This window comes from Saccopteryx leptura, chromosome 2, assembly GCF_036850995.1.
Source record: "Saccopteryx leptura isolate mSacLep1 chromosome 2, mSacLep1_pri_phased_curated, whole genome shotgun sequence".
Taxonomy (NCBI): Eukaryota; Metazoa; Chordata; class Mammalia; order Chiroptera; family Emballonuridae; genus Saccopteryx; species Saccopteryx leptura.
The window spans coordinates 141971991-142530736 of NC_089504.1; the positions used below are offsets into that span (position 1 = coordinate 141971991).

The 558746-nt window shown below is 36.5% G+C and overlaps 1 protein-coding gene, 2 non-coding genes and 1 pseudogene across 6 annotated transcripts; 3 read left to right on the forward strand and 1 right to left on the reverse strand.

Annotated features, from left to right (window-relative positions):
- The first annotated feature begins 9590 nt into the window (after nucleotides 1-9590).
- On the forward strand, nucleotides 9591-10198 carry LOC136391581 (translationally-controlled tumor protein-like; annotated as a pseudogene).
- Nucleotides 10199-87437: 77239 nt separating this feature from the next.
- Nucleotides 87438-462277, forward strand: CNTN1 (contactin 1). 4 transcript variants are annotated; one of them, XM_066368970.1, is made up of 26 exons: nucleotides 87438-87588; nucleotides 177603-177647; nucleotides 218870-218968; nucleotides 278106-278241; nucleotides 279586-279618; nucleotides 285321-285453; nucleotides 289948-290120; nucleotides 291975-292070; nucleotides 305097-305303; nucleotides 308844-308943; nucleotides 309102-309283; nucleotides 312470-312594; nucleotides 313209-313326; nucleotides 317300-317450; nucleotides 323086-323213; nucleotides 323492-323667; nucleotides 350082-350202; nucleotides 368247-368405; nucleotides 382685-382834; nucleotides 394522-394592; nucleotides 401223-401457; nucleotides 404440-404543; nucleotides 414491-414677; nucleotides 417945-418057; nucleotides 418944-419100; nucleotides 460282-462277. In XM_066368970.1, the coding sequence occupies exons 4-26, from the start codon at nucleotides 278181-278183 to the stop codon at nucleotides 460356-460358; spliced, it is 3057 nt and encodes a 1018-aa protein (XP_066225067.1). In that variant the 5' UTR covers nucleotides 87438-87588; nucleotides 177603-177647; nucleotides 218870-218968; nucleotides 278106-278180; the 3' UTR covers nucleotides 460359-462277. The 4 variants fall into 4 exon arrangements, with proteins under 4 accessions (XP_066225067.1, XP_066225066.1, XP_066225069.1 ...); XM_066368969.1 differs by lacking the exon at nucleotides 218870-218968; XM_066368971.1 differs by lacking the exons at nucleotides 87438-87588; nucleotides 218870-218968 and adding an exon at nucleotides 88276-88327.
- Nucleotides 144724-144799, forward strand: TRNAS-GGA (transfer RNA serine (anticodon GGA)). Its single transcript has one exon. It is a non-coding gene; the product is annotated as a tRNA-Ser (tRNA).
- Nucleotides 384102-384177, reverse strand: TRNAS-GGA (transfer RNA serine (anticodon GGA)). Its single transcript has one exon. It is a non-coding gene; the product is annotated as a tRNA-Ser (tRNA).
- Nucleotides 462278-558746: the final 96469 nt, after the last annotated feature.

Below are 558746 nucleotides of genomic sequence, written 5' to 3' on the forward strand. Positions count from 1 at the left end.
ATGGAACAAATCTCAGAGAACACTGCAGAAGTTAGACAGTCAAGGCTGTAGGCTTTTTAACAAGGAAGAAGTCTACAGAAAGCAATCCCATGGAATGCTAAAGCAAATTTAACTAGATATACCTGGGGAACTGAACTTCTAGAAGTCAACACGCTCCTCTACCTGCTTAAGCTGGTGGCTCTGATTGGCAGAGCTTTCATACTCAGGGCTATGCACTAAAAAGAGGGATTTGGCAGCTTTTAAGACCTCCTTTTCTGCAGGCAGTGACTAGGGCATCTTCTTCCCAGCCAATACAGGTTACAAAATGCAAAAAGCCTGAGGAGAGTGGTCCCACAGAGTGCTGAGGCATACTGGACACGCCTGGAGGCACATAGAAAGACACCTTGAGAGCAATTGGCTCCCAGTCCTGCCTGATTATGCTGGCAGCTCTGACTGACAGAGCCTTACCCAGAACCCTGTGCTGAGTGGGGATAGAGTGGGGATCTGCCCGCTCTTTGAGCCTCTTAATCTCCAGGCAGTGGCAGCGGCAACCTCATAGCTGGATCATCAGGCTGCTAATTAAGGAAGGAGAGACTAGGAGAGAGGCTCCGGGAAAATGGACTCTCCCATTAGAACCCGCAAATGCTAACAAGCCCCAACTACCAACGAGACTGAGGCCTAGTATTTGACATTGCCATAGAGACATATCAACTGCAAATCTCTACCTAAGCATGCCACAGGGGCAGAGCCTAGGGTACAGAGCCACTGACCAGGAAGAGGAAGAGGAAAGAAAAAGGAAAAAGAGAACCTCTCAAAATCAAGAAAAATCCACAGTCCTTATAACTTTTTCCACTTTTATTTTGTTTTTTTTCATCTTCTTATCTCTATTTTTTTTTTCTTCCACCTTGGTCCTTTTATTCTCTGCTCATCTTATTCTTTTCTCTTCATATTGAACTACATTACCCATGTGTTACATTTCCCATTTTTTTTCTTTTCTTTTTTCTTTCTCTCTATGAGGGTTACACTCCAAAACCCTCAACTCTCTCCTTTTTTTTCCTTTTCCCTTTTCACCTTTTTATTTTTTCTCCATCTCTCTTAGTTTCTTCTTTTCTCCTTTACTTTTCCTCTCATTTGATCCTCACTCACAAACAAATTATTTTATTTTGGATTCAAATTTTTTCTTTGTGGCATTTTGTGTGCTTTTTACTTCGCTTTATAACTCATTAGCATTCCCCCCAACCCTAGCTCTCCATCCTATGTAGTTTTAGTTTCACTTAATAAAATAATATTTTCTTTCTTTCTCTTGTTTTCTTCGTATCCCTTTCACTATATCTCTCAGTTGATCATCATTTACAAGCAAATTATTTTATTCTTGATCCAAATTTTTTCCTTTTTTGCATTGTGTGGGTCCCTATCTCCTTTTTGCCCCTTTATCACTTCTCCCAAACTCAGGCCCTCCGTTATAGGTAGTTTTTGTTCCATTTAGCACAATATAATTCTCAGTTTTTTATGGTATTTTCTCAAAGAAGAAAAGAAAAAAGGGAAAAAATATTTTTTAAATTATTTTTATATTGTCTATTTCTTTACTTTTTATTTGTTATTAATTCTCATTAGTGGTATTAACAAGACCACCTTCAGATGCCATTAAGGAAAAGGAAATCAAATATCATGGATACAAAAGACAGAGATGTAGCACAGATAGATGAGAAAAAATCTATAAAAAAATGTAATAGATTGGAAACCTTGGATTTAAATGACAGAGAATTTAAAATAGAAATCCTAAAAATACTCAGAGATATACAAGAAAATACAGAAAGGTAATTTAGGGAGCTCAAAAAACAATTCAACAAACACAAAGAATATATTACCAAGAAAATTGAAACTATGAAAACAAATCAAACAGAGATGACAAAATCAATTTATAAACTGAAAAAACGAGGTAACAAGCTTAGATAATAGAACAGGCCAGATAGAAGAGAGGATTAGAGACATAGAAGACAGACAACTTGAGGCACAACAGAGAGAAGAAGAGAGAGACTCAAGAATAAAAAAAAAGAGAGAAAGCCCTACAGGAATTGTCTGACTCCATCAAAAAGACTAACATAAGAATAATAGGTATATCAGAAGGATAAGAGAGAGAAAATAAAATGGAGAACATATTCAAACAAATAATAGATGAGAACTTCCCAAGCCTGTAGAAAGAACTAAAGCCTCAAATTCAAAAAGCAAACAGAACACTGAGTTATCTTAACCCCAACAAACCTACTCCAAGGCACATCATAATAAAATTGGCACAAACCAACAACAAAGAAAAAATTCTCAAGGTAGCTAGGGAAAAGAAGAATACAACATATAAAGGAAGGCCTATTAGATTATCATCAGATTTCTCAGCAGAAACTCTACACGCTAGAAGAGAGTGGACCCCAATATTTAAAGTTCTGAAAGAGAGGAACTTCCAACCAAGAATACTATACCCATCAAAGCTGTCCTTCAAATACAAAGGAGAAATAAAAGCATTCACAGATACAGAAAAGATGAGGGAATTTATCATCAGAAAACCCCCACTTTAAGAAATACTAAAGGGGATTTTCCAACCAGATACAAAGAACAAAACAAAACAAAACCACAGGTAAAAGCTCCACCAAGAACACAATAAAACCAAATTTAAACTGTGACAACAAAAACAAAAAAGGGGAGAGGACGGAGATTAACAGTAGCAAAGGACGATGGAGTGCAGAAACACTCATAAGATAGGGTACTACAATGAATATGGTAGGTACCCTTTTCATTACTTAATGGTAACCACCCATGAAAAAACCACCACAGAAGAACATGACTTAAAAAAGGTAGCAACAGAGGAAAGAAGTATGGAAAACAAACAAACAAAAACAAATGATAGAAAAACAAAAGAGAAGAATCAAACAAGATACAAAATAACAGAAAGCAATTTATAAAATGACAATAGGGAACCTACAATGCCAATAATTACACTAAATGTAAATGGATTAAACTCACCAATAAAAAGACACAGAGTAGCAGAATGGATTAAAAAAGAAAATCCAACTGTATGCTGCCTACAAGAAACACATCTAAGCAACAAGGATAAAAACAAATTCAAAGGGAAAGGCTGGAAAACAATACTCCAAGCAAATAACATCCCAAAAAAGGCAGATGTAGCAATACTCATATAATAATGCTGACTACAAGACAGCAAAAATACTCAGAGACTAAAATGGTCATTTCATAATGATTAAGGGGACACTGAATCAAGAAGACATAATAATCCTGAATATATATGCACCAAACAAAGGAGCACCAAAATATATAAGAGAGCTACTTATTGACCTAAAAACAAAAACTGACAAAAATACAATCATACTTGGAGAGCTCAATATACCGCTGATGGCTCTAGATCGTTCATCCAAACAGAAAATCAATAAAGATATATTGGCCTTAAAGGAAACACTTGAGCATCTGGATATGATAGACATCTACAGGACACTTCATCTCAAAGCGGCAGAGTATACATTTTTTTCTAGTGTACATGGAACATTCTCAAGAATTGACCATATGTTGGGCCACAAAAATAACATCAGCAAATTCAGAAAAATTGAAATTGTACCAAGCATATTTTCTGATCATAAAGCCTTGAAACTAGAATTCAACTGCAAAAAAGAGGGAAAAACCCCACAAAAATGTGGAAACTAAACAACATACTTTTAAAAAATGAATGAGTCAAAGAAGAAATAAGGGCAGAGGTCAAAAGATATATACAGACAAATGAAAATGACAATACGACATATCAGAATCTCTGGGATGCAGCAAAAGCAGTGATAAGAGGGAAGTTCATATCACTTCAGGCCTATATGAACAAACAAGAGAGAGCCCAAGTAAACCACTTAACTTCACACCTTAAGGAATTAGAAAAAGAAGAACAAAGACAACCCAAAACCAGCCAAATAAAGGAATTAACAAAAATCAGAGCAGAAATAAATGAAATAGAGAACAGAAAAACTATAGAAAAAATTAATAAAACAGGAGCTGGTTTTTTGAAAAGATCAACAAAATTGACAAACCTTTGGCAAGACTCACCAAGGAAAAAAGAGAAAGGACTCATATAAACAAAATCCAGAATGAAAGAAGAGAAATCACCACAGATATCAAAGATATACAAAAAATTATTATAGAATACTATGAAAAACTATATGCCACCAAATTCAACAATCTAGAAGAAATGGATAAATTCCTAGAATAGTACAACCTTCCTAGACTGAGTCATGAAGAAGCAGAAAGCCTAAACAGACCAATTAGCAGGGAGGAAATAAAAAAAACTATTAAAAACCTCCCCCAAAATAAGAGTCTTGGCCCAGACGGCTATACTAGTGAATTCTATCAAACATTCAAAGAAGACTTTGTTCCTATTCTACTCAAAGTCTTCCAAAAAGTTGAAGAAGAAGCAATACTTCCAAACACATTTTTATGAGGCCAACATAACCCTCATATGTTGGGTTGCAAAACCTGGCAAGGATGGCACAAAAAAGAAAACTACAAACCAATATCTCTAATGAATACAGATGCTAAAATACTAAACAAAATACAAAATACTAGCAAATTGAATACAACAACATGTTAAAAAAATACATCATGATCAAGTGGGATTCATCCCAGAATCTGAAGGATGGTTCAACATACGTAAAACAGTTAACGTAATACACCATATCAACAAAACAACAAAAACACATGATTCTATCAATAGATGCAGAAAAGGCATTCGATAAAATATAACACAATTTTATGTTTAAAACACTCAACAAAATGGGTATAGAAGGAAAATATCTCAACACGATAAAGGCCATTTATGATAAACCATCAGCTAACATCATATTAAATGGCATAAAACTGAGGACTTTCCCCCTTAAATCAGTAACAAGACAGGGTTGTCCACTCCACTCTTATTTAACGTGATGCTAGAAGTTCTAGCCTGAGCAATCAGACAAGATAAAGAAATAAAAGGCATCCATATCAGAAAAGAAGAATTAAAGGTTTCACTTTTTGCAGATGATATGATCCTGTACATTGAAAACCCCAAAGACTCCACAAAAAGATTACTAGAAACAATAAACCAATACAGTAAGGTCGCAGGATACAAAATTGATATACAAAAGTCCATAGCCTTTCTATATGCCAATAACAAAACATTAGAAAATGAACTCAAAAAAATAATCCCCTTCACTGTTGCAACAAAAAATAAAATAAAATACCTAGGAATAAACATAACAAACAATGTAAAGGACCTATATAATGAAAACTACACAACATTGTTAAGGGAAATAAAAAAAGATACAGTGAAATGGAAAACTATTTCTTGTTCTTGGATAGGAAGAATAAATATAATCAAAATGACCATATTACCCAAAGCAATATACAAATTTAATGCAATTCCCATCAAAATTTCAATGACATTTTTTAAAGAAATGTAACAAAAAATCATCAGATTTATATGGAACTATAAAAAACCCCGAATAGCCAAAACAATTCTAAATAAAAAGAATGAAGCTGGGGGCATTACAATACCTGACTTCAAAATATATTATAGAGCCACAACAATTAAAACAGTATGGTATTGGCAGAAAAATAAACACTCAAACCAATGGAACAGAATAGAAAGTCCAGAAATAAAACCACATATATATGGTCAAATAATTTTCGATAAAGGGGCCAGGAACACACAATGGAGAACAGAAAGCCTCTTCAACAAATGGTGCTGGGAAAACTGGAAAGCCACATGCAAAAGAATGAAACTCGACTACAGTTTGTCCTCTTGTACTAAAATTGATTCAAAATGGATGAAAAACCTAAATATAAGACCTGAAACAATAAAGTACATAGAAAACATAGGTACTAAACTCATGGACCTTGGTTTTAAAGAGCATTTTATGAATTTGATTCCAAAGGCAAAAGAAGTGAAGGCAAAGATAAATGAACGGGACCACATCAGACTGAGAAGTTTTTGCTCAGCAAGAGAAACTGACAACAAAATAGACAGCCAACTAAATGGGAGATGATATTTCAAACAACAGCTCAGATAAGGACCTCATATCCAAAATATACCAAGAACACATAAAACTCAACAACAAACAAACAAACAATCCAATAAAAAAATGGGAAGAGGACATGAACAGACACTTCTCCCAGGAAGAAATACAAATGGCCAACAGATATATGAAAAGATGCGCATCATCATTAGTTATTAGAGAAATGCAAATCAAAACTACAATGAGATACCACTTCACACCTGTTAGATTAGCTATTATCAACAAGACAGGTAATAGCAAGTGTTGGAGAGGCTGTGTAGAAAAAGGAACCCTCATTCACTGTTGGTGGGAATGTAAAGTAGTACAACCATTATGGAAGAAAGTATGGTTGTTTCTCAAAAAAACTAAAAATAGAACTACCAAATGACCCAGCAATCCCTCTACTTGGTAAATACCCCCAAAACTCAAAAACATTGGTATGTAAAGACACATGTAGCCCCATGTTCATTGCAGCATTGTTCACAGTAGCCAAGACATGGAAACAACCACAAAGCCCTTTAATAGATGAATGGATAAAGAAGATATGGTACATATATACTATGGAATACTACTCAACCATAAGAAATGATGACATTGGATCATTTACAACAAAATGGATGGATCTTGATAACATTATATGGAGTGAGATAAGTAAATCAGAAAAAACTAAGAACTGCATGATTCCATACATAGGTGGAACATAAAAATGAGACTAAGAGACATGGACAAGAGTATGGTGGTAACCGGGGGTGGGGGAGGGCAGGGAGGAGAGGGAGGGGGAGGGGGGAGGGGAGGAGCACAAAGAAAACCAGATAGAGGATGACGGAGGACAATTTGACTTTGGGTGATGGGTATGCAACATAATTGAATGACAAGATAAACTGGAGATGTTTTCTTTGAACATATGTACCCTGATTTATTAATGTCACCCCATTAAAATGAATAAAAATTTATAAAAATATTAAGTTGTATTATAAGCAATAAATAAAAATTATGAGGTTGATAGAGCTGTGAAGATGTGGGAAAGGACTTTTTAAAATTAGGCTTTGAAGGAAGCCTGTCTTACAACCTCATTATTGAATCTAAACATGTGAAAAATGAGGAGACATGCCTATAAACATCTAGGGAGAAAGTATCCAGGCAATGAAATTTTGAGGTCAAAAGCAGTGAGTTGAGAGTATGGTTGATGTTTCTCAAAGTGGTGAGAATAGCAGGAAGAGTGAATGAGAGCAAAATGGAAGCAAATCAGATCATATAGCGCTTTTGGGAAGACTTAGATTTTTTTTTTAAGTGTTATGAAAAACTAAGGAGGATTGAGATCAGGAGTTGACATGCCAGATTTAAATTTTAAAAGGATTTCTAGTAATCCTTATAGTGTGGTTTATAGTGTGAGGACTACAATGGAGAAAGCAAGGTGGCTGATCATTTGAATTTTTCAGTGAATCATGTAAAAGATGGTATTGGCTAAATGGGCTGTGACAGTGAGAAAGCAAGAAGTGGAAAGGGTGGGACAGAGAAAATATAATAAAATTTTGATCATTAATAATTGGGTGATGCTTGGTTTCTGAGATGGGATAATACTGGGAGAGAAAGAATTTGGAAGGAAGAGTTTTATGTATGTAAACTTTAAGATGCCTGTTTAACAACCAAGTAGAGATGGCATAGAGAGAGTTGAGTATCTTACACTGAAGTTCGGGGGATGCTTTCTACTTGAAATGCACATTAGGGAGTCTTCTGTGCACTGTAGATAATTTCTGGAACCATGGTACTAGACAAGGTCACCTATGGATTGAATCTAACTTGAGAAGAATTGAGGTTGGATTCCTAGAGCACTCCAACCAGCAGAGGGAGAGGACAAAGAAGTGTGAAGGAGAAGGAAAACTTGAATTTCTGCCCTGTGTCTGCTAACTTGCTAATCTAATTACTGGAATGAGGCTTGATCACTACTTCTCTAAATATCACTAATTAAGAACCAATGTTTATAACAATAGTTATTAATGTAATATTTTAATGAAAAAATCTTTGAGATATCAATTTTCCCATCACCCTCTTCACAAAATAACTTTAAATACATAATGAGTGTGATTTTTTCAGAAGTGCACTCCCACCAAAATTCTAAATTTAAATTGGAAAAAAAAGAAACCCTAACCAAAAAAATCTTGTTACGTATTAAATATGCATAACCTTCACTCAGTTGGAATTAAAGATAACAAACTACAGACACTCCAAACAAGATTTATGATTTATTTGGGGATTCACTCATGGTACACTGTACCAAGCAATTAGTATACAAACATATAACCTGTCATGCCTGGTATTGTATGATAATTTGATACCATGTACTGATAATCTATGTGCAACTTGGACAAAGTGGTAAGGAAGTCTAACTGTGACTGAGATTATTCAAAAAGTGCATAGCTGAATGGTGGATAATCTCAATTTTATTTGATTTTTATTTCTCTTTAAAATTATTTTACCTTTGTTCTGTCTCTGGAATTTCCAACAGAGTTAACAGATTTGGTTTAAAGAATTATTATTAGAAGTAAACATTTAAAATACAGAAAAAGCTGAAAGAAATTATAAAAGGTTAATTATATACTAAAATTGAGGCTAATTCTTTTTTAAAATGTGTGATTTTGTCAACTCCCCTTTAAGAGATTAAAAAATAAGTTTAATTCAGTCCATTAGAGAAAACTGATTTTTTTACTAGAAGGAAGTATCTGAGAAAGGAATGAATTAGTCATAAGGGCCATTAAATCTCTTAAAATGAGCAAAGGATTCCACAGGAAATTATATAAATATTAATAAAAGTATTAATTTTACTGACAAGTTGTCATTTGCTTTATTAAAAATCACCTAATCTGAGGAAAGTATCCCCAGAGAAATATAAGAACACAAGGAGGTAAGAATATGAAATATGATAAATTTTTAACATCTTCATCCTCCTCTTTAATTCTCCTTATTTTTCTTTTTATAGCAAATAAATTGCCTAAAATTTAAAAAAATTACTGTAATGTGTCCTGCTGTAACTTTTGGTGTGATGGCTAATTGGTGATGGAAGAATGCTATGCTCTCTAGAAATTAGCTTGCCTCACATACAGAGAAATTAGGATCCCTGAATTCTATTTTCAAGTCACTTAGGGGATTGTAAAGCAAAGCTAAATTTGGTCTATTCACTCTGGATGATTTTAGATGGCTACTTTGGTTTTTAGTCATGTAACCTGAAACTAAGTTGTTGGCTCCAGTTGTAGCAATTGTCTATAATAGAGTTGGACAAAACTTTCTTAATTAAACAACAGTTTAAAAATCATCACAGCTATGTGAACATTCTTTTTCCATTATGAATCTATGTTTCTCTAGAAAAATTTTTGGGCTCAGCCTTAAGGATGTGACGTTTTTAAAATTGCATACAAGGACCTTTTGCACCCACTCGCCACCCCTCAAGCTCCAGCAGTTGAGCCGCATGGTGCTTGCTCCCAGCTCCAGGGCTCTTGCTAGGCAGCACACCACCACTGTCATCTTCTTCCCGCCACCGTCATGATCATATATCAGGATCTCGTCAGCTATTATAAGATGTACTCTGAAATCTATAAAATCCGGAAGATGAAAGATGGGCTGTGCCTGGAGGTAGAGATGAAGTTGGTCGGTAGGACAGAGGGTAACACTGATGACTTGCGTATTGGTGAAAATGCCTCCGCTGAAGGCAGGAGGACGAAGGTACAAAAGCCGCAGTAATCACTGGTGTTGATATTGTCATGAAACACCATCTGCAAGAAACCAGCTTCACAAAAGAAACCTACAAGAAGTACATCAAAGATTATGTGAAATTAATCAAAGGGAAACTTTGAAGAACAGAGACCAGAAAGAGTAAAGCCTTTTATGACAGGGGCTGCAGAACCAACCAAGCACATCCTTACTAATTTCAAAAACTACCAGGTCTGTATTGGTGAAAACATGAATCCAGACGTCATAGTTGCTCTGCTGGACTACATGAGGATGTTGTGACATCGTATATGATCCTCGTTAAGGGTAGTTTAGAAATGTTAACAATCTGGCCATTTGGAGCTATTACCTGTCCTCATAAATGGCTGCTACTTTTCGTACACACACCAGGACTAAAACAGACGGGACTGATGTTATCTTAAGCTCTTTATTTATTTTGACCTTGAATTATTTGGAATGGAGGCATTGTTTTTAAGAAAAAATAAAGGTCATTTAGGTTGTCTAAAAATAACATGCATTTAAACTTGTAAAATTAAATAGCATGACAAAAGGCAAAAATGTTTTCTTCTCAAAACTATAACTCTCACTGTAATTTCTTTTATCCTAGTTTGAACTCTCTGCCACTATATTATTTCTTCATTTGGATACAAAATGTCAGACATTAGGAAATTATTAGAATTATCCTACTTTATTAAAAGATGTATTTATGTAGAAGACCCAAAATCTAATTTACACATGTGTTTCCAAAGCAGAATATCTATTCTTTTATACTGACAATTTTGAACATGCTCAAGTTGTGTTAATCTTTGAGTCACATTCAATTCATGTTTTTTTTTCCTTATTAATGTTAAAATTTTATATTATTTTCTGTTCTTTTGTTAGTGGCAGAAAATAGCACCAGGCCTTAACCTCAGTTCAGCAACCTTAGTTCTTGAGTTCTGGCTAAGACAAGAATTCAGAGCCTTGACTCCCAATTATAAGAGAAAGTTTATGTAGAAGGTCACAGAGGTAGAAGTGAGCGGCTGTGGAAGAAATGGGCTCGGGAAACAAATTACAGCAAAAGAAGGGCCCTTTGGAGAGGAAGAGAGAGAGAGGGAGAAAGATACGTGCTTTGAGAACAAACCGGAGATAGGTTTGGGCAGCATGCCCTGGGGAGAGAGAGGGTGCGCCCTGGGGACAGAAGGGGGTGGGAAAAGGCACATTCTTCATGGAGAGAGCCCTGCTGGGTACACTGCTCTGAGGGTTTCTACCTGAGGTCTCCAGAAGGATCTCAGTAGAATACTCATTGGCTTTCCGGGTATGTCTACTCAGGGTCATAGCCTCCACTGATTGGTCCATGCCAAAGGAGGGGATCGTTAGTTATTATAGCTATTCCTGATGTCAGCCATGGCATCACTGGGCAGGTTTCAGCTGCTTTTTTGGGTCTGGAGCTGAAATATAGCTGAGACCTATGTGTCATTTCTAGGAGTTAATGTTTAAGAGAGTGGTCATGCAAGGACTTGTAGTCTTGCCCATTACTAGGCACCTATGGCTGTCCGCCCTGTAAGCCTCTGCACCTGGCCCATCATTCCTGCTCTGCTCATGCCTACTACACTTTTAGTGGACTCTTGGTTAGGAGTGCTATGACAAAGTATCATGGACTGGGTGGCTTAAACAACAGACATTAATATCTCTCAGTCTGGAAGCTATGAAGTCCAATATCAAGGTGCCAGCAGATGTAATATTTAGTAAGGACAGCCTTCCTGGTTTACAGACAGCTATCTACATACAGTGTGTCCGTAAAGTCATGGTACACTTTTTACCGGTCACAAGAAAGCAACAAAAGACATTAGAAATGTTAAATCTGCACCAAATAAAAGGAAAACTCTCCCAGTTTCATACCTATTCAGTGCAGTTCGATGTGGGCTCACGCACAGATTTTTTAGGGCTCCTTAGGTAGCTATCCCATATAGCCTCTACAGACTCGTCACTGACTGATGGCCTACCAGAATGGGGTTTTTCCACCAAACTGCCAGTTTCCTTCAACTGCTTATCCCACCGAGTAATGTTATTCCTATGTGGTGGCATTTCATTATAAATGCACTGATATTCACGTTGCACTTTGGTCACAGATTCAAATTTAGCGAGCCACAGAACACACTGAACTTTCCTTTGTACCGTCCACATGTCGACTGGCATGGCCGTGGGCTGCTCCTCTGTATACACGGTGTTATGTCATCATCTGTGAATGCGCACATGCTGCCACATTATCCTACAGAAACTGGGAGGGTTTTCCTTTTATTTGGTGCAGATTTCACATTTCTCTCATCTTTTGTTGCTTTCCTGTGACCGGTCAAAAGTGCACCATGACGTTACGGACACACTGTATTTGCTATATCTTCACATTGTAGAGAGAGTCCTCTAGTGTCTTGCTCTTCTTAAAAGCACTGATCCCATCATGGAGGCTCTACCTTCATAACCTTATCTAACCTAATTATTTTCTGAAGGGCCTGCCTCCAAACATTATCACAGTGGAGGTCAAGGCTTCAATATATAACTTTTGATGGAACAGAAATATTCAATTTATAGCAGTCTCTTTCTAAGCTCAGTCTCTTTCTAACCAACAGTAATGCCAATAACAATACCTCTCATTTGTGGAGCACTTTCTCTGAACCAAGCAATGCTCCAAGGATAGACATATTAGCTCACATAATCCTCACCAGAGCTAAATACTGTTACTACCTCCATTTTACAGATGGGAAAACAGAGAGAGTGATACTAAGTAGCTTGCTTAGGGTCGCTTAGCTGGGAAGTGGCATAACTGATTTGATTTGATTCCAGAGCCACTCGGTTAACCAGCATGCTACAGACATTATTTCTTTCCTACTTTGATTTTGTCCAGCTTATTGGTAATTAAAAAAAAAAAAAGAGTAAGTACATAAAAGTAAGCAAACTCTGGTTGTTGCTTAAACTGGTCATTTGCTGTAGTGATTCTTACACATATAACTCCTTCAACAATCAGGGCTAACCTGCATTCCTCAGTGGATGTGTTTCAAAATCCAGTACAGTTACTGATTTGATTACTGCTGAGTTGTGATAACATGCTGGTCTCTGTGAACAGTGCCTAAGTACTTGAATTTAAGAAACTTGTTTAGCCCTGTCCCAATAGCTCAGTTGATTAGAGCATCGTCCCAAAGCACAAAGGTTGCCGTGATCAATTCCCGGGCAGGACACATACAGGAACAGAATGGTGTTCTTGTCTCTCTCTCTTCCTTCCTCTCACTCTCCCTTCCTCTCTCTCTAAAATCAATAATCATTAAAAAAGAAAGAAAGAAACATATTTAGCCCTAGTGGAAACTCAGAACAGCATCCCCATACACCAAAGTTGCAGGTTCAATTCCCCAGTCAGAGCACATACAAGGATCAACCAATGAATACATAAATATATGGAACAACAAGTTGATGTTTCTCTCTCTCTCTATAGTTAATCAATAAAAAATTAAAAAAATATGTTTAATGTAAACAATGGGAGAATTAAGACAGGGGTGGGCACCACATTAGGGACAGCCTGGGTAGAACAGATATGGGTTTGGAAATGCTTTTTATTAGCAGTAAAATCTGATTAAATTTAGCAATTTTTTAACTTTAAAGCTTAATAAAGGAGTTTTTATTGTGAATTAAATATAGTTTTATGTAATTATGGGTTTCTGAAAATAGCCTAACAGTAATTAGGAGCAATAATTTCATTAAATTCACTCATATCAAAACATAAAAAATATTTTTATGTCCCTATTATGTCCTGTTTTTATCCCACAATCATTTTGATTATTCATCCATCAGTATTTTTAAAAAGTCCTTAAGCAATCTTTTATACTATTCATTTTCAACTACCCATAATAGTGTTTTTTTGCTAGTTGTCAAAGAGCTTTTCAACAAAATATTGTTACATTAAAGAAAGTGGCAGGCATCTCCAACCACATCATACAGACAATCACTCCTGAGGCACAGACATGTAATGCTCTAGCTGATACTATGAAGCAAATTCGTTTCGGAGCTAGACTGATGATCTAATCTGTTATCCACGACATAATATGATCAAAAAAGTTTCAATCTTTGTGAAATAAGAATAAAATCATAAAAATATCTGTGGTAGAGCATGGAATTTGAGTACATATAAACGCATATTTATAGAATTCTCAAGCGGAAAGGGACATTAGGGGACAATTTTGCCCGATATTCTGATAATTTATAGGTAAGGATAGATTGCGTGTTTTACTCATAGCCACACAATCTTCTCATGATAGAGAAAGTACTAGAATGTCATTTTATTTTCTACAGTTATGGAGAAGATACTGCGTGCCATTTTCTTCTGTGTGGCAGGAATTTAAAGACGACTAGTTTGCTAGGCCTGATTGAAGGGGAGGAAAAGGAGGTAAAAGAATAATTGTAATAGAGCATGATTATTTCTAGGATGTCCCCACTCCCATCCCCTAAAATTACCTGGCCCCATATCATTGCATCCTCATAGTCTAAGTCAGGAAAACAAATAGACTATTGTTAAAGTAATTAATTTTTGTTTGGAAATTACACTTATAATTATACTTCCAAATTAAAATCTAGAAGAATCATTATCATAGTTGGCAAAGTGCTTTGTCAAATTTGTCAAATATTATCTTTCTAGAGCGATCATCCAGTAAGTTTATACATAAAAATATATATATAAATATAAATGTGCGTGTTTATTAAATTTATTAAGTTTATTAAAGTTTAAATGGCAGATATCTATTTCTACTTATTAGGTATTCCTGTCTGAGTTTTGTGTCCTAATCAAATAATCACAAATGTAACCCTATTTCCCCTGGAGCTTACAATTTATTATCACTGAACTATAGATGTACATATCATCCAGAAGAGAAAACAATAAATAGATGAGAAAGTTCAATAATTAACTTAAATTATTTATTTTAATTTGGGGTTTTGGAAATGCTTATGGATTTCATAGCTGGAGAAGGTCAGCATGAAAATGGTGAAATGGAGGAAATCATTGCTGAAATTCACCTCCAGGATTTCTGGAGGAATTGTGGCAGCAGTGAGAACCAGTATAATCCAATCCACAAAGGAGTATAAATTAGATTGGTTGTCTTAAATGCTAAAAGCATCTGGATACATTATATTTTCCAGAATAGTCTGGTACTCAAGATATTTTTATCTGCATATTCCCTTAGCACACACTATTTTTTAAGTTCAAACTAAATTCATACTTTTCAGGATAAAATAATAGCTTAGAATTTCTTATAATCCCACATTGTATTTATCATAATTGCTCCCCTTTGAGCATATTAGTACCATTTTTTAATATCTGATCATATGCCTCATCCTAAGCATACCAAGAATAGCATATCATTTCCACAGATGTTAAATTGATAAAATTAGTTCTTCCAGAAACATCTCTAACATGAAAGGACTAGTTCTCACAAAGAGGGCTGCCACTGGTTTTCTGAACAGCCTTAAGTATGTCACTGAACACCTCCATGGTTAATGCTTTTCTCTCTTTTGGGACTCGTGTATTAGATATGATAAGATATGAGGGCTTAAAACAGTCTTTTTCTGTGGCAGAGACAGAGTCAGAGAGAGAGGGACAGATGGGGACAGACAGACAGGAAGGGAGAGAGATGAGAAACATCAACTCTTTATTGTGGCACCTTAGTTGTTCACTGATTGCTTTCTCATATGTGCCTTGACCAGGGGGCTACAGCAGACTGAGTGACCCCTTGCTCAGGCCAGCGACCTTGGGTCCAAGCTGGTGAGCTTTGCTCAAACCCGACAAGCCCGCACTCAAGCTAGCGACCTTAGGGTCTTGAACCCGGGTTCTCCGCTTTCTAGTCTGACACTCTATCCACTGCATCACCACCTGGTCAGGCAAAACAGTCATTTCTGAGAAGAAGGTGTACTTAAGAATGTTCTTTTTTGTGTTTGTGACAGATAAGGGGGGGAGGGGGAGAGACAGAGTCAGAGAGGGACAGACAGGAAGGGAGGGAAATGAGAAGCATCAATTTTTTTTTTTTTTCCAAAGTGAGAAGCAGCGGTGGGGGTGGGGAGCGAGGAGAGGTGGCAGACAGACTCCCGCATGTGCCTCACTGGGATCCATCTGGCATGCCCACCAGGGGGCGATGCTCTGCTCATCTGGAGCATTGATCCGCTGCAACCAGAGCCATTGTAGCGCCTGAGGCAGAGGCTATGGAGCCATCCTCAGTGCCCAGGCCAACTTTGCTCCAATGGAGCCTTGGCTGCAGGAGGTGAAGAGAGAGACAGAGAGGAAGGAGAGGGGGAGGGGTGGAGAAGCAGATGGGCATGTCTCCTGTGTGCCCTGGCCGGGAATTGAACCTGGGACTTCCACATGACAGGCCAATGCTCTACCACTGAGCCAACCAGCCAGGGCCAAGAAGAATCAGTTCTTTCTTTGCAGCACCTTAGTTGTTCACTGATTGCTTTCTCATATGTTCCTTGACTGAGGGGCTACAGCAGACCAAGTGACCCCTTGCTCAAGCCAACGACCTTGGGCTCAAGCTGGTGAGCCTTGCTCAAACCAGATGAGCCCGCGCTCAAGCTGGCGACCTTGGGGTTTTGAACCTGGGTCTTCCGCATCCCAGTCCGATGCTCTATCCACTGTGCCACCTTCTGGTCAGGTGAAGAGACTTTTCTTAATATCAGCATGTGAATAAGGAAGTGTGATAGACTGGAGAGCATGAAGAAAAGCAGTGGAGAAAGTGGAGCTGGAGAGATGAAAGGAGACCACCGAGGTTCACAGGGTGTAATTTTCTGTTTGTTGTTTAGTCTTATAATTCCTCTTTGTCAGTATTGTCCCTGTCTTAGCATTTCTATGTGGACATAAATGTCTAAACTCCCTTTTTATCCTAACAGATGCTATTACCCACAAAAAGCTGTTAAACTATCAAAAGGCAAGCCAAAAATGCAAATGTTTTGATTAAGAGAATCAATGTGATTAAAAAAAAAAAAAAAAAAGCCAAGCAGAGGTTTTGTTTTTAGAAAGGACTAGTTACTGTTATCAGGATTTAAATCAGTTTTCAATATATCAAAATTAAAAATGAAATTGCCTAACATTTCTCATACCTTCAAGTTCTATTTATAAATCCCATTATGATATTAATAAATATAGTAAAATGAGATTAAAAATTTTTTTTTCCTGGATTAGTGTTTAATTAATTTAAATTGAACAGAATAAATTCCCTTAAACAAGCAGTCTGACTTACTGATTCAACTTTAGTAAATCTCCTGGTGGATTCGACACTGCTTTTATAAATACAACATATTTGAACTCTAAAACATTGCTGAAAGAAACTAGAAAATATTGTTGAAAAGTATTAAAATATTTAAATAAATGAAGAGATAGTTCATATTCATGGATCAAAAGGTTCAACATTATGAAAGTAGCGATTCTCCTCATATTGCTATACACATAATATAAAGCCTATCATAATCTTAACTCTTTTTTTGCTAAAATTTACAAGCCAATCCTAAAATGTATATGGAATAGTAAATTATTCTTGAAAGAACAAAACTAGAGGTGACTTAAGCACCTCCAAAGGCCCCACTTTCTAATACCAGCACCTTGAAGGTTTACATTTCAACATATGAGTATTGGGAAACACAAATATTCAGCCCATAGCAAATATATTAAGTGGGGGAAAAAAGCAATAGCTGAGAAATATATACACTTTGCATATTTATTTATTTATTTATTTTTTATCTTATTTATTTAAGAGAGAGTGAGAAAAGATAGTGAGACAGACTCCTGCATGCGCCCTGACCAGGATATACCCAGCAACTCCCATCTGGGGCTGATGCTCTCCCCAATTTGGGGCATGCTCACAACTGAGCTATTTTTAGCACCTGAGGCAGAGGCATGGAGCCATTCTCAGCACCTGGGCCATTGCACTCTAGCCAATCTAGCTATGGCTGTGTGTGTGTGTGTGCGGGGGGGGTGTGGGAGGAGAAAAGAGTGAGAGAAAAAGAAGGGGGAGGGGGACGGGAAGAGGAACAGATGGTCACTTTTCCTGTGTACCCTTCCCTGGGGATTTAACCCGGGACATCCACATGCCAGATTGACACTCTACCGCTGAGCCAAACGGTTAGGGCTGCACCTTTATTTTTATAATATTATTTTAGAAGAGTGTATACATGTTTGTACAAAACTCTAAAAGATTATTCAACAAGAGATTGGTTATCTATATACATTGAACTCTAGATGAATCTCTTTTTTTCCATATCTCTATTTCTATAGCTATCATTGTTTTCACAATGCAAATATAAAATAAAAGTTATTTTAAAGCGGGAAATTTAGCTTTACCCAAAGCCTAACAAAATGCACTTTTGTTTATAGAACATTAGCCTGAATGGGATTGCCTGGTCACTCTAAACTGCCAAAGAACACAGGTATGCAATTATTTCTGCCCTAAATAAAATTGGGGTTTGGATAGTAAACAGGACAAGTGGGGAAAATGTATATTGGGTAGATGAAAGGCAGCATCCACTATAGATATAATCAATGTATTTTGAACTTCACATTTAATGATTTTTCAGGTGTAGTTTGTGTAAATTACTGATTTATAAATAAGTCTATATATCTAATTGTTATAAGTTAGTTTATGATAAATGAGGACAGTCATGACATAGTAGAAAAAGCATGGCTGAATTCAGCCGTAAGTTCTAATCCCATCTCTATACATCTCATTTGCTATTTTGAAAAGAGTGAAAATAATACCTGTGTTTGTCTCTTAGTTTTGGTGATGCTTAAAAAAGAATAAGGCTATGAAATGTGACCTATGGAAAGAGACAAATCAAGAGTTGAAATTACCAACAAGGCTATACTGTTTAACCAATCACAGGGAGCTTACTCTGATTCTGTCTATATTATGTTAGGTACATTTGAGTTCCAAAGGTGATACTCTCATATTTTTAAGTAAGAAGTAAGTAATTCTATTTCTGGAGATATCTGGCTGTTGAAGTTTTTTCCTTTATTTTCTGAAATCTGAAGTTCCATTTTATAGCTAATGCTCTTACAAAGGTAAAACATCTCTTGGATTTTCAATGCACAGTGTGCTAAATAGATATTTTTTCTATTTGTAGTGTTGAATTGGGGTTTGTTGTTATTTCAATATGATATATGTTTGTTTCAAAGGCAAAATTATTCCTGATATGTTTTCCATTGCTATAATATCTCTCCTCAATGTTTATTACCAGTGTGGCTTCAGCAAATAGCTGCCTTTATACATTAACTTTGATGTAGACTAACTAATGAATATGAATGTGTCCAGTTTTTCCATTTCCTTTCAGGGGAAGTACATCTGGTACTCAGAAACACTGCTGCAATCTCACACAAAGAGGGTTAGTTGATGATGCTTCTTGAATATCCCACGTGCCAATGAATGCAACTTGGCTTCCTTTGAATACTCTATTTCATGCTTCAAATACTATGTGAGTGTCTAAAACTACACATGTCTTTCTAATAGTTTGTTGCTTCCCTGATACTCAAGCTGATATCTAAGGCATTTCTCTATCTTCTTGGTTCATTAACTGAATCCCAGGGTGTCTCCCAAGCTTTATGTTTTCATGAGACTGAAAGTCAATAGGCCCATCTGCCCCACCGGAAGTGGCTTTGCCATCTGGCTTTAGGAAATTGGGTCATGTCTTTCTGGTTCAAAGTGAGTTGGTAGTAAATCTTTCTTATGCTGCGGCACAAAACACAATCATGAAAAGACTGCTTTTGAAAGGTAGAGAAACACATCTTTGGAGTAATCTTCAGCTCATTTTACCCACATATACCTACCAGGAAATAATCAGTCTATTACCATTTATGGAACATCTATTACATGCCAGATGTTTTATATTCATTATCTATAATATTCACAAGAACCTCATGTAATTTTTATTTCCCCACTTAACAGATGTGTTCCTACAGTGAGAGAGATTAATGGAGATGCCCACAGATGTGCAGCTCAGCAGAAGTGCACCTTGTACCCAGACCTGCATTGGTAGTATAACTTCCATGCTGACCTGCTTCCCATGGCCTGACATCACCTCTCTGTGTCAGGCTTCCCATTTCATGCCATTCATTTAAACTGTGGTTAAAGGAAGTTAGTAGTATATTTTGTTATTTTTATTTATTACTTATGTGGTCCTTTTTTCCCAGAACTAATAAGCAAGTTTTAAATTTGATCAAAGCAAATAAAAGTATTTGAACTCTAATATGCTCCAAAGCCAGAAAGAAATTCCTGAAAGACTTCTACAAGTTTTCTTCCAGTACATGTTAGTAATTTTGACTTTCAGCTCTTTCTCAATTGTAAAGATTTGTTTGCTACTTGAAAACAAAATGTTTTATGACAACCTCTCAGTATTCATTTGGGCAAAAGGGAAAATTAAATAGCATGCAAATGTGATTTAAAGGGAAAAATTATTATCTTGTTAAAACTGCTTGATCATTTCAAAGGATAAGACTCAATCCAAAGAGAAAGAAGGATAAGGCCAGATGTGCCTCTATGCCAACCAGGGACTAGAGTGCCAGAAAAGAGCTGATTTTTTGTTTAAATTCACAATCTATAAAACTTTGAAGATAGCAAACTCAATGTATATTTAAACTTGACCCTCTCATCTCTATTGTTGACTGAACCAGATTTTCTTGGAGGAAAAGAGCAAGAAAATTTCTTTACAATTTCCAGTATCAATTATCCAGTGTCAAGTGAATACTTTAGAGCTCTTAGAATATTAATTTGAGAAGTCATTTTCTGTTGTTTACATAAAAATATTGTTTTTTATGTGGATTTTAGAACAAAAAACTTTCTGTAACTTTTCAAGTCATTCTAGTATTTTTTTTTTGTTTGTATTTTTCTGAAGTGAGAAGTGGGGAGGTAGAGAGACAGACTCCTGCATGCGCTTGACTGGGATCCACCCAGCATGCCCACTAGGAGGTGATGCTCTGCCCGTCTGGGTCATTGCTTCGATGTGACTAGAGCCATTCTAGCGCCTGGGGTGGAGGCCATGGAGCCATCCTCAGCTCCGAGGCCAACTGTGCTCCAATGGAGCCTTGGCTGTGGGATGGGAAGAAAGAGATAGAAAGGAGAAGGGGAAGAGTGGAGAAGTAGATGGGTGCTTCTCCTGTGTGCCCTGGTCGGGAATCGAACCCGGGATTTCCACATGCCAGGCCGATGCTCTACCACTGAGCCAACAGACCAGGGCTCAGATCATTTTAGTTTTAAGATGTAAAAATTGCATTTGCTTTCAAATTAAGATATTAATTGTTAGAGAATATATAGAGATATATACCAACATAGTAAAATGGCACAATCAGAAGCAATACAATTAAAGTCCAGAAATCACTAATTTCATGCAGTTATTTTCTTTTTACTAGCAAATTCTTACTTTTAAAAATGAATAGACTGCTAAGAATGGAACTTGAAAATTTTGACTTTTCATAAAATCTTCTCTTTATTAAAACCCCTAGGTCACCCAATCTCCTGGAGCAGACTTAAGTTTCACTGATCCCCGTCAGAGGCCAGTGGGGACAGTTACCCAGATTCAAGACTCTGTGTGCAAAAGCAATCAGCAACCAGGGCCCGCTAACAGAAAATCCAGTTCATCTGAACTGGTTACCGATAGGTCCTTCAAAGTAAGCTGGAGGTCAGATCTGGAAGATGAAATAGAGATTACAGTTTGCTATAGAGCTGAGGACTTAGAAATAAAATGAGTACAATACTGTACAGTCACAGTTAGTGGGCTGAGAGAGATAAACCAAAAGTCAAAGCCATGCAACAGGATATGAATCCCATAGACCTGTTTTGTCTTGTCTCCTTATGCTGTCTATATTTCCTAGATGACATTTTCAATTATCATGAGTTAATAGAACATCTTTATACTGGTTACTGCTGAATTTGTATTTCAAGTTCAGATCTTCCTTCTGAGCCACACTCTCCCAAACTGCCTACATGGTGTCTTCACTGGGCTATCTAAAAGTTATAGTCTCCAAAACAGAAATCTTACATTCGTTTCCCAGCTCATTTTTTTTCCTTTCTTTTCTTCATTTCAGTTCATGGCAACATCACTCTCTTGCCCACTGCTAACACATCGTCCCTTTTCTTTCCTCACCCAGGTAAGTCCAACTGACTTTTATTTCCAAAAGACTTCTTGAATTTCATTTTTCTGAAGGCCTATTGCCACCACAAAGTATAGGATACTATCACTTATTATCTAGATTATAGTATACGGTCTACTGGAAAGTTCTGTCTGTTTTTGGAATAAAACAAAATACAAATTTTTCTTACCGTTAATAAACTTTATTAAATAATATGATTGTCATTATTATTAATGATTTCTTGCCAGCGTGAGGGCAATTTGTATATCCCATTTTTGAAAAATGTTTTATCTTTTGATGTGAAAAATTGAACCAGTGCTTGTTTGATATCTTCTTCATGTTTGAATTTTTTGCCCTTCAAAAAATTTTGTAAGGACAAAAACAAGTGATAGTCAGAGGGTGTTAAGTCTGGGGAATATGGTGGATGTCCCAGAATTTCCCAGCCTAGTTCTGCAATTTTATTTATTTATTTATTTTTTCTATTTTTCTGAGGTTGGAAACAGGGAGGCAGTCAGACAGACTCCCGCATGCACCCGACCGGGATCCACCTGGCATGCCCACCAGGGGGCGACGCTCTGCCCATTTGTGGCGTCGCTCTGCTGCAATCAGAGCCATTCTAGCGCCTGAGGCAGAGGTCACAGAGCCATCCTCAGCGCTTGGGCAAACCTTGCTCCAATGGAGCCTTAGCTGCAGGAGGGGAAGAGAGAGACAGGAAGGAGAGGGGGAGGGGTGGAGAAGCAGATGGGCACCTCTCTTGTGTGCCCTGGCCGGGAATCGAACCCAGGACTCCCGCATGCCAGGCCGATGCTCTACCACTGAGCAAACCGGCCAGGGCACTAGTTCTGCAATTTTTTGACGAGCCCCCAAAGCAGCATGTGGCCTGGCATTATCATGATGCAGTATGATGTTCTTCCTATTGAACATTGCCAGCCTCTTTTCTTGGACTGCTGTCTTTAAATTATCCAGTTGCTGACAATACTTCTCCAAATTGAGCTTTTCGTTCAGTTTTAAAAGCTCATAATTTATTGGTCCTCGAATGTCACACCATATACACAACATTCTTTTATTCAGAGTCAAATTTGGTTTAGAGGTGGAAAGGCTAGGTTTTCCGGGTTCACAATATGCCCTTTTCTTTACGATGTTTTCGTAGGTAATCCACTTTTTATCCCCAGTTATTATCCAGTTCAAGAAGGGTTCGATTTTGTTCCGAGCAAGCAGAGATGTGCATATGACGACTCGATCATCCAAATTCTTCTGACTTAATTCATGTGGCACCCATCTTGAATATTTCCACACCAATCCTATCTTCTGAATATGGTCCGAAATGGTTTGCTGAGCTGAATTAAGCCTTTCTGCAATCTCCGATGTTGTCAGAAAAGGATCTTGCTCCAGCATGGTCTTAACAACATCGTCATTGATCAAAGATGGTCGCCCAGAATGTGGCTTATCAGAAAGGTTGAAATCACCTGTTTCAAATTTTTCGAACTATCTTCTGCATGTTCTATCAAAAACTGTACCTTCACCAAACACTTTCAATAAATTTCTACATGCTTCTGTAGCATTTCTTCCTTGTTGAAATTCGTAAAAATTACAGTGGCGTAAATGAACTTTATCAGTAGCCATGGGCACACTATGGCTTCACACATAAGACTAACGTGAATCAACTTTGTTTTAGTTAATTTGCTATGTCAGTATGTATACATTAAGTGATAAAAATAGAGAGGCACACATGCGCCAAATAAACATGTGCTTATGTGTCGAAACTTGTTGTGATAGAAACGGACAGAACTTTCCAGTAGACCTGATAGTAACCTCCTAATTTTCTATCCAGCAGTGAAAACCCTTAAATATAGATTTCAGCATGTAATTTTCTTGTTTAAAGCTTTCCAGTGTTGGCCCTGGCCAGTTGGCTCAGTGGTAGAGCATCAGCCTGGCATGTGGATGTACTAGGTTTGATTCCCAGCCAGGGTACACAGGAGAAGTGCATATCTGCTTCTTAACCCTTCCCCTTCTTCCTATTTATCTCTTCCCCTTCTGCAGCCATAGCTCCACTGGAGCAAGTTGGCCCGGGCACTGAGGATGGCACCATGGCCTTGCCTCAGGTGCTAAAATGGTTCTAGTTGCAATGGAGCAGCAGCCCCAGATGGGCAGAACATCCCCCCCAGTGGGCTTGACGGGTGGATCCTGGTCGAGCGCATGAGGAATTCTGTCTCTCTGCCTCCCTGCTTCTCACTTAAGAAAAATACAAAAAATAAAAATAAAAATAAATAAAAAATAAAAGTTTCCAGTTTTTTTTATTAACTCAAAATGAAATCCAAAATTCTTTCAGTGGCCTAAAGCTCCTATATCAGACTAGCTTCATCCTTCACTACTTTCCCCACTCTACCATACACATCTAACATCCTCTATGAACTCAGTGTTCCAAGATATGTCCTATCTCATGCTCTTACACATGCTATTCCCTATGTCTAGAATACACTTATCCCAAATTTCTACATTAGCTCATTCTCTTCAGGTCTCAACTTTAATGCTACATCCTCATGGGGTCTTCCCTGATCGCCCTTCCCAAAGTAGGTGCTCATCTGATAATCCACTGCACCCTTGTTTCCTTCAAAACTTTAATTACAATTTGCAATTGTTAATTTGTCTGTTTAAATTTTCTTTTCTGTCAGCCTTACTACAGTGTATAAACTCCCTGTCTTCCTTTTTAGTAAAATCTCTCAACCATTTATTAAATAAATTAGTTGTTCAATGGTAAAAAAAAAAAAAAAGCCTGGTTTCTTTGTACAAGGGAACCATTTGAGAAGATGGACCAAGAGAATTTTCCCTGGTTAGGGGCTGCTCTGGGTTGACAACATTCAGGAGCCCTTATTAGCTTTGCCTTTTCTGCTACATCTCATAGGTTAGTTAACTTACTGTGATTCCACCTGCTAGTTATTAAAAAAAAAGAAAAAGATGTTAAGCCATTGAACACCTTTTTTTAAAAATTATTTTTATTTTATTTATTCATTTCAGAGAAGAGAGAGAGAGAGAGAGAGAGAGAGAAGGTAGGGAGGAGCAGGAAGCATCAACTCCCATATGTGCCTTGACCAGGCAAGCCCAGGGTTTCAAACCAGCGACCTCAGCGTTCCAGGTCAAGGCTTTATCCACTGCGCCACCACAGGTCAGGCAAGCCATTGAACACTTTAAGAACTATGGAGGTCAGAGAAGCCTTATGTCAGATGGATCAAATTTTCTTGGGTCCTCCATAGACTGCTTATTGGTTAAGCTGGCCTGTTATCTTCCCTGGGCCTTGGAAGTGGGACCAGAAAAGGTGACGTGGTAGAAAAACTGGCCATCGGATGGCAGCAAAGAGTATTATTCTTGCATGACTACCTATTGATTTTGCCCCCATTGAAGGATATTAAAATGAGTCTTTCCCAGATATATTAAAGTATTATGGATTTTCCATTTGTTATTTATAGCTGTTTATTTCAAACAGTGTTAACTCCACTGCCAATTTGTGGAGTTAGTAAAAAAATTGCACATATAAAGGAATAGCTTAGAAAAGAAAAAACTCAAAGTTGCAAGTTTGTTGAGTTAAAAGAGAAAAGTTTTCTTTTTCTAGAAAGTTATTAGAATAAACAATATATGTAAGATGAATGTTGTAACATAAACCTTTTTATATGAAGATGAATTTATTCACTTAACACCAATTTGACTTAAAAGAAAATAAGATAAGGTATGTGTTGTATCAGGTGCTCTCAATGCAACACCCATTTAATTTTATTAATCATTATGTTCATTTTGCTCCTCTGTTAGAATTGAACTATATAAGGTGCTGTAAAAACCTAACACCCTGCACCTAAATTAACTTTATCAACAGTAGCTATAAACATTTTCATCTTCATCATCTATTCTAGACATGGAGAACTCAACATTCCCCAAACACTTCATTCATGTCAATGCTTTTTGCTCATGCAAGCCCGTTCTGGGAATAATTCACCAGCTCTTTCTAACTGACAAGTCCTACTTATATTTCAAGATCTATCTCAGATATAATTCCATGGAGAGCTTTTCTTCCTTTCACTCTCCTTCAGGCAAAAAGAACCTATACATATATATATATTTTTTCAATCAATCATTCATCTAGTAAATAATTATTTAATTAGCCATGCACTATACTGAGTCCCAAGAAATATAGTGATCACATTACTGCTGTCAGATTCTAGGAGAGTAAAGAGACATTATATGAACTATTAATAGTATGATTAAGGCTATGAAGACATATAAGAAAACATGTCTTTTACATATTAATATAGGTTTTTCTGGGAAATGAATCTAAGAACGTGTAGAATTTAGCTAGACAAAGAGACAAACAAGCATTCCAGAGGAAAAAGCATATGCAAAACCCCTTGGTTAGAAGATGGTATATATTTAAGTACCACTCGAAGTTCAGTACGCTACAGTACGGAGAATAAGGGGAAGAACAATGCTCAGATAAGGTAAATAGTTAAGCAAATGTGGTTTGTGAAGTTTCCTTGAAGCCCATTGAGGATATTGGAATTTACCCAACAGTAAGAAAAAATCACCAAAACTTTTAAGAAGAGGAACAAAACAATCAGAGGTGTTTTTGGTCTAAAATTCTAATTGCGAAATAGAGAACAGTTGGAGGAGAATATTATAGGTTTGGATAAATGTAGGGAGGTTATTGAAATAGTCTGGAGAAGTGATTTTGGTAGATTAGACTAAGGTCATAACCCTGGGGAAGGGGAGACGTAGAGTGATTTGAGTGTGATTTAAGAGGTAGATGGACAGGACTTGGTGACTGACTAGGAAGAGCAGTAGAGAACAAGGAATCAAGTGGGGCTTTAAAGTCACTAGCTTGAGTAGCTGGGTAAGGTGGCTGTGCTATTCCAGAGGTGAATAGATCTTATTACCAACTGATATTTAGAATTACATTGATACTCTCTGTTTTATTGTGGTCAAAAAAGTATATAATAAGAGCAAATGTAATGATACTTTAAATCTAGGATATGGAGTTTCTAAAATTCATATTAGAATTTCTGGGAGCCCAAAGACGTAAGAGTTGTAAATAATTTTGTTATGATAATAAACGGCCACATTGGACTGGGACAGCTGCAGTAATTCTTCCTGCTTCTGTCAAACTCATTCTGTGGCTGCTTCTGAAAGGAATCATTTGTGCCTCCCTCTCTTTATTTTCCTGTTCCTGGTAAGGTTCACACCCTTCTGCATTTTGCATACATAATACCTTAAAAATTAAGAATAGAGTCTCCAAGCTGCAGAGATTCTAACTGAACATTTTATTACCCTCCCCCCCCCCCCGTTTTTGTTAATCAACTTTCTAAAGCGTGAGCTATTTTTATCACCAGTTACACTTGTACCTCTGGGTCCAATTCTAATTCTCTTCACATCTCAGACGATCTCTCTGCAGCAGCATTCTTTCTGAACTCAATCAGTGCTTTCAGAAGAGAAAGTGATGCAGGGGAGGATGAGAACTGGGTCATGGCAAGCATTCTCCCTCACAAAATGTTGAATTCTTCTACTTCCAGGTGCAGAGACAGGGTGAAATGATTAACATTTACAGAGGCAAAAGGAATCATTTGAGTCACCCCTCCCCCCCAAAAGCTTACTTTAGTAAGGTTAATTCAGACGGGCTGCATTATTGTACTGTTACCAAAATTTTAACTTAATCAATAAACAACTTACTTTTAGTAAAATTGCTATTAAAAATATCTAGTGTTAAAATGATAAGCAGTGTCTAATGTAGCCTCCTCCAACCCACACTTCCAACTTAGAATCCTGGTAAGACTCAGAGAAGACCAGCACATGGTCTATTGCCTAACCGATCATTTGTTTCCAGGAACTTTAGAAATATTCATTAATTTTAACTTTGATGTGATTTGAAGTGAGGAAAATATAGTGGTTCTCATTTTTTTTTTTTTGAGAAAAAGAAAACAAACCCACTATCTGAATAAAAGTTGCAAGATCTTTCATTCTTCACCACTGTCGATCTTTTCATTCGCGCCTCAGATTCTTTATCAACTATGTAGAAAAAAAAAAAGAACATCATTCCTTTGCTATGCTCATCTTGATTCTGCAGAGCTCAGAAGGCTGTTTTTCCATCCTTTCTTACCCACCCTCAGTGCTCCAGTAAAGTGGGGCCGGTTAGGTTGAGGTAGACAAGAAGCTTAAGGAATCCAGGAAGAGATTTTAATTGTACGTACTATATTAATTCATATTAGAATACCAAGCAGGGATACAGAAGAATATTTCCACCTCATTAAAAAAGCTTACCAGAGAAATATGTGGGGATTAGTATAAAATTTGGAGCTATTTCTCCTAATTTTTCACACTGGTGTAATTCCATTTATCTACCTACTCACCCATCCATTGAAATAACTGTTTCTTATTGTCTTCAACCTTTCGATTGCCTCTGAAAAGGAAGGGCACTAAGAATGCTAGGGAAAAAATAAATTTTTTAATGAATTCTTAAGAAAGAACACACTAGAAAGAATGGTCTCAAAATATAAGAAACAGAAAAGTGATTTGATTTTCCAAAGTAACTTTATAAAAATAAAAATAGAAGCTTTGACCATCTCGAGACAAAACTTGAAGGAAGAAAATGTAATGTTGGACTAGAAAGTGAGTAGATAAGAAATTGATTTCTCATTCTCTCTGATACACATCTTTCATGGCAAAGAAGACAGAAGATAAAAGTCTTTTCTGGTCTATGGGAAAAAGTGGAGATTCAGAAAAGGAGAGCAAAAACATGTCCATGTGGACAACTGGGAAAGGTATCTTGCCTTTGTCCTTTTCAAGGCCAAAGTTTGGGTTGGGCTTGACAGAAACCTTTAAGTAGGTTTTACAGTTAGAGAGCAGGGACGTCCTGTGCCCAATCTCTATCTGGATTTTCAGGAGGGAAAGTTCATGCAGAACAACCCAGTCACCATAGAGTGAGAATGAATGCAGAGCAGTTCTAAAAAGAAAGAGACTATGCTCTTTTCCTCCTGCTCATCCTGAGCCCAGAGCCATGTGGATGAACCTCTGAATGACTTCTATGTCCTTGAAAATGATACAGAGAAAGTACAGGTGGCATTGCATATGCCTTGGAAATGGGATGAAGAATATGTGCGATGAGCTATAAATATATTATCCTGGCAATTAGGAAGCAAAGTTATATACCACGGATACCAGCAGCAGGTGGAAGAGAGAAGCATGATGATCATTACAGGCCAGTATGGATTATGTATCTTGGTGAAGGCCAAAGAGGGAAGAAAATGGCCATAAATAGACATCAACGTTTCTTTACAGCCTTAATCATACATAAGAATATTTTTCCCCTGGGAAGAAGAGATGAGATAGAAAGAGCAAATATTCTTGAATTAACAGAATTAAAATTCTGTTTAAATGCAATGTAGACTGAGTTTAATGAGAACTGGCAAGATTAAGATTTCTGTCTTTAGTAAAAACAAATGGAGGCTTGGATGCTAAGTTTAGTTCAGTTAATGATAAATCAAAAGTTCAATTTTTGCACATCTGAGTGTTGTGATTCTGAAAATTCTCTAGACACACTAGACATATATTATTGGGCATGCAGCTTACCTTCTGAGAAAGTGTTATTATAGTACTGCAATGAATGATGTTCTTAGCCAAAAATGATACGTGTATTCTGTCTTTGGCACCTGATGGGTCTTTAATAGACATACTGTATATAATAAACTCATGAATTTTATACTTTAAAAGAGTGAATTGTATGTTATATGAATTACATCTCAATCAAGTTGTTATTAAAAAGAAATGCCTGCAAAATTTGAAATAGGAAATGTAACTTTTGTGTTACTATAAAAAATTCATGGAATAGATGTCATAAATTGTAAAGTTTAGAATATTACTGATTCAGTTACAGAATATGAAAAATCACTTTTTATGAAGTTTTTTATTTTTTGGAGGCATTTACTTAAGATTTATGCATTTCATTGGATCTTGACAACTTGAAAAAGATAGACTTTATTTTGAATGATATGCAGCTAAACAGAAACAACAGGAGTAAGGTAAATTCAAAAAGGAGAAATGAATGGTTCTGGGAAGTGGATAAAAGGCCTCTATGAAGGGTCATCCCAGACACCAGTGACCATGATGAAGAGTATAGATTAGCTTTTGTGACATCTCTTCTTCTTCTCCTTCTTTCTTCTTTCTTCTCCTCGTCCTCCTCCTCCTCCTCCAACTTCTTCTTCTTTTTCTTTTTCTTCTTTTTTTTTCTCTTTTAAGTGAGAGGAAAGGAGATAGTGGGACAGACTCCCCATGTGCCCTGACCAGGGTTCACCTCACAACCCCTGTCTGGGGCTGATACTCGAATCTACGGAGATATCCTCAGTGCCTGGGCTGACACTTGGACCAATCATACCACTGGCTGTGGTAGGGGATGAGAGAGAGAAGGGGGAGAGGGAGAAAGAGAAAAGCAGGTGGTTGCTTCTCCTGTGTGCCTTGATCAGGAATTGAACTCTAGACATTCATACACTGGGCTAATCCTCTATCCACTGAGGCAACTGGCTAGAGCCACATATCTTCTTGTATCTGTTATAGGCTATTATTCCTTCAACAAGTAGCATGACCTCTTTTATTTCAGTTACTCCAAATGCTGCCAAAAGTAAAGTGTTGGTTTTTAACTACTTGATAGTCATTAATACAAGGAAAGAAATCTAGATCTTGCTGCCACAGCATTAAAAGTAGTAAAAGAGGTCTTTCTAAGTCAAAGTAAGAGAAATCCTAATAATGTTGTCATAATTGCTATTTATTACAGAGTAGCAGAGTCACCAATTTGGAAGCAAGTTCTTATGCATCAACAAGTTTAGCATTTATCAGTACTACTCAGAACCACAGGGTTTTTTTTTTTTAAATTTATTGATTTTTAGAGAGAAAAGAAGGCAGAAAGACAGAGATAGAGAGAGAAACATCAATTTTTGGACTTGTTGTTCTACTTTCTTTGTGCCATCATTGGTTGTGCCATGACCAGGGATTGAACCCCTAACCTTGGCATGCGGGAATGGTGCTCTCACCAACAGAAACACAGTCTTAACCATACTTCCTGTACTATTTTGTAACTTGCTGAGGAAAACAAAACAGTTTGCAATAGAGTATGTGGTGTATTAAATATGGTTGGCTTAAAGTATTGTGTTTGAATTTTTTAAAAGAAATTGTGAAGTACTGTAGACTTAATTTCAGAGTGCAGATATTGAGGCTGAGAAGTCCACATTTGAGATTTACAAATGAAAAGACCTAAACTCTCCAAGTTTGAAACTCAAGAACATAGCATTACAACTTGTAGTGTCTTGAGAGCTATGCTATAAACAGTGTAGTTTATATTTCCTAGGGTCTTCCTATGGTAGCAGCTCTTCAGATGGTGGAGAAAGATTGTTTTCCATTTCATTAGCCTGATTCCAATGTCTGAGAAACAGAAGCTCCTTTGTCTCCTAAGCTCAGTGAGTTGGCCTTTCTCTTCCTTTAAAACAAATGCTCAGCAACTTGCATCAGTTAACTAAAATTGGCAAATTGGTCTTATGATAATTGTGACATTGTAAGTTCGGTAAAGCAACAGATTTAATAAAATCACAAATGTAAGAACTTCAAGAAAAAAAACACATTAATGAGATTCATGCATGTTCATGTCAGCCCCTCTCCCCACCAGTCCAGTACTTAGCGAGAGGCTCGGGGACAAAATGGCCTTGGCGATATTAATGTGTCGGTTTCCCTTGCCAAGGCTCATCGGCTGGCCATACTCAAAAATGTCCCACTTGCTGAAACAAAGACTAATGCCGCATGTAATACATGGGCATGACCCAGAGGCACCACAAAACATCTGTGGTCAGGTTGATTACTTTGAATCACATCATAGTGATTTGTTCTGCCCAGAACAGACACTTAATCTTGGACTACTGAATGTTTTATTCACAATCTTAGGATTCTTCACGGTGTTGCTCACCAACGGACTGGTTTTCTTTAGAAAAAATTTGCTGAAGCCTGAGGAATTTATTGGTTGTACTGTGGCTTCTGTTTACCCCCCCCCCCCCATTTTTTTTTCTTTTCTTGAGAAAGAGAGAGAGAAAGAGAGACAGGGAGAGAGAGACAGAAACATTAAGCTGCTGTTGTATGTGCCCTGACCGGGGATTGAACTGACAAACTTCTTGCTTCAGGACAACACTCCAATCAACCAGGGCTTAATTTTTATTAATTTTTAGAGAGACAAAGAGAGGAAGGGAGAGAAAGGGGAGGGGGAAGGGAATCCAGCCAGAAAATATCTTTATAGAATAATGAAACAACATTTTAAAAATTCAGTTACAGCACTTTCTGAGGTTAAGCAGTTCTTTTGGAGAAGGCATTATATGATTTTAAGCAGGGATGCATACTCTAATTTGCCTTGATTGGAAGAAGCACTATTATTTTAAGTACTATTAAAATGGAAAGAAAACATTACTACCAAGTGAACTATGACTTAGAATCATTGTAAGAAGCAGGCCAATGTCAGGAACACAAGAACCAAAAATAAAAGACTTACAATAGGAGAAATATGGTAAATGGTACTTTCTTGTAGCTATAATATAAAAGTTAAAGAATCAAGGAGTGGAAATGAAAGGCATATTCTGACCTACAGTACCAATGTCACCTTCAAAAAAATGCCTGCCATTTTTAAAAAAACCTAATTTGTTGTGTGGACTTGTCAAAATTTCATTTCAAGGTTGTTCAAGGAAAGGGACATAAGCAGATCAATTCAGTTTTATTTCTTGCTAGTGATTTTTTTTTATAAATAAATTTTTATTAATTTTAATGGGGTAACTAACATAATAAATCAGGGTACATATATTCAAAGAAAATATGTCTAGGTTATCTTGTCATTCAATTCTGTTGCATACCCATCACCCAAAGTCAGATTGTCCTCCGTCACCCTCTATCTAGTTTTCTTTGTGCCCCTCCCCCTCCCCCTCCCCCTCTCCCTCTTTCCCTCCCCCCCGTAACCACCACACTTTTGTCCATGTCTCTTAGTCTCATTTTTATGTTCCACCTATGTATGGAATCATGCAGTTCTTGGTTTTTTCTGATTTACTTATTTCACTCTGTATAATGTTATCAAGATCCCACCATTTTGCTGTAAATGATCCGATGTAATCATTTCTTATGGCTGAGTAGTATAACATAGTGTATATGTGTCACATCTTCCTTATCCAGTCTTCTAATTTTTTTACAGTGATTAAAGCCTTTAAGCAAACTCTTGACCAATACAGCAAGAATCCATAAAAGAGTAGTGTCCTTAACATGTTCACCAAGTCCAAGTTGGCACCAACACCATTCCAAATCCCTGCAAATGCAACCCAACCCCAGTTCAGTCCGTTAGGAGCTGTCACAAGGAGCAGGAGTCCAGGAAAAGTCCACATCCAGGAAAAGACCACATGGCACTGGAATTGTCACAATTCTATACTTTGCAGCTCACGTCCAAGTCCCAATGACCGCTGCTTCTAGCTGGTAATGATTCAGGTAGACTGGAAAAGCCATCTGCAGCATGTGTGGAGATGGAGCTTCTGTTCTCCTCTGCCTGGAGAAATGAGACCAGGTTGCTTTTCCCTGGAGCTCTGCGACTGTGGCATGGTAAAGAGAACCTTGGGATACACTAAGCTGGGTGGCAAAGGTAAATTCATAATAGAAGTTGGCAAAAGGGGGAAAGAGAGCTCTAAATTAGGAGTAGGTCCCAGCCTGAAATATGAGTGGGGCATTGAGGTAGGAGGGATAAAGGAAACACTATATACTAAGCAAAGCAGCAGAAAATAGGACTATCAACACCCACAACAGAGATCTTCGAGGGAAGAATAAAAAACCTGACTATTCAGGCAATACATAGTTAAGTGGCCCTTGTGCAAGTGAGATCAGTTTACCTGCTTCTTGGAAGAAATACCCTAGGCTTGTCCACAGTGTCATAGATGGGGCCGACGGCCCTGGGCACCTTCAGCCTTCAGTGGCAAACCCCAGCTTTCTGGGCAAGGTTAGGTCATAGGTGGCTGGAGCAGGGCTGGAAGAGACTGAACCCTCCCTTAGAGGAGCGAGGGGAAAGCCTACCTTCCAGTGTCCCTGTTTCCTCACAGCAAAGGCATGTAAGCCGGGTAGGCTTTAGCTCAATGACCTTCCTATTCACTATTGAAGCAGGACCCAGATGGAATCCTATGAGACCCCTTTGGGGCGTTGGAACCTTTAAGGGTGTATCCTAAAAGCTGGTAGTTCCCCTGATCTCTATTGGGCTTTTTCTGCCTCTTGGTATCTTAAAGGCCATGCTCAGAAGATCTCGCTGAGGGGTTTGAGGATCCCCATCCACCTATATAAATCTTTTTTGTACATCTGGAGCTATTTGGAAAAAGACAAAACAGTGTTATTAGCTGGATCAAATAAAAGAAGGTAGAAGTTTGCAGGAGAAAAAGATTTGGTGTCTCCTGTTCATCAGCTTTCAAAAGAAATTTAAAAATTTTTAAGTAAAAAGTATGATATGGTAGACCCATAGGAGTTCCAAGATATGACTCTCCCCTTTTAAATTTTTTTTAAATTGACCTTAAAATATTTGCTGGGTACACTTTAATAATACCTTGACTTTAACGATTGTAAGAAATACCCATAATTCGAAAGGTTTGACAAAATACAGTAAATGCTTTTGCTACATATGCAGGAGCATTGTCAGTTTTAACCAGTTTAGGAAATCCAATAATAGAACAATGCATACAGACAATGAGCTATAACATGCTTAGCAGCCTCTCCTGTTCTGACAGAGGTTACCATAAATCTAGAATAGGTATCCACTGTAACGTGGACATAGGACTTGTCAAAATTTCATTTCAAGGTTGTTCAATGAAAGGGACCTAAGCAGATCAATTCAGTTTTATTTCTTGCTAGTGATATTTATAGAAAAAAAAGAGTTAAATAATCAAGAAAAGACTTTCTGATTAATGATCATTAGACTTTTCAGTGACAGCTGACAGTTAAATGTTGGGTGGGTGACGTTTTCTAGAACAGATCTTGGGCATTTTAAAGTTCATCAGACAAGTATGCAATGTTGCCTAAGCTACTTTATCAGAAATGATAATTCTTTTTTCTCAGAAGGAAGTTATGAAATCCATACCAAATGTGGTTTGGAGCAATATTTTCTTCCAATCATTGAAGGGAGAAATACTTCCACAGGGGACACAGTGATGCTGGCAGTTCGGATTTTCTTGTAACAAGCAAAATAAAACAGCATCAAATGGAGGGAATAGAACTACCATTTTTTTTCCAGTGACTTACCTAATTAGTAAATGAAAATAGGCCAACTGCTTCACATAGGAACAAAGAAACATACATCAAGAGTCAAGTGGTCTCTGAGGGGGCTCCTATACTGGCTTATCTAGTAGTAAAAGTTATTAGAAGATTATATTGACCAAGTGATATTTGGCAAGACCATGAACAAGCCAAACACCTCGGAATAAAGACTTGAATCAATCTACAGACCAAAACAAGTACGCCAGCCATCAAACAAAACAGACGAAACTAACCAGCTGAGTTAAAAGCAAGAGGATATAGCATAGGTCTCATGACTACTTAAAGAAATAAATAATTTCTGTTATGTATATATCTAAACTTGCTAATTAGTTTTTCTTCTCTTCGGTTACTCTTTTAGATAGGGTGTATCATTGATGTTCAATTTCTAATTGAATGTATGAATTTATACATATGAGAAAAATCTAAGCTGCTGTAGTGAGTTCAAAATAGAGTGACTGAAGATAAAAGTTTAATTCTTCATACGTTAGCCTGGATAGTGGTCTAAGACTGGCCATAGTTTGAGTCATTGCCAGGGATCAGAGCTACTTTCACTGTTCCCTCATCCATTCCTAGAGTGCTGTCCCTGCCCACCGTGCCTAAAACAAAGCTCAACTCTGCATTCATTTTTCAGCCTGGAGGAAAGAGAAGTGAAAAAAAAAGGAGGGCAACATGTTTAAGATGGTACTTGGCTAAACAGACAAGGCATGCGTATTACCCAAAGATGGATATGGAGGTTGATGAGTCTTTGTTCTCTCCTCTCGGGGAGACGGTGAATGCATTTATCTGTATGACTGTGGGTATTTTAGTTTGCCATTATTGTTAGAGGTTTAAATATACAGGCAAATGTATGTATAAATGTTGCTTATCAGAAAGATTGAATTTGGTGGATATAGTGAAATGGTGCTTACAGTCTCCTAAATGTGGCTATCTATACTGCAGATGTTGGAAAACAAATTCTATTCATAAAATTTTCTGGAAGCTGACAATTGGGTTCTGTCTATTCCATGAAACTGTGATATACAGGCAGATATCTCTCCATTTGTTTGGGTGTTGTTTCTGGCCAGCATCATTGTATATTTGTTTGCTTTTTCTAAACCACAGCCTTCTAACATAGAGGTTGGCATTGATTTTTTCTGTAAAGGGCCAGATATGATACATGGTACATTTTGTGGAATAAGAGGTCACACACAAGCTTTGTCAAAAATAACTCGACTCTGCTGTTGTAGTAAAAGTACTCATAAAAAAACCTCAAAAACCCAGACAGAGGTGTCTGGAGTCTGGCTATATTTTCTGACTGGACTCAGCCGGGAGACGCAGGTTGCCAGATGCTTTTCTCGTGGAGGGTTTCAAGAAGCAGCTGAAAGGAGCACTGGTGGTCCAACTTAACATTTGATCCTCTAGCCACCAACCTCACGGCTGTCAGGAGATAGCTGCGAAGGTACTGGCTTCTTATTCATTTGATCCCAGATGTTCTTTGGATCACAGCTTCAGAGACGGCCGCCTTGTTTCTCCATTTTTCTAATTGCAGTAAAGATTGTCACTCCCTGCTGGGTCAGTTCGATAGTATTGATCTGGAAGTCATGCCTGAAAGCCCCAGGTAAAGCATGCTTTTCTACTTCTTCAGTGATTTTTGTAAGCACCCAATTTCCTACATTTAAAAACAATATCTCCTTAAAATATATCGAGACTGGGTTCATTTCCTGCAACTGGAAACTGTTTCATCCAAGCTTATCTCTATATAACATTCCAAGACCATAACTCCCAATATCTCTATACATCATTCAGAGACCATTACTCCCTGTAGGCCACATGCTGGGAAAGAAGAGCAGAGGCTCAGTGCTTCTGAGATTTTTGGTGCCCTAAAGAAATGCTTTTCCTTTTTCTTTTCCTGAATAAAAAGCAGAAATAGCACTGTGAATAGTGCATGTTGGTAACTAGTCTGATCTTGGCAAGAAAAGTATAACATCTTACACTCAAGACTGGATTATGGTTAGATGTCCCAAACTGAACCCACGAAGCTTTCTTTCCATTTTCATAGAAAAGCTACCAGCCACCAAGTGGACAATAAATGGTTCAAGTGATATTCTACTTTGTCTTTTAGCAAATGCTAAGTCTAGGTTGGTGGTTGCCTATTCCAAATCAGTAAAGACGAAGTAATTCATAGAGGTGTTAAACGTGCTGATGACAAGGAGGTAGATATAGTTATGAACATTCATTTCCATTATAAACGGAACATTAGAAGTTGTTAAAAGACATCAATTTCAGTAGATATGAAATAGAATCCTAGAAGTGAGAAGTGAAGACAAGGATGCATAAGTAAATGGCAGAAGTAAAAATGGTATTTATAGGAATTTCAAGAGCAATCACACACACACACAAAAATCAATTCTAAAGGAGAAGAAAACCTAATAAACTTGCACAATATCAAATCAGTGATGTGGTGGAAGGACTTCAGTATTTCTTCACACACGGAGGAAATAGACATAGTTTTAAAGTAAATAAAACAATGACATCTACGAAGAAGAGAAAAGTAGAAATCCAACCAAAGAAATATATTTCCAAGGGAAACTAGACATAATTAACAATTACATCATAAAAACATTTTTCTGAGCTAAAGAAGAATCTACATTTGTTGGCCTGAATGTACTCACCAAATTTCAGGCTACAGTAATGAAACTCACAAAAAATGAAGACCTTTTCAAATATACATTTAAAAAAAGTAAAAAACAACCCTAAGAAGCTATTCAATGAATTTAGATTGCTTTAATATCTTGGCTCTTATAAACAATGTTGTAATGTAGATGTCCATCCACAGATTAATGGATAAAGAAGAGGTGGAATATAATGGAGTATACTTAGCTATAAAAAAAATGAATCTTGCTGTTTGTGACAACATGGATGGACCTAGAGAATGTTATGTTAAGTGAAATCATTCAGATAGAAAGACAAATACTATATGACTTCAGCTAGATGTGGAATCTAAAAAACAAAGCAAACAAAATAACGTAGAATTGGTGTAGAAATTGATCAACATAATGGATGTTGACACTGGTGTGGGATGGCCTTACTAGTAAATACTTACTGCTAAATTGATTATGACATAACTATGTTTTCATTTTTGTGTGAATTCAAGAAAGATATTTTTAAGTATGCAAGGTCTCAGAATATATATTGCTACTAAGACACTCTTACCAAGAAAACTAATTGAAAGTGTTCCCAACAAACAAACAATAAATTAAGATCAAAATTTGGTGAAATAGATTATATAGAGACATTTGCATAAAACTACTCTGTATATACAGTTATAAAATTAAATGCAAAACCAAGAACTATTTTCTTTTAATTAGGTTAAATATATGTATAATGAAGTACACAAAGTATAAGTTAATAACTTAATGTAAATATGTGCACATCTGAGTAGCCAGCAACCATATCAAGATATAGAATATTATCAGCACCCCCAAAGGCTCTTGTATGCTTCTACACATTCAGTAGAGCCCTCTCAAAGTCACCATTTTTATGATACTTATTTTTAGTTTTTCCTGTTTTTGACCTTTGCATCAATATTGTATCTGAAAGGTTCATTCATATTATGTATTACGTATACTAGTATAGTAGTTTGCTCTTTTTAATTTTTGTATAATATACCATTAAATGAATCTGTTACAAGTTAATTAGATTGGTACTACTGATGAGCACTTGAGATGTTTCTAGGTTTTTTTTTTTTCGTTTTTTTTCTGAAGCTGGAAACGGAGAGAGACAGTCAGACAGACTCCCGCATGCACCCGACCAGGATCCACCCGGCACGCCCACCAGGGGCGACGCTCTGCCCACCAGGGGGCGATGCTCTGCCCCTCCGGGGCGTCGCTCTGCCGAGACCAGAGCCACTCTAGCGCCTGGGACAGAGGCCAAGGAGCCATCCCCAGCACCCGGGCCATCTTTGCTCTAATGGAGCCTTGGCTGCGGGAGGGGAAGAGAGAGACAGAGAGGAAGGAGGGGGGGGGTGGAGAAGCAAATGGGCGCTTCTCCTATGTGCCCTGGCCGGGAATCGAACCCGGGTCCCCCGCACGCCAGGCCAACGCTCTACCGCTGAGCCAACCAGCTAGGGCCTGTTTCTAGGTTTTGACTAATTAAGTTCTTTTGGACATTCTTGTGTATGATTTTTGATGGATATAAATATTTATATTTGTTGGCTATATTCCAACAAACGAAATTGCTGCATCACTGAATATAGCTATGATCAACTTTTGTGGACATTGTCAAACAGTTTTCCATGGTTAGTTTCATGATGTATCAACTTGGCTAAAAATTAGCACATCCAGTTTTAAATCAAATACCAGTTTAGGTGTTGTTCTGAATGTTCTATATTTTGTAAAAATGGTTAACATTTACAATCAATTGACCTTAAGTAAAGGGGATTACCCTACATAACCTGGGTGAGGCTCCTCCATTCTTTGAAAATCCTTAAGAGCCTTTCAGAACTGTGGTTTCCTTGAGGGAGAAATTCTGCATGGACTGCAGCCTCAGCTCCCACCTGAGAGTTCACAGCTTACGGAACCCAGATATCTTCTTCTCATCTGGTACTTCACTGTTCACTCGCTGGTAGTGTCTTTTAATGACAGAATTTCCTAATTTAATGAAGGGTTATTTATTCATCTTTTCTGGTTTGTGTTTTATGTGCTGTTTAGAAATTTTTGTGTACCTCAGGTTATAAAATAATTTACCTATCTTCTAAAATTTTTTTATTTACCATATGTTTTACAATTAGGCTTATAGATTAATTATTGTTATGTAAAATGGGAGTTAATTGTCATTTTTTCATCTGGATATCCACTTGATCTACCACCAATTGTTGGAAAAAAATCATTTCTCTACTCATTGTCAGTGAACTTTTGGTTGTTTATTAGATTGATTGTTATATGCATATGTCTGTCTCTGAAATTTCTATTTCATTTTATTGGTCCTTACTGTGTAACTTTATAATAAGTCATGATATCTGGAATTGTACATCTCCTATGTATATTTTTCAAGACTGTCTTGTGTTTTTTTAAACTTCTTTTGCATTTTATATAAATTTTAGAATCAATTTTGTCAACTTCCACATAAAGACCTACATAAAATGGCTAATAATTTAATAGCACTTGATCTAGAAATCAATTTAAGAAATCTTTACATTATTGATCCTGTTACAAATACAACAATTGTGATTCTCAATAGATCTGTAATGAAAAGAGTTACAGTGGCTTATAGAAAATAAGGACTAACTTTAAGCTATCTTTTGAAGTTACTGAGATTCTTTTTTTTATTAGCTTCAAAGGCTATCTGGGGTACTTGAAAATCAAAAGCAGTAAGTTCTATCATACAGAACAAATATAACAGATAATACAGTGAAACTGTTGCTGGATATATGTGTGTGTGTGTGTGTGTGTGTGTGTGTGTGTGTGTGTGTGTGTGTGTGTGTAACAGAGACAGAGAGAGGGACATAGACATATAGGGACAGACAGGAAAGGAGAGAGATGAGAAGCATCAGTTATTCGTTGCAGCACCTTAGTTGTTCATTGATTACTTTCTCAAATGTGCCTTGACTAGGGGACTACAGCAGACCTAGTGACCCCTTGCTCATCAACGACCTTGGGCTCAAGCTGATGAGCCTTGCTCAAACCAGGTGAGCCCACGCTCAAGCTGGTGACCTTGGGCCCTCGAACCTGGGTCCTCAGTGTCCCAGTTCGACACTCTATCCACTGCACCACCACCTAGTCAGGCACTGGATATGTATTTTTTTTCCCAAAGAACCTGGTACTAGTAACATTCTAGGTAATTATACTGATTTATGGACAGCTACTGGTAGCAAATGCTTACATAAAGCTTTCTACTTTAACTATAGCTTTCTATGTGTTAATTTCTGCTATGGTTAATGAAATTTCCACAGTGATATTAATGAAAGTTATTTGGTACACTTTCCCCCCAAAATAAACAATGTCAAACAAAGATAATTTTCTCTTGACTGAGAGGATGAGATAAAATTAAAATATTCATGTGTAAATGACACAAACAAGGTTTGTAAACAAATGTCCTATCACTGGAGAGGGTGATTAGTGGAAGAAACAATCTGTTTTAAATAAAAAAATAATTAAACTTTTATTAATGCCTTGATCAAAATAAAATAACATTAGAGATTATCTATCTCAGGCTGACCCCAACTCCCATTTTGTATTGAAAAGATTGCTGATGGAAACTGTCAAGTTGAAGAATGTTATTTTCTTATTTTTGACTCCCATGTACATTTTATTTGATTATCATTCTATAATTTATCTATCTATCATTTCAAATTCCACAGTGATACTTACATCCAGTGGTGGGATTCAAATAATTTAACAACCGATTCTCTGCCCTAATGACCATTTTAAGTATAAAAAAAACAATATACCAAAAGGTAGTTTATTATTTCATGCATTTATTACTTAAATAAGAACAATAAAAAAGGTACACGAAACTAGGTTATGTTAGAAGAGTTTTAAAATATTAACGAAGCCTTGGCTGGATACCTCAGTTGGTTCAGAGCATCGCCCTGAAGCACAGAGACTGCGGGTTGGACCCCCAGTCAGGGCACACACAGGAACAGACTGATGTTCCTGTCTCTCTTTCTTTCTCTCTCTCTCTTTCTCTCTCTCTCTTTCTCTCGCTCTCTCCCTGACTTTCTCACTAAAATAAATAAATAAAATATTAATGGAAAGTATTAAATAATACCTGACAAAAGCAATAAAACTGTTATTTAAGATATTTCCATATTGCTTCTTGATTGACATCTTCACTTGCATTTTTTCACCTATGGATGGAATGAACATTACTATGGACACTTAGAATATGCTGTTGCACAGATGAACATTAAAAAAGAGTAAGGCATGTAAATTTGTGGTTTTCACATTGGGTGGCTGCCCTGACGCCCACCTTAGAGAGAACCCTGATCACAAGTGCCATTTTAACAACTGGTTCACCAAACTCAACAAAAAATTAGGAATTGATTCTGTTGAACCCATGCTGACCAGCTGAGTCCCTCCACTGCTTACATCCTGGCACATGGCGTTTAACAGAGTCAGGTCCTAAGATTGCTGTTAAGTAAGTAGTGGTGTATCCTTACATCAGACTTTTCTGCACCCTTTCCTCCTCCCCACTCACTCTCACCCCTCCATTCCCTCAGAAACTTGCATACTGATACTGTCAGTCTATCAGAGAAGTCACTGCTTCTCAGAGATTGGTAGTAGTTTGTAATATCCATGTTTGCTTCTGCTTCCCACTGACACTGCTACATTACATCTTCTAGCTTCTTTTTGCCATTGCAGCACTGAGACTGGGTTCAGCAAAGTGCAACATTTACAAGGCTAGCCCCTAAAATCTCCTTCGATCGCCCTTTTCATGCTCTTTCCTTTTCTGTTAGCCAGATGCAAAGCATTCAGTGGCAGACTTGAGGGCCAAGGTGATAGTCATTTGATTAAAGCGTGCCTGAAGGACTGTGTGGGACAGTGTGATCCCCTGCCCCCTGCTCCACCCTAGACAACCTCCCCATTGGACCTTGATGGGAGTCAAAGGAACTTATTATTGTGTTAAATCATGAGATTTGGGGGTTCTTTGTAACAAGAGTTTGAGTATTTTGACAAATATTGTGCACTAATTCCAGATTACTTGTCCACTCTGCTTACCCTTTAGGACAGGAGGCAGGAAATGATATTGCCCAAATCCAGTCATGGCCTGTCTTTTTACAGCCTATGATCTAAAAATGTGTTTAAAAATTTTTTTTAACTGTAGTTAAAAAAAAAAAGAAGAAGAGGGAGAGAAGGAGGAGGTTGGTGGTGGGGAGAAGAGACAATGCGGTAGAAAAAGAATATGGCATGAAAAGCAAAAAAAAAATTTTATTTTTATTTATTGATTTTAATGAGAGAGAGGAAGGGGGAGAGAAAGACTGGAACATCAATCTGTTATGGTATTCTCCCTGACCAGAATCGAACCAGCAACCTGTGAGCTTCCGGACAATGCTCCAACCAACAAAGCTATCCCGACAGGGTGAAAAGCAAGAATTTTTTTTACCATTATTCTTTTACAGGAGAAGTTGGCCAACCTCTGCTCCAGAATATTGAATTGACAATTCAAAATCCTTTGTAAAAGTTTCAGCTTGTCAGGACTGTTGTCCATCATAACACCACCAATATCAATGCCAAGAAGGCTGACTCTGTGCTATCTCAGCTTTCAGCATCCGGGTGGTGGAACAGGGCAGTGCTCTCTACAGAGATACAAGCTCGGCATTGCCCTGTGCATTGTGATTCCACCCTGACCCTCACGTTTTCATTTAGGCCCCCTAGTCAGCTCTTTGTGCTCAGATTCTCACAACTTCCCTTTAAGCAGGGTTATAAGCTTTGGTCTTAAGTCTCCACGGGCTGAAAAACAGTCTCGTGTACCTACAGAAGAAACAAGTCCTCACTATCGCTTGCTCTCACAATTTTCATATTCTAGTTGCTATCCCAAACTTCTGTTTTCTGTCAGAGTAAATCTTGTCCCCACAAAATCGCTCATGGACATAAAGGCAAGGATGAAGACTAATTGATACCATTCTGTATGTAGGGAGGTATATCTTTGTGTGTTGTGTGTGTGTGTTATATGTAGGGTGTTGGCTATACTAGCAAGCAGCTGGTTAAAAATATCATTTTACAAGTGTTTTTATATAGGTCTGACCATTAAATAAAAATAGTGAAGATTACGAGTGGCCAATAAATAAGATATCTATGCCAGGCATTGTATTTTGAACCATGAGTTTCCTGCCCCTGAAATTATTAAAAATTGGTAATAGTTAGTCAAATATAGTTAAAACTACATAAAAGTAAAAATGAGGTCCTAGGGACTGGTTTTCTTTGGCTGAGAAGACGTGTACCTTGGTAGGTGGTTGGATTTTCTAAATGGCAGTATCTGGCCTGACCAGGTGGTAGTGCAGTGGATAGGGCGTCGGACTGGGATGAGGAGGACCCAGGTTCAAGACCCCAAGGTCGCCAACTTGAGCACGGGCTCATCTGGTTTGAGCAAAGCTCACCAGCATGGACCCAAGGTCACTGGATTGAGCCAGGGATTACTTGGTCTGCTGAAGGACCATGGTCAAGGCACATAAGAGAAAGCAATCAATGAACAACTAAGTTGTCACAATGAAAAGCAAATAATTGATGCTTCTCATCTCTCTTCGTTCCTGTCAGTCTGTCTCTATCTATCCCTTTCTCTGACTCTCTCTCTCTGTCTCTGAAAAAAAAAAGGCAGTATCTGACCCAAACTATCTTACCAAACATGACTAAATCCAGCAACTGAACTACAATAGAATAAAAAAGGCAATTTACAAACAATGTAGAACTTTAAAATGCCTTGGTATTGAAACTAATGTTGGACTATATCACGGTATCCTTCGAGTACAAATATTGATCGACTTACAACCTATGCAACTTACAACCATTTGACTTTACGACCACAATTGCTAGCCACGACTGCTCCACATCTGGCAGCACAAGTGTTGCCCAGCTGGGCATACGACAGTGCGGACCAGCTTCCGGCAGCACTACCATCTCTGCGTGCACCATTTCAACTGTTATCCCAGACTCAGTACAGCAATTTATGTTTTGTGTCTTGGATATTTTTCATCAAACCCTTCCCAAGATGTCTACCAAGAGGAAACTGTCTTTGCAAATATTAAACCAGTTGTACTGGTAATGCAGTGTTTTACTTAAACCTGCATTAAAGACGAATGTAAAAATAAGAAACAAAATGGTATAGAGATGATACAAATGGAATAAAATGAACAAAGAAAATTATGATATAGAACAATAATGAAAGAAAATTATGATAAAATATGACTTAAAGATTTTTGTAACATCATTTCATAGTACTGTACATATAGCCTACTCAACTTACGACCAAATCATGTTATGACTGGTCTGTCGGAACCAATTGTAATCGTAAGTCGAACACTAGCTGTAAATTTAAAGGCAAAAAGAAAATGTACAAAGAAATGGTCAAATGCCCAAGCAATCCAGACTCTATGACACCTGCTGACTATGCATTTATTTGGCCTTTGCAGTATTTTGCTGAAAAATAAAGCTTATTTCAAATATGTAATCATACCTAAGCAATTGGTGAACTTTTAATAAGGTTATGTTGGGAAAGGTTCCAAAAAGAACTAAGTTTTAAATCCTGGGTTTCAGAGAACATGCAAGGAGGCCAAATGTTATGATCTAAAGATATTTTAAGATCATACACCAAGATCTGAATAAATCACCAATTTCTCCAAAGTAAATGGACCACCAATGTGATGGTCAATGCTCGTACAGGTCTGAGAGAACTATGGCAGAGCTAGGGAGAATTTACACATGGAAGAACACATGGATGAAAGAAATCCTCTTGCCAGCCTCCCTCCTCTGACTTCCAGGGAATTAACACTGACAGGCTTCCTGATGTCCATCTCCCCCACCAGGCTTTTGATGCATTTTAATTCCCTGATGGACTGACTGGATGGTTGGCATCAAAAACAAATATTTCATGTGCTTTCAACAAATTTAACAACTTTGGCTTTTAAACAAGGTTTGTTTTCTCAGAGAATAAAATGTCAAAACGTTTTGTAAAATCCTACAACTATTCTTACTTGTTCAAAGTTATTTTAAATAATATGCTTGAAGATACAAAAATTGGCATAAATGGTCAGCTTTTAATGTTGTTGATGTAAATTAGAAGCAACATGGCGTATAAGATCTTTCTGTGTTTCTGGGGATAATGGCGATGTTTCTTAGCAGGTAAGAGTCTGGGATTTATGGAAAGATTTCTTTTTTATTTTTTATTTGATCTTCCCAAAGAAAAAACACTATTTTTTTTTTGTAGAGAACATATTTAAACATATTTTAATCATGCCAAGAATGACTGACTAATATAAACTTCAGTTCAGAGAAGGACTAAAGATGAACTGCTGAAAAGACTGGCATTGAAGACTACATCCTGGACAGAGATAATGTTTCTTGCACACAAACACAATCTAAAGCCAGACGTCTGGCTTCTATAGGAGGGTGGTTTGCCTGAATGAGCAGGTTTATATTCTTGGAATGACACACTATTACTAACTTACAAAGCATTCCCATCTTTGTCACAAAAGAAAGTAAGAAGAAATTTTCTTCTGGTATTTTATTTCCTTCTTTTTCCAACCACTTTCTTTTTCTTCCCTTCAACAACAGAACCCCTTCAATAGAGATCTTGAGGAAGATTACAGTGATTTCGTCCATTCAAAACTCTTATTTTGAAAACCTATAGTTTTGGACCTCATATTCTCTAGTGCTAATTCAGATTTAATCTTAAAACCATATTCCCTAGAATAAAGTTTAAGCTCTTTTCCTCCACAATGGTTTATATAGCCAACACATATCTACAACTACATTACAAAAGCTCATTTATCATGACTTAATGTTGTACTTTACTTTCCCCTGTGTTACTTCATAATGTATTTGAATAATTGATGGTTTCTCATAAAACTGAGTACAGATCTTTGAATTTTTGAAGTCTCTTTTCTTTTTTAGTAATTGTTGTACATAAGTTTACACATACATGATTTACACATATTGATGAGTTTGGACTTCTATGTACACATCTGTAATACCATCACTACAACAAAGGTACAGTCATGTGCACTTTTGACTGGTCACAGGAAAGCAACAAAAGATGATAGAAATGTGAAATCTGCACCAAATAAAAAGAAAACTCTCCTAGTTTCTGTAGGATGATGTGGCAGCATGTGCGCATGCACAGATGATGACATAACACCGTGTATACAGCGCAGCAGCCCACGGCCATGCCAGTCGAGATGTGGACGGTACAGAGGAAAGTTCAGTGTGTTCTGTGGCTCGCTAAATTCAAATCCATGACCAAATTGCAACGTGAATATCGGTGCATTTAAAACAAAGTGCCACCACATAGGAATAACATTACTCGGTGGGATAAGCAGTTGAAGGAAACCGGTAGTTTGATGGAGAAACCCCGTTCTGGTAGGCCATCAGTCAGTGACGAGTCTGTAGAGGCTATACGGAATAGCTACCTAAGGAGCCCTAAAAAATCTGTGCATGAGCCCACATCGAACTGTACTGAATAGGTATGAAACTGGGAGAGTTTTCCTTTTATTTGGTGCAGATTTTACATTTCTATCATCCTTTGTTGTTTTCCTGTGACCGGTCAAAAGTACACCATGCCTTTACGGACACACTGTATATCTATCACTTCCAAAAATTTCCTTGTGTATTGTGTGTGTGTGTGTGTGTGTGTGTGTGTTTTGTGACAATAAAAATTATCATGATATTTATCCTTAACATATTATCAAATACACAATACCATATTGTTAACTATAGGCATTATGTTGTACAGCAGACAGATCTCTAAAATGTGTGCATCTCACATAACTGAAATGTTATACCCACCGAGCAACAACTGCCCATTTCTCCCTCTCCCCATGTCTATTTTTCTATATTCTCTATTTTACCATGCCTTGGAAATATGGCTATAAAACCAACTCTTGATCAAAAAGTTATTTATAATATTCACCTTGATAAAATGTTACTTAAATAACATTTTATATTTTATATATAAAGTATTTTTTGCTCTATTGTAAAATAGCAGTGCATCATTTTTTTAGGAATGCCTGTGAAAGTGCAGAGCTGCATTTTACTCATGCCCAGAAGAAGACACAATTACCTAAAATATTTTGTTTCACATGTTGTAATGAAGATAACTAAATTGCCTACAGCACAGATAAGAACATTATAAAACACTTCATTAAGCCTGAAGTAGTTTGTAATCTTGAATATAATTATTTGAATCAAGCTAAATACAGACTATTGGAAGATTTTCAACAAAGAGAATTTGAAGATTTAGAACAGAATCAACAACAAAGGCCATTAATCATTACTGTGGCAAGAGATAATTTCACAACCTTGTGATGTCTCTGAGATGATGGAAGGCCAAGAAGATAAGAAAGCTGATGTAGCTGTTAAGAGTTCAAGAATTCTTTTGTCCAAGCAAAAATAACATATCATGTAGACAGGAAGAGAAGACTAAATATACCTTTATGGTAGTTGCTTAAAGACAGTTATTTCTTTTCCCCCATACTTCAGATATTTCGAGGTACTGAAGATCTTTAATTTATAAAGCAATATGCAAAAGTGAACTAAACATACCTACCTAAAAAGCTTCTGCTACCTTAAAAGAAAGTGCCTAACTGATTGAGAAAATGCATTCTCTCTTTATGCATCCTAAAATAGCATTCACAAAAACAAGGTAAATGGGGAACTTTCTGGGATGTCATACTAAATTTCAGCAGCAGAAATATGGCAAGATAAATGTAATTAAGAAATGTCAAATACAAGTCAAAATTAAAGCAATGGGATCCTGTAATAAATAGCAGACTATGTTTCCTATAAGTATATTGATTCAGACCTTTATCACACTTTCTACTGACAGATGGGGAGACAGGAAATAACATATATTTAAATAAAATATTCCCAGTAAACATCTCTTAGATATGAGATTTAGTACCTGAAAAAAAAAAGAAAAAATGAAGAGAATGGGGAAGAGTTTTTGAGGAGTAAACAAAAAGAAAAGCAAAGAAAAATAATTTTTTGAGGACTTATTATGTTTTAGGCATTGTGATAGATGCTTTTATATGTCACCTGATCTAATCTTGAAAATGCTTTTCTAGATAAATATTATTACCTCATTTACATAGATGAAGAAACCAAGACCTATGAAAAATTAACTCAAGTAAACAGAAGCCAGAATTTGTCTTAACTGTTGAACTCATTCATTTTCTATGCTCTCATAATTCATCCTTTAGAAGTCACAAAAATTAATCTTCTTGCATTTAAATGACTAATTATTGTTTGGTGAAGTGAATTTAAGTCCTAGAGATGCTCATTTTCCATTCAAAGTTTGAATCTCCAAAGGGAACTTAGTGTTTTGGCTCCAGACCATGTACAGGGTGTTTTAACTGGAATCTCTGATACGGGAATCAGGGGAAGCATTCCAAGGAGCCTTCAATGTTCATCACACAGAATGGACTGATGGAGAACTTCTGTGATGGTTGCTGCATCCTGAGTTAGGGATCTTCCTTTAAGATACAGAATAGTGTTGCTTCTGAGAGGAAAGAGTGTCAATGTAGAAAAATACTCTCCTTTATAGTTAACCTCTTGATTCCTGAAGCAGACATAGCTGGCGCTGTACTCCAGGATTTCGATGCGCTCCCATATTGCTCTTTCATTTTGTTCCCTATGCCCAGTTTTACTCCTCACAAGCTCCGCTCCTAGTTTCTAACCAGACTTTCTGTTTCACGTTCTTTTTCTCTGAGGTCACTGCTCTTGTCTTTTGCATCTTCCTATCATTCATTCCTCCCAGACTACTTATCTAGATTTGACTCTTGACTCATTTTATCTTATGCCCTGTTTTGTTTTCTGGTCTGGTCTATACTGCCCCACTCCAAATACTTTCAAACCAGGGTTAAGAAGCCGATGTGATTCCTTCGTTCTGCATTCATGCTAAATCGCTGGGGGCCTTTAAAGTTGGGACAGTGTGGACATGTGAACCTGGTGACTACACTAGAATAGATTAACAATTCCTGTGCATATTCTTGTTGCCTTTCCTTTTGCTCTTCTCAGTTACTGGTATTCTCAAGTGGGGCCCTCAGTGTCACCCTACATTTCCACCATGTTTCCTTAGTACATTTACTTTTCCTCTATCGTAGATGACTATTTTATAACTTCATTTGTCTCCTCCAACCACAGTACCTCCTTCTTCCTTTCAGATATCAATGGCCAGCCTTTCTTCCTCCATAGAAAATAGAAGAAACCAGATGGGGAAATTCTATATGTTCCCACCGTAACCCCTACAAACTCACTGGTAAATGGCCTTTACCCATCACTGTGCATGACATATAAACCATCCAACGTAGTGTCAGTCTCTTCATTAGAACACAGGATCCCAGCCTTTTATGTCAATTCGACAACATTAATTCAGCTGCTGTCTTCTCTTTATGGTGTCATCATTTCCCCCACTTTACCGGATCTTTCCCAACATCATACCAATGTGGTATAATATCTCTGACCTGTGCCTCTCTTGCTGTGGTCCCATTTTATAATCCTCTTCCCATAAAACATTTTTAAATATGTCATCTAGGTTTGCTGTCTCTATGGCTCTCTTCTAATCTTTTCCTGAATCTGTGCCAATCAGACTTTTCATTCGCTGAAACAGCCTTTGTCAAGTTCTCCGGTGACTAGTTCATTGCCAAGCACAGTGGTCAACTCTCTGTTCTCTTCAAATATTTAAAAGAGTTGAACATTTCCTCATTCTCATTGTCTTCTCTCTCTCTCTTTCTCTCTCTCTCTTCCCCCCTCCCCTCTCCCCACCCTTCTCAGTACCCTCCTTCCTTATTAATTACTCTCTCACAGTCTCCTTTGCTGGCTTCTACTCCCCTCTTCGGACTCTAAATTGGAAGACTTCATGACTCAGGCGTCTTTCATCACTCCCTAGGAGATCTCAGCAGCACGCCTGGCTTTCAACATGTTGTCAGTTTCAAATTTACACCTCTGACCCAGGTGTCTCTGCTGAACTCCAGACTCATTTACCCAGCTGTCTACTTGACATTTCCACTTGAATGTCTAATAGGCATCTCAAGTGTAATATGTCCAATCCAAAGACTAATTTTCCATATTCCAGCCCCAACCCACTCCTCTTGCAGGCCATCCCATCTCAGTACATGGCATTTTTTTATTCTATTGCTCAGGGCAGAACATTACCATTCCCTTTCTCTTCTACCATGTTCAATGTATTAACTAATCCTACTTAATCAGTGTTCAGAATATATCCAGAATCTTGGTACTTCTTATCAATTCTACCATCATTGTCACTGACCAAGCCATTATGATCTTGTTTGTATTAAACATTATTAACTAGTCTTTCTACTTCTGCACTTGTTTCAGTATTCAGTCTACTATACAGCAGCTAGAATGACCTTCTGAAAAATATAAGGTCAGTTCCTACTGTTTTTCTGACCAATACTGTCCAATGACTTCCCAACTCACTCAGAGTAACCCCAAAGTCTTTGTAGTGGCTATAAAGCCCTCCATCCCCTTCCCAGACTTTTAACCTTGTCTCTTTCCGTTCTTCCCTCACTAGTTATTCTGTTTCAGGCACACCAGCTTTGTTGTTCAGAGAAAAAGAAGCTTCAGGAGTTATGCACATAGAGTTTCTTTCAAATGAAATGTTCTTTCCCTGACAATCTCATGATTCCCTTCTTCATTCTTTTCAGGTCACTACACTCCTGTGTCCTCCATCAGAAAAGTTTTACTGACCCTGTGTTAAGAATCATCAACACATCACAAATATCTTTAGCATTTCTTTTTTTATTTATTTATGTATTTATTTATTTATTTCCTTCTTTCTATCTTTTTATTGTTGTTGTTGTTGTTATATAGATATCTCTTCTCTCTAGACCATAAACTCCATGAGGAATTGCCCTGTTCTTTGATTAATTCCTGGTGCCTAGAATAATAAATGTCTTAGACTAAATGTCAATAAATAGTGTTGAATAAGTTAATGGACATCATAATAAGATGAACTAATCTGAATTGTTTGGTGAGAAGGTATTTTTTGAATAAACAATAAACTTTAAATCTTAAAGGTCTTAGGCAAAAGAAAAAAAAACCCTCAAAATGTCCTGGTAATTTGCTTAGGTTGTGACAAAATAAAACCTTGTTTATTTATGTGGGAGTCAACAGAAATTCAGTGAGTTTTGCTTCTGCTATTTTGTTCTGTGAGGAATACTGTTGTCTCTTCAGACACAGTTGGAGTTGTTCATGATCTCTCATTACCTACTGTGGACTGGGGCCAGGCTCTGGAAACAGACTAGCCCATGAAATCAAGCAGCTATCAGGTATAGGTCCAACAGGGAGAAGATAGCATAAGACGAAAATCAATAAATAGGTCATCTATGTAACCAAGTGTTATAGGGGTCGGGATATTAGAATAAAGTAACAGGGTAATCCTAGCCCATGGATGGGGCGTAGATCAGTTTATTAGTCAGGAGTCCTTCCAGTGTGAATGACAGAAACCCAAATCAAAGTAGCTTTCTCACAAAAGAAAATATATAATTCATGTACCAAGAAGAATGAAAGCACTATTCCAGGCACAGCTAGACCCAGGGACTTAGAAGAGGATATTAGTACTTCATGTTGTTTTTCATTTTCTGAACAGGCTCAAGCTCCATGGTTGGTCCAAAGGTTTCATATTTCCGCAGCCTATCAACTCCAATAGGGTAGGTCTTTTCTGATAGCCCCAGAAGAAATATTCCAGAGAGGATTCTGCTGGGCCTGGCTTGGGTCTTGTACTTATTCCTGAACCAATCACAATGTCCAAGAACAATGTCCTCAAGTGATACGATTCAGGCCTGGATCATATTCCCTTCTCCGGGTTTCATGGAGAGTTATGAGACCTATATGACCACATAGAAATGAGTTCCCCAAAGGAAAGAGGAATTTTATTACAGAACAACAAGGAGGGGAAATTGCATAAGTAAAAACAATACATGTCTACTACACAGGCAATAAAAATTCAGAAAGACAGTCAGGTATTTGACATGAAGAAAACTTTTTCATGTGTAAAAAAAAAATTATTTCTGTGTGCCAGAGATGCCCAGAGAAGATGAAGATACCAGAGAAGAATTGATAGGATGCCATCATAACATTTATTTCCCCCCAGATTATATATCAGTAAAAAGCAACAATTGAAAATGTCAAATTTTAGGCCCTGGCCAGTTGGCTCAGTGGTAGAGCATCGGTCCTGCATATGGAAGTCCTGGGTTCAATTCCGGGTCAGGACACACAGGAGAAGCACCCATCTGCTTCTCCACCCTTCCCCCCTCTCCTTCCTCTCTCTCTTTTCCCCTCCTGCAGCCAAGGCTCCATTGGAGCAATGTTGGCCTGGGTGCTGTGGACGGCTCCATGGCCTTCACCTCAGGCGATAGAATGGCTCCGGTCACAACAGAGCAATGCCCCAGATGGGCAGAGCATCGCCCCCTGGTGGGCTTACCAGGTGGATCACATTTGGGCGCATGCGGGAGTCTGTCTGACTGCCTCTCTGCTTCTAACTTCAGAAAAATACAAAAAAAAGTCAAACTTAAAAAATGAAGTAACACTGTATTTTTTCCTCCTAGATGAGAGGCATGTAAAAATGTGCTCTCCAAAATGTAATATTAGTTTTAAAATAACTAACCTTAAGATGTTTAAAAATGTCAGTTAAGATTCTTCAGTAAAGTTAGTAAAAATATGAAGTATTTAATTGGTTAAATATAAAAATAAAAAATAAATGCTTTCTATTATTAAAAATGATTTCTATTTACCTATGGTCCAATTTTAAAGTTATAAATAAAGAATGGTCTGTATATATTTCCTATTGAATTCATCACAGTTTATATTATCTTTGACTATTTCTATTTTTGACTTTTTCTGTTTGACTATTTCTATTTTTACATATTGCCTTTTCCAGTTAAGGGATGTTTCTCTTTCAGTGTAGAAGGCAAAGGCAATCTGATGTTTAGAGATCAGATTTGGCATTATTACTGATTGTGTATGCTTGCTATTGAACTGCTGCTTCTGTCTAGCAAGAGTGAAAAAATATACTGGATACAGCATTAATACCTGTGGTTTGTTCCTGGAAGCCAAACTGAATTTCTCTGAGAAGGAAAAGAGAGGAAAGAGGGAAAGAGGGCAGAAAGGAGCAGGAAGCATCAACTCATAGTAGTTGCTTCTCCTATATGCCTTGACTAAGCAAGCCTGGGGTTTTGATTCAGCACCCTCAGCATTCCAGGTCACCGATTTATCTACTGTGCCACTGCAGGATCTTTTTGTTAATATCTGACCCTATTTCCCCCTCTTTTCCTGAGAGGAGGGGAGGCAGAGACACTCCCACATGCGCCTGGACCGGGACTGACCCAGCAAGCCCACTAGGGGGTGATGCTCTGCCCATCTGGGGCCCTTGCTCCATTGCTCAGCAACCAAGCTCTTCCTAGTGCCTGAGGCAGGGGCCATGGGGCCTTCCTCAGTGCACGGGCCAACTCACTCCAGTGGAGCCATGGTTACAGGAGGTAAAAACAGAGAGAGAGAGATAAAGAAGTGAGGGGGGAGTGGTAGGGAAGGAGATGGGCACTTCTTATGTGAGCTCTGACTGGGGATCAAAGCAGGGACATCCGCGTGGACACTCTACCACTGAGCAAACCTGGGCCAATATCTGACTCTTTAAAGAACTTAATGCCTCTACATTATACAGCCTTCATTGTCACTTCTCTCTTTAAAACCCAAATATCAGCAGTTTGCTTTTTTTTTTTTTTTCTTGGTTGATTTATAGGAAATATTTCTTTTACCAAGTTTTTCTACCCAAATATTTCTTGGTGACTCTCAGGAACATTTTCTTGTTTCACCAATGCTTCCAGCATATTACTTGGCATCTTCAATTTAGGCTATTTTTCTGGGCTTCTATATAGATTGCTGCTTGCCAGGTCAACATTACTCCTCCAGGGTATAGGAGCTCTCCTAAGCGTAAGAACACATCCATCTAATAATTCCTTCAAGTTTAATGCTTTACAAAGTTTTGCTTGAAGACTTGAGAACAGAAAGAGTTACAATACAGACTGAAGAAGAGAGGCATGGAAAACGCACCATCCCCCATCTTACCAGCTAGTGGACACAATAGTTTCTAGTATCCCTGTGCTGTACTCCTCCTCCAGGGATCTGCCATCATTGTACTAAGTCCTAGAACTGACGCTTGGCTGTGTTCCTGTCCATTAGGACCTCCCTACTCAAAGTCTAGACAAACAAACTCAAGAGATATTATGCAGAGAACTTAGTACTTCAATAAACAGAAAGTCTCCTTTCTGGAATAGAATTGACTTTACATTTGCATACCTAAAAAACCTCTTTAAATAATTTACCAGCTCAAACTCAATCACACTTACATATATGATACACACACTATCTTCAGAAAAAGATCAATTCTGTTTATATCTCAAAAGCAAAATGCAAGGTAGTAGGTACTCCTGACAGCACTATTTAAGAGAAGTCAGTAAATGTGTTTTAAGGTAGTGAATTGTGTTTTGGAAATGAAAGTATAAAATGTAAGCCTCTCTGGGGATTCAAGAGAGTGCAATGTACTCTCTCATTTTCATGAATACACCTTTGTTAGTCTCTAAGAATGAGCCTGACTTTCAAATATGCAAATGTCTCCCTGTGACTTTAGGGAGTAAATGACTGTTGCTGTGGCATCTCCAACCCATTCTATGCGCCATTTCTAAAATTGCTGTGATTTGGATGTTTCTGGAGCAAAAAGTCAGTTATAGGGGTCTGTGTTTTAAAAACTGTTGGCATAATTTGTAATAGTTCCACATTGATGTGGTTATGAAAATATTTGAAAATGAAGTTTCTCTTTTTGAAGGTTTGAATATCCACATTGTTAAAAGAATAGCACAGGCAGGAGGCAATGTCAGAAGATGGCACTGCTCCGTAAGAGAGAGGAGACTCTTTGGTCAGGCAGGTTTCTGCAGTCTGACTGGTAGATGACAAGCGGCAGGTGGAAAGATGATAGCTGATGTTTGGGTGATACAAATGAGACTGAAAAGTCTTCACGTGCAATCAGATTGATGGTTCTATGAAGAAATACAGTCTTTCACTCTTTTTATTCAGTGCACATTTATTGAACACTTGCCATTTGTAGGGGTCTGAAGGGTGGAGGATATAAATAAGAAATCATGCCTGTTCAAAATGGTGGGATCTTGATAACATGATACGAAGCGAAATAAGTAAATCAGAAAAAAACAGGAACTGTATTATTCCATACGTAGGTGGGACATAATAGTGAAACTAAGAGACATTTATAAGAGTGTGGTGGTTACGGGGGGGAGGGGGGAATGGGAGAGGGATAAGGGGTGGGGAGGGGCACAAAGAAAACAAGATAGAAGGTGACAGAGGACAATCTGACTTTGGGTGGTGGGTATGCAACATAATTGAACGACAAGATAACCTGGACTTGTTATCTTTGAATATATGTATCCTGATTTATTGATGTCACCCCATTAAAAAAATAAAATTATATAAATAAAAAAAAAAAAAAAAGAAATCATGCCTGTAAAAAGCTAACAGTTTATCAATGTTATATACATATACATAACATGAATGTACACAGGACTGTTAACTATGTGAATGTATGCATACAATAAGAAAAGATACCAAATGATTAGGCAGTTCAAAAGAAAGCCATTCTAGGCAGAGAATAAAGAGAAAATTAGGATAGCAAGAGGAATAATTTGTCTAGAAAAAAGAATACATGTAAATGAAAGATGGAATAGAAGATGGGAAGACAAGTTGACTCGAACTGAGGAGGCCTTCAAGTACCACACTCATATGCGTGTACGTTATTTCATAATAATGATATGCTACTAAAAGCTTTCAATCAGGGAGTAACATAATCAGAACTGTGCTATGAAAGTCAGTCTGTTTGGTGGTATGGGAGAAGGTAAAGTTAAGACAGAAGAGGAAAACAAAGTGGGAAAAAACTGACATACGGACATCTGGTTCTTGAAATTTGCCAGACAGATCTTATTCATGTATTTTGCACGAGGAAAAATAGTTTGACCTTTAATAGCCTACACTTCATGTTGATCCAGGCTCATGTAAATTATTAAGCTAAAAATCTTCCAGATGTTTACTAAAGTTTCTTCCTGAGAATTCTCGTATTTGCAAATATATCACAATAATGTCTTAAGTGCTTAGAAATGAAATAAAGAAATCTTCCCCTTACCACTCTTGTTGTGGCAAACGTATGGTTTATGACTAGATGGGGCAGAGTGGCTATAAGATTATGCTAAAGGCACAGAGCAGGCCTCACTTGGGCTGAGGCAGAGATATAGGAGAAGAGTTCACAGAGAGTTATTAGGAGCATATTTGCTATTTTCTTCTAAACCATTTTTATGTTGAACATTTTAACTGATCTAGCTTTTCGACAGTTGATTGTTAGGGAGATAAAAGTGAAGATACCTTGGGAGAATTCTTATAAAACAAACAATGTTGGGGCTAAAGGAATTTTTTTTTAATTATACTGTATTTGCTAACAAGAGTCGAAGGGAATGTTCATCGTTATCCTGTAATGAATCTTTTTTTTAAAAAAAATCTATTCCTCATTTATCTAGTGAAGGTTTATGAGTACCAACAACCATTACTCTTCTAAAGTCTGGGGAAAATATCAAGGACTCCAGTTTAGGGCACAATTAGCAGTACAACAGCTAAAAAGACATGGGAGCATGAAACAGCATGGTGTTTTCAGGAGTGGGAAGTGCCAGAGAGTGAGACTGATTAGAAGGCAGAAACCTGGTCCTGAGACAACTTACACAATTCATTCAAAAGTCTAGAATTTACTCTGTATCAACTGTGATTCTTCTGCATTGCCATTTCAAAACCCGAAGTATATAAACGACATACTTACACACAAAGTCTGTTCTGGTAGACCATCCTTTAGGTCCTCTGTGGAATTATTATGACTCAATATTGACACAATACAGAAAGATCGTTGCTAGAGCTAGAACTATCTGATCTGCCAGATGTTTGGGTGGCTGGGTGTGGCCCTCACTGTGAAGTTGGGCAAGTTGAATTACTTACAGTGGAGGACATATTGTGGTCAAAGCAGCAACATCTGAGAGTGAAATTTAGATGGGAAAATATGCAATTGGATGAGAGCTGAGAACACAATTAATTTGCTTAAGCAACTGAGTAAATTCATGTGAAGTGCTTGGAATAGTATTTGGCTCTCAGCACTGAACAAATATCAGTGACTAATTTAATAATATTCTAGAAAAATTAAAAGAAGGATGTTTATAAATGTGGACTAGGATTATTTACTTATTAACTCTCATGAAGATCTTCCAACTGGTACATTCAGCAAAACACTTACTAGCACATCCTCTGTGCCAGGCCTGAGGTCAGCTTTGAAAGCACAACGTGGATCAAAAGGAGACAGAAAGCCCTGTGTGTGGAGGTTTACCATGGGAGTTTGGTTTAGACTTCAGAGTCTAGACCAAGGGTCACATAATTGACCTCCAAATCAGTGGGTGCTACAATGGCTCATCCCACTTCTGCCTGCAAAGCCTGCTGTAAGAGGGTTTTGCTGAGGCATGGGATGGTTGCCAGATGGATGGCACCGACCCAGTGGCTCTCACCTGTGTGTAGGACTCACCGTTCTGGCTGCTGCTTCTGTGCCTGCTGGCCCAGTACCAAACCTACACCCCAGACCAACTTCTCCCTGTGCTGAGTGGCAGGCTCTTTGGTATATTTCTTTTGTGTAAGTGATTCCTTTCCTGTTAGGATGTTGCTCTTGCTGCATGGTGGGTACTAGTATAGTTGAGTTCGATTTTAACTGAATGCTAAGCAATTATCAAATCAATTATAACTTAGAAATTTTGAAGAATGTTCTTCCACGTAATCTGAACTAATCTATCATTACCGAACTGCTATTTTCCAGGAAAGAGAAAAAAAATTCCCTTTCCTTTTGTTTAAACTGTATTCAAAATGTGAGATTAAATGATGCCAATATAACACAGTTTTCTGCTCTAAAATACCTTTATTATTGTTTAAATTATATTTTCTATGTAAACCTAAACCCTAACTTGAAAACTTCTAAAAACTTCACACAAATATCTGTGGATGTTGTTAAATTGATTCTGCTTAGCAATGATTCTTTTAAATCATCTGTACAATGTCAGGCACTTGCTATAACACTGTTTGCTCTGCAGAGCCGTATAGTGCCTACTCCATCAGTCCACACACCTAAAAAATCTATATGATGTCTTCTCTTCTCACACATAGGAATGCAGGTTCATGTAGGTTCAATTATATTATTGATTCTGGAGTAGGTTTGTATTTATTTATTTATTTATTTTTAGTGAGAGGAGTAGAGGCAGAGAGACAGACTCCCACATGTGCCCCAACCAGAATCCACTAAGAAACCCACTAGGGGGTGATACTCTGTCCATCTGGGGCCATTGCTGTGTTGCTCAGCAACCAAACCATTTTTTAGCACCTGAGGCAGAAGCCACGGAGCCATCCTCACTGTGGAGGCCAACTTGCTTGAACCAATTGAGCCATGACTCTGGGAGGGACGGATAGAGAGAGAGAAAGGAGAGAGGGAAGGGTGGAGAAGCAGATTGTTGCTTCTCTTGTGTGCCCTGACCAAAAATCAAACCCAGGACATTCATACACTGGGCTGATGCTCTACCACTGAGCCAATCAGCCAGAATCTCTGGAGTAGTTTTTAAACCAGGAGATATACTAGGCTTTCAGGATTAAAGCATGGTGTCTTGAATGGTGTGAATAGATTCAAACAATTCTGTCTCATACATTCACACGTGCACACACATGGTCTGTCTTTGGCTAATAATGGAATTAGGCTGTATTAAGACATCCAGCAAAAAATAGAAAATTCATGACAACTGATTTGTGAAAACTTAGAATAAAAAGTGTTTACTTAGCAAATGGGTTCTTCTCAATGTAAATTAACCTGCATTATGCTCTTTTAAGGTCATAATATGTCTAGGATATTATGTGTAGTATGTGATGTAATGTTTTAATAGAAACATCTGCATAGAAGGGTATCACCAAAGAAATTAGAGAAATAGGGTAAAAGAATGGTAAGCATCTAGTGTGAGAAAGCATTGGAGAGGCTCAGAATGTTTAAACTGTGGAAGAGAGAATATGCAAGAGAAGTGCCAGCAGTATTCAAATATAGAAAGCAGCATTACGAAGAAGAGAAGTTAGATTTATTCTATATTGGCCAAGAAGACAAATCTCGAATCAGTTAATGAAATTATTAAGAGCTATTTGACTCAATATAAAGGCTTTTCTATTCTTTACAATTGTAATGGAAGAAAACTTAAGATGAAAATGTCCCTTACTACTGGAAATTTTCAACAAGAAATTAAACATGCATTCAAAGCAGTTGAAGAAAACTATACCTACACTGTGCAGAAATTTCAGTCTTGTACTAGTTCCATGATGGCGAACCTTTTTATAAAAACCACCAATTTTTGTAGTGCTGTCAACCTGGTCCTTCCTGCCCACTAGTGGGCATTCTAGCTTTCATGGTGGGTGGTAATGGAGCAACCTAAATGACGTGCAATTGGCCCACCAATCGCTTGAAAGTACCCCTAGCTTTCTGCCTCCTCTTGCCCCTCGGCCCTCATTTTGCCACTCATCAGGAGAAAGAATGATACTTTTACACTGTATATAGATGATGTCATCCTATATGTAAAAATCTACTAATAATTTTCCAGCTCTCAGAAAGAAAGAATAAATTTTTCCCACATCCTGAAAGACCATAAATTACCTGCCCCCTAGCCTACTTTAAGTGAATTCAAGAAGAGTTACACATGATTAGACAAAGGATGTAGGCAATAAAATGTTCCCAGAAAACAGTATTATAGAAGAAATTTGGGTTTTAATTTTTTTGTTTGTTTGTTTGTTTATTCCTCCGAAGCTGGAAACGGGGTGAGACAGTCAGACAGACTCCCGCATGCGCCCGACCAGGATCCACCCGGCACGCCCACCAGGGGCTACGCTCTGCCCACCAGGGAGCGATGCTCTGCCCCTTTGGGGTGTCGCTCTGCCGCGACCAGAGCCACTCCAGCGCCTGGGGCAGAGGCCAAGGAGCCATCCCCAGTGCCCGGGCCATCCCTGCTCCAATGGAGCTTCTGCTGCGGGAGGGGAAGAGAGAGACAGTGAGGAAGGAGGGGGGGGGTGGAGAAGCAAATGGGCGCCTCTCCTATGTGCCCTGGCCGGGAATCGAACCCAGGTCCCCCGCACGCCAGGCTGACGCTCCACCGCTGAGCCAACCGGCCAGGGCCTTGAGTTGTAATTTTTATAATAAATTTGACTAAGACTAGGAAGAAAAAGGAATGGATATATGTAAGTTTTTTTTTTGTTTTTTGACAGAGACAAAGAGAGACAGAGGAACAGATAGAAAGGGAAAGAGATGAGAAGCATCAATTATTTGTTGTGTCACCTTAGTTGTTCATTAATTGCTATCTCATATGTGCTTTGACCGGGGAGCTACAGCAGACCAAGTGACCCCTTGCTCAAGCCAGTGATCTGGGGCTCAAGCTGGTGAGCCTTGCTCAAGTCAGATGAACCTGAGCTCAAGTGGCAACCTCAGGGTCTTGAACCTGGGTCCTTCGCATCCCAGTCTGATGCTGTATCCACTGTAGTTTGTGCTAAAGTGGCAATTAGTAAGAGTGGTAAGGAACATTAGGATTTAGGATAGACTGTGTTTTAAAATGTATTTCTCATAAAGAATTTAACTGATGTGAGAGCATCTTTTGCTACATAAAAACTGGTATTTGGTTTCTGAAATTGTTATATTATGCCTCTCTCATTTGGTAATTATTTGAAAACTAGAGAGAGAATGATTTGTACTTGTTAGTCAACATTTTGCAATAGGGCTGAGAACTGCTCTTAATCATCAGTTTAGCTTCTCTTTGCTTCTTTTTCTTAGGAGAAAAGAGAAAATGAACTATTCAACACTAAAGAAGTCATAAAAGAAGATGAAATTATAAAAGCATGGTTCTTACGTGTGTTCATCTAGTTATATATTTCCTAGTACATATGCACAAAGAATAATCTACATTAGCCATACTGTTGAATAAGTAGGTGACTGACTTGGAAGTCACATATATTTTCCGAAAATGTAAACACTTTAGCGTACAAATAGAAAAGCTTTAATAAAACAGGACTACCTCACTATCACTAGTCTGCTTAGATATTATACAAAATTACTTGGCAGCAAGTCAGTATTCCTTTTCTCTTAGGTGTATGGTATATAATTTGTTGGTCTAAATGTTCTCAACTGAAAAACTCTACTGCAATTCTTCAAGCACTTGTTTTGTCCAAATATCTTAGCCTTTTATTTAAGATAATTGTATAGACAGCAGGGAGAATGGGTGAGTCTATTAAAGCAGCATTGTTCTTTTGTCTTGTCATAACCAATGGATACACAGAAACTTGAAGTTAACTTAGAGAAACTTCTCTATACTGACAATTCAACAGTTTTTTCACCTTTTAAGTGGAAGTGGATATCTGTCTTGTGTTCTTATAGTTTGGGAAACAATCCAAAATTTATGTAGCTGGAATGTTTCAAACAAAATGGCAAATTATTTGGCTACCATAGGGAATAGTTATAAATAATAGAAAAGTTTGTGAGTATGTGCTTATAAGGATTGAATGACCAATTCTTTTTTTTTTTTTTTTTTTAGTTTAAGCTGCAAGATTTCACTTGGCACTTTTCCTAGAATGTAACTGAAATTTAGCTAGAGGTGCCCTCCTTCTCACTTTCATTGAAATTGATGCCCGAGGCTTGATAGAATACAAATTCATGCTACTCCATCTTGTAAGAGGGGACATCTTGTTTATAAGGCACAATGCACATGTTATTGTCTTGATTTGATTATTTGCAGTAAGATGAGAGCAGGAAAGTCAGCACAACAAAAAAGGACAGAAAAAGGGATTGCTAACTTGCTGCACTTGAGTATTGTTGAACGTAGCTGTATGAAAGCAACATGGAATAATTGAGAGAATGGTGGAATTGGAGTCTAAATATCTGGATTTGAACCACAACCCTGACACTAATTAAATATATGACCTTAAGCAGGTCATTTCCTTTCTCTGAGCTTTAGTCACCTCATTTGTAAAAATGAGGATAATGATGCCCATCTTAAAGATTTGTGACAAAATCCTGTCTCAGAAAGAACCTGGCATATAGAGGCTGTCCCACAAAGACTGGTTGAATCTGAGAACTCATTGTTCCTTTATGCTAAATTGTTTGGCTTTGCTTTATTTTATTATCTTTCAAAGTTTTGGCTTAACTCTTTAACAAAGCAAGTCCAAGACCAAACAGCTTAAAAGGAAGAATATTGAATGAGCTATATAGAAAGATTTATTTTTTTTGGTTCTTTTTTTTAATATATATTTTTATTTTATATGTATAAAATATATATATTTATATATAAAATATATATATTTTATTATTTTTATTTATTCATTATAGAGAAGAGAGAGAGAGAGAGAGAGAGAAAAGAGATAGAACAGGGGGAGGAGCAGGACACGTCAACTCGCATATGTGCCTATGTGCCTTGTCCAGGCAAACCCAGGGTTTGTTTTTCTGTGTGTGTGTGCCCCTCCCCTCCCCAATCCCCTCCCTCTTCTCCCCCCCTCCCTGTAACCCCCACACTCTTGTCCATGTCTCTGAGTCTCATTTTTATGTCACACCTATATATGGAATCATATAGTTCTTAGTTTTTTCTGATTTACTTATTTTGCTCAGTATAATGTTATCAAGGTCCATCCATGTTGTTGCAAATGATCCGACATCATAATTTCTTATGGCTGAGTAGTATTCCATAGTATATATGTACCAAAGCTTTTTAATCCATTTGTCCACTGACGGACACTTGGGCTGTTTCCAGATCTTCGCTATTGTGAACAATGCTGCCATAAACATGGGGTGCATTTCTTCTTTTCAAACAGTGCTATGGTGTTCTTGGGGTATATTCCTAACAGTGGTATAGCTGGGTCAAAAGGCAGTTCGATTTTTAATTTCTTGAGGAATCTCCATACTGTTTTCCACAGTGGCTGCACCAGTCTGCATTCCCACCAGCAGTGCAGGAGGGTTCCCTTTTCTCCACATCCTCGCCAGCACTTATTCTGTGTTGTTTTGTTGATGAGTGCCATTCTGACTGGTGTGAGGTGATATCTCATTGTGGTTTTAATTTGCATTTCTCTAATCATTAGTAATATTGAGCATTTTTTCATATGCTTATTGGCCATCTGTATATCCTCTTTGGAGAAGTGTCTATTCATTTCTTTTTCCCATTTTTTGATTGGATTGTTTGTCTTCCTGGTATTGAGTTTTACAAGTTCTTTATAAATTTTGGTTATTAACCTCTTATCAGACGTATTGTCAAATATATTCTCCCATTGTGTAGTTTGTCTTTTTATTTTGTTCTTATTGTCTTTAGCTGTGCAGAAGCTTTTTAGTTTGACATAGTCCCATTTGTTTATCCTGTCTTTTATTTCACTTGCCCGTGGAAATAAATCGGCAAATATTATATATTGCTGCGAGAGTGTCAGGGCTTACTGACTATGTTTTCTTCTAAGATGCTTATGGTTTTATGGCTTACATTTAAGTCTTTTATCCATTTTGAGTTTATTTTTGTGAATGATGTAAGTTGGTGGTCTAGTTTCACTTTTTTGCAGGTAGCTGGCCAATTTTCCCAACACCGTTTGTTGAAGAGGCTGTCTTTACTCCATTGTATGCTCTTACCTCCTTTGTCAAATATCAGTTGTCCATAAAAGTGTGGGTTTATTTTTGGGTTCTCAGTTCTGTTCCATTGATCTATATGCCTGTTCTTATGCCAGTACCAGGCTGTTTTGAGTACAATGGCCTCGTAGTATAACTTGATATCTGGAAGTGTGATACCTCCCACTCTATTCTTCCTTTTCAAGATTGCTGAGGCTATTCGTGTTCTTTTTTGGTTCCATATAAATTTTTGGAATATGTGTTCTATATCTTAAAAGTAAGTCATTGGTATTTTAATTGGTATTGCATTGAATTTATAAATTGCTTTGGGTAATAGAGACATTTTAATGATGTTTATTCTTCCTAACCATGACCATGGTATATGCCTCCACTTGTTTGTGTCTTCCTTGATTTTTTTTTATCAATGTTTTATAATTTTCCAAGTACAAGTCTTTAATCTCCCTGGTTAAATTTATTCCTAGGTACTTTATTTTTTCGGTTGCATGGTAAAGGGGATTGCTTCCTTAATTTCTCTTTCTGACAGTTCATTGTTAGTGTATAAAAATGCCTCTGATTTCTGAGTATTAATTTTATATCCTGCCACCTTGCTGAATTCATTTATCAGGTCCAGTAGTTTTTTTACTGAGACTTTAGGGTTTTCTATATACAATATTATTTCATTGCAAATAATTATAGTTTTACTTCTTCTTTTCCAAATTGGATGCCTTTTATTTCTTCTTCTTGTCTGATTGCTGTGGCTAGGACTTCCAGAACTATGTTGAATAAGAGTGGTGAAAGGGGGCACCCCTGCCTTGTTCCTGATCTTAAGGGGATTGCTTTTAATTTTTGCTTATTGAGTATGATGTTGGCTGTGGGTTTGTCATAGATGGCCTTTATCATGTTGAGGTATGTTTTCTGTATTCCCACTTTGCTGAGAGTTTTGATCATGAATGAGTGCTGGATTTTATGAAATGCTTTTTCTGCATCTATTGAAATTATCATGTGGTTTTTCTCCTTCTTTTTGTTTATGTGATGAATCACATTGATTGATTTGCAAATATTGAACCAGCCTTGCCTCCCCAGAATAAATCCTACTTGATCATGGTGTATGATTTTTTTTCATGTATTGCTGGATCCGGTTTGCTAATATTTTGTTGAGAATTTTAGCATCTAAATTCATTAGGGATATTGACCTATAGTAATTTTTCTTTGTGTTGTCTTTGCCTTGTTTTGGAATCAGAATTATACTCGCCTCATAAAAGGAGCTTGGAAGTCTTCCTTCCTCTTGAATTTTTTGAAATAGCTTGAGAAGGATAGGAGTTAGTTCTTCTTTGAATATTTGGTAGATTCACTTGTGAAGCTATTAGGCCCAGGACTTTTCGTTGTTGGGAGTTTTTTGATAACTGTTTCAATCTCATTTGTTGTAATCGGTCTGTTTACGTTTTCTGATTCTTCCAGATTAATTTTTGGAAGATTATATGATTCAAGGAATTTGTCCATTTCATCTAAGTTGTCTAATTTTTTGGCATATAGTTCTTCATAGTATTTTCTTACAATATTTTGTATTTCTGTTGTGTCAGTTATTATTTCTCCATTCTCATTTCTTATTTTATTTATTTGAGTCCTCTCTCTTTTTTTCTTGGTGGGTCTGGTTAAAGGTTCATTGATGTTGTTTACCTTTTCAAAGAACCAACTCCTGGTTTCATTGATGCTCTCTATTGTTTCTTTAGCCTCTATGTCATTTATTTCTGCCCTGATCTTTATTATTTCCTTCCTTTTACTAGCTCTGGGCTATACTTGCTGTTCTTTTTCTAGTTCTTTTAGATGCAGGGTCAAGTTGTTTATTTGAGCTTTTTCTAGCTTTTCTAGCTTCTGTAATGCCATAAACTTCCCTGTCAGGACTGCTTTTGCTGTGTCCCATAAATTTTGAGTTGATATATACGCATTATTGTTCATTTCTAGGAATTTTTAATTTCTTCTGTGATCTCATTGTTAACCCATTCATTACTTAATAACATGCTACTTAGTTTTCAAGTGTTTGAGTATTTTTCAGTTTTTCTGTTGTGGTTGATTTCTAGTTTCATGCCATTGTGATCAGAGAAACTGCTCGATATAATTTCAATCTTCTTAAATTTGTTGAGATCACTTTTGTGCCTTAACATGTGGTCTATCCTAGAGAATGTACCATGAGCACTTGAAAAGAATGTATATTCTGCTGCTTTAGGGTGAAAGGTTCTGAAGATATCTATTAATTCGCGTTGATCTAGTATGTCCTTTAAGTCTGCTGTTTCTTTGTTAATTTTCTTTCTTGAGTATCTATCTAGTGATGTTAGTGGGGTATTGAAATCCCCTACTATTATAATATTGCTGTTGATCTCACCCTTTAAATCCATCAAAGTCTGCTTTATATATTTAGGTGCTCCTATATTAGGTGTGTAGATATTCATAACAGTTATATCTTCCTTTTGGATTGCTCCTTTTATCATTATGTAGTGACCTTCTTTATCTCTTACTATAGTCTTTGTTTTAAAGTCCATTTTAACTGATATAAGTATTGCTACCCCAGCTTTTTTTTCATTTCCATTTGCGTGAAATATTTCTTTTTCCTCCTTTTATCTTCAGACTATGTGCATCTTTTGTTTTAAGGTGTGTCTCTTGTAGACAGCATATGTATAGGTCCTGTTTTCTTTTTTTTCTTTTTGTATTTTTCTGAAGCTGGAAACGGGGAGAGACAGTCAGACAGACTCCTGCATGCACCTGACCAGGATCCACCCAGCACGCCCACCAGGGGTGACGCTCTGCCCACCAGGGGGCGATGCTCTGCCCCTCCGGGGCATCGCTCTGCCGTGACCAGAGCCACTCTAGCACCTGGGGCAGAGGCCAAGGAGCCATCCCCAGCGCCCGGGCCATCTTTGCTCCAATGGAGCCTTGGCTGTGGGAGGGGAAGAGAGAGACAGAGAGGAAGCAGGGGGTGGGGGTGGAGAAGCAAATGGGCGCTTCTCCTATGTGCCCTGGCTGGGAATCGAACCCGGGTCCCCCCCATGCCAGGCCGACGCTCTACCACTGAGCCAACCGGCCAGGGCCTAGGTCCTGTTTTCTTATCCACGCAGCTACCCTATGTCTTTTGATCGGATCATTTAATCCATTTACATTTAAGGTTATTATTGATATGTGATTATTTATTGCCATTTTATTCTTTAAAATTGTATTCCTCTTTTGCTATATTCTTTTTCTTTGATCTGTTTATAACAGGCCCCTTAGTATTTCTTGCAGCCTTGGTTTGGTTGTAGTGAATTCCTTGAGGTGTTTTTTGTTTGTTTGTTTGTTTTTTGTCTGGAAAGCTTTTTATTTATCCTTCAATTTTAAATGATAGCCTTGCTGGATAAAGTAGTCTTGGTTTTAGGCTCTTGTTCTGCATTACTTTGAATATTTCTTTCCATTCTGTTCTGGCCTCAAGTGTTTCTGTTGAGAAGTCAGAAGTCATCCTTATGGGGGCTTCTTTGTAGGTGATAGTTGTTTTTTCTCTAGCAGCTTTTAATATTTTCTCTTTATCACTTAACTTTGGTATTTTAATTATGATGTGTCTTGGTGTAGAGTTCTTTGGGTTTCTCTTTAATGGTGTTCTCTGTGCTTCTTGAACTTGTGAGATGTTTTCCTGCCTTAATTGAGGGAAGTTTTCAGCTATGATATGTTTGAATAAAGTCTCTATCCCTTGTTCTTCCTCTTCTTCTTCAGGAACCCCTATGATGTGAATGTTATTTCTCTTCATGTTGTCACAGAGCTCTCTTAAAGTTTTCTGAGACTTTTTTAGTCTCTTTTCATTTTCTGCTCTGCTTCCATGCCTTCATTTATCTTGTCCTCTAACTTGCTGATTCAATTCTCAGCTTCATCCATCCTGCTTTTTATTCTTTCCATTGTGTTCTTCATTTCTGATATTGCATTTGTCATTTCTGACTGATTCCTTTTTATTATTGCAATGTCCTTTTTTATATTTGCTATCTCTTTATTTAGGTGTTTGTAATGACCATCTATTGTTGTTCTTATATCTTTGAGAATCCTAAAAATTGTTATTTTAAACTCTGCATCTGGTAATTTGGTTATATCTGACTCATTCAGGTCCTTTTCTGGGGATTTCTCTTGATTCATTTGTGTTGCATTTCTCGGACTTCTCATTCTGTCTTTGTAAAAGAAGGTTTTGGCCACTGGAGTCCACTGGGTGTAGCCTCTGTGTTTGTTCCCTAGGTGAGGTCTGTCTGCACACCTGCCACTCCCTCTGCTGCTGCTGCCTAGGGCGTTCAGGTATGGGCATTGCCCATGCCTGCCCACTGGGGCTGTTGCTGTGATTTCCGCCTCTCCTTCACGGGGGTGGCTGTGGTCATATGCTTGGGTGTACAAGCCTTGGTGGCCTTGGCCTTCACCCTGCCCCCATGGGTGGCATTATGCTCGGCCCTGAGGGCAGGGGTGAGCACCTTTGCTCAGCTGCAGGTCTCCGCCTGTTTCCAGGCTTTCACCCTGCCCTTGCAGGAGGAGCCCGCTTGTGGGACGGCTGCAAGCCTTGGCTCCACAGTCCGGGCAGAACTGCTTGCCCATGCTCAGTAGCAGGATTCCACCTGTTCTGGGCTTTTGGCTCCACCCCCGCAGGAGGTGCCAGCTCCAAGTCAGGCCACAAGCCTCAGTTCCATGGGTGAGGCAAGGCTGTGCTCCTCTACCCTTGCTCAAGGGCCGGCTCTACCCCTTCAGGTCTCCTGCCCTTCCCCTGTAGGCTGGATTACAGGTGGCCCGCAGCTGGCTTGACCACTTTTGCACACCCCCTCCTCCCCAGCCGTGCAAGACCGAGCTCACACCTGGGCCTCAGTGGTGGCCAGCTGGCTCCGACAGACCGCGCTTATGTGTCCAACTGCCGCCCACCCTCAGGTGAGCCCTCAGCCGTGTGGGTGGGGGTGCTGCAGCTCAGACCCTAAGACTCACTACTGTAGTCCCGAAAGCTCCCTCCTTCTAAGCGACTCTACTCTGAGTGTCACGGGAGAGCTTGTTTGGCGGTGTCCTGCTTCCCTTTGCTAGTATTGCTGTTTCCAGGGGAAATATTCGCTTCAGATTTGGGGAGTGACTCGTCCCAGGGGTTAGGGTGGCTGTCTCTCAAAACGTTTCTCCCTGTGCCTCCTAGATTACACTCTCTTCCTGCTACTCTGGTCCTATCCTCTCTCCCTGTCCCCCAGAGCCCTGGGTGAGTGGTTGTGAGAGAGCTGTTCTGCATGATCCCTTTAAGAAGAATCCTGGGTCTGAGAAATCAGTCTCTTTCTCACAAACAGTATCCTGACTTGTTTCTAGCTAAATACTGTCCATATGCCTCTTCTAGGCTCTGGGGCTGCAGGCTGGGGTTTTGTTCCAGGGACTCAGGACCTTCCCTTCTCTGCTAAACTCACTTCCCACCACACGAGTCTCTCCCAGCTGCCATTCACTCTGGGAAGCTGTGCAGCCCTCTCCACATTTCTGCTTTTACTTCAAGTCTCAGTGTGGCTTCTTCAGTGTTCTTTGGTTGAAGAATCCTCTTAGTTTAGTTCAAAGTTGATTTTTCCATATGATGGTTCTTAAAATTAGTTTGTAATCCACTTTGTTTCTGGGAGGTGGAAGTTGGTATATCTGCCTACTCCATCGCCATCTTGTCTCTCTCTCTCTCTCTCTCTTTTTTTTTTTTTTTTACAGGGACAGAGAGAGAGAGTCAGAGAGAGGGATAGATAGGACAGACAGGAACAAAGAAAGATGAGAAGAATCAATCACCAGTTTTTCGTTGTGAAACCTTAGTCATTCACTGATTGCTTTCTCATATGTGCCTTGACCACCAGCCTTCAGCAGACCGAGTAACCCCTTGCTCAAGCCAGCAACCTTGGGTCCAAGCTGGTGAGCTTTTGCTCAAACCAGATGAGCCTGCGCTCAAGCTGGCGACCTCGAGGTCTTGAACCTGGGCCCTCCACATTTCAGTCAGATGCTCTATCCACTGCCTGACCACTGCCTGGTCAGGCAAGCCCATGGTTTTGAACCGACCTCAACATTCCAAGTTGATGCTTGACCCATTGCGCCACCACAGGTCAGGCCTTTTTGGTTCTTTTTTTGAAAGGCTGTCCTAAAGAAAGATTTTGACAGTATATATCTTGTTTTATTCTTTTGGTGGTTGCCTACACATGAAATTTGTCTTTCAGCGAATTTCAGTTAATTCTCAAGGTTAAAAGCTACTGAGTTCTGCTACTTTTATTGCTATTATTTGATGCTTCTGATTCAGATAGCTTTTGGTTTTCACTGTCAAGTATTTTACAACAGTTTTTCACCCAGCTTTAAAAAATTTATTACCCAAATAAATTTCTGAGGAGCATAAAATTTTTAATTAATTTTTTAAGATAAGTGGAATATTATGATTAAAAACAAAAATAATTATAAAATTGAAGATGCCTTTTCAAGTTATAATTATACTTTGATACTTACAATTTCTAGAGTTTCTAACATTGTGCATCTCAGGTGGTGTTGGAAGAGGTCACAGAGAAAACTTGACTGCCAGTTGACCCTTGAGCTGAACCCAGGCAATTGAAGGCCCCTCATCCCTGCCCTTGACCTTGGAATGTACATTCAGTCCACTTTGCTCAGGATAGGAGTCTCTTTCAAGGAAACATCTTCAAGAGAGTAAAGTGTTGAGACCATTTGACTCAACATTTGACTAGATCAGTTAAAGCCTTTATATAAATTGTTAAGATTATGGCATGTGCCAGCAGAGATCAGCTCATCTTGTGGTCACCCAGCACAAGCTTTGCATTGTACATTTTCTTGCTTAGTAAAGCTAACCCTACCATTCTGGAACAGGCTGCCTCTTTCTTCCATATCTCCTTGCCCTCTGTGTATGGAAGGCAGTGTTAGATTTTTACCTTGGAGGCTCCTGAGTATGCTTCCTAGCAACAAGTCATGTGAGGTTGCAAACCAAGTGATATTTTCCATCCTTCTACCACTTTTCCTGCCTGAAAGTTTCTATTTTAGCCATGACTTCTTTATGTTAATCCATTCTTATTGACCATCAGATGTGCATCTTTGTGATTTTTTGCCCTTAGAAAGATACATAAGTGGTATGCTTTATGAGACCTACATTTCTAAAATTATATTGTTTTTATCCTTGCAAATAAATACAATATTGGGTTATGCTATTATTTTTTTAAAGTTTATTTTATAGATTTTTAGAGAGAAAGGAAGGGAGAAAGAGAGAGACATGAACATAGATCTGCTCCTGTATATGCCCTGACCAGGGATCAAAACGGCAACCTCTGTGCTTCGGGGTGATGCTCTAACCAACCAAGCTATCTGGCCATGGCTGCTATGACTTTTATACCTGTTACATTATAGTTATTACCACTATATATCTTCTAAAAATCTTCAGCATTGTGCATTTCTGGTAGGACAAGAAGAGAGAGGACAAGGTTATAAATATTTTTTTTCATTGATTTGAGAGAGAGATAGAGAAGAAGGGGAAGAGAGAGAGGGAGAGGATGGGGGCAGGAAATGGCAGAGAAGAATCATCTTGTTCCACTTACTTGTTCCATTTTTTATTTGTGATAAATATGCTTCTCCATCAACAGTAATTAAGTCATAGCAAAGGAAGTGGGCTGGTAGACGGAAACCTGGGCATTAACAGAAAAAGGACAAGGGAATTACCTAGAGTATCATCCTAGGAAAGTATTTCTAGAATGTGGCCACCAGACTATTTTGTGATAGTCTCTAACCTAACTCCTCAAATATTTCACCATTTCAGAAACCATGTCCTAACGGGAATACAACCTTTAAAAAGGTTATATTACAAACCTTAGACAAATCTTCTTTGCTTGACCCTCTTTTCACTCTCAAAATCTGTTTCCTTGAGTAAAACACTTTTAGCTCATTTGATTACTTTTTCTGGTATTCATTCCTACAGTCATAAATTGTATGCTAATTCTACAAATCACTTATTGTCTGGATGTCATTTTCAAAACATCTAAAGATCAAAAGGTGAAGATTAAATGATTAGTTTCCACTTCCACTCTTTCCCTCTTCTCTTAAACTATTTATCCAAAATTATTAGAAATTATAAGCTTGTGTTCTGTGATGGCATTTCCTTAGCTGAATAACATTTTTCTTTCCCCCAGAATGAGTAGTTTATATAGTTTTGATACCTTTATATGGATACATTATATTTATAGGATATATATTTGTTATATTTGTATGATACCGTTTTTGAAAGTGTATTCATTCTGGAATACTCTGTTGCCTCACTTCAATCAGGACTTTGTACTACCTTGACAAATTATATAGCTGGCTTCCTTGTCCTTCTTTAGACTGACCCTAGAAATCCTCTATGTTTCTCTCCTATGTTTGAATCTTTGTTTTCTGTAGGCTTCATCTTGTCCTAGATTGCCACAGAAATGTCATTGCTTCTAGGATCAACAGACAGAAATCATAAATTTATAATGCTATTTCTAATTTCAATGCTGTAGTTGAAGGTTATTCTTTGCCTTTTACCATTTCCATATTTGCATTTCTTTCTTTCACGTTATAAACCCTGACTCCCAACAATATTATTCAATGTTTTTATTTGCTTAGTCTTACAATATATGTAGTACAGAATCAGAATTAATATAGTTATTAAAATACTGTATAAAATGTCTTTAAGATTTGTTTTTATTTCTTTTTTCCCATTAGATTGTGGATATGTAAAATATTATGTTTAAAAGTTATGTGGGAATGGTACTCAGATGGGAGGGGAGTTGGGGAAACAGATGACAAGATGAAAGGGATTAAGAAGTACAAATGGACAGTTATAAAAATAGTCATGGGGATATAAAGTATAGCATAGGAAAATAGTAATATTGAAATAACTATTATGATACCAGATGAATAGTAGACTTATCATAAGGTATATAAATATCTAATCACTATGTTGTACACCTGAAACTAATATTGTATGTCAACTGTAATTGAAAATTAAATTAAAAAAAAAAGGAAGGAAATTCTGTCTCAAGCCACAACATGAATGAAAATTGACATCATTATTCTCAGACAAATAAGCCACATGGTATAAAATTTCACTTTTTGAGGTTCCTATTGTAGTCAAGCTTATAGGGACAGAAAGAAGAATGATGACTGCTAGGAGATGGGGGAGGTGAGAAGGGGAGGGATTGTTTAATGGATGGATATGGAGTTTCTGTTTTCCAAAATGCAGAGAGTTCTGGAGATGGATGGTGGTGATGGTTGCACAACAATGTGAAGTATTTAATACCACTGAACTGTGCACTTAAAAAAGGAGTAACATAATTTTGTGTTATGTCCATTTTACCGCAATAGTTTTATTTTAAAAATAAATTGAAACTGTATGAGACAACATAGCAAAATCTCCATATTCAATGTCCTAGCAAGACAAGTCTCTCAGTCTACAGGCTTATATTCTCCTGAAAATGTCCATGTCTTTGTAGAAGAGCAATATTATTTTATTGTTGTAGAAAATTATCTTTCTCTGAATAAGTTTGTATGTTTCAAGAAATTTTTTTTCATAACTATATGCCAGGAATATATACAAATTAGTATCTCTGGGCTCAATCTTGTGATCCTCTGCTTAATCTGTTCAGTTTATGTTTAAACTGAATAGCTCTACAGCTCTATTTCCCTTCCCCAACATGAGTCTGCTGCTTACTCTAAATTTAGGGACATTTATTGTGTACAGGGGAGTGAAAGTTTGGGTACATAAGCCAAAATTATAATATTATTTCAATTATTTAAAGGAATCAATAAATGATCACTATTAGGGAAAAAAAGTACTAGGTTGTTTAATATAAACACATCAGAAAGCTTTTCCTAGATAGGCTGTCTGCATCAACAGAATGCTTACTGTCTTGAGCCCACCAACTGCCTAAAAAGTAAAACCGAGCAAGCTGCTCTGGAGAGTCCAGATGGGCAGCTCTATAGGATGGTAGATCCGGAGGGAGCTGTCAGTCGCTGACTGTGTGAGTGCTCTCCAACAGGGCTCACTCATTATTCTACTGCCCACCATGGATATTAAAAAGAAGGCATGTGTCATAATTATTTATTTATTCTAAAATATTCGTTGAGCAGGTAGGTACCATGTGCCATATGGTGTTCTAGAACCGGGGAGACAGAAGTGAATAAGAAAAAGTCCTTGTCCTCATGCAGCATCTATTCAGTAGGGCGAGAAATAAGGTGCACAAGTAAGCACTTAAATATCCACATGTTATTTCCTACAATAAAGTACTATGAGGGGAAAACTACGGTGATATAATAGAGAATCTGAGTTAAGGGATGTATTTTAGGACTATTATTGTGGAAGTCTTCTCCGAGAGATGACATTGAATATTAGACTTGGGAACTCATAGAGGGCCAATCATATGAGAAACCAGGAAAAGAAAGAGCCTTTTAGAAGAAAAAATAAAAATAAAGAACAGGGACTGAGTTTGGCACATTTGAGGAAGAGAATCAAGGCCAGAGAAAAACTGAATGGTTTGAGATGGTCAGAGAGGTCAGGAGGATCGAAATCATTTGTAATGGAAATGAGTTGAACTTCCCAACTGTAATGCAAGGTCATTAGAGAGTATTAATGGACAAGTGATCTAAATGGATTCTTGCTTCTAAAAGATTACAGGCTGATTTAGCACATAACTGGGAGTAGAAGGAAGGAAACCAATTAGCAGGTGGCTTACTAAAAATTAGTGGCAACTTTGATCAGAGCAGTAGCTGTGTGATACATTATATAATCTGGGGGAATGGTTAATAGGAATTATTAATGGAATAGATAAGTGAGAAAAAGGAAAGAATGGAAGATGAATTCTAGATTTTGGACTTGAGCATCTAATTCAACTTTGGGAAAATAATCCAACTTTGGCATTTAATGTTGCAGAAATTGTTGCCAATACACTTTAGTGTGATATCAAAGGGAAGGAGGAAAAATGAAAAAACTAAAAAGAAGACTGGTAGGAAGTTTCCATTTCTTTTGTTGCATTGGGTCAAAATGTATGGTTTAATTTCACAGTGTTATTGAGGTCTGCAGGGATTCGGCTGATGGTCCAAGAGCAGCTGCTTCTGCTGCAACCTGCCACAGCCTGTGCACCATGTTATCACATCGTCTTCTCTGAGAGGTGACACTTAAGATGAGACTTGAGAAATCATAGAATTCTAATCATGTAAAGAGCCAGTGAAGAATCTTTTAAAAAAACGGAACAGCAACTGAGCTTGGCATGTTTGAGGTACAGAACCAAGGCCAATGTGGCCAGTGCACATTTAGCAAAGAGCTGAGTGATTGGAAATAAGGTCAGAGAAGTAGGGAGGGGCCAGGCCGTTTGTAATAGAAAAGAGTTTGATGTTCAAACTGTAGCTCAAGTGTTACAGAGGGAGAAAGAATTCAGTAAAGAGACAAAGTGCATTAAGCAAAGAAAGGATTTATTAGCACTGCAGGAACAAAGAGAAAAAGGGACCTTGAAAACAGATTCAGGGGTTAGCCCTGAATGAACTGCCGCTGCTGACTGTTCCCCTGGTTGCAAGTCTGGTGGGGTCCCTTAGAGTTTAGAAGGAAGAGAGAGGTAAGGAAAACACTCCTGGGAGGGAAAGGAGGGAGGAGGGGGAAGAAAAAGGCGCAGACATGTTCCTGGAAGGGGGAGTGCCCTGGGACCTCAGTCCTAAGGGACTTTAAGGGTAGGGTTTTAGGGGAGATCCAAAGGGAGATCTCAGTAGAATCTCATCAGTTTTCCAGGTGTGTCTTTTACGGTTGTAATCATTACTGATTGCTTGGTGCCAAGGCAGCGGGTCATTAGTCAATGCAGCTGGTTCTGAAGTCAGCCATGACTTTCTTTTATCTGGTTTTGCTGCTTTTCTAGGCCTAAAGGGAAAACACAACTGAGACTTAGATGCTATCCCTAGAGGTTAATGCTTAAGCACTATTCTTCGACTTTCTTGTTTGTTCTTCCTCTAAGGGGGTCTAAAACCAGAGGACTAGTAACATGCAGGGGGGAGGGGGAGGAGATGGTTAGAGGAGGGTCTGAATCCCATGACCAGCAATATGAAATCAGGGGTTCTGAGCCACATGACCAGCTAAGGGAGGAAAGGTCACCCTGGGGGCGAGATCCTTGTTCTCCCAGCTTTCCCCCATTGCCAGGCACTCAAGGACTTAAATAGGAGGGGAGTCTCAGAGAAAGAGGGAACCCAGGTGGAGTAATCCTAGCTCCAACAACCCATATTGCCCATAAATTCTGTTGACCTCTACCAAACATCCTTTACAAAGAACTGAAACACACGAAAACTCTAGCCTCTCCTATCATTTTCAAGTACACAATTCCAATGAAGCACTGCAGTCTCCTTTTCCTTTTCTCACTGACCTGACCTATGTTCTATTTCTTTGAGTTCATACTAGACCTCTGTTATTCAACAAAGGCATTCTTGATAGTATAAGAACCACCTATTTAACCTTGAGTGTCTAAAAGAATTGTGAATAGCTATAGCAACATAGAAAAGACATTCAGGCATTTAGGTAAACTGGGAAGGTAAGATAAGCAGCTTTTAGCTTATCACAATTATGTGTATATGATTGACATATACATATATATCTATAATAAAATATATGACATATATGACATATTGATATAATAGGCAGTTAGACAGACATGAGTGGGATAGGAACAATAAGCCAGGTACAGAAAGTCACCAGGGCAGAGAGTCTTGGGTACCTATTAACTGGTAAAACTGGGCTGTGACCTTGGCTCCAGGGTGACCTTTAGTTCCTTAGCATATTGCAGGTCTTGTGGTTTAGGACCTCTGACCTTTTATATTACTGATCATGTGGTTCAGACCCTCTCCTGACCCTTTCTCCCTTGGCATGTCACTAGTCATGTGGTTGATCCCTTAGAAGAAGAATAAGGGAGCCAGACAATAGCTTCATAGGACTCCCATACAAGCCCTTGCATACCAACAATAAGCCCTAGAGACAACATCTAAGCCTCTGTTGTGTTTCAGCTCCAGGCCCAGAAAAGCAGCAAGACCAGGCTGGAAGACACCATGGCTGACATCAGAAACAGCTGTGATGACTAATGATGATCCCCTACCCTGGTACTGACCAATCAGTGGAGCTCATGACCATGAGAAAGATGGTGAATATTCTATTGAGATCTCCACTGAGACCTACAGATAAAAATCCTCAAGATGAAGGACCCAGGAAGTCTTTTTGTCTCTAGAGCATGCCTGTGCCTTTCCCCACCCACTGCTTTCCCCAACATGCTCTCTCTCTCTCTCTCTCTATATATATATATATATATTTCTCTCTCTCTCTCTATTTCTCTCTCTCTCTCATGTGCACACCTGAATCTTTCCCTCCCCTTCCTTCAAGTTGTGTACCTTTGCTTTCTCTCTCCTAAGCAACACAGGCCTTTCTTTTCCTTCTGTAAATTGTTTCCTGAGCCCACACAGCCCAGCTGGCTCCCTCCTTTCTGTCTCACCTCTGTACCTTTCTAAATAAACTTTTGCTTATATTTGAGTCTTGGCTCTGAATTCTTTTTTACCCAAAACTAAAGAACTGAGGTCTAACATATAGTACTGCTCCCCATGAACAATATTACTAAAATATATAAATCAACCCCCTGCCACCACTGCCATGTAGAAAACCAGTTGAAAAGGAGTGCTGGATTGGGCCAATTTTATCTCAGTAAAAATTGGTACACACTTTGGGGGAAAAATAATTATGTTCAAATGAAGGTTAAGGTAAATTTACTTTTAATCAGAGCTTAAAAGATAATTGGATGGTGGCTAAATGCTCACATTTACCAGCAGCAGATAATGCTACCTCTTAAACTATGCTTTGTATCGTCCTTGGGCGCTGAGGTCCTGCTCTATGTGTTCCTCCTATCATTACGGAATGCACAAAGGAAGGGCAGCAGAACAAATGGAATGACATTTACAACCTCATTTTCTTCTGAAGCAAGCAAGAATTCAGTGTCCCAAAATTTAAATTTTATACTTCTCTACTTATCTAGGTTGATTTATAATTTCCTGCACTTTTATCACCAACTTGCCATATTTTTTACAATTAACCTTTAAGTTAATAGCTCATTAAGATAAAAAGTGATAGGGATGTTCTTTCTATAGTAACTGTTAATGTTACCCCTCCAAAAATCTATGTTTTCCATTTAAAATATAAGCAAACTAAAAAATTATATTTCTTAATTATAAAACTGTATCTCTACTATTCCTTACCCTTTATCTAGTTAATTTCTATTTGTGTTTAAAAAGTTGATCAATATGTCACCTTTACTGTAGGTTTCTCAGATAGATAACATGTAACAGAAGAAGGTAGAGGGAAGTAGCTTGTTTTTTATGTCTTACCAGGATTCCCAATCAACAAAATATCACCCTTGTTTTCAAGTAGCTTTTTACTTGCAGTGAAGAGAGCTATACCAGAAAATGATTGCAATAAAATGTTACACCCACCCATGATAAATTTATGTGTAAAGGCTCTACAATTGGTTATGCCTCGTTTATTTGAGGAATAATGAGAAGGCTAATGCTGTTTCTAATCTATTTTTTTAATTTCTTTATGCTTATGCTTTAACATAATCAAATTATCTCAATACTTGACTGTGTCTTGCTATTTTACATTATATATATTTCACTTTTTTTTACAACTAGATTTTAGCTTAAATTTTTAGATACTCACAATTCTTCCTTTTACAGTTCACATAAACATATTTTCTTGTCCTCTCCCAGGCATATAGAAGTTCTATTTCATAATATTTCTTTGTAACTTGTATCAAGATAATTATTTAATTTTGGACATTTTGAGTTTGATATATTTTTTCATCAAAGTTGAAAAATTTACTAAAGAAATGGCTTTATGTGTCTGCAGTGCAGGGTAGATCCAAAATTGGAGAGAGAGGTGTAGAAAAAGTATCTACAGGAGGAAGCTGAAACCAGAAGAATATATAATATCACACAAGAGAAAAGATGAAGTGTTAATAGAGTCAAGAAACAGACTCAATATTCTTCATAAAATTGGTAGGGAGAGAGGGAGAGAGAGAAAGGACAGGGAAGGGAAGGGAACAGAAAGGAACAGAGGGAAGAGAATTTTGAGAAAGAGCTTTAGAGTTCTTAGAGACTTAGGAAGAAAACCAAGAAAGAAAGACATGTGGGGGTCACAGTGGAAAATTTTCAGTTTTCAGGGTTTTGTACTATAATTAAAAGAAAATTCAGGGTCAGACTAATTTTTTTATAAGCAATACTTGAACATATTTTTATAATAAAAGGAAGTATAAAAATGGATGTTAAAATGTGAAAGATATAAACCATAATTGCTGAGAAGAAGACAGGAGGAGAAGGGTGAAAAAAACGCTAATATTTTGGGTTATAACCTTCCATTGGAACATCCATGAAAATTCAGGGAGAATTTGTAATTGCAAAGCCTAATAAACTGATAACATCAAACAATAATTTGTCAATTTCTGGGTTGATTTATTTACAACTGTTATGTCTCCTAACTTTCATACTTTTATTTATTTATTTATTTATTTATTTATTTATTTATTTATTTATTTATTTATTTTCATTTTTCCGAAGCTGGAAACGGGGAGGCAGTCAGACAGACTCCCGCATGCGCCCGACCGGGATCCACCTGGCATGCCCACCAGGGGGCGATGTTCTGCCCCTCAGGGCGTCGCTCTGTTGCCTCCAGAGCCATTCTAGCCCTTGAGGCAGAGGCCACAGAGCCATCCCCAGCGCCTGGGCCATCTTTGCTCCAATGGAGCCTTGGCTGCGGGAGGGGAAGAGAGAGACAGAGAGGAAGGAGGGGGAGGGGTGGAGAAGCAGATGGGCGCTTCTCCTGTGTGCCCTGGCGGGGAATTGAACCTGAGACTCCTGCACGCCAGGCCGACGCTCTACCACTGAGCCAACTGGCCAGGGCCACTTTTATACTTTTTATAATGATCATGTATGACTTATTTCATTGCTTTGGGTTACCCAGGAAACAGATTCTAGAATGAAAGATTGTGTACAGAAAATGAGTGGGGAAAATATCCATTATAGACAAATTTTTTCTTTTTGCTCTTGAACATAGTTATAATAGCAGTTTAAAAATCCTTGTCTGCTAATTTCAGTATCTGCCTTTACTTTTAAGCATGAGTAACATTTTTGGAGGGTTTTTTTTCTTCTATTTTTTGAGAAGAGTGTCAGGAGGAGGCAGGTATGTCTACTGATTTTAAATTACATGCTTGACATTTCGATGAGATTGCAGAGATACTGGATTCTGTTGTGTATTTTGAAGAGTAGTTATATGTTTTACTTGTTCAGTGTAGAGAACAGTTAAGTTGGCTACACTCAAGTTCCAAACTCTGTCTCATATTTGGCAGGCAGCAGTTGAAATTTCTGCTAAGTTATTATATCAGGGGTCCTCAGGTTACGACAATCTCGACAGAGGATGGTTCAAGTTTACGACACTCATTCCCATGAAAACTTAAAAAAATTATAAGTGTGTTTCAGCTTATGCCATGTGTGCATTGTACTTATAGGCTACATGGACAGACTAGTTTGATTGCACATGGTGAAAGAATATACAATATTCTTTTTCTGTGGCTTCATTGTGTTTTTATGTTCTAGATTATGATTTTACAACTGTGTTAGAATAGGTAATTGACTTAGGCTAGGGTGTTTTTTGACATAAACAAAATTCAGGTAACATCACTGTCACAGGAATGAAACTGTGTCATAATCCCAGAACCCCCTGTACTAGTTTTCGATGGTTACTATAATGAATTGTCTCTACAACAAAACAACAAGAATAACAAAAAGAAATAATTGTGTTCTCACTTTTATCAACAAAATATCTTAAAGCAACAAAAATGTATTCTCTCATACTTCTGGAGTCCAGAATGTCCAAATCAATATCACTGGACCAAAATCAAAGAGTCAGCATGGCCACCCTACCTCCAGAAATTTAGGGAAAATTCTTGTTTTTTTGCTTCTTCCAGCTTCTGATGGTATAGGGATTCCTTGGCATATGGCTGCATTACTTCCATTTTTAAGGTCAATATCCTCAAATCTCTCTCTGTTCTGTCTTCACGTCACCTTCTGCTCTGTGTATAGTAAAATCTCATTCTGTCTTACTCTTAGAATACATGTGATTGCATTTAGGACCCAGCTGGATAATCCAGGATAATCTCCCCACATTAAGATCTTTAATCACTTTTGCAAAGACTTTGCCATATAAGGTAACGTCTACAGGTTTCAGAGGGTGAGGGCCATTAGCCTGATATAGTTCTTTTTTAGCCTTATCTGGCTGCTTGGATTGTGTGCTGCATATATGTGGTTCCGGAGATAGGTTAAGATTTGGGTAGAGTTTATACTCTGAATTGGGGTACTCTACCATTCTGAATCTCTCCTTTCCAGGATATCCCTGTCTCATTTTCTTTCTTCTGTTATTATCCAGAACTCTGTTCTTCAGTTCTTTAAACCAGGTAAATATTCAGCGAGGGGCAGAAGTAGGTTTACAGTTGTGAGTACGTGAAACACAGAGTTTATTTTTGTATTATTTATTAATTACTGTATTATTTATTTTCCATATGAACAACTATAAGCCTACTTTTGTCAACCCCTGAATATAAAGATCCATCTATTTTGTTTGGAACTTCCTGGGACCTTTTCTGAAGCCCAAAGCTGTATAAATTGGGTAGCTCACTGCCTGCCAGTCTCTTTTTTCCACACAAAGACAGCTCTTCAGGTTCTTTCTGCTCAGGGTTATTCTCCAGTGCTCTCATGTAGTTTTTGTCTTCCTCCCAAGGCTTATGGTTTGTATCTATGTACAGAGTAGATATTCAGTAGTACCTATTTCTCTATTACCAGAAGCTGATCTTCCATACTCTCTTTGAGTACAATGGGACATTTACTAAAAGTGCAAATGTTACATTATAAAAAAGCCTCAATAAAAAGTTGAAATTCTTTTAGAGTACTTTTTTGAAAACAATACAATTAAACTAACATTTTCAAACAAAAAGATAAATAGAAAGACCTGAAGTGACTATAAATTAAGCCATGTACTTTTAAGTTATCTTTGGATCAAAAAAGAAAGAAAGCAGACATTAGAGAATATTTGAACTGAATAACAATGAAGATAAGACATATTAAACTTGTCAGATATACTAAAGCACTACTTAAAGAAAATATTATAGCCTTAAAGCCAAATATTAAAAAAAGGAAGGCTGAAAAATCAATAACACATACTTCCATTTCAAGCATAGAGGAAGAAAACTAAGTAAGAGGAAGGAAACGATAACCATAAGAACACAAATCAATAAAACACAAAACAAACATACATTAGAGAAAAATACTAAAGTTAAAATTGATATTTAAAATGGATTAATAAAAATTTTAAACCATGGAAAATTGACAAGGGAAAACACACAATTTATCAATACTGAGAATAAAAATTGGATTGTCAGCACAGATCCAATAGGTATGAAACACATAAGAGGGGAATAGTATGAATAGCTTTAGGCGAATCTATTGGAAGGAAATGGACAAATTCTTTCCTTTGTTTCTTTTCTTTGCTTTTGTTTGTTTTGGGGGTAGGACCTATGCTTGGGTAGATGATCTTTATAAAGATTCTGACACCATGTTCTTAGCAAATAATTTTATATTATGTAACTTTGCCCCTCATTTTATAGCATAAGAAACTAAAGCTTCAAGTCCTGTTTCTCTTTTCTTAGCTACTTACTGGTGAAGAGTAGAACAAAGATCTAATGTCCCAACCTACAAGTACTCCAGATGCTGAAGTTATCCATCATTTCATGAACATCCTAAAGAAAATGGAATTTTCAGTATCTATAATGGCAGCTAGAATAGAAGAGAAAGGGCATCTTAATTAAGGTTGACAGTGAGAGTTCATAATAATACCTGACTGCCTCCTCTCCATGAGTAATAGAGACTTGAAACTTCAGTGTAACAATTGAAGATTGGCCTCTCTGTAGGAGTCCCATGAGTAGAAAGAATTTGGAGGACATATTGGCTAGGAAGTAAGGACTAACACACATTTTTATTATCTTGTATATTAAATATTAAAGAGAATTGGTGAACTCGATTGTGAAATGATGGAATCTGTATGATGATGGGTTTGCAGTATTAGCATGGGTTTTTTCTGCAAATCTGCCCCTTCAGTGCACAGCAGTCACTCACAAAACAAAAGCCATTCTAATCTCATCCTTAATCTCTGAAAAGATTGTGGTGGCCCTGAGTGAGGAGCAAGCTGCTGCTGCTGACTATATTTCCAGAATGTAGGGGTGTGTGTGCGCACACATGCATCTCTTTGCCTCTGTTCACAGTTGGCTTTGTAAGAGCTAGGTCAGTGGGCTGATGTGATGATCTCTAAGATGCTATAGTCTGGATTTAGCATGACTCCTTCAAACTGGTGGGCAGAGCCTCTCTTTTCTTTCTGCTGTGTTGAGTTGAGCTTGAAATTTTGATTGGAAAACACCCTTTTTCCTTATTCACTCCCTTCTTTACTATATCATGTTATGCCAGCAACTGTGCTGGGAAGCTCTGAAGTGAGAAACTTGTGGGCAGAGCAGAGGAGAAAGAAAAGATGTGCATGCTGTGGAAAGCTATACTGTCGCTGAGTTTCCTCTCCTCGCACTGAGATTTAATTACTGGTTGGAGGAAATTAGGATATTTCAAGAATGAAAGCCAAGGCACACTGTAAGAAGCAAGGGATGGCAGAAAAATGCAATAATAAGGCCAAAGGAAGCTTAACAAAGTAATGCCCAATATATTGTGCTAAGGAATTCTGAGCGATTGGTGAATCAGAACCATTCAGGGAACAATGCAAACTTTTTCTACTGTCTTTTGAAGGTTTGCAAATAAGTTCTAAGGCTGGCTGTTAGATAAGGGGGATCAGATTAATGTTTCTGCAGTCCTTTTCTTCTCATTTTAGGGACAATAGGTGTCTGAGGCAATCTGCCTAGCTGACCACCCATTTCCATTAGCTTTCTTTATACCTCAACACCAGCCTGGATTACTCTGATCCCAATCTCATGAGGCAAACCCCAAATTGACAAGTGAACTGAGTGTTGGCTACTGACTATGCTCTGCTTACTTTCTAGTTAAAGTGACATGCTTTCATGTATTTTGTAGATGCTAGAGGGTGAGTATGCCACCGTCGGTCCTTAAAACTTCAAGAGGCTAGGTGGTTCAGGAAGGAAAAATGGAAAGAACTCTGCTTATAAAGAGACACCAGAAGAAGGTATTGCACTTTATGGTGAAAAAATTAATAAATAAATTGCCCTAAGATCTGGGTTCTAGACTTAGCTTTGACCCTGACTAGGTATATGACCTTAGTCAAATTATAATGTCTGAATCTCTACTTCATAGTATAATGGGTAAAACTCAATGGTTTCTATAGTTTTTCAAACTCTCACATTTTATAAGCCATATATTCACCAATAAGTATGTACTGGATGTCTTCTATATAGCAAGCACTATATACACATTTATTTTTTATTACCTTTACATTTCTTTTCTTATTTAAATTTCCTCAGTTGTGAAATGGGGCTAATAATGAATCTCTTGCTTACTAAAGAGGGGGATTTGTTTCTGAAAGTGACTTGGAAATGTAAAATGCTCTACAGCACATATTTTGGTGTCTAATGATATACATAAGATATGCAGGTTTTCTCTCTAAGATAATAACCAATAACCTACAGAGACCCTATTTTAACTGAGCATATATGAGGTGCCTGATGACAAGATAGAAATTATCCAAATTATGTTCCAAAGTCATGTGTAATTATATCAGTAAATACACAAAGTATCATTGTTTGAAGAACAAAAAATGAATGTGCTCATAAGAGTCTGCCTATCTCATTCATCTCTGTTTGCTGAAGGAATGAATGAATTAAAGAATAAGAGAGTGAGTCTAGCAGAGATTTCTTTACAATTCTTTTGATTTTCTGTTTCCACTCCTGTGCTAACCTCAGTGCTCATTTATGTCCTCTGCATGGCATTCTTCCCTTTCTTCACTGCTTAAATCCAGAGGAGATCTGTGGAGTTCATTGTGTCAAATGTTTAGGTATCAAGAAATATTAGTGTTGAAAATATATATTATACATTCCCAGTTACAATGTTTTACTCTCTTAATTGCTTCCTGAGTCCCTCTTTAACACGCTGAATGTATTATTCTTGTTTAGAACCCTAGCATCTAACACTGGGTGTGGCATAGAATAAGTGCTCAGTAAATGCACTAAGTAATGACTTATTTGTCCAATTCAGTGGGATAATTGGTGTAGGTGCCTGAGGTAGAAATGCAAGACTAATGGCCATATTATGTAGAAACATGACTGATGGGATTTTGAAACTTGCCATTGCATTTTGGTTATTCCCATTCAGTGTTAAGAGGATTCCTGGCATAAGAATATATATATATATTGAGCACTGAAAATTCTCTGTAGGGTTCTCTTCCACTTCCAAAAACATTAATTTGTTTTTTACAGTTTTATAAAGAGAACACTTTAGGAAGACTCTGGCCTAATAGTAGTAACAATCATAGCACTAAAGTAGTAACAATCATAGCACTAAAGCTAAGAGCCTAAAGTGATTTAGCATTTAATAATAGTATCATATTCTCTAATAGGTCACTAGACACAAGCTCTTGAGAATGGGAGTTGTGTCTTATGCTCAGCATTAGTTAAGATAATTAATTAATGTGGATGAAAAATTTGGCTATTTGGCAGACAGAATACAGCCTGGAAGGGAGATTGTTTTTTATATGGCACTAAAATAAGACACTTCTTTACCCCCCACTTTACCTGTGATCTTTCTGTCACTTTCCCTGTTTAAGTAGTCCCTTGAATTTCACTGCTCCTAGACCAATGGCAAAGATGGAAGATGGTCACAAAGTTGTTTTGCCCTGAACCTAAAAGGCAGACTTGAGATCACGTAGGTGTGGATTGCCTTGTCCCTGCTCTGCAGCCTTGGGATTTAAGCACAAACGGATTGATGAGCTAATATCAGTAGAAAGGAAACAGACAGTCAGTCTGGTGGTATTTTAAGACTTTTGCTACCAAATGAACTGACCAAGGCAAGTCCTTTATGCAGTTTGGTCCTAATTTCCTTCACTTTTTCTTTAGAGGTTATTACGCAAACTTTCCTATTTGAAACACTGCTCCTATCAGGGGATATGTGGGAGTCTCTCTGTACTATAGAATAAGCAGTTTAACCTTGTCTTTACATGAAAAACTGACATGTTGCATTTAGACAAAAATGGGAACTTGAAACTAATAAGCAAAACTCTCATCTCTTTTTTTTCCCCCTTGTGATTTAGTTTTTACATAAGTATATGCATTTTCCTATTTTTCTCCATTCTTAACCGAGGATCTTGCTTCTCTATCAAGGCATTGCCCCTGATATTTTTGCCTGTCAAATCTCTTAGAGCAGATGGTCCCTTCAGGGAGGCTCTGGAAGTGTTGGGTGTCTGCTCATGTCTGGCCTCTCCTTCCCTCTTGGGGTCTCAGATGACAAGTCATCAAACCAGTTTCCCTCTTCTTAGGGGTCCTTGATCCAGTAGCAGCCGATTTTGGTTCCAAGCACTGCAGAGACCCTTTGCAGCTGGGTTTAGCAGCTACCTCGTCCGCAAAGCCCTGGTCCTGGGATGAGAGTGACATCCACTCTTTCCAATCAGAGACGCGGATTTCTCTTCGGTGTCCGCCCCACTTTCCCCGCGACGCCAATAACCGCTCTAAAAGGCCCGGCGTCTGCTGTCAAGTAGCTCTGGTGGGCTCGACCCAGGCGTGGAGGGGCGCCGGCTGGGGAGATGCGCTCTCAGGTGTTTGCAGCGGAAGTGGGAAACCTGTAGGTGATGGTCCAGCTGTGCCGCGCCGGGCGAGCAGGAGCAGGGAACAGGTAGGAGACAGGACTTTTCCTTCTTTGCAGATAGGGTAAAAAAAAATGCGTATTTTTACGCTACTGTTGCTTTCCCTTCCCCCAATCTTGCCCCGCCTTCGTCACCCCCAAATCTCCATGAGGTCGCTGCAGCTTTGGTCGTGAATGACTGGGGTGCAGGGAGTCTGGTGCTGGGAAGGAGGTGCGCAGGATGCTGCAGCCCCGGGTCACGGGCGGAGGGGGCGGCAGTGCCGGAGCAGAGGGGACGAGCCCCCATCTGTGTCTCCTCAACTTTCAGGCTTCTGCTCCCACCGCCGGTGACGCCGCGGAGACGTGCCTTGTCGGCCGGGTGGGGAGGGTCTGGGGGAGCAGACGTGTCGCCCCGGGAACTCGTGCGTCTTCTAGATCGGGAAGAGCTCTCCTCCCCGCGCCGTCCGTACCTACCCTTCTCCCTCTGCTACCTTGCCTCTAGACTCTAGCACATCCCAGAAAAAAAAATCGGGAATGACAGCGCTGAGTGGAAAAGGGGCTTGTTTGTTTCCTCTGCTAAAAGCTGGCTCCCTTCGAGAGTGGGGGCTGGGGGAAAATCCTGCAACTCGAGGGCTATGTTTGGATTAATTGCGCCTCTATTGAGAGGACATGGACCCTTCTCCCAGCTCTGCGGCAGACTGAGCAGGGGAGAGACAGCAAAGGCTTTGCCTCTTCTCTCCTAGCCTGGCGTTGTCTCCTGGGAACCACCTTCTCGCCTAGTTTCTGAAAGGTGGGTTTATCCACGGGGATTCCCCGAGTCGGGTAATTGTGCCCGGATGAGCTCGCGGTGGATGCGAGGCAGCCTCCCTGGGTGACCGCATCTGGGAGGTAGGTGTTGGCCCAGTGCCGGTTCCTGCCAGAGTCAGATTGCTGGAAGCAGTAGGCAGAAGAACTGCAGAGAAATTAGACCCTGCTGCATCACTTTCGGGAGCTGATGACACCTAGCTTTGAAAATGACTGAAAAATTGGGGTAATGGGAAAGAGAGATTGTGGAGAGCTGCAATCTTTTCTCATTTACGCATGCCAGATCCAGCATGGGCATCTGTGTGTGCACATCTCCAAGGTGGAGCTATATATAGCTCCTGCACACCCAGCCCTGTTCGCCTGCTGCCGAGCAGGCTGCCTTGGCCTTCTGAAGCAATCTGGAGGAACTGAGTGGGAGGGGCAAAAGGACTGAGATTCTCCGCCGGCCGAAAAAGCCGAAAAAGATAGGCTCAGTCTGAGGAAGCCCGGCATGAAACAATGTTTCTGCAGTGCACATGAAGATCAATAATTCCAAATATTGTTACGAATACATTCGTAGAGTGCTATTTGATATTCATCTATTTTCCTGCATTTTTCAGCTTCATGGTATACCTACGAACCTTACCAGCTTGAAATATAACATACATATAAAAAAAATACATGTCGTATCTGGGATACTTTATTAAACTCATTAGAGCATAATGGTTTGCTTATGCCTGTACCTTGATGTTCAGTAGTAAATTTATTTGGATGGTAACTTATAGCTATCAGCATTTAAGGATCTGGGGCAAAAGGATCCACCTGCTTTATAGGATGTAGGACTAAGGGACCCTTAGAATCTTTGGAGTAGTTTCAATATGTTTCTCTGTATAAATTTTACTTGTGGACCTGATATTTAAACTTGTACAGTACTGCTGTTTCACATCATATCAATTTGTGCTACATGGACTTTTTTTTTTTATAAATGTATGTGCATTTATTTTTTCCATTGACTGAAATTATTTAATTCTGTTAGTAACATTTCCATTTTCTTAGATGAGTAAACTAGGATTTAAAGGACACAGGTAATGTGCCTACAATCTTCCAAAAATCCATCATTTTAACCCTAATTTTCTAACAACCTAACTTGAATTATATTGTGTAGCAGTTTTTTTTCAAATAGAATATTTCAGCTTCTTACGGTTTTTGGTCCTGGTGACAAAATTTGGTCAATGTTAATACCAGTAATAATACAGGCCAATGTTATTCAGTTATTTAGACACAGTCTTATTTTGTTTCTTCAAGCTTATTGTAGTGTGACTTGTCTTCTAATTAGCTAGGAAGTCCTTTGGAAGACAAGACAATTACCATTGGATACAGTTCTAAGTAGGCTTAAAGATTCTTATCCAGGAAGCGTTATCATAAGGAGTTGTTTAGATAGATGCAGCAATTACTGGGAATAAATTATTAGTTGACAGAAGGCTATGTTTTGAGAACTACTTTTGGAAACTGCCTTTGGTTTCATTATTCTTTGCATGAGGAAAAGTGGATGACAGTAGTGTTTCTATATCCTTCCACAGAATGATTCAATTTTCCAATAAAGGTTATGACTTTGTACAGGTTATTCTATATATTCTCTCATATCTTGTGCCCCTTGAGGCCAACTAGAGATCAAGATGAAAGAAAGAAAACTCATATTTCTCTAGACAAAACATGCCATGTAATTGCCTTTTAAAAAATCAACAATGTCCATCCATTTTCATTTTCATTTCCCATTCATATTCATTTCTACATGTAAATTGGCCATGGTCTGTCCTATCACAGAATCCATCCTCCCTAACTTATCCATAAGCTCTGCTTCTTCATGTCAAATGTTTGTATTCTATTATTGATATATTGTTCATTTTCATCACTTCCAATCTGCCATTTTCCATATTGTTCCATCTTCTTGAAATTTTACTTGATACAACAATGATCTGGTATCATAATTTTTCTCTTACTTTTTCTACCATCCGTTCTTTGCATTCCTCCTTTCTCTTCTTCTTGCTTCTAGCTTTTTAATGACCCCCCCAAAGTAATGAAAATTTATTTTATTGGAAATAAAATTCTCCTTCTGCATTTCTTCTTCTAATCTCTTCTTTATTAGCCATTCCAAAATGCTATGCTAGTGGCTAAGAGCACAGGCTTTGGGTGGAAACCTACATATGTAAATATTTATGTATCATTATGCAGATAAGTGAATGTCAGTAAGTCAGATATAAAAACATTTACCTCAGTTTTTGTGGTTTATTTGGACATTAAGTGAGAAAATACATGTGTCATATTTAAGATAGGGCTTAGTCTATAGTAATTACTCATAAATAATAGCTATCAGTAGAAGTACTGTTTGCAGTAATGATAATGTACATAGTGAAAATAAGCTTTTGCTTTTTCCCTATCAATAATCATCACCCTTAAACTGGTTTTTAGCAAAGGTTTGTAATTAATTTTTTAAGACTTTCTCTCTCCTACATCAAAATGCCCACTATCTATTCAGTAACTAATTTATTTATTTTTTATTCTCAACTCCAGTTTGTATGTTTCTCTGGTTTTTTGTGTGTGTGATACCAGTTTCATCTGTTATTACACGCCTGAATTTGTGCTGTAGGCAATTTATCAAATGTATATGTCTCTCTGCTTTAATCTTTTCATCTTAATGCTGAATATTATTATTGATATAATATATTGTTAATTTATATTATTAGTTCTACTCTGCTTTGAAACTTTTGCTGTGCTTTACTTCGTATCTTAAAAAGTACTATCTTTGGATCAAGAATATTTGGGTTCAAATTCTGAGAATAGGATTAAGCAGTTGTGTGTCATTGAAAATATAGCAAGTGGATGGGACATTTCATTATGGTTGTATGAATGACCTATTGTGTAAAATTGTATTCAAAGGTATGTTAATTTAATATTACTTTAAAATAACATTTTTATAATTATGAGAAAATAATCTTTTAGGAAAAGTTGGAAATAAAAGAAAATTCTATGCAGAGAGATCTACTCTGCTGATGAAAATCTTTTGAAGGTCCTCTTGTTTTTTTTTATTATAAGATGCCTTGAGTCCTTTTCATTGTACCTGACATCCTTCATTAAATGTTCCCTGTTTACTTCTTTTCATGAATATTTATAAAAATTTACAGAATTGGGATTAGAGTGAATATTCACTACCTTTTTTCCTGTTTAACATCATACCCTGACCAGGCCATGGCACAGGGCATAGAGCATTGGCCTGGGATGTAGAAAACCCAGGTTTGAAACCCCGAGGTCACAGGCTTGAGTGTGGGCTCATCTGGCTTGAGCACGGGGTCGCTGACTTGAGCGTGGGATCATAGATATAACCCCATTGTTGCTGGCTTGAAGCCCAAGGTCACTGGCTTGAGCAAGGGTTCCCTAGCTCTACTGTAGCCCTCTGGTCAAGGCATATATGAGAAAGCAATCAATGAGTAACTAAACTGTTGCAATGAAAGATTTATGCTTTCACCTCTCTGCCTGTCTGTTCCTCTCTCTCTCGCTAAAAAATAAATAATCATAACATAAAAATTTATTTTTTTCAGTTAATGTTCCTAGGCATATTTTTATGGCTACTAAATATTTTTTTATATAGTCTTATGGTTGTATCTGGTCTTTCACCCTTATGAAAATAAATATAAGTATATATTAATCTTTGCATTTCTGATCATTTACTTACAATAACTTCTTACATATTATCTTGTCAAACACATAAATATATCCAGATACCTAATGCTTATTCCAGATAGCCCCAGAAAAAGGTTCATATACAAATTGATACTCAGTATAAACCAATATGGCAATATTCTTTCTTTTTTAAAAATTGATTTTAATAGCCCTGGCTGGTTGGCTCAATAGTATAGTATTGGCCCAGAGTGTGGAAGCCCTGGATTCTAATCCCCAGTTAGGGCACACAGGAGACGTGACCATCTACTTCTCCACCCCTCTCCCTTTCGCTTCTCTCTCTCTCTCTCTCTCCACTCTCTCTTCTTCTCCTGTAGCCATGGTTCGATTGAAGTGAGTTGGCCCTGAGAGCTGAAGGCCTCCACCTCAGGCACTAGGAAAGAGCTCAGTTGCTGAGCAATGGAGCAATGCCCCAGATGGGCAGAGCCACACCCCCTAGTGGGCTTGCTGGGTGGATCCTGGTCAGGGCACATGCGGGAGTCTCTCTGCCTCCCTTCCTCTCACTGAAAAAATTGATTTTAGAGAGAGGAAAAAAAAATAAACATCAACTTGTTCCAATTATACATTTGTTGATTCTTGTACATGCCCTAACTGGCAACCTTTGTATATCAGGAGGATGCTCCAACCAATGGAGCTACCCAGCCAGGGCCCAATATGGCTATATTCTTATTAACACTTGGAATTGTGCTTTAAAAAATTGACTATTTTGAGTAAAAATTGTATTTAGTTATTCTTTTAAGTTGTACTTCTATAATTTTGAATGAGTTCAAGAAATGTGTTCATGTTTATTGGTTCTGTGTATTTCTTAACTTGTGGATTATATTTGATTATTTCTTTATTGGAGTATTCATGTTTTCTTTAATAAAAAATCTATTATATATACTGTAAAAATTTTTCTCACCTTTTTTTTTCACCTTTTGTATTTTATGTTCTAGACATATAGAAATCTGTAACTTTATTGTAGTTTAACCTATGAATCTATTTGCAGTAGTATCTGTTATTGCTTTAAGGCTCAGAAAACTTTCTGCTACCTGATGTTAAATTGAATATAAAAACATACATGTAAGGGTGATATTGCTGAACTTCATTTCTTCTTTGAAGTGAGATTTAGCTTATGTATATATATCCCTTTGTGATGAAATGGCTCCTGGGGACATATAAAACGCACTTACAGTCTATTAAGATCCCATTATTATTTATGCAGCTCTCCCACGAAATGAATAGTACCTTAATTCTTTCTGAGCTACCACTGCCCATTTCAAAAATGCCACAGGGCAAACATACTATGGAAGTATTAATGATCAGGTTACTCAGCCAGAGCAGGCACATTGTTTGCACAATTATCTGAATGACTCAGGCACTAAATCTGCTTTTGCCAGGATTATCCAGATGGTCCTTAATTCACTAGATAATTGCTCACCACTGTAGTTGATTTTGTTGATGTAGACCTGACCATACCATTGCTTTTCCTGCACTGTTTGGCTACTATTCTCCAAATGCTTAGGGTTGGTTGCATTATAGCTTTTTTTTTTTTTTTTTTACGATAGGCAGTTTTCTTGGTTTGTAAGAGCATACCAGAGTTGTACAGAGCTTTGAGTGAAATTCAACTTTGCCAGTTATGATCTGTGTGATTTGGGGCAATTTATTTAATCTTTATGAGTCTTTGTTTTCTGTGTGGGAAATGATATTCAGAGTTCAGAGTCCCTATTTAAGTCCCCCTCTCTTGCAGTCTTCTTTTTTAGTATATTCTTCACACCATAGCCAGAGTTATCTTTCTAAAACCAAGCTCATCAAGTGCCTCCTCTGCTGAAAATCTTTTGAAGGTCCTCTTTTTATATATATATTTAATAATAAGATGCCTTGAGTCCTTTAATTGCACCTGACATTCTTTATTAAATGGTTCCTGTTTATTTCTTTAAGTTCATTTTCTCAATATCCGAAACTCTTTCGTCTCTAGTCTTTCACAATGCCAATCTTACTGACCTGTTCACACTTCCCCTGATGCATCATTGCTTTTCTCCCTTTTTCTAAATTCTTTTCTCCCTCCATAGTATATTCTCTGCTAGAAATAACCAGTCTCCTTGACTGCCCTTTAATTGATCTGCTAACCCATTTGAGGCTCATGTCAGCTGATACCTTCTCTAGGAGTCTTTCCTAAACTCCTGGGATGTTTTGAGCTTTTATTCAGTGCTTGCGTAACAACCTGTGGATACTTCAACCATAGCATTTACTACACTATAGTGCAGTGGTTCTCAAACTTTTTAAAGTCGGGGCACATTTAAAATCCTGCAAATAATTGTAGGTGCACTATATACAAATTTCTGAGAAATGTTATAATAATTAAGTCAAATATTAAAGGAAAAAATATAAAGTCCAAGCGTACTTTTATGGTAATTAAACAAAATAAATATGACAAAATTAAATTTATTCTGACATTAAAAAAACATTTTTATGTTACATTTTTTTGAGTTATGCTTTTTAGAATTTGTAAAAAAGAGGGGTTAAAAAATAAAAAAAGACAAAAATGTTATCTTTTTATATAAGGTCTACTGGAAAGTTCTGTCCATTTCTATCACAACAAGTTTCGACATGTAAGCACATGTTTATTTGGCTCATGTGTGCCTCTCTATTTTTATCACTTAATGTATACATACTGACATAGCAAATTAACTAAAACAAAGTTGATTCACGTTAGTCTTATGTGTGAAGCCATAGTGTACCCATGGCTACTGATAAAGTTCATTTACGCCACTGTAATTTTTATGAATTTCAACAAGGAAGAAATGCTACAGAAGCATGTCTGTCACATCCATCATATTCCCTGGACTTAGCACCCTCGTATCACTTGTTTTTGTCCTTACAAAATTTTTTGAAGGGCAAAAAATTCAAAAATGAAGAAGATATCAAACAAGTTCAATTTTTTGCATTAAAAGATAAAACATTTTTCAAAAATGGGATATACAACTTGCCCTCACGCTGGCAAGAAATCATTAATAATAATGGCAATTATATTATTTAATAAAGTTTATTGATGGTAAGAAAAATTTGTATTGTGTTTTATTCCAAAAACAGACAGAACTTTCCGGTAGACCTTAGTAAGATTTAGTAAATTCGGCAGGTCCTGGCATGAATGTGTTAAGTTTTTTCATTCTTGTGTTTATGAGAAACATGAGCCTGATGTGTCCTAGTGATTTCTTTAATGTTTGGGCATATATTTAAAAGGCAAACTCTCATTTCCTCATCAATACATTGAAGAATTCCTCTCTTTTTACTCTTGTGTTGAGTGCAGAAAACCCCCACCATACATATCATCTTAACTTTACACCAAACAAAAGATAGAAGAAACTTGCCTCCAGTCTTTCCGGGGAACATGAGGGGTAGTGTAAACAATCCAGCACCACAGTTTAACAGCCTTTTGCAACCTAATCAGGCAAGTGAGGTGGGGGGTTGGGCAGACTGTCAGTTTACAGCCAATTCCTCACACCTCTGTCCCCCCAAAATCTAAACTCCAAAAACCCTGTTGGTTTTTTGGTCCCCAACAGGCACATATTTCTCTGGAATACCATAAGGCGCACCTGGAAATCTTCCAGGGTGCACCAGTGCGTCCTGGTGCAACACTTTGAGAACCACTGCTATAGTGTAACTGTACTTGTCTATAACCCCCACTCAGTAAACCCTTGAGGATAGTGGCCATGCCTTATATTTCTTTGTGTCAAATGAAGGACCTGAAAATAGTTGATGCTCAACAAATATAAATAAATGAATTAAAGAAGATTAAGATTAAACTAATTTAATGATTTCAACAAATTAAGGATTTATATTTATACCTTGGAATAATAAATAAAAGCTAGAAGCTATGTCAATCTTCACCATTTTTCCAGAATTAACTTCCTGGTTTTGTTGACTTATACAACAAAATGGATTTAAAAAGAGCCCTTTGATAACTGATTTTATAATGAAGAGCCATACTTAGGACACTGCATAATTTCCAAATGTTAAATCAGTTTGAAAGTCTTCTAAATAATTTTGCATTTTAGAAGGAAGAAGAAATTTATAGTTACATGGCTAATATGGATACATAAATTTAGCTTGTTGAAGCTAAATATTGGCAAAGTTTATTCCCCTTCTCTTTATTTAAAAAAAAAAAGGTTTACCATGGTGTGGTGTCCAGCTGTTTACAAAGCGTAGTTACATGCATGACCTCATTTGATCCTTCAAAACAATTGTGAAAATTAGATAAAAAGATGTGATTATCTACATTTAACAGTAAAGAAACAAGCTCCGAGAAATAAGTAATTTGCCTAAGATAATATAATAGTGTCATAGCTTGAAAAGAAAGTTGCATGTTTGATGTATTATGCTTAGCCTAAACACCTCACTGAGAAATGCCAGCCATCTGCCACCATTCTTTCCAGGTAAAGAATATTGATCTTGATATTAACAATTCAGTGAGAGTCCTGAGCAATCCAGTAAAAATACACTGTACTAATACCAATTTATAGTTTCCCTTTTGTTTTTAATAATCCGAGATAAAACCCACTGATACAATTTTTGGTTTAAACATATTTTAAAATCTTGTATTTGTTTAATTGACCATTTAAACTACATGCACTTACACCCATATTAAATAACATATTTTTTTAAAACACAGAGTGCATTTCTTTTTTGTTTTTTGGTGACAAGTGCAATGTTCTTTTTCTCAGTTTAAATTAGAACTACTAAAATACTTTTTCTAAATATTCTTAATTGAGTAGATAATATTCAGCTTTTCACTTTGGTTGAGCATATATTCTGTACAATCTTAGAGGATCCAATGAATCAAGTATGATTTTCAGAAATAGTGCTACTGCTGAAAAAGAAATTTATGAAAAATTAGTTGGGTACTTACCTATTGCACTAATCTAGCCTAGTTTGAAAATTAAAAATACTAAGATAGAAGACTGATTTTCTTATTTGACTTGTGCAAATGATTTCTTGTCTATACCTGTGTCGCATGTGTTATCCCATAACTTCACCAGATGTAGTTAAGTGGATTTTATTTATATTTTCCAATTCACAAATGAGAACAATTAGGGAAATTAAAAAGCTAATGATTAGAGAAACTGGAATTCGAGTTCAGACTGTCTACTCTTAAGCCTAAATTAGTCATTGTGTCATTCTGCCTCTCCATAATATCTGGTTTTAGTATTTTGTGAGTTGCAGTTTAAATTTTCTGTTTTAGGTGATCAGTATTTATCCCTAGACTCTGAAATATACTTAGTTTCAACACAAGAGATTAAATCATTCTAAACTAATGCATGTTTTATTTATGGATATTTCCTAAGCAAATGGTCTTTCATTACAGTGATTTATATGGGGCAGTTTCTCAAACATGAATTAAAAAATTACAATGCGCTATTTGAAAATGACATTATTTTAACTTTGAATTAAATAAACATCAGAACTTTTTGTGCCTTTTTGCCCTAATTTTGCTTCCTAACATCACAAACCATAAACAGTAATTCTATCCCTAAAACATCTAATCTGAGACTATTTCATTGTCATGGTTATTGAAAGTACAGATATGCTAGATATATTAGGCAAGATTGCTGAGAATATTATAAAAAAATATTTATATATTCCAGTTGGACACTCACATTAATATAACAGAATTTCATATTAGATAAAATTTTCTACTGCATATTATTTTTATTCATTAAAGCAATATATAATATTTTTATTGAAAATTTTTTGAAATATCTGCAGGATTGATTTAATAAGGATTTCCTTCATTAATAACAAGTTGAACACCCTTTTATATGAGTTTTAGCCATTTGAATAGCTGTTCTGAAGTGCCTGTTCAAAAATTATGTCCATTTTACCATTGAGTTATTTGTCTTATTATTTCATAAGAAGTTCCTTATGTATTCTGAATTTGAGCCCTTAGAGAATATTTGCAATTGTTTTATCCCACTCTTTGATTTGCCTTAACACAGCCTTAATGTGATCTTTTATCAACAAATGTTATCAATTTTAAGTAGTCCACAGTATTTTTTTTATCTTACTTAATAAGACAAGTCATTTATTTATTGTAAGTCATGGAGATATTTTTCTGTATTGTATTCTAAGCATTATATTGTTTTACATTTTACCTGAGTCATATTTTATTATTTATATAAATATAAATTTGATCTTGAGCTAGTTTATTGGAAAGACTGTCTTTTTCCTATGGTTTGGTAATGCTACCTTTGTCAAAAATCAAGTTACCATGAATGAGTAGGTCTCTTTTCAGACTTTGTTCTGTTTCACTGATTTATTTATCTATTATTAAAACCATACACCCCATCTTAACTTCTAAAGATTTAAAATAGGTCTTAATATTTACTAGAGTAGATCTTCCAACTTGACTATTTTTTGTCTTTATTGGAATAACTGTATGAACTGGATCTTTGCTCTTTGGTATAAATTTTATAGTCAAATTGTTCATTTTTATTAAAATATTGTTGAAATTTGATTAAGATGACATTGAATCTACAAGTCAATTTAAGGATAATTAACATGGTAAAAAATAAGTTTTTGATTTATGGTTGTCTATATGTCACTTTCTTTAGGTCTTTTACATTTTTCTACATTATTAAAATTTTCATTTTGAAAATCTTGCCAGACTTTTGTTAGATTTATTCCTAGGTGTTTGATTTTATTATACTAATGCAAGTACTATAATTTCCAAACTCTAGTTTTTGTATGTTGATCTTTCATGAACTTGAAAAACTAATTTATCAATGTTAATTATTTATTGATTCTTTTTAATTTTGTAGGAACTCAGTTATTTAGAACGAGTTCATTTCTTCTTATACATTTCTTATAATTTTTAGAAATATTACCTTATTGCCCTATCTTGAATCTTTAGGGCAGTGTTGCATAGAAGTTGAGATAATTGACCTTTGTCTCATTCCTAATTATCATAAAATGTTGCTATTAAGCATTATGTTTCTTTTGTAGGTAATCTTTATCAGATTAAGAAAGTTTCCTCCTATATCTGTTTAAAATTTCTAAATTTTTGAATAATTTTTAAAATTATTAAGATGACCATTTTATTTTTCTATTAAGTTAATGCAATGAATTATACTAATTGATTTTCAAATGTTAAACCAGAATTCCTGGATTAATTTAACATGTTCAGGATGTACGTATTACCTATTACATACATTACTGGATTAGGTTTGATAAAGTTTTATATAGAATTATTTTAGCTCTGTTTTTTAATATTTTTGGTCAGATTTATGTTGGATAGACTCATGATACAAGTTGGAATATTAATTCCCTCTTTCTGTTCTAGTAAGTGCTTTATATAATCCATATTACTTCTTTTTATTAATATTTTTTATAACCTACTTGGGAAACCATTTGACTGTAGAAGTTTTTTTGTGTGTGAAAAAACTTTATATTAAAATTTTAATTACTTTATGAGTTATGTTTATTCATATTTCCTAATTATTATTTTATTTATTTTTGGTAAGTTTCATTTTTCTAGAAATTTCCCATCTAAATTTTTAGATATATTGGACAATTGTTTTTTAAAATAGTCTTATATTATCTTCTTAGTAGCTATAAGATCTCAAGGATGACCTTTTTCATTCATATAAATCCACTTATAGAGTTGAATGTGTTTGACATGGTATGTATATATATTTAAGATATTTTTGCATAGAAATAGTTTTAAGCATCACTTCTGTTTTTATCTTTGGCAACTATTTTTTCCACACATAGTGCTAACACATTCTTATAGCATTTGCGTACTATCTGTTTGCTGAGAACATGATTTATGTCCCATCTTTGCGTCCTTGGGTTATTTCCATGTCTTTTAAAAAGGAATGCCACAAGAACATTATCTTTTGTACATTTTTGGGAATATTTCTTTAAGATGCATTTTTAGACAAAGAGTTACATCTTTTACAGATTATCATATTTCCAAATTGTCCTTTAAAGAGATTGTAGTAATTTATAATCCTAGTAATATGAACCAGAATATTTGCTTTTGCATATCCTTCTTAGTACTGAGAAGTATCAATCTTTCAAAAACATTTAGAAGATTTTGTCTTTCCAAATAAAACTATTACTAAAGAAATAAGATAAATAAAGCATAATTGTGTACTGATGATATCATAAAACATAGCATTTGTGTTTCTCTATATATTTTATTTTATATATATAATCTTTTAATTTTTAATGAGATTGTGAAATATTTTAGTTAAAATGAATCCTAAGTTGTTTTTTTATAAAATTCAAGTGATAAAAACCTCCTTGCTTTTACTGTTTATGTTAGTGTCATAGACTTTCAATATAATATATGATTATGTTTAATATGTACTTGTGAAGGAAACATTATAATATACTTGTGAAGAAAACATTATAATACTAGCTGTTTGATAGCTATTAACATTTAAGTATCTATTCTTAAACTTAATATTCAATAGATATGTTTTCTTGGGGAAAATTTATTCAGCTCCTATTATTCTCATTGGCTTCATTTTCTAAACTGGGGAAAATAGTAAATTTGCTGTATTGTCTGCCATCTGATTGTTTTCCAGATTTCATTTGCGTGATTACACCAAAAAGAGATTAGGCAGAGGCCTCTTCTCTCCTACTTGCCTACTTCTGATTCCCTTAAAGCTACTTGGTCTTTAGTTTCCAGATTTGAACAAGAACCTATCTCCCATAAATATTTTGCAAGGTAGGTTCTTTGGCTAGAAATTAAAAGAATTAATATAAACACTTCTTCCTTTATTTATTGTATATAGTATTTGTACATGGAGAGAAAGGGAGACAGACAGACAGAGAGACAGACAGACAGAGAGATAGCATGCACAGAAACACAGATCTGTTGTGTTATTGGCATTGTATTGTTGCCTGGCAAGATGGTAATAATGAATAAGCCAGACTCTTTCCAGCATTCAGAAGGCTTCTAATGTAAGTGGAGAAACTAAATATAAATGGCTTATTAAAAAAAATAACTCAAAACTATGTAATGAATGCTCTAATGCAAAAAGAGTCAACATGTTAGATGAATATTCTATGTCAGGGATGTTTAGAAGAGTATGACTGATTCAAATAATTGAAAGAGACCTAATATACGATAGAGTATACATTATAAAGTAAGGAGATATGCAGCTAAAGAGCAGCAAAGAACAAATCAGGGAAGTTCTTTAAGGTGTTAAAGATTTTGTGTTTTACCCAGGGAGCAACTGTTCCAAGTAAGGCAGTGATTTAATCACATTTTTAAAAAAATGTTTTTTGAAGATTTAATAAAAAAAATATATTAGATATGAAAGCTCTCTGTAATTTTAAAAGTGTTAAGGAAATTAACTCTAGATTTGAAGCAGAATATCTAGATAATCTTGATAAGAAATCTTACTACAAAATTGGCAGGCTTCTACTCTCCAAATCATCTTTTCGTAAGCTCTAATATAATTTATATTTGACTTTATTTTGCTATTAGTATGTTAGGAAAACTCTCTTTGAGTAAGTAAGGAAAGAAAATTAAATAAATATACTGAGTCATATATTTTATCTTTATCTTTTTTATAGCTTCTTTGAGAGCCAGATTTTTGCTAAGACATTTATTGAATTTAATGGGGTGGCATTGTTAATATTGTAGAATTATATAAGTTTTAGGTGTACAATTCTGTAATACATCTTCTGTATATTATATAGTGTTTACCACCCCAAGTCATTTCCTCCCATCACCGTTTATATCTTTTTGGAAAAACAGAAAGAGAAAGTAGGGGCAGGGGAGAGAGAGAGAAACATTCATTTGTTGTTCCACTTCGTTGTGCCTTCTTTGCTCTCTTTCCATATGTGCCCTGACTGGGGATCAAACTTACAACCTTGGTGTTTTGGGACAATGTTCTAACTGATGCAACTAACCAGCCAGGACCTTTTATATACTGTTCACAAAAATTAGGGGATATTTTATTTTTTTTATTTTATTTTTATTTTTTTTTTCATTTTTCTGAAGCTGGAAACAGGGAGAGACAGACTCCCGCATGCGCCCGACCGGGATCCACCCGGCACGCCCACCATGGGGCAACGCTCTGCCCACCAGGTGGCGATGCTCTGCCCATCCTGGGCGTTGCCATGTTGCGACCAGAGCCACTCTAGCGCCTGAGGCAGAGGCCACAGAGCCATCCCCAGCGCCCGGGCCATCTTTGCTCCAATGGAGCCTTGGCTGCGGGAGGGGAAGAGAGAGACAGAGAGGAAAGCGCGGCAGAGGGGTGGAGAAGCAAATGGGCGCTTCTCCTGTGTGCCCTGGCCGGGAATCAAACCCGGGTCCTCCGCACGCTAGGCCGACGATCTACCGCTGAGCTGACCGGCCAGGGCTAGGGGATATTTTATTGCTTCATATTTATTTTGAAATATCCCCTAATTTTTGTGAGCAGTATATTTTTAAAAGCCATGGAGACTTACAGATGCTTTTGATTTTGGATTTTATCTCTAACCATGGCTGAGAACACCACCATGCTTATTTTTATAAACACATATGGTTTCCTATTTGCATTTGATCATTTTGTTATAGGAGTATATATAAAGTCATTTACAATGTGACTAAATCACTCAAAATAAGATGTCCCCAATACTGGAATATTTAAAGGGCATTTGAAACAGAATCTTTACAAAATATTCTTCCTTGAAGCTTCCTATGTCTAAAGAGGAAAAATTACCAGTACTATTAACCAAAATGATTTTATTAATCAAAGTAAAATATACTAAAAAAATTACTTCTTGGTATGTAAGAAACTTACACTTGGAAAAGAATTTCTGTATTTTTGATACTCTGCTGAAATTATATGATATATTAAGGAGTCACAAGAAATACCTGATATATAATGAGTGGCATCATTTCTTCTTTGTTTCTTTACTCTCTGTCTCTAATGCCATTGTTGTTCAGGAAAGTGCCCCACTGAGGTACGCAGACAATACTGGTTATTTCTCACATGCCTGAACACATTGGACTTTTTATTTATTAGAGAATTCAAATTTAAGTCTGCCTTTCCCCAAGAGAATTTTGTTTCATCCAGAGAATTTTTTCCTTCACAATTGCTTGTAATATATTTTGACTTGATATTACCATTTGAATCTTGATTCGTTATGTCTGCTTCTTTATTGCCCTGGACTGCGGCTCAGCGTATTGATGTTTATCTCCTTATCCACTCGGAACTATTTCATGTTTGGGATGGGCGGGGTCTGTAGATGATGAATCGTAATGGAGAATGATTTCATTTATACTAGATCATAGTTTTATTCGATATTTCTTTAGTAATGGACTTTAGATAATTCTGAGTAAAATTAACATCTGTTTTTGTAAGAATCTTTGAGGATTTAAGAAGAAAGTTTGGCTCTTGCTGGTGGCTCAGTGGATCGAGCATTGGCCTGGCGTATGACGTCTTGGGTTCAATTCCCTCACAGTCAACACTCCATATAATTTTTTTTTAGTAAACATAACATATTGGAAATTTTCTTTTTTCATATTTCATATTCTGAGGATGCCAGAAGGAAACCACCAACTTTTTAGCAGATGCACACACTACTTTCTCTATGTAGCTGGGTGCAATTATAATCATACTATTGTTCTATAACTGGTGTAATATAGGGTTATGGTTCTCTGACTTTATATTTCATAGGAATTACCTGAGACTTTCTTAAAAAAGAGGAATTCTGACCTCCGTCATTACAGATTCTGGTTCAGTAGATCTTGAATATGATACAGAAATGAGCATTTCTAACAGAATCTTTTTGCTCCTCTAATTGCATTTGAAAAAGAAAAAAATCAGTTAACCTAGTGAAGCTAATGCATGTTTTCCAATAATATATGCATATTAAATACACACACAACACACCAGACACACACACAGACACACCACACAGACACACACACAGACACACACACACACACACACACCTACTCTAAGCCTAAAGGATTGCTTTTAAATACCTAAGGATCACCATTACTACAGAGCCATTACTACTTTTCACTCTGTTCACTGCTTTTCTCCCCTTTTATTCCTATTGTCTTTTTGGTTTGTTGTCAAGAAACTTTTTATAGATATTACTAGCCAATAAGGACATTTCTTTTTTTCCTGTTAAATAATAACCTATTTCAGTCCATAAAATGATCTAGTCTTTGGTTCTTCCATTGTGCTTCGTGTTGGTCAAATAAGTTTGTAAAATATGATTTTTATGTTTGCTCACTTATAGTTTGCATTGGGGGCTGGGCAGCACCAGGTATATGTGGTCTGTGAAATTGCAAATTACCTTCCTGCTTGGGAAGGGCCATTGTTTTGCTAATGTTTGCTGGAGGAGAGGTTTTTGCACCAGAAAGGTTTGAAAAGAGAAGAGAAGGAGAGAGAGAAGCCATGTTTTGCAGGGAGAGAAGAGAGAATGAAGAGTGCTGAAGAAGAAGCCAGTTTGTGCAGACAGAGAGAAGGTGTGCAGATGGGGAACCAGAGCTGAGGGGCTTTTGCGAGCTCCACTGAGACTGGTGGGGCCTTTGATTCTAGGAGAAAATGGAGAAGATTCTCCTGGTTGTGGTACCAGAGAATGTGTCAATGGCTTTGGGAGCCTTGTGTGTTTGCTCATTGGCCAGTGTGAGACTTTAATAATGGAATGGTCCACCATTCTTTGGCTCCACTGTTTTGTTACCATCTATCTGAATTCAATGAGAACCTGCATTTGCATGGCCACAATGGTTGCGACTCCGGGCCCTAGACTTGGCCATAAACCTTTTTTGAGGACTAATCATGGGTGACTAATTTTTTCCCCAAAAAAGTATTTTATAGTGGAGGAGGAGGGAAATATAAAGAGGGAACAATATTTTTGAACCTTCAGTTTGCTGGGTGAGCTTTGAATGGATGGTTTCTGAAATGTTAAGAATAATAAAATCAGATGATTTAGCTTAATCAGATGTTCAGCCAAATTCTCATGATTGTTTGTAAAGTGAATAATTTATTTACAAAGTCAGAGCAAGAATCACTTGGTCTAATTTTTATGTAAATATTAACAAAATGGAAGCATTGTTTTCTAATATAATCTCCCCCAGTAACTTTTTTCCTGGGTATTTTTCTCCAATCTCAATTATATTATCTGCTAGAATTTTGAGTCTAATCTGAAGTTACATTTTTTCTTCTATGTATTTGGTTTTATATTTGAGAGGAATTTGGTATATTACTTGTTACTATGCTTTTATTTGTGGAAATAAAAATTATAGCATGAAAATTATTAACATTTTCACATTAATTATTGTTTTCTGACAATATGCTGAAAATGTTCCACTGAGTATTGTCTGACATAAAGTTGTAGATATGAGTGTAATGACTGCTAGTCAATTAAAATATTTCTTTTTTTTAAATTTTTTAAATTTATTTATTCATTTTATAGAGGAGAGGGAGAGACAGAAAGAGAGAAGGGGGGGGGGAGGAGCTGGAAGCATCAAATCCCATATGTGCCTTGACCAGGCAAACCCAGGGTTTTGAACCGGCGATCTCAGCATTTCCAGGTCGACTCTTTATCCACTGTGCCACCACAGGTCAGGCCAAAATATTTCTTTAGAATCAACTGAGAGACAATGTTACAAACTTTACCACAAAGGATTTATTCATACAGCCTGCCTTCTTTTTGAAAAAAGAATACTGCAAAACAAAGGACTTTCTTTTAGAGAATCTTGCTGGGCTCAGCAATTATTTTATTTATCATTATCCATATTTTAGTGTAATTTGCACATGACCTAGTTATTTATGTTTTTAAATTTTCAATGCAGTCTTTCTCCACAAATCTCCAGAAACTTTATTTTGGTAGATACCATTAATATTTCTGTTACTAACTAGAATGCCTTAATTAAGTTTGGCTTTGTCTCAACATATCTTTATCTCTACTTCTAACATTTAAACCTGTCAAAGAGAGGGATGTCTTCTTATTCTTCATTCCATTTCCTCTACTTTTATTCTGGGGCTCAGTTTTTCACAACATGAAAGAAAATTTGTTCTCATACTCAATATGCTTCTTCCCCAGAAATTCTGAAAATCTTTCCTTCTCAATAACCTAATTTTCCCCACCTTCAAACTTTTCAATTATGCTTCATACTAACTTTTCTGGCTACTTTTAGAATTGTATCTCTCTCTTTACCTTTTTCAGAATTACTAGTTTGTACGGGTAGTTTCAAAATTACAACCTAAGCTGAATCAACAACCTTCCATCCTTCATCTCATTCATCACAATGGAAGAGGAAAGGCAATTTCTAGGTCTGCTTCCTCTTTTCGAGTTCAGGATTGTATCCTCCCTTTTCAGTGTTTTCACTTGATCAATGATCACCTCCTCGGATCTTTATTAACCTTGATCTATCAGCTGGCTTTCTGATGTCAGCATTTAAGGATGCCTCATTATCTTTTCTCTTAACAACAATGCAGGCAAACTTAAACAGAAAGAGACCTTCATCTCACATCTTGCCCCTCACAAGCTACTGCAATCATATCTCCCTTTTCTCTTTGACAGCCAAATTGCTTTGAATACTCATCCATATTTAATTTACCATTATTTGCTTTCAATTTACTCTCTAACCTCTGGAACCTGGTTTATATACCATATGTTTTAATAAAACTGCACTTTACCAGGTATCTAAAATACCCTTTCATTCTTAAATCTTATGGGTAACTTTCAAATATTACCTTACTTGACCTTTTGGCAGAAATTACTCTGTAAATTTTCCTTCTTGGAAAGGTCTTTTATAGTTCGGATTTCTGGCTAAGCAAACGGTCTTTTATAGTTTGGATTTCTTGTTAAGCAAATATTCATTTCTCTCCCATTCCAGCTATTGGTAGAGCAAACTGCCATACCAACTGATGCTGGACTTGGTCATATGCCTTGCTTTGCCCAATGTAATAATAGTGGATGTGAACTAAATAGAAGTAGTGCATCTGCAGTTTGGCTTGGTTCTTACACCCTGTCACCTGGCATGAGAAACATGTGCTGGGAACTGTGAGTTATTTTTTCCCACAGAGGAAGAAGGAAGGGCATAGCCATGAAGTGTGAAACAGCAAAAGCTTTATGTAGTACAGCGCATTCTGCCTGACGAGGTTCTCTGGTCCCGGGGGACAGAGGCCAGGGAAGTCGCATGGGTTGATCTGCGTGGGGGATATGTAAAGGGTCTCATCTAGGGTGGTCGAGTTAATATGATGTTGTGAAATCTCACTGGCTGGCAGACAGTCACTCTTTTCCAAAGGGCTCCTGGGAAGGTTCTTTTGGTGTGCCTGAGTGTGGGCGGTTCCAGCCAAAGTTCCCGGGTCTGGTCCCTCACGTGACCTTCCCCCAATGCCCACCACCTTACATTCTGACCTTTTGTGTTAAATAGGGGTGCCACTATTCATCTGGCTACTTCCTGCTGGTTAGGGGCATCGTGGGGAGGGGAGATCGGAAGGTGGTGGCTTTGAGGGGAGTCGGAAGGAACATTTTTTGACTGTGACTTGAGAAACTTCATAGATGTGGTCCTGTAAGGATTTTTTAAAAAAGAGGAGCAATAGGAGTATTTGCAGGGTCTAGCCTTTTGGTGGGCAGGAGATGGGTAGGGCCCAGTGGTTCTGACTGCCAGTGGTCCTGCATGGGGGCAAGCTTGAGGCAAAACTGCATGTCAGGAGTGGCATATGAAGGGGAAAAGAAGGGATCCCATCCACTCCCATAACCGAGACCCGTGAGGGAACTAGAGGTCCAGAGTGTGATGGCAAAATAGAGAAGGCAGTTCCCATGTCCACAAGAAATGAGATGGACTTACCTGCTATTTGCAGCATTATCCTGGGTTTGGTGAGGATGATGGGAGGTCTCCAAGTCCAAGCCGTGTCAGTCGTCCATGAGGCTGAGGAGTTCGAGCGGTGGGCTGGCCTGGCCTCCCATTTGGGTGGCTTGTCCTCCACGTAGAGGTGCTGAGGATGAGCACCCAAAGGGGGCAATCACTCTGCCAGTGACTGGGCTGCTTGCAGTCAGGGCAGGGCTTAGTGGGCACTGCCAGGACCAGTGACCCTCCTTGCCACACTTAAAGCAAGCTCCTAGTGGGGATCCTCTTTGCGGCCTGGACCTGAGTTGGGCACCTCCTATGCCTTGCTTCTGTTGCTCTGCTGCCCTCAGGGTTGCCACAAGAGCCTGGGTTTGGGGAGTTACCTTCTGCTGCATGCAGGCCTGGTGAGTAGCCTTGGCCCGTTCCTACTGGCTGTGACCATTAAAAAACTTTAAATGCCATGTTCACAAGTCTCAGGTAGGGGTTTGAGGGTGAGAATAAGAGGAGGGGGCTCCTGGGGAGCCTGGCATCCAGATCCAGCCGGAAATGCTGGAGTCAGAGGCAGGACAGGGCCAATGGCTGGCAGAGGGTGGCCTGACAGGGGAGGGGCTTAAGAACACAGTGGAGAAGGGCGGGGCCTGTGGCCAGCGGTGAGGAGAAAGAGGGAATGGTATTTGCAGGTGAATGAGAAACAGGATTCTGCAAAGGGAGGGGAGGGGGCTCCTGGAGGAAAGAGGCCGGAGTGGAAGAGGTCCGCACAGGGACCAGAAAGGGGTCCCGAGAGAGGGGCGCCCCCGGGGGTCAGGCAGGAGGGGGAGAGGAGAGTTGGGGGTCCACAGAGAAGGAAAGATCAGGAATGTAGGGTTTAGGTGAGGTTTCTCTGGCCAAAAAGGGCCTGTGTGGTAGAACAGGTGGCACAGAGATGAAGACAGGAGCACTAATACTAGAAGCTCTGAATGTAAGGGGTTTCCAACTAGTTCCCAGTTCTTTTGGTAATAGTTAATTGGTGAGGGTGTTAAAACTGAAAGTCCCTTCAGGAGGCCACCTGGTCTGGTTATCCAGTGGGTTCTGTGGCCTGGCCACATCGGAGAAGAAGAACGGTTTCTTCTTCTTTAGGGAGGGAGAGATTTCTGATAAGGTACTCCAGGAGTGATTTTGGATTAGGTTTAGATTCCTGTGCCCCCACAGCCACCCTCAGTCCTTGGAGTGGTCAGAGATGAGAATTGGCATCCCAATACTCAAATTCTGTCCACCAGACGAATAGGTAAAGTGGATGTGCTCGGGACATCTCCATGGGCACACACGCACTTGGAACAGAAAAAAAGTCCCTGACACAGCTGCAGTTTCAGACAGGGAGTCATGGCAGAAAGAACTGAGGGGAGGCTGAAGGTAGGGGACTTACTGCACCGTATGCTGAAGTGGGTGGAAAGTGGGAGATCCTGGTTCTTTCTAGGAGGGAGCAGTCCCTTGTGGACTTCTAACTCCTCCCGGGTTTTGGCACCAAATGATAGAATCAATTGGAGTCTGAGAGACCATTGTAACAGGCTTTAATGAAAGGAAACCTGCTGGGCTGTCTCATAATTAAAGCCTGTTACACTGGTCTTTCGAACTCCGATTGATTCTATCAGGAACCTGCTGATACAAGTTAAATGTACAGATATGTGAGCAGATATATGAACTCAATATAAAACTTAGAGTTTAGCTCAGTCCACCCTGAAGCCTGAAGCACAGGTACAAGTGACCCAGTCAAACTGTGGACCCATGTGCAAAACACAAAACTAAACAAAAAACCTTGCGATAGTTTTGAGATGTTTTGCAATATTACTGGGGCAATATCTGATTGATACAACTCAATTCCCTGGGCTTTCATGAAATCATTTTTGGTTTTTCTTTTAAGTCTCAGAAACTTTTGTAATCTCCGTAGTCTTTTCTTCCTTTTTCTTTCTTTTAAGCATCAAGATTCCTGAGGCTTCTGCCCTAAACCCATAACCTCAATTTTAATATACTTACAGTGAGATCTTTTCCTAGTGATGATTTTGATTACTATCTATATGCTGATACTTTCTAAATCATTAACTTCAACTTTACCTGGTCCATGATCTCAAAGATGTGTTGGACCACTTGGGGGTTTCACAAGGACACTAAACTCCATTTCTTGAACACAGTGCTTCTGCTCCACAATCCATCTAATAACCACAAGAGGAAAAATAGGTAGACTATAAATATTCAGTGATTTCTATTTTTTATGCTAATAATCTTTTGACTATTTGACATATTTTATAAGCAAATTTTTGTATTTGTGAAATGGCATAACACATGCAAATTGTTAAATGTAGTTTCTCTCAGAGAAAGCAGTTGATAATGGAAATAATGGGAAGCCATGCTTTAAATATTACATTTTTAAAGTCCAGTTATGTTAAAAAAAATCAAGAAAGCATAGAAGAAGAAAGTCTATTTAAGAAGAATACTGAGACTCTCTCTATGTACATAGTAAAGTAAGTGAAAAAGTAAGTAAAATGCCCAACTGAAAACCCTTGGACTCTGTTACACGGAGAACCATTAAATAGTAAAGTTATATGTTTTTCCACATTTAGTACTTTGTTTAAATCTATTATTAAATGGCAGAATCAAAATCTTCCTGTCCCTGGTATTTTCAAATTACATTCTGCTCTATTTCTCACTGCTAAGAGAAACAATATGAGACCAAGTGTCCTCCCTGGGTAGTAAATGGGATTCTTGTGATCATTCCAAAGATCTTTCTCCTTGACTACCTAAGTGTTAAGAGATGAAATGATTAATTATGGCCTCATTCTATCGTTAGCATTGGAGTAATAACTAAAGAAATTTCAGGCTTGACCACATGTAATTATAGCTATGTAGTATAAAGTTAATATAAAAGCTTTAAAATTATCAGGGTTTTTTTTTTGATTATCCATATAATAGATCTTTAATTATAAGAATGAGGAATAACTTAAACATCTTATATGTTTAAAAATTCTTCACCAATAAACACATGAACATTTTCAGAATTTTAAGAACTACTGTATTTTGCTATGTATAAGAGGCTCCCATGTGTAAGACACACCTTCATTTTGAGACCTGAATTTTGAAAAAAAAAAAAGGTATTATGTAAAGTTATTGAACTCAAGTTTTATTAATCATAAAATTCATACAACTCCTCATCACTATCAAAACTCCCATCTATTAGTTTGTCCTTATCTGTGTCTGATGACAAATCACTGTCTGCAACAATGAGCTCAAAAACAAACGTGAAAAAGCGGGAAATGCAAGTAAAAAAAAAATCTACAGCCACTATATAAGACTCACCCAGTTTTTAGACCCCCAAATTTTCATGTTAAACGTTGGTTAACTCAAGGAAATCATGCAATTTGAGCAACTCATGAAAAGATGAAACAGACTTCCTGGAGTCATAGTATGGAGCATGTCTGGGCTTAGCAGGTTGGGGAGTAGCAATGTAAAATCTTACACAAAGGATCACATATTACTGAATGATAGCATTCCTTCATCTCTCCATTCCAGACATGATTAAAATGTTTATTGTTAATAAAGTTATATTATCTACCTTTATTAGAAAGTACAAAGATACAATAACATCTCTAATTGCTAATCCTTTATTATTGGTGTGCTCTCATCTCATTATTCTCAGAAACACATGCTGCTAGACAATATTATATCGATACATTATTTGTTTTAAAAAATGACAGTGAATTCGCTTTCTTGCTGACTTTTATTTATTCCATTCTGAACTGATTATCTTATAAGATGTGAGAGTTGTTAAGAACTCTATTTGATATGAATTCTTTTATAAACAGATATATAGACATTCACTATAAAGCAACCAAAATTCAAGATTTTATTTCAGTGAGCTAAAAGTGAATGTATCATGTTAACATTCTGCAGCCTTTGCAACTTTTGGACTTTATATGCCCCGGCTCCTAGGGGAATCTGATTCCTTCGAATCTGCTGAAACAGAATATAACTTTTATGTTAAACTCTATATTCTGTATGCGATCCACTCACTTAGAAATGGACTGCAAGTGTTTAATTTCTTACAAAAAGGTGAACATTGATCTTTTCAGATCAGAACCTCATCAGGTTCTCATGGTTATTTTGTAGCTGATTTAAGAAATTTACTCTGCATAAAAATTATTTTGTAAGCATTTTTGTGGAAAAAGGGAAAAAATGGGTGCACAAAGGAATAAGATAGGACTATATTAATATATAACACCGTGGATTACAAACCAAATTTTATATGCTTTAGAAATCCTCTAAGCCTGTGATTCTCGAGCATGAATATACACTAAGTATCTCTGGAATAGCTTGTTAAAATGGATGCTCTCAAAGATTCTGATTTAGTATTCTGGGGTAGGAGCCTCATCATTTAGTTTTAACAAGTTCTCAGGTGATGCTGATGCTGCCTTGTGAGAATACTCTTTGGGTAGCACAGCCCTATGTAACTGCTACCTATCCCTCTTTGTTAACTGCTAACACTTACCTTCAGAAAAGTGATGACTACACTGAGAGTATTAAGTCATGGAAGAAAATAAATGAACATAACTAATGGGGAAAAAAAGAACTAACAGCTTAGTTATTGCACACAATGGTGCTGCATTAGCAGAATTTATTTTTAAATTTTTGCCTTGATTTAACAATACTGACACATTTTTTTTCTTATAATCAAAAATGACACAAGCAGTCTTCCAGGTCTTCATTTGATTACCTTTGTGTTATAGAATATATTGACATTCCTGTTGATTTTAAGAAATAAAGCTGGGGAGATGACGTCAGAGTAATGGCGGGGTAGGAAGCGATTCCGATAAATCTCCCCCAAAACTCAACAAGATCTTCAACCAGAAACAGAAAAACCTATACTTGGAGCCTCCAGATGCTTCGCAATACACCCAAAGGTATGGTCGAGTGAAAAATTGGCTAAATATATAACCAAACCCTGAAGGAAATAGGGAGTAAGAAATGCTCCGCCTTCCTCACTAACCTAAACAGGGCGGCTTTCTCTGGTAACTGTGAATATAGAAACTGAGGCGGGCAAAGGGGGTGAATAGATTCAGGCCACGGCACAAACGGCTGAACCAGGCTGTGGCACGGAGATCCAAGCCGAGGAAAAACTGATCCTGTGGCAACCCGGGCAATACAAGCTAACACTCGCGCCAAACCCAAACAAAGAAAGACAAGCGGGGCGGCCATTTTACCCGGTCTCCTGGTTGGTGCGCAGTTAGTGGGCGAGAGATTTCTTTCTAGGCCCCGAGAGTGGGTGCCCGTGTTGCCCCACGGAGAGGCAGGGTCAGAGGCCTTTCTGTGGGCCGAGGGCAGAGTCTCTGGGCAGCCCCAGCGCCCTGGGAAAGCCACGCACGGGAGGGAGTGAGAACTAATTCCAATGGTGGAAATTTTCCGTGCTGCTGGGGGTTTCACTCAGAGGGAAACGCAGCCGGCCTCATATCCGGGTTTGCGCGGCGCAGATAGTAAATGAGAGATTCCTCCGAGTGCCTCGGCAGTGCGCGCCCGTGTTATCGCACAGAGGGGCAGAGTCAGGGGCCTTTCTGTGGGCCAAAGCGGAACCTCGGTCCGCCCCAGCGCCTTGCAAAAGCCACGCACGGGGACGGAGCGAGACTCAATTCCAACGCTGCAACTTTTCCCTGCGGTTGGGGGTTTCACTCAGAGCGTGAGACTGCTGGCCGGATATCCTGGTCTGCGCGTGCAGCCAGTGAGTGAGAGTTTCCTCCAAGCGCCCCGGAAGTGGGCGCCCGCCTGTGTTACCGGACAGAGTGGCAGACAGAACCAGAGGTCTTTGAGTGGGCGGAAAGCCCGCCTGATTATGCTAGCAGCTCTGACTGACTGAGCCTTACCCAGAGCCCTGTGCTGACTGGAAATAGAGTGGGGAGTTGCCAGCTCTTTGAGCCTCTTACTATCCAGGCAGAGGCAGCAGCAACCCCATAGCTGGATTATCAGGCTACTAATTGAGGAAGGAAAGACTAGGAGAAAGGCTCCAGGAACACGGACTCTCTCACTGTCGGAGCCTATAAATGCTAATAGCCTCGACTGCCAACGAGACTAAAGCACAATACATGACATTGCCATAGAGACTTATCAACTGCAAACCTCTACCTGAGCGTGCCAAAGGGGCAGAACCCGGGGTACAGAGTCACCGACCAGGAAGAGGGAGAGAAAAGAAAAAGCAAGAAGATAACCTCTCAAAATCAAGAATAATCTGCAGACTTTATAACCTATCCCATTTTATTATATTTGTTCGTTTGTTTCTCTTATCTTCATTCTTGATACTTTTTTTCCTCCTCCAATTTGGCCGATTAACTCTCAGCCGGTCTTACTCTCTCCTCTCCTTGAACTACACTACCCATAAGTGTTACATCTCCCATTATCTTTTCTCTTCTCTTCCTTTCTCTCTATGAGGGTTGCACTCCAAAACCCTTAACTCTCTCTCTCTCTCTCTCCTTTCTTTTTTCTTCTATTAGTGGTTCCCTCTTTTTTTCTCTCTCTCTCTTTTTTTTCTCCCTCTATATTAGTTTCTTCCTTTCTTCTTTACATCTCCTCTCATTCAAACCTAAATAACAAACAAATTATCTTATCTGGGACTCAAACTTATGTTTGTGGCACTTTGGGGGGGGTTTACTTCACCTTTTTAACTCACTAGCAGTGCTCCCATCCCTGGCTCTCCATTTTATCTAGTTCTTGTTCCACTAAATACAATAGTAATTTTTTAATTTGTCTCCCCATTTTTCCGTTTTCCTCTTATTCCTCTCATCATAACTCTTAGACAACCAACACCTAAAAGAAAATCATTTTATTCTTGACCCAAATTTTTTCCTTATTTGTTTTTTGTGGGTCCATACACCCCCCCTTTTTTTTTCTTTTTTTTTTTCTTTTTTTTGCCCCTTTATTACTTTTCCTCAATTCAGGCCCTCCATCACAGGCATTGTTTGTTATAATTCACAGTTCACCACAAGATTTTCTCAAGAAAGAGGGGAGAGGAGAGGAGAGGAAAAAAGGAGGGGGGAATAATTTCCTTATTTTAAAATTTTTATTTTATTTTATTTTTCTTTATTTCATTATTAATTTTTTTTAAAAAAAACAACTTTCCGATTTTTTATTTTTTTTATTATTTTTTTAACTTTTTATTCTTTATTAAATCTCATTAATACTATCAACAAAACCATCCTCAGATGCCATTAAGGAAGAGAAAATCGAATATCATGGATACAAAAGAAAGAGAGGTAACACAGCTAGATGAGGAAAAATCTATGGAGAAAAAATTTAATATATTGGAAACCTTGGAGCTAAATGACAGAGAATTCAAGATAGAAATCCTAAAAATCCTCCGAGATATACAAGAAAACACAGAAAGACAATTTAGGGAGCTCAGAAAACAACTCAATGAACACAAAGAATATATGTCCAAGGAAATTGAAACTATAAAAACAAATCAAACAGAGATGAAAAACTCAATTCACGAGCTGAAAAACGAAGTAACAAGCTTAGCTAATAGAACAGGTCAGATAGAAGAGAGGATTAGTGAAATAGAAGACAAGCAACTTGAGGCACAGCAGAGAGAAGAAGAAAGAGACTCAAAAATTAAAAAAAATGAGATAGCCCTACAAGAATTATCTGACTCCATCAAAAAGAATAACATAAGAATAATAGGTATAACAGAGGGAGAAGAGAGAGAAAATGGAATGGAGAACATACTCAAACAAATAATAGATGAGAACTTCCCAAGCCTGTGGAAAGAACTAAAGCCTCAAGTTCAAGAAGCAAACAGAACTCCGAGTTTTCTTAACCCCAACAAACCTACTCCAAGGCATATCATAATGAAATTGACACAAACTAACAGCAAAGAAAAAATTCTCAAGGCAGCCAGGGAAAAGAAGACTACAACATATAAAGGAAGGCCCATTAGATTATCATCAGATTTCTCAGCAGAAACTCTACAAGCTAGAAGAGAGTGGACCCCAATATTTAAAGTCCTGAAAGAGAGCAACTTTCAGCCACGAATACTATACCCATCAAAGCTATCCTTCAAATATGAAGGAGAAATAAAAACATTCACAGATACAGAAAAGATGAGGGAATTTATCATCAGAAAACCCCCAATCCAGGAATTACTAAAGGGGGTTCTCCAATCAGATACAAAGAACAAAAAAACCCAGAGCCACAAGTAAAAGCTCCAAGAAGAACACAATAAAACCAAATTTAAACTGTGACAACAACAAAAAGAAAGAGGGGGAGAAGATGGAGTTTAACAGTAGCAAAGGACGATAGAGTGCAAAAGTACTCACAAAATAGTTTGCTACAATGAACAGGGTAGGGACCCTTTTCATTACTCAAAGGTAACCACCATTGAAAAAACCACCACAGAAGCACATGAGATAAAAAAGATAGCAACAGAGGAAAGATGTATGGAATACAACCAAATAAAAACAAAAGATAGAAAAACAAAAGAGAAGGATCAAACAAGACACAAAACTAACAGAAAGCAAGATATAAAATGGCAATAGGGAACTCACAAGTATCAATAATTACACTAAATGTAAACGGATTAAACTCACCAATAAAAAGGCACAGAGTAGCAGAATGGATTAAAAAACAAAATCCAACTGTATGCTGCCTACAGGAAACTCATCTAAGTAACAAGGATAAAAACAAATTCAAAGTGAAAGGCTGGAAAACAATACTCCAAGCAAATAACATCCAAAAAAAAGCAGGTGTAGCAATACTCATATCGGATAATGCTGACTACAAGACAGGAAAAGTACTCAGAGACAAAAATGGCCATTTCATAATGGCTAAGGGGACACTGAATCAAGAAGACATAACAATTCTTAATATATATGCACCAAACCAAGGAGCACCAAAATATATAAGACAGCTACTTATTGATCTTAAAACAAAAACTGACAAAAACACAATCATACTTGGAGACCTCAATACACCGCTGACGGCTCTAGATTGGTCATCCAAACAGAGAATCCACAACGACATAGTGGCCTTAAACAAAACACTAGAGCACCTGGATATGATAGACATCTACAGGACATTTCATCCCAAAGTGACTGAGTATACATTTTTCTCCAGTGTACATGGATCATTCTCAAGAATTGACCATATGTTGGGCCACAAAAACAACATCAGCAAATTCAGAAAAATTGAAGTTGTACCAAGCATATTTTCTGATCATAAAGCCTTGAAACTAGAATTCAACTGCAAAAAAGAGGAAAAAAATCCCACAAAAATGTGGAAACTAAACAACATACTTTTAAAAAATGAATGGGTCAAAGAAGAAATAAGTGCAGAGATCAAAAGATATATACAGACTAATGAAAATGACAAGACGACATATCAGAATCTATGGGATGCAGCAAAAGCAGTGATAAGAGGGAAGTTCATATCACTTCAGGCATATATGAACAAACAAGAGAGAGCCCAAGTGAACCACTTAACTTCCCACCTTAAGGAACTAGAAAAAGAAGAACAAAGACAACCCAAAACCAGCCGAATAAAGGAGATAATAAAAATCAGAGCAGAAATAAATGAATTAGAGAACAGAAAAACTATAGAAAAAATTAATAGAACAAGGAGCTGGTTCTTTGAAAAGATCAACAAAATTGACAAACCCTTGGCAAGACTTACCAAGGAAAAAAGAGAAAGAACTCATATAAACAAAATCCAAAATGAAAGAGGAGAAATCACCACGGACACCGTAGATATACAAAGAATTATTGTAGAATACTATGAAAAACTTTATGCCACTAAATTCAACAACCTAGAAGAAATGGATAAATTCCTAGAACAAGAAATAAAGCTGGTAGGTTTTAAATTTTTTATTACAATCAAGACTGTGGAGAGCAAGTGGGTTCCCCCTGATGTTTTCTCATTAACAAGTGGTTCAAGTCTCTAAGTCGTGCAGTTAAAGAATATGCTGGTGAATGTAATTTGCCATGACAAATAACTAGTAAATATACCCTAAAGATTAAGGATTGAATTCCACAGATATTTCTCGAAACCTTAGGTAGATATTAAAACCACCTGGATAACTTTAGCAATACTGATGTCTGGGCCTTCTCATTCAGACATTCAGATTTAGTTAATTTGGGTCTGGTGTTGATAAAGGGGAATGGATAGAGGAGAACGATTAAGGGAAGTGCAGACAGGACGCCAACAACCATTTCTTGATATCATGTTTTCACATGTCAGGTACTACATTAGGTAGTTTATAAATATTGTTCCTCAACTTCACATAAAATCACAAGAGAACTATTACTTAAAATCCTTTTCTTTAAAGCTACGGAAAGAGACTTGAATGAAGGGATAAAATATCTGACACACGACAAGAGGTTGTTTAGTAAGTAGGGGACAGACCATGAGAATCAAGGTCATAGTGATTCCAGTACTCATCTTTCTCCATTTCTTGGCAAGGGTACTAGATGTTTTCCTTCCTGTCTTATATTTCTCTCTCTCTCTCTCTCTCTCTCTCTCTCTCTCATTCCTACCTTCCTTTCTTTTTTTTTTCTCCTACAAATCTAAATATCTTGGAATAAGAGACAAGCTCTAGTGAATGTTGAAAGACCGCTGCACCATATAAGAAGCAATATAGCCTGACCAGGTGGTGGCGCAGAGGATAGAGCATTGGACCGGGATGCGGAGGACCCAGGTTTGAGATTCCGAGGTCGCCAGCTTGAGCGCGGGCTCATCTGGCTTGAGCAAAAAGCTCACCAGTTTGGACCCAAGGTCGCTGGCTCAAGCAAGGGGTTACTCAGTCTGCTGAAGGCCCGTGGTCAAGGCACATTTGAGAAAGCAATCAATGAACAACTAAGGTGTTGCAACGAAAAACTGATGATTGATGCTTCTCATCTCTCTCTGTTCCTGTCTATCTGTCCCTATTTATCCCTCTCTCTGGCTCTCTCTCTCAGTTCCTGTAAAAAAAAAAAGAAAGCAATATATATATTCCTTTGAATATAGGCTCAATACACATGGTGAGTAAAAGACTTGCCTATAGAAGCTTGCTGCTGGATATGTACAAGTACAAATGTCTAGATAGGAATACTAGCTACGTTTCTCATGCATGTCTGGAATTTACAGGCTTATTCTTCAGTGAAAAGGGCACAAAAAATAGATGATTTAGATTCAGAATTAGGTAACAGTTATTATTATAATTATAGTTGAAAACCATGATCACTTAGTGTGGTTACAGGGACAATAAAATCAATAAAGAATATTTGTGTGACTAAAAAAAAAAATAAATTTAATAAACTAATCTAACATAGATATTGAGTTACTTTTCATATTAAGAGCCTTGACAATATCAGTTAACTAGTATGGTTATTATAATCTTTCTATATGTTTGCTTTCCAATTTAAATATTTCTTGCTTTAAGTTCTGTAGTAAACTCTTACTTTAACTTTAGCTAGTTATGTAAATTGGTATTTAATATGAGAGGATTTCTGCTCATCAACTTGGTGTCAGTCAGCATTAGCAAATATAAAATCATGTACAAATGTAGTTAATTCTTTTGTATGTCAAGTCAATTCTATTCTTTCCTTAAAGGAACATTATAACTGTATGAGGAAAATGGTTTCAGGGCTCTATAAAAATATGATTTTGTTCTCCTTGCATTGATTTAAGTAGAAACTTTAGCATTACAAGCACCATTGAATAAAACTACTCCTTTAAGCATGATGTACCTAGTAAATTACAGTATTATTTTTAGTGTTGCTTAAACAAAATAGGGGCCGCTTATAAGTAATTGTGCCTATAATTTCTTGTAAATTTAGCTTTGTTATATTTAAGTCTATATTATTCATACTTACTCAGCTTTAAGTAAAATGGGATTTTTTTTACTAGGATATATATTTTATCTTTTATGATGATTGAACCTAAATTTTTAATTGACTGACACAAGTGAAATAGAATAAGTTTTAATTTTATCTCAGTATTTTATTTGTTTTCTTGTGGAATTGGGATTTTATATTGTGTTTCTATTATCTCATCTGATGAATATCTCTTTTTAAAGCAATGTACATTCTAATTTGAAACCAGTAACATGCTGGATGGTTTTAAAGATACTCCTAAAAGTTATGATAATGTTATAATGCCTCTTTGTTAAGGACCCCAGGAGTCTTCCAGTCAACACTGAGTGTGGCTTCAGTGAATTGAGTCATGTCTGTCAAGCTTATCAGTTTATTATTGTCTCAATGGGCAAAAAAGAAGACTATCTGGACAATGGATGAAGCCCAACATGATGGAGCAGTGTAACTGAGTAGAGTATCCATGTGACCCTATGAGGAAGAAATTATTATTCCCTCTATACAGATGAGGAAACTGAGGCTGAGTGAGGTTACATATTTAGAATCATAAATTGTAGGCTTGGATTTGAAATCAGATTTGATAGACTTTGCATCTATCCCTCAATGTTTTCATAGTAGCTACTCTTATCTTTATTTGAACAGATAATTTTGTCCATTTTTCTTCCCTGTTTTTCAAGCTGTTGAAAATTTGGAATTTCTTTACATTAAAGCATATTTCCCAATGGTAGATAGATATCTTCATTGAATTTTATCTTCACTTAAAATGGTGTTAGGTGTTAAACGTTTTAAGAGAGGCTGTTAGAGATCATCACTGTTTGATTGTGTACATGTTATTATATCATAGTTCAAGACTTTTAAGCCACTGGACAACTAATTCAACAGTTATTGATATTTGTCCCTTAAGAGAAGACTGTTGTTCATTCAGTTTGAAATAATGTGCTCAAGATGGAAAAGTTTAACAGTTGCTGATTCATCACATGGAACAATGCATATTTATGAATATTCTTTTATAGTATTAGAACATTGTAAATAAATCAGTAATATGTAAATACAAGGGAAAAATAAAGTAATAGTCACCTTGATTTAAATTTGAGGATAGTTATATTTTCAGAATATAATATTTAGGGAAGATTTATATATAAGCCTCATCCTTTAGCCACTATAATTTTTTTTAGCCTTAGGATTTTCTAAATAACTTCTAAGCTATTGTATAAGCAAATTCTAAATAGGAGTCTTTCTTAATCTGATCATCTGGCATATAAAATGCAGTTGCTAAATATAGCAGCTGAAAGAAAGGAAGCAGTAGCTTTTATTGAAAAGAGCATTCACCTCCGTATCAGAACCAGAGCTCTGCTATGTTTCATGTAATACTGTGGAACTACCTTAACTCATTGTACTTTGAAATAAGTAGAATAAATCATTCTTATTTGCTTAATGTATTGTTGCATGGTTCAGAGGAAGTACATAATATACTTGCTATATCACTGCGGGAGCTCTTAGACAACAGACCAAGTATTTATTAAGTATTTATCATGTGTTAATACCATGCTGAAGTTAAAAGAGGAGAATATTGTTAAAAGGTCTACACTGCTGGTTTTAACACTTTGGCATTCAACAATTTGGCTTTCTTCTTAGACTAGTCTGCTTGTGAATCTGTTATATATATGTATATATTTTCACTCAAATTTATTTATAAAGTATGTCAAACTCAAAAAATAAGTTTAGAAGAGCATATTTTTTTCGCAGTAATTTGGTGAAAAGTTCTAGCTTTTTCCATAGACTTTCAAAGATTTTGTTCAGAGTATGCTTGTTTTATTGCTAAATACTATAAGTGAATGTCAGTCAAAGTAATAGTTACTACCCCAGTCTTGTTTGTGTGTGTATGTGTGTGTACCCACATGAGAATAGAGCAGTATAAAAATGATTAGGACACACAGCAAAATATCATTTAATTTGTGAGACTACTTGTTTTGTGTTTTTAAAAACTAAATTTTATTTGAAATGCAAAGGCAATATGTTTGCTGGATAATTGAATCCAACTATAAATCCCTTTGAAAAACTGGCTGTCACCCAAATAGGCTTTTGTATAATTCCACAATTTTTTAAAAATAACCTCGTGCGATTACTTAAGTTGTGTAAAATATACTGCTCACAAAAATGAGAGGATATTTCAAAATGAATATGAAGCAATACAATATCCTCTAAGCTTTGTAAGCAGTATATAAGCAAAAAACAAAAAAAAATACATCTTCCCCTTTGAGAATAATTTACTAGTTGATTCTCTCCTCTTCCGAATCCCAAGCACCACAGTTAGTCCAGGTATCCTCATCTACCAGTCGTGTCTGAGACAGTGAAGCTCATGGAGAGGGGGCAGGATTGTGTATCTCCTTCATAACAATGTCAGATGCTTGGCTTTTCACCTTTCCTATCACATTCCTTGCCCCAAAATGTCAATAAAATAAGCTGCACGAATGACAACTTTAAAAACACTCAGGACCAGCTTCTATTTTCTCTTTTATGTTGGATCTTCTTTCCTAAGTTTTAGAATTATGTATTTTACACAAAGAAGTCTAAAATATTACTTTCATTGCCAAAGAGAGGGGCTAATTGGAATTGGATTTTGATACTCAATCAGAACTTAAATTCATTTTGTAATTTATTGTCAAAGGGGGCATGAATTTGAGCTATGAGAAACAACAGACTTCTCTATTATCTAACAATTTCCTCATGATGGACGTCCACAGGGGACAAATGAGGTCAGGTCAACATTTCCTCTCATAATTTTGGAATTCAACAGAACTCTAAGCATATAGTCTTTGTGACTCATTTGGTGACAGAACTTGATCGTGACCTGAAGTCACTTGGCAAAACCTGTTCTGAACTGATCAGAGGCTACTTATAGTTTATTCTATTTGGTGTGAGTAGTCACAATTTTCTGCTAAAAAAAGTATTGATGTCTTTGATGGCATGTTGGTTATCCAGATAGGTCTATACTCTTCCAAAACTCCATAAATTTTAAAAAGCTTTATCATTTTTTTAGCTATCTCATCCAAAGCCTCTCTGGTACTACATGCTTTAGGAAAGTGATGATAGGTCTCTATTAGCTGTTGCCTTGCCCTCAAATAGCTTGTAGTTTATTGAGGCATGTGAAAGGAAATGCTACCCTCAAACAGTAGTCAAGTAATAGTTGCTGAATGTCTGCCAGTTGGCAGGTACACTCATGTTTACATATAGAGCTAAGAATTAATTATAGGACCTGGCCAGTTGGCTCAGCGATAAAGCATCACCCTGGCATGTGGAAGTCTCAGGTTTGATTCCTGGCCAGGGTACACAGGAGATCACTCATCTGCTTCTCCACCCTTCCCCCTCTCCTTTCTATCTCTCTCTCTCTTCCCCTCCCACATCCAAGGCTCCATTTGAGCAGAGTTGGCCCAGGCACTGAGGATGGCTGCATGGCCTCTGCCTCAGGTGCTAGAATGAATCTGGTTGCAACAGCGCAATGTCCCAGATGGGCAGAGCATCACCCCCTAGTGGTCATGCTGGGTGGATCCTGGTCGGGAGCATGTGGCAGTCTGTCTATCTGCCTCCCTGCTTCTCACTACAGAAAAATACAAAAAAAAAAAAAAGAATTAATTACACATAATCTTTTCTATACAATATATAAATCTTTATGTAGTATAAAACTATGTTTTATATATGATGTACAATATAATATTAATTTTGTAGTACTGTATAGGAGAAAATGATTATTTTAGAATAAGTCTAGTGATGAAAAAGTTTTCAGAAAGTAGTAGAACTTTTCTTAAACAACTTTGAATTTGTTTCTTGATGAAATAAAACAAATGCACAGTTAATAAGTAAACTTCTGCATGTACACTGAAGGGAAAAGAAAATAAGGCAGTACAATTCTGATGAATTTTCCAGCAAGTGTGTTTTTCTTCCCATGCAATAGAAAGCTGGTTTGAGGAGATATCTGTCTAGCATGTTTAACAAACTAAAGAGAATAGCTGGCTTTCACTTCTGCCCTTACTAGATATGACTTTAGGTAAGTTACTTAAAATCGCTAAGCCTGACTTATTATCTATAAAATATTAATAATAAAAACAGCTACCATACAGAGTTGTTAGAGAATGGCATTAGGCCATGTGTGTATTGAAGGATGTCTGGCACATAGGAGTATGTAGTAAATGCTGCTTATTACAAAGCTGTTTTCAACCAAACCCAGGGAAAAAGGATAGTCTTAGACCATGGGATTTTACATAATACTTCTTAGCTATTCAAGAGTTATTTTCATTGCATATTAGATTTCCCTTTGCTAAGATCAATTGTTCTGCACTTCTTTAAGATTTTATATCTAATAACGAAAGTAATTATCTTGTGAAGAAGACATCTTCAGATGCCTTCACATTTATTACTGGAAGCTTCTTGGCTGACTCATATGACACTTCTAGATTTAACTTCTATAATTTTTCTAGGAAGCAGAGAAAATTGGAACTGCAAAGTGTTTTATCTTATGAAACACTGGATGTATTATTTATGGAATACTTCTGGTGACTCCAAGTTTAATATCTACATCATTTAACAGACTCATAAGGTGATGACACCCATTCGTCCTTTAAGAATCTCACTGAATTAAGTACCAACATATCAAAACTGGAGAGAAGTATGGTGATGGATGATATTCACAACTAGAAAATGCTATCAGATTTCTGCTAGATATAGCAAAGTTATACAAAATAAAAGAACTACTAATGTGGCCAAGAATGTCTTTATGTGTTAAAAAGACTCATTTATAAAGGAAGCGGAATAGATGATGACAGGGTCACATTACGACTTTCATGGAACCTAGGCACTGCTACCTTTGTATGTCCCTTTAAAGATGAATATAATTCAGGCTGAATATAATCCAGGAACAACATACTTCACAGAATAAAATGGTGGGTAAGTTTTTAAGCTAAAAGCTAGAGAATGAAATTCTTAGAACCATCTTCTGTTCTACTTTAATTTTCATCAGCTTTTTGCTGGTTTATTTTGACAAGTCAGGTTTGATTGAATTCAACCTGCTTTGTTTACAAAATGAACCAGAGCCAGCAAGTTCTGGCCTGGCTAAATTGCACACCCACTGCCTTGGTCTCCTTCCCTTTAAACAAAAATCTGGAGTTTGTGATTTAGTTAGTTCAAATGATTTTGATGGTTAAAATCTACTTTCCACCCCTTGAGATTTTCACCAAAAGTATCCAATCTTTGTCTACTATACAAGGCAGAAACGGTCCTCCCCCATCAAATGCAAAACACGTCTCCTTAATCCCCAAGATTTCATATGCTAACAAAAAAAGTTAAGAATAAAAATCCACAGATGAGAGAAGGGGAAATTAGGATATATAAATCAATAGCTTTTGAAACCAAACTGGCCCATTCAAAGGAATAATATTATGACAGCAAAGCAAAGTGGTCATTGTTGATGATAGGATTGAGTCTTTTCAAGTTATCCTTGCTTGCCAATCAGGTAAACCAGTGTTTCTTAAATCAACCATCTTGGAAGCCCTATTCCTAAATCTCTTTCTACAGAAATTCTTATTTAAAAAGTCTACAATGCAATCTATATTTTCACTAAGTACCCTGAAATGGCTGTGGGGCCTACCGAAGTTTGGTATGACCTTTATGTACGTATGACATCGCCCTGCACAATCTCATTGATTCCTCCACCTTGAACTGGGAAGTCTTTTCTTATTTTAGGCTGTGAAACTGGTATGTTGCTCACCAGAAGCCTGGTTTTAGTGCTGCCTTATTGCTAAACTATTGACTATGGGCCACGCCCAGGGTGAGACTGCTTTTCCCAGTCTGGGGCCTTTTCCAGAGAAGAATACAGCTGTAAGCTGAAGACCATTTACCTTGACCAGTACAGGTGACCTGGGTTGGGAACTGACCACATGTACTATGGCCATGTTTTCTGTTAAGATTAATTTTGGCTTCAAGAAAGAAAGCATGATGAAAGTAGTTTGAAACAAAGTAAAGGCTTTATTTTTTTCATGAATCAAGAAGTCCAGAGACAGGCAGTTTAGACCTGTGCATCATCTTCAGGCTCTCCTTATGTATCTTGCTCCTCCTCCTATCCTGCTTTAATGTCCTAAAGGTACAGTTTCATCCTCATGTTCAAGGTGGCTGTGAAACCTCTGGGCATGTGACCACATTCCAGACAGGAACAGGCAGAGGAGCAGAGGACCAAAAGGACAAGCCAACCAGTGCAGTAAGCTCTGTAAGACCCTTAGAGAGCTCTGCTGGTAGTACTACCCTGCGACTTCTGCTAATACATCATCAGTTAGAAGTAGATCACACATTCACTCCCAGTTTCAAGGACGTATTGAGAATTTTAACTCTCCACCTTCTACAGCAGGGGTCCCCAAACTTTTTACACAGGGGGCCAGTTCACTGTCCCTCAGACTGTTGGAGGACCAGACTGTAAAAAACTATGAACAAATCCCTATGCACACTGCACATATCTTATTTTAAAGTAAAAAAACAAAACGGGAACAAATACAATATTTAAAATAAAGAACAAATAAATTTAAATCAACAAACTGACGAGTATTTCAATGGGAACTATGGGCCTGCTTTTGGCTAATGAGATGGTCAATGTCTGGTTCCATATTTGTCACTGCTAGCCGTAACAAGTGATATGACGTGCTTCTGGAGCCGTGATGTGTGCGTCCCGCGTCACCGGAAGTAGTACTGTACGTGAGCAACACCGTGCTTTGTGGCGCCGCCACATACAGTGCTCCTCTCACTGACCACCAATGAAAAAGGTGCCCCTTCCGGAAGTGTGGCGGGGCCAGATAAATGGCCTCAGGGTGCTGCATGCAGCCCGTAGTTTGGGGACCCCTGTTCTACAGGAAAGGAGGTCAGATGAGAAGGGGGATGTGGGATGTGACTCTAAACTTCAAGCCCATCAATTTGCATTGACATAAATGACTCTCTTAATTAACTCTTATAAAATTGGAGTTTCACTTCTGCAATTATATCATGCTTAGAAAATAACAGAGAAAAAAGTACATATAAAATTATGCAACAGGACTAAGTCATACTCAGAAGAAAATTATTTTACATACTGAAAATAAGTGAATTAAGTATTTAATTAAGTAAAAATTAGAAAAATAAACAAGAAAAATAAAGAAGAAAATATCACCAAAACCCAAAGATGAGCATTAAAAATTAGGGAGAAAAATGCCATTATTAAAGTAATATTTGTTTTTTGACAAGGTCAATAAAATAGACTACCTCTTAACATGATTTACAGGAAAACAAAGAAGAAAGGCAGTATATTACATTTGGAATAATGGAGGGGATGCAACAACATACCTTTTACTTTAAATGTAAAGAAAATACTATGACAATTATATGTTAAGAATAGGCAGAAATGTGGATAAGATGAATTTTTCAGTAATAAACAAATGAATAAAAATGATTCAGTAGAGAATAGGAAACCATGGGGAAAATGCATAAAAATCTTTAGTTTCAGAACAACATAAGTTAAGTGGAAATGAAACCAACAATTGAACAAAATATTTTCAGTACAATTTAGAAATAAATTTTAAAATAAAAAAAGTACATATCCTCTAAATTAGATGTTTTCTTCACCTAGATTTTTCTTCAGGGGAAAATGAGATACATATATAAGATTATGTGACCGAATGTGCAATATAGTGCTATTTATTAGCGCTACTTATTATACAAAAAGTGGACATTTATTTAAATATCCAGCTATAGAGGATTATGGTTTATATACCCAGTGAGATATATTAGATTAAATTGTATGACATGGCTGCTATTGACCATGTCTATTCTACAGAAACAGTGATTTTATATACTTTAGCCAAATAAATTTACCCAATCACCTATTATATCTACATACTCCAATACATACACAGATATAACTGCGGTTATAGCTGAGTGAGGGGATTATTAGTGATTTTAGTAGTCTAATTCTGACAAATGAATAAAATGAATATATAACATGCATTTATTGATTGGTAATATTCCAATTTAATATGTGCATTTGAGGCAATTGTTTTTGGTAATCATTAAATTCCTGGTGTAGATGGAGCTCTGCAAATGGTTATTGAATCAAAGATTGAAAAAATGTTGTACTATAAAATATAAAATTTTAAATTACAAATGAGGAGAGCTAGGGAAATTGCTTAGTAAGTTATTTGCCTCACAATGTAGAAGGATTAAAGCAATTTTAAACCTATCATGTTTAATTTAGGGATTGTTTTTCCTTAATGTATTCAGTAATTGTATATCTGATAAAATGTTATTATGAGATGTTATGTCAATGTTTTGTTTATTTTGAAAACATCCAATTAAGTTTCATAAATATAACTTGATGTGGGAAATAATGAGAACAGCAATGATAAATAAAGATATACAATCTTCAGAGAAGAATTTTTGCTTACAAGTCCAGGATTAAGTGGTAAAATATTATTTTAATCTGTCATAGTGGTACATGGAATTGCATCAAATATATTTTACTGATTCATTATCCAGATTCTCAAATTTCAAAAATGAAGTCCTGGAAGATGTCACATAGTTTTGTAGTCCAGGCTCATGGTATGCTGGGAAAACTGAATTTCAGCATTGAGTTATTTTCTTCTCTGCTATAAAGAGAGCACAAGAAAATACTGACTGTGATGGTCTTTAGTGGAAAAGAAGATTTAGTGGTAAGAATCCACCCCCCTCCTGCCACCCAAAGTTAAAATATACTTAGTAACAAAATTTGGCAGCAAAACCCAAGACTTATATTTTCCCATCATACCATCATTTTCAAAAGTGTTCAGGTAACTAAATTTTTTTTCCAAGAAGAAGACGTCCGAGCAGTTCATTTCACCATGAGACAAAGAAAGCCAACAAGCTTAAAAAAGAGCATTTAGGACTAGGTTGACTATAAAACAGTCTTTATTCCTAGTAGCATTTTTCAACATTGAACTAAGAAGAGATTACAGAAAATTTCCAATTTGATCAAATACTATGTAATACATTTAAAATATTTTATATTTAATAAGAATACATTTTCTTCTTTGTCCTGATATTTTGTATTCACCCTTAGTGCCACTGGATTTGGAACTAAATCCATTTAATTTGGGAAGTTTGTATTTGAAAGGCAAAGTACAATCTCTCCGTTGATCTCTGGGTTTGTGGAGAGCACTGATGATTAATATAATTGTGGCTCCAGCTGTTAAAGGAGTGTTCATTTCATGATCAAGTAGCCTCAAAACACTTTAAAGTGAATGCTTCTTTTATATTTAGTGTTTCTTTCAGTGCACTCCAGGGTCCCTCTTGCCTGGGCTTCCCCTGCAACTCTTCTTTTGACATTTCCATTAAATGGTAAAAATTTAGTGTTGACTGATGAACATCTCACTTTAAGAGCCTTGCTAAAAGCCATATTCATGAATCAAAAGCAGTGTGTACCACTGGTAATTAACCTGACAAAATTCTGCTTTCTAAGCTAATCATCCTTTGGCTGCTTTAGGTAATGGCTGTCAATTCAGGGCTACAAAACAACTAGAGTCCACTGAAAGGGGGGGGCATAAGGACTAGTGAGTAGGCCATGTTCTTCAGCTGGGAACATATTTTAATTAAAATTCTGAAGTATAATGAAGAAATGGAAACATTCAAAAATGTTGACTTGAGATTCCCACATTTATGATTATATACAAACAGCCTACTTAAGTTCAAATTGATGGTAGGTGTTAAATGGTGAGAGAGTCAATGTAATAAATATCCTAGGGTTTACCATGTGAAAGGTTCTGAGCAAGACTACATGAAGACAGTAGATCTTCTATGGCACCAAAGGTCACTGTGGTTAAGAATACTTCCTTTGCAATGAGATATGTTCAAATTCTTGCCTTGTGCAAACTGTAATTTTGAAAGACTATTCGATTTCATTCTACCCATGCTTTCTCATTATGAAAATAGAAAAAAATTATATATCTATATGTTAATTTTAAGCATTAAAGCAAATAGTGACCTTAACCCATTGTGTGAAATTTAGTAGCTGTTAAGTAATTATAACATATTATAATTCTAACTCTTAACATTATAATTTATCACTAAAGGAAAAGTCAAGTACACAAATTATTGTAATATAATAAGTGTGTTAAGAAATATAAAAATGAACTGCCCCTAGGAGTCAAAAATGGAGAACCAACATCTGGTCTAGGAGATCTTGAAGGAGGAAAAGAAGTTGATTTTGAGATGTTACTTAAGAAGATAGGTATAATTTATCAACAAAAGGTGAAAATATATATTCTAGTAAGAGTATAAGCAAAATTATGCATCAGGAAAAATATGATATATAATTGAGTAACAGCAAAACAATCTTCTTACTAAAGCATAAGATTCTGTAATATAGTAAGAGAACTATATTGCAAAGAAAACTTGGATAAATATTGTAGGTTAACATTATTTAAATCACCCATAAATTGTTGAATGTTTCACAGGACATTTTGTTCACTTTTTTTAAGACCAAAATATTCTAACATCAAGGAGTCCAACAAAACCAAAACGGACCTGACCTTTCTATAAAATGTGTTTACTTCTATTTAATAATTAAAACCAGTTATAAACTTTAGAGATAAAAAATGGTAGCTTTTATGGAAGTAATTTAGTGCTATTTTTTAGAAGTGGCAAGAATGTTGAAAATGTATAACAAGATGCTTGAAAATGTGCATTTAGTTCATATAAAGAAGTTAAAGGTAGCCTGACCTGTGTGGCGCAGTGGATAAAGCATCGACCTGGAAATGCTGAGGTTACCGGTTCAAAACCCTGGGCTTGCCTGGTCAAGGCACATATGGGAGTTGATGCTTCCAGCTCCTCCCCCCTTCTCTCTCTCTGTCTCTCTCTCTTCTCTCTCCCTCTCTATCTTCACTCTAAAAATGAATAAATAAATTAAAAAATTAAAAAAAAAGAAGTTAAAGGTAAGCAGAATCATTTAAATATTATTACAAACCTCTCTTTGGCTAAGGCGATGGGTCTCACTCCCACAGAAGAATCACCTGTGGAGTTTTGTCAGCTTACACAGCTTTTAGACCAACCCTTGCTGATTCTGATTCCTTTTGCTTAGAACGCTACTCAAGGTATCAATAATTTTCAAAGGCACAAGGGATTTCCAGGTGTGGGAAGGAAGAGCACAGGTGCTTCTTTACCTTTATCTTCCCTGAAATTATTGAAACAAAAATAACAAAAAAGTATAAACTATGATTTTGACAAAATTATTTGTAATCTTGAATCACAATTTAAAATGAAGCATTGTTAAATTCCTTGTCTATCAATCCAGAGGACATACACATTTGCATATCTCAGACAGGCAGCTAAACACAACCACTGTTCAAACCGTTGAAGTATGCTAAAGAGAAAAATCAAAGATCTATGTTTAAACCAATGGAAACACATTGGAACCGTTTACGTAAGTTTTGAAGACATGCAAAACAATGCTATGAAGTGTTTAAAAACACATAATGTGTAGCAGTAAAAGTTGAAATGTTAAGAATGCTAAAACAATTCAGGATATTTCTATACCTTGAGGGGGTCAGTTTGTCAGATTTAGTAAATAAAAATACATTCAAATTGCATATCACATGTGATATATTACAAATGGAATAATTCTTTATCTGAAAAAGTTTAACAAGGAATCTTGAATTATATGTGGAGGGAGTCTAGAAAGGTAAACAGAGGTTCCAATCATTTGTGTAACATTTGATTTTTAAATTTTTTTTTTAATTTTTTTATTTTATTTATTCATTTTAGAAAGGAGAGAGAGAAAGAGAGAAGAGAGAGACAGAGAGAGAGAGAGAAGGGGGGAGGAGCAGGAAGCATCAACTCCCATATGTGCCTTGACCAGGCAAGCCCAGGGTTTTGAACCAGCGACCTCAGCATTTCCAGGTCGACGCTTTATTCACTGCGCCACCACAGGTCAGGCCAACATTTGATTTTTTTAAAGAAAAAATTTGAAGCAAGTATGGTTAAATGCTGGAATTTGACAGAGCTTGATATTTAGTTGAGGGATATCCATTTTATAATATTATTTACATTGTAAAATAATTTAAAAATATATAATGAATAAACAGACCTCATTGGAAGTAATAACACAAAATAGGAGCTACCTTCACATAAACTTACCAATAAATGTTCAAGATCTATAGAAAGAAGCCATATTATCCTATATAAAGGAAGATATGCATAGATAGAAAGATACTCTAGTCTACTGTATATTTGTTTTTGGATAGGAAGACTTATGATGTAAAAGAAACATATGCCTTCTATGTTAATAAATTTAATGAGTTTCCTCCCCCAAACAACTCAACATAAATTTTTGTGTTCTAGATAACATAAATAAGTTTTCAAGAACTGCCAAATAAAGTCAAAGATGATGAATAATAAAGTGTAAAACCCAAGTTTGTAATAAAATATACTATAAATCTACTGTTGTTAAAATGAGTGGTATGTGAAAATATATCAAATACATTTGAGCTAAAGTTATGTCTTGTCTTAACACATTGAATGGCCATAGAAATAAAACTGAAAATTATTGCATAATGTGGATTTACGCACAATATATTTTTGTGTCTTTACTACCTTTCTTATCTTTTTGCCCCAGTCCTGTTTTCCATCACCTTTCATGTGTAAATTCTAATAGCTCTCTAACTGTTCTCCATACTTGCAGTATTGATCTAACTAACACACATAATATTAACTTCCTTGTATAAATTAGTTCTTTGCCTCTGCATTGCATATTAGGCAAATGTAATCATATTCGGATGGAATGAAGGACACTCTACATTGGAACTCAGCCTTGACTTCATCTCAGTCTGTTTTTAGGACTGAGATGAAGTTATTTGAGTCCTAAAGACTCAAATAACTCTTCATTGCTTTCCACACACCAGACCATTTCCCACTGCCTGGAATTTCCTTTCATCTTGCTTCACCTGGTCATTTATTTTTTCATCCTAAAAAACTAACACAGCTAACATATCTTGCCCTCCTTAGTGGGATGCTCTGCTGTGGTAGTCAACCTGGCCCCTACCACCCACTAGTGGGCGTTCCAGCTTTCATGGTGGGTGGTAGTGGAGCAACCAAAGTATAAATAAAAAGATAGATTTATAGTAAGTTGTTTTATAAAGATTTATTCTGCCAAACAGCAAAAATCCAACATAAAGAACTTGGTAAGTAATTGTTATTATATGCTTTAACTTGCTGTAACTCTGCTTTATAAATTTTATAAAGTAAAGTTACTTCCCTACTTTATAAATCACCATTACTGTGGAACCGGTGGGCAGTTAGAAAATTTTACTACTAACAGAGATACAAAAGTAGGCGGTAGGTATAAAAAGGTTGACTACCCCTGCAAAAGTGTACCTCCTCTGGGTATCTCTCCCTGTAAGTGTCTGTTTCACAGCTCATAAAATTATATAGCAATCTTCTCCACTATTCAGTGCACTCCTTGAGATAGAATTTCATTTCTTTCACACTTTGTTTCCAGCATGAAATATATATAATCAATGGTTAATAAAATGGAAGTGCCTTGTTGAATGTTGGTTAAGTTCTTTCAGTAAAATATCACAAAACACCCAGAAAATTGATATCTTGAATAGGTAAACAACAAACAAGCCATCAAGCACACTGAAATTTCTGGAATAGGAAGGGAGATGGCAGTAGTTCTAGTTTTGTTGGCTATATCCATTCACCTATTTGTCACTTCTCTTTAGATCAGCTATAATGATTCTGATTGCTGACTTCAATTAAACTTATAAATACATAAAATAAATCATAATTGATATTTATAATTTTTAAATGTGGTTCCAGGAAAACCTAAGAAACAAGGTTCTCACTTTTTTTTTTGTGGTCCAACCATTTTTCTTCCTATGTATTCTCTATAAACATCACATACTTTACCATAAAAAGATAGAAGAATGATGAACTGAAACAAAGGATTTAATTCAAAACAATCTGACCATTTAACTTTAACTAAGGACTATTGAGCAATCCCTTCAATGAGGAATTGAATTTGTCTAATATAGTTAATTTTTATTTTAGATGATATCTATTAATCACCTATTTGCAGCAGATATTTTAAATATCAACTAAATACTTGAAGTAACCTGTGCAGTGCATAATATTTTCATCTCACAAATGAGAAAATATGATATTGAGTGATTGAGTGCATTATTCAGTATAACATAGTAAATGCTAAATCTTAGAGAAACTAAGAAATGCATTTTACTTTAGTCTTATTTTTCTTGGTTCCAAGTATGGTTCTATTTACTTATTTTACTTATCTTTTGTGATAGATATTTATAAATATCTATTTTTAGATGAATTGAATTTTAATAAAAAAGAGTTTGAAAATTCTATAAGTGAATTTGTAATACATTATTGTTAATTAAATACCTTTTAACGTACTGTCTGCTTTTGATTTGCTTTGAGAGGCAGAGTTCTTTTCCTTTTTTCCCCCATTTATTTTATGGGGAAAAAATCTAGGTTTCTAACTATTCCTAGAGTTTTATGTATACTGTCAAGAAATGAAACAAAAATACTTCTACTTATAATAGGGCTTTCTCTCAAGTTGGACAAACTGGCCCAATAATATCACATTACAGTGGGAGTTTGGCCTAAAATGTTAAAATGTAACGCATGTAACCTAGCCACAACTGGAGGGAGCCAATAATGTTCTCCTACTGTTTGATGACAAAAAGGAACTTTAGCAAAGTTTCATTTATCCTGTTCTTTCACTGTGCAGCAAGGTGACTGCCAAGTTGAGTTTTACAATAGCTTAAATGGGGTAAAACTAAAAGCATTTGAGAGAGTGGTATTTTATCATCGTTGCTCCGTCAGTCAATAGCTGAACCAAGAATTCACACAAAGAAAAGAGAAAAAGTGCTTTGCCTTTGTTGCAGAGAATTTGATTCAGATTCACTTGCCTTTGATTATTACTATTACAGAAATAACAAAATTTTCAAGGGAGTAAAGTTTGTCTTTGCTGCTTTTCAACTCTTCTGTCATTTCTATATCTTATCCTGGTTTATGTCCTTTGCCTCCTTTCCCAAGAGATCTTTCAGGCTTTGCTAGTCATCCTCTTAAAATTCTCCCTGACCTTGAAAACTGGTCCAAAAATTATCCTTTCCATGAATATCTGATTTTTTTTTGATGAGGATACAGCAAGGTATTATTGTTTTTATTTAATAAATAAGAAAACAACAAAAAAAACCAGAGGGGTTAATAAGGTTAAGGTCACATGAAGGTTAGCTCTATTTTGTTTTTCATATTCCAGTGCTCATATTCTTTAACTAAAAAAATTGTAGCCTGAATTTGAATGTGATGCTCTAATAATTTTCTACATAACCATTTATCTAATGTGTACTATGTGCTAGGCACTGAGTTAAGCATGTAATAAATATACAACTGATATTACTGGATGAGAAAAATGACAATAATTAATAGGTCCCAATCCCTACTCTGGAAATTATCATTTAGTAAGGAGGCTAGATTAGCCAATAAATAAATTCTGTTACCCTACCATAGACAACATGTCATTTATGGATAGAGTGTTACAGCAGTGTAAAGAGCAGAAAAAGTTACTCTGCACACTGAGGACAGGGGGAGGGGAGCTTTATTGAAGGAGAAATCTTTGAGTCTTGTTATAAAGTATTTTTCAGGAGAGTGAATGGGGCTGACAGTTGAGGCATGCTCAAACAAAATGACAAAGTTGCAGAAAGACCCAACATGCCCTATGTCTTTCTGTTCAGACTGGCAGGAGCACAGGGTGTGGGGTAAGGAGTGTTGAGAGAGAAACTTGGACAGCTACACTTGCTCTAGACTTTCTAGAGCTTTCTTTGAGATACCACTGAGGTGGAATTATTGTGTGGGCAAAACCATATTTTAAAAAATAATTAGAAGCAGTGACAAAAGGCAAAATTATAGCAATAGTTAAAGATGTTAGCTCTATCACTTAGTAGTAGCTGTTATCAAATTTCTTATCATTTTTGTGCATCCAATCTGTCTATAAAATAATGTTAATACATTTGAGTGGTATAAAGATTCAATGAGGTAATATAGACTTAGAACTTAGAATGTGTGTTTGGAAAAAACCCAAAAGAACAGCAGATGAATTATAAATGGATTGAGAGTGGAGAAGGTGCACCAAATTGGAGAGGTTTCTGGAATGGAATGGGTTGTATTTGGTGACTTTTTTTGTTTTTGTTTTTGTTTTTTTTTGTTTTTTTTACAGAGACAGAGTAGTCAGAGAGAGGGATAGACAGGGACTGACAGACAGGAATGGAGAGATGAGAAGCATCAGTCATTAGTTTTTCATTGCGTGTTGCAACACCTTAGTTGTTCATTGATTGCTTTCTCATATGTGCCTTGACCGCAGGCCTTCAGCAGACCGAGTAACCCCTTGCTGGAACCAGCGACCTTGGGTTCAAGCTGGTGGGCTTTTTTTTTTTGCCTCAAACCAGATGAGCCTGCACTCAAACTGGCGACCTCGGGTTCTTGAACCTGGGTTCTCTGCATCCCAGTCCAACACTCTATCCACTGCGCCACTGCCTGTTCAGGCTGGTGACTGTATTTTTGATGAGAGGGTGAAAGATGTGAAGTTTGCCATTAAGGTTTCCAGCTTGGAAAAACAGGTATTGTAATATGAAGCCCTTCAAGAGGCCGGAGGTGATTAAAGGAATTCCTGTTAACATTTTTGTATAAGATATTTTCAAGAACACTCTGGAATATTCAGTTTCTGTTAGAATACATAGGAGTGGAACTTAGAATAGGGGTAGTGGTTGGGAGAGGCAGACTGGGGAGTTAGTGTAACCAAAGATGTTGAAGCCATTCAGGATGAATGTGTGAAATAACAGGCAGAAGGAATTCCTGGGGTTATCCAGTTTTGAAGGGTGAACAGAGGAGAAATTTCTAATGATAGATTCATAGATACATGGAAAGGGAGATATTTGAGTGAAAGGACTCCTGTGTGGAGGCATGGCATATATGCAACATCATGTAGTAGAGAAATAAAATCATTTTTATTTAGAGAACACTTAAGGAAATACTGTCTTTTTATTACAAAATGGTTATTATTCTATGTATTTATTTTTAGCCTTTTGTTTCCTAAACAATTTTTTTTTACATGTGTGTGAGTGGATTATTATAATTTATAGCATGCTTCATTCACTTAACATTTAATATGATCCAAATTTTCACATAATCTTCATAATTACCATGTTTAGCAGCTGTAATCTAGTCCATGTTGAATGGTACCATATTTATTTATTTCCTTATTGGGAGGTAAAATACAATTTTATTTATTTTCTGGAAAACATCTTCAGATTAGAAACCACCTTCTAAATTTCTCATTGTTTCTTAAGCAGTCCTATTTATAAGTCTGGAAACTGATCACAAAATGTCTATTTGACAGGATTTTTATTTACTTTTATAATAAAGCAACATATTTACCTTTCAACAAACATTTATATAACTTAATTACTGTTAGTATCTTCAATCCCCTCATTATTATAGTAATTTTCAATCAATATATGGATACTGGCAACAAATACTTCTAAAAAAGATCTAATGTTGGCCAGTTTACTATTGACAAATCACATTTAATTGATTAAATATTATAAAGTGTTAAAAATTCTTTTACAAATAATTTTGAATAGTTCTACATTTATTAAAGCACTTAGTTCTTTATTCATTATTTATTAAAGAACAAACTCTACAAGTCACTAATAATTGACAGTACTGATTTGATAGCATAGGTCAATATCCAAAACCCATTCTGTCTCTATAATTTATGTTTCTGTTGAACAAATAATATTTCCATATGTCTCACTTGTTATATCCTCTACAAATGAATTACCACACATTACATTTCTACCTCACTTTTTCAAATCCGTTGAATTTTCTGCATATTAAAATAACAGCTGTTTTATTGGGATTTTTATTGAATGCCGTTTAAATTATTTTACTTATTCATTTAAAAATTTCCACTAAATAATAACCATGTGCCAGTCATTTTGCTCACTTGACCTCATCTGCTTTGGAAAACATTTTCACTGTAAACTTTAGCATTGATGTTGAGTAAGAAGGAGAAAAAAGAAAGCTCAGGAAAATAGTTTGCTATTAGAAGATTTTGAAAATATTTTGGTATGAATTATTTTGGTTTCTTTTGAAGATTTAAGACAGTTGGTGTTTTTAGTGATTTATGCCGCCCATGTAAATTATCAAAATGAAAAATTTTGTGACACTAGGAAAAAAATGTTGATAGCCATTTTCTTAGTTTTAAAACTATGCACTTGATATAAAGTCCCTTTGCAGGCTTTGTGGGACCTGGAGTGGATAAATTCAATTCACTTAATATTTTAAAGCTTTGTGGTTTGTTTTAATTTTAATGGAGCTGAAATTATGTACAAAATAATTCTGCAGATGACTTTGCCAATAAAATTACATATAATAATTTTTCATGGCATATGAATGAGAAAATAACTATTCGATAAAGTGAGTAGAGATATATTTTTATTTTATGTTCCATTTTAGTCTTCACTTTGACAATTCTATTTGTTTCCAATTAGTTCTTAGCATATACTTTCCTTTAACCTATGATTCTGCTTGATCAAAACAAACAAACAAACAAAAAAAACCAGAAACAAATATTTAAGCACAAGCCATGGTCAAGCCATTCTACTAAATTCAAAAAGTTTAAGGCATTCAGAAAAGTCACTTTTCTTAAAGAATTTATATTCTAGTTAAGGAAAGAGATTATATGCTTTTCAACAGAAAGATTAATTTACTAATCAAACTACTGTTTACTGAGCATTTTCAACATACTAAGTTAGGGATACAGTTATAAAGAACATCTGTACTCTACAGATTTAACATTCCATCTGATGCTTAGTTAGTAGTTTGGCTCTGTGGTAGGGCATTGGCCTGGCATGTGGATGTTCAGGGTTCGATTTCTGGTCAGGGCACACAGGAAAAGTGACCATCTGCTTCTCCACCCCTCCTCTTTTTCTTTCTCTCTCTTCCCCTCCCACAGCCATGGCTCAATTGGTTTGAGCGAGTTCACCTCCGGTGCTGAGGATGGCTTTGTGGCCTTCACCTCAGACACTAAAAAAATGGCTCAGTTGTTGAGCAAAGAAGCAATGGCCCCAGATGGGCAGAGCATGGCCCCCTAGTGGGCTTGCTGGGTGGATCCTAGTTGGGGTGCATGTGGAAGTCTGTCTCCTGCCTCCCTTGCTCTCCATAAAATAAATAAAATAAAATAAGACAAAACATTCCATCTGAGGAGTTGGGAGTGTGGTAGCATCAGAAATTAATAATTTCAGATAATGATAAATTCTAAGAAGATAAAGCAGGAGAAAGGATAGAGAGTGATTATGTGTGCATGAGTATGAGTGTGTGTGTGTGTGTGTGTGTGGTGTGTGTGTGTGTGTGTGTTATTTGGTGACTATTTTAGAAAAAAAGTCAGAGAAATTTTCATCAGAGAAGTAAGCTCCATAAATATGGGAGTGGGGAGGATTAAGTGGACAAGGAAAAATAAATGTACTGGGTTCTAGGAGCGCAGTGAGCAAAGACATAGTGACAAACCTCAGAGCAGAAATGCAGAGGCAGGGCAGGAGGGTTCAGAGCAATGTGTAATGCTTTTATTTTTTTCTTCTAAGTATAGAAACTTAAAACTCATGAGAGGGTTTTAAGCAATGCCATGACCTGATGTGATTTGCATTTTAATAATATAAGTTTGGCTGCTATATGGATAAAGAATTGCATAAGGGAAAAGAAGAAATAGAGTGTAGTCAGGAGGTTATTGCTTTAAAATAATACCATGCATAACAATATAAAAGAGTTATAAGAAAAATAAATCACACCTAACATCATTGGACTTCAATATTATTTGCTATTAAAAAATGTGCCTTAATAATAAGCTAAGAAACAAAGAAGGGCAAGACCATTATAGGCAATTGAATACTGCAGTGTTAAAAGAGGTTAGTATTTGTACCTCTTTCTAGACAATGAGTATTCCAATGGGGATAAATGGAATGTTCTTAGAGAATATGAAATAATAAAGCCTTGTAGGCAAGAGACCAGATTATGGAGAGCTAAAATACAAGTTGAGGAGTTTGTGCTTTGTCCTGTAGGCAGATATTTAAAGAGGATTGTGGAATGTACATGCCTGAAGCACAACATGTTGACCTGAAGTGGTTGGTAGTATATTTTGAGAAGCCAAGACTTGACTCAAAAGGACCTAAGAGAGGGTCAAGTAAAAGCTGGGATGTGAAGTGAGCAGCTGGTCACAGGCCAGGTTTTGTATTAATGGTTAAGTGATAGATGTTGGAAAGCAAGACTCCATGTAATGGGTTGAAGGAGAAGGAGTAATAAAAGGTAGCTTCCAGTTTACATAAAAGAGACATATCATCTTTAAGCCCTGCAACAAACTGATGAGGTAGGTAATATTCTTACTTTACAGATGAAGAAACTGAGGTTCTCATAGCATAGTAGCTTGCCAAATTCTCTCAGCTAGTGGTTATCAGATGGGATTCTGAAACCCAGGTAAATTTTATAATACTATCCCCAAAATGTTCTAAAATAATCTAAACTTTCTAAAGATTGGTGGTTCATGCATGTTGTACTCTAGTCTTAAGACATTTATTTTCATGTTGGAATAGTTATAATTTAAAAACTGTTTTGTTCGTTTATAAATATTGCTGTTGAATGCCAGATTTTTAAAACACAAAACAAAAGTAAAACTGTGGCTAGGACTTCAGCTTTTATTTTCATCATTTCATTTAATGACAAAAATAACATTGGTATTTGTTTGTTTCTCTTGTTTGTTCATTTGTTACTTTCAGTTTTACATTCCATACGTGAATGAAATCATGTGGTTCTTGACTTTTTCTGATTTATTTCTCTTAGCATGATGTTCTCGAGATCTTATGGCTAAGTAGTCATTCATAGTATATATGTACCATATATTCTTTATCCAATCATTTATCAAAGGACATTTTAGTTGTTTCCATGTCCTGGCCACCATGAATAATGCTGCAATGAACACAGGGGTTTATATCTTTGCAAATAAATGTTTTCAAATTTTTCAAGTAGACACCTAGACAAGAGGTTGCTGGGTCATATGGTAACTCTATTCTTAATGTTTTGAGGAACATCCATACTGTTTCCATAGTGGCTATACCAGTTTACATTTCCACCTGCAAAGAACAAAGGGTCCTTTTTCTCCACAGCCTCTCTAGCACTTGTTATTACCTGTCTTGTTCATAATAGCTATTCTAACAGGTGTGAGATAATATCTCAAAGTAATTTTGCTTTTCATTTCCACATGGGAGGGTACTAAAAGATAAAGGGGGTCAAAGTGATGATGGGCACACAGTGAATATACAGATGATGTATCATAAAAGTGTACATTTGAAACATATGTAATTTTATTAACCAAATTCACCCCAATAAATTTAATTAAGAAATTATATTGATATACTGATTTAAAATGTCTTATATGTTGCATGTTTTACTACATCTGCTTCCTTACTGACTTAATCAATTCTTTATCTATTGACACGTCTAATTGGAGACCACCAAGCATAAAAGAAAATGGGATAAAATCAGAGGAATCAAGCTAAATAAACAATTTTGTAGACGAGGACATGCTTTTATAATAAGTAATATGCATAGTGTGATATGCATTTTTAATTATTTTTCCTTGACACGTTAAAAATAAAATGTTAGACTTAAGAACAGATAGAACACTCCTGAGGTTCTCATTAATGAATTATTTTAGTTTAATTCTTTTAGTTTTTATAGGAATGACTAAGTTGGTATCCTGATTCATTTGTACTATCTAAAGAGCACCAAAACTTTTTATCTATTTGGAAGTCTATTCCTTTTTGTAAAGTTTAGGGGCTGAGTTATATACCAATTGTACAGAGCTATCCTTTTTAAATATTTAAGGTATAGCACCATAAATTAATATTCATTGATTCCTCCCAGTGGTCCAAGAATTGTAGCATAGTAGAGTCATAGTATATATATATATATATATATATATATATATATATATATATTTATTTATTTATTTATTTTAAGATTTTATTTATTCATTATAAAGAGAGGAGAGAGAGAGAGAGAGAGAGAGAGAGAGAAGGGGGAAGGAGCAGGAAGCATCAACTCCCATATGTACCTTGACCAGGCAAGCCCAAGGTTTTGAACCGGCAACCTCAGCATTTCCAGGTTGACGCTTTATCCACTGCACCACCACAGGTCAGGCTGAGTCACAATATATTTAAAGTAGATAGCCTATACCTCCATTGTCTACTTTTCAGTTTTACCCACCATAACTCTGTAATATTTTTGACTAAAAAATATTTCTTTTGATGATTATGCTTAGTCCAATGCATGTATTTACAAATATTGTGAGGTACATTAATTCTACATCAAGTGAAGGAAACAAATCTTTTTTGGGGGGAACTAGGAACCAGCATAAAAGTTCAGTTCAATAAGTATTTTTATTAACAGCCTGGTAGGTGAGAGGTCCTAAGTAAGCAATGAGCTCATGATGAAAATAAATGTCTAAAAAAAAAAAAAAAAAGAAAGAAAAGGTCTGACCTGTGGTGGCACAATGGATGAAGCATTGACCTGCAAACACTGAGGTCACCAGTTTGAGGTCCTGGACCTGCCTGGTCAAGGCATATATGGGAGTTGATGCTTCCTGCTCCTTCCCCCCCCCCCTCTCTCTCTGTCTCTCTTTCTCTCTCTGCCTCTCTCTCTCCTCTCCAAAATGAATAAATAAATAAATAAATAAATAAATATAAATGTCTAAATAATAGCACTAAAAATTGTTACACACAGTAGTTCATTTAATTCTCCCAACAACCCTGGGTACCAACCAGCTTCTATTTATGATCAACCCATTTTCACAGGTTGTAAAAATGAAGTTTTGAGAGTTTAAATAACATGACCAAAGCCATGGGATAGTATAATCACAATTATAATCCAGGTATACATGACCTCAAGTTCTATAAAGTACTTCTAAGTACTATACTTTTAAATAGAGATTACGAGATATATTAATTGACTAAGGTAAATGATCAGTAAAATAAGACTCTTTCTGTACTTTGATCCAGTCATGAAAAATATTATATTTATTGTTTATTCTTAGCATGTTACCATTGTTGTAGATTTATTTACTGTATAATTTGTAAATTAGAATGACAATAGCATGAGAAGCAGATTTAAAGAGAAAAAAATGGAGATAGAAATATTCACTTGGTTGTCACATAATACAAGTCTGAGTCTGAAATTAAGTTCATTACTTAGGATAATAGTATGAATAATAAAAACGATATGTAGTGCTACGGTCAGAGACTGGATAATCACAAATCCCTTGCCTTTATAGAGCTTACATTTTATAAGAATAGATTTATGTCAGGTAGTGTAGGTGCTGTGCAGAACTTCAGTAAAGCGGCCGAGGAGGGATGGGAGTCAAGGAAAAGAGGAACATTGGGGCCTGGGATTCAGGGACAGGATTTTCACTATTTTGATTATGTGGTTAAGCAGGTATTGGATTCGTCTCAAGAGGGAAGGAGTGATATGCCTTGTCAAATACTCCTACTAGTTTCTAGAAAGTGATAACTGAGGCTCACCCACTAACTTGGTGGGCACTTGACAAGAGCTGTTGCACAGATTGGTAAGAACACGAGCCTGATTGAACTGAGTTCAAGAGAATGGGAGGAAAGGAAGTGGTGATATTATAATATTAACCGCTCTGTGGAGTCTGCTGTAAAGGACAGCAGAGAAATGGAATAGTGGCTGGGTGGGGACAGAGGGCAAGGGAGGTTTGTGGTCATTTTTAAAATGGAAATTTAAAAAAAGTCAGGTTTGCATGATGATGGGAATCATTTAATAGAGAGGAAAAAATCAAGGAAGCAGGGAAAAGGGGAAGAAATATTCTGGAGAATTGTCTTTTAGTAACTAAAATTGTTTCAAGTATATCATGAGCCCTAGGTTAAGTAGGGTACCTCATGTCAGTTAACAAGAGGAAAGATGTAATGTATGGACACAGATAAAAATAAGTTGGTGGATGTGGTGCAGGCAATATTTAGACATCTCCTTTTGCTCACATCTATTTTATTTTTTTCTTAAATAAATGGAGAACACAGACATAAGCTGACAATCAGAGATGGAGAAAAATGCTAGTGACGGAATGGAAGTGTGGGAAGTCAAGAGAAAACATTCGATGCAAGAGTAACATAAAGGAAGAAAATGTTTAGATGAAGATGTTATATTTGAGGTCCTGTAGGTCATTTAAGCAGAGAGGATATAAAACTCTTTAGTTCAGTCAGGAGATGAAGACTAGAAACAGATTTGGGTATTAGTGGCACAAATATAGTAATTTAAACCATGATGTGAAAGATATGTCCAGGGAGAACAAACCAAGTGAGTAGAGCAGGTCGAGGTCATAATTAAAGATTGTCATTATTTGTTTAAATAAGAGAAAATATGCCAGTTAAGGAGAAAGGAAGCTATGATAAAAATAGCAATAGCAGTAACTAGATGAACATTTACAAAAGAGAGTGTTAAATTTTTAAATGAGTTCTAATTAAGACCAAAGAAGACAATTACATTTTGAAAATTAGGAGGTTATTTATCATCTAATTGGGAATTGTTTTCAAAGAGTTGTAGGTCTCAAGTTATAATACTGTTGGCTAAAATTTTAAGATATTTGGCCATGACAGTGAGAGGAAACATCATGAGAAGTTAGTAGCTTTAAAGTGAAATGAAGGGAAGGGAAGTTTTATATTTTATAAAAGTTTGTTAAGTAACTTCTCTGTGCCAGACACTATTCCAGGTGATATCGAGCAGAGGACAGACATTGTGAACAAAACACAAAAACGTCAGTCCTCATGTATGTTCATTACATTCTAGTTCAGGTTGTTTCTCTCAGCCTGGGAAGCCTTGAGAAGTTTTAAATTTCAGGCCCTGGCCGGTTGGCTCAGTGGTAGAGCGTCGGCCTGGAGTGCAGAAGTCCTGGGTTCGATTCCCAGCCAGGGCACACAGGAGAAGTGCCCATCTGCTTCTCCACCCCTCCCCCTCTCCTTCCTCTCTGTCTCTCTCTTCCCCTCCCGCAGCGAGGCTCCATTGGAGCAAAGATGGCCAGGGTGCTAGGGATAGCTCCTTGGCCTCTGCCCCAGGCGCTAGAGTGGCTCTGGTCGCAACAGAGCGACGCCCCGGAGGGGCAGAGCATCGCCCCCTGGTGGGCAGAGTGTGGCCCCCGGGTGGGCGTGCCGGGTGGATCCCAGTCGGGCGCATGCGGGAGTCTGTCTGACTGTCTCTCCCCGTTTCCAGCTTCAGAAAGAAAAAAAAAAAAATTCATATCAGGAGAAAGAGTCAAAGGTGAGAGAGAAATAAAATGGGTTGCTCCAAGGTATGGCAGAGCTAAGGAAGTTCACCAAGTACATTGTGTCACTTGACATTGCAAGAGGAAGCCGTGGTAAAATACAAAACAGGCAATCTTGATTTTCAGTTTATTTACATGAGCAAGGATTTTGTAGAGAAATGCTATGGTTCAGTGAAAATAACAACAGAATAGTTTTCAGAAGACTGGTTCTACCTATGTGAGCAAAGGCAAGAGCCTTGTGGAGCCACAGCAGCTTCTTGTGTAAATCACCGTTATCTGTTTAATCATAAAAGGTTATTACATTGGTCAAATGAGATTATATGTTCTCTTAAAAGCCTAATAAATCAAAGGCTTTATTGACAGGGCACATCTGGAAAATCTTGTGAACTGTATTTTGTGGTTCTTAAATTAACATCCAAGTTTTTGTAGTTGTTATTTATTTTTATATATCTGAACATGATTGGAATGGAACTATTTTTATTTTATATTTTAATATTTTATTTAGTATTTGTAGAATAGAATTCTATTTATAAAGCTTTTGATTATAAACAAGCTAACCAAATAAGTTTAGAATATAGATATAATTCCCTTTGACAACTGTGGACCAACACAAGAACAACACCTTTATTATGCCTTGTGTGATCACATGCTGTAGTAGATGAACCTTGGCTTATAACCACTGCTCTTCTTGATGTTGATTAGCCCATGCCTTGGTGCAACTTGTCCTAAATTTACTGTTTCAGAGTTACAATGTGTGTAGCACATTCATTGTCCTTATGAATGATATTGTTGCTTGAATCAAGAGACTATAACCTTAGGACTTATAAGGTTCTTTCCTTATAGATTCTAAAAACTCCTGTTAAAATGCTGAAATATGTAAAGGAACTCAAATATTTCAAATAGTGGAAACTTTATCCTTATCTGATATAATTTTGAAAAATATCTGTTTATTAGTATGGGATTACCCCACATTTCCCCCTGGAGGCTAGTATTAATGAATGTGATCCAAGTATGGATTTTAATTTGTTATTATTTTATTTAGTTCCAAATAAGACAATCCCATGAGCCATTAAATTGTTTATAATTCTAATCTTTATTAGTGGGAGTTTCCAATAATATTAAAGTTTATTACTTAATATTTTAAGGTGGTATCACAAAAGTTAACAATAAAATATTTGAAGTGAAACATTTGAAACCCTAGAATGCTTTAGAATAATGTTTTGAAAATGCTTATTTTAGTGATTTTAGAGAGGGAGTAGGGGAAGAGAGAGTGAGACAGGAACATTGATCTGTTCCTGCATGTGCCTTGACTGGGGAACAAACCAGCAACCTTTGCACTTCAGGATGATGCTCTAACCCAGTGGTCCCCAATCATTTTTGGGCCACGGACCGGTTTAATGTCAGAAAATATTATATTTTCACAGACCAGCCTTTAGGGTGGGACACATAAATGTATCACGTGACCGAGACAAGTGTCAAGAATGAGTCTTAGACAGATGTAACAGAGGGAATCTGGTCATTTTTTAAAAATAAAACATTGTTCAGACTTAAATGTAAATAAAACGGAAATAATGTAAGTTATTTATTCTTTCTCTGCGGACCAGTACCAAATGGCCACGGACCGGTACCAGTACACAGGCTGGGGATTGGGGACCACTGCTCTAACCAACCGAGCTATCTGGTCAGTGCTAGTCATTTTTTTAAATACAAAGTATCTGATTTATGAAAGCAATGCTGTATTTCTTATTTTCTTCTACAGTGTGTCCATAAAGTCATGGTGCACTTTTGATGGGTCACAGGAAAGCAACAAAAGACAATAGAAATGTGAAATCTGCACCAAATAAAAGGAAAACCCTCCTAGTTTCTGTAGGATGATGTGGCAGCATGTGCGCATGCGCAGATGATGACGTAACACCGTGTATACAGCGGAGCAGCCCAGGGCGATGCCAGTCGAGATGTGGACGGTACAGAGGAAAGTTCAGTGTGCTCTGTGGCTCGCTAAATTCGAATCTGTGACCAAAGTGCAATGTGAATATCGGTGCATTTAAAACAAAGCACCACCACATAGGAATAACATTACTTGGTGGGATAAGCAGTTGAAGGAAACCGGCAGTTTGGTGGAGAAACCCCGTTCTGGTAGGCCATCAGTCAGTAACGAGTCTGTAGAGGCTATACGGCAGGGGTCCCCAAACTGCGGCCCCCTGAGGCCATTTATCCGGCCCCGCCGCACTTCCGGAAGGGGCACCTCTTTCATTGGTGGTCAGTGAGAGGAGCATAGTTCCCATTGAAATACTGGTCCGTTTGTTGATTTAAATTTACTTGTTCTTTATTTTAAATATTGTATTTGTTCCTGTTTTGTTTTTTTACTTTAAAATAAGATATGTGCAGTGTGCATAGGGATTTGTTCATAGTTTTTTTTTATACTCCGGCCCTCCAACGGTCTGAGGGACAGTGAACTGGCCCCCTGTGTAAAAAGTTTGGGGACCCCTGCTATATGGGATAGCTACCTAAGGAGCCCTAAAAAATCTGTGCACGAGCCCACATTGAACTGCACTGAATAGGTATGAAACTGGGAGAGTTTTCCTTTTATTTGGTGCAGAATTCACATTTCTGTTGTCTTTTGTTGCTTTCCTGTGACCAGTTAAAAGTGCACCATGACTTTACGGACACACTGTATATTATTAAGTAAAACGAATAAGTAATTAAGATACCTAGGTAAAGGGGATATCTTGTTCAATCCATTTATTTTATATTTAAAACTGAAGTTCAGATCTATTCTATGATTACCCAAGCTCAGTGCTTAGAATGTAGAGCTTAGAATCTCTACCTCACCACACTATATGTCATTGCCCTTTGGCTTTAATAATTAAATATATCAAAATGTAGTGGTGGAAGTGATGGTCAGAATAGAGTAGAATGTATCCTAACCCTGCAATAAGCTATTTCTTTGCATTGCTGGAGGCCCCAAACCATATAACTATCCAAAGAAACTAGTGATTATGGCCAATTTTCTCTAAAGGAGTTTAGAAAAGAAAATGTTATGCTCCCTTCAAACTTGCCTCCTTTCTTTACATTATTTTTTTCTTCAATATTTATTCCTTTCTTAATTTTCTGAATATACTATTATAAAAAGTGGAAAATAGTGACTTATAATTACCCATCTCTTTATAACTCAGAACAGCCAATATAAATACTGTGCTGTCTATTCTGTCATTTGTGTATATTATTTATAATGAATGTCTTAGAAAAAGAAGACCATATATTTTATACTATTTTGTAACATAATTTGTAGACTTGACTGTATGCCTGGTCCAACATCAGGTATCTCTATGCATTCTTCAAAATTATGATTTCTAACTCCTCTATCACATTTTAAAACAAGGATGTATTATAATTTATTCAATTCATCTCAACTGTTGGAAATACATTGTTTTTAAGTTTTTGCTATTTAAAATAATCACATTCTATAGAATTTTTTTATGTTGCCAAATTATCCTCAGGAGGTTATTAGTTGATATTACAAGTACTATAAGAATTTTCACTTTCTTGTACAGGGTAGGAAAAAAGTAGTTTTACTGTGTTCATATAGAAGGTAATATACTGTAATAATAAATAAATAAAAATATAATAAACTCTTTTGTGTACTAATAACTGTAAACCTACTTTTGTCACACTCTGTATGTTTCATAATATTGGATACATTATATTTGTTGATAGATAGACATATCAATATATGTGTGTTATATTGTATATATATGTATATACACATATATGATAATTTAAAATATCAAGTGGATAATATAAGCAATAATGGTATCTCATTTTTGTTTGTTTTATATTATATATTTGTAAAGTTGAATATTTTTGTATATTATGTCCATATATTCTTTTGAATTTTTTAATTATGTGCAATGTCCAATTTCTTATTTTGAGCAACACTTTTTAACGGTTATTTGTGTTTTAATGATACTTTCTTTTTATCTATTATTCATGTTCCAAATTTTTTCAGGTTGTCAACATGTTTATATATTTTTTTAATTGATTTTTTTTTTGTTTTCAAATGCTATAAATATCACATCTATTGTAGGTTTGTTTGTATACTTCTTGTCAATTAAAAAGAACTTTATTTCTACTTTTAGTATGATTTTAATATTGTTGCTTTATAATATATTCTAATACTTTTAATACAACATTTTTATAAATTTTGTAAGTTTTTGAAATTGTTTGATTATTTTTATTATTTATTTACATATTAATCCAGAAGAAAATATGTCACATTTATTTTCTTATTTCTTATTTATTTGTTCCTCTAGTGAAATCTTTCTGGGAAAAGAGAAATAACAATGTTTCTATGTTGATAAGAATTAACAATGGGTAGTGAAAAAATTGTTACTACAAGAAGAAAAGGGGAGACTTAATAGTGTGAAGCAAGCCAGCTAGAGGGATGGGATCTTGTTACAAATGGAAGTTTAGATTTTGTAGAATGATAACACTTAAATGGTGCTCAGTAAGGATGGAGCTGGGGGAAGACATGTTCACAGTTAAAGAGAGAAGAGTAAGGTATGAAATAGCAATCTCAGAGAATGAAAGAATGAATGGTCTTATTTGATAGCCCTTTTCAGGGGTGTAAGGTAAAAGCATTGTCTGATTGTATGGTATGATTTGATACCATACGTTATTATAGAAGTAAGCCATATTTAGATAGGCAGGTGCAGGAACAGGTGCAGGCACAGAATAAGTAAAATTGACTTTAACTAGGGTTAGATTTAGTCAAGAATAGAGTGAAGCGTAAAAAGGACAAGAGTGATAGAGTTTTATATAGTAGATTGATTTTAGTGATGTATCATGAAATTTATGACAAGTAAAGAAAGTAGTGAGGACATGGTTAGAAATGAAGGACAGAACACAAGTACATCCAAGGATTTTAGGTCCTGGTGGGGTAGGAGAATTGTTGGCATCAGGGTACAGTTTGTTAAATCACAAGGGGTTATTACATTGGTCATATGAAATCATATGTTTGCTAAAGAGCCTAATAAATCAAAGGCTTTAGTGACAGGGCACATCTGCAAAACCTTGTGACCTATATTTTGTAGTTCTTAAATTCACATCCAATATTTTATATCATTATTTATTTTTACTTATCTGAGCATGAGTGAGTGAACCTTCATCTGGAGGTGATGCTAGAAATTGAGATTATGGAGGGGTTGTTTTTATTGGTACAAGCAGATGAGCTGAGATAGTGTAAGTGACACAATCACGGAATCAGAGTGAGACAAGAAACCCAGAGGCCAGTGAGTTGATGTCATGTGTATAGACATTAAAAGCATCAAAAACTACAATAAGATTAGTGTTGGAAATTGTGTCAGTAAGCAAAGATTTTTGAGAAATGAGTAGATGACTATACCAAGAATGGGTATAGAATAGTGCAGTCTTATGTCATGAGATTCAAAGTGGAAGATTGTTAGAGAGGGTCTTTGTACTGGATGTGCCCTATGTCTAGGAAGCTTTTTCCCAGACCTCCCAATAGTGCAGGGGTTGGGAACCTATGGCTCACAAGCCAGATGTGGCTCTTTTGATGGCTGCATCCGGCTCACAGACAAATCTTTAATAAAAAAATAATAACATTAAAAATATAAAACATTCTCATGTATTACAATCCATTCATTTCCTACTGCTCATGTTCAGGGTTGAGGGTGGCTGGAGCCAATCACAGCTGTCCTCTGGGACAACATCAAATTTTTATTGGATAATGCTTAATGTACATGGGTCGTTGTATGGCTCTCATGGAATTACATTTTAAAATATGTGGCATTCATGGCTTTCTCAGCCAAAAAGGTTCCTGACCCCTGCAATAGTTAGTTCCTTCTCATTAGTAAGTCTTTGCTAAAATGTCACCACCTTCAAGGAGTTTTGCCCCATCATTCAATCCAAATTTGTCTCTCAAGTCACACTCTGTTTTGTATTGTATTTGTTTTATATTTTAATAGCATTTATAAGTGACTGAAAGAGTCTTTATTACTTGGTTTTATATACTGAATCTCAAAATATAAGTATTTTGGAAACAGTGATTTTGTTTATCTTTTTTGTGGCTGATTTCCCAGATCTAACAATTACTAGCACATAGGCAGCCAATCAACAATCAACAATTAGTTGTTTAATAAATGAATGAATATGTATAAGGTTATATATTGTCTTCTGCTTTCCTGTGACTTCTTCCAGATTCCAAATATGCTTTTTAAACAATTTTTCAACTCACTGCATTCATTCTTCTCTAAGAATTCCTATTCACAACTTTCTCCTCAAGAAAGGTGAATTAGAAAGAAAAGTAGGTGCTAAGTATCAAGGTAAAGATCTGTTTGCCTTGAGATAATTAAGTATTAAAGTTAACACTCAAATATGTTGATATTCATTACTTCAAGAAATTCTGATTAATGGAATAATAAACTTGAAGTATAGTTGTTACCTGATTTATTTGTTTCAACTGTCACTATTATACACAGTGATACTAGCTCATAGCAGCTATTAGCACACAGATTAGCACCCCACAACTATAAACTGATGCTCCTCTCAATATGATTGTACCCTTTGCTCACTTTTTTAGACCTAGATTAAAGATAAATTAAAAATCTTATTAGTTAGAAAAAAGAAAACCATTTATATATATTTAGTTATTTTTCTTTATATAAAAATTAAATATTTGTATATTTTTGTACTAAATACAAAGTATTAGAGATAAATTTATGATCTTATGGCAATAAGTAGAAATATTAGCTGATTGATTAACATAATATTGAGATTATACGTAGAAAACTAGAAGTAGTATGGTATAGTAGAATGAGCCCTTGGTGTCGTCAAGGATTAATTAAGATAACAAATGTAAATTTGTTTCCCTTTATTATTTCTTTAACAGACCAGATATGTGTTATTCATCTTTTTGCACAGAATAAAAGTATCCACCTTAATTTGATGCCCAAAGCAAGAATTTTTCCCCACATCCAGATGGTTATTATGTTGCATGATTCTAATTGTAGATGCCCTATTTTTGTAAAGTGTCACTCTGTAATCATATCAGTGACTTAATATTCATCATCATTTACATTTTAAGCCTCCAGTAGTATGAATATTTTACACAGTAGTTGATTTGGTTTGAATAATCAGAATATATCAAGTTAAAAATAAAGTATTCTTTTGGAGTTTGATAATTTTATAGGCAACTAAAATAAAAATCTGCTACCATTTTAAATTCTACTACCACTTATTGAACACCTACCAAGTGAAAGGCCCTGTATTAGTCAACTTAGGCTGGCCTAACAAAGTATCATACATTGTGTAGCTTAAACAAAAGAAATTTATTTTATCACAGTCTAGAGGCTAGAGATTCTAAGGTCATAGTAGGGCTCTCTTCCTCTCTTGCAGATGGCCACTTTCTCATTGTGTCCTCACATAGTCGAAAGGGAAGAGGACAAGCTTTCTGGTCTTTCTTCTTATGTGGGCACTAGTCCAATGAGAGCCTCACCTTCATAACTTCATCAAAAAGTAATTACCTCCCATGCCTGACCTGTGGTGGCGCAGTGAGTTAAAGCTTCGATCTGGAACACTGAGGTTGCCAGTTTGAAACCCTGGGCTTGCCTGGTCAAGGCATATATGGGAAGTTGATGCTTCCTGTTCCTCCTCTCTCTCTCTCTCTCTCTCTCTCTCTCTCTCTCTCTCCTCTCTGAAAATTGAATAAATAAAGTTTTTAAAAAATAAAAATTTAAATAAAAAAAAAGTAATTACCTCCCAAAGGCCCCATCTCCAAGTATTTTCAAATTGGAGGCAGAGTTTCAACATATGAATTTAGAGAAGACACAATTCAGTCCATAGCTGGTCCTGAGCTAAGATATACATACAACTTTTTTGACGTAAAAAATCAGTGAGACTATAATTGCAATAGGTTACTATCATTTAGATTTCCTGTTGGAAAGTAGCCCTTTATAGCTGCTTCAAAACGGTGGTTTTTATAGATTATGACACATGTATGGAGATTCTACATTGTATGATTTTATATTCAAACAGAATATGAATCCTGATTCTTTTTGTTTTGTTTGTGGTATAAAAATATCCTTATATGTAAAAAACTAGACAAAGAAATATAATTAGCCATGGCTGGTTGGCTCAGTGGATAGAACATCATCCCAGTGTGCAGAAGTCCTGAGTTCAGTCCTGATTAGAGCACACATGATAAGCTAACTTCTGCTTCTCTTCTTCTCCCTCTCACTCCTCTCTCTCTCTTTCTTTCTCTTAGCCAGTGGCTTGATGGTTCAAGGATTGGCTAGGGTGCTAAGTATAGCTTGGTGGGTTCCAGCATTGGCTCGGGTGCTGAGTATAGCTCAGCTGATTCAAGCATCAGTCCCATACAGGGGTTACTGAGTGGATCTGGTCCGGGCACATGTGGGAGTCTATCTCCCCTTCTCTCACTTAAAAAACTAAACAAAAGAAGAAGTATAACAAACCCTTATGCATTCACTACCCAGTTTCAATAATTACCAGCTCAAAGTTAATATGGCTTTTTCTATACCCCATCTACTTTTGCATAACTCACATCAGATTGGACATCAAACATTGCCTCTAAGTTCCATAACTCCTTTAGTATTTCAAGACTTCAATTTTTGTTCTAAGAGATCTTACTAACACTGGGATGATTATAGGGTTTTGGTTTATTGTTTTGATTGACAGAGTAGGAAAATATGTTTTGTTTTGATTTTGAACTTCAAATACATTATCAGTTCATACTGATTTCTCCAATTGAAATGAAGAATTCAGGATTTTAGTTAAGCACTTCTATTTTAACATATCTCCATGTTCCATGCAAAGAATTTCTGTGCCAGAAAAATTAGGGATGATAAAATTATATTATCACAAAAATCACACATTTATTTCATCCAACATTATACACACAACAGTTCCTACAGTGTGAACACTGTCACCAACATTGTTATTGCTGATAGCAAGCGATTTTATTACGTTGTTGTTGTTCTTTTTGCTCATAGAATAGCTTACTAAGAATCTTCAAATTACTGTGCATGTGTATTAAAATGAAACCTACCTTCTTAAGAATTTTTTTATGTGTACAATACATATTGTTAACTCTAGGGACAATGCCATGCAGTGGAACTCTAGAACGTATCTATCTTGCATAATTTAGACACTATGCCTATTGATTAGCATCATCTCATTGGGAGTCACCCCTCTCAGTGTGGTTATGTCACAGAATGGATACACATTTGAATCCATTGATTTCATTTCATCTTTGATTTGAAGTCTCCTTCATTAATTTTTTAAATAATTACCTAAATATTTACATGGTTTAATGACAAAAATAACAAAAATTTACATTAAAAAAAATAATTTGTAGTTCAGTGCTCTGTACTCTATTATCATCCATTTATTTATTGAAAGAAGTTTATACTTATATTATTTTTTAAAATATGTATGTATATATATTTTAGTAGATGAATTGTAGCATATTTTGTATATGTATATATATATATTTAAATATCTTTATATATGTAAAGAGGAGCTATTGAAAGGACAATCTGACTTTCTCTTCCATCAGTAAGTCACTTGGTTATTGTATGTGGATGACCAAAAGATTGTTTTCCTTTAAAGTATGATAATTTTACTAAGATATGTTCTAATGTGGGGTGGATTATTTTCCAAGGTAGATAGAATTTCAGAATACAATTTTAAATCTTTTTCTTTTTACAGGAAAAGAAATTTTTTTGAGAGATAAAAAGGGAGAAAGATAAGAAGCATCAACTTGTAGTTGCATTACTTTAGTTGATCACTGATTGCTTCTCTTACGTGCCTTGACCAGTGGGCTCCAGCCAAGCCAGTGACCCCTTGGTCAAGCCAGCAACCTTGGGCTCAAGCAGCAACCATAAGATCATGTGGATGGTCTCATGCTCTAGGTGGCAACCCACATTCAAGCTGGTGAGCCTGTGCTCAAACCAGCAAACTTGAAGTTTAGAACCTGGGACCTCAGTGTCCTAGGTTGATGCTCTATCCACTGCGCCACCACCAGTCAGGCAACAGGAAATGTTTTGAATTGTAATTTTGGAGATTTTTTCTGTTTTGTTTTTATTTTATAAGGATATAAATGAGCTCTAGTTTAAATTATTCTATTTGTAGTCATTGACATAATATATACCACATGGAGTCAGTTCTCACCTATATAGACAGAATCATACTATAGTAATTCAAATTAGCAATATGTTACACAGCATTTCCTCTTTGATATTAATATTAAAGTTTAGAAATATACTCTGTACCTGACTTAACCAAAATACTTAAGTGTTTCCTTAGAAAATGCTCTGGTAAATAAGTTTAGGAAAAAATCTGGATTAGTCAAATTAAACAGGTTTGTTAAAAATGTACATTATAAGCTTCAGAGAGGATTACGTGTAGTATTCTTGATTACATGTAGCATTTCACAGATATATTTGACAAGTAACCTTATTTGCAAATAAACACATTAATATCTCTAATTGAAATACATTTCATAAGATATTATTTACCCTGAACTGTCATCAACATATATCTAAACATGTGTAACTTTTAACAATTCTCATTTGTACCAATTTTTAGAAAACATACTTTATAAATAAGTGTTGTAACACTTTTATGTATTCAACACTTAATTTTCTCATAAAATATTATAGAATATCTTTTCAAAGAACTTTGACTCAGGAAATTATAATAAGGTTTGTTCGTTTCTCTATCCTCACTGGAGTACTTCTGTTCTTTAATTTGCAGTTGTCTTTTTTTCCCCCTTCTAAAGGTTTATTTAGTGAACTACTTCTCAATATATTATTCTATCAGTTTTGATTTGGCTCTTAATTTGACATTGAACATGTGACATTAGGACATATTTTGAGTTTTATGTTATTTCTTGGATGGATAAGTTTAAAATATTCTGAATAGTAGGTATTTTTTCAACTACTAGTATGTAGCAGTTGCAGATATAAGTATTTACTTTGTATTTATTTTGTTTTTACTATTTAAACTTACCTTTTCTAAAAAAAAAATTTTTCCTGTTTCATTTGGATTTTGGGAGCTCTTTGTTTTTTTCAATGAATAATCAATCATGAAAGAGCTCAGATTATAGAGAAATAAGAATGTTGTTCTGAATAGGCTAAATTTAGAACTTAATCAGGCATTAAAATTAACACCAGAATTCTGATTTAAGTTAAGAGGCAAGTCAGGATAATTAATTGATTTGTGTGTTTTGTTAGTATCAGTGTACAATGCATATTGACTAGCATAGAGATGACAAGGTTGTCTGACCTGTGGTGGCACAGTGTATAAAGCATCAATCTGGTACACTGAGGTCACTGGTTCAAAACCCTGGGCTTGCCCGGTCAAGGCACATATGAGAGTTGAAGCTTCCTGTTCCTCTTTCCCCTTCTCACTCTCTCCTCTTAAAAATAAGTAAGTGACCTGACCAGGCAGTCGCTCAGTGGATGGAGCATTGGATTGAGATGCAGAAGACCCAGGTTCGAAACCCTGAAGTCACCAGCTTGAGCACAGGCTCATCTCGTTTGAGCAAGGCTCACTAGCTTGAGCCCAAGGTCGCTGGCTTAAGCAAGGGGTCACTCAAGGCACGTATGAGAAAGCAGTCAATGAACAACTAGGGTGCCGCAACAAAGAGTTGATGTTTCTCATCTCTTTCCCTTCCTGTCTGTCTGTCCCTATCTTTCCCTCTCTCTGTCTCTGTCTCACACACAAACACACACACACACACACACAAATCAAATCTTTAAAAAAAGAAAAAAGAAAAAAGAAAGAAATGACACAGTCTTCATCTTCCAGATTGTATTCCTTTTTTCTCCCTCTCTAATTCACAAACAAGGCTTAAATATATTAACCTTTAGCTTACTAAAACTAGCATTTATTTAATTCAAGCTAGACTTTATTTTTCCTGAGTGAAATATTGAGTATATATACTATGGATACACTATTATAAATATGAAAAGGTCACTGATAAGGTAGCCATTTACAATTTCCAAAGAAGAGGAAATTGGCTTAAAATGCCACAAGAGAAATTTAGGGCAAACTCTTGACATTTTATGAAATATATTTATCAGTAATGGATGGCTAAGTACACTCTCTCACTTGGTGGGTAATAAGATGAGAGGGAAAAGAATTCATCCATGAGCACACAGTAGAGGTTATCACCTTGGAGGACAGATTAGAATTTAAAATTATCTTAAAAATTTAAAGAAATTATTAGAATTTATGCCAGAAAAATAGTCTACCTAGAAGAAAAATTGCCTATGAAATTGAGATAAGTATTTATATATATAATCACAAAAACTGAGCATGAATTCAAAATAAAACAAAGCAAAAAAAGTAATAATTCTCCTCTGATAACATTCAAAGATAAACACTCTACTACTTATATTGATAGTAGTGAAAAAAGGAATGGACTTGTGTTTAAGGAGCCAAGTTTGATTGTTCACTTGGCAAATATTTCCCTGATGGAGGAATTTAAATGGAGATTGAAGGTTTAGTAGAATTTTATTAAGTCAATGAGGAGAGGGAAGAGAGTCCTGTAATTAAGACTATTTTAAGATGGCTAGGTTCTTGAGAGTTTCCTGTCGAGTAGGGGATTTACATCTCAATGGGGTAAAGAAAGAATTTATAGTTGCAGTTTTTTTGTTTTTTTTGGTTTTTTTTTTTAAGGGAATGCGCTAAGAAAAAGGAGGTTAGGAGCCTATAGTCAGGAAAATACCTCTCTAAAGTTTAATGAAACCGAGGGGAACTTTAAGCCTATTTCAACCAGAAGAATAAACATGCAGTTAAAAGCATCTCAGAAATGTTCCTTATATTTCCTTCCTTTTGAAATGATACAATCCAGATATTGCTTATTTTTTTGAACCATGGGTTATTTAGCAGCAGGTTGCTTAATTTTCCATGATTTGGTAATTATCTTTTTGTTAATGATTTCCAGTTAAATTTCCACTGAGATTAGATAACACACTTTATTTGATTTCTGAGTCTTGCTTTGTGGTCCAGCATAAAAACAATATTTATAAATGTTTTTTAAGCATTTGAAAAGAATATGAACTTGCAATAATTAGATGCAATGTTTTATATTACATATTTTAGGTCATATATAATCTATAACATACACATATCATAGCTATTCTATATATATTTAGTAATTTATATCACATATATTAAGATATTATCTCAATTGATGATACTGCCGACAACACTTGGTAATAGATGGGATATGGGAAGAATAAAGAAAATAAGGGAATCAAGAATAACTCCAGATTCTTGTTTAATGGCTTGAGCTATAGTCTGAATGGCATAATATTTTCTGAGGAGCATAATCAAAAAGGAACTAGAAGAGAGTTTGTGTCAGTTTGGCATGCTTAGTTTAGATACGTATTTGACATCCACGTGGAGATGTCAGTTCAGCAGTAGGATGTAAGAGTTTGTAGCTTCGGAGAAAAGTTTGAAATAGATATATAGATTGAGGAGTCATAGAAATGGTACTTAGACTCATGGATTTGATCACCTGGAGAGTTTAGATAGTGCTTACATGGAGAAGAGTCCTAAAGTGCTCCAACAGAACAGAGAGGGAAGAATCGGCAAAGGAGAGCAAAGAGTGGTTAGCAAAGTGAAAGGAAATCTATAAGCATTTGGCTACTAGTTATGGTAAAAAAATTTTCAAGATGGAGTTAAGTGGTTAACTATTAAATGCTTCTAAGAGGTTAAGGAACATGAGAACAGAAAATGGCTATTGATTTTGAAAACTGGAGATATTTGGTAACATTGACAAAGACAGTTAAAGAAACCTTATATAACATTTATCCATTTTTTTTAAACAATAAAAACTTTAAAACATAATTTAATCATGAAAGAGTGAATGAATGCACTCACTTATCAATTTCCTACTATATTTGGCTCTCTAGAGATATAAAATTTATAGTTTATGCCTTGATGAAACTCATAGTCTTGAAAATAAGCAGACATGCAAAAGAAAATTAAAATAAAATTTTACCAGTCCTTTGCAAAGATGTATCCAGTGCTGTGGAAGATGGAAAAAAGCATGGCCAGTTTAGCTAAGGGAAGCTTTCAGAGAAGAAAACTTCCTGCAGGCTAAGGCTTCAGAAGTACCTGACAGTTTTCTGGGCAGACTTGGGAGGAAACAGCATTTCAAAGACACTGAAGGGTAGAGTTAAAGGCTCAGAGGCAGGGCACCGAATGAGCTATTGAGAGACCTGTAACATCACCCTCTGAGATATTCAGAAATGTGTGTGATGGGAGAAGTTGGTTGTACCAATGATTGTAGAGTACTACTAGCATTTAGTTGCAGGGCAGGGATAATAAATTTCCTTTAATCCTTGCTCAATTTATCCAAAAAACTCCACTGGGGTCTTTCTAAACAGAGAAACTCTATAGTAGAGTACAATACATGGGGCAGATGATGAAAAGAGAAGTTGGAGAGTAGAAATAAAATCCAATATTACAAACCTTTTGGAAGTAGTACCTATTTAATTCGGTGGCTGATGAGGTGAGTCTGAGGTCAGGCAAGGTCTTGACTGCCACATTTTAGACATGGGTCACTGTGTGGGTAGCAGTTCTTTTTTGTTAGGGACATAGGGGGAGAAGCAGAGGTCAATAGGAAGGAGATGTTGAATTTCTTTTAGAAGAGGTCTAAAGAGAAATTAAACAAGATAAAAAATAAAATTTAAGAATGATATATGTTTTATTCAAAATTCTTTGCTACACAAAGTATGTGTTTTATACCATCAATTTAAGGAAAGTACATGTAACAATTCAAGAACTGTACATTGTTAGTATACTCAATAAGAGTATTTGGAAATTTCTTATTTTATACAGTATCTACTCTGGTAATACTAGAGATCAAATAATATTATGATATAAAATGTTTATTCTTTAATTATTCCTTAATAATGAAATTTTCTAATTTTTAGTGTTTATTCTGCTTAAATACTAATTGGAAAGCTATCAAATTGAGAATTTTCCATTCACTTTCCTAATTTTTTTCTTTTTTTGTAAGTAAAAATACATTTAAAGTATTTTAAAAAATTTTTTAAATTTTTTTATTGACCTGAGACAGAAACATTGATTTGCTGTTCCACATATTTATGCATTCATTATTTGATTCTTGTATGTGCCCTGACTAGGAATCAAATGTGTGACCTTGGCATGTCAGGACAATTCTCATCCAACCCAACTATCTGGCCACAGCTTTGTATTCTTATTGTATTTTGTCATTTTGTACATTGCTTCATAACATTTGTGTAACAGTTCATAATTTACAAATTATTTATAGATGTCATGTTAATTTTTACCACAACTCTACGACGTGGATACTAGTAATCAGTTTTATGGAAAAGAACACTTCAAATCAGAAGTCAACATCATAAAGTTAATAAGGATAGAGAGCACACTTAAGTCAGTTCCTCTTCCTCTATGCCCAGAGTTCTTGGACCATACCTGAGTTACATTAAAGTAATATAAACTGGTTACAACACTTCCTCACACTATTTCTACAAATTCCCTGTGAGTATATACCAAGTTAGGAAATGATATCCTTTATAGGAATGGCTAGACACGACCGACTCCATCCTCTGCCCCCACTTTTTTATTTTACCTAAGTACAGGGGTCTCCTATGAGATTTCAAAAAGTACTACATTTTTGGGATTAGAACAAAGAAAGGTTATTTTCATCTGTAACAGTTCCTGGTTGATCACTGTTCCATCATACCACAGAAAGGCCTGAATAACGTCTTTAAAGAAAGAACCGAAGCCTAGAATTAGCATGCTTTCTGGCTGACCTGCACTTGCACACAGGTTGGACTCTCATTTTTGCTGTAGCATTTTCATTAGGTCAGCTGAAAGGCCTCTCCCTCTGCTCCAGTGTGAAACAAGAAATTAAGACAAGCAAGTGGAGCTTCAGCAAGGAATTGTCTCTATGGTACCTGCCTATTTTCTCAAGTTTTAAATATTTGAAAACTTTGTTTATGTGCAGTCTTAGGGCTATTTGTTTTGCTTTCATTGTACCTAAGCATCTATTATTTATATGTGACTATTCAAGCCCTGATGTATTTCCCAAGCAGTGTGGTGTGATGCTCAGTGTGAGCCCCCACCAAATGCAGGATCAAGAAAAGGTGAGAGGCTATAGATATCTTCTCATTCCATTATTATCAATTACAGACTCACATTTACCATAGTGCATCTGCATGGAAGTATAAAGAATTTATTATTGTTATATTCATTTGTGGACTCAAAATGCTTTAGAAAAAGCCTTTAAAAACCTGGTAAGCATGAATTTAATACTACTGAGGATTACAACCAATTACAATTCTTTGGGAAATAGCAGCAGAATAAAGAGTGCATCTCCCATTTGCCCATAATCAACAATTAAATTCCACCAATGAAGAAGGAGAAGCAATAAAGTTATAGATTTAGGACTGAGTGATATTTATTCTGACATTTGTGAGTTGAACTGTAGTTACTCCACAATTAACTAGTGTAAGAGAAAACAACTGCCTAGTGTGAGGGCTTGTTTGGAAAGATATAGTATGTAAGATGTTTTCTTTATTTAATTTTTATTATTTTGTTTATAAGGAATTTTTGCAATAATTTTTGGTGTTTCAGGATATTACATTAAGATATTACTTATTTTGATTACTAATTTTGGGTGGGGGGCATCCCTTCAATTTTGTACTTGGGTTAGTATAGGTATCTTGTTTTCACCATGGACTGTGTGTTTAGATATTTTAAGGCAATAATAAATTGTAATATTTGTAGACATATATCTGCAGATTTTATCCTTAGCCCATCATCTTAATTAGTTGTTTGTAAATATATCTTTGACATAGCAATACTAGGGAAAAAAGAACAGAAAACATATATAGGGCTGAAGATAAAAGTACTTCAAAACTATGTTGCAGAAAAATGAAAAGATAATTCTGCTAGGTTGTTTTGCACTCTAGAACAGTGTTTTTAGAGGTCATAATACTAAAACTATAACCCTATCAAGTTTGGAGAAACTCTGTCACCTTTGTTACTTTACACATCAAAGGATGCTACTGTGACCTGGAGAGAGGGTCCCTTGTGGGTTAAATCAGCAATCTCTGTAACCTGTTATTTTAGAGAGACTGATTCACCAAGCTGAACATCTGGAAAAAACAGCTTTTGGCTCAGAAATTTTCTATTTTAAAATTTTGCTTGATTACTGCCTTTAGATGTTATTAACTATATGTGTGTGTATTCAGAATTTTAACTACTGAAACTATGAAAATAATTTTTAAAGGGTATGTATATAGCTTCTACCAATTTGCCCTACGGTCCAAAGTGGAGTTTTGGGGAGACGTGCTGCCATAAGGAGTACAGAAGGCTTAAAAGATAACATATTACTAACAAAAATATGATCACAAAAATTTCCAAAATGTATTGTAAAATGGAATAATCAGAGACTGTGTAAGATGCTGAGACTGGTCTGAGTTGATTAATGCGTTTTCTATTACTTGAAATATATTGTGTAATCTAAAGCACATGCTACATGCAACAGTGAAATATGAAGCAATTAAATTCTACCAGTGGCAGTGAAATAAGCAGAAGCAAATGCATTATGAAACTAATGGTGTGGAAACTTCCTTATTAGGGTTTCAATTTTAATTAATTGTTTTCCAATCTTATTGTACTGTAACTTTAAAAAAATGAGACTTGTGAAAGCTTGTTGACTTAGAAACACAGACAGAACATATTAGTATCTGGGCTAAAACCACTTCTCATGGAATACAAACAAGAATTTTTTTTATCTTTCCCAGCCTGCCCTCCCTATAGTCTTTTCTTGAATGGTCAGTGTGCACATTTTCAAACACTAGCTTTAGGATAAAATGCTTAGCAGATGAATTTTCAACTAAACTAAAATCAATGTCTAGTGTTATATCTTTTATAATGTTATTTTTTATAAATATCCTGCTAGAGATGAAAAATTTTATATATTTAAGAGGACACATTTTAGTTTAGGCTGTTCAGAAATAGGAAATCTTAGAAAATTTAACTATGTTGCTCAGAAAGCCCTCAGTTCGGGATTAATTAATGATAGTGTTAATAATTGAGAAAGACATACCACTGTTTTTGTGAGCATCTGAGCTGCAGAGTTAACAAGTAGGATGGGCAACTAGAGAGAAGGTCGCTTAGATAGCACTCGCCTGGAAGAGAATGGTCAATTGTAAAGTCAAATTTGACTTAGAGTGAGTGGTATACTTCTAACGTAGGTGACTGCATATAAAATGAATAATCCATGGATATTTTTATATATAGCATAATATTGACTTTTTAATGTTAAATTTGTGTTGTTGTGAACAATAGGAAGCTACAGAGATTTTAAAAATCAAAACCAAACACAAGATGGAAATTTTCAAAAATGTTTTTGCTTTAGGATGGTGCTCAGCATTCATTACCTAAAAAAATAAATTTAAAGCTGATCTGTGATTTGTTCATGCTTCTACTTACATTGTGACAAGTGTTAGATGTGGCCATGTTCTTAAGAAGCAAATTGTACACAAAAGATAGAGCAAAATTCCAAACCAGGGTTCAGAAAACATTAGTTTACATGACTTGTATTTTATACATAATTGTTAGAAGCTTATGGTTAATATAGGACATAGGACTTCAGATATGGTGTAATCAGATACAGTCTTTATAGCATTTAACTTTTGTCTTCACACTTAGCTTGTCTCATCTCTAAAATTTGGGCACAATAGAAGCAAGGATGTATTTGACTTGTTCTTATTTATTGGCTATGCCTAGAAATATCAGGCACATAGAATGAGCGAAAGCCCAGCAAACTTTTGTTAGTAAAATTTATTATGTTAAACATAAGTTCCTAATTATGTGGTTACTAATGCAATTTTATTGCACATTTCTTTTTTACCTCAAAGTATTGACTCATATTCAGCAATATCATTCCAGATTTTCTGCTTTTGTTTGTTTTTTCTTGAGTATTTTTAAAGTTATGACTTTTCCATTGTATATAAATGTAATTTGAAATCAATAGTTGATACTGGTTTGTAGAGGCAGGCAAACTCTAATGAGCAAAATCATGGAATTGCACACCAAGAAGATCGTAAGGAAAGATAACTACTTGATTGAGGTAGATGGGCTGAATTGATTAGTGAAGAGAGATGGGAAAGATTAATTGGACATGGAACAATTTCTTTCATAATTAGGATTTAATAGTAGGGATAGTTGATGGAAAGAACGCCACATTTGAGAGTGGCTTAGAAGATTCCCAAGCAATATAGATTTTGTGTGGTTGGAGCAGCACTCTAAGAAGGCAGCAATGATTATAGTGTCAGGAGAATTTCAAAGACTGGAATTTATTTTTGGATGATTAAGGCAGGAAATAGATCTATCAGTAGTTATATCATCCATGAGAGGAAAATTTACAGTCTTACAAAACAACATATAGTTGAATAATGATAATAGAAAATGCATTTGTGCTGGTAATAGTCTCTTTCTGTGGCAGAAAAAAAATTTTGATTTTCAGCTTTGGTAAAAATTATAAGTAATAAATAAATTCAATGTGATAAAGTCTGTGGTTTGAAAAAGTACTTTACCTTTCCCACTCAGTCTAATTTCATAAACTCCTATAGAAATCACACATTTATTTACTTTTTTTTTTTTAGATTTTATTTATTCATTTTTATTAGAGAGAAAGGGGAGAAAGAGAGAGAGGGAGAGAGAGAGAGAGAACAGGGGGAGGAGCAGGAAGCATCAACTCCCATATGTGCCTTGACCAGGCAAGCCCAGGGTTTTGAACCAGCGACCTCAGCATTCCAGGTCGACGCTTTATCCACTGCGCCACCACAGGTCAGGCCAGAAATCACACATTTAACTCTCATCTCGTTATATAATTTAGTTATTATTTAATCTTTCATTATGATTAAAAATAATATTTAAATTATATTTATATTCTCCTACTTTTTAACTTTCTTTAGGTTTTTAAAAATCAAAGTTTACTGCTGACCAGGCAGTGATGCAGTGGATAGAGTGTCAGACTGGGATGGGGAGGGCCCAGGTTTGAGACCCCGTGGTTGCCAGCTTGAGCGTGGGCTCATCTGGTTTGAGCAAGGCTCACCAGCTTCAGCCCAAGGTCACTGGCTTGAGCCAGGGGTCACTCGCTCTGCTGTAGCCCCCCAGTCAAGGCACATATGAGAAAGCAATGAGTAACTAAGGTGCTGCAATGAAGAATTGATGCTTCTCATCTCTCTCCCTTCCTGTCTGTCCCTATTTGTCCCTCTCTCTTTCACAAAAACAAACAAACAAGGTTTACTAAAAATTTTGAAAAAGAAATTAAAGTAAGTCTTAAAATTTTTTTTCTTTCTAATATTTAGTGAAAAAGTAGTTATTTTTTTAATTTACTACAAGAAGGAGAGATTTGTTTAGATAACTTTACATACTGTATTTGAAGAAGAGCTAACTTATATTCAAAAGAAAAGTTCAACTAAATGGGTTTTTAGATATGAGGTATTGTTACCAGAGCAAACCAGGATTTGTGTTGTCTACTGCCCTTTCTTTGACAATTTCTCAAGAGACAATTGCCAAGTAGATAAAAAAGCATCTTTAATTCAAATTGCAGCAACTTGAGAAGGGAGGGGACTCCTATCCAAAATAACTGCCTTAACAGTCTTGGCTTACTGGCCAGGTTATACATCTTTTGGGAGGTTAGTAACTCATTATATAGACCATGCAGTTAGTCACCTAGCAGTGTGAGGGAGGCAGAAGTCTGGTCTGTAGGGATGTTTCCCTGGAATGTCCTTCTGCTGTCCTGATGTTGCTCTGGAATGGCCAATGTCTGGCACTTCTGGGAACTTTCTGAAAGATAACTCCCTCTATTTCTTAGTAACAAAGTAACGATTCAGATTTGTAAACTTATCCAGGCCAGAAAGCTCTGTTGGTTTGAGTGTTGGCCCAAAGCACAGAGGTTGCTGGTTCAGTCCCTGGTCAAGACACATACAGGAGCAGATCGATGTTCCTGTCTGTCTCTCCTCTCTTCCTTCCTTTCCTTCTCTCAAAAATCAATACACTAAACATTAAAAAAAAACTTAAAAAAAGATTTTTAAACTAAGCTTCTAATTAATCTACAGGATTTAACTTTTCACAGTAATCCTGTGGCTAGGCTTTCACAAACAACTATTGTGGTTTAAACCCCCCTAACTCTCAGGTCCCTCCCCAATGTAAGCTTTCCCTGACATTCCTACAAAAGTAAACTTTGCCCTGCATTCCAAAGTAAAGGCCAGTGAGTATTAAGAGAGAATAGCAAGCAGATTAATTATTTTCTAACCCTAACATATCTCCTATTTATTACAACTAAAAAGTTACTATTACCAAAACCAAACTTCTCATTTTTGTGCTCCTCTATCAGTATTACTGTCTAGAGGCTTTGGAAGTTTAGCCTTATCTGTGTAATTCTATTCTCCATTATATTTCTGACTGAAAACTAAGTATAGGTCTTTTCTTACATTCCTCTAAGTCTCATATCCTGTTGATGGGTAACATATGTAGGTATATTATGAATAGGCCAGGGTTTATTTTTATTTTATACTGTTTACTTTATTTGAAGAGCCTTTCCTTCCAATTCCACGGAAATCATGAATGTGCTACAAATCTAAGAATCATAACTCAGAAAACAAAGTGTGAAAGTATTTAAGTCCATGAATTTCATGAAAAACTACAGAAATAGTTACATGGTGTTTTGTTATTTGCTAAAAACCAGCAAGTTTTTACAACCCACGATGAGGTTAAATACTTGAAATGATACAAAATTGCCCTGGAGTGTGTGGCCAAATCCAAACAAGTGAATAGAAGGAAAAAAAAAACCTTAGAGGTCAAAATGAGGCCAAAGTGTACTACTGTAAGTGTCTGTTATTGCATCGGTACTTTATGAGTCAACTACAGATATAGACAGATTTTTAATGTTATAAAACAAAAGTTTACTTGACTCATTCAGTGTAGCTTTATTGTCTATTGTAAAAGCCACAAAAGGAATTATTTAGGGCATTTGCCTCATTCTACATGATGAGCTGTAAGGTTGTTGCAGCCCATAGCACTAATAACATGATTGGGTTCAGAGTTCCTAAATGTTCTAAGACAGATAAGAATAAGAGTTTTTATCATTATTTCAATTATTGAACATATAAAAGTAAAGCCTCTGTAAATATAGTCAAATTTATTTAATAGTACACTTTAAATGAGTTAGTTTTATGTTTTGTATATTATATCTCAAGGAGGCTGCTTAAAAGAAAACTGAACAAAACTAGGACAGGTTTTCATTTGAAGCCACTAATTTGTGACTTAGAATTCTTGGGACTTCTGTGAAATACAGGGGTGTTGATTAGTCATGCCCTAATTTTAGGTCTTAAATTGCTCCTTTCCTCCTGAATACTTTACCAACATCAAAATGTCCCAAGAGCTTTCATTCTTAAAAACAAATATAAAACTAAACAAAGTAAAGCTTTATTTATTCTTCCTTCTTCCTCTTCATGTTTTCCCCAAGTTTTAAATTAAAAGAAAAAAGTGTGTGCACTGTTTCTACATCTTTATCCCCTACCCTACCTGGCCCCTTCCGTTCCCATTAGATTGAGACTGACTTGATGGAGCTGACTAGTTCCTCCTGAATTGGCAGCTAGAGTAATTTCTGCACAGTTCTCATCTCCCTGGAACTCCCTGAAGTGGGGTGCATTCTTGAGAACCCCTTTTCATTAGCACGTTTTTTGTTTGTTTTCAGCTTCAGTGACTATTTTTAACTGTCACATCTTTCTCTGATCAGACTTTTACAGTACTATTTCTTTTTTTGGCCCAGTTTGTAGGTCCCACCTCTCCTAATCTTAGTTACTTATCACTTTATGTCCTCTAATTCCCTTGACATTAGCTCTCACACCTCTATAAAAATCACAAAAAAAAGTATCTAATTCTAGTCTTGACTGTGCCCTTAAATTTAGGTATATATATCAACTTTCTTTTTGATTTCATCATTATCTCTTACTAAACCTTAAACAAAGTCATCTTTTCTCTTTGCCAGTCTTAATTAATAACGTATCCATGCATCTAGTTATTTAGCAGAAATGTTGACTATCTTTAATTTCTATCTCCTTTTTTTTCCCCATACTCTATAACCATTCAGTTACCAAGTCCTGTCAACTCTATCTTGCCATTTCTTTCAACTATATAAAGTTTTTCTCTGTTTTCATAGGGAAAAATTCTTTCTAGGACTTAAAGGCAGGAAAGGGACTAATGTTACATATTGATATAAATAGAAACGGACCATTCCCTCAAACACTCCAGGTGCCATCCTGGCACAGAGTTCTGTATAATGTAATAATAGACCAAGGTCTTCAAGTCAGGCCAGGACTGGCACTACCATGTATAGCACATTGTTATAAATTAGAAAAAGTTTTCTTCTATAATACCCTTTAATATAAAAAATTGTTATAATACTGATTTTGTAATAAAAAAATTACTGCCCTCTGGGGGAAAATTTCAATAAATATTCAAATCTATTCCATCAGGGCTCTAATTTTAATGTTCTACTGCCTTAACACAAATCATTGTAAGATGTCAGATTGTGAAATTTTTTATACTAATATAAAGAGGAGATGAAAATGCTGTTGGTCTTAACAACTCACTATAGGTATTAAAAATATTGTCTTTAAGAATATTTTATTTGCCTGACCTGTAGTGGTTCAGTGTATGAAACGTTGACCTAGAATGCTGAGGTCACCAGTTCGAAACCTTGAGCTTGCCTGGTCAAGACACATATGGGAGTTGATGTTCCTGCTCCTCCTCCCCTTCTCTCTCTCTCTTATTTTAAAATAAATAAATAAATACAGTCTTTAATTTTTTTTAAAAAAAGAACATTTTATTTGAGGCATTCTAAAAGAATGAGAAGAAAGTCCTATTTTTTCAGTGATTACAGATGCAGTCCTTAACCTAACGTATATATCTGAATGTATTTGGACAAAATGATGAGGAGGCTTTTAACAGACTAAAAGAAAGTGTCACAGCTTAGTCATTTATACATTCTGATCATATTGTATTATTCTCTTATTTCAGGGTCACCTAACTACAGGCCATGGGCCATATCCAGCCCATATACTGTTTTTGTGAACAATGTTTTTATTAGGACATAGTCACTCACATTCTAGACAGCTTTGCCACTACCACGGTAGAGTTGAGTATTGTCACAGAGACTTTATGGCCCACCAAGCATAAAATATTTATTATCTGGCTCTTTATATAAAAAATTTGCTGATCCATGCCTTTTTAATCCCTTTAAAAATATTAATTCCCTTAAAATTTCATTTTGCTCAATTTTATGTGGAGAGAAAAATAATGACAGTATTAAGCAAAGTAGGGTGAGTCATACCCATAGTTTTTCTTCCAAAATACATTTTATAGATGAACAGTGAAATTTAGCTGTAGCATGCTGCCTCAAAGGTGTGCAGTTACTTAGGCTTTGTTAAAAGCAGGACAATATAAATAAACAACAACAAAAAAACTAAAGTGGATCAACCTGTTCTTTTCTATCAGATTTTTATTGGCACTACCTAGAAAATGTGTTTAATAATAACTTATCTTTTCAACAGCTAACCTTTTTTCCTTTTCTGACTTTAAAAAGTTATAGTGGAGGAAAGTTCCTTTAGTAGTCAGAAGAGTTATGTATTTGATGAAAGTTCTCTGTTGGAAACAATTTTTTTATTAAAAATTGGGGAATTCTATGAGTGCCTATTTTGTTCATTAAAGCAAGTCATTGAAAAAATACTTTTCAAATGGAAAGTAATTTATATTTTGTGAGATTTTTTCTTATAATGTATCTTAAAAGCTTGATCAATAGTAGTTTATTAATTATTAGTAGCTATTTTTATTATAAGATTAAGTTTATTAAATAAAATATATTCAATTAATTCAATGTTTCCTTTAAAAGGCTAATATTCAGCTCCCCATCTGTTTCTTTTTAATTATTTAACAATTTCTTCTTTGTTATTTCTCATTACTTAAAATGAATATAAATGTAAACTTTCTCACCTTTTTTACCTGCCACTTAGAATACTACCAAGGAAACTTACAATTTAAAAGCTAGTGTTTGGTGTCATTTGGATGGGTAGCTACATATAAAAGTATAATTTATTAGTTACTAAGAAGAAGAAAAAAGAAAAGAAAAAGGAAAACAGCAAGCTTTAAAATTAATGTATTTGCTTTCATTCAGCTTTTCAAGGTCCAAAATATCAATGGTCAGGGTTTAGACCTTAATTACAAGTACATCCTCCAAGAAGTTTGCTTTTATTTAAAATATTTTTTGTTATATGTTTTAAAATCAAATCATGAAAGTTAAGGTTTCCTATTGTTATCTGTGACTCAGTAAAGAAAACTTTGGGACCCAATATAACAAATCCTCAAAGGACTTGAAATATTTGAGATGAAAAATCTAAATTGTTAGTCAAGAAATTATTTAGTTATAATACTAACTGTGATATGGTTTAGAATACCCAACATGTAAAATATAATTTGAGAATATTTTTATTTTATTTTTTTATTGGAAGGCTGCAGGAAATATCCTTTTTTATTTTTATTTTTTAAAATTTTATTTATTTTAATTTATTATGTTTATAAAGATTCAAGTGTCTCACCGAATATATATCTCCCCACACCCCCATCTTCCCCTCAACACCCCTTTGCCCCCTACCTCCAATGCCTTCCCCCCACTTCCCTCCAGGATTTGCTGTCCTGCTCTCTATAATGCTGTGTTATACATATATAATTTCACTAATCTCTTTCCCTTCTCTGATCCCATCCTCTCATCCCCTTTCTCTCTGGTCCCTTTGATCCTGCCTCTCATACTTCTTTTTGTCTCATATTTTTATACGGTATCTTTTTTGAGAAAAAAAATATAACCAAACTTCATTGTAAATATCATCTCAAATTCTATACATCAAAAAAGAAAGACTCTAAGGGGAGGTCAATGCACTCAACTGAAGCCTCCTGTTTTGGGTAAGAGGTTTAGGGCTCATTGAGTGGAAAAATATGGTGTGTTTCCTGGAACAACTGATTACACCAAAGGGTAAACTTTTCTTTCTTAAAGAATGTTATGCAAGGATGACAGAAATCTCTTTTCTTTAAGTTGGCATTATTATTAAATCAGGGATTGCCTTATGCTAGAAAACAATCACATTCTCATTAATAAGGATACTTCTGTTAGCAAAAGCTGTCTCATCCATAAACAGCTAAAAGTGGGAGCCACACACATGAAAATAAATTGGATATGAAACAAATTCAAATATTTGAAATGTAAGGGAGCAGCAAAAGGAATGATGATCTTGGAATATAAGAAATGACTGACCATATTAGACCTTCTAAACCATCCTTGAACAGATAGGTAATGTGCTAGGAACAGATGAACTCAAAGAATTATACGGGACAAAAGGCCTTAGATGAGACGAAGGGGTGAGGTCAGACATGGAGAGATTTCATTTAAGCCGTCAGAAGACTCACTACACTGCACTCTCACATTTAGGTGTCTATCTTCTTGTTCACCTGTCTTGAGCATTCAAAATAGAAAATTTAAATCTCCTTTTAGGTTTGGCCATTCAATATGGTCCAATCCTACCTTGAGGATGATGTGTGAGAGATCCCTGAAGAAACTTTGCTTTGCTTTTCCTAATGATTCTCTCAAACACAAATATCTCTCCTCCAGGTATTAGCAAGTTAAATGCAGTATAGATATTGTTATTTTAATATCTTATGTGGGATAAGAGGAGGGTGAGTCATTGTTATTTCTGCTTTCCCTAAATTAGTCACCAACATAAAGTACTGGAACAAGAGAACCCAAAGCAACTTTATTAGGTAAATATAGCAACATACAATCCCATACATTTAATTATCTGTGTACACTGTGTTTTCTCAATTGCACTCTCTTTTAGTCAAAATGGACTCTGATTGATTTATTTAATGCCTGTTTATATTTTGGTTTTGATATCTCATTTAATGTTTTTACTTTGGTAGGGTGGAGAAAAGCAAGCCTTTCTCTTTCCCTTGGGTAGCAATGAAAATGATCAATGTAACTGGAATTTGGAAATCAAATGCTATGATCTTCCTTTCCTATGATTTTGTGTTAGTCACCTTGTAAGATTAAGCATTCTTTAGAATGTTACTTGGATATAAATTTGTCCTGTCAGATAGGAGATTGTTTATCCTTGAAGTTCAACTTGTGACAAAACAGTATTTCAATTGATTCACTTTTCAAATCTTCTGTAATTGACAAGGTATGTCTAATTTTGAAGAAAAGCTCTATAATTCTCCTGTATGAAAATACTGAATAATAAAAACGTGTCTAGAAAACACTTCTTGTCCCCAACTCATCTCATAGTTTTTACCTTTCATTAAAAAAAAAAAAAGTTCTAAAATGCCAACTCTAGCACTGGCTGAACAGCTCAGTAGGTTAGAGTGGCTTCCCAATACACAAAGTTTGCAGGCTCCATCCCTGGTCAGGGCACATACTGGAACAGATTGGTGTTTCTGTCTGTCTGTCTCTCTTTCCCATTCCCCCTCTCTAAAATCAATCAATAAAATAATATGCCAACTCCTTTTTTTTAATGGCCCAGAAGAAATTAGTATCAGCTTCCTCTGTTTTATCTAATCCAGTGAATGTACTTCCTTCCTAGTCTGATATGCTCTCAGCAGCATCCTGCCCTCTTGTTCACTCAGGGCCCCTCCTTCCACAGATCCTTCTTGACCTCTGTCAAAGCACAGTCTCTTGGGTTTTCTTGTGTCTCTGTTTTTTTTAGTCTCCTCTGCTGGTTCATTTTCTTTTGTTCATTCTTCAGATGTCTGCGTTATCCAGTGCCCTCCTCTCACTTTCCCAGTCCTTGTATGGTATGCAGGATAGCTGAGTCTTTACAGCACAGGCTATGTAAGCTGACTACTTAAGTTTAATTATGTGCAATAGTTTTCAATTTCTCTGTAACAAATTACTATAAACTTAAACAATACTCATAATATCTTAAGAGTTCTGTAGGTCAAAAGTCTAGGTAGAGTACCTCTGGGTTCTTTGCTCAGGGTATTAACAAGCTGATATCAAGGTATTATCTTGGTCTCAGGGTTCATTTGAGGACTGAGGTTTTCTTCCAAGCTCATTACTGTTGGCAGAATTCTATTTCTTGTGGTTGTAGGGCTGAGGTCCCTATTTTGTTTATGGCTTTTGGCCAGGGGTTATACTCAGCTCTTACAAGCTACCTGTGAGCCTCTGCCATGTGACCCATTACATGAGTCTTCTCACACTTTCCATTTTGAGTATCAGAAAAAAACATTTCCTTTTAAAAGCATCACATTCCCTTCATCCTATCCCATTCATAGATTCTGTCCCACAAAGAAAAGGAACTTTCACAAAGTCTGTACACCAAGGGTTCAGAATGTTAGAGGCCATCTTAGAATTCTGTATACCAAACTCTATTGCTGCCTTTAATAGCTGTGTGAATTTGAGCAAGTTATATTATTTATCTGTGCTCTGATTTTACTCAGTTTTTAAAGTGAGATGAAAAGTAATATATTCTTGTCTGACCTGGTGGTTGTGCAGTGGATAGAGCATCGGCCTGGGATGTTGAGGACCCAGGTTCAAAGCCCCAAGGTTGCCAATTGAGCATAGGCTCATCCGGCTTGAGCACAGGGTCACTGGCTTGAGCAAGGGGTCATGAACTCTGCTGGAGCACTCCTGGTCAATGCACCTATGAGAAAGCAATCAATGAATAACTAAGGCACCACAATGGAGAATTGATGCTTCTCATCTCTCCCTTCCTGTCTTTCTGTCCCTGTCTGTTCCTCTCTCTGTCTCTTTCTCTCAGTGTGTTTGTAAAGGTATGATGCACTTTTGACTGGTCACAGGAAAGCAACAAAAGATAATAGAAATGTGAAATCTGCACCAAATAAAAGGAAAATCCTCCCAGTTTCTGTAGGATGATGTGGCAGCATGTGCACATGCACAGATGATGACGTAACACCGTGTGTACAGCGGAGCAGCCCACGGACATGCCAGTCAAGATGTGGATGGTACAGAGGAAAGTTCATTGTGTTCTGTGGCTCACTAAATTCGAATCCGTGACCAAAGTGCAATGTGAATATCAGCGCATTATAACGAAGCGCCACCACATAGGAATAACATTACTCGGTGGGATAAGCAGTTGAAGGAAACTGGCAGTTTGGTGGAGAAACCCTGTTCTGGTAGGCCATCAGTCAGTGACGAGTCTGTAGAGGCTATACAGGATAGCTACCTAAGGAGCCCTAAAAAATCTGTTCATGAGCCCACATCGAACTGCACTGAATAGGTATGAAACTGGGAGAGTTTTCCTTTTATTTGGGGAAGATTTCACATTTCTATCATCTTTTGTTGCTTTCCTGTGACTGGTCAAAAGTGCACCATGACTTTATGGACACACTGTATATACCTGTATCTCCCCATGTATAAGATGCACCTTAATTTTGGAGCTCAAAATTTGAAAAATAAATGTATTACATAAAGTTATTGAACTCAAGTTTTATTCATTATAAAATTCATACATTGGCTTAGCGGTAGAGTGTCAGCCTGGCATGTGGAAGTCCTGGGTTTGATTCCTGGTCATGGCACACAGGAGATCTCTCTCTTTCCTTCCCACAGCCAAGGTTCCATTGGAGCAAAGTTGGCCCAGGCACTGAGGATGGCTCCATGGCCTCTGCCTCAGGTGGTAGAATGGCTCCGGCCCCAAAGGAGCAATACCTCAGATGGGCAGAGCATTGTCCCCTGGTGGACATGCCACATGGATCCCAGTTAGGTGCATGCGGGAGTCTATTTGACTTGCCTCCCCACTTCTAACTTTGGAAAAATACAAAAAAGAAAAAAAAGAAAAAAAATTTATACAACTCCTCATCCATGTGAAAAAGCTGGAAATGCAAGTAAAAAAAAAAAATCTACAACCACTGTATAAGACGCACACAGCTTTTAGACCCCAAATTATTCAGTAAGGGTATGTATATCTTATATATGGGTAATAAGGTATATATTCTTTATGGGGTATTGTGAAAATTAATTGGATTGGTACATTTAAAACCGTAAAACAGTTCTTAATTCACAGTAAGAGCCTATAAATATTCAATTGTTAGTTCTTGATCTATTTTCTCTCATAGATATTGAATCCACTCCCATTGCTTCAATGTTACTGATATTCCTATGACTTACAAATTTCTGTCTCCATTCAAGACTTCTTCTCTGATCGTCAGACACTTAAACTTTCCTACCTCACATCTCCCCTTAAAGGTCTAATAGCAATCCAAGTAAAATTTGTCTAAATCTGATCCTTTCTAATGATTCTTATCACAGTAAATATACTGCTCACAAACATTAGGGGATATTTCAAAATGAATATGAAGTGATAAAATATCCCCTAATGTTTGTGAGCAGCATAGTACCCTTTCATGAAGTTCCTTATGCTTTCCAATTTTATCTTCCTTACCTACCATTCATTCATTAAAATATTTTTGAAGTATCTACTATGTGCAAGGCACTGTGGCAGAAAATATAAGGATCAGTAAAACATATACAGTCTTTGCCCTCATAGAGCTTACAATCAAGTTAGAGACACATGTGATACTCTGTTCCCCAAAAATCTACTAAAACAAAGCCATTTTCTCACTGGTGGTTTTCAATCTTTTTACACTTGGGGTCCAGTGAAAATAAGAGAATTATTTCAGCAACTGCTCAAGCAGAAATCACCCTGAGCATAACCAAATTTGACTAAGATAATTGGGTTTATCATCTTTATACAACATCAGGGTGATTAACTCTTTTGCAGACTGGCACAAAATTTCTGGCAGACAAGTCCGTAGACTGGAAGTTGAAAATCACAAGGCCACTGTTTCTCTTTCCTGAACTAGAGTAATAAGCCCTCACTGGGTTTCTACATTCACTCTTTCTCTTCTCCTCAACAGAGCTATCATCTTCAAGGAGCTCTTATTAGCCCACTCCTTTGCATAAATTCTTTCAATGGCTTTCTATAGTATGCAAGATAAAAAACAAACCTTCTTCATAGCCTGCCATGGCCCTACCTAACCTCTCTAGCTTTATGTGCCCCAAATCACCACCCCATTTCTGTCTTACCCCTGAGGGCCTTTCTGCTGCTCCTCAAAAGTACAGCGCTGCTTCATGCCTCAGCATAGTGCCCTGCCAGTCCTTCTAAAGTGGGCACTCTCTCTCGTTTTTTTGCTCTTTGCCTGGTAACCATCAGCTAAAATTTTATCTTCATGAAAGTCTCCCCTGACCCTTCGAGAGTAAACCAGGATCCTCACTATACTCAAAATGCTATATGAATCTTCTTCATGACAATTAATATGATATAAAGTTATGTATCAATTTGAGCCATTACTTGATTAATATCTGCCATTATTCTGGGGGAGCGACAAGCCTCAACCATATGAAAAGTAGATCTTGTAATTGTGTTTCATTTAAAAGGGAACAGGACATGTATTTAAATGTAAAGACTATTCTCAGAATGTACATTTGATGGGACAAGCTTGTTATGTAATTACCTCTGTGTAATTCAGATCATGCTTACCCTGATAATATTTGGAAAAGAACACTTTTATGGTCATGAGGGTTACTTAAGACCTGAGCAAGAACATGAAAAAGTGGTCTATAAATGATAAAACTGAAAACAGAATTTTTGTTGCCATTATTGCTGTTAATATCACCAGAAGCCTCCTGGGCATACCCAGGAGGGAAGCTCGCCTGCTATAAGGAAGTGACTTAGCGCCAAACACTTGAGCTAGGTTGAATCTGATCCATTTGATGGCCCCCAAATATGTGATTTCCTCTATCAAATGTTTCAGATCTACCTGTTTGTTTCTTGCATTTATATCTGCATGTGTATTACCATGCTGCCTATCTAGTAATATGTGTACAGACACATGGGATATACACACCTATACATACGATGCATGTGCAGTATATATGGTGTCTATTCCTGTTCAAAATAAATTCCAGTCTAAGGTTCAGTATCATGAAATGGGGCTAGTTCAGCAACGTTATTATTGTGAATTTACTTAATATGTTAATTTTCAATATAATTTAATAATGCTGAAAAATAATATTTGGAATATAGACCATTAATAGTCTTCGCAAACAATAAAAACGTCAAATCTCTTTAGCTTAAAAGTGTTGACTGATTGTATAAATGTATTTTGCTAATATGCCAAAACTTTACTGTGATGGTCAAAACTACAATTGCAAACTTCTAGTTGATTAAACTGTAACTAAGTTATTGTAGAAAATAATAAAAACCATTGCTAAAAGTGGAAACATCTTTATCTTTAGACTGACTGTAATTTCATTATTATTGATTTGTAGATAACCACTCTTGATCATTTCTGAAGCTGAATTCGGAACATTAAGGTAAGCTATTTATTTGGGGTGTAAGCATGTATGTGTGTGGGGGGTGTTGTAGTCTTAAGCAATAAAAATATGTGGCAAAGCTGTATGTAACAGAATATTCAAACATATTTCTTATTACTTAGCTCCTGGAAAATTTCTGGTTCATGATAAATACCCAATGATACTGGTTCCATTTTATCTTTCCATAATATTTTTAAATTATAAATATATCAAAACATATGATAAACTGTTTGACTACTACCTGTTAAATGTCCTCTCAGTATTCACTCTGAAGATATCCATACACATAAATCACTGTGCAAATATACAGAACAATTAAAAACCAATTAATACTGGATAGTGCAGTGCTCAATATTGCTGAATTAACAGAAACTGGGATAAAATTTGCAATGATGTGATGAAGACATCTCATTGTGTTAATGATAATAATAATGCCAACAGCAATAACATTGTTATACTTCAATAATGTTAATTCAGACAATATACTAAATACTTCATATTTATGCTCTATGTCATATAATTCTCCAAATTTCAATAAGCAAAGACATTATTGTCACTGTTATTATAAACTCATTTTATAATGAGAAAACTGAGGCTTGTCTAAACTTATATAGCTGGTAAATGGCATACCTACCAGCTACTGTCAATCTAACACCCACATTTTGGTTTTCTACCACTATATTATATTACCTGGAACAGATAAGTGTTATGCAGTATTTTGTGAATTTTGAATTAAGGAGATAATGATGAGGGAATTGTTTACTAATAAAGACCACTAACAGAAGCGTGAAAGATGAAATAGATAACACACTGCCCTAGAGTGACAGTGGAATGAAGAGCATTTGAGGAAAATTTAATGAAGATTGTATAGCCAGAGCAGATGGAGCTGCCAAGGTTACAGACATATTTTAGTGAATACAATTGATTGTTGTAGTTTTAGTACCAATGTCCTCTATCTGCTAACTACTAAGTTCAATTTTTACTCTTGTAGTTGAGTAGAAGAATTCACAATCTGGTCAGGGTATCAGTTTTTAAAAATTAACAAAAATATTCTAGGATTAGGAGGGATCATTGAAAAGTATTTGGTCCTGTCAAGGCATGAAATGACAGCCTGATCCTGATAAAAGCCATGGAAATAGAAACACATGCTATTGTCAGAAGACATGGAAGCAAGCAAATGGGACAGTCCTCTATTATGATAGACTGGGGAAAAGAAATAAAGGAAAGGAAGGGCAGAGACAGTTTTAAGTTGGCTACTCTTGTAAAAAGGACAAAAATCTTACAACTATTTTGTTAGAGAACAGAACGAGTTTTGTTTCTCTATTTTACATTGGAAATATTGATGGAGACTTACGTTCATATATACTATGGGACATAGAAAATTAAATGAAAAAAAAAGGTGAAGATTGGGTCATAATTCTATTAACTCTATTGATTAAAGACTTTAGAGTGGATGGTTTACTATGAAAGAATGAGTATAAAAACAGCAGTGCATGGGTCTAATATTTTAAGCACCATTTTCAGTTGGACATATTAAAAATAAAATATAGCTATATGATTGAAAATGTATATGATATAACCTATATAATAATTTTGCTTTTTATGCCTAGCTAAATTCTCAAAGATTTTGTTTGTTTGGGATTTATTAATTTATTTGTTTGGCAATATAATGTTGATTTTTTAAAAGTAAGTAAATGCAAATTACTTAAAACTCAAACTGACAGTGTCACGTCTCTTATCATAGGCATTTATTTTGCCATTGGGGATTATTATCTCATTAACAATGCTTCAGGTAAAATACTATTTAAAATAGATTTTATTTTAGAATCATAATATTCATTCATTGTGTAATAAAACACATGAATTAGAAGACAAACAGGGAGAGAAAGAAAGACAGGAAGCTCTACTTAATTTAAGTTGTAACTTCATAGAGTGATGTCTTTCGGTAATGCTGGCCTACATTACTACAATGTTTTTATAACACTATAACAATTTTTTTCCAATATTAGAAAAAATACAGGATGAAGTTATATGTGCTACAGAATTATAATCTTCCTCCATTTTACTAAACATCTGCACTCAGAGTAAATTCATCAAGTATTTACTCAGTAGTTAAATTCAGGCTAAATTCTGGCTCTACCATAATACTTTTAGTAGATATGACTTATATTTTCATTGTTCACAGTATAATAAAATATGTAAACAAATTATTGCAGCACAGTGTAATCCCTTGATATACAAGCACAAAGAATGGGGTTATTTCTGGTGGAGTGGATCCAGATTTACTTTTTATTTCTTGCAATTACGTTGACATACAATATTATATTAGTTCCAGGTGTACAACATAAGGATCCGACATTTATGTAACTTGTGAAATGATCACCCCGTTAGGTCTAGTACCCCGCTGATACCATACATAGTTATTTGAGTAGATCAATGCTGCTCATGAGAATCATCACGAAAATGTGATTCTTTAGTTTATAAACATAAGACAAGATACTCTTTCTAAATGTATATTTGAGCTTACTTTTTTATTGAAAATGTAAAGGCAGTACAAAGACTACAATGGTGGGCACTGAATTTCTCAGAATTTGATTCTCAGAGATGATTTTTATTTTGGCAAGGCTTTATACAGTGCTATCAGTATCTTTTTAGAAGACAGGGATTTAAAATGTGAAACATATTACCAATGGTCTGCTACTTACTTTTCTTGACACCAGTGTCATCAAGAATGGTACTTGTTAAATGCATTAGGTAGTTGAGTAGAAAAGCTGTTACTTTGGCAATAGTTTTACTTGAGATGTACAGTTCATGTTGTATAGGTAGTAAGATGTATTTCCTCAATTTTTAAGAATCAATTTGGGTAGGTTTTAAAATATGTGGACAATTCTTTTTCTGGCAGCTGTTAAATGACAAACTCTAAAACCATAAAACTTTTTGAAGTGCTTTTCTGAAATGGTAAGAAAGAATCCAAATAGGACAAAAACAAATTGAAAGTAGCAACCTTGAGAGTAAGCAAGGGTAAACCTGGGAACAGAAGATGAGGCCTGTGGCTAACCTAAGTTGGAGTCTAATAGATGAGTCTCTTAGATAAGCTGGATCCTTAATGACAACACTCTAAGAGGAGGGGTGTGTGAGAAATAATCTACCCCTGAGAAGGTGCATCAAAGAAACACGCCTACTAGATTTTGCCACTGAATAAAGGAACACAGATTTATCCTTATAATTCAGACCTATTTGGTGGCCTTCACTGAGGTTTGGTGGCAGAATTTACCTGTGTGATCAAACAAACTTCATTAATAATTTAAGTGGCTCCAGACTCTCAGTGAGTGAATGAAAGCAAAAAAAAAAAAAATTGTATGTTTCAAAGATAAATTTCTAAAGAAATGTTAACAATGTAAAAATTATAAAGCATAAAGAATAAAATAGACTTGAGAGAAAGCTGAAAAAAACATGGCCAAATGTACGTTCTTACAAAGATATATTGTAATGATCAGATTCATAAAAAATAAGTATGTTTAATGTACTATTTTCGATTGCTGCCATAACAAATTACCACATAATTAGTGTCATAAAAGAGCACAGATATATCATCTTACAGTTATGTAGGTCTGAAAGCCAATACAAGTATCACCAGATCAAAATAGAAGTATAGGCAAGATGCATTTTGTTCTGGAGCCTCTAGGGGAGAATTGAACTTATTTCTTGTGTATTTGGGTTGTTGGCAGAATTTAGTTCCTTATGGTTGTAGGACTGAGCTCCTGGTTTTGTTGCTGGCTCCAAACTGAGGGTTTTTTTCCCAGCTTCCAAATGCTGCCACATGCCTCGGCATACGGCTTCATTTTTATCTTGAAAACCAACAATGGCAGATGGAAACTGTCTTACATTGCACCTCCTCAATTCGTTTAGTCTAAGTTGGCAATGTCTCTACTTGTATAAAATTCTCAAGATCTCTGTTGGCCTTCCATGGATGTCAAAGTGATTCACTCCATCAGACAAGATTTTCAACAACTCTGTAGGTTCTTCTAAATGCTGTCGTTTACTTAGGAGTAGGCAATAACAATCAATAGTAATTAGCTTAGTGCTAAATATGTGCTCACTTTTCTGCTTGACGCTTTTGGGAATACTGGGAAAAATGTTACAGTCCCTCCTGTATTTTTCAATGTCCTTAAAGGCTATTCATTAGAGTAAATTTTGGCAGACTCTCCTTGTTATTTCCTTTGCGCAATTTAATTGTTTGGATGTTTAATAACTTGAGTTTCTCATAAATTATATTAGAGTGAATTAGAGAAATGATATTAAAAGCTGTTCCTTTATTTTTCAAGCATGACTAATATAAGAAAATCTCATGACTCTTTATTCCATTTCATCGGTACAAGAATTTCTTACTCAATGAAAGGAAATCCAAGAAGGCACAGGGGATTTAGTGCCTGTGATTCAATGAAGAATAAAATAAAATGATGCTAAATTTTAATAAAGCAAATATAAGCTTTATTTTTTTCAAGAATTACACAATGACATTCATCTAGAGTTTAAGAAAACATTTTACTAAATATTAGTGAATAATAATTTATTATGTTTTGCTAGATGTGTAATTTTATCTGAAGAATATATGAAGTGCTGTAACATTTCTTTTGTGAAGAATAGGTTAGTATCAAACAGAATTGGTTTGAATGACTAGTGACCCTTTAGACAAATTATATATTTTCTCTCGGCCTTCATCTCACCACAAAAAAAAAAATTCAAAACCAGAATTCAAATGCAGTCATATCTCCTGGCATGCCCATATTGGAGAACATCCATTGTCTACCTTTGAGGTCAACCTGGTTAAAAACCATGGATCTAGAAGAAACTCAACCATTGTTCCTCTGATGTCTACCATCATACAATGGCCAGGACAGGGAACTGTGCCAGCATGGACTTTCCTCAGGAACCTCAAGACCATGGTTCTGAGCATAAGTCAATGTCCATGCTCCCCCTTGCCTCACAGTGACCTCTTTAAGGCTCCTGATATTCTTTTTGCACAGCTTCAGTAAGGAACAGAAATCCTTCAGGAGATTCCAATAACATAAATTACAAAAGGATCGTTCTCCAACCCCAGGAAACCTCTTGAGAATATACTCAATGACCCGCTCTTAGGAAAGTGAGACATAAGTTATCATGTCATTAAAAAGTTCTACTACCTTACTAGGGAGAAATAAAATGACTTCAGAAAGTTCTTCCAGATGACTTAATAAATTCACTAGAAAAGCTTATTTTTACATTCTGCTTCATCAGATATGCCATACATCCTGTTGCTATTGGAATAAATGAGATGACACATATTAAGTGCCTATCAGTACCCACTACATGGTAGACATTTAATATATTTTAATTTCCTCCTTTGTCCCATTTTGTTAATTTCTAGTTTAAACCTTTATTGTTATTTTTTCACATATATACCTAACTAAAGTGAGATATAAACTTTGTAAGGGAAGAGAATTACAATTTGTATATCTTTCAAGACACTACAGATTATTCAGCATAATGCCTTATGAATAAATATTAATTGTTATATACTTATTTAGTGATTATTTTAAAATTGAGTTTTTCATACATAGATAATACAATCTGATTTTTAATTTTTTAATAACTTTTTTGCTATCATAGTAATGTTACTCTGTGAAGAAGTTTGGCAAAGAAAAGAGATAAAATTATAATGGCTGTATTTGCATTTTGATGACTGAATCACCTTTGTCAATAATACTTAAATAGCTTAGAAATTTTTATGAACACTTGAAATGATGGGTTTCTTCCTTCCTCATAAATGATGAGGCAGAATGCATTTTTATGTGTTTCAGTGAAAAAAACCTAGAAACTTAAATTTGACTTCAGGATCTCACTGACACATGTAAGAGTATATGCAAGCCATTTAATACTCCCGGTGTGGCAGAAAGGGGGAATGACGAAAAGTCATTATGACACTTAGAAAAAATAAGTATAGAAGTTCTCTATAACAGGAGCCCTTTAATTTTTAAAAAATGCACACTTCTTTTAAAAAAACATGGAAAAAAGTAACTTAAATCTCATAGAAAAGCTTTTATGTTAACATCCAGAGATATTTTGAAGCTGTGCATACATACATTTTGATATAATTTTTTTTTCACTTCAGCTTATATTTTGTTTCATTTTGAAAGACTCCATGCCACAGTTCTTCAAAAGCATTATTTTAATGTTATACCTCATATAATTTGACCATTTCTCATGGTTTCATAAATTTTTCTGTTCTACTTAAACATAATTTTATTGTTAACATCTTTGTAATAGTCTCATACTTACGTATATTTTGCTAGAAAATATGCTGTGAAATTTGTGAGGTTCTTACTTTTTATCATTAAACCGTTGATATTTGCTACTTGAACATTCCTTGATTCATCAAATCTTGAAGTACTGCCATACACTCATGACATGTAAGTCTGTTGTTTTGCTGAAGCTCTCATTTGAGTACTGCCTAGGGCTGTTAATAGTATACACTTCTTTACTGAGTAAGTCTAGTGGCTGCATGACCCTTAGTACTCAGCCTATGTGTTCTCTTTTTTTCTACAGTCTACATTAAATCTCTCTTTACTAGACAGTGCTATAATAAATCTACAGATTTCCTAACATCAAACTGCTCTTTCACCCAAAAGAGTATTCTTTTAGTTCATGTGGAACTAAATTTGCTAAGATTTTATTTATTATTTAGTACCTATGACCATATATATATATATACACACACATACACACACACACATTTACATACTTTTTTCTTTTTTTGTGCTTTGTTTGTTAAATTTGACATCAGAGCTATAGTTCTAGGTTTACACATTTAAAGTGGTAGCTTAAATCATATTTTATATAGCACAATGCAAACCTGGAAAAATTAAAGTTGAATATAATAACAAATAACCATTATATAACCCAGTAGCTAATATTTTCAATGACAGAATCAGTATCCAAGCTTATTTCAACAATTATAAAAATGAACTCAAACCAACAATATAAAATATTTGTCATAAATATAAAATTCCTCATTTAAATTTGAAAATATACTTGTATAAATATGGGATAATATGGATCTGACTTGACACCATTTTAAATAAATTAAGTAATTATACATTTAAGAAGATAAATATTATATTCACCCCAGAGCTTACCAACTACTGATGAAACTGGTGTCAAATTATATTGCATTCATAAAACAGAAAAAGGGTGACATTTTCCTCAGTATGTTTTTTGGATTCTTTCACAGTTGCATATTCTAGTATATGAATAACTTGTATGATATGTATGACTCCTGTTCTGAAGATCCACATCCCATTCGTCTTTGGCATGTGTCATATCCAACTGATGCCCTTTGCTGCCAATAAAGGGTAACACAGATGAACTTCCAGAGCCAGTGGGTCTCCTCTCTGTACAGTGTCCTGAGGTGGGCAAGCTTATGAATTGGACATCACATTCCCCACATCCCAAGTGAGCTGTTACCACCTCTGTGATAGTATCCTTTCATTCTGTCAGGATACCTCCTACAAGACTCCGATCCCTAGGTTAGAGCTTTGAATTCCAGTCTGGGGACTGACTGAACTAACAGGAAACTCACAGTTTTCCCTATGCATCACTTTGTCTCACAGGAAACCAGAATAAACTTTGCCTTCTTCTCCCTCTTTGTATTTATTGGCCATCTCACTATTTGACAAATTTAAAATTATTTGCACAGGTTGATGCATATGATATATATGTAGTTCGTCAATTAGTTCATTTTTACATTTTAATGATCACAAATAAAAAGGTGATCATTAAAATCTTTTGTATTGAGGTATAATTGGCATGCAAAAGGTTATCATTTAAAAGAATGGCATCAGTTGCTTTGATTTTGCTTAAATGCATGTCATTGTATTACCTCCAGAAATGGTTTATCACCTCATTCTAGCTTTCAGTATAGGCAGAGTTATTGCTAACTTCAATTATCTTTCAAAACATCTCAAATTCTATATAAGGGTGTGGAATTTCCAGTGTTTAATTTACCAGTGCTCTTTTTGACCACAGTTCAACTATTTTCCCTAGCAAGCCAGTAAAACTACATATAGGCACTGACTTTTTTCTTTTGAAAATTGAGCATTGATATATTCGCTTGGGTATAAATTTGGTAGGAACTAAGAAATACAAGTAGAATTTTAAAAAAATATTATAACTATATACCTATATTTAATTATCCTAAAGTCTGTTGCATTCATTTACATACATAATCATATTTAACCTTCACAGATGCCTGTTGTTTGTGCAGGGTGACAGCGTATACCTACTAGAATGACCAGCTAATGCAGATACTACTTTGATAAGATATACAAAAATTTATTGTAAAAATATGCTATGTTTCATAAAATAACCTGCCCTTGCTGGTGATGAATGATGATTAATCACTGGAGGAGAGGGAAGTAAGAGATAAAACTTCTGATGACGCAGCCTAATCAATTCATAGATATTTCAAGTACTTGTTATGTGATCAGCACAGTTTGGAATTTTATGGGTGAAGAGAAAGAAGATAAAATGTGGTTCTATCCATCAGAGATTACATTATCCACATAAGAGAATGAAGTTAAGTTAAAGAATTATTTTTAAAAAGTTAAGTGTTCAGGTATAGGGTGGTGAGTGTAGAAATTCAGAGAAAGGAGAGCCCAGTTAAGGATGGGGTCCCCAGAGGATGATTCTTAGAGAATATTGTGAGCTGAGCTTCAGGGAGAAAGGAGACAGAGCTGGGGTCAGCTTTCGGCTCCTACATTCTCTGCTTAGATTTTCTTGGAATATTCTATAACCTCTTTGAATCAGACATGGATCTCATGGTAAAACAAAGAAAGAAAAGCATTCAAGAAGACAGGGCAGGGAAAATATTGTAAACCACAGCAGTAAAAGAGGAAAAGGCAGAGTAGTTACAGAGAACATGAGGACACAGGCTTATCTGCAGAGTAGTGGAAACACATAGTCTTAATTTCCAAACACGTCCCCTACATTACTTTCTATCTTAATTTAAAATTAATAGTCATATTTCTTATTTAACTATGAGGTCTCTACTGCTTTAGTTTTGCTTTTTGCTTTTTTATTTTTTCGTATTATTCTGAAGTGAGAAGCAGGGGGATGGGGGAGAGGCAGACAGACAGACTCCCACTTAGGCCAGCCTGGCCCCTCTGGGGCGTTGCTCCACTGCAACCGGAGCCCTTCAAGCACCTAAGCGGAGGCCACAGAGCCATCCTCAGCGCCCGGGCCAACTTTGCTCCCATGGAGCCTTGGCTGCAGGAGGGGAAGAGAGAGAGAGAGAGATAAATGAGAAGGGGAAGTGTGGAGAAGGAGATGGGTGCTTCTCCTGTGTGCCCTGGTCGAGAATTGAACCCAGGACTTCCACACACTGGGCCAATGCTCTACCACTGAGCCAAACGGCTATTTTTTTAAAATTACAGTAGTTTGTTTTTATTTTTCATAAACCTTGGTAAAGTTCCTTACATTTAGACACTTAGGAAATATTATTCATTTGTGTATTTATTAAATCAATATTTATTCAATACTTACTGGGTGAGTAAATTTAGGTTGTATAGAAAATCTGAAACATGAAGCACATTGGGCTTGAATATTAAACTTTGAAGTTCATAGGATAGAAAATAATGCCTTGTAAACTAATACAAAATAATGTTGCATATAAACTGTAGTTGAAAAATAAAATTTAGAGATGACGTCAGAGTAATGGCGGGGTAAGAAGCGATACCGATAAATCTCCCCCAAAACTCAACAAGATCTTCAACCAGAAACAGAAAAACCTATACTTGGAGCCTCCAGATGCTTCGCAATACACCCGAAGGTATGGTCGAGTGAAAAATTGGCTAAATATATAACCAAACCCCGAAGGAATTAGGGAGTAAGAAATGCTCCACCTTCCTCACTAACCTAAACAGGGCGGCTTTCTCTGGTAACTGTGAATATAGAAACTGAGGCGGGCAAAGGGGGTGAATAGATCAAGGCCGCGGCACAAACGGCCGAACCAGGCTGTGGCACGGAGATCCAAGCTGAGGAAAAACTGATCCTTGGGCAATACAAGCTAACACTCGCGCCAAACCCAAACAAAGAAAGACAAGTGGGGCAGCCATTTTACCCGATCTCCTGGTCGGTGCGCGCAGCTACTGGGCGAGAGATTTCTTCCTAAGCCCCGGGAGTGGTGCCCGTGTTACCCCACAGAGAGGCAGAGTCAGGGGCCTTTCTGTGGGCCAAAAGCAGAATCTCTGGGCAGCCCCAGCGCCCTGGGAAAGCCGTGCATGGGAGGGAGCGAGAACTAATTCCAACGGTGGAAATTTTCCGTGCTGGTGGGGGTTTCACTCAGAGGGAAACGCGTCCGGCCTCATAACCTGGTTTGTGCACGCAGATAGTGAGTGAGAGATTCCTCCGAGTACCTCGGCAGTGCACGCCCGTGTTATCGCACAGAGGGGCAGAGTCAGGGGCCTTTGTGTGGGCCAAAGCGAATCTCGGGCCGCCCCAGCGCCTTGCAAAAGCCGCGCATGGGGACGGAGCAAAAGCCAATTCCAACGCTGCAACTTTTCCATGCGGTTGGGGGTTTCACTCAGAGCGTGAGACTGCTGGCCGGATATCCTGGTCTGCGCACACAGATACTGAACGAGAGTTTCCTCCAAGCGCCCCGGAAGTGGGCGCCTGCCTGTGTTACCAGAAAGAGTGGCAGAGCCAGAGGTCTTTGAGTGGGCGGAAAGCCCGCCTGATTATGCTAGCAGCTCTGACTGACTGAGCCTTACCCAGAGCCCTGTGCTGAGTGGAAATAGAGTGGGGAGTTGCCAGCTCTTTGAGCCTCTTACTATCCAGGCAGAGGCAGCAGCAACCCCATAGCTGGATTATCAGGCTACTAATTGAGGAAGGAAAGACTAGGAGAAAGGCTCCAGAAACACGGACTCTCTCACTGTCGGAGCCTATAAATGCTAATGAGCCTTGACTGCCAATGAGACTAAAGCACAATACATGACATTGCCATAGAGACTTATCAACTGTAAACCTCTACCTGAGTGTGCCAAAGGGGCAGAACCCGGGGTACAGAGTCACCAACCAGGAAGAGGGAGATAAAAGAAAAAACAAGAAGATAACCTCTCAAAATCAAGAATAATCTGCAGACTTTATAACCTATCCCATTTTATTATATTTGTTCGTCTGTTTCTCTTATCTTCATTCTTGATACTTTTTTTCCTCCTCCAATTTGGCCGATTAACTCTCTGCCGGTCTTACTCTCTCCTCTCCTTGAACTACACTACCCATAAGTGTTACATCTCCCATTATTTTTTTTCTCCTCTTCCTTTCTCTCTATGAGGGTTGCACTCCAAAACCTTTAACTCTCTCTCTCTCTCTCTCCTTTCTTTTTTCTTCTTTTAGTGGTTCCCTCTTTTTTTCTCTCTCTCTCTTTCTTTTCTCCCTCTATATTAGTTTCTTCCTTTCTCCTTTACATCTCCTCTCATTCAAACCTCAATTACAAACAAATTATCTTATCTGGGACTCAAACTTATGTTTGTGGCATTTTGGGGTTTTTTTTCTTCACCTTTTTAACTCACTAGCAGTGCTCCCATCCCTGGCTCTCCATTTTATCTAGTTCTTGTTCCACTAAATACAATAGTAATTTTTTAATTTGTCCCCCCATTTTTCTGTTTTCCTCTTATTCCTCTCATCATAACTCTTAGACAACCAACACCTAAAAGAAAATCATTTTATTCTTGACCCAAATATTTTCCTTATTTGGTTTTTGTGGGTCCATACCCCCCCTTTTATTTATTCTTTTTTTTTTTCTTTTTTTTGCCCCTTTATTACTTTTCCTCAATTCAGGCCCTCCATCACAGGCATTGTTTGTTATAATTCACAGTTCACCACAAGATTTTCTCAAGAAAGAGGGGAGAGGAGAGGAGAGGAAAAAAGGAGGGGGGGAATAATTTCCTTATTTTAAAATTTTTATTTTATTTTATTTTTCTTTATTTCATTATTAATTTTTTTTTAAAAAAAACAACTTTCCGATTTTTTATTTTTTTATTTTTTTTAACTTTTTATTCTTTATTAAATCTCATTAATATTATCAATAAAACCACCCTCAGATGCCATTAAGGAAGACAAAATCGAATATCATGGATACAAAAGAAAGAGAGGTAACACAGCTAGATGAGGAAAAATCTATGGAGAAAAAATTTAATATATTGGAAACCTTGGAGCTAAATGACAGAGAATTCAAGATAGAAATCCTAAAAATCCTCCGAGATATACAAGAAAACACAGAAAGACAATTTAGGGAGCTCAGAAAACAACTCAGTGAACACAAAGAATATATGTCCAAGGAAATTGAAACTATAAAAACAAATCAAACAGAGATGAAAAACTCAATTCACGAGCTGAAAAACGAAGTAACAAGCTTAGCTAATAGAACAGGTCAGATAGAAGAGAGGATTAGTGAAATAGAAGACAAGCAATTTGAGGCACAACAGAGAGAAGAAGAAAGAGACTCAAAAATAAAAAAAAAATGAGGTAGCCCTACAAGAATTATCTGACTCCATCAAAAAGAATAACATAAGAATAATAGATATATCAGAGGGAGAAGAGAGAGAAAATGGAATGGAGAACATACTCAAACAAATAATAGATGAGAACTTTCCAAGCCTGTGGAAAGAACTAAAGCCTCAAGTTCAAGAAGCAAACAGAACTCCGAGTTTTCTTAACCCCAACAAACCTACTCCAAGGCATATCATAATGAAATTGACACAAACCAACAGCAAAGAAAAAATTCTCAAGGCAGCCAGGGAAAAGAAGAATACAACATATAAAGGAAGGCCCATTAGATTATCATCAGATTTCTCAACAGAAACTCTACAAGCTAGAAGAGAGTGGACCCCAATATTTAAAGTCCTGAAAGAGAGGAACTTTCAGCCACGAATACTATACCCATCAAAGCTATCCTTCAAATATGAAGGAGAAATAAAAACATTCACAGATACAGAAAAGATGAGGGAATTTATCATCAGAAAACCCCCACTCCAGGAATTACTAAAGGGGGTTCTCCAATCAGATACAAAGAACAAAAAAAACCAGAGCCACAAGTAAAAGCTCCAAGAAGAACACAATAAAACCAAATTTAAACTGTGACAACAACAAAAAGAAAGAGGGGGAGAAGATGGAGTTTAACAGTAGCAAAGGACGATGGAGTGCAAAAGTACTCACAAAATAGTTCGCTACAATGAACAGGGTAGGGACCCTTTTCATTACTCAAAGGTAACCACCATTGAAAAAACCACCACAGGAGCACATGAGATAAAAAAGATAGCAACAGAGGAAAGATGTATGGAATACAACCAAATAAAAACAAAAGATAGAAAAATGAAAGAGAAGGATCAAACAAGACACAAAACTAACAGAAAGCAAGATAGAAAATGACAATAGGGAACTCACAAGTATCAATAATTACACTAAATGTAAACGGATTAAACTCACCAATAAAAAGGCACAGAGTAGCAGAATGGATTAAAAAAGAAAATCCAACTGTATGCTGCCTACAGGAAACTCATCTAAGTAACAAGGATAAAAACAAATTCAAAGTGAAAGGTTGGAAAACAATACTCCAAGCAAATAACATCCAAAACAAAGCAGGTGTAGCAATACTCATATCTGACAATGCTGACTACAAGACAGCAAAAGTACTCAGAGACAAAAATGGCCATTTCATAATGGCTAAGGGGACATTGAATCAAGAAGACATAACAATTCTTAATATATATGCACCAAACCAAGGAGCACCAAAATATATAAGACAGCTACTTATTGATCTTAAAACAAAAACTGACAAAAATACAATCATACTTGGAGACCTCAATACACCGCTGACGGCTCTAGATTGGTCATCCAAACAGAGAATCAACAAAGACATAGTGGCCTTAAACAAAACACTAGAGAACCTGGATATGATAGACATCTACAGGACATTTCATTCCAAAGTGACTGAGTATACATTTTTCTCCAGTGTACATGGATCATTCTCAAGAATTGACCATATGTTGGGCCACAAAAACAACATCAGAAAATTCAGAAAAATTGAAGTTGTACCAAGCATATTTTCTGATCATAAAGCCTTGAAACTAGAATTCAACCGCAAAAAAGAGGGAAAAAATCCCACAAAAATGTGGAAACTAAACAACATACTTTTAAAAAATGAATGGGTCAAAGAAGAAATAAGTGCAGAGATCAAAAGATATATACAGACTAATGAAAATGACAAGACGACATATCAGAATCTATGGGATGCAGCAAAAGCAGTGATAAGAGGGAAGTTCATATCACTTCAGGCATATATGAACAAACAAGAGAGAGCCCAAGTGAACCACTTAACTTCCCACCTTAAGGAACTAGAAAAAGAAGAACAAAGACAACCCAAAACCAGCCGAAGAAAGGAGATAATAAAAATCAGAGCAGAAATAAATGAATTAGAGAACAGAAAAACTATAGAAAAAATTAATAGAACAAGGAGCTGGTTCTTTGAAAAGATCAACAAAATTGACAAACCCTTAGCAAGACTTACCAAGGAAAAAAGAGAAAGAACTCATATAAACAAAATCCAAAATGAAAGAGGAGAAATCACCACGGACACCGTAGATATACAAAGAATTATTGTAGAATACTATGAAAAACTTTATGCCACTAAATTCAACAACCTAGAAGAAATGGATAAATTCCTAGAACAATACAACCTTCCTAGACTGAGTCAAGAAGAAGCAGAAAGCCTAAACAGACCTATCAGTAGAGAAGAAATAGAAAAAACCATTAAAATCCTGCCCCAAAATAAAAGTCCAGGCCCTGACGGCTATACCAGCGAATTTTATCAAACATTCAAAGAAGACTTGGTTCCTATTCTACTCAAAGTCTTCCAAAAAATTGAAGAAGAAGCAATACTTCCAAACACATTTTATGAGGCCAACATAACCCTCATACCAAAACCAGGCAAGGATGGCACAAAAAAAGAAAACTACAGACCAATATCTCTAATGAATACAGATGCTAAAATACTAAACAAAATACTAGCAAATCGAATACAACAACATATTAAAAAAATAATACATCATGATCAAGTGGGATTCATCCCAGAATCTCAAGGATGGTTCAACATACGTAAAACAGTTAATGTAATACACCATATCAACAAAACAAAGAAAAAAAACCACATGATCTTATCAATAGACGCAGAAAAGGCTTTCAATAAAATGCAACACAATTTTATGTTTAAGACTCTCAACAAAATGGGTATAGAAGGAAAATATCTCAACATGATAAAGGCCATATATGATAAACCATCAGCTAACATCATATTAAATGGCACTAAACTGAAGGCTTTTCCCCTTACATCAGGAACAAGACAGGGTTGTCCATTCTCTCCACTCTTATTTAATGTGGTACTAGAGGTTCTAGCCAGAGCAATCAGACAAGACAAAGAAATAAAAGGCATCCATATTGGAAAAGAAGAAGTAAAGGTATCACTTTTTGCAGATGATATGATCCTATACATCGAAAACCCCAAAGAATCCACAAAAAGACTACTAGAAACAATAAGTCAATACAGTAAGGTCGCAGGATACAAAATTAACATACAGAAGTCAATAGCCTTTCTATATGCCAACAATGAAACAATTGAGAACGAACTCAAAAGAATACTCCCCTTCATGATTGCAACAAAAAAAATAAAATACTTAGGAATAAACATAACAAAGAATGTAAAGGACTTATATAATGAAAACTATAAACCATTGTTAAGGGAAATTGAAAAAAATATAATGAGATGGAAGAATATACCTTGTTCTTGGCTAGGAAGAATAAATATAATCAAGATGGCTATATTACCCAAAGCAATATACAAATTTAATGCAATTCCCATCAAACTTCCAATGATGTTTTTTAAAGAAATAGAGCAAAAAATCATCAGATTTATATGGAAATATAAAAAACCCTGAATAGCCAAAGCAATCCTAAAGAAAAAGAATGAAGCTGGGGGCATTACAATACCTGACTTCAAACTATATTATAGGGCCACGACAATCAAAACAGCATGGTATTGGCAGAAAAATAGACACTCAGACCAATGGAACAGAATAGAAAGTCCAGAAACAAAACCACATATATATAGTCAAATAATTTTTGATAAAGGGGCCAACAACACACAATGGAGAAAAGAAAGCCTCTTCAATAAATGGTGCTGGGAAAACTGGAAAGCCACATGCAAAAGAATGAAACTGGACTACAGTCTGTCCCCCTGTACTAAAATTAACTCAAAATGGATCAAAGATCTAAACATAAGACCTGAAACAATTAAGTACATAGAAGAAGACATAGGTACTCAACTCTAGGACCTGGGTTTTAAAGAGCATTTTATGAATTTGACTCCACAGGCAAGAGAAGTGAAGGCAAAAATTAATGAATGGGACTACATCAGACTAAGAAGTTTCTGCTCAGCAAGAGAAACTGATAACAAAATAAACAGAAAACCAACTAAATGGGAAATGATATTTTCAAACAACAGCTCAGATAAGGACCTAATATCCAAAATATACAAAGAACTCATAAAACTCAACAACAAACAAACAACCAATCCAATAAAAAAATGGGAAGAGGATATGAACAGACACTTCTCCCAGGAAGAAATCCAAATGGCCAACAGATATATGAAAAGATGCTCATCTTCTTTAGCTATTAGAGAAATGCAAATCAAAACGGCAATGAGATACCACCTCATACCTGTTCGATTAGCTATTATTGACAAAACAGGTAAAAGCAAATGTTGGAGAGGCTGTGGAGAAAAAGGAACCCTCATACACTGTTGGTGGGAATGTAAAGTAGTACAACCATTATGGAAGAAAGTATGGTGGTTCCTCAAAAAACTGAAAATGGAACTACCTTATGACCCAGCAATCCCTCTACTGGGTATATACCCCAAAAACTCAGAAACATTGATACGTAAAGACACATGCAGCCCCATGTTTATTGCAGCATTATTCACAGTGGCCAGGACATGGAAACAACCAAAAATCCCATCAATAGATGACTGGATAAAGAAGATGTGGCACATATACACTATGGAATACTACTCAGCCATAAGAAATGATGACATCGGAACATTTACAGCAAAATGGTGGGATCTTGATAACATGATACGAAGCGAAATAAGTAAATCAGAAATAACCAGGAACTGCATTATTCCATACGTAGGTGGGACATAAAAGTGAAACTAAGAGACACTGATAAGAGTGTGGTGGTTACGGGGGGGGGGGGAGGGGGGAATGGGAGAGGGAAAGGGGGAGGGGGAGGAGCACAAAGAAAACAAGATAGAAGGTGACAGAGGACAATCTGACTTTGGGTGATGGGTATGCAACATAATTGAACGACAAGATAACCTGGACTTGTTATCTTTGAATATATGTATCCTGATTTATTGATGTCACCCCATTAAAAAAAATAAAATTATTAAAGAAAAAAAAAAGAAAAATAAAATTTAAATTAAAAATAATGAAGCTTAATTTAAAATTTAAAAAAGAAAATAAAGCCTTTCCTTCTTGTCCACTCTCCTTTATGCCTCATTCTCTACTGTTTTTTTTTTAAATTACAGTTTACATTCAATATTATTTATTGACTCAAGATTGCATTAGTGTCATGCTTTTAACTTAGTGTTTAGACAATTATGTACTTTACACAGTGGTCCCCCTGTTATTTCAAGCACTCACATGGCACTATACATAGTTATTACAATATCATTGACTATTTTCCCTATGCTGTGCTTTATATCTATTTGTCTATATTGTAACTACCCATTTGTACTTCTTAATACCTTTGCCATTTTCACCTAGTCCCCAATACTCCTCCTCTCTGGCGTAGATACAGAGATAGCCTCTGTATCTGTGAGTCTGTTTCAGTTTTATTTGTTTGTTTTGCTCTTTAGATTCTTCATATAAGTGAAATCATATGGTATTTATCTTTTTCTGACTGACTTATTAACTTAGCGTAATACCCTTTAGGTCCATCCATGCTGCTTCCTGTGATCAAGTCCTTATTTTTATCATGGCACCTATAACACATCGCTTTTTCTTTTGCTCATGTCTATCCCTATTAGATTAGAAATGTAAAAACTGGGTAGGGGAAGAGTAGAAGCAATCTCATAGGAATAAATTTAGATAATTATATATATATATGTATATATGTGTATATATATATACATATATATATAGATACATATATATATTAAATGTTCCACAGTTTAGACCTTTACCTAGATGTATGTAAAATGAGAAAATATTTACAATCTTGATTAAGTAGGATATTTAGTTTAATGTCCCTATCATTGTACAATGGGGTGACCAAGTAAGATAAACATGCTCTTTGAGCAACACTTTCCATGCACATTTTTAAACTGTGCCTGGTAAGAGACAGCAACATTATTTTTGTGTTGCTGAAGTGCTTTGAGAGTAATGCCCCAGTGACAGCATAAACTAAATACAAAGGCCAGTTTGTTTTTATATCTAAATAGTGGATTGTTGGTGCAGAGTTGTGCCAGCCAGTACAGAGTGCAATAGTGTTTCATTCCTCTCAAGATAGATGGATTACTGAATGGCCTGAGTTCCTGCTGTTTTATTGCCTGCCCCTTGAATTTGAAAACAAATGTGTTCTTTTATTCCTTGAATGGATGGTGAGAAAATATATCATTCAAATAAAACTTACCTCATAATATTATCATTAAAAATATGTCTACTTGGTTATTTACCCACATGATGTATTGATTAAAAATATTAAATATCATATTAAACATTGAAATTCTTAGTAAGTTATATTATTATTAAAACAAAGAATGGACAATTTGCCAATGTGTTACATTTTAAAACGTTATTCCTTCAAACAAAATAAACTAAGTGTTACATTATTAATAAAACCATTATTTAAAACCTTTTGCTAGTAGATAGTTTAATGCATTCAGCTAAAGTGTCTTGTGTGCCATGATGAAAAATCTCTGGAGAGGATAGAAATTTTAAAAAGCATCATCCCTGCAATCGAGGTATGTTCACTAAAAATTAGGACGGGTACAGAGAATGATAACAGGAGGGTGCAGGAGAGTTACAGTGACTATGAGCACAAACAAGGGAAAGCACTTCTGTGGAAGATGAATGATTGGAGAAGGCTTCACAAAATGATGGAAATTGAAAAGTGAGTCTCACCATTGAGGAGAGAAGAATTAGAAGAGAGAAGTTGAGTTGAATAATGGAGATCCTTAAGTACCAAGAGAAAATTTTATTTATTTATTTATTTATTTATTTATTTATTTATTTATTTATTTATTTATTTATTTGTATTTTTCTGAAGCTGGAAACAGGGAAAGACAGTCAGACAGACTCCTGCATGCGCCTGACCGGGATCCACCTGGCACCCCACCAGGGGGCGACGCTCTGTCCACCAGGGGCCGATGCTCTGCCCCTCCGGGGCGTGGCTCTGTTGCGACCAGAGCCACTCCAGCGCCTGGGGCAGAGGCCAAGGAGCCATCCCCAGTGCCCGGGCCATCTTTGCTCCAATGGAGCCTTGGCTGCTGGAGGGGAAGAGAGAGACAGAGAGGAAGGAGAGGGGGAGGGGTGGAGAAGCAGATGGGCGCTTCTCCTGTGTGCCCTGGCCAGGAATCGAACCCGGGACTTCTGCACGCCAGGCCGACGCTCTACCACTGAGCCAACTGGCCAGGGCCGAGAAAATTTGATTTTTGATCTGTGGGTATAAAGCAGTTGTGATAGTTAATTTTATGTAACACTTTGGCTAGGCCATGGTACCCAGTTATTTAATCTACCAGTAATCTAGGTGTCACCTAAAAGGTATTTTGTAGATGTGGCTAGCATTTAATATCAATTCACTTTAAGTAACATAAATTACACTCCACCAAGTAAGAGGGCCTCCTCCAATCACTTAGAGACCTTAAGAGAAAACACCAAAGTGTCTCAGAGAAGGCAAAATGGTGCTTTAAATCAGTAGCATCGACTCTGGCCTCCTTTTCAACCTTCTGGCTTGTCCTAAGGATTTCTTACTTGCCGGTCCCATATTCACAATCATATGAGCAGTTCCCTAAAATAAATCTCTTTAAATGTATTAACCTGTATATTAATATATATGGTTTATAAAATATATATTCTATATATTATACATATCTTTCCTATATAATATATGTACATTTTCTGTATAATATACCTACATACATATATATTTAGTCTCTTGGTTTTATTTTTTTTTTATGGAGCACCCTGACTGAATCAATAGTTATGAAAGATTGTAAACAAACTACATTTGTTACTTTTCTGGCAGACATTGTCTTAATTTTAAGCTTTTATTGATCACCAATTTTTGCAGGTGTATGCTGCATGCTGTGGAGGAAACAGAAGCATAGCACCAGTTTGTGTTTTTTTCTGCAACAAAAGTTTATAGGCTTTAGCACTCCTGTGTGGCACACAATGTGCTAAGGTTTTTCCAAATTATTTTACTTAACCAATCAATGCAACGTTATTATGACATGGATTTTATTAATGTAGCTATTATTATCTTTCAAATTCCACAGATGAATAAACTGAATTTATAACTTATAAATGTCTGACCCAGCACTAAACCCCAGAATACAGCACATGAATATTATGCATTTAACCACTAAAATGTAAATCTCCTAATGTTAAACAATTTCACTGTGATCAAATGACCAGTTAGCAGAATAAAATGACACTTTTAAATATATAAATAAAAGAGAGCATAAATAGCCATGTTAATTATAGAAAAGAGTGCCTAAGCTGAGGAAGCTTCATGGGTTGTAGAAGGAGGCTGATGGTTTAAACAATGAAAATAAGGGAAGTGGCTGATGTTGTGATGAACATATCTAAGAGAAGTGAGTATGATTACTGCATTTTCAAAACCTCAGACAGTCAGCTTACACCAGATCTTAACAAACTTGCATCAAACTCTTAAAATAATGCTATTTAAAATTATGATTCTAAGATTATCAACATCGGCATAGCCCAGGAGCTTGGTAGAAATACACATTTCAGGGCTACATCTCAAATGTTATATATCATAATTCCTTAGAGTAGCGCCTAGAACTCTGTGTTTTAAAGGAGGTTTCCAAGTGCTTTATGTCATGTAGAATTTGAAAAACAGTGCACCAAAACAACAGGGACCAGCAAAGAATAGTCTCACAAGGCTGAAATAAACTTCTCCAGGAAAACAGAATGAAGAAACCAAGCCTGAACTAACTAGAATTAATAATGGTTGATGAATGTTCTGTCTTAGACTGAGATATAACTTGGGAATCAGGGACAAAAATAAATTTAGGAGGGACAGAACTTAACTAGGGTCATGGAGAATATGACACTCTGTCACTTAAGTGAAGATGAGCTTGAACATAATGTCAAAACAGGTTACATAGTGTAAGTGAAAGAGGTCAAAGTGATATATGACACGGATCAAAGCAAAATTAAAGATGAAGGCAGATGTGGTAAGCCAAGGTAGCAAAAATCCTGGACAAAGGAATAGCTATTTTAGAGAGGAACTAAAGATATAGAATCCATAAGCAATGGTTTGAAGTTGAGTAGAAACTATTTGAAAGTCTGCAATGCAGGTCTGACCAGGCGGTGGTGCAGTAGATAGAGCATTGAACTGGGACTCAAAGGACCTATGTTCGAAACCCCAAGGTTTCCAGCTTGAGCGCAGGTTCATCTGGCTTGAGTGTAGGCTCACCAGCTTGAGCACAGGGTCGCTGGTTTGAGCTTGGGATTACAGACATGACCTCATGGTCACTGGATTGAGCCCAAAGATCATTGGCTTGAGCCAAAGGTCTCTGGCTTGAGCAAGAGTCACTCGCTCTCCTGTAGCACACCCCATTCAAGGCATATATGAGAAAGCAATCAATGAACAACTAAGGCGATGCAGTGAAGAATTGATGCTGTCATCTCTCTTCCTTTCTGTCTGTCTGTCTGTCCTTATCTGTCCCTCACTCTGTCTCTGTCACAAAAAAAGTCTGCAATGCAGAACTATTAGCCCAACCCTATTTGAATTGCTCATTATCCATCCTAAAGAGTCAAGCCCTATTAATAGCTAATAAAATCACAAATTGTACCATTGATTCATTCATCTGTGAATTTTAAAAAATTTGGTACCCACTATGTGCCAAATACACTGATAAATAATAGAGATGAGAAAGTAAGATAAATATAACCTCTGCCATCAGTTGAGTCAGGCATTAAATTAAAAATTATACAAATGCTACCCATAAAAATAAAAATATTGTGAGAGTGAGTCACATGACACCTAACCTCGCCTACAGGGAGGAAGGGGTAGGTGGACAATTAGGTACATTTCCCAAATAAAGTAAATTTTAAGCTACAACCTCAAAGATGAGATGAACTTAAGAAAAGAACTGCAGGAAAAGCATTCTAGGCCAAGAGAGGTGCTGTGCAAAATGTGTCAATTAGGAGAGAACAGGAGAGTGGCCAGGGTGACTGGAAGGTAGTGAATGAGTGGAGAATAGTATAAAATGATGGAGACCTGCTGTGCTCTGTTGAAAACAGAATTACATTCTAATCGTAGTCAGAAACACTGGTCAATTTTGATTATTAAATAATATAATGATAAGTACATTATATATATAATTATATCATATATTGTGTATGTATGTATATATATGTATATATGTGTATATATATCCTTCTAGGTGAAATGGTAGGGTATTTTATATGGATTACATAAGGAAAATTTTAGTAGGTTATTGTAATAGTTTAGGCAAGTGAAGCAATAGTGATGCCTATCGTAGGTTATTGGCAATGAGGAAAGAAAGAAGTAGACAGATTCAATACATATTTACCAAGTACAAACCAGTGAGCTAGTGGCCATAGAGAAAGAAGAAAATATGTCACATTTAAGTTTTTGATATAAGCAAATGTGTAGAGACTGATAATTAACTAGAATAGGAAGATTGGAGGAATTAAATTTTGGGAGAAACATCAAGAGTTCAGAAGTGGACTGCCTGAGTTTGAGGTTCCTGTTAGTTACCCAATTATAAATATAAAGTATATGAGTGGAGTGCATTGATGTATCTGGAGCTCAGAAAAAAATATTTCACTTGAATATAATGAATATTAGTATTCATTATACATGATCGGTCAAGTTATTAGAATGGATAAAAATACCTAAGAAGAAAAAATGTAAACAGAAGAGATTTACCTTTTAATCTTTTTTAAATTTTATTTAGAAAATTATATTAAATGGGATGATATTGATCACTAAGGGTACATAAGTTTCAGGTAAACATTTCTATAGTATTTCAGTTGTTGATTATGTTGTATACCCATTGCCCAAAGTCAAATCATTTTCTATCACCGTATATTTGTCTCTCTTTACTCCCCTCTCACACACCTTTTCTCATAATCCCCTTCTTCCAGTAACCACTTCACTTTTATCCATGTCCATGAGTCTCAATTTTATATCCCACCTATGATATTGGCTTTGTCTGATTCACCTATTTCACTCGGTATAATAAGGTCCATCTGTGTTGTCGTAAATGGAAATATGTCATCATTTCTTATGAATGAGTAGTATTCCATTGTATATATGTACCACATTTTCTTTATCCAGTCCTTTATTGAAGGACACTTTGGCTGTTTCCATATCTTGGTCACTGTGAATCATGCTGCAATGAACATGGGCTGCATATGTTTTTACACACCAGTGATTTTTAGTATTTTGGGTAGATACCCAGTAGAGGGATTTCTGAATCATATGGTAGTTCTATTCTTAATTTTTTGAGGAACCACCATACTTTTTTCCATAATGGTTTTACATGTTTACATTCCCACTAACAAGGAATGAGCATTTCTTTTTCTCCACAGCTTCTCCAACACTTGTTATTACCTGTCTTATTGATAATAGACAATCTAACAGGTATGAGTTGGTATCTCATTGTAGTTTTTATCTTTCCATCTTTAAAGGATGATCATAAAAATGTTACACTAGCAAAGTAGACTGAAAATGAATGGGTAGAGAATCAAGAGGCAAAGGAAATGACATGTGTCTACAAAACCAGTTTAGGAGATATTTAAGTAAGGAGTCAGCAAATGTGTGACAGAGACCCAAGGAATTAAAAGAAAAGAGATGAGGGCCCTGGCTGGTTGGCTCAGTGGTAGAGCATTGGCCCAGCATGTGGATGTCCCAGGTTTGATTCTCAGTAGGGCACATAGGAGAAGCAACCATCTGCCTTTCCACCTTTCTCCTTCTCTCTTCTCTGTGTCTCTCTCTTCCCTTCCTGCAGCCAATGCTTCACTGGAGCAAGTTGGGCTGGGCGCTGAGAATGGCACCTTGACCTCTGCCTCAGGTGCTAAATGGCTTTGGTTGCAATGGAGCAACAGCCCCAGATGGGCAGAGCATTGCCTCCTAGTGGGCTTGTAGGGTGGACCCCAGTTGGGTGCATGCAGGAGTCTGTCTCTCTGTCTCCTCACTTCTCACTTCAGAAAAATACAAAAAAAAAAATAAGGTGAATGAAATAGAATGATTTACTATATTTTCTTATACTTATTACACTTTCTTAGTCAATCTCAAATATTTATGCCCATGTCCACTGATTTTTTTTCAAGCCATGTTTCTGGCTTGAAAAAAGAATCTCCTCTCTAAACCCTGACATAAAATATGCATCTTTAAACAAGAGCATCTTTAAAGTACTGAAAGAAAAAGAAAAAAAAACCCTATCAATCTAGAATTCTATACCTAGTAAAAAACATCACTCAGAAATGCAGACTATATAAAAGCATTTTTTTAGGTAAACAAAAACTAAACAAACTTATTGCCATCAGACCTGTGCCATAACTAATGGCAAAGGAGATTCTTCAGGCAGAGGGAAAATGAAGCCAGGTGGCATTCCCTGGAGCTATGTGACATGAGGGCCCAGACTTTCAAAGCCCACAGTCCATTCACATTACTTTCAAGTCAGAAGCTGAAAGCAATATGACATAAACACAAATGTTATGCTAACTTATCTTTTAACTGTTTATATATTTACAAATGAACATCATTAAGTTTTAATATATAAAACTTTTAGGTTATTGGAACATTACTGAACAAAAAGAAAGCATTAGAAGGTTGTTTGCAGGATTTATTCAATTTGCTAATCCATATAAAGTACTTAGGAAAAGGCTGGCACAAATAAATTTCTAAATTTTTGAGCCCTAATTATTTGATAATGTATATAAAATAAAATTATTACCTATAATAAAATCTATTATTTGATGTTTTATACAAATGGATATTTGTAGGCACAGTAAATACTATTATTGAGTAGTTACTTAACAATGTGTACACAATAAAATATATTACTTCTTAGAGTTTATATGAAGTTTATCTGTTTCACCATGTCAGAATATAAAATGGGGTTATATTTTGTTCATTACTTAAATTACTTTAAATCTCTGGTAAATTTTCTTTCTTAGCCTTAAGGAGTGAATGAAAAATTTAAGTAAAAATCAGCAAACACTTGAAAAGTGTGTTGATGTCATTTTTGATAGAAAGTAAGGAATGGTTCTCCTAGTGGAAGATTAACATTAAGACATGACAAAATAACCTGACCGATGGTGGCACAGTGGATAGAGCATGGACTCGGGACACTGAGGTCCCAGGTTTGAAACACCAAGGTTGCCAGCTTGAGCAAAGTCTTGTAGGCTTGAGCATGGGATCATCAACATAGTCACTGGCTTAAGCCCAGCGTTCGCTGACTCGAGCAAGGGGTCACTGGCTTGGCTGGAGCAACCCCCCAACAAGGCACATATGAGAAGCAATCAATAAACAACTAAAGTGACACAACTACCAGTTGATGCTTCTCATTTCTCTCCCTTTCTGTCTGTCTCTCTCTCATACACACACACACACACACACACACACACACACACACACACACAAATAAAAAACTTATGCTCTCAACCATTAGATACCCTGCTTTTTTCTCTTTTTACAACTCATTGGGGAGGCAATGAAAATATATTTAAGAGAGGACAAGTTGTAGGAAAAAAATACTCTTTAAGTTTTTAAATAATATTCTTCACTGTTAAACAATATTTTGTAAAATTATTAAATTAAAAAAGTAATAACCTTATTCAGCAATTGAGGTTTTTCTAGTTCTTATGAAGAAAGAGTCAACTTAATCAGTAAGAGTACAGAAATAGATGATACCCTGGGAAGCCAGAAGTTAGGAAAGTTGAAGCCATCAAAGGTTTTTCAACATCTTTGGCAGCCATATCCACACCAGATTTGAAAACATCAGCCTTAACACTACTAGAAATTTAGGAGCCAGCTAAGAAAATTCTCCAGGGGCTGAGGAGAATCTCCCTGGAGAAACCAAGGTGAAAACAACAGCTAGAGTTATTAGAATTAATCACAGTTAATCAGTGTTCTGTTTGAGACTAAACCTAAGAGGAAATCTAAGACAACAGTTAATTCAAGTAGGTCAGGATATAGGTAGAGTCGTGGAGATAAGAAAACTTCCCCACTTAAGAATAAATGAGTTTGGAGACAAAATCAGAGCAGATTGTCCAGCTTGGGTGACAATAGGTCAGTCTCTTGACTCATACAGGTTTGATAATCTAAAGAAGCAAAATCCTGAAACAGAGACAAGTAGTGCAGATTTTTAGAGGAAAGCTTAATATGTAAGTATTTTTAAACAAAGATTTAAAATTAAAAATGGACCATTTATTCAAAGGCAAGAATCTCAGTTTTAGTTAATCAATTCTATCACAGAAATACTTTGCCATCAATCCATTTATCCATGCATTTGGCAATTAACTGATACCCTCTAAGTGGCAGTCATAAGTGATATACAACATACCTATGATAAATGAAACGAATATGGTCTTTGCTGTAGTGAAAATTACACTATAGTGAAAGATTTAGGCAGTGACTACCATGAGTGTGTGTTTTAATTACAATTCTAATCAGCTGTAAAGGAAAGGTACCAAGCATTATAAGAAAAAATTGCAGAAATAACTATCTTGGTTTGCAAAATAGAAGATGTATCCTGAAAGATGAGTCAGTTAGCCAACCATATATTTGGAGAAAAAAAAAAATCATTCCTGACGGTGAGAGAATAATGTCTTTTTTTTTAAAAAATAATTTTATTTTTTTAATGGGGCGACCAATAAATCAGGATACATATATTCAAAGATAACAAGTCCAGGTTATCTTGTCGTTCAATTATGTTGCATACCCATCACCCAAAGTCAGATTGTCCTCTGTCACCTTCTATCTAGTTTTCTTTGTGCCCCTCCCCCTCCCCCTTTCCCTCTCCCTTTCCCCCCTCCCCCCGTAACCACCACACTCTTATCAATGTCTCTTAGTTTCACTTTTATGTCCCACCTACGTATGGAATAATGCAGTTCCTGGTTTTTTCTGATTTACTTATTTCGCTTCGTATCATGTTATCAAGATCCCACCATTTTGCTGTAAATGATCCGATGTCATCATTTCTTATGGCTGAGTAGTATTCCATAGCGTATATGTGCCACATCTTCTTTATCCAGTCATCTATAGACGGGATTTTTGGTTGTTTCCATGTCCTGGCCACTGTGAACAATGCTGCAATAAACATGGGGCTGCATGTGTCTTTACATGTCAATGTTTCTGAGTTTTGGGGGTATATACCCAGTAGAGGGATTGCTGGGTCATAAGGTAGTTCCATTTTCAGTTTTTTGAGGAACCACCATACTTTCTTCCATAATGGTTGTACTACTTTACATTCCCACCAACAGTGTATGAGGGTTCCTGTTTCTCCACAGCCTCTCCAACATTTGCTATTACCTGTTTTGTCAATAATAGCTAATCGAACAGGTGTGAGGTGGTATCTCATTGCTGTTTTGATTTGCATTTCTCTAATAGCTAAAGAAGATGAGCATCTTTTCATATATCTGTTGGCCGTTTGTATTTCTTCCTGGGAGAAGTGTCTGTTCATGTCCTCTTCCCATTTTTTTATTGGATTGTTTGTTTGTTTTTGTTGAGTTTTATGAGTTCTTTGTATATTTTGGATATTAGGCCCTTATCTGAGCTGTTGTTTGAAAATATCATTTCCCATTTAGTTGACTTTCTGTTTATTTTGTTATCAGTTTCTCTTGCTGAGCAGAAACTTCTTAGTCTGATGTAGTCCCATTCATTAATTTTTGCCTTCACTTCTCTTGCCTGTGGAGTCAAATTCATAAAATGCTCTTTAAAACCCAGGTCCAAGAGTTGAGTACCTATGTCTTCTTCTATGTACTTAATTGTTTCAGGTCTTATGTTTAGATCTTTGATCCATTTTGAGTTAATTTTAGTACAGGGGGACAGACTGTAGTCCAGTTTCATTCTTTTGCATGTGGCTTTCCAGTTTTCCCAGCACCATTTATTGAAGAGGCTTTCTTTTCTCCATTGTGTGTTGTTGGCCCCTTTATCAAAAATTATTTGACTATATATATGTGGTTTTATTTCTGGACTTTCTATTCTGTTCCATTGGTCTGAGTGTCTATTTTTCTGCCAATACCATGCTGTTTTGATTGTCATGGCCCTATAATATAGTTTGAAGTCAGGTATTGTAATGCCCCCAGCTTCATTCTTTTTCTTTAGGATTGCTTTGGCTATTTGGGGTTTTTTATAGTTTCATATAAATCTGATGATTTTTTGCTCTATTTCTTTAAAAAATGTCATTGGAATTTTGATGGGAATTGCATTAAATTTGTATATTGCCAACCTAGAAGAAATGGATAAATTTCTAGAACAATACAACCTTCCTAGACTGAGTCAAGAAGAAGCAGAAAGCCTAAACAGACCTATCAGTAGAGAAGAAATAGAAAAAACCATTAAAAACCTCCCCAAAAATAAAAGTCCAGGCCCTGACGGCTATACCAGCGAATTTTATCAAACATTCAAAGAAGATTTGGTTCCTATTCTACTCAAAATCTTCCAAAAAATTGAAGAAGAAGCAATACTTCCAAACACATTTTATGAGGCCAACATAACCCTCATACCAAAACCAGGCAAGGATTGCACAAAAAAAGAAAATTACAGACCAATATCTCTAATGAATACAGATGCTAAAATACTAAACAAAATACTAGCAAATCGAATACAACAACATATTAAAAAAATAATACATCATGATCAAGTGGGATTCATCCCAGAATCTCAAGGATGGTTCAACATACGTAAAGCAGTTAACGTAATACACCATATCAACAAAACAAAGAACAAAAACCACATGATCTTATCAATAGACGCAGAAAAGGCTTTTGATAAAATACAACACAATTTTATGTTTAAGACTCTCAACAAAATGGGTATAGAAGGAAAATATCTCAACATGATAAAGGCCATATATGATAAACCATCAGCTAACATCATATTAAATGGCACTAAACTGAAGGCTTTCCCCCTTAAATCAGGAACAAGACAGGGTTGTCCACTCTCTCCACTCTTATTTAATGTGGTACTAGAGGTTCTCGCCAGAGCAATCAGACAAGACAAAGAAATAAAAGGCATCCATATTGGAAAAGAAGAAGTAAAGGTATCACTTTTTGCAGATGATATGATCCTATACATCGAAAACCCCAAAGAATCCACAAAAAGACTACTAGAAACAATAAGCCAATACAGTAAGGTCGCAGGATACAAAATTAACATACAGAAGTCAATAGCCTTTCTATATGCCAGCAATGAAACAATTGAGAACGAACTCAAAAGAATAATCCCCTTCACGATTGCAACAAAAAAAATAAAATACTTAGGAATAAACATAACAAAGAATGTAAAGGACTTATATAATGAAAACTATAAACCATTGTTAAGGGAAATAGAAGAAGATATAATGAGATGGAACAATATACCTTGTTCTTGGTTAGGAAGAATAAATATAATCAAGATGGCCATATTACCCAAAGAATAATGTCTTAAAACTGGGAAGAAACAGGGAGGTGGCAGAGGGGCTGGAATACAATGAAGAGAGGGGAAAGGAGAACACAGTAGGCTGGAGGATTGGATAGAAGCCAGCAAGACATTAGATGTTGTTTTGAAGATTTTGAATATTTAGTTGCAGACAACTTAACATTTTTTGCCAGTAAATAATATGCTGACATCCATATTTTTAAAAGATCACTTTTCTATCATCTCATGTGGTATTTGGTACAGATTAACCAGCAGCAGAGTGGATAGGGGAAGCTCATCTATTGAATATAAGGCTGTTTGAACAGTCTAAGAAAGAGATGATGATAACTGAAACTTGGTATTGACAATGAAAATAGAAGTAGATAGATTTAGGATGTAATTATGAGGTAGAAAATAAAACTAAAGCCATAAGCTTTAGGCATGAGCAGGGTGGTGTCATTTACAGGGATGGGAATGACTGCAGAAGACCACATTTGGGGAAAATGTTGAAACTTCATTTATCTCAAAGTGAGATATAACTAAGTAGAAATACAAAGTTGATGCGTCTGAATTTCAGAAAAGATATCTTGCCTAGAGACAAAGTTTGAGGTTATTAGCATATACATGATCTTTCAAGTATAAAAGATAATAGCTCAGTTTCTGGCATGAGCACATGCTGGTACCATTTCCTAGCATAGAGTGGAAAAGGAAAATCCAAACTGAGAGAACGGAAGCTGAATTCACTTGTGAACTGTCTGAATTTGAGATGCTTGTGAAATATATGAAAGTATAAACATCAATTATACAAAAGTGAACTGATGGATCTGGACTTCAAAGAAGACATGTTGGCTGGAAATTTTAGTTTGAATTTATTCTATATTCTCTTTCAAGTTATGGCAGTGAATGAGATAAAATTTTTATTGTTTAATTATTTAAAATGACTATGTTTGGTCGGGACAGATAGCTCAGTTAGAGTGTCGTTCTGATATGCCAATGTTGCATGTTCAATTTCCAGGCCAGGGCACATACAAGAATGAACTAATAAATGCATAAAGATGTACAATAACAAATTAATGTCTCACTCTCTCTCTCCCCCTTCCTTGCTCTCTGAAATCAATAAAAACTAATGACTATATTTAACAACTGTCTTGCATAATTTCTGAAAATTAAAATAGTCTCTAACAAGCTGGTATGGGAGGGCTCCAACAGACAACTGATTTTAGTCTTTGAAGATGAAGCTTATTAAATTCCTAGCACCGAGTTAGATTTTCATTTGCACTGTAAGAAAGACAGGTGTTCTTTGCCTTCACACCTGCATATCCCAAGCCAGTTTTTCTTTCTACTTCATTCAACAAACCTGCACTTTCTTTGTATCATCCATTTAGATTATTTTTCAAACATAAATATTGTTGAGTCATATACTACTAGCCAAGAGGTTTACATCTGATGATTTTTCACCAAGAAGGTTGTCTAGATCATATGTTATTCTTATGTAAATTAGGACTTTTAATTTCTACTTTAAAGCAGTTATTTATTTTAAATTTAAATCTTTATGTAGTTCAGTAAAGTATCATTTTGTTCAGAAAGATCTACACATCCGCTGCCTACAACTAAAATATGTTTTATTTTTAAGACACTCTTTTGACTGAGTTTATTTTATAGGCTACATGTCTATGATGAAATCTTTTCCAGGAAATTACAGTTGCTAGTTTACAGATAAAAACTTCTTATGAAGAAGCAAAGTTGATTGCCATGTGCAATAACTCCAGAAAAACAAGTATATTACAAAAAAACTTACTGGTACATTAATATCCTGCTGTGGGACCTATTTTTTTTTTTTTTTTGGTAGAAAAATAAAATGAGTTTTGAAGTATTTATTTCAAAAAGAACTTATACAAAATTGCCTTATTAAATGAAGCATAGCAGTTATATTTGACATTATGAACCTACAGGTAAATAAGAATGGAAAGAGTATGAATACAAAACTTTTGTCCAAACTTATTTTTGAAATGGTTCTATATCTGGAGAATCCTAAGGCACTAAAGGTTAGTTTTAAATACTTGCATAAAAATCCAGGTGAAACTGCAGTAGGATATTGGCATCAGTACAGTGGCTGTCTCTGAGGGTGATGGAGGGTAGAAGGGAGAACTCAGAGCCTCTGGCCAGTCATAATGTATTACTGATCTCAGTGGGGGTGGCATAGCTGTGTCAGTTTGCAAACATTCACCAAGTTGTTTAGTTATATTTTTACTAGTATACTAGTGTACTAGTGTAAAAATATAGTATACTTCCATACAAGTTTAAAATTTTATATTCCTATCCACATATATGCACACAGTATGCTCTTGTATACTATAATCATGATGTTATTATTTAAAAATAACTTTTTAGAACTTCTTGTTTAGAAGTTTTTATAGAAGTACCTTTTTAGTGATAACAAAGCTAAATCCTATATAAAGTCCATACAAGGAGTCTGTGTTTTTAATATTAATCAAATATTGTAGTGAATGTTTCCTCTATTTTGTTGTCATTTACTCATGAATTCATGTAATAAATCATTTTTCCAATAAACCTTAAAGAAGTTAGTTATGGGTAAAGTCATTTTTTTGACAGTTCATAAATTTTTAAAGCCCTAAGAGTATACAGACTTTTGTTTAATAAAATATATTTTTGCATAATGAGGTAGGTCTAATTATCTTGAAACTAGAAATATATTTAGACCAAACTACTTTGCAAGTATTTAATTTTTTTTAAAGAGAAGAGAAGCAGAATATAAGTTTTAAAATTCTGTAATGCCTCCAAGCTGTGTTGGTGAACCTCATGAGGTTGAAGTGTTATTTCTTCAACTAAAGTTAAACATGCCTCCCTGCAAGACCATTCAGTCACTTAAAAAAAACAAACACAAAAACAAAAAGTTTTCTTTAAAATAACTAATAGTAAATATAGTTAAATAGGAATTACTTGAATTATTTGGGAGTTTTTATACTTTCACAGACTTTTTAAAAAACTTTAATTAGCCTGACCAGGTGGTGGCGCAGTGGATAGAGTGTCAGACTGGAATGCCAAGGACCCAGGTTTGAGACCCCCAGGTCACCAGCTTGAGTGTGGGCTCTTCTGGTTTGAGCAAAAGCTCACCAGCTTGGACCCAAGGTCACTGGCTTGAGCAAGGGGTCACTCAGTCTGCTGAAGGCCCACAGTCAAGGCACATGAGAAAGCAATCAATGAACAACTAAGGTGTCACAATGCGCAACGAAAAACTAATGATTGATGCTTCTCATCTCTCCATTCCTGTCTGTCTGTCCCTGTTTATCCCTCTCTCTGACTCTCTCTCTGTCTCTATAAAAAAACAACAACAAAAAACAAAAAAAACAACAACAAACTTTAATTATATTTTTCAATTATTTATCTATAACCATAGCAGGATGCTTAGTAGATTCATTTTACATGGAGATTAAACTACAACTTTTTATGAAACCTGGGAATTCATTTGGTATGCCGATATCTGTAAACTAACTGAAATATTAAGAAAATGTTGGGTGTTTTAATAGAACTAGGAGTCCTTTAATGTTACATGGGCAATGCCCAAGTTTTCAAACTTTTGAGATATGTTAAGTTATCAATTCTTTATATCTATTCTCTTTCTCTCTTTTTTTAAACCAAATAAATTTATACTGTGTGAAGAGATGTTTTAAGTGGAGTTGGATGTTATTAGTAGTATTTATTTTTTATTTTTTGGTTTCCATCTTGGAAAGGGAAACCAAAGATAAGGGAATCCACCCCCAAAACCTCATGAGCTCTTTTTCTTAGTTCTCTCTAAATTTTAAAATTTATCATTAATATTTAAAATATTTAAATTGTATAGAAAAGCAATAAAAGATGTATGCCCACTACTAGCTTAATAATAAAAGTATAAACATATACAGTTCTCTATGTGATCCTCCCTAACCATACCTTCCTTCCTGTCCCCAGGAGTACCTACAATACAATTTGGTGTTTGCATACTTTTCAGACATTATTTTCACTTATCTGTGTATATCTCTAGACAATACATAATATTATCATAGTTCTTGTTTTAAATTTTTATATAATTTAAATTATGATATTTGGGTTCTGTACTTTAATTCATTTCTTAGTAAATTTTAAAAATATTGTATAGTACGATGTAATGAAATAAACATGGGCTTTGGTCATTTGAAACAAATTATATCTTCTTTTCTTTCTTTTTACAGAGACAGTGAGAGAGTCAGAGAGAGGGACAAATAAGGGGACGTAGAGACAGGAGGGAAGAGAGATGAGGAGCATCAGTTTTTCATTGTGACACCTTAGTTGTTCATTGATTGCTTTCTCATATGTGCCTTGACAGGAGTGGGGGTCTAGTGACCCCTTGCTCAAGCCAGTGACCTTGGGCTCTAGCCAGCGACCTTGGGCTTTAAGCCAGTGACCTTTGGGCTCAAGCCAGCAACCATGGGCTTATGTCTTTGACCCCACACTCAAGCCAGAGACCCTATGCTCAAGCTGGTGAACCCGTGCTCAAGCCAGGCGAGCTCGGGGTTTCAAACCTGGGTCTTCTGCATCCCAGTCTGATGCTCTATCCACTGCACCACTGACTAGTCAGGCAAATTATGTCTTATTCTTTGTATGTATGTACCCTTGGTAAATTTTCTGAAACTATTTCAACCTATTTTCTTCCCTATAGAATAGGATAATATCTTCTTTATAAATTAGTTCAGACAAAATGAACAAATGCACATTTGGCAATATGTAATTTATAAAATATATATTTGGAACAAGAATAAATGATTTTTTCATATTCTAATGTATTTTTTTCTATAATATTTAAAACTAGCATTGATTGACAGAGATACTTTTAATACAATACTGATGATTTGTTGGTCTTCTGGGACATTAAAAAAAAGGCAAGAGATGAAGAGATAACATTTCATTATGATTATGGTTCTGTAAGATGGGTCAGCATTTTGATGTCATGGAAGAGGTCTGAAATGTGAACGCAAATCTGGGTGTGCATTTAGGCTCACCTGTTCATTGGTCACATGACTTGGCCAAATTTCTTAACTTTTAACTTTCCTTCAAGTGGACTTCTCATTGATAAATGGAAATAAATGCTACTTAGCTCAGAAGGGCTTTGTCATGATCAAATTAAATCAGTTTATTAAAGTACTAAGCATTGTTCCTGCCTTATTGTGTATGTTTAATATATGTTAGCTATTTTCTCTTTTGTAATGCATTTATTAATGATGTCAAAATGTTAAGTTGACATAAGGCTTTTATGTACATTATTTTTATCTCTGGGTTTCAACCTCTACTTTATTTTTCATTGTTATTCTTTCAACATTGAATTATTTCTTTGATTTTCATAGTTAAAAAAAATTCTAGTCACTCCCCAACTTATTTAGTAAACAATAGCTTCATTATCCAGGTGTTGACTAAATTCTCTGAGTGTCCAATTCTTTAACAACTCTTTATTCTGTTTCCTAGTTTACCCATCCTTGGCTCTATTGATATTATTATCTCATTATCTTTTCATAATATCAGTTGTTATTTTATTTTTATTTGGACAAAAGGGGGGAGGAGAAGGTCACTGAGTTACCCAAATCACAACCATAAAAACCTTTCATGATTTTTCTTTTTTTAGCAAGAGACGAGAGAGAGAGAGAGAGAGAGAGAGAGAGAGAGAGAGACAGGAAGGGAGAGAGAAAAAAAAGCATCAACTTGTAGTTGTGGAACTTTAGTTGTTCATTAATTGTTTCTTATACATGCCTTGACTAGGGGGCTCCAAACGAGCCAGTGACCCCTTGCTCAGGCCAGTGACCATGGACTTAAGCCAGCAACCTTGGTCTTTAAGCCAGCAACCTTTGGTCTCAAGCCAGCGACCATGCGGTCATGTTTATGACCCTAAGCTCTAGCTGAAACCCATGCTCAAGCTGGTGAGGTCATACTCAAGCCAGTGACCCTGGGGTTTCGAACCTGGGTCCTCAGCATCCCAGGTCAGTGCTTTATCCACTGCACACTACCTGGTCAGGCTTTCATGAGTCTTCTTAATCTCATAATATTGCTTAGTCCTACTGATCTTAAACATCTCTAGTATATATATTTTTTATCTCCATATTCCTATATCTGCCTTGTTTAGGCCTTTATCACTTCTGATGGACTACAAATGGTATTCTATTAAATGTATTCCTTCCTTCTGGTTACTGCATCCAATCTATTTTCCCACCACAAAATCTAGTACATTGTTCTCACAGTGAAATTTAAATATATATATATATATATATATATATTTTTAGATTTTATTTATTCATTTTTAGAAAGAGAAGAAAGAGGAGAGAGAGAGAGAGAAGTGGGAGAGGAACAGGAAACATCAACTCCCATATGTGCCTTGACCAGGAAAGCCCAGGGTTTTGAACCTGTGACCTCAGCATTCCAGGTTGATGCTTTATCCACTGCACCACGACAGTCAGGCCTCACAGTGAAATTTTTAAAAATGTCTTTTTCTGCAGCATAGCTTCTTAACAGTGTTAAATGTTCTATATAATCTGCATTTGAAAAGAGTTTAAGAAAAGAATCCCTGTGGAAATCAGATTTTATATAACTTTGCCTTATCATCTGACAAAATGTCTATTGTATCCAAAATTCTCATAATTTAGCTGTTTCAGTTTCTTAAGCATATTGTGTAATGTCCTGCCTTCTTTCTACAAATAAATGTGTTATTTACTTTACTAGAAATGACTTTCCCTTCAAAACTTTTCTTCCAAAACCAGACTTTGGGGAAGAAATGAGTTACAAATGACAAAACATAGTTTGTCAGAAACTATGTTAAGTGACATAAAAATATTGCAATATTTGAATTTCCTAATAACTCTATGAGGTTGATATAAAATCCTCATTTTAAAGATTTGGAAACTGAGGCAAAATTTAAACTCTCATCTAGCTGACTACACTAACTGCATTTTTAACTAATGTGCTTTAAGTTATTTCATTCTCACAAAAAGTTAAGAAGCAGATATTTACCTTGATTTATATGCAATAAAACTGATGCTTATGCAGTATGAGTGGCATGTCCAAAGTCATGCAAATTTACAAATCCTGAAATTAAAATTTGTCAAACATTAAAGACTGTATTAATTCCATTGTATCACCCAGATTCTTTAAAAATCATCCCTTCCTTGAATCATTTCCTAATACACAGGTCCTCGGGTTATGACAGTCTTGACATGCAATGTTTCCAGTTTACGATGCTCACTCCCATAATAACTTAAAAAAAATTGAGTCGTGAGTGTTTTGGCTTATGTTATTAGCATCGTAATTACGGACTACATGGGCAGACTAGTTTGGTTTTATGCAGCAAATGAATACGCTGTAATGTGACACATGAGTGAAGGAGTTGGCGTCCCCCAGTACACCTACCTACACCATTTTGGACTGTTAAAAGTGCAAGTATTTCACTTGTGTTAGGCTTGGGTGTATTTCGATTTACACCAAAATTCAGGTTACATCACTGTCATAGGAATGGAACTGTGTCATAACCCAAGGACCTCCTGTACCTTACAGGCATTTGATAATACCAATTTTTTGTCTGCTGCTATGTCTCCTACAATGGAAGAAAAACCAGAAGAGTTAACACTTACCTAGATGTGATAGCATACAGACACAGTTCTATGTGCTTTGGTGATTATCTCATTTACATATCTAACATGTATCACAGTGGTTATATTAATCACTCCACATCTATGCCCTTACCTATTTTCCTCACTAAAGAATGAATGCCTTGCCTGACCTGTGGTCAGTGGATAAAGTGTCGACCTGGAACACTGAGGTCACCAGTTTGAAACACCAGGCTTACTTGATTGAGTAAGGCACATATGGGAGTTGATGCTTCCTGCTCTATGCCCCCTTCTTTCTCTCACTTTTCTCTCTCTCTTCTCTTTAAAATGAATAAATAAAATCTTTTTTAAAAAATGAATGAATACCTTGGAATCATCCAGTGACCTATAACTTTTTATTTTCTTAGCATCTGGCATAATCCCTTTTATGTAGAAGGTCCATAATTAATATTTTTAATTAAATAAATGAATTATGATTAAGGGATGATTATGTATTGACAGGACAGGGTGATAAAGGAAGAAAGAGTGTCTTAAATGTGTATTCTCAGAGAAAAAATGCAGTCTGCTCCCACAACCCTTGAAATTAGAAACTTTGATAGGCTGAATTATTTTTCTGACTCTATATGACATTATATCTTCTTATAATGGATATAAATTCTGCATTTTTCCAAATGATAATAGTCAGGCCAGTTAGTTATACATCTTAGTAGATATTGCAAATTTAGTAGACTAAATATTTTTTGATGTATTCAAAATTTTTTATTTCATTTTATTGACCCTATTATACATTAAGAGTTCACTTTGTATTTTATATGCGTTATAAATTCAAAATATTGGAAAGCCTCTTGATCTGAAAAGAGATCAGATTTATGTAAAGCAGCCATCTCTGTTTTCCATCCATTTCCAAAGATTGGTTAAGTGTGTTACTCAGGCATAGCCAGACTTCTGGAAAGTGGAAATGGGTTCTCTATTATAGCCTTGGGCTTTGTATTACCTGGGAGCACAACTGACTACTTTTCCCCAGTTGTTTTCATTTCAGGCTTATTTGCTTCCTTCCTTCTGATTTCTTTGGGACTTACTATTTCCATCGCTTTTCTCATGCTCTCCCCTTTGCTTCTCTGCAGGCTTCTGCAGGCTTCTGATCTTTCTCTATCCTAGGTTGATGGAGTGTTTGTGTATTTTTCATCTCTCTCTCCCTTTAAAATAGTTGAATTCGGAAATTCACCCAGTAGATGCAAAGTTGCTATCTTCATTTTTGATCAACCTCTTGGATATTTGTGAGAAAACACACTGACTTTCTTGCCCTCACTGTAGTAGAGACAGACTAAACTAATGTTCTTCCCATCCAGCTCAATGGGTACAATAGAGTCATGTCATTTCGGAGAGCTTAAATTTCCAACACTTTTGTAGTTATTTTAGATTATGTGAGCAATTTAGAGTTTCTAAATGATTGTACTCTATATACTCATATCTGATAACTTAAATGCCAAGGTTTTAAATTTTCTACTGTTTTTAGATGAGATATTATCTTCATACAAAATTGCTTCTGTAGATGATTAAATGGTAAAACTCTTCACAGGATATTAATCCTTAGGTGTAGCTTCTGTAATTTTTTAAATGTTTGAGGTCTTCTGTTTAAAGAATAAAGAATGTTATTCAGATAAATATTATAAAATTACATCTACTGTGTAGCATACTTGAATTTTATTAGGTTAAAGGCAATATATATAATATATATTATATATATATATATAGTGTGTGTGTGTATATATATATATATATATACACACACACACATACACACACACACACAAATGGATTCTACCTAGGGCAGAACAATATACTATGGAGTATAGAATAGGTAATATACATAGTTACTGGATGGTTAATTTCTCATTCTGTTGTGTAGAATATTTTAGCATACTCTGTATCAGTTAGGTGCCATTATTATCTCTGTGGCCTAGCAGGGATTATGCTCTTACACATATACTTGGAAGGAAGAGCTATCTTCATGAACATCCCTGAACTCCATCTCTATTGTCATCAGCACCACTACTACTACTACCCTTATGGGCTGGTATCAGTTGTTTTTAGTTTAGCAACCAAAAATCACTGTGATCATGCCTCCTCCAAGAATGAATTGCTTCCTGCAGTATAATGTTAGATGGAATACTTTAGTTATACTCTAACAGTTACTCTGTGCTCTAGCTCCAAACCATGAATTTGAAGTTTTTACTCTGGTTTTAACAAATAATCTTCTCCCAGGTATATGACACTGTATGCTGGCATGTTGTGCCTGTGTGTGTATGGAAAGAGGCTTTAGAAAGACGTGGTATTAGGCTTTTAAATTATCTTAATAACATCATATTCAGTCTTCTTTCAATGAAAAAACTAAAGTTTAATTAGTTTTTACATTGAATATACTTTGGAAAATAGAAAAATATTTTAGAATGTATTTGCATTTTTTCTATTTTACATGAATCTTCCACTTTAGTATTTTTGCAAATACTATTATGACTTTTCAAAATGTTACGTGTGTTTTCCCTTAGTGAACATTAGCATAATTAAGTGCATATTTTGTTTTAAAGCCTGCTCTTTGGAGGCAATAAAAGAAACTAATTGAAGCCATGAAGTGTTTTTAGAAGCTGAAATTCTAAGAAATAGGGCTTTCGGAAGTACCGGCACATCCCGGGAAAGGTCCTGACAGTCCAGAACAGTTAACAATGAGAAACACATGTGCACACTATAATAATTTTTTTAGAAAGATACTTCTTCCACATTATTGAAATGAGAAATTTATTATTTTTAAATTAAAGTTTTTTGAGAAGGGTTATTCAAATGAGCCCAGGTAAAATATCTCTGACTTATAGCCATACATCATTTTTTTAAAAAATTTTCAGTTTAGCCTTGTTAATTTTCCAGAAATGGTAGTGAAAACAAAACTCTGCAGATCTTACATATAATGTAAAATATTAAGCCCAAAACTGCAGAAAGTATGTCTTCTGAATAAAAGGAAACAGATGTGATAGCATTTTTTGCAGAAGAGAGTTCAGTTTAAACATTCAGCAGTATGTAAATGTCATCTCGTCTATGTGAGTGTTTTACCGGAGTACATGCTGCAGGGTTGGAGGCTTCTGCTTGTGATTTGGATTGTAATTTTATTCGTGGAAAGAAACCAATCACAGAGCTCCAAATGCCTTAGTAATGAGGTGATCAATAGCCCATTACTGGATAGAACAGTGGCTACAGGAAGTGCATTGAAGATTTTAATGCATGAATTATGCATGTGGTGCTCATTCTTTAGTCTCCGAACAGAATGACAGGGTTTGTGAAGTCACCTCAGATAGTTTTTTGCATTAAGTGACTGCAGTGAAATGCTTAATATTTTCAGGCATAGAAGCAACATTGACTCGGTCCAGCCAAATTTGGAAGATGTAAATCCCCCAGCTCCATGCACAGAATGCTTTATTTGAAAGTATTGCTATGTAGCGATCCAGCTTTACTGTCATCTAACCTGCTCTACTCAGAAGGTTGGCTGAAGGATGGGAGCGGCTGTGCCTGCCTCTGAGGTCACAGCTTGAAGTCCTTTTAACTTGCTTTCTGCTGCAGGAGGGAGGTGTCTGGTGCTATAACTGTCTCTGCACTTATGCAGATGGATAATTTGCAATAAATATTATGCCCAGAACAACAGATAACTCAGCATATGAGGTAAGTCCGAGGTTTTTGTTCAGGTTAGATCGCTGTAAACAAGAATGTGCTGAGTTAGGCTAACAGTGATGCAGTCTTAGGAAGGTTGACTCAGACCTCAGTATTGGGAAGCGGGTGTCTGGGCTCTCGATTCGTATGCTAATTAATGAGAGCTGACTTTATTTTAATTGTTGATGTTATGGTGCCATAAGGGATTTTATTTTATGTGCAAAAGCTTTTCAAGAAGGTACCAGAGTTCTGGTATCTGGGTCTTGGATAGAGAAGCGTGCAAATTGGGGAGAGGCAGCATAGAGTGTGAGCCGAATCAATAAGGAAATTACCTCCTTGTGGAGAAGTTTTAGCAGGGCTGTGGTATTCCCTTGGCTCAGATTATTTCCTTAATGTCAACATGTTCAAATTATGGTAAAAGATGCTGGTAGACACCCAAAATATTCAGTCTTCCCAGAAGTAAAGTGCTGAGGGACTCAAATACTGTGCTGCATACAACTTTGAACAGATGGAATTAAAATAATTTTGATTACCATGCCCTTGAAGGAAGACCTTGTCAGAAACAAAACCGTTCACTTCTACCTGTAGTGTTTTGTTTTTTCTCCTGTCTAGATTGCCTTGCTGTGAAACAAATAAGTAGATGGCTTAGTTTGAAATTCACCAAAAAGAAAGTTTTATTTTCTTCTTAGTATTTTAAAAATTAGGCTTACACAATAGTAGAACCCACTATATAAAAGTCAAATATAATTTACTACAACTCTGCAAAACTGAAACATATAGTTTTATGATATATTTGCCAGTCTTTTTGAGTTAAAGCTGCTTCCTTAAATATCATGACAAATAATTAATAGATATGAAAATAATGGATAGTATGATATGAATTCCTGAACACTTTTTAGGGTAGGAAGATAGCATGAACAAACATTCAGCAGGGAATGCTACAGATAGTAAGATTCCTTAAGGATTTTTTCCACAGTAAATTTATACTATTAGCATATGTATATATGCACATAGAAATATATGGACACATATGTATATATGCATATATATATACATTCTTTAATTTATAAGACATGCAATATCACATATATGTATATCTACTCCCTCAAGTATGTTAATTATGCTGTTTTAAAATTATGTTTGTTAAATAATGTACTAAGACACAGTAATAGATTAGGCCAAGAATGCTTTGTAAATCAAGCATCATTTATGTTTTTTTAAAAAAAGAGAAATATACAAGAATGATAATAAGAGGACATGAAAACTACATTTCACACATTTTACAGTGCATTTCAATTCTGTTATGGTGTTACTCTATTACTTGAGTTTCCTGTTAACTGCCTGGGGGTATAGTGGCACAGAACTCCCAGCATTGGACAAAAATTAAATATTTCAAGCTGATCTAGTTTAGGAACAGGAAAAAACTCACACATGCTCACACTTGGAGTGTTTCCTTAGGAGGGAGGCGTATCGTAACTGCCTGTTACAACTTAGAGGTCTCCTGGTGCTGAGTCATATTGTTCAGTTCTGCTCAAATGCCTCCTGGTCGAGGTGGCCCATGAACACCTAATAAAATGGAATCTAAAAGAAAATGGGAAATAGAGGAGGCAAAAATTTAAGGAGATATATTGCCTAATGACACACTACATTTTGAGTAATGAGTGTAATGGCAGTGCTACTGTTGGATCTGTTTGAGAAAAGCTCCCATGCTGGGTGACAAGATCATAGCAGTGAAATTAGTGGACTAACATGGAAAGATGGTATAAACAAAGGGGTCCATGTAACTGTCTGTACTTTTACTTGCTTAAATCTCTCTGTCATTGTTCTAGTCTCAAGCATAGCCATTTATCAATATCATTGAAAATACCTGATGGTTAGATAAAGAATATTTCCTGGAATATGTGAGGGAAATCTGAAACAAGATGTGCTCCATCCCCCATTCCCAAAGTAGTTATAATTAATTTTTATAGGTTATTAATTGGGAAAAACTATCAAGAAATTCACAAGAATATTTGAATATCAACCATAACATATAAGATGAAATACTACTATGAGTTTAGGGATTATTGTGGCAAAGTATAATCATATTAGATGCAGTTGAAAAAGATAGTGAAGATATAAAAAAGATATAATAAAAAGAGAAAAGGGGATATGAAGTGAAAACTGTAGTAGTGAAACATCAAATATATTTGAAAAAAAATGTAATTATCCTCATACAGTGGTACCTTGAGATATGAACGGACCAACATACAAATATTTTTAAGATACGAGCTGCAACTTGGTCTGTATTTTTGTTCGAGACCTGAGCGAAATTCCCGAGATACGAGTTGTGATTCGGGAAGCTGCCACTAGTTTGCGCGTTGGTGCATGGGTCCAGTATTGGCAGTTTGATATGTGAGTTGACTGACTTACGAGCTCGGTTACAGAACGAATTAAATTTGTATCTCAAGGTACCACTGTAGTTGGTATATGCTACTAATATATCTTAAAATCAATTTAAAGAATTCTGAAATATGATTTAGTAGTATAAGGTATCTAATTAATTTAAAATTAAAATTTCAAAGTGACATAGAGTGAGAAATAAGTGGAGAAGAATATTTAAAAATGATAAGCTCTCAATTTTCTAATAGAGTATAAGTGCTTATACCTAAAAGGGATCTTTTCACATATATTATAATAAACCTATGTAGAAAACTCTCTCTATATATCATCTATATCTTTGTGTGTTCTATATGCAACATTAACTATAAACTAGAATTACGGAAAAGTTATGAATCACACCGGGCTACTTTCTTCTTGCCTTAATCACCAGGGACAAGAATCAGAAAACTAGAGATAACTGCTATGTCCAGAGATCCCTGAGATTAACTAGCCAATCTTAAATCCACTTTTACCTTGCCTCCTTCCTGAAAGAACCGCAAGAAAGGCTCTTGCCCATAGTTCCCCCCTCTCCCTTGGTTTCCTGACATGGCATGCTCCCTTCTCTTGGGATCTGTGAGTATAACAAGTTATCTTTTCAATGGCAGTCCTCTCAAGTCTATTGACTTTACCATACCAAAATAATAATAAAACCTATATTAAAACCAAATGGAAAAGACTTAATATATAATTTAGCACCAATTAACATCAATAGAAATATTATATTCCCAGTTATAAAAAATGTCAGTCAATTGTTTTTTAAAATCATTATCCTTTTAATAAACTTCTATGTTATTTTGAATTTAAGGGTAAATTCTCAATGAACTTCTCATGAACATGTTTTACTCATTTCTAAGTTTTAGTTCAGAGGTCAGGAAACTTTTTGGCTGAGAGAGCCATGAATGCCACATATTTTAAAATGTAATTCCATGAGAGCCATACAATGACCGATGTACCTTACGCATTATCCAATAAAAGTTTGGTGTTGTCCCGGAGGACAGCTGTGATTGGCTCCAGCCACCCGCAACCATGAACATGAACGGTAGGAAATGAATGGATTATAATACATGAGAATGTTTTATATTTTTAATGTTATTATTATTTTTTATTAAAGATTTGTCTGCAAGCCAGATGCAGCCATCAAAAGAGCCACATCTGGCTCGCAAGCCATAGGTTCCCAACCCCCGTTTTAGTTGATACAGAGGTTATATCTTTCAGAAATATAAATGGACAATTAGAAGTTTTTAAGTTTTATGAAAAGCTATATAGGTCTAAAATTTAAATATTTTCCCAAGACTGCTTTAAATTATAGTATTTCATATCCACTATATGCAAACAAGCATCTAACTTGTCAAGGAACTAAATCAACAGGAAAGGAAAATGCTACCTTGTGCTACTTAAATATTAAATTCTGAATGTGTAATTACCAAGTGCTACTGTTGTTTACATGTCTTTGCTATCCAGTAGGTAACTAGAACATACATTCTAATTAAAAAACATTTCTGCTACATTAAGCCTAAAAGAATTGAATTGAACTGCCTTGGTAATGTGCTTGCTGCTCATCAGTGGATGGAAAACTTGGGAACAATGAACCAAGCAGTTAACCAGAAGACTAACAAGAATCGGGCCACACAGAAGTAGTTAGTGCTCTGAAGACTACATACCAAAGGACCTTAGCAGTGCCTTTCAGTGGTACACGCTCTTATTTCAAAACCTCATTACTGAAGAAAGTGGAGAAGTGTAAGTGACTTTAGAAGGTCTAGAAATCCAAACATTACATGCATATTTGAACTGTATGGCTTTTAACTTCCCTTTATCACTCCAAGATTATATAAGTAATTATTACAATCCCAATGACCCTTTAAGAGGTAAATTTTGATAAAGAAATTCAAATGGAATATTGGAGATGATTTAGATTGGGAATAGGTTAGAAAAGATACTAGTCATGCGAGCAGATGGAAGGGGCAGCAAGGTAGGTGGCTGGGAGGAAATCTGGAGGCAGAGCCGTGCCAGGGAGAGTGTAGGAATGTAGACAGATGGAAGATGAAATATTAGTTGGCAAGAAGAGAAGCAGGGTGACAAACAGGAGACTCTATTGAGAAACTGGGTGAGTAGGCAGCCAAGAGGTGAATTGGGTGGACCAGTCATAAACTAAATAGGGCAGTCTTAGGGCACCCAAGTTCAATAACAATTAGATAAACACAGAAAACAGCTACAATATTTTTCCTTGAACCTAGGAAAATGAATTTTATAATTTTAAGTGCATTGAAATCGTGATGAGCACTGTTTTTAATGGAGGAAAATTTTTAGTTAAAAGTTCCAAGATGCTTACCACTGAAGAAAATTATTCTGTAAAATTATTATAAGGATAAAATTTACTTTTTATTTTTTTGTTTTGTGTTTCCTATAATTTGAGCTCTGACTTTGGTTTGGTTAATGGAAAAGGGTTTGGCTGGAACATAATACTGAGAAGTAATAAAAGAATTAGAACTTTAAACCCTACTATAGAGAAAGTTTGTCAGACTGTGAAAATCTGAATATAATTTTATCCTTAGAAAAAAATTCCTTATGTGTTTTTGTCCATTAGGTGATAGTAGCACTGTTTCAATGAACATAAAGATGATTACAAGTTATCTGGTTTCTCTTCTATATTCAGACTTATCTACCCTTAATTACCATATTCTCTGACAGTTATTCAAGCTTACAAACAGTAACATTAAATGTGTTAAGCTCTTTTTAAATGACAGTTATTATGGATTAATATAAAAGTACCATGCACAATAATATTTGTAGGAGGAGCTTCGCTTAATCTGGCTATTCTAGTTGACCTTCTGATAGGTACATGGTTTCCAAGTGGAAGAATACTTCCATTTGCCATATATAAATTTAGAATTAACAACACTCTTTCCTTTTTTTTCCCTTCTAACCTAGAAGCTTATTTTTTTTATATTATCAACTATATTTCTCAGGCCATTCTATTACTCTCTATTTACTAGCAAAGCCCTTATGCTACCACATCTAAAACTTTGATGTTTTTAGCCAATGTGAACGTTTTAAAAATACCTGCTTTCCAATAATTTCATGTACAGAAGCAAGGATCATTTATCAAGGGCTGTCTGGGCTATATGACTATTCTTTTTAAGTAAGGCTTTTTGTTGTTACTCTAATCCCTTGAATTAGACTTGAAGCACAAGGCTATTGCACTATCTTCCCAAATTCTAAGTATCCGTTTTATATCTACATTTGCTGGAGCAATTCTCTTAAGCTGGGGAACCATATTTGGAAAACCTACATGTATGCCAGCTGCTACACCAGACTTCCAAGATATAAGGATGAATAAAACATGAACCTTTCCATTAGAGTTTATAATCTAGTGAAATAAGCGGGTTTATAAGTACCAGATAGTATGTTGTGATTTAATACATGAAATTATGTTCTGCTCATATGTAATAGATATGTATATTACCCTCCATAATCAAGACTCTCTTGAGGTCAGGGAACACACTAATTTATTAGTTCAGTGAATGTTTATTAAACCCTTTCTGTGTGCAATGGCTTTGCAAAGGGAAATACAGTATATTCTTTGTTGTTGTGGACAAAATAGTCTAGTGAAGAACAGTGAAGCAAACAAAGTTAATTGGACAAAAACAACTCTAATAAGGGTATAAACCAAGTAGTTAGTGAAAATAAATTGAGTTCTAACCAAACTTAAGGAAGGACATAAAAGATCACTTCTAAGATGAGTCAATCAAAGGATACTTAGAATAGTTTTAAAATATTTGTATAATGCATTATCTCTTTTAATCCTTTTTAGAAGACATTGAGATCACTTTTAAGATAGGAAAACTGATCAGAAGGTTATACTGTTACTAAAACTCTAGGGCAGGCATAGCCATCATACGGCCCATGGGCCGAATCTGGCCCATGTAATAAGTTTATGTGGCCCGCGATTAAATTTTTAATATTCTTCGCTACTTTAAAATCTCAGCTAATCAGAAGCAGAAACATCTTTGATTATTGGAAATCGAGATAGTTAAGAAGATAGTGATATGCGGAAAAGAATTCCACGTGTGACTAATCTAGGGTTAACTTCCAATAATTGGTCAAATGAATTCGTGATACTTATTTATTTTTTTAAAAAATTCCATTATAAAGATTTATAACTTTTGTACTAGTCTGTACTCAATATGAACTGTTTGACATTTAGTGGCAATGTGAAACCCACATTCTTTTAGGCGGAGTTTGCCAGCGTGCACCCAAAATCAAACAATTCGTTATTTTTGTGGTCAAGTGTGCTGAATCAAGTGGCATTGTAGCATAGACAATAGCTGCAGTTGATAACTGAAAACGTGTCCAGACTGTTTGTAAAACAAAATAATTGTTTTATTTGTGATATAAACCCTTCAAGCTCATTTTATTAATTAAATATTGTTTTCAATTGATTGCTATACAGTTTGGATATTTATATAGTATGTAATTATATTTTTATTAAAATAATATTGTATATTAAATTTTTTCACTCACTTACATTTATTCATAAACAAATTACATAATAAAATTTTGTTTACTTAAATAATTTTTGTATTTAACATTTTTTAATTTTAATATTTCGTCTGGCTATTGAAAAAAGTTTTCTTTCTAATCTGGCCCAGGAGCAAAAACTGTTAGCCACACCTGCTCTAGGGTCAGAATCAAAAGATTAATGTTTCTCTATATATCCCCATAATGTTTCTAAATTTCCTTGGTACTTTGCAGGAACCTTCAGATATAAATGCATATATAGAGTCAATGACATTTTGGACACCTATATTCATAAGTTTGCTTATCTTTCTTTCATTTTAACTAAATAGGACATAATAAAGCCAGTGCAAAGGTGCAAACAAATTTTTATGATATGTTTTTGTTTGTTTGTTTGTTTTTTGTATTTTTCTGAAGCTGGAAACGGGGGGAGACAGTCAGACAGACTCCCGCATGCGCCCGACCGGGATCCACCCGGCACGCCCACCAGGGGGCGACGCTCTGCCCATCGCTCTGTTGCGACCAGAGCTATCCCCAGGCCCGGGCCATCTTTGCTCCAATGGAGCCTCGCTGCGGGAGGGGAAGAGAGAGACAGAGAGGAAGGAGAGGGGGAGGGGTGGAGAAGCAGATGGGCGCTTCTCCTGTGTGCCCTGGCTGGGAATCGAACCCGGGACTTCTGCACGCCAGGCCGACGCTCTACCACTGAGCCAACTGGCCAGGGCTGGGTATGATATGTTTTTAATTAAAAGAAAGTCAAATGCAATTTAGAAGAAAAAAATCTGTAACATAATCTAAGTTTTAAAATAAAAAGTCACTTTTTGTGGCCAAATAGTATTTCATTATGGAAATGTACCACAGCTTTTTTATCCACTCATCTATTGACGGGCATGTGGGCTGCTTCTATAGATTGGCTACTGTAAATAACACTGCAGTGAACATACGGGTGCATATATTCTTTCAAATCAGTGTTTCAGGTTTCTTTGGATATATTCCCAGAAATGGAATCACTTGCTCATAAGGCAGTTCCATTTTTAATTTTTTGAAGTAACTGTATTGTTTTTCACAGTGGCTACACCAATTTCCCATCAATAGTGCATGAGGGTTCTTCATTTTCACATCCTGGCCAATACGTGTTGTTTGTTGATTTATTGATGGTAGCCATTCTGGCAAATAAGAGGTAAACTCTTATTGTGGTTTTAATTTGTATTTCTCAAAAGAAGGAAATCTTATCCTTTGTGACAGAACTGATGCACCTGGAGAGCATTATGCTAAGTGAGATAAGTCAGAGAAAGACAAGTAGCATATGATTTCACTCATGTGGAATCTAATGAACAAAATAAACTAATAAAATAAAAACTAACTCAGAGAATAGACTGACAACTGTCAGAGGGGAGGTGGGTTGGGGGTTGCAAGGCTAGGTGAAAAAAGGCAGAGGGATTAAGTAGAAAAAACCCCTTGTAGACACAGACAGCAGTATGGTGGTTACTAGAAAAAATGGGCAAGGGGGGAGGCCTTGAAGGGGGGAGGGGAGATAAATAATGATAAAAGGAGACTTGACTCGGGATGGTGAACACACAGTACAATATGTCGATGATGTATTATAGAATTGTACACCTGGAATCTGTGTAAATTTATTAACCAACGTCACCCCAACAAATTTAATAAAAAATAAATAAAATAAAATGTCAATTTGCTTAAGTATGGAAAATTTGATAAATAAATAAGGAGCAAAACACCACTTGATAAAACACATAAATTTAACAAATGTCCAATACATGTATTTAGCTTAAATATCACTGAGTAGATTGATAAATAATAGACCTTTAATAAATAAATTCATATAAATTATGTTCAGTAAATATGCATTGAATGAATAATCATATGAATTAATGTTATATTGTATTAATTCTAATATACTATTGTTTATCATACCAGCAAATAGACATTCATTATATTAAATGTGCATATAATATATAACATGAATCCTGTAACTTCAGAATTTTTTTTTAATGAGAAAAATCTATCTAAAGCTAGCTTAAGCAAGAGGGAAGGTTTGTTGGATATAGTTTCACATGAGAGAAGGCTGTACAAGTAGATGTTGGGAAGGATGAGGATGGGCTTTAGTGACCTGAAGTATTTCTGTAACTGAAGTTTTGAATGTCATGTCAACAATGTCAGCTTCTCCATGAGTGGAGGCTTCAATCTCAATGAAGACTACACCAGGGAACATGCCTGGCCACCAAGATTTATCTTTATATCTCCCTGTATTTTCTTTCCTCCAACCACCAGTGAGTGCATTTCCTGATAGTTCTCACAGGGATTATTTTGTAAATAGCAAGTTTAGGTGGTTGGAATGAGCAAGCATACAGTTTTTGTAGACGTATTAATTAGAAAATAAATGTAAAAACATTTGGGGATTTAAATATTGAACAATACAGAAGTATTGTGGATATTTTTTAAAAAGAGAAATTATTGAATCTTATACAGTTATGAGACAAGGACAAAATAATTAAAATATTTTAAAATATTTTATATAACATTCAACCTAGTTTTAGACTTTGTGGGAGCAATTATTGTTTTATGTCCAAATCCCTAGCATTTAGCATATAGCCTGTAAATATTGTAACCATTTGGTAAATATTTGTTGTTAATGTATTGCTGATAATGTTTTTACTCATGTAATAAAATCATAGTAGTTATAGTGAAATGGACTATAATGGGGCAATAAGAATATTAAGAAATATTAAAGAAAACAGTGAATATATTCCATATTGTGACATACTCATAGCTAAAGGTCAATTTATATAAAACAAATAGCTAGACATAAATGATCTGCAAGATAAGCAGAGATCTAGACACACAAAAATATGATTTGTTGGGTCTGGGATTGTGCCATGTTATTAAAATGGCTTGAAAAAGTACTTTTTCTTTTATAAATTATTGAAGATTTTAAACACATAGGAAATTCTTGAAGAGTAGAATTAGGTAGAAATAATAATAAAGCCAGGGGTAGTCAACCTTTTTATACTTACCACACACTTTTGTATCTCTGTTAGTAGTAAAATTTTCTAACCGCCCACTGGTTCCACAGGAATGGTGATTTATAAGGTAGGGAAGTAACTTTACTTTATAAAATTTATAAAGCAGAGTTACAGCAAGTTAAAGCATATAATAATAATTACTTACCAAGTACTTTATGTCGGATTTTCACTAAGTCTGGCAGAATAAATCTTTATAAAACAACTTACTATAGTTAAATCTATCTTTTTATTTATATACTTTGGTTGTTCTGCTACTGCCCACCATGAAAGCTGGAATGCCCACTAGTGGGCAGTAGGGACCAGGTTGACTACCACTGATAAAGCTATTGAGAGAAGTGGTTGTTTGTGGTAATATACTCATCTAGAAGAGAGAGAACAAGGTCAAATGTTTATTTGCATGAGACTTTTGCAGGAGAGCATAAATGCCAAATATATTTGGTTTTTTAACAAATGATCTATTTTAATCAATTTTGTGGGAGAAAAGAAACTTCTTTGGCACAGTGATTTTTTTTGAAGTTATTAAATGTAAGTAAGAAAAATCACAAGTATGGTTATTTTCTATGTTTTTTTACTCCAGTAGGATTAACCCTCACCTATGGAAATATTGGTGCCTTTTGGTGAAGACCTCCTTCATTTACATTAAACTTAAATAGATACTTACTTCATGCAGTCTTGATGAAAATGCTTTTGGTCATTTAAGAGGGAGATTATTTAGAATTAATCTCTCAAGTCCCTCATCAAGAATAAATTAGCATTGTAGAGTTTGAAGGAGCCAAATAAATATATATTTTTTATTTGACAGAGAGAGAGAGAGAGAGAGAGAGTAAGACAGACAGATAAGAAGCATCAACTTGTAGTTGCATCACATTAGGTGTTCCCTGATTGCTTCTCATACGTGCCTTGATGGACGGGACGTGTAGGGATGCCACTGGGCCAGTGACCCCTTGCTCAAGCCAGAAACCTTGGGCTTCAAATCAGCAACCTTTGGGCTCAAGTTGGTGACCACACACTCAAGCTAGTGAGCCTGCATTCAAGCTGCTGACCTTGGGGTTTCAAACCTGGGCCCTTAGCCTTCCAGGTCAACACTCTATCCATTGCACCTCCACAGGCCAGGCTAAAAAGTTCTTTATATTAAGTTGTGAAAACTGAGTTTCTGATGATTGAGACCCACTACCTAACAACTTACTTAAATACCTACATGGATATAGAAAAATAACTTTCAAAGCACATACAGTTAAAAATTTAATCATAATATCAAATTGTAAATTTTTCTTAATTGTAGAATTCTTGATTCAGATTTAATATTCTTCAGGTAACTAACTTTCAGTTTAAGGGAATATATTCTTCAATGAATTGCTTTTGCTTCTCTAAATTACTTATTTCGAGAAACATTCTTAAGAAAGGAAACTTCAATGAAAGAAAATTATTCCTCTGTGATTCAAAACACATAGCATTCTTAGATCTTAACCCCGGAAGTATAATGTTGGAAGAAATCACTCATGAGCATTGATTTGGAAATGGGCATCTGAAGAGACATGCTTGGTATCACCATAAACTTAGTTCTTCTTTAAAATACCTAGTCATGTGTCAATTGTTGTGCTGAAAATAAATGCTTTGGTTATATTATTAAAAACAAAATATCAGTGGCTTATAATTTAGAAAAAAAAACACGAGTAGTGTGTTAAAGTTGAAATGAAGACTGTATGAATCTCCTTTTCTATCTATATAGAAGACTTATTAGGATTAAATTAGCCCAGCAAAGTGTAGTCACATCAAAAATATTAAACACAGAAAAACTGTGAAGATTTTATTACCTAACAATTGAAGAAAATAAAAAGGGAGAACACAATTTAATTTGCCTGAGATGTTATCACATGTTTCATAGCAGTTTATATGTTTCATTGGCAGAATAAAGCACTATTGAACAGGAGGAATGGGTAGCCCAACATTTATTCATTTTGTACTTTGTGCTTGAAAGTATGATAAAGTGGTTTGAATACTTATTTAAATGCCATCACTGAGGTAACAATAAATATTTTTAAATGTGGTAAGAAAACAGTATTTTAATTTGGTTTAGTAAATATTTTTTTTGTTCGATATGCATCATATATATGTGAATAGCCAGTTAAAAATCATTTAGTATTTAGTCTTTATACACCATTAAATATATAATTGCATAAGACAAATTACAAAGAAATATAACCCCTATTCACTTAATATTTTGTTAAAGGATGGAGTGATTAAGTTTGAGCCAAAGAAGTATATCAAAATATATAAGTAGAATGGAAAGAAATTCTTCAGCTAGAATTTACAAATGATTATACATGAATTAAGTTACTTGGGGAAACTGAATTACATGATGACTTTTGAGCCTGATCTAAAATGAATTGAGCAACAAATTTATGGAAAATATTCAGTTTATAAGTAACAGAAGAAAGTGCTTTATCTGTGGTATTGTGTTGGATTAGGAAAGTGGAGGGATAGAGGAAAAAAAAGGATTATATGTATCTTATCCTCCCACAATAATTCTTCGGCTATTACTCAGGTTGGCATGAGAAGTATTTTTATTAGCATCTTATAGATGAGGCAACACATGCAGAGAAGTCAGTTTCATAAATATCACTAGGCTGAGCAGAAATGCTTATTTTTAATCCAGACTGGCTCTATTTGGCATCACAGCTCTTTATAATACATAATGTAATTGTGGCTTGGTTTTCAAACGTTTTACCAGGTTTCTTAGGTTTCCTTTTCCACATACAACAATTTTTCTTAGCATTTTATGAATCACATGCCTTTTTTAGCATTATATTTTTAAAATTCTAAATAGTACACTTTCCCCATTTCAATGTTAAGATGCCACAAAAATTAATATCACAGTGACATTTTTATAAAATATGAAATTAACTTGAAGAAGTGAATAAATTCAATAATTTAAACAAATGAATGGTAAATAAAGCTGAGAAGGCACAGTTTTTTTGTGTTTTGTCCCTTTGTTTAGGAAACATTTTTTTATGAATACCTATGTTTTTGAATTTCATTCTCCTGAAAATAAATATTTCTATTGTTATATGAGAACTTTAGATAAAGATTCAAATATTATTTCACTATTTCTATTTTTATAATTCCCATAAATGACTGGCAAATCTTTCTTAATTAATATTCATAATCTTCTAAATTTATATTTTTGAAGAAACTAAATTTCCTCTTAGAAGATAATTCTCAGTATATAATTTTTTCCTGAGAGAATTTGATCTAATATCTATCAGTTTTTCAATGACCTCACTAACTAGTTACTGAAATTTTTTAACAGCTTAATTTTTTGCAATGTCTTTTCTTCATTGTGCTAATATAAACATCACCCTGTCTTCCAACTAACCTATGTCTTATGATATCTCCATAATACTTTTATGGCTTCATGGTGAAAAATATATGTAAAAAAATAAGTTTAGACTTTCTCACTGGATTTTTTTTATCTTTGCCTTAACTTGTTCAGGCTTTGTTGCCATGAACAATAGGACTTGAGCAGAATGAAAGTCCGGATTGAAAAAAATGAAACTATCTGAACTAACCCTACGAGTAACAGGAAAACAGAAGTACAGTCATATGCCTCCTAACAGTGGGGGTACCTTCTGAGAAATGTATTCTTAAGGGGCTTTGCTGTTGTGCAAATATTTGGAGTGTACGTACTCAAACCTCAATGGTGTAGCCTACAGCTATAAATCGTGTGTGCTATACTTTTATATGACTAGCAACACAGTAGGTTTGTTTACACCAGCATCACCACAAACATATGGATAATGTGTTGTGCTGGCACATTATAACAGCTTCAATGTCACTAGGCAATAGGAAGTTTTCAGTTTCATTATACTCTTAGGGGATTACCATGGTATATGCAATCCATTGTTGACTGAAACATCAGTTTGCAGCATATGACTGTAAATCGCATTCCAAAGAATTATGGTCATTTAAGCATAAAGAATGGCTCCATTTTGGGTGGCAAATTAAAATGTACAGCAGGGAACTGAGGCTGGATCCTGCTGAATGGACCTAGCCATATTTTAAAGGTTAGTAAAAAATTCAATTAAGAGCTCAATGCAAGGCACATTTTGTATATGCTATATAACATCAAAACTGTATCCAACAAATAATGAAATAGAAGCAGATCATATTTTCATTCTCTTGGTCTGGTTTCATTTGTTAACTTAGCATCTATTTATATCAATAGAATACTCACTATGTGAGATACTATACTAGACAATGGAGCTTTAATGGTAACAATAATATACAGTCTTTTTTGCTACAGAGCTTGTCATTTAGGAATTACCCTCAGCCCATCTTCTCCTATTTTTAATTTACAAATTTGGTCTTTCTTTCTGTGACAGACAGAGAGAGAGAGAGAGAGAGAGAAAGCAACAGATAGGAACAGACAGACAGGAAGGGAGAGAGATGAGAAGCATCAGTTCTTTATTATAGCACCTTAGTTGTTCATTGATTGCTTTCTCATATGTGCCTTGACAGGGGGGCTACAGCAGAGCGAGTGACCCCTTGTTCAAGCCAGCGACCTTGGGTTCAGGATGGTGAGCTGTGCTCAAACCAGATGAGCCTGCGCTCAAGCCGGTGACCTCAGCGTTTCAAACATGGGTCCTCTGTGTCCCAGTCTGACGCTCTATCCACTGTGCCACCGCCAGGTCAGGCTGGTCTTATTTTTTGAAGAGGTAATTTTCTGTACGTATATATGTTGGTAAACCTGAATTAGAAATTAGCTGGAGAAGTAATGAAACAAAAGACTATCCATCATACAATCACCTAACCATTTAAAATACAAGGATTTGAGGAGCCCAAACACTATAAAGCGAGTAAAAGCTTTTGCTTTCATTATAATTTATGTTTTAAATTTGAAGTTATGTGCTTTGACAACAAAGTAAAGGGATTTCTAAATCATAATCAGAATATTTTCTAAAACGATTTCAGAATTAAAAACTGAGTGAGAATTAGGAGCTAATTAGAAGGGCTGATGGTGAAAGGAGAAGTAGAGGGAGGGGGTGAGGGTGAGTCAGGAAGGGACACAAACTCTAAGGAAGAGACAAACTTGAAGAAGAGCCTAGGAGCAGGAGGCTGGGAAGTCTTATAGTCTTGTTTTTATAGAGTGCAAGTGAAAGGACAGTGGTGGCAGCAGGTCACTGGAAAGGTACACAGAATGCAGAGAAACCATTGCATTGTTCCAAAGACTTTTACACTTAGGAAAGATCATTCTGGGTGCAGTTTTGAAAAATTTTTGAGTGGGACATGGCTGCCAAGCAGAAAGAACACTAGAAGGTATTGCAGTAAACTTGGTGAGAGATAACTAAGGTGTAAACTAGTGATTTTCAAATCTTTTTCCTTAAACACCTGTAAGAGACATTTGTATGCTTATATATCCTCTCATATACTTATGAATTGATATACAAATTCATCAGAAGTTTAAATAGTTGCAAAAGATGTTTTCAGCATATTATAAATTTTGACATTTTAAAATAAATCTATTATATCACTCTTAAATATATTCATTAGAGTCTGAATAATATTGATACTCGAAGCTCATTATCCACTTAAAATATTTTAATTAGCTTTTGTAGAATTTTAAACATTTTTATGTGGTTTGCTTTTCTTTTGAATTTATATTACAATTTCTATGGAAATTATCCTATTATTGCATATTTCATACTTGAAAGTATTTAACTCATTAACCTATCATATATATATTTTTTTTTTTTTCTGAAGCTGGAAACGGGGAGAGACAGTCAGACAGACTCCCGCATGCGCCCGACCGGGATCCACCCGGGGCACACCCACCAGGGGCAAGGCTCTGCTCACGGGGGGGGGGGGGGGGGGGGGGGGTGGGGGGGGGGGGGGGGGGGGGCGGCTCTGCCCCTCCTGCACCAGAGCCACTCTAGCACCTGGGGCAGAGGCCAAGGAGCCATCCCCAGTGCCCGGGCCATCTTTGCTCCAATGGAGCCTTGGCTGCGGGAAGGGAAGAGAGAGACAGAGAGGAAGGAGGGGGGTGTGGAGAGCAAATGGGCGCTTCTCCTATGTGCCCTGGCCGGAACCGAACCGGGTCCCCCGCACGCCAGGCCGACGCTCTACCACTGAGCCAACCGGCCAGGGCCAACCTGTCATATTTTTAATTATAAATATTGTAAAACCAGAGGCCATCACCATTGTGGCCATGCAGGTTTTCATTGAATTCGGGCAGATGTAAAGAAACAGTGGAGCAAAAAAAAAATAAAATAAATGGTGGGCTCCCTGTGGGAGCACAATTGTGCATAACAATAGCAATAATAGTTCTATTGACTGAGCTGGGCTTTCAACCTCCCAGGAGGCTCTTTTCCTCCATTAGCTCCTTGCGTCCCTAGCAGGTCTATGGTGCTGCGAGGTATGTTCCTATCTCCTAGGAATTTCAGAGGGGGAACTGACGCTCAGACAGCTGAGCTCACTTGCTCACAGTTGAGAAGTAGTCAGCTTTGTGCTCCTTACAGTACACTGATAAGCCTATCAAAGGACATTGCAGGAGCTTTCCTCTCATCACCTGTTGATGGATTATTCACTTTATTATTTACTGAGCACCACTGTGTCCCAAGAATACTAGACATGGGCAACAGTGGGAACAAGGCTCAGTACCTGGTCACAGATCTTTCCTTCAGGAAAAAGAAGCAGATGGTAACCAGAGGAAAACACAGAGTATGTAGATGCTAAAAAGAAACAAACAGGGCACTGAGGTAAAAGAATAACTGGATGTCAGGAAAGTCTCCAAGGAACAGAAAGTGCAAATGATAAGGTAGACACATAATATAAATGTAGTCAAAAAGCAACAAGAAGGTGATTGTAGCTGGACCAGCATGGAAGGCGTTAAAGGAAGAGCCTGAAGGGTAAAGGCTGTATCATATATTGCCTTAAGGGTCATGGTATGGATTTTGAATTTTATTGATTTTTTTCCCCTAAGCTATTGAAAGGTTTTAAACTAAAAGATGAAGCATTCAAATTAGTTTTAAAAGATTATATGGTGTCTAGAGAATAAAATGTGGGCAAGAAATAGTGGAAGTATGGAGAGCTATTAGGCTATTAGAATAATCCAGGTAAGAGGCTATTAATGATGCTTGAAGGAAAGAGATGGCAGTAAGGATGGAGAGAGTGTATGGATATTGTAGGGCCAGGAGCCGCCATCATGGCCATTCACATGCAGGTTCCCATTGGATTCGGGCAGACGATAAAGAAATGGCGGAGTCAGAGGATGGGGGGGCCATCCTATTTATTGGTGTCTCAACAAGACAGGCAAACCACAAAAGAAGACAAGGGAAAAGCAGAAGACCAGCTTTTCCCATGAAGGGCAAGGGATCAGGGAAGCCCCTGCAATCGTGATAGCAGGAACTGAGTGAGCCAGCTCCTGGTCTGTCCCACTTTATAGTGTAGAAAACCAAAATCCCTTAATCCAATATACAAACAAGGAAGTCTCTGATACAAAGTCACTTATCCAAGGCATAATTGGATTCCTCATGAGAGTGCACCACCCAGATCATACAATCAGTCAAGGGTGTGGGGAAAAGCTTAGTCCTAAAACCAAACCTTAGGCTACAACAACCTGGCCTGCTTATAGCCTGTCCCCCACACCCAATATAAGTCACAAGCGAGCAAACATATATATCATATTTACAAACTTATTTGACCAACAGATATAAAATGTGTTTTGGAAATGGAGTTGGAGGGTGTCCTGAGGACTACATGTAGAATGTGAGGATAAGAAACAAATCCAGGATAACCTCCAGGTGTTTGGTTTACATAGTTGGGTAGACCATTGTTGGGCAAATAAGTTTGTAAAATTTGTGTTATTTGATTTTGCTCAGTTTTATTGTTAAAAATGGCCACTGCCCATGTGAAACAGCTGATTACCTTCCTGCTTGGGAAGGGGCTTGGTTATGCTAATATGTGCTGGAGGAGGGGTTGTCATGCCAAAAAGTTTTAAAAGAAAAAGGCCCCATTTTTGCAGTGGAAAGGCAGCTAAGATGGTGGGGTGCTGAAGAGGAACAGAAGTGAGGGGCTTTGTGAGCTCCACTGAACTGGTAGGAGCCTTTGATTCTAGGAAAAACCAGAAAAGATTCTCCTGGTTGTGGAACTGGAGAACATGTGAGTGGGTTTTGGTGCTCAGTGTGTTTTTTACTTGCCAGCTGGTTGCAAGGCTACAATAAAAGGTATGGCCCCCCATTTCTTGGCTCCGTTGTTTCTCTTCCATCTGTCTGAATCTAATGTGAACCTGCCAGGCAGCGACGGCGGCTGTGATAGCGGCACCTACTGGTCATACAGTCATGGTGCCAGTCAGTGAATGAAAGACTTGATGGATATGAGGTTGAGGAATCCAGAGTTTTATCTAAGTTAATTTGAAGTTCTTGTGGCATATATCAAAGGATAAATTAAGTAAGTAACAGGATATTTTAGTGGAGACTTAGTTCGCAACCAAAGGTCTTCTTTTTGTTGGCCATACACTTATACTACACTACTGTTGGGTAAATGACTGTTTTTTAGGTTTGCTTGCTTATATTAGAGCAGCACCATGAGTGATAGTCTCTGGAAGGATGCAGTACTTGCCCTCAGGATGACAGATTGCAAATTGGGAATTGCCTGGCTCCATGGGCAGGGACAATTGTTTGCTATTGTTTGCCGGAGATGGGGTATTTCCACGTGGCCTCTTTTGCTGGGGAGTCATGAGGGGCTTTAAGGCCCTGCTGAAGCTGGTGGGGGGTGCTGTGAGTCCAAGAGAGTCTGGAGAGAGAAAGGAAAGTGGTCTTCCCTGCCTGTTTTTCCACCATTACGAAACTTTAATGAACAGAATGGCCCACCATTTTCTGGCTCCACTGCTTCTTTACCGTCTGCCTGATTCCAATGAAAACCTGCATGGCCACAGCAGTGGCCCCTGGCCTTATAACTACATTTCTCAGCCACCTTAAAGTAAGAGTGACCATGTGCTTATGCTTTCTCCAACGGAATGTGAGCCGAACAGATGTGGACACCTTCCAGGCCTGTCCTATTGTAAAGCCAGTGGCCACCACTGTCGTGGCCATGCAGGTTCTCATTGAGTTTGTGTGGATGGTAAAGAAACAGTGGGGTCAAAATATGGGGCCATTCCTTTATTAAAGTCTCACACCAACTGATGAGCAAACAGGCAGGGAAAACACTTCCCTCTCACTCTGGGCTTCCAAAGCCACTGACACATTCTCCAGTTCCACAACCAGGAGAATCTTCTCCAATTTCTCCTTGAATCAAAGGCCTCACCAATCTCAGCAGAGCTCACAAAACCCTTCACCTCTAGTTCCCCATCTGCACACCTTCTCTTTACCTGTCAACATGGCTTATTTCTTCAGCACTCTGCATTCTCTCTGCACTTACTCTACAAACATGGTTTATTTCTGCCTCTTCTCCTTCTCTTCTCACTCTTTTCAAAACTTTCTGGTGTGAAAACCTCTCCTCTAGCAAACCAATGGCCCTTTCCAAGCAGGAAGGTAATTTGCAATTTCACAGACCACATATATCTGGCGGTGCCCAGCCCCCAATGCAAACTGTAAGTGAGCAAACATAAAAATCATTTTACAAGCACTGGCCGGTTGGCTCAGTGGTAGAGCGTCAGCCTGGCGTGCAGAAGTTCCGGGTTCGATTCCCGGCCAGGGCACACAGGAGAAGCGCCCATCTGCTTCTCCACCCCTTCCTCTCTCCTTCCTCTCTGTCTCTCTCTTCCCCTCCCGCAGCCGAGGCTCCATTGGAGCAAAGATGGCCCGGGCGCTGGGGATGGCTCCTTGGCCTCTGCCCCAGGCGCTAGAGTGGCTCTGGTCACGGCAGAGCGACGCCCCGGAGGGGCAGAGCATCACCCCCTGGTGGGCAGAGCATCGCCCCCTGGTGGGCGTGCCGGGTGGATCCCAGTCGGGTGCATGCGGGAGTCTGTCTGTCTCTCCCGGTTTCCAGCTTCAGAAAAATACAAAAAAAAAAAAGTCATTTTACAACTTATTTGACTAACAGTGCCCTTCACAATGTCTCTCTGCCCAAAGCACAAAATGTCCTTGGAACTTCTCTCCAACTGGATGAAAAGCTTCCTGGTGCAGGAGGGCCTCCCCCAGAGCTGCACCCTCCCCCCATCAGGGTCTCTCATATTATCCAAAAGCCGCATGTCAATCCAACTAGGGAGCTGGTGCCCCCTCTGGTTGGAGTCCAAGAGTCAGTCCACGCACATGGGGTCTCAGGCCTCCTCCCTCATCCTTGCCATCATGGCAGCTCTGAATATGCTGCCACATGGAGAGGCACTCCAGAGAGCATGATGCCATCCACCCCTATGTCTCACAATCACAGTAAACCTACCAGGGGCTTAGTAGGTACTGTTTGCTGCTGGGCTTTCACCTTCTGGAGTCTACGAACAGCAGTTTCAGCCCAAGTCTCCTCATCCTCAGAAGAGGAGCTGGAAATGCTTGCTTCTGCTGACTCAGGGCCACTCTGCTGGCACAGCAACATCTTAGGTTCCAGTAGCTGCTGGCTTTTGTGAAGCTGAACCCACAGTTGTTCTTCCAACAACTGCTTCTGCCAATGTTCAACTTCCAGGGAAAACTGCAACTCACGAAACTGTGTGGCCTCCTTCTCCAGCACTCACTCCAGTTCCAGGATCTGCATCTCTTTCTCCTGTGGCCATTCCGACTCCTTCCTTTGCTGTTGCTTGGTTTGCAGGCCTCGAGCAGCCTCTTACATAGTGCTCTCGGTTTCCTCTCACAGGGCTGTAAGAAATAGCCAGCCTATGATCGCCAAAATGACAGCCATCGGGGAACCATAACAACAACCAGTCCTCTACCCACCCCTCAAGGGTGGCTGTGGCTTCACACCAATCTGATCTGAATTCTGCTACAAACTACGCCAGATATAATGCCAGTGGCCACCACCATCGTTGCCAGGCAGGTTCTCATTAGATTCAGGCAGACAATAAGGAAACAGTGGAGCCAAAAAATGGTGGACCATTCCTTTATTAAAGTCTCACACCAGCCAATGACACTCCCCTCTCATTCAGAGCTCTCAAAGTCCTGATACATTCTCCGGTTCCACAACTCAGAAAATCTTCTCCAGTTCCTCCTGGAATCAAAGGCCCCACAAACCTAAAAGGGCTCCCAAAGCCCCTCAGCTCTGGTTCCGTATCTGCACCCCTTCTTCTCTCTGTAAAACTGGCTTCTTCTTCAGCATTCTGCATTCTCTCCGCTCTCTATATAAAACTGCCTATCCCCACAAAGACCCCTCCTCCAGCAAACATTAGCAAAACGGTGGCCCCTCCCAAGCAGGAATGGAATCCTCAATTTGCAATCAACTGCCCTGCTCTGAGGGCAAGCACACACATGGCTGTCCAGCACCATTTTTTAACAAGAAAAGTGAATGAACTCCAAAAATACAAATTTTATAAACTCATTGGCCCAATACCTATTAAAAGCCATCAATAGATGTTCATCCTTGCTGTTATTTATTCTGACAGCTACAAGCAGATGATGACCTTGTCTGGAGAAAGCAAATTCTGGAAGATTTCTGCCTGGAGAATAACTCTGCCCCCTTGACTTAAACATATACCCAGGACTATTATATGAGAAAACAAAGCCTCTATTTCTGTTTTATTTTTAAGAATAAGGATGACAAAATAAAGAAGTAGCTCACTGAATTTTATGGAAAAGATGAAGTGAGTCTTCAAAAAGAGGAATATACGCTTCCAGCTGGAAGGCTTGCCAGAGAATGTCAAGGAAGGAAAGCGCTTGGGAACGAGCTCAGAGGCAGGAGGCCTGGGAAGTCCTGCGAGCGTGACTTGAAGGCAATGCATACCCAAGGATAGTTTGAGAATGCATAGCTCCTGAGAAAGAAAAGCCCCTCAAGACCAAGGAAAAGAAAGTAACCTGAGGGAATAACCATAATGATGCCTTATTTGATTCAGGGGACAAAATCATGGAACATGCTAAACTTTAATCTTTCCCCAAGGTTTTAAAAATATGTATTTAAAACAACTGTTGTAATACATAATACACTGAAAATTACAGTTTTTCAAAATATTTACACATATCTTTTTTTTTAATGGAGAGAGAGACACACACACAGAGACAGACATTAGAAGCATCAACTCGTACTTGTGACCCTAGTTGTTCACTGATAGCTTTCTTTATACATACCTTGTTGGGGGGGGGGGGGCTCCAGCCAGGCCTGTGACCCTTTCTTCAAACTAGTGACCTTTGGGTTCAAGCCAGTGACCATAGGGTCATGTCTGTGATCCTATGCTCAAGCTAGTGACCCTGTGCTCAAGCCAATTGAGCCCATACTCAAGCCTGCGACCTTGGGGTTTTGAACCTGGGTTCTCAGCATCCCAGGCTGATACTCCATCTACTGTACTACTGCCTGGTCAGGGTACACATATCTTGATAACAGTTTAGATATCAACATCTAATATGAAATGCACTGTATGAATTTTTCAAAATTATATTTAGGAAGTTATAGGCAAAACTTTAAGACTACTGGAATGAAGTACTGACAACAAGGTCCAGAGAGTTAGAGAGGATTATGTTTAATCTAGATACTATGTAATGTATGGTGTTATATCATTATGGTGGTCGTTTGAGAGACAAAAATTAACGATTAATGTATATAATTTTTCAAAGAATTAAAAAAATCACTAGTATCCCAAACATGTTCACCTAATGACTCATTCTAAGAGACTGGTTTAGCTGTCGAAAATAATGGAGGAAATACAGGAAGTGATATCCTGTTTAGTGGGAAAACACGGGATACATACCGTTTTATTATATGATGGCTTGGTGAGGTTTGTTCACGGTAGAAATGCCCTGTGAGTCCTTAGGGAAAGCTGATGGAGAAACAGGCCTGGGGCTAGAATTATTTATATCTTTAAATCATTCACAGAAAATTCATGACCTGAATATAGGCAGAACTATGGTATTGTTTCAACAGAAAAATGAAGTTGCTTACTGCAGAAAACATTAATTCTGGTCTCTGAAGCCTGAATGCTAAGTAATATAAAATTGATGAATAAAATTATGTCAAATGAGTAAATTCTGATGCATTTATTCAAGAAATGTCAATGTCAGTCACTGTTGAATTTCAAGCACAAAAGGCTGAGCTCTGTAGATACTAGACCAGGTGTGGCCAACAACTTTTGACCCCAGGCCAGATTATAAAACTTTTTTCACAGGCCGGATGAAATATTAAAATTAAAAATGTTAAATACAAAAACGATTCATTTAAGTAAACAAAATTTTATTATCTAATTTGTTTATGAATAAATGTGAATGAAAAAAATTTAATATACAATATTATTTTAATAAAAGTATATTTTAATAAAAATATAATTACATACCATATAAATATCTAAACTATATCACAATCAATTGAAACAATATTTAATTAATAGAATGAGCTTGAAGGGTGTATATCACAAATAAAACAATTATTTTGTTTTACAAACAGTCTGGACACGTTTTCAGTTATCAACTGCAGCTATTGTCTATGCTACAATGCCACTTGATTCAGCACACTTGACCACAAAAATAACGAATTGTTTGACCTTGGGTGCACACTGGCAAACTCCGCCTAAGAATGTGGGTTTCACATCGCCACTAAACGTCAAACAGTTCATATCGAGTACAGACAAGTACAAAAGTTGTAAATTTTTATAATGGAATTTTTTTAAAAAATGAAGTATTGTGAATCCATTCAACCAATTATTGGAAATTAACCCTAGAGTAGTCACACGTGGAATTCTTTTCTGTGTATCACTATCTTTTCAAATAGCTCGATTTCCAAGAATCAAAGATGCTTCCGCTTCTGAGTAGCTGAGATTTTAAAGTAGCGGAGAAAAATTTAATCGCGGGCCACATAAACTCATTACATGGTCCGGATCTGGCCCACGGGTCATATGTTGGCCATGCGTGTACTAGATAATAGATAGTTATCCAGTTCCTGAGATAACTCATAACAATAAATGATCTTGCTAGTCCCCCAGCTCCCTGGATTAATATGTTACCTCAATTATTTTTCTGTTCTGTTTTGCTGTCTTTTATGGTGGTGATAAGATATTACATTTCTGTTCTACAAACAAATCATCACAAATTTAGCATCTTACATACTTTATTTTGTGAGTCAGGAGTTATGGGCATATCTTAACTGGTTCTTTGGCTCAGTCTCATGAGGTGGCAGTCAAATTCAGCTAGCTCTGTTCTTTTCTAGAACTTGGGGGTTTTTTTTGCTTGCTGGTAGAATTCAGTTCTTTTTATTTGTAGGACGAAGGTCCCCATTTTCTTGCTGGCTATCAGCATATAGAGGCCACTCACTCCCCTCACACAGCCCTCGCTGACCTTCACAAGATTGCTTACTTCTTCAATTCTAGCAGAAGAATTTTTATTTTAGGAAGGTCCCAAGCCCTCTTTGAAGGACTGTCACCTGATTAGTCCAATGAAGGATAATTTAAAAAAAAAAATTAACTCAAAACCAACTGATTCACGACTAATTACATTCTTAGTATCTTTCCACCTTTACTGTATAAGGTAATCTATTGATAAGAGTGATAGCTCACCATTTTCCCAGCTTGCACCCACACTTAAGGGGATAGTATCCAAGACATTCACTAACTTGAAAACAATCTTTATGGATATCTACATGCCAATTTTTATCTATCAATTTCCTTAAAACATCACACCATTTTAAAAAGTATTTTAACTTCTTATTTTTGTATTATTTGCCCTAGAGTTTACAATACATATCTTTAATTAATCACAGTCTACTTCAAAATTAGTATGCATGGGATTTTTTTCCTTTTTATTGGATTTATCGGGGTGACACTGGTTAACATAATTATACAGGTTTCAGGTGCCCAATTCTACAACACATCTCTGTATACTGTTGTGTGTGACAATATTACAGTAATATAATTTTATAGTAATTAAATATATAGAAATACAAAAATATAAAATATGTATAGAAATAAATTAGGGTCAGAGGTGGAATTAACGGCTGGCGCACTGGGCACACACCTTGGGCCCCGACTTCTGAAGGGCCCCACAAAACCCTGACTTTACACTTTTTTCTAATGACACCAAGTTTGGTTTCATATGTGAAATTTTAACACTAATAATACATAGTATTTTTTATTTATTTAAAAATATGGTTAACATGTATTTTTATTTTCCCTGTCTCTTTCTTCTTTTGAAGGGGCTCAATATTTTCTTCTGCACCCAGGGCCTCAACTGACCTTAATCTGCCTCTGATTAGGATATAATATTAAAAGCCATTAAGGCAAGTGAATAAGGCTGCACCCTCTGGGTGGGAGCTAATCTAATGTGTAGGGATATGATAGGCAAGACCATGCCCTTTGCACTGGGCTCAGTCAGTATGTGTGTGAAATTATACAAAGATAATAAGAGCTCCCTGCGAGGAACTCCCTAAAATAATAGATTTAGAATCAGCTTGATGTGACAATTCTGTAGACTAACATAAAAATGTTTTATGTAGATTAACATAAAAGGGAGCTCCCTGCAAGGAACTTCCCAAAAAGGGCTTGATGTGATAATCTCATAGTTTAACACCTATTAGAAGGTGTAGGCCAGAAAGGATACTTAAATCAAGGGGCCCCCAGCTGCAGTCAGTCATCCAGACTCCAATGTTGAATGTGGACTGACTCCACGCCACTCTGACCAAGGACAGCCAAAAGGAGCATGCCAAAGGGGCCCCATTAAGCTGTACCCAGGCATGCCATAGGGATTCATGAGTACTGAACTGCCTTTGTGATTCTTGCAACTAACTTGTGTGTCAGTCGTGTCTTTCCTCCGGTGGCAGCTGGTCCCAGCACTGATAAGTAGAATCCTCATAGCCACCTCAAGAGTAGTCTCAAAGAGGCTGCCAGCCCTGATGTTAAGCAGGAGTGTCCCACTCCATGAGGAAATCGAACTGGGGATGCCTGATTGACATAGAACTTGGGCTCTACTGGGACAGACATGTTTGCTTTCATATGGCTGAAAACACCATTGGATTACATTTTAGCTTTGCACATTACTCAAAGGACGATTGTAATTTTTTACTTTGCCTTTATTAAAAACCTATTGACACAATTAGTTGCAGTGACAAATCAAAAGGTTTATTAAACAATAATTACACCTTAAAATTGTTTAAATTTTATTCTTTCTTGAGATGATGACTTCTTTTTCTTTATTTTTGTTTTTATTTCTAATGTAATTTCTTTCTCCCAGTACATAAGATCTTTATCACCATATATCAAAATAATTATTCCCATGGAAGAGCTTTTATTTATAAGAACTAAGTGACCATTTGAATGCTATTTCTTATATAGAAGCCATTAAGATTTTAAGATATATTTTTTAAAAATTTAATTATTGATTTGAGAGAGAAAGAGAGATGGTTGGGGGAGGAGCAGGAAGCATCAGCTTATAGTAATTGCTTCTCATATGTTCCTTGACCAGGCAAGCCCAGGGTTTAAACCAGAGACCTCAGCAATCTAGGTTGATGCTTTATCCATTGTGCCACAACAGGTTAGGCAAGATTTTAAGATATTTATAATTTGAAAGTAAAGTTTCAAAGCAGAGCTTATGATCCAGTTTGTTAAACAGGGTTACAGAGTGTATCTTATTATTGTCATTTGAGAGAACTTTAAAAGTTATCTACCCCAACTTTTTCTTAAAGTAATGTCTTATCTAGAATCCCCTGTTTATGCAAGGGTGCTTACTAAAGTAAATGTTTTTTAACAATATGATTGTGAGGGCACAGGCTTTAGCAACTATCATTGACATGCTGAAACATTAAAAGATTAATTGGAAAATTGTATTTTTTTTTGTTAAGGTAAATAAATTACATATGGAGAATTTAAGATATCTTTTCTAAACTTTTCCATTTCCTGTTTACGTGAGACAGGTTACCTGCTATACAATGTTTGTGCCATCCCAAAATTTATAAGGTGAAATATAATTTCCAATGTGATAGTATTTAGTGCTAAAATCTATCATCTTAATTCACCAAGTTAATAGGCCCAAGTGTGTACAAATAGCCCCAAATTTACCTGCATTAAAAAAATGATATTTTAAATCCAGTTTCTAAACTATATCAGGGCATAATTCAGAAAAAATGTGAAATGTTGTGTAAATGAAAATTAGAAAACCTGAGAACTGTGTAGCCAACTACATGAAATATGTAATTACTTTAGGTAGGATTTTTACAAAGTTAAAAAATTCAGAAATGTCAATGAAATGATAAATATACCCATGTGTTCTTACTGGTAAGAATTTTAGAATATCTTCTGGTTTCTATTATTTGTATCATGCTGCTTGGTTAACTTTCTTGTCGTGTGTTACCCCCTCCATCCCAGCACAATATATTTTTTTTTCTAAAGGAAACTCACTCTCTCCTTCACTTGCTGTAAAGATTAAGAAAGTTCATAATATGAAAAGTTTGGATCAGAGTGAGTGCTTATTATTATTAATAGTGAATTATTAATATCTATTAAGTGAATCATAAATTATTTTTTCTCAATTGAATTATGACATTGGCTGTTTATAATTGGTCCTGTTAATTTACTCTGCAAGTATCTTTGTGTAATGCATGGTGCTAGGTTCTATGGGGTCTACCCATATCGATATAGCCACATATGACCTAAAAATGTTTATGACCATGGCAACACAAAGAGGCAGTTATTTACTTAATAGATGGAGTTTTTATTTCCAGTTTTCGTGTCTCCCAGGTATCTTTCACTCTACCCAAATTTCATATTCACTGGCCCATTGCTCCTAGTTAGCTAATCTTCTTCTAAAACCTCTAATGATTAGAGTCTAATCAATCTTAAGATACGAATCAGAAATAATAGCCATTGAAGCCATCATGATCTGTTATCACCAGTGCACAGATGAGTTTGTTGACTAGCCCGTATCCCCACAAAGATCTGGAGAACTGAACATAAATTATTATGTTTCTATTAGAAGTGTGTATACAGGAAAGAGAAAAACAGTGACATAAATTCTTCCACAGTATGAAGGAAAGTTAAAGGCCCCTATAAGACAGAAGTTTTGCTTTTATTTATTTACTCCATAGCAAAGCTTGATTTTCATGTTAATTCTTGGATCTAGTTATTGCAATTATCTCTGGTACTGTCATGGCCACATCCTGTAGATTGGGAATTGCTGTCCCATTGGACAACACTATGGGGGATGGAAGCAGAGATTCAGGTTGAGTAAAAATTAAAAAAAAAAAAATCACAGACTGCCTGAGATATAATTGCCAGAACAATTTCTATAAAAGCTACAAAAGGGTAGCATAAACAAACCCTGATGTTGCCTTAGCATCTCTATTTTTAAATTCTAAGCCCTCTCACGCCTGTACTCTCCCCCTACCTCCTGAAACTACTTTTACTTCCCTAAAATGATGCGTGTTGCTCTCGCTCTGTTTTTATGCTGCCATTGATCCCGCTTCAGCACGTCCCTCCTTCAGCCTGAACACCTGTCCTTGTCATTTATGTGTCAGAACATCTCAGTAGACTGTAAATTCCACCTGGGTCAAGATCAGCTGTGTTTTCTTTTACCAGCAGCTGTAATCCCTATAAATCTCCAGCTACTAGTATATTCTGGAATACTAAAGAAAAGTTGTCAAATGAATAAAACTCCACCCAGTTCACAGTTTAGTTTCAGTTGTAGATCTTGAGGATAATTACTTCCTATTTAGATATTTTAAACACTATTTTATTTTTATTAATTTCAGACTTCTTCCAAAAATATTGGCAACTCATTGCCCCCAAACTAAATACCTATCAATACTTGTTCAGCTATTGGCTATTGACTATGTGTGGCCCCTTTACACACACTGCTTCTAATCTTCACAGTTGCTCAATTATAGAGATAAGATAGAAAAACTAGCATTCAGGGAGCTAAAATTGAAACCTGGACCTGTCTGATTTCAGTACTTTGAGTTCTTTCCACTAGAAAATGATGGTTGCCAGTAATTGTATCTTCCCATTTAGTGTCTGCCGTGTTTCAGGCATTCTACTACTCCAGCTGAATTCAAATCTTCGTTCTAGCACTTTCTCCTGATGTGTTTGTAGTCACATCACTTAAACTCTCTCAGCCTCAGTTTCCTCATCTATAAAATAGGATAAATAAGAGTACCTCATTGGGTTATAGGAAGAAGAATAAGGTGAATAATCTATTTTAAGAGCTTACTGCAGAGCCTAGTATATAAATAAATAATTAAATGTTGATTGTCATTTTTATTTTTATTATAAAATAGTACTACAGATAAAACAAATGCTATAGATATAATAAAATAAATGTAAAACACTCACAGTGACACTGATGTGATCTAGCAGTGTAAATACATTGAAACACACATGCACCTGTTCCTTATTCCATCTTCTGCAGATGTAGCTTAAAAAAAATTTAATATTTAATCTTCTTATGCACTTTTATTCATTCATTATAGGTATGCATACTGTTAATATACAGAAACATTTTCAAATTTTTAAATGAATGAGTCCAGCTTTCTTTTGTAACCTGCTTTTTATGATAAACATGGTTTTCAAAAGTTATCATAATTGATATATAAAGCTCTACATTTTTTCATTTCACTGCTAGTTTGTATTCTGTTTTATGAATGAAACCAGTTTCTTCATCCATTCTATTATTGTTGTATATTTGGGTTTATTTTGAATTTTTAATCTTTTTTTTTTCTTGTGGGAGAGACAGAGAGAGTAAGAGAGATGGAAAGATAGGGACAGACAGGAAGGGAGAAAGATGAGAAACATCAATTCTTTGCTGTGGTTCCTTAGTTGTTCATTGATTGCTTTCTCATATGTGCCTTGACTGTGGACCTTCAGCAGACCGAGTGGCTTTTTGCTCAAGCCAGCGACCTTGGGCTCAAACCGGTTGAGCCTTACTCAAACCAAATGAGCCCGCACTCAAGCTGGCGACATTGGGGTCTCGAACCTGGGTCTTCCACATCCCAGTCCGATGCTCTATCCACTGTACCACTGCCTGGTCAGGCTGAATTTTTACTCTTTAATAAACTGCTTTAGTAATAACAAAATGATCATAGAAGTTATATAAAACACATTTCCAGTTCTTATTGTTTTAGATACTCTTCTAAGTGACTTACATATATTAAGTATTTAGTTCCACAATAATTCATATTATGTACTATTTTTGCATATAATGTACAAATGAAATGAAGCCAACTTCACATATCCCATAGATGGTGTTGCTGGAAATCAAATGAAACAATCAGGCTCAGGAGTCAGTTCTCTTTATCACGTCTTCTTCAGCACACATGTCAGAACAACTCTATGACTGGTTTTCAATTCCTTCTGCAACTTAGACTCATCTAGGCAATTAAAAATGACTTTTGCCAAGGCGCTGGCCGGTTGGCTCAGTGGTAGAGCGTTGGCCTGGCATGCAGGAGTCCTGGGTTTGATTCCTGGCCAGGGCACACAAGAGAAGCGCCCATCTGCTTCTCCACCCCTCTCCCTCTCCTTCCTCTCTGTCTCTCTCTTCCCTTTCCGCAGCCGAGGCTCCATTGGAGCAAGGTTGGCCCAAGCGCTGAGGATGGCTCCATGGCTCCATTGGAGCAAGGTTGGCCCGGGCGCTGAGGATGGCTCCATGGCCTTTGCCTCAGGCACTAGAATGGCTCTGGTTGCGACAGAGCGACACCCTGGATGGGCAGAGCATCGCCCCCTGGTGGGCATGCCAGGTGGATCCTGGTCGGGCGCATGCGGGAGTCTGTCTGACTGCCTCCCCGTTTCCAACTTCAGAAAAATACAAAAAAAAAAAATGACTTTTGCCCAAATCAAACTCAAGATCTTGGGATAGGGCCAGTTCCTAAATGTTTTTTTATCTTATTTTTAATTAAACTTTTACCTAGTGATATAATCTTGTAAAACCATAGTACAATATCATAACCAAGGTTGACATTAATAGAATAAAGTTATAGAACCTGTCCATAACCACAAAGATCCCTCCTGTTTTCCTCTTATAAGCCACACCCATTTCCCCCTCCTTTCTTAAATCTAGGCAACCATTATCTGTTCCCTATTTCTATAATGTTGTCATTACAAGAATACTATTTAAATGGGATTATACAGTATGTAACCTTTTGGAATTGACTTTAACACTTAGCATAATTCTCTGAAAATTCATCCAGGTTGTTGCATGTATGAATAATTTGTTCTTTTTATTGCTGATGATATTTCATGGTATTGATATACCATGAGATAAATGGCCAGAAATTCAATTGTGTGATCTTGTAGTAGTTATATGTTTAGTTTTTAAACTTCCAAATGGCTCTGGTTTGAGTATTTAAAAAGTTTTTTTACAGATCAATTTTAGAGAGAGAGACAGAGAGAGGAACATAGATCTTTTCCCTTATTTGCCCTGACCAGGGATCTAACCAGCAACTTCTATACTTTGGGACTGCAATCTATCCAACCAAGCTATCTGGCCAGGGTAGATTTGATTATTTTTAAAGCTCCTCAGATTTTGGGTTTGAATCTGCTACAGTTTATACCTGGGAGTGGCATTTCTGGAACACAGTACCTATGTATTTTCAACTTTATTAGATTTTGACAAAACTGGTTTCTAAAATGAATGTGACCATTTATATTCCTGTAAGTTAGTCTGTCGCTTCTTTCTCACCATTACTTGGTATTTTCAAAATCTTAAAATGTTTGCAAATTAATGAATATTTAATGGATTTTATTATACTTTTATTTTGCATCACTTCAGTTACTAGTGAGATTAAGCATCTTTCTATACATTTATAGTCTTTGCAGCTTTTAACTTCTCTAAGGTGATTGTTCAAATTCCCCACTTTTCTAATTTTGTTCCCTTCTGCTGTCATGCGTGTGTGTGTGTGTGTGTGTGTGTGTGTGTGTGTGGTGTGTCAGACAGAGTCAGAGACAGGCACAGATAGGGACAGACAAGCAGAAATGGAGAGAGATGAGAAACATCAATTCTTCCTTGTGGCTCCTTTAGTTCATTGACTGCTTTCTTGTATGTGCCTTGACAGGGTGGAGGGGGGCTACAGCAGAATGAGTGACCCTTTGCTCAAGCCAGCGACCTTGGGCTCAAGCCAGCAACCTTTGGGCTCAAGCCAGTGACCATGGGGTCAGGTCTATGATCCCATGCCCAAGCCAACAATCCCACACTCAAGCCAGTTACCCCGTGCTCAAGCTGGTGAGCCTGCACTAAAGCCGGCGACCTCGGGGTTTTGAACCTGGGTCCTCCATGTCCCAGTCTGATGCTCTATCCACTGTGCCACCACTTGGTCAGGCCCTTCTGTCCTTTTCTTTATTGATTGGTATGGCTTTATCTAACATAATCTGGACATTAAACTTTTATGTGAATTGCAAGTAAGTTCCCCTGAGCTGGCTTATTGTTTTATATTGTTATGGTGTCTTTTGATGTGCAGAAGAGTTCATTTATATAATTAATTAATTAATTATTTTAAAAAATATAGCCAGATTTCTAAACCCTTCCCTTTGTGACTTATGCTTTTACCTTTTTAAAAAATTTATTTATTTATTTATTTTAGTGAGAGAGAGGGACAGACAAACAAGAAGGGAGATGAGAAGCATCAACTCACAGTTGTGGCACCTTAGTTGTTTATTGATTGCCCTCCCATATGTGCCTTGACCATATCGCTCCAGCTGAGCCAGTGACCCCCCCCCCACCCCTGCTCAAGCCAGCGACCAACCATGTGTCATGGCCGTGATACCACTCTCAAGCCAGTGACCTCATGGCATCAAACCTGGGTCCTCAGCATTCCAGGACATCACCACATCCACTGCACAATGCCTGGTCAGGCTATTTTTATCTTTTTCAAAGAAAGGCTTAATCATTATGAGGTCATAAATATAATTCTTTTTTTCTAAAAGCTTTGAAGTATTGTGCTACAAATTTATTTTATTTATTCAACTTAGAATTAATGTGAAAATTGGATCATCATGGTTCAATCATCAGTTGCCCCAGTGCCCAATTATTAAATGATCCTCCTTCTCTTCCGAGTTGCAAAGATGTTCCTAACATTATCAATTCTCTTTGCATGGTGGGTCTGTTTCTGTACATCCTATTTTGTGCCACTGCTTTATTATTCTACCTCTGCACTGTTATATACTGTCTTAATTATTATAACATTATAATAAATCATGTATCTGCTGAAGTAAGGCCCCACCTGTTCCTTTTTCAAAGTTATCTTGACTATTCTTGGTTATTTGCTGATCAACCTAACTTTTTAAAACTTCTTACTAAACTCCCTAGTATACTCTGTTGGTATTTTGACTGTAACTGTATGGAATTTATAGGTCAATTTGGGGGAAGATTGAAATCTTTAATATATTGAATTTTCCTATTCATGGATGTTTAGCAATATCTCTCCATTTGATTAAGTCTTCTTCAAAGCCTGTTAATAAAGCTTTGTGATTTTCTCCAAAGAGATTTTATACCACTTTTGTGAAATATTTTCTAAATGTCTGAGTTTATTGCTAATGTAAATATTCTTAACTGCATTCTAACTATTTGCTACTTGTATATAGGACTGCAACTACTTCTTTCTTTTGTTTTCTCCCTCTTATAACCTTGTCAACATCCCTCCACCCTCCTTCCCCTCTGGTAATCACCATACTGTTGTCTGTGTCAATGAGTTTTGTTTTTTTATTTTTTGTTTTCATTTTTATTTTTTGCTTAATCCTTTTATCATTTTCACCCAACCTCACTACCTGCTTCCCTCTGACAGCTGTCAGTCTGTTCTCCGTTTATGAGTATGTTTCTATTTTGTTTGTTAGATTCCAAATGAAGTGGAATCCTACGGTACTTGTCTTTCTCTGACTGGCTTATTTCACTTAGCATCATGCTCTCCAGGTCCATCGTGCTGTTTCAAAGGTTCAAGTTCCTTTGTTTTTATAGCTGGGTAGTCTTACATTATGTTACTGTACCACAGCTTTTTTTTATCATCTACTGATGGACACGTGGGCTGCTTCCAAATATTGGCTATTATAAATAAAGACTGCAACTAATTTTTATAATAAATCATATATAATAAAATTACTATACTAATAGTTATAATTTCTAAATTTGTTTTAAATTTTCTATGTAGACTATCATATTGTCTGTGTATAATAGCTTTTTTTTCATCTTTTATATTTATTTTTCTGATCCTAAGCTGAGGACTCAAGTATAATGTTGCATAGGTTTGGAAATAGGCATCCTAACTTACTCTTGATTTTTAAGGAAATTATGTTAATTTACTAACACCTCTCTCTTTGCTCACACTTGAAGGCAAAAGTCAGTGTCTATCTCAAGATAAAATTATTTCTTTTTTACTCTGCTGATTATTTTTATCACAAATATTTTTAACTTTGAGTATGGATATCATTTCTATGAACCTGGAAAACATAAAATAACCACAGGTTAAATATTGCTAACATTTTTTTAGTAAAAAACAGAACTTACTATTTAAGGTTTTCCAATATTTTATGTACCTACCCAGCACTATAAGTAGTTACTACAATATTATTGACTATATTCCTTATGCTGTACTTTACATCCCCATGACTACTTTGTAACTATCAATTTGTAGTTCTTAATTGCTTTGCATGTGTCTTTTTTTTGTCTAGAAATTTGACTGAGCCATATCTATTGCCACTTTCACCTTAATTTTTTTTTAAAGATACTACAGTGAACAAAAATACACCATAATGCTCTAATGTGGGCAATATTATCACAAAAAAATTCTATTATAGTTATTAAAATATGTAATGTCTATTTCTATACCACATTTCCTATTATAATATGTGTGTGTGTGTGTGTGTGTGTGTGTGTATTGAACATATTTCTGTTAGCTTTGCTTTTTCCCACCTCAGCAAACAGATATTTTTCTGCTTCAAGACAGAAGCATAAGGCACTGGCTGGATAGTTTGATTGGTTAGAGCAGGGGTCCCCAAACTTTTTACACAGAGGGCCAGTTCACTGTCCCTCAGACAGTTGGAGGGCCGGACTATAAAAAAAACCACTATGAACAAATCCCTAAGCACACTGCACATATCTTATTTTAAAGTAAAAAAACAAAACAGGAACAAATACAATATTTAAAATAAAGAACAAGTAAATTTAAATCAACAAACTGACCAGTATTTCAATGGGAACTATGCTCCTCTCACTGACCACCAATGAAAGAGGTGCCCCTTCTGGAAGTGCGGCGGGGGCCGGATAAATGGCCTCAGGGGGCCACATGTGGCCCTCGGGCCGTAGCTTGGGGACCCCTGGGTTAGAGCACTGTCAGGAAGAGCAGAGGTTGCCAGTTTGATCCCCGATCAGAGCATATACAGGAAGAAATTGATGTTCTCTCTCTCTTTCCCCCTTCCTCTTTCTCTAAAATCAGTAAAGTAAACATTAAGTAAAGGTTTTTTTAAAAAAAACAGAAGCATAATTGTATATACTTGTAGGCTTGTCTAATAAAATTCTAATTGAGGAGTTTTGTGATGGAATCATTTTCTAGAGTTAAATACATTTGATAAAGAAACTGATATATCTAATATGTTTGCCTCTGTACATTATTTTTTTCTAAAATTTAGCCTATTTGAACTATTTGTCTATATCTTTCAAAATCTAAAAATGCAAGGTGTATTTATATTCTAAAGCACTAACCACTTGGTTTTGAATTGCTCTAAAAAGTGAATTTCACCAAAATAATTGCAAATGTGAACACCCTTGTTTTGTGACTATGTCAGAACAATTTGACATATAAATATTTTCCCTTCACCAGACCTCACTGTCTTTCAGTGTGCCATCATAATAGCTAACTTAACATTTAAGTTTAATCCTCCTACATTGGGCTCAGGGGTCATATTTACTCAGTATTATTCACATGAAAGTTCAATTTCTTTGCTATTAGTACCGCACACTTGATAACTGTTCTAGATGAACACCCAAAGTGGAATGTTCAGTTAAACAGACTCATGGATAAATAACACATACACCCACAATGTCTTACAATAATTTTTAAAACTTTTTATTAATTTTAATAGAACATTAGTTTCCACTATAAAATTTTCTCTTGTGAAACAAAGTGAGAAAGCTAAACATACTTAAAAATGTTTTTATTTTCCCAAAGGAAGAGATTATCTTAGTCTTTAAAACAAGGTTGGCATGTTTAATGATCTTTTTATCTGTTAGTGAGATTTTCTTACACTATTTTGCTTCCTTTGTGACATTTTGGATTAATTCTTTTATATTCCATGTAAAGTTAAAAATTTTTCAAAAGCAAAATAAACATGACTGGGGAGTCTGAAGGGCAGTGAGGTCAGAACACCCAACCTTGGTTTATTCAGAGATTGTTAATAAATGAGCTGTGTATTGGAGTTGACTCGTGCAAGATGAAATTAATGTCACGGTTTTTCAAGTTGATATGTTGAAGCATTATGATGACCTTAATTATACATATTAAATCATTTATCAAATGCTAAACACAGGACATTTTGCTCTTTCCTTATAGAACATTCATCAGCATCTCTTTTGAAAGAATAATTAGCTAAGCAGTATTTTATTTACTATTTCTCCAAAAAATGTTCCTGTATCCCTCCTACAATAAAATAATGTCCACTTCTCTGATATATATATATTCTCTGGAATCTGTAAGCTTAGTAAAATATTCTGAGAAAATAACAAAGATCCTTCCTTCTGTTCAAAGAAATACCAGATATTAGACTCCCCAAAAATAAATAAATATAAGAATTTTATACTGCACCCAGAGTGGTTCTCTTGTCCTCTTTACCTTCTTTTCCTATTATTGAAAATGTGTCAAGATGGCATAGATTAGAAACAATAAGAAGAAGGTAGATAAGAAGCAAGAAGTTTGGAATTGAGGAAGGGACTAATGTTACCACCACAAAATAAAAAGATGTGTCAGCAAGTAGAGAAATTAAGAAACTAACTGAAGCCTGAAATAAGAAAATTCTCTCAGTCTTATCCTGATTTTCTATGTATGCCGGGAAAATACAGTTTCTGGAATGAGAGAGGATGTGTAATACGTATCATAGAGATATATAAATTTTTCATTGCAATCCTATATATATTGTGACTTTTACCTTGAGTGCAACTTTATTTTGTATATTATTCATTTGTTGGGCATTTACTGATTTGTAACAAGATAAAGAAAATATAGTTAACTCTTTTTTTATTTTTGTATTTTTCTGAAGTTGGAAACGGGGAGGCAGTCAGACAGATTCCCACATGTGCCTGACTGAGATCCACCTGGCATGCCCACCAAGGGGGCGATGCTCTGCCCATCTGGGGTGTCACTCCGTTGCAACCAGAGCCATTCTAGTGCCTGAGGCAGAGGCCACAGAGCCATCCTCAACACCTGGGTCAACTCTGCTCCAGTGGAGCCTTGGCTGTGGGAGGGAAAGAGAGAATCAGAGAAGAAGGAGAGGGGGTGGGGTGGAGAAGCAGATGGGCACTTCTCCTGTGTGCCCTGTCCAGGAATTGAACCCGGGACTCCTGCACACCAGGCCAATGCTCTACCACTGAGCCAATCGGCCAGGGCTATAGTTAACTCTTTAGAAGCAAGATATTCTTAGTGATAATTGTATGCTATATGAAAATAAATAACATTATCATCAAATAAGCTGATTATAGATTGTAAAAACATCTATAATGACACCTATAATCCAGGTAGTTTGCAGTTGATTGCTATAATGACTACAAGGTTGTGTAATGTAGTATTTTCTTTGAAGTAAATTTACTTGGGACAAAAACTATAAATAAAGTAAATATTATGAAATAGAGAGGTGCCTGATCTGGGGTGGTGCAGTATTTAAAGCATACCCCTGGAATACTGAGGTCGCTGGTTTGAAACCTTGGCTTGCTTGATAAAGGCACATGTCATCAAGTCATGTCTTCATCTATTTATCTATTGTGACCTTGATATTTTTTCACATCTGTTGCTGTGAGCTCCTTATAACAGTCTGTAATATTTTGATTCTTTGCCTCACTTTATATTTTGACTTTTAAATTTATTCATAAATTTTAATATATACAATTTAAAAGTTATTTTTTATATTTTCTTCTATTCAGGATTGGTATATTTATTCCTTCTTATGGTATTTTTTAAGTGGATTTGAATTATAAATAATAATATTAAAGACATAATTCAAGTCTGTTATCACTGATTGGCTACCTAAGGTTTTAAAAAAACATATAAATTGTGCATGTTTTATCACAGCAAAAAAAGAAATCTACTCCAATTCTCTGAATATATGTCCTCAGATGAAAAGTGGAGTCATGTTATCCATTTCAGTGTGTCATAGTATTAAGAGATAATTAAAATACAAAGTTTGGCCCTGGCCGGTTGGCTCAGCGGTAGAGCGTCGGCCTGGCATGCAGGGGACCCGGGTTCGATTCCCGGCCAGGGCACATAGGAGAAGCGCCCATTTGCTTCTCCACCCCCCACCCCCTCCTTCCTCTCTGTCTCTCTCTTCCCCTCCCGCAGCCAAGGCTCCATTGGAGCAAAGATGGCCCGGGTGCTGGGGATGGCTCCTTGGCCTCTGCCCCAGGCGCTAGAGTGGCTCTGGTCACGGCACAGCGACGCCCCGGAGGGGCAGAGCATCGCCCCCTGGTGGGCAGAGCGTCGCCCCCTGGTGGGCGTGCCGGGTGGATCCCGGTCGGGCGCATGCGGGTGTCTGTCTGACTGTCTCTCCCCGTTTCCAGCTTCAGAAAAATACAAAATAAATAAATAAATAAATAAATAAATAAATAAAGTTTGACAGAAACCCTGGCAGAGTCAAACCATTATACATATTCCGATGATGAAGAGAAGGAAGATGAGCATGGTGCTGGGAAGGGGACGGTCCAGGTGCCATCATTTATTATCAACGGCAAGGTGTTTAACTACACTGACCTTATTTTCTTGATTTGTTAATTGGGTTAATAACAGTTACCTGCAGGTTATTGTGAAGGTGAAAGATGTAAGTAAAACACCTGCCCAGTATCAGAAACATAGTAGGTGTTCGACAAATAAGTGATTTCTTTAACTGGACTGTTCTCCCTGGGATATTAAGTTCTAAAACTATACAAAAATTATTAATAAAAATCAAACACAAAGATATTAGTGATAAATTCTGAGAATAACAGAGATACTGGACTACTCCTAAGGTCATTTGTAAGCCAACTGGGAACATTAGCTTCTCTTGGAACTTCCCATTGCATTTTATTTCTCCCTATCTTTTTATTACTATAATTTGAATAGCTTTTTTTTTTTTGAGCAGTTTCTGGTTTGTTGCAAAACTGAGCAGAAAGTACAGAGTATTCCCATATACCAACTGCCTCCATATATGTATAGCCTTTTCCAGTATGAACATACCACACCAGAGTGGTATGTTTGTTAAAAATAGATGAATCTATAACGACACATCTTTATAACCCAAAGTCCACAGTTTACATTGGATTCACTATTAATGTTCTATATTCTATGGGTCTGGACAAATGTACAATAACAATTATCTATCATTCTAACATCACACAGAGTATTTTCACTGTCCTAAAAATATTCACAGTCTCTGCTTATTCATCTGTCCCCCAATGCCATGAGTGGCAGCCACTGAACTTTTTTTTTTTTGTATTTTTCTGAAGCTGGAAATGGGGAGAGACAGTCAGACAGACTCCCACATGCGTCCGACCGGGATCCACCCGGCACGCCCACCAGGGGGCGATGCTCTGCCCCTCTGAGGCGTCACTCTGTTGCGACCAGAGCCACTCCAGCGCCTGGGGCAGAGGCCAAGGAGCCATCCCCAGCGCCCGGGCCATCTTTGCTCCAATGGAGCCTCGCTGCGGGAGGGGAAGAGAGAGACAGAGAGGAAGGAGAGGGGGAGGGGTGGAGAAGCAGATGGGCGCTTCTCCCGTGTGCCCCAGCTGGAATCAAACCCGGGACCTCTGCATGCCAGGCCGATGCTCTACCACTGAGCCAACCGGCCAGGGCTGCCACTGAACATTTTACAGTCCATATAGTTGTGTGTTTCCAGAGTGTCGTAGAGTTGGAATCATGCAGCGAGTTTCCTTTTCAGATTGGCTTTTTTTTTTCACTTAGTAATATGTATTTAAGTTTCCTCCATGTACTTTCATGGTTTCTAGCTCATTTCTTTTTAGTACTGAACAATATTCCATTCTCTGGATGTACCATAGTTTATCCATATGCCTACTAAAGGGCATCTTGTTTGCTTCTAGGTTTTGGCAATTACGAAAAAAGTTGCAATAAACATCCACTACAGGTTTTTGTGTAGACTTTTCAACTCTGGGGTAAATACCAAGAAGCGTTGATTGTTGGATCTTATGGTAAAAGTATGTTTTATGTTTAGTTTTTGTAAGACACTGCCATACTGTCTTTTATTTTGTTCTCTAAGCAGCGATGATTGAGAATTTTTATTGCTCCTCACCAGCATTTGCTAATGTTAGTGTCCTGAATATGGGCCATTCTACTTGGTGTGTAGTGATATCTCCTTCTTGTTTTAATTTGTAATTCCCGCCTGACCTGTGGTGGCGCAGTGGATAAAGCGTCGACCTGGAAATGCTGAGGTCGCCCGTTAGAAACCCTAGGCTTGCCTGGTCAAGGCACATATGGGAGTTGATGCTTCCAGCTTCTCCCCCTTCTGTCTCTGTCTCTCTCTCCTCTCTCTCCCTCTCTGTCTCTCTCTCCCTCTCTCTCTCCTCTCTAAAAATGATTAAGTAAAATAAAATAAAAAATTTAATTTGTAATTCCCTATTGATGTAGAATACCGAGAATCTTCTCATATGCATATTTGTCGTCTTCATATATTTTTGGTGATATGTCTGTTCAGATATTTTATCCATTTTAAATCAGGTTGTTTTCTTGTTAGCTATAAGAATTATTTATTTATTTATTCATTCATTCATTTATTGTATTTTTCTGAAGTGAGAAGCAGGGAGGTAGAAAGTCAGACTCCTGCATGCGCCCTTCCAGGATCCACCTGGCATGCCCACATGGGGTGATGCTCTGCCCCTCTGGACCATTGCTTCATTGCAGTGGGAGCCATTCTACCATCTGAGGTGGAGGCCATGGAGCTGTTCTCAGCACCTGGGGCCAACTTTGCTCCAATGGAGCCTTGGCTGTGGAGGGGAAGAGAGAGATACAGAGAAAAAAGAGGAGGAAGGGTAGAATGGGCCCTTCAACTGTGTGCCCTGGCTGGGACTCGAACCTGGGACATCCACACACCAGGCTGATGCTCTACCATTGAGCCAACCGGCAAGGGCACTATTTGTTTATTTTAATGAGAGAGAGTGGGAGAGACAGGGACAAACAGACAGGGACAGACAGGAAGGGAGAGAGATGAGAAGCATCAACTCATAGTTGTGGCACCTTAGTTGTTCATTGATTGTGTTCTCATTAGTGCCTTGACCAGGGGCTCCATCCAAGCCAGTGACCCCTCACTCAAGACAGCAAGCTGGGGCTTCAAGCCAGTGACCTTTGGGCTCAAGCCAGCGACCATTGGGTTGTGTCTGTGATCCCATGCTTAAGCTGGGGACTCCGTGCTCAAGCCAGATGAGCCTGTGCTCAAGCCAGCTACCTCGAGGTTTTTGAACCTGGGTTCTTTGTGTCCCAGGCTGATCTGCTATCCCACTTGATCAGGCAAAGTTGTTTGTATTTTTTAGATAGCAGTTCTTTATCAGATGTGCATTTTGAAAATATTTTCTCCAATCTATGGCTTGTCATAACATTCTTTCAAATTGTCTTTTGTAGCACAGGAGATTTTTAATATTGATGAAGTACAGTTTATCAATTATTTGTTTCACATATTGAGCCTTTGGTGTTGTATCTAAAAAGTCATCACCTTGCCTAAGGTCACCTAAATTTTCTTCTATGTTATCTTCCAGAAGATTTATAGTTTTTCATTTTATGTTTAGGTCTGTGATCCATTTTGAGTCTTTTTTTTTTTTTTTTTTTGGTAAAGAATTTGAAGTCTATATTTAGATTCATTTTTGCATGCGGATATCCAGTTGTTGCAGCACCATTTGTTCAAAAGATTATTTTTGCTCCACTCTATGTTGCCTTTGCTCCTTTGTCAAAGATCAGTTGACCATATTTTTGTGGGTATATTTCTGATCTCTCTGTTCTATTCCATTGATCTAGCTGTCACTTCTTTCCCCAATATCACACCCTCTTGATAACTATACTTTATAGTAAGTCTTGAAGTCAGTAGTGACAGACTGCTGACTTTGTTCTTCTCTTTGAATATTATGTTGAAAATTCTGGGTCTTTTGCCTCTCCAACCAAACTTTTGAATCATTTTTCCAGTACACAAATAACAAAAAAAATCTTGCTGGTATTTTTATTGGTATTGTATTCAATCTACAGATCAAGTTGGAAAGAATGGACATCGTGACGACATTGAGTCTTCTTCCCTATCCTTTCATCTTTGCATGAAAGTTTGCTAAAATATTTGTTCAATGAAAGAATAAATTCAAATCTTCTAAAAAACAACCATATCTCAAGAATGTATTCTCCTTATGTAGCTTATTTCTGGACAGATAACCAGCTAGCTGGTAAGGCTAAACAGGGATCTACTGCTGAAAAGTTGCTTCTTTGCATTAGGCCTGTCTGATGGTGAAAACGCACAGATTACACACAATTAACAGCAAATGGCCGGAAGGACATAACTACAGCATAGCTGAGCATTTCTCAGGTTCAAAATCTTTGCAAATATGTATATCCCTAAAAATGTGATAAATAGACTTTTTCAGCTTTATAAAATAATATGTATACTCAAGATGAGTTAGGGGGAGTTTTCATTCTCAGTAAACTATTGTGTACCAGCCAAGGTAGAATTTTTCTGTGAAAAGTCATATTTAGTATTTACTCTAATAAAAAATAAACTATTAATTGCAAAAGAAAAAAATGGAATTCTTCCAAAGAAGGACACACACCAACAGATGACAGAATCATAACTAAATAATCAATACCATTGACATTTTTGAGGAAGACCTGAGGATGAGCATCTTTAATAATCGACAAGCCTCCCACGTGTATGTTAGGAATAATACCATTTAGTTCAGATATTGTTACTTGACAGAAATGCTAATTAGTTCAGATATTGTTACTTGACAGAAATGCTAATCACTTTAGAGACATAACTTATTCAACATCTGTATATTCTTAGTTTCTTAAATGCAAGTCCATTTCTATAAGGGCAAGAGATTTGCAACTTGAAAATTTTCACTTCTTAGAAGACCAGGCCGTGAGGCAAATTGCCAATATCTCATTATATAATGTGTTTTAAAAGCAATATAAAGGAAAACACATGGTGCTTCTTGACTCTGCTGTAAAACTGAGAGTCAAAGAAGTTTAGGTACATGAAATATAAATAACTACACAGTCTCTTTCCCAGAATTTCAAGACACACTAATCAAACAAATGGCAGTTAAAAATGGATACCATGGAAGGTGAATAAACAATGACATGATGGGGTCAAAAGCATAAACTGTCTCATGATAGAACAATATTAATTATTAAGAAATACTAAACAGTAATGTTCTGGTTATTATTATTAAAAATTTTATATCTCAATAAAATATAAATATAAACTGGATGGTTACTTAGACAATTCAAGTAAAAAATATTTTCTGGCCCTGGCCCGTTGGCTCAGTGGTAGAGCGTTGGCCTGGCGTGCAGGAGTCCCGGGTTTGATTCCCGGACAGGGCACACAGGAGAAGCGCCCATCTGCTTCTCCAACCCTCCCCCTCTTCTTCCTCTCTGTCTCTCTCTTCCCCTCCTGCAGCCGAGGCTCCATTGGAGCAAAGATGGCCCGGATGCTGAGGATGGCTCTGTGGCCTCTGCCTCAGGTGCTAGAATGGCTCTGGATGCAATAGAGCAATGCCCCAGAGGGGCAAAGCATCGCCCCCTGGTGGATCCTGGTTGGGTGCATGTGGGAGTCGGTCTGACTGCTTCCCCATTTCCAGCTTCAGAAAAATGCAAAAAAAAAAAAAAAAGAAAAAGAAAAAGAAATATTTCATTTTGTCTGAGGTTTTCTGGTTAATTTTAAAACCTTCCTTTTTACCTTCACTGGGAAGATCATTATATCATTCTACATAGTCATGAAAGGAGTATAATTTTCAAACTAAATAAAAATTATTTCATGTGTCAATGATAATTTAAGATTTGAAACCAGAAATACAGCCATATTAAACCCAACATTGACAGTTTATTGAATAAAACTAAAGGTTATTTAATAGCTGTAATAAACCTTATAAGAGAGTACCTTAAGAGAGTACAAATTTTTACATTCTAAAACTTATGAATTTCTGAGATCTTTAGTCTAAGAAACTGAAACTGTAGTCGTGATAGTTCTAAATCTTTAAAACACCAGGATATATTTTTTTAAAAAAAACCTTTTACATTAACAAGAACTTTTGAACAAGAGCCAAAGGTATTTCTTAACTCATAAAGAAAGTAAATAATTCTAGTCAGAAAGCACAGAGCCACAGGGCTCATGCCAATAGATACTACTTCCTTCCTTTGTTTAATTTTTTAGTTACTAAAAGTGCCATTGTGCGGGAAATAAAAATTATTTCAGGTTTACATTTCTGCTGTGTCTTTTATCTTCTCTACATTTCTCTGTTACATAAAACAGGCTAGAAGGTACCTATTACTGTGCTTCAAAGATTGTTTCTATGCAGATTACTTTAAATATAGTACCTATTCCCATCTCTTATGTTGCCTCCAAATGCAGGTCTCATTTATTCAAATGTCTACTTGATATCTCCACTTTGACATTCAATTGGAAACTAGCCTGACCAGGTGGTGGCGCAGTAGACAGAGCGTCAGAGTGGCACACAGGGGACCCAAGTTTGAAACTCCGAGATTGGAGGCTTGAGTGCAGACTCATCTGGCTTGAGCGTGGGCTCACCAGCTTGAGCATGGGGTAGCTGGCTTGAGTGTGGGATCACAGACATGCCTCCATGATTGCTGGTTTGAGCCCAAAGGTCACTGGCTTGAAGTCCAAGGTTGCTGGCTTGAGCCCAAGGTCACTGGCTTGAGCAAGGGGTCACTCACTCTGCTGGAGCCCCTGGTCAAGGAACACATGAGAAAACAATCCATGAACAACTAAGGAACTGCAACGAAGAATTGATGCATCTCATCTCTCTCCCTTCCTGTCTGTCTGTTCCTATTTGTCCCTCTCTCTGTCTCTTTCTCCGTCTCTGTCACACAAAAAAAGAAACTAAAATTTTACACATTCAAAATGAATTTCTTTATCAGCTCCTTTCCCACCAAAGCCCTGCCTGCCCTTTGACAAATGGCAGCTTCTTCCACCTCAGTGGGGAAGCCTATTGGTAAGAACACATACTTAAACTCCTCCCTTTTCTTCACCTCCTACTCCAGTTAGTGTTTTTTTCTTAAAGGTCCATACTCTTCTTGAAGCTGAGGACCATACATCCTGGATCTGTTGAATCTCTAGGACCCAATGTATTGTACATGATATGCATTTAAATAGTTTAAACAAATAAAATTACCCCTATAACTATATCTACATTTGCTCAGTAAATAAATGATTTTACATATTGGCACTGCAAATTGTATCAGCAGTTGCACTGCATTAGAGAACTCGTTAGTTCCTTTAAGAGAGATGGTTTCATATCATTCCTCCTAATTGTAGAAATGCATGGAATTATTCTCAAACCAATGTTAACTATTTATAGTGATTCTTGTGCTTTAAGAATTCTAAAAGGAGACAGTTGCATAGTGATTTATAGGTGTGGTGCTTAATTATCCCTTTTCTCCTGTGACATCTAAACCTTATGAGGCATTAAACATATACACATGCACACACATATATTTGTTGGTCATATGCTCTGTGCAAAGTATTTAAGCCTTAGTAGAAATATGAAGATATATGTAAGGCATGTTATTATTTTTTTATTTTAATGTTTTTAGTAACTTCCAATCATGTTAAGGATGAAAAAAACTCACATACATGTCTTGTGTATATTTTTCATATAATTCTCACAGTTACATATTATTATTTCCATTTGCAGATGCTGAAACAACATGCCCAAAATGAGCTAGCCATATGAATAAGATCTTACTTTATCCACGGTCTTGATAATAAAAAATTTGAAAGTGCTATTACCATATATCCAGGACAGTTTCAAAGTTAGATATTCTATTCTACTTATTATCTTCATAAGCCATTAAGACCTATCAAAAATACCAAAATTTGACAAAGAAACCACTACTTCAAAATACCATTTTCTCAACCTCTGAAATTGTCTTTAAATATGTTTTCTATTAAAATATTCCTACCTTGCCCTGGCCGGTTAGCTCAGTGGTAGAGCGTCGGCCTGGCGTGCAGGAGTCCCAGGTTCGATTCCCGGCCAGGGCACACAGGAGAAGCGCCCATCTGCTTCTCCACCCCTCCCCCTCTCCTTCCTCTCTGTCTCTCTCTTCCCCTCCCACAGCCGAGGCTCCATTGGAGCAAAGATGGGCCGCGCGCTGGGGATGGCTCCTTGACCTCTGCCCCAGGTGCTAGAGTGGCTCTGGTAGCAACAGAGCGATGCCCCCAAGGGGCAGAGCATCACCCCCTGGTGGGCAGAGCGTTGCCCCCTCGTGGGCGTGCTGGGTGGATCCCGGTCGGACGCATGCGGGAGTCTGTCTGACTGTCTCTTCCCATTTCCAGCTTCAGGAAAATAGAAAAAAAAAAAATATATATATATATATATATATATATATATATATATATATATATATATATATATATATTCCTACCTTTAGGCCTGACCTGTGGTGGTTCAGTGGATAAAGCATTTACCTGAAATGCCGAGGTCACCAGTTTGAAACCCTGGGCTTGCCTGGTCAAGGCACATATGGGAGTTGATGCTTCCTGCTTCTCCCCCTTTCTCTCCCTCTCTCTTGATTTCTCTTTCTCTCTCTAAAATGAATAAAGTCTTTGAAAATATTTTTTAAAAATAGCCTGACCAGGTGGTGGCACAGTGGATAGAGCGTCTGACTAGGATGTGGAGGACCCATGTTTGAAACCCCAAGGTTGCCAGCTTGAGCGTGGGCTCATCTGGTTTGAACAAGGCTCACTAGCTTGCACCCAAGGTCTCTGGCTTGAGCAAGGGGTCACTTAGTCAGCTGTAGTCCCCTGGTCAAGGCACATATGAGAGAGCAATTGGTGAACAACAAAGGTGCTGCAACAAAGAACTGATGCTTCTCATCTCTCTCCCTTCCTGTCTGTCTGTCCCTATCTGTCTCTCTCTCTGTCCCTGTCATACACCCCCACACACAAAAAATATATATATTTTTAATAAAATAAAATATCTCTACCTCAGTTAGGAGAGGCCTTGCATTTATTTGAAAGATAAGAAAGAACATTATAATGTATTAAGGAGTGAGTCAAACAGCTGCTCAAGATTTTAGACAAGAAAGAAAACCCCATGGGAGGAGATTGTCAGAGTTCAGCCTTTTTGTAAAGACAGAGCTTAATCTAAATCTTGAAATATGGGAGAGACTTTTGTTTTCTCATACATTAACTGAGGCAGAGATGGATTAAGTTTGGTTGAGGCCTCGGGCACAGAAGAAAATATTGGGCTCTTTAAAAAAAAGAGAGACAAGGAAAATAAAAATACATGTTAACTATATTTTTAAATAAATAAAAAATATTATGTACTATTAATGTTCAAATTGCACATATGAAACCAAACTAGGTATCATTAGAAAAAAGTGTAAAGTTGTGGTTTTGTGGGGCCCTTCCAAAGTCGGGGCCCTGGGCACACGCCAAGTGCACCTGCCGTTAAATCCACCTCTGACCTGAGGCTAATCATAGTAACTACATCACTGGTTCATATGAAGACCACAGTGTTAATACTTAAGCTTCTGGACAGAATCTGGTTTGTAAACTGAGAGAAGATGAAGCCTGTCTTAATTACTAAGCTAAGAACTTCTTAATTGACTTTTTTATTTCTGTAACCTGTAATAATATGTAACATAAAATAGATGCCCAATAGATATTTGTTGAATGAATTATGAAATGATAGTGTATCACTGATACATTTTGAGATAGAGAGTACAAGACAGTTAAATTATCTGAAGATAAAATTGAGATTTATATTAATCACTAAGCTTCAGATATTTGGATGTATGTTTAATAAAAGCAGAGGCAAGATCTCTTTTGGTAGTGAGGATTAAAGGTAGATCTATTGAGATTGCTCTGATGCTTGTTACCTAGACTCTAAGATTCTAAAGTTTGAGAATTTACTTCAGTTACCAACTGCAGCTTATCTGGGTCTTTCACAAAGTATTTGCTGATTGATAAGACTTGGACTCGATACAAAGAAAGAATTACATTAGAGGAAATAAAATGTATATTAACAGAAGCTACAAAATCCCTTCTTTAGGCGTCCCCAAACTACGGCCCGCGGGCCGCATGCAACCCCCTGAGGCCATTTATCCGGCCCCCCCACCGCACTTCCGGAAGGGCCACCTCTTTCATTGGTGGTCAGTGAGAGGAGCACTGTATGTGGCAGCCCTCCAACGGTCTGAGGGACAGTGAACTGGCCCTCTGTGTAAAAAGTTTGGGGACCCCTGGTTTGTTCTGTAATTTTATATAAATGGAGGGATGCATCCACTCTTGCCCTCTTGGAAATTTAATTAATATTTTAACAGATTTTAATAAAAGCTGATAAATCTCTTTGTACTGCCAAGACCACGTTATCACTATAAATCACATATCTTGATGCTATGCGGATAACAAGATGCAGAAGTTAGGGAGTATCCTGATATCTGTTCTTGTAATGAAGCTTTGAAAAGAGCCAGAGAATAGCACATTCATCAACTAAAGCACTTATGATTAAATAATGCAAAGATATTTTCTTGCAGAACAGTTTAGTAATGAAAATTCACTTATTACCAGTGTAAGAAACCAAAAGTTCAGTGCATGGCATTTAAGGTCCCATAATTTGATGAAAGCTTTCTGTCCACTCAACTTTGTCAAATGCTGTGTGCGTGTAGGCCCAGGCCATGTTCAACTCATCAAGGTTCTTGGAACTGACCTTTACTTATTTACTTTATGCTTCCTCTTTCGCCACTTCCTCCTTCATGCATGGATCTGCCTGTGAATCAGACTGGTGATTTGCTTTAGCAATTGCTCAGTACATTTGTTCCACAGATGCTCACTGGAAACCTTTAGTGTGTAAGTCACGATGCTTGGCAACATGGGATATAGAAAAACGAATGAGACAATTTGCTGCTAAAGAGCTTATAATCAAGAAACTCCCTCACTGAATACATGTATTTGATTTACTAGTACTTATGCTGCTGCTTAAGAAATGTCTTGAGTTGGTAGATACTTCATACATATGTATGGAATAAGGAATGAATAATTAAAAATTACCATCCATCTGAACTGAGGATGGATTTTATTTTATACTCTTAAAAGAATCAAATCATTTTATATGATTTTATTTTATACTCTTAAAAGAAAACAAAACACATTTTTTGGTCTTTGAACAACATGCAATACAAACTTATGTCTGATTAGATTGCACAAACATTCAATGATATCTTGTTATATGTGTTTCAAAAATAAATAACTTTTTAAATTGTTTTCATTGAATTGAAGTGCATTAACAATTAATTTTCTTATGCTGTTTCTAGGAATAAAGGGCTAAATTATTTGAGTGGGAATCACTCATCAGTTAACTATTAATACAATGGCGTACTGTCATGCACTCTTACTGTAAGGTCATTGTATCAGTGCAATGACTCAGTCTTCCCTGCTATTTAAAAATTAGAATGTGAAGAGTTACATCATGCTCTTTCAGGAGCAATGTGTCTTCTGATGAGTATCTCTCTTAATCTGAACAGCAGCTAAAAGAAGTTACAAGATCATCACCTTCGTTCCTTTCTCGTAGGTGGGTCTCTTGTTGAAAAACAGTAAGAAATTCTGTGTACCTTTAGACTGGTGAGGTAGAATAAATACCTATTCTTCTACCTGCAGGGCCAATAAATACTGTGGAGAAACCAGCAGCAGCTAATATCTGGGCTATTAGGGAGAATGACTTCGAGTGGAGAGTATCAATAATGACTTTCTACTAAACATGGCCATCTCCACAGAGGAATAGAGCCATACAAAAGGGAGATTATGACCCAGGAAGTTTTTACAATACCCAGTATCAATTGAATTCGAATTTCAAAATCTAGTATTATCTCTTCCCAGGTGTTGTCTTTTTGTGTGTTGGGGTGGCCAAGGTAGGGAGGGGTAGCAAAAGATAAAGAATTTAAAAGGTCTACTTGCTAGCATGGGAATTTTTTCCTGCTGTCAAAGACTTATTAAATCCCGCTTTGGATTTTTAGATATGATTCACAGGAAAGGTATCACAGAGCACATTCCTTTATAGTGGCCCTGCTATCTCAAATCATTTTGAACTGTAGTGGGGCGACTAAAGAAGTTAAAAGCACATTCAGTCATGTCATTATAATCCAACAAGAAAGTCTCATTTAAAAGTAGGAAACCTTCCAGGTATTAGTCAAAGCATTTTTATCAAAACACCTTGTTCATTGTGATATGGTAAAGTAAATCAGATGTAGACACAGGCAATATTTAAATCTCACTGAGACAAAATCCCACAACTAAGTGCAGTGCAGATGTAATTTTAAGAAGTAGGATATTAAATGTTGCATATCTTCTGATCTTTAAAGTGCAATGGCTAAATATGTGGCCTATTTAATTCAGAACACCTTTGCATGCTCTCTGTGAGTGGTGAATATATTCCAATCTTTATTTAACACAGTTTACAGAATAGCTCTTGGACTTTAGTATGCCTACAAATTACCTAGGAAGCTTGATTAAAATACAGATTCTTGGGCTATTCCCCTAGAGACTAATTATTTTTGGAAGTTGCTGAGACATCTATTGTAGTAACAAGCAACCAAATACTGTTAACGTAGGTGGCCCCGACATCATATTTTTGGGAAACTGACTTCACATATTGAAAAGTGAAAATATGTTAATCACTGAAGTTACAAAATATCCTTTCTTTTAATCTAGAGCAAGAACAGATTGTATCTTTTTTAAATTAAATAACAAAAAAAAATATGTAGTATTTAAATCTGTCTGAAATAGAAGGGTTCAAACCCTGGCTCTAGTAGGTCTCACAGAGTTTTGGCAGGATCAGATGAGATAGTGTATAGATTAGTAATTTGTAAAAGTTTTGGCACACTTGCATATTATTGCTTATCTGAGGTTACCCTGTTACCCTCAAGTCTCCCATTCATCACCTGCTTCCATTCATTTCCTTTTATCCTGATCCTTTTATATGAATCATTGACAGCACAGTGATGATCAGTTCTATTCCATATTACCTTTTACCAACTCCTACTAAAACTCCCCTGCAATGTTTTATTTTTCATTTTATATTCCTTCTGATATTTTGAGCAGCAGTTGGTTTTTTTTTTTTTGGTTTTTTTTTTTTGTCAAAGCCAGCACTAGATTCTGGTGATGCAAAGTAGTATAAAATATGACTTTCCCCTGAGCAATTAATTTATTCTTATTAATACACCTACAGGAAAGGGTTTGAATAGAATCCTGCAAATACATATTTGGTTCTAAATCTTACGTGACAAGAGCGTCTCTGTCTTGTTCATTGACTGGAAAATTAATTCTTGGAATTGCAAATAGTCAAGAAATCATATTGCCTGATTTGTTCATTATAACTATCTCCATTTTCCATTAATATCTTTATTTTGTATTTCAAGCAATATAATTGGGTAGGGTGGGCACCTTGTCAGTTCCTTGGAGGAAATAGTTTGGAGTCAGTATGATCTTTCCATATTTTCTCAAATTTCAAGAGATACTTAACCACACTATATATATATACATACTCCCACATTCTGAAACAAAATAGATGTAGGGCTTTTTATTTATCTTTCACCTAAAAGTCATGGTTTCCTCAAAGAATCCCAATGAATAAGCTTGACTGCATCAATTATAGTCTTGTGTGACACCATGGGCCTAAATTAGCCTATGAAAAGAAAGCATGTGCTATAAATATCACAAATGGGGTTCTACTATTTTTAAGTTTCTCTGTGTGCTGTTGTATCGTTTTAAAAATAAATGAATAATTAATTTAATCATAAATCCAATTATCTTAAAACGTGAGCTGTCAGTTGTTTAGAAAGGGCAGGCTGTGCTATCAGCACTCAATTAATATGCACATCTTCAAAACACTTCTGATTTTATTTTCCCTCAGCAGCTTCCAAGTCATTAAATTTCACAGGCTGGTGATGTTATATTTATTGAAATTCTTTTTATTCATACTTCATAGACATTAAAGTAGAAAGCTCCTTCAGGGGCTAAGCAGTTGAATCAAATTACACTCTACCTGCTAGTTGGACAGGACATGACTCTATTCTAGAACAGAAGGATACTATTTCTAATCGGGTTCCAAAAATTATTATTTTCCTTGGGTGTATGTATGGTTATTCCTTGGCTTAGAACAACACCTTCTTCAGAAGTTTTTACTGAAAATATTTGACCATAACAATAAGTTGAAAAAACATAAGTTGCAAAAAACATTGTTAATGACTACAGAAAAATTGTTAAAGCAAGACAATGATAACTTGATAAGAGAGGTTAAAGAAGTCCATATGAGGCTGGAGAATAAGACCATCTAAAGTATGCATTATTTATTGAGAGGGAATTGTGTCACCTTGGTTTAAATTATGTTAATAAACTAAAAATTAACTGGAAAGATATAGTATTGATACAGAAGTGCTGAGTGTGCATAGTATCCCCTTTATGAAGGATTAGCATTTTAAAATTCAAAGCTAATTTTATTTCTGGAATTTTCATTTATTCCACCTTACTATTTTGACTTCTAGTATATACAAAAGGCTTTACACTCATGCACCCATACAGCCATGTATTCATAACATTATGATTTTGTCCTCACATTAATTTTCTGAAAAAGAAACTTAATTTTCTGTTGCACAGACTGGGTGACTGACACCTCAGGAAAATGAAGTGACTTGTGCAGCAGAGGCAAATTTTAGAGTGAGTCTGAGGATAAAATGTCCCCTGCATTTACTATGCAGAGTAGGAGACATTGGTGTCTTTTCACCTAGACTAATATGTGCTTAACTGCAATAAGCATCCTCTAGTTTCTGGAAACAGAACTGTACAGCAAATGTTCTTCAGGACCCGAGCAGAGTGATGAGCACCGTAAGTAAAATATTAGGTTAAAAATTTTTTTTTAACTTGGCTTTCCATGAGCTATGTTGAGAATAGATCAGGATAGATTCATACCTTCCCCCAAAACTTTTTTTTCTTTCTAAAACAGAGATGTGACCATATATATATGATATATATTTTTCCCCTAAGATCTTGTTCTCTATCGATGTATATGATTATGTAATCATCAGTTCATTTAAATATTAGTTTATTAATCTTGATGGAACATCCTTTCATGAAATAATAGTACAAAATATTTTATAAAAATTGCCATGCTAAATGCTCACCAGGGTATTGTGAAGGACTTTTTCAGTAGTTTATTTGGGTTATCCCATGACAGAACAACAACAACAACAAAAGAACAGCTAGATGATTTCTGTCCAGCAGAAAAAATGCATATCTAGATATGATTCAAATTTCTCAAAGGAGAACTCCAGCATTGTCTAACATAAAGAAGGAAAAATAGGGAGGAAAACAAGTGTGGAAAGAAAGAAGAATGAAGGAAAAGTTGTGCCATACATGTTGCCATATCATATTTTTATTGTTTTCATGTATGAGTAAGAGATTTAATAAATGATGCTGGAGAAATGAAGTTGAATTCTCCTGAAAATTAATGTAGTGCCAATCCACATCAGGGACACACCAGTCACTAGACACCAACCTGCCGCTAGAGCTGTGGTGATTGGAGGAAGCAGCATCTCTAGTACCTGGTGTAAGCCCTAGGCTGAGAGAAGGAGAAGCCACAAGGCTCTGCAGGCCCGAGAAGTCAGGGAGCTGGCAAGCACAGTGCAGCCACAAGGATGGGAATGCATCCCCGGGTGCTATTTAGGTCATTCTGATATTTTGGTTACTGAGAAGAAAAATGTCTTCTCTTATAACCGGCATGTTATTGTCAACATTTTTCCTTCTTCTTCTTCTCCCTCTGCTACTCATTTGCCTCCAACAGTTTCAGGCCCTTGGAGGCTGGGGAGCTAGCTGTCAGGTACTAAATGAATGGTGTGTCCTTAAGGGAGAAGTGAGAAGAGCAGTTGCTCTGCATGAGCAGGAATGGTTCAGCCTCTCTCCTTCACTGCACTGCTCAGGGCATGTGATCAGGGAGTCACAAATGATGGGGTACCTGGTGACACAATAAAACAAATCACCAGCAGAAAACAAATTTGTGAACAATATGTCAAAGATGCTTTTATACCGTAAGAGCAAGAAACCCATTAAATGAAATAGATTATGTGCTGCCAGGGCTATGACTCACTGTCCTATTTATTGAAATAGGAAATATTTTGGAGTGAACGAAACAATAGTGTGATATGACACAGAGAAGCTCCAAATAATATATATATATATATTTTTTTTTCTTTTTACTAAAGTATACATATTCAAATTGAAATACTTTAAACAATACTCAGTCAAGTACATATTAAAATAGTTTAAGTATGAAAGCGATAATCTCTAACAAAGACCAAAGCCCCAAGAACAGATGTTTCTTATCACCTATTGTCACCCCTCCATTCTTTTTTAGGTTTTTTTTTTAAAATGTTGTTATTTTCTTTTTTAAGATTTTATTTATTCATTTTAGAGAGAGGGGACAGAGAGAGAGGCTGAGAAAGAGAAGGGGGGAGGAGCAGAAAGCATCAACTCCCATACGTGCCTTGACCAGGCAAGCCCAGGGTTTCAAACCGGCAACCTCAGCGTTCCAGGTCAACACTTTTACCCACTGCACTACTGCAGGTCAGGCACCCCCCCTATTCTTACTGTAAGGAATTAAAATTAAATTTCAGATTATTTATGGCAAGTGCTTGGGAACACTGTTATGGAATCCTACATTTATTCCTTCATTTCTTCAGTGAGGATACATCTGAGGACTTCTTTGCTCCCAGCAGGAGAGGCATAATTGATTAATAAGAAACATGTTCCTGGGCTCATGAACCTATGCCTGGTAGAATATAAGTTAATATATATTAAATACTTTCATAGTAAAACTTCTACATGTATTATCATGCAGCCCTTACAACAGTCTTATAGAATAGGCATTCCTTCCATATTTTGTACATTAGGCAAATTAGAATTAGAGATAAGTAACTTGCCCAAAGTCGCAAGCTAAAGCATGGTTAAGCCAAACTTGGGAAGTGACCCAACTTACTTCCCCTGATCTCTTTTGACTATCCCATGCCACTAATTCCCACATTCGAGAAAGAAGTGTTCACTAACATTCTTGACCTAGAAAATTCTTCCATAATTTATTTTTAATTTCTTGAAATCACTTTCTCTGTGTGGACACAGCTCATATTCCTTTAGATCCACTCTCCTCCTTTTCCAGACTGCCTGTAAGATTAGTACAATAAAAATATCAGAATCTTATTCATATAACTCATCAAAATTAAAAATGTGAAGAATACTCGCACAATAATTTTATTTCTTTTTTGCTTTGGGCAATGCTTCTTTCTCTATGCTCAAAACTACAACAGTACCCCTCACCTGTAAAATTGAATATATTTATTATTTAGAGTTATTATTTAGAATTATTTAGAGTTTTCAAATTGCAAGTTTATTAATTGGTAAATAACAATTATTTAAAATTTAATATGGCCACGTTGAACTTCATATGCTTTTAATCTGCAAAATGTTTGCAAATATATTACCTAAATTAATCTTTACAAGAATAATTGTTTGATTTAACACAACCATTTTGGAAATAATTTATGTGTTTGCTTTTTCTACCTTCTTCCTCATTAAACAAACTTATTCTAATTAGTGTGCATAGTCCAATGAAAAGAATTAGGAACTAACAGTCCAAAAAATAAATAAATGTACATTTTTTGAGGAAAACTTTAGAAGATATGAACAATGTATACAGGTTTCAATAATTTTCATTTAGGTTTCTATTTTAATACTAATGAAACAATGCATCATCAAAATAAAAAGCTAAAAATCCTTTCATAGATCATTACATTGATTTCTCTGCCTCCTGAAAAATAGTTCTTTATTTTTCACTTTTATTTACCTGTTATTTTCCTCTGATCAGCCCCATTTAATAAAAGAAATAAAATTAATTTAAAATTTAAAAGCCCAGACTTAATGTAATTTATACAGTGTATAGTTCTCACTTTCTCATATATGTCCAAGAGAAACAAATTGATCATAAATTAATTCTGGCATTTAAAAATCATGTGAATATATTTTCTCTTGCCAAGATATTTGAATTATATCCTATTGCTTATTTGACCAATTTTTCCTAAGAATTCAACTCAACTTCTTCTCAAAATAAATGACTTTTCACTTTAGAATAATACATACAACAAAAGAGAAAAATATGTTTGTCCTGGCTCATGTAGTACCTAAATATTTTAACCAGTCTCTGCAAATGCTAGGATTATAGCAAATTGGGGTAGAATGGTGGGTTGGGGTAAATATGGTCTTAAAAACCTATCACAATTTTTTTTTAAAGTAGATTTTTTCTTTAACATGTCATTTCAAGTAATTAGTACCATTTCATTTTTGCATTATAGGAGATATTTAAATATTATTATATACTGAACATTATAGCACTAGGTATTTTCTTTTCAGAATTACTTTCATGCTTGCTCTTAACTTATATTTTTTTGTCCAACTCTATGCCATAAGATTTTTCTAGGCCATTATATATTCCTTGAAATTATGAATTAATATCTTTTCAAATTGATGCTCCCATTATGTCTTAATTGAAGAGGTCTCTTTCTAAGGCCCTGAAACAAGTTGCTCTCAACAAATTCTAGTCCGAAAAAGCAGTTGGGTTCTACTGCCACCAAATGACTTAAATCTAAGATTGTAGTACCTTCACCAGCATGTCCGTCTATCATATACCTATGCCCACAGTGATGAATTTAACAATGTTTTCAATTAAAATGATGAACACACTTTCAAATTTAGTAGTATATAAATCCAAACAACCATCTCATTGAACTGAGTTACGTACACGTCTTCCCATTGATCTGTGAACTTCTTAAGGGTAAATAAACTATGTCTTTCTTTTTGATTCCTTTATCTATGTGCTTGTTCACAGAGGTGAGTTTACTACAAAGATGATGGAGCTTAAGTTTGTTGTGGGGTTCCTCACTTACATAAGACTTGTTGGGTAAATGAGTTTGTAAAATTTGTAATTTTTTTTAGTTTGTCCACTTTTTTTGTTAAAAAATGGCACTGGGCAGCCACGTGTGTGCTTGCCCTCAAAGCAGGGCAGTTGATTGCAAATTGCAGATTGTCCTGCTTGGGAGGGACCATTGTTTTGTTAATGTTTGCTGGTGGAGGGGTCTTTGTCGGACCAGCCAGTTTTGCAGGGAGAGCAGAGAGAATTCAGAGTGCTGAAGAAGAAGCCAGTTTTGCAGAGAGAGAAGGGGGGCAGATGGGGAGCCAGAGCTGAGGGGCTTTGGGAGCCCTACTAGGCTTGTAGGAGCCTTTGATTCCAGGAGGAACCGGAGAAATTTCTCCTGGTTGTGGAACCGGAGAACTGGTCAGGACTTTGGGAACCCTGATTTAAAGGAAGTGTTTTCCCTGTGCATTGCTCATCCGCCAGTGTGAGACTTAAAAGAATGGCCTACCATTTTTTGGCTCCACTGTTTTGTTTTGTTTTTACCGTCTGCCCGAATCCAATGAGAACCTGCATGGCCATGACGGCGGTGGCCGCTGGCCCTACAAGGCTATTCCAATGTCCTGGGTGGAACCTCATCAATGTAATCGTGGTCATAAGTTTTGGGGAAGTTTATAAAAGCAAGATATTCTAATTATACTACTGCATATTTTTTGTAGCTTAGGAAAATTATTAGTAATTTTTTCTTGGTCTTAAAGATGGCTCTCCAACTTTTAATGATATGACTTCACAAATCCTAGATTCTCTCTTGCTGACATATGATGAGTAATTATTTACTTCTTGTGGAAAGAATAAGTAAAAGAAAGAGAACAACTGTATTATTAATCAATATATTTTAACATTTAAAAATTAGCATTTCTGGCCCTGGCCGGTTGGCTCAGTGGTAGAGCGTCGGCCTGGCGTGCAGAGGTCCCAGGTTCGATTCCCGGCCAGGGCACACAGGAGAGGCGCCCATCTGCTTCTCCACCCCTCCCCCTCTCCTTCCTCTCTGTCTCTCTCTTCCCCTCCCACAGCGAGGCTCCATTGGAGCAAAGATGGCCCGGGCACTGGGGATGGCTCCTTGGCCTCTGCCCCAGGCGCTAGAGTGGCTCTGGTCGCAACAGAGCGACGCCCCAGAGGGGCAGAGCATCGCCCCCTTGGTGGGCAGAGCATCGCCCTTGGTGGGCGTGCCGGGTGGATCCCGGTCGGGCACATGCGGGAGTCTGTCTGACTGTCTCTCCCCGTTTCCAGCTTCAGAAAAATACAAAAAAAAATTAAAAAAAATAGCATTTCTGGCAAAAGTTTTTTACATGTCAACAAGTAATGCCAATGTGTAATGTCTCAGTTTGTGAAAGCTCTTATACAACAAATCTTTAATTGAATCCCCTTCAGATAAATTCAATTTTTCAATCCAAATGATGATATTTGAATGTTTACATCTGTGCAATTTGTAGAAAAGATAATATTACACTCAATTGTTAAACTGTTCAAAACTAAAACACACCACCTGATTGACTTGCTCATGGTCCTGCCGTGTCAGTACAAGGAAGCAGCTGAAGTCCCGACATGGAATCTACTTTCAGTTACAACATGGGACTTACAAGTGTATTTAAATAAATTAAAACATAGTCTACAAAAAAGGAATAGAATATAAAATAAAATAAAATTGATAGTGTTGTTGACCCCAAATGACATGTTTCCTTTTTTCTTTTTTTTTTCTTTCCTTCCATCTTTCCTTTTCTTTGTCCTTTTCCTTTCTTGATGCAGGTGTTTAATATTATTCAACTGCCATAAAGGTAAAGTTTTTTTTGAAAACTGAACCTAACCTCTACTAAACACAAGATGAAAATGTGGCTGCTGGTTAGTCACCTTGTGATAATACCTTTTACAGTCTGTCTATCAGGTAAGAAATATCCTTTGCATATTCTCCATAAGTTATGTCAAAATAATCAATGTTGTCTGTCTACTTCATTAAATCTGGTGTAAAAAGTTAGAATTAATATTTTCTTTTGACAGTTGAGTCAGACAAATAAATTAATATATATAAAAGTTGACCTTATTTTTAAAATTGACATTCAATTAAAATTTCACAAGAGTTAGTCTGTGTAGTGGTGTACTGATAAATGTTTATAATCTGTATCTCTAGGAGGGGGGAAATCCCTGGTGTGTAGCATTTGTCAGTTCCTGGGGGGGAGCCAATTTCAATTTGAAGTCATTTAATGTGATTTGGAAAAGATAGTTAATGCTTCACCGCTGTATAGTAGTTTCACTATACAGAGACAATTGACTTTAATAACCTCGTTAGCATAAACGAAAGTAAAATGCAATAAAAATACTTAATACTTGGTTTTAAGCTTTTGTTACCTTTGTTCTTTATTTATTTATTTGTAAGTTAATATTTAATTTTTATTACTGGCTGGTCTGTTTTATGAAAAACAATTTCAAAATAATTTACAAAGATTAAGGAACATTAAGAATAACAAAGCAGTTTTAAGAATGCTGTACTTTTAGAATAAGCAAATACTATATTTCTGTCTTTCAAAGACAAGTATGAAGGATTCAGAAATCTTTCCTATAAGGAGATTTACATAATATTTCTCTCAAAAGCAGTATATTTTCTAACAATCAGTCTTTTAATACCTTCATTTCAATTACCTTAACTCTGAGTATTTGTTGAGTTTAAGAAATAGAATTTATCACTTACTTATCAGTCATCATTTGATGCTTAATGATGAATTTATGGATATCTTATTGTCTCTTATTTATTATTAAGAAAATAAAAAATGCTATTTTATTTTATTTTAATTATTATGATGATGACTTAAGGATCCAAAAAAATAATTTCTTTAATATTTAAGTATTTTAATAACATTAATATAACTACAGAAATTACACACACACATATACATATAATTATATGCATATATACATATATTATGCAAATATAATAATGAACATTTTTGTGGTAAGATTATTGTGGCTAAGACTTATTTTTGTGAATGAAATAGAACAAAAATAATTTTATTATATTAAATATTCCTACTAATTTTGTTGACCATAAAGTTTAGCACCACAGCTATAAAATGCAAAGACAAATATCTGCGAAGATATGATGATACTATAACCTGAATAGTAAAGGCCTAATAATCTCATTCCATTAATTAGTATCTCAGTATTTGATCAATGTTTAAAAAACCACAACTCAAAGAGCAGCTTTGGGATTAAGTTATTTTTTCTTTAATTTTAGAGTTTACGTGGCACAGAAGGTATGGTCATGGAGGTAAGTTGATGAAAGGGAAATTTTAAAAATAAGTTTCCTCAAGTGAACCATATTTCACCTCTGCTTTAAGTTACTAACTCTATAAACTTAAAGGCAAATGGTTAAATGTTAGATCACTTGGAAATTTTGTAAGATGTTTTATCTGGACTCATTAAGACGTTTGAAAGCCAAAATTAATGAATGGATACAACACAAACAAGTATCTTATTAAAGCAATGATTTTCAACTTTTTCCATCTTGTGGTACACATAAACTATTTACTACAATTCTGGGGCACATCAAGAAATATACTTTTATCTGAACTCACAAAATAAGTACAATTTTGATTCATTCTCTAAAAATTCTTGGGGAACACTGGTGTGCGCACTGTGGCATGTGGTTGAAAACTGCTGTCTTAGAGGTCTGTAGCAGATGCAAAATTTTCAGTACGACCCGTTGAATTTCCTTTATTTTTTGTAACAATTCTATGCTACTAAATTTCAAAACAATATTTTAAATATTGTAAAAGCCTAAATTATTTTTGAATGGTCATTGCTCTGCTGTGAGAGAAATACGGGTAATGAACTGGGAACCTTAAGATTCAGTTTAATTAGTGTCCAAGATGTTGCAAAATTTATTGTTTGTTACTATTCTCTTATTTTATTTATTTATTTATTTATTTATTTATTTATTTTTGTATTTTTCTGAAGCTGGAAACGGGGAGAGACAGTCAGACAGACTCCCACATGCACCCGACCGGGATCCACCCGGCACGCCCACCAGGGGCGATGCTCTGCCCACCAGGGGACGATGCTCTGCCCCTCCGGGGCGTCGCTCTGCCGCGACCAGAGCCACTCTAGCACCTGGGGCAGAGGCCAAGGAGCCATCCCCAGCGCCCGGGCCATCTTTGCTCCAATGGAGCCTCGGCTGCGGGAGGGGAAGAGAGAGACAGAGAGGAAGGAGGGGGTGGGGTGGAGAAGCAGATGGGCACTTCTCCTGTGTGCCCTGGCCGGGAATCGAACCCGGGACTTCTGCACACCAGGCCAACGCTCTACCACTGAGCCAACTGGCCAGGGCCTTGTTTGTTACTATTGACTGCAATTAGCAACTCTGTTTAGACTCTACTTCAACCACTGAACAATTCTAGCCAGAAATAGAAGTCGTATGACATAGTGGAAAAAAACACTGCCTAGGGTAGGGCCATACTGGATTTGCATTTTCAGTTTGGTAGTTACTCACTATGTTAGCTTGTACAAGTTATTCATCTTCTATGAACCTCAGCGTTCCAGTATATAAATGTCACAGGATTCTTGTGAGTACTTAAAAACTAAAATAGAATATGACAATAGCTTCTAGCACAGTGACTGCATAATAGGTGCTCAATAAACATAATAAAACGGGTAATTTATACAGTCATTGCTTAGTGATAGGAGAATGAATACCCAGGAGGACTCATTGGATAACCTCTGCTACTGCCTACATGATATAGCTGGGATGTTCACGCGCCAGAGTGAGCCGGGGAACTTCCACTGTATATGGCTATAAGGATCAAGCAAAAGGAAAGACTTCGCCTAAATTCCACCAAAGCTATTTTTGTTTCTACCTCGTGAGTTGAAAATCACTACCAGTATCCTATATGAAGATCAGTCAGCTATGTTACCTGACTTAAAGAACCTTAGCATATAATAGGGAATAAGAAAAGTTAAGTAATAAGTTGTAAGAAAAGCATAATAAGTACTTTAAGTAACTACAGTGGTACCTTAAGACATGAATTTAATTCATTCTGTAACCAAGCTTGTAAGTCTAGTCAACTTGTATATCAAACTGCCAATACTGGACCTGTGAGCCAGTGTGCCAACTAGCGGCAGCTTCCCAAATCACGACTTGTATCTCAGAATTTCGCTCGGATCTCAAACGAAAATACGGACCGAGTTGCAGCTCATGTCTTAAAAAATTAATATGTTGGTCTGTTTGTATCTCAAGGTACCACTGTACTTTGAGTTAATTAAGGAATATTTAATAATGGTGGTAGTAGGTAAGCATTTCAAATGTTAGAAGTGGAGCTAATCTGAGCAGAAGTGGCATAAATAAAAGTACAGAGGTGGGTAAATATGCCTGTATGAGGTCAGCATTTTAAAGAACACTTGTGCCTGACCTGTGGAGGCACAGTGGATAAAGCATCATCCTGGAACGCTGAGTTCGCTGGTTCAAAGCCCTGGGCTTGCCAGGTCAATGAACATATGAGAGTTATAATCTAATGAGATATATTTTATTATTATCCCCATTTTACGGAGGGTAATATTAAGGCTTTGAGAGGCACTGTTAAACACTTACTAAGGCAAGATTTAAATGGTAAATTAAGGAAAACTGGAGCAAAGCTCTCATCCTCAAGGTTGATGTTAGAGCAGACAAAATGTCTCTATGACATTTTCCTTAAACTCTCTTAAAAATAAAGTGGAGAAATGAACCATAGTTTTGACCTAGCAAAGATATTACAGTGACCCCATGTAAGAATATTCCTGCTTTCTAGCTGTACATTAATTCTTTTGGACATAGAACTCTTAGCTATGTTCTGTAAATGCTGCCACATTGATGGCACAGAGTGAGTCTCATCTCCTCATCTGGCTGTGAGGTGTCACTTTTCCTGTCTAGAGAGGGTATACTGTGAGTACTGTAAGTGGAAATAGGGTTCTTCCGTGGAGTCACAAGAAAAGCATTTCAAGGCCCATGCATAAGAGGATGAGGTGTAGTGATAAGTGGTAAGAATTATTGGAGCAAAAACAAAAGATGCCCCTATGTGCCTAGTGTTTCATCCATGATCAGATGGCCCAGCTTTGTCTCCATCTCTGGGGCCAGAAGCCAGCACTTGCCCTCACTAGCCCCAGAGGACCAGGGCCAAGAGGTGCAGCACTTCCCTGCGTCTCATTTCCCCATCTGCACATTCACTGCCAAGGCTGTACATGGACTGTGACCCATGCGGCACTTGGACCCCTGTTTGTGTTCATGTGGCTGCTACAGAGAGAGCATGTGAAAGAGCAAACCTTGGGCTTTTGTTAAGCTTTGATCTCATCATCTCGGGCTTGGGAAAGAATGTGCATTCTTTCAAACTAACCAACCACTTTCCTGGCTCTTTGCAGGCTGTGCTGGGCCCTACTCTTATCCAGTCCCTTTCCTGGACCTTTTGGGGTTCTGTATTCCTTAACTAATCTGATCCTCTCCCCAGGGTAGACAGCTCCCCTGTGTTGTCACCATCTTAGCTTCTACTGCACATGCCTCAGAGGGAAAATTTCCCCTACTATCTTATTCCACCCCACACAACCCTCCCGGCACCACCCCTATTGTGTTGTCCAGAAGAACAGGCTGGTTATCCCCTGGGGACATGGAAAGCTGGCCCTTCCTCCCTACTGCAGATTAGTGCCCATTTGGCAAAGGATGTGTCCTTCGTCTGGGGTATCTGAAGCTGTAACTTCCAGACTTAATCAGTTTCACTTTAGTCAGTTTTGTTCCCTTCTTTTTTGTTGATATCTAGCTATCTATGCTAACACCAGGAATAACTTTCTCAACATGTATATTTCTGTGATGGATTTTAAACCAGTTGCCATATTCATGTAAATTTTTTTTTTCTTTTTCTGAAGTTGGAAACGGGAGGCAGTCAGACAGACTCCCGCATGCGCCCGACCGGGATCTACCCGGCACGCCCACCAGGGGGCGATGCTCTGCCTATCTTGGGGCGTCGCTCTGCCGCAATCAGAGCCATTCTAGAGCCTGAGGCAGAGGCCACAGAGCCATCCCCAGCGCCCGGGCAAACTTTGCTCCAATGGAGCCTTGGCTGCAGGAGGAGAAGAGAGAGACAGAGAGGAAGGAGAGGGGGAGGGGTGGAGAAGCAGATGGGCGCTTCTCCTGTGTGCCCTGGCTGAGAATCGAACCCGGGACTTCTGCACGCCAGGCCGACACTCTACCTCTGAGCCAACTGGCGGGCAAACTTTGCTCCAATGGAACCTTGGCTGCAGGAGGGGAAGAGAGAGACAGAGAGGAAGGAGAGGGGGAGGGGTGGAGAAGCAGATGGGCACTTCTCCTGTGTGCCCTGGCTGAGAATCGAACCGGGACTCCAGCATGCCAGGCAGACACTCTACCACTGAGCCAACTGGCCAGGTCCCCATATTCATGTAAATTTATTGATTGTTTTAAATGTTGCTAAGTACCAGAGCTGGTCACATGTTTAGGGGAAAAATGGCCCAGGAAAAGAACTAATTTCCCCAGAGGATCTAGAAATCCATTCATTTTGCTGTTCAAAACTTGTTGAGCACCTATTTTCTTGCAAACTGCTAGAACAGCTCGTTAAGAAGAGTATTATACCAAAATTACAGAGATAGCCACCTGTCCCCAAACATTTACAATTTAATGAAATACAAAATTATATTAATAATTACACAGGCCCTGGCCAGTTGGCTCAGCGATAGAGCATCGGCCTGGCGTGTGGGGGACCCGGGTTCGATTCCCGGCCAGGGCACATAGGAGAAGCACCCATTTGCTTCTCCACCCCACCCCCTCCTTCCTCTCTGTCTCTCTCTTCCCCTCCCGCAGCCAAGGCTCCATTGGAGCAAAGATGGCCCGGGTGCTGGGGATGGCTCCTTGGCCTCTGCCCCAGGCACTAGAGTGGCTCTGGTCGCAGCAGAGCGACGCCCTGGAGGGGCAGAGTATCGCCCCTTGGTGGGCAGAGCGTCACCCCTGGTGGGCGTGCCGGGTGGATCCTGGTCGGGCACATGCGGGAGTCTGTCTGACTGTCTCTCCCCGTTTCCAGCTTCAGAAAAATACAAAAAAAAAAAAAAAAAAAAAAAAAGAATTACACAACAGCCTGACCAGGTGGTGGCACAGTGGATAAAATGTCAGACTGGATCGTAGAGGACCCAGGTTCGAAACCCTGATGTTGCCAGCTTGAGCGTGGGCTCACCAGCTTTAGTACGGGGTCACTGACTTGAGCCCAAAGGTCCCTGGCTTGAAGCTCAAGGTCACTGATTTGAACCAGGGTCACTGGCTTGAACAAGGGATTCACTGGCTCTGCTATAGCCCCAGGTCAAGGCACATATGAGAAAGCAATCAATGAATATCTAAGGTGCTGCAACAAAGAATTGATGCTTCTCATCTCTCTCCCTTCCTGTCTGTCTGTCCCTATCTGTCTATCTGTCTCTCTCTCTGATTCTCTTTGTCTCTGTCGAAAAAAAAAATCACACAATAGTTGTGTTAAAATCATAAACTGGATAGAGAGTTATGAAAACACATTATGATGACCTACTGAAGCTAGGATGGGTAAGATATGGCTTCTTGAAGGACCAAACTCTATGACTAAGTCACAAAGGATTGTACAAATATTGATAGGTGGAGAAAGTGAGATGGTGGTTCCAGAAAGAAGAAAATCATGTGCAAAGGCTCAGAGTCATGCAAATGTGACTTGACTGAAGAGCTGTCTGTAGTTAAGCATGGCAACAGAGTGCTTTGGGAGAAATGGCGAGAGATGGGCAGAAAGTATTTTAGAGATGGGCAAAACATTTTTTTGAATAAAATTCTAAATGTTTTCCTTAGGATTACAGCAGCAAAATCTTTAGTTTGAATAAAAATGGATATTCTGTGTTTCTGACATTATTTTCTAAAAATTCTTTTTAATGCTTCTAATTTTTTTTACTTATAAACCAGCACAGTGTAAAATAGTTTTGTTTTTCTTATAGTTTCTGAAGAAGACAAAGGATTTGGACCAATTTTTGAAGAGCAACCAATTAATACCATTTATCCCGAGGAGTCACCAGAAGGAAAAGTTTCACTGAACTGTAGGGCACGAGCAAGCCCATTCCCAGTGTACAAGTAAATGTACTTCACTTCCTTTTTCAGAATAGAGAGGTGAACTAAAGATTACAGATCAGCACCTATGACCCTGTACTGACAAGAAAGCCATAATATCAGGCTTTCTACAAAGTCCAGGGACATTAACAAAAATATTGCCATACTAGTTAGTTTTAAAAGCTGTTTAAGGCCCAGAGGGTAATTTTCTTAAATATATGCAAATAATTTCCTATTTCCTGCAAAGATAATGCCAGTGCCATTTGAAATGATCAATTTAAAAATTGTGTGATAGAGATCATGCTACACGTGCAAAAGGTATCTGGAGATCAGACACGTTTGAGGACAGAATATTCTTGTATGTATTAGCCTGGGTAATATACCTCCAGATGGTGGGTCATAGTCCTATATTAACCACAATTTAAAGTGTTTGCATAAATAATTCTAGAAGCAACACTTTTTTCAATAGTCTCAAATCTATATTTCAGACAACACAGCAAATTTATTAAATGTCTCCACCTACTGGAAAATCAATATAAACATTTCTTTCTGTTTTTCTGGGGTACCTATTAATATTAATAATATCAAAGATAACTTTTTAAAAAGTAACAGTGGGTTTTACTGTTTCAGAGGGCTCAGAAACATATACTTACAGTTTCTAGTCTAACGCAAAGGGTAAGATTCAAAAATTAGCCAAATGCCTATAGATTTGAATTTCCCCTATGAAATGGTTCCGTGAAGACAAAGCAAGGGACTGATAGAGAAATCGGGCTCTTGTATGTTAATGTCACCTCACTCAACTGAAGGTTGTCATTCAACAAGGTTAATTTTAATAGTATATTTTTTTCTAGGTATAAAAATGACTTTCTATTGTTATAAAAAGTTGTTATCAAAGAGAATACTACTTTCCCCCAGTTAATTCTAATTGAACTCACTTTCTCTTGCCTCTGGCTATAATCACAAAGCTATTCTTAAAACAAAATATGAAATTAGGAACAACATCACTATCCTTTTGAAGTTTTTTTTGTTTTGGGGTTTTTTTTGTATTTTTCTGAAGCTGGAAACGGGGAGGCAGTCAGACAGACTCCCGCATGCGCCCGACCAGGATCCACCCAGCATGCCCACCAGGGGGCGATGCTCTGCCCATCCCGGGTGTTGCTCTGTGCGACCAGAGCCAATCCAGCGCCTGGGGCAGAGGCCGAGGAGCCATCCCCAATGCCCGGGCCATCTTTGCTCCAATGGAGCTTCGGCTGCGGGAGGGGAAGTGAGAGACAGCGAGGAAGTAGAGGGAGAGGGGTGGAGAAGCAGACGGGCGCCTCTCCTGTGTTCCCTGCCGGGAATCAAACCTGGGACCTCTGCACGCCAGGCCGACGCTCTACCACTGAGCCAACCGGCCAGGGCCTGAAGTTATTTTTATTGTTTCAATTTCATGCAAGGGAGTGCAAGGTAAGTAGATATTTTATAAATTATCAACAAATTTGTTTTGAATATATTTGATTGGTTAGACTTAATTTCTACCATTAAGCCATACATAATAGGAGTTTATGAACATGGAAAAGTATAACCAATAGGGGCTGCAGAAGAGATCTAATCTAAGCACATCCTTTTACAGGAGAGGAAGCTGAGCCCTGAATCAGTAAACTGACTTTCTTCAGAGTGAGCGAATCACATACCCAGGATGGAAACACAGGTTTTAAAACTTCAGAGAAACATGTGATTTTTTAGTATGCATCTTTCTAGATAGGTTGATAGAGTCTCAAAAGCTATTTTTGTAGTGCTTATTCTGTGACAGTCTGTCCTTGACATTCGTACATGGAACCTTGACCAATCAGCCTCCAGGCTGAAAAGGAAGCAGCAAAACAGAAGAACTGTTACAAACAGGGTTCTAGAAACATGTGCTTCTCCTTGTCACCCTCACTGCTACCCCTTAATACACAGAGGCAGTTAGATGCTAAACTGCATAACTACAATCTTATACATGTGGATTAGCAACTCCAATACTCCCCCTCCCTCCAGTTTCATTAAGTGTCCTTAGCAAAATTTAAAAAATAAAAGAGAAGCAAAACTTTACTTGGCAAATAGATCTCTATGCAGGTCGTACAGCACGGAAGGGGTGAGGGTGAGTGTGGCTGACTCTCCACACACTTATGGAGAGAGCTAGAAGGGAGAAGTAGATGTTTAATTTTGGTATGAAGGTGTTTGCCTTTATAAGAAAAAAAATAGCTAAGGATTCAATTTGTCTGATGGAAAAGAACACTTGATGTTTTAAAAATTTACTTAATATTCAGGGCAAGCCATACTAACCTTGGTACTCATGCAGTTTGTCATTCACATAGTAGTTTTATATTCATAGCATGTTCTGTGATACTTTGTTATTCATGGAAACATTCTGAAAGGTACAGCAGGAAACTTTACCTCCCACTTATCAGCCTAAAGCAGGGGTAGTCAACCTTTTTATACCTACTGCCCACTTTTGTATCTCTGTTTGTAGTAAAGTTTTCTAATCTCCCACAGTTTCCACAGTAATGGTGATTTATAAAGTAGGGAAGTAACTTTACTTTATAAAATTTATAAAGCAGAGTTACAGCAAATTAAAGCATATAATAATAATTACTTACCAAGTACTTTATGTCAGATTTTCATTAAGTTTGGCAGAATAAATCATTATAAAACAACTTACTATAGTTAAATCTATCTTTTTATTTATACTTTGGTTGCTCCACGACCGCCCACCATGAAAGCTGGAATGTCCACTAGTGGGCGGTAGGGACCAGGTTGACTACCACTGACCTAAAGGCTTTTGTTATCTTTTCTTGTCCTCCCCACATTAACAAAGACCCCAATAAGATTGCATTTAGTGCTGTGTGAAAGAGATTACAACAATGTCATAGATGTTACTGAAAAGTAAATCAACCAATGAATTTACCTAAACACAGCAAAACACAATCATATGACATCAAAGGCAGATTCAGATCCACTGGGAGGAAGTTGAGGCAATAAACAAATATTTTAGTCAACATATTTGGGAGAAAAAAACCCAAACATAACAACTGGAACTGCTGAACAGGAAAACCCATTGCCTTGGCAAATGCTAAGCAACTTGTTAGTGGATGGTTCAAACAGAGACAATATTGCCATCAATTGGGATGGGGGCGGGGAGAATTTCACTGGGGTGGAATTTGATAGGTTTTTCAAAATGCAAAGCAAGGTTTTCCTCATTTGCTTTGAAATCACTTCCTACCTTGTAAAAATATTAAAATTGTTCCAAATGTTTGATTTATTAAGAGATAGTCTAAAATCATTAGGACTTTTTGGCAAGATTCTGACCCTATTCAGAAATGTGCCAAGCCATAAACACTGCCACCACAGAACACTATTTGACCATAGATAGCTCTTGCCTTATGACCTTGTGTAATACATGAAATCTTAAGGATCAACCTTGATACAGAATGATTATAAAATTATGCAGGTGGTTAGCTTAATTCTTTTTTTTTTTTTTTTTTTACAGAAACAGAGAGAGAGTCAGAGAAAGGGATAGATAGGGACAGACAGACAGGAACGGAGAGAGATGAGAAGCATCAATCATCAGTTTTTTGTTGTAACACCTTAGTTGTTCATTGATTGCTTTCTCATATGTGCCTTGACCATGGGCCTTCAGCAGACTGAGTAACCCCTTGCTCAAGCCAGCGACCTTGGGTCCAAGCTGGTGAGCTTTGCTCAAACTAGATGAGCCCACATTCAAGCTGGCGACCTCGGGGTTTCGAACCTGGGTCCTCGGCATCCTAGTCCAACACTCTATCCACTGCACCACTACCCAGTCAGGCAGTCAGCTTAATTGAAAACTACTTTCCACATGCATTTTAAAAATCATCTCTCCAAGACAGTTGGATTCCTGTTTCTAGTAAATTTACTTATAATGTAATCTTCATAAACATATCTGTAATATTGTATTTGTGACTTGGAAACCAAAACTCAATTGACTTTATCATTTTCAAATTGTGTGGTTGACCTCTATGGTCAGAATATGACATTTATTGAGAAAACCCTGATTTCATTCAGTTTCTTTTATTGAGAAATTACTTTGAAATTGAAATAAATATAGATATATTATTTTATATTTTATTTCGGTTAGAGTAATGCTTTTGATATTTTAGATACCGTTCCTATGTATGTAAGAATCAAACGAGTGCATAGATGGGTATCATTTATAAACCATATATATCAGCTAAGAAACCAATTTATCTAGAAAATTCAATAAAATATTTGTCTTTGGGATGCTTCATGAAAAAAAGAGGAAATATTTCATGCACTTGAATGTTTACCTTTCTGTGCCTGAGTGAAATTATAAATCATGAGCCCAGAATATGCAATTATAGGATGTGAAGAAGTACCACACTGAGTCATTTATTTAATCACCTGAGTGCACAGTGAGCTCTCCCTATATTATTTTAGAATAACAATAGCCAAGTACAAAGGCCACTGTGACCTTTGAGTGACATTTACTTCTTTTTCTCATAGATGGAGAATGAATAATGGGGATATTGATCTGACAAGTGATCGGTACAGTATGGTTGGAGGAAACCTTGTTATCAACAACCCTGACAAACAGAAAGATGCTGGAGTATATTATTGTTTAGCCTCAAATAACTATGGGATGGTCAGAAGCATGGAAGCAACCCTGAGCTTTGGATGTAAGTACTTGTAACTTTGAAAAGCGCAAGTATGTTTAGGTGAAATGAAACTTAGATGTCATCATAGGAGCTCAGCAAGAAAAGAAATAAGAAGGAAGTGAAAGGGAGGGAAAGTCTTCTAGAGGAAGTGTGTCTTACTTGATTCGTAGACCTTCATTATGTTAAGAAGTAAACATTTTGGGAGAACAAAGCATCATGAGAGGTATTATAAGTACAATTGAAATAGTGAAAGATAACGTTGGAAAAGAAACTAAGGATATGTCTTGAAAGATCTTGAAAAAGTTTCTAAAAATTAGCATCAATGGAAACGTATTCTCAGTGTGGGTGATATCACTCTGAAGGGAGTAAAAGTTGGTTCTTGGGGGACAAAACATCTTATATATTACGGCATAATGGTTTGTGGCTCTCCAAAACGCAACCCTACCTGACAAAAATCTCACCCCTTAGTATGTAATATCTTTTACTGAGAATGAATTTATAATTTAATTAAATCATTTATTTTAAGTTTAAATTAAATAAAATGTTTCCTTTTGGGGGCAACTATAAAAATATTTTGAGAAACACTGTGCAAAACTAAAAGTTTGAAGTTGTTCTGAAGGACTATTGTGCATCAAGAGAGGAGCTAGACTGGATGTTCTGCAGTGTGGGATTTTATAAGTCAGCATTTAAGTCTTTTGCAAAATTGATTATAGGATGAAAATGATGTTTTAAGAGGACCCATGTGGTAGCGATTACCAGGAGGCAGGGAAACCGGGTCAGGAAGCACACTCAGAGTAAATCGGTGTGACTGTGATTAATAAACAGTCCTTGAAGAACTAATGAACCAATTGCATTGTGCTGAGGGAAAGAAAACCTTAACTAAGTATATATATTTTTGAAGAAGTCTAGTCAAAGGGCAGAAACATTCTGTTCTCCTTAAAAATGGGATGGGGGCAAATACAACCAATTTCAAGGGTGGTTGGAAGTATATATTATATATGGTTGCTTCACGTGCAGAGGTTATGGGAGCATAAGTTACCCACATTGAAATGTCAGCTGAGTGTTTGAGGACAGAAATGCCATTCAGTAAGGCATCAGGATTAGAAATGTAGATGCTAAGTGTTCTCTGGAGAAAAAAAATAACAGTTAGGATGTTTACTTTTCAGGGTTATAAATGTATTGAGAAAAACAACAGATTTTATAATTTGAGTACCGATGACAGCTAAGGAATGAGAGGTGAGGCAGGACAGAAGCAGAATGAGCCCCAGTAAAACAAATGAAGAATCAAAGAGCAGAGTATCAGAAACCAAGCAAAATGTGAGTTCCAAATTCACAGGAAATGGTAAAAAGAAGTGAGAGTTGAGGAAAAACCCAGAATCTGAAAAAGACCAAGAGAGTGGTGACCTTCACATTCCTCAGCTAGGATCCTGCCTTCCTCCCTAATTCCTTTTCCACATTGGAATCCTCCCTCAGGACAGGAAATACACCTTTCCAAAGAATCTGCTTGTCTAAGTTCTTCCTCTTCACTTATTTTCTCTGGTAGATTCCTCGGTTTGTTTGTGCCCTTTGTATTTCCAGATATTCTTATTTAGATTCTTCCTAAATGTGAAGAAAATTTTAGGATATCTTCTTCAGGGTTCTCAGAAGAGTTCTGTAGGTGTTACCAATATTCATAGGCTGAAGTTACCAACCAAATACTCCTGTAGTGTATGTAAGTACAGCATGTAAACATGGAAAATTGACTCTGATAGACTCCACCCAACCAGCTAAGGAAAAGCAGATCCTAAGAGAGTTAGTAGCTGAAAGGTCAACTTTAATGAGTATATCTTTCTATTGACCAGTCAGTGAATGCTTCCTTCTTTCTCTCATAATTAGATCTTGATCCTTTTCCGCCTGAGGAACGTCCCGAGGTCAGAGTGAAAGAAGGAAAAGGAATGGTGCTTCTCTGTGATCCTCCATACCATTTCCCAGGTAATCTTATTTTCTCTATAACTGTAAGTATCTATGAAATGAAATGAAATGGGCAAGTTTTATCTTCTTACCAAGCATGGTACCTCTGTAATTAAATTAGACTTAATATTTGCATAACCTTAAAATGTATCATGTACTAGTGGTTATAGATGCTTTCTTCCTTGGCTCTAATCACTTGGCCTTAATTGCAAACATCTATGATCATTTCTATTTATAAACAATATATACTGCTCACAAAAATTAGGGAATATTTTATCATTTCATATTTATTTTGAAGTATCCCCTTATTTTTGTGAGCAGTATATATGTTGGCTTATGTTTCCATTAATATTTCTGCCACATTGGAGAAAACATGATAGATTTTTCTACAAATTATTTCTGAAATAGAATGGTCCTGAGGAATGATATATAGTCAATCATTTTATTAAGAATTTAACATCTACAATATACTGGAAACTGTAATTAAACATAAGAAAGGATTAAAGACATAATAAATATTAATTTCATCAGGAGCACCAATCCGTAAGATTAATTATCCAATTTAGAAAGGGGATAAATTAAGTGTCATCTGTTACAAGAATTAACTTTTGAATACAGTAATTTTCAGTAATTTGATATGGCTAAAATAGAAAAAAATGAAATGCTAGCAAAAAAATGAACACTTTGTATAGCTTTGTAAAGCCAGCAGCCAGGGCCGGAGCCACTATCAAAGCAGCCTGGACCATGCAGGTTCGCATTGGATTCGGACAGTCGGTAAAGAAACAACGGAGTCAAAAGCTGATGGGCTGTCATCTTTAATTCTAGCTTGCACCCGGTGGGCAAGTAAAAAACACACACTGGGCTCCAAAACCCACTCACATTCAGTGCTCACAAAGCTACTGACTTATCCGAATTTCCTAGAATCAAAGGTTTCTAGCTCACCAGACTTATTCACCTCTGTTCCCCATCTCCTTTCTTCTCCAGCATCAAACTGCACAAACTGGCCTCTCACTCAATACTCCGCCATCTTGGCTGCTTCTCCTGGCCACATGGCCTCTTTCTGCTCTCTGCTCTGCTCCCTCTGCTCTCTCATGCTAATCATCCCAGGAACCAAGAGAGCAAGCTCCGTTCTGCCCCTATTTTATAGTGTAGAAATCCAAACCTTTAATCCAATATACAAAATAGGGAAGTCTCTAATACAAAGTCACTTCTCTGAGGCATGATTGGATTTTACCGCCCCACATCAAAAAGGTGGGACAGGCTTAATCCCAAAACCAAGCCCCAGGCTACAAGGATTCTCCCTGCCTTTAGCCCACCCCCAACACACATTAATATCACCTGGGCAACGGCCTTCACATGGGCAGCGTATCTTTAACAAAGTGAGCATAATATATTTTATCTGCCCAACAAGCTTCAATAATCTTCATTTGTTTTACTTATCAAATATCTGGAAATAATATATAAATACCACTTTTGTACACTGAAAAACTATTTTGTATTTTTTGTATTCTTATAGTCTAAGAGTATGTCATAAATTTCACTAAATATTTTCATAGAGAATTAATAATAGGCTATTATAAATAATTTTGTGTGTAATATGTTAATCTGGTATATATATATATAATTCCAATTATACATAAATTCTGATTCTTTATATATAAAATATTGGTATTTGTCTCCTATTAGCTATAAGAAAGACTATTTTTTTTCTTTTTTCTTTTTTTTTTCTTCATTTTTCTGAAGCTGGAAACAGGGAGAGACAGTCAGACAGACTCCCGCATGCGCCCGACTGGGATCCACCCGGCACGCTCACCAGGGGCGACGCTCTGCCCACCAGGGGGTGATGCTCTGCCCATCCTGGATGTCGCCATGTTGCGACCAGAGCCACTCTAGCGCCTGAGGCAGAGGCCACAGAGCCATCCCCAGCGCCCGGGCTATCTTTGCTCCAATGGAGCCTTGGCTGTGGGAGGGGAAGAGAGAGACAGAGAGGAAAGCGCGGCGGAGGGGTGGAGAAGCAAATGGGCGCTTCTCCTGTGTGCCTTGGCCGGGAATCAAACCCGGGTCCTCCGCACGCTAGGCCGACGCTCTACCGCTGAGCCAACCGGCCAGGGCCAAAGAAAGACTATTAACTGCTAAATCTAGGAGGAATGTATAGGTTCAAAATGTTATTACCATTTTCAATGACAGATAGATTAGTTCTTTTCTTTAAAGAATTACCAAAACTATGAAAAAAAATTCCTCATCTTTATAGTCTTTTCTACAGAGTAAATGAGCATAAGCATAAATAGCCAATGACTGTATTTGACCATGTTCAACACTAAATGGATAGACTTCATTCAATTATTTATTTACTCAACAAATCTCATATGAGCACTTGTTATGTATCAGGAACTGTTCATAGTATATCAGCAGTTTATAAATAAGCTCTAGGGAGAAAAGATTATGTAGGGAATGGTGGAGAAGAAGTGTTGAAGAAATAGCTGAATTTTTAAAGAGGATATTACTGAGAAGATAACTTTGAATAAAGACCTGAAGGAAATGAAGAAGGTAACAGGGCAGATGTATGAGAGGAGGCCGTGCCAGGCGTGTGCCACAGCACAGACAAAGAACTGTGGAGGAAGAACAGGTAAGGCAAGATGGCTGAAACAAAGTGATTGAGATAGTGGATAGTAAGAAATAAAGTCAGAGAGATGCAAGAGCTATATCACATAGAATCTCATAATTCATAGACATTATATCAGCTTTTACTGTGAGATTTGTATTGGAGAACTTTGAGCAGAGGAGTTACAAGATATTAAGTTATAGAAAGATGAGTCTGGCTGCTGTTTTAAGAAAAGACTCAGGGTGAAACCAGACCTGTTAAGGAAAATTGCTATAAAATGAGCAACATATGATGGACCAGGGTATTAGCAGTGAAGGTATAAAGAAGTGGTCAATATTAAAGATCTGTTTTGAGGGAAAAGGCAAGTGGACTGGCTGGTAGACTTTATATAACATCTGAGAAACACAGAAGTCAAGGATGGCATCAAAGTTTTTTAAATAAGCTCTTGAGAGAATGGAGTCTCCTTTACCTGGAGTAATAGGTGTAGACAGGTTAAGTGTGACATGCTTGTTTAGCTTTCTAATGGAGATGTAAAAAGTTGGGAGTTCTATATGGGAGTGATGCCCAGTGGCAACTTTTGAGCTGGAAATATCAGTTTGTGATTCAGAATTATATAAACTGTTTCCAAGGCTGTAGGACTGCATGTGATTACCTAAGGAATTAGTATAGATAGAAAGGGGGAAGAAGTTGTCCAAGGAACGGGCTTTGAGAATTTTCTGAGAGAAGCCTTGCAATCAGACTCTGTAGCCTGTTAATTACTGTGCTGAATTTCAGGGACAAAAACAAGGTTGGTGGAAGCTGCAAATATTTAAGTCAAATGAGTTCATTACTTCTTCATCCTGATAAAGATAAATATCCATTTGCATGTGTGGGTAGAGAGTGAGAGTGAGTGGGTGAAACAGCCGGATACTAAGTTAGTCTTTTAGCTAAATCCAAGACATGGAATTAATCACACACTAGAATCTGAGCAGTTCTTTATCTTCTTCTCTTATGTTATGAGAAGATTATGATCTCTTTAAGCATTAGGAATCCTCAATTAAAAGATAAGAATGGATTTATACTTCAGAACCATTGTGTGTGTGTGTGTGTACGTTTTTACTATCTCCATACCATAAATCCTTCCTCCTAAAAGCCGTTATATTATGGTTTGTGCTTTGTTGTTTAGAACTTCATCGGTTGAAGGTGAAAAGGAACCAGCCTTTGGGCTCTGAACCTCAAAGATTATTATTATGCTACTACTTGTAGTTGTCAAGCTCTGTTGCTCTAGCTGCTGATCTGGTAACCAGACTCAGTTCACAGTGTGTAAGTCAGTTTAGGCATATCTACGTCTTAGTTTCTTCATTTAACATTTGGTGATACCTCTTGTGCCACCTACTTCACAGAGCTTGTTATGAGTTTCAATAGTAATAAAGTATTTTAAATAGTAAAATAGATATATAATTTTACTGGATTAATAGGAAAGTAAATACAATTTAGTTAGTACATTTAATATCTGAATTCTTTATTATTAAAGTGAATAAAGAGCATCTGACTATACTAAAGATTTTTTGTTCACAATTATATAAATGTCTCTCCCATTGATGCACAGAAAAAAGATTCGGGGGAAAGTCTTATCTTCCATTACATTTTCTATGGATCTGGATGTTCTACTGCTTCCTGTCAAGGAGAAAACTTTCATTTGGATTAGCTTACTTATCAAGAATAATTAAAAAAAAAAAACAGAATTATTACACAAAAGTATATCATTACCAATGTCTATTTAATTTTATAACATTTGTTACCCAATGATTGCCTAGCACCTAGTACAGAGTAAGTGCTCAACAATTATTTGAGGAATGAAGAAGTGAAAAGGTAAAAAAAAAATGTGTTTGTTAATCAATGGATGTGTGATGCTTGCAATTTTACTAAGAGGTATATTTACCTGTTTATTAAATAGCAGTCAATAATTCATGAATATATTAGACCTCTTCAACTCCTCAACCCTAGAAAAGTGAAAACATAATGCTTTGTTTCTGGATGATTATTTATAAGTATAACCATCAGAAATTGAGTTAACACATCTCACAAAATATAAATCATGTATGTGTATATTTAGAAAGAGAATAAAAAAATTTTTCATCATTCAAAGGGTGGATTTTATCATTAACATATGGAATACCTAATAACAGACATAGGTGTGAATTTTTAAGTGAATAGGAGAGTGAGAATAGTCTTTGAGAAATAATTCCGGGCATGTTGAATATTTTCTTTAAAGAAGTCCAATATAATAAAAAGGTCAGCAGACAGGAAAGGGGGAGCACTGTAGAGATACATGAGCCCACAGTATAACTTGTTATATATTGTTTCTAAACAAGTTTAATGTATATTTTACTATGGGTATCAAAGCGCTAATTAGAAGCAATAGGGATTTTATTGACAGAGGTAAATTATGTTCTATTGAGGTCAATTAAGTAAGAAAGTTCAAACATCTTCTAAAAAGTCTGCAAGTTATTCATCCAGGAAATACTAAAGTACTTCAGTTGTATTTCAGGGAAAAATACATATTATTTAGGAAGGTTAGATAAGTGATGTATTGCAAAGTAATACAATGAAACTAGCCAAATGCCCTGTAGTTGCCCCAAACAAATTTCTCCTGTTCTAGGTAGATCCACACTCTTTTGAGGCAAAGGAAAGAAATCTCAGACATCGATCAATAAAAACAACATTTCTAAAACAGGTGCTGGCACTTACTCTACCTTAAAAAATAATTTTATAATAATTTATTTTTTAAGCCAGTCAACCAGTGCTATGAATAAAACAGGTAGTATTGGCTTTTATGGAGGTGATTAAATTTACCATCAGCATGAGGTGGGGAAAGAGAGATAAAAAGATCATTAAGTCCCTGTGAGAACTGGGTCAGAGCTTAGCTCTTGATTGCCAAAAATGAGCCTTATTCTTTAATCGGAGAGGCAAGGAAGCTACCACACCAATCTTGCAAAAGATTTTGTAGTAGTGGGGTGGAGAGGGTGGTTAGGAAGTCACTTCTGCCTCCGTATGGTTGGATGGCCTTGGGTAAATCAGTTAACCTAGTTAAACCTCAGTGTCCCTGTTTGAAAATGGCAATAGCAATTGTCTACATTTGTTTTAATGAGAAATAAGAGTGTCTAATGTGTTGCAATTATTATTTTGTCCAGGTGAATGGCTTATCAGTAGGCTAAATTTTATTAGATAAATTTATATTATTGATGTTACAAGTTCCACCAGGGCAAATACTACATCTGTCTTATTTAGCAATATATAAATTGTCCTCAGTATTTATTAAATAAGTAAAGTGAAGAATCCATGCTGGGCATTAAAAAGCCAGACCAATTGTTTATATAGTCCAAGATGTAAGTTCATACAAACATCATCACAATAATATCACTGACCTACCTTTTGTCCCTTAAAAGTTTAAATATTAAAAAATTATTTCATTCCTCTTTACACATCTGTTATAAGTGGAACACAAAACAAAATCTTAAGTTTTGGAGAAATTGAATAACACAGTGATTAAATAGACTGACCAAAGTTAAAGTTAGCCCTAAGAATTAAAATGCAGGTCTCAAAATTTATATAATTATGGAGTTTTCTGAATGCATTTTGCATGTGATGTCTTTAAAACACTGTAAAATCAGTAAGATGTTCTATCCACTGAGGAACCCAGCCAGGGCAACCTTACAACATCTTACTGATACTTCAAGGTTATGAGTTCGATCACTGGTCCAGACACATGCAAGAAGTAATCAATGAGGGCACAACTAAATGGATCAATTAAGTGGAACAACTACTTGATGCTTCTTTCTCTTTCTCTAATAAATGGAAAATTAAACAAATAAGACAAAACATTGTAAGGTTAAGGAAAACATTTTTTTCTGTATAAAAGTTTATATTTTTCCTTACCTTTTTGATATTTTAGAATTTAATTGTATCCAGAAATAATGACAAAAATATTAAGTCATGTTTTTAAGTGAAAATAGAAAAAAATGATTTCACAAATCAGACATATTTCCAGTATGTTTTAATTTGTCCTATATATCATTTTATTACTTTTTTTCATTTTTAAATTTTATTTAGAAAATTAACAGGATGGGGCTACATGTGTCTTTACATATCAATGATTCTGAGGTTTTGGGGTATATACCCATGTTCATAGCAGCACTGTTCACAGTGGCCAAGACATGGAAACAACCAAAAAGCCCTTCAATAGAAGATTGGATAAAGAAGATGTGGCACATATACACTATGGAATACTACTCAGCCATAAGAAATGATGACATTAGATCATTTACAGCAAAATGGTGGGATCTTGATAACATTATATGGAGTGAAATAAGTAAATCAGAAAAAAACAAGAACTACATGATTCCATACATTAGTGGAACATAAAAACGAGACTAAGAGACATGGACAAGAGTGTGGTGGTTACCAGGGGTGGGGGGAGGGAGGACGCAGGAGGGAGGGAGGGAGAGAGTTAGGGGGAGGGGGAGACACACAGAGAAAACTAGATAGAGGGTGACGGAGGACAATCTGACTCTGGGCGAGGGGTATGCAACATAATTTAATGACAAGATAACCTAGACATGTTTTCTTTGAATATATGTACCCTGAATTATTAATGTCATCCCATTAACATTAATAAAAATTTATAAAAAAAAAAAAATTAACAGGATGACATTGATCAATAAGAGTATGTAGTTTTCAGGTAAACATTTCTGTAGCATTTGAACTTTTGATTATTTTGTATACCCATCACCCAAAGTCAAATTCTTTGTTAAGTTTATTCCTAAGTACTTTGTTGTTTTATTGTTGCAGTTATAAAAGAAATTATTTTTTTGAGTTCCTTTTCTGAAGTTTCATTGTTTGAGTATAGAAAAGCAATAGACTTTTGTATCCTGTGACTTTATTGTATTGGTTTATTGTTTCTAATAGTTTTTTGGTGGAGTCTTTGGGGATGGAGTATATATACTATATACAGTATCATGCCATTGGCAAAAAGTAATACCTTTACTTTTTCTTTCTTGATATAAATACCTTTTATTTCTTTCTCTTGTCTGATCGCTCTGGCTAAAACTTCCAGAACTATGTTGAATAAGACTGGAGGGAGTAAGCAGCCTTGTCTAGTCCCTGATTATAGAGGAAAAAAAGCCTTACTTTTTTCCCCATTTAGTATGATATTAGCTGATGGTTTGTCAGATGGCCTTTATTACATTGAGGTACTTTCCTTCTATTCCATTTTTATTGAGTGTTTTAAACATAAAGGGATATTGTATCTTATCAAGTGCCTTTTCTGCATCTATTGATAAGATCATATGATTTTTGTTCTTTGTTTTGTTGATGGGGTGTATCACGTTGATCGATTTCTGTATGTTGAACCATCTTTGTGCTCCTGGAATGAATCCCACTTGATCATGATGTATTATTTTTTTAATGTATTGAAGTATTCAATTTGCTAATATTCTGTTTAGGATTTTTGCATCTCTATTCATTAGAGATATTGGTGTGCAGTTTTCTTTTTTTATTGTCCTTACCAGGTTTTGGTATGAGGGTTATGTTGGCCTCATAAAATGTGTTAGGATGTGTTGTTTCTTCTATTTTTTTAGAAGACTTAAAGAAGGATAGGTACCAAATATTCTTTGAATGTTTGGTAGAATTCACTAGTGTAGCCATCTGATTCTGGACTTTTATTTTTGGGAAGGTTTTTGATAGTTGTTTCTACTTCCTCCCTGCTTACAGGTTTATTTAGGTTTCCCATTTCTTCATGACTCAGTCTAGGAAGATTGTTTAGTTCTAGGAATTTATTCATTTCCTTTACATTGTTGAATTGGTTACATATAATCTTTCATAATATTCTACTATAATCCTTTGTATATCTATGATGTCTGTGGTAATTTCTCCTCTTTCATTTCAGATTTTGTTTATATGAGTCGTTCCTCTTTTTTTCATAGTCTAGCCGGTGGTTTGTCGATTTTATTGATCTTTTCAAAGAACCAGCTCTTTGCTATATTACTTTTTTCTATAGTTTTTGTTCTCTATTTCATTTAGTTCTGTTCTACTTTTAACTATTTCTTTTCTTCTGCTGATTTTGGGCTGCCTTTGTTCTTCTTTTTCTAGTTCCTTAAGGTGTGATATTAGGTTGTTTACTTGGTATGACTCTTGTTTCTTTATATAAGCCTGTAATGTTATAAACTTCCCTCTTATTACTACTTTTTCTGCATCTCAGAAATTTTGGTATGTTGTGTTGTCATTTTCATTTGTCTGTACATATCTTTTGATCTCTGCTTTTATTTCTTCTTTGATACAGTCATTTTTTAGAAGTATGTTGTTTAATTTCCACATTTTTATGGGTTTCTTTACTTTTTTATAGTTGAATTCTAGTTTCAAAGCCTTATGGTCATAAAATATGCTTGGTATAATTTCAATCTTCCTGAATTTATTGATGTTAGTTTTTTGGCCCAACAGATGATCTATCCTTGAGAATTTTCCATGTGCACTGGAAAAGAACATATAGTTTGATGTTTTGGAATGAAATGTCCTATAAATGTCTATTATGTCCATTTGGGCCAGAGTGTCGTTTAAGGCCAATATTTCTTTATTTCTTTCTTTATTTTTTTTATTTTTCTGAAGTTGGAAATGGGGAGGCAGTCAGACAGACTCCCACATGCGCCTGACCGGGATCCATCCGGCATGCCCACCGGGGGACGATGCTCTACCCATCTGGGGTGCTGCTCTGTTGCATCCAGAGCCATTCTAGCACTTGAGGCAGAGGCCATAGAGCCATCCTCAGCACCTGGGCCAACTTTGCTCCAATGGAGCCTTGGCTGCGGGAGGGGAAGAGAGAGACGGAGAGGAAGGAGAGGGGGAGGGGTGGAGAAGCAGATGGGCGCTTCTGTGTGCCCTGGCCAGGAATCAAACCCCGGACTCCTGCATGCCAGGCCGATGTTCTACCACTGAGCCAACCAGCCAGGGCCTAAGGCCAATATTTCTTTATTGATTTTCTATTTGGATGATCTATCTAAAACTGTCAATGGTATGCTGAAATCTCCAAATAAGATTGTGTTTTTGTCTGCTTCTATTTTTAGCTCAGTTAGTAGATAGATGTCTTATATATTTTGGTGCTCCCTGTTTTGATGCTTATAAAATAAGAAGTGTTGTCTTCTTGAAACAATGTCCCCTTTATCATTATGAAATGTCCATCTTTGTCTCTGGTTACCTTTGTTGTCTTGAAGTCAATATTGTCAGATATGAGAATAGCTACACCTGCTTTTCTTTCTATATTATTTGCTTGAAGAATTGTTTTCCAACCTTTTACTTTGAATCTACTTTTGTCCTTGCAGCTTAAATGTGTCTCTTGAAGGCATCATATAGTTGGGTTTTGCTTTTAGATATAATCTGCTACTCTGTGCCTCTTTATTGGAGAGTTCAGTCCATTTACATTTAAGGTACTTACTGATATTTGAGGATTTCTTATAGTCACTTTATGTTTTGGTGTCTGGTAGCTCTGTGTCTCGCTTGGTTCTTCTCTTTTTTTTCTGTCAGTTGTTTTTGTTTGGTGGTATTCCATACTTATTTCCCTTGTTTTGTCTTTTTTAAGCTGAATTTCAGTAGTGACTTTTTTGTGGGTGGTTACATTAGGTTATTAAAAGAAAAATGTTCATATGTACAAGAGTCCTTTGTCTTATGAGTGCTCCTTCACTCCATCCTCCTTTGCTGCTGCAGATATTTATCCTCTCCTCTTTTATGTTACTGTTGTTACAGATTATCCTTGTTGTTATTGTGACCTTCTTGGAGCTTTTGCTTGTAGTTTTGATATGTTTTGTTCTTTTTATTTGGTCAAGTAACCCCCTTGAGTATTTTCTGCAGTGGGGATTTTCTGCTAATAAATTCCCTCAGCTTCTGTATGTCTATAAAATATTTTATTGCTCTTTCATATTTGAAGGATAACTTTAATGGATATAGTATTCTTGGCTGGTAATTCTTCTCTTTCAATACTTTAAATGTTTGGTTCACTCTTTTCAGGCTTGTAGAGTTTCTGCTGAGAAGTCTGATGATAAACTAATGGGCTTCTCTTTATATGTTATGTTCTTCTTTTCCCTAGCTGCCTTGAAGACTCTTTTTTTGTCATTGATTTTTAACAATTTTATTACGATGTGCCTTGGAGTAGGTCTGTGTGGGTTCTTGTAACTCGGCATTCTGTTTGCTTCTTGGATTCGAGGCTCTAACTCTTTTCATAGGCTTGGGAAGTTCTCATCAATTATTTGTTTGAATAGGCTCTCTATTCCCTTCTCTCTCTTCTTCTTTTTCTGATATACCCATTATTCTTATGTTGCTCTTTCTGATAGAGCTAGATAATTCTTGTAGAGCTCTCTTGGTTTTGTTTTGTTTTTTTAATTTGTGAGTCTCACTCCTCTTCTCTCTATAGCATCTCTAGTTGCCTACCTTCGATATTACTGATTCTTTCCTCTATCTGGCTTGTTCTATTAGCTAAACTTTCTACTTCAGTTTTTAATTCATGTATTGAGTTCTTCATCTCTGTTTTTAAAGTTTCAATCTCCTTGGTGAGGTAAATGTTTGGTTCCTTTTGTTTTGTGATCTCTTTAAGTTGCCTGCCTATTGGTGTCTTCTCACATCTCGTTGAGTATTTTCAGAGCTTCAATCTTGAATTCTCTATCATGTAATTCCAAGGTTTCCATGTAATTGAGTTTGTTTTCTGGAGATTTTTAATTTTCTTTCTGAACTATGTCTTTGTCTTGTGTAGCCATGGTATCCAATTTCTTTTTCCTTGATGGCATTTGAGAATGGTATTGTTAAGAACCCTAATAACAACAACAAAAAGCTTTAGTTCATTCAATGCATGGATCATTCAGGTGCACCTGTGAGCCCAACTGGGATTTCTTTGCTATATTATAGTTGTTCAATTTGTTGAAATTTTAAGTGGAGAGATCAGGAGTATCTCTCATACCACCATTACTCTGATGTCATCTTCTGTCCTATGATATCATTTTAAAGCAAAGATTCTATGGCAACTCTTGACCAATTCCAATAATCCAATTTTGGCAATTTAAGCTGTCCCCTAAGTCTCTTCCTATCTTTATTCTTCTGTGGGTTTTACCTGACCCTAAATCAGCATAAAGATAACTGATAAAATAATAGAATTATTCATAAATATAAATGTCTGAAGAGATACATACTAATTGGAGAATAATGGTGGTTTAATATTCTTTCTCTTTTAAGTTTATCTGTATTTTCTATTTATTTTTATAATACAAGTGTACTGCTTCTTTCATTAAAAAGTTAAGATTAAAAATGAGAATAATGTAATCATATTCATTTACTTCCCTGATATTGTAAATTGCTGGAGACAATTAAATAGCTAATCTAGGTGGGATAACCTGGACTATTTTCCCAAGAAATTCTTGTAATTTTTGATAGTCAGCTTCTTTTTATACTACCTTTGGCTTCTTTACCAGTCACCTTGGACTTCCTAAAGCAGAAGGGTTGTGTGCCATAATTATTGTATTTTGAAAAGATCTTGACCTTCCACCATCTCACATCTAAAATCTCATTCAACTTGACACAAGACATCCCCTCTTATAATCTTTCTAGTGGCAGCTGTCTTTACATGCTCATGATGTTTTAAAATAAATCAACATTTTGTGACTAAGAAGTATACAGTGCCCATAGTTTCCTCTTGTGCATGACTTCTTGGGAGTCATTCTTCAAAGCAAGAAGAGGAGATAGAAATAGAAAACTGTATGAAAATCAGCAAATTAATGAGGAAATTTAACTTTTGGCCACAACAGCCAGTATGTTCAGCCAATGAAATGTCCTGTGGTTAAGAGTTACCATATGATCTACCTCCTAATATTTTAGAAAACCAGTAACATTCATTTCTCTGTTCTGTGGTTTTTACTTTATAATGTGGCCAGAAAGGTTATATAAACTCATTTCTAAATCTATAATTTAAGATAGAAATAAAAAACAAGGAATATATAAAACCACAGTATGGTTAGTAATGTTGATTTTATTTTTTAAATGCAGTGGAGAAGGTGGGTCATGAGTTTTGAATTATCTGACTTGGACTAAAAAATCCCAATTCTACTTAACAGTCAGTCATAAAATTCTAAGCAAGACATTTAACCTCTCTGAGTTTTATTTAGTATTTAGTCCATCAGTGAAATAGAACTATACTAGTAGTCCATGAAATAATAGAGAGAGACAGAGAAAAATAATTGCTTAGCAATATCTATATATTTACTCAAACAATAGTAGCTTTACAAAATTTGCACTGTTTGTCTTGGCCTACTTCTAACATATGCTCTGTTCTATAATAGCTGAGATTAAATTTTGCACTGGCTTAATACTAGGAAACTAAGTCTTTGCTATTGGATAAGAACTTAATATTTAGTAGACAATACTTTCTTTTCTAGATGATCTTAGCTACCGCTGGCTTCTAAATGAATTTCCTGTATTTATCACAATGGATAAACGAAGATTTGTCTCTCAGACAAATGGCAATCTCTATATTGCGAATGTTGAGGCATCAGACAAAGGCAATTATTCCTGCTTTGTATCCAGCCCTTCTATTACAAAGAGTGTATTCAGCAAGTTTATCCCACTCATTCCACTACCTGAACGTAAGTATTTTATTTGTTATATTCTGTTTTTGCAAGGTTGTCTGCTTATGGAATACTTATAGTAAGGAAAAGAAATATCTGGTGGGGGGAAGAGCCTGCTGCACAGGCAGGGCCAACAGAGAGTGCACACTTTGACAGTGTGGGTCATTCTTTAGCTCTTTTAGTAGAGGTGATTTACATCATAAAAGAACCCTAAGATGGCAGAGTTCTGACCAATTGCCTCTAGTTCAGGGAATGAATGCAAAGGACTGATTCATTATCCAAAAACCAGGATATTAATTAAAAGGGGAATCACTGGCATCTGCTTATTTTCTTGGCCATGCCCACTTCTTAGTAAGTTTATAATAAGGAGAACAAATGAGATTAAAAGCTATATAATTGCAGAATCAGGAAAAAAGACAATTGGATATATTTGATATTTTAGAAGAACCAGTTACATGAAGTATATCAGTATATGAATTGCCTTTCTGATATAAGTAATTAGCATATGTATTACCACTGTGGCACCATATGCTATAACCACTGTTATACTTGACTGCCCTTTCCCCAGGCTCCAATTAAACTACCTTCTTTTTTTATTTCTAATGGGCCACCTCATGAGAAAATCAGATCACAATATATGTAGTTGTTTACCTCATAAATTGTTTTTCTCTCAGGCATGCTGCTACACCCATATTACAGAGTTCAAGCTTCTCAGGAAATACTGATTTCATTGTTGACAGATTTAGGTTTGTTTCCTGCCTCAGCCCTTAACTAGGGTATGATAACAGGAAAAACCTCATCATGTCACGATCATTCTCTTTTTATTACTCTCCTCAAGATAGTGTTCATGTGGTTGGTTGGTTGGTTGGTTGGTTGGTATTCAATGAATATCTTGACTTCCTGGCTCCTTTTTCTTTCCCCTATCCTAGCTAGTACTGTTGACATAAGAAATGTCCAAAAATATAAGAGTTTATTTGAGACAAACTGATGATATATGCTATCATCAGGGGACAAGATCTCAAATGTCCCAGAAAACAACAGTTTTGAAGTTTCTTTTATGCATTTAAGATTAGGACTGGAACATAAAGAAGATTACATGAAGGTGGAAGGAAGCAAGGACAGATTGAATTACAGGATCAAGAGATTATATGCTTTCTTAAGGGTGATTAAGCTTCCAGGATTATTACTTCTGACATCTCAAAAGTGTGTTAACTTTAATGCACAAGAACAATGGACAGGGCTTGCTTAAAAACCTCTCACTGAAAAAGGTGTAGGCATGGGCATGACTATCCACCATGACCTGCCCATTTTAGAACTCATGATCTGATCACTCTGTGAGGTTACTTTCCATAGAACCCCTTTTTTTTCCTTCCATATTGATGCCCTCACCCACTATTTCACAGAGTTAAAAAGAACCATGAACTAAAAACTTCTTTAAATGTTCTTTTTTATTCCTTGCCAGAAATTCTGCACTTCCATTTATTTCTTACTTTCTAAATTGGTGGAAAAACTGTTTCTCCTGTTTAAGCTAATAACTCCAATTGCCCTGATTCATTTCATGTATTTCATCCATTTCATTTATTTCATCCATTCATTTCATCCATTTCATTTATTTAGGGACGTCCCTACATCACTTACTTTCTTTTCTGAATCTTCCAACTCTCCTCCGCTCTTTTCCCTCTGTGTATTCTTTTGTATTCCATGTGAGCAGTCTTCAGTGATCAAAGCAATGTCCTTTTTGTTGAATCCAAAGGAAATTTTTCAGTTTGATTCTGTATGAGCTGCTGACACTGTTGGTCTCTTCAGTGTCTGTCTTGAGCTCTCTTTTCTTTGCCTACTTTCCCTGACTCCTTCTGCTCATTCTTCGTCTCCCAGTTGCCTCTCTGACAAATTCTATGCAGTATCCTTTCGCAGATCTTCCTCTTATATTCCTTTTATCTTTTTCTGGATATTCTCACCCATTTACACCTTTAAACAGCAGTCCTATGCAGATAGATGGCCCCCAGCTTACATTTCCAAGACTTTTCCCCATGTTTAGAGTCTTTAATTCTACCTGCCTCTTGGACCTTTCATCCAGAAATTTCTCAAGGATATTCTGCTCAAAGTATTCCAAACATACCTGTTGTCTTCTCTCTAAACCTTTTCTAGTGTTCTTATCTCATTTAGCATTTTAAATCAACTTCTTTCCTTCTCTCCTCTTGAGGACAGTGAGCTCAGTGGTTCCCAACTACTATGTAAGCACTTGGGAAGTCTAATGAAAATATGGAACCCAAGGATGCGATCCAGGACTCTGCAGGTTCCATGAGCATCCCAGGCCATTCTGATGAATTAAATATTTAATCTACACTTTGAAAAAAAATATTGACCCAAGAGTCAGACCTCTTGATTCTGCCTCTAAAACACAACTCGGATATGTTCTTCCTTTTTGTTCCTACTGTGACTGGCCTAGGCCCGACCCTCATCTGATTTTCTGAATTTATGAAACAGCCTCCCTTAGCTCTCTCTTTTCTGCATTTCTCTTCTCCATGCTTCATCTTTTAAAAAGCCAGCAAGGTCTTCTACATAAACAAAAGGTAAGATTCATATTACTTCTCTTACCAAAACCCATTGATAGTTACCACTGAAAAAATTAGTTTCAAAATATTTAATATCACTGTTATAAGCCCTCTAGATTGTAGGTTCAAATTCATCTGCAATTGCATTTGAATTTCCAGAATTCTTTTTTTTTTTAATTTTGTGCACAAGCCTGGAATTTTGTTATAATATGCAATTTCCTCAACCTGGACTAGTCTAGTCCAACCTTTCTTACTTGAAATTCCCATAGACACTTCCTTCTAATAATCTTTCTTGTCTGTAACATTTTTAGATCATTTATTTGAATTTTGGCTATATTTCATATCATTGTATATCTCTTTGTTTCTTTAGCACACTCACATGTGATCCTAAACAATATATTTAGCCTTTCTGAGCCTATCTCTTCTCCTAAAGGGAATAATATATCTGTTAAGACTGATACGTTACATAAATTAAATCAAGTACCAGTATTGATGATTATACTGATGTCTGAATAGACACTTTTCTTCTTTCTCTTTTTCCTTCCCTCTTTTCCACTTATTTCCCTTTTGCCTTATTCTCCATAGATAGTTCTTTCTCTTTTTTCTTCTATCCTTCCTTCCTCTTTCCCTTCTCCCTCATTTTATTCTTCCCTCTTTATCTTCCAAAGTTCCTTATAACAATTGGCACAATGTTTTACATATATATTTGAAGTTCCCTAAAGACTTCTTAAAATTCTTTTAGTGAGTTAAATCACATTGATTTACATAGCTGTCAGAATGAGCCAATATGATTTATAAAATTTATACTATATACATAATATGCACAAATCAATAAATCTATGTATTGGACATGATCAGGTATTTTTCAAGACCTGTATAGAGAAAAGCCATCTATATTGAATCAATTCTAATCCTAAAAAAAACCCGCATAGTATTTAAAAAACAAAACAAAACACTATTCTGCTAATTAATTCATTGATGTTTTTGTTTTTCTTAATATTAGGTTCAACAAAACCATATCCTGCTGATATTGTAGTTCAGTTCAAGGATATATATGCATTGATGGGCCAAAATGTGACTTTAGAATGTTTTGCACTTGGCAAGTAAGTATAAGGAGTTTTCATTAATCCATATATAGAAATACATTAATTTTTGTCCTGTGTTTAGGAAGTAAATGATGTAAATGTTTAGCTATAAGCATAAACATAAGATTGCCTCATCAGCATTTTGAACCCTTAGCTCTTGTATCTACTATTTAAAGTCCTGTTCCTGACATCCGGTGGCGGAAGGTCCTGGAACCAATGCCAAGCACTGCCGAGATGAGCACGTCTGGGGCTGTCCTCAAGATCTTCAATATTCAGCTAGAAGATGAAGGCACATATGAATGTGAGGCTGAAAACATTAGGGGAAAGGATAAACACCAGGCAAGAATTTATGTTCAAGGTATATATATATATATTTTTATAAATTTCATTAATATTCTAGTTACAGCCATTTCCATACTTAAAAACTAGTATATAATGATTAATGTTTTAACAACAGTGACATACACACATATAATACATTATGAAATATCTGTCTTATGTTTAAGTAAGTCACACATAGGAGTCACATGTGTCTGTGATCAATCATTATCATTCAGCCGTAGACCCTGTCAAGTCACTCATCTCTCTGCTTTGTCTTGCTACCTTTGCAAAGGGAAACCCTGGGAAAATCTGGCTCTCTGCCTCTCAGTGCCTGAACCCAGGAACTCAAATATGACTTGAGATAAACATGCTAATTAATTCATTTTAAGTTGTTCATCACTAATTTTAAGTGAACCCTTAGTGTTACCCAGCAATTATCCTACATTTCCCCGGATCCACTTGCTCTCTCTTTTAGGTGAACATTTCATGCCTTCATGATTTTCTTCAATCCTATAGCACCTCCCCCTCCAACCTTGCTCTCAGCTGATGACTTTCTATTTTGCAGAAAAAAATAGAAGTTCATTAGAACTTCCACATTCTCCCACCCTACATCTACCCAATACCTGTACCTCTACCCATATCTCTTATTATAATACATTCAGCTGTTAGCTAAGGCCAACACCTCTATTTGTGTACTAGAGTCTACCCCTCTTATTTATTTAAGGTTATTGTCCCAGAAGTCACCATTCCTTACAACATTAAGCAATTTTTCCTCTTCACTAGATCATTCCCATCAGTGTATAGTGGCTCTTATTTTTCCTTCTTTAAAATATTCAGTATAACTCTGGCTACTGCCCCATTTTCTTCTTGTCTCCCCTAAACAAATAATAAAAATGTTGACAGATTTGTCTATACTCTCTAAAAATGGTGCCTCCAATATTTCCTCTCTTAAATGCACTCTATACTCTGATTTGTTTTTATCTCCACTTTTCCACTGAAACCATTTTTTTGTGTGTGTGATTATTGATAACTTCTATGTTGCCAAAGCTGATTATCAATTCTCAGTTGTGTCTTTCCTGCTTGGACAACAGCAGTTGCCATAATCAATCCTTCCCTCTTTCATGTTTCACTGTCAGTCCGTCCCATTGGGAGCCCACACTTTGTTAATGTCCGCATACACCACTCTCATCCTTCTCCTAACTCCAGGCCCTTCTAACATTGGGCAATCAGGGTTTGGTTTTTGAACTTCTTTTTTATTTCACTCACAAAACTCTGACCCAGACATACGCTCTGTCCAGTTTCTAGACCTTATAGATCAGTTTTAATTTAACACATTAAGAGATCTACCCTCCAGGTTTTCAGCAGAGTAGCTGTCTTAGCTGTCTACTATGTAATTCCTTAGAAGAATCAAGGTGATGGAGCAGATATTTATAGGAGGCAATTTAAGGGAACTGCTATTTCTCCTTTACTAATGAGGCAGGCAAAGTCGCATCTTTTGGTCTAATCAAACAAGCAGAAGTTTACATAATAAAGTCATATATAAGCTGTATCAGCTGGTTCAATTATTTATTCTTCTCATTTTATTTTTTAATGCGAAATCTCTATGTCACCTGTGTGAGGCAGAGGCAGGAATGGTGTTGGTATTTTTGTTTTATGTATAGCCAAGATTGTATACAAAATAAAATCTCTATCAGTTAATGCAACATATTATCAATATTCATTTAAAAATTATCTTTATAAGCTACAGGCAGAAAGTAATGATAAGTGAAAAATATACCGAATCATATTGCATGTACTATAAAAACTATATGTACATATACACACATGATGTTGATAGATCTCAGTGAAATTGTAAAATGTTTTCTGTACTTTTTTATACACATTTAATACTTTATATAAATATATTTATTATTTTGATCATAAAATGAATATAGTTAAAGTTATTTTTAAAGAAAAGTAAATAAAATACTATTCTCTACTTAGGTTTCTTTTCTATTTACTTTCTTTTTTTTTTTTTTTTTTTGGTATTTTTGTATTTTTCTGAAGTTGGAAATGGGGAGGCAGTCAGACAGACTCCCACATGCACCCAACTGGGATCCTCCCGGCATGCCCACCAGGGGGTGATGCTCTGCCCATCTAGGGCATTGCTCTGTTGCATCCAGAGCCATTCTAGCACCTGAGGTAGAGGCCATAGAGCCATCCTCAGTGCCCGGGCCATCTTTGCTCCAATGGAGCCTTGGCTGTGGGAGGGGAAGAGAGAGACAGAGAGGAAGGAGAGGAGGAGGGGTGGAGAAGCAGATGGGCGCTTCTCCTGTGTGCCCTGGCCAGGAATCGAACCCGGGACTCCTGCATGCCAGGCCGATGCTCTACCACTGAGCAAACCGGCCAGGGCTCTATTTTCTTTCTTTCAAAGCTCACATATTGACTTTATGAAACACACAAAGGATAATGAAAGGTGGTATTTCTACTCAAGATTATGATGAATGTTGAGACTTATATTTGACATTTATAATGTTCTTTACTTTTCACATTTTATATTAATTTATTTACCTATATCTATTTGGACTACTTAAATAACTACTCAAAAATATATCAAATTGTTTGCTTTCTCAAAGTTTTATTTTGGGGGGAGATTCCTAACATTTTTTTAAAGCTCTTAATAAATGGGATCAGCTGACAAGGCCGAGATCAATTTTTTTCAAGCATAGACTTCACCATTTATAGATACTGTACATGGTCTCTAATATCTAAAGGGCATTTAAATGACCAAGTCACGTTACAGTGGCTACTAGCCAAAATTAAATCAAAATATAGATAACATATACCTCAAGATGTAGGAAGAAAAATGAATCTTTCTACCAAAAGGGAAGCGATAGTGTCATAATCAATTAAGGCATAATTCTTTAAAACTTTGTCATTTTGAAAGATTTATACTATAAATATAAATTATTTTACTGCTATGCATGCATTAGTTTTCTAACAGAACATGGTTCAAAGTTAGAAAAATAATTATAAATTGAATTACAGTTAACTCATGCTATAATAATATAGGATAAATTTTACCTGTGGATCTATGGAAATTCATTTTCAGTGACTCACGTATTGATTTTATGGAACACACAATAGTGAAGTAATGAAGGTCAACTAAAATGGCATTCCTATGCAAGATTATGATGAATGTTGAAACTTACATTTGACATTTATAATGTTCTTTACTTTTCAGCATTTCCTGAATGGGTAGAACATATCAATGACACAGAGGTGGATATAGGCAGTGATCTCTATTGGCCTTGTGTGGCCACAGGGAAACCCATACCTACTATCCGATGGCTGAAAAATGGATATTCGGTATGTATGCTCGAGTGCTGTGCAGGGCCTGAGTCCATGTTCAGGCAACATTTCCAGGTGGTCCTGGGGTAGTATAGCAGGAGAGTCAATAGAGTAAGGGGACCTGGGTCCCGAAATAAAAAATTTCCTTAAAAAAAGCAAACAAGAAAGTGAACATAAGTTATCTTTTTTCAGCTTAAACAACTTTCTGCAATCTTATGTCTACCTTCTCTTTCTCTCATTTTTTCCTTTGTTCCACTTTTACCCCTTTTCTCACTCATCCATCTTCACTACCTGATATTGTCCCCTTTTTCTTGCCACTGTTTTCCTGACCCCACAGAAACAGAGGTAAGAGTGGAGGTCCTACCTTTAGCCCTGGGGACAAGTAGCAGCAGTGGGTTCCTTCTCTACCTTCCCACTGTAATCTCCTAGCTTGACCAAGAGGGAAAAAGGTGGACTCTCAGCTCTGTAGGATGAATAAACAAGAGCCACTGGGCATGGTAAGAGGGTTCTATTTCCCCATGCCATGACTATTCAACTTCACTCAACTAAGTTAATAGTGGGGGCAGAATAATATATTTAAATGAAAAGACAACCAAGTCCATACCTTAATGAAAATGTTCTGTTCCTTGCAGTATCATAAAGGAGAACTGAGACTGTATGACGTGACTTTTGAAAATGCTGGCATGTACCAGTGCATAGCTGAAAACACATATGGAGCCATTTATGCAAATGCAGAGTTGAAGATCTTAGGTCAGTATCATTTCTGGTTTCTGTTAACATTCAGCATGAAAACAACGCATTAAAAATGATCATAGGGTAGCTATAGATCACATTTGATTTCATATTATATTCTGGAATTGATAAGTTAAAAACTTTTAAAATGTAGTTTGGACTTATTATTGTTTTTTCTCTTTTTTTCATTAAGGAACAGTAAATAAATTTGAGGAAACATGGAGTATAATACTTTTTAATGAAATTTTTAATGGTAAAGAAAACTTTACACATGCAAGTTTTTTACAAATCTTGTTCCCTCCTACATTTGGGCAGCCAGACAGTTTCCTAAAAACCACATTGTAAAGATTGATGCTTTCACAATGCACATGACCCAGCCTCACAGGTGGCGTCTTTAGTACTTGCCGGCTATATCTGTCCCTGGGTCTCGTTTCCTGGGATTGCTTTGTAAAACCATCATGACATTCTTCAATCTCCTTACTCCCTACTGACTTCTCCTTTCATATTACCCTCTTACTTCTCCATGAAAATTGAAACCCTTTGAAATAGACTATTTCAACTTCCATCCCTCATTCAAAACTATCTAAATCTTTTTACTACACTTGTCATTTTCATCTCTTCATCCTGAGGGAGATACTCTGTCTTCTCCTGTCCAAAAATTATCCCTTTACTTGTGAAATATATTCATTCTTTTTTATTTATTCTGATACTTTATTCTTGCTACATTAAAGGGAAATGCTTTAAAACATTTCTATTACTACAAATTTAGTGACACTAAAAGAATATGAAAAGAAAGTAGGTAACTATAAGAAATTATTAAAATCGTTTAAAAAATTGAGATCTTTTTAAAATTTTAATTTTTCCTGCCTCTTATTATAATGTGGAGGATCATGTTCCATTTCTCTCCCTCCCCCATGTCAAAATCCCTTGGTAATATATTTAATCAAGGTTATTTGGGGATCAAGTAACTTCAGGCTTAAGCTTCATACCATACTACTTTGGTATGGATTGCAATAAAAATATTTTGACTCTTAGAGAAGATATGAGGTGAGTTTGAATGTTTTTCCAAACATAAAACTTTATATTTTCTGTTAAAATTTTTATTTATCATAATAAATTACAAAAGAAAATGAATATTCAACATCTCAGGCTGAAGATCTTTCTATAATCCAGACTTAAATATTTCAATCATACTCAACCTGCGAGCAGTGTTCCTGCACATGTTTATCTTAGTCTCGAACTTATTTGTTTATTACCTTTAGGAACATTTCTCTCCTTTCTTTAGTTGTCTAGTTAATTCATTTATTCACCCATCAAATATTTGTTGAGTACGTATACTATGCTAGATACAATTTTTAATAGGCCCAGTAAAGAACAAAAAGGACAAAAATAAGTGCATGTCTTCTTAGTAAAGTGAAAATGTTCCTTTATTTCTTCCCACCATTAAAAAATATGGGAATATACTCTGGATTCTGTTTCTAGCAATTCAAATATTATATAAGTATGAAGTTATTTAAGTAACCAGATTAAATAAACTATTTCATTAAAACGGAATCTATTCAGGCCCTGCCCGGTTGGCTCAGTGGTAGACCATTGGTCTGGTGTGTGGATGTCACGGATTTGATTCCCAATCAGGGCACACAGAAGAAGTTCCCATCTGATTCTCTACCTCTCCCCCTCTTCTGTCTCTCTCTCCCCCTCCTGTAACCATGGCTTGACTGGAATGTGATGGAACCAGGCACTGAGAATGGCTCCATGGCCTCCACCTCATGCACTAAGAAGAGCTTGGTTGCTGAGTAATGGAGCAGTGCCACAGATGAGCAAAACACGGCCCCTTGTAGGCTTGCCAGGTGGATCCTGGTTCAAGTGCATGTGGGAGTCTATCTCTCTGCCTTTCCTCCTCTGAGTGAATAAAAAATAAGTAAATAAATAACTGAATCTATTCAAAAAAAGTTACCATATTCTAGATAATTTTGGATGTTTAAGTATAAACCTATTAAATTTAGTCTGAAATTTTACAGGCCATATCTCATCCACAATGTTTACTGAGCCTATACAAAATACCATGCCCTAAATTAGGTGTAAAATACCAGTTGGTTGGTTACTTTTTTTATTTGTCAAGTATCAAAACTCAGACTAAAGAAATAATGGGAAAACTAGCCCCTTGCTATAAAAAGTGTTTTCCTAAATTCTTGCTATAAAAACATCCAGAGTAGTAGCAATACCTGGAAGCTTGTTAGAACAAGTGCCAGCCTCAGTCCTAACCCACACCTACTGAATCAATATCTTGCTAAGGTCTTCAGATGATTTTGATGCATAGACAAATTTTGAGAATCACAGGACTAGAGGATAAAGAGTCAGACCTGAGCCCTGGGCAGTTGTCTCAGTAGTAGAGTGTTGACCAGGTATGTGGAAGTGCCAGGTTCGATTCCTGACCAGGGCACACAGGAGAAGTGCCCATCTTCTTCTCTACTCTTCCCCCTCTCTTTTCTCTCTATCTCTCTCTTCCCCTCCTTCAGCCAAGGCTTCATTGGAGCAAAATTGGCTTGGGCGCTGAGGATGGCTCTCTGGCCTCAACTTCAGGTGCTAGGACGGCTCCGGTTGCAATGGAGCAACACCCCAGATGTACAGAGCATTGCCCTCTAATGGGCTTGCCAGGTGGATCCTGGTCAGGCGCATCATGTGGGAGTCTTTCTTTCTGCCTCCCTGCTTCTTACTTCAGAAAAATACAAAAAAAAAAAGTCAAGACCTGAATAAAAATATACTTAGGTCTAAAATAGGCTCCAAAGAGAACAGAGTTACAGATGATTGAAATGTGTGGAAATGGATGAATGGAATATCTAGATCAGGGGTCCCCAAACTACGGCCCTCTGAGGCCGTTTATCCGGCCCCCGCCGCCCTTCCGGAAGGGGCACCTCTTTCATTGGTGGTCAGTGAGAGGAGCATAGTTCCCATTGAAATACTGGTCAGTTTGTTGATTTAAATTTACTTGTTCTTTATTTTAAATATTGTATTTGTTCTCGTTTTGTTTTTTTACTTTAAAATAAGATATGTGCAGTGTGCATAGGGATTTGTTCATAGTTTTTTTTGTAGTCCGGCCCTCCAACGGTCTGAGGGACGGTGAACTGGCCCCCTGTGTAAAAAGTTTGGGGACCCCTGCTCTAGATTCTGCAAATGGACAAGAAGATTGAGAAATGAGCTAGAAGTGGGGACCCTAAGGAAAGTTAGTGCATGACATCAGGGGAGAAACCTTTTATGAGGCTCGATATCCTATTTTCATAATTATTTTTCTATACATTGAGGTTAGGATTAACTATGGATGAATCATGTCCTCCTAGGGCTCTCTCTGTTTATTTTGTCATCTCATAGTATTTGCACACAGGTGGTGCTCAATAAATGTTTGTTTAATGAAGGAGGAGTCATATTGTTTAATGAAAACCTGTTTGCAAATCACAAGGAACTAGATCCGAGTGTGACTTCTACCTGATACTTACTGCCTATGACACCTTTAGCAAATTATATAATTTTAATAGCTGTCATTTGTAAACTAGGGATAGTTGATTTACAGTTAGGTTGAGAGTATTGATTATGATCTTATTAATCATGACGCTCATTTCCTCTAGTCTTTCACTTAACTTCTCTTTTGTAATTTAGTCAAAAACAATTGAATTGGATGTTACCTTCAAGGGAAATATATATACGGTATTTGATTGTAATTAAATCTTATAATAATCCAGTAGTCATCAAGAATTATATTATACATTTAAAACTGGTGGATTCCATGATAAGTTAAATATGCCTCCATAAAGTTATTAAATAAAAGAAAAAGTTGTTAGTACTTAGGTATGCAATATTTATTGGTCATGGCTGATATTAGTTGATGAAATTAAACTTTTCTGTTGATTAGTAATCAAAAAGGAAAAAATGATGTATAGAACATTTTTCTTTCTCTTGTAGCAAAGGAGAAAAATAATAATTTCTTTTCTTTTAGCTTTGGCTCCGACTTTTGAAATGAATCCTATGAAGAAAAAGATCCTGGCTGCGAAAGGCGGAAGGGTTATAATCGAATGCAAACCTAAAGCGGCCCCGAAACCAAAGTTCTCATGGAGCAAAGGGACAGAGTGGCTTGTCAACAGCAGCAGGTCAGCTCAGAAACTAGAAAGCCAATCGGGACTCACTGTGTGGGAAAGTTTATTTTATAGAGGACTGTTTTCACATTAATAATGCAAGTGTTGTTTGTTCCAACTTTTCTCCGCAGAAGATACTCTAGTTCTAAGATGAACAGAAATGCTGAACACTGTCAGTATTCCTTATAATCAGGATTTAAGTTTTAGGCTTTTTTAATTTATAAGGAATTTAGATAACTGAAATTCAAATTCTTGGTAAATTGCCCAAGGCCACCGAAATAATAAACAATAAGAAATAAAATAGGATCTCTTTAACTTATTTTTCCACTAGTGAGGGCATCTATATACATTTGCATTTTATTTAATTTTATGCAGTTAGCCTGTTAAGTATTTCAGTGATAAAATTAAAGGATGAATTTAAAGTACAAATCACCCTTTCCCATACCCTTAAGTAAACAGAAACTTCTTGTCTTCTTAAAAAGTAAACAAGAGCTTCTCATCTTCTCAACAAGTAAGTTACCCACCAATGTTTTGGTGGCTTTAGGACATAATGAACAGCCTATGACTTACATAGATTATTTATGTAAAATATACACTGAGAGGTCCTGGCCAGTTGGCTCAGTGGTAGAGCGTCGGCTTGGTGTGCAGGAGTCCCAGGTTCGATTCCCGGCTAGGGCACACAAGAGAAGTGCCCATCTGCTTCTCCACCCCTCCCCCTCTCCTTCTTCTCTGTCTCTCTCTTCCCCTCCCGAAGCCAAGGCTCTATTGGAGCAAAGTTGGCCCGGGCACTGAGGATGGCTCTGTGGCCTCTGCCTCAGGCACTAGTATGGCTCTGGTTGCAACAGAGCGATGCCTCAGATGGGCAGAGCATCGCCCCCTTGTGGGCATGCTGGGTGGATCCCGGTCAGGTGCATGCATGAGTCTGTCTGACTGCCTCCCCATTTCCAACTTCAGAAAAATAAATAAATAAAATATACACTGCATGCTTTCTGTTAGTTTCCTAGAAGAAGCTATGGTTATATAGAGTACTAAAGTTGGGGAGGAAAAGTCAGGAAGGTAAATAGGAAGAATGAGATGTGAAGTTAGGGGAGTAGGAATGATGCCAGGCAGTGAGAATAGCATGGGCCAAGGCCCTAAGGCAGAGAGTATATAGTATGTGTGAGGAATGCAGGGACTAAAATCAATGTGGCTTGTCTTTAGAGGAAAACAGAGAAGAGTTTTAAGAGGTGAGATACAGTAAGTCATATTATTAGTAATAATGTTTTCTATGCTAAGGGTCTTGGGCTTCATCTACAAGTAATGAAAATCTAACTAAAGATTTAAATAAGAAGAGAAAAAGGTTTTGCCTTTTAAGAGAATTTTCTGGCCAATTGTATAAGATAGCTTTACTTTACAGTAATTCAATAAAGTAGGTAAAATGGGCAGTATCATCTCTATTTTGATATATTTAAAACCTGGACAGGTTAAAGTAACCTTCAGAAAAAATATGCATAAGCTCCAGACTGAAAAAGGGAAGTCCATGTCATGTTGATGAACACATGCTCACACAGGTGTCTTATCAGGATGATCACAAGAATTGCTGTGCGTGGGGACAGAGGTGTGGTGGTGGGGGTGGTTGTACAGGGCAAGCAGTTGCTTCCCTGAATGCATTAACTTTTTTATTTTTAAATTATTATTAAGTGAGCAGTGGGGAAACAGAGACAGACTCCCACATGTACCCCAACTAGGCACCGGCAAGACCCCTATGGAGCTATGCTCAGCCCATCTGGGGCTACTGCTCTGTTGGTTGGCAACTGAGCCATTTTAGTGCCTGAGGCAAGGTCATGGAGCCATCTCAGTGCCCAGGAGCCAACTTGGGAAACCATTGAGCCATGGCTGCAGGGGGGAGGAAGAGAGAAAAAGAGAGAGAAGAGGAGGGAGTAGGAGAGGTAGAGAAGCAGACGGTTGCTTCTCCTGTGTGCTCTGACTAGGAATCCAACCAGGACTTCCACATGCTGGCTGATGCTCTACCACTGAGCCAACCAGACAGGGCCCGCATTAACTCTTAGAGTTAATATGTCTGACTAAGAGTTATCAAAAATTTAACAAAATGATGCAAGAAGAATCGATGTTAAATGAAGAGTCAATTTGTTAATTTTTCTCCTGAAACATTAACAGTCTGACAATGAGCAATGCAGAAACTGATCCAAGGGATTGTCCCAGTTTAGTTATCCTAAACAACCTATGGTATAGCAGTCCCATTGCCATTGCCCGCCTCCCCCCAACCCCCAAATCAACTCTCTGTCCTTAGTAAGATTTTTTATTGCTTTAATTCTAATGAGGACCAATATTATGGTCCTCTTCAACCAAGGATTTTTCAGAACCATGTTTCATGGACTTGTTTTTCTTAAATATCAACATACTTAAAAAATTAAAGTCTACTTTCTAAAATGTTACTATTTTAGTCCTGTCATAATATTTTTAAAGTCTTTGGATCAAATTGTACTACTTTTTGAAGAAAAGATCTATGAATCTAATTTTGTTCACTACTTTAATCTATTAATATCTATGTTATTTTAGTAATGCTTTATAATAAATATAGCATTTCATATAAAATATGTTTGGTGGTTATTAAATACTATATATAAAGAAAAGTTAAACTAATAAATTATTTTTAGAGAAAAAATAATTCTGTTGAAAACCAATATTCAAGGAGTAACTGAATTTAACTTTTTAAGCATAATAATTTTATTCTGATTAATATAGTTATAAAAATGTGGTTCCACATTTCAAAGTTATTTTTGTTCCTGGTTAGTGGCTTATGAAATGGTTTATGCAATATTTGCAATCAGTGGGAGAGGAGACATGAATGTTGATAAGTTGTAATTAAGTTCTCAATTATATAATTTTATTTTGGACTAAAATCATATATATTTTTCAACAGAATTTCTTTGTGGTTATTCATCTATATATATTTGATAGACTACTATCAGCTATAAAGTGATCTTTATCCAAGCCATTATAGGAGAGTATCTCCAAGATTCTTTGCTACTCCAGAGTTGGTATGCTTTAACAATTACTAGACAAGATGAAGAATATTCTGGAGTAATTCTGGCAATGATAAGTGAGTGATTATTAAAGACCAGATAGTCTCTAGCTTGTCTTACTGCTTATCCATATCATATTATCTGAAAATAAGAATAAAATCTGGGAGTTTACTCTACATTGACTTAAGAATAATGACTGTTATACAAACAAACAAAACAAGCAAACAAACTCAGGCTTTCTGCATCTGGAACAGTAAATCAATTACACTCCAATACAGTAGGAGAATTTAGAGGCAGATTATCATAACTTCCACAGTGACATACACTTACTTTTATGTTTACATTATTTTGTTACTGTGCATCTCCACAAAGCAGAAGTACTCATCATAAACTTAAGTTGAAACTGGATATTTAAAGAAAGACAAAGGAAATCCTGGAATATATTATTGGTAGAAAATCTTATATGGAGATTTTTATTGGAAAGGCAGTATATATGATAGTATTTTTCCTTTATCAAACACAGCCCTTAAAATGAAATATTTGAAGAAGTGTTGGCATGTGTTGTGCAATGCTTCAGTGATAAATTAAGTTTTTGGAAATGTTACATTTAAAGAAAGTATATATCCAGTGACAGGCAATTCAATATTGAATCTAAGTGTAAGGCATAACATGATAAATACATGTTATAAAAAGTTATATATAATAAAGCTATCTATAATAAATTATCTGTCTCCAGCCTCTAAGGAAGAGGCAAACAGGCAGAGGGAATAGATTTAGGTTTTGTTCAAAGACAAATTTCCTAAATATTAATCTATTATAGAAGCTATTTACTAAGGGAAATTTAAAAAAAAATAAAGTGTGTTTGTATTTCTCTGTGGCTATGAAAATGTCAGTCTTCCCTAACTTTGAAGTCTGACTTGGAGTCTTGAGGTCACATTTCTGAAAGACGTAGGCTCATTTCTTTGAGGATGATGACTAGTTTGAGCCTGTTCCACAGAGGGTTAAAAGCCATTTTATGATGGTATGTAGAAAACCACATGCTTCACTTAAACTTATGTAGTTCATCCTCTCAAAAAACGGGTGACCAAATGATACTCAGTGATCAGTGTTTCACTACTTCATGCCTTCCTGCTACACACAGAAGATTTCTTTCAAAATTAGTTAATGAATATACTTCTGTTGAAGACATGGCCCCAGATTAAAATTCTTTTTTGTTTTGTTTTGTTTTTTCTGAAGCTGGAAACGGGGAGAGACAGTCAGACAGACTCCCGCATGTGCCCGACTGGGATCCACCCGGCACGCCCACCAGGGGGCGACGCTCTGCCCACCAGGGGGCGATGCTCTGCCCCTCCGGGGCGTCGCTCTGTTGCGACCAGAGCCACTCTAGCACCTGGGACAGAGGCCAAGGAGCCATCCCCAGCGCCCGGGCCATCTTTGCTCCAATGGAGCCTTGGCTGCAGGAGGGGAAGAGAGACAGAGAGGAAGGAGAGGGGGAGGGGTGGAGAAGCAGATGGGCACTTCTCCTGTGTGCCCTGGCCGGGAATCGAACCTGGGACTTCTGCACACCAGGCCGACGCTCTACCACTGAGCCAACCGGCCAGGGCTAAAATTCTTGACATAAAGATGTTACCAGCCCTGGACTGTTGGCTCAGTGGTACAGCAATGACCCAGCATATGAATGTCCTGGATTCAATTTCCAGTCAGGGCACACAGAAGAAATGACCATCTGCTTCTCCACCCTCCCATCTTCTCTTTTTCTTTCTCCTTCTCTCTTTTCCTCCCACAGCCATGGCTCATTTGGTCCAGCAAGTTGGCGCCTGATGCCCTGACCTCTGCCTCAGGCACTGAAAATAGCTCAGTTGCTGAGGAATAGAGCAATGACCCCAGATGGTCAGATTATCCCCCAGTAGGGTCTTGATGGGTGGATCCCAGTCAGGGCACGTGCAGGAGTCTGCCTCTCTGCCTCCCCTCCTCTCACTTAATAAAAAAAAAAAATTCTTTTTAATTATCGATGGAAAGATAGGTAAATAAGTAAAACTAAAATATGTTGAAGAAATATGTATTAGGAAAACAAAATCTGGAAAGAGGGATAAGATGGGGAATACCAAGACAGCAGTGCTGCATCTGCATGTGTATGAATGTATGCAATACAAACTAGAATAATCAGGCAAACCTTTCTGAAGCGGCAAAATCCTAAAGGATGTTAGGAACAAATTGTGAAATTTTCCATGGCCTAAAAGTGCAACTGGAGGACTATGGTTTCTACCATGTATGAGAGGCAAAGCCACTGGATAGTTCTGAGCTACCAACTGACATCAATGAGCAGAAGAGTGACATGACATGACTTATGTCATTTATGACTGACATGAGGAGGTAAAGGTAAAAGGAAGAAGCCAGATAGAGACAACTGCAATAGTGCAAGAGAAAGACGGAGGTGACTTTCTAGAACAACTTTCAGTGCTGAGAAAGAATATTATAAACAAAGGCTCTATAATGTTTCCTCTTCAATCTCACTGTCAACTAATTTGTGTGAAATGTACTAATCAAATGGAAATTAATATCTGTAATCTAAGAGGAAGAAAAATAAAGCATTTTGTGAATTATATATCTTTTTCATTTCATAGAATACTCATTTGGGAAGATGGCAGCTTGGAAATCAATAACATTACAAGGAATGATGGTGGTGTCTACATATGCTTTGCAGAAAATAATAGGGGGAAGGCGAACAGCACTGGGACTCTTGTTATCACAGGTAAGAAAGGATTTATTATTATTTTTTTTTAGATTTACATTGATGCATTTCTAATGTACTATGAGAAGTGGTTCAGCACTGAGCTTCTAAGATGGTCCACATATTGATAAGTTTACTTTTAAAAGCCTCTGGGAAAATCTCTTGCTTGATGAAATTGCTGAATTTGAAAACATATTCCTTTGCACAGAGAAACTGAATTATATTGATTTTTATTCTTTTAATGTAGCAGATCATATGTTCTTGAATTGTGCTTTACTCCTTTATTTAAAAACATGCAGATCCCACACGAATTATATTGGCCCCAATTAATGCTGATATCACTGTTGGAGAAAATGCCACCATGCAGTGTGCTGCTTCCTTTGACCCTGCCCTGGACCTCACTTTTGTTTGGTCCTTCAATGGCTACGTGATCGATTTCAACAAAGAGAACATCCATTACCAGCGGAATTACATGGTATGTGTGTTAAGTTTTATCTTATACATATCCCAATGACCTCATGTGTCTGCACTACAGTTCCGTGACTATAATCAGTTACGCACCGGGCGTACGTCCTGGGCCCTGACTTCTGAAGGGACCCACAAAACCCCAACTTTACACTTATTTTCTAATGACACCAAGTTTGGTTTCATATGTGCAATTTTAACATTAATAGTACATAATATTTTTTATTTATTTAAAAATATGGTTAACATGTCTTTTTATTTTTCCTCTCTGTCTCTTTTTTTAAGGGGTCCAATATTTTCTTCTGAGCCCGAGGCCTCAACTGGCCTCAATCCCTGGTTACACGAGACTAAAAAACAAGCAACAAACGCTTTTCGTGGGTCTCCCTGTGCCATTAGAGCACTGCTGAAGCTCTCTGAAAAATGGCTATCCCTGAGGATTTTGGTAGAAATATAAATATTAATCCATAAATATTCTTTGTTCTTTATGTCCATTTTCCCCTTAGTTAGAATACAATTTTTATATTGATATACTCCACCTCTGTATATCTGTACTCTATATTCTAGTAGTGCCTTCACATGAACTTTCAATGATGTAAGAGCATAGAGCTTATCCTTTGTTAAAATGATTACTCTAAAGCATTTGTTTTATTCTTAGAGGGTAAGAAATGGATAAAATAGCTATGCGGGAGGTTTAGAGAATGAATCCATGTGATTTGAATTGTCGTTTTATTTTATTTTAAGAACAGGAAAGCATACATGCTATGAGTCCTATAGTTAAGCATAGGGATGTCTTTTTAGTATAGAAATTAAAAAAAAAAAGAATGGGAAGTAGAGCAGAAATAATACCTTGCTTGGAAACATCGTCAGTGCATTGATAGGGCGGTCCAGTTTGCAATGCATTTCAAAGCAAATTGAGCGCAGTTCTTCCTAGTTTGTTCTCTACAGGACCCTAAAGGCCTATGTAGAATACATGCTTAGTTAGGAACACTGTACTTTTAATTTTAGAAGTCAATTATAAATATGGAAATAAAATTTGAGTCTGAGTTTTAAAATATTTACATATTTTTAAGATGTTATTTATTGATTTTAGATAGTGGAGAGATAGAGAGAAAGGAAGGAGGGACAGGAAGAATCAACTCATACTAGTTGCTTTTCGTATGTGCCTTGACCAGGCAAGCCTGGGGTTCTGAACCAGTGACCTCAGCGTTCCAAGTCAACACTTTATCCACTGCTCTACCAAAGGTCAGACTAAAATATTTATGATTTAAAAAATACTATGAAATATAAAGATTGGTATGTATATATATATATTATAATAATATTTTCCTATTAAAGAGTCTAGCTCTTGCCTGACAAGGTGGTGCAGTGGATAGAGTGTCGGAATGGGATGCAGAGGACCCAGGTTTGAGACCCCGAGGTTGCCAATTTGAGTGTGGGCTCATCTGGTTTGAGCAAGGCTCACCAGCTTGAGCCCAAGGTTTCTGGCTTGAGCAAGGTGTCACTCATCTGCTGTAGCCCTGCGGGCAAGGCACATATGAGAAAGCAATCAATGAACAACTAAGGTGCTGAAATGAAGAATTGATGCTTCTCGTCTCTCTCCCTTCCTGTCTGTCTGTCCTTATCTGTCCCTCTCTCTGACTGTCTCCATCACACACACACACACACACACATACACACACACACACACACACATACACACACACACACACACACACACACAGAGTCTAGTTTTTTAAAAAAATTCTTCCAGAACTTTCCACTTTAAAAACCAAAATAAGATTTGGTTTCAGATAAATTTTAACTAGGTGAAAATATTTCTTCTTAAATTGTATTAGATTTATAAAATAACTATTAATGCATCATCAATGTTAATGCCTTTCAAATGTTAAATGTAATTCCCTTTTTTTTCTTTTTAATCTAATAGATTTAGCTATAACTGTAAGTCTTCACTAAACCCACCAGTTGTCTTTGTTTCTGAACTTACTTATGCATTAAAATATAACAGCTGGGAATTGACAGAGAATTATTTTAACATTCTACCATGTTATATCTTTTCCTCATATGCCTGAAACTATGTTGATATTCTTAATCATAACCATGCCCAACACTAGTAAACTTGACACCTATATCTTTAATAATTTCTTCAAATTGTGTTTTGCTTTGCAAGAAAAGTTAATGCCATTCAGTTCACAAGTATTTAAAATTCAAAAAGGGGTAAAAATAAAGTGAGCTCAATAGAGACCTTATTTTTAAAAATAGATTCTTGAATTTGCTTAGTTCCTTGGTTTTATAAATTGGATAATTCCAAAAATACAACCACCATAAATTATACAAGTAGATATTACCTGCTGTGAAGTTTACATAAACAGATTTGGGGTATAAATTTCCATTAATTAAGCTGAAATTTATACGTGGAGCCTCATGATGTCCTTTAACATAATAATCACATTGTGTTGGTTGGTGTAAATAAACATTTCAAACAAGGAAATTAAGAAAGGAAAAGGGGGAGATAGAAGGAGAAAAGAGCCCCTTGCTTTAAAAAGGATGAAAAATAAAGAAATAACTGGAATACTAATTAAGAAATAAATACTAAAGTAGATCATAAAATGGTGAAAGACTTAGACCATCACTTCTATAGTCCCTCCTTTTGCAGAAAGTAGCCACAGAGGTTTCTGTAGTTGGCCCCTGCTTAATCCAGTGGAGGATCCTAATGCAGGCCCAGCCACTTGACTCACCAGCTCCAGTTTCAGCTCAGTCCACCAGATAATGGTCTATGAGTGGTAGGAAACTTACTCCTGACCAGGCGGTGGCGCAGTGGATACAGCGTCGGACTGGGATGCGGAAACTTACTCACGGGCTAAATATACAACCTAATTAAGTGAAAATGCTACACAACATATTAGCGCTCTGTAGATGGATAGATAAGATTCAGTTGTCTAAATACCAAAAAAGGGAAAAATAAAAAAAGATGAGAATATATAGATATTTTTAAATTCTTAAACTTAATTCTGTTTTTTATACCTAAAAAATCCTATAAAACTTTCCTTCGTGTCTTCCTTCTCTTTTAAGGCAAACTTCAACGTCAGACTTCACTGTTAAATGTACAACATAAAATTCATTGGAAAACACCGTATGTGTTTGTTCTATCTTTTGGAAGATAGTCCTCATGGCTAGAGCTTGCTTCTGGGCTCCTTAATAGGCCATTCTCCTAAGGACTGGTTCATCTTATCTATAAAGCTGAGTGAATGAAAACGTAGGAAAGAGAGCAGGTGTTGGGGATAGCAAATGCACAGCAAGGAACATTGCTGACTGAAATGTCTACTATTCAAGTTGCATAGGTGAAAATATCAGTACATATCTTTTTTGGTTTCTTAAATAATATTTTTATATTTTATTTAATTCTGATAACATTTCAATAATTGAGTATCATTTGTTCATCTAAAAATATTGTACTGAGCACATATACAAGTCAGGAAAAGTGACCGGCAGGGACTAAGGTGAATACAACCCTGAAAAGACAACAGAGGCGGTGATCCTAAATAAATCAGAGCACTCTGAGTTTAAAATCCAGATGTAAATGTTCTGTTAGCTATCATGGTTATCAAACTGATGTCATCATCATCATCATAGTGATTAATAATTATAATTGCTAAAATTAATATCTAACACTCTAATGAAGAGAGTATAGAGTTCAGAATTTAAACGTTTTATTTCAAAAACTTAAGTTTTTATTTTTCAATTCAATTTTAATAAGAAATTGTATTCAATAATCAAGTATGCTTTAGTTTTAGCTTGCTATTCCTGATTTTGACCACCCTGTGGCAACCTTGCATAAGGTTTCAAATCCCAGTCTGGAATAATTGTGAATTTAAACAAATACATTTTCCCATATACTTATGTCTAAGATTTGTGATTACATGTGATTTTAAAATTTCTTCTCTATACTTTTTAAAAATTATATTTAAATTATTATCAGGCATAAAGTAATTATACATTTTTAAAGATATGCATATCTTATATCCTTTAAGAATTTATAGTGAGCACAAAACTAGACTTGGTGGTAAGCACACTATAATACTACAGACATTGAATTATATTTTGTCTGTAGTGTATAAATAAAACATTTTGAAAATTATAGTGAGCACCAAAAAAATAAAAACATTATCATTACATTTAATGATCCCGCTTTTTGTAAAACTCTTTGAAGTTAATTTTTTAAAGCTGTAAGTAAACAATACTGATTATAGAGTAACATTAAGAAGTTAAATATCTAATTTACTTGTCATTTATTTTTTTATTTATTCAATAAATATTCATAAGTGTTATATTGTTATGTGATCAGGGTTAATAAGTGTTTTATTTAAACTTACATGTATATATAGGCAATTGTTTAGAATATATATGATAATAAATTTGATAAATTTAAAACTGTGACACAATAAGCATTAAAGCAGTTTCCCTGACATTCTTTTATTCTAAATTATGTAGTAAACACATAAATTTTCCAAATCCAACTATGAAAGACTTCTATTTCGATTTTCTAATTTAGTAGCTATTTACTTCCTCAAATATGAAACGCAGAGTTATTTTAATTACCAATTTAATTTATAATCCCTCTTATTCTTGGAAGGACCTTAGACTATTCACCCCCCCAAAAAAGGCGTATTTATACATGTTATTTTATTCCTCCCCCACAAAGGTACCTGGACTATAGAAATTATTTTTTAATAATCACCTATCTTTTTTTTTTTTTTTTTGTATTTTTCTGAAGTTGGAAATGGGGAGGCAGTCAGACAGACTCCCACATGCGCCAACCGGGATCCACCCGGTATGCCCACCACGGGGCGATGCTCCGCCCATCTGGGGCACCGCTCGGTTGCAACCAGAGCCATTCTAGTGCCTGAGGCAGAGGCCACAGAGCCATCCTCAGCATCCAGGCCAACTTTGCTCCAGTGGAGCCTTGGCTGCGGGAGGGGAAGAGAGAGACAGAGAGGAAGGAGAGGGGGAGGGGTGGAGAGGGGTGGAGAAGCAGATGGGCGCTTCTCCTGTGTGCCCTGGCCGGGAATTGAACCCAGGACTCCCGCATGCCAGGCCAACGCTCTACCACTGAGCCAACCGGCCAGGGCCTTACCACCTATCTTTTGACATCAACTTTGAGTCACTTTCTTTCTGCTATTTGACAACAATCTCTCTGTCAAAACTATCATCTCACTTTGTTATCATGAGCTTCTTAAACTTTCCAGTTCTGGTTGTTGCTAATATAATATTTTTTTGTTATTACAAAATAACATTTTTTTTTAACAGAGACAGAGAGGAAGTCAGAGAGAGGGATAGATAGGAACAGACAGACAGGAACGGAGAGAGATGAGAAGCATCAACCATTAGTTTTTCTTTGCGACCCCTTAGTTGTTCATTGATTGCTTTCTCATATGTGCCTTGACCATGGGCCTTAAGCAGACTGAGTAATCCCTTGCTTGAGCCAGCAACCTGGGATCCAAGCTGCTGAGCTTTTTGTTCAAGCCAGATGAGCCCACACTCAAGCTGGCTACCTCGGGGTCTCGAACCTGGGTCATTCTGCATCCCAGTCCAATGCTCTATCCACTGCACCATCTGGTCAGGCACAAAATAAATTTTGAAGTTGTACTTCAGCAAAAAGTTATTGCCTGTCTGCTTTAAATTCATAAATACTATATGACTTCTTTGTAGGCAGTGCCACTGCCAGACCTGGTCTCTGGGCTCCGTTTTTAAAATTTCTTATTCTGTGACTGAGCCTAAGGTTAAGCCTTTCTAAGCCTGATTTTCCCTCTGTAAGCTTTTATTACTAATTCACTTACTTCATCCAGATTACTTCATTGGTTTGAAAAACCAGTTACTTCACAATATTTTCTGAGGATTTAATGAGAGAATGCCTATAAAATGCTTGGCACATGATCTGGCTGATTGTGTATATTATTAATGCTCTTTATAATAGAGCAACCATTCCCCATTGAAAACTACAAAAACTTTAGCCAGATAGTTGTTTTTTTTATTACAGATATCATTTTTCATTATTTAATTCTTGCACTTCTTGCTGTATGGGGCACTCAGTCTGGGATAAAAATTCTTGATATTTCCTTGCTGAGGGCAGTGAAGTGATAAAAAATAGTCAACACTTGTTGAATGCTTACTATTTGGCCCGCACTGAGTTAAATGTTTTTCCATGTACTTCTCAGTTGATCTTTAAAACAGTCCTCTGTGGAGCACATGTTATTGTGATCTTCTCAGTTTTTGAGGCAAGGTACTGAGAATTAGAAAGATGAAGTAACTTACCCAAAGGAATCATACATCTTGCTAGTAGCAGAAGGAAGATTTGAAACTAGGGGGTCTATGCTCTTCACCTCTTCAGTTTTTAATTCATTTGCTAATATTCATACCTATATCTATTTAGATAATCCTCCTCCCATTGTTTGAAACAATTCATAATCTTGTTTACTGAGCCTTCTATGTTCACTCAAGGCTATCCAAATTATTTTATTTTTCCTCTACTATTAGCTACTTTTGCAAAATGTTGTAAATGAAGTCTATAGAGTCTCAGGTAGTGTAACTATAGTTATAGGCAATTCTTAATGGTCTCCTTTAGGTGAATAGGTATATGTGTGTGTTTGCAGGTATATAGACATGTATTTGTTCTGACTATATGGACAACACCAATGATGAAAAGAAGACAGACTTCTTACCCTAAAGCTCTGTTTCTTTTTTAAAGAAAATATTAATTCTACTGAACATGTCACAAAAATATGTTAAATATGAGTGAGACATATGTATTCCATACTAAAGTATGGTAAGAACATGGCCAGAAATTTTGCTTCTGCAAGACATGCAAAAAAGAGAGAGAGAGGGTGAGAGAAACATAATAATGAAATAGAAGCCATTTTGGTTTTTTCAATTTCACTGTTTCTCTGCTCACTGTTGAGCAAGGTGAAGACTGTCTAGGTAAGTGGTAGTCAACCTGTTCCCTACCGCCCACTAGTGGGCATTCCAGCTTTCATGGTGGGCAGTAGTAAAGCAACCAAAGTATAAATAAAAAGATAGATTTAACTATAGTAAGTTGTTTTATAAACATTAATTCTGCCAAACTTAGTGAAAATCCGACATAAAGTACTTGGTAAGTAATTATTATTATATGCTTTAACTTGCTGTAACTCTGCTTTATAAATTTTATAAAGTAAAGTTACTTCTCTACTTTATAAATCACCATTACTATGGAACCGGTGGGCGGTTAGAAAATTTTAATACTAACAGAGATACAAAAGTGGGCTGTAGGTATAAAAAGATTGACTACCCCTGGTCTAGGGTTATGGAGCAACAGGTTGGAAGAGAAAAGGAGGACAGGACATTAATCTGGCAAAGGCAAAGATCAAATTAGAACCAGAGAAAGCAGGGTAGGAGACCTCGCAAGCACAGTGTGAATGATGTTAGCCCTAAAGTGGTACTTTTAAACCGGGAGCAATTTTTCTCCCAGGGTGACCTTGGCCATATGTGGAAACATGTTTGGTTGTCACTGCAAGGTGATTGGAGGAAGGCTTTGTATTATGGGCATCTGTTTAACACGTGTGCAGGTAAACATCCTATAATGCCCATGACAGTTGCCACAACAGAGAATTATCTGGTCCAAATTGTCAGAAGTGCCAAGATTGAGAAGCACTGCTTTAAAAGGATAGGAGAGAGAGAAGGAGAGAGAGAGAGAAAGATACTTAGAAATAAATGGATTGGCCGGTGAAAGGTTGTAAACAGAAGGTGTTAGAAACAACATTACATTATTCTGAACAGATGACAGTGCTGAGGACAAAAAGAAATTACAAGAGGCTAGATTAAATTAAACATTTGCCAAAATCATATGAAGTAGAGGACAGATTTCATGAGTTTTGCGAATTTAAGATCATATGTTTTGATGAGCAGTGGAAGAGAAAAAAGAAACATTTAAAATGGGTAGAGTCCCCCTACGCAGTTCTGTGACCCACACAGAACTCACAAAGACATCCTGTCCGTGGCCAGATCTTTTCTCTGCTCTTAACAGTAATTCACTGGAAAAGTGGTAGAGAATTCTATCATACGTCTCTGTTTTTGCATGTCTCTCTGAACATATAACTCTTCTGACATCCCTTTGACTATTCTAATAATTTGACTTATACATATTGACACTTTCTTTTCTTTTCTTGTTTTTTTTTTTTTTTTTTTGCTTTGTCCATCCATAAACAGGGAGGTAGGTATCTCTGTTCACTAGATGTGTCTATACTTGGGTTAGCTTCTTTAGGTCTCATACTTCTGGTTTAGAGGCCATGTGAGCTAAAGTTACCCTCTAGCACAGCATCCTGTAGTCTAGTTCTCAGCAGTTGTTGGGGACATTCACTTAGCAGTTGTAAGTGAATGAATTAAGCACATACAGAAGCAAGTCTTTGTTCTTCAGAGATGTGTTGGCTTGGAGGAATCTCCAAAAACACATCGAAAATTAAAGAGCCATTTGTTTTACAGAGAAGTCCCTACATACTTAAGCATTGCTGCAGTTATTATTCTGGCTTTTATCCTTGCAAATTACAAGAAGTATTTAAAATTTTAAATGGGGAAAATAAGACTGTAAATTTTGGTGTCTTAGGAATTTTAATGTTTTACATCATGGACTTTGCTTTTTTTTTTCTGATATTACACTAGAAGTATACTATTTGTCATTAGCTGTTGTATTCTGAAAAAAATGATCTAATTTTTCCAGTTTGGTTATAAGAACAGAACACTGACTAAAGATGTAGATTTTTATTCTGGTTTTTTCATTGAAGAGTTATATGACCTTGGGCAAAACAGTTACTCTGAGCCTCAAGCTTCTCTTCTGTCATATAAGGAAGTTGGACTACAATAGAAGTTTTGAAAAACAACAATAAAATGATTTAGCAGAAGAATCCTTTTTGCAAAGAAAACTTAAATCAGAACCCCAATAAATAAAAAATATTCATGTAAGGTTGCTCTGATTAAAGAAATTGTGTGCATGCATGTGGGTATGTGTAGGAGACTCCATAGCCAAAAGCCCTAACTATAGGGTTCTTACTCTTTCCTATTAAAAAAAACTTCCCATTCTGCTTGACCATGTGGTGGCACAGTGGATAGAGCATCGGACTGTGATGCAGAGGACCCAGGTTTGAGATCCCGAGGTCACCAGCTTGAGCATGGATGGGTTCATCTGGTTTGAGCAAAGCTCTCCAGCTTGGACTGAAGTTTGCTGGTTTGAGCAAGGGGTCACTCAGTCTGCTGTAGCCCCACGGTCAAGGCACATATGAGAAGGCAATCAATGAACAACTAAGGTGCCACAACGAAAAATTGATGCTTCTCATCTCTCTCCCTTCTTGTCTGTCTGTTCCTATCTGTCCCTCTCTCTGATTCTATCTCTGTCTCTATAAATAAAAAAATAAAAAATTAAATTAAAAAAATAAATAAAACTCCCCATTCTGATTCCTTCCTTCTACCAAGTGGTCTATGAAGACCTTTAAAAATCTGAGACTAATGGGAACCAATTTGAAAACCATGTGAATTAAATGATATCCAGCTTATCTTTCAAGTCTAAAACATAGTATTTAAATCCAAAACTTTGATTTTTTGTCCATCATTTAAAATAATTAAAGAGACCTCAAGAAAAATTTCTTCTTTTTGACTTTTAATTTAAAATGAGCCAATTGATCAACATTTGACTCTGTAGCCATCAAAATAGTCAAATTTAGGGATGTTTAACATTTTCATTGGTTTTATAAGTACTGGGTAATGTCTTAGTAATTACCATATCCTCGACCATTTCCCTAAATTATATAAGTTTTTGTATCATCAAAACACTACTTCATTTTAATAAGTTTTTTAAATCATATATTTTTTACATTTTTTTTACATTTTTTTATGATTTGAATGTTAAATAATATTAGGAAATTAGTGTTATTATGTGTGAAAATGATTTTGTGGTGATGTAAAAGAATGGCTTTACTTTTTTGGAGATTCAATGTAATGTGCTGAAGAATGAAGTATAATGGTATCAGTAATTTGTTTTTTAAGATTCAACAATAGTTAGATCGGGCATGCCAACAGTTTTTGTCCCTGGGCCAGATTAGAAAGAAAACTTTTTTCACCAGCCAGATGAAATATTAAAATTAAAAAATGTTAAATACAAAAATGATTCGTTTAAGTAAACAAAAATTTATTATGTAATTTGTTTATGAATAAATGTAAGTAATTTAGTACAACAAATAAACAAAAAAACTAATGTGATGTGTTGAAGCACTTTGCATCGCCTATTATTTTTTTAATATCTGGCTCTATACTTGTAGTAGCTATTCTTAACACAGCTTCCAAATGCAAATATTCAATCTTGATCTTGTATTTTTATTTAGATTCATTAAAGAAAAAGTTTGTTCACAAACATAAGTTGAGCTGAAGATTACTAAATATTCCTTGGCAAGTTTTTTAAAATTTCCATACTTTCCATTATTCAATTGCTTATAAAAATTGCACAGATGAGTACAAAAGTTGTATATCTTTATAATGAAATTTTTTTAAAAAATAAAGAAGTATTGCGAATCCATTCAACCAATTATTGGAAGTTAACCCTAGATTAGTCACACGCGGAATTCTTTTCCGCATATCACCATCTTCTTAAATATCTCAATTTCCAATAATCAAAGACGCTTCCGCTTCTGAGTAGCTGAGATTTTTAACTTTCATTGTTGTACAATGGTTAGATATTGTAGTTTATGTATAACAATTTCAAAGTACCACTTATTTTATTTCCACAGTGCGTTGTGCAGAGAATATTAAAAATTTAATCGTGGGCCACATAAATTCTTTACACTGGCTGGATCTGGCCCATGGGCTGTATGTAGCTATGCCTGAGTTAGATTATAGATTGACTAAAATAAGGAGTGACGTCACGGAAATGGCGCCGTGAGCAGCGCGTCCGACAGATCTCCCCAAAATCACAACAAATTTATCAACTAGAAACAGGAAAATTTATCCTGGGAGCATTCCGGAGTTCCACACAAACTGAAAGCGAAAGGACTGTTATCATTTGAATCTGAGAGACGAGGGTGTGGAGGAAGCTACCGCCCCTGCGGTTCATTCAAGCCGCGAGGAAGTGCGCCTGTGGTGAGTCAGCCCACACTCGGGAGCCGCGATCTGCCGCCGCGAGCAGCCGCCGCGAGCAGCCTCGTGCCCGGTCCGGTTGCAGAGCGAGCACCGCCCATTTTCTGGAGCGGCGAGCAGCCGCTGGCGCGCCCGGTCTGGTTGCAGAGCGAGCACCGCTAACGTTCCCAGCGGCCCGCGCACTGCGAGTGAGAGTCACCAGCCACCGGTGCCCGGAGCACCCCATTCGCGCGTGTACCCTGGGCATTCCACGCGCCCAGAGCGCCCTGCTGGCCCGCACACCCAGGGTGCCCCATCATCCTGCGCCCGGTGCGTCCCAGCCGCCAGCAGCGGGGGGAGTGGGAGAGGCCCAGGGCGGTATTCCCTACTTGGGAGATTCTCTCCCTGGGCGGGGCACCTCACCCAGCCATTCAAGCTAACAATCAAGCGTTGGGGGAGGGGCGCGCGCAGGCAGCCTGAAATACCTTCGGGAGCACAGCTGCGACCCAATCACTGAAATTAGCTTAACCCGTGAAATCTGCGCACCCTTGGTTCTAATTGATAAGATCTCTCTCAGTTCAGCGACCCAAGACAAGAGGCGTGATATTTTTTAGTGCCTCTCGCTAAAGGGGCGGGGGCAACTTCTGATTGATAGAGCCTCCATATTCAGGGATAAACGCTAACAAGAAGGACTTGGCAGATAATAAGATCTATACTACACTAGTTGCAAGCAGAGACTAGTGCCTCTTCTTCCCAGCCGAAACAGGCTACAAAGTGTGGAAAGCCTGGGTTGAGTGGTCCAACTGAATGCTAGGTGCTGAACAGTCACCTTGACAACAATTGACTCCCACCCCCGCCTGATTACACTGGAGGCCCTGACTGCCAGAGCCTTTCCCAAAGCCTTGCACTGAGTGGGGATAGAGTGGGGATTTCCCAGCTCTTTGAGCCTCTTACTCCCCAGGCAGAAGCAGTTGCAGCCTTATAGCTGGATCACCAGGCTGCTAATTCAGGAAGGGGGGACTAGGAGAGAGAATCCAGGAAAGCAAACTCTCTCATCGTTGGACGCTGCAAACGCCAACAAGCCTTGACTACCAGCAAGACTAAAGTCAATTATATGACATTGCCATAGAATCCCATCAACTGCAAATCCCTACCTAAGTGTGACACAGGGGCAGAGCCTGGGGTAGAATCACCGACCAGGAAGAGGGAGAGAAAAGAAAAAGGAAGAAGTTAACATCTCAAAATCAAGAAAAATCCACAGACTTTACAACTTGTTCCACTAATTTTTTTTTGTTGTTGTTGTTTGATTCTTCTATCTTATTGCCTTTATTTCCTCCACCTCGGTCCTTCTATTCTCTGCCCATCTTATGCTTCCCTTTTCTTGAACTACACTACCCATAAGTGTTACATTTTATTTCTCTTCTTCATCCTCACCCTCCTTTAAGGTTATACTCCAAAACACTTAACTCTCACGCTCTCCTCTTTTGTTTTATTTTATTTTGCTTTATCTTGTTTTTTTCTCTTCCTTCTTTTTTTCTTCCTTCGTTTTTCTCTTTTTCTTATTTTTTCCTTTCTATTCGTTTTTTCTTTTCTCGTTTTACTTTCATCCCATTTAATCCTCAATCACGAACAAATTAGTTAATTTGGGACTCAAGGCTTTTTTTGGCTTTATTTTTCTTTTTCGCTTTTGTTTTTGTTTTTTTCTTGTTTGTTTATTTTTGTGGCATTTTGGGTCCTCCCAACCCAAGGTCTCCATTGTATTTAGTCTTCGCTCCACTTAATACAACAGATTTTTACTTATCATTTTTAATTTTTTTCTTCTTTATTATTCCTTTTTTTTGTCCTTTTTTCTGGTTCCCTCTTATCCCTCTCATTATATCTCTTAGTTGACCATCACTCACAAGCAAATCATCTTATGCTTGTCTAAGATTTTCTTCCTTTTTTTTTTTTTTTTTTTTTTTTTTTTGCATTTAGTAGGTCCCTACTCCCCTTTTTTTGCCCCTTGAACTCTTCACCCCAAATCAGGCCCTCCATTATAGGCACGATATTTCCCTGAGGAGGGGAGAGGAGGGAAAGAGAAGAAAGAAAAAAAGGGGGAAATAATAAATTATTACTGTTTTTTTTTGTGGGGTGTTTTACTTTTTTTTTTTTTTTTTTTTTACTTTTTACTCTTTATTAATTCTAATTAGTGCTATCAACAAGACCACCCTCAGATGCCAATAAGAAAGAGGAAATCGAATATTATGGATACAAAAGAAAGAGAGGTAACACAAATAGATGTGGAAAAATCTATGGAGAAAAGACAACATATTGGAAGCCTTGGAGCTAAATGACAGAGAATTCAAAATAGAAATCTTAAAAATACTCAGAGATATACAAGAAAACACAGAAAGGCAATATAGGAAGATCAGAAAACAACTCCATGAACACAAAGAATATATTATCAAGGAAATTGAAACTATAAAAACAAATCAAACAGAAATGAAAAACTCAATTCACGAGCTGAAAAACGAGGTAACAAACTTAGCTAGCAGAACAGCCCAGATTGAAGATAGGATTAGTGAAATAGAAGACAAACAACTTGAGGCACAACAGAGAGAAGAAGAAAGAGACTCAAAAATAATAAAAAACGAGAAAGCCCTACAGGAATTGTCTGACTCCATCAGAAAGAATAACATAAGACTAATAGGTATATCAGAGGGAGAAGAGAAAGAAAATGGAATGGAGAATATACTCAAACAAATAATAGATGAGAACTTCCCAAGCCTGTGGAAAGAACTAAAGCCTCAAATTCAAGAAGCAAACAGAACACCGAGTTTTCTTAACCCCAACAAACCCACTCCAAGGCACATCATAATAAAGATGACACAAACCAATGACAAAGAAAAAATTCTCAAGGCAGCCAGGGAAAAGAAGAGTACAACATATAAAGGAAGGCCTATTAGATTATCATCAGATTTCTCAGCAGAAACTCTACAAGCTAGAAGAGAGTGGACCCCAATATTTAAAGCCCTGAAAGAGAGGAACTTTCAGCCACGAATACTATACCCATCAAAGCTATCCTTCAAGTATGAAGGAGATAAAAACATTCACAAATTCAGAAAAGATGAGAGAATTTATCCACAGAAAGCCCCCACTCCAGGAAATACTAAAGGGGGCTTTCCAACCAGATTCAAAGAACAAAAGAAAACAACACCACAAGTAACAGCTCCACCAAGAACACAATAAAACCAAACTTAAACTGTGACAACAAAGGAAAAAAAGGGGGGAGAGGATGGAGATTAACAGTAGCAAAGGACGATGAAGTGCAGAAATACTTATAAGATAGGGTACTACAATGAATATGGTAGGTACGCTTTTCATTACTTAATGGTAACCACCCTAGAAAAAACCACCACAAAAACACTTGACTTAAAAAAAGTAGCAACAGAGGAAAGAAGTATGGAAAACAAACAAACAAAAACAAATGATAGAAAAACAAAAGAGAAGAATCAAACTACATACAAAACTAACGGAAAGCAATTTATAAAATGGCAGTAGGGAACCCACAAGTGTCAATAATTACACTAAATGTAAATGGATTAAACTTACCAATAAAAAGACACAGAGTAGCAGAATGGATTAAAAAAGAAAATCCAACTATATGCTGCCTACAAGAAACACATCTAAGCAACAAGGATAAAAACAAATTCAAAGTGAAAGGCTGGAAAACAATACTCCAAGCAAACAACACCCAAAAAAAAGCAGGTGTAGCAATACTCATATCTGATAATGCTGACTACAAGACAGAAAAAGTACTCAGAGACAAAAATGGTCATTTCATAATGATTAAGGGGACACTGAATCAAGAAGACATAACAATCCTTAATATATATGCACCAAACCAAGGAGCACCAAAATATATAAGACAGCTACTTATTGGCCTTAAAACAAAAACTAACAAAAATACAATCATACTTGGAGACCTCAATACTCCGCTGACGGCTCTAGATCGGTCATCCAAACAGAGAATCAATAAAGAGATAGTGGCCTTAAACAAAATACTAGAACACCTGGATATGATAGACATCTACAGGACACTTCATCCCAAAGCGACAGAGTATACATTTTTCTCTAGTGTACATGGAACATTCTCAAGAATTGACCATATGTTGGGCCACAAAGACAATATCAGCAAATTTAGAAAAATTGAAATTGTACCAAGCATATTTTCTGATCATAAAGCCTTGAAACTAGAATTCAACTGCAAAAAAGAGGGGGAAAAACCCACAAAAATGTGGAAACTAAACAACATACTTCTAAAAAATGAATGGGTCAAAGAAGAAATAAGCGCAGAGATCAAAAGATATATACAGACAAATGAAAATGAAAATACAACATATCAGAATCTCTGGGATGCAGCAAAAGCAGTAATAAGAGGAAAGTTCATATCACTTCAGGCTTATATGAACAAACAAGAGAGAGCCCAAGTAAACCACTTAACTTCACACCTTAAGGAACTAGAAAAAGAAGAACAAAGACAACCCAAAACCAGCCGAAGAAAGGAGATAATAAAAATCAGAGCAGAAATAAATGAAATAGAGAACAGAAAAACTATAGAAAAAATCAATAAAACAAGGAGCTGGTTCTTTGAAAAGATCAACAAAATTGACAAACCCTTGGCAAGACTCACCAAGGAAAAAAGGCACAGGACTCAAATAAATAAAATCCAAAATGAAAGAGGAGAGATCACCACAGACATCATAGATATACAAAGAATTATTGTAGAATACTATGAAAAATTATATGCCACCAAATACAACAATCTAGAAGAAATGGATAAATTCCTAGAACAATACAACCTTCCTAGACTGAGTCATGAAGAAGCAGAAAGCCTAAACAGACCAATCAGCAGGGAGGAAATAGAAAAAACTATTAAAAACCTCCCCAAAAATAAAAGTCCAGGCCCAGACGGTTATACTAGTGAATTCTATCAAATATTCAAAGAAGACTTGGTTCCCATTCTACTCAAAGTCTTCCAAAAAACTGAAGAAGAAGCAATACTTCCAAACACATTTTATGAGGCCAACATAACCCTCATACCAAAACCTGGCAAGGATGGCACAAAGAAAGAAAACTACAGACCAATATCTCTAATGAATACAGATGCTAAAATACTAAACAAAATACTAGCAAATCGAATACAACAACATATTAAAAAAATAATACATCATGATCAAGTGGGATTCATCCCAGAATCTCAAGGATGGTTCAACATACGTAAAACGGTTAACGTAATACACCATATCAACAAAACAAAGAACAAAAACCACATGATCTTATCAATAGACGCAGAAAAGGCTTTTGATAAAATACAACACAATTTTATGTTTAAGACTCTCAACAAAATGGGTATAGAAGGAAAATATCTCAACATGATAAAGGCCATATATGATAAACCATCAGCCAACATCATTTTAAACGGCATAAAACTGAGGACTTTCTACCTTAAATCAGGAACAAGACAGGGTTGTCCACTCTCTCCACTCTTATTTAACGTGGTGCTAGAAGTTCTGGCCAGAGCAATCAGACAAGACAAAGAAATAAAAGGCATCCATATCGGAAAAGAAGAAGTAAAGGTATCACTTTTTGCTGATGATATGATCCTATACATCGAAAACCCAAAGGACTCCACAAAAAGATTATTAGAAACAATAAACCAATACAGTAAGGTCGCAGGATACAAAATTAACATACAGAAGTCCATAGCCTTTCTCTATGCCAACAATGAAATATTAGAAAACGAACTCAGAAAAATAATCCCCTTCACGATTGCAACAAAAAAAATAAAATCCTAGGAATAAACATAACAAAGAATGTAAAGGACCTATATAATGAAAATTACAAAGCATTGTTAAGGGAAATCGAAAAAGATACAATGAGATGGAAAAATATTCCTTGTTCTTGGATAGGAAGAATAAATATAATCAAAATGGCCATATTACCCAAAGCAATATACAAATTTAATGCAATTCCCATCAAAATCCCTATGAGATTTTTTAAAGAAATGGAACAAAAAATCATCAGATTTATATGGAACTATAAAAAACCCCGAATAGCCAAAACAATCCTAAGGAAAAAGAATGAAGCTGGGGGCATTACAATACCTGACTTTAAACTATATTATAGGGCCACGATAATCAAAACAGCATGGTATTGGCAGAAAAATAGACACTCAGACCAATGGAACAGAATAGAAAGCCCAGAAATAAAACCACATATATATGGTCAAATAATCTTTGATAAAGGGGCCAACAACACACAATGGAGAAAAGAAAGCCTCTTCAACAAATGGTGTTGGGAAAACTGGAAAGCCACATGCAAAAGAATGAAACTCGACTACAGCCTGTCCCCGTGTACTAAAATTAATTCAAAATGGATCAAAGACCTAAATATAAGACCTGAAACAATAAAGTACATAGAAGAAGACATAGGTACTAAAATCATGGACCTGGGTTTTAAAGAACATTTTATGAACTTGACTCCAATGGCAAGAGAAGTGAAGGCAAAGATAAATGAATGGGACTACATCAGAATAAAAAGTTTTTGCTCAGCAAGAGAAACTGATATCAAAATAAACAGACAGCCAACTAAATGGGAACTGATATTTTCAAACAACAGCTGAGATAAGGGCCTAATATCCAAAATTTACAAAGAACTCATAAAACTCAACAACAAACAAACAAACAATCCAATAAAAAAATGGGAAGAGGACATGAATAGACACTTCTCCCAGGAAGAGATACAAATGGCCAACAGATATATGAAAAGATGCTCAGCTTCATTAGTTATTAGGGAAATGCAAATCAAAACTACAATGAGATACCACCTCACCCCTGTTAGATTAGCTATTATCAATAAGACGGGTAATAGCAAATGTTGGAGAGGCTGTGGAGAAAAAGGAACCCTCATTCACTGTTGGTGGGACTGTAAAGTAGTACAACCATTATGGAGGAAAGTATGGTGGTTCCTCAAAAAACTGCAAATAGAACTGCCTTATGACCCAGCAATCCCTCTACTGGGTATATACCCCAAAACCTCAGAAACATTGATACGTGAAGACACATGTAGCCCCATGTTCATTGTAGCACTGTTCACAGTGGCCAAGACATGGAAACAACCAAAAAGCCCTTCAATAGAAGACTGGATAAAGAAGATGTGGCACATATACACTATGGAATACTACTCAGCCATAAGAAATGATGACATCAGATCATTTACAGCAAAATGGTGGGATCTTGATAACATTATAAGGAGTGAAATAAGTAAATCAGAAAAAAACAAGAACTACATGATTCCATACATTGGTGGAACATAAAAATGAGACTAAGAGACATGGACAAGAGTGTGGTGGTTACCAGGGGTGGGGGGAGGGAGGACAGGGGGAGAGTTAGGGGGAGGGGGAGGGGCACAGAGAACTGGATAGAGGATGGCAAAGGACAATCTGACTTTGGGCGAGGGGTATGCAACATAATTTAATGACAAAATAACCTAGACATGTTTTCTTTGAATATATGTACCCTGATTTATTAATGTCATCCCATTACCATTAATACAAATTCATGTAAAAAAAAAAAAAAAAAGATTGACTAAAATAGAACTGGCTACGTAGATGATTAGATAAAACAAATATGGCAAGAAGTTTACAATTATTGGATCTAATTGATTGATTTACAGGGAGCCATTATATACATACTATTCTTTCTATTTTCTTATGTTTGAACATACAAATAAAATAATAACATATTGTATTCTTTCTGCTTTGAGAAAGTACCCACTTTTTTTTTACCAATCTATAAATTTAAATCCCATTATCCAGTCAATAAAGTGACAGCTTGACCTCATGAAACCTGGACTATGTTAACTATTGAGCCTTCCACCAGTAGCTTAACTCAAAATCTCAGATTTCTTTTCTCCAAAATAAAACAGTTAATAGTGTCTCCCTAAGAATTATAAATTAAATAAGACAATGTATGTATAGTAGCTAGCAAATTGCCATATATCTTAAGGCATTTAATAAATAAGTAGTAGTGATGGCAGCGGCAGTAGCAATACTAGAAGTAGTGGTAACAATTTTAATAGTAATATCTATAGCAGCTTGAACATCTGGCATTATTAGCTTCCTTTAAGGTGGAGGACTTTGTTGCCTTGCCTTAGGCATCACTTTACTTGCATGGAAAATTAGAGCAATGGTCCTATTGTTACTGCGTTCCTTGGCATTTCCTTTCTAAGGGATTGGGAGATATATTCAGTGTTTCCAATCTGTAGGCAATTGTTTTGTTTTCCATAGTTATTGACATATTCATATTAGGATTTTCACAGATTCTCTCTGGCTTAAAATAATTCTATTGGCACCTTATCTATCTCCGTTGAGTTATTTCTTCCAATAATTTCAAGCAGAATCCTTTGGAAAAGACAATACTGTTGGGCAAAATAGAGGGCAGCAAGAAAAGAGGAAAACCAAATTTGGGATGGTTTGGCTCCATAAAAGAAACCATAGGCATGAGTCCATAGAAACTGAGCAAGGCTGTTGAGGACATGGCATTGTCCACATCCCTCATTTAGAGGGTTGCCAAGAATCAGAGCTAACTCAGTGGCGTATAACAAACTGACATTAGCAGCAGTAGCTGTATCCTCTTGACAGCAACAGCAGCAGCAGTACTACTGGTGATGGCTATAGTAGTATTGCATCCTGATCTCTATAAGCATAGTACCTACTGCACAGGGCTGTTGTTGAGAGCAAGTGAGTTTGAATAGGTAAAGTATTTATAATAGTTCCTAATACCTAGAAACCCTTGACTGAATATTTGTTGTTAGTTGTGTTGGTGTTGGTTGTGTTAAAGTGTGTAGTTGCATATGACATATTTGCTATAGTTATTTTTTCTTTAACCTAACAAGCCAAAGTAAAGCAGAAACATTTTTATTTTTCATGGATATAGCATGTATTCTATGCATATATATTAATTTTTGCTTACAAGTTTGTAGGCTATTCTCTTAAAAGGATATGCTTTCATTCAATCTTTTAAATCTGTGCCTTCATTCTGAACTTTGACAGAACAAAAAAAAATTTTGTTGCTATATAGCCTTTATGAGCTCTGCACTTTGTCTAGCCCTTGAGTGTATTATATTTATATCATATTTCTTTTTTTGTTATGATTAATTCAACTGTTAATACTACTTTGTAATTCAGATTCATTTATACTGCAGGAATGATTTCGCAGAGTTAGTTCATGGCGGGGGGGGGGGGGGAGGAAGATATGGGCATTTATATTTTAGAAGTCTTTTGATTTAAATTTGGGAAATTTCTAAGTGGTAAACCACATATACACTTTGGAATATCCCTGAGCTGTGCTATCACAATTTCCAGTATGTGATTCAACTCTCCTCATATGAAGGGAAGCATTTTGTAATTCAGCCAAGCTGTGGTTTTTAGTGAAAAATATAGAGAGCATTCACATCTAATTTGTGGCTAGAATGTGCTGAGGTCCATGATCTTTACTTGCTTTGTAAGCTTTCTGTTGACCACTAGAACTTCAGCTTCTTCTGAGGCATGAAAAGTGCTAGTACCATTTATAAAAATGTCAGAAAGCTTTTATACATATACAGCTATATTGGAAGTGATATAGTGTGTTTTTCCTTTGCTTTCCTTCTAAGGCATTTTAATGACACACCTTCACCAAATATAGACCAAATAGGAATAAATGTTAAAGTCACTTACTATTACTGTATATAAGTAAGCCTATCATTACCCACCTAAGTCCTACTGTTTAAAAAGGAATTAACTTTTAAAATGAGCTTAGCATTAAACTTTTAGAATAGTTTAAGAGTTGTAGAAAATTTACTTTGAAGATTCAATAAGTATAAATTAAATATAATATTTTACATAAAGCAGTTTGTTTTTAATTACATGTGAAAGTATAAAAAGAATAACCCCATTATTGATCTCAGAATAAAATAACTAAAAGAAATATGTAACAATAAGTAAGTAGCAGTAACTATAGAGTATTCGCAACCAGAGAAGCTTACCAAACAGTTCATCTCAGTCTCTAGGTTGACTGATATCACATGATCCAAAACCCTTAACCTGAGTCCCAGTGTTGGTCTTTCAGGCATGGCCAGCTTTTACTGTAAAGCTATACGGATGTGGCTACCTCCTACCCTAAATCACATTGTTAGACTGTTCAGTATGACCCAAGATACCCAGGCAGAGAAAGACACATAGATTACCTTTCAGAAGCTAAGGACTAAGAGCAGACCTCTTTATGGAAAAGAACAAATTCTTTATAAGTCATACAGGTTAAAAGAAATAAAGTTCCATTTTCTTATATGTTAACTTCATTCTTCTCTTGATAAATTTATACATTATTCCCAAAACATTTATATTTCTCCATAGAATTAGTGTATAAATAATTTGAAATATTATTTGAAAATATTTGAAATAGATAATTGATCTCATGAATATGGATAACAATAGTTGTTCTCAATTCAGCTACTTTAATTTATATCATTATCTTTTTTTTTTTTTTTAATTTTCTGAAGCTGGAAACGGGGAGAGACAGTCAGACAGACTCCCGCATGCGTCCGACCGGGATCCACCCGGCACGCCCACCAGGGGCAACGCTCTGCCCACCAGGGGGCGATGCTCTGCCCCTCCGGGGCGTCGCTCTGCTGCGACCAGAGCCACTCTAGCGCCCGGGGTAGAGGCCAAGGAGCCATCCCCAGCGCCGGGGCCATCTTTGCTCCAATGGAGCCTTGGCTGCGGGAGGGGAAGAGAGAGACAGAGAGGAAGGAGGGGGGTTGGGGTGGAGAAGCAAATGGGCGCTTCTCCTATGTGCCCTGGCCGGGAATCGAACCCGGGTCCCCCGCATGCCAGGCCGACGCTCTACCGCTGAGCCAACCGGCCAGGGCCTTATATCATTATCTTACCTGGAAAAAATCATATGAAATTACTAAAAGAATTTAATGAAAATATTTTTGGTAATAGATATTTATTAATTAATTTATGCAATATTTATTTGCTGAATTCCTCCTGCATGTCATGTATTTTAGTTGGTTATTTGTTTGTAATAATAAATACAATCTAGTCCCTCTTTTAAGAAATTACAATCTGATAGAAGAAATGAAGGACTAAACAATTGTAGTAGAAAGAGACAGTTACCATTAAAAATATACAAAGGGCAGTGCTTTGGATTCCAGAGAAGAAAGGGGCATCAGCACTGTGACTTGAAGTTAGCCAAGTGATAGAAGTGGGAGATGTGGGAATCCAAGCAAGTGACACGTACAAAGGCCTGCTGGAAAGAGAATAAATGATAAAGTGTAAGTTGTCTACAGAGGCTAGGGCACAGAAGTTAGATGAAGGGATAACCGGAGGAGGCAGAAAGAGTATGTACTTCATGCTGACACCAAAATAAGTCTCATTATGTGCTTATAAACTGCTGCAGTTGTTATAGGCTATATCAACTTGCCAAGCAATTTCTGCTTATAGCTGAGGTGAACATATATTATCTTAATAGCAGATGTCAGAATTCCTGATATGCAAGTTGATTAGTTCATTCAAACAATGTATATTCAGTGTTATTATGTTCCTGGCACTGTGCTGGTTTCTGTGGATCCAGCACATATTACTGTACACGTACAATGCAGGGATACAGTACTGAACACAATAGGCATGCTTCCTCCTCCATTAAATTTACAGTCCTAGGCTCTGGCTGGATGGCTCAGTGAATAGAACATTGGCCTGGTAAATGGACGTCCTGGGTTCAATTCACAGGCAGGGCACACAGTAGAAGCAACCATCTGCTTTTCTCTACCTCCCTCTCTGTCTTCCCCTCTCGCAGCCAGTGAGTAGGTTGATTGGTCCCATCATGGCCCCAGACACTGAGGATGGCTCACTTGATTCAAGGCCCCAGATGAGGTTGCTGGGTGGATCCTGGTTGGGGCATATGGGATTCTGTCTCACTATATCCCCTCCTCTCACTTAAAAAAAAATACAGCCTTCCACGAAGACAGACTTTAATTATATAATGGTATAAATATTGCACTGCAGTTGAGATGCGTAAGATGACATAAGGTAAAGGTGCTATGACAAAATATAACAAGAGGAAATGGAAAGACTTGCTTGAGGGAATGCCTTGAGCTAGAATTGGTGAGAACAGAGTCAGTGTTAGTTAGCTGATGGTGGCAAGGGAGTGAGGTTTGAGGGGATTCCATTTCCGGAGAGAAAACATGATGGAGAGCCAGAGATCAGAAAGCCCAAGTTGCCTTTAAGTCCTAAAAAGGCAATGTTTTTTTTGAAAGCAGAGTGTAATTGAAGTGCACTATTGAGCTGGAATGTTGGACAGACCCTACAGAATAGAGCCAGGTTCATCGTTATAACACTTTTATTTTGGAAAGGGGAATTTTCTAGAGGTTTCAGTTTGTTTATACAGAAAGGAGTGATTGATCATGATTGCATTCTTAAAAGGTCACTCTGGGTAACAAGTAGAGAAGAAATAGAGTGGGACGGGGTGGAGGTCATGAACAAATAAGACACAATACAATAGTTCAGTGAGGGATATTGGTAGCTGAAGTGGAGAAGGGCAGAGGCAGTAGTGATAAAAAAAAAAAGAATGGATAAATTCCAATATTTATGCTGGAATTATAAAGAAGTTGAAGAAGATAAGGGGCTGAAAATGTTCTCAAAGTTCCTGGAAAGTGTGTTGTCATCCATGACTAGAAAAGTTCCATGGTTTGGGGAGGAAAGTCAAATGTTATTAGAAGTCAAGTAAAATGAATTGAAGCTATAGAACTAGATTAAAATGGATTGAAGAGTAAGAGGTAAAGAAATAGAAAAACTAAAAACAGAAAGTAAGGCTTTGAGAAACAAGTATTGTCAGAATCTAAACAACCATGAAGGAATTAAGTGGCTTAACATGAGGAAATAGAGGAGAAGAACAGAGAGAAAAGATCCAAGCAGGAGTGGGTACCAGCAAGAAGACAGAGCACTGGGAGAAGTGAAGGTCACTGAGAAATCTCTCTAAACATATAATCAACAGGATTTGAATAGAACTTTGAAATGGATAATTCTTAGTGCCGACTTGCCTTACGTTGTGGGATACAACCAGCTACATTACCTTCAATGCTTCAGTGAACTCACTTTACTAGGGAATACTTTGTGTTAATAGGCTTCAACAAAAATATAGAGAGGACGCTTTGGTTGTTTCCATGTCTTGGCTTCTGTGAATAATTTGCGATGGACATAGGGGTGCATGTGTCTGTGTACCAGTGTTTTCAAGTTTTTGACAATGGAGGATTTGATAAAGAAAATGTGGTATAAATATACAGTGGAATACTACTCAGCCATAAGAAATGATGACATAGTGACATTTACAACAACATGGATGGCCCTTGAGAGCATTATTCTGAATGAAATAAGTAAATCAGAAAAAGCTAAGAACTGTATGATTTCATACATAAATGGTATATAAAACTGAGACTCATGGACATAGATAAAAGTGAAGTTGTTACCATGGGGAAGGAAATGTGGGGAAGAGGAATGTGGGGGAGGGGGTGTGGGGAAGGGTGTAAAGAGGGACAAATATAAGGTGACAGAAAATGATTTGACTTTGGGTGATGGGCATATGACATAATCAACAGTTCAAATGCTATAGAAATGTTTACCTGAAGCCTATGTACTCTTACTGATCAATGTTACCCTGTTGAATTTAATTTTATAAATAAAAATTTAAAAATATATATAGAAAGGGCTACATTTTTAGTATGGGACTCTTTGGATCAGCAAATAAATAACTAACCAAGAAAATAGAAGGAAAGAACTCCCCTACCCCAGGAGTTTGGACAAATCTTAGAAACTGGATTTTTAACCAATCTAGATCTCAAGGGACACAGGGAGATTCCAACTGACATTAAATTGCATGGTCTCTAACTGTGTTTTTACTAATAATGGCTAAGATCAAGGAACAAGGTACATGGCCACTGATCAGTTTTTTACATAGAGATAGCAATATTCTGATACAACCAACTGAATCAGCATGCTCAGATTATAAATAGCTATTATTTTTAACCGCATTCACCAAGCAAGGACTGAAAACCCCAACACTTTTCAAGATGAGCATGAAATGTAATATGTAAACGGGCCCCTGGCAAGACCTATGGTACAGTGGAGCATTTGTTCCATACAGGGTTATTAAAATAACACAATTAGAAAATTTGTAGGTCTATCATATCACATCAACAGTACCCTCATGTATTACGTAAAATATTAACCTAACCATTAATTGTTCCTTCTTTAATATAATATGCTTGGAATAGTAAATCAATATTTTTGGTTCTCAGGAAAACCAAACTGAATTTTTCAAATATTTCTCTTAAGAGAATATTTAAGAGATAATGAGTATGGATTGGGCATGCTCTTACTACCAAAGAAGCTGAGTGACCTTAGTTAAATTACTTGGCTACTCTAAGTCTCATGTTTATCTTTAATAAAATGAACATAATAGGACCTATCTCAGAAAACAATGGAATGAGATAATATATATACATTTGCATAGCCCAGGACCTGCTACAGACAGGGCATTGAATAAATATTAGCTATTTTTAGAAACTGTAATGAGATGATGCCTTATGATTCCCAAGAAAAATTCCTTCAGGTAATATTTATATATTACTATTCTGAACACCAGGAAGAGAACAGTGAACAAAACACAATCCTTGCCCACATGGAGGCAAAAAAGAATATGTAAGTAAGATTTTCCTTTCTGACAGTTTCTGCAAACATTTAGTGTCTTTGTATAGTAAACTATGATGCACCCTGAAAGTAGTCAATTAGATCGACTTTACCAAACTAGGTTAATAATTCTTCCTAGCCATATAGCGTAGATTTGTTCTCAGTGACATTCAGAATTAAGATTTGTAGACCTTAAAATATTTCTCTTTAAAAGATACCAAGAAAGTAGTTTTTCCCCCTGGTTTCTTTTAGTTTGGCCCTCTGCTAGTAGAAATAATAAAATGGTAAAAATATTATGGCTAAAATGGACCTTCAGTAATTAATTCACTTTATTTTTCACTTGAGAAAGCCCAATGCTTAAGTAACCTTAAGCAAAGACATATATGATGGGCATATCCAACAGGTGCCTTTTCTTGATGTTCATTTTGTTAAGGGGAATATGTACTTCTCGTATTTTAAATGCCAGATAATTGGTAAAAAAAAAAAAAAAAAAAAGATGTACTGATTTGAATACCTGCTGCTTTTGCTCACAGCTGGATGCCAATGGGGAGCTGCTCATTCGAAAAGCCCAGCTGAAGCATGCTGGCCGCTACACGTGCACTGCGCAGACAATCGTGGACAACTCCTCTGCTTCGGCTGACCTTGTGGTGCGAGGTAAGAGTTTCAACATTCTAAAATTATAAAACCAAAGTAATTTGATTTGCATAAATATGTATAAGGTTCTGGTAACTCTGGCCCAAATTCTTGTATATTTTGAGTCTTGATGGTTGAGAACAGCTTCTCACTCATGCCTAAGAATAACTTATGCCAAACAAGTAGTAAACAACCCTGATTTTGTTTGTTTCACTAACTACATATCTCCTAGGAACTTACACCACATATCTCCTGTTCAATGTTTGTGCTTTTAAACTTAGTACTTACCGGAAGTGCTCAGTTCCTGCTAAACCCTTTTTGTGTGTTGAGTATAGTGTTGTTTTCTTCCCTATTTTGTTATGAGAAAATATACTCCTGCTAATGTAATATATTCATTAATATCATTTTAGAATAAATTTATACATGTGTCATGTTCCTATTTTGTGCTTGTTTTCAGACTAAGTACATTTGTTCTTACAAATAAGAGTGTGCTGGGATACATACATTAAAAATATGACCCCTTTGCTGCTGACTACTGTGTAGATACAAGGGCACCTCAGAACATGCTTTATCTTTTCATTCATTCATTGGCTCTTCACTCATTACCTACAGATATAAGATCATTCCTTTTTAATTAGGGCCCAAGAAGTTCCATGGGTTAATCTCCATTATCCAACTAGTTCAGGAAAACACCTAGCATTTCTACCACTGTTCCTTGGTTCACAGCATTCCTTCTATATCTTTTTATCATTGTTTGTTGCTGAAATTGTATCTCTCTTTTAGGCTTTGACTCAAGAACTAACAAATTCATGAGTCTTTTCCAGATGTCCCAAATATGAGCCACCCCTTCTAAACTTTCATAACAATTCTCTAAAGTTTTATAGCAATCTGTGTACATGAGTTTTCTTTTTTTTGTTTTTTACAGAGACAGAGAGTCAGAGAGAGGGATAGATAGGGATAGACAGACAGGAATGAAGAGAGATGAGAAGCATCAATAATTAGTTTTTCGTTGCGACCCCTTAGTTGTTCATTGATTGCTTTCTCATATGTGCCTTGACCGTGGGCCTTCAGCAGACCGAGTAATCTCTTGCTCCAGCCAGCAACCTTGGGTCCAAGCCAGTGAGCTTTGCTCAAACCAGATGAGCCCGCGCTCAAGCTTGTGACCTTGGAGTCTCAAAACTGGGTCCTCCGCATCCCAGTCTGACGTTCTATCCACTGTGCCACAACCTGGTCAGGCTGAATTATCTTCTTTAAGTTATGTAATTCACATACACATTGTTTAATATTTAGTGAGCTACAGATTTTCACTGTATAGTTTCATAACTCTCCCTCTCTGGGTCTGTTTTTTCTATTAGAAAAATATTTTTATTTTTTCACATTTCACCTATTAGAAATATTTATTGACTATTATTTAATTACATTTCAGTCAAGTTTGGGTTTTTTTTTGCCCAGATAAGTAAAATATCTGTGGTTTGTCTTAATTCCACCTTCCTGAGCTAGATCAATGTAATTTCACTCCATTTCCTATACCACCTATGTTTCCCCAAGAGCATGGTCATATGGAGTCCTCTAGTCACATTAGGAAAATGCTGAAAAGCCTTTTCTAGTTGAGTATGTTCTCCACTACAGTAATTAAGAAGTAGAGCTGAAATTTCTTTATCCTAATGAACTTAGATATTTATTTCACATACCACATATTTGAATATTAATAAAATCTAAGACCAAAATCCTAAATCAAAGAGAGTTCATTTAGGCTCAGTATTTCCATTAAGAATATTTTGTTATCTGGGGCATTTGTTATCTTTGAGAGTTTACAGGGAGAGAAACTAGTCCACTGTTCTTACTAGTTATACCACTTAGCTGTTAGCTATTTCCAGCAATAGCCCAATAGCGTGTATATATATATCGTGTATATATATATATATATATGTTTAATTGCAATTGTTTGCGTACAGGGTAGGGCCAACATAGGTTTACAGTTGTGAGTACATGATACAACTGTAAACTGTATTCTTATCTTATTATTTATTAATTATTGTATTATTTCCCAGATGAACAACTGAAAACCTACTTTTGCCTCACCCTATATGTAATGAATTAGCATTAATATTACAAGAGTGGTTATGTTAGAATGCATGTACATCAGTGTCTTCATATAGTAATTACATTATAATAAACTCCCAGTGAAAAGAAGAAAATTTTACAGATATAATCAAAGAATGGTAATATTATTCACATATATTTAGATAAAAATCATCACAATGTGTATTTTATACAACATAATGTGTATTATTTATTCAATAAAATGAAGCTATAACAGATATTATTAGAAAATATAAATTTTTTCTTTCTCTAAAAACTTTGGTTCCAAGAAAAAATACCTTAAAGCAATGGAACCTGGAAAGCACACTCAATAAAAATATGATACAGCATTTTAAGCCCCTCTACTATAATGTCATGTTAACAAAACTATATGGGAGCCCTGGCCGGTTGGCTCAGCGGTAGAGTGTCAGCCTGGTGTACAGAAGTCCCGGGTTCGATTCCCGGCCAGGGCACACAGGAGAAGTGCTGATCTGCTTCTCCACCCCTCCCCCTCTCCTTCCTCTCTGTCTCTCTCTTCCCCTCCTGCAGCCAAGGCTCCATTGGAGCAAAGATGGCCCGGGCGCTGGGGATGGCTCCTTGGCCTCTGCCCCAGGTGCTAGAGTGGCTCTGGTCGCAACAGAGCGACTCCCCAGAGGGGCAGAGTATCGCCCCCTGGTGGGCAGAGCGTCGCCCCCTGGTGGGCGTGCTGGGTGGATCCTGGTCGGGCGCATGCAGGAGTCTGTCTGACTGTCTCTCCCCGTTTCCAGCTTCAGAAAAATACAAAAAAAAAAACAACAAAAAAAAAACTATATGGGTGGATGAAAAGTATTGCTTAGCATTTTATTTATTTATTTATTTATTTATTTATTTATTTATTTATTCATTCAGTCATTCATTCATTCATTTTGGATCTCTTATTGGCTTTATTAGGCAACTCATAAATTAGTCATCATTCCATCTATCAACTATAACGTCGCTCTCTGCTTAGCATTTTAAAACTCAGCAGAGTCATAATTATTCTTAAAAATTTATTACTAATAAAAAAGGTATTTAATTTATATTAAGAGCCATTAGCAATTAAAATAGTGAAACACATGATTAGTGTTAAAAATGTATATAAAGTAGGCCTTCAAATATGCTTTATATATTTAAATCATTGGATATAAAATTCTTTTTTTGAATAATGGTGAATAATAAATAAGCCCCACTGCCTTATGTAATATTACTATTGGTACATTTATCCAGTTAATTATGTTTTTTTTTTTATTCTAGTCCACGGTATGATAACCTAGAGTCCCCAGACAGGCATCAAGGGATTTTTGTATTTCCTGAAATTATATATAAAATTCCATGTGGATGTGCATTTTCCTAGGAAGAGTATTTATAACTTTCATCAGATTGTCACAAACAGCAATGGTCACAATCTTCTTGTGGCATCAATTTAAAATAATAATGTATCAGTGAAGGAGGTTATTTTAGTCAAGCTTTTATAACAAAATGTGTATAATATAGCCAAAGAAATTTAAAAGTCAATTATTAATTGCTTAATATTTATAAGACCTTTATGTTTTAAAGCTATTCTTAGTTTAAAATTTAAAAACAGCTATAGGATTTCAAATGTTTTTAGACTTTTTATCAAAACCCAAATTAAAAGGATTGATACAAATATCCTTTTTGTTCTTGTAATGAATGTTTTACTGCTTAGGTCCCATAAAAGTGTATTTCAGGTTGCCAAATCAAGTAAATCGGACACATTTGAACAGCCCTGTATGAATGTTGTTTCTGGAGGACTCAGAGTTCTTCAGCTAAAAAAAAGTGTCTTTTAGAGGGAATGGATTTTCAGGATTTGTTCAGCAGTTGTTGTGGGAAGATTTATGAAAAGTGCCAAATCTAAATTCTCTTTCATGAGTGCGCTTTTGGACAACATTCAAAAATGGACCATAAAATTAGGCCACAAAAGCAAGAAATTAGACTTTGACCTTCATATTTTACTTTTTTTCCATGGTATTTTAGCTATATTATAAATATCCTTGGCAATGCTACAGGCTTTTAGGAAGACCTTCCCAATACCAGTTGAGCATAATGTTTGCCACTAAAATTGCCAAAATAGAAAATGCAATTATGATGATAATGTTCAGATCCTCCGTTTTACATTTTATATACCTTATTAAACAAAATTTCATAATGCAATGCTGAAACTTAAAACCACCAAAAGAAGAAAAGACTTTCACTATATGAAGCATTTGGTCTCATTATCAACCCTAATATATGCTACACAAAAACTGTAAATGTTTCTAAAGTAACTGAAGTTAAAATGGATAATATAAAAGTTGTGGAAATCATTGTATCTTGAAATCATTTGTATTTGTTATATTGTTCTGTTAGACACTTATACTCTTTTATGTAGAATTTTATTTAAATGGGAACATTGTGTGTATGTATGTTTCAGTAAAGCTTTTTACTTTAGTTCTAAGGCCAGATACAGCTGCAGAATGAAAATGTATAGAAGTTAGATGTCATCTTTATTGGATATAACCCACTGAAATTTTTATTACTTGGCCTAATGACATGGTTACCAGATTCTTTCTTAAGGAGGTCATTTTGGTTGATGATTACCCACTGTTAAATCCTGTGCTGGATAAGTTAAGATAACATAGTCAAATAAATGGTAACCTGATGGAAGCCATCACTCTACATTTTAGTGTGAACAATATTGCTGTATTTTAAACCATCAGCATAACGGTTGGCTACTGGTCTTTTTTGCAGAAAATACTCTTGAGAGATTATTATCCCAGCTGATCTATTTTAGCAGAGTTCATATCCGAGGTTTACCTGTCTTCGCTGTCCAGGCAAAAATATTTTTGAATCATTTATTTGGAGATGTTGTTTCAGATTAATTACTCCCCTTTCTTTAACAAAAATAAAATAAACATATTCTTTGTCCAAGATTAAAAAAAGGGTTCCAGTGGTCCTAATTGTTGGCAAATCATGCATTAATTACATCTTCTTTTCCTTCTAACTTCTTTACAGTGGCTATATAAGATCTCTGCAATTAATTTGAAATTTGAAGATGCAACTTTAAATCTAGAATTAGACTTAGAAGTCATCTAAACAATTCTCATCCTTTTATTTTACAAAATTTGGACTCTGAGAGAAAAAGACTTACCCTGCATTACCCATCTACTTTGGGACATTCATCTTGAAACCCCAGTCCAGTTTTCTCATTAAAATAGGCTTATTCCAGATAGTATGAATAAATAAAATCTATAGTTAATTTCTTTGGTTTTTTTTTTGTTGTTGGTTTTTTGTTTTTTTTTTGTATTTTTCTGAAGTTGGAAATGGGGAGACAGTCAGACAGACTCCCGCATGTGCCCGACCGGGATCCACCCAGCACACCCAGCAGGGGGCAATGCTCTACCCCTCTGAGGCGTCGCTCTGTTGCAACCAGAGCCATTCTAGCACCTGAGGCAGAGGCCATAGAGCCATCCTCAGCGCCCGGGCCATCTTTGCTCCAATGGAGCCTTGGCTGCGGGAGGGGAAGAGAGAGACAGAGAGGAAGGGGGGGGTGGAGAAGCAGATGGGCGCTTCTCCTGTGTGCCCTGGCCGGGAATCAAAGCCTGGACTCCTGCACGCCAGGCCTACGCTCTACCACTGAGCCAACCGGCCAGGGCCTATAGTTAATTTTTAAAACTTCTATAGTGAATCCTGAAATATTTTAATGCTCTAAAATATTTTATAGTTAATTTGGTGTGGCCTGGGAAGGTTACCAAGTCTGCCCTAGAATTGCTGACACCAAGTAACAAGAGTCACTGATTACAGCTTCTGCTCTTTCTCTTTTCCTTTCCATTATCTGGTACATGCTAATAAATAGTAGTTTAATTTTTAAAACAGCAATAAAGCATAAAGCCAAAGACATTTATTTAGAAAGATTAAGCTACTAACTTTGGATTATTGAACGTTCTATTTGTATGACTGATTCAGGGACCCTGGATATTCATTAAAGCAAAAGGACAGAGAGTCACCCATCATGTTAAAACCTTGTGAAACTCTTGGTGCTAAATTAGGATTTAGGTTTTTGTTGTATCTGGCATAAATATTCATGTTGTATTCAAGAATTCCTTTCCATATTGAAATTATTATTAAATAATCAAATGTGGATTTAGATTCAAAATTATTATTAAGACATGGCATGCCCAAATTAATTCAGATGAGTTTTACATTAAATAATTTAATCATTATAAAACTTGGAAGAACAGACAAAAAAGTTTTATGTAGTATATACATGAAGTTAGACAGTCAGACAAGTACATAATCACCTAACCGCCTACTAAACTCTCTCTCTCTCTCTCATATGAAGAGGTCATAGAGGTCAGAAAAGAGATTCTTATAGGCAGACAGATGTATCTAGATCATCACAGTCAAATCAAGAGAACCGTTGAGGTAGTTTTCCAAATATTTGGGTCAGAAAAACACACATTTACCTCAGATACTTGGATAATTGCCTCTGCTTTCCACTTGCTTTGGCCAAGAAAAGTTGACCACAGAGACAGGCTACAGATTTCATCTCATCAGCCTTTGTGGGATGGATAGGCAGGAAAATGGCCCTCGTTGGCTGGAACAATGACTGACTGGGCACCATTCTGAGGCATTTGGATCTTACTTGGCACTAAACCACAGCAATACACTGGTAATAATGAGACTGCCCTGATATTAAGCATTCTCCTTTCCATTGGAACCAACAAAGTCAAAAGCTACAGGAGACTGTTACATGCTGGAGCTGAAATGTGTATGTGTTTATAGTAAGTATAGAAGTTAGAAAGTAACTTGTCTCATAGCTAAAATTTATTAGTTTTATTTTTAAAAAATACTAACAATATAGCAAAAACTATTAAAACTTCATTTAAAAATGGGAAAAATAATGTCTAAAATTAGCAAATTTTGTGACCATTTATCATACAAACTAAATGTACAGCAAGCAGTCAGCAGAGACATATTTTCCTAGATCTGATTTCTGCCATTAAATGACTGTGACCAGGGGGCCACAGTGCTTATGAAGTGGTCTAATTCTAATCATCGAACTACCTTTAGGTACAGGTAGGTAAAAGAGGTAGACAGCCATCTTGTTAACTGCCCAATTTTCTTTAGAATAGTATACTTATACTAATATATGCAGACAGTCGTGAAAAGATTTATAAGGTGTAGTGGAACAAGTATAGGCTTTGAGCACTAGGCAAACATAGATTAGAAATCCACTTCACTGACCAAATAAACCTGTGGACTTAATTAATCATTGTAAGCTTTAGGTCCCATATTCATGAGAGAGAATAGTAATAGTTACAGTTAACACATCACCCAGGGTGAGTTTCTATAATTACATTCTTTTACTTCCTTCCCCTTAGTTAGTAATGTATATATATAGGCATAAATACAATATTATTCAAGATACAAGTTCCCATGACATCCAACCCCCAACCACTAACTTTTCATTATCATTGATGAAATTCATCCTGAGTATTTTTTGCTTAGTTAGCCCTTCAAGGTCTGACCATATGTTTTAAAAGATAAACTTGTACTATATGGAGTGAAATTACAAAGGGTCTAGAAGTTTTGGATTTGTGGGTGTTGAGGAGGGGCTCTTGTTCTTTAGAAAGTCAGTAACTATTTCTGTGGGAGAGAGGTTGGATTAAGGCAAAGCTTTATATTTCAACCCTCTCTCTTTTGGACTCACACCTCCAGTGTCTGGGAGATGTTTTTCGTTGTTTAGCATTTTAACTTACCCTCCAAGGAAAGATGGCAAACCCCCAAAGTACATGGCCTCCTGCCCCTAACTGGGCATGCACACTCGCCCTTCAGCCTTGATCTTTCCTCTTGCAGGTAAAAACAGAAAAGATGGAGAGAAAAACATGGTGGATCCTTTTCTCCCCGTCTGTGCAAGCCTGCCTCCAACCTGGTGACCGTTGACACTCACATTTGTGTGAAAAAAACATTTTTTAACTTATTATATTAGGTTTTACTAATAACTCAATCTTGTAGCTTCTGCAATTCCCCTACCCCTCATTCTAGTTCTTAGAGGATTTTTTCCCTTTTGAAACTTCTAAACATACTTTGAGCAAAAAGATATTTGAAAATATAATTATGCAGCTTCACTAATCTCTGAAATATGCCTAGTGAACTAACCTAGTGCATCATAGAATGGCCAAGTAAAATTTTTGTATTTTGATGTCCTATTTTTCTTTGAAATTACATATCTCAGAAATTAGCTCATTATTTAAAAAAACAATATGAAGAAACTGGTAAATAATAATACAGGGTGATACTGAATGGACTGTTTGATGTACCTAAGCTTGTAATGAACAATGTTGTAAAATTGGCTAATGACTCATCCTAAGTAAGACATAAGCTAAGGGGTATTAGTCTAGCCACCATGGGGTCATGGTGCCTGCCACACACATTCCTTGACAAGAAAGGGTGAAATACCGCAGTAAATAACTGAAGACTGCCCATGGCTCAGTAGGGTTTTTGGAACAATTCCTGGGACTAGAAAGTGACAATGGACAGCAGGCTGAGAAAATGATCTCAATAGCAAGATTTAAGTAAAGATGACTAAGCCATTAACAGCCTGAATACATATTTAATTTTATTAACTACTACCATCAGCCTTCTTAGAGCTTTTCTTTTTGAGGAAGGCTGAGACTCTTAACAGAAAGATTAGGGCAGAAGTGAAGGATTAAAATTGAAGTACATACAATTCTTTCTAGAACTGCTTAAATTTTATTGTTTAAAAATACTTTCATTTTCTCCCTTTGGTCAAAGAGACATGCTTAAAATTTTTGTTTCTTCACAAGAAATAATTTTGTTCTTCTTAAATAGGTTTAAGTTTAGGTGTGAGATATTATATGGACTTCTAATTTATTAACTCTACCATCCTCACCTGTGGTTGGAAGAACTCTCAGGAAAGCATTGAAGAATATGAGTATGACATATATATATCCATATGATATGAATAGTTTTATTTTTAAAATAATTTATTAATTATCTATAAGTAATAAATAAATATCCCAAGATGTTACTTATTTCCATCTTTTTAAAAGTTTTTCTTGGTCCTAGCTAGTTTTCTCAGTGGATAGAACATTGGCCCAGCATATGAACATCCCTGGTTCAATTCCTGATCAGGGCACACAGGAGAAGCGACCATCTGCTTCCCTCCCCACCTCTCCTGCTTCTCTCCCTCTTCCCCTCCTACAGCCAGTGGCTCATCTGGTCTGAGCATTAGCCCCAGGCACTGAGCATGGCTCGGTGGGTCCCAGTACATCAGCTTCAGGCACTAAAAATAGCTCTATTGATTTGAGCATTAGCCCCAGATGGGGGTTGGCAGGTGGATCCTGGTTGGGAGACGGTCTCACTATCTTTCCTCCTCTCACTTAAAAAAAGATTTTTCTTTACTTTGTCATCTCATAGTCTCAATTATTATCACAGAAAGAATTATCTTAAAATTTAGAGTACAGATCTAGGTCAACTGCCATTTTAATAAGTTGTTTAAAATTAATTTGAGGGTCATTTCTGTCTATAAACATCACCACGGAGACGTAGTACATGCATCATCATTATGGGCATGTTCTTACATAGTTCATAATTGAAAGTATACCACCAAAACCAAATAGAGATACAGTTTTGGAAAGAAAGAATAAAAATTAGAAATGAAACCACATGACAAATGTGACTGGTGCAAAGAGAGAGAATCTTCTTGTTTGGATAAACTGTGTTGATCTCAACTAGAATTCTACAGATTCATTTCCCTCCCTCAGCCTCATTCTCATTTCCACTTAGGATCAAACTTCACTTTAATCAATGTTAGAAATTTAAAAACTACCATATTCTTATTCAGTGCTAGAGATATTTAATATTTGGCTTTATCTTAGCACAGCTTTAAACATAGACAAGACCACACATTGATTTGTGTTTTGTAACCTTATAATTAAACCATTATCTTAATAATTTTTCAAGCAGGAATGAACCTGTAGTACTAAAGGGACTTTAATTGATATATTTTAGAAAAAAAGAAGCCACCTTTCCTAATATAACTAATGTTTTTTTATATTGGTATTAGAAGATTATTTTATTTTAAAAGGGAGGATAATTTGTTATGAAAACTTTTTTGTTTCCTTGATATTCAAACTTTTCTATAAATTTTGCTAATTTAGTAAAAATAAAAAACAAGTCCATGGCTCAGTAGGGTTTTGGAACAATTCCTGGGACTGAAAAGTGACAATGGACAGCATACTGAGGGTATATTTGTATGTGGTGCTTTTGCTTTTAATTTAATCCTTGGAAATTGCAAGTGAAAAAAAGAATGGCAACACCAAGAAGTCCTTTAGGGTTAGCGTCAAGTTTTATTTTATTTTATTTTTTATTTATTTATTTTTTTACAGAGACAGAGAGAGAGTCAGAGAGAGGGATAGACAGGGACAGACAGACAGGAACGGAGAGATGAGAAGCATCAATCATTAGTTTTTCATTGCGCATTGCGACACATTAGTTGTTCATTGATTGCTTTCTCATATGTGCCTTGACCGTGGGCCTTCAGCAGACCGAGTGACCCCTCTCTTGAGCCAGGGACCTTGGGTTCAAGCTGGTGAGCTTTTTGCTCAAATCAGATGAGCCCTTGCTCAAGCCTGCAACCTCGGGGTCTCGAACCTGGGTCCTCGGCATCCCAGTCCGACGCTCTATCCACTGCGCCACCACCTGGTCAGGCCATCAAGTTTTATTTTAAAAGTGTATGCTATGTGGGCTGAAGTCCCAATAAGACTGTACTTTTGTGTTCATTTCTAACTCTGGCTGTTTAGAAACCCAGTCAGTGAATAAGAGGGAGAAAGCACGTTGGGTCTACTGCCTAAGTGTTGGTACCAACTCAAGTGATGACTGAGGGATAGTCACAGCTACTATGCATCTTGTTTTATTCTGGGGGGGGGGGTGTCCTATTTTCAAACCTTCTATCTCGGTTGATTGATCAGAAAATGAGTCTAAATTATTGATTGAAATAATATGATTAGCTAGTTTACATAGTGTGAATAATAATTTTGAAAAACACTTTTTTCTGTTGCCTTCCTCAAATGCGTAAACTCTTCTTCACTGAATATTCCTAGAGAGGAAATGGCAAATAAATAAGTAATTACATTTCGGCTTACTTTTCCTTCTAATTACATATGAGTGAGGACTGAGTAAAAATCACATCTGTATTGTGTTAGTACATAGATATTTATTACCAAAAACACTGGCCAAATTTAGGAAAGATTAACAGATACCTTACTGTAATCAGGAGAGACTGGGGATGATTTATTGATGGGTAATGTTACCTTTACTTATCTGTTTTTAAATCATTATTTTTGGTATAGTTATTGAAAAGTTGGTCTCATGGAAAACTGGGCTCAAATCCTAGCCTTTCCATTTACTTGCTGAGTGACTATGGTCCTTTTAGTTAATCTATTCTTGTCTCTGTTTTTTCATCTGTAAAATAGGAAAAATAATAATCCCTGCATCATGAGATTACTGGTAAGAATGATAAAAGACTTAGCAATTACTCCAACATAATAAAGATAAAATATACTGTTTTATTAAAACATTTTTGTTTTGATTTACTAATATTTTACGTCATGTAAATTTTGTTATAAATTCACATTAGTTTTAAAAATGCAGACCAATCCAAGGGAGCAGCAGTATAAACATATCAGTATGCAGGTGGTTCTTTGGACATCTTCGGCAGAGAGATGCATTTGGGCTGCACAATCTGAATTTCACATGGGCTTCCCCTCATTCTGGGTGAGTTATAGCAGGAAACCCAGTCTCTTCTGACTCTGCATGCTGTCACAGACTGGCTGTGTGATGCTGGGAACAACCCTTTTCGACTTCAGCGTTCTATGTAACATGCACAGTTATTGGCTTTAATGAACTCTAAAATGTATGTGATCTATGTTGCATACAGAAATATTTCCATTATTTGCCTTTAATTAATGATTTAATAGTAAAAACACTGAGAAGCTAGGAAATTTTGGGGAAAGAGAATGTAGATGTGACAAGTGAGACTTTGCACTGAACCTCAGATAATAGAGAACCATTTTGACATTTTTCACAATCCTTTAATAGATAAAAAAAAAAGTGACCTAAACAAATTTCAGTAATTGTAGACTACTTTTGCCTTGCTTTAAAAAACCATAGGGTAGAAACATAACACTAACAGGACCTTGATAGACCATTAAGTATCTCTCTTAGGCGAGATTTTTTGGAGCATTCTGAATCAGTAATCTCTGAGAGGATTACTCAAAGCCAGAGGTGGAGGATATAGTGGGTGAAAAACAACATTGTAAGAGTGGAAGCACTGAAAATAGAAAAGGAAGAACACTACATGGTGGCAGCCTCTACCTGAAGGACAGTGTATGGCCAGGGGCCGCCGCCATTGTGGCCATTCACATGCATGTTCCCATTAGATTCGGGCAGACAGTAAAGAAACAGTGGAGCCAAAAAATTGTGGGCCATTCTTTTATTCTAGCCTCATTCCCACTGGCAAGTAAAACACACACAGAAGGAAAACACTTCCCTTTCACTCAGAGCTCACAACGCTACTGACACATCTGGGTTTTCCTAGAATCAAAGGTCCCTACCAGTCTCAGTCACCTCTGGTTCCCTATCTGCCAACATGGCTTCTTACTCTGCAAAACTGGCTTCTCTCTTCTTCCCTTCCATCTTAGCGGTTTCTTCTTCTTCTTCTTCTCCTTCTTCTTCTTCTTCTTCTTCTTCTTCTTCTTCTTCTTCTTCTTCTTCTTCTTCTTCTTCTTCTTCTTCTTCTTCCTCTTCCTCCTCCTCCTCCTCCTCCTCCTCCTCCTCCCCCTTCTTCTTCTTCTTCTTCTTCTTCTTCTTCTTCTTCTTCTTCTTATTCTTATTCTTATTCTTATTCTTATTCTTATTCTTATTCTTCTCCTTCCTCCTTCTTTAAAACTACCTGGGCCCACAAAGACCCCTCCTCTAGCACACATGAGCATAACAATGGCCCTTCCTAAGCAGGAAGGTAATTAGTTTCACCTGGGCAGTGCCATTCACATGGGCAGCACCATTTTTAACAATAAAAGTGAACAAACTAAAAAATCATACAAACTCATTGCCCAACAGACAGGAAGGTTAGCTTCAAGAAAGGTAGCAGCCGAACACTACAATTTTGCATAAGAAAAGAGATGAAAAGAGTCAGCATTGAAGTTTGTACTATTACTGTTATAAAAGAAGAATTTGGTCAGCTGGATAAGTTTAACCTGGGGAGTGATGTTCACTCTTAATGACAGCTGTCGGCATCTGGAAGAATCAGGAAAGGATAAGAGCAGCACTGTGTTCTTTATGGATAGATGTTAGAGCTTAATAAATGCATTTCAGACACTCCTGGGGTTGTAGGGGGATTGGAGGGTCGTGACAAGCAAGTGGTATAGATAGAACTGTATTCATAAAAAGTAAAAACAAAAAACATGCTTTGAAAGACTCTTTATCTCATCCCCCATATCTCTTCTTCTCTTTTTCTCCTCATTTTCTTCTCTTTTCTACTCCCTAAGTATTTGATGGCAGTGAGAAGAACTGATGAAAAGCCTTCACCAGGGCTAGTCAGAGATATATTCAAGTTCCTTTTCTTTCCCAAAAGGAATTTTTAATGACAAAAGAAATGAAAGAACAAAATGGAAGATGAAAAGAATTTGTCACCTAATGTATTTAGGCATTTAAAATGCAGGTCAAACTCCAAAGATTTTTTTCCATTTGATCAGTTTTTCTGTTTTACAATAATTTAAATTTGGCATAAACTGTGTTCTTAGGAATCATTAGCTCTCTGCCTGAGGACCCCTTAGGAAACTGGAAAGAGATATCAATACACTAATAATCAGTAGTGGGATTTAGATAATTTAACAACCAGTTCTGTGCCCTAATGACCGTTTTAAGTATAAAAAAGCGATATACTGAAAGGTAGTTTATTATTTCATGCATTTAATACTTAAATAAGAACAATAAAAGAGGTACACAATATGCTGCTGTGCAGATGAAGGTTAAAAAAGGGTAAGGGATGTAAATTTGTGATTACTACATTGGGCAGCTGCCCAGACACCCACCTTAGAGAGAACCCTGATAACAGGTGCCATTTTAACAACCAGTTTGCTGAGCTCAACAAAAATTAGGCATCAGTTCTCCAGACCTGGTGCTAACCAGCTGAATCCCACCACTGGTGATAATAAAACCAGCTGCATGTAACAGTCCATTTGCTTACATGTCCCTAGCTTTAGTTCTCTCCTTAAAGATTTCTTGAGAGTGTTTGCACAGTGATGAGACCTAAAAAAAAGAAAGAAGAAAAGTAGCAGGAGATCAGAGAGAAAGAGAAACTAATTATTGGAGTCAGCATTATATGTTCCTTTTTTTAATGATAAAGAATTGGAAAAATGGCCAATTCTCAAATACATCCTTTTGTGCTGAGGAGCAAGTAGTTGAATCATTATTATTATTATTATTATTTTACCACGACACTTTTCTCTCCATTCTGAACAAAAAAATTGAACAGGTAGTATCGACTACACTGATTTGAACATCCTTCTGGGAGACAGTGCAGGGCTGGCCCTGGATGGAACTCACAGAGCATCCAAGTTCCTCTCTGTGGAACCATTCCTCTCACTTTGTTGCTTAGATTCCTTGGTCCGCACCAGAGGGCCCCACAGTCCCAGCGTTTCCTTGCCTCCGTCAAACTCACCAGAAAATACTTCACTTTTCAGTGAAAATATTGGTAAACAAACACTCCAGCAGACATATAGATCCCTGCCAATTATTAACAAATACTAATAATTACTCCTGCCAAGTAGCTCAGATGCCCAGAAAACTTTATAAGAATAATGATAATATTGTTAATAGCTAGAGTTTACTGAGAGCTTTCTATTGGCCAAGCCTAGCACTACACTCTTTAAAGACATTATTTCAGTCTCAACAATAATTCTAGATGGTTAATTTTTATTACTCTTATTTTACAGTTGAGAAAATGGAAACAGCGAATTTAAAAAATTCCCCAAGATAATTCAGAACATAGGATTTAAACTCAAGCCAATTTTAACTCTAAAATCCCTGCTCTTTAACAATATATTTTTTAACTCAGACATTTCCTGGGACAAAGTTATTGTCAGTTTCTAGATGTAAAAGTTTTCTTCTTATCAGGTAAAACAAATACTTGTGCCATACCAAGGCTTTGAGAGTATGAGCCAACCCTTTCCAATTTCTTCTCTCATTTTCACCTCTTTATGATGATAACATATTTCAAGGCAAATGGGTGAATGGTGATTGTATTATGGATGACTGTTATGCTTATAAAACTATGTGAAGATCAACAATGATAAACTCATTGATGTAGTCACAAAATATATATTTATTAAGGAACCACTATATGTCAGGCATACCTCTAAGAAAAAAATGATAAATATAATTACAGTATTTTGCCCAACAATGTTGCTCTTTAATGAATGGATGACTAGATAAAGTTATTATACACATAGTGTCCAACAAATACATGAATAATATGTGAATTTAATCTAACCTTTTAAAATATTATTCATTAGCCACTCCAAGAACTGTAGAGAATATTAGCAGGGAAATGACTTACAATTTAATGTTGTCCACTAAACTATGGCTGTATTGTCTTAAATTCCCTTTAACGTTTTCTGAATGCCATATCCTTGTTATGAAAATGTGTCTGAGTACATGACTTTCTCTTCTTTTTAAAAATTATTTCTTTATTTTTAATCTATAATTTTTAATTTTAATACTTTAAAATATTCAACTCAGTAATTGACTTTGAATAATGCTTTATGTAAAATAATGAATTTCTTGGTTCTGATTACAAATGTGCACTGTATTTCAATGTGGTTTCTGCACGTAAAAGAAATGCATTATGTTCTTTCTAAATACCAAATGTGTTCTATATTATTTTGTCTTTTTTCATTTATTTTGGATGGTGTATTGTTACTTTCAGTTAATATCAAGAAATATAAATCCACTATTATAAATTATACATTTATAAAACTTTACCTTTATTATATTTGTTTCTAAGTAATAAAATTTACTACTATCAGTAGGGTGTGTCTTGTGTTATTTCAATATTATGCATTTCGATAATGCATTTGTGTTGATCTACACACACATCTGTCCCCTTGAGACCAACCACACAGAAATTGGTGAGGGTTAGGGTATTGTCTATACCTTTACAAAGATGAAAACCTGTAGGGAGAAAAGAAAGCCAGCCACATAAGCTAAGCATCTAATGTGATATAGAAATAGGAATGTATTTATTTTTAGCTGGAAGATAAAAACATGCCTTATTTAGCACTCCATTCAAAATGACAAAATACCGGTGCCACTTTACCAAAGGTGTTGATTATTGTATTTAGTATGTCATATTCTGCTGGGATTGCCTCCTTTCTGGTGCAAAGAACACAAGTGATGCCACTTTCTGATGTGTCCATTCAAGGAGAGGGGCTCTCTAGTAACAGAGACTTCTTTGGCATTGTAAGTGACAGATGCAGCTGTACTACTTAAAGGACATTTTTCTCTCTCTCTGTTTGTTTGCTTTTTTTTTTGTTTGTTTGTTTTTTGTATTTTTCAGAAGTGAGAAGTGGGCCGGGGGGGGGGGAGATGAGGAGGGAGGCAGACAGACTCTTGCATGCACCCGACCAGGATACACCCAGCATGCGCACCAGGGGGCGATGCTCGGCCCCTCTGGGGCACTACTCTGCTGCAATTGGAGCCATTCTAGCACCTGAGGCAGAGGCCATGGAGCCATCCTCAGCACCCGGGCCATCTTTGCTCCAATGGAGCCTTGGCTGCGGGAGGGGAAGAGAGAGACAGAGAGGAAGGAGAGGGGGAAGGGTGGAGAAACAGATGGGTGCTTTTCCTGTGTGCCCTGGCAGGAAATTGAACCCGGGACTTCCACACACTGGGCCAACGCTCTAACGCTAAACCAGCTGGCCAGGGCCTTTCCTCATTTTTATAATCAAATTCTGAGGCAAAGTATAAGGATTCTGTATACCATTATCTTGGCATTTACTACTCCCTATTATAATTGTTTGTTGGTTCATTTCACCCTTTCCAAGAAAAGAGCTACTCAAAACCCAAACATCTCACTTATCTGTTCATTTTTACCTCCTAGCACAGTGCTATCAGTTTAGAGGATAAATTAATAATATTTGTACTGTTAGGAATCATCTATAAAAATGTACTTTTAATGTTGTTTTATGTTCTTCAGTAATAATTCTTTTGTCCTAAGTTTCTTTGTTATATAATTTGAAGTTTTTCAGAGTAATCCTGGAATAGCTCTGAGTTTATCATTGTTTTCTACATTTCAGAAAAGTGGAAATATTTTTAATATTTTTCAATCTTCATACGAAAGCTAACATGACATGTATTACCCAAAATTATACATAACATCATTCCCTGAAATTTCTACTCCAAGTAAAATAAACTACTTATAATATTTAGGGTAATAAAAAATTACTTGTTCCATTTGGGGGAAGCAGAATGAAATATTTGACTAACTATTCTCATTTCTGGACTGAATTGTGCTATTGTCTCTGATTCATGCATGGAGCAAGTGTTCATTCATTCTCACTATGCTACGGTCTGCTTTAGGTCCCATTGATGCCAACAGCATTTTATGAGTCAAACAGTAGCATATGTATCCTGAATCATAATGCCATTTTTAAGTGACAGCATTTATGTTTTTTCTTTAAAAGACTCAAATGAAATCATTTAGTGAAAACCATAAATATCATCATCATTTCTAATAGCTTATATTTAAAAAGAATGTGGCAACCCTGATTATATAATTTAATTGTTCTTTAGATTAATTGCAAGGAGGACATGCTTGTATTCAAATGTGTTATTATTCACTAGTTGGAATTCATTGATTTATTACCCAATTTTCATTCTAGGCCCTCCAGGCCCTCCAGGTGGTCTGCGAATAGAAGACATTAGAGCCACTTCTGTGGCTCTTACTTGGAGCCGTGGTTCAGACAATCACAGTCCTATTTCTAAATATACTATCCAGACCAAGACTATTCTTTCAGATGACTGGAAAGATGCAAAAACCGGTGAGTTTTGTTTGTCTAGTTAATCTGTGCATATTTTAATGACATTTAAAAAATAGTATTATTTACCCAGAAATTCCTTTGAATTTTGATACTTTTAAAAAAGTATCCCAGTGCTTTGATAGTAAGAAAAAAAAAAGGAAACTATAAGGAACTTTAACATTTTAAAGTGATTGGGGGAGAAGAAGTTCATGTCTAAATCTGTCACAGGAAAGCAAAGAGAGGCCTCCTCGTTTTAATGTCATTGGGAAGTCTCTCTCTTTTTTTCCAAATGGAATCTGTAACTTATTATTTATAAGTCATTTTTTTCAGTTATGTAGATACTATAGTTCTGAATTTTTTAAAAGCCACATTACTCATAAGTATGAATTTAAGCATCCAAATCTTACAGCCATAACACTGTACATTCGGAGGATGATCTTCTCTGGCTTGAATTTCTTCAACACATATTTCTAAAGAAGTTTTGGATCTCTACTGTTTTCTTATATTAAGAGTTCCTAAAGTTGATCAGAAAAATCTAAGCTAGAGTAAATAGATATTTTTCTTTGTCTATAACTACTATCATTGCTATTTCTCATGACCAGCCTACAATATACACTTCCATTTTATTTTCTCCTGTAATATCAAAGAAGATAGAGGATCCTTTTGATAAAATAACATTTTTATATCTGTCATCTTTGACAATATTTTAAAACAAGCTTGGAGTTTTTAGAAATTCTTTTAAATACATAAAGAAGAACCATAGTAATAAGTTTCATCAGAGGGAAGGAAAAAAAACAAAAGTGTTGAATAAAATGTTCCTCCCTTTTTTTTCTTTCTTCTTTTCCAAGTGAGAAGAAGGGGATATATAGAGAGATTCCTGCATGCATTCTGGCCGGGATGCACCCAGTGACCCCTGTCTGGGGCGGGGCCAATGCTCTGTCCATCTGGGGCCACTCCCAACTGAGCTAATTTTAGTGCCTATGTTGGAGGCTCCATGGAGCCATCTTCAGCTCCCAGGGCCTGAACCAATCCAGTGATGGCTGCGATAGGGGAAGAGAGTGAGAGAGAAAGGAAAGGGGGAGAGGAAGAGTAGCAGATGGTTGCCTCTCCTGTGTGCCCTGACCAGGAATCGAACCTGGGATATCCATACACCTGGCCAATGCTCTCCCACTGAGCCAACTGGCCAGGGCCTGTTTCTCCCTTTTAAAAATTGAACAAAGAATTAATCCCAATATATCCAAAACCTGCTCTCATTTTAGCTTTTTTAACGCAATGAAGGTTTTTATTTACATGTACTTTTCTTTGATAACTTCTTCCTATCATGAGAAATGAACAGAATATAAACTTGAAACCTGTTATAAGGGTTTAGGATATATTTGAGTGTTAAATGATCCTCCACATAAGCGTAGAAAGTTCAAATGAATTAGAAACAGGTGAAACATTTCTATTACATTACGATGTGAGCATAAGTATTATTTATAAATATACAGTCATGTGTCCCATAATGACATTTTATCAATGACAAACTGCATATATGCCAGTAGACAGGAGTAACATTTAAATAGGGTACTTTTGATATAAGTATAGCCACCCCAACTTTATCATAGTCCTTGTTTTCATGTTATAACTTATCTAATTGTCAATGTATTTTATCTTTGAATCTAAAGCATGTTTTCTGTTGACAGCATATAATTGGATCTTGTTTTTTACCCAGCCGGAAAATTTCTGCCTTCTAATTGGATTCTTTAATTCATTAACATTAACGTTTGATTTATATCTGGTTTCTAAATGTTTCACTTGGTTTTGTTCCTTTAGTCCTTCTTTACTGCTTTCTTTTGCATTAAGTGAGTATTTTATAGTATAATGTTTTAATTTTAATAACATTCATGAAAGATAGAGAGATAGGTAGATAGATAGATAGATAGATAGATAGATAGATAGATAGATAGATAGATAGATAGATGATAGATAGATGATAGATAGATGATAGATAGATAGATAGATAGATAGATAGATAGATAGATAGATAGATAGATATAGAGATATAGAGATATGTAGGTATAGATATACTTAGGGCTTATCAGATACAACTGAAGCAATCAGAATAGATTTTGTATTTTTACCATCTTACATTCAGTGAGATATAGAAATATTACTCCTAGTCAGTGTTATTCCATTTTACCCTTCTATGTGTTATATATTATTGTTATACATATTGCAGATATATGTAACAAACTCAATAATCTTCTGCTAAAATTATTGCATTTAGTAATTTTGATGTCTTTCAAAGCAGCTAAGAAGAGAAATAAAAACAAGTATATAATTATAGTTTGTTATATTAACAATTTATTTACCATTCTGATCCTGTTCATTTGTTCTTATGGATTTGAATTACTATCTCATGTTATTTTTTTATTCTAATACAGCTTTGCTTTCACCTGCTCCTTTGTTGTCAAATATATTACATTTCTATATGCTATAGGCTCAACAACACATTTTAATTTATTTTAACCCAATTAATTATATATAATACACATATGTGTGTTTATATATACATGTATGTATGCATGTATTTATACATATGTATATATGGATGGATAGATACATGGGTAGATATGGTTTTCTACAATGGCTTTAAAATCAGGTAAGTGATTAAGGAAGAAGAAATATTTATGCTATCCTTTATAATTACATATCTTTACCAGTGCTTCTTATTCTTGGAATAGTTTTACAAATTACTCTCTGGGTCAACTAGTTTCAGCCTGAAGAACTTCCTTTACTTTTTTCCCTAAGGAAGGTCTGCTAGCAACCAGTTTTCTCAGTTTTTAGTTATCTAGATATGTCTTTATTTGACGTTCTGTTTTAGATATTTTTTTTTTATTCATCTTTATTAGAGAAACAGAGAGGAGAGAGAGATATGAAAGAGATAGAACAGGAGGAGGAGCAGGAAGCATCAACTTTCATATGTGCCTTGACCAGGCAAGCCTGGGGTTTTGAACTGGCAACCTCAGCATTCTAGGCCAATGCTTTATCCACTGCGCCTCCAAAGGTCTAAGAAGGCGTTTTCTTTGATTTTTTTTTCAATTTTTTTATTTATTCATTTTAGAGAGGAGAGGGAGAGACAGAGAGAGAGAGAGAGAGAGAGAGAGAGAGAGAGAGAAGGGGGGAGGAGCTGGAAGCATCAACTCCCATATGTGCCCTGACCAGGCAAGCCCAGGGTTTTGAACCGGCGACCTCAGCATTTCCAGGTTGACACTTTATCCACTGCACCACCACAGGTCAGGCCTGACGTTCTGTTTTAAAGGAGAGTTTTATTGGATATAATAGTCTTGATTGACAATAGTTTTTCTTTCAACACTTCAAACATATTATCTTAGATGACCTTTATCAGGTTGAGGAAGTTCTTTTTTATTCTCAGTTTACTGAAAGTAAACTTTATATTTAAATTTACTTTATATTTACTGATGTATGTACTATTCTTGGGTTCTCCATTCCTTTCTGTAGAACTAGTTATCTATATGATATGATTTTCTTAAGGAAGCAACTCTTTTAACATTTCTAATTGTTCAAGTTGCTGGAGTCAAAGACTTTCAGCTTTTGTACATTTAACAATGCCTTTCATTTTATATGAAATTATATTATTTGGATATAAACTTGAAGTTGCTTTTTATTACGAGCACTTAAAGAATATTGTGCCTTTATCATTTTGCCTGCATTGTTTCTGATGAGAAGGCAACTATTCTTACCTTATGTTCCTGCATTTAGTGTGTTCATTTTCTTTAGCTACTTTCAATATTTCTTTTTATATTTACTTTTTAGATAGATGGGGATGTATTTATCCTGATAGGGGTTTACTGGCATCTTGATTCTTTGAGTTGATATCTTCCTTCAACTTTGGAAATTCTGTTATTCACTTTCTAGATATTTCCTCTGTTTGCCTCTTTCGCTGTTTCTGTCTCTTGCCTTGATCTCTATTGACAAGCATTTTAGATTTTTGATATGTTCTACAGATTGTGTGTGTGTGTGTGTGTGTGTGTGTGTGTGTATATGTTTGTGTGTGGGAGGTGTGCTTGTGTTTCTATTTGGGTAATGTCTAATTACTTGTCTTCATTTTCATACATTCTTTTATCTGCTATGTTCAATCAGCTAAAAATCCCACTAAGATAATTTAGACCATTATATTGATAGATAGATGGATAGATAGATAGATGAATGGATAGATATATCTCTGTATATTGTTCACATAGTGTTCAATAGAATTTTTCTATTTCTTTATATATATTATATACCTTTCCAACTTTATACTTTTACATATTTATAACAACTGTACTCAAGTCCCTGCCTGACCATTTAATATCTGGACCATCTTTAAGTCTGCACCTATTTATTTATTTTCCTTCTTGATAGTGAGTCATATTTCTTTATTTTTCTCATGTACCTAATAATTTTTATTGATTTCCCAACATTGTATGTAAAATAACAGTAGAGACCAAAGTATATATTGTTTATGCTCAGGAAAATATATGTTATTCTTTCAGAGCCTGAGCCAATCTCATTTAAGATGATCTGAGCTTTGCTGTTGAATTCAGATAATACAGACTTTAAGCAATTTGAGTGTAGGATCAGAATCTTCCCTCCCAAGTATCTGGAGGTTTTTAGCCTTACTGTCAGACTTTAGCTGGCTTTTCTAACTTGAATCTCAGGGATGGTCCAATCAGTTCCCCTGCTGCTATCTAGACAGCTATTGTGTGATAATCAGTTTAAAGTACATGGGGGAAGAGAAGAATTCTTAGTTCTCCCACCTTCTTCTCAGACTTCAGCAGACCCAAAGCACTTACCCCTCATAAAGGAGGCAGATGTCTCTCTGCTCTACCGCCACTCACCCAGCCACAGATGGTCACCTACTCATATTCAGTTTAAGGCCCAGAGTGCGTGTGAGGTCTCAGTGTTTCTGAGGTGTCTGAGCCTCAGAGGGGGTCTCTCTTGGCTTTTCTGTCTTGACCCCACATTATCTTGAGTACATTTAATGAAGGCCTACAAAAAGAATCAGCCAATGAGTACAGATTTCCTTGTCTTAGGAATCCCAGGAATTCAAATCATCCATACTACCATGGCTGTTTTTTAAAATCTGTGAAAAGTTAAACTTCTTTTTCTTATAAACATCTATGACTATTTCCTCTTCTTCCCATTGCTCTACCAATGACAGCTTTAGTTCATTAGAGTCCTTAAAAAACTCAACTCTCCAATAGGCTCTGGAAAATTATTATTTTGTAGAGTATCTTATATGTTCTTTTTTGAGTTATATAAATAAAATTCTCTTGTGATTGCATCTTAAAAGAAAGCAAAATATATTTTTGTGGCCCTAGCCAGTTGGCTCAACGGTAAAGTGTCAGCATGATATGTGCAAGTCTTGGGTTCAATTCCTGGTCAGGGCACACAGAAGAAGCGACCATATGCTTCTCTATCCCTCACCCTCACCCTTCTCTCTCCCCCCCCCCCCATGGCCATGGCTCAAATGGTTCTAGCAAACTGGCCCTGGGCACTGAGGATGGCTCCATGACATCACCTCAGGTGCTAAAATAGCTCAGTTCCTGAGCAACAGAGCAGTGGCCCCAGATGGGCAGAGTATTGCCCCATAGAGGGCTTGCCGGGTAGATCCAGGTTTTGGAATATGTGAAAGTCCACCTCTCAATTCATTAAAATAAAATTTGCAACAAAATAAAATCATGTGGTTTTAATCTTGGTGGTATTTACTAAAAAGAAAGGTACAGGCCCTGGCCGGTTGGCTCAGTGGTAGAGCGTCGGCCTAGCGTGCGGAGGACCCGGGTTCGATTCCCGGCCAGGGCACACAGGAGAAGCGCCTATTTGCTTCTCCACCCCTCCGCCGCGCTTTCCTCTCTGTCTCTCTCTTCCCCTCCCGCAGCCAAGGCTCCATTGGAGCAAAGATGGCCCGGGCGCTGGGGATGGCTCTGTGGCCTCTGCATCAGGCGCTAGAGTGGCTCTGGTCGCAACATGGTGACGCCCAGGATGGGCAGAGCATCGCCCCCTGGTGGGCAGAGCGTCGCCCCATGGTGGGCGTGCCGGGTGGATCCCGGTGGGGCGCATGCGGGAGTCTGTCTGACTGTCTCTCCCTGTTTCCAGCTTCAGAAAAATGCAAAAAAAAAAAAAAAAAAAAAAAAAAAAAAAAAAAAAAAAGAAAGGTACAAATTAAACTTGGTTTTATGAAGGTAATTATTAAAGGTATTCAATAAGTATTTTTCAAAGATATCTACTTTTACCAGTCCAATGATAAAATTAGAGTAATGAGATGAAAGAATAGATTGTATGTCTTTCAAAGAATCTACTATAAATATTATTTCTCTCAGACCTTTTAATGGATGGGAAGCCAATATTTGATATCATTCCCAGGGTTGTACAAGATGCTCAGGTCACATTTAGAATGTTGTGTTTGATTCTATGCTGCTACTTTCAGTAGAAAAATTTAAAAATTGTTGGTGATGGTTGTGTGTGTTTGTGTGTGTGTATGTGTTTGTGTAAAGGAGGTGTTGGCTAGAGCATAGAGAAGGCTGGAAACCATGCTGTGAGGAGCAATTAAGAGAACCTGGAATGTGTTTTCCAATAAAGAAGAAAAATGTCTTCATATTTAAAGTTCTGCATGTGGGAGACTCAAATTGACTATTACAAATCTTCTGCAACTAACATCTTCATATATAAATGTTCTTCTGTACTTTAGGTTATTTTCATAGAATAGACATTTGTTAATTAAGTTGTTTGGTATAAACATGTTCAAGCCTATAAACTGTGCAACCAAATTACTCTATACCAAGGTAGAACTGGTTTTTATTTCCACCACCAGCATGTAAATATCTCATCCACCATATCTTTATTTAGTATTTAATATTTTCTTTTTAAATGTTTGCTAAATTGATAGGTATAAAACCATGCCAAAAACACTATCTCATTGTGGGATATTTAATTTTTAGAATTTACTGTTTTCTTTTTTGCCTTTTCATAGCTTCACTATTTGTTGTTATTTCAAATATGAATTTATGGGTTTTTAAGAGGCTACATTCAAATATTCCTTAGAGAAGGACCAATAAATCATACTCCTGTTATGCCAGAACACAGTGTGCTTCTCTTTCACAGCAAGCTTCTTAGCCACACCTATGGCTCCCTCCCAAGTCCTACCCAAGTCCTGCCAGGTTATCTATGATCTACTTGTTGGGTCTAAAGCCTCTAACATAACACCATGTACTTGTGTCAGGGCCATTGAGAAGCTATAAATGCCCAGTTCCATTCTCACAGACTTGGCTTTTCACTTAGAACCTCTGAAAGGGAAATTCTTTCTGAGTAGTCCCAAATGCTTGGCTTTTGAATTTAGGTTGATCCTAAAACTTCTGATTGTATTGATACCCTAACAAAATACCAGGACTCTCTTTGGCTATTTATAAAAACCTGGAACAGGTGTCATTTCATTGTCATTTTTCAGTCCTGAGGTCCTTCTGTTTCTGAAGCTCCTCAATTAACTAGCTGGTGTGACCTGAAGGCAGAGCACCATAGCTAGATTGCCAGGCAACTAAAACACTGAATTACTGGCATACCCAAGCAGTTGCTTCTCTTTCCCTCCTTTTAGAATAATCAGCACTTGTTATTCTCAACCTTATAGACTCAAGATATTTGCAGATAGATCTATAGATTACTACTCATGCCTAGTTGCTAAAATAAGACATTCTCAAAGTAGTCTTTTGACCTGCCTATTAAAATAAGGAGTATGTCGGCCCTGTGCAATTGGCTCAGTGGAGGAGCATGGCCTTGTGTGTGAATGTCCTGGGTTTGATTCCAGGTTAGGTCACACAGGAGAAGCACCCATCTGCTTCTCTGCCCCACCTCCTCTTGCTTCTCTCTCTCTCTATCTTTCTCTTCTCCTCCTACAGCCATGGCTCGATTGGAGTGAGTTGGCTCCAGGCCCTGAGGATGGCTCCATGGACTCCACCTCAGGTGCTAAAAAAAATGGCTCCAGTTGCAATGGAGCAAAGGTCCCAGATGGGCAGAGCATTATCCCCCAGTGGGCTTGCTGGGTGGATGTGGATGGGGTGCATTCAGGAGTCTGTTTCTGCCTCCCCTCCTCTCACTAAAAAAAGGGAGGGGAAGAAAAGTATATCTTCTGGTCTATACCCTTTGCTTGAAAATTACCCTCCAAAGTACAACCAAGATTTAAATACCCATGTAAAGCCAGTATCCACGGTCACCATCACAGCCACCTGGCTCATGCAGGTTTGCATTGGATTCGGACAGTCGGTAAAGAAACAACAGAGTTAAAAACTGGTGGGCCATCGACTTTAATCCTAGCTTGCACCCGGCGGGCAAGTAAAAACACACACTGGGCTCCAAAACCCACTCATTCAGGGCTCACAAAGCTACTGACTTATCTGAGTTTCCTAGAATCAAAGGTTCCTAGCTCACCAGACTTATTCACCTCTGTTCCCCATCTCCTTCCTTCTCCCTGTACAAACTCTGCACAAACTGGCTTCTCACTCAGCACTCCACCATCTTGGCTGCTTCTCCTGGCCTCCTCTACGTGGCCCTTCTCTGCTCTTCTCTAATGCTAATCTCAGGAACCGAGAGAGAGCAAGCTCCTGGTCTGCCCCCATTTTATAGTGTAGAAATTCAAACCTTTGATCCAATATACAAATAGGGAAGTCTCTAATACAAAGTCACTTATCTGAGGCATGATGAGATTGCACCACTCCACATCAAAAAGAGTAGGAAAGGCTTAGTCCTAAAACCAAGCCCCAGGCTACAAAGATCCGGCCTGCCCACAGCTCACCCCCAACACACATTAATATCACCTGGGCGATGGGCTTCCATGTGGGCAGCACCATCTTTAACAAAGTGAGCATAATATATTTTATCTGCCCAATAACCCATCAGGTTAACATACTACAACATTTAATATTTTATAGAGAGAAGCCTCTGGTTGGCATTATGTAGTGAAGATCTGATTTTTTGATACTGAGATTATATATAAAAAGTGACCTCACTCAAAACTGACAGATAACAAATCTGGAATCTGAGATCCCATTCCTATTTCCAGTACTTTCCTTTGTTCTGCAAAGTACTCTTCTCTCTTCCTGACTCCAGGAATAGCAAACAGGTTGCAAGGAATTTGGCTGAAGAGAGGGAACATAGAGTCTCTCTGCTTCTGTTTTTTTCTCCTGCATTTGGCCTAGGGGGTGAGTCTGCTTCCAAATTAAATATAACCTCTGCTCCTAACCTGTGTGTGTGGGTGGTGCTGGGAAAAGAAAATATATCCAATTGTTCCTACCAAGGCTGCAGCCCTGGGAGAAGAGTGCATGAGGTATACATCCTTTTGTAGAGATTTTAGGGCTTAGAATAAAATAAAATAAATAAAAATGTGTACTACAGGCAAAATATGTATATGTCCTCAAATACTAGCCATGAACAAATGGGGGGGGCAGAAAAAATATTTTGTGTGTGAACCTTTTATGGATATCACCAGCCTTGAGAGTCCAGTGCACAGATGATATGGGCTGCCTACCTCAGGGTTAGAGCTGGGAATAGGTTAGAGCAGCATTTTTCAACCAGTGTGCTGCAAAAACTGTTAAAACATGCACTGCCTGACTACTTGGGGAACTGACCTCTTTTCCCTTACGTTGTCACATAAAAAATTGACAACAGCTAACACAATAGCCTCCTGGTGTGAAAGAATCAAAAGTATACTTTTTTTTTGTCAGATTAACAAAACATAATATATTTTTTTGGAATGTCACAGAGTTTTAGTAATTAATTTATCCATGCCATAAGATGAAAAAGGTTGAAAATTGCTGAGTTAGAGAGAAAGAAAGCTTTTAAGTCCTATTATCTTGATGTGGTGTGGGTCAAAACCCTTCCTCCTACTTGGTTGAAGGAAAGCAGGCCAGATAAAAGAGCCACTTTAAATTCTAGACACATTGACACATTTTTTTAATGATAGATGTTAGTCATTTTTTTCCCTGTTATCCCTACTTCTTACATAGATGTTTTATTGGAGGAATGTTATAAATATTGATATATACTAAAATCATATTTGTTTTAGATATTTATATTTTCTTAAGTACTGGTGTTAATGTTTATTAACAAGAATTATTGTAATTGGTTTTGTTCTAAAAAAAAATAAAGCAGTTTTCACACCTTTAGCAATCCTGGTGTGAAATATTATTCTTAACTTCTAGGTACCAAATTCTTCCCTAATCATTCAGAAGAGACATTCTTCCAAACATCCACTCTTGTTTCCCCTTTTGATGGGGTTATTTGCATTACTGGGCGAAAGGTTTTCCACTGGGATCTATCTTCTCATGGTAGTAACTAAAAATATAAAAGGCTTTTTGCTTATTCTTCCTTTCTTTCTCTTAGTCCTAAAGTCACTGCCCTACTTCTCTTTGGGAATGCAAAGCCTACCACAAAATGATCCCAGTTGACTTTTACTACTTTATCTCTCTCCATTCCTCTAAATATTTTCTGTGGTCAAGTATGACTTTCTACTCTTTGAACCTATCCCCGATCATCTATTTGTTTTGGGGTGTTTTCATATACCCCCAAATTAGTCTATCAGCAGCAGTCACTACTGCACATCCATATGGTTCTTTCTGTTCTGACCCACCTATACCTGCCCGTACCTGTTGACTGGCCAATCGCTTGGAAAAGCCCCAGTGTAACCTTCACTGTAATGAGAAACCCATGTCCTTGCCAAGAGAGATCCTTTGGAGTAGTACCAACATTTCCATCCTTCAGGCATGTAAACAGTGCTGGAGTTTTGCAGCATAGCAATCAGATTGCCTCCTTGAGACTTCTACCATACTTTTTGACTTGGACTCCCCCATTCCTAAAATCACAAAATCTCAAATAGTTCCACCAGTTTCTGCTTTAAACTTCTGTATTAGCTTCCTAGGGCTGCCATAACAAATAACCACAAACTGGGGGGCTTAAAACAACAGAAATTTACTCTCTCACAGTTCCGGAGGCCAGAAGTCCAAAATGAAAGTGTTTGCAGGGCTACACCCTTTCCAAGGACCCTGGGGTACAATTCAATTTATTTTCTCTCTTCCAGCTTCCAGTGGCTCCAAATGTTCCTTGTCTTGTGGCCACATCACATTGTACTGTATCTACTCTTCTCTATGTTTCTCTCATCAGGACACTTGTCATTAGGTTTAGAGGCCACCTCTATATTCCAGGATGATCTTATGCCAAGATCCTTAACTTTATTCCAGTAATAAAAGGGCCCCCAAAGACTCTTTTTTTCAATCAAGTCACATTCATAAATAAGTTCTGGTTACTTGAACATAGATATGTCTTTTTGGTAGTAACCATTCAACTCACTAGAGTCTCTCCTTTTACCGGCAGTTCAAAGCCTTTGAAAGGTATCTGGAGGGGAAGAGGGGCCACGCTATGCAGTGTTGTAACAACCAGCTCTATTTTCCCCATGGAGAGCCCTTCACACACCAAAACATCACCTTCCCTCTTCCAATTACCTAAAAGAAGTCCCTATGTATGTGAACTAAGACAAACAAGTTTTGATTGGTATGAGGGAGGGTGGAGGAGGTAGGAGATCAAGAGGCAGAATCAAAGCAGAGGAGAAGGCAAAGCCAAACTTTTCATCAAAAAGTCAAAAATATATGTCAAATATATAGAACAAGTTCATAACAAAAGAAGAGAAACAGTGGCAAAATTAGTGTCCGAAAGGGTTAAAACTGGCAAGATGAGGCATGTGATAGTCTGAGCCACACAGGGATCTGTCCAACAGTAGAAACTGGACACTGGGATGCTTAGCATTTGTGGTGGAGACAGGTACAAGATTTTAAAAAGCTACTTATTCATGGTCTGCATTGCAGATAAATATATCCTAACTAATAAGATAATGAGTCATACAGAAGCCTAAAGAAACAAATTTTTCACATAAGTGGTATACAGGTATTTACATGCATATGTATGTGTAGGTAAATGACTAAGAACATGTGGAAATATTTTAAGAGAGCTTAAAGGAATGTATAGTCCTGCCCAGGTTGTATACTTTGTCATGTCTTGATTAAATAAGGAATTTCAGACTATATCCTACCCATAATTTATAATCTTCCCCTCTGAATCTAGCATCTAGTACAGGGGTTGGGAACCTATGGCTCGCGAGCCAGATGTGGCTCTTTTGATGGCTGCATCTGGCTTGCAGACAAATCTTTAATAAAAAAATAATAACGTTAAAAATATAAAACATTCTCATGTATTACAATCCATTCATTTCCTACCACTTATGTTCATGGTTGCGGGTGGCTGGAGCGAATCACAGCTGTCCTCCGGGACAACACCAAATTTTTATTGGATAATGCGTAACATACACAAGTCGTTGTATGGCTTTCATGGAATTACATTTTAAAATATGTGGTGTTCATGGCTCTCTCAACCAAAAAGTTTCCCGACCTCTGATCTAGTAGCATGAATTCTGAAAAATATTTGATATATATTAATGGATTATTGCAACATTATCACTGCCCCCAAAGATTTAAACAACTAATCAACATATAGGTACCCTAAAAATATATCATTCACTGCCCATACAACACATCAGTGGCTATCCATAAAATTTTTAATTGCCTCAATTGTACCTTTGCCTCAGAACCTTTCTAAATTCTAACTTGATAATACAGCTTCTTGCTATTCAAATTGTAGCCACAGTACTAATAGCACAGACAAGACCTGGGAGCTTGTCAGACCTTCTACCCTTGACTCAGTAAATACAGTGTGTCCATAAAGTCATGGTGCACTTTTGACCGGTCACAGGAAAGCAACAAAAGACAATAGAAATGTGAAATCTGCACCAAATAAAAGGAAAACCCTCCCAGTTTCTGTAGGATGATGTGGCAGCATGTGCGCATGCGCAGATGATGAAGTAACACCATGTATACACTGGAGCAGTCCATGGCCAGTCGAGATGTAGACGGTACAGAGGAAAGTTCAGTGTGTTCTGTGGCTCACTAAATTTGAATCCGTGACCAAAGTGCAACGTGAATATCAGTGCGTTTATAACAAAGCACCACCACATAGGAATAACATTACTCGGTGGGATAAGCAGTTGAAGGAAACCGGCAGTTTGGTGGAGAAACCCCGTTCTGGTAGGCCATCAGTCAGTGACGATTCTGTAGAGGCTATATGGGATAGCTACCTAAGGAGCCCTAAAAAAATCTGTGCATGAGCCCACATCGAACTGCACTGAATAGGAATGAAACTGGGAGAGTTTTCCTTTTATTTGGTGCAGATTTCACATTTCTGTCGTCTTTTGTTGCTTTCCTGTGACCGGTCAATAGTGCACTATGACTTTACGGACACACTGTAGATCACTTATATCAGGGGTTTGCAAACTTTTTACACAGGGGGCCAGTTCACTGTCCCTCAGACCGTTGGAGGGCCGGACTATAAAAAAAACTATGAACAAATCCCTATGCACACTGCACATATCTTATTTTAAAGTAAAAAAACAAAACGGGAACAAATACAATATTTAAAATAAAAAACAAGTAAATTTAAATCAACAAACTGACCAGTATTTCAATGGGAACTATGGGCCTGCTTTTGGCTAATGAGATGGTCAATGTGCTCCTTTCATTGACCACCAATGAAAGAGGTGCCCCTTCCGGAAGTGCAGTGGGGGCCGGATAAATGGCCTCAGGGGGCCGCATGTGGCCCGCGGGCCGTAGTTTGGGGACCCCTGACTTATATGCATATCACTCTTCATTGTTTATTGTTGATTAAAAACCTCTCCTCTAACTCCCTTGAACTTAACAGTTTGTCATTCCTAGTTTTAATTTTTATTTCAATCCAATAGAATATGTGCCATTTTCTCAAAATAGTAAAATAAAAATGGGAGATTATAAAAGAGATATCATTTGCCTGACCAGACAGTGGCGCAGTGGATAGAGCATCAGTCTGGGATGCAGAGGACCCAAGTTCAAGACCCTGAGGTCGCCAGCTTGAGTGCCGGCTCATCTGGTTTGAGCAAGACTCACCAGCTTGAGCCCAAGGTCGCTGGCTTGAGCAAGGTGTCACTCGATCTGCTCCTGCCCCTGGTCAAGGCTCATATGAGAAAGCAATCAATGAACAACTAATGTGCTGCAACGAAGAACTGATGCTTCTCATCTCTCTCCCTTCCTGTCTGTCTGTTCTTATCTGTCCCTCTCTCTGACTCTCTGTCTCTGTCACACAAAAAAGTGATATCACTCAAATAATATTCTCGATTTAATGTTCATTTTATTTAGATCCCCCAATTATTGAAGGAAACATGGAGGCGGCGAGAGCAGTGGATTTAATCCCATGGATGGAATATGAGTTTCGTGTGGTAGCAACCAACACATTGGGTATAGGAGAGCCCAGTATACCATCAAACAGAATTAAAACGGAAGGTGCTGGTATGTAGAAGAAACTTTTTAAAATTTAGAAGGCTTATAAATACAATGTCACTTTAACATATAGTTGAATATATTTGGAAATAAATAGTGCTCTGAGTTAAGTGATTCATCTAAACACTGTTTGTATATGTATTTGACCCAGGGGATATATGTTATGTCAAGACAGTCAAAAACAAACATGAAATTTAATAATATTTTTACAAAATGAATGCAGGGAGAGAGGTAGATTGAAACTACTGCATATTCCACTAAAGACCACTTAAATGAAATTATATTTATAATACAAACTTTAACGTAAACTGTGAATCTTAACCAGGCTGACTATTGATCAAGCATGATTTAGAAGGTTCACAGTTTTGTGAGGCATGTCTCTCAAACTCATTTATAATTCAAAGGCCATGTGGATGGGTGGGGTGGGAGGATGGATGAGCAAGGAGTGGAGAGAATGTGATGAGGACTTCTCGGATCTGGACCGCGTGAGGAGTCATAGCATCTCTGAGAAATAGCTGTTCGGATTCACTCTGAATATGCTCTTCTATCACTGCTCAGCTTTGGCTGTTCTTTCAATTTAGGCTCACATTTTTTTTTTAATGCTAAATTCCAACTCCATTTAAATAGCCTTCAGTACAAGAAGCACTGCACTCTATGTTCTTTCCCCCTATATTACTAGGCAAAAATATTGTTCTGATTCTAATAACAGCTCTTTTTTTCATTAACCCCTGTATATGAAATATAAAATATTTTATAGGATCTCTGAGTTTGTTTATTTATATTATACCTTGCCAAAGTTTTATTTTCAGTGTTTTATTTGGGAGATTTTATATGGATGACAGACTACCATTAAAATCTTTGATATCTTAATATAATTTATCCATATTTCTGGCTATCTCTTTGACCTAACTTCTAAATAGACTTATTTGAATGTCTTTAGTTTTTTTCTTTTTTATTTTTTTATTATTTTTTTTTTTTCTGAAGCTGGAAACGGGGAGAGACAGTCAGACAGACTCCCGTATGCGCCCGACCGGGATCCACCCAGCACGACCACCAGGGGCGATGCTCTGCCCACCAGGGGGCGATGCTCTGCCCCTCCGGAGCATCGCTCTGCCGCGACCAGAGCCACTCTAGCGCCTGGGGCAGAGGCCAAGGAGCCATCCCCAGCGCCCGGGTCATCTTTGCTCCAATGGAGCCTTGGCTGCGGGAGGAGAAGAGAGAGACAGAGAGGAAGGGGGGGGGGGGTGTGGAGAAGCAAATGGGCGCTTCTCCTATGTGCCCTGGCCGGGAATCGAACCCGGGTCCCCCGCACTCCAGGCCGACGCTCTACCACTGAGCCAACCGGCCAGGGCCAAATGTCTTTAGTTTTAAAACTGAACTATTCATAAGACTTCCATCAATAAGCTGTCTCTCAAAGTTTAATGTAACTTCATATGATTTACTAGATTAAAAAATGATGATACTGGAATGGAGGAAGAAAACACTAAAATACTAATCTGCACTGAGTATTTTCACATACATTTCTGTTGATCCTCATATTTTAAAGTAGGTATAGTAATTAATGAGAAGAGCCTTAATGTACATTAATGAGAAGTAGACTCAGACACACCAAATAGTTTATCTAACTTAATATAACTACTTGGAAGATTCAGAATCCAATCCTGGCACCTCTTCTCATTCACTGAGCTTTTCTCTTAAATGTGGTTCCTCAAACAGAATGCTTCAAAATGCATCCATTTCGATGAGCCTTTATTAGTTCTAGCAGAAGCTGATTTTTCATCCTTATGTGAATCCAAATATGACCTAAATACTTTTTTGTTGTTATTGCTTTAGTATGACCATGGGGTGAGATTAAAAAAAAAAAAAGTTGTTCTTCACAGATCATTCCCTGTAGAATATGGAGGTAATATAAGTTGATGTTTTATAGAACATAGATACCACATAGCCAGGATCCTGTGTGTGGTTTTTATTACTATTTGCTAGAGCTTGAAATGTTTGTGACAGAGGCTTCTGTGCACTGGGCTGCACACAGCTGCCCTTTTCAGAAAAGTAAAATTGAAAAGAAACTGGGGCATGAGCTGACTAGAGGTTTTAACTGTGTAATATTATGTACAGGGATAATGCACTTAATTTTATTTAACAAATATTTATTACAAAATAAAACTAAAAAAAAGAAAATCATTAACTTGGTTTAAGTAAAATTATTTCAGTTAAAAAATTATAACATACCCACAAATATACACTTTTTAAAAAATCTCATTGAGCTTGGTTATTTTTTCTATGTTTTCTGGACTAGTACAATACTAGGTCTTATCTGAACACAGTTTTGAAGTACAGAACTATTCACGAGAAAGATAAAATACTGCCATTTACAACATGGATGGATCTTGAGAGTATCATGCTAAGTGAAATAAGTCAGACAGAAAATGTCAAGAACCATATGATTTCACTCCTATGTGGGAAATAAAACTGAAAGCAACAAATGAACAAACAAAACAAACATGCAGAAACTCATAGACACAGACAACAACAGTATGGTGGTTACCGGAGTGGGTAAAGGGGATCAACTATATGGTGACAGAAGATTTGTCATTGAGTGGTGGGCACACAATGCAATATACCGATGATATTTCACAGAATTGTGTACTTAAAACCTGTATAATTTTTATTAATTCCACTCTATTTAATTTAAAAGAACTTAACAAACTGTTAATGAGGAGGAAGGATACTTTTTCTGTCATGGATAACAAATGGAAACCTTCTTCTCTCCTTAGTAATTGTTACAAACAATATCTTTGTTATGTTTCTCAGAAAATAATTGGTTTAATATAACATAGGTTGATTATATGGTCAGAATGATCATATAATCTGAGATTTTCTTTTATTTTAAAATAGAAGTGATTAAAATTAAATATGTTATTAAGCATTACAGTAACAAAGGTCTCTCAGAGAGAAATAAATTCAACCTGATTTTTTTTTTTTTTTTTTTTTTGTATTTTTCTGAAGCTGGAAACAGGGACAGTCAGACAGACTCCCGCATGCGCCCGACCGGGATCCACCCAGCACTCCCACCAGGGGGCGATGCTCTACCCCTCCAGGGCATCGCTCTGTAGCAACCAGAGCCACTCTAGCACCTGGGGCAGAGGCCAAGGAGCCATCCCCAGCGCCCGAGCCATATTTGCTCCAATGGAGCCTCGGCTGCGGGAGGGGAAGAGAGAGACAGAGAGGAAGGAGAGGGGGAGGGGTGGAGAAGCAGATGGGCACTTCTCCTGTGTGCCCTGGCCGGGAATCAAACCTGGGACTTCTGCATGCCAGGCCGACGCACTACCACTGAGCCAACCGGCCAGGGCCTCAACCTGATTCTTTTAGATCTCAATTTATGAATATAACTTATATTTAATATCATATTTAGAAGATATACTTTTTGATGTTCTTGCTATCAGTAATTTGAAGGCAGCTGAAGACTTTTTAACCTCAATGACTTCTTATCCTTAAAAATACTGGGAAAATATTTGTTTCAGAGTGATACCAAACCTAAAAATTTGGCAAACATTGTTACTTTCAACCAACAACTTTTTGACATTACCTTTTTAAGCATCACCTCCTACATTATGTTTGTTCAAATGGTATTTTGTTAAAGAATTACTTCCCTATTTGACTGAGAAAATAACAAGTCCACTAGAGAAGTTTTCAAAGCTTTCAAAGCCAAACAGACACACAAACCTATAAAGTGATAACAGTCTTATTCACAATCCAGGATATAGCTCTATAGTGACATGAATGATTTATTCTTTTCAATTGTGAAAAATTAAATCCTGTAATCTATAATGCATTTGTTAATCTTTTACAAAAATATTTTAGGATCTTATATTAATCATCTTTTATGGGTCCAATCTTTTATGTATTTGCTTTGTTATCAGACAGAGCGCTAAGCTCTACTTCCGTGGCTTCGCTTCATTCCCACAATAACTGTGTAAAATTGATATTGTTATTTCTAATTTCATAGATAATTAGATTAAGGTTCACCCAGCTGATGTGAAGCAACACTGGGATTCAAATCCAGGACTTTCTGACTCTAAACACTTGCCTCCTAAGCTGCTTCCCGGGTGGGCAGTGTAGAGAGTGGAGCTCCGGGGCCTGATGCTGCCGTAGAACCCTGGTGCTGCCAGGAGCACACCACTTAACCTCTCTGTGCCTCAGTTTTCTTCTCTCTAATAAAAATTATGTTATTAGATCATTTTTTATGATTAAAAAACATGTAAGAAAAGCAGTGGGTACTATCTAATGTGTAATATTTGCTTACTAAATTTTATGCTGTTAATACTGTTCTAAACTTTAATATGCTTATAAAAATATCTACTCTAATCGATTATCTCATGTGGCAGTATATTTTCTTTTTATAAGCATAATAGAGGATCATATAATTTCATGTAACTTCGAATCATCTTGAGAATAATGATATATATATATATATATATATATATAAAATACAATAAAATGTAACCAACTTCCTCTTTAATCATTTTTCTTTCATCCTGCTTTCAAAAGATTGAATATGCATAAAACTGGACCCTTACATTTTTTATCCTTACAAGAAAACCAAATACTTTCTAAAACAGGGGGATGTTTGTCTTGTCATATACCATTCTATCAACTCTCTTATTATGTTCTGTGGGGTAAAGCTTGGGTCCCCTTTGATGGAAAGGTTGCTCCTGCCCCATTATGCTGACTGAAAGCCATGAGATTATCTAATGCAGCACATGCCCTTATCTGAACAATTACTTAATATTAAGATCACAGTGCATAGTTGGGTATATTCTTTAGATTCAGACAAGTGAATTATAAAATGGAAGGTCCCAGCCCTGGCCAGTTGGCTCGGCGGTAGAGCGTCGGCCTGGCGTGCGGGGGACCCAGGTTCGATTCCTGGCCAGGGCACATAGGAGAAGCGCCCATTTGCTTCTCCACGCCCCCCCCCTCCTTCCTCTCTGTCTCTCTCTTCCCCTCCCGCAGCCAAGGCTTCATTGGAGCAAAGATGGCCCGGGCGCTGGGGATGGCTCCTTGGCCTCTGCCCCAAGTGCTAGAGTGACTCTGGTCGCGGCAGAGCGACGCCTCGGAGGGGCAGAGCATCGCCCCCTGGTGGGCAGAGCGTCGCCCCTGGTGGTCGTGCTGGGTGGATCCCGGTCGGGCACATGCGGGAGTCTGACTGTCTCTCCCCGTTTCCAGCTTCAGAAAAATACAAAAATAAATAAATAAAAATAAATTTAAAAAAATAAATAAAATGGAAGGTCCCAAATGAAGCATGAGAATATATGTTTGTAATTCATTATAACCCATTTAATTTTGACTGTCCAAAAGAGATAACAAAAGCTTTCTTCAAAGTAATGTGTCGTTGTAAGACATAGCCCCATAGCTAACAGCTCAGCAGGTGTAGCTGGTGAGTTGACATCCTAAAAATGATGCATTTAGGTGTAGTTTGACAGCTTTGGCATTTATTTACCAGATCAACCTAAGACGGAAAAAAGCAAAATAACACCAGAATCAACACTTTCATATCATAGAAAGATATTTAATTTCATGTTTAATAAAGCTGTTCTGCTATTTCATTTAGTTTTATTTTTAATTTTGAAGATATGTTTGATAAAGGAGAGGGATGGTGATAAGAACATATTTTGTAGTTAATAAGGTATATGTTAAAGTTAGTTACTGTCATTAGTAATAAAAGAGATGTAAAGAAGCAGAGTATAGATTTTTTAAGCCACTAGGAGACCTAATTTAGTTACAGCTTCTCTACATGTAAGCAGTAGAATCTGGGCTAGGTAACTAATTTGTTTTGGGACTTATTTGCCTTTCCTGTAAAAAGAGCATAACGCTACTTCTCCACATACAGTTGACCCCTGAACAACACAGGAGGTAAATATGCCCACTTCGGTGCAGATGAAAATCTGTATGTGTATTCTGATTACCCCCAAATTTAAGTACTAATAGCCTACTGTTGACTGGAAGCCTTACCAAAAACATGAACATTTGTCTAACACATATTTGGCATGTAATATGTATTGGATACTGTGTTCTTACAATAAAGTAAGCTATAGAAAACAAAATGTTAAGAAAATTATGAGAAAATACATTTAAAGTACTGTATTGTAGTTATTAATGCTGTATGTTTATATTGTCTGTTTAAAAGAAAAAATTGTTCAAATAAATGTTCCTGCATAGCCCTGGTTAGTTGGCTTAGTGGTAGAACATCAGCTGGCGTGTGGAAGTCCTATGTTTGATTCCCGGTCAGGGCACACAGGTGTGCCCATCTGCTTCTCCACCCCTCCTTTTCTCTCTTTCTCTTCCCCTCTCACAGCCATGCATCAATTGGTTCTAGCCTCAGGCGCTGAGGATGCTCCATGGCCTCTCTTCAGGTGCTAAAATAGTTCGGTTGCCAAGCAAGAGAGCAATGGCCCCAGATGGGCAGAGCATCACCCCGCTAAGGGGCTTGCAGGTGGATCCCGGTAGGGTCACCAGAGTCTGTCTCTTTGCCTCCCCACCTTTCACTTAATAAAAAAAAAATGTACTTGCACACTTCAAATCCTTTGTTGTTCAAGAGTCAACTGTATTTATTTCAAAGTGTTGATGTAAGTATCCAATTATGTGTGGTGTGTAAAAATCATTTCTGAGTTCTAAATTAGTCTTTTATTAAGTTATGTTGCATTCATTGAGCAAACTTTTATAAAATAGGATTGTTTAACATTGAATGTAAATTAGTCATATATAGTTTATTTCTATTAAATTAAAGAGAGCATCTTCATGACTGGAATTAGATTTTATCCGTGTAATCTTTAGTGCTTAAAACAGCACAGTGCTTAAAGTTATTTGTCGAAAGAAATAGAACCAGAAGGATAAGATGATGATTCTGACCATTGGACAATCAGAGAAGATGAAAAGAGAAGCATTGATCAAAACAACAGTGGTATTTGCATATTATGGTTTAGAAGAATTCATTATCAGATAAAATTTATTTTGTTTGAAAACAAGGTTAACATATGCATTAGATGTTTCTGTTTTTATTTTATTTTTTTGTATTTTTCCAAAGCCAGAAACGGGGAGGCAGTCAGACAGACTCCCACATGCGCTCGACCGGGATCCACCCCACGCACCCACCAGGGGGTGATGCTCTGCCCATCCTGGGCATCGGTTTGTTGAGACCAGAGCCACTCTAGCGCCTGAGGCAGAGACCACAGAGCCATCCTCAAAGCTGGGCCAACTTTGCTCCAATGGAGCCTTGGCTGCAGCAGGGGAAGAGAGAGACAGAGAGGAAGGAGAGGGGGAGGGGTGGAGAAGCAGATGGGCACTTCTCCTGTGTGCCTTGGCTGGGAATCGAACCCGGGACTCCTGCACACCAGGCTGATGCTCTACCACCGAGCCAACCAGCCAGGGCCTCTGTTTTTAATACACTGAAAGAAATAGAATAGAAAGTGTTAATTCTTTTACTAAATTTAAATAATCCATAATTGGTTTATGTTCTTCATAATAATTTTATTATATGTATGATTATTTCAGATTGTAGCATTCTTTTCTGTCCATGCAAACATTTCCCCAGATGACCTATTTTTATATTATCATCTCACTGAGCAGTTAATAAATTTACTCTGCTCCAACCATTTAAATGTCCTGTTTGAAGAGATTAAGTAATATGATTTGGTAGTTACAGAGTAGTCATTGAAATGTAAATTACAGCCCAGGATATATAATCAATAATATCATAAATATGTATAGAGCCAGGTGGATAACTGAAATATGAAGGGAGCACTCTGTAAAGTACCTGATTGTCTAACCACAATGCTGTGCATCTGAAACTAATACAGAATAATACTGAATGTAAACTGTAATTTAACAATAAAAAAATTTTAAAAAAGAAAGAAAATGCTAAAAGAAAGAGAAAATAAAACAGTTGTAAAAGAAATTTATAAAACAATTTTTCTGTTTGAGAACAAATACCAAATAAACAAACAGACCTACAATTTCAGCATGATAAGTTCTTAAGACATTAACAGTGTTGTGAACTATCTTGGCCTCTAGTTTCTTACTTACTATGGAAAAGAACTGATGTTTACATGGTAGATGCATTTGAAGTGTTAATAGTCTGCTCCACCATCAGACCAGGAGACCGTAAGAGCTAAAAAGAATTATTCTAATTTGAATATACAAATAATATACAGGGAATCCTCGGGTCATGACAATTTCAACATATGACATTTCAAGTTTATGACACTCCCATGAAAACTTTAAAAAATTGAGATGTGAGTGTTTTGGCTTACACCATTAGCATTTACTTAAAACTACATGGGTGAACTAGTTTGGTTGCATGTGGCATAAGAATACACAGTAACCTGGCCTATGAATGAGGGAATTGGCTTTGTCCAGTACGCTTACCTACACCGTTTTGGGCTGTTAAAAGCACATGTGTTCTGTTTGTGTTAGGGTAGAGTGTGTTTCCACTTACACCAAAATTCGGGTTATGTCACTATCATAGGAATGAAACTGTCGTAAGCCGAGGACCCCCTGTATAGTTCATCTGATTCATTAACACTACTTCAAAAAGAATATATACATATTTAAAGAAAGAATAAAATCAGAGGTAAGACTTTAATTCTGTTGGTTTTCTAGTTTCTAGAGCATTATTTATATAACAATTCTGAATCACTTACAAAAATAATGGGTTACTTGAACACAAGTACTGCCATACAATCGCAGTCAATCTGATAACCAAGATGGCTACTGAATAATCAACAGGCAGGTAGTGTGTACTGCCTGGATATGCTAGACAGAGGGATGATTCACAGCCGAGCAGAGCAACAAGAGGTTTTATCACACTACTCACAACAGAGCAAAGTTTAAAGATTATAAATTATTTGTTTCTGAAATTTTCCATGTTATATTTTTATACCTGGAATGACCGTGGGTTAACTGACACTGAAGAAAGTGAATGGATAATGGGGTACTATTATTGTACTTATACTCAAATTATTTCAGCATTCATTCAAATCTAAAAGTAAAATTGGCAATATTAGTTTCTTTTTATAGAAAGAAAAAAATAGCCATGCCATTGGCATGCTATAAAAAAAGTATTTTAGGTATATGAATGAAATATAGAAACACTCTTATAAACAGTAACAGAGAGTCATTATTAGCCTGAAATCATGGCAAAACAACAAGTTAAAAGCCATCACTATTTTAAAACTTTCACAGTAAAATTATAAATATTGTTTATTCGTGATTATTTCAGTAATTCTGTATTTTCTCTAAATATTTGTTTAAATTCATTTTTAATGATTTATTGTTAAAAGAAAGTATAGTTTGTTCATTGCTGACTGCCCTAGACCCTACAGTTAAATAAGCTTCTTTGTGCTCAGGGAGATTTACTTCCCTGAAAGGAATCACTATTTGGCCAGGACCTCCTATTCCTGCGGTCCGAAAGCAAAGACAGAGCACCTCGGGGCTCTCTGCTTGGGTTCCTGTCACATACGTAGGTCATGTCGAATCCACCTGTGAAACACTGTCCCTTAGCAGCTAAGACTACAACTGAACATTCAAAGCTAAATAGAGAAAATTGTCAGTAATTAATCCAAAAAAAGATACGAAAACTTTCTATTAAGAGATATAGTTACTTTTATTTCTGTGCTTTTGCTTGTCTTACTTTAAGCATCATGAGCTCCATGAGTAATTTTGGAAGAGAAATTCAATCTTGAATTAGTTACCTGAAGCATGTTAAAGAGCTTAAAATAAACATTTTAAAATGAAATAGAAATAATCAATCTAATGTAAATATACTCCATTGTTTAGCTCTGTTCTAAATTAAAAGGTTAATATTCGTTATAATGAAAAGGATATGGTGAAATGATTTGGGGAATAATGTTTGTTCTGGTAAAGGCAATATTTACACTGTCATAAATTATTCTAGAGAATTAGTTTTGAGATTATTTGCCTGCGACCACTATATTTGTATATATAGTTAAACACAGAATTATTTGATTTATTCATTAATTATAACACAGCATAGTCTTTATTTCTCCATAGTATGGAGAGTTTTAACTTCAGAATATGAGTTATGGGATTCAAAGAGTTTCCAGGAGTTATTTTAATATTCCAGACTTCAATATAAGTTTTATCTAAAGTGCTACAAGTAAATTCTCTTTTAAAATCTCTGAATTTAATTTCATTTCTATGACTAATATGATGACAGTTAAATATTAAAATAAAATCTCTTTAACTTCAAATAAATTTCTCCATCAGAAAAAATCATGATATGGTTTTACAAGTATAAAGAAAAGCATGCATTTTGTTTGTGTGCAATTAATGTATATACTTCACTGAAGAATTTGTATAACTAATATTAGGAGGAGTTTTGAAATATCTTTGAATCACAATTATTGGTTAGGATTTGCAAATCAGTAATTAAATTGCTTGCTTGAGTACTCTGAGAAAGGTGTGACTATTTCTTATTGGGAAAGATTTGGAGATTCAACAAAGAACTGATGTTTCATTTTTCTTTTAAAATGTTAACAGATCTGGGAATGATATCTCAGACTGGAGCCGGACCATTTGTGTGGGAAAGCTTATGTCCTCTTTAAAAACACAGACATCATTCATGTGACTGGGTAACTCTTCTCAAGTACCTTGAGTGCAGGAACAATCTATGCTTATGATCTGTACAACTCCAATGAGAAGCAAATCCAATAAAATGCTATGTATAATAAGATACAGTAGCCAAATCCAATAAGATGCAGCCCCTACCTTGAAGAACTTTCAAGGGGAAAAAATAACTTAGAGGAGAAACAAAGAGAAGGCCATTGGACTTGGCAGTTAGAATCAATTTAATGATACTGTGGAGAGTGATATCAGTCATCTGAAGTAGAAAACAGTTTATAGGTTGTTAAAAAGTAATTATGGAGTGAATTTAAAAAAAACCAATCATATCCATTCTTATTTGCAGTTCAGCGACAAGAAAGGGTATGGTGGCTTGGAAACTGAGAGGAAAATAGTATTACAAAGTGACTTTTAAGGATGAAGAGACTACAAAGAGTAGGGTCTCTACAGTAGGGACTAAGGTTTGATAAAAGAGGAAGGGATTGAGGGAGAGTCAAAGTCACTGATGGATCAAGGTTCCAGAAGAGATTTAGGAACAATAAACACAGAGCCATATGAGATTTCTAATATTTTAAGAGACTTGGGGGGAGCATTTTCCTATGTTAATGCTCATGTGCCATTTCTGAACAGTTATTTGTAGATTGAAGCATAAATCTAACACAATAGTTAGGTGTTAGATAGTCCCAGGGTTCAAAAGTAAGACCTATGTAATATTTTTTTCAACAAAGCATATCTAATCTTTCAAAATTATACTAAATGAAGGGTCACAGAAAATAAAAAAATAAAAATAAAAAGGATGGAAGAGGCAAATTTGTTTTGCTATCTTTTGCTGAAGGAAGCTGGCACATTGCTTATGGCACGGAATCAGTTTTTATCTTGACAGTAAAACAGATTATTACAGCTACAGTGAGGCATTGCCATTATAATTGAATAAATCTTATCTGTAGTTTATTTTTCCCAGTGAAAGAAAAAAATTATTGTTTCTGTAGTGAATAAAAACTCTATCATCAGAAAAATAATCCCAGAACCTCTATGTTTTGTGATTTGCGCGTCTGTTTCAGCACCGAATGTGGCTCCTTCAGACGTGGGAGGTGGAGGAGGAAGCAACAGAGAGCTGACCATAACATGGGCGGTGAGTCTTAACCAGCTGTGCTTCTTACAGACTGCTTTACCTATACATAATCTCAAACCCAGTTTGTTTCCTGAAATAAAGTAAAATAAAAGACTATGCCCAAAGCACAAGCAAGAGTAAATTACTAAAAGATTTTTTTTTTCTTATATGCATTTCAGATTTTAACTGGCTTGCTGTGGCTTAGTGTACAAAAATAGATTCTTGATATTGGGGGTTCTGTTGGCTTAAAGGATTAACAAACTTTCAACTAACTATCTGATTCCAGGGATTTTTTTTTTTAAATTCATTATGACCTTGTAACCCAACTGTAATTTATAACATTTTTACTGGACATTCAAAACTCCAAAGATTTGATTTTAAAAGCTTTTATTATATCAGCACCTATTTTTTAATTGGAGCTTGTTTCTCACTTGAGACTTACTTAAATCACTAAGTGTAAACAATCATGGTTTGTCAGTCTTAGAAGTCACCCAAGTGTGTTGTAATTGAGATACCTAAAACATTTTATTAGATTTCTATGACCCAGTGGGGAGCTCCACACTAGAGACTAGAATGTCTGGAGAACAATGCTTAGCTGGAATTTCAAAGTGAAGATACTAGGGACGGAGAAGTCTGTTATCGCACAAACTTGTTGACTTCGACATCTGACATTTATCTGGCTAGCATGTTTTATATGGCTCCATGTAGTCATTAAATATTTTTAGTATTTAATCACTGCAGATAGTCAAAGAATATAACTTGGGCTCTAGAGAGTTTTGAAGACTGTATTGATAATGGCAGGTTTTATTCTTTACATAAATCTAATTGGCTTATATAAAAGTAGATGTTTAGCAAAAATTGAGTCCACTCTTTGCTGTACAGTCATATTTTTATATTTGGCATTTAGAAAAAAAGATTTGGAAAAACAATGCCTCTTTTTTGATATGTAAATTCTTAAATTCAAGATAAGATGGGTGGGGAATGTGTCAAAAAATTCAGACTTAGAAATTTTTTTTTTTTTTTATAATAATTTTATTTTTTTAATGGGGTGACATCAATAAATCAGGATACATATATTCAAAGATAACAAGTTCAGGTTATCTTGTCGTTCAATTATGTTGCATACCCACCACCCAAAGTCAGATTGTCCTCTGTCACCTATCTTGTTTTCTTTGTGCCCCTCCCCACCCCCTCTCCCTCTCCCATTCCCCCCCCCCACCGTAACCATCACACTCTTATCAATGTCTCTTAGTTTCACTATTATGTCCCACCTACGTATGGAATAATACAGTTCCTGTTTTTTTCTGATTTACTTATTTCGCTTCGTATCATGTTATCAAGATCCCACCATTTTGCTGTAAATGTTCCGATGTCATCATTTCTTATGGCTGAGTAGTATTCCATAGTGTATATGTGCCACATCTTCTTTATCCAGTCATCTATTGATGGGCTTTTTGGTTGTTTCCATGTCCTGGCCACTGTGAACAATGCTGCAATAAACATGGGGCTGCATGTGTCTTTACGTATCAATGTTTCTGAGTTTTTGGGATATATACCCAGTAGAGGGATTGCTGGGTCATAAGGTAGTTCTATTTTCAGTTTTTTGAGGAACCACCATACTTTCTTCCATAATGGTTGTACTACTTTACATTCCCACCAACAGTGTATGAGGGTTCCTTTTTCTCCACAGCCTCTCCAACATTTGCTATTACCTGACTTGCTAATAACAGCTAATCGAACAGGTGTGAGGTGGTATCTCATTGCCGTTTTGATTTGCATTTCTCTAATAGCTAAAGAAGATGAGCATCTTTTCATATATCTGTTGGCCATTTGTATTTCTTCCTGGGAGAAGTGTCTATTCATATCCTCTTCCCATTTTTTTATTGGGTTGTTTGTTTGTTTGTTGTTGAGTTTTATGAGTTCTTTGTATATTTTGGATATTAGGCCCTTATCTGAGCTGTTGTTTGAAAAAATCATTTCCCATTTAGTTGGCTTTCTGTTTATTTTGTTATCAGTTTCTCTTGCTGAGCAAAAACTTCTTAGTCTGATGTAGTCCCATTCATTAATTTTAGCCTTCACTTCTCTTGCCATTGGAGTCAAATTCATAAAATGCTCTTTAAAACCCAGGTCCCTGAGTTGAGTACCTATGTCTTCTTCTATGTACTTAATTGTTTCAGGTCTTATGTTTAGATCTTTGATCCATTTTGAGTTAATTTTTGTACAGGGGGAGAGACTGTAGTCCAGTTTCATTCTTTTGCATGTGGCTTTCCAGTTTTCCCAGCACCATTTATTGAAGAGGCTTTCTTTTCTCCATTGTGTGTTGTTGGCCCCTTTATCAAAAATTATTTGACTATATATATGTGGTTTTATTTCTGGACTTTCTATTCTGTTCCATTGGTCTGATTGTCTATTTTTCTGCCAATACCATGCTGTTTTGATTGTCGTGGCCCTATAATAGAGTTTGAAGTCAGGTATTGAAATGCCCCCAGCTTCATACTTTTTCTTTAGAATTGCTTTGGCTATTCGGGGTTTTTTATAGTTCCATATAAATCTGATGATTTTTTGCTCTATTTCTTTAAAAAATGTCCTTGGAAGTTTGATGGGAATTGCATTAAATTTGTATATTGCTTTGGGTAATATAGCCATCTTGATTATATTTATTCTTCCTAGCCAAGAACAAGGTATATTCTTCCATCTCATTATATCTTTTTCGATTTCCCTTAACAATGGTTTATAGTTTTCATTATATAAGTCCTTTACATTCTTTGTTATGTTTACTCCTAAGTATTTTATTTTTTTTGTTGCAATCATGAAGGGGATTATTCTTTTGAGTTCCTTCTCAGTTGTTTCATTGTTGGCATATAGAAAGGCTATTGACTTCTGTATGTTAATTTTGTATCCTGCCACCTTACTGTATTGGCTTATTGTTTCTAGTAGTCTTTTTGTGGATTCTTTGGGGTTTTCGATGTATAGGATCATATCATCTGCAAAAAGTGATACCTTTACTTCTTCTTTTCCGATATGGATGCCTTTAATTTCTTTGTCTTGTCTGATTGCTCTGGCTAGAACCTCTAGTACCACATTAAATAAGAGTGGAGAGAGTGGACAACCCTGTCTTGTTCCTGATTTAAGGGGGAAAGCCTTCAGTTTAGTGCCATTTAATATGATGTTAGCTGATGGTTTATCATATATGGCCTTTATCATGTTGAGATATTTTCCTTCTATACCCATTTTGTTGAGAGTCTTAAACATAAAATTGTGTTGTATTTTATCGAAAGCCTTTTCTGCGTCTATTGATAAGATCATGTGGTTTTTTTTCTTTGTTTTGTTGATATGGTGTATTACATTAACCGTTTTACGTATGTTGAACCATCCTTGAGATTCTGGGATGAATCCCACTTGATCATGATGTATTATTTTTTTAATATGTTGTTGTATTCGATTTGCTAGTATTTTGTTTAGTATTTTAGCATCTGTATTCATTAGAGATATTGGTCTGTAGTTTTCTTTTTTTGTGCCATCCTTGCCTGGTTTTGGTATGAGGGTTATGTTGGCCTCATAAAATGTGTTTGGAAGTATTGCTTCTTCTTCAATTTTTTGGAAGACTTTCAGTAGAATAGGAACCAAGTCTTCTTTGAATGTTTGATAAAATTCGCTGGTATAGCCGTCAGGGCCTGGACTTTTATTTTTGGGGAGGTTTTTAATGGTTTTTTCTATTTCTTCTCTACTGATAGGTCTGTTTAGGCTTTCTGCTTCTTCTTGACTCAGTCTAGGAAGGTTGTATTTTTCTAGGAATTTATCCATTTCTTCTAGGTTGTTGAATTTAGTGGCATAAAGTTTTTCATAGTATTCTACAATAATTCTTTGTATATCTACGGTGTCCGTGGTGATTTCTCCTCTTTCATTTTGGATTTTGTTTATATGAGTTCTTTCTCTTTTTTCCTTGGTAAGTCTTGCCAAGGGTTTGTCAATTTTGTTGATCTTTTCAAAGAACCAGCTCCTTGTTCTATTAATTTTTTCTATAGTTTTTCTGTTCTCTAATTCATTTATTTCTGCTCTGATTTTTATTATCTCCTTTCTTCGGCTGGTTTTGGGTTGTCTTTGTTCTTCTTTTTCTAGTTCCTTAAGGTGGGAAGTTAAGTGGTTCACTTGGGCTCTCTCTTGTTTGTTCATATATGCCTGAAGTGATATGAACTTCCCTCTTATCACTGCTTTTGCTGCATCCCATAGATTCTGATATGTTGTATTGTCATTTTCATTAGTCTGTATATATCTTTTGATCTCTGCACTTATTTCTTCTTTGATCCATTCATTTTTTAAAAGTATGTTGTTTAGTTTCCACATTTTTGTGGGTTTTTCCCCCTCTTTTTTGCAGTTGAATTCTAGTTTCAAGGCTTTATGATCAGAAAATATGCTTGGTACAACTTCAATTTTTCTGAATTTGCTGATGTTGTTTTTGTGGCCCAACATATGATCAATTCTTGAGAATGATCCATGTACACTGGAGAAAAATGTATATTCAGTCACTTTGGGATGAAATGTCCTGTAGATGTCTATCATATCCAGGTGCTCTAGTGTTTTGTTTAAGGCCACTATCAGACTTAGAAATCTTATTCTAAAAATTTGAAAAGAAAGTCTTTGGGAATAGGGCCTGAGAATCATTTAATTTTGAAAATTTCATATCCAATCTGATATACTTTTGATCGTAAAAACTAAGAGAACTAGCAATAAGAAAAAAATTTTAAACTGTTGTAGAAGTGTTAACTTATATCCTCTAATAATAAAACATCACATTTTGCACATCCTTGTGATCATGCTTTCCAATGTCTGTAGTTAACTCCTGAACAGCATGGGTTTGAAATGCCCAGGTCCACTTACAGGCACCTTTTTTCAATAAATACAGTAAATGTATTTTCTCTTTTTTATAATTTTCCTAATAATATTTTTTCTCCAGGTTACTTTATTATAAGAATGCAATATGAAACATAAAAAATATATATGAGTCCATAGTTTATTGGTAAGACTGCGGATCAACCGTAGGCTATTAGTAGTTAAGATATTGGGGACTCAAATGTTACGTGCAAAGTTTTGATTGAACCAGGGGATCAGCAGCACCTCTAACCCCCACATCATTCCAAGGTCAACTGTATCCTGTACAAAAGTACAATTTCTTCTACCCTTACAACTTTATACCGTTTCATATATTCCTTTTTAATATAAGTATATTCAAGCAACTGTGTTATTAGTGTAAGATTTTTCCTAGAGAAACTTTAATTGGATTTTCTGGTGAAAAAAATGTAAATATACAACCTGCACTTTTATCTTATTGACTAAAGATGACTAAATGATTAGTATTCTCTAGAACTAGCATGAAGTCAATGTTTATAAATAATGAATTGTCAAGACTAGCATAGACTTCTTTCTGGAACAACTGACACATGTTATTGTAAGAAACTCTGAGAATAATGCAAAACACGACACTTGCTTCAGTATTAGTCAGAGTCCCAGAGCCAGCTTCCTACAGATGAGTGCAAAACTTAGCCCCTCCTCCTTTCATTTCTCTCTCGTCTTCTTGTCTTCCTCTGAGCAGTTTCTATTGTTTGATTACAAGACATACTTAAGAGTCCTGTAGAACACTCTCATCATTGTCTTTCAAATCTAAAAGTCATTTATTCATTCAGTAAATAAATGTTACTTGAGGCCTTGATCTAGGTACAATGGATAAAGAGGTAATAAAAACTGAGAAAAACTTGCCCTCTTGAAACTTACATTCTAGTAGTTGAGGGAGATAATAAAGTATATGATAAGTAAAATATATAGTGTATATCATGAGACAGTTAAAGAGAAAAAAAACAAAACAGAGAGGTGGGATATGGAGTATTGTAGAAAGAACGTGGAAATGGCTGATTCTATGGCCAGGGAAAAAATCAAGTAGGTGATTTTTACCTCAGGCAAGTGAATGGGAGAGGCCTTCTATACGTATAGAAGAGCATCCTAGGTAAAAGGTAGAGAAACTAAAAGTAAAAAGGCCCAGAGTGGGACCCCTTCCCCTCAACCAAGGGATGTTCCAAGAATAGCAAACTTGATAAGTGGAGTCATCACATGTTTGAGCATCTTTTACACTGGAAATTTCAAACAACACTCTCTTATAAACTAAGTACAGGGGGTCCTCAGGTTAAGACACAGTTCCATTCCTACAGCAATGACATAATGCGAATTTTGGTATAAGTCAAAACACAACCTCGCCTAAGTCACCTACCTATCCTAACAGTTGTAAAATCATAATCTAGAGCATAAAAAGACAACTAAACCAGAGAAAAAGGAAAAAGATAAGGATGTAAATATACTATGCTGTATACTGTACTGAGTATTCTTCCACTGTGTGCAACCAAACTAGTTTGCCCATGTAGTCCATAAGTACAACACTAATGGTGTAAGCTGAAACACTCACATCACAATTTTTCAAAGTTTTTATGGGAGTGAGCATTGTAAACTTGAAGCATCATATGTGGAGACTCATAACCTGAGCACCCCCTGTATATATTTTTACAAAGAAAGTGCTCCATATGTGTCATTATTTTTTTTGGCATAGGATTTCCCCTCCTGTTAAATGTATAGCTTAAATATGTTTAATATTTTAATTTTATTTAGCCTTTGTCAAGAGAATACCACTACGGCAACAATTTTGGTTACATAGTGGCATTTAAGCCATTTGATGGAGAAGAATGGAAAAAAGTTACAGTTACTAATCCAGATATTGGTCGATATGTCCATAAAGATGAGACCATGAGACCTTTCACTGCATTTCAAGTCAAAGTTAAGGCCTTCAACAACAAAGGAGACGGACCTTACAGCCTTGTAGCAGTCATTAATTCAGCACAAGATGGTAGGTAAAAATAAGGCCTTCCTAACATGGCAAGGGAGGACAAACCTAGTTCTCTGGTAAGCGTTTCATCTTTTAAACCTTACTTATTACGATCTTTTTATATACTTAGCATTAAGTAAATGAGTATTATTTTGAGCCAAATTAAAATGTCAGTTTATCCACTTCAGTGACAAGACATTGAAGTTAGGATTATCTCCACTAAAATAGTTGGCTTGGACCCCTGTTCCTGGCCCCTTGATTCTAATTTTGCAGTCAGAAATCCTCTATACTTGATTGGAATTTCTATATGTCTGTGCATTCATGAAATTTCCTATTTAGAAATTCCTTAACTTTTATGATAACATTTCCTCCTTTTAACCTAATCTGTATAATTGTAGCATTTATATAACTTTTTGCCATTACAACAGAATGCTAGAATTTTATTAAAGTAAATCTATGCATAAGTCTATGATAAAGAAGTCAGAAAGCCAGTTGAAACTTTTTCTTAGGAAGGGAAATATTTACAAGGCTATTTGAAAAAAAAAATACAAGTACTGGCTCTAATTGTTTTATAGAAACTAACAGAACTAAGCATGCCCCAGAAGACTTTATACATCCATGCTAAATAATATATAGTTTTAAACGTAATTATATTGATTTCTTAAGCTGTGGTTTTTATCTTTTATTTTTCTACTAAAAAAGATAAGACCTTGTTATTTATTTATTTTTATTTTTTGAGAGAGAGGAAAAGGGAGGGAAAGAAAGAGAGAAAGAAGCATCAACTAGTTGTTTCACTAAGTTGTACCATTGATGGCTCCTCATACATGCCCTGTTCGGGTCTCCAACCGGAGACTTGGCGCCCTTGACTCTGGGCTCTAGACGGCAACCCCAGGATTGAACTGGCGACCTCAGCGTTCCAGGAGGACGCTCTATTCACTGTGCCACTGGCCAGGGCAAGACCTCATTATTCTATCTCTTTACTCATGTGCACTATGTAAATAATTAATAGTTAAAAAATCAAACAGAGGTTTCATTGCCTTCTGACCTAACACATTTATCCTTGGCCGAGTTGCTCTTTGTACATGTGCAAGAAGCACAAACGAAAGGTTTGAAAACTGAAAACTATGTAAGATATGCTTTTGATCTCTTAGAGGAAAAACACTATTAGTTCATTCAGTTAGCATTATTTTTACTCCAAAAGTAAGCATTTAGCAATCCCTGGAACTCATATATACTCTTCAATCATAGAGTTATCACCTTTCATATTTGTTTAAAATATAATATATATTCAAGTCATCTCATGTTCTTTACTTCCAATACAAACATGAAAGGCAATTTTATATATATATTTAAAGTACATTTGTCTATACACACACATACTTTTTTAAGTTATTTAACTAAACACAGAGAAAGAACAAAAAGCAGAAATTATTTATGTTTATAATCAATTCAGGACTTCTCAGTCCTGAGTAATAATTTCTCTATGCTTGTTCTGATTCAGCAGATATTTAATGGCCCGATGTAAATAGTTCAAACAATGAGTGCTTCTCACAGAGAAAATAAAAGTGAAAAGTATTTTAAAGTTATCCTCTCACCCAACATCAATTTTTTTTATTGCTTTATTTGATGTTAAGGTAATCAGACAAAAACCCATTTTTGTCATCTGTTTAGTCATGGCCATCTGTATTAAAATATATTTCTTTCCTAAATGTTTCACGAGTCTCATAAAACCTGCATGTGCCAAAACTTATATGTGTTCACCTTTTCTTTTATTACTAAGAATCAATCATAGTGCTACATGTTTACCTTGATTTGGAAAGGCAACAAAGTCCTTATGCAGGACATTTTTAACATAAAAGAGGATTATGGCTTGTTAATAAAAGATAATAAAAATTGAGCACTCCTGCTTAAAGTTTTTCTTAGTTTCTTTGTGTAAGTTTCATAAAGGATGTAAATTACTTGTTTTGTCACTGAACAGAGGCTACTTTGATACATATTTGACTTGATGCCCAGATAAAAGATTAGACTTATGAAAGTTTCTCTGAGTCCAAGAAGCAATAGATGTCACAACATGTTTCAAAAGATCTCAAAAATAAAATACAAAGTCAAAGCTTAAACATAAAAAAGAAAGAGGACAGTATTGCTGAGTGTCTTTAGCTCATATAAGTAGAAAGTGTAAGAAAACTGAAAATTAATATTAATGAATAATTTTCTATTAGAAACACAAATTTCCTATTTTTGATAATGTAGAGTTAATGAGCATATTGGTTGGAAGAAATAAGAAAAGTGGTGGTGTTGTTGCTCACAACTATCAGAGAAACTCAGAAGCTTTCCACAATTTATAAAAGTGTGTTCCTGTATACATGTATATATGTCTGTGTCTACATTAACATTTATGTCTGTGCATGTATCACTGATGACCATAAAATAAGCATTAGAAAAATAAAGTGAGGCCCTGGCTGGTTGGCTCAGTGGTAGAGCATCGGCCTGGCATGCGGGAGTCCCAGGTTCGATTCCCGGCCAGTGCACTCAGGAGAAGTGCCCATCTGCTTCTCCACCCCTCCGCCCTCTCCTTCCTCTCTGTCTCTTTCTTCCCCTCCCACAGCCAAGGCTCCATTGGAGCAAGGTTGGCCCCGGGCACTGAGGATGGCTCTGTGGCCTCTGCCTCAGGCACTAGAATGGCTCTGGTTGCAACAGAGCAATGCCCCAGATGAGCAGAGCATCGCCCCCTGGTGGGCATGCCGGGTGGATCCCGGTCAGGCACATGCAAGAGTGACTGCCTCCCCGTTTCCAACTTCAGAAAAATACAAAATAAAATACAAAAACAAAGAAAATAAAAATAAAGTGATAATAAAATTGTTGTACTTACTTCATTTTATAAATATTAAAACTATTTAAAATATTAAACTATAGTTGTAATTAATTCATAAAGCAACTGGTGCTATTTGAATTTTATATTATGAGTATCTTATATATGAATATAATGTTTTCATCAAATTTCAGCTCCCATTGAAGCCCCAACAGAAGTAGGTGTAAAAGTCTTATCGTCTTCTGAGATATCTGTCCATTGGGAGCATGTTGTACAACAAATCGTGGAAAGCTATCAGGTGAGTTTGATTTTTATCAGATTAAATGTACTTATTGATCAATATATCATGTTGCATCTTCTATGTTTTGTGTCCCACTGACGAATGTGGCAAATAACATTATCTTTTGTATTTTTAATATGTTGAGCATGTGTAAGCTAATTGTTAAGAGTCAAGCACTAACTGACTGATCTAGGAGAGATATAGAGTCCTATGTGTTGACATATAGCTGGCCAAAATAAAAACTAGGTTAATGGCTCCCATAGTTAAGCAAGATCTTTTGATACAAACATTCTCATTCAAGTGAATTTTAGTTGTTTTGGAAATCATTTTGGTAATTTATAAAAGTATCCTTAAATTGTTCATCCTATTTGACTCAGTAGTTCCAGTTCTAAAGGAAACAATTATAAAATATCAACTATATGCCTCAAAACGTTACCTATAAAAGCAGAAAATTAGTAACACTCAAATATCCCAAAGAAAACCTCCCCTGCAATGATCATCAAGGAACAATAGTAATTAGCCAAATAGAAAGGAAACAAGTCTTAGTCAAAAGGAATAGACCTACAATGATAGTTTGGGTCTTTAATACAGTGCTAAAAATTAAACTTTATTGTGTAGGAAAAGTGAAGTCATCTCACTTTTTTAAGCCCAAAAAGTTAAAATTAAGAAAAATTGACATTATCTTACCTTTGCAGATGAGCAAATGGATGCAAAGAGATACAATGACTTGCCTCAGTTATCACTAATGAAAAGTGTCAGGGAATCTAAGGCTTGGATTATTTGATTCAAAGTTCAAGGCTTAATGCCACAACATGAACTTTTTTGTTTTTTGGTTTTTTACTCAGTGCGCTTGGAGCTGTGGGCAGTAAGCTGCCCACCCAGGCAGCTTGTCCTCTTGTTTTTTATTTTCCCTTTCTTTATCTGTCCATGGAATATTTGTTCCGTGGGGGCAGGCTTTTGTCTGTTCTGCTCTCAATGCCAAAACAGTGCTGGACACACGATAGGCCTGAAATACGTAGTATTCTCAGAGTACCAACAGAGATACTGACTTATGATCAAGTAAAGTGTTATAACCTGGCTTTCTCAAAACCAGGTTTCTGAAAGGTGACCTCAAAACCAACCCAAATTTTTAGTTATAAACACACAAACTGACAGGAAGATTTTTTTTTCTTCTATTTTTTTTTTTCCTGGTACTATGGAGTAGTATGTGGGTCAATCTCAAAGTGCCTTTAGTTAATCTTTGCAAGGGTTTTGTGGAAGTTTAGAAAGCAGAATTATAGGAATGGAATGAGAAGACCCAATATTCATAACTTATTAAACTGACAACAAGATTTACAGCTATTACAAAAGAAATTGGAAAGAGGGGAAAATTTACCAGATGTTTCAAACCTTTGTAATAAACAAACCAAAGTATCTTGGGAGACGACCTCAATCCTTGGAACTTGAAAGCCATATTTTGGACCATAGGATTATTCTCTTCTTTTGTATTATTATTCAATAAAAAGATAAAAATAATTTTAATATATAACCTACTCATTTAGTGAAAGTGCTAAATAGATATTTTATTTTATTAAAACCATACAAGATAATTATATATTATCTCTGCCTAAGAATTCTATAAATATATTAATTATTTTATAACTTCCAACAGGCAGAGTACAAAGGAAAAATGAGGTTGGATTAATTCAGACTATAATCAGAGTATAATCTCTTTAATTGAGAAATAAACATTAATTAGGATTCTCAAATAAATTGTTAGCAAAAAATATTTAGCACATAAAATTTTCTCATATGATAATTTCCAGGGAAAAGTGTGTGCTACTAAGGAGTTCAGTTTTACAGATTTCTGACTTTTTTGCAACTCCACATTAAGTAGAAAGTTATGAACATTTGCTAGGAAAACATAGGTTGATATCTTAGTTCTGTCACTGAGAAATTTGCTAGAAAATTTATGAAATTCTGAACCTTAGTTTCCTCACCTATAAAGCTGAGAGAGTAATCACTGACTAATAGAACTGTTGTGTAGAAGAAATGAAATGAAAGTGGTTAATGTTTTTCCTGTTCTGTTATTAGACATTTGAGGATAAGGATGCTGCTGCTGATGATAAAGATGATGATATTAATCATAATAAGAATGATAACATTTGTTGAGCCCTTAGTATGCCAAACACTTCATTAAGTTTTCATATTGAAGCCAAACATTGGAAGCATAACCCTGTTTTAAAGATGAAGAACTTGGAGTTTAGAACCAGTTGAGTAGTAATTGTGGTAACCAGGTTTGAGCCTAGGTCTTCCTGCTTTAGAAAATGGTTGATTAAAATTCTGGAAGTAAATTACCATATTATTGTTTTTATTCATTTTTTCTCAAAAGCCTTTCAGTACTCATCAGAACCTTGAACAGACAAGCATGAAAAGCTTAAATGAGAAAATCTGTAGGATTTATTTTACTGTAGGATAATGCCTCTCTTTGGGGGAGGGAGAAGCTGGGCTGATTATATGAGGTTATTTTTTTTATTTTAAAATGTGATGGAGCCTGACCTGTGGTGGCGCAGTGGATAAAGCGTCGACCTGGAAATGCTGAGGTTGCCGGTTCGAAACCCTGGGCTTGCCTGGTCAAGGCACATATGGGAGTTGATGCTTCTTACTCCTCCTCCCTTCTCTCCCTCTGTCTCTCTCTCCTCTCCCTCTTTCTCTCCTTTCTAAAATGAATAAATTAAAAAAAAAATCCAAAAGCAAAAAAAACAAACAAACAAACAAACAACAAAAAAATGTGATGGAGGAAACTAATGGTTTAACAAAACAGATGACTGAGAAAACTAATAGCCCACAACACTTCCTATGAAAATATACTATAGGTTTAAGTTATAAAGAAACAGAGGGAAAAAAACAGCACATTAAAATTAAAATAAAGTAAAAAGCTGGAAAAGCCCCTGGTCCACCGTGATAGACCCCCATCTCAAGGTTAATTTTCTGACATTTCAAGTGAGAATAGAAGACAATCAGGCTTAAAAATAATCTCTTCCCTTTTGGTTTTAAAGTGTGTCTCAGTAGAATTTCCAAGTTTTATTCATTTCCTCCCTCTTGCCTAGTTAAAGGGCTCCCTGTATCTAATCTTCATTCTTTGTTTTCCTGAAAAGTAGCTGAACTAGAAGAATGCAAGTAGTCCTACTTACCAAAGACAGGTTAAAACATTAAGCTTTGGCCCAGTAATCTACAAAAGATTTAGTTTGCTCATCCAGCAGGTAAAATAGTCACTTAATTTAATAAAAACCAATAAAATATGCTATCAGAAATAATAAATATAAAAACTCTCAGCAGCAGATTTAGTGTTACTAATTTTCTGCCTTCATAAGTAATATTATGAGACATATAGTAGGTATTTTATATATAATTTTTTTCATTAGATGGGGAACTACTGAGCCAAACAGGATGAACAATTTAAAGATATTTTGATAAATTATCAAAATGATACCCAAAAAGTTAAAATTCACTTCTACTCATTTTTCTAATTAAATGTATTGGGGAGACATTGATTAATAAGATCATGTAGGTCTCAAGTGTACATTTGTATGATGCATGATCTTAGTATTCGACTTAAATGTTTTTAAAGGGAAATTATTATGAGGAGTATAAAATAATATTTAGGAAGTGATTCATTATCTTATTTTGGAATCAATCTTTGTCTGGAGCTCCCTAGAGCAGATTCTGGCACACAGGTGTTGGAAAATAAGGTATTGTTGTTGTTTGTTTATTTAGTTTAGTTTAAATATGATCCCAGGGAGCAAATATGAGGAAAAAGAGTGAACAGAAAAGGGAGAAGCTCCTGATAGAAAGATGCTTTATTTGGTTAGCAACCACTGTGAGCAACCTGTATTCCATCCCTTGGGATATTTGAGAAGTTTTAGCAATGCAATTCAGAATTGCCCTTCTGGGATAAAAGGAGATTTCAGCCACTCCTGTTCTGCACTGGTTAAGGGTAGTCCTGTGAGCACCATCTCCCTTTCCACTTGCACAGACTGTTGGGCAAACTTCACATTGAACCCTCATGAGCCAGGAAAGGGAGTGAGACAGCAGCAGCACCAGCAGAGAGGAAATGGTAACCAGTAGTATTTATGGGAAGCTGGTGGAAGTCTGCGTGGAACTTTCTGGTTTCTGAACCAGTGGCTGGAATAAAATAGAACTTTGACTATCTCCCAAGAAGTGATTTATATTAGATATTGCTATTCCTAGCCCATAGAATGTACTAATACTTGAATTAGTCTGGGATCTGGATAATATAAAGTTATTTTATATTGTAGTATCTTTTTAGAGATTGAGCTGTTTGTGTTAGTTTCATTTTTTTCCACTTAACCATATTTAGATTTTCCCCCTAAAGTCTGTATTAAATCCATAACAAAAGAATATTTAACTTGTCACAAGATAATTTTGTTTTCAAAAAGTTCAAAATTAAAAGGAGAGAACTTGGAAATCTGATGCAAAAGTTTATTTAAGTAGAAATAATAAAATGAAGCAAGCCTAAATTACAAAAGTGCTAAGCATCTTCAAGCACTTTCATCATTGTAATAGCCATTTTTTTAATGCTAAGTAAGCTTTTTGGAGATAATAAGATGAATGTGCTATTTTGCTTACAAACTTTTTTAAATTTCCGGGGGAGGTATATAGCTATAATGTTTCTACAAAAGTGGCATTATTATAGCCCAAGAGTTTATGGAAAGTTATTATCACTCTTTATTAAAAATGTGGGTTATCCCTTTGGTTGAGACTTTTATTTTTGGCCTCAAAATACTTTTATAAGGAACAAATATTTGTTATTTTTAAAATAATATCTATGAAGACAAAGACATGCTTGCTTGGTGTCTTTAGCACTCTTGAGTATCTAGCATAGTAACTATACAAAGTGGGTTCCCTCACTGGGGAACAATTTTTTTTCCATTTTCTGTTGCATGAGGTTTTAGAACTGTTTATATGTTTGTCTTCATTGCTGATTCCAAATCTGAAATCCACTTTTTAGTGCATGCTCTAGTTTTTATGCAATTTTAATTTCTTTTTGTTACAGTTAATGGCATGCATTGGTTTTTAAATTGGAGTTAAAAGGCAATGACTCTTGGATTGAACATAACCACAGGCAATTAATGTTTTACAAATATCACTTTTACATAATTGTAGTTGTTTTTAAATGTAAAAAATTATTATCTGATAAAAACAGCCTCTTTTTTTTTTTAAGATTAAATCATGGCTTCTTCGAGTAAGCATAAATGTAAGAATAGTCCTGACACCTTCTGTTATATATGTGGCTATTACACATTTCAATATCAAAGGCGCAATATTTTATTATTTGTGACACGTGCATATATTGCCTATTTTCAAGTTTCCCTTGGCGATCAAGACAAGAATTGGGCTCCTCATATTGTGTGTCATGATTGTGAGAAAATGCTTCGTGACTGAACAAAAGGAAAACGTAAAGGAATGCCTTTTGGTATTCCTATGGTTTGGCGTGAACCTAAGGACCACAGCAGTGACTGTTATTTCTATCTGATCCATACAAAGGACATCGGCAAGAAAAAACGGCATATGATTGCATATCCTAATATTCCTTTAGCAATACAACCTATCCCACACTCTGAGACACTCCTGGTTCCAGTTTTCGGTGGTTTTATTTCTTCTAGGGATGAAGAAAGTGAACATGGTGATCAAGTGTATTTTGATAAGATGCATGAGGAAATGGTTGTACAATCTGAAGGGTCTTCTTCTAATGCCAAGCAGTCATTAATGCCCTCAGCAGTTTAGCCAACCCAAATTGAATGACTTAGTAAGAGATTTGGGTCTATCAAAGAAAGCAGCTGAGTTATTAGCCTCCAGGCTTCAAGAAAAGGATGTACTTCACCGGTTAGCTAAAGTATCCCATTTCAGGAAGCGTGAACAAATTTTTGTGGACTTTTTTTTCAAAGACAAACACTTTGTTTACTGTCATGATATCAGTAGTCTTCTCAGCCAGCTAGGTGTTACCACTTGCAGTCCAACAGAATGGCGGCTATTTCTTGGCAGCTCTAAACGGAGTCTGAAATGTGTTCTCCTACACAACGGTAATGTTTATGCAGTGGTTCCAATTGGTTATTCAACTCATCTGTGAGAAGATTATAATGACATAAAAGTTATCCTTGACTTTCTGTAGTATGAGGAGCATAACTGGATCCTTTGGGTGGATCTGAAAATGGTAAATTTCCTGCTAGGACAACAGAGAGGTTTCACGAAGTATCCTCGCTTTCTGTGTTTGTGGGACAGCCGAGCTCAGGAGAAACACTGAACACAGAAAGAGTGGCCAAAACGTGAAGCTCTGGAAGTAGGGATGCAAAATATTGTGAATGAACCTATAGTTAATCGAAACAGGATCATTTTCCCCCCACTTCACATCAAACTTGGCTTAACGAAGCAGTTTATTCAGGCTTTGAATAGAGAAAGTGAATGCTTTCAACATATTATTTCTGCTTTTCCTGCCTTGTCTTTCGAGAAGATAAAAGCAGGTGTACTTGATGGACCTCAAATTTGAACCCTCATACGTGACAAAGAATTTTCCAGGAAGATGAATAAGGAGAAAGCAGTATTGCAGTCTTTTGTGGCAGTTACAAAGAACTTCCTTGGCAACAAAAAAGCAGAAAACTATGAACTGCTGGTTCAAAGGATGCTGTTGGCTTTCCACGACATTAGATGTAACATGAGTGTTAAGATTCACTTCCTGAACAGTCACCTTGATAAGTTTCCCGAAAATCTTGGAGCTGTTAGTGATGAGCAGACTACTGCTAGAGCATCAAACGAGATTGTCCTCAACAAGTACACAAATGCAAGAGCTACAATTGCAAATTTTTGCCTGAATAGAATTTAAATAAGTTTTGCGCAAATTTTATGGCAAAATAAGTGTTTTTAATATGTCCTATTTTGAAATTGTAGACAAATTCTGATGCAATCATATCTTTTAGTGTATTAGTGTATTTACTGCATTATATAAATTATTATATTTTCACAAAAATGATGCCCAAGAAGACATTCTACTTCATTATGTTAAATTAAATGTTGAAAATTTTACAATAAGATGAAAACCTAAAATCTTGAATTGCAAAAACACTGTAGCTTACAGAGAAAACTAATGTCAGATTTGATATCAGCACACTCGAATTAGGTAAGAACAAGTGTTTTTGTGGATGCAACAAAAATTTTGTTCCCCAGTGCTATTTGTCCAGTGAATGAGTACCATGCATCAGCTGCAGTCCTGTGTGCACAGTGTTTGAAAATAAACAATGAAACTCTTCAAAGAGTTTATAGTCAATGAGTAGTGGAGACAAGTAATAAGGCAATTCTATAATTGTTTAATAAGCATAATAGAGATATTAATACTAGATATAGGATGCTGTGAAAAGTTTAGAAATATAGGAAAAAAGTTAGTTATAACATATCAAACATATCACAGCTTTACATAGAAATAAATACACTACATGACATATTAGTCTAGCATATGAAAATGAATTTGTACTCTACTATCCATGAAGTAGGACCTAACTAATTAATTAATTGTTAGCAAGAATCCATTTTCACTAATTCATCCAGGTCCTCATTTGGTCTCCTTAGTGATTAATCAAAAGCAATACATTTATTCTGCTCCATTACTATAGGTTGCATCCTTCACAAATTTCACTAAGCAATTTTCTCACAAATTAATGTCAGTGCTTCGCATGGGAAACTCAATGAAAGCCAATAGCACAAATTTATCATCTGTTTGGAAATTAACTTCAAGGGCATGGGCAGTGGCTAGTTCAGATAAAAAAGATGATGCCATATTTTTCATATATCTCTCTACTATTTATTTTAGGATTCTCTGGAAACATCAGTCATATGAAAACATATGTTTGTATGTTAAGGAGAGACTGATTATCCAATCAAATCATTTTTAATAAGATGCTTTCATTTGTAAAGGTTGTCTATACTATGAAAATATCATATAACTCTCATATTCTAAAATTCAAAAATCAAGGACTATTTGGCAGACTCAATAACTTTTTCTGCTCCCTAGTCACATAGCTGAGCATAGCTAAGTCACTGCTTTAATTTATTTTGAACTTTCATGGAGCTTAGTAACAGATCCCTGTCAATGTCAGATGAATAAAGTCATTGGTCATTTAGGGTACAGGTGCAAGACTAAATTAATGAAAGCTTTGATCTTTCCTTTTACATTACCAAAATGCCGCATGGAGTTTTGGGTGAGATGGCAAAAGCATTTTATCACTCATTTTAGTGCATAGTATTTTCTAGAAATGAGTTTTTTATCTGAATGTAGTTTAAAAGCTTTTCCTCTTAAAGCAGGGAGAAAAAATTGTTATGATGGAATGAATATTTTAAAATATGGTATACACTGTCAACAAGCATGCATGTAAAAATGCACAAACCCCATGGATTTCCATTTTGCTTGCTATTAAACAGAGTGAATACTCCCATTCAAGGTTTGTTGAGAAAATAATGTATGTGGATGATCCTACGTAGTGCCTGGCATTTTATTAGAAATAGAAGTGTTTATTTTATTTATCTCAGTCAAGCAGTGGAAGCGGCCTTATATTTATATATTACCTAGTTCCAATGCCCACTAGAATGTAAGGTGTCTCCCTCCTTCTCAGATGAATGCAGTCACTGCCCAAAAACTTCCAGCACCAGGAAGCATGTGCCTTCTGGCATTAGGGTCTTCTCTTTAGAAAGTCTTTTCTCTGACTACTGAGACCTGACTTTGGTGCCACTTGGTGCAATCTCAATTCCTTGGCTCTTAGGCTGTTCTTCTGGTCAGATGACAGGAATGCCAAAGAGATTCTACAAAACCATAAGGAAATATTGTTATCAGAAAAATGAGCACTAGTCAACACAATATAAATACTGCAAAGGGAAGCAATAGCAGTTAGTAACTAGCCTTTGTTCTGAAGTGCACTTATTTCACATGGAAACCTCACTGGTTGTCAAGTGAATTGGAGCCATCCAGTTCCTGTTATAATAATTTCATGTTTTATGTAAATGAAAAGTTCAGGATTACATATGTGTTAGATGTTATATCTAAGTCACTTTGGTTAGTTGTAAAATTAAAATCCCATTTTTCTTTTATAAACAGAGCATTTAAAAATCTGTACTATACCAGTATATTTATAAATAATTTTTTTCCTTTTATGTATAACTTAGATATAATTATAGATTTTGGACCAAGAAGTAGCCTTATTTAAAGAATGAATAAAAATTAAAATTTATTGCTTTTATTTAAACTTTAAGAGACAGGGACAGTTGTCATTGATACTGTGGGTGAAAAAAGTAATTGTTTCTAATCACAACTTGAATAGAATATTTTTTATGAATTATTTTAAAGGTAAATAATTTGTACAACTAATCAAGTTAGTAAGTATAATATATCTTTCATAGCTGGCATCTATATAGGTTCAAAGTGAATTATATATACATATTTCTGAAATGAGATAGCGGAAAGTTATTTCACTAGCATGTTCTCGGCTACATGATGTCTTTTTGTCAAACAGGGTTGTATTCCTGTCAAACTTCTTTATCAGTGGCCCATAACAGATTTGAAATAATGTAAACAGAAACATAGCAAGAAATAGATGATAAAAATTTTTGTGGCATATACTTCCAGAGTCCAGTTTTATATTTTGAAGGTAAATCTTATACAGAATTATTTTTCGTTTCTTCTTTGTTGTCAGTGTAAGACTTATTCAAGCAATCATGTGAGCCTTTGACTTGTCTTTGACAACTTTAATCACATCTGCCTTGCTATATTGTTTAAGACTGATAGAAATGTGAGTAGCATTAAGAAATACTTGAGAATATAATACGCAGTCAACATCAATGGTGACAGAGTCAGCTGAAAAGAACTTTTTACAACTTATGTGTCTGAGTCATGACAAAATCTTGGTCGACTTGAATGCTTGCAGATTCGGTACTGGTCTGCTCATGACAAAGAAGCAGCTGCACACAGAGTTCAAGTCAGCAGCCAAGAATACTCAGCCAGGCTGGAGAACCTTGTACCCGACACCCAGTACTCTGTGGAAGTCAGGGCCTGCAATAGTGCTGGGTGTGGACCTCCCAGTGACATGATTGAGACCTTCACCAAGAAAGCACGTGAGTCTCAGCACTTGCCTTTTAGATGTTGTCAGCAACTAATAATTGATTCAATCATGATGATGGTACATTAGAGAGAAATATACTACATAGCAGTCTTGTAGTAGCTTGTTTTTAATTTTTTACATTACAGTCACACTGAATCTTTTAAAAAACATTATTGATTTAGATGATGAGAAGATGTGGAGAATACCTTAATACAGTAATGTTCCATTTTAGAAATGATATTACAGAACTTGCCTTTGTGAAGAATCCCCACAGGAATGGAGGAACTGGAAAAAGGTATAGGGAGAAAATGTTGATAGATGAGAACTTAACCTGGAGTGGGTGGACATACAATATGGTGTACAGAGATGTGTTGTAGAATTGGGTACCTGAAACCTATATAATTATGTTAAGTAGTGTCACCCTGATAAACTCAATTAAAAATTTTTGCACCATTAGACAATTAATTTCATTCATTCTGCTATTATATTTTTGTTTTTATAAGAATATATAGACAGTACGAGAAATTTTAAATTCTGCTTATTTTTCTATGCTTTGATTCATAAACCATCATTGCACAGTGCAAATGTTGTAACACTATATTACTTCCTTATACCTGCATTCTCTCATTGTTCGTACAAGAACACATACCCTACTCAGATTTTCTGGTCATTCTCATCTCTCTGGCATTACTTTAATATCTGTTTCTTTAATCAAGTTGAAATATCAAAGAAGAGAATTTATATTCAGGCTCTAGAAAGTTTTACAATAATTTGAAGATGTAACTACATTAGGGTTAAAAAATATTATGAAATTTACTTGGAGAAACAGAAACTTCTAAAAAAAACATGGTGTGAAGAGCCAGACTTTGGTACCACAAAGGAGTCTGAAATCTGTTTTGCCCACGAATGAAATATGTGAAAATAGACAAATTACTTCACATCTTTAAACTTCATTTTTCCAATTTGTGAAGGGAGTATTTATTTCTTTATTCTTTTTTTCCATTTATTCATTCATTGAAAGTATACTAAGTACCTAACACTGTTCTAAGAGTTGAGGATTCAGAAGACATCGAACCAGTCTCATTCTTTTCTCATGAGATTACAAACTAATGGAAGGAGAGAGAAAAACAAAACAAAACAAATATAAAAACAAATCTCTGACAAATAAATATAGTAATATCAGATGACAGGATAACAAAGTGAATAAACAGAAAATAAATTGAAAGTAACTTGGGCAAGAGCCAAATTCCCATTGGGTGGGCAAGAATGGCTTCTTTGAGAAGATGCCATTTGTGTCAGTATATGAGTAATAAGAAGGACCCACTATGTAATGACTAGGGGTGGGGCTAGGGAGAGATTGTTTTAGGTGAAGAAAATAACAGTACAAAGCCTTTAGGTGGAAAGAGTTTGATATATTTTAAGTGTAAAAAGGCCAGTGAGGCCAGAATGTAGGTTCTTAAGTGAGGAGAGGAAGCATACTAGCGTCAAAATATGAATCGGCCCTGACTGGTTGGCTCAGTGGTAGAGCGTCAGCCCAGCGTGTGGAAGTCCCGGGTTTGATTCCCAGCCAGGGCACACAGGAGAAGCTCCCATCTGCTTCCCCACCCTTCACCCTCTCTTTCCTCTCTCTCTCTCCCTTCCCCTCATGCAGCCAAGGCTCCATTGGAGCAAGTTGGCCCAGGGCACTGAGGATGGCACCATGGCCTCTGCCTCAGGCACTAGAATGGCATGGCCTCTGCCTCAGGCACTGGAATGGCTCCAGTTGTAATGGAGCAACACCCTAGATAGCCAGAGCATCACCCCCTGGTGGGCATGCCGGGTGGATCCCAGTCAGGCACATGTAGAACTCTGTCTGACTGCCTCCCCACTTCTCACTTCAGAAAAATACAAAAACAAACAAACAAAAGAATGTAAGCAAAAAAGCAAAATAACCAATTAGGATGCTATTTTAGCAGTTGAGGAAGGAAACAGTAGTGGTCAGAACTGAATAATAATAGAAATAAATGGCAAGTTTTCTGTAGGCAGCATTGACAATTTGCTGCTAATTTGAATGTTGGCAATGAACAAAATGAAAAACTGAATTCTAAATTTCTGTTTGAGAAACAGGGGGTTTGATTGTGAAAGACTCATAGGGAGGTACATCTGGGGATACATTACAAATGTTCCATCTTGATTTTGTTACAGTTGAAAAGCCTTTTAGACAGTCAAGTAGAGATCAGCACTTGCATACATATGTTTAGAGGTTATGTGAAAGATTAGAGCTTGAGATGGAATTGTGAGTACTTAATGCTGTGGGCCCAGATGTGAGATTTAGGGAAGAGTCATAGAGGGAGGGTGCTCAGGATCGGGGCCTAAGTCATTCCCACATGTCAAAATTGAACAGAAGGCATGGTAGTGAGAAAGAGCAGCTGCAGAGATGGGAGGCAGGGACAGATGTGAGAAGATCATGGATTTAAGAAAAGAATGAGATTCAAGAAGGAATTAGGAAGTCAATTCAGTAAAATGCTTCAAAAATGTTAAATTTAAAAAGAATAAAATAGTAACATTAGATATGGCCAAGTGCAAGTAAATGATAACCTCAAAAACAGCAGTTTTATAAGAGCGGTTCAAAAACAAACCCAAGTGAAGGATAATGAGGTTGATAAAAGTTATGTTATGTACTACACAGGAGTGCACTAAATGCCCCCATGGATATAAAGTGCTTAGCATATACCATATTTCTCTATGTATAAGATGCACCCTTTTTTGAAAAATTTGGGGTCTAAAAACTGGGTGCATCTTATACAGTAGTTGTAGATTATTTTTGCTTGCATTTCCCGCTTTTTTGCACTTGTCTTTGCACTCATTGTACCTGGGTGAAAAGATCCTGGGATAACATCAAGATTGAGATCATTGTCAAGTCATTTAAGAAGTGTGGCATTTCAAATGCCATAGATGGAACTGAGGACAAGACAATATATGAAAACAGTGATTAGTCATTAGACACAGATGAAGGCAAGGTAATGGATGAGAGTTTTGATAGTGATGAGGAGTTGTATGAATTTTATGATGAATAAAATTTGAATTAGATAACTTTGTGTAATGCATTTTTTTTTCAAATTTTGGGCCCCCAAATTAAGGTGCGTCTTATAAGGAGAAATACGGTAGTTAGCACTTGTTAAAATTGACTGTTATTGCTGTCATATTATTATCATCAGCATTATAATTCCTTGTGTAATGTAGCTTGCAGAACTGAAGTTGGTTGTGGTGATGATCAATTGTATGTTACTACTTTTCACAGCCCCGAGCCAGCCACCAAGGATCACCAGTTCAATAAGGTCTGGTTCACGCTACATAATTACCTGGGATCATGTGGTCGCACTATCAAATGAATCTACAGTGACAGGATATAAGGTAGATAAAAGAATATTGTAGTATTTTCCATTTAAGCTTCAAAGAGTAATTGATGTTTGAATTTCTATGGTTTCGGCAAAACCCAGTCAGTTTTCTTATCGTAGTTGTATGACAGAATCAGACAACTCAGTGCCATGATAAATTTTGAAATGAGAAATGATCTTTAGTGAAATCTAAGAACATGCTACATCAAATGAGCAAGATAGAATAACAGCTGTATAGAGTTGTTAGAATAATCAGTTCCTGAAGAACTGAGACAAAAAGAATCTATTTTTGCTTGGCAAGAATTAAGATAAAGTTGCCCAGCACACCACAAACTCTTTGATGTATTGAGTGGCCTTTTATAAATGAACAAAAAAGGGAAAAAATATTATTTCCATATATTCTCCCATTCAAGTACTAACCAGGCCCGACCTGCTTAGCTTCTGAGATTAGACAAGATCGAGAGTGTTCCGGGTGATATATTAGTAGATCCATATATTCTCTACATCACATCCTATCACTTTTTCCCCTGCATACTGAATTTTAGGAATAATGTGAAAATAAGTTAAATTATGAGGCAATTTTTTTACACTACTTCAATATATTGAAAGAGTCCTTATACTATTTATTAAAAAAAAAACCCACATAATGTTTTCCACTCGCTATTGTAGGCCATCTCAAAAAAATAAAATTGAGATGCATAAGGCACATTATTTAATAACCCTAAAATATAAGTGAAATTGATTTTTGTGAATGAAAAACATTAATTTTCCAGCAATTATTACATATAGGTACCTTAGAACCTATTTTATGAATATAAGTGTTAGAATATTCTGGTTTTAGTGTTACAGCATTCGATCATAATGACCACTTTATAAAGTGTACATATTTGGGACTTTTTAAGGTACTCTATAGACCTGATGGCCAGCATGATGGGAAACTGTACTCAACGAATAAACACTCCATAGAAGTTCCAGTCCCGAGGAATGGAGAGTATGTGGTAGAAGTCCGTGCACACAGTGATGGAGGAGATGGAGTGGTGTCTCAAGTCAAAATTTCAGGTAAGCCAGTCATTTAAGACACATTTCATTTGGGCAGCTGTAAGTTTCTCGGCTATATGGATTCTCAAGAGTAAAGGTAGGACTGATATCCACACCAATATCAGTGATTTGAAATGTCAAGGATGTCTTGAAACTTGACATTTTTTTCCCTTATGCGTCACAAAAGTAGATTTGCAACATACCACATACTTGTGGATTATCATCTGGATGCCAAAGCATAATTAAAATACCATAATGCATTAAAATGATACATAATACTAGACCATTAGATAATAATATCCAAACTTATGTTATATGAAAAGGAAATTCACTATTCTACTACTAATGTTCTTCTAACTCCCTTTTCCTTACAAATATTAATATAGAAATAAAATAGAAGGGCAGTAAATGAGAGTTCCTTTACTGTCTCCCTTTCTGTCTCAGCATAGCCTTTCTCTGCAAACTCTATTTCTCACAGCATTGGTTAATTCAAAATAAATATTTGAGTCAATGATGTCTTCCCTTGTTTGGATTTGTGGAACTCTATTATTTGTTTAAATTTTGATTCTTTTTTTCTTACCCTGGATGGAGAATATAACTAATTATACAGAATTAAGATTGATGTTAATCTGAAAATGTTATGGGAGACTGAAATATTAGAAGATGCTGAATCAAAGATAGAAATATTTGACTTAGAAAAAAGTTGTTGATTTATAACTAAATAATATTTATGTATTAAACTAATAAAATATCCTTTAATGCAATGTTATAGTTTTTAGTCTGAGCATAACTGCATAGAGAAACTATAGAATTAAAATTAGGAAATGTTAGCACTTTGGTGAATATTAATATTCTAGAATTTTTAAATTTATTTGCAGTTTGTTTAAATTATTTATAGTAAGAAAAACATGTAAATACACAGAAATTTTAAGCTTTCTTGTAAATTTAAATAATTTATATTGAATTTTTTTTTAGTTTAGATATTCTCATTTTAGAAAATTTGGAAATTACAGAAATCTGAAAGAAAAAAATTAATCAGTCATATGTCAAACACTAAATTAATTACTATAAATGTTTAGTAGAATTTACTTTGAGTAACCCTTTTATGCATATATACTTTCATGTTTTTGTTTCTATTACATATATCATGGTAAAGCCTACCTTTATCAATTACATTACAAGAATATTTCCCATATCATTAAAATTCTATAAATTTCATTTAAAATTATATAAAATATTCTCTCAAATATACAATATTTATCTACCTCTTCCAATTTTTTCTATCATAATACTATTTTAAATGCTTTTTTCATAAAGTGATCTTTCTGCAGGTTAAATTTAAATGATAAGAGTGTGACTTACTTTTATATTGCATTTATGTTTTTATCATCATTGTATAGGAGTGCATTTCCACCGCACCACAGTTGAATTAGTCTCTCTTTTTAGCCATTATTAGTTTGATAGGAGAAAATGGAAGTCATTTTATTTTTAAAGCATTTTCTAAATTCTGAACTTTGATAACACACGCCGTCACTATTTTAACACTTAGCGGGGATTTTTCACAAAAGGAAATCAGAATGAAATAGGAACATCATTTGGAGTGTGGTAGAGTGGAAAAAAAACCTAAGTAAATTGCTCTTGAATGTAGACTCTTTTCTATCTAGAAGCCAACCATAACACTCTGTTGCTCTCTCTATTCCCTTACTCTTCATTCACTCCTAATGTGAAGCAAATCCGAGTTTCCTGGATTTAAATGATACAGGTTTGTAACTAGAAATGCTGTAGCAATGACAGTTGCATTGGAATAATTATAACTAGTGATTTACTGATAAATAATACACAACTCTCCTGGGTGAGAGGAATTCCAGGTTTATAGCATTTGCCAATTGCTATGGAGTAAGTATTTTCCTCATGTTTGATTTCCAATTTCCCACATGATGTCATTACCCGTGAAGCTGGCAAGAGGTGTTCAGTAGAACACCAGTATATTGTATTGCCACCACCCAAATGCAGAAGTTGTAACCTCAGAAGCATTGATGATATTACAATGTAGTCAAATAATTAGAAAGGGATTAGTTTGGGTATTTGCTACCTTTGTTTTATTTTTTTAAATTTAACTAATAAGTTTACATAATTTCAATTTTAATAACAATATTTTGAACAACTCATTTATAAATTTATTGAAAAGTTAAAAATTGGCTTTTGGGAGGTGGTGTGGGCCAACCGAAGCACACCATGCTTGCAACCTGACAGCCAGTGCAAACAGCTTATGTACACAAGACAGTGTGCTGTTTTATAAAACTCAGAGATACTCAGAATAGTTTCTTCTTTTCTTTGCAATTAATGAACAATATTCTTATTAATGCAGACTTTCTGTTATTTATCTCTTAGTCTAGCCATATAGTACAAAGAAACTGTAGGATTAACACTAGGGATTATCAGTTGTTTGGTGAATACTACCATTTTGGAATTTTATTATTTAAGTGTGAATTAATTTTCAAATTGTCTAAATTATTTTTAATGAGAAAGCATGTAAGTACAAATGGAAATTTTCAGCTTTCTTAGATATTTAAAAGACTTAATACTTTCCTTTATTTCAGTTTTTGTGCCTAAAATATGTACTCAGGCATGTAATACATTGCTAGGTTAATGTTCATATGGATTATACTGTCCATTAGTTCTTTCAACAAGTATTCATTAATTACCTGCAATATGCAGGCACAGTTCACATACTTTTTTTTTTTTTTACAGTTCACATACTTAAAATATACTACCATTTATATATTTCCACATCCCTTCAAGCCCAGGTTACAATCATCTTTGCTGGCCCTACTGCAATTCTAAAATATTTCAGGGCTTCTAATTGTGGCTTCCTTTATTCTATGCAGCAGCCAGAGGGAGTCAAATTATATAACTCTCCTCTTGGAAAGCTATCTTAAAGAATAAAATCTAAATTTCGTATTGTGGCCTACAGTGCCCTGTATAATCTGGCCCTGCCAAACTCTCTCACCTCAAGTAAGTGATTTGTCTTTTGCTTGATTAAGCTTTCTCTCCTTGAACAAGCCAACTTTAAAACATTATTCCTACCTGGAAGCATCTGTACTTGTTCTTGCTGCTGTCTGGAATTCTTTGGATCTTGGCAAGGCATGTTCATTCTTGTCATGTTTGTGCTCAGATGTCACCTCCTCAGGGAATAATTATATGACCTTCAATGAAAGACTGCCCCTATTCTAATTTTTTGTCACATTGTATCACAATTATCTTCATAATATTTACCACTACTTAGAATTATATTGTTTATTAGTTTATACAGTTGATTATCTCAAATGTAAGACATTAGTTTCAACATACACTCCTTAGGAACAAGCTCCTTTTTACTTTGTTCAGCCTTTGAATCTCCAATACCTAGGATATATATCCAGCACAGAGAGGAATTTTAGCAAGTAATTTTTTGAATAAATTGATGTTTTTATAGAGTGAAATTTAGAGTTAAAAATTAATTTGGACAACTTGGTTTAGTATCTAGAATGTAGTTACACTTCCAATTAGGCCCTAGATTTGTATGATGCCATGGGCTAATCCACAAAGTTGATTCTTACAAAGATTAAGACTTCATGTTAGAGATACTCTAGAAAATTTATTAGACAAGGTCATCTGTAATTCCACTTCTCTCTGGCCTGAACACTGTTATCTGCTATTTTTATAAATTATTCCTTGTCATCTTTATAGTTTACATCAAGGCAAATAATTCATCACAAGGTCACTGAAAATATTTCTCTAATAAGGTCTGTATTTTCTGTTAAGAATCTCTTGTTTTTATACATCATTGTAAGTTAAATTAAGAATAATGTGAAGCAAGCCACAATATTTTGAATATAAATTTTTGTAAGCTAATTTGACTTATGATATATTTGCTGCAAATTTTAGAATACAGAATGACAAGTATCCTGGGTCATAAATTAATATCCACAAAGAAGCATGTATTTCATTATTTATATTTGAATGTGGATAGTTTGAGCTTTTATGTTTCTTTTTAGATTTAAACAGAATACAGATATTTTAGTCAAATTTAAGGAGACTTTTAAGGACATTTTAGAGTCTGGACTTTGTCCTAAGAGCAAGAAGTAGTCATTAGAAACCTTCAAGGTAAAATAGCATGATCAGATATTTGCACTTAAAAATTCACTTTGGTGATTATGGAAAATTTATATGTAAGGAAATAATATGTAAGGGGATGGATTCCAAAGTTATTATTATAGAATGATTGAAGATGATGATGGTCTGGCCTGGGATATGGCAGTGGTGAAGTCTAGCATACGACCTACAAGAACAAGGCATCTTTTCCATTCAATTTAAAGTTCCTATATATTCATTTTGTTGATTTTCTGTCTTCTAATGAATCTGTAATTTATCCTGATGTTACCACAGATGATGCAATTTAAACATTTAAACTACTATTTTTGGTAACTCCAAGCTATTAAGTTATACCCTATAACCAAAGCCACCAACTTAAACACTGATGAAAAACATATTTTGTTTTTTTCACTTTATCCTCTCTGGCCCAGGAGCAGAAAAGAAAGGGCTAGAAAACTGTTTTATAGGTGGAAATTTTAGATGCTTAACTTCATTACTCACATGTCCCTCTTCTCAGTATCTAAGTTGTACACTATAAAAGAATCAAGATGATTGTTGGGATGTTTAGATTTAATTCATGTGCTTTTAGTTTAAAATGCAATATTAACATCATTGATGTTGCATATATCTTCTCAGTAAGCATGTTCAAAAATAAAAATTGGTGCTTCAAATATTGCACAACAGCCTTTGTGTGTGTGTGTGAATGTATATGTATATATATTTCTTTAATGACAAGAAGCTACATAATTCAGGGATCCCTATATTTGTAATTTTGTAAATGTCCTTTATCATTTGTGAAGCAATAGATTGCCATGAGTAAATGAACTATTAACCTAAATATTTGAAATGGTATATTATAGGACAGTTGAATGCCATCCTTATAAGTCCATCATAATATCTTTTGTGTGTGTGTGACAAAAACAGAAAGAGACAGAGGGACAGACAGGAAGGAAGAGAGGTGAGAAGCATCAATTCTTCATTGCAGCACCTTAGTTGTTCATTGATTGCTTTCTCATATATGCCTTGACCGAGGGGCAGAGCAAGTGACCCCTTCCTTAAGCCAGCAACCTTGGGTCCAAGCTGGTGAGCCTTGCTCAAAACAGATGAGCCCACACTCAAACTGGCAACCTCAGGGTCTTGAAGCTGGGTCCTCTGAGCCCCAGTCCAATGCTCTATCCACTGCGCCACTGCCTTGTCAGGCCATCATCATAATTTAAAAATTTTATCATTACGATTATAACATAATCAAATATTGTCACTCAGGAAATGCTGTGTCTCCAACCATTTTGAAATCACCAGATAATTTTGAATTACTTTACTTCATTTGTATGGGATCATTTCCAGAGATCAAGGTAATTAATCTAGCCTATATATTTCTAGGCTGATAAACAGCTTAAGTTTAAAACTACCTCTAACATACAGGGTGGGACAAAAATAGATTTACAGTTGTAAGTATGCAAAACACAGTTTTTCCTTTTATTATTATTTGTTAATTATTGTATTATTTTTCATACAAATAACTGTAAACCAATTTTTGCCCCTCCCAGTATACACAGTCCTTTCATTAACTTTGAATCATGACTATCCAGTCAAATCCTTTTCCAATTGTTAGGCTGTTTTATAATAAACATGAGAGCAGAGGAGAAATATCTGAACAAAGTAATATTTTGTACATCTCTAAATTTGACTTTGAGTGGTGACTCATTGCCCTAATTATTTTAAATGTAACTCTATGAATGACTGAAATTTGTCCAAGAGTTGAGCATAAGGGGATTTACCAGGGTCTTACTCATCTTTCAGTAGCTTTCCGTGTTAGTTCTCGAAGCAGAATTGACCACTCTGTCCAGCCATAGATAGCATCTCTGCATCTACGCTAATTTGGGTTTTTCAGATCTTCTCCAGAGTTTCTTTTAGATACTAGTTCACACACAGTCTCTGCATACTATTTTGTGTTCATTTACTTAGACTCTAAAATAATTTGTGAAATTCCTCAGTGGAATACATGATAACAATAGGAAAGGATATTAAAGATAATCTTCCACGAATGACTTCATTTTGGTTTATGAAATACAGTCTTATTCTCTGGAGCTCTATTATGTATTATAATGTGCAAATAGTTTCTTTTCTCTGAGAAAGGAAACTTTTAAAAATTCCATATTTTCATAATACCTTTGCTCTCCAGAAAGTTGATTCATTCAATAAACATCTACTGACCACCAACAAGACGACAGGCATTCTACTAGGTTCTTGATTATAATAATAGGCCAGCCCTCTCCGAAGTTTGTGTTCTAGTGGATATCAGGAAAATAAAGAACTAGCACAAATAATAAAATATATTAATATATAAGTTTATTGAGGCTTATAAGAAAAAAGTGACTAATATAGAGAACAAAAGTGGTAGAAATGATTTGAATAGGGTGATTGGGTCAAGCTTCTCTACTTAGGTCATGTTTAGCCTGAAATCTAAAGGAAAAGAACTAGCCAAACCACAAAAGTGGGAATGAGAGTACCAGGTACAGGGAATGGCAGGAAAGAACTCACCAAGTTCATGAAAGGGGAAGGAGGCCAGTGCCCCTAGTCATGGTGTGGGATGTGTTGCAGAGATGACAAGGGCAAAAGGCCTGGCCCTGACTGCACCTCAGACTCATACCATTCTGCTCTCATCCTAACTCTCTCCTTCACCGCATTCTTACAGGATTTGCCAGGAGTTCATACTTCATTCTGTGTTCAGCGGGAGAACACAGATGTGCTTTCAGGAGATGATGAGTAGCACAATCTGATTTAAGATTATGTCTGCTACAGTGGAGAAAGTACATTAGCTAGAACAAAAGGGGTGTTAGTGGAGCTGGTTGAGAAATGAGCATGTCTGAGACCCAGTCAAAACAAGCAGTTTCTTGCAGAAAAAAAAATAATAATAATTTGTAGGATAATATTAAGTGTTTTATTGCTCTGGGATGCAAAGCAAATTACAAGACCTTTCCCTGGATAAATTATTAAAGGATGTATATGGAGATATTATATACATTTCAAGGGGAAAAAGGAACATTCTAGAAAGTTTTCTATAAAAATTTTAGCTGAAAAACACAATAGTTAATGATACAAATATGTGAAACAAAAAGATTCATAAGCTTGCTGGAGCGAAAGGTGACCAGCATGTTTATGTGTCATCGTGTGTGACTCCTCCCCAGAGTGTGGAGCCCCCTGCAGACCGTTCATGGCTTCTGCTCTCGGAGCTACACTTTCAACACTGTCTCTGATGGGGTGGAACGCACTGTTTTGCAGGCAGCTTTATCAGTACCTTTAATCAGTAGATCACAGATCTCTGATCAATTCTGTAATGATTGAACTAGTTTTCAATGAAATCAAGCTCACAAAGTCAACCCATAGATTGCTATCAAGTTCCTTCTTTTTTGTCTTCTGTCAGTGGAAGCTGATATATTTTTTAGGGAAGATGAAACATCTCTGGATATTTTAATCATGTATTGAATTAGAGCCTTTATTTATTTATTTTTTTTTTATAATAAATTTTTATTAATGGTAATGGGATGACATTAATAAATCAGGGTACATATATTCAAAGAAAACATGTCTAGGTTATTTTGTCATTAAATTATGTTGCAAACCCCTCGCCCAAAGTCAGACTGTCCTCCGCCACCCTCTATCTAGTTCTCTGTGCCCCTCCCCCTCCCCCTAACTCTCTCCCTCCCTCCCTCCCATGTCCTCCCTCCCCCCACCCTTGGTAACCACCACACTCTTGTCCATGTCTCTTAGTCTCATTTTTATGTTCCACCAATGTATGGAACCATGTAGTTCTTGTTTTTTTCTGATTTACTTATTTCACTCCTTATAATGTTATCAAGATCCCACCATTTTGCTGTAAATGATCTGATGTCATCATTTCTTATGGCTGAGTAGTATTCCATAGTGTATATGTGCCACATCTTCTTTATCCAGTCTTCTATTGAAGGGCTTTTTGGTTGTTTCCATGTCTTGGCCACTGTGAACAGTGCTGCAATGAACATGGGGCTACATGTGTCTTCACGTATCAACGTTTCTGAGGTTTTGGGGTATATACCCAGTAGAGGGATTCCTGGGTCATAAGGTAGTTCTATTTGCAGTTTTTTGAGGAACCACCATACTTTCCTCCATAATGGTTGTACTACTTTACATTCCCACCAACAGTGAATGAGGGTTCCTTTTTCTCCACAGCCTCTCCAACATTTGCTATTACCCGTCTTGTTGATAATAGCTAATCTAACAGGAGTGAGGTGGTATCTCATTGTAGTTTTGATTTGCATTTCTCTAATAACTAATGAAGCTGAGCATCTTTTCATATTTCTGTTGGCCATTTGTATCTCTTCCTGGGAGAAGTGTCTGTTCATGTCCTCTTCCCATTTTTTTATTGGATTGTTTGTTTGTTTGTTGTTGAGTTTTATGAGTTCTTTGTAAATTTTGGATATTAGGCCCTTATCTGAGTTGTTGTTTGAAAATATCATTTCCCATTTAGTTGGCTGTCTGTTTATTTTGATATCAGTTTCTCTTGCTGAGCAGAAACTTTTTATTCTGATGTAGTCCCATTCATTTATTTTTGCCTTCACTTCTCTTGCCATTGGGGTCAAGTTCATAAAATGTTTTTTAAAACCCAGGTCCATGATTTTAGTACCTATGTCTTCTTCTATGTACTTTATTGTTTCAGGTCTTATATTTAGGTCTTTGATCCATTTTGAATTAATTTTAATACACGGGGACAGGCTGTAGTCGAGTTTCATTCTTTTGCATGTGGCTTTCCAGTTTTCCCAACACCATTTGTTGAAGAGGCTTTCTTTTCTCCATTGTGTGTTGTTGGCCCCTTTATCAAAGATTATTTGACCATATATATGTGGTTTTATTTCTGGGCTTTCTATTCTGTTCCATTGGTCTGAGTGTCTATTTTTCTGCCAATACCATGCTGTTTTGATTATCGTGGCCCTATAATATAGTTTGAAGTCAGGTATTGTAATGCCCCCAGCTTCATTCTTTTTCCTTAGGATTGTTTTGGCTATTCGGGGTTTTTTATAGTTCCATATAAATCTGATGATTTTTTGTTCCATTTCTTTAAAAAATCTCATAGGGATTTTGATGGGAATTGCATTAAATTTGTATATTGCTTTGGGTAATATGGCCATTTTGATTATATTTATTCTTCCTATCCAAGAACAAGGAATATTTTTCCATCTCATTGTATCTTTTTCGATTTCTCTTAACAATGCTTTGTAATTTTCATTATATAGGTCCTTTACGTTCTTTGTTATGTTTATTCCTAGGTATTTTATTTTTTATGTTGCAATCGTGAAGGGGATTATTTTTTTGAGTTCGTTTTCTAGTATTTCATTGTTGGCATATAGAAAGGCTATGGACTTTTGTATGTTAATTTTGTATCCTGCGACCTTACTGTATTGGTTTATTGTTTCTAATAATCTTTTTGTGGAGTCCTTCGGGTTTTCGATGTATAGGATCATATCATCAGCAAAAAGTGATACCTTTACTTCTTCTTTTCCGATATGGATGCCTTTTATTTCTTTGTCTTGTCTGATTGCTCTGGCCAGAACTTCTAGCACCACGTTAAATAAGAGTGGAGAGAGTGGACAACCCTGTCTTGTTCCTGATTTAAGGTAGAAAGTCCTCAGTTTTATGCCGTTTAATAGGATGTTGGCTGATGGTTTATCATATATGGCCTTTATCATGTTGAGATATTTTCCTTCTATACCCATTTTGTTGAGAGTCTTAAACATAAAATTGTGTTGTATTTTATCAAAAGCCTTTTCTGCATCTATTGATAAGATCATGTGGTTTTTGTTCTTTGTTTTGTTGATATGGTGTATTACGTTAACCGTTTTACGTATGTTGAACCATCCTTCGGATTCTGGGATGAATCCCACTTGATCATGATGTATTATTTTTTTAATATGTTGTTGTATTGGGTTTGCCAGTATTTTGTTTAGTATTTTAGCATCTGTATTCATTAGAGATATTGGTCTGTAGTTTTCTTTCTTTGTGCCATCCTTGCCAGGTTTTGGTATGAGGGTTATGTTGGCCTCATAAAATGTGTTTGGAAGTATTGCTTCTTCTTCAATTTTTTGGAAGACTTTGAGTAGAATAGGAACCAAGTCTTCTTTGAATGTTTGATAGAATTCATTAGTATAACCGTCTGGGCCTGGACTTTTATTTTTGGGGAGGTTTTTAATAGTTTTTTCTATTTCCTCCCTGCTGATTGGTCTGTTTAGGCTTTCTGCTTCTTCATGACTCAGTCTAGGAAGGTTGTATTGTTCTAGGAATTTATCCATTTCTTCTAGATTGTTGTATTTGGTGGCATATAATTTTTCATAGTATTCTACAATAATTCTTTGTATATCTATGATGTCTGTGGTGATTTCTCCTCTTTCATTTTGGATTTTGTTTATTTGAGTCCTGTGCCTTTTTTCCTTGGTGAGTCTTGCCAAGGGTTTGTCAATTTTGTTGATCTTTTCAAAGAACCAGCTCCTTGTTTTATTGATTTTTTCTATAGTTTTTCTGTTCTCTATTTCATTTATTTCTGCTCTGATTTTTATTATCTCCTTTCTTCGGCTGGTTTTGGGTTGTCTTTGTTCTTCTTTTTCTAGTTCCTTAAGGTGTGAAGTTAAGTGGTTTACTTCGGCTCTCTCTTGTTTGTTCATATAGGCCTGAAGTGATATGAACTTTCCTCTTATTACTGCTTTTGCTGTATCCCAGAGATTCTGATATGTCATATTTTCATTTTCATTTGTCTGTATATATCTTTTGATCTCTGCGCTTATTTCTTCTTTGACCCATTCATTTTTTAGAAGTATGTTGTTTAGTTTCCACATTTTTGTGGGTTTTTCCCCCTCTTTTTTGCAGTTGAATTCTAGTTTCAAGGCTTTATGATCAGAAAAAATGCTTGGTACAATTTCAATTTTTCTAAATTTGCTGATATTGTCTTTGTGGCCCAACATATGGTCAATTCTTGAGAATGTTCCATGTACACTAGAGAAAAATGTATACTCTGTCGCTTTGGGATGAAGTGTCCTGTAGATGTCTATCATATCCAGGTGTTCTAGTATTTCGTTTAAGGCCACTATGTCTTTGTTGATTCTCTGTTTGGATGACCGATCTAGAGCCGTCAGCGGTGTATTGAGGTCTCCAAGTATGATTGTATTTTTGTTAGTTTTTGTTTTAAGGTCAATAAGTAGCTGTCTTATATATTTTGGTGCTCCTTGGTTTGGTGCATATATATTAAGGATTGTTATGTCTTCTTGATTCAACTTCCCCTTAATCATTATGAAATGACCATTTTTGTCTCTGAGTACTTTTTCTGTCTTGTAGTCAGCATTATTAGATATAAGTATTGCTACACCTGCTTTTTTTGGGTGTTGTTTGCTTGGAGTATTGTTTTCCAGCCTTTCACTTTGAATTTGTTTTTATCCTTGTTGCTTAGATGTGTTTCTTGTAGGCAGCATATAGTTGGATTTTCTTTTTTAATCCATTCTGCTACTCTGTGTCTTTTTATTGGTAAGTTTAATCTATTTACATTTAGTGTAATTATTGACACTTGTGGGTTCCCTACTGCCATTTTATAAATTGCTTTCTGTTAGTTTTGTATCTAGTTTGATTCTTCTCTTTTGTTTTTCTATCATTTGTTTTTGTTTGTTTGTGTTCCATACTTCTTTCCTCTGTTGCTACCTTTTTTAAGTCAAGTGTTTTTGTGGTGGTTTTTTCAAGGGTGGTTACCATTAAGTAATGAAAAGGGTACCTACCATATTCATTGTAGTACCCTATCTTATAAGTATTTCTGCACTTCATCATCCTTTGCTACTGTTAATCTCCATCCTCTCCCCCCTTTTTTTTCTTTGTTGTCACAGTTTAAGTTTGGTATTATTGTGTTCTTGGTGGAGCTGTTACTTGTGGTGTTGTTTTCTTTTGTTCTTTGAATCTGGTTGGAAAACCCCCTTTAGTATTTCCTGGAGTGGGGGCTTTCTGTTGATAAATTCTCTCATTTTTTCTGTATTTGTGAATGTTTTTATATCTCCTTCATACTTGAAGGATAGCTTTGATGGGTATAGTATTCTTGGCTGAAAGTTCCTCTCTTTCAGGGCTTTAAATATTGGGGTCCACTCTCTTCTAGCTTGTAGAGTTTCTGCTGAGAAATCTGATGATAATCTAATAGGCCTTCCTTTATATGTTGTACTCTTCTTTTCCCTGGCTGCCTTGAAAATTTTTTCTTTGTCATTGGTTTGTGTCATCTTTATTATGATGTGCCTTGGAGTGGGTTTGTTGGGGTTAAGAAAACTCGGTGTTCTGTTTGCTTCTTGAATTTGAGGCTTTAGTTCTTTCCACAGGCTTGGGAAATTCTCGTCTATTATTTGTTTGAGTATATTCTCCATTCCATTTTCTTTTTCTTCTCCCTCTGATATACCTATTATTCTTATGTTATTCTTTCTGATGGAGTCAGACAATTCCTGTAGGGCTTTCTCGTTTTTTATTATTTTTGAGTCTCTTTCTTTTTCTCTCTGTTGTGCCTCAAGTTGTTTGTCTTCTATTTCACTAATCCTATCTTCAATCTGGGCTGTTCTGTTAGCTAAGCTTGTTACCTCGTTTTTCAGCTCGTGAATTGAGTTTTTCATTTCTGTTTGATTTGTTTTTATAGTTTCGATTTCCTTGGTAATATATTCTTTGTGTTCATTGAGTTGTTTTCTGATCTCCCTATATTGCCTTTCTGTGTTTTTTTTATATCTCTGAGTATTTTTAAGATTTCTATTTTAAATTCTCTGTCATTTAGCTCCAAGGCTTCCAATATGTTAAATCTTTTCTCCACAGATTTTTCCACATCTATTTGTGTTACCTCTCTTTCTTTTGTATCCATAATATTCGATTTCCTCTTTCTTATCGGCATCTGAGGGTGGTCTTGTTGATAGCACTAATTAGAATTAATAAAGAGTAAAAAGTAAAAAAAAAAAAAAAAAAAAAAAGGTAAAACACCCCACAAAAAAAAAACAGTAATAATTTATTATTTCCCCCTTTTTTCTTTCTTCTCTTTCCCTCCTCTCCCCTCCTCAGGGAAATATCGTGCCTATAATGGAGGGCCTGATTTGGGGTGAAGAGTTCAAGGGGCAAAAAAAGGGAGTAGGGACCTACTAAATGCAAAAAAAAAAAAAAAAGGAAGAAAATCTTAGACAAGCATAAGATGATTTGCTTGTAAGTGATGGTCAACTAAGAGATATAATGAGAGGGATAAGAGGGAACCAGAAAAAAGGACCAAAAAAGAATAATAAAGAAGAAAAAAATAAAAATAATAAGTAAAAATCTGTTGTATTAAGTGGAGCGAAGACTAAATACAATGGAGACCTTGGGTTGGGAGGACCCAAAATGCCACAAAAATAAACAAACAAGAAAAAAAATAAAAACAAAAGCAAAAAAGAAAAATAAAGCCAAAAAATGCCTTGAGTCCCAAATTAACTAATTTGTTCGTGATTGAGGATTAAATGGGAGGAAAGTAAAATGAGAAAAGAAAAAACGAATAGAAAGGAAAAAATAAGAAAAAGAGAAAAACGAAGGAAGAAATAAAATAGGAAGAGCAAAAAAACAAAATAAAGCAAGACAAAAAAAAAACAAAAGAGGAGAGAGTGAGAGTTAAGTGTTTTGGAGTATAACCTTAAAGGAGGGTGAGGATGAAGAAGAGAAATAAAATGTAACACTCATGGGTAGTGTAGTTCAAGAAAAGGGAAGCATAAGATGGGCAGAGAATAGAAGGACCGAAGTGGAGGAAATAAAGGCAATAAGATAGAAGAAACAAACAACAACAACAAAAAAAGAATTAGTGGAACAAGTTGTAAAGTCTGTGGATTTTTCTTGATTTTGAGAGGTTAACTTCTTCCTTTTTCTTTTCTTTCCCTCTTCCTGGTCGGTGACTCTGTACCCCAGGCTCTGCCCCTGTGTCACACTTAGGTAGGGATTTGCAGTTGATGGGATTCTATGGCAATGTCATATAATTGGCTTTAGTCTTGCTGGTAGTCAAGGCTTGTTGGCGTTTGCAGGGTCCAATGATGAGAGAGTTTGCTTTCCTGGATTCTCTCTCCTAGTCCCCCCTTTCTGAATTAGCAGCCTGGTGATCCAGCTATAAGGCTGCAACTGCTTCTGCCTGGGGAGTAAGAGGCTCAAAGAGCTGGGAAATCCCCACTCTATTCCCACTCAGTGCAAAGCTTTGGGAAAGGCTCTGGCAGTCAGGGCCTCCAGTGTAATCAGGCGGGGGTGGGAGTCAATTGTTGTCAAGGTGACTGTTCAGCGCCTATCATTCAGTTGGACCTCTCAACCCAGGCTTTCCACACTTTGTAGCCTGTTTTTGCTGGGAAGAAGAGGCACTAGTCTCTGCTTGCGACTAGTGTAGTATAGATCTTATTATCTGCCAAGTCCTTCTTGTTAGCGTTTATCCCTGAATATGGAGGCTCTATCAATCAGAAGTTGTCCCCGCCCCTTTAGCGAGAGGCACTAAAAAATATCACGCCTCTTGTCTTGGATCGCTGAACTGAGAGAGATCTTATCAATTAGAACCGAGGGTGCGCATATTTCATGGGTTAAGCTAATTTCAGTGATTGGGTCGCAGCTGTGCTCCCGAAGGTATTTTAGGCTGCCTGCGCGCGCCCCTCCCCCAACGCTTGATTGTTAGCTTGAATGGCTAGGTGAGGTGCCCCGCCCACGGAGAGAATCTCCCAAGCTTCTCCCGCTCGCCCTGCCGCTGGCGGCTGGATCGCACCAGGCGCAGGATAATGGGGCCCCCTGGGTGTGCGGGCCAGTAGGGTGCTCTGGACGCGTGGAATGCCCAGGGCACGCGTGCGAATGGGGTGCTCCGGGCACCGGTGGCTGGCGACTCTCACTCGTAGTGCGCGGGCCACTGGGAACGTAAGCGGTGCTCACTCTGCAACCGGACCGGGCGCGCGCCCCGCGGCTCGCGGCGGCTCGGCTCGCGGTTCCCGAGTGTGGGCTAACTCACCACAGGCTCACTTCCTCGCGGCTTGAATGAACGTCCCTGCGGTAGCTTCCTCCACACCCTCGTCTCTCAGATTCAAGTGATAACAGTCCTTTTGCTATCAGTTTGTGTGGAATTCCGTAATGCTCCGAGGATAGATTTTTCTGTTTCTAGTTGATAAATTTGTTGTGATTTAGGGGAGAGCTGTCGGACGCGCAGCTCACGGCGCCATTTCCATGACGTCACTGAATTAGAGCCTTTAAAAAATAAAACTTTTTATAAGCGCTATAACAGTGAATGCTGGTATTGAGAAAAGCAGAAAACAAGAAAATTGTAGTTGAAAGGTACCCTCACAGTAGTCCATCTGCAGGCAGTCCAAAGCGAGTTCCACAGGAGAAGTTCTGGAGATAGTGGCACCACCTTACTTTTGACACCTGTTGAGGCCCACCTCCTGGCTTCTGCTTTTCAATGACCTTCAATTCGCATTTTCTAGTGCAGGGTTGGGAACCTTTTTGGCTGAGAGAGCCAGGAACACCACATATTTTAAAATGTAATTCCATGAGAGCCATACAATATGTTTAACACTAAATATAAATAAATGTGTGCATTTTATGTAAGACCAACACTTTTAAAGTATTATAAGTCTCGAATTCTTTTTAATAACGTTGTTATGCTTTTGCTAACCAAGGATGAATAAAGTACTTCTTACCATTAATGCAACTTCTGGTGCTGCATGGTTTTGCTGATGGCTTTGTAGTCTGGTTGATACGTGGTGAGGTTAAGCTTCATGCAGGCATTGAGGCATCCATCTGTTAAACATGGTCATAGGTTGGTCTTAACGTTCTTTAGATGTGAGAAAGACTACTCACATGCATACATAGAGCCAAACATTGTCAGTAGAGCAATACTCATATGCTGTGGTGTGTGATATGAGACAGGAAGCGCGTTCCAAGTTTTGACAATCAGCTGGTCCGTGGGCTGAAGTTTTTTCATTTCTCCCCACTTGTGTTTGCTCACCAACTCTGCTTGCTGTCATGCAAGTCTTTCCAAATCTTCATTTAGTGACTTGAACTTATTTACCCACATGTCTGAGGCCTTCAGGTCAGCAGCTTTTAACTCAAAATCTCTGATGGAGACACCGGGGATGTAACTCAGGTCGGTGCTGTCCACTGCACACTCGTGTGGATGGGTGATGAACTGAAAAAGACGAGTGTGCTCATGAAATTCTCCAAAATGCACTGTGAATTATTACAAGAGATTAGATGTGAAGCCTGCTAGCTGCTAGAAATCAAGATGGTGAGCAGGGTCACTTGCTGTGCATGCATCCTTAAACTCTCCCCATTTTTCAAAGTGTAGTAAACAACCTGTTTCAATATCAGCAATGAAGAGTTCCACCTTGTTTTCAAATGCAAACACTGCTTGTTGAAGGGATTAGACTATATTTCTAATGCCTTGCATTTTCACATTGAGCTGGTTCAGATGTTCAGTCATGTCCATGAGATAGTAGAACTTCAGGAGCCACTCAGTGTTAGCTAACTCAGGATGCTTGACATTTTTCATTTCAAGAAAAGTCCGGATTTCACTCAGACAATCTGCGAAATGGCTGAGCACCTTCCCTCTTGACAACCAACAAACATTGTTGTGCAAAAGCTGACCAGGATAATTATTCCCAACTTCATCTAGCAGTGTTTTAAACTGGCGATCATTTAAAGCTCTGGCAACAATAAAGTTGACCACCCGAATGACCAGCAACATCACCTCACCAAGCTGCTCGCCACGCATCTGAGCACAAAGCGCCTCCTGATGTAGGATGCAGTGAAAACTTAGGATGGATCTCTTTTCATGTTCATGAAGAAGTGCTACGAATCCTCTGTTTTTCCCCACCATGCACGGAGCACCATCAGTACACACCAAAATAAGTTTATCCATTGGTAGATTTTTTTCTTTAGCGAACTCAGTGAAAGACTTGAATAAATCCTCCCCTCTTGTTGTCTCTTTCATAGGCAAAACAGCAAGACTTTCCTCACGTAGTTGTCACCAACAGCATACCTTACAATCACACTGAAGTGGGATAAATGGCTTACATCTGTTGACTCATCCAAAGTGAGAGAAAAGAATGGTGCTGCATTTATGTCCTTCACTTGTATTGCCTCCATTTGATTTGCTATCATGATGGTATGATTGTGAACAGTTCTTGCCGACAGAGGCATGTCTTTTACTCGTTTGATTATCTTGTCTTTACCCAAAAAGTCGTCAAAAAGTTCATTGGCAACATCAAGCATGAATGTTTTGGCATACTCCCCATCTGTGAATGACTTTTCATTTCTCACAATTGCTAAAGCACCAGCAAAGCTAGCTGAATTCCAGTCACCTTGTTGGGTCTAAACACGGAGTTGCTGCTGACTAGCTTGCACTCTGCACAGTAGTTCTTGACATGCTTTTTTCCTGTTGTCTTCTGCTGGATATTTCGATGCTAATGTAGGATGGCATGTGTTGAAGTGCCGTTTTATATTTGACCATTTCATTGATGCAATTTTATCATTGCATATTAGACACACTGCAGAACCTGCTGTCTCCACAAAGGCGAATTCCTCTGTCCATTCCTGCTGAAAAGTACAATACTCCTCACCTTTTTTTCTTTTAGCCACCTTCTTTGTCAAAAGGGTTTCTTCAATTAGCTAGCTGACCACTTGATTAAAATGAGGGAAGTTTACTTCCTGACCTCACAACAACCCATGTACGTTATGCATTATCCAATAAAAATTTGGTGCTGTCCAGGAGGACAGCTGTGATTGGCTCCAGCCACCCGCAACCATGAACATGAGCGGTAGGAAATGAATGAATTGTAATAAATGAGAATGTTTTATATTTTTAACGTTATTATTGTTTTATTAAAGATTTGTCTGCGAGCCAGATGTAGCCATAAAAAGAGCCACATAGGTTCCCAACCCCTGCTCTAGTGCCTCTCAGTGGCAAGAGTCTAGGAAGGGTAGTGTTCATATGTTTATCCCAGACATACACAGAACAGCTTAGGGAGCAAGAACAATGATACTGAAATTCTAAAAGAAATTGTAGCACATTATTTTCAAAAGCAAATAGGTTTCTATGATAACTATCAAAACTAACAAGAGCCCAGCCAAATTTGAATTTTTTATATGTTAAATGAAATGAAAGAAAAAATTGGCTCTTAATTTCTAAATTGATTTCATGACATATAAATTCATATTATCGAAAACACCATTATAATTGTAGGACAAGGCCCTGGCCAGTTTGCTCAATGGATGTGTGGATGTCCCAGGTTCAATTCTTAGGGCACACAGGAGAAGCGTACATCTGCTTCTCCACCCCTCTTCATCTCCCTTCTCTCTTTCTCTCTTCCCCTCCCACAACCATGGTTCAATTGGTTCCAGCATATCACCTCGGCACTGAGATGACTCTGTGGAGCCTCCACCTCAGGTGCTAAAAATAGCTTCATTGTGAGCAGTGTCCCAGATGTGTAGAGCATCAGACGGGGGTTGCCTGGTGGATCCTGGTGAGGGTGCATGCAGGAGTCTGTCTCTCTATCTCCCTTCTTGTTACTTTGGAAAGTAAGGAAAAAAAATTGTAGGACAAGGAAACCTATAGTTATTGAAGCTATATCATGAAAATATCTCACAGGGAGATTTACTCAGGATACAGAAAATATGATTAATATCACTTGATCACCAACACTCACATACAACGACATGGCTACTATTTTTAGTTATTCCCTATATTAACTTTTTTAGTATTATGATAACATCATATAAGATATCATTGAATACAGACCTCTTTTCTGAGTTTCCAATTTTTTCTTAGGAAATATTCTTAGAAGTGTAATAACTGGATTAAAGGGCAGGACATTTTAAAGACTTGCAAATTTTGACACTTGCCAAATTGCTATCCAAGCAGCAATGCCCACATATTATTATAAACGATTGTCAAATAGCATTTTGCTATTCATAATATCTTAGTTAATTAAGCAAAGATACTATCTCATAATTTTTTATTTTTAATTATTATTCAAATGAAAGTATTTATATGTTTAATAGCTACTTATAGTTCCATTTCTATGAAGTTCTGTTTATGTTCTTTTCTGTTTAATATCAATTACTTTCTTTAAAATTTTAAGATCAACTTATAAAATAAGATTTAAAAATTTACATGACACATTTGTAGCAAATTTTTTTTCAAGACTGTATTTATATGTTATTGAGGCTTGGTAAATATAATTTATACTTATGCACAATAGTGAATTCTTATAATAAAAAATCAAATAGTGCAATAAACAAAAAGTCATAGAATAATAGATACAATTTAGTCTATTTATATGAAGTTTAAATGAAGAAAATAATGAAGCAATGTTTAAAGAGGTACATATATGGTGAAAATAAAACAATGGTTAATACAAAATTCATTTGGGTGTTGCCTTGTGACAGGGAAGGGGGGCACAGACCAGGGGGCAACCAGAAAGAAGCTTGTAAGGTGCTAACAATGTTATTTCTTTGCCTGACTGGTAAGTATACAAGTGGGTTGTTGTTTTGTGGTTGTTAATGACATTTTTAATATACTAATTTGCATAACTTATTTTAAAATTGTGAAATTTAAATGGGAATTGAAAAAGTTAAGAACTAAAGAAAGATACTGAATTTGGCATTTTAGAAGTCTGTATTAGGCCCTGGTCGGTTGTTCAGTGGATAGAGCATGGCCTGGCATATGGATGTCCAGGGTATGATTCCCAGTCAGGGCACATAGGAAAAGCGACCATCTGCTTCTCTTCCTCTCCCTCTCCTTGTTTTCTCCCTCTCCCTCTCCTGCAACCAGTGGCTTGACTGTTTCGAGCATCAGCCTAGCTACTGAGAATAGCTCCATTGATTCAAACATCAGCCCCAGATGGGGGTTAACAGGTGGATCCCAGTTGGAGTGCATGTGGAGTCTGTCTCTCTATCTCTCCTCCCTCTCTGGCTTGTAGTTGGCCATTTCCTCTAAGTTTCTCCACATGGTCTTTTCTGTATATGTCTATGTCCAAATTTTCCCTTCCTGTAAGAACACCAGTCATGTTGGATTAGAGCCCACACTAATAAGTTCATTTTAACTAAAACACCATCTCTGAATATAGTCATTCAAATATTGGAGATTAGGGCTTCAATACATGAATATTTGAGGGGACAAAATTCAGCTCATAACAAGGTCCTTGGTAATTAAAATAGAAAATCTTCCAGCAGTAGAGCGTCGGCCTAGCATGTGGAAGTCCCAGGTTTGATTCCTGGCTAGAGCACACAGGAGAAGCACCCATCTGCTTCTCCACCCTTCCCCCTCTCCTTTTTCTCTATCTCTCTTCCCCTCCCGCAGCCAAGGCTCCATTGGAGCAAAGTTGGCCCCAGACACTGAGGACTGCTCTGTGGCCTCTGCCTCAGGTGCTAGAATGACTCCAGCCGCAACGAAGCAATGCCCAGGTGGGCAGAGCATTGCCCTCTAGTGGGCTTGCCGGGCTGCATGGTTGGGTGCATGCAGGAGTCTGTCTGTTTGCCTCCCCACTTCTAACTTTGAAAAAATATAAGAGAGAGAGAGAGAGAGAGAGAGAGAGAGAGAGAGAATCTTCCATAAAAATGTGGGTAAAAGTCTTATTTCTTTAATCAAGCCTCATAGAGCTTAAATTCTTAAAGGGAGGAGGCAAAACCAGTTGATCAATAGGTAATATTCTGTCTAATAGTGACAATATCTGGAGATGGCTGAAGGAAGCAAAGCGGAGGAAGGTGGATGAGGAGCAATAAAAAGGGCGCCCCAGCTAGGGCCTATGTTTTCAGAGAGAGCAGCGGGAAAAGCCTGCTCTGAGGAGGTAACAGTGGGAAAGAGAATTCAATGGAGTGAGGGAATAGTCCATGTAACTTATCTGAAAACAAAAGCATTTCTACTAAAACAAACTCCTTAAACTTAAGAGTATGTTTAGTTGTTCAAGAAACAGCCAGGAGACCAGTGTGACTGGGGCTAAGCAAGCCATGGGATGAGCGGACACAATGAGGCTAGAGAGGTAGATGGGACCTGAATTCTGACAAGGTTTGCAGATCCTGGGTGAGGACTTGGGAGTTGTCTCTTAATGGGATGAAAGCCATTCATTGAAGCATTTCAAGCTAGGAAGTGACATGATCAGGTTTATATTTTACAAGTCTTATTTTAGTTATTCTTTGGAAAAAGGTAGAAATCTAATGAATGGTAGGAAAAAGTCTTTGTGAGTCTCAAGAAATAGGGAGGCTGGTTAGAAACCAAAGGTGAAAGTCCAAGCAAGAGATGAAGTCAGCTTTACTACAGTGGTCACAGTAGAAGAATTAAGTAGAGTCAGGATTTATTTGAAGACTTCCCAACAGTGCTTTTGGATGTTTTGATAAGGGGTATGAAGAAGTATTTGGCATAACTCTTAAGAATTTAGATTGAACAACAGAATCATCTCTTAAAATGTCCAACAGAATTATTCCCTTTAACAGAATGACCTACTAGAAATAGATGATTGAAAAAGAAAAGTTAAGAGTTCAAATTTTGACATACTAGTTCATGCTATGCCAAAACTAAATGACAGCCAGGTGGGGATAGAATTTATAAAAATCATCTAGCAAAACTGAGAAACCAGCCAAGGCCAGATAAATTTGCCAGAAGACCAGTTGGCATAATTATATAGCTATCTGCATCACATACCAGCTTGAGTGCAGAAATGGAGATAGATGGTTGTTGGTATTGCCCAAAGTGGGCAAATTACATGGTTAATACAGTAGGAAATCTGTGGAACAAGGATTCATTACTTCTAGTTAAAGGATAATTTAAACGAATGAACAGAGATTGTATGTATTAGAATATCTTGAGCTGTCAGCAACCCTCAATTCAAAATTCCTTGAGAGGAATGTGACTGTTAGGCCTTAGTGAAATCGGTGTCTCAAAAATAAAATCGGGGACCAGTTTTTGCCCCCTTTCTCCACTTGGGAGGGCTTATCATCAGCTTCATTCTTAAGCTCATCATTTTTGTGGTTGCAGTATAGCTACAGCAGCTCTAGGAATTATTGCATGCAGACCAGGTACTTTCCAAGCAAGAAAGGGTTGAGAAACCTGGAAGCTCTATTTTAAAATGAAGGATCTATCCCAGAAGCCTCTCAGGGAATTTTTCTCATATTGTCCAGAATTGGGTCACAAGTCTATCTCTGAACAGCTAACGTTTGAATACCAGCAAAATACCAGTTTTACTAAATAGTAATCTGTTTATATCATGTTGTTTGAATAATACCAAGCTTGGTGGAATGTCATTAACAATTTCAACAAGTTTTGTGATAGGTCAAAATATTTTGTATTAATAAATTGGTCATGTATAATTGTATACCTTAATTAGTATCATTTTAATAACTAGTAAGCTCAATTTTGCATTTTTATGAATGTTACTATATTAATGGCATAAAATTACATAAAGATATTCTGTATATTCAGAAAATGGATTTTAAATATTCTATGATTCTAGGAAAAGAATATTAGGATAGATGTACCTTCTTTCAAATCATAAGAAATTAATTTGCATTTTCTCCTGAAATAAGAGCAACAAATAAATACATTTAAATAATTATATTATCTTGAATTATTATAAACATCAAGCATTAAAACACTCTTTCAAAATTAATTTTTTTGAAACATTATAGGCTATATTGAAGTTTGTAACTCTCTCAGGAAAATATAAAGACAATTGTTTGTGCTGAGAGAGTTGGGTTTTAAATATTCTCTCCTGAGGTTTGACACTTACCCACTGTAACATAAATTTGAAACCATTTAGAAAAGAAAATGATTTTGTCATTGTTAAAAATAAAACCCTGGAAATTTCTCACAAATAGATCAGGAAACCTTTAATGCTATAATAAGAGGGAGTATAAAACACTTAAACTGGAAAGTGATATATCAACATATTAAAATGGTCCATTTGATACCACATTAGGGACCAACATTAGTGATTTATGAAGGAATGTGAAGGTCTCAAAATACTTCCCATAGTTGGGTAAGGCTAGAAGCCAGGCCCCTTGGTAGATTATTCACAGTATGAAAGCAGTGCAATGGAGCAAGCGACATTCCAGAAGCACTTTTTACAGACACTTTCTGCAAAATGAGCCAGACTAAGACAAAATAAATCATTTAGTACATATTCCATTTAGTACATTTCTCAGGCTAGAAGTCATTCTTCTAAAATCTACCACACCAAGCCCTTTAAAACTGGCTTTCATCTCTAAAGCAAATCACCAGCCTTGGTCACATAACCATAAAGCAGGAAAAGAGAAGGGTGTTATAAATTATAGAGGATCAGCTCAACAAGAACCTCAGCACTGAGGAGGTGCCTCCAAGTCCAGATGTGCCTGGAAGTTGTGAATTCTTTGGTTATCAACATCAGTATAGATAATCTCACCAATGCCCTGGCCTCTTAATTCCTCTTTCCTTATGATCTTGTCCTCTGCCCTGCCTCAGCCACCCGCCCATAATCACAATCTAGACAGAGGTTCACAAGCTTGAGTGTAAACTAGAACTTGAGAGATCCCTGGAAACATGAATGAGAAAAAAATACATTGTAATTTTCTCTCATTTATAACTTAAGCAGATTATTTTCTTCAAATATAAATTTAAGCAACAAATCACCATCACCAATTACAATCACAGTTGTTTGCATATAATATTTCAGCTGTTCCAGTATCATATATTCCAAATTATGATATTTATTGGATATGATCTTAGTTTTTATGTAATGTGCTAATAAGCACATAATTGTAATGTATTAATAAACATATTTGCTTTCTTGATATTTTTACAAATGCATTTGATATAATTGATATCCTTGTAACTCTATATTTTGAACTTTATGCATGTGAAAGTATTATTTTCAGTATTCTTAGAGATTCACTGACTGTCAAGACAGCTACAATACACAAAAAGAGTAAGAATCCTTGCAAAGCTGTGTATTACTAATAACTGAAAAAAAGTAAATTTTTCATTTTAAGCATTCTATTTTCAGACCACTCTCTTCTCTTTCCAATTTATTCCTACAACTCGCCTCCTAACTCCAACAATTTTTCCACTGTCTCCCACCCAGACCTACCATTGATCTTATCCTATTCATTTTCCAATATCCTGCAAAATTTGATTTCTTTAAGATGCCTATAATAGTCCTATATATTATATAATTTTTGTTTTTATATACCTTGATTATTTAGCACAAGTATATTCTATTTTTCACATGTAGAATGGGCATAATAATGCTATCATTTATATGAGTAACAAATGATAAAGTATTACCTCCTGTGATTATGAGTAGTAAATGATTAATAAGTTTTTACTCACTATTATTGGGTAATAAATAAATTTAAAACCCATTTTCATGTACCTTTGTATCTAATTCCAAACAAAAGCGTAATTACAAGAGATAATACTTTATATCAGCGTCTCTTAATGGTTTTGTTGTTATTGTCTCCTTAAAAAGCCTTTTTTTCATATTTTTACCTAGCACCTGTTGCCACCCATGAAATTTTAATACCACAGATATACTGCTTATCTGTTTATGTTCTATATCTCTTTGGAGATGAAAAAACCTTTGTAATATCTTAGATTTTTTTCACCCCCCCCAAAAAAAAAACAATTTTTACCTTCCTGGGGGCCGTATTGTCCCTGTGTAGAATGCATGCTGTATGGAAAGTCCTCCTTCCATGTATTTTTGGGGATACAATCAATTTTATGTATTGATCAATCCAAAACTTCAGTGAGCTGTGTTTTTAAAAAACAATGTTTTTCACCACATAGGATTAATGCTTATTACATTGTAGTTTGGCATTATGTTATTGGCTTAAATTGAGAAGCATTATTTAAAAAAGTACAAAAACAAGAATCAATCACAAAATCTACTATCATATTACTCCATGACTGTTGAGGTCCCATTTCTCTGTACTACCTAGTACTCTTCTTTTGAGAAACCATGATTGAAAATTCTCTCAGATAAGGATGCACCTAGAGAAAGGGGCACCCTAGGCCATATTAATAAATACATATTTAAATAAAGTAATTTAATATTAAATAAATAGTCTTGACATTTCTATACACTGTTTAATGGAGATAGTGAGATCTTATTAGAGGAAGGATTAGAAGACCCCTTTGTCTATATTCTAGAAAAATTTATCTCCTCAGCGCCACTATCACCCCATACACACACACACACACACACACACACACACACACACACAAGAAACATACCTACACTTAAATAAATTCACTCTTCTCTGTAGTCAGTGTAGATATTACTGATTGGAGCATATTTAATAGGAACCTTATTCAATATACACACACGCTCTGACTAGATTATTAATATCTTCCTTAAATACAGTACTGTCCTCTTTTAAAATCTCAGAATGGAAGGGGAGAAGAAAAACAACCCTTCTGGTAAATTTACTTTTCTAATTTGTTAAATTTCCAGTACTGTGTTAGCATCTATTATGGATTTCTATTCCAGGTCCCTCCCCAGCTGCATTGTCTCTAACCTGTGTTAAGGTCTCAGGACCAGGAGTTGATGGGCTTTTCTTAAGGACATTATTTTTATTCATCTTTTGCATAGTGACCTAACGACGCATCTATTTCTCCATTTGCATTTCCTGGCCAAAGCTCAGAGCTGTATTCCAACATACCTCTAGCAAAGTATATAGAGCATTGTATATTTTAATTAAAATATGTAAATACAGGTAACGTGCATTATAAATGTTCCTGGAACAACACAGACACTTAATAAATATTAGTAATATTAGTATTAGCATTAGTTGATGTTGATATTTTAGTAGAATTACCTTTTAGCTTTGTCTCAGTTTCCCTAAACTTATTATCCTTTCTTTCAAATTTCTTTTTTTTCTTTCTCATAATTTTTTTATCCGTGTAAACTATCTCAAAGCCTTTCTTAAAATTTTAAAATACTTTCCCATTGGTTTGAGAGGAAGAGAGAGGTGAGAAGAGGGAAAGAGAGAAAAAGAGAGAAGCATCAACTTGTCCCACTTAGTTGTGCATTCATTGGTTGCTTCTCATATATGCCCTGACCAGGGATCAAACCCATAAACTTGGCATGCCAAGGTGATGCTCTATGCATTAAGCCATGTGGCCAGGGCCATCTTAGAATGAGGTAAGATATAACTCTTTCTTATATAATATGTATAATTTATTCTTTAAAGAACCTGGCAAAGCATTTTGAATCAATATGTTTATTTCAATTAAAATAGCAAAAAAATATTTTCTAAAAAAATCAATGTATTAAAATACCTTAAAAACTTAGATCATAAATATCTTAAGAACATGTGTTAACCCTCAAGAAGTATGACACAGATATCAGATTTCCAGTATATGCTTTATTATTATAATATAAGCTAAAAATAATTTTTAAAATATATAAAATCATAAAGAATCTATTCTAAAATGTGAAAGCCAATAAAATATAAAGGGGAAATATTAAAAATTAATAACAATTGACACAAAAAGCGATTATATATTTAGTATAATTATTTTCATGGCAAGGGGAGAGCTAGTATATGTGACTCCAAGATTGCAAAGAGATTGTAATCCAAGGAGAAACTTAAAACATAAAGCAAATTAATTGAATAGAGAACAATTGCAAGTAGAAAATAATGAATGTTCTTTATTATTTTACAATTATTTGAAATTATATTTTTTAATTTCTACTATTCTTTCTGGCTGGTTTATTTTCCTGAAATTGAGATTAATAAAATGAGTAATAAATTATACTAGGTATTACAGCAGTAAATTCGGGAGAAGAATAAGACATATGTCACCAATAATAGTAAATTCAGTATTATAAATATTTCATAGGGCATATTTAATTATAAGCATTTCTCTATAAGGTAAGAATTTTTGGCAACACCTTCTATTTTAGAATATATATTTTTCCTGTAACATGAGATGTATAAGGCAAAGTTAGCTAAACAAAAGATGGAAAATTATAGTGAGAATATGCTTTGGAACATATTTATGAGAGGAAAATTTATCTGAGTCAAAGATAAAATATTTAAAGCACCAGTTATATAGCCAAATTAAACTATTATCTAAGTATGTTCCTTTAAAAGAATAGCTTGGTCCAATATTATAGTCTAAACACATTCTCAACTTAAAATAGGCCGAATTACTACAGAAAGCAAGAAAGGTAGTAAATCTCACACCTTTATTAGCAGAACTCTCACAAGAGGAAAAAAATAGTACAGATTTAGTGTGCAGCTAATTTTGCTTGGTGAACCCTATTGTCTTTGTGATCTGTATTATAAAATTCACCTATGGCTAACAAACTAAGTCATTCTTAGAATATAGAATATCAGTTAAAGACCTTGTTTGTTCACATTTATGAATTGAGCACTTTATTGGATATTGGCAAGACGGGATGATTGTTTAATGTTGAGCCTACAAACACATGAAGAGTTTTATAGGAAAGCTAATTCCTTATACTACTTTTTCTCAGGAATGGTATTTCAGGGACATGCCTAGAGATAGATAGATCTTTGGCAAAAGGGAAAAATCCAAATTTGTGAATGAACTGAAAAAAGATTTGACTATTAGTTTAACTGATTTGACAAAAATGTACCAGCCTCAACCAGTTGGCTCAGTGGTAGAGCATCGGCCCGATGTGTGGATGTTCCAGGTTTGATTCCTGGTCAGGGTACACAGGAGAAGTACCCATCTTCTCTCTACTCCTTCCCTTCTTCTCTCTCTCTCTCTCTCTCTCTCTCTCTTTCTCTCTCTTTTCTCTCTCTTTTCTCCTGCAGCCATGGCTCGATTGAAGCCAGTTAGCCCTGGTCACTGAGCATGGTTCCATGGCCTCTGCCTCAGGTGTTAAGAAGAGCTCAGTTGCTGAGCAATGGTGCAATGCCCCAGATGGGCAGAGCATCACCCATAGTGAGCTTGCTGCATGGATCCCAGTTGGGGTGCATGAGGGAGTTTGTCTCTCTGCTTCCCCTCCTCTCACTGAATAATAATTTTAAAAAATGTACTGAGCACCAAACACGTGTTAACTAAGTCTCAGCCTCTGAAGTCTGAAGTTGAATAAAAACAGAGTCTCTAGTCAGGGACCCCTAAACTCACTGAAAATAAAAGCAGGTGAAAAAATATTTGCTGCACATACATTAAGTGTTATAGAGAAACAAGCACTAAAGAGGAAGTAACTGTTTCAAACGATGACACTTTGGATGAATTTTGTAAGATCAGTAGGAATTTCCCAGGCATAAAAGGGGTAAGAGGGCATTCCAGTCTGAGGGAATAAATGTGAACTTTGAGAATACATACAACTGGCATCTCCTTCAGTGAATCTGGAATGCAGGATTAAAAATGGAGGGTAGGAAAGATAGAGTCAGAGTATAGGTTATAGTCACACTGTGAAAAGTGGGCAAATTGAACTTATAGTTTTCATTTTTGCTTCTCTATTATACTTTTTCTTGTGTGAGGTCCTGAATTACTAAAGCAGAAACAGTAGAGAGGGTGGAGCAGAGTGATTCTGGATTCATATTGGAGATCAAATAACAGTAATTGGTGACCAAGTTGGTATACTGTAGGTGAGGGAGAAAAAGCCTTTTAAAAAAAGACTGCATTTTCTGTTGTGAATAATTAAGTGCAAATCAACATCATTAACAGAGCTAAGTAATGCAGAAGCATGGGCAAATTTTATATAAATAGTGATAGGGATCAAAAGTACAGAGGCAGAGAGAAGTGGTCCTGTGGTAAACTGAAGAACTCCCACCTAGAAGAACCAGATAAGGTAAACGACAGGTAGGACAGTCCAGGTAAGGCATAGCATGTCAAAAGTGAATCATTGCTCTCAAACTTCTTTCTAAATTTATATTATTCTCTCAATACCTATGTTATTTCAAACATATTAGCATATCATCATCAACATCTAAAGTCCCTCTGTTTAAAATATATTTTCAAGGGGCACAAAGGCACAAGACACAGATTTTGAGGAGAGAAAAGTGAATGACTCCTAACATTTTATAATGGAATGACTAGAAGACTGGCACTACTGGTAGAAATGCAGGTGTAGAGGGAAGAATTTTAGTTCGATTTAGAGTTTGGAAATTTGACTTGTTCAGTGTAAACAGAATGGTTTCTTAAAGAATTTCTCAGAATTCCTGGTAGTTAACAAGGAGTACCTACTCTCTTGAATTTTAAAATAAACTTCCTGCAGAAGTGATAAAACCAATCTTATTTTACTTTTTTGAACCCAAGAAGAATTTTCAAAGAACTTAAAACTTCAGGGTTTAACACCATGAAAATAATACTAAGAACGAGCCTTCTGGTAAGAAAAGAAATTCTGTAAAATACACAAATAGAACCAGGGAAATTCCGTGCAAATACCAAAGTGATTGAAATTATTTTGTATCTTCTGAATGAGGAGCTGAACAAGCACAAACTCTTAGAAATTCTTTAGAATAATCAGTGCTGGGAAAAAAAAAAAAAAAAAAAAGAAATCCATGCTGTGTTTCAGTCAGTTACTCCTTACTTACACACTTCAGACTGTTGTTAAAACAACTGAGAAATAGTTTCTCCTGTGGAAGCAAAAGAGAAGAGATTCATCTGGTTATGATCTTAATTGTTGTAGAGATTCCATGAATTCATACAATGTCTTATAAGAACTTCAGATGCATGTGAAAACACAGTGAGGCATCAATTAATCCTTGTTGATTGATGGATGACACTAAACCCCGCAGTAAGGCCCTGAGGTCTGACAAACAAATGAGTTCAGGAACAGAGTAGGAGGAAAAATCTTAAATGACACAATACTGCCTCAAACAGGTAAGTCACTCATTTATTATAGCCCCAAAGCAAAGTTGAATCAAGAAAGATCAAATGGGACTTTTACTCCAGTTTTCTCCTGGGAAAGCTTCCAAGGTAGCTGCCTCTGAATCGCCCGTGAAACCAGTGAGGGGCTAGGATCCTTCACTGTTGTAGTTATGGACGTGTTTAAATACTGGCAGTAACTTTTAACTCTCAGCGCTTTATATCAAGGAAGATTGGATTACTGCTTTCTTTAGCCATGTTAAGAGATATTTATGAAGACTCTGTGGAGTAGAGAAAATAGCAGTGGGCTTGGAATCAAGTGTGAATTCTATACCCAATTTTGACTCATACTAGGTGAGAAAATTTGAGCTGGAAGTCCCTCATTTGTAAAAGAGGATAACAATACATGCTTCAACTGTATATAATAAGAATTAAGCAAAATAATATGTTGCAGACTTCCCTGGATAAATATGTAGATACTTGTTTTTTTGTTTGTTATAGCAAGAGAATGCGAGCAAGAGAAAGAGTCTGACACAGGAATAGACAGGGACAGACAGAAAATGAGAGAGATGAGAAGCATCAACTCGTAGTCGCAGCACTTTTTTAGTTGTTTATTGGTTGCTTTCTTGCATGTGCCTTGACTGGGGGGCTCCAGCTAAGCTAGTGACCCCTTGCTCAAGCCAGCAACCTTGGGCTTCAAGCCAGTGACCATGGGGTCATATTCATGATCTCAAGCTCAAGCCAGTGACCCTGCACTAAAGCTGGTGAGCCCATGCTCAAGCCAGATGAGCCTGAGCTCAAGCTGTTGACCTCAGGGTTTGGAACCTGGGTTTCAGCGTCCCAGGTCGATGCTCTATCCATGCCACCACCTGATCAGGCTAAACAGATATTTGTTGATGACATGGTATGGGCCAGGCCGTTCAGAAAATTTTTAAGTAAATTAAATACTTAAAAAATAAATTTTTATTATTTTTATATCTTCACTACCTGTGTATTTACATTTTAAGATTTTGCTCATCATTAGGTGAAGATTTTATTTAAAAAGGGGAAGCAGAGAGCCTGACCTGTGGTGGCACAGTAGATAAAGCATCAGCCTGGAATGCTGAGGTCTCCAGTTCAAAACCCCAGGCTTGCCTGGTCAAGGCACATATGGGAGTTGATGATTCCTGCTCCTCCCCCTGTTCTCTCCCTCTCTCTCTCTCTCTCTCTCTCTCTCTCTAAAAATGAATAAATAAAAAATATAAAAAGAAAAGCAGAGATAAATTTTAAATTGAAGTTAATCTGCATCTACATTTTCATAACACCAGAATCTGAAATGGAAATCACCTTTAGGTAGGCCAGCCACTGGAATGGCTGCTGCTGAGTACAGCCCATCAGGAACCACATGGACTGGATACAGCTTCCCTGTTGAGCTCATAGCACTGACTAACAGAGGCTTTTCCTTGTCATTCCCATGGCTCTCACCTTCTTAAAGGGCCTGCTATTCCACAGAAATTTTAAAGGCCATATACTTATCCTTCCCTAGAACTAGGAAATGATATCTCTCACAAATATTAGTAATAGAAATAGACATGCAAATATATTATCTCCTAAAATATGTTATCTTTTCTATAATTTTAGGGATGCCCATACAAAAAAGACCCTCTATGAATGAAGAGTTATGATGTTCAAGCACATGACAGATTAAGCCTTTTAGGTTCCATTGTTGCACCTAAAAATAAACATTGTGCCCCAACATGACCTTGAACAAGGGTATTAAAATCAGAAAAAGATTATTTACTCCAATTTATGTGAAAGAACTGAGAAGAACTCCAGAGGCTTTGGAGGAAGACATATCTGCCTGCTTCCCTTACTTTGAATTTCTTTTGGTTAAATATAATAAGTTTAAGGAAAATTGCCTGTCATGACCAATTAGTTTTACTCTTATTCTTTATTATACATACTCCAAAATACCAGCTGGTCTCCCCAAAGCATAAAGAGGCAAAGCTATAAAATTAGCAAATGTGTCTGTGTGGGAGGTGGGAAGAGACAGAAATAGTCCTTTCTCATTTCTAAGTAAACCCAGTGGGCCATGCATCTGTAGTTCCTAAGAATGTCCAGAAAGGCTCAGCCACAGCTGTGCTCAACTGGCCCCGCAAACCCAGCACTAGAGAGGAGTCATTTTCCTTGGCATGAGATGTGCACAAATTCTTAAACTTTCTCTCTGGCTCTACTTGTCCTTTTGCCTCAAAAACTGATTGGGAGAAAGTAAAGTTGGGTCAGTGGGAGAAGTAATTTAATACTTGTTTTCCTAAGTATGGCAACATAGAATGGGCATCTGAAGTGTCCTGTCTCTGTCACTTTAATCAAGGTTGAGAGAAATTGATCCTGGAGGGAGTTTGATATATTTCACAAAGCCGGGGATATCCCTGTAAGAAAGTTCTGTCAAACAGCTATATCCAAAACCCAGTGCAAGAGATGGTCTAATAAGCAGGCTCTGGTTGTTTGTGAATTAATCATAGGTAAGGAACTGGAATGGTGTTTGTTAAAGATTTCATATAAGATGAAGGAAAAGAAATCAACCCCTGAAACCCATTGCATGTATGTTGCACATTTTATAGAATAAAATCCAAATACTAAGGTCTGGGATTCTTTGGCTTTTCCCCAGACCCAGTATATTCTCACTAAATCTTAGCTTTAAAAGTATTTTTTAATGAAAAAAACTAAGTTGTATTTCAAATTCAAATTATTAGATGGCTTTTCCTACGCATTTTAAACATTTTTAATTTAATCCTCATAAATACCCTGCTGTGTAAGTAATATGCTCTTCATTTTACATATAAGGGAATAAAGGCTCCAAGAGTTTAAGTACCTTGTGACAGGTCACACACTCACGTGAAGGCAACAGTATCCAATAAAATTCTTTCTAACCTCAAATCTCATGCTCTTGTGATGCATCACTTTACATTTCTAAAGAAGTAGGTAAACTCATTTTAAAAGTCCTCATAACTATATTTTCATCTTGCCCCCTCCCCCATAATGTCAAAATTAGGTTATTTGAGCATGTGTGAGCATGTGCTTGTTGGCCAATAGACAGTTAGAAGTTACTTTTACATTTCCTACCAAATAATTGGTCTTAACTCTATTGGAAATGCATGTTCCTTTCCCAAAGAGGAATATATCTTAGCAATCTAGCACTTTCTGTGAGGGAAAGGGCCAGAGTCAACAGCAAGGAATGAATACAACTGCTAGGATAAACTGCCAGCAATCCATGTACCCCTGCCAAAAAAAAAAAATTACAACTATTTTGCTTGGCATATGGTTCATAATTGCCAAACAAGTAGAAGCAGCAAGATTAGTGGGTTTCACTAGAGTGAAAAACCCATCAAAGCCGCTATCACTTATATGATCAAGCTTTTAATATATATTTATAAGGTAATATCAACTTTGATTATCATAAATAAGGGGAAATATAACAAATATGTTTGCAAATTTTATGGCTTAACACTTGATTTTTTAAAATACATATGGTTTGCTTAGAATCATAGACTCATGTCCATAGTAGGAACCTAAGGATTTAGAATATTGAAACCTATCATTTTACAGAAGGAAAATTCACATCCGTGACAAGTAAAATAGCCAAAGATCACACCAGCTTCAGAGCCACATATTGAGTCCAAATATTCCCTTTTGCCCAAAGTTATACAACCAGCTATTGGCAGAACTGGAAGTAGGTCTTAAGCTGTTCTTTTCCTTCTCCACATAACTTAGCATTTTGCTATCACAAAGAGGCATAGGAGATAAAAGTAAAAAATATCAAAATAAATAAGCTGGAATATACAATATAATAAAATAGATATCCAGAGGCAAAAACAATTATATATATATAAAAAAAAAAGCTGCTGTATTTCAAAGGTCAAATGTATTTTCGTCTCTGATTTCTATTTTGTTTTCTTTTTCAGAAAGTCTTAAAACTGATTTGGGTATATCAATTTGACAAATGATTACTTCATTTTGTCAAAGGCAGGTATTTAATACTTATAATAATTGATATAAAGTTGAAAACTGTCTCAGAATTTTTCCCAAGAGAACTATTTGAAGCAAACCCAAATAACTTTCTTAAAAGATACCTCTTTTAATTTTTAGTAAGCATTAAACAACTTATTAAAATAATTTTGGTATATAATCTAAAGGAAATTTTGACATTAACTTCACTGAATTACATGAGTTTTATTACAAATTCTGTGCCTAGTTTCCAAGAAAGTAAAACTCTTCTATGCTGTAAGTTTGTACATTTTATACCTTGACTTTATTCTATAATTTCAGTGGCTAACATGTCAAAAGGATAAAAAATAGACTGGAAATTAAGGGAGGAAAATCATGCAAGAGAAAATATGTAAGTAAGTAAGAGAGTATAAGATAAAAATTCCAGATATGAATTAACCAATAAAAATTCTAAGATTCTCTTGTCTCAGACATTTTGTAAAATCCCAGTAGCCAAGATAAATTTTAAAATATTTGGCTTTGCCTCAATGACTTCACATTTTTGAAGTGTTAAGTTCTGCATGAAAATTGGAGAGCATGAATTTTTAAAATTATCTTTGTCTGAATATTCATCTATGCATTATGTTTCTAAATCTCAAAAGAAGAAAGAGCACACCCTCCTTTAACCATTGTTTTCAAGCATATCTACCACAAATTTAAGAAAGTACCATTTCAGGCCCTGGCCGGTTGGCTCAGTGGTAGAGCGTCGGCCTGGCGTGCAGAAGTCCCGGGTTCGATTCCCGGCCAGGGCACACAGGAGAAGCGCCCATCTGCTTCTCCACCCCTCCCCCTCTCCTTCCTCTCTGTCTCTCTCTTCCCCTTCCGCAGCGAGGCTCCATTGGAGCAAGGATGGCCCGGGCGCTGGGGATGGCTCCTTGGCCTCTGCCCCAGGCGCTAGAGTGGCTCTGGTCGCAACAGAGCGACGCCCCGGAGGGGCAGAGCTTCACCCCCTGGTGGGCAGAGCGTAGCCCCCTGGTGGGCGTGCCGGGTGGATCCCGGTCGGGCGCATGTGGGAGTCTGTCTGACTGTTTCTCCCCGTTTCCAGCTTCAGAAAAATACAGGAAAAAAAAAAAAAGTACCATTTCCCACCTAATCCTCAACAATTGAATGGGAAAGCAAGTCAATAATTTGCTGAGGGTAAACCACTAAAAGTTTGACTAAGAATTCCCAACTGGTTAGGCTAAAATCCAAAAACAAAGCTCTTAACCTCTGCTCTACCCTTTTTTTTTCAGACTAAATTTTTATAGTTGAATTAATTTGTAAAATCATAAACTCCCAATAGGTCTTCCTCTACAAATAAATATGGTCAGAAATACAGACTTTACATAGACTCAGCTACAGCAGTTTATGAAATTTCTTAGCTTGTTTTTCTTTATATAATAATCATCAATACTTAAATTCTAGATCTTAAATATAACCATACATATTTGAATACACCACCAAAAAGAGAGTTAGTTTCTAGTCTTACACAGTCTAATACTGCACCTATCATGAGTAGCTCTCTGCTTACTCATAAAAATGGCCCTGTACTCTGAGTAGTTGATGGAAATCTTCAAGTCTTCAGTAGCTAAATAGATCAATTGCTTTTCTTATCTTGATTAGCTGCAAGCAATTGAGGAAAGCAAGTTAGAGGTTGTGAACAATGCAGATGAGTAATTGCAAGAAACACTTTTCTAATTATCACAAAATACTTTTTCCAAAGTTGTGACAGAACAGTATTCTTGTGACACACTCCTTGACAAAAAGCTTACCATGGTCAACAGTTTTGAGAGATAAGAATTATTCTGTTGCTTTTGGGGACTCTTAATGTGCATTTGCACTTTTTAGTTGAAATGTACTCTCTCCTTTACCAGATTCCCTCTTTTGCTCCTGACTACATAGCCCCTTCATTGTGGAAAGTACTGTAGATTGTACCTGAGTTCCAAATGAAAATTGACATCTACTTAAGTGACCCTTCTCCCTTGGCCACAGGAATGGATTGAGGAATGAGAACCTGTTCCAAGCTACCTCCATCACAGAATTCTATTAATTCAGCCACAATAATTGGTATGGGCATGGGTTGTGACCCAAACTTTGCAAATCAGAATCTTTCCTTGAAAGTTTTCTCACTGGAGTCAGGGTAAAAAGATATCATCTCTTTAATCTTTGGAATATATGGTTGTGAGTTTGGTGTTCTTGTGTATCTTGAGAAGTTAATCTAAGAGTGTGAAGCAATATGCAAAAGAAGAAGAGATGAAAGTCAGAAACATGGAAGACATGGGTGTTCAATTAACTTTCTCTTGTGTTGTATCCCAAAGTGATACAACACTGGGCTCTTTCTTCATTTGGGTTCTTGTTATCAATAGCAAATATTTCAACTACCATGCCACTAAGGAATTAACACTTGCACTAGACTATTACAGAGAAGATCAACATGCCCCATTTTGATAGGTGAAAGGGCATTCCGGGAATGTCTCTGTCCTAAAAAAGCATAAGGTGTGATTGAGTAACAGTAAGTAGACATGTATTTTCAAATGTAATTTATGTACAGGGACACCTACTTTATCTATTGTTTTCCTTTACTTTTTATCTAACTACTTTTCAAAGAACAATGTCTATAACAAGAAATAAGCTTCAAATGTAGTAGGAATTTCTACAATTACAAGAGTTCTCTACTAGTCATGCATTTACTGAAGTGATCTACGTAGAGCAACTGTTTTTAAACTGTTGTAAGTGGAGCCCACCACGTTGCATGGATGATGGGCTTGGGGAACTACTGGGACCCCCGTGAACAGAGAGAAGGCAAAAATCTGGTGGCTTCCTGCCACAGACCTATCTTTGAATAAAGCATTCCATCTCCTTCCTGATTCAGTAATGGGCTTTTACATACGATTGCTTCTGAGGAATGGTTATGATGATATATATATAAGAACTATTGGTGGGCATCTCAATTCTCACAATAAAGCTATGAGGTATATTATTATTTCCATTTTATAGTTGAAAGAACTAAAAGAACAAGAAAAAAATATGCTCATGATTGCCTAGGCAATAGAAGGCAGAAGCAGGATTGGGACTTGACTTTCTTTGCCTGATCCCAGAGTCCCACGATGCTATTCCTAGTTCACCCTTACACTCCTGCTATGACACTGGCCTGCTTAACGATCCTCATATTTTTCCACTTGTCCTGTTGAAACCTAAAGAGCCAAATACCAAGCTTACTCCTTTAGTCTGACAGAATAGCTGTCATTCACTAGATGCAGCCGGGAAATACACTCCAGAGTAGTCATGAAACACCAGTCAAGTGGGGAGGAAGGGCATTTGATGTAGACCTGAGTTCCTAGTGAAGAAGTCAGAGGAAGGTTCTAGAGAAGAAGTGATCCGTTCTGTTTCTGAGGTGGGGATAGGAGAAGCAAGGATTAACCAGGTTTGGGGGCTCCCAGGAAGGGTGAGAAATTTAGCAATCCAGTATTCCCAGCAGCAGATGGGAAGAGTAAAGCAGGTCCAGAACATCACTGATAACACAGCACTAGTCACTCAATGAAGAGAACATTAGGACATTTTATACCTGTGTATTACCCTGGAAGTGTCTGTAGTTAAGTTGGCTTTCTCCATGTCTGTCATTCTAAGTGGAATAAAAACAAACAACTTTGTTCTTTTTCCATCTAAGCTGACTTTTACTTCCAGTCCCAGACAGATTTTTACTCTTTCACTTCCCTGCGTGTGCTTCTCTCCCAACAGGAGTTTGATTGAACTCGAGAATTTTCAATAGCAGACATCCACTGATATGTACCTGATATTCCTAATCTATAGTAAGCATGACTCTAGGCAGCAAGGAATCAGTCATTTCCTCAGAAAACTCTCTTCCCTCCACCCAGGGACAATTAATAGACTTTGAAACAATCCAAAGTAACATTTTACCAGACGAGGTGGAGGGCCCCTGGGCTGAGCAGTAAAAGAAATGCCTTTCTGACCTTATAGATTTTTAATATTATCTCTTGGAGTGTAGGGACAGGGACCACAATTCCCTGAGGAAAAGCATTAATAGGAAAGAGTTACTCCTTCCTTGCCCCAGGTCCCTAAAAGTTTGATTACGCAATGGAGTATAAATGTAAATAAATATCGAGGTTTCCTCTGCAGGTCACAGTGGCTTCCATTGTCTTCTCCTTTGACTCCCTTTCCTCCCCACTGTTCTCTCTCCCACCTGAGCTCTATAATCAGAAAAGGTTCAGGGCATAGAGCTAGGGAGCTTATTCATATTAGAACATTATAAATCGAGTATTCACTACAGACGGCACTAGGTCAACACAGTAAAAAATACAATTTGCATGTATTCCTGGTCCTGAAGCTGTTCACAATTTAGAGATTGTTAACAGTTATGAACACAAAAAGTGACATGACAAGGATAAAATTCCAAGTATTATGGCATCATTAGCAATAGGAATTTGAATTGGACCATGGTGTCCAAATTTAAGCATCAGAAAAGAGATTTGTGTTAGAAACTAAAGCAGTTCTCTACTTATAAAACATGCAGAGATTGTTAAACACAGCTTAACTTTTAATTGAATTTTTTTCTTCTCAACATGTAGCTGCCTGGATCAGGAATTCTTCCTGAAAGAAATAAGTCTGGACTGTTTATTGGGGTTTTTTTTCTTTTAAATCAAGAAAATCCAGTGGAAGAGATTATAATATTCTAAATTGGCTTTACAGTTGTTCTGACAGGGAATAATTAATTCACCAGATTGATTACTTTTTTTCATGTTGGACATTCAGTAAATATGTGAATAGTAAAATATATATTTACTACCTATGAAGTAAGTACCAAAATTATGTTTGATAGCAGTGTTGTGATATATACATTTTGTTAGATATAAAACCAATGTATATTGAAAATCCCTCAAAAATATAGGGATCCCACATAATATGATTTTAAATAGTAGTAGAGTCAGGTCTCTAATTTATATTTGAAATGTGGAAGAGAATTGAAGATGAAGACCACAATTACATAAGCGTCAGCCATTAGAGAAATTAAATATAACACATATAAACATGAAGAGTTTATTTTAAATAAATCAAATAACCTGATGTCAAAAGCCACAAATTGTGTTTAGTTTTCATACTAACAGCAGAACTTCAAAATGGCATCGACAGTTGACTCAACTTTTCGTGGCCACAGTCTGTACTGAGCCAACCCACATGGTCAGGCAAGTACAAGAAGGCCAGCGCGTTGCTGATGTCATTTGTGGTCAAGGGACAGAGCATTGCCGAGACCCTGCAGTCCTCAGACAAAGGTCTTCAGGTTAGATCATTTAAATTAAGTAAAACATGGAAAACTATTTTTTTCCATGTCATTGAGGTTCATTATTCATTATCTTATCAGAATTAAAATAATGTGTGGGCTGTGCCCTATTTTTAATTTATCTATGTAGAAAACTAGGAAGATAAAACATTACAACAAAACAAAAACTCTTTTCAACAGCTTAGGTGTTGTGCCTTCCCATATTCCCATATGTCATTTATTCTTCTGTGCTTTTGCCTTGACACATGACGTGTCAACAGGGTGTAGTGTCCTGTTTTTTGTTTGTTTGTTTTTTAGAGAGAGAGATAAACAAACAGACAGGACGGGAAAGTGATGAGAAGCATCAACTCATAGTTGTGGCATCTTAGTTGTTTATTGATTGCTTTCTTATATGTCCCTTTCCAAAGCTACCTACAGAAAGTGGCAGAGAGGTACAAAGAGTATGACCTTTAGAGCTAGGCCCATCTGAGATTGAATCCTGGCTCTGCCCTCTCTACTGACCTTGGCCTTAAACAGGTCTTTTTCCCTAAATTCTGAGTTATATAATCTATAAAACAGAGTGATAAGACCTACCATCCTAAGCTGTTTTATTAATGTCAAAATGTATATAAAGGGAAAGTGTAGTGTTTGTCTCGTGGCTGTAGAACAGTTAACTAGGAGCTCTCATAGTCATTATTAGTGTTATCATTGTTATTGATAATGCCACAGCAGCACCTGCATCAATGAGGCTATAAGCATCTACTTGAGGACTATTTATATTGCCCTTCCAGTTCTGCTCTCACCTTCCATCTTTACTGTCTTGCTAATTCCCTAGAACCACTTCATCTATGTCTGATCCTGCTTTCAAGGTGAGTGCTGCTAACAACAGGGTAATACTGGAATACTTGCATGCAGGTAGACAGGTGTAATCATCTAATATCAAGTAGGAAATGTGTATATGATTTTCATAACTAAAGACGCAAGAGAAATGCCCCAAATCACTCTGAATATAAGAGGCATAGTCCAAAAAAAAAAAAAAAAAAAAAAAGAGTGTTTTGGGCTACTGTTAACATGATAAATAATGATGATTTAATCTTTTCAATAAACTTTCAAAACTTGACACAAACTTGTTATATTTATAAGCTTTTGACTGTAGTTTTTAGCCCATCACTCATTCTAGCACTATGTTCATTGAAGATGGTGCCTAATAGGTATGGAGAGAAGAAAGGAATAGTATGCCTTCCTGGTCCCAGTTTTCGTACCTTTCTCAAGAATTCCAGTGTGTGCAGGACCTATCCCTGTAAACTTGCTTGACAACTGAAAGAGCCCTTCTCAATGTAACAATTAGCCTAAGATGTAATGTAAGTCCATGGCCTATTATTTCATTTTTAATTTACAGCATAATATCTCAGGGCAAATGTTTCTTAAATTTGAATAGATGATTTACAGTTATCTAAAATATTTCCTGAAATCATTGTGTATAAGCCATCTAAATGTCTTTAAAACCATTGGGATATAAAGTTATATAATATCTATTTGGTTATACCTATGATGTTATTATCCCAAATAACATTATTAATACTTTTACTGTCATCTCTTTATCTTATTTTTTAAACATGTCACATAGATTTTTTTTCTTATTATATGTGTTTCTTGATCTATCACCTCTGTTAGGAAATTGGAAGTGCTAGATCATAGGGAAAACATAAACATTTATAACTTTATTATCTTAAATAATTTATACAAACATGTTGTATAAACAGATCATGTGCTCTCATACAAAACCCTTTATCAAATATTTTTGTTTTTCTTAAATGAGCTAAGAATAAGGAATCTGTTTGTTTGTTTAAGGAACCACTGGTTTTCAGGCCTGCTTAACCTGGCCTTCCCCAGAGCAGAGTAAATCAGCAATAATGGCTGTTATCAATGAAATACTTTACATGTTTTTTGGTTGACTTTGTAGGTACATCCACCTTATTACCAAGTCTTCTCGGCTTACTGCTGCCTGCCTGTGGCATCCTCATCTACTTGGAATTCTGATGTGGTGTGACAGCTGCTCTTCCAAACCCGGCTCAGAGGACGCCCTTCATCCCTGCGATGACTACAGTTCCTTCCAATTCCCGCGGCTCCATCTTAAGCCAAATAAATTATTCTTTAACAAATTATCCAACTGATTTACAACACATTTATGACTGAGGCATTCAGGAACCCCTTCATCTAAAAGAATAAACTTTTAAATAGATAAAAAGTGATTTTTAACTCGTTCCAATATGCCTTATAAACCACTTAACCTGATTCTGTGACCGTTGCATGATTTAATCCAATGGGACAAGTTACCATGTTCAGTTCAATTCCATAGGCTGTAGAGTGAAAGTAAAATCACCAGACACAGGTGCTTTAAACTTAATAACAAATTGTGAAATACAATAGAGGTTGAAATGTTGATTGTATGTGGTACATGTAAGAGTAATACAGTCTCTTGTACTATCCTCTTTGTTCTGGGCCCTGCATATTTTTGAATGGCCCTTGTCATTCCTGGCATATTTAGTTTTCTTATAAAGAATTGAGTATAATAGAAACATTTTCTCATAAATCCCATTACCAAATCATTTTACTGAATGAGCTGAAGGATTCTGAATACTAAAAACCAAATTCTAGAACTTATAAGTATTCTTATTTTGGAAGTATTTTCTAAGTATTTCATTTTCAGAATCAGTAATACCTTTAAGTTAGTTTTTTAATAGTAAAGTGAACATACCATATGAAGACTTTTTTTTTACTTTTATATTTCTACTCTGAAATTATTTTATGCTCTTCTTATCATCAATTTGAAACCTCAAAAGTCTCAGCTCTTCTCTTGAGTAGTATCACATTGCTGTATTTATTCATATGTGGAAGGATGAACTTTGAAAAGTAGAGTGCTTCCATTTTCTAATCACGATGTGACCGTCTTTATATAGCTAGGAATAAAGAACAGTTAAGTAAATATCAGAATTACATAATTATTCTAGTATCTTGGTTTTTGTGCTTCATTTCTAAATAAAAAGATATCTTTATTGAAGGTGTGAGATCAAGAAATTACTTTTATTTTGGGAAAACTATTTCTTATTTTTTAAATTTAGTTTTCAACTCATTTCCCACTTTAATGAAATATAGAAAACTGGCTAAAAATACCAAATCAATAAGTTGCTAGTGGTACTTTGAAGAGTATGCAAAACTGAAAGGCCAGAAGGAGACAAATAATGTGTTCATCCAGTGATGTCTCCCAAGCATTGATGCTTTAGGTTTTTATAAGCTGTGAAAAAGAAGACACACATTTCTTTATTCTTCATGGTGTGCACGGAAATGTGGTGGGGTATGGATGTGAAAAAAAGTTGAATAATGAGGATTACCTGGCTCTTGAAATAGTGCAATGTCAGATGCTTCAAGAAGTATAACCCTATTTTATTAGCACAACCTTGCCAGCTAATGAGAGATAGAGTTTATCTTTTTAGAAAGGATACCTTATAGGTTCATAAAAAATATTTACAGGAAGCAAAACAGATCTATTACTACTTTATCCCCCTTTCTTTAATTTGTATAATTTTTGTACTATATATCTATGTGTAAATGTTTAGAGCTTTTGTTATGAAAATATCAGTATTTCATTCATTTACATTTAACCTTTGTTATAAAATGAAACTTTTTAAAAATAAATGAAATGGATGATTTCCCAGTGGAAGTATGTCAACAGTCTTAAGAGCATTACCAGATTTCATAAAATATTTAATTCTTTGAAAAAGAAACAAATATCTCTTCATACTTTAGGGAAAAGCATTCTAAGCCTTCTGTATAAATGTTTGTGTTTTCATTGCTATACTTTGGGGATTTCCTTTTGCAGTATGACCCATGTTGGGCATTTTTATATAATTGAAAACAAAATCTTTTGCCAAATGCATGCTTGCCTTTTATTTTCTAATGTACGGTAAAAAAAGAGCAAAACCTATTAGATTTTGCATGAAATGGTTCTGAAAGCTAAGAAGAAAACAGTCTTTGGAAGTTATTTGTTTAATTTTAAATTTGTGACAGAGATTAGGTAGATTAAAAATCTCTCATACACTGATAACTCATGCTTTTCATTTCCTCGTACAGTTTTACAAATTTGACTGGGACCATCAGTTTTAAACTGTTTTCAAGCTAACTAATATATCATCTGCTTTAAGACGCAACATTCTTAATTAAACTTTATATAGATATGGACACATCTGTTGTTTCTTTGTATTTCAGAAAAGGTGATAGTAGTTTTATTTGATACTGATAAATATTGAATTGATTATTTTAGTTATTTTTTATCATTTTTTCAATGGAGTAGTATAGGACTGTGCTTTGTCCTTTTTATGAATGAAAACAAATTATAAAGAAATAAATGTCTTACTGTTATCCAAGAAATAACAACTCTCCTTTCAATTTACCTAAAGTTGAAAATTGATTTTTAGAATGTTTTCATTGTAAGTTAAATAACACGGAATAAATATTACTGTACTTGTTAAGCAATAGTTTAATGTTTGAAGAGTTCTACAAAATGTGTACACACAAAGACACACACATGAGCTTAAATGCACTCACACACAGGCATTATATTGAAATATAACAACTTCAACTTAACGAGATGTCAGTCACTGTCACTCAGTCTAATGTTAGACGTTAAAACAAGCTGCTAGATGCAGAAAAATAAGAGACTAGTTTAAGCCCAAATAAGCTGATACTCTAATAGAGGAGTTGGCATAAAAGCATGACTCTATAGTCAGGAGTCTGATACAAGTAAAGCCTTCTCTGGGTCCTGAGCCAGACTGAACCCCAAGTTCTGAATCACAGGCTTCCTGTGTTTTGCCTTACAATCTTCTCCTGTGTTCTCATTGTGATTCCACATTGGCATTCTGACCCCCCTTCCTGTTTCATGAAGCTTACATACTTCCACCCTGGATTCTGCTTTTCCTGTCTGGACCCGGACTCCATTTCTTGACCTAAGTATTAGATTACTTCTATTCTAATATTTTGCTTTTGGTATTTGACCTTGGATTGACCCAAGCTCTAATTCCTCAGACTTTGGGAGATCAAAGCTTCTTTCTCTGAGAGCCTTTTCCATGTTAGCGGTTCTCAAACCCGGTTGCCCATCACAATAACATCAATAATTTGAAAAAATAAAATATATTCCCTGAGCCCCAGTCCAGACTTACTGAGCCAGAATGTGGGAAACAAGGTATAGGAATCAGTATCTTTTTAGGTTGTTCAGGAGTGGCTGATAGGGAGCCAGCTTTGAGAATCACAGATTTTCATGATCACTGCAAGTTAATTTATATTTTTAACCAAATCAACAATATCAACATCTTTCATATGTAATTTAAATATCTTTTAAGAAAAGAAGTCCATCCCCCAGACTTATCTAAAATGTTAATTTTCTCATGACTAATTTGCTCATTAATTCTTATCTTTTGGTTCTATATCTTTAGTATCAAAATACTATATACATGTTGTCTATTAAAAATATTCCCTGGTTTGTTTGTATCTAAAATCCAAGTGGCAGACTGAAATGTACTTCAGAAGATTTCTTTTCTTGAGGAATGTGGATTTCTTTTACTATTTTTTCTTTTTTCTTCATGTGACTTGGAAAGTTAATTAAATTTTAATGCTTAATTTCCTGAGTCTATAATCTTCTGGCAGCTGTTAATAAAAAGAATGTTGAAAGGTAACTCCTTCCTCAACTTCAACATTTTTTTTTCAGAACAAAAACGTTTTGAATAGGCTGACTTTAAATTAGTTGATAGGAAGCAAGGATTAGGTTTCTACATTGTTTATCATATATTAAAAAGAGGTTTCACTTGTTAGTTACTAGTAATACATTTGATCCTTGGAATAGATAATATATGTCAATTCCTAGGATGCTATTACTATTTGGCTCTAGAATTCAGTCAAGCTCATCCTGAGCCAAAACTGTGAAGTGAAAGGAAGTTGGCCTTCACCTGTCCTGTCTCTTCAGTCAGGCTCCTTTGCTCTGAGGGAAGCTGCCTGGAAAGCAATGCTGAATACCTTCAGACCTTCTTGTATCAGTTTCCTGGGGTTGCCACTAGCAATGCCCACAGACTGAGTGGCTTCAAACAACAGACATCTAACTCCCACAAGTCTGGAAGTCTGAAGTCCGAAATCGAGGTAAGTTCCTTGTGGAGACCCTGAGGGAAATCTGCCCGCGCCTCTCTCCCAGCTCCTGTGGCTGCAGGTGAACCTCCAGGTCCTTGACTCGCAGCTGTGTCTGCCAAATGTTTGCTCTCGTTGTCACATGGCATTTTCCCTGTGTGTTGTTGTGTTAAAATTTTTCTCTTTAGCCCTGGCCGGTTGGCTCAGCGGTAGAGCGTCGGCCTAGCTTGCGGAGGACCCGGGTTCGATTCCTGGCCAGGGCACACAGGAGAAGCGCCCATTTGCTTCTCCACCCCTCCACCGCGCCTTCCTCTCTGTCTCTCTCTTCCCCTCCCGCAGCCAAGGCTCCATTGGAGCAAAGATGGCCCGGGCGCTGGGGATGGCTCTGTGGCCTCTGCCTCAGGCGCTAGAGTGGCTCTGGTCGCAACATGGCGACGCCCAGGATGGGCTGAGCGTCGCCCCTGGTGGGCGTGCCGGGTGGATCCCGGTCGGGCGCATGCGGGAGTCTGTCTGACTGTCTCTCCCTGTTTCCAGCTTCAGAAAAATGAAAAAAAAAAAAAAATTTTTTTTTTTCTCTTTTTATAAGGACACCAGTACCAGTCATTGGATCAGGACCCATCCTAACCCAGTGTGACTTCATCTTAACTCGATGACATCTGCAAAGACTCATATTGCCAAAGAAATTCATATTTAGAGATTCCTGTTGAATAGAAGTCTTGGTCAGATACTACTTAACCCTGTATACTTCTCCTTTACTGTTTTTAAAAACCTGTATATGCTCCACTCACACTAATGAGGATACACTTGAAAGCTGCTCTAAGCATGCTTTCAGAAAACGGCTATCTTGATGACATAAAACAATATGGATGAACTTCAAATGCATTCAACTAAGTGAAAAGAATCCAGATTCAAAAGGCAGTGTGATTCTATTTCGGGTGTTTTGTGGTTTTTTTTTGTCTATTTTATTTAGAAAATTAAATTTAATGAGGTGACATTGATCGATAAGAGTACATAGGGCCCTGGTTGGTAGCTCAGTGGATAGTGTGTAGGCCCAGCTATGGATGTCCTGGGTTTGATCCCTGGTCAGGGCACATGGGAGAAGTGACCATCACTTCTCTTCCCTCTTTCCCTCCCACATTCAATGGCTCAATTGATTTGAGTGTTGGCCCCAGGAGCTGAGGATAGCTAAGTTGGTTCAAGTGTTGGCCTCAGGTGCTAAAAATAGCTTGGTTGATTTGAGCATCAGCTCCAGATGGGTTGCTAGGTGGATCCAGTCCAGGCACATGCAGGAGTTTGTCTCTGTCTCACTATCTCCCCTCCTCTCACTTAAAAAAAAAAAAGTACATACGATCAGGTAAATATTTTTACAACATTTGAGCTATTGATTGTGTTGATTCTATTTCTATGATAGTCTAGAAAAGGCAAAACTCTAGTGACAGAGAACCAGTTAATCGTTGCCAGAAAATAAGAGTAGGTGGAATGTTTGACTACAAAGGAACAGCCTGAGTGACTTCTTGGGAATTATAGAGCTGGTGGCAGTGACTCAAATCTACCATTTGTCGAAACTTATAAAATGTTACAGAAAAGCAGTGAGTTTCTATGCATACATTTTTAAACTTTTAAAAAATGCAATTGTGCAAAGGTTGTGGACATCAGACGGACCTGTGATCATATTCTAACCCTGTTATTACCTTGAGATTTGGACAACTAATGTGACATTTGGAGGATTATATTTTCTCTTACATTAAATGAGAACAGCATTTCTCAATCATATGGAATTCTTTTGCAAGTGACAGACAACTCAAGTAAGCTTACAAGAAGGAATTTATTGGCTCAAATAATAGGATCTACAAGATAGACTTGATATACGGGCTTCAGTAATGTTCCAGGGAACTGTCTTGTCATCTCCCGATTCTGTTTCTCTCTGTGAACATGTTTCATTCTGAAACAGACTGTCTCTTTGTGGCAAAAATCAAGGGTGCTGACAGCTCAAAGCCTACATCCTACTGGACAGTGGTCAAAAAGTAATAGAGATTCTCTTTCTCACCTGGTATATATACCAAATCTCATTGAAGACTCAGATTATCCCCAGGAGCTTGGTGTATTTTACTTAGCAACGTTGAGCCTCCAGGCTAACCTTCTGGATAATTGGAAGGTGGCAAACACACTGTGATAGAAATTCCCACCAGGACCCCATGGAGTGGAGAAGGGATGATTCCCCTAAAAGAATTACTGAGTGTTATTAACAGAGGAAGGTTCTGAAGAGGCAAGAACACTCCACTCATTCTTTTAAAAATTCTCTTAGAGGCCTGACCTGTTGTGGCACAGTGGATAAAGCATTGACCTGGAGCACTAAGGTTGCCGGTTCAAAACCATGAGTTTGCCTGGTCAAATCACATAGGGGAGTTGAGGCTTCCTGCTCCCCCCCCCCTTTCTTTCTCTCTCTCTCTCTCTCCTCTCTAAAACAAATAAACAAAATCTTTAAAAAATTTTTAAATTCTCTTAGAAATTTAGAATTAAAATGCTTGACACATTAAATTTCCCCTCTCACCATTACTTTTCAATGGATATATACAATATAGAATTTACCTCTAAAACTGAGTTCAGGTAATTGCATAGCCATCTCTTTATACCTAGCACAGAGCTTAGCATTCATAGTTAACTCAAAGTCACTTCCCCTCAATCAAGTAGAACTGATTTAGTTCAACTAAATGTAATATTAAAACATAAAAAAAATATTTTTTAAAAAAAGAAAAAAGTGCCTGTTGGCACTGAAACCTTCCTTTTACAACAATTTAAATGATCCTGTTTCCACTAATGAGAGTTGAAGGAAAACTATTGTCAAGCAGCCCCTTTGACCCCTTTTTCATAACTTCTGAGAAAGAATAATGTACATATCCAGATACAGTACAAATTTCCAAGGGACCCTAGAACTTCAGAACTTGGAAAAGTTGATCCACATAAACATTCACTCTCATTAACCAATGGGAAGGCATGGCATATCAAAGTGTTGAAATAACACCCCTTTCTGAGTGAACAATATTAGTAACTTATTGCCACAATAATTTTTCAGAAACACAAGCACAAAACCTCAGTGGTGTATAACAAACATTCACTGCTCACGCAGCTGGGTTGGCAGTGGATAAGATATGTAGCTTTGCTAATACAAGCTGGGCTTTCTCACGTGCTTGAGAGCGGCTATCAGTTGTTAGAGTTTGCCTTTAGTGGAGCCTTTATAGCAACTGGCTGTGCTCCACTTTTCTCTCATCTTTCAGCAGGCAAGTTCTGGCATGTTGTCATGACAATGACAGAAGTGCAGTGCAATGAAACAAGTGGAAACAAGTGGAAATGTTCTCTTTCAAGCCTCTGCATGCCGCAGGTCTGCTAATATCCTATTGACCAAATCAAGCCACATTATAAACCCAGAGCCAAGGGGGTTAGAAGGTCACCCACACATAGGTGGGCACCTTAAAGTTATAAACAAAGGTGGATATAAGGAGTGTTGAAGAATTGGAGCTAAATGATGCAATCCCCCAGAGATTCTTACCAAATTTCATTGGATCTAAGAAACCATCCATCAATTTCACCATTAAGAAAGAAAAAAATACTCCTAATTAAACTATAATACAATATTTGTGTGTCATGTAGAATTTTATTTTATATTTATTAAAATGGCCATTTATTTGCACAAAAATGTTTTTTTTTTCTTGAGAGAGAGGAAGGGAGAGAGATAAGAAGCACCAACTTGTAGTTGCTTCACTTTAATTGTTCATTGATTGCTTCTCATACGTGCCTTGACCAAGGAATTCAAGCTGAACCAGTGACAACTTTCTCAAGCCAGAAACCTGGGGCTCAAACCAGTGACCTTGGGCTTCAAGCCAGTGACTTTGGGATCATGTTTATCATCTCATGCTCAAGCCAGTGAGCTTGAGCTCAAACTGGTGACCTTGGAGTTTTAACCTGGGTCCTCAGCATCCCTGGTTGACACTACACACTGTATCACCACTAGCCAGGCATTTCACAGAGATTTTTATGACTTGGTATTCTTACAAACAGACAAGACAAAAAGGAAACAACCAAGAAAATAAATTGTGCAATATAGTCCTAACTATTCTCTACTTTTAATATATGACTCTTCTAAATTATGTTTAAATCATGAGTAGTTAATGCTTCATTTTGCCACAAAATATCATTCTTGGGTGGCATTGATATATGCATCACTTCTTAAAACTACACTCCACTATTTATTCCAAGCCACCGATGCCCATTCTGCCAGTACTTCCTCAGTCTTATCAGATATGAATACAAAATTATGTCCACTTAAAAAATATGTCTACAAATTCTTTGATAGTCCTCCCTTTAAGAAGTAGAAAGTAATTCCCCTTGGGATTGGGCTGGATTGATCAACTAACTTCCTTCCAGTGAATGGAATAAAGCAAAAGTGACAGTGCAGGACTTTGGAAACTGTCGTGAAAAGCCAAAGTGGTTTCTCTCTCGCTCACCATTGCTCTGGGAGAAGCAAAATGCCATGTTTGAAAGCATTTAGGCAGCCTTGAGGAGCTGCTCACATTGTGAGGCACGGAGGCCCCCTACCAACATCATATAAGTAAATCAACTTGCAGTCATATTCCCCAGCCTCAGTCAAGCCTTCAGATGACTACAGCTCTGACTGAAAGCTTAACTACAGTCTTGCGAAGAAGACCTTATGACAGAGACACCCAACCAAATTCCATATTCATAGCCCTCAGAAAGTGTTTGAACTAACAAATATTTGTGGTGTGTGTATGTGTGTGACAGACAGACAGACAGAGAGAGATAGAGAGAGGGACAGACAGATAGGAAGGGAGAGAGATGAGAAGCATAAATTCTTCCTTGAGGCACCTTAGTTGTTTATTGATTGCTTTCTCATATGTGCCTTAAACGGGGACTCCAGAGGAACCAGTGACTCCTTGCTCAAGCCAGCGATCTTGTGCTTCAAGCCAGTGATCTTTGGTCTCAAGCCAGTGATCATGGGGTCATGTCTGTGATCCCACGCTAAAGCAGGTGACCCTGTGCTCAAGCCAGCGACCTCAGGGTTTGGAAACTGGGTCCTCCGAGTTCCAGTCCCACACTCTATTGACTGTGCCACTGCCTGGTCAGACATATTTGTGGTTTTTTTAAGCCACCAAGTTATGTGGGTAATTTGTGATACAATAATAGATAACTACAGTAGTCCCCCCTTATCCAGTTTCCCTTTCTGCAGTTTTAACTACCATAGTCAATGGTGGTCAGAAAATATTAAATGGAAAATTCCAGAAATAAAAAATCATAAGTTATAAATTGCGTCCCATTTCACTTTATCCCACCCATTGCATGAATCATCTCTCTTCAGACTATCCATAATATATATGCTACCTGCCTTTACTTACTTCGTAGCTGTCTCAGTTATCAGATCAACTGTTGTGGTATTCACAGTGCTTGTGTTTAAGTAACCCTTACTTTATTAAAGATGGCCCCAAAACACAAGAGTAATGATTCTGGCAAATCAGGTATGCCAAGAGAAGCTATGGAATGCTCCTTTAAGTAAAAAGGTGAGTATACTACAATAAGATATTTTGAGAGAGAGAGAAACCACATTCATATAACTTTTCTTACAGTATATTGTTATAATTGTTCTATGTTATTATTAGTTGTTAATCTAATATCTTACTATGCCTAATTTGTAAATCAAACTTTATCATAGACATGTAAATATAGAAATAAACATGCATATATAGAGTTCAGTACAATGCATGTTTCAGGCATCCAATGAGGGACTTAGACTGTATCGCCCATGGATAAATGGGCACTACTATATATATTTAGCATAAAGCAAATACTCTTAATTTTCTGACAAAATTTTAAGCAAATGAAGTTGTTCCATCTGACCAACAAGAATAACAAATATATCCCTATATGTCCAGAAACTCTGTTCCATTAATTTTCATACACAATATATTTTTGGTCTCGATGATGAACCATAAGACATTTAAGAAAACAATTAAACTTAACATATGTTATCCTAAAAATGCTTCTAACCTAATTGAAGTAATGACAATATAAACAACTTTGGCCAAGGCCACATATGTGCATGCAATGACAACTGGTCATAGTTGTCCCCTGGCTGAGAGCAATTGAAAGATGACAATGATTGTTAATTTTTTATGTGTGTGTGACAGAGTCAGAGAGAGGGACAGACAGACAGAAGGGGAGAGAGATGAGAAGTATCAATTCTTCATTGCAGCACGTTAGTTTTTCATTGATTGCTTTCTCATATGTGCCTTGACTGTGGGGCTACAGCAGACTGAGTGACTCCTTGCTTGAGCCAGCGACCTTGAGCTCAAGCTGGTGAGCTTTGTTCAAACCAGATGAGCCCACGCTCAAGCTGGCGACCTCAGGGTCTTAAACCTGGGCCCTAGGCATCCCAAGTCCGACGCTCTATCCACTGCGCCACCGTCTGGTCGGGCAGATCTCTATATTTTCTTAACTCTTATGGACACTTAACAGCTTTTGGACTAAATTTGAGTTAAATAAAATGAGAGTTATGTTTAGGTTAAGACATTAAATGATAATTGTTTAGTTTGCTGAGGAAGCAAGACTCAAGCGTTGCTGGCGGAATCCCAATGGTGAGCTCAGATGTGGATGGATGCCAAGGGAAATAATTTCTACCTTTACATATACCATAAAGATAACAGTTCAAAGTACCATCAGACTGAACTCTGTTTCTTTTCATTTTCATACAGCAGCACAAGGCCTTGTATGTGGTAAGGATTCAGTACATACATATTGAATGGATTATTGAATGAAAAACAAGTTTTTAAAGTTTGGGGGGATTTATCACATTTTTCTGTAAATACTTTTCATATTACTTAATTGAAAATGTGCTTATTCCTCACAATTTAATAAGAGAGATCATTAATTAAAGAGAACAATAAACTTTTGACAATGTTGTATTTAGCAGCCTGAGTTTGTGAGAACATCTGGATGGGGAATAAGTTAAATGAAGGGTCCTCATTGAAGAGGTAGAAACTCGTCTACACTTGTGCTCTCAGGAAATAGCCAATACCTCCTTCTCTGAGTACTGTCTCTGTAACACTTTATCTCTAAATGGTTGCTCCTCAGGAGCAAGCACAAAATCGAGTTGTCACATCAGTAACGCTTCCGTTTGTGGCACACACCAACATACTGTCTAGGCACAATTTTATTGTTATTTATTTATGTATTTTATTATTTTATTCTGTGTGTCTTCATTGAAAGCCAATTTCACATTATTGTCACTCCTTTACTGTCATGTGTTTAATATTTTTCCTTTCAGTCTATATGCTTTATTTTATTTATCTATGTGTTATTCTATGAACAATGGGTAGAATCATAATTTTTGGCTTTGATTTACATAAATTTATACTTTGCTGCATATTTCATCTAGTTTCTCAGCTCTTTCAACCAATGCTACATTTTGTTTTCTCTAATCTATCCATGTTACTCTATGTACGTCTATTTATTTCCCTGGCTACTTTTATATACATTTCATTTCTTCATTCCCATTCTGTTTTGAAATCTCTTTATTAGAGACAATTTTATAGCAAACATCTTTTTACATGCCTCTGCAGGAACCTCAGTGAAAATTTTCCTGGTGTATATATTCAGTAATGAAAGTTTTCTAGATTATAGTTATATGATAACTTATATTGTTTTACTTATACATATTCAATTAATAAGGCTTTCTTCTTAGGGCTGAAATATAGCAATAAGCAAAGTAATGTTACATAAGTTTAAAAAGGTGGCTCCAATTTTCACTTCTTTCAGCACCTGAGGGTTTTGATTTCCCCATCTGAAACTGATATACAAAGTTTAACCAATCTGGTCATGTATGAAATGTCCTAATTTACATTTCTCTGCTTACTAAATATCTTGAGCATCTCTTTGTATAATTACTATTTGTATTTTCATCTTCTATGAATTTATTATTTATACCAAAGTATTTTAATATTCTATAGAAACCTTGAAGATATGCATTCCCTATGAACAAGGAATTTCACTCTTGGCTATATATGCTAGAAAAATGTGAGCATGTGGGTATCAAGTATCACAGTGTTCCTGTTAACATTGTTAACGTAAATCAAATTTGGAATCTACTCAAATGTCCATCAATGGTATCTTAGATAAATTCTCTATGATATTTTTTATATAATGGGATATTACACAGTTATTTATATGAACTTCCTGCTGATACACAACAAGAATGAATCTCATATGCATTTTCTGAAAGAAAAGGCTAGGTACAAGAGAGAAATTCAAGATTTAAAAGTTCAAAACTAATCTATTACATTAGAAGTCAGAATATTGATTACCTTTGAGAATATGGGTGAAGGTAGTAATTGATGGGGAGTATGAAAAACTTCTGAGGAGATAGTTTCTCCTGATGTGGGTGAAAATTGATTAAGCTGTCAATTTATGACTTGTGTACTTTCTCTCATAATATTCTTCAATAAATAAATTAGGTTAAAATTCCAATACTCCTCTTGGTGCATAAAGCTACATTTTAAATTACGTCCTAAAGTAACATTGTGAGGCAAAGACCTATGACTATTTAAAAAATAGCTCCCACAACAGACTTATGAAGCTAATTATTCTTGAAAAACAAGAAAGATCAATGATTGAAAAAGAAGTTATAATCAGGTACTATGAGTCCTATGGTAGAGAGAGTTCAAAATGCTATAGAAATAAAGTAGATTTAGCAATAGCAGTCCAGGAATCAAGGGCAGCTTCTCAGAGGAAATGATGTTTAAGGTGCTACCTGGAAAAAGAGAAAAAGAGAAATAGGACAATACATAAGGAACAATGAGGAGAAGAACTTGCCTGTCAAATGGAAAAGCCCTGTGAAGGGGTCAAGTTGAGAGAGTCTGGGTGAGATTGAGAAGTTGAAAGGACAGTGCCTAGAGTAGGAAGATCCAAGCTGGAGTGATAGAAGTGGGTCACGAGGACCTTGTGAGCCGCATCAACAAAGCTGAGCTTTATCTCACCATATGGGAGGGCAAGTAAATGGTGAAATGATAAAACTTGCCTTTTAGTCCTACTTCAGCCTACAACATAGAGAATGGTTTAGAAATGAGCAGCGTTGGTGTGATCTGGTCCAAAAGAGATCAACAGCACTAATGTAGGTGAGAAAGGATGGTGGCCTAAAGTCCTCTCAAGGTGGAGAAACAGAGGAAGTGGACAGGCTTACACAGATCTAATAGGGCAAATGAAGAGAACTAATAATTTAAATGTACATGGTAAGTAGAAGAATAAAAAAAATTAGGTATTTATTGATTTGGGGTGTAGCTATTTCTTTCTTAGACATTAATGCTTTCAAATGATGTTCAGGAATGATTGTGAGTGCTTTTAAATACTGACACTTAAAATTATAACATTTATGTAATATTTATGCCGTGCACAACAAGACTAGAAAAATTAATTAAACATCTGGAGGACAGCTTAAGGCCTGCTGAAGTAACATTCTATAATATACTGCTCATAAAAATTAGGAGATATTTCAAAATGAATATGAAGTGATTAAAAAAGGAGCATTTGATTTTTTTTATTAAACAAGAACATCAGGAAAACAAACGAAAAGTCAAAAGAAGTTTTATTATGCAAATGAGATGCAAAACCAACTTTTATTTCATTTGTGAAATAAAAGGCTGAAAGTACTGGAGTATCTGCATGTTCCCTGACCCCCCAATTTTTGTGTTCATGAGACTGAAAAGACTTGCTCAGGTAAGCAGAAATAAATCAGGTTGTTCAAATGTGTCTCTAAGTTTTTGGTGGTTTATTAATAATAAGATCTCAGATCCCTTTTGAGAACATGGTAATACAGATATTTTAAAATAAGATAAATTAACATTCCCTCCTCTTAATCTGTTGTGCTTAGAAACAGTGACAGAATGATTGCTTACATATTTGCCATTTCCAAAGCCAAATATTGGGAAGACAATGCTAGTGTTGTGTGATTTAAAAAGTGCCAAAAGGACCATCTGTCTGATAGATTTTAGATTTTTATATTGTTACCTCTTTTGGCTTTGTGTCCCTTAAACTTGAGGAATGAACAGCTGAAACCAAACAAATCAACCAAACAATCACAAGCTATCCATGTTGACTAAAATTATTTATTAACATGTTACCTATATATATAGACGATATGAAAGTAGTTACAAATTTCTTGTACTTATAACTCTTACCAAAGCAAATTTAAAATATAGACAAAATTCCAAAGGTCAGAATTTTGAAATTAAAAGTTGATTTAATATGATCATTGATATTGTTCTGCCAACATTAATTTGTTGCTCACAGCCCTGTACCAGATGACCAAATTTTCCCACTGTTTCTCAATCCTAATTGCTATAAAACCTTTTGGCAAGCAATGCTGACATTTGGGCCTCACTTAGTGCAGCCAAATCATTTACCATTAAGTGCATGTCTGCTTATTTCTTGTTGACCTGAGCCAATGAAACAATACTACTTGCCACCAGTAGAAAAGTAAACAAAACTCAAAGTCTAAATTTACAGATAATATTAAACTATCAGATAATATTAAACGATTCATTTAACATTCATAAGATCCAGAACATACTTGTGTTATTTTTCAAGATCTCATCCAAAGACAATCATCAAATGATAAAAAGTTTTAAATTCTCCTTGAGAACTCTCAGAACTTCTAGGAATCAGGTTCATTGACCAGACCCAGCTTGAGGAACTACAATGAGGTACTACTTCATGACTGTTACATTAACTACTATCAACAAGACAGGTAATAACAAGTGTTGGAGAGGCTGTGGAGAAAAAGGAACCCTCATTCACTGCTGGTGGGAATGTAAATTAGTACAACCATTATGGAAGAAAGTATGGTGGTTCCTCAAAAAATGATAAGAAATGATAGGAAAGAGTTAAAATGCATACGTTATCTGTAATGAATAGCATGTCACATCTTTTCATATTCTAACTCAAAATAATTTGAGCAAAGAAGGGAATAGCCTGGAAAAAAAAGGAAAGATGGTCCTCTTGGCTGGAGTTAAAAGGTTAGGAAGTGAAGCACTTGTATGTAACGTGTTTCTAGTGATGACACAAAGCTTTTGAAATATACTAGATGACACTAGGTAATAGAGTCCACAGTGTCTGTCATTCAGGAGAAAGGAGAAAGATGATAAAAAAAAAGAGTCTGAAGAAGAATCTAAAATATACTTTGAACATTTAAAATATTGTCCAACTCTAAAAAACCCCAAATAGCCAAAGTAATCCTAAGGAAAAAGAACAAAGCTGGGGGCATTACAATACCTGACTTCAAATTATATTATAGAGCCATGATAATCAAAACAGCATGGTATTGGCAGAAAAATAAACACTCAGACCAATGGAACAGAATAGAAAGCCCAGAAATAAAACCACATATATATGGTCATATAATCTTTGATAAAGGAGCCAAAAACACACAATGGAGAAAAGAAAGCCTCTTCAACAATTGGTGCTGAGAAAACTGGAAAGCCACATGCAAAAGAATAAAACTCAACTACAGTTTGTCCCCTTGTACGAAAATTAATTCAAAATGGATCAAAGACCTAAATATAAGACCTGAAACAATAAATTACATAGAAGAAAACATAGGTACTAAGCTCATGGACCTTGGTTATAAAGAGCACTTTATGAATTTGACTCCAAAGGCAAGGGAAGTGAAGGCAAAGATAAATGAATGGGACTACATCAGACTAAGCAGCTTTTGCACAGCAAAAGAAACTGACAACAAAACAGACAGCCAACTAAATGGAAGATGATATTTTCAAACAAACAGCACAGATAAGGGCCTAATATCCAAAATATAAAGAACTCACAAAACTCAACAACAAACAAGCCAACAATCCAATAAAAAAATGGGAAAAGGACATGAACAGACACTTCTCCCTGGAAGAAATACAAATGGCCAAGAGATATTTAAAAAGATGCTCATCTTCACAGCTATTAAAGAAATGCAAATCAAAACTACAGTGAGATACTACCTCATGACTGTTACATTAACTACTATCAACAAGACAGGTAATAACAAGTGTTGGAGAGGCTGTGGAGAAAAAAGGACCCTCATTCACTGTTGGTGGGAATGTAAATTAGTACAACCATTATGGAAGAAACTATGGTGGTTCCTCAAAAAATTAGTAGAACTACCTTATGACCCAGCAATCCCTCTGCTGGGTATATACCCCCAAAACTCAAAAACATTGATATATAAAGACACATGCAGCCCCATGTCCATCGCAGCATTGTTTATGGTGGCCAACACATGGAAACAACCAAAAATCCCTTCAATAGAGGATAGGATAAAGAAGATGTGGTACATATATACTATGGAATACTACTCAGCCATAAGAAATGATGCCATTGGAGCATTTACAACAACATGGATGGACCTTGATAACATTATACTGAGTGAAATAAGTAAATCAGAAAAACTAAGAACTATATGATTTTATAGATAGGTAGGACACAAAACTGAGACTCATGTACATGGACAAGAGTGTGGTGGTTACCAGGGGGAGGGAAAGGAAGAAGAGGGAGGAGGAGGGAGGGGAGGGGCATAAAGAAAACCAAATAAAAGGTGATAGAGGACAATTTGACTTTGGGTGATGGGTATACAACATGATAAAATGTCAAAATGATCTGGAGATGTTTTCTCTGAATCTATGTATTCTAATTGATCAATATCACCTATCACCCCATTAAAATTAATTGTCTAAATAAAATTTAAAAAATAATAAAATCAAAATTGTTCAAGACAATAGTAAGTATTATTGATACAGGTTTATTATTTTATTCAATTCAGCCTCTCTCATGTAGAATTATAGCGCTAAGATAAGTATAGAGGCAGATTTCTAAAATAAACCATTTCAATGTCCAGGGTGATTGTTTTCACTGCTAAGGGAAACTGCTTTCAGAAAAGATTTATTGTTAGCATTTTTGGCATAGGAGGTGCAATTGATTCTGTATATTCATGATGCTCTCTGATTTGAGTAGAGATGCCTATTTTTAAAAGATTTCTATTATGGGCAGACAGGTGGTATACTTTAGAAATGGTTAATCTACTATGAAATGGAATACTCTAAGCAATCCAGTTGTGGGAGGACTGTGATATTTGAAAAATCTTGGGAAATACAGTAGCTCTTTGCAAAACCTAGTGTACTAGGACACTTAGATTTGAGTTCTAGATTTAGTGATACTGAGCTAGCTACATGACTCCTAGGGGTTTAGGTTTTGTTCACGGAAATAAGAAGGAAATGGCACAAATAATCACAGGCTCATATTTTCTGTATCGTTAAATACTGCAACTGAAGAAATTTCCTCAAGCGACATCCTAAACCTCTGCAATATCAATATTAAACAAAAAGAAATAAATTATTTCTACCTTTAATTATTTGATTGGATCTCACATATATCCTATCAAGAGTATTTTCATCTGACCCTAAGTATCAGCTTGGTCCTAAAAGACTGTGTGCGAAATCTTAACTGAAAAACTACTTCTGTGCTTTAATTGCAACAAGGAAGAAAAACACACTGTATTTTTATAATACTGTTCTCATTATCTTGAACTTTGAAAATAAAATCATTCCGGTCTTTCTTGCAACCACCCCCAGGAAAAGAATCTATCATTCAGTCTTTACAGTAAATTTATTTTTTTGTTTATTCAGTATAATCAAGCACTGTTTAGCCAGAGAAATGGTGCCCCAAAGCTACTGCAGAACTATACAAAATCTTGGTTCATTAATGATCAAATAAAGAATGTGACCTTTCTGAGATCCTAAAAAAATTTTTTTACTAAAAATATGTTTTGGTTTCTTTGTTTTGTTTTATTTTCCTTTCTTTCTTTCTCTTTAATCCTTTTTTTTTACTTCTATTTAATGTAACAATGTTTTTCCTAGTGATGACTCTTCAAGGCAAGCAAAACCAAGATGGTTAGAACTTTTCTTTCCATGACATATCTTGTTGTCTGTACTCAAAAAAAGCTCAGTTTGGGTGGCCATTGTAGAGAGGCATTACATGCCATGTGGGTGGGCAAACCCAAAATCAAAGAGAAGCCTCAGACTTCTGTCCCCAGAATAGCCACAGGAAGCTCTTTGATCTCCAGCTTGTCCCTTCTGCCTCTACCTACTGCATTGAGCTCTTCTTCAGATTGGGTTTCTGAACAGCAGAGAAATTCCTATTGATTCTTTAGAATCTGTTATGGAAAATGTCATCTTATCAGTCATTCCTTAGGTTCCTTTCATTTACTCGAGTCTTCTGATACTTCTAAAGAACCTAAAAAGATTTTAGAAAGTTCCTATGAGGTTTCTATAATTTCAAATATGTATTTAAATATGCAGCCACTTAAAAAAACTAAACCACTGAATATCTGGCAATTGCTATTTGGAAAAAAAATACTTTGAAAGATGAACTATTTGGCTTTGAAAAAGTAGACCTATAAAATCAGGGGAGCGTGGGCAAGTGAGTAATGGAAACTATCTGATTCTCATGAGCTCAAGGCATCCTGTTGATACACTTGAATATTTTAATGTAGATCCTTTTAAAATCATTAAAATATCTTGTCTCGTTAATCACTTAAAGAATCTACCAGATTTGGTTTGATTGGGTTGGATTTTTAGTTATTATCTTTGGGAAGTTGATTCAAAGGTTTTAACAGATGTGAAGATAAATATAGAATTATTTGCACTTTCAGAGTGAATTTATGAATGAATTTCAAATTTAATAAAAACACTAACTTAAACAATACATAATGTATTCCCTCTCCTAGAAGAGTCTGTGGGTTGGCAAAGGAGGGCTGGCTTGTTAATTTTTCTACGAAGTTTTCAAGAATGTAGGCTGACCTGTGGTGGCGCAGTGGATGAAGCGTTGACCTGGAAATGCTGAGATCGCCGGTTCGAAACCCTGGGCTTGCCTGGTCAGGGCACATGTGGGAGTTGATGCTTCCAGCTCCTCCCCCCTTCTCTCTCTCTGTCTCTCTCCTCTCTCTCCCTTTCTGTCTCTCTCTCTCCTCTCTAAAAATGAATAAATAAAATAAAAATAAAAAATTTAAAAAAATTTAAAAAAACAACAAAAAATAAGAATGTAGGCTCCCTCCAGTTAATCAGTCTGCTGTTCCTAAGGTGTGACCACTGACTTCAAGGTCCAAGGGCATTTCAGGTGGTAGAATGGACAGAAAGGCAAAGAAGAAGAGGCCAAGGACATGTTCCAGGTATTTATAATGAAGCTTCTTGAAATCTACCAGATAATGAAATTTCATCTTCAGAATCTGGTAAATATCTTTTTTCCTTACAGGGTCATCTACCCTAAAATTATGGCCAAGGCAAAAAAAAAAGCATCCTTTTACTTTTTTATCTTACCCTCTACGGTCTTATCCAAGCTCAAACTTGGCCAGCGTATAGTCTTCATTGTTTGTTTTAACAAATTGTCAATTGAATTAATGTCAAATATTGGATTTAAGGCTTTCTTGAAAAAAATGATAGATCTGTCAGCAGTGGGACATGTGTTTTTATAACAACAATTAGCTGCAGTTGAAAACAGCTTCTCTTTTCTAAGGAGATCATCACACTGCAAGAAGTAAGGTTGCTATCACTCCTAGTGTCAACTCTTACCTGGATTCCTGGCCCCTGGAGGCATCTGTGAAAACTACAGTTATCCACACTTTTCTCAGGGCCAATGGCTACCCATTAACTTACACTTAAGGAAGGGCACTATATAGAGTCCTTGAGTTGATAAAAGCAATTTTAAACACTGAAGCTGGATATAATTTAGTCTTTTAACATACCAAAAAAGGTTTAATCTTAGCTTTTACTAAAGGATATTCAGATAGCTTTCAAGTTTTTACTACATATAACCTTCTATGTACTTTTATGTAGTAACTGTATACATATACTTATACATTTTATCTATACAGTTATCACACACTCAGAATTTACCTTGTATAATGAGTCACTAAATCCTATTAGTTAATCCATTTCAAGCATGTAGAAACATATAGTAGATGCTAAATGAAGTGTCTGAAACATAGTAGATGCTAAATGAAAGAAAATCTGAACGATCAGGTTTTAGAAATGGTAGAAACTAAGACTTTACTCAATGTCTGTGAAGAAATAATCATTTAATAATTTCCAAACTGTACATTTTTTCATAATTTAACATTTCTAAAATGGAGTCTCACAATCATAGTAGGAAGGAGGCATATTTAAAGTAGATGACCTTGTCTAAGTATGTGAGCATTTGATCATGATGTCAATAATGACCTCACTACAGTTAAATAATAAGTGTGGTTGGAACCACACATGTTTAGTTTAATTACATTTAGAACATTTTGATTTTACATAAATAGGTATTTATTTAAAAACGTGTATGCAAAAACACTCGAAAGCTGCAGCAATGCATATATTTTATATTAATGAAATTAATACTCGTCATTGAAGAAATGAAGGTAAATATCACATTTTGCTGAATGAGTATCAGTGGCTTAGAAGAAAATATATGACTAAAAGTATTCCATTAATTACACCCTTTATAGTCCAAAGAGTCAAGAACACTGAGAACTCTGAGTCAAAAAGTGATTTACAAAACAAAAAGGATTTAATTATACCTTAGTTAGTTGATTTATTTCACTTATATTTTTATGTGCAAGAGTAAAATATGACAGAAATATATTTGAAAATACATCTAAGGAGCTAATGTACTAAATATAAAACAATACCTAAATGAAAAGAAAGCATTATCTGTGTAATTAAATGGGTGTCAATGAAGTAAGTCATTAATACAAATGCTTTTCCCCAGTTGTGAAAAGAAGTTTTTACTCTTAGGCAGAAGAAATTAGATTAAGTAAATTCTAATACCAAGGGCCCTGACATTTTGCTTCCTAAGCAAGGGATATTTTAAACTAATCCTTGAGATTAGTTGTCAGAATGCCATTATGAGCCCAGATACTGGGTTGTTGATGTGAAAAGTTTGTCCTAAGAAAAAGTCACCCCCCTGGTACCCTAAAGGTGGTTGATGTAGGTACCATGCACATTCCCAGAAGTAGAAAAGTAAAGCCAATCCACCTGAGAACAAATTTCCAACATGTCCAATAAATATTCTTGGAAGCTTTGTAAAATGTCTCAAAAGAAATCTTAAGTAATAAAAAAGATTTTGTGTTTATTCTGCATGGCAATTTACATGTTTCTTTGTGACTAAACCTATAACTTAAATCTATGGCTGACACTTGTTTATTCAAAGACTAAGATTGAAAAATTATTCCAGATTCATGTTAACCTTGAAACCAAAGCTCTGTCTATAATGACATTGTCACTTGAAAGCCAACTTTAACTTCTACTAGATTTTATTTTTTATATTTTGTTCTAAAATTTTAAACTAATTTAAATCACTGGATATTGTATAACATGTTCTGGGTTGTTTTTTTTTTTTTTTGAAATGGCATTTAAAAAAAAAGAAACCTAGAGATAAACACAGAGAAGATATTTTAGAGAAGGATAAAACAAAAAATCTTTCTTAATGGAGTCAACTAACTCGAGACCAGTACTGTTTTCATCTCATGGTACACATAAACTAATTACCTTAGTCTGCAGCACACCAAAAAATATACTGTTCACAAAAATTAGGGGATATTTTATATATTTGTTGCTGATCTGACAAAAACAATAGGTATAATTTTGATTCATTCACACTGGATGGCTATTGTGTTGCTGTTGTCATTTCATTTTTTCATTTGACAACCTAAGGGAAAAGAGGCCAGTGCCCCTGACTACATAGCCAGGTATTTCATATTTTAAAAACTCTTGCGGTGCACTTGTTGAAAATCGCTGCTTTACAGCACTCTGGGATGATGAAAATTATCTATATCTGCACCGTCCAAAATGGTACCTGCTAGCCACTGAGCACTTGAAATGTGGCCAGTACAAGGAGAAACTGAATTTTAAATTTTATTTTATTTTAATAAATTTAAATTGAATAGTCTAATGTAACTAGTGGCTACTATCTTGGGCTCTTGGGCATTGCAGCTCTAGGCTGCAGAATATACGTACTCTAATAGCCAAAAGGCCACAGATTATTTGGTAATCATTAGAAAGGGAAAATAGTAAACCTGAAGCAACTCAGCTCTTCTAGGTCAGAATAAGCAGACACTGGATTAAGTGATATTACGAAATGGACAAACTGGTTGTTTACCTATGGATGTCTTTTGGTGGCAAACATTCTGCTAATGAATAATTCAATCTCACTGTTTATATGGGATAAACTACTGATCCACAAAAGTGATTATATTCACTTCTCACCTTCTCAAACAAAATGATAGTCACCGCAGACAGGTGTTTATGAGGTTACCACCACTGACACAGTAAATATAGACATGCCTCGTCCTGAGTCAGGCTTGGAGATGAATTTTCCGGAGGTACTCTTAGATCTTTGCTTACTGTTGTACAATTTTGGTTAACTTAAAAGAAATACAAAACACTTTTATAATCTGTACTTTATTACCTTTAAATATAGTAATTCATATCTATTTATTTGATTATACATTTTGCATGTTTAAAAATTATCTAAGCTCCTTGGCATAAAAATAAAGTTAAAAAAAAACCTATTACTTAGAAATAATCATTGTTAAATTTCAGTGACCTTAATTTCAGACATTTCTCTATTCATACATAAACATAGAGGTACAGACATCTAGAGTGGAACACCAAAACACCGGTATTAAAATGGAACTGTACTTGCTTTTTTTCATTTTTAAAATTATTGCATCCCATTTTATTGTAATTTAAAAGAAAAACTAAATGAATTGAAAATAAATGAATTGTTAAAGTTTTGATAATTGTTTCTCCATCAAAAAAGGCACCATGACCATAAATATCTTTCTAAACTAAATTTTAAAAGGGCATAAAAACTTAAAGGTGTTGTATTATTTTTTGACTAAGTATGTCAGTGGCAGGCAGTAGTAACTGCCTAATATAAGGATGTGGGTGTGAACATTCAAATTCATCCTCCTACGACCTACTTCCTATTTGTCCACATAGCTGAACACTTGTTACACAGTTTTGGTTTTTGTTTATTTGTTAGATTTTTTTTGCCTGTTATTATGTTGTGAAGGTTTATACCACTTACACTCTATTCTGTGACTATTTTGATTCCTAATGAGCTTCTCAAACTTCATATGTTCAACACCCAGGTCTCCAGGAGAAAACCCCCATAGTCTTATCCATTTTTGGTTAGTACCAATTTTTTTTATATATATATATATTTTTCATTTTTCCGAAGCTGGAAACGGGGAGGCAGTCAGACAGACTCCCACATGTGCCTGACCGGGATCCACCCGGCATGCCCACCAGGGGCAATGTTCTGCCCCTCTGGGGCGTCACTCTGTTGCATCCAGAGCCATTCTAGCACCTGAGGCAGAGGCCATAGAGCCATCCTCAGCGCCCGGGCCAACTTTGCTCCAATGGAGCCTCGGCTGCGGGAGGGGAAGAGAGAGATAGAGAGTAAGGAGAGGGGGAGGGGTGGAGAAGCAGATGGGTGCTTCTCCTGTGTGCCCTGGCCGGGAATTGAACCTGGGACTCCTGCACGCCAGGCCAACGCTCTACTGCTGAGCCAACCGGCCAGGGCTATATATATTTTTTTGACAGAGACAGAGAGAGAGTCAGAGAGAGAGACAGATAGGGACAGACTGATGGGAAAGGAGAGAGATGAGAAGCACCAATTCTTCATTGCAGCACCTTAGTTATTCATTGATTACTTTCTCATATGTGCCTTGATGGGGGGGGGGGGCTACAGCAGAGCGAGTGACCCTTTGCTCAAGCCAGCTACCATGAAGTCATGTCTACCATCCCACACTCAAGTCAGTGACCCTGCGCTTAAGCCGGATGAGCTGATGTTCAAACTGACGACCTTGGGGTTTTGAACCTGGGTCCTCCATGTCCCAGTCCAATGCTCTATCCACTGTGCCATTGCCTGGTCAGGCAATTTTTGGTTAGTATCAATTCTTATCTTCCAGTCGCTAGTTCATGACACTTTCTCACCCCACATTCAGAACCTGTCGGCTCTACCTTCTAAACATACCCAGAATCTGCCTATCTTCTAGCACCTTCACCACCACCACTCTGCTGCAAGTTTCCATCATTCTCACCTAAATCATTGCAACAGCTTCCTAATGGTCTTCCTGCTTCACCCTTGTGCCCTTCAGTCACTTCTCAAAACTACATCCGGAATGATCCTTTTATAAAAGTCGTCATGTCAACCCTTTGAGGGATACCCTTCAGAGTCCTACCAATGGCCTACAAGGCCCTGCAAAATCTTGCCCTATTATGCATCTCAGGTCATCTCGTATTAATTCATTCCAGGCACACGGGCCTCCTCTGATGTGCCTGGCAAGCTCCTGGCTCACGGTTCTGTGTTGATGTTTCCTCTGCCGGGAGTCACTCTGCTCTAAGATTTCTGCCTGGCTCCTTCCCTGTCATCACATCATGCAGGCTGGCAGGGCATGCTCGGATTCCAATAGTCTCGACATGTGCGTTTTGAGTTTACAATGCTCACTCCCATAAAAACTTTTAAAAACTGAGACGAGTGTTTATCGGCTTACGCTATTAGCATGGTACTCATGGACTACATGAGCAAACTAGTTTGGTTGTACGCAGCGGAAGAATACCAGTATGAGTGAGGGGGTTAGCATTCTTCAGCACACTTACCTACGCCATTTTGAACTGTTAAAAGTGTAAAAGTGCAAGTGTTCCATTTGTGTTGCTTTGTTTGGTGATATTTTGGCCCTTATCATGGCTCCTAAATGAAAGTCAGAGTCTTCAGATGGCAGTGCTTCAAAGAAGAGTCTTCAGATGGTAGTGTTCTGAAGAAGAAAGCCAACACGATGGAAGTGAAATTAGACATTATAAAGAGATCAGAAAAAGAAAAATCAACAATCAACATTGGCCATGAGCTGGGCCTTAACCACTCTACTTTAGCAACAATTATCAAGGATAAAGACTTCCTTGGCTTTGAGGAGTCAGTGGAGGCTGTAATAGAGAAGCTTGCTGATATGGGTAAACAGCTTAATTTGGAGGTGGAGGCTGAGGGTGTTACAGAGCTACTGGCATCACATGGAGAGGGCTATCAGCTGAGGATTTATTTTAGCAGGAGAAGAGCTGATTGAAGAGGAAGAAATAGAAACCCAGAACCCAAGAGATTTACTACCAAGGGTTTGGCAGAAGGTTTTTTTATGGTAGAGGATGGATTGGCAAAATTTCAGGCTGAGGACCCCAGCGATGACAGATTCAGTAAGGTCTACAGAGCTGTTATGGGTGCCAGATTTTGGAAGAGAAGTTACCAACCTTCCAAACTAGCCTGGAACAATTTTTAAGAAGGAAGAGAGGCCTACAACAGATCCTGTACCCTCTACATCAGCTGCTTCTTGTGATGAAGCACCTGTAGTACAGGTAGAATCATCTCCAGCATCTCCTGCATGTCCCTTAGACAATCCTGCTTCACCTGACCCAGTATCTCCAGCACCTTCTGCAGGTTCCCCTGCGTTGCAGCTTCCTCCTTCCAATAGCTCACTCTCTCCCACCTTGCAATGCCAGTGTGCAAGCCAACCAGAGAAATAACAGTAAGGAATTTTTTTTACACTCATATTTTGTCATTTTTTCTGTTACTACAGTACGGTGTACACTATAGTATATTTATGTCCTTTTCTTGTGGCTTAGTTGTGTCTTTGTGTTCTAGATTATGATTTCACAACTGTGTTAGGATAGGCAAGTGACTTAGGCTAGGGTGTGTTTTGACTTACAACAAAAATCGAGTTATGTCACTGTCATAGGAATGAAGCTGTGTTATAACCCAAAGACCCCCCGTATTTAGATGCCACCTTCTCAGTGGCCTCCCTTAGCCACCTTATTTAAATTAGCAACTCTCCCATCAAACTTTTTATTCACCTTCCCTGGCTTCTGTTTCTCCACAGCACATATCATACTCTAACATTTTATACATTTTATTTATTTATTTTGTTTTCTGTCTGCTCCCCACCCCCCCACCATTGGAATGTACACTTTACAAAGGCAGGGAGGGAAATAGAAATATATGTACTTTGTTCTTATGTTTATGTCAGTGCCTAGAAAAGTAGCTGTCAGATAGGTACTCAGTATTTGTTTAAAGGAAAAAAATGAGTAAATGATCTTTGTATTTTTTGTCATTATTTATCTCATTTCTGTTTATATATCTTCACTGACCAACTCTCTAACCATATTAAACTCTCTAACTACTGTTTCTATGTTCCTGAGCTCTTTATTGTGATTGATAATTGTATGGTTAAATTTTATATTTGTTTTCTATTGTCACATAACAAATCACCTAGAATGTAGTTGCTTATCACAGTACCACTTATTTGTTTGTTTGTTTGTTCATTTGTTTAAAGTGAGGAGGGGAGACAGTGAGACAGACTCCCACATGAGCCCTGACCAGGATCCACCCGGCAACCCCTGTCTGGGGCCAATGTTTGAATCAACCAAGCTATCCTCAGCACCCAGGGCTGGTACTTAGACCAATCAAACCACTGGCTGTGGGAAGGGAATAGGGAGATAAGAAAGAGAGGGAGGAGAAGAGAAGCAGATGATTGCTTCTCTTGTGTGCCCTGACCAGGAATCAAACCTAGGAAGTCCATATGCCTGGCCGATGCTCTATTCACTGAGCCAGCAGGCCAGGGCCATCACAACGGCATTTAAACAGGTCAGAATACTGGCACAGCATGACTGGTGTCTGTGCCCAGGGTATCACAGGCTAGAATAAAGGTATTGGACAGGCTGAATTCTCATCTGGTAGCTCTTGAGAAAAAAAATCTGCTTCCAAGGAATCCTAATCATTGGCAGAATTCAGACATATACAGCTACAGGACTTGGATCCCTGTTTATTTGGTGAATGTTAGCCCAGGCTGCTCACAGCAACTGCAGGCCACACGGCCCCTCCATCTTCAAGTCAGTAACATTGCAACTAACTTTCTCATGCTACAAAACTCTGACTTTTTATTCTGCAACTACTTTGAAAAAAATGCTCTGTTTTTAAAGGTTTGTGTGATTAGATTGGCCCACCTGGATAATCTCCCTGTCTTGAGATAAACTGATCTGGAACTTTAATTATGTCTACAGAAACTCTTCCTGGCACTACCTAGATTGAGGTATATTTGAGCAGCTGGGAGCAGGTGTGTATATAGCCAAGGCTGGGAAGCTGAGGGTGCCATCTTAGAATTCTGCCTGCCACAGGTTTCAGCAATAAGATTCATTTCCTCTCAAAAGAACAGGTCAGAAGATCTGTATTCTCGAATTGCTGCAAACTTGGAGAACTTGTCTCATAACTAGGTAAACAATTATTGATTTTCATTTATCCTACCAGAAAGCTCTAGACCTTGCATTTCTGTTTCCTGCTTTTAGGGCTAGTTTGCTCTTTTTGCTGCTAATTTTCTAACCATCTTCTGATTTGTAGAATGTAATCATCAAGCGTTCATTGGGCTTTCTTTTAAAAAGGCGTTATAAAGACCATATTCCCTTAGTTTTTAACATGTCTGAAAATGCTTGCTCATTGAATGGGAAAATGGCTGGACATAATAGTATTTCCTTTAAGACTTGGTCCACATGGTCTGTTCTCTTCTGATACTGACCACTGCTGGGAAGATGTTAGAGACCAGCCTGGTCTCTCCTTTTTGTTGGTCATTTGCTTTTTCCACTTTCATGATTGAAAGAAATCTTTATCTTTGAGGCTCAATAACTTAGCCAGAATACATCTTATACTGTCATTTTTTAATACAGACTTATAAGAAAGTCAGCTCTTTTATTAAAGAATTTTTATATCATTTCTTCAACTACATATTATTTTAGAGGTTTTCTACTTAAAGAGCACCAATTATCAGTCAGAAGATATTTTTCTTTTTTCTTTTTTTTTTTTTTTCAAGACTTCAAGCTTCTTTTTAGGTCATTAACTGATTTTTTTTTCTGTATTCTCTTCCTTTCCTCAAATTCAAAATGAAGCCCTAAAGACTGTTGTGCTCTGGGGATAGTTCTCTGTCTCTGTTGATATGTAGCAGTTGTACATATGATACAATATACATATAGTACAAAGGTACAGTGGTAAGTATGGGTTTCTGCACTAGGTGTTTTTTATTGGTTTTCCTTTTTGTCCCTGAGTTCGTTTCTCTTCAAGTTGTAGAATTAAACCCTGGTCAAGTATCTCAGTTGGTCAGAGTGTCATCTGATATGCTCAAGTTGTGGGTTCCCGAATTAAGGCACATACAGGAGTTAACCAATGAATGCATAAATAAATGGAACAACAAATAGATGTGTTTCTCTGTCATCCTTCTCTCTATATGAAATTAATAAATAAAAATTTTTAAAGTGGTAAAACATAAAGAAAAATTCTCTGAATTTTACAGTTTTCTGATATCATATTCAGGGATGGCCCGTGGATGTTTTTTGAAATTGTACTAAGTCAAGTGAGAACATTCTGTTTTTTTTTCTTTCTATTACATTTGGAAAATGATATTAAATTGTACCCTCCCCTTATTTGATTTCTGCTGGGGATATTTTTTTCTAACTTTATGTTTTGTTTGTCGATTTGTTTAAATTTTAAATTTGTTTGTTATATTTTTGTTATGATGTATAAAGCATGAAGGTCAATCAGAATATAATTGTACAACTCACTAAATTATTACAATATGAATAATTTTTCTAAGAAACATGATTTTACGTAATAAGAAGTATTCCTCCCATTTGTTTAGATTTCACAATGGCTTGCCCTGGCCTGCTTTAAGCATTATTATGACTGAAATAATAGAATATGTACATTTTTATTCTTTCAGACAACATAACATTTTTTACAACTTCACAAAACATATTTATGACATTCATCCTGTTGCTGTATTTATTTATAGTTTATTTTATTCTATATAGTATTCTATAGTTTGAATATTCCACAATTTAGCCATTCTACTATTATGCACAATGGGATTGTTTACAGTTTCTGCCCATCATAAATAACATAGCTGTGGAGATTACTGGACATGGTCCTCTGTGCAGGCTTTCACACAATTTTTTTTTGTGTGTGTGAAAACTCCAATTAAGAGTGAAATGAGTCTAATGATATGACATGTTCAACTTTGTAGACAATGCCAAATGGTTTTCTAATGTGATTGTACCAATTCCAAATGGTTTTCTAATGTGATTATACCCACAATGTCTGAGAATTGCTATCACTTCCAATGCTTGCCAACACTTAGAATTGCCCATCATTTTATATCTAGCCATTTGGTGAGCCTATAGTAAACCAATTTGCAGGTTTACTTTTCATTTTCTTGATTACCAATGAGGTTGGACATTATTCTAAATTATCTGTTGTCATCTTGGTATCACAGCCAAGATATTTTCTGTATCACAGAAGAGAAGACAGAGTGTTGCATTTCTTAGAACTTTCTGTCTTTTTGATTCTGGATTGAATTCGGAGAGATGGAAGAAGAAAGAAAAGGTCATATCAGAGGGTGCAGTAGCCACATGAACCGGCAGACATGAGATTGTCAGCAGCATCGTGATGGGCTGTTGAGCACCACTTGCTTTACTGATGTAGACAAAGAGATGGTGGGAGCTTCTATGAGCTTTGCACCCCTGCTCTTTAAATGTGTGTAGAAGTTACTAATTTTCTGTACTAAAGTCTTTTATATTCAGTAGACATAATATCGCTTCTGTTTTTCTACCCAGAGCCTTGATGGTATTAATACTCTTTTACATACATGTTGGCCCTTGAGATTCTTTTGTGAGGTGCTATTCAAGTCTATTGCCTTTTTCCCCTTCTGGGCAGTCTACTCTGTCTTTTTCGTATTGATTGGCAGTAGTCTTTTATATCATTTTAGAGTTCAGTTGTAGTTGATGTAAACAGTTCTCTCACTTTGTAGCCTGTTTTTCCTCTCTCAAATTGTGTCTTATGATAAAAAGTATTTAATTTTCAAGTATTCAGTTTAATAAATTATGATTATTATATTTGTTTATTTTAAAAACTATTTTATACCAATAATCGTGAAGAGAGTCTATGTTATTTTTTTAATTTATATTTAAATTTTAAAATCTATCTGGAAACATATTTTTCAATAAGACATAAGGTAAAGGTTATCCCCCCTCAAAAGAGCTATCTGACTGATTCAACACTTTATTGAATAGATCATTCCTTCTCTTATTCCTCTGAAGTACTCACTTTTATATAAACCAATATGTCTATATCCATATGAATCTTTCTCAGGGTTATTTGTTGTTGCTTTGATCTCCATGTCTATTCTTTAACTAACCCAACATTCTCTTAATTATTTACCTTTATAACATGCTTGATATTTATTAAAGTAAACCTTCCTACTCTTTCTTCTTCTTCAAGATTATTTTAACTATGTGGTCTTTTACATTTTCATGTAAATTTTAGAATAAGATTGTCAACTTCCATCTGAAAAACTGTGAATGTATTTGATGTTTTTGTTCTATTTTGAATTGGTTTTGTTTCTTTTGTGTGTGGGCGGGAGTGAGGATGCTATGTTAAATCTATACTACTTGCTGCACAAATATATTTTTACCCTTTCAATTTTAATTTCTAAAGTCACCCTAAAGGTAAAATATAAAAGATTTAAATTGTTACACAATTATGTAAGACCTAAAATTGACTTGTTCTTGCCTTGATTTCTAGCCATAACATTGACCACAGGCCACACTCACCCCTCATATGGCATTTTGAACACATTATATGTCAAGAATAGAGCTTGGAAACTACAAGAGGACCCCATCCTTTTCAGGAGTCCCCAAACTATGGCCCGCGGGCCGCATGTGGCTTCCTGAGGCCATTTATCCAGCCCCCCGCCACACTCCCGGAAGGGGCACCTCTTTCATTGGTGGTCAGTGAGAGGAGCACTGTATGTGGCGGCCCTCCAACGGTCTGAGGGACAGTGAACTGGCCCCCTGTGTAAAAATTTTGGGGACCTCTGCTTTTCCCACTTTTATCTTGAATAAGCAACACTTAGGGGAAAATGCATCTACTTTAGAAATTATATATAATATATGTACATATGTATGTATATATTTAGAGATTTGGCAATTCAGCCTGATATCATTAATTTACACAATTTTTCTGTGTCAATTGTTTTGAGAATTCTAAAGGACACAGGATATACTTTAGAGCAGCATTAAGAATAGACAAGGGATCCTGTACGGAAGTGGCTCTGCCATGGTGTCCCCGTGATCTCACACACCTGCGTGTAAGCCCTGGGGCCAACCTCGGCCATAGTCTAATCCGCGTCCTGGTTAGGAGCCCTATGACTCCTTGTGGAGCAAGGATTGGTAAACTTCTTATAGGAGAGTCACGAGGCTGTTTCTCATCCCAGTGTTGTGGAATACAGCTGCAAAGCTGATTCCCATTCACCTCCCCGATACCATTTGAGCTCAAGATTTTCCACCATCATCCCTTAGAGTATAGCTGCACTCTTTCATGTAAATGTATAAAACTGGATAAGGGTCGTGCTGCTCCTTAAGGCAGAGTGATCCTTCACCTGCGCCATCTGTCATCTGAAACTTCTGATGAGGTTAAAGACTGGCAATCTGGCCCCATGCTAATCTTACTTTACTTTTGCATCCGAGCAACCTAACAATTGTAGTGGTCAGGATTGTGATCCTGTTACCACCATGCTTTGGGAATGCTTGCCCGCCTCATCAATTCTTCTTAAAGTATCAGCTGGTTAGCAAATCCTGAGGCAAATTCTGCCACCTGCCAAAAAAAAAACTAAAACAAACAAACAAAAAAAACCAACTTACAAATATGCTGTTAAAGACTGAAACTCATAATAAATTAAAAATAAGAACCTATGATCTCCCTCTTGAAACAGAATTAACAAAATAAAACTGCAATAAAAAATATGGTGTTCTCTGTGTATCAAGTTCACTTGTAGGGAGAATCATGCTTTATACCTTCTTCACTCCATGGCTTCTGCTGCACAGACATGTGATCTGTGTCAAGCTCTTTCCTGGATCAGGGCATTCAGCAGGCTGTGTCCCCTCTGCCTGCTCACCTTCCTGGCTCTCGCCCAGCAATCACATACTCACACACCACACGGTTAATCCTTTTTCACTCTTCAGTCCTCAGTTTAAATGTTATTGACCAGAAAACTATTCTCTCAACCACTAATCAATATCATGATCAATTGTTTAATGGTATTCTATGCGTTTCCTTCATCATATTTACCACAACTTATAATTAAAAATAAAAGAGCGATCTAGAAAAATAGAAATAAAGTGCATAGTTATTCATGTTTATTTCCCTACTAGAATGTGAGGTTCATTTTTTACTTGTTTGTTTTTTGTCACCACTCTATTTCTACCAACTCCTTCAGTCCATGGCATATACAAGAGCTTAAGAGATATTTGTGGAATACGGAAAAATGATAATATGCTAAGCTAGAAAAGCGAGCTACTATCTTTCAACTTATTGGGTGTTAGTTCTTGAGTGCTATGTTTCTCCCACTTTTCCTTTTCCTGCTGTATTTATGTAAGGACTTAAAATTCCAAACATATTTGATAAAAAGCATGTGGTAGGGATCAAGCTGGGGGTTTGGTGGAGAAAAGTGATGTCATTGCAAGGACACAGGTAGGATGGAAGAACACTGGTGATGTCACATTGCAACTCTAGAAGCAGCGTTCCCACATGAAAATCATGCAGGTGGAGCAGATGCAGGAAAAAAATGTGAAAATATTTTAAATGGGGAGAAGTATGTGTTTTTTTTAAATATAATTTCTTCTTTAGTTTCACATCAAAGTAACAAGCTAAGGAATTATAAGATGTTCCTATGTCTGTCTCTCAGATCAGATTTAGACAATGTTTTTGGGATTTGGCTCTGTTGATATTAAGAGGCAATTTACCTAAGTAATCATGATAATCACCTAACTGATATAAAATTGTCCATATGAACCAAATAAACAGATCAAATCACCAACATTAGTTTTCTGCCTATGTCATGTTATATAAGGATGAGGCTTTAAATAACCACACATGATGATAATGCAAAATTATTGCAGAACAAGTAAAAAGGGCCAATATTCTCAAGATTTGGAGGAATACCAATGTTTACTAAACCAGATGAAAATTTTAGGAATTTTCCATGCTAATTAAGTAAAATCCCAAACCAGTAGCAGAAATCATTGCAAAAACAGGTATAAATGAAAAGGTCACATATAATAGAATATAGATGTGACAGATATAAATGGAGTGGAGAAATATTTGTTTAAAAAACTAAGTAACTAAAAAACTAAGTAACAATGAAAGTTAGTAGGTAGAAGACAAACTTGAAAATCTTCCCCAGGTTGTAGAAGAAAAGACAAATGAAAAGTAATAAGATATAACATAGAGAAGAGATATAGGCGAGTGAACTCAAATATTACAGCTATTACTATAGAAGATACCAAACTATTTTTTAAATTATTTATTTATTTATTCATTTTAGAGAGGAGAAGGAGAGACAGAGAGAGAGAGAGAGAGAGAGAGGAGAGACAGAGAGAGAGAAGGGAGGGAGGAGCTGGAAGCATCAACTCCCATATGTGCCTTGACCAGGCAAGCCCAGGGTTTCAAACCGGCAACCTCAGCATTTCCAGGTCAACCCTTTATCCACTGCGCCACCACAGGTCAGGCCACCAAACTATTTTTTAGAAAATAATACAACATCGATCCTGAAAATTTCTAAAAACGTTCTTCTCTCAGAAAGATAATATAATTTTTCAAAGGAAAAATATTATCTTGAGACACATGCAAAAGCAGGAAAAAATATATGGCACATAAACTTCATCATAAAAATTACAATCAGTATTTTTATTAAAGCATTAAAACAGACAATAATAGACTTGTGTAGCATATTCCAGAGGTCTCTGGAGAAAAATAAAAGATTGTGGATCTAAGTAAACTTATGTAACAGGATCTCAAACTGGAGGAATTTATTAATATGTGTGTATTAAACATTCCTTTTTTTAAAAATCTACTCTATTTTTGCTCCTCTACCTAGAAAATTTATATTAATATTCTCCATTACTCATAGAAAAACCATTCTATAACCAGGCTAAATAAAAACGTTTTAAAATACCCTGGGTATCATTAGGTAGAATTAAGGAAATGGAAGCAGCCCAGTGTAAGCAAAATAAAAAACAAGAATAGAAAATGGAAAATCATTTTAGAAGTTACAATAACATTGTGGAGTGCTTGTGTACATCTTTACAGAAACATCATTTTAAACTGTGTTCTGAACAATTCCAGAGAAGATTTCCTAAAAAGTATCTTGATAATTTCTTTGTGAAATTAATTATTGACAGTCTGTGTAAGAGTTTAAACAAATAAATTGTAGAAAATAATTAAAGGATGAAAGAATGAAGCAGCTGTTCTGCAAGTAGCATAAAGCCCCAAACAAACAGAATAGAATGTTACTTCTGATTTGGGGCACCATATTACAGCCGTATGCCCCTTTTAATCTACTTAATAATATAGGCACTTTATTATGTTTTAAAATTAAGTCATGTCAGTTTAATGCCCTAAAGCATTAGGCATTTTTCCTGGACAAAAAATTAGATATTGTAGGAGAACAACATGATCTCACCATCCAACAAAGCAGCTATAATCAATTTGTTATAATCCTATCCAATAATTTTTCACATATTATTTAACTTGCTTGCAATCATTGTGTCACTTTTAACATTAAATATGAATACATTTTTATGTCACAACATAGTCTTCATAATTATGTTAATAGTTACATAGTGTTTTATTGAGTAGATGTGTCAATTTTCTCATCCATTTGTCTTTATTTTAATATACAAGTAGCTTTTTATTTTTGGCAACAATACAAAAGAAATCATTCACATCATTTTTATTTTCTTATTTCTCAAAATTTTTTTCATGAGTCTTACTACACTATTAAAACATATTAATTATGAGTCTTGATTTATATTGCCCTACTAAACAAAAGCATGGTCTTGCCAACAGGCACATATGAGAGTACCAATTTTTTTCATGTTTATGACTTATTCAATTTTAATATTTTTTTAATTTGAAATATGATGTACATATTATTTTTAAAATATCTTTGATATGCAAATTATCTATGTATTTGTTTATTAAGTATATTAAATACCTAAATCTAAAGCTAAGAGAGAATTAATCAAATAATATAATCTGAAATGTAGCATTGACTAGGTGAAAGCAGAGATGACCTACATATTAGAGTTTGGAAATCTGGTAACTGCTGTTAAGATGGTAAAACCTTTGTTCAAAACTTTGCCTACTGTATTGTGGAAGTCAGATCAGGTGCCAACCAAGACTGTAGACTTATGCAAGTAAATGGAAGAGAGCAAAATTTTGTATGCTTATCAATAGTTTCAATAAAAAATTTCTGCACTAAATTCATGTTGTAGTGAACTAGTTTGTAAGTAGAGACAAAGGTAATACAATTTTATTAAGAAAAATACTGCCTGTGGTCAATAGTCTAAATAAACTAAGAACCCAGGAATTTGAAATCTTTCATAAAAAAAGCCAATTACACCTATATCTAAATTAAAGCTGTTAAACAAGCTACCATACAAACTTTGTGATGCTGCAGATAAAAACAAGATTAGGGTGGTTGTCTTACTATTCTCATCCATTATTTCAAAGACAGTGGGGTAAGAGGGAGAGAAGAGAAGCCAGAAATGAAAATACATGGTTTGTGTGTGAATAAAAGATTTCACAGTGGTTATCCCTGTCATTTTTTCTTTAATTTTATTTAGAAAATTAAATTTAACAAGATGACATTAATTAATAAGAGTACATAGGATTCAGATAAACATTTCTATGGTATTTGAACTGTTGATTATGTTGTAGACCCATCACTCAAATTCAAATCATTTTTTATCACTGTATATTTGTCTCTTTTTACACCCTTCAGGGTCATTCTTTCCTTGTCTTGAAGATAACACAAGTTCAAAGCCAAATTAGCTCTACGATCTTGTCCTGTAGAATCCAAAATGTCTGACCGCCTTCCTTCATTTTTTACTGTCTCTTTCTGTTTCAGTTCAAATTGGCAGTTTCCTGCTGGGGTGGCTGATTGAGTTCTGGTTCAGGTATATATATATACTAGAAAGCCCGGCGGTCATACGAAATGACCGCTGTTCTAGATATTATAAATTGTAATTAAAATGATTTGTACAAAGGTGTCTGCTAATTCAAACTGAATTACCCAGGGCAGGTGGCGAGGACTCCCCTTTGCTTAGTGCCCCTCGGGGTTTCCCCCTTCTACTTGCTTAATTGCTTAAAGTAGAGTGCAATGAAGGAAACCACTGGCGGTACATTTCTTAAGAGACATGCTAGCTCAATAAATAAAGGTGATTTAAATAATAAAATGTTAATTCACATATCAAAGATCTCTTTGTACACAACATTTCTTATGTAGATCTTGCCATCATTTTTAAGCTCACCTTGCAGAGGACCATCAATTATTTTTAATTTTACCTCCGTTCTTTCACGAATTCTTGAACAGGCAACATAAAGTTGACCGTGTTCAAATGCAGGCTCAGGTAAAAAAATGCCAACATGCGAAAGATGCATTTGCTCTGCGACTGAAGCAAGCCTTGTCTTTCTCTGCTCAGTGGTTTCTTTTTGTTGAGAAAGCCATTTTTGTGCAGCGTTAGCTCCTTTTCTCTCCTCTTCAGTGCTGTATTTTCTAGGAGGCATTCTTAAAAGAAATTATGTTAAGACGTAGTTTTTATGTAAAACAGATGATTGCCAATGCAAACAAATGTTCACCTTCCCCCTGACAAGCTCAATTTGCGTTCAGCCGTGGCAACTTCACCCCATTGGCTAGTACAGTTATGCAAGCAACCAATAAGCTATCGGCAACAAACAGACGCTTAAGCCGCATATAATAAAGATACTAATATACTTATCAAATTGATGCTTCACCAGATCTTCTGTATTCTCTCCTGAACAGGAATTATTTTTTGCAATATGGGCAGCTTGATTAGTTTTCAAATTTTAGTTCTACTTTTGCTTAACAATTTTATCTTCAAGTCATTTTTCTCTTCTTGCATTTTACCATAAACAGTCAGAAGCCAAGATTCACCTTCAACATTTTGCTTAGAAAATGTCCTCAACCATTATTCAATTTCATCCCTCATAGATTCCACCTTCCACAGAACTCTAGAACACATACACAGTGAGAGAAGTCCTTTGTCATATTACAAGAATCTCTTTTCCTCTAGCTTCCAAGAATGTGTTCCTCTTTTCCATCGGAGATCTCATTAAAATGGCCTTTTCTGTCTGTATTGCTCTAAACGTTCTGTTTGGGAGTACTGGGTATTCTCTAAGAGCAAGGCTTTCCTCTTATCTTTCTGAGCTCTCACCAGAACTGCCTTTCAAGGCCTGTCCATGGCAATGCAGGTTTTTTCTAGCACACAACTCAAAACTCTTCCAACCTCTACTCATTATCCAGTTCCAAAACTGCTTCTACCTACTTTTTAAATTAATTAATTTATTTATTTAGACAATTAAATTTAACAGGGTGACATTGGTCAATCAGAGTACATAGATTTAGAGAAAACATCTCCACATCATTTAAACAGTTGATTATGCTGTACACCCATCACCCAAAGTCAAATCATCTTCTGTCACCCTATATTTTGTTTCTCTTTAAGCCCCTTCCCTTCCCCTAACCACACTCCCTCTCTTCTCTTCCCCTCACCCTGGTAACCACTGCACTTTTATCTATGCCCATGAATCTCAATTTTGTGTCCCACCTATGTATGGAATTGTACAGTTCTTGACATTTTCTGATTTACTTATTTCACTCAGTATAATGTTGTCAAGTTCCATCCATGTTGTCGTAAATGATCCTGTGTCATCATTTCTTATGGCTGAGTAGTATTCCATTGTATATATGTACCATATTTTCTTTATCCAATCCTCTATTGAAGGGCATTTTGGCTGTTTCCATGTCTTGGACAATGCTGCGATGAACATGGGAGTGCATGTGTCTTTATGTACCCATGTTTTCAAGTTTTATGGGTTACACTCAGTAGATAGATTGCTGGGTCATATGGTAGTTCTATTCTTAATTTTTTGAGGAACCACTATACGATCTTCCATAATGATTGTACTAATTTACATTGCCACCACTTTTTAGAAATAATCTCTGCCTCTCTAATGACTCATCGAAAGGCATTAATCCCACTCACTAGGAGTCAAACCTTATGAACTCATCTAATTTTAATTATCACCTAAAAGCCCCACCTCCTTGGGGCTGGGTTTCACCAAATGAATTTGGAAGAGATGCAAACATTCAATTCATCATATCCCTACATGGAATGGGCCAGAAAAATTCTGAATTCTTTTGAATAACATATAATATTATCCTGTCTTTGCCTACCTTATCAGTTTCACCCATCACTGCTATCTCTTCGGTCCCCATTTCCCTACACAAGCACAAGACACCTTTTATTTCTTGGTGTGTCTTGCTTAAATAAAAGTTCATCTATTGTTAGAGGTAGATTACTGCGATTGTCAATTCCTTTCTCTTTTTTCACTGATTAAATTTTTATTCATATTGACATCTGTAGTAGTATCTCACAGTGCCATAACTGGATAAATAAAATTTTGTAAGATTTTATTGAAACAAATCACCAGAGAAATGTACCTCCTTCCAGTGTTATATGATAGTAGAGGGGCACCTTAGTCTAAGTGGGACTGTTTTATGATCTTTTCTCTATTAAGTGAAGACTAAATACATCATTTCATTTTGGTAATTTATGTTCATCCATGGAAAGAATAAGAAAAATACATGTACCCCCTTTGTCTCTCTCACTCACACACACACACACACACACACACACACACACATAATACTTTACACCCATTATTACATGAAACATGTTAGTTGAATGTTAACCACATGCCCAAAATTCCACTACTGACAAATTATTTAAAAATCACTTGAAATAAAACCTGGTAAATAACTGACATATTGTTTCTTGTCCAGAGATCCAATTTTTCCCATATTTTTGTTCTTCCTCGGTATTTTCAAGACAGCATGTAAGGACCTCAGAAAGCCTCCTTCCCTCAGGGTAAGAATAAAATGTTCTTATGAACAAGTAAACAGCACAATATAAAAGGCTCAGAATTACAAATTTTATCTCTTGCCAATATAGATCTATTTTCTGTCTTTAAATGACACTGTCCGTTTTACAGAATAGCAGCCAAATGCGATCATGTTCAGAAAGCAGCTGGCTAAAGAGCATTTGGAATGCTAAACAAATAATAAACAAAAATGTAAATGAAACTGGGCACTCTGCCTACAAAACAGAATCTGTGTGCAAATAATATATTCATGCCTAATTTTAGACTCTTTGAGAGGCCATTCACCTGTGTTTCTCTCCACGCGTACAGCCAAAGAGAAAATGGCTGAGTTTCCTATCAGTACACAGTGGGAAGGTATAAGATTCAAAAATCACAAATCTACTCTAGAAAAGCCTGAACAAAAGAATAAAAAGCCAGCCAACCTTCATCCCTAATTGGATATGTTGACATGCCAACATAGAAATAGCCACCATCACCTAACAACAAATCTCAAGAATCCTTTCATTGATATCTTAGTTCTGTCACTGAGAAATTTGCTAGAAAATTAATGAAATTCTGAACTATTTATAATTGAGCTCCAAATTTTATTGTTCCTTTTTGATTCTTTAAAGGCTGTATTTTTGAAGTAGTATGAAAAACCTCAAAGGCTAGACTTGGTATTAAATGACATGTATCTTTTTTCAGGTTCTGTGATTGGACAAAATACTTCCTTCTTCTCCCATCTTTAATATAAAGCAAAACATTTCACAAAGTCACAAGTATAAAATGCTGTAAATATTAGGTGCTATTATTGTCAGAGTAAGCAAGGAAGAGGAAGTGCTCTCCAGACAGTATAATGTTCAGTCAGGTTGCAGATCCTAAGTGTGGCAGGAGGAAGTAGCCAGGCCACTCCTGGGAAACAAGTCCTTCATCTCTCTGGTTAGTCCAATAACCTTCTCAAGTCTTTTCAATGATTCCTAGAACTATTATTTCAGAATAACGATCACTTTCTTAGGTTTTGATGGCTTCTCCAACTTATTTCTTCACAGGCAGCTAATTCATTGCCACAATCTTCATCTGAAAATTAGGAAAAACAGCCTTCTACCTGATTTGAGCTCTTGTGACCTCAGTTCCTCTCCATTTCAGCCTATCGTGTCCAAATTTTTCACATATAGTTTTCATGTATCTACTGAAAACTCCATGAAAGTTCACTACAAGAAGCTTACTGTTCTAGATCCATTCACTACCAGAATTTCAAAATCCTTTACTATCTATACCCATTCAAACATTTTAAATTTATTTTCCGTTAAATTCTGGTCAGGGCAATCCCTTTCATTTCTGAAGACTATTCTCAACCACATCCACTTCTCCAAGGCTCAGTCTGTCTCACCCTGAAAATTCTTTGGTCCCTTCCTGCATCTTCATCCTTCTTCCACTCGTCAAGGGCAGGTGGTTTTAAAATCTCTGCCAACTGTTACAGTTTACTTGCTCTTGTGAGTTTATTTAGCCCTTTCTAGTTCTATCATGCCACTTAACACTTTATTATATTGTGTCACATAGTTGATGCCTTAAAATGCAACCTCTAGGTTGTATTAACTGATAGTGAATCTGGAAAGTAACTTAGAGGTCTGAAAAAAAAAAAAAAAGGGCACTCCAACTTCATATTAAAATTCACTGACTTGCCCACAATCTCCCTTAACAAAACCCATTAGATTTAGACCATACTTCAAAAATTTCAGTGAATATCAGTGAAGAGTAAGAAACTGTGGAATCAAATTTGTAATCTTAAGTCACAACTGTAAAGGAAACAATCCTTCTTTAGAAAAATGAATTGTCTCTTGAGTTTCACGAAAGGATGTGCAGTGACTTTCCTCTGAGGGTTAAGATATGATTGAAATGTATTCATGATCCATAAGGGCTGCTCTAAAATCAGAAATGTGGCCTTCTAAAATTGCAACCTTCATCTGTTTCAGTGTAAACTCTGAGGTATGTGCACGGTAAGCACTATTTATTTTTAGTATCTAGATTTTACAAGGACTAGAAAAAAGTCACACCACACCTAGAAAGGGTGTGAACATAGAATGCAATACTCCTGCAACATGTGTCTTGACAGTATTTTTTATCAAAAGTTGTTTCTGTCACTACACTACTACCCCTCTCATATACACTATCATAAGCCACCGTATATTTTAATGTTACTTGGTTACTGAAATACAGAAGTTATGTAAAGCCAAGTTACTATTTAGAGTTCATATTAACTATATGTTTAAAAATAAAGCAGTCACTTTAACTATGCCTTTTCTGTTAATGAGAAAGACATGTTGTTTTAAAGTTTCAGGTAATTGTGTCTTTTGGAAATAAGTATGACCTCATCTACTCTCAGAGAAATTATTCTTCTAAATGCCTTGATTTGAGGGACTATGTTTATTATTAATATTTGACTATTAATAACCTATGAAGTAAAATAATACTGTTCTTAATAAAAATGAATCCATTCCATGAATATGCAAGAACACTATTTATGCACAGTATTTACCAACTCTTTCTAAAATAGTCTTAGTCCTGGCTTTTATGGAGAAATGTAGGAAAAGGCTGAGGAGTAGAGCCTTCAGCTACTGAAAAGTGTGTCACACTGTTCCTTCTGACAGGTTCCAGTTTTACAGCTCTAATTTGATCTATTTTAAAGGTCTGTGGCATAGTGTCAGACTAAAAAGATTTATTATGCAACTGAAACATTGCATGCCTTATGCCTTTAAACATGGGGGATTCTTTTCTTAGATAAAACAACCCGAGCAGCATTTGGAGGAGTAGAACAGCTTGGGCTAGAGCACGGGATATGGGAAGGTTTGCTAAAGTGAAGCTGAAAGTGTTGGGGGAAGGAAAAGAGCAGATGGCAGGGCAGATAGAGGAGGAGCTCAGAGGATGCTTTCTCCCTGCAGCCCCCCACCCCCCATTTCCTGGCAAGAAGCTCCACTGGTGAACCCTGAAGTTTAATCAAGTCCTGAAACAAATGGAACAGTGAGCAGTCCACTGGATTAGAGTTTCCTCAGTTATTGCCTCCTACAAAGAACTTCTGTTACCATTAAGGAAAGAAAAGCACATTTATATCCATCAACTTCCATTACTCAGACTTCCCTGTGTTACATCGATTGACTACATATTTATAGATTAAATATGATGAGTGCCAATATCAGTAAGTGACTGCAAAGTTTAAATAACAGCAGCAGTGTGAGATAAGGTAACACTAACTCGATCTGCTCCCCTGTCCATGCCAAGAACCTCACAGTAATTACCATTTTACAATCCCTGCACCTGGGTTCTGGGTTAAATTTCAGGTGGACTTTTATATAAATTTCACTTTAATTTAATACCGAAACCATGAAATGAAGTCACCCTCAATGTATTATGTCAACGCAGGCCAGTTAGAAGCTTTGAAACGATACTTACAGTTATATATGTTATCAAAAGAAGTTTAGAGCTATTATATTTCCCTGTTTATTCTTCAGTTAGTCATATAAAATTTTAATGTTCACATAATTTTCCCAAAGGAAACTTCAATTTCTCTAAATGGCATGATGATAGTCACGGCATCATTTAAAAACAGTAGTAGTCATGGCTGTGACTTATGAATTTGGGCGAGCCGTATGATATATGTGACATTAATTGAGCTGGATGAAATCCAGAATGCTCATCTTTCCATCTCTAGACAAAAGTTCTGAATTCTGACCTGCCAGACACGTTATTTATTAGGACATTAGAAGCTTCATGCTCTGAAATGCTCAGAAGTCTGTCAGCACTTTCTGCTTGAATATCCCTTTCAACTTTTCCTCCCTCCTATACTCTTGTTTCTTTGTCTTTCTCTCTCTTACACAGACAGTCACAAACACGGTTTATGGCTTGGTTTGCAAAGTGTTTGTTTTTGTAAATTTGAATGTTCAAGGGAGTTTGGGGACTTTTGGCTATGTTTATTTTTATTTGTTTTTTAAAAGTTTCAATAAACAAGCTTCCCACCAATACTTTGCCTCTTCACAGGACCCAGTTTGCATCTGTCAGTTTCTTTTCATTCCAATGAAGAATAAGGTACGAGCTAGTCAGTCCCTATGACGGTGCAGGCACTGTCTCAGGTACTTTATTGTGCTTATATAATCCTCATCGCTGTTCACATGATTCACTTTATTTCTATCTCCATTTAAACATTGCCTTGTCATGAAAGCCTTCTGTATCAACCCATCTAAATAAGAACATCTCCTATCATTCCAGTCCCTCCCCTGCATTATTTTTCATCTTAGCACTTATTACCTGACACATTATTTGGATTTTGCTTAATTGTTTTGTTTCCCCTGCTATAGCATGAGCATCATGGGAGTAACCATTTTTTCCTGCTTTTTTCTCAGTTGTGTGAGTGATTCATCACAGATACAAATTAATATCTATAGATTGAGTGAGTAGGTACGTGACTGACCTGGGGGTTAGGAGAGACTGTTGTCATAATGTCGGGGACCAGCTCCTCAGAGAGATAATTAAGGTAGCTGTTCACCCTGCAGCCTTGGAGTCAGTACTTTCTTCATAAAGTAATTTACTGGTTAAGTCCAGTATAGAAACAATATCCGAGCAGAGTCACTCTGAGCAACATTAGATGGAGTACTGCAGAGTCCGGCTTCCTCAGAGCCTCCTCACCTCCTCGCAGGAGTCCTCTAAGCACGGAGAAAGTGCCAGGGTAAGATATTCACTTCGAAAGAAATATAGTGAAGCCTGGTTCCTTAGGTTATAGAATAATCTCTACTTAAAGGAGATTAAAAAATAGTATTTAAACCGACAACTTTGGAAGCTTTAGCTAAGATCAAATCAGAATTATTTTTTCTTTCTTCATTCACCTGTCTCTTTAAGCTAGATTTATTACTGTCGTTTGTCTTTCTAAACACCATTCAGAGATTTCTAATTTATTCCAATTATTAAAACTTTACTTTGAAACTCATCACTGTCTCACTTACCTTTAAAATGTGACCGGAAACATGGGTGACATGGGAACCTGGGTGGACTTTCTTTATATGTTTATCTCTTTCCCCACCATGCTCCGAGTTTCGTGCACAAGCCCAGAGCCACACTGTGTGAGAGTCTCTGCCCTGAGGAGAAATGCAGTCTGAAGGCAAGACTAGTCTGGTCTTAGGGCACCCAAGAAGTTAGCAGGGGCTCTTCCACCCTCTGGCCACACACACGCGCATGCACAGATATACACTTGAGAAATATTGGGGAGTTACCTCCATGGACAATGGGAGAGGAGGACTTGTGGGTGAAGTGAGCCCCACAGCTCAGGTCCCATTCTGGTCTTTGGAAACCTAAGCTGCTCTTTGCAATACGCAGCTGGTCTTGGAGAATGTGAGCCTCAGGTCAGGCTAGTCCATCCATACCCTACCCCAGGTACAGCATGCTAGAGACACTTCAGGCCAGGAGAGCCTGCACGATTGGAAGCAAATGATCGCATGTGAGATTGCAGGTAGGGACCCTTGCCCTGAGGGGCAGGGCATGAACACTTCTTGGACGTTGCCTCTAATAATGGCTACTTACTCCTTTTTTATAGTTGCAATAAGATAAGAGTTTGTTTTAAAACAGGTCCAAAAAAAATTTTTTTTTGCACACAGTTTATGGTCCAAAATGTATCTCTGCTACACAACACTTTAAAGTATTCTTTTTAATTTATGGATTTTTTTTCTGATAAGCTATACATATACAAAAATAATTTTATATGTTTTAGATGTATAATTATTATGCTTGTTTTTTTTTTCTCACAAAGATATTAACTTGATGTGTTTGCCTTAGTAGAACAGAGATCTGTCAAAGACGGATATTAAGTAAATGGTGATGGCATTGATTGGCTCTGACTATGCACCATATATACGTAAATGAATATTTTAAATTGCCTTTCGTGGCTAGAGTCCCTTAAATATGTCTAATTTCCAACCTAATTTTGGTTTTTAGTATTAATTTGTTGACAAACACTTTTAAAAAATATTTATTTTTAATTGAATTTATTGGGGTACAAGGTTCAAGTGTGCAGCTCCACAAAGCATCATCTGCACATTGCATCATGCGCCCATTGCCCCAAGCAGTCTCTTTTGTTCCCATCCCGCTCCCATGCCCTCTTCCACCTACCCCCCAGCCCCTTTCCCTCTGGCTGTCGCCACACTGTTTTATATATATATGTATATATATGTATGTATATGTATATATGTATTTTTTAATCCCCTCACCTTCTTTCATTTAGTTCTCCCTCCCCTCTGACAGCTGTCAGTCTGTTCCATGTATCTGTTTCAATTTTGTTTGTCAGTTTAATTTGTTCATTAGATTCCACATATAAGTGAGATCATATGGTGTTTGTCTTTCTCTGACTGGCTTATTTCACTTAGCATAATGCTCTCCAGGTCCATCCATGCTGTCACTTCAAAGAAGTGTTGGCAAATATTTTTAGAGTACAATGCTAATGTTTATAAAATCCAGACCAGCTACAATCATATGATAAATTATGACAAAATTGTATTTGTTTTATTATAGATACAAAGCTAAGATTCAAACAATACAAAAGGCACTGTTCAACTTTGATAGCAACAATTTAAATTTTTGTAAAATAGAAATGAGAAAAGACAAACAATGGAATGTTTGCATATTCTATCAGAGCTGTTTAATTTTCTTTCTAAACATAGCCCATGCTCTAATACGGTGCATAGTCCTCTACACAGTTCACAGATAGAGTCTTAATAACTTTTTCATTGAAGAATCAACAGACTTCTGAATGAAAAGGCATTAGGAGAATATCTAAGTTCTAAGAATACTGGGGTTGTAATTTGAAAAACTGGGTTTGAATTTTGCCTCCACTAATTAGGAAAGTTCTTCATTCTTTGTAAAACATGGGATATTTTCCTGTACCTATCTCAAAGGAATAATTTGAGCTTCAAATGATAATATCTGCAAAAGTGCTTTGTCAGTTATACAAATATCATAGAAGGTGTGAGCTTGAGTTTATAGTGTGTACAGATGTTTGAAGTGTCATTCTCTTTGTCTGCCTCTGTCAGATGGCTATAAAATTTTAGTGTGGTTAACATGTGGTGCTTGTCATGCACCAACACTGATCAAAATAGATAAATCTCCTCTTGAGAATGTCATGAGCTAGAAAATATTTCCTTTAGTGATGGCGGAAACATTTACTGAAATAAGAAAGAACTCATAAAGTAAAGGAGAATTTGACAAAGGAAATTCCAACAGCTTCTTCCCCCATATGTATGGCTTTAAATCTTCCAATAGTCAGATAAGGACCCACAGCTGATATAGGGAACTCAATTTTACACAAAAGATTTTCTTAATATAAAGCTTTGCTTTTGAAATTCCCTATAATTTTTAATGTAGTAGAACAGACTACCGCCACCTAAATTTTATAAGAATTAGGAAATTACTATAATATATCATTTACATTTATTTGGAGTTTTTAATTTCATTCTCTATGTTCATGATAGAATTTTACTCCTTTTTATACATTGATGCTCTAATCCCCTGTGTGACTACATTTGGAGAGTGGGTCTTTAAAGTAGTAATGAGGGTTAAATCAGGTTAGAAGGATGGGTACCCTAATTGGTAGGACTGGTACCCTTACAATAAGAGGAAGAGACACCAGAGGAGCAAAGGTCTCTCCCTCTGTCTGCATGAGCCCAGAGGAAAGGCCATGTGAGGATTCAGAAGGAAGCTGGCTGCTTCTACACCCAGAAACTCATATCCCATTCTTCCCACAATAAGAACCTCTTCTCTCCAGCTCCTATACCAATCTATGTGTAATTACTTCAATGGAATAACAACTCTCTCTGCCTTTGCCTGCTATTCCCTAGAATACCTATACTATCATATTTGTTCAGCCAAATACTAGTCATTCTTCAAACCTTATATATCTGTGCCTTCGGGCCCTTCTCTTCATCTGCCTATCTTATTGAGTTGAATCTCCACTGTGCTTCCATTAGACTCAAAGTACACCTCTGCCAAACACTGATTATATTTTTCTATAGATCAGAATTTTCTTCCCATCTTTGTAATTATAGGGTAAGCTCCCTAAGGATTCTCATTTAAGCATTCAGCACTTTTGCTTGACCAGGTGGTGGTGCAGTGGATAGAGCATCAGACTGGGACACAGAGGACCCAGGTTCAAAACCCCGAGGTCTCCAGCTTCAGCATGGGCTCATCTGGTTTGAGCAAGACCCACCAGATTGAGCCCAAGGTCACTGGCTTGAGCAAGGCGTCACTCTGTCTGCTGTAGCCCCCTAGTCAAGGCACATATAAGAAAGCAATCAATGAACAACTAAGGAACCACAACAAAGAATTGATATTTCTCATTTCTTTCCCTTCCTGTCTGTCTGTCCCTATCTGTCCCTCTCTCTGTCTCTCTCTGTCCCTGTCACACACAAAAAGAAAAGTATTTAGCACTTTTCTAAACTTTGAATAGATGCTTAGTAAATCTATTTTGACCCACTTAGTGAGTTACAAGAAAGAGATGTACGAAATTAAAGTAAAAAAGAAATTTTAAAAAACATCATGAAAGGGAAAGAGAGGCAGATAGCCTCAGAATAGCTTGAACACAACAGCAGTAATTGTTGAAAATTAGAAAAAATGATGGAAATTTGAGTGTGTAAATGTGGTGAGGCCCCATGCAGAAAATACTTGCCCATAAAACTTGATATGGGTACAAAATATATAAAAGGATATAGCACATGGCATATAGTAAGAGCTCAATATGCATTGGCTTAAAAAAGTGAATGGGTGAATATACATCAGGAAACTGGAGGAAAAGTGAAAGAATGAGCAGTAAGCAGAAAATTAGAAAACACTGAGGCTAACATGACCAGGTGGTGGCGAAGTTGATAGAGGTCAACCTGGGATGCTGAGGACCCAGATTTGAAACAATGAGATCTGTGGCTTGAGCATGGGCTCACTGGCTTGAGTGTGGCTTGACATGACCCCATCGCTGGCTTGAAGCCCAAGGTCACTGTCTTGAGCCCAAAGATTGCTGGTTTGAGCAAGGGGTCACTGGCTCAAGTGAAGCCCTCCAGTCAAGGCACATATGAGAAAACAATCAATTAACAAAGTTAGTGCTTCTTATCTCTCTCCCTTACTGTCTGTCTGTCCCTCTCTCTCTTACTCTCTCTTTGGCTAAACAAACAACAAAAACACTGAGGCTAAATTGAAGAGTAAATGAGTTATCAATTATGACAATGTTGCTAAAACTTTATTTGATGAATTTCCAAATGGTGGCTCCCAATGATAGATTTCTTAAACATTGTAAAATTAGTATTCAGCTCACCTGGTTTTGTACACACACATTTGTACCTACACCAACTTCAATCCCAACCAACTACACAAATAAATCTATTAGAATTCCTTCTGTTTATTAGCTATCATTAATTTTTTTTCAAATATCTGAAAATAATGCCTTGCTGATTATTTAATGTACCCAGAACATGCTTATATCTAACAGAGAAGATAATGCTACATGTAAGAAAGGAGAGCAAAGAAATAATGTAACATTTACTGTCTAGTTGATACGCATCTGCTCTTATAAGTCTTTTTTTTCTCATAGATAAGGCAATTTATTAAGTAGTGAACATTATACTTTTGACTACCTTTATACCTTTCTTCAGGGAATCATCTTTTCTGTCTCCATGTGTTCCTAACGGGACTGTCAGTTATGATGCTCCACACAATCCTAGAGATATGTGTAACACTAACCAGCAGCTCTGTATTTGCTCAGGATACAGTGATTACTGTTGGAGTAGGCATCTGAGGAGGCTAATAGAGTCTATCTAAAAAATAACAGAGAGACTTAACTCGCTGCGAACTGTGAAATACAAGAATACAAGTTGGAGACTGCCAGCATCCTTCTTTTTTCCACATAGAAAGAGGCTGCCTAAGATAGAAGCCCACAAACAAACCTCCATAGTATTATTCAAGTCCCTGGTTCTAATTATGCCTGGACCAGTCATTCTCATAAGTAAATATCTTTTATTTTCTACGTTTTTCTTTTTAAATTTGGTTAATTTTTGTTGCACTTTTTGCAATGTAAAATACTTATTTAATAAGTCTTTATATGCATTTTATCAATCCCTCAAAAATCTAATTTTACAGATCAAAAGCTTAGAAAGGTTAAATAAATTATCCAGGTTTACATCTAGAAAATGTCATAGCTATATTCAAATCCACATCATCTGACTGAGGTTTCCTTGAACAAAAATAATGTCAATGCTATGAAAAGGCTGGACCTTGTGTGCATCGCATTCAAGAGGATTTTACTCTTTTCCCTTTTTCTTTGATTTTTCATTTTTATTCACTCTATTATTTATTTTAAGTAACACTTTTTATTTCTCTTCATTCATAGAAGTCCTTTTGGTTCAGTTTCCCTGTCAGTGGGAAAAATTCACCTTTAACAAACATGAAAACAATGTTGCCTATATAATTTGATTAATTGAATTATTTGCACTAATGAAAAGCAAATATAAAACAATGACGTAATTATTATTTTAAATTACTGATGACATGTAATTTTTATAGACTGTTCACATTTCTGGAATTTCTTTCTAAGATGTTTGGGGAAGTGTTGAAATTGCTAAGCAGCAGAAGATTTCATGTGCTCAATATGTCCCTTCCTTCTGCCATTAGATCCAGCTTATCTGTTCTCTATCCATGAACTCTGTTCCAATATCATGATCACTAAATCTTTGCATACATAACACAAAGACTTTCTTTTTTTTAGCCCTCTTTTGTTCTTCCTCCTTGGTCTTACTCCTTCTATTCACTACTACGAAACTTATATGGAATTTAATTTTCTGTCTATTTACTTACTCTGTCATGTGTAAAAAAAATTGTACTTATTAGAGCCCCTTTAATCTGCTCGTCATGGGCATGAAAAAATTATGGTATGATCCGTAGCCTTAAAAAGCAATATGTTGGAAAGACAGACATGTTAATAAAATGCTATAGAGAAGCCATTATATATACATAATATGGCTATATAAAACTTACAAAGGGAGCCTAGATAAGGAGCAAATAATGTAGACAAGGGCTGCAAAGACATAGTTGGAGAGGGAGCAGTTATATCAAGGAGCGGCCTACCATCAGATGAAACAAGGACAAAGACATGAGTCATAAAGATACTCGGTTTGGGTCACAAGAATATTTTTGGAATGTCCTCCCTGATTATAATAAATACTTTATCAACATTTCTACTCCTTGAAACTTTTTATCCATAGTAATTGGTCCGCCAGTACCCATATTTGTACAATACAATATACCTATAACTAAACTCCCCTGATTAAGGTTCATTTGACCAGAGTGTTTCCTGATCCAATGTGAGTGAATAAGCATCTCTTCCACCAGAATTTAGAATTTGACAGAAGAGAGAGAGATATAAAGAGAAGTGTCAAGCTATTGTTTCTATACTTTGAGTTTCTCTAGTGTACTAGATATGTGGAAGAAAGAAACAAAAAAAATCCATGAATTCAAGAAGAGAGCAGTGAATCAAACCGAAACAGAGTCCTGATTCATTCATTCATATATCAAAGTGTATTACAGAAATATGATATGGGAAGCATTGTGAAGGTTCAAGAGCAAGTGGTTAAGAAAATAAAATATGGGCCCAGCTTTTATGAAACCAATAGTTTAAGGCAAAGGAGAGACCATTAATGAACAAACATTAGATAACAATTAAGACTACAAAGCAATGAATCAGGAGATGTGTTAAAGAATGTTTTGGGGGCTAATTTGGAGTGGAGGTTCAGAGAATGTTTCTATAAGGAAATAACATACAAACTAAGATCTTAATGACAGAAAAACTAGCAAAAATATGGAAAGAAACTTTCCAAGCTAAAAGAATAGGTGGGACTAAATTTAGCACATTAATTTATAGAAAGAAGGTCAGAGTAATGGCAGCTTAGTGAGCGAAGTCAAGAATAGTAAGAGGTAAGGTAGAGAAAGAACAGGAACCAGATGAAGTAGGAACTTGGTGCCGGGTTAAGGATTTGTGATTTTATTTTAAAATAATAAGCCATTAAATTATAGTAAGTAGGCCAGTGATATGCTCTGATTTATGAGTTGAGAAATAACTTTAACTTGCAAAAGAGATTTTTATAAGTAAAAAAAGAAAGTAGGGAAATGAGGTCACAGATAACCTAAAACAGCTCAAGTTAGAGAAAATGAAAACTCTTACCATCAGTCTGGTAATAATCAGATGTAGGAGATGGGACATTGGAGAGAGATAAAAGGCTTGCTAAAAATTAGAGATAGAAAGCAAGAAGGGTTTAAGTGATTAAGTAGAGGAAGATAAAATTTTCTGAGATGGTTATGACTATGAGAAAAACAAGTTTGGGGTCGAGTGGGATGAATTAAGAGTTTTGTTTTGACTATTCAGAATTTGAGATGTCTCTTGGATGTCCAGGAAGGTAAGTTAAATTGGCAGTTAGATATTTCAGTCTGCAGGCCAGGGGAGCACTCTGGAGTAAAGATATAAATTTGATGTTAATCATCCTGTAGATAGTACTTAAAGTCCTGAGTTGGGGAATATTACCTAGACAAAAAGTATAACTAGAAGAAAGAGCTCCCACCAGTTAGAAATTGGGATAGGAGAAATGTTAGCAAAGAAAACTGAGAAAGAATGTCAGTGTAGTAAAAGGAAAATGTGAGAATGTGGTATTTCAGAACCCAAGAGAGTAGCAGAATCAAGAAAGAGAGAGTGTTTAACTATATTGAATAGTTTGGGGAGTTGAGTAAGATGAGGCCACAAGTTTAACCACGGGGTGTCAAAATGGAAAAGACTCGTACATTGAAATTATCAGTATCAGGACAGTAATAGAGATAGAAACCCTCCTAGAGTAAGTGGAGGAGAGAATAGGACATGAGTTAGTGGAGGAATTAAATTGGCAGAACTTTTTCAAGACTGTCGTTAGGGAGACCAGAAATGGGGAGGAGGAACCAAAAGAGGAAACGCCTATGGTAGGATGGTGTACTGGTGAGAACGAACCAGCTGCACAGTAAAGACAGTGAAGCTGAAGATGCAGGAGTGAGAGGAGGAAGTTGTAGGAGGGAGGTTCTTGAGACACTGTTAGGGGGTGGGACCAGGGCACAAGTGAGGGAGTGACTTTGATTAAGTGAGAGCACACCATCCACTGAGCAGGAGAAGAAGCACAGGATGCTGATTTCAATCCCAGAAGAGTGGTAGATTTAGGGCTATAAGGCAGGGGTCCCCAAACTTTTTACACAGGGGGCCAGTTCACTGTCCCTCAGACCGTTGGAGGGCCCAACTATAAAAAAACTATGAACAAATCCCTATGCACACTGCACATATCTTATTTTAAAGTAAAAAAATAAAATAGGAACAAATACAATATTTAAAATAAAGAACAAGTAAATTTAAATCAACAAACTGACCAGTATTTCAATGGGAACTATGCTCCTCTCACTGACCACGAATGAAAGAGGTGCCCCTTCCAGAAGTGCGGCGGGGGCCGGATAAATGGCCTCAGGGGGCTGCATGTGGCCTGCGGGCTGTAGTTTGGGGACCCCTGCTATAAGGTGTAGGAGTCCTGCCTAATCCTATTTTCTCCTTGAGGGTGTTACCTAAGAGTGAGGAGAGAGGTGGAGTGTTGAAACTTGAGAAAAGGGAAGTGGTTTGAAATAATTATTTTAGAGAGTAAGAAAGCAAACAATTCTACAATAGTATGTGGAACTCCTGAGTAAAGTTGCGTCCTCACAAATCATGAGATTTGTGGTGGTGCATATAAGGTGAGTTCCATTGGCTCCATTGTATGCTTTCCCAGCAACATTTATTGGCTCAAGTATTGATAGGGGAATGGCTGTGTTTTACCAGAGTTGGAGCAGGAATTGAAGGAAGGAGAGTTAGATGCATTATAGCTAAGGGTTTTCACACACACACACACACGCACACACACACACACACACACAAAAGTGATTTTAATTATTGGCCATGAAATTTAAACTCTATATCCATAGCAATGAGACTTCGAGGATTACAGTTGCTATAGAAAAAAGCAGTGAAGAATTAAGTCTCAACAAGTGCAAAGAAGTACTGGAGTGAAGCAAGAATATGTAAGCTAAATGGGTTGGAGGTGGTGGTTAGAGTCTGAAGATTGAAACAGACATTGATAATGTTTGAGGTTTTTTCTTTGTTTGTTTGTTTGTTTTTAGATGAGAGATGGGGATATAGTGAGGCTGACTCCCACATGTGCCCCGACTGGGATCCACCCAGCAACCCCTGTCTGGGACTGATGCTTAAATCAACTGAGCTATCCTCAGCACCAGGGGCCACACTTGAAACAGAGCCACTGGCTGCAGGAGTGGAGGAAGCTGAGAGAAGGGGAAGAGGAAGGGAGGGGGAGAGAAGCAGATGGTCACTTCTCCTGTGTGCCCTGACAGGGAATCAAACCCATAATATCTATATTCTGGAATGATACTCTATCTACTGAGTCACCCGCCAGGGCCATGTTTGAGTTTTTGATGGTTACAAATATTAAAGCTAAGACCATGGGTGTTGGTAAGTGAGGTAAGGGAAAGAAAAAACAAAACAAAAAACATGAGCCAAAGAATTAAGAAGCCAAGGTGTTAGGAAGTTCCTGTAAGCAACTACTGAGTCAACAAGAACCATGCCAGAGTAAACATGGTGAAGAAAAGGAGCAACTACTAAAGTCATCTTGAATGAGAGGGTGTAGCGTGGAAGTTGGCAGATGAAACTCAGAGGGTGGGGTGGCAGTTGATAAAACCTCTTGGCATGAACTTCAAAGAACCTGATATACTTGAATGAGAAGGATGGGCACAGTCTGCAAACAGCACTGGTGATGAAGAGAGACACACACCTCTCCCTTTGCTGAGCTCTGAGGTATATGGAGGAAATGCAAACCAAAGAAACTTTCTACTCTAGAGCTTTGCCGGAAGTGCACATCAGCAGGATTTCATTTAGGACAAGAAAGGAAGAGGAATGTTCAGAAAAGAAGTTACTGAAAAGGGGAATTTAATGACTAATCCATGTCCCAAATGACTCAACAGAAGAGATTCAAAGGGTAGAGATTGGTAACACATTGGGCCACATCAGCCTCTGCAGCATTAGATTGTAATCGGTTTACAGGATGTATTTTACGTTAAAGAGCAGCCCACATACACACATGTAACTGAAAACAAATTCATGAAACAGCACTTTCTTACTTATCATGGGTGATATAGACTGGCCAGTTATAATCATTTGTGTTCAAAGAAAAGGCTATTTTGCACCTAATACATCACTTTTACTGGTGATGAAACCCCTGTAATCAGTGTTTGAAAAAACTGGATGAACTCCTGTTTTTCCTTTCGGTGTCAGAGGATGGCCTGTCCTTTTCTAAAGTGAACAGCTCAGTTCACCTCCATCTTCTTCCCTTTGTCAGTTTCTGTGTGATGCGTATAACCTGGAGTTGTCCCGATGGTCTATCTAGTTACTATTGCCCACCTTCCCTCTAAAATGTAACCTTTAGGAGGGCAGGGGCCTGGCTGTCTTGTCTGTCTCTTTGCCACCAACAGAGTACACTCTAAATAGAGAATGGATGAATTCTTGGGAATTACAATTTTAGATGTTCTAGACTAGAAAATATGAAGATCATCTATCATTGAAATGTATAGATTTAATAAAAAGGGAAAAAAATGAGTTCCTTAAAGTAAAATCTAAATATACATAGCACTGTTTTAGACTTCATTTATGCTCATTAAATAAATATCATCTAGAAGGTGCCTAAGAAGATTTTCTTTATCCTTTCATTTAACCTATATATCAAACAGTCAAATGAAGAACAGAACCCTGCTAAGTATTCTGCATTTCTCTCTCCAGATTCACTCTCGCCCCCTTTCCACACTGTTCTGTGACTGTCCCTTCGTTCAGTGCATTGTCCCTTGGCTTCCACTGGGTCAGTCCATGAAAACACCACAGGACACTCAGAAGTAGGAGGACCAGGTATTGGTTTGCCTAACACTCTGTCGTGATCATGGGGTGCACTGGCTGTTCCTCCCTGGACAGCTTCCTCGGTCTTCAGTGACTGCTCCTTCCCTTTGCCCCTTGCAGCCTCCATGTGCCAGCAGTGCTCTCTCATCCCCCATGCAGTCCCTGTTTCAGTCTCTTTATTCTGTCCACATCTTTCTAAAAGTTTCTTCCTTAAACTTTCTCCAATCACTTCATCTGAGTACACCATTTGTTTCCTATTTGAACTCTTATTAAAACAGAAAAAAAATTATTTAAAACATTACCCTGCTATCCTATGTTCCTCTGAGTTTGAAAATCATGCCAAGGACATTTCTAAAGATGTCCACATATGCCTAATAAGATATATTGTCCATTCTCCATTTCTGAACTCACAGAATTAAGAGGGCATTTTTTTGTATCTACAGGCAACCATTCTATTATCACCATATCAGAATTATTTCTTCAATATAAAGACACTTGCCAACCCCCTACTAGGCTATGTTCAGCACTAAATCAGATAGGTCACAGTGCCTGCTATCAAGGAACTTGTCCTTGTGGCACTCCTAACCTATACTTGGTATTCAAAGCAAAATAAGTTTCAAGGGCAATAGAATGAAATATAAAATATCCAGTGTGAAAATCTCAGGAGGGAGCAACTACATATATCAATATTAAAACATTTCAATTTGGTAATTAGAAAATATTTAGCCTGACCAGGTGGTGGCACAGTGGATAGAGTGTCGGACTGAGACACGGAGGACCCAGGTTCGAAACTAGCTTGAGCCCAAGGTCACTGTCTTGAGCAAGGGGTCACTTGGTCTGCTGTAGTCCCCCAGTCAAGGCACATGTGAGAAAGCAGTCAATGAACAACAACTAAGGAGCCACAACAAAGAATGGATGTTTCTCATCTCTCTCCCTTACTGTCTGTCCCTATCTGTCCCCCTCTCTGTTTCTGTCTCTGTCACAAAAAAGAAGATATTTAATATTTTAATAGATATAAAATAAAAATCCTAGTTCTTTTTAGCATACACTTAGTTATTTGACACAGAATTTTAAAAATCAGGAAGAATATATGCACATGTATATTTTTCATTTGATAAACTAAAGAGTAAAACAGAATTACAAAACAGAAAGCAGAAAATTAGATAACCTGAGACAAAAATTTTTTGGATTAGGAAAGAGACTGTTTTCAGTATAACATGTAAATGTCAAATACTATACTTCTAGTTTGAGATCTATTGCACACAGATTGTTATTAGGGCCCATTAAGTTCATTTTTTTGTAGTGGTGCACATCATTTTAATGTAAAACAATTAACTGTAATAAACTTTTTCATCCTGCTAGGCCAGTGATTTTCAACCTTTTTCATCTCATGGCACACATAAGCTATTACTATAATTCTGTGGCACATCAAAAAATATGATTTTTGCTGATCAGACAAAAAAAATAAGTATAATTTTGATTCATTCACACTGGACAGCTTTTGTTGTGTTGACAGTCGTCATTTTTTATTTGACAGTCTACAGCAGGGGTCCCAAAACTACAGCCCGTGGGCTGCATGCGGCCCCCTGAGGCCATTTATCCGGCCCCCACCACACTTCTGGAAGGGGCACTTCTTTCATTGGTGGTCAGTGAGAGGAGCATAGTTCCCATTGAAATACTGGTCAGTTTGTTGATTTAAATTTACTTGTTCTTTATTTTAAATATTGTATTTGTTCCCGTTTTGTTCTTTTACTTTAAAATAAGATATGTGCAGTGTGCATAGGGATTTGTTCATAGTTTTTTTTTTATAGTCCGGCCCTCCAACGGTCTGAGGGAACTGGCCCCCTGTGTAAAAAGTTTGGGGACTCCTGGTCTACAGGAAAAGAGATCAGTGCCCCTGACTAAATAGTCAGGTATTGCATGTTTTTCAAATTCTTGCAGCTCACCCGTGTGCCTGCTGCGACACACCCAGTTCAAAATTCTGAGTTAGTCTCAAGATGATACTGAGTGTGATTCATGAACTGAGTTTTGAGACATCAAAGTATTTTTGGAAGTTCCCAAAGTAAACCTTAGATTCAGGCCTTAACAACTAGCTTACTTTTATCATAAGTGAAAAAATAGGTTGAGAATTTAATGTACTTTAACACATGCTAAAAGGTTTCTCCACATTCTTTTTTTTCTGTAAAGTGGTCTTTTGATACTTGTTCATAAATTGTTAAATTTACATAAATAAATGGGCAAAGTAAAAAAGATACCTATATCATGAAAACTAAATATTATTTAATCCTTAAAATATCGCATTTAGATTAAAGTAATGTTGGATTTATTCAATTTCTGTTAAAACTTCACAAATCCTTTACTTTCCTCTATTTTTCTAGAAGTTAGAAAAATGTGGCAGTTGAAATAAAATAGAAAGCTTGAAGTTGATTGTATCTCATATCAGCTAAAATTTTGGGTATTCGTTGTGGATGAACTATGCACCCCCAAAAGATATGTTGAAATCATACCGCCAGGTACTTGTGAGTGTGACCTTATTTAGATATATAGGGTCTTCACAGGTGTAACCAAGTTAAGATGAAATCATCCTAAATTAAGCTCATCCCTAAATCCAATGACTGGTCACTTTGTAAGAAAAGAGAAACTGGTCATAGAAGCACATCCATGGGAAAAAGGTCATGTGATGATAATGGAGGGAGAGAATGGAGTGACGCAGCTACAAGATGAGGACTAAGCATCACTCCCACCACCAGGAGATAAAGAGGCAAGGAAGGATTCTTTCCTATGAGCTCAGTGGGTGCAGCGTCCTGCTGACACCTTCACATTGGACTTCTGCCTCTAGAACTGTGACAGAATGAATGCCTGTTGTTTTAGGCCACCCGGCTTGTGGTACCTCAGTATGGCAGGCTTAGGAACCCAACACAGCATGTAGGGTTGTCACAGATGACCAGATCTTCTCATTCATAAATAAGGAAGACCCAATGCATACATTAAGTTAAAACGAGAAACCAAAATATATGTATTTGTGAGAAAAGCATAAATGGAGCATGGGTCCATCCACAGAAGCATGCCAGAGGAGCTACCCTAAAGAATTCTAAAAGTTCAAGGACAAAACATTGTATATTCAGCAAGGATTTGTGGCTAGCTCTAGACATAAGAAACATACAATTCATCTTAAAATTTTATTTAAAAATGTAAAAAATAGAACTAATATTTAATGTGCCATTATATGCCAGGCTTAGTAAAAGACATTTTATTTTAATATGAAATCTAAAACTTACAATGACTCTGAGATAGAAATGATAACACCATTGTTTTCGATATAAGGAAGGTATGAAGAAGTTGCCACCATCACAGCTGCCTGGCCCATCCAGGTTCGCATTGGATTTGGACAGATGGTAATGAAACAATGGAGCCAAGAACTGGTGGGCCATTACCTTTAATCCTAACTTGCACCCGGTAAGCAAGTAAAAACACACACTGGGCTCCAAAACCCACTCATTCAGTGGTCACAAAGCTACTGACTTATCCAAGTTTCCTAGAATCAAAGGTTTCTAGCTCACCAGACTTATTCACCTCTGTTCCCTATCTCCTTCTCTCTGCACAAACTGGCTTCTCCTTTAGTACTCCACCATCGTGGCTCCTTTTCCTGGCCTCCTTCACGTGGTCTCTCTCTGCTCTCTCCTCTAATGCTAATCTCAGGAACTGAGAGATCAAGCTCCCGGTCTGCCCCACTTTATAGTGCAGAAATCAAAACCTTTAATCCAATATACAAAATAGGAAAGTCTCTGATTCAAAGTTCACATCAAAAAGGGTGGGAAAAGCTTAGTCCTAAAACCAAGCCTCAGGCTACAAGGATCCTGCCTGCCCACAGCCCACCCCCAACACATATTAATATAATTATGCCCATTCCAAGCATAAGGGCAACTAATATCATCACCTGGGAGACGGGCTTCCACATGGGTGGTGCCATCTTTAACAAAGTGAGCATAATATATTTTATCTGCCCTACAGACTATTACTCACAGTAGGTTTTTTCCTGCTACCTGTACTATTTGTGTTTTCTCTAATATTCTCTTTTTCTGCTTGTTTTATTCTCTTTCATATAAAAGTCTCTTCATAAATGCCTGGAAATCTCAGTCTATCTATTCCAAATATTTCAGTTGGAACACTAAAAAGTTAATTGAAAGTTCTGTGTGCGTGGGGGTAAAAATGAACAACTGATGGGTTTCTCAGACAGTGGTTGGGTGATAACCTGGCTATTTCAAGGGGAAGCCGCCATATGTTGGGAGAGTAAGGAGGTAAGCAGGTGTAGTCCTATATATGCTTGGCTGTACTCTTGCAGGCATCCCCAAACTACGGCCTGCGGGCTGCCTGAGGCCATTTATCCGGCCCCCTGCAGCACTTCTGGAAGGAGCACCTCTTTCATTGGTGGTCAGTGAAAGGAGCACTGTATGTGGCGGCCCTCCAACGGTCTGAGGGACGGTGAACTGGATCCCTGTGTAAAAAGTTTGGGGACCCCTGCGCATTATTTGTAGACTTCTACTAATTTTTGTGCTTCAATGCAGGACTTGAACTTTTAAATTAAATACTGTGAATTGACAATGATATACCTAAGTCCTCGAAATGGCCAGATGAAGCCTGGGTGGGGCTATGGTGGTAATAATCACATTTCCTGTTAGACCCAACAGCCTTGATTTACGCCAGTTGCCCCAATGCAATTAAATAGTACACACCCTTTGACTCTTAAATGTGTCATGGTTTGGATGATAAATTATATGATCACCCACCTTTCAGCTGTAGTAGCAATAAGCAGTCTTGCTCAGGGCTTCTTAACAGGCCCCCTTTAATCTGTTCAGGTAGCAGACATGATGAGCAAATTCAGCACCAGCTGATTTGCTGGGTTGCATCTCATTTCCTGACATGCGGTTCAGCAGCCAGCTGTAGCGTGTACCACTGATCATCATAGATAAGAATCCCATGGAGCTGATGGAGGAGTTTTGTGTTCTATTGACCAAAGAGGTTCCTGGCAGGGATTGGGGAATAAGAATGCCAGGTAGAGATTCCTAGGAGATACAGCTCAGACTTTTTATGTTCACTTATTGGATACCTTATCTACAATTTCTGTCCTTGATACATGCATTTGTGTATTATGACTTTGTAGTCCTTTAGAGCCAGCTGGAGGGAAAGTTTTCTAGCCATACATGTATCATCTCTAACATAGAATTTCATCATTTTGTTGAAATTATTTAGATGAATTAAAGTAGAAATCAACTTTATTCAAAATATCATAAGTAACTAACATTGCATTTGAAAATGAAAGAAAAGGAGTATCATTTCAACCTAATTTTTGAATGGTTGTAAAAAATGTGATTTTATTCTAGCAGAAAAAAAATTATCCCTTCTGATAATGGCAGATTAGGTAATTTGAACCAACCAATTAATGGTGACATTTTTATGTCACCATTTCACCACACCATTCTCTTGTACTATTTTAAATTATTAATAATTAAACTATTAATAATTTAAATATTAAATTTAAAATTTAATAATTTTAAATAATTTTAAAATTTTATTTTAAAAGCCACAAAGAACAAACTCATAATTAAATGTGTTTCCTAATACTACGGACTGCCCAGCTAGCTCAGTCGGTAGAGCATGGGACTCTTAATCCCAGGGTCCTAATACTACATTTTGAATCAAGAATATCATAAAGCCATTTAAATTAAAAAATGGTACAAAAAAAGTACTATTCAGAATGGCAACCTTATTCATATTAAAAATCAAGATACTTCCTATAGAAGTTTTATATAAAGTTAATATTAATATTTTCCCTAACACTTTGTATTTTTTTAAATTAATGAATAGACATAAAGATACTGAATCTTTCATCAGACTCATATAGATCCTTGCCAGCTACACTGTAGGCCATATATATATATATGTATGTATATTTTATATTTGTAGCATGATATATTAAAAATATAAGAAGCACTTTCTAGAATTGCTCTGGTTCAATTTTTCCATGTAACAAATCTCAACTTTTCCCCTATTTTTATCCCTACATTGAAACCTGCTTCCTGTAATCTCTAATTTTGGAGAGTTTCCACAGTTCTGTGGTGTTGATTGATCAATTAGTTCATTCATTAGCATTTGTATCAACTTTCTCATCTCTGGCAACAATTTCATCTTCTTTTAAATTCTAAAATGCGTTGACATTTTTATGTCACCATTTCACCACACCATTCTCTTGTACTATGCGTTTGCACATTTTTATTACTTTATACCAATTTCTGTAAAATCTTTTATGGTAAAAGAAAAGATGTCAAAGTATATATTTACTATCTAATGCTTGACTGGATGTCCAAGATCTATTTATGTATAACATTTGAGATCATTGTTAGGAATCATAGGGTTTGTTTGATATTCCAGCTCTTTCTTTTGTTGAGTGATTCTAGGAAAGTTGTTTCATATTTCTAAATCTGTTTCTTCATCAGTGAATATTCTCATCTCTTAAGGATATCATGATAATAAGTAATGTAAGATATCTAACAAACAGCACAGTATTTAAAAGCATAATAGGTGCTTACTATGTGTAGGGCTATTAAGGGATTTGCACAGCTTCATACTTTATCTTACACAAGGTTAGTTGCTATTTACCTTATGTTTTTTAGGTGCTTTATATGAAAATGTTTAGTCACCTGGTTAATGCAGCTGACAATTTAAAATTTACAACCGATAATTAAAATGTCAAATAGCCAATAGAACTATTTGTTGTTAAGCAGAATGCTGCTTTCTTTTCACCTGTAAGCTTGAAGGTCAACAAGAAAAAATTTGGAAAGATAATATAAGAATTTATGAAAAATAATGTGAGAAAAAGATTTGTGAACAAGTATGATAGTGTATACCACGTAATCTATGCCAGTGGTTCTCAAATTTTAATACACATTTCTTCAACTTACAGTATGCTGATAAAAATAACATATTTTCCTAGATCTAACTCCAATAGACTATGATTCAGTAGTTATGTGTTAGGACCCAGGAATGTATTTATTTAATAATCATCTTATTAGGGTGGCAGGTGGCTAGTGGACTATAGTTTGAGACCAGAGCCCAACAATATAAATACTGAAAAATAAAGATAGGTGAAACAAACACATGGCAGCCCAAAATAAATTTAACATAATTGTTTATAACAACTCTTAGGAATAACATCACAACCTTATAAATCATTGAGAAACCTGACTTAGAAAAGAGAAATGAATGAATAACAAAACAAGGCCCTTACATATGCTATCTATAAGAGATTCACTTCAGATTGAAAGACGTATAGACTGAAAGTAAAGGGATGGAAAAGGATAATTTATAAAAACAAAAAAATTTTTAAAGCTCAGATAGCAATATTTATACTAGACAAAAAATACTTTAAAACAAAAGCTATAACAAGAGATAAAGAGCCCTAGCCAGTTAGTTCAGTGGTAAAGTGTCAGCCCGGAGTATGGATGTCCTAGGTTCAATTGCCAGTCAGAGCACACAGGAAAAGTGACTATCTTCTTCTCTACCCCTCCCTCTCTCTTTTCTTTCACTCCATCTCTCTTCCCCTCTTGCAGCCATGGCTCAGTTGGAGCAAGTTGGCCCCGGGCACTGAGGATAGCTCCATGGCCTTGACTCAGGCACTAAAGTAGCTTGGTTGCCAAGCAACAGAGCAGCAGACCCAGATGGGCAGAGCATCACCACCTAGTGAGCTTTCCAGGTGGATCCTGATCAGGGTGCATACAGGAGCCTGTCCCTTTGCCTCCTCACTTCTCATTTAATAAAACAACAACAACAACAACAACAACAAAAACAAAACAGATAAAGAAGGACCCAGCAATTTTACTTCTGGTTATTTATCTGAAGAAAACCAAAACAATAAAACAATAAGACATATACATCCATATGTTTATTGCAGAATTATTTACAATAGCTAAGATATGGAAGCAACCTAAGTGTCCATCGATAGATGAATGGATAAAGATGTAGTGAATTACACATGGAATATTACTCAGCCATAAAAATGAATGAAATCTTGCCATCTGCAAAAACATGGATGAACCTCAACAGTATTGTGCTGAGTGAAGTAAGTCAGACGGAAAAAGACAAATTATTTCACTTACATTGTAATCTAAAAAACAAAATAAATGAACAAGCAGAACAGAGACAGACTCAAAGATACCGAGAACATTCTGATGGTTGCCAGATGGGAGGGGAATGGGGGGAGGGATGAAAAAGGTGAAGGGATTGAAAAGTATAAATTTGCAAGGATATAAAATACAACATAGGAAGAATAGTCAATAATATTGTAATAATGTATAATTCCAGGTTGGTACTGGAAATATGGATAAAGTATATATATGATTATTTAACCACAATGCTATGCACCGGAAACTGATACAAAATAATATTGAATGTAAAGTATAATTTAAAAATTAGGAAAAATGATAAAAATTAAAAATGATAAGTAAAACGGCAAACACTTTTAACTTTAAGTGTATGCAAGTAACCGATCTAAAAACTTACAAGAGCTCATCCTCACCCCAACCCTAAAAGGTAGGTGCTTTCAATGGTTTAAAGATGAGGAAACTGAAGCACAGAAAACATATGTGATTAGTTTGTGGACACACAGCTAGTGAGTGGCAAATGCAGGCACTCTGTCTCCAGAGATGTGGCCATAATTGTTAAAATTAGCTTTCTGAAAGAAATGAAATAAATTGCTCCAATTTAATTTTTATTCTTGGCCATTATGTGGTTTCATGTATTTTACTGAAACTAAGACTTAGTTTTCTTTTAAGTATATCGTCTTATTTTCAGTTTCTTTTCCATCTTTTTAAACTAGTGATGAATACCAAAGAACAAGTTGAAACCAAGTTTGGAGGGAGAATGAGTAATGTTTGGCTGCTTATATAAATATTACAAAAAAACAAACTTATGATATCCTAAGTACTTTTTAAGACTGCTGAAGCTCTCTGTTCTAACAAATTGGATTAACCTTCTGTCACACTACTTCATGATAAATGCTCTGTTCTGACAAATTAGATTAGTCTTCCATCACACTACTTCATGGTTTGAAAGAATGCCGCCTGAATCTGTATTGTTATTCTATATAATGCTGAACAACCAGTTTACGGTGTTCACATTCTGCATTCAACTTTACTTTTTCATAAGAAAAGTAAAAATAATTCTTATTTTTTGAAGCTGCTTTTTCTCTACTGTGAAATACCAAAATAGTCACCCAAGCAATATTTGCAATGGTAATCTTTGTTTTAGAAACAATGATTGCTATCTGTTTCCAGAATGTTTAGATAGCATGCAAATGGTTTCCTTTCTTTCTTCACTATTAGCCAACTTTTCCAAAGATTAATGATGATTTTTAATTCAACAGATTTACTCATTCCTGTTTGTTTCCTCTCCTCATATGGTACCAATGACGGACTGCTTGTTGATCTAATATCATTTCCTATCTCATTCAAACTGCCTCGATACTGCTAACTCCTCACTTACTGCTCTTAGTGCCTAACGTGAATTTCCTGCATCTCTCAGAGTCGATCATTGTATTTTACACATTACTCCATGCTTGGTTCTTTGTTTATGCTTCTAGATCCAGTTGCTCAAGCTTGGGTATGTTCATAATTCCAATCATCATTTGAGTATTAATAGCTACAAAATGATGACTACATATATAATTTTTCATTGCATTAAACTTTTATGTCCTAAATATTTGGGTTACACAGTTGCCTTTATATGTACTTGTTCAGCTAAGTTTTTTTTTTTTTTTTTTTTTTTTTTTTTTTTTTTTTTTTTTATACTAACTCAATTTCTTAATTTTTATTTTATTCAATTTTTTTTTTTAGAGAGGAGAGAGAGAGGGAGAGAGAGAGAGAGGAGAGAGAGAGAGAGGAGAGAGAGAGAGAAGGGGGGAGGAGCTGGAAGCATCAACTCCCATATGTGCCTTGACCAGGCAAGCCCAGGGTTTTGAACCGGCGACCTCAGCATTTCTAGGTTGACGCTTTATCCACTGCGCCACCACAGGTCAGGCCAGCTAAGTTTTTATGTACTCATTTAGCAAGTCAATTTTAGAGACAGGAAAGACCACTGAAATGCTTTCCATTCATGCATCCTCTTGAAGTTTACCTTCTATAAAATCTTTTCTTGCTGATAATATTAACTCATCTAGTTCTTATCCTTAGCTATCACAAAGTATTTCATTTTTAATGACTGAGCTTTTTTTTGTTTGAAATCTGCTCATTTTATTTACCCAATTGTATTATAAATACATGAAGAGCAGAGATTATACCCTCTACCATTATATCGCCTGGAGTGCCCTTCACTGGGCACTGGGTAGGTACTCATTAAATACTCATTGAAAGCATTTAAGTCATATTGGCGGGCTTTTCCCCATGCTTTGGATTCATCTCAAACATCATTTAATATCTATATTTTTTTCTTAGTAAAAAAAAAAAATTACAAACTATGACTTTCTAATCTGGTCACTGGCCTTTAATTATGCTAACTGCCACTATTAAATTGCATTGCTGATCCAAAGAAAATACTGACTCTTGGTTATTTTCTGACTTGTGATTGATGAAATGTTATTGAGTAACATTAGGTCATATTCTTTGTCAGAATGTGACTTGGTATTTGGCAGCTACACCATCAATTAGCAATACTGCTGATAACCTCTATTTTATATAACAAGTAATTTGTTTTTCCATATGAGCTGGGAGGAGAGAAGGAAATGATAGTTGCTCATTGCCACAAGTCATCTTTAGTAAGAATAATAGATTTTAAAATATTCTTTAAAGCTTTTAAAATCTTTATGTGGTTAAGTACATACATATGTAGGCACACACACAGAAATCGTAAGATTTCTGATCTACCATTAAATATTAGTTTATTTTTATTGCCCACTTTTAATCTAGCTATTTAATGTTTCATTTCTTACCTAAATGTTTATGTGCTCATTTAGCAAGTCAACTTTAGAGACAGGAAAGACCACTGAAATGCTTTCCATTCATGCATCCTCTTGAAGTTTACCTTCTATGAAATCTTTTCTTGCTGATAATTTCAACTCATCTACTTCTTCTCCTTAGCTATCTCAAAGTATTTTATTTTTAATCACTGAGCTTTTTTTTTTTTGAAATCTGCTTATTTTATTTACCCAATTATATTAGAGTCAAATATTCTGTGTCTCTATAACAACATTCACATTGTCAAACTTCAAAGTGGCTAACTTAGCTTATTTTTCTCTCTTTTCTGAAATGCATTTTATTGAAGCAAACTCAGACATCACTAATTTTACTCCACAATATAAAAAATAGGGAAAAGTACTTATTTAATGTATAATATATGTTGAGCAATGTGGTGGGCATTTCTCATAAATTTATATATGAGCAAAAAACAAACCCAGAATAACTTAGACCAACATAATATGTAGTTCCTAGATACCAATCAGGTTTTTAATTTTCAATCCTTTTTCTCTTCCAATTTCAATTTCCAACTATTACTCTACTGCTGAGACATATATGATCTTCCTTCTATACAATGCTGCAATAATAATTGATATTGATATTCTAGAGCACACATTAAACAATAACTTTTATGAATGCTCACTAGTACAAGGTCATACTTTATAATGTTGACTAATATTGGTGCAGAATTACTTTAAAAGTCTAAGAGGGCCTTGGTTAGTTGGCTCAGTGGTAGTGTATTGACCCAGTGTGTGTATGTCCCAAGTTTGATTCCTGGTCAAGGCACACAGGAGAAGCAGCCATCTTCTTCTCCACCCATCCCCCTCTCTTTTCTCTCTGTCTGTCTCTCTCTCTCTTCCCCTCCCCCAGTCATGGCTCAATTGGTTTAAGCTAGTTGGTCTCTGGTGCTAATTACAGTTCCATGGAGCTTCAGCCTCAGGTGCTAAAAACAGCTTGGTTGCAGAAGAACCTCAGATAAGCAGAGCATTGCCCCAGGAGGGGGCTTGCCCAGCAGATGTGTGTTGGGCACATGTGGGAGCCTGTCTCTCTGTCTCCCTTCCTCTCATTTAAAACAAAATAGTCTAAGAGGGAAAACTACTTTTCAGTGTCATAAGTAACTTATAATTTACAAGCAGTCAAAAAGAAGAATCATCTAGTTCAGTGGTCCCCAACCTTTTTTGGGCCACGGACTGGTTTAATGTCAGAAAATATTTTCACGGACTGGCCTTTTAGGTGGGACGGATAAATGTATCACGTGACCGAGACAAGCATCAAGAGTGAATCTTAGACCGATGTAACAGAGGGAATCTGGTCAGTTTTAAAAATAAAACATTGTTCAGACTTAAATATAAATAAAACTGAAATAATGTAAGTTATTTATTCTTTCTCTGTGGACTGGTACCAAATAGCCCATGGACCGGTACTGGTCCACGGCCCTGGGGTTGGGGACCACTGATCTAGTTCATATTTAGATTATCAAAATTATCTGCATTAGTGCATAAGCTGAGTTTCCTTTTTTTACTAAAAATGGGAATTTTAGAGAGTTTGCACCTAACCTAACACTTGCTTAAGAATTTTGTTTCTGAAAACTCTATTAGGTAAAAAAAAAAAAATTATTAAATGAAAAAATGTTTTTATTCATTCTAATGGGAAAACAATTATTAGCCATCTTATCCCAACCAAGAAATTCTAACAGGTTTTACAGGTAGAATAATGTATCAGTTAAATAAGTTATGAAACATTTGAAAGTAGACAAATATATTTTTACATAAAAATAATCAAGGTTTATTGTATTCATCAAAAAAAAAAAGAATATTTGATACTTGAGAGTAGGTTAAGGCTGGTGGAATTACTGGAAGAGAGGTGAAAAGAAGTCATTCTTTGGAAGATGGTAGAAATTCAAGTGATTGACTTCTGGCTAGGTCTTCAATATGAGAGTCACGTGTGCTTGATGATAACCATACGTTAAATTGAACACCCTCTGAAACACATGGAAATAGCATGCAGTCAAACAGATTGAAGAGTTTAGCAGATGCTATTTCTTCATCTTCCTTACTGGTATATGTTTGCAAAGCAAAACATTTTAGGTTCATCCAGATATCACATACAGTCTAAATTTGTTCCAAATGACAGTCTTTACATAGAAACTTTTTTTCATGTTAAATGGTGAGCATAACATAGTATAACATATGTAGTTTGAGTGAAAATAAAAAGGTATATATAAAATAATTGCCTAAAAATATTTTAATTTTTCAAGCATGATTAGGCAAAAAATAATAATTAACTGAACAGGCTTTATATAGAATAAGTCTATATACAGTAATAACACTATAATAACTGAAAACGGCCCTGGCCGGTTAGCTCAGTGCTAGAGCGTCGGCCTGGCGTGCAGGAGTCCAGGCTTCGATTCCCGGCCAGGGCACACAGGAGAAGCGCCCATCTGCTTCTCCACCCACTCCCCCTCCTTCCTCTCTGTCTCTCTCTTCCCCTTCCGCAGCCAAGGCTCCATTGGAGCAAAGTTGGCCGGGGCCCTGAGGATGGCTCTGTGGCCTCTGTCTCAGGTGCTAGAATGACTCTGGTTGCAACAGAGCGATGCCCCAGATGGGCAGAGCATCGCCCCCTGGTGGGCGTGTCGGGTGCATGCAGGAGTCTGTCTGACTGCCTCCCCGTTTCCAACTTCAGAAAAATACAAAAACAAAAAAACAAAAAAACTAAAAACATAACAATAATCCAGATCAGAGATAATTAGACTCAAGTCAGGCTGGCAGTAATTGCAATGTTGAGAAGTGGCTGATTACAAATATATTTTTATGTTATATCCAACAGAATGTCTGAAGAATTTGAAATAGAGTATGAAAGAGATAAATAAATGATAACTATTGTTTTTAGCCTGAGCACCTCAAAGGATGAAATTGAAGATTTGGAATAGAGCAGATTTAGGTAAGAAAATAGAAAACTGATTTCTGGTGTGGGTTTTAAATATCCATTAGCTATCTAGTTGGAGATATTGGAGACTGAAGGGGAGAGGTTTAGCCCCAAGACATAAATTTGGTAGACTTTAGCAGATAGGCAGTATTGAAAGTTATGAGCATAAGACCTGAGGCACTTCATTAAGGAAGTCAGGGAGAAGAGAAGGAACTAACAGAGGAGACTGAGGAGAAATGACCAGCACAACAGAAAGATAATTTGGTTAGTGAATGATCCTGAGAGCCCAGAGAAACAGAGATTAAAAAAAGAGAGAGAAAATGATATACTGTGTCAAATGCTTCTTATAGATTATGAAAGATAAGTAATGAGAATTGATCTTTGGATTTACCAATGTGAAAGTCACTGACTGACTATGAAGAATAGTTCCTGTGGAAATTAATAAAGTCTTGTTAAGTTATCTAATTTATCTTTCTATTAATTTATTTGTGGTAGGTTCAAAGTTATTCTGTAGTATCATAAGGGTAATTATGTCAAATTAAATAAGCAAGATCCTTATTTTTTTTATTTTTTTATTTTTGCATTTTTCTGAAGCTGGAAATGGGGAGGCAGTCAGACAGACTCCCGCATGCGCTCGACCGGGATCCACCCGGCATGCTTACTAGGGGGCGATGCTCTGTCCCTCTGGGGCATCGTTCTGTTGCATCCAGAGCCATCCTAGCGCCTGAGGTAGAGGCCACAGAGCCATCCTCAGCGCCTGGGCCATCTTTGCTCCAATGGAGCCTTGACTGCAGGAGGGGAAGAGAGAGACAGAGAAGAAGGAGAGGGGGAGGGGTAGAGAAGCAGATGGGCGCTTCTCCTGTGTGCCCTGGCCGGGAATTGAACCCAGGACTCTTGCAAACCAGGCTGACGTTCTACCACTGAGCCAACCAGCAGGGCACAAGATCCTTATTTAAAATAACTTGAGATATAGAATTTTACTACTTTAGCATGAAGTTTTAGACACAAATTATTTCCCTATTTCAACTAATTATTGTGTATCTCTTGTGCAAACTGTTCATATTTTAAAATGCAAATAAAATGAGGTACATATTATCTTACCATCAATAACGTTATAACAGAATGAGATATTTGATAAGCAGTATAGAATTAGACAAGGCTTAGGTCAAATCCCAGCCTCAACCCCCTTCAAAAGTTTATGTTATACTTCAGTAGATGAATTTAAATACTATTAATCAATATAATCTGATGGTAAATTTCTTCACCTGGAACAAGTGAGAAAATGTATCTTAAAATATTTAGCACAGTGCTATTATCTAATAATTGAAAGATGTTAATATTATAACTTCCCCAAAGCTCTTTATCACCAATACTGATATATCTTATCAATACTGATATATCATCAATACCAATATATCTTATTCCATTATAAGATAATTTAAAAAATAAAAAACTATTGAAAATATAATTATGATTTCTCTACAAATTTTTATTGGCCCACTGAAAACCTAGTTATAGAAACCTATAAAAATGTTAGATTATGAATTTACTACAATAGTTTACCTAGTTCTTTGTCATGATCAATTTATAAATTTAAAGTTATTTTGTATTTAATTTTACTTCAAAAAAATTTTTAAATTATTTGATTTAAAAAAACTTCTTATTTTTATAAAAAGCTAGCCTTCTCATTATATAATTTCTCTAATTTGATCCAAACACCTATTCCTTTACTGTTTTCCTTTCCCTACTTTTCTGTAGAGACATTTGAAATTCTGTTTTCTACTGTGTGATATATCATGGATATTGGGTTGGTTTTGTTTTAAAAAACACTGTTGCCTTATTTTTAAAAACATTTTCACAATTTTTAAATATAAACTATTTATTTTTCTAAGCTATATGGCTGACAAAAGTATTATAATCAATTTGATTTGAAAAGTATCAATAGGTTATATGAGAATTGTAACACAGTAATACTCTTCCAATAATGGGGCGTGTGGTGGTCCTGATGGAATTATAAAATGCTCCAGAGTATTTTCTGTAAAAGACCTATATAGATAGTAAATATCTTACACCTTGGGTGCCAGACAAACTCTGTCCCAGATTAGTGTGAAGTCATCATAAACAATACATAAACAAATGAGCTGTACTCTATTCCAATAACATGATATTTATAAACTTGGTGGCAGATCAGATTTGGCCATAGGCCAAACTTTGACAGCCTTTCTCTAGAGAACCTGATTTTCAGTTCTGCTATGACCTTCACATTAGCGTGGGTTATTGTGGTAACACTTGCTCTTTTAACACTAATATGTTCAGAACTGAAAGAACACAGAAGTTATTCAACCTTATCCTCTAAGTGCATGCTACTAAATACTTCATGAGTGTTAAACTGTCATATAGAAAGTTCTTTTGGATTCTTCAGAAAACATACTAATTTAGATATGACTCAGGAAATGTTTGCATATAGAGAATTCTGTAGGAAGAATATTTAAAGCTTTATTTCACTAAGAACCAGATAAATTTAGATTCATAAATGAGTAACTTTTATTTTAAATGTTAACAGAAAATATCTGTGACTTTTTTTTTTTCAATTAGGAGGTATGTAGAAAGAAAAAGGTGACATGCAGAATTTTGAAATTGTATAGATATGACTTATTTGGGATGTTCATGTGGTTTATTAAAAACATAATTTTAAAACGGAATTTCATCGCTTCTCGGCCTTTTGGCTAAGATCAAGTGTAAAATGGAATTTCAAAAATAGAGGAAAATAATGACCATATAAAATAAATTTTTTACTAAAATGTAAGAATGAGTGACTTTTTTTAAAGAAGTAAATGGAATGAGTATCATCAGATATAACATGTGAGAGAAGATGCAAACCTACGTCATAGGGAGAAATAAATGGTTAGTGCTGGAGGTGGGGCACAAAGCAAAATAATATGTTTTCAAATTGATGATAATATTTTGTTTTAATCATCTGTTACAGAAATTTAAGTGCAATATAATCCCAACACATAAAGAGTGCATTATTGGTCAAAGCACATTAAAATAATCTATTTGAGAAACAGGATGTAACAAGACCTCCCTTCAAAAGTTTCTCTACTGTAAATCGATTTCTGATTGGGATACTAGATTAGTCTGTAAATTCAAGCTGAACACGGTCAAACATACTATACAAACCAACTAAATTAGAGACATATTAAGAGTGAATTGGGCCCTGGCTGGTTGGTTCAGTGATAGAGCCTTGGCCTGGAATGTGGAAGTCCTTAGTTCAATTCTGGTCAGGTAACAAAGAAAAAGTGACCATATATTTCTCCACTCCTCCCTCTCCCCTTCTCTCTCTCTCTCTTCTGTCTCTCTATTGATCTTCCCCTCCCACAGCCATGGCTCAATTGGTTCAAGCACATAGGCCTTGGGTGCTGAGGATGGCTCTGTGGAGCCTTCAATTCAGGTGCTAAAAATAGGTCATTTGTGAGCATGGCCCCAGTTGAACACAGCATCAGCCCTAGATTGGCATGGCCAGGTGGATCCAGGTCAGGACACATGCAGGAGTCTCTCTATCTCCTCTCTTCTCACTTGAAAAAGAAGAACAATAAATAAATAAATAAATAAATAAATAAATAAATAAATAAATAAATAAAAAGAGTGAATGGACAAACTAACTACACTATGGAAACCATTCTAGTGGACTATTTTCCTGAATGTTAAATAATTTAGGATACATTTATGCCAAAAGATAAACAATGCATATTTTGATATGACCATTTAACCATTTTTTTGGCTAAATTTTTATAATTTATTAAGACATCAAAAAAACTAAAGAAAGATTAATTTTGGAAACTACATATCTACAACTTACCAGTAAAACAAGACCTGTGAAGACTTAGATGCCAGTGTTCATCAGAGAGCAGCCAGATTTAGCAGACACTTGAGAACAGAGTTTTTTAATAAAAGCAAGTTAACTTTCCCTTGGCAATTTGCTAGACATAATTAAATAAAGTAGAATTGCTTACAGATAATGAGGAATGTTGCTTTGAAGTTAAGTTTTTTGTATTTTGCTGTGATTAATATTTTATTGCAGTTTATTTTCAGAATATACAATAGTTTAATAACAGACATTTTCCTTACAACTTTCATAAGACTGATGCTAACATTATCAGCAGCTATTCTAGAGATATATGCCTGTCAGAGCTCCACCTGATTATAGGTCGTAATGCAGTAAGTATATAGAGAACAAGGTGTCAGTGGTAGTGTACATTAGATTAATGGAAGGCAGTTAAGGTGGAGGTTAAAAAGACATTATTGGAGGTTAAATAAATGGTGAAATACTATGAAAAAAATGGGATTTGGTCCTTCTTGCCCTGCTTTATCCTAGTGTGCTTCACTGTCCTTAACCCTCTGATCCCATTTGCCTATGGATAGATATGTGAATTTACCAGGAATTCCAAACTGCCCTCTTGATGTTCTGCTTGTCTGTCAGACCTCACCCTTACTGGACTATGGCCCCTGAGACAGAGGAATTCCAAGAAGCTGGCAAGCCCCCCAAGGAGGAGCATTCTGAACATACCAGGACTTTTGATTCAACACCCACTTGCTCGAGACTCTCCTTTTACCCTATGAATTCGTCCCCCTACCTTGTACTGGTGCCCTTTTCCCTGGAGAAGTGCCCGGCAGGGTTCCTCTCTTCCTTTCAATAAAGCCTGTTACTCTGGTCTTTCGGACTCCCATGGATTCCAGCATTTGGTGCCAAAACCTGGGACAGGGTACTAACTGCCTAGACAATCCCTCTTTGCCATCCAAACTTACAGCCAGGGAAGCAGTGGGCAGCGGCAGCTCATCCCAGGCTTACTCCCTGATTCTGCTTAAACGTGTAATTGTAGGTCGATTGGCCGGTGATCTGTCCCTGTCCTGAACCCCTGCTGGACCAGAAAGGTAAGGAGTTTCTCCCTTCCCTCTCCCGGCTGGCTTTAATTCAACCCATAAGTCTCATCAGACGGTTTTCTCCAGTCAGCCTCACATTTTGAGGGGTTTGCTCATTCCAAAAGTCTAAGTGCTTAGCCAAATCCCTCCACATTCTCTTTGAGCTCCTTCTTAGGTGGTGACGACCCCTAGGTAGGACGACTCCACATTCCCAGGAGAGTTTTCTCCTTTGAGATTGTGTTGGAGGCAGGGACACCCTCTCTAGATCACTAATCTCCACATTGGGCTCTTTAAGTCAAAGCCATCACCAAACCCCATTGGGCTGTCTCCTACTCATTTTCTTTTGTCATACTGCCTGGCCACAATATAACCTAGACAATGACTCCCATTGGCTTGGAAACGGGACATGCGATTACAATATTCTGAGAGACCTTGACAACTTTTGCCACCAGACTGAGAAAGCTTCTGAAATTCCTTATGTGCAGGTTTCCTTCTACCTTCACTCTTGTCCTTAATTTCTATACCGCTTGTTCTACACATGCCGTTTTTGGCCAAAGAAACCTCACCTAGAACCTCCACTCCTAATCTTTCCTTCTCCGCAGATTCCCAACTCTCTCTCCCTCCTGCCTAACCCCTGGGGCACCCCTCTCTCGGGACCCCTCTATGGTCCCTCTGCAAATCTCTTTTTCTCTATTATCTTCCCTCCAGAAAGCCCCCTACCCTCCCTTCGCTGAATCCTCTTTCTCATTCACCTGCAAATACCAGTCTTTCTTTCTCCTCCCTTGCTGGCCAGGGGCCCCTCCCTTCTCCTTACAGGCTCTAATCTTTTTTATTCCTCTGACCACGTGGGGCCACCATCTCCTCCTCCTCCTGCATATTCTGACCCTTCTTTTCCATCCAGCTGCTCACACTTTCCATCTGTCTGCTTTCTCTCTTTCTCCTCTCTATGCTGACAACTCCCTGCCATCTCAAAAACCTTAAAAAAGCAGAATTGCCTATTGAGATATGTGAGTGAATAATCTGTTTTGTCTCTTTGTTTGTCAGAAAATATCTCTAGTATAATTTGAATTGAAACAAGTAAAGCACGCTCATTTAAATTTCTCAATTTATAATTTATATGTAAAATCTTTGTTTAATGTGTAACTGTGTCTGTTTCTAAGGCCTTACATCAATAATTACCCACCTCTTAAACCAGGCTTACTCATCTCCGTGGACTCTTCCTGCAATACCCCCATCCTTCCTGTTCAAAAACTTTCAGGAGTTTATCACCTCGTACAAGCCTTACACCTAATCAATGAGGTGGTAATTGCCCTCCATCCAGTCATCCCTAATCTCTACAAGTTACTGTCACACATTCTCTCAAACACCACTCACTTCTTGGTCCTAGACCTCAAGAATGCCTTCTTCACCATTCTTCTACACCCTGACTCTTACTTTCTGTTTGCATTCACCTGGACTGACCCGGACACTAATGCAGCCCAGCAACTTATGTGGACTGTCTTACTGCAGGGGTTCAAAAACAGCCCACACCTGTTTGGGCAGGCACTAGCTCAGGATTTAGCAGCATGCAATCTCAAAACTAGTACTCTCTTACAATATGTAAATAACCTACTCCTCTGCAGCCCCTCCCTGCCTGCCTCAAGGAGACACACCGCCACCCTTCTTAACTTCCTCACTGTGAAGGGATATCCTGTCTTCTCTGCTAAGGCTCAACTCAACTTCACTCTCAGTCCCTAGTCTATCTGGGCATCACCTTAACCCCCACCACCTGAGGTCTCACCCTAGATCAAACTCAGACCCTCTGCAGTCTCCAACCACCTACCACTGCAAATCAAATCCTTTTTTTTCTTGGTCTAATAGAATTCTTTAAACACTGGATTCCCAATTTTGCTCTCTTAGTCAGCCCCTCAGTGACATCTTCTGAGCATGGCTTTTAAGGTCTATAATGGCCAAGGAAGTAACAGAAAAGGCAAATTAGGCCCAATAGAAGTCAGGAAATACCAGCTTTTGGCATATGCTCTTAAAGGCTCCAGAGCCCTAAAGGGCTTCATAGGATTCCATCAGAGCCCTACTTCAAGAGTGGAAAGGAATGGTCATTGAACTGAAGCCTGCCAGGCTTCCCGGCCCCATCAAGGGGCACATCTCTGCTGTGGAAAGAGAGACACGAGAAGGTAAGCTGCCCCCTTGCTCCATGGAGGGAGGGTTCAGTCTCTTCTAGCCCTGCTCCAGCTACCTGTGACCTGACCTTGCCTAGCATGCTGGGAATTGCCACTGAATACCCAAGAACATCATTCATGAGCCTAAGGTATTTCTTCCAAGTAGCAGATAAACTGATCTCATTTCTTGTAAACACAAGGGCCATCTACTATGCCTTGCCTGAATATTTGAGTTTTATTTATCCCTCAAAGATCTCTACTGTGGGTATTGACAGTCTGATTTTATTGCTTTATTTAATGTATAGTATCTCCTTTGTTCCTCTTATCTCAATGCCCCATGCCTATTATAGGCTTGGGACCTGCTGCTAATTCCAGCTAGAAGCAGTGGTCACTAGGACTTAAACTCTAGCTGCAAAGTGTAGAAATGTAACCATCCTTTCCCTAAGCAGGATTCACAGGTTACTCAGCAAACTCTTCAAAGACTGTCCAAGAAGCGCTTCCAGCATTACATCACCCAAGAACTGACTTTCATGTGGACAGGTCCACACACCGTGATCCTGACAACTCCCACTGCTGCTAAGGGTGATTTTTTACTCCACCCTGACCATTTGGAGCTCAGAAACAGAGAAACAAAACCGACTCCTTGTCCTTCTATTCTCTATTCACCTCTCAGCCTGCCTCACCCAATCAGGGGTTTTCTACTCGTATGGGACCAACACCTATATATGTCTCCCTACTAATTGGACACCTGTACTCTAATCTATCTCACCCCAAATATCAACCTAATCCCACCCCATGAGTCTCTTCCAGTTTCCAGTACACTACCCATCAATCTAAGGACCAAACGAGCTATACAGGTAATTTCTCTCCTTGTTGCTTTAAGAATTTCTATAAAAGTGGGTCTAGGGGAAGGGGGACTGGCCACTTCCCTGTCTTATTCCCAATCTCTCTCTCTCTCTCTCTCTCTCTCTCTCTCTGAAGCCCAGAGAATTCATAAACATGGAATCAGTGGTTTCACACAAACTGGATGTCTTGATTATTGCCTTTCATTAGTCCACTCACTCTCCTATTTATTTTTCTAACTTTTAAACCCTGCCTCTTACTTTTGTTCACTAGTTTCTTACAGAACTGCATGTAGACTTTTGCCAATCAGAAAATTGGAAAAATCTATCTAACCCTACACACCAACCCTGAAACCTGCCCTCACAAAACAGAAAAATCTGAAACCCTATATCAGCAAACCTCCTAAATCCTATCTTTCAACCCCTACAGGTCCCCTAACCCTAAAGCTCTCCCATGTCTCTGAAGAACTAGGAGAATGAATAGCATTCACCTCTTAACGCTTCTCAATCTTTTTACCCTTCACATAGTAAGGGGACAAGATCGCTGGGTCTTCTTGGCTGAAGAAGAGCCTACAAACAGAGATGAAACATTTCTTTTAGCTCAAGCTAACTGACTTCTCCAGGAAAAAATATCTCTAACTTTACCATGGAAGAACTTTCACCCCCCGCTATACAACCCTCCTTATCTCTGCATTCCTGATCTCAAAATACTTGCCCCCTTCTTTATCAAGTTCCTACAGGCCCAGATGAGAGAAAGCTCTAGGATTACCTACAATCCAGTGCTCCTACACTCCTACTCCCCAATACACTGATGAGAACTTCACAAGGGAAATATCAAATAGGTAGGGATGACAGCAGGAAGAAGCCGCTCCTCAGCCTGAGAAGTTTCCTTCTGAATGTTCTCCAAACCTCCTTCCTTTTAAACCACACATATTTAGTCCTTCTAAAAACTTACACCAACAGGTTCCCTGTCTCTAAAAATCTCTACATGTCCTCCCATTTGAGAGGAACCAGACCAGCACATCTCATAAGGCTGATCTAGGAGACCATGTATCACCATGTCACTCTATTCACTCAGCACTCATAGCAAGCAATTCACAATTACTACCTCACAAGATTGTTTTACTTCCTCACTCAGGTTTTCAAAGACATTGCCTGATTCAGACCTCACAGCACGGAAATTGATGACCTCTTTAACTGGATGGGGGACTTGGCTTGGCAAGGTTCCCTTTTTGAGTTCTCTCCAGAAGAAGCAATAATTTTCCAATTTTTTCTCCTCTTTCTCCTCATCACCCCTCACCATATATTATAAAATTAATAACTGCCTTTCTTTTATATGTAACCACAGAGTTGAGAAATTATAGATACGTGAATTTACCAGGAATTCCAAACTGCCCTCTTGATGTTCCACTTATCTGTCAGACCTCACCCTTACTCACTGGACTATCGCCCCTGAGACAGAGGAATTCCAAGAAGCTGGCAAGCCCCCCAAGGAGGAGCATCCCAGACATACCAGGACTTTTGATTCAACACCTACTTGCTCAAGACTCTTCTTTTACCCTATAAATTCATCCCCCTAGCTTGTACTGGTGCCCTTCTCCCCGGAGAAGTGCCCAGCAGGGTTCCTTTCTTTTTTTTTCTTTTTTTTTTTCTGAAGCTGGAAACGGAGAGACAGTCAGACAGACTCCCGCATGCGCCCGACCGGGATCCACCCGGCACACCCACCAGGGGGCGATGCTCTGCCCACCAGGGGGCGATGCTCTGCCCATCCTGGGTGTCGCCATGTTGTGACCAGAGCCACTCTAGCGCCTGAGGCAGAGGCCACAGAGCCATCCCCAGCACCCGGGCCATCTTTGCTCCAATGGAGCCTTGGCTGCGGGAGGGGAAGAGAGAGACAGAGAGGAAGGCACTGCGGAGGGGTGGAGAAGCAAATGGGCGCTTCTCCTGTGTGCCCTGGCCGGGAATCGAACCCGGGTCCTCCGCACGCTAGGCCGACGCTCCACCGCTGAGCCAACCGGCCAAGGCTAGGGTTCCTTTCTTTCTTTCAATAAAGCCTGTTACTCTGGTTTTTTCAGACTCCCATGGCTTGCAACACCTACATCACTGAGTGTGTGAATCATAAGAATTATGCCAAATAAGTGGAGGCATCAAAATTGGAGAACAAGAGGGGGGATCATTTTATAAGCTGTATTCATGACCCAAATCTTTCCTGCACATCCCTGTTACTTGAAAGTAGATGGGAAACCAATTTTACTACCAAACCTTGGCTTATAAATTCCCTTCCTTTATTCAGCACAAAGCTGTAGAGCATTTACCCTGTGCCAGATACTGTTTTAGACATCCGTTACAAGAGTGAAAGAAACTAGACAAAAATCTCTACCTTCATGTGATCTCTTATAGAGTATGCTGAATTAAGAAATTGTATATCTTATGAAAAAGAGTATTTTAAAGGTCAATATTGTCACAAGTGAGAAAATAATATTGTGTTAAATAGAAAACTATGCCCCTTCTTTACTTTCAAATGAAGTAAAATTTCTACAGAGAGAGTCTAAGAGTGATTGGAAAAGCTACTAGGATCTTATTTCTGAATTAACTCTAATTATCCAGCTTATTGTTCTGGCTGAAATTTTCTATCCTATTGAGCTGACTTGATTTTTCCATATAACACTGATATTAGAGAGAGACCTAAAAGTTTCTGATTTTTTATGCCTAAGGGAGAATTTTGTTATTATTATGGTGGGGGGAAAAGAGGTTTTAATAGTTCAATTGTCATTAATATCAAAACAAGCTTTGTGAAACAATAGGGTCCATGGATATGATAAAATGTAATTAAAAAGAAAGCTATTTTCATACAATTTTAACTTTGAAAAGATATTTAGGAAGTAAAATGTCAATAATTTTTGGTGCCAAGCTTTTCAAAACCAAGAAAGAGAAAAACTAGCCTAAATGTGCAGGGAAAAGCATTAATCCTAAAATTAATTGATCAAGATTCAATTTTAGTCTGTGACTTTGTACAATTAATTTCAAAATCTGAGACTCAGTTTTGTCCTCTGTACAATAGTTATAATAATACTTGCCCTTCCTCGCAGAATTGTTGTTAAAGAAGATCAAAGATCACAATGCAGCCCTGGCTGGTTGGCTCAGTGGTAGAGCATCGGCCTGGCGTGCAGAAGTCCCGGGTTCAATTCCCGGCCAGGGCACACAGGAGAGGCGCCCATCTACTTCTCCACCCATCCCCCTCTCCTTCTTCTCTGTCTCTCTCTTCCCCTCCCGCAGCCAAGGCTCCATTGGAGCAAAGATGGCCCGGGCGCTGGGGATGGCTCCTTGGCCTCTGCCCCAGGCGCTAGTGTGGCTCTGGTCGCGACTGAGCGAAACCCCAGATGGGCAGAGCATCGCCCCCTGGTGGGCGTGCCGGGTGGATCCTGGTCGGGCGCGTGTGGGTGTCTGTCTGCCTCCCCGTTTCCAGTTTCAGAAAAGTACAAAAAAAAGAAAAAAGAAAAAAAAATCACAATGCACACCCGGTATCTAGACATCTGTATTTTATCAATCATAAATTAATCTTTGCTGCCTGACCAAGAGGTAGCACAGTGGATAAAGTGTCAGACTGGGACGCAGAGGATGCAAGTTCAAAACCCCAAGGTCGCTGGCTTCAGTGCAGGCTCATCTGGCTTGAGCACAGGCTCACCAGCTTGAGCATGGGGTCGCTGGCTTGAGCATGGGATCATACACATGACCCCATGTTCACTGTCTTGAACCCAAAGGTTGCTGGCTTGAAGTCCAAGGTCGCTGGCTTGAGCAAGGGGTCACTTGCTCTGCTGGAGCCTCCAGTGTAGGCACATATGAGAATGCAATCAATGAACAATTAAGGTGCTGCAATAAGGAATTGATGCTTTTCATCTCTTTCCCTTCCTGTCTGTCCCTCTCTCTATCTCTGTCACACACACATACACACACACACACACACAATTAATCTTTGCTAATTTATTAGACAAATAGTATTCTCTTACTGCTTTTGTATTTACTGTGTCTTTAACTTAATGAAATTAACCTTTTGTTTGTTTATGTCTTAGTTGTTAGTATTCCTTCCCTATAAATGCTCTCTATTCATTTCTCTGTTAGGTTTTTCATATTTTTCTTAGAGATATAACCTGCATGTAGCTTTTGCTTTCATTTTATCATCAATATTCAAAAGTTTTAAAGGTAACATGGCCAAACCTATTGATAGTTTCATCTATTTTTTAAGATTGATTTCCAGAAATTTTAATTTTTAATATTTAATATGTATGGAACTTATCTGCACAAATGGAGATGGGTCAAAATCAAAATAGATTTTGTTTCCAAATATGTAGGTGGTTTTCTTACTGTCATTTACTGAATCATCTACTTCTTTCCTAATTTCTGTGCTGGATATTGACAATAGACAATATAAGAAGTCTTGGGTCATGGTTAACTCCTTTATGTTTATGTGGAAGTCAGTTCTCTACCCTGCCAATCTTCTCCCTTTCATTCTCTCCCCAAACTCTCCAGGTTCTGCCCCGTTTCTTGGAAGCTACAGAATCGCTCCAGCCCAGAGGGATGTTCTGTGTGGTGTCCTTTCTTTCCCTCTCGGTTTCTTTTTGTGTTTTCCATATGTCTTTCATTTAGCTTGACTACCCCATAGTAGAAAAATTAAAATGAGAAGTATAATTTATATAATCTTTGTACACCAATACAAGTATGCACACACAAACATATTCTATCCTTTTATTACTTGGGAGCTCTCCCTGGCTATGAAACAGGCTCATAAATAGCTGTAGAAACCATCCTGTTACAGCAGATACTCAGCAGGCTTAGTAGAGGGCAAAGCCAGGTAGGGAGGAAATGTAGTTTTCTTGCTTTTAATTCAAGTATGAATAAATCAATTGATTTAATATCTGAATGTCCCTGTAGTCATTATGTGAACCTACTAAAAGTAGGTGTAATTAATGCAGTCATCTTCAGGAAATGTGCTTTGGAGATATGCAGTGATGCAAACTGAATTTAAACTACTATGAAAAAATTAAAAGAGACATTCTTTAATGAAAATGCAAGAAATGAGCTGATGGTAATTTTTCCTTCCCTTTTACTTCTTCTCTCTCATTCTCTCTATTTCTTTTTCTTTTATTTTTCTTTTTCATTTTTATTAGGCCTAAAAAACAGAGAATTGAATGAATCTTAACTCTCAGTTCATGATACACCATCATCATTAGTCTGTGCAATTTATTTTCTCATTTTTTTATTTATTCCCACTCCCCGCTACCATTTCATTCCTTTCATAGTCACCTACATTAATGCATTTAATATGTGTCCTTGGATATGAATGTATCCTCAAAAAATGTGCATTGTTGTTTTATGAATGTATCTGTTTTTAATTTACAAAAATGGTATTCTGCTATAGACATGCTTATGGTTATTTTTAACTTGATATTGTGACTTTCAGTGCAGTTGTGTGCTCTGTGTGTACGTCGGTCTTGGCTTTTGACCACTAAATATCCCCTGGGCTATTTCTACCACAGTTTTCCTCTCTTCTCCTAGAGATGCTCACCTAGGTTTCCCATAATTTCTTGATCCTTAGACAAAGCTTCTTCGGCAAAACTCCAGAATCAACCTGTGGAAGAGGCTCCCAGGAGAGAGTTGCTGGGTCATAGGGGTACACATTCTTGACGTCACTAAGTGCTGCCAGATTGTTCTCCAGCTTTGTTGGCTTATATTTCTTAAGTATTTTGGCAAGATTCACATTTAGTTGAAAATCTGGTTCTGTGCCAACATTTAGGGGCAGGTTGAATTTTATAACTGTAAAGTTAAAAAGAAATCTAATGTTTATAGTCTTCTCCATGTTTCTCTTTTTTAGATTATTTAACTGAAAAAAACAGCATCTTTGAGAAAAGTACACACAGTATTTAGTTTTATCCATATTTATTAATGTAGTCTGATTTTAAGAAAAGTTTTAATAAAATTACATTTCATATAATTTGAATAAGGAATGATATATTGTATAATATGAATTCCAGGGTAACCAAAAAATTTATGATTTTTGCATACTTTTACATTTTAAAATGTATTAACATAAATTAGTTTTGTTCAGAAAAAGTAACAAAGCAATCACTTATTAAATACCACCTATGTGTCAGAGATATAAGCATTATTTTATCATTCTTCACACGATCACTGTGTAATAGTCATTATTGTGTTCATTTTATAAGTAATGAAATGAATATTCAGGAAGGTTAATTTATTTCCCACAAGATTACACAGCCAGTATATAAAAGAGCAAGCACTCATTTCAAGGACTACATTAATTACAGCATCTAAGTCTTCACTATGAATTTTAAAAAAGAGGGTGGAGTAGACTGCATAAGAATGTTTTGGTTTAGTGGCTAAAAACAGAGTCTCTGAAGCTAAATGTCCAAGTATGAATCCCAGTGTTGCCCCTGAAGAACTCTAAAACTTTAAGCCAGTCACTCAAACTCTCTATGCCTCAGTTTCTTTGTCTGGAAAACGAGGATGATGACAATAATAATACCTGCCTCCTAGAGTTGTTTTGACTTTAAGTGATTAAAATACATTTAAAGTTTAGGGCAGTTTCTGAAACAAGAAAGCAGTCAGTTAATTATTACTTTTTATTTTTTCAAAGAAGACAGCCTTTTTGTTCATGTATATGTTTCTCTTTGTCAGAGCCCTGTTCACTGTGGGGAAACTGATCTCATCCCCAGCTCCAAGAGTGGGATCTGGTCAGTCTGACTCAATCAGCATAATTTTATGACCCTTGCTAGTTACTGATTCTAGAACACTAATGCTCTCATGCGCAATTATGGCCAATGAGACTCATGAAAATTAGAGGGGGGTGGGTTCTGGCTCTTTGCTTTTCTTGGCTGAAATACCTCCTTGACACTTGACTTGTATGAAGAAGCACAAAACACTGACAGTTAGTGTGGCCCATCCTGAAGTGATTAAGGGAATCAAACTTAGAAAGAGACAGGGTCATAATGGGACAGAACTTGATTTATTGAGGACAATCTGGAGCCACTGGGTAAACCAAAGCCTACTCTATCTCTAGACTCCAACCTACTGATTAGGCCAGCATGAGTTGAAATTTTGGTGCCGAGGGTTAATGAATGAGAGTTGTATGCATATATCCATAAACAGACCATGAATAAATTCTGCCCCCTTTCCTACATCTGAGATTTGAATACTTAAAATAAACTACTTTGTTCTTTCAGAGTTTCTTGTTGGAAAATTTAGTTACTAGAAGAAAATCAGGTTAAGTTGGAATGGTAGATACTAATGAAGTTTTCTTAGGAAAGTTTGACTATATGAAAAAAATTGGAAATAGAGTTACACAGGAAGGCATTGTGAAAGAGCCTGAACATAGGGTTAAAAAGATAAGCAAGTATGATTTAAAAAAATTAAAAAAGAAAGAAAGAAACTATGTTAGAAAGAGTTGGGGGAAGACAGTTAACCCGAAGGGCTTGTAAATTGGATGGTGATTATAGACCTGATAAGAGTAAGTAGCATGGAACTAAGAGATGGACAAGAAACACACAAATGGAATTAATCAGCCTCTCTATTACAATCAGAAATTTGGTGTGCAGTTGTGGGATGATTCTGTAAATGAATACTGTAGACTCTGCAAATGAATACTGTAATCATAACCTTAACTATGAACCAAAATTGCACATAATTTAAACTAGCATGTTTACTTAACATTAAACAAACATTTACCAAATACTGCATTGTACGTACAAAGTTTCTCTTTTTATAAAAAAAAATCCTTATAGAAAAAGTACAATTTTAGCATAGCACATATCAATAAAGGTGAATGATACCACAAAACTGGTGAAGAAGATTTTGCAACATAGATGAAAGACTGTTTTGGTGGTTTCAATAATCTGGATGGAAGAATCCAGAAGGAAGAAAATGGTTTCCCTAACTCATGTTCACAGTTGCACTGAATGGTACACTCTTTTCTCATGTAACAAGGCATACACATTTATTTAATGGATGTGATGAGACATATACAAAGCAAAAACTCTTGAATTTCTTCTCTTCTCAAAACAAGATAGTGATGATTGATAGTCTTTTACAAGATCCTTGTAAGATCCTTTTACAAAGAATAAGTCATGATCTTTTTTCCACAACTTTCAAAAACAGACAGTCTTAAACAGAATTTAATAGCAACATACAGGCTGACAAAAAAAATTATTCTGAATATATAAAAGATCATATCAATTACTAAAAGAAAAATATTATTATAAAAAATATGAAAAGTCAACTCCATAAAGAAATACTTATGGTCAATAAATATTTAAAATACGCAGTGAAAAACAGAAAAATGCAAATGAAAATAATGAGACTTTTTAGGGGGGAGGGCAGACATTCAGTATTGTAGGACATGTATACTCATATACTGCTTTCTATGTGTAATTTGATAAAATATTTCAGGAGCGCAATAATGAGGGCAAATATTGATATACTAACTATGCTTCAAGGTTCTAAACTATTTTATTATCAATTATACAATAGTAGAATGAAGGAGGTAGGTAGAATTATTATTCTCATTTTATAGATGGTGAGAAATTGTTAAGAAAAAGTTAACTAAATTGATCAAGACTTATTTAGCGAGCTGGAAGCAACACTGATATTTGCTTTACATTAATAAACATAGGATACTCTGAATTTGGGAGCTTGGAATTTAAACTTGTGTTACATATTATACTGTAGCACGATCATTTTGTCTATTATTTTAAATGGTCATTAAAACATTCCAAACTACAGACATTTTATTTTATTTTTTCTATTTATTTATTTATTTTATTAATTTTAATGGGGTGACATTAATAACTCAGGGTACATATGTTCAGTAAAAACATCTCCAGGTTATTTTGACAATTGATTATGTTGCACACCCATCACCCAAAGTCAAATTGTCTTCTGTCACCTTCCATCTGGTTTTCTTTGTGTCCCTCCCCTCCCCCTGTCCTCCCCACCCCTGTAACTCTTGTCCGTGTCTCTGAGTCTCTATTTTATGTCCCACCTATGTATGGAATCATATAGCTCTTAGTTTTTTTTAGATTTACTTATTTTCACTCGGTATAATGTTATCAAGGTCCATCCATGTTGTTGTAAATGATCTGATGTCATAATTTCTTATGGCTGAGTAGTATTCCATAGTATATATGTACCAAATCTTCTTCATCCTATCATCTATTGAAGGGCTTTTTGGTTGTTTCCATGTCTTGGCCACTGTGAACAATGCTGCAATAAACATGGGGCTTCATGTGTCTTTACGTAGCAATGTTTTTGAGTATTGGGGGTATATACCCAGCAGAGGGATTGCTGGGTCATATGGTAGCTCTATTTAATTTTTTGAGGAACCACCATACTTTCTTCCATAATGGTTGTACTAATTTACATTCCCACCAACAGTGAATGAGGGTTCCTTTTTCTCCATAGCCTCTCCAACACTTGTTATTACCTGTCTTGTTGATAATAGCTAATCTAATAGGTGTGAGGTGGTATCTCATTGTAGTTTTGATTTGCATTTCTCTAATAGCTAATGAAGATGAGCATCTTTTCATACATCTGTTGGCCATTTGTATTTCTTCCTGGGAGAAGTGTCTGTTCATGTCCTCTTCCCATTTTTTTATTGGATTGTTTGTTTGTTTGTTGTTGAGTTTTATGAGTTCTTTGTATATTTTGAATATTAGGCCCTTATCTGAGCTGTTGTTTGAAAATATCATCTCCCATTTAGTTGGCTGTCTGTTGTGTTGTCAATTTCTCTTGCTGTGCAAAAACTTCTTAGTCTGATGTAGTCCCATTCATTTATCTTTGCCTTCACTTCCCTTGCCTTTGGAGTCAAATTCATAAAGTGCTCTTTATAACCAAAGTCCATGAGTTTAGTACCTATGTTTTCTTCTATGTAATTTATTGTTTCAGGTCTTATATTTAGGTCTTTGATCCATTTTGAATTAATTTCAGTACAAGGGGACAAACTGTAGTTGAGTTTCATTCTTTTGCATATGGCTTTCCAGTTTTCCCAGCACCATTTGTTGAAGAGGCTTTCTTTTCTCCATTGTGTGTTGTTGGCCCCTTTATCGAAAATTATTTGACCATATATATGTGATTTTATTTCTGAGCTTTCTATTCTTTTCCATTGGTCTGAATGTCTATTTTTCTGCCAACACCATGCTGTTTGATTGTTGTGGCTCTATAATATAATTTGAACTCAGGTATTGTAATGCCCCCAACTTCGTTCTTTTTCCTTAGTATTGCTTTGGCTATTCGGGGTTTTTTTATGATTCCATATAAATCTGATGATTTTTTGTTCCATTTCTTTAAAAAATGACATTAGAATTTTGTTTGGAATTGCATTAAATTTGTATATCGCTTTGGGTAATATATTCATTTTGACAATATTTATTCTTCCTATCCAGGAACAAGAAATATTTTTCCATTTCATTATATATTTTTTATTTCCCTTAAAAATGCTTTGGAGTTTTCATTATGTAGGTCCCTTAAATTCTTTCTTATGTTTATTTCTAGGTATTTTATTTTTTTGTTGCAAACATGAAGGGGATTATTTTTTTTTTTAGTTCATTTTCTGATGTTTCATTGTTGGCATATAGGAAGGCAATTGATTGTTGTATATTAATTTTGTATCCTGCGACCTTACTGTATTGGTTTATTGTTTCTAGTAGTCTTTTTGTGGAGTTTTTGGGGTTTTCAATGTATAGGATCATATCATCTGCAAAAAGTAAAACCTTTACTTTTTCTTTTTCAATATGAACGCCTTTTATTTCTTTTTCTTGTCTAATTGCTCTGGCTAAAACTTTCAGCACTACATTGAAAAGAGTGGAGAGAGTACACAACCCTGTCTTATTCCTGATTTTAGGGGAAAAGTCCTCAGTTTTATGCCTTTTAATATGATGTTAGCTGATGGTTTATCATAAATGGCCTTTATTATGTTGAGATATTTTCCTTCTATACCCATTTTGTTGAGTGTTTTAAACATAAAATTGTGTTGTATTTTATCAAATGCCTTTTCTACATCTGTTGATAAAATCATATGGTGTTTGTCCTTTGTTTTGTTGATATGGTGTATTACGTTAACCGTTTTACATATGTTGAACCGTCTTTGTGATTCTGGGATGAATCCCACTTGATTAAGATGTATTATTTTTTTAATGTGCTGTTGTACTCGATTTGCTAGTATTTTGTTTAGTATTTTAGCATCTGTATTCATTAGAGATATTGGTCTGCAGTTTTCTTTTTTTGTGTTGTCCTTGCCAGGTTTCAGTATGAGGGTTATGTTGGCCTTATAAAACGTGTTTGGAAATATTAGTATTGCTTCTTCTTTGATTTTTTTGGGAAGACTTTGAGTAGAATAGGAACCAAGTCTTTTTTGAATGTTTGATAGAATTTACTTGTCTGGCCTTGGACTTTTATTTTTGGGGAGGTGTTTGATAGTTGTTTCTCTTTCCTCCCTGCTTATGGGTCTATTTAGACTTTCAGCTTCATCATGATTCAGTCTAGGAAGATTGTGTTATAGGAATTTATGCATTTCTTCTACATTGCTAAATTGGTGGCATATAATTTTTCATAATATTCTACTATAATTCTTTTTTTTATAAATAAAATTTTATTTTAATGGGGTGACATCAATAAATCAGGGTACATATATTCAAAGAAAACATTTCCAGGTTATCTTGTCATTTAGTTCTGTTGCATACCCATTACCCAAAGAGAGATCGTCCTCTGTCACCCTCTATCCAGTTTTCTTTGTAACCCTCCCCCTCCCCATCCCCCTTTCCCTCCTTCCCTTCCCCCACCCCCCGTAACCACCACACTCCTGTCCATGTCTCTTAGTCTCACTTTTATGTCCCACCAATGTATGGAATCCTGCAGTTCTTGTTTTTTTCTGATTTGCTTATTTCACTCCGCATAATGTTATCAAGATTCCACCATTCTGCTGTAAGTGATCCGATGTCATCATTTCTTCTAGCTGACTAGTATACCATGGTGTATATGTGCCCCATCTTCTTTATCCAGCCTTCTATTTTTTTTTACAGTGATTAAAAGTCTTTAAGCAAACTCTTGGCCAATACACCAAGAATCCATGAAAGAGTAGTGTCCTCAACATGTTCACCAAGTCCAAGTTGGCCCCATCACCATGCCAAATCCCTGAAAAATGCAACCCAACCACAGTCAGTCTGTTAGGAGCTATCACAGGGAGCAGGAGTCCAGGAAAGTTCCCCATAGGAAAAGTCCGCATGGCACTGGAATTGTTGTCACCATTCTATACTTTGCAGCTCATGTCCAAGTCCCAATGACAGCTGCTTCTAGCTGGTAATGATTTAGGTAGACTGGAGAAGCCATTTGCAGCATGCATGGACATGGAGCTTCTATTCTCCTCTGCCTGGAGAGATGAGACCAGGTAGCTTTTCCCTGAAGCTCTGCGACTGTGGCATGGTAAAGAGAACCCTGGGATACACTAAGCTGGGTGGCAAAGGTAGATTCATAATAGAAGTTGGCAAAAGGGGGAAAGAGAACTCTAAATTAGGAGTAGGTCCCAGCCTGAAATATGAGTGGGGCATTGAGGTAGGAGGGATAAAGAAAACACTATATATTAAGCAAAGCAGCAGAAAATAGGACTATCAACACCCACAACAGAGATCTTTGAGGGAAGAATAAAAAACCTGACTGTTCAGGCAAAACATAGTTAAGTGGCCCTTGTGCAAGTGAGATCAGTTTACCTGTTTCTTGGAAGAAATACCCTAGGCTCGTCCACAGTGTCATAGATGGGGCCAACGGCCCTGGGCACCTTCAGCCTTCAGTGGCAAACCCCAGCTTTCTGGGCAAGGTTAGGTCATAGGTGGCTGGAGCAGGGCTGGAAGAGACTGAACCGTCCCTTAGAGGAGCGAAGGGGAAGCCTACCTTCCAGTGTCCCTGTTTCCTCACAGCAGAGGCATGTAAGCCTGGCAGGCTTTAGCTCAATGACCTTCCTTTCCACTATTGAAGCAGGACCCAGATGGCATCCTATGAGACCCCTTTGGGGCGTTGGAGCCTTTAAGGGCATATCCTAAAAGCTGGTAGTTCTCCTGATCTCTATTGGGCTTTTTCTGCCTCTAGGTATCTTAAAAGCCATGCTCAGAAGATCTCGCTGAGGGGTTTGAGGATCCCCATTCGCCTATATAAATCTTTTCCATATATCTGGAGCTATTTGGAAAAAGACAAAACAGTGTTATTAGCTGGATCTAATAAAGAAGGTAGTAGTTTGCAAGCAAAAAAGATTTGGTGTCTCTTGTTCATCAGCATTCAAAAGAAATGTAAAATTTTTTTTTAAAGTAAAAAGCATGATATGGTAGACCCGTAGGAGTTCCAGGATATGACTACCCCCTTTTAAATTTTTTTTTAAATTGACCTTAAAATGTTTGCTGAGTACACTTTAATAATACCTTAACTTTAAAGATTGTAAGCATGACAAAATACAGTAAATGCTTTTGCTCCATATGCAGGAGCATTTTCAGTTAAGCCAGTTTAGGAAATCTAATAATAGAACAATGCATACAGACCATGAGCTATAATATGCTTAGCAGCCTCTCCTGATCTGACAGAGGTTACTATAGATCCAAAATATGTATCCACTGTAATGTGGACATACGACTGTTTGCCAAATGAAGGTATATGAGTAACATCCATCTGCCAAAGTTTTCCTGGTAGGGGTCCTTGAGGGTTAACTCCAAATGAAGGGGCAGTATAGGACCCCTTGGACAGGATTTCCCAATCTGCTGTGCTGCTTCCCGAGAAAGTTGAAACTGTTTATACCAGGCTGCAGCGTTCTGGTGACGAATAGTATGAGACTGACTTGCTCTGTCTGTCATGGTTGCTCCATATAATTTTCTTTTGGGTAGCTTGATCAACAAGGGCATTCCTAGGCCCTGGCCAGTTGGCTCAGTGGTAGAGCATTGGCCTGGTGTGCAGGATTCCTGGGTTCGATTCCCAGCCAGAGCACACAGGAGAAATGCCCATCTACTTCTCCACCCCTCCCCCTTTCCCTCCTCTCCGTCTCTCTCCTCCCCTCCCACAGCCAAGGCTCCACCGGAGCAAAGCCACCCCGGGTACTAAGGATGGCCCCATGGCCTCTCCCTCAGTCGCTAGAATGCATCTGGTTGCAACAGAGCAACACCCCAGATGGGCAGAGCATTCCCCCCTGGTAGGCATGCCAGGTGGATCCCGGTCAGGTGCATGCGGGAGTCTGTCTGACTGCTTACCCATTTCCATCTTCAGAAAAATACAAAAAATAAATAAATAAAAGAAAAAATACAACCAAAAAAAAAGAAAAGAATAAAAAAAAGGGGGAGGGCATTCCCTTGTGTTAAAGCTCCAGGGAGCATGGGGTGAGCTTGAGTATGTGCTATGAAACATGGAGCTCTATGTTGACATATAAGTCTTTGAAGAAGGAGGAACTGCTGAAATAGTTCATCAGCATTTGTCCCTAAGACAGCAGTCTTTATAGTAGAAACACCATAAGTAAATATTTGCTGTCTGTCTATAGATTAAAGGGGGAATGCCGCGGACCAGCGCAGCTCCAAATAACGGTGCGGAATTAAGGAAACACACTTTGTCAGAACAAAACCGATGGGACCAGGAGGACTCCTCAAACTGCCTGGCAGCATCTGAGTGCCTCACAGCCCCAGTTCGCTTTATTATATGGACCTATGCAAATCAAGGACCCTGATACAAGGTTGCACATCAAAGGCTAAGACAGGAATTCTCCCAAGGCAAAAACAGGATACATTAGTGAAATTTACAAACATCTGAAACAAACAAAGAGTCAGAGGAAGAGCATGTATATTGCTTCCTGCAACCCAAGGAAGGAAGTGGAGTGGGTGCAAACACTTAGCATCAAAGCCAAATATGGAGATGGAGGAGGGAGAACTTAGCCCCCTGCCAAGCCTTGAATCTATAATGGCTTTTTGCCATTAACGGTCCACAACAGGGGAATATGGCAAATGCTGAAAAGCCATGATCTTTGTGCCCCTCCCCTCCCTCAACCCCCTCCCTCTCCTCCCCCCACCCTGTAACCCCAACACTGTTGTCCATGTCTCTGAGTCTCATCTTTATGTCTCACCTATGTATGGAATCATATAGTTCTTAGTTTTTTCTGATTTACTTCTTTCGCTCAGTATAATGTTATCAAGGCCCATCCATGTTGTTGTAAAAGATCCTATGTCATTTCTTATGGCTGAGTAGTATTCCATAGTATATATATACCAAAGCTGTTTAATCCACTCGTCCTCTGATGGACACTTGGGCTGTTTCCAGATCTTTGCTATTGTGAACAATGCTGCCATAAACATGGGGGTGCATTTCTTCTTTTCAAACAGTGCTATGGTGTTCTTGGGATATATTCCTAACAGTGGGATAGCTGGGTCAAAAGGCAGTTCAATTTTTAATTTCTTGAGGAATCTCCATACTGTTTTCCACAGTGGCTGCACCAGTCTGCATTCCCACCAGCAGTGCAGGAGGGTTCCCTTTTCTCCACATCCTCGCCAGCACTTATTCTGTGTTGTTTTATTGATGAGCGCCATTCTGACTGGTGTGAGGTGATACCTCATTGTGGTTTTAATTTGCATTTCTCTAATCATTAGTGATGTTGAACATTTTTTCATATGCCTGTTGGCCATCTGTGTGTCCTCTTTGGAGAAGTGTCTATTGATTTCTTTTGCCCATTTTTGGATTGGATTGTTTGTCTTCCTGGTATTAAGTTTTACAAGTTCTTTATAAATTTTGGTTATTAACCCCTTATCAGACGCAATGTCAAATATATTCTCCCATTGTGTAGTTTGTCTTTTTATTCTGTTCTTATGGCCTTTAGCTGTGCAGAAGCTTTTTAGTTTGATAAAGTCCCATTTGTTTATCCTGTCTTTTATTTCACTTGCCTGTGAAGACAAATCAGCAAATAAATTGCTGCGAGAGATGTCAGAGAGCTTACTGCCTATGTTTTCTTCTAAGATGCTTATGGTTTCACGGCTTACATTTAAGTCTTTTATCCATTTTGAGTTTATTTTTGTGAGTGGTGTAAGTTGGTGGTCTAGTTTCATTTTTTTGCAGGTAGCTGTCCAATTTTCCCAACACCATTTGTTGAAGAGGCTATCTTTACTCCATTGTATTTCCTTACTTCCTTTGTCAAATATCAGTTGTCCATAGAGCTGTGGGTTTATTTCCGGGTTCTCTGTTCTGTTCCATTGATCTATGTGCCTGTTCTTATGCCAGTACCATGCTGTTTTGAGTACATAATTCTTTGTATATCTATGACATCTGTGGTGATTTCTCCTCTTTCATTTTGGATTTTGTTTATCTGAGTCCTTTCTCTTATTTCCTTAGTAAGTCTTGCCAAGGGTTTGTCAATTTTGTTGATCTTTTCAAAGAACCAGCTCTTTGTTTTATTAATATTTTCTATAGTTTTTCTGTTCTCTATTTTGTTTATTTCTTCTCTGATTTTTATTATTTCCTTTCTTCTGCTGTTTTTTTTTTTTTTTTGTATTTTTTTCTGAAGCTGGAAACAGGGAGAGACAGTCAGACAGACTCCCGCATGAGCCCGACCGGGATCCACCCGGCATGCCCACCAGGGGTGACGCTCTGCCCACCAGGGGGCGATGCTCTGCCCCTCCAGGGCATCGCTCTGCCGTGACCAGAGCCACTCTAGTGCGTGGGGCAGAGGCCAAGGAGCCATCCCCAGTGCCTGGGCCATCTTTGCTCCAATGGAGCCTTGGCTGCGGGAGGGGAAGAGAGAGACAGAGAGGAAGGGGGGGTGGAGAAGCAAATGGGCGCTTCTCCTATGTGCCCTGGCCGGGAATCGAACCCAGGTCCCCCGCACACCAGACCGACGCTCTACCGCTGAGCCAACCAGCCAGGGCCTCTTCTGCTGGTTTTGAGTTGCCTTTGTTCTTCTTTTTCTAGTTCCTTAAGATGTGAAGTTAAATGGTTTACTTGGGTTCTCTCTTGTTTGTTCATATAGGCCTGTAGTGATATAAACTTTCCCCTTATTACTGCTTTTGCTGCATCCCAGAGATTCTGATATGTTGTATTGTTATTTTTGTTTGTCTGTATGTAACATTTGATCTCTGCTTTTATTTCTTTTTTGACCCACTCATTTTTTAAAAGTATGTTGTTTAGTTTCCTCATTTTTGTGGGTATTTTTTTTTACCTTTTTTGCAGTTGAATTCTAGTTTCAAGGCTTTATGATTGGAGAATATGCTTGGTATGATATCAATCTTTCTGAATTTGTTGAGGTTATTTTTGTGGCCCAACAGATGGTCAATTCTTGAGAATGTTTCATGTACACTAGAGAAAAATGTATACTCTGTCACTTTGGGATGAAATGTCCTTTAGATGTCTATCATATCCAATTGTTCCAATGTTTGTTTAAGGCCAATATTTCTTTATTGATTTTCTGTTTGCATGAATGATCTAGAGCTGTCTGCAGTGTATTGAGGTCTCCAAGTATGATTGTATTTTTGTCAATTTTTGTTTTTAGGTCAGTCAGTAGCTGTCTTATATATTTTGTTGCTCCTTGGTTTGATGCATATATATTTAGAAGTGTTATGTCTTCTTGATTCAATGTTCCCTTTATCATTATGAAATGATTACCTTTGCTGTCTTGTAGTCAGCATTGTTAGATATGAGTATTGCTACATCTGCTATTTTTTGGATATTATTTGCTTGAAGTATTATTTGCCAGCCTTTCTCTTTGAATTTGTTTTTATTCTTGTAGCTTAGATGTGTTTCTTGTAGGCAGCATACAGTTGGATTTTTTTTTTAATCCATTCTGCTACTCTGAGTCTTTTTATTGATGAGTTCAATCCATTTACATTTAGTGTAATTATTGACATTTGAGGGTTTCCTATTGCCATTTTATATATTGCTTTCTGATAGTTTTCTATCTTGTTTGATTGTTCTCTTTTGTTTTTCTATCATTTGTTTTTGTTTGGTTGTAATTCATACTTCTTCTATGTTGCTTCCTTTGTCAAGCCTTGTGCTTCTGTGGTGGTTTTTTCAGGGGTGGTTACCATTAAGTAATGGAAAAGGTACCTATCATGTTCATTGTAGTACATTATCTCATGAGTGCTTCTGCACTCCATCGTCCTTTGCTACTGTTAATCTTTGTCCTCTCCCCTTTTTTGTTTTTGTTGTCACAGATTAAATTTGATTTTATTGCATTCTTGATGGAGCTTTTACTTGTAGTTTTGTTTTGTTCAGTTCTTTGTATCTGGTCAGAAAACTCCCTTTAGTATTTCCTGATTGGGGATTTCTGGTGATAAATTTCCTCATCTTTTCTGTATCTGTGAATGTTTTTATTTCTCCTTTGTATTTGATGGATAGCTTTGATGGGTATAGTATTCTGGGCTGGAAGTTCCTCTCTTTCAGAACTTTAAATATTGAGGTCCACTCTCTTCTAGCTTGTAGAGTTTCTGCTGAGAAATCTGATGATAATCTAATGGGCCTTCTTTTATATGTTGTATTCTTCTTTTCCCTGGCTGCCTTGAGAATTTTTTCTTTGTCATTGCTTTATGCCAATTTCATTATGATGTGCCTTGGAGTACGTTTGTTAGGGTTAAGATAACTTGGTGTTCTGTTTGCTTTTTGAATTCGAGGTTTTAGTTCTTTCCACAGGCTTAGGAAGTTCTCATTTATTATTTGTTTGAATATGTTCTCCATTCCATTTTCTCTCTCTTCTCCTTCTGATATACTCATTATTTATATGTTGCTCCTTTTGATGGAGTCAGATAATTCCTGTAGGGCTTTATCATTTTTTAAATTCATGAGTCTATCTCCTCTTCTCTCTGTAGTACCGCTAGTTGCCTGTCTTCTATATCACTAAGTCTCTCCTCTATCTGGCTTGTTCTATTAGCTAAACTTGTTACCTTGTTTTTCAGTTCATGAATTGAGTTTTTCATCTCTGTTTGATTTGTTTTCATAGTTTCAATTTCCTTAGTGATGTATTCTTTCCACTCATTGAATTGTTTTTTGAGCTCCCTATTTTGCCTTTCTGTGCTTTCTTGTATATCCCTGAGTATTTTTAGAACTTCAATTTTAAATTCTCTGTAATGTAACTCCAAGGTTTCCAAGCTATTGAAATTTCTTTCTATAGATTTTTCCTCATCTGTCTGAGCTATTTCTCTGTCTTTTGTATTCATGATATTTGATTCATTTTTCCTTAATGGCATTTGATAGTGGTATTGTTAATAACATTAATAAGAGTTTATTATGAATAAAAAATAAAGATAGTAAAGTAAAAAGATTTAAAAAAATTATTTTTGAGAAAATACAATGAAAAACTAAAAATTATATTGTGCTAAATGGAACAAAAACTACATAGGATGGAGGACCTGAGTTATAGAGAAGTGACAAAGAGGCAAAAAACGAGGTAAGAACCCACAAAATGCTACAAGGAAAAAATTTGGATCAAGAATAAAATAATTTGTTTGTAAATGATGGTAGAATGAAAAATATAGTGAAAGAGAAAATAAGAAAAAAAAGAAAAAGAAAAAAAATACAGTGAAAGATGCAAATTCTATTGTATTAAGTGGAACAAAAACTACATAGAATGGAGAGCCAGAGATGGGGGGGAATGCTAATGAGATAAACAATAAAGTAAAAAGCACACGAAAAGCCACAAAAAAAATTTGAATCCAAAATAAAATAATTTGTTTGTGAGTGAGGATCAAATGAAAGGAAAAGTGAAAGAGAAAGGAGGAAACCAAAATAGAAGGAGAAAAAAAGAGAAAACAAAATAAAAGGTAAGAATTAAGGTTTTTTGAAATGTAACCCTCATAGAGAGAAAAAAGAAAAAAAATAATGAAAAATGTAACACCTATGGGTAATGAAGTTCAAAATGAAAAGAATAAAACAGAAAGGATAAAAGGACCAAGGTGGAAGAAAAAAAGATACAAAAATGAAAAGAAAAAAAATGGAAAAAGTTATAAAGACTGTGATTTTTTTCTGGTTTTGAGAGGTTATCTTCTTCCTTTTTCTTCTTTCTCTCTCTTTTTGGCCAGTGGCACTGTACCCCAGGTTCTGCCCCTGTGGCACTCTTAGGTAGAGATTTGCAGTTGATGTGTCATTATGGCGATGACATAAACTAGGCCTCAGTCCCGTTGGTAGTTGGGGCTTGTTAGCGTTTGTAGGCTTCAACAATGGGAAAGTCCATTTTCCTGGAACCTCTCCCCCAGTCTCTCCTTCCTGAACCAGCAGCCTGGGGACCCAGCTGTGAAGTTGCTGCTGACACTGCCTGGTGAGCAAAAGGCTCTAAGAGCTGCCAAAACCCCCCTCTATCCCCACTCAGTGCAGCATTCTGGGTAAGGCCTTACCAGCATAATCAGGCAGGGCTGGGAGCCGATTGCTCCTCAGGTGTCTTTCTATGAGCCTTCAGGAATGTCTAGTATGCCTCAGCGCTTCGCAGGACTACTCTCTCCAGGCTTTGTAACTTATATTGGCTGGCAGGAAGATGCTCCCATCATTGCCTGCAGAACAAGAGGTCTTAAAAGCTGCCAAGTCCCTCTTCCAGGTCCTTTTAGAGCACAGTCCTGAGTATAAAGCTCTGTGAACCAGAGCCACCAGCTTAAGCAGGCAGGAGGACAAGCTGACTTCTGGTCAGGCTCCTTTCTAAGGTTACCCAGGTATATCTAGTTAAATTTGCCCTAGCGCTCTGTGGGTCTGCTCTTCCTTGTTGGGAAGCCTACAGCCCAGCCTGCCCAACTTCTGCAGTGTTCTCTGATGTCTGTTCGGTAGGAATGTGTTTTTTACCCTGTATTGGCTGGCAGAAAGTTGTTCTAGCCACTGCCTGCTGAGTGAGAGGCCCTAAGAACTATCAAGTCTCTCCTCCAGGTTCTCTTAAATCATAGACCTGGGAAAGAAGACCTTGTCAGCGAGGCAGTGAGCAGACTGCAGGTTAGGCTCCTTTCAGCGATTTGCGGGTCTGCTTTCCTCAGGCTGTCTGCAAGCTGCCTGCACACCCTTCCCCCAGCACTTCCATAGTTTTCTTCCTGGGGAATTTGCTTTGTTAGCCTGTATGGCTGGAGGAGGTGCCCTGCCCAGAGAGGTCCAGGCGTAGGGAAGCTGGCTTTCATGCACTCCCCGCCTGCTGCTGTTCGAGGAGCAGGGATTGTACAGAAACTCTGGCTGCAGCCCACATAGAAAGCCACTGCTGACAG

Bases quoted from the DNA above. Each gene is read 5' to 3' on its own strand.
- CNTN1 (XM_066368970.1), top strand. From the start codon at position 278,181: ATGAAAATGTGGCTGCTGGTTAGTCACCTTGTGATAATACCTTTTACA. The intron at 292,071-305,096 runs GTAATCTTATTT...TTTCTTTTCTAG, and splicing joins TCCTCCATACCATTTCCCAG to ATGATCTTAGCTACCGCTGG. The intron at 317,451-323,085 runs GTCAGCTCAGAA...TTCATTTCATAG, and splicing joins TGGCTTGTCAACAGCAGCAG to AATACTCATTTGGGAAGATG.